At 43.2% G+C, this 576716-nt stretch overlaps 3 protein-coding genes across 7 annotated transcripts; 1 reads left to right on the top strand and 2 right to left on the bottom strand.

Moving 5' to 3' along the window:
* Positions 1 to 146217: 146217 nt before the first annotated feature.
* LHX9 (LIM homeobox 9) lies at positions 146218 to 187203 on the bottom strand. 2 transcript variants are annotated; one of them, XM_084848204.1, is made up of 6 exons: positions 186838 to 186954; positions 183108 to 183310; positions 178482 to 178867; positions 164256 to 164261; positions 156261 to 156463; positions 153581 to 153838 (listed from the first exon to the last, which is right to left on the bottom strand). In XM_084848204.1, the coding sequence occupies exons 1-6, from the start codon at positions 186952 to 186954 to the stop codon at positions 153581 to 153583; spliced, it is 1173 nt and encodes a 390-aa protein (XP_084704330.1). The 2 variants fall into 2 exon arrangements, with proteins under 2 accessions (XP_084704331.1, XP_084704330.1); XM_084848205.1 differs by lacking the exons at positions 153581 to 153838; positions 164256 to 164261 and adding an exon at positions 146218 to 147811 and having other exon boundaries at positions 186838 to 187203.
* Positions 187204 to 205592: 18389 nt separating this feature from the next.
* On the bottom strand, positions 205593 to 214767 carry C4H1orf53 (chromosome 4 C1orf53 homolog). The gene is made up of 3 exons (XM_084851506.1): positions 214420 to 214767; positions 208968 to 209069; positions 205593 to 207100 (listed from the first exon to the last, which is right to left on the bottom strand). The coding sequence occupies exons 1-3, from the start codon at positions 214714 to 214716 to the stop codon at positions 207029 to 207031; spliced, it is 471 nt and encodes a 156-aa protein (XP_084707632.1). The 5' UTR covers positions 214717 to 214767; the 3' UTR covers positions 205593 to 207028.
* Positions 214768 to 257866: 43099 nt separating this feature from the next.
* On the top strand, positions 257867 to 553327 carry DENND1B (DENN domain containing 1B). Of its 4 annotated transcripts, XM_084851502.1 has the most exons (22): positions 257867 to 258188; positions 263759 to 263823; positions 332841 to 332884; positions 364556 to 364605; positions 382129 to 382242; positions 407679 to 407748; positions 412244 to 412324; positions 418146 to 418199; positions 419139 to 419249; positions 460186 to 460286; positions 466795 to 466840; positions 469208 to 469309; positions 493525 to 493650; positions 499354 to 499455; positions 512098 to 512188; positions 515334 to 515374; positions 515896 to 515964; positions 519543 to 519599; positions 520413 to 520523; positions 541845 to 541933; positions 544923 to 545139; positions 546873 to 553327. In XM_084851502.1, exons 1-22 carry the CDS (start codon positions 258172 to 258174, stop codon positions 547413 to 547415), a joined length of 2301 nt encoding a protein of 766 aa, XP_084707628.1. In that variant the 5' UTR covers positions 257867 to 258171; the 3' UTR covers positions 547416 to 553327. The 4 variants fall into 4 exon arrangements, with proteins under 4 accessions (XP_084707628.1, XP_084707629.1, XP_084707631.1 ...); XM_084851503.1 differs by lacking the exon at positions 382129 to 382242 and having other exon boundaries at positions 257889 to 258188; XM_084851505.1 differs by lacking the exon at positions 407679 to 407748 and having other exon boundaries at positions 257924 to 258188.
* Positions 553328 to 576716: the final 23389 nt, after the last annotated feature.

Genomic DNA, 576716 nt, shown 5'->3' with positions numbered 1-576716 from the left:
TACCGTACAATTGCGCTCATTTCACATGCCAGCAAGTTATGCTCAAAATCCTACAGTCCTAGACAGCATGGTAAGAAGCAGAGACATCACCTTGCCGACAAAGGTTCGTATAATCAAAGCTATGGTTTTCCCAGTAGCAACGTATGGCTGTGAGAGCTGGACTATAAGGAAGGCTGAGTGCCCAAGAATTGATGCTTTCGAATTGTGGTGCTGGAGAAGACTCTTACGAGTCCCCTGGACTGCAAGGAGGTCAAATCAGTCCATCCTAAAGGAAATCAACCCTGACTGGTCATTGGAAGGACAGATACTGAAGCTGAAGCTCAAATATTTTGGCCACCTAATGCGAAGAGAAAACTCCCTGGAAAAGACCCTGATGCTAGGAAAGATTGAAGGCAAAAGGAGGAGGGGACGGCAGAGGATGAGATGGCTAGGTATCATCACCGATGCAATGAATATGAACTTGAGCACACTCCGGGACAGAGCGGAGGACAGGAAGGCCTGGCGTGCTATGGTCCATGGGGTCACAAAGAGTCGGAGACGACTTAACGACTGAACAACAAAGCTAGAGTAAGGTACTGGAATTGAGACTTCCTCCTTATATTTCATTTGTAGTGTGCTCTGCCTAGCTTTTTAGGGAATTGTGTTGTGTGTTTGCTTTAGCATTTATGCAGTATAGTTCTTTGCTTAGATTTTTTTAAGTAAAATTCTTCAGGAAACCTTGCACTCTTTCAAATTTTTACACCAATGATATCTATTGAACCCACAGAAGGAAAAACAGGTGTGTTCTCTTTATGGGCGATTCTCACACATCCTAGTTGGCACAGACAACTTAGTGCTTGTTTGCTACTGGGGTGTGAGAACTCATCTATAAGAGGCAAACTGCGACCCTACACTATCACATTTGAAGCAAATGCACACATGTTTCACTGAGAACATATGATAGGTAGTTAAAGTCAATTGCACCTCCCTGTTTACATAGACGTGGTGGAATATGCAACTGTAGCAGATTCATCTGTGGTCATGAACACACCCTTCCCCAACCTGGTGCCACTCAGATGTTTTGGGCTACAATTCCCATCATCTCTGACCATTGGCCAAGCTGCCTGAGGATAATAGGAGCTGTAGTCCCAAACACCTGAAGGGTACCAGTTTGGGGAAGGCTAGTGGGTACACATGAATATTATCAGCCCAAAAGTTTTGAAGTGGCAGGATTGAATATGAGGAGGATGTGAAAGCTAACCTGTGCATTACATGTTTTTCCAATTTGAATATGAAGAAGAGTTACAGAATTGTGTGTGTGTGTCCCCCTTCCCACACCATTACAAGTTACTTTAAACAAGGGTATTTATAAATGTGCACTTCACATTATGAACAATATAGCTGAACGCTTCTGTAACCTTCCATTGTAACGTGTGAATCATAGGAGCAGATGGACATGTCAATTTTCCCTCGTGGGGAGTGTCATATTCAAGTCCAGAGAAGCAGGTATAAAATAAGGTTTGGAACAATGTGGACACTTACTTTGGGAGCAGGATGTGGGAGATAAGCAACTGATTTGCACCTCTGCATATCTACAAAACTTTTAATATGTCCTTTGGAGACATGCTGGAAGCCAAACGGTTCAATAGACACACACAAGAACTTCCATAACAGCCAACATCATTTCCCCAGGGAGAGTTCTGACCACAGCTTTTCACTTTGCATGGAGGAATTTGTCAGGGCTTGCTTATGGTAAAGAGTGAGCCTCAGAAGGAAATTTGTTCGACAAATTCCTTCAAATCTTTATTCATAAGGAAGCATTCATTCAGTCGACAAATTATCAACATTTCTTCTTTGTAAATCTAATAACAAGAAAAAATGAATAAAAGGTAGTAACATCTGAACATGTGCAATCTCTCTTTCTACCACATAGTCACTGGAGCATGGTGAAATGAATATTCGTCTTGAATAAGAGAAATATGTTTCTCCATTGCAAAGCATCTTTCAGCTCTGGAAGGCATCACTGAAATGTTACTTAAGCAAGTTTGCAGAGAGATGAATGAATGGGTCTCTCTCAGTATTGAGATGAGATTTATCTCCTTCACTTATTCTCAGGAAAATATCCCCTCTGGCCCCCATGGCAACCTCTCTAGTTTTTAGATCAGCTATTTATGCAGTATAGGCAATGATAACTCTAACAAAGGCCCTGAGGAAATTAGTCAGTCAGTCAGTCTCCCTTCTCTAGAGTTACCCAAATCATCAATAATTCAGCAAACGTTCTGTTTAATATCACATTTAGGTAATTGGGTGCATTCAGCCAAAAGAAACAGCCTTGAACATGTTGGAAAGGACTGAAGGTCTGGCTACAGAACTGGAGATTCCACAGCAATGTTCGAAAGAGGTTCTGCCTGAACTAAACCCACAAATTTCCAGAACTGCACTTTAAAATCTGGATGCCATTGGAACACAAAGACAGTCTTGGCACAAAGAAAGATACTCCTATTAGGTGCAGGGCCTCACCATGTTTCACTACAGTTTGTAGAGAACTCATAGCAGACAGGTGAACAAGAACAGACCCTTGCTAACGAATAACTGGTCACTAGTTATCAACCCATTTCAGGCTGCAATCTTAAAACACACTTAAAGGAGAGTAAACCGCATTGAACATAGGGGGATTTATTCCCAAGTGAATATAGCTTTGTGGTGTTCGTTTCTTTTGTAAGAGATATGCCCCCAAAAGGCAGCTAACAAATTTGAAGAGTAATCTCTGGCTTTCCCCTTCATTTATTTATTTATTTAATTTATTAATCGCCCATCCGGCTGGTCACCCAGCCACTCTGGGCGATGTACAACACACCATAAAACAATTTAAAACAATAAAATTCTACCATAATTTTTTTTTTAAATACCCTAACCCACCCCAAATGACTGCCTGAACAACCACGTTTTTAATGCACGACGGAAGCTCATTAAAGAGGGGGCATGACGGAGTTCCCTAGGGAGGGAGTTCCACAGAGTGGGGGCCACCACAGAAAAGGCCCTCTCCCTCGTCCCCACCAGTCTAGCTGTCCTGGCTGATGGGACAGAGAGAAGGCCATCCAAGGCTGATCTTGTTAAGCGGCCTGTCTGGTGCTGCTGGGGGCGCTCCTTAAGATAGGCTGGGCCGGAACCATATAGGGTTTTAAAGGTCAAAACCAACACTTTGAATTTGGCCCAGAAAACAACTGGTAACCAGTGCAACTCCTTCAGCACTGGAGTGATGTGATCTCGCCGGTGGCTGCCTTTAATCAGGCGAGCCGCCGTGTTCTGTACCAGCTGCAGCTTCCGAACCGTCTTCAAGGGTAACCCCACATAAAGTGCATTACAGTAGTCTAAATGAGAGGAGACCAGGGCATGTACTACCGATGGGAGCAGATGGTCGGGAAGGAAGGGGCGCAGCCGCCGTATCAGATGGAGTTGATACAGCGCTGTCCAGCTCACAGCTGACACCTGAGCCTCCATGGACAGCTGGGAGTCCAAAATGACCCCCAGGCTGCGGACCTGGTCTTTCAAGGGTAGCCGTACCCCATTCAACACCAGGTCAACATCCCCCAGCCTCCTCTTGTCTCCCACCAAAAGTACCTCGGTCTTGTCAGGGTTCAGCTTCAGCTTATTCCTCCCCATCCAGCCACTCACCGTCTCCAGACATTTGGACAGGGATTCTATGGCCAACCTTGGTGAAGATTTGAATGAGAGGTAGAGCTGCATGTCATCCGCATATTGATGACACCGCACCCCAAACCTCCTGATGATAGCCCCCAGCGGCTTCACATAGATGTTAAATAGCATCGGGGAGAGTATGGAACGCTGTGGCACCCCACAAGTAAGTGGCCACGGGTCCGAAACCTCCTCTCCCAGTGCTACCCTCTGGTACCTGCCGGAGAGGAAGGACCGGAACCACCGCAATGCAGTGTCTCCAGTGCCCAACCCCTCCAGGCGGTCCAGGAGGATACCGTGGTCAACGGTATCAAAAGCCGCTGAGAGGTCGAGGAGAACAAGGAAGGAGCATTCACCCCTATCCAGAGCCCTCCTCATATCATCCACCAAGGCGACCAAGGCCGTTTCTGTCCCATGCCCAGGCCTGAAGCCCGACTGAAATGGGTCTAGATAATCAGTTTCTTCCAAGTGTGCCTTCAACTGCACCGCCACCACCCGTTCAATCACCTTGCCCAAAAATGGCAGATTTGAGACTGGGCGAAAGTTGTTCAGAACTTGAGGATCCAAGGAGGGCTTCTTTAAGAGCGGTCTTATCACTGCCTCCTTGAGAGCTGATGGCATCACTCCCTCCTCAAGGGAGGCGTTCACCACCGCCTTGATCCCCTCACCCAGTCTCTCTCTGCAGCTCATAATGAGCCAAGATGGGCAAGGATCAAGTAAGCAGGTGGTCGGCCATACAGATGAAAGCACCTTGTCCACTTCATCAGGAGGAAGAAGCTGGAACCGATCCCACAAAACCGGTTTGCCACAGGCCGCCTCTTGCTCACTAACTGTATCCACAGTGTGCAGAGTAACACACCTAATCTGATCAATTTTATCTGCAAAGTGCCTTGCCAAAGCCTCACAGGAGGCCTTAGAATGCTCCAGTGGTTCCGGAGCCACAGGACCGACCAGGCTCCGGACCACTTGGAACAGCCTCCTGGGACAGCACTGTGCAGACGCGATAGAGGCAGCATAATATTCCTTTTTTGCTGCCTTCACCGCCACGTGATAGGCTGAAGATACAGCTCTAGCCCGTGTCTGATCGTCTTTGGAGCGAGACTTCCGCCACCGGCGCTCTAGCCGTCTCACCTCCTGTTTCAGAGCTCGTAACCGCGGATTGAACCATGGTGCAGTCCGAGCCCTGTTCAGGGGGAGAGAGCGTTTTGGAGCCACCCGATCTAATGCCCCAGTGATTGCGGCATTCCAGCCACCCACCAGGGTCTCGACCGAGTGGCCGTTGGCATGCCCCAGAGAATCCCCAAGCGCGTTCAGGAATCCATTTGGATCCATAAGACGCCTGGGGCGGACCATTTTAATGGGTCCTCCACCCCTGCGGAGGGGTTGTGGAACCGAGAAGTCCAACGTCACCAGATAGTGATCTGACCATGAAAAGGGGGTGGTGGATATACCCCCGACTTCCAGATCACTCCCCGCTTCTCCAGAAACAAACACAAGGTCTAGTGCATGACCGGCTACATGGGTAGGCCCAGTTAGAATATGGTGCAGCTCCCAGGAGGCCATGGTCTCCATGAAGTCCCGAGGTGCTCCTGTGAGGATGGCCTCCGAATGTACGTTGAAGTCCCCCAACACCAGTAAGTTAGGGGACTGTACACGCACATCAGAGACCACCTCCAGCACCTCGGCCAGGGAGTCAGTCATGCAGCGGGGTGGACGGTACACGAGCAGAATCCCCAGACTGCCCTTCGGGCCGAACCTCCAGTACATGCACTCAGCAACCTTGGTCTCCCGGAGAGGGGGTCTGGTGAAGACCAAGGACTCTCGGTAGATAACAGCCACTCCCCCTCCCCGATCCCCAGCCCTCGGCTGCTGTGCATACGAAAATCCGGCTGGACACATGGCTGCAAGGGTTGGAGCAGCAGCCTCGGCCAGCCAGGTCTCCGTAATACATGCCAGGTCTGCACCCTCATCCAGGATCATGTCATGGATGAGGGAGGTTTTCTGGGTAACAGACCTGGCATTGCAGAGCAGCAAACGAAGGCCAGAAGATGGGGTCACGCCTCCCCCAGCCATCCTTTGGCTCTGGACAGGCCCGGAGCAGGGGACAGATACTACACATCTCTCCCTTGTTCCCCTTAGCTGGCATGGCCTGCCCCTAGCGCTCCGCCAGCGCCTGCCGCCCAGCCTCGGTATGTTCTGGCCCCCAACACTCCCCCCACTGCCTCCATCAGTCATACATGCTAGTTTTCATATATTTTATGATCACAGACTATTACTGTTTTTTTGACAGTCCAAATGTTCAGTTGAGCTCATACGACTTCTAGAAAGAGTCGTTACTGCCAGGGCTGGCCCAATACAATTTGCTACCTGAGGCAAAGGACAAAATGGTGCTGCCCTGTATTCCAGGGACAGAAGCCAACTGGACTGGCAGTTGAGTCTTACTTCACCACTGGCAACAGAACAGCTTCCTCCATTGCACCTGAAGGCTGGAGGCTAATCTAGAGGGTGCAAGACAGTTGTCCTCCAAGAGAGGGAAATGGCTCAGGAGGAATGGCGGAGGGCTACCAGTGCTGCCTCCCAGCATCTGCTTCCTGAGGCTGTTGTCTCACTCCGCCGAATGGTAGGGCTGGTCCTGGTTACTGCCACAATACATTTTCCATCTATTCATTTATTACAGGCACCTAGATTCTGCCCTTCAGATAAATTCCCAGGGCAGCTATGGTCATTCTAACAATTCACTTGGTAGCCGTAGGCGACAAAACATTCTACATTTTGAAGTGAGCAGGTTGATAGCGGAGAGACAGGCAGCTCCTTTTCTCCTCTGCCAGTGCACTTTGTTTCCATGCTGGCTGCAGAGGAAGGGGCTTCCCTTCATCCTCAGTCAGAATGGAAATGCAGCAGGCTGGTGGAGGAGGGACAGAGCAATCCACACTCCTCAGCCAGCACTGCTTGGTTTCCTGGCTAGTTGCAGAGAAGGGAAAACCCCTTCCTCCATGACCAACACAGAAATGCAGTGGGCTGGCAGAAGAGGGCCCAGTTGCTCTGCCCCTCTTCTGTCAGTCCACTTGGTAGAAAACAAAATTGTTACTAGCCTGTTCCTCCAAACTGGTGCCAGAGGTGTAGACTTCCCCTCTTCTGCGGCCAGCATGGGAATGCCAGCTACTAGCCTCTTAGCAGGCTAGTGACAATTTCTGGCGGCTAGTAACTTTGGGGGTCTTGTTTACATGGCTGCAGAAAACAAACATACAAAATAAAAGGACAAAATAATATCTAAGTAGGCAAAAAGAAAAAGGAGCCAGTAATGTTGTTGCTGTTTAATTTATTTGTTTAAAAGATTTATACTCCAACCCTTATCAGCCAGTGCCCCTCAGAGTGGCTCAGCTGATGCCCAGAAAACTGAAAAAATGCAGCTATGTGCACTATAGCAGTACTTGTACCTTCCTCCATGCATACATTGGAATCTTTGCCTAGCTGCCAGTGCTAGTTTTAAAACCTCCCTGACTTGAAAAAGCTGCTGAAACCCACACTTCTGTTTGTGATGGCTGGGCAGAGCAATCCTACGTGTGTGTGGGTCAGCGGGTGGGAGTCACGCGGCAGGAGATCCACCCCTTCCCAAGCCCTGCAGGCTTGCCGTGTCCAGGTGGGGAGGTGTGGGGCAGCTCCCCCCCCCAGTTTTTATTTAGCTGGCAGTTCTTTTTGAAATATTTTCTGCTCCCACTGAAATCAAAGGGAGGGAAACTATACTAGCTTCACAGGTGTAGTTAAAGGGTCTGATCTGGCAGCTGGTCAGGAGAACAAGGGGGCTGTGAATCCGCCATATCCAAAGCCACCCCATAACACACCATTTCAGTCTCTACCACCAGCAGGGGCACTGCTGGCAGTACTCTCCACCTGCAGAGCTTCCCACAGGCGTACCATAGGCTTCCAGCGTATATGTGCTGCCTCACCAGTGGAGCACTAATCCCCCTCAGCCAGCCTTCAGCGATGGTTGGGATTGCTCTGTTATGATTACCATTTTTCAGCTTCTTTCCTACCTCCTTTCTATGACCCGCCTCATTCCCTATTTCCTGTTATGTCCTGTCCAAGATAGCTGGAGCAAGGACCTCTATGAGAGCTGATAACACAGCAAAGGTATAAGAGAAGACCGAGGGCTTATATATAGGGAGCAGTAGCAGCTGAGTCTGCTTCCCCAGTGGCTACCACTGGGTCTTCCTCCTCACAAGTAGACCCTGGCTCCTGAGTAAACCCTGGGCAGAAGGACCTTCTGTCAGGTGTTCTGATGGCAACTCTGCATGTCCCACCTGATTTGTTGCCACCGATGCTCTGGTGAACCTTAGGATGAGGGAAAAGACCCATGGCAGGGCTCCGGATTGGGCCAAAGATTTTTTTTTGGGGGGGGGACACCTCAGATGAGGCATCCCTGAGATGACTGCTCAGGTTGCCCCATATCTTCAGTGGGGAGGAGTGGGGTTTGCAGCAGAATGCCAATCTTCCTCCTCCAAAGAGGTCTTCCCTGGGCTTGGATCGGCCAGGAGCCTGACAATTCCTGAACCTTGGTAATGGGGGCTAAATAAAAATTCAAACATCCACATAACAGAAAATGTGTTCTTGGTTTTGGGGTGTTGTTGTTGTTTTTAATTAAATGTTTCTTTGGCTGTAAAATAAAGAATTGGCTTCTATATAAACACTACATTTTTTTCTGCAATGATTCTTTGACTTTCAATAAGCATTACTGATATTCTCATATAAAAATAAATCTTACTGTTACATTTTTGTTAATTTAAATGTGCCAAATGCATTAGCTCGGTTTGAATTTCCACATTAGTATTTCTTCCCATGCCACACAAAATATTTCGTATTTCTTCAGAATATAGAATGAAGACACTACAGATCCATGAGGCAATTTCCATAAATTAGTCCAAGGAAATGTAATCAGCATCTTCACTGAATACTTATTTCCCCTCTACAGAGCTGCAGCCAGTCTTCTGAACTATACAAACACAAGGTACGATCCACAGGCCATTCACTTGTGGACCAACCCTGTCTGTATTGAGCGTATAACCAAACAGTAGAGATAACTGAAGCAGAAGAGAGTCAGGAAATAGTACTGTTGGTACAGTGGCCACTTATACATTACCCCCAAAGAGGAAATGCATTACCAAAAAAAGAAAGAAAGTAAAAGAGACCCCAATTTGCATAAAATTTTGCATATGCTAATTTTATAGGGATGCAAATTTAGAAATGATTTCCACAATTCAAAGAGAAATGCAATACATCTCGCCATAGCAAAGAAGACTGTGACCCAGCAACCCACGTGCCTGCTCAGTCTGCTGTGCAGGTGCTAACTGTTGATTATCAGCTTCAATACCCCTGCTGCACTCCCTTCTTATGGTCTTTATCTCTAAACTGGACTTGCATTAGACAACTCTTCAAATAGAGGACTGTCCTCTGTAAAGTAGGACACACGGTCAACCTACTTGTTGGAAAGCTACCTGAGATAAATTAGGAAGGTGTTCATAGGCCTATGTTTTTGGGTTTCCAGGGTGCCCTACCCTGCCTAAACCTCCATGGGCTGGATTAGGCCCATGAACTGGAGGTTCCGCACTGTGGTCTGTAGACAGTAATGAACTAGATGGATGAATGGTCTGACCCCACAGAAGACAGCTTCCTATGTGCCTAGATTCCTGTGTTCACTTTTGGCTGCTAAAAGCCTTTACTTGGTCAGGAGAGATTTTTCTCTCCTGGTGGCACAAAGTGTTTGTCAGCTAGGAAGAAGCAGGAATTCTCTGAGCTGGAGAAGAATTCAAGGACTTGTAATTTATGTATTTAAAATATATATCGGCTTCCTTTTAGGGCAGATGCCCTCACAAGCTGGATTCCATAAAAGTACAATTGGGAATTGTAGGTTGAAATAACCAACAAATACATTATGTAAATCACAAAACCCTAAAATATACCAACCTAATGCTAACTAACCAACCATTTAAATACTAGTTAAAAGCAACAGGACCTTGCCTCTCCTTTGAGGTGAGTTTCTATGAACCCAAAAGCTTGTCTCCAAACCCAGCTTGGAAGAACTTCACTAGCATTCCCAGTAAACGTAAAATATCTGACAAATATCCTAAAAACACATAGTATGCCACACTCCTTTCAGCCAGGGACTCTTGAGCACACTGGCTCACAGTTCTGCTGCTTCCTCATCATGCAGTCCTTAGGACCTGCCTGCGTTGTCCCTTTTCTGCTTCTATAAGTCACCTCATGTCTACCTTGAAACCCAGCTGCCCCCTGCCTTGACAGCACTGATGAAAAATACTTTTTCAACTGGTTTCGCATCCACTGTGTTCACTTTTGGCTGCTAAAAGCCTTTACTTGGTCAGGAGAGATTTTTCTCTCCTGGTGGCACCTTTCATCCACCTTTTTTCCTCAGGCTCATCCAATGCCATTCACTTGGACCTCAAATGTAGGTTTTGAGTTGCAGATTTCCATTGTGAAGCACACAACTAACATTTTCCTCCCCCCATGCCCTGCCAATCACTATTCCATGCTTTACAATTGCATCTACATTCCGTAGATGTTAGAATGTTTGCCCACCCTGATTTAAAACAAATAGTCTGAGCATGTGCCATATTGTATTTTAAGTTCTTATAATTCATAGCACCATCTTGACTACAGGAATAAAATGGTGTTTGCTTCTGCATCACCTGATGCTCTCTGGGTGGTCATTCAGGTGGGGGGCTGGGCTGCAGGGTCTTGGGTTTTGGCCCCAGGGTCCAATCCCAGCTGCACCTCTGGGCCAAGCTGATACAAATTTGATGGAAAGGCTGACATACAGCTAACTGCAAATACATACTGGCAGATTAACTCAAGCATGACAAAATTGAAAATTAGAAAAACTGTACTGAGAACAGGCTAGTCCCAAGCCTATTACCACAGAATCAGGTCTAGAAGAGTAGATGATGTTTGTCTGTCAGCTGTGAGGATAAACAACTGAAATGGGAAAGAGAATGACACTCTTCACATTGCTACATGAATTTCAGAGTGAATTCAAGTCCACATGTACAGTCAAATGATATATATGAAGCAATATAGTTTCACATACTGAACAAAGGGTCAGGTTGTCAAGGCACTGAGAAAATGGTCTAGTTTACACAATCATCACAGCCCACTGTGGCTTCTTTAAGCCATGGTGGGTTGCAGTGCATACTGGTGGCCATTTTGAATATTCAGTCCCTGGTGGGGGTTTCCATGGTTTGTCATGTTGTACGAACCCAGGTGAAAAGAACCCAGTAAAAAGAAAATCCGATGCTGTAAAGAACAATATTGTTTAGGAATCTTGAATGTCAGACCAATGAATCAAGGTAAGCTGGAGGTGGTCAAACATGAGATGGCCATTCAACATCACAGTAATTCAAGTCTATGCCCCAACCACTGATGCCAAGTGATTTCCAAGTAGCGCCAGAAAGAGTGAAGCAGCTGAGCCAAAGCCGAAAGGACACTCAGATGTGGATGTGTCTGGTGGTGAAAAGAAAATCCGATGCTGTAAAGAACAATATTGTTTAGGAACCTGGAATGTAAGATCAATGAATCAAGGTAAGCTGGAGGTGGTCAAACATGAGATGGCCAAGATTGAACATCGACACCTTGGGAATCAGCAAACTAAAATGGACAAGCATGGGCGAATTTAATTCAGGTGACCATTATATCTACTACTGTGGGCAAGAATCCCTTAGAAGAAATGGAGTAGCACTCATAGTCAATAAAAGGGTGGGGAAAGCAGTACCGGGGTACAATCTCAAAAACGACAGAATGATCTCAGTACGAATCCAAGGCAAACCATTCAACATCACAGTAATTCAAGTCTATTCCCCAACCACTGAGGCCGAAGAAGCTGAGGTTGATCGGTTCTATGAAGACTTGCAACACCTTCTAGAACTAACACCAAAAAAAGATGTCCTTTTCTTCATATGGGATTGGAATGCTAGGAAGTCATGAAATCACCAGGATAACACACAAGCATGACCTTGGTGTACAAAATGAAGCACGACAAAGGCTAATAGAGTTCTGTCAAGAGAACACGCTGATCATAGCAAACACTCTTTTCCAACAGCACAAGAGGCAACTCTACACATGGACATCACCAGATGGTCAATATTGAAATCAGATTGATTATGTCCTTTGCAGCCAAAGATGGAGAAGCTCCATACAGTCAGTCAAAACAAGACCTGGAGCTGACTGTGGCTCAGATCATGAGCTTCTTATTGCAAAATTCCGGCTTAAATTGAAGAACGTAGGGAAAAGCACTAAACCATTCAGGTATGACCTCAATCATATCCCTTATGAATATACAGTGGAGGTGAGGAATAGATTTAAGGGATTAGACCTGATAGACAGAGTGCCTGAGGAACTATGGACTGAGGTCCGTGACATTGTTCAGGAGGCAGCAACTCAATCCATCCCAAAGAAAAAGAAATGCAAGAAAGCCAAGTGGCCGTCTGATGAGGCTTTACAAGTAGCTGGGAAAGAAGGGAAGCGAAAAGCAAGGGAGAAAGGGGAAGATATACCCAACTGAATGCAGAGTTCCAGAGAATAGCAAGGAGAGACAAGAAGGCCTTCTTAAGTGAACAGTGCAAAGAAATTGAGGAAAACAGTAATCGAGGTGACAGTATTCCCGCTGAGCTATTTAAAATCCTAAAAGATGATGCTGTTAAAGTGCTGCACTCAATATGCCAACAAATTTGGAACACTCAACAGTGGCCACAAGACTGGAAAAGCTCAGTTTACATTCCAATTCCAAAGAAGGGCAATGCAAAAGAGTGTTCAAACTACCGTACAATTGCGCTCATTTCACATGCCAGCAAGGTTATGCCCAAAATCCTACAAGCTAGGCTTCAGCAGTATGTGAACCGAGAACTACCAGAAGTACAAATTGGGTTCTGAAGAGGCAGAGGAACTAGAGATCAAATCGCCAACATTCACTGGATCATGGAGAAAGCAAGAGAATTCCAGAAAAAATCTATTTCTGCTTCATTGACTACACTAAAGCCTTTGATTGTGTGGATCACAACAAACTGTGGCAAATTCTTAAAGAGATGGGAGTACCACACCACCTTACCTGACTCCTTAGAAACCTATACAAGGGTCAAGAAGCAACAGTAAGAACCGGACATGGAACAACCGAGTGGTTAAAAATTGGGAAAGGAGTACGACAAGGCTGCATATTGTCGCCCTGCTTATTTAACTTATATGCAGAGTACATCATGAGAAACGCCGGGTTGGATGAATCACAGGTCAGAATTAAGATTGCCAGGAGAATTATCAACAACCTCAGATACGCAGACGATACCACCCTAATGGCAGAAAGTGAAGAGGATTTAAAGAGCCTCTTGTTGAGGGTGAAAGAGGAGAGTTTAAAAGCTGGTTTGAAACTCAACATTAACAAAACTAAGATCATGGCATCTGTCCCCATCACTTCCTGGCATATAGAAGGGGAAGAAATGCAAGCAGTGGCAGATTTTATTTTCTTGGGCTCCCCCCCTTTTCTCCCAGCAGATCTTTTTGGTTTCTCCCCTTCCTATTGAATCCAATAGGAGTGGGGGAGCAGCATCTCCCAGGACAGCGTCAGGAGCACCCTAGCTGCCTCTTGCAGTCCCCACCAATAGCCCACTCAGGACACAGACGACGAGGAATTCTTTCCAAGACTTTATTCCTTTATTACTTTATGACTCTTTCAGAATACTAGTTGCTAGTGCCAAAGCAAGGAACTGCACTGGGGAAAGACAGCAGAGTAGCCTAAGCTCCAGGTAAGGCAGTTGGTCCCCGTTTGAAGGAGAATCATGGGAAGACCCTGAACTTATGGGCTAGGGAGAGATCCCTTGGGTCCTCGGGATGCGACCGTTGTTTGCGTGACAAACGAGCACTACACCTCCTTTCGGCGCCCTCCATCTGTCGTCGTTCCCTGCATCTGCACCGAGCATCCAGCAAGACCCCCTCCAGCGCTCTCTCACTGCCAGGGTCACTATCTATCCCAGGAATGCTGGCAGGAGGAATCTCTGCCAGCTGCTGTGCTTGCGAGCTCCTCTCCCACGGGTTGGTGTTCCTCCTCAGAATCAGAACTGCTCTGGGGCTCTATTGGCTCAGTTTCCACCCTGACAGACAGCCATTTTGGGGCCTACCACTGGGAGAAACTCTGCTGGTGGTACTCCTATGCCCATGGAGCTTTACATGTGTATACCGGAAGCCTCTGAGTAGAGGTGCTACCCCTCCAGTGAACTTTCTCTCCCATCCTATCCCCCCTCAGCCACCCATCCCAGGAGATTAGGTTGCCCTGCCATTATTGTCCTACACAAGCTGTAAATGTAATATTAGAACCCAGGGTCATCATATGAAGCTCAATGGTGGAAGATTCAGGACAGATAAAAGGGAGCACTTCTTCACACAGCACATTGTTAAACTGTGGGACTCACAACCACCTGGATGGCTTTAAAAGGGGGTTAGGCATTGAGGATTAGGCAGTGGAGGCTGGTGGGTCTGATTTCGGTGGGGCTGTGAATCCATGCTGGGTTTCAGTCAGAACCAGTCCAGGACTCTAAAGGAAGTATCCAAGGTGCTGAACCTATTTTAGGGATGGGGTTCAGCACCTTGGATAGCTCCTTTAGAGTTCTGGATGCTTGTGACTGAAACCCAGAATGGATTCACAGCCCACAGAAATTGGACCCACCAGCCTCCACTGGGATTACACTATCACAGAAGAGAAGGCTATCAGTGCCTACTAGTCATGATGGCTATATGGCACCTCTAGTATCAGAGGTGGTATGCCTATGTACACAGTTGCTGGGGAACATGAGCAGGAACGTGGTGTTGCACTTGTGTCCTGCTTGAGGGTTTCCCACAGGCAGCCGGTTGGCCACTGTGTGAAGGGAATGCTGGATTAGATGGACCCTTGGTCTGTTCCAGCATGTAAAGAGCCATGTAAACAACAAGCATGAGAGACATAAATCTAGGTAAAATAAATGACTGGAGCAGCTGGCCCCAGACATTTTGCTGCCTGAGGCAAAGGACAAGATGATGCCTCCCCATCCCCACCCATTCCATGTACAAAAGCCATCCAGACCAGCAGGTGAATCTTACCTCCACACTGGCAACAAGACAGTATCCTCCACAGTATTCTCTTAGAGGGCACAGGAAGACCATATGGACCACATAGCTGTCTTTCGACACTTTGGCCACCCTCCACCCCCCGCCCCGAGTATTTGCCAGCTGAGGCAGCCATTTGACTCTGTTTAATAATCCAGGAGCAGCTACCTATGCAACTTGAGAAAGAGGCTACTCTTGATTTAATCCCACCCAGGTCTCAGTGCAGGATCTACTTGACTATAGTACCTCTGAACTATCATATTTCAAAACAAATATAGCTGGGCAATTATCAAGAAATTCAGCCCAGCCATATTTAATTTAATTTTAAAAGGAGATGGACTAGATTCTCAACATTGAAAAGTTTAGTTAAAATGAAGTAATATTTATGAGGGTCAGATTCTCTTCAGGAATGTTAATTTAAAACCATCATAGCTCAATTCAGATGTAGAATCAGAAATGGGCTTGATTTGTGTAGACTGTCAGTCACAGCAAGATAATTGCATTTTTAAATATAATTAAATAATTAATTATAGTAAAAACAAAATCAACCAATTGAGCGGCTATCACTTTGGGATGGATATTTATGAAGGCAAAAGCAGCTAACTTTTTCTGAAAATTAACTGAAGCAAAGGGAAGCTTTCCTCATAAATGCCAGCATATTTGTTGTGGTCGCCTGATGCCTGCACTTGCTATCAGAACTTATTATGACATTACATCCAAAACCTTCGATACAAACAGTTCACTCCCTAAGGAACCAATACCAGTTTTGCTCTATCGATTAGATGGCAGGTATGCTGGAGAAGCAGCATGGTTGGCACATATTCCCTCCACATGGCTAACCGTGTAACCTCTATGATGTGACCAGCAGTGTGAAACCTTGAACCTGTTCCTAAATGCGAGTCTTTGTATTTGGAGGAAAACATACACAGGGATAATGCCAAGAAGCAACGTACTTTTCAATGTGGCATGCCATTCCCATTAGGAAATAGTCGAGAAAATAAACTAAAGCATGGGTGGGCAACATGCAGCCTTCAGGCTGCATGTGACCCACACCACCCCCAAAATTCGGGGGACCCCTAAAATCTAAAAAAGTTTTTTTTGTGGCAAACAAAATGGCATCTGGAGCTGCTACAGCGTGCCAAAAGGGTCAAACTGGCATGTTTGCAAAAGGGTAAAAATTAACATGCAAACAAGCTATGGGAGCTCCATAGGAGGTCTTTTTAAAAATGTATTTTTATTATTACCATTCTTTCCCCACCCCCTGGTGTTGGCACCTGTAGAGGGGGAGTGCAGCCCACAGGGCAGTCTGGGGGGTGCAAAAATGCTCCCCAGAACCTCCCAAAGTTGCCCACCTCTGATCTAAAGGCAGGCACATGATGCTGTTCTACTGCTATAACTTTTTTAAAAAATTATTAAATTTCTTAATCACCCATCTGGCCAGTCACCCGGCCACTCTGGGCGATGTACAGCAATACAAACAGCTTTAAAACAATAAAATTCTACATTAAAATATCATATTTCTAAAAAACACCCTAACCCACCCCAAATGCCTGCCTGAACAACCACGTTTTTAATGCACGACGGAAGCTCATTAAAGAGGGGGTATGGCGGAGTTCCCTAGGGAGGGAGTTCCACAGAGTGGGGGCCACCACAGAGAAGGGCCTCTCCCTCGTCCCCACCAGTCTAGCTGTCCTGGCTGATGGGACAGAGAGAAGGCCATACGAGGCTGATCTTGTTAAGCATCCTGTCTGGTGTTGCTGGAGGCGCTCCTTAAGATAGGCTGGGCCAGAACCATATAGGGGTTTAAAGGTCAAAACCAACACCTTGAATTTGGCCCAGAAAACAACTGGTAACCAGTGCAACTCCTTCAGCACCGGAGTGATGTGATCTTGCTGGCGGCTGCCTTCAATCAGGCAAGCCGCCGCGTTATGTACCAGCTGCAGCTTCCGAACTGTCTTCAAGGGTAACCCCACATAAAGTGCATTACAGTAGTCTAGATGAGAAGTGACCAGGGCATGTACTACCGATGGGAGCAGATGGTTGGGAAGGTAGGGGCGCAGCCACCGTATCAGATGGAGTTGATACAGCGCTGTCTGGCTCACAACTGACACCTGAGCCTCCATGGACAGCTGGGAGTCTAAAATGACCCCCAGGCTGTGGACCTGGTCTTTCAAGGATAACTGTACCCCATTCAACACCAGGTCAACATCCCCCAACCTCCTCTTGTCTCCCACCAAAAGTACCTCGGTCTTGTCAGGGTTCAGTTTCAGCTTATTCCTCCCCATCCAGTCACTCACCGTCTCCAGACATTTGGACAGGGATTCTACAGCCAACCTTGGTGAAGATTTGAACAAGAGGTAGAGCTGCATGTCATCTGCATATTGATGACACCGCACCCCAAACCCCCAGTGGCTTCACATAGATGTTAAATAGCATCGGGGAGAGGATGGAACCCTGTGGCACTCCACAAGTGAGTGGCCATGGGTCCGAAATCTCTTCTCCCAGTCCTACCCTCTGATACCTGCCAGAGAGGAAGGACCAGAAGCACTGTAATATGGTGTCTCCAATGCCCAACCCTTCCAGGCAGTCCAAGAGGATACCGTGGTCAATGGTATCAAAAGCCGCTGAGAGGTTGAGGAGAACAAGGAAGGAGCATTCACCCCCATCCAGAGCCCTCCTCATATCATCCACCAAGGCGACCAAGGCCATTTCTGTCCCATGCCCAGGCCTGAAGCCCGATTGAAATGGATCTAGATAATCGACTTCTTCCAAGTGTGCCTTCAACTGCATCGCCACCACCCGCTCAATCACCTTGCCCCCAAATGGCAGATTCGAAACTGGGTGAAAGTTGTTCAAAACTTGAGGATCCAAGGAGGGCTTCTTTAAGAGCGGTCTTATCACTGCCTCCTTGAGAGCTGATGGCATCACTCCCTCCTCAAGGGAGGTGTTCACCACCACCCTGATCCCCTCACCCAGCCTCTCTCTGCAGCTCATAATGAGCCAAGATGGGCAAGGATCAAGTAAGCAGGTGGTCAGCCTTACAGATGAAAGCACCTTGTCCACTTCATCAGAAGGAAGGAGCTGGAACTGATCCCACAAAACCGGTTTGCCACAGACCATCTCTTGCTTGCTAACTGTATCCATGGCACATGGAGTAACACTTCTAATCCAATCAGTTTTATCCTCAAGCACCTTGCCAAGGCCTCACAGGAGGCCTTAGAATGCTCCAGCAGTTCCGGAGCAACTAGACCGACCAGGCTCCGGACCACTTGGAACAGCCTCCTGGGACAGCACTCTGCAGACATGATAGAGGCAGCATAGTATTCCTTTTTTGCTGCCTTCACTGCCATGTGATAGGCTGAAGATACAGCTCTAGCCCGTGTCTGATTGTCTTCGGAGCGAGACTTCTGCCACCAGCGCTCTAGCTATCTCACCTCCTGTTTCAGAGCTCATAACCGCAGATTGAACCATGGTGCAGTCTGAGCCCTGATCAGGGGGAGAGTGCGTTTTGGAGCCACCTGATCTAAGACCCCAGTGATTGTGGCATTCCACCCACCCACCAGGGTCTCGATCAAGTGGCTGTTTGTGTGCTCCAGAGAATCCCCAAGCGCGTTCAGGAATCCATTCAGATCCATAAGACGCCTGGGGCGGACCACTTTAATGGGTTCTCCACCCCTGCGTTGGAAGTCCAACATCACCAGATAGTGACAAGGGGGGGTGGATATACCCCAGACTTCCAGATCACTCCCTGCTTCTCCAGAAACAAACACAAGGTGTAGCGCATGACCAGCTACATGGGTGGGCCCAGTTGGAATAGGATGCAGCTCCCAGGAAGCCATGGTCTCCATGAAATCCCGAGGTGTCCCCATGAGGATGGCCTCTGAATGTACATTGAAGTTCCCCAACACCAGTAAGTCAGGGGACTGTACACGCACATCAGAGACCACCTCAAGCACCTCAACCAGGGAGTCAGTCATGCAGCGGGGTGGGCGGTACATGAGCAGAATCCCCAGACTGCCCTTCGGGCCCAACCTCCAGTACATGCACTCAGAAACCTTGGTCTCCTGGAGAGGGGTTCTGGTGCAGACCAAGGACTCCCAGTAGATAACAGCCACTCCCCCTCCCCGATCCCCAGCCCTTGGCTGCTGCACATACGAAAATCCACCTGGACACATGGCCGCAAGAGTTGGAGCAACGGCCTCAACCAGCCAGGTCTCCATAATACATGCCAGGTCTGCACCCTCATCCCAGATCATGTCATGGATGACAAATGTTTTCTGGGTAACAGACCTGGCATTGCAGAGCAGCAAACAAAGGCCAGAGGATGGAGTCATGCCTCCCCCAGCCATCCTTTGGCTCTGGACAGGCCGGAGACATCTCTCCCTTGTTGCCTTTACCTGGCATGGCCTGCCCCTAGCGCTCCGCCAGCGCCTGCCACCCAGCCTCTGTATATTATGGCCCCCAACACTCCCCCAACTGCCTCCGTCAGGTGGACACATGCCCCCTTGCTCCTGCCTATCAGGCAGGCTACCCACCCCTAAAAACACAACAGAATCCCCCCCCCAAATCAAAACAATACATCCCCCTCACAAATACTGCCAGGCAGAAGTCCACAGGAAGAGCAGTGATTGTGGTGGTGGTGGTGATGGCAGCAAGCATGTCCTCTTCCCTGGGTAGTAGGCCTGGCCCTGTAAGCTACCTGGATGGGAGACCATATGTAAACCAGTCAGCTCTTTGGATGAGTGTAAAATATATGGAGCAAGTTCGGCATTACAACTGCAAGAATGTGGAATATGTTGAATTTCTGGGATGATTTAAAATGCAAGGTAGGAGTAGCATGGTGAACCAATTCTCCCCAATTGTTTTTCTCCCAGTGGGAGTCTGTGGGACTAGAGGCAATCCCCATTCAAAGAGAAAAATGACTGAAGAGAAGAAGATTCAGAAATGAAAGCATGGAGCAGGTTCAGCACCCCAGCCTACAAATCCGCACCGAATTTTATAGGGATTTTGCATAACCCACCTTGTCAGCACAAGATCCAGATTTGGGGACTCCCTCCACAAGATTCCATAGTTACCACCCTGGTAGCTCACCCCCCCCCCACATCACCATCTGCAGCAGCATACTTGCCCAGAGAGTAGGCAATGGGGGTGAAGAGCAGCAGCCAGGGTCATCTGTCCTCTTTGAGAGGCAGCAGGAATTGGGTCCAGTTTGTGCTGCATGCATAGGATTGAGCTCTGCTGCTTGAGAGGACTTTGCAAGAAAGATGGTTGTTAGAATTAAGAGCGTAGAAACATTTATCTTATTAACGTTCGGCATGCCACCGACCCCAGCTTCAGGGTTGTTCTGAACCTACAGAAGAAGAGGTTTGAACCAGAGAGATTAAGTGTGGGTGCATGGTCATTCAGTTATGAGTGAACACAGGTGAGACTGGAGAGCAGCTTTCCCCAGCGTGGTGCCCTCCGGATATTTTGGACCTCAACTCCCGTCAGCCCCACCAGCATGGTCAATGGTAAGGAATGCTGGGAGTTGTTATCCAAAACATCTGGAGAGCACCAGGGTAAGGTAGGCTACTGTAGAGTGTGTTGACTTGTCAGAACCTTACAGGGCTCAGAAGCAAACAGCCTGGTCCAGACAGACCAGTGGTCAGGTTCCAGATCACCATGCAGACTGAAGGAGGGAACCCTCCAGGTGCCTAAACAAAAAATCACAGCAAGATGGATAATTGTGAAGATGTTTAAAACCCAAAACATGTTGGGCTTCAATTAAACGTCTTCACAATTATCCAACTTGCAGTGCCTTTTTTGTTCAGGCACCTGGAGGGTTCCCTCCTTCAGTCTGCCTTCTCTCTTTGTTTGTTCAGGTTCCAGATCAGACAAGGATTCCAAAGGCCAGATGCAGATGACATGGTCTAAGACAGACTGGTGGACACCTCCCAGAGCAGGCAAAGCAATGTAACAGCTTCTGTCCCAGAAGAGTTGCTCAGACTGGAGTGGATGGAGAAGAGCCAATCTAGGAGAACACACATTGTGTGTGTGTGTGTGTGTGTGTGTGTGTGTATGTAAATATATTTATACTAGCCTTTTCTCCTAAGAGTTCAAGGCAACTTACAATAAAAATAAAAAAAATGTAATAGTTGAAAACACCTTCCAAATAAGTTTCCAAATAATTACCAAAGTCTTAAAACACAAAAACAGCAGCAGGGAACAAGAGTCAACTGATGAAAATATTCAAAGACCAGAGACAAATTAAATATAGCAAATTAAAATTAGACACCAAGGGCCTTGACAAAAATGAAGGCCTGCACCAGCTTCCGTGAGGTCATTCATGAAGAAGTCAGACGGACCTCACCTGGAAGGGAGTTCCAAAGCCCAGGGGTTCTTTTATATGGTCAGCTGATTCCTCTGTGCTGACTGGCGTGGCAGTTAGGGTGGGTGGGTGCCCTAATTTACATTTTCTATGCTTTTTGGTGAACAAGTGAACTTTGATCACCTTGTTCCTTGTCTTAAATTGAAGGGGGGTTGATCCTAGCATTTAGGGTGGCCATGGGTCCTACTTTGCAGTCCTCTATTTGAAGAGCTGTTGGAGGACACCTTCTATTTGAAGATGTCCTCTACTGGGGTGGGGTGGGGGTGGAGTGTCCAATCCAAAGCTGGTTTAAAGATCAAGAACTACTGGGCCATATCTCAGTGGTAGGAGGGGATATAACTCAGTGGTTGTGAGGGGACATAGCTCAGCAGTAGAGCATATGTACTGCATGCAGAAGGTCTCAGATTCAATCTCTGATATCTCCAGGTAGGGCTAGGAAAGCATCTGGATGGCTTTAAAAGGGGGTTGGACAAATTCCTGGAGGAAAAGGCTATCAATGGCTACTAGTCCTGATGGCTTTGTGCTACCTCCAGGACCAGAGGCAGTGAGCCTATGTACAGCAGTTGCTGGGGAACATGGGTGGGAGGGTGCTGTTGCGCTCATGCCCTCCTTGTGGGTTCCCAGTTGACAGCTGGTTGGCCACTGTGTGAACAGAATGCTGGACTAGATGGACCCTTGGTCTGATCCAGCAGGGCTCTTCTTATGTTCTTAATCTCGCCTGAAACCCTAGGAAGCTGTTGCCAGTCAATACTCACAATATTGGGCTAGATGGACCAATGGTCCCTACCCATCAGAAGGGAGAGCAGGGCCCTTGAAGTTGCCCATCAACAGTTAGAACCTGGAGATCAGTCTAAGTAGGCACATAGGTCACCTGGTCAAAGGCTTCTATTTAGATCATAGTAATTATTTCTACCCCTTCATGGATCACTGCCTTGTTGTGGTGAAGGGGCTTCCATAACTCAGTGAAGCCATAAGCTAAGTGTGCAGGGCCACCCAAGACAGACAGGTCATGGCGGAGAGTTCTGACAAAATGTGGTCCACTGGAGAAGGAAATGGCAACCCACTCCAGTATTCTTGCCAAGAAAACCCCATGGAACGTTTCACAAGGCTAAAAGATATGACTCCGGAAGATGAGCCCCTTAGGTCAGAAGGTGTCCAATATACTACTGGGGAAGAGCAGAGGGAATTTCCAAGTAGTGCCAGAAAGAGTGAAGCGGCTGAGCCAAAACCGAAAGGACACTCAGCTGTGGATGCATCTGTTGGTGAAAAGAAAGTCCGATGCTGTAAAGAACAATATTGTTTAGGAACCTGGAATGTCAGATCAATGAATCAAGGTAAGCTGGAGGTGGTCAAACATGAGATGGCGAGATTGAACATCGACATCTTGGGAATCAGCGAACTAAAATGGACAGGCATGGGCGGATTTAATTCAGGCGACCATTATATCTACTACTGGGGGCAAGAATCCCTTAGAAGAAATAGAGTAGCACTCGTAGTCAATAAAAGGGTGGGAAAAGCAGTCCTGGGGTACAATCTCAAAAACGATAGAATGATCTCAGTACGAACCCAAGGCAAACCATTCAACATCACAGAAATTCAAGCCTATGCCCCAACCACTGAGGCCGAAGAAGCTGAGGTTGATCGGTTCTATGAAGACCTACAACACCTTCCAGAACTAACACCAAAAAAAGATGTCCTCTTCATCATAGGGGATTGGAATGCTAAAGTAGGAAGTCAAGAAATCACTGGGATAACACACAAGCATGGCCTTGGTGTACAAAATGAAGCAAGACAAAGGCTAATAGAGTTTTGCCAAGAGAACATGCTGATCATAGCAAACACTCTTTTCCAACAGCACAAGAGGCGACTCTACACATGGACATCACCAGATGGTCAATATCGAAATCAGATTGATTACGTCCTTTGCAGCCAAAGATGGAGAAGCTCCATACAGTCAGTCAAAACAAGACCTGGAGCTGACTGTGGCTCAGATCATGAGCTGCTTCTTGCAAAATTCCAGCTTAAATTGAAGAACGTAGGGAAAAGCACTAAACCATTCAGGTATGACCTAAATCATATCCCTTATGAATATACAGTGGAGGTGAGGAATAGATTTCAGGGATTAGACCTGATAGACAGAGTGCCTGAGGAACTATGGATGGAGGTCCATGACATTGTTCAGGAGGCAGCAACTCAATCCATCCCAAAGAAAAAGAAATGCAAGAAAGCAAAGTGGCTGTCTGATGAGGCTTTACAAGTAGCTGAGGAAAGAAGGGAAGCGAAAAGCAAAGGAGAAAGGGGAAGATATATCCAACTGAATGCAGAGTTCCAGAGAATAGCAAGGAGAGGCAAGAAGGCCTCTTTAAATGAACAATGCAAAGAAATCGAGGAAAACAATAGAATAGGAAAGACTAGAGATCTTTTCAAGAAAATCGGAGATCTCAAGGGAACGTTTTGTGCAAAGACGGGCATGATAAAGGACAAAGAAGGCAGGGACCTAACAGAAGCAGATGAGATTAAGAAGAGGTGGAAAGAATACACAGAAGAACTATACAGGAAAGATCTTAATGTCCCTGATAGACATGATAGTGTGGTCACTGCACTTGAGCCAGACATCCTAGAGAGTGAAGTCAAGTGGGCCTTAGGAAGCATTCCTAACAACAAAGCTAGTGGAGATGACAGTATTCCAGCTGAGCTATTTAGAATCCTAAAAGATGATGCTGTTAAAGTGCTGCACTCAATATGCCAACAAATTTGGAACACTCAACAGTGGCCACAAGACTGGAAAAGCTCAGTTTACATTCCAATTCCAAAGAAGGGCAATGCCAAAGAGTGTTCAAACTACCGTACAATTGCTCTCATTTCACATGCCAGCAAGGTTATGCTCAAAATCCTACAAGCTAGGCTTCAGCAGTATGTGAACCGAGAACTACCAGAAGTACAAGCTGGGTTCCGAAGAGGCAGAGGAACTAGAGATCAAATTGCCAACATTCGCTGCATCATGGAGAAAGCAAGAGAATTCCAGAAAAACGTCTTTCTGCTTCATTGACGATGCTAAAGCCTTTGATAGTGTGGATCACAACAAACTGTGGCAAATTCTTAAAGAGATGGGAGTACCAGACCACCTTACCTGTCTCCTGAGAAACCTGTACGAGGGTCAAGAAGGAACAGTAAGAACCAGACATGGAACAACTGATTGGCTCAAAATTGGGAAAGGAGTACGACAAGGCTGCATATGTCACCCTGCTTATTTAACTTATATGCAGAGTGTATCATGAGAAACGCCGGGTTGGATGAATCACAGGTCGGAATTAAGATTGCCAGGAGAATTATCAACAACCTCAGGTACGCAGACGATACCACCCTAATGGCAGAAAGTGAAGAGGATCTAAAGAGCCTCTTGTTGAGGGTGAAAGAGGAGAGTGCAAAAGCTGGTTTGAAACTCAACATTAGCAAAACTAAGATCATGGCATCTGTCCCCATCACTTCCTGGCATATAGAAGGGGAAGAAATGGAAGCAGTGACAGATTTTATTTTCTTGGGCTCCAAGATCACCGCAGACGGGGACTGTAGCCATGAAATTAAAAGACGCTTGCTCCTTGGGAGGAAAGCTTTGGCAAACCTAGACAGCATAGTCAGAAGCAGAGACATCACCTTGCCGACAAAGGTCCGTATAATCAAAACTATGGTTTTCCCAGCAGTAACGAATGGCTGTGAGAGCTGGACTATAAGGAAGGCTGAGCACCGAACTGATGCTTTCAAACTGTGGTGCTGGAGAAGACTCTTACGAGTCCCCTGGACTGCAAGGAGGTCAAATCAGTCCATCCTAAAGGAGATCAACCCTGACTGCTCATTGGAAGGACAGATACTGAAGCTGAAGCTCAAATATTTTGGCCACCTAATGTGAAGAGAAAAGTCACTGGAAAGTCACTGATGCTGGGAAAGATTGAAGGCAAAAGGAGAAGGAGACGGCAGAGGATGAGATGGCTAGCTAGCATCACCGATGCAATGAATATGAACTTGAGCACACTCCGGGAGAGAGCGGAGGACAGGAAGGCTTGGCGTGCTATGGTCCATGGGGTCACGAAGAGTCGAACACGACTTAACGACTGAACAACAATTATTTCTAACTTTGCAATATAATTTAGCATATGCAAATGTTATGCAAAGCGATGCGCACTTTTGTCCTCTTTTGTGGTGATGCAATAGTGGCCGCCCAACTAGCCTTTCCTTGTGTGTGTGTTTTAGAATTCACTAGATGACATGAACCCTTTCCGGTAATAGTAACCAAAATTAAATTCAGCATGATGTCAAATGTTTTCAAGGTCAAGGAAACTAATGGACATACTATCCTGACTGCCAAATTAACCAGCAGGACATCGGTAATGGAGTTTTACACTTTATTTCCACCTTTCATACACAACTGCAGAATGCATCGCCGCCTCCAAATATTTTGCTTCCTGATACAGAACAGCAAATGGCACTCCCCACTCTCAAGTAAAGGTGCATAGTACTCAAGGCTGGCCAAGTTATTTTCACATTTGAGGCAGAAAATCCCACAAGTGTCTTTCCCTGGTAATAAAAATGCAATAATAAATAACTAACAATTTGCTGCCATTTCATGACACCCAAAAATTAGAGGACTGAGGCATCCACTTCACTCTGCCTAATGGTAGGGCCAGCCATAAGAATGCAATTCTAGACACAGAAGTGCATTCTGGGGATTTGGGGGATGCCTATTATTCAATGAAGAATATCCCCATTCTTTTTTAAGGTCCTCACACTAGCCCTTTTCTCTCTTGCACTCTCTCTCTCTGGGGCGGTTCACACAACACGCTAACCCACACTCGGTGGTTGAGTGTGGGTTGTTTGTTGAACTGTAGGCTAGCGTGTTGTCTGAACCCAGGACATTTTCTGCAGGGTGGTTAGTAAACCATCCAGTGTGTCTTGTTAACTATCCTGAACAACTTAACAACAAACCATGGGTTCTGAAAGTGGCTTGTTTGAGAAAAATAACCCACCCTACATGGTTAACAAGTGTCAGTCCTTGCCTCAGCTGGCCAGCAAACAGCAGCAAAAACTCACTGACTGATAAGCCAGGTCATAAATCTGTCCAAGGCTCAGAAACGAGGAGGCTAGAGCGGGGGACTTTGCCATTTTGACAAATCCAAGACGGCATGGCAGAGAGAAGTCCTTTTTTCAGTTCAAGGTCTAAACATAGGGATCCTCAAGCAAGGCTGAGGTTCAGGGTTGAGGTGAGGCTGATGAAATCTGGCGTGTGGAAGCGATGTTCTCTGGCAGCTCTGTCCCTGCCTGCTACCTGTTTTTAAGGGCAGCATCCTGGAGCAGCTGCTGGTAATCAGTCCTCTGGCCTCTGGGAGCCACTCTGTCTTAAATGGACAGAGGCTCACCTTTGTTGCTCTTTTACATGAAGCTGCCTTTGCTCTGCTGGGGTCAGTGGAACGTCACTCTCTGAATCCTCCAGAGAGGCTGCAGCCTGGCATGGCTCCTCCACAGGGGTTGAGGGGGCTCAGGCTATTTCTGTGCTGGTCCCTTCCTCTGGGTCTGGAGCCTGCCATTCCCCTTCATCTTCGGAGGAATCTGAGGGAGGCATGACAACAAGTCACCACATGTAAAATGTCCTGGGTTCAGATGACATGCTAACCCACAGTTCGACAAACAACCCACTGAGTGTGTGTTAGTGTGTTGTGCGAACCCAGTCGTTTTCTCATTCTTCCAGAGTTGTGTTACTTGCCTCCAGCCTGTTATTCCCTTGTGCCTTCCTTTTCCCTTTCCTAGGATCATGAGCTCCTGGCGGAAGTCTGTTTTGCATTCTGAGATCATCACCCTTTCTCCTGCCTTCAGACAGAGTCTAAGGGGAAGAATAGGCAGGTGGAGGGCTTTGGCCAGAAGGCGGGTGGGCAGTCAGGGGTGGGGGATGGCTTCAGAAGGCAGGCAGGGGGCTTCAGCTGGGGGCCAGGTGGTTTAGGCGAGTGAGCAGGCTTCGGCAGCAGGGGGCCAATCGGCATATGCTGACAGTAGAGTTTGCACCAGCCCTTTTTGGAAGCCTTACTGTTGGAACATGGAGAATTACTATGCAGATGTGTTTTCAGAGATACATGTCCAGTGCAAATGTGATAACCTCTGTTTTCCTTCTGGAAAAAGGGCTGTGCTGAATATAGGAAAAACTTTAGTCATGAGAATTTGCATATTTGTTCAATTGAGCCCTTCCCCCAGATTTTGACTAGATTGTTCAAATATTCCTATTATTTAAAATCACTAACACCAAACGTGAACTCTGACAGCAGAATTTGTTCACACGCATGCACACACATATATATGAGAGAAAGATTAACAACAGTGTGCGTGTGTGTGTGTGTGTTTGTGTGTGTACATGATGGATGGATGGATGGATGGATGGATAGATAGATAGATAGATAGATAGATGTTTTGTCTTCCGCCCTTGTCAGTAGGTGACAAGGGCAGAAGCTGAAATGCTTAGCTCAAAATATACATTTCCTAAAACACTCTGTTGTTAGTCTTTCTGTCTTTCTTATACATTTTCCTTAAGACTGAGAGCATCCACAGTGGATCCAGAGCCTCCTTGTTGCTTTGCTGTTGTGCTGCTTTACACCTCTCGCTCTCTCTCTTTGTGTCATATGTGTGTGTGTGTGTGTGTGTGTGTGTGTATATATATATATATATAGAGAGAGAGAGAGAGAGAGAGAGAGAAAGCATCTGTCTGAAAATAAAATGAGTTAATCATGTCATGTTCTGAAGCCATGATTGATAGCTTCAGTCCTTGGGATGCAAATAATTACCTGTTTGAAATGAATCTGAGCAAAACCAGTTTGCATTGACATTTAACTCATTTCTATGGTTACATATTTTTTTAAAAGTTGCTGTATCTGACAGTGCCCATTTAAACATATAATCCCATCTTAGAAAACCAGGAACTGTAAGATGTTTTCATATCAAAAGGAACTCTAACAAAGGTAGAACGGAGGTTTTAAATGTCACAGCTTACTGTCCAAGGCCAGGCACATGTCTCTAAGACATTTGCATGTTATGAGATGACACAGCATTGGAAAGCTTAACCAAATCCACAACAACATCTACTTGCTTGCATTAAACAAAACTATAGATTTGATTCCTTTAACAAGGAGGTGGCTGAAACAAATGCAGACTGATGTTGCTGTATTTACAGTCGAGCTGGTTATCAACATATGATGAACCGGATAACTTGGCCATATTTCTGTGCTCTATACCTGCATGAGCCCTTTGCTCCAGTGCATAAAATCCAAATGAAGTTTCCATATGAAAACATAACATTATGGAATATGGTTTAGAAACAACAACCAGAAAAGTCAAAGGTATGCCAGTATTTCACAACTTCAAAGTCACTTCCTACAATAAACTATAAATATTAAGCATAAAATGTATTTAAACTATGGGTGTAATCCCCAATTATGTAAAAAGCAGAACACCAAAGCAACATCTGTAAAATACAATACAATGTATGACAAATTCTCATAGAGCCCAGCACAGGCTACGTAGGAATGAAAAAGGTCGATATCGACTACATATAGTCAATATGTAGTCCATAAGATGAAAATGGTGGAATAGTGGTTCAAATCACTCCTTGCTGGATGCTCATGCAACTGGTAAACAGGAAAAAATACTCAGTGATCTCAAAACAAAGCCAAATGCATTTCGGACTGTGTGGCCTTCCTCAGTGGCAGATTGGATCCAGCTGCCACTTATACAATTCTTAATATTCAGGCCAAGCTATCCAATTTTTTGGTGTAGCAATATCAACAGTGCTCACTGTATGTTCTACATTCAGTGTATCCAAGTCTGTTATATATGATGAACTGGATAATTGTCTAGGGGACGTAGGATTGTTCTCTCTGCCATATTTCTATGGGACAAACTTCCAGACAGCTCACACTAAGGATCACAGAGACACAAAAGCAATATACTCTCACAGAGTGGAGAAGCTCCACTGACTATGCATTTTGTGCAATGTCATCCACCTGATTTGTTCCATTTTTTAAAATTTATTTTGCTCTGAAACATATTCAACAGATCCCCTATAAACACACTGTGTTGTTCAAAGTATTGGCCAAAGGGGAAGCCTTTTGGATACACAAACTAAAATCCATGGCTCTAGTGGGCTTAAATGGCAAGCTAGATCTGTCTATTTTTCTTTAACTCTTTTAATGTTTTCTTTAATCATTTTTCTTCTCATCATTTTTCCAGCCAGAATTCCAACCTGTGTCCCCCATATCAATTGGACCTCAATTTATATGCACAGTCAAGTTTTCAATTTTAAATAGCTACCTTGTCTCTTTAACCATTAGACTAACATTAGTGCAACTGACCTTGGTTAGACTATACCAGGTTTTTTATACCACAGCTTTATGGGGACTTCTGCTTCCAGATTCTTTGAGGGATTAAGATTGGCTCCTTCACACTCACTTCCTCACTTTTTTTCCTGGCAGTTGCCTTTATCTGCAAGTTCTATAGATGTCATTATACAGTCACCATATGGCACTGCTGTTATAGTGCAATTCCCTTATATGCAATTCCCTCTTTACATGGCCATGAATTTTTTAATTACCTCATTATCTCTGTTTCAAATAAAGCCACAGAAATGGCTGGAAAGCATGGGAGAGGCGCTGGAGGTTGATGACGTCATCTAAAGAACCCACAAACTTCTGTGAGTAACCAACCTCAATCGCAGGATAAAAGCTTTGTGTGGAGAATCCCTATATAAATGCTTCCTGTGGCATTCTTTCTTGCATAAGAAACGCTCTTTATTCTCCCACATGCTCGGATTTATCTTCTATGAGGAGCTTCTATTTATCTTCTATCAGTATTTTCCTAACAACATACTTGATCAGACCAAATCTTCTGGATGTATATATTTAGCAGTTTTCATGTGACTGTTACTAGTCATGCTTTTTAAATATTTGCTTTGTTACCTTAGGGCAACAGAGATATTATTTTCCTGGAGTTTTTGAAGCACTCCCATCAATTGCTTCAAAAAAATTTTTCCAAGTTCTCAGGTATCAACTCTGGCACAAGTAAGTTTTATCATTATTGTTGATATCTCCATTAGGCTTTCTATCTTGTTTCTTTATAACAGGACATGGTGTTTGAGAGGAACGTAGTACGGCAACATGTTAATGATTTGTTAATGATTACTCATTAACAAAAGCTCCCTCATCTGATGAAGTATAGAAACGGCATTAAATTCCGGAGTTGTCAACATAACTTACTACTGCTTACTATTATCATCATCATCTGTTTAACAGTATCACTCATGAACTTTATTCAGTTCTGTACAAGTATATTTACTTTTGTATACTTGCTATTGTTAATATTAAGAGACATTTTGAGTTGCTATTACTTGCAAGGTACAGCATATGCATATTATTCATGTTCACCATTATAATTAATTTGTTTAAATAAATTCTTTTTGTATGGTAGATGTCACACCAATTGTATTGCCTAAGTTTACCAATAGCCAATTATTTATTCTGATTCTGCAACTGCAGTATTGTCCTATATATATATATATTCTTGCTTCACAGGGTTTTTTTTGCCATTAATTGTATGGTCACCACACCTGGCTGTATTTTTCTGATACATTGGTCCTTTGGCAATTTGAGACTTTGGAATTCTACCCATTACAGCTAGTTTTGTTTGGTGTGCATGTTTCTACATTTTTATATATATCAATCATATTTTCATTCTCAGTTTTCTTTGCCATATTGAGGGTCCTGTCAGGGTGGAAACTGAGCCCATACAGCCCCAGAGCAGTTCTGATTCTGAGGAGGAACAGCAATCCATTGGAGAGGAGCTCGCTCATCTCTCACAAGCATAGCAGCTGGCAGAGATTCCTCCTGTCAGCATTCCTGGGAGAGATAGTGACCCTGGCAGTGGGAGAGCACTGGAGGGGGGCTTGCTGGATGCTTGGCGCAGACGCAGGGAGCGACGACAGATGGAGGGCGCCGAAAGGAGGCATTCTGCTCATTTGGCACTCAGACAACAGTCGCGTCCTGAGGACCCAAGGGGAAGAGGGAGGATCTCTCCATAGCCCATAGGTTCAGGGTCTTCCCGTGGTTCCCCTTCAAATGGGGACCAACTGCCTTACCTGGAGCTTAGGCTACTCTGCTCTCTTTCCCCAGTGCTGCTCCTTGCTTTGTTGCTAGTGATTAGTATCTGAAAGAGTCATAAAGGAATAAAGGAATAAAGCCTTAGAAAGAATTCTCGTCATCTGTCTCCTCAGTTGGCTATGTCAAGGGCTCCTTGGAGGCCTCTCTCAGTCTAATCCAGTAGCCAAGTCCAGACACAGACAAATGGATTCTTTTCAAAGCTTTATTCCTCTTTTACAACTTAACAACTCTACTGTTAGCAACTAGATATGAGCAGCAGAGTACCTATGCCCTACGTTGGAACAGTTGGTCCCCGTTTGAAAGGGAATTACTGGCAGACCCCTGAACTTAAGGACTAGGGAGAGTCCCTCCCCTTTTCCCTTGGATCCTCTGGGCGTAGCTGTTGTTTGCATGCCAACCGGGCACTACGCCTCCTTTCTGCGCCCTCCATTTGGTGCCACTCTCTACGTCAGCGTCGCACGTCCATCAAGTCTGCTTCCCGTGCTCTGTCACTCCCAGGACTGCTATCTAAGCTAGGAATGCTGGTGGGAGGAATCTCCGTCAGCTGTTGGCCCTGGGAAAGAGGAGCGCGCTCCTCTCTCAGGAGCGACTCCTCTTCCTCAGAATCAGAACTACTCTGCGATTCTATGGGCTCAGTGTCCACCCTGACAGGCTATTGGAAGGGACTGCAAGAGGCAGCTAGGGCAATCCTGACAGGTCCATTGATTCATTTGGTGCTCTTCCTTGAGGGTTCTCCTCTGTCTTTCCTTTGATCTGCATACTGATGATACCTCACATGAGGGGCATCATTGGGGGGGCCCACCTGGGTCTTTTGGGGCTGTGCCCCGAATCTTTTGAGCTGTCCTAATTGCCATTTTTCTTACATTTTCCCACTGACTTGCATTGTAAAACAAAAATGGCCATATCTTTTTTTTATTTTGTATGATAAATACATGAAATATGGAGGCTTGGTAGCCCCTTGGAGCTGATTGAATCTGCCAAATTTCAGGCAGTTATGTCCAGTGAATATTGTGCTAGTCACAGGTAAAATCTGCTATTTTCAAGAAAATCTGTCAAAGCAAAGAGCTATATTTTTTTTGTGCTTCCACATACATGCATGGAATTTTGAAACCTACCAGCCCCCATAGAGATAACTGAGCCTGCCAAATTTCAGACAGTTAGACCTAGTGGCTTTTGTGCTAGCCACAGGTAAAATTGCTTTTTCCAAGAAAATGTGTCAAAGCAAAGAGCTATAATCTCTTTGTTCTTCCACATAAGTATATGGAAATTAGAAAGTTGGTAGCCCCCATGGAGATGATGGAACCTGCCAAATTTCAGGCAGTTATGTCCAGTGACTTTGGTGCTAGTCACAGGTAAAGTTTGCTATTTTCAAGAAAATGTGTCAAAGCAAAGAGCTATATTTTTTGTGTGCTTCCACATATGTGCCTGGAATTTGGGGACCTGGAAGCCCATATAGAGATGACTGAGCCTGCCAAACTTCAGACAGTTAGGTCTAGTGACTTTTGTGCTAGCCACAGGTAAAATTTGCTTTTTCCAAGAAAATCTGTCAAAGTAAAGAGATATAATTTTTTTGTACTTCCACATAAATTCTTGGAATTTGGAGACCTTGCAGGCCCTGTGGAGCTGACTGAACCTACCAAATTTCAGACAGTTAGGTCCAGATGCTTTTGCGCTAGCCATGCATAAAGTGTCCTTTTCTCAAAGTCTTAAAACAAAAAGTAAAAACTGTCAAGTCACCCAGGGGATTAGAGATCCTACTCAGAAGGTGTTTAAGGTGACCATTAGGAGGTCACTATCCCTAATTTCTGGTGTAGGGTTTTTTTGAGGTGCAAAAAACTTCTCTCCCCCTACTTTTCTTTTCCGCTCTTACATGCCCACTGTTGTGAGCTTGCCTGCAATGAAATTTTGAAGAGGGAGAAGGAAGGGAAGAAAGAGCTCCATGTGAAATACTGGTATTTCACACAGCATCAGATTTTACTGCCCCGAACTGGAACCTTTGGATTCTGCAGAAGTTTAGTAGCTTCAGTACAGCAAAGGATCCAATCAGCCTCCACAAACTTCTTTCTCCCCCTCCACTTTAATTTCTCCTAAATAGCTGTAGGACTCAAATAATCCCAAAGGGAGGGTTTATGTGGCGTCATGATCGAGAAACTGCTGGGGGTTTTAAATAGGTGCTACAGTTTAAAAAAAGCTAGAAAAAGCCCTCAGCCAGCTCACCTCATAAAGTTCATTTAAGTACAGCAATCCTTACAAACCCACCACAGCCTCCTAAATTCCTCTGAACTACTACCTCTCTGAAAGGAGCCACTTGGCTTAGGGAATTCTCTCTACCCCCCACCCCCACACACATTTCCAATCACCATTCTTCTTTTCTTCTTCCCTCCCCTATCCTGTTCTTTCTTTCTCTTCTTTATTCCACCCAGAGCATATCTTGGGGAATTCTTAAAGAGAATTCTCTTCAGTGGGCAAGAGAAGTTCTGAACTGTATTTGACTGTATACAAACAGACAGGAAGGTTGGTTTTTCTCCTTACTCAAGCATTTGAGAAAAGTGGGTCCACATGGTTGCAGAGAAACAAAACTGGGGCTGTTTTGTTTGTCAGTTGCCATTATCCAGCAATAGGAAGGGCTGTAGCTCAGTGGCAGAGCACATGCTTGGCATGCAGGAGGTCCCAGATTCAGTCCCCAGCATCTCCAGGTAGGGCTAGGAAAGAATCCTGCCTGAAACCCTGGAGAGCCGCTGCTGCCAGTCAGTGTCAACAATACTGTGCTAGATGGGCCCAGGGTGTGACTCAGTACAAGGCAGCTTCCTGTGTTCCTCTGAACAGAAAGCTTTAATAAAAACAGGAGTTTTTGGTTTGTTTTTTAAGTGAAGGAGAGATAAATATTGCTAATTGATGCAATCCTATGTATGCCCACTGAGAAGTCCCATTATGTTTAATGAGACTTGCTCTCAGGAAAGTGTGCATAGGATTCCAGCACGAGTTACTTTTGCAGGGAGGTTTGCACCCTGATGTTCTGCATGTTTACTGAGAAATAAGTCCTGAGTTGTGAGCATGGTACTGCAGGCTTAATACAGTGCCTACCCAGTTCTGTCTAATGAATTGGCTACCCTTTCAGCTCAGTCCTATGCATGTTTTGTCATTTGTGGGTTTGGGGTTGTTTTTTTTCATGAACTCTAGTTTCAGTGGTGAGGGAAAGGCACTTAGTGCATGCTCCGAGTTTCTCCATAACTGAGCCCTAGTTTTGAAAACAGACTCATTGGCTGAATCCTGGTGAAGTCTTGGCACAAATGAAGTTATGGGGAGGAAGATACAATGAGAGCTTGTGCATAGAGAGGAGTTGCACAAAACAAGACATGTGTTTTTATGAAAAGTTGCTGGAGGATGGTAGGATGAGGAGGGATGGTTGCATGGGGGGGATAGAATTGGTAGGGGGAGAATGCAAGTGCTCAGTGGTGAAAGAAGAACATTCTGCACACATGCTCAGAGGCAATCTCTATTTAAGAACATAAGAAGAGCCATGCTGCATCAGACCAAGCTCCATCTAGTCCAGCATTCTGTTCACACAGTGGCCAACCAGATGCCCACTGGAAACCCACAAGCAGGACATGAGTGCAATACCACCTTCCCACCCATGTTCCCCTGCTGCTTACATTGGTGAAATGTAAATAAATTCTAGTTATTCTAAGTTAGAATGCATGTATATCCTTCAGAAACTTTGCAGGTTACTTGCCTGGGGGACACCTCAAATGACCTGTGCATTTGCATACAAATTTATCGAAAAACTGTTGGGGAAGGGGTGAATGGAAGGGAAAGCAAATCACTCTCTCCCCCAAATTGGAGAACTCCCCTTCCACATGAACTGCTGCACCTATCCTTCTGAAACTTTGCTGGTTTCTTACTTAAGGACAACTGTAGGCTGTCCGTAACTTTCAGAACAATGGTCCACAAGGAACATAGGGAGATAAGTATGTCCTCTTTTGGAGACCTCAAAATGTCAAGGCCACCCTTGCACAAAAACCCTTGTGCTATCATTCTGAAATTTGGCAGACATGACCTCCTCTGATGGGGCAATGAATCCTGAAATTTTTATCCAATTCTTCCAAGGAATTGAAATGTTATTGGCAGTTCCCTTTAAAAGAAAATCAAAATATAAACCCTGCACCTATTTTTCTGACATTGGGCAGGTGTAATCCCCTTCTAGGGGGCTACTTTGCCTGAAATTATCCAGCCCTGACCAAGAGAAAAAAGTTACAAGGTGTTTTTTTTTCTGATTTCCCATGGTAGTCAACAGGAAGCATAAAGACGCATTTTTCTAAACCTTGACTCAGGTTTGGTGCTGAGCTGAAGTGGTCTGACTACAAATTGGCCCAAGCAGAAGTGGGATGTTTTCCAAAATGCTGAATCAGGGTCTGAAGTGGGGTGGGGTGTCAGTGCACACTTCTTATGTATTTATGCATGTACTCTATACACACATGCAAGCACACTGCATGCACGCACCACACACACACACACACACACACACAAATATATATTAGATGTGCGCTTAGACTCGTGTGTGTGTGTGTGTATGTATATATATATATATATATATATATATATATATATATATGCAAATTTGTGTTATAGGCCTGTGCCCCGGATCTTTTAAGACCCTAGCAATGCCCCTGCCTCATACCCAATCCCCTAATGACCACACCCAGTGGTTTCATATACTGTAGATGTCAAAAAGCACTGCCAACAAGATTGTCCCCTGTGGCACCCCACAGCATAGTTGCCAAGGGCCCGAGACACAATCCCCCAACGCCACTCTCTGGAACCGACCCCACAGGGACAGCAAATATAACTGTTCTCTTTTTTTTTCATTGTAGGATTCGTACAGAAATTGGTGTCTGCCTTTCCTCTAGAGCAGTGAAGGGGCTCTGTAATCTATAAGTGAAGAATATTTTCTGTCAGTGGATCACATTGTTAATTTTCGATTGGCTGGTAAACCATACCAACCATACACAAATATATGCTTGCACAATCTTTCACACATAAACACACTGCAAGTCACCTTTCTTCCTGTCCATCAAGCATTAGTTTGGCTGGGAAAAATTCAAGGCCAAATCAGACATTACACGCAGATGTATATAAGATCACCCCAACATGCATCCTTTAAAAAAAAAAAAAATCAACCAAGCGACCTTGGGTGAAGCAACTAGGAGTGACAAGGTCCATATCTGCTTAACTCTTTCCCCACTAATTGGCCCCCTACTGTTGCAGTTTCCCCTGCTGGGTTCCAAATGTGTGTATCTCCAATGAAAAAGCAGCTTTTACCAGTGGAGGCTGGTGGCTCTGATGTCAGTGGGGTGATAGAGCTCCGGATTTCAGTCAGAACTTGTCAGAACTTTGCAATACAGCTTGGACAGCTCCTTTAGAGTTCTGATTGAAACCCGGAGCAGTTTCATTACCCCACTGACATCGGAACCACCAGCCTCCACTGGTTTTTATAATGTGGGGTCCAACTAGAAACCTAGTTGTCGTTTCCCACACTGTCTTACGTTCCTTGGGATCATGGAACTCCTCATCACCATTGTAACCTGCTTGTTCTCCTGCCTCTCATTCTGGCCCAGACATAAGATGAGTGGGACAAGCAGTAGATGCCACTGCCTACTTGCTAACTCACTCTCTGCCTGTCAAGCAGACAAGTGGTAGTGATGATGACAAAGACGAGGAGGAGCAAAGGCAGTTAGTGACAATGGCGATGGTTAGGTGGAGTTGCCCAGGGACCTCAAAAATCTGGATCCGGCACTGAATCCAGGTGATACATGCCACAACAGCTGGAGCGATCCCATGGGACTTGGCTACTTTGGCAATTCCCCTTCTTTTGTGATTCTGCCTCCTTTTATGGCACCCCAGAGGTTTCGTTCTTCATAAGTTCACTACTATCCCAGTGAGAAGATCACAATTTCTAGTAATCGGGTAATTCCCACCCCCCAAAACCAATATTATCACCCTAGTGTTATTTCAGTCAGGAGATTATTCACAAATGGTTCCCCCCCCCCCCCGCATGCATTGCTTTGAACATTTGAGATGTGCCACTTGTTTTGTTCATAATTCATTATTTTTTAAAAAACAATCCTGTGGCTGAGTAGCTAATGAGCTGAGATCTTGACATTGCAACTCTATGAACATACAAATTGCTATGGAAATAGCATTAGACTTTTAAAAGCGGGGGGGCAGAAGAGAGGGCAAGAGCCAGATTTCACTTATTAATTAGGTCAGCATTAAAGATAAGATTGATAACATTGCCAGGAATGTAGCAATACTGTAGAAGAAAGGAACACAAGTTCCTGAGAAGAATGTATCTAAAATCCTACTTTCTTGAGAAATACCTCAGTTATATATGAAACAAAGAGCTCATTACCAAAAGTGTGAAACACTCCTAGACTGGTTTAACCAGGCCAGTGCTAAGCTTGAGGGGCCCCTAAGCAGTGCCCTTTGATGGGGCCCCTCCTCTTTTTGTGGGCCTTGCAGGGCTTACCTGGAAGCAGTGGCAGACAGCAGCAGCCCTCCAAGCATCTCCAGATGGTTGGGAGTTGCCATTTTATTTCCCAAAATGCCTCAGAGTGAAGCTACATTGGGGGCATTGTAGGAAATAAAAAATGGCAACTAGATCCAGCCATTTGGAACAGCAGGGCAGAGGGGAAAAGGGGGGCCAAGGGCAGGCATTAGTAAGGGGTCCACACTCCCCTGCTCATCGTGGGTGCCCAACAGGGCTGCCCCTACTATGAGGCAGAGTGAGACAGTCACCTCAGGCAGCAGATACCTAAAAGGGCAGGAAATGGTTAGTTATTTACTTAGTTATTATTGTATTTCTACTGCCAGGGATGGGGAGAGGTGCTTATGGGATTTTCTGCCTCATATACCAAAATAACTTGGTTGGCTTTGGATACTATGTACCTTGATTTTGGGGGTGGGCACCATTTGCTGCTCTGCTTCAAGCAGCAAAATGTCTTGGTATGGCCATGTTGCCCAATGATGTTGTCCCTGAGTGTAACCATTAACAAATGGACATCTCTGCTATGCCTGCATTTATCTGGACATTTGTGAGAAATAAGCCCACTCTTGCCTTTCAGTAGCTTTAACCCATGAGTGACATCGCAGCTAGGAATGGCATTTGGGGGAGCAGTGCTAGCCACAGATATAAAACAAGTACAGAGTGCACTTTGTGCCTCAGGGCAAACAGTGTTTTAAAGTGCTGCAGCAGAAGTTATTGCCATCCCCCCTTTACCCCATGTGGTCTCTTTCTGCCAATGGCTGGTTTGGTCTTCCAGTCAAAAATATCCTCCACAAAACACAGCTCAGGTCATAGAAGCAAAGGTCTGTTTAGTTCACTTAGCTGCTCTCAGACTCCCTCCTAATGCTCAACTGTATGCTGAAGCCTCATACTCCGTTGATCTGAATAAAACAACCTTTATCTTTGTATCTTTGCCCTGTATCTTTGCCCTGTGGCCCCCGCAAAGCATCCCATGACCATATCAAGTCAACCCTAAAGGTGAGCTGTGTGTCACTCTTGACTTCTCCTATCTCAGTGGTGATAATCTGCTCTATTTCTGTCACAGATAGCTACAGATGCAACAGGTTAAATGGAAGAAAACTGCATATATTGTCTGAAAGTCCGCGCCTGATCTTTGTTGCACACAGACCACAGCCTGCCTTCCTAGGGGCAAAAGTGTGTGGTGGTTATTAATGACTGACCTTTGCTTAACTCCTGCCTGATATCCTAAAGCAGAACGTGCCACTGTATCAGATTCTCAGGAAAGTCCCTGTTGATATGTAGTCTTGTCTTTTGGTGATGGTCTTCACCTTCAACACCCAGCAATAATGACTATTGGACCTGCAGGCAGAGGCTTCTGGAAGCTGAAGTCCAAAACTTCTGGAGATCTACTTTCTGTCCACCCTTGCCCTATTCCTACATCATGATTTTTCATCATAGTAATGCCTTGCAGGTGGACTTCCCTAGAGAAGAATCATGTTGTGGGAAAGACTCCACCACTGCCATTTGAATTTAGGGCCTCTGAGGGAAATACTAAGCCTTTCATTTCCTAATTAAACACAAAAGTAGTGTGAAATGTAACCGGATACATTCACAGTATTTCTTGGGATTTTGATCTCATGAGGTTAATCAAGGGAAAAGGATTATACAAATTATTTTTTTAATACGTTATTTTATTTTATTTTATTTTATTGCTTTGTGTGCACAAGACCCCTCTGGATTTTCCATTGACCCCTTTTAAAATCTTCAAGGAGAATATTTCACTCTTCAGGTTTTTTCCCCCCTTCCTCCCACTAAAGCTTTTCAAAAAGATCGCTGAAGGTTTGTAATGATGAAGCAAGATTATAAAGAAACACAGGCATTACTCTTGCAGTCCTTTTTTCTTCAATTAGTATTTCTAATCACATTAGACATGTTTTCAGTATCCAGAGAGGATGCCTGATCCCTACAGCTATTGTGAACCATTAACTTTAATTAAAATTTACAAGTCTAATGTTGTTACATCTGCTAAAAGCATTAACTGCCATGTTAATTACCAAAATGTTAATGTTGCGTTAAAATATGAATGTTCCCTTTTGACAGATCATCTCTGGTTCCCCACCCCCACCTTGCTGGAATATATCTTAAAAACTGCGAAGTCTGAAGAAAAAGCATGAGCAGGAACTGAAATAATGAACAATACCAATAATATCTGTCAGCGTGAAGTTTCTTGGGTCAGGGTTGTATCCAATGTTAGTCTAAGTAAAGTTCCATTCATTTCAATTGGTCTACTCTAAGTAGGACTAACTGGATCAACCTTCAGGTTCCCCAATAAAGCAAAGTTCTAGAAAAGATCCAGATCTGGAATAAATAAGCAATACTTTTTCATGTTTGATAAAGTATTGTCATTGTAAAGTAATGTATTTAAAAATTACTCCATAAAGCTGTAATAAATTTGCGCCATAGAGAAACTGAATATATTGCCTATTCCCACAATATGAATTTTTGTTTATTTTATTTTATGACTTCATTTCTGTGCAATATAAGACTTAGTTCTGAGCTCCTGAATATCTTTCAAGGTACTCAAGTTTGGGAGGGGATACAGTCTTCCATTATTTATATTAGTTTGGAGAAGGATCTCAGAATTCATACTTGAATGGATGACCTTACATCCCTTGTCTGGGATATAAAGAATAATAATCATTTACAGAACCCATAATCAAGTACAACCTCCTCCAATGAGGGCCTATTCACATAATGTTACAATTCCACAAACAAATTTACTCTCTGCATGTTGTTAATGAAACAAACTATCCCCCTTTTCTGGAACCATTAGCAGGGGATATGTGTACACAGTCCCTGTTGGCACAGTTCCCACAATGCATTTGCACAGAAGTGAACCTGTGACATAGAGAAAAAGATCCATTGTTGTGTGACTATGAAATACAAGTTTGCAGTATGGGGGGAAATTCCCTTTCAGATGAGGTGGATGAATGCCCATGTCAGATCAAGTTATGTGGGAATCAGCCTTTACTTTTGAGCCACATCCATGTCCAAGCTCTACCATCTCATTCTTTTTCCCTTGCATTTTTGGTCTATTGAAGAGCAACGAATCAGGGAAAAGTTCAAGAACCTGAATCCCTGCTATGTATAAACCTTTTCCTCTGCTGTAACAGAGCCGAGCCATTTCATACTATGTGCTCTATTGAAAGGCATTGTGCTGAAGGGATGCATGGTGCTACAGAGATAATTTGTGGTGTTTGATCCATGGTGGCGTGTTCATATACAGAAAAATGAAAAGGACACCTCAAAGGTGCACAGGAATCTGTTAGAACACACTGGCCCTCAACAAAGTGATTCCTGTGCACCTTTGAGGCTTCCTCTATCAGTGCCTCCCCCCTCTCTCTCTGTTCTCAACTTTTTCAGACCCCTTCCTCCATCCATGATTATTATATCATCACCACTCCTGATAAATATTTTTACAACACCAAGTACAAATTCCAGAATTTCAGTGCCAGTATATTCTCTCAACCTCTTCCTTGAGATAATACCTTACAGTGAGTGTGTGGAAGGAATACATCACCTATAACCCCAGCAAACACTACTGTAGTTTTTTCCTCCCTTTTTTCTAATAGAAAACCTTTTTATAAACCCTTATTAGGACGCTGCCACCAAACTCCTCCTCATGAGGAGAGAATCTTCAATTTTTTGTGTGTGTGAGTGGGTGTAAATTCATAGGCTATGGCTTCTTTCATAGTTTCATCTAACTCTTTTTCTGGTAACAGAGGAGACCGAGAATGGCATGGTTTTAAAGAACAAATAAAAAATGAAACTTTATTTACAAGGTATAAGATGTTTCAGTGCAGTTTGAGTTTTATGTGGTAAAATTATTGTTTCAAGTTTTTATTAATTCCTTACCTACTCTACCCCTTCTAATACTAAGGCTTTAAAATAATAAATATACCTCCCTCCATCTCCCAGGGGAATCTAACCACCACCACCCAGGCTAGAGCCCAGTGCCCTAAGCCTACCCATCAGAAAGCCAACCCCCTATCTAAACCTCTAAAGAAACCAAGTGCCTGTTATCCCCTCGCTCTCCCAACAGAAAAAGGAACATCCAGTCAGGAGACACCATTTAAAATCTGAACATTCTAACTCCCCGCTCCCACCTACTTGCATAGGAGAAAGGATAGGTTAGAATACATCGATCATGCAAACAAACTTTCAAACATACAATTAAACAACGAAACAAAATACCATTTCATCACACCCTGCTAGTTTCACCTGCTGCTGAATCAGTGAGCCATGAACATGCACATGTGAACCAGTCCTTACATCATATGCTTAGATATGATTGCAGACACAGCTGTCTTTTGCAGGATGCATTTGTGTCTTTCAAAATAACACAGAAAATGATTGTGAAGATGGCTGTGTCTGGCTGAGGCCCTAAATGAGACTTTAGGAAAGTAAAACCTTAGGCAGGGTAAAGAAAATAACTTTTCAGTGAAATGCTGGGGCTGTCAAAGGTGGTGTGAGATAACAGGAGAGTACTGTCTGTGGTGTTGGGTCCATGGAGACTCATTCACACATTCAACCTATCACCTGATGCAATGGTCACCATATGATTGACATGCATGTGTGAACTGGCCCTTTAATAATTATTGCAAATAAAAATGGATAGCCTCCTTTAAAACCATCCAAGGAAGCCCAGCAATTTCAGACTCATTACGTTGTCTGTTTTCGCAGGGCTTTTACATTGTATTTTCTTTATGATGCACGATAAGCAAACTCAAATCATGAGCCAAATGTGTGATCTTTATTCCCCCACAAAGAACAATGAGCCTGTCATAATGTAGCTGCTAGAATTAAGCAGTCGAGAGAAAAGGATACTGAAGTATACACATCTGACAAGCAGCGTAGAAGATCTACAGGCAAAATTAAGGTTCGCGCCTGTAAATTTTAAATATATGATATGGCATGGAGTGTAACAGTACTTATTCGCAATCATACTGAGAAATTAGGTGGCATACTGTTAACTTCAGTCATTAAAATAATTATTCAACTTAGAAGAGATGTAATGCAATTATATGCTAATTATGGGACTTGCCACAATCTTTAGAGAAGTTCAAAGATAGGGCACCTTTCAAAACTGAAATTATATATTACATAGGATCTAGCAAGGCTCTCCACAAAGCCGATTATTGCCTTGGTTGCAAGATGTAACTATTTTGAAATAATGATTTCTGTGTTCTGTAATTTTTATATATTCAAAATACTCAACACGAAATAAACAAGGTTGAAAAAAATTCCTGTAACCTGGTTTTAAGGAAACAAAATGAAGTGACATTATGGGGAGGAAGGGATGATTGAGATTTAGGATTTTATATACAAAATAAAATATACAATCCATCTTACACACTTCATAAACATATTATTTACAGCTTTTATGTTACATTTGACCTAATTGGTATAAGATCATGTTGTTTATATTTTTCTGACAATGTTTCATTTTCGAATCCATAATTTTCATAATTAGATTTTGTTCTTTTAAATATAGGGGGGGGGGTTGGTGTTGCAGGCAAAAGCAATGGGGCGAGGAGACAGATAAAGTTGATGGTTTATTATTTTTAGATGCTCATGTTATACTGTTGTGTAGGACTTCTGTGTAAGACCAAGCGCCAATCTTCCAGACCTAACCAGTGGTTTTACCAGTTGCATAGATATGTGAATTACCTTGACAGTGAATCACTGCATTGCTAGTTGCCAGAAGACTTTAAAAGACTTGCATGAGATAACAGTTTAAATGTGACTGATCATTGTGGACTATTCTTGTGTCACACTGAATGAGGAAGGCAGAGAAAATATTATACTAACAGAGATGAGAACATCCAAAATTTTTGGAGTTGACACCAACTAAGGACCCAATCCTATGGGGATAGTCAGCCGCCTCTGAATTCAGAGGTGACCAACTATCCAATAAAGGGTGGACAGAGTGTGGAGGGGATCTTCTCCTCCATGCTCCAGCCACCCTGCATTTGTGGCTAGATGGCCGATTTCAGCTGTCTAGCCAGGGCGCCTCAGAGCAGGGCGGCGGGAGGCCGGACAGTGCATAGGAAGTGTCTTACAGGCACTTCTGCCATCCCCTCCCTGCCCCTAGGAATGCCCCCTTTTCCCCCGCTCCATGTTCCTCTTCCAAATGCGGAACCAGGGATGAACCACACTACCTATGAGGCAGCAGGGAATGGGGCAGGGAGGTGGTTTTCTGGGAACCAACCTCAGAGTGCTGTCTCTGAGGTTGGTTCCCAGAAAATGAGAAATCCTATGGTCACCTAGCTGCTGTCTAGCAGCCATAGGATTGAGCCCTAGAAGAACTTTTGGACTGTGTTACTGGAATGCTGTATTTCCTTTTTCTGAACTCCAATATTTAGCAACGGCTTCTGATGGCCTGAAAAATACTTGCAGCACAAGTTCTGTTCACTTCTGAGGTAAAATGGGCAATGAAAGAAATAAGAATTTGAATGAAAAAGATTACACCTTTGTCAGGGAAACAGAGTCTTTAATGTTGATGCAGGTGAGAGTATAGAATAGTAGGCTTGGAAGGGGCCTATTGAGTCCAACCTAATTCGGACCTGCATGCCAACCTGTGTGGCAATATACCCTCCAGCTGTTGAACAGGTGCACATGGACCCATCAAAATGTTCCAAAACCATGGTGCGAGTCCCACTACCTTGAAGAATTGCGTACCAATTGCCCAAAGATAACAACAGTTCCCACCGTTAGAGTTATATTTGTTTGGTAAGTTATAGCTGCATAGTTTCAGCATGGATTGGACTGGTGACAGAGGTAGTGATGGAGGTGTTTGGGCTTCACCTCTGCCAGTTGACTGGTTTGCCTTTCCAGGTCTTGAATTACCTCTGTTGGGCAATCTAGGCTTTCTTCCAAATTTGTTGCACACAGCTGCAACGTATTCCTTCAGCAGTTGCAAGGTCTGACTCTTCTCTTTCAGTAGGTAAATTACACAATATCTGGAATAAGCATCTGCAAATATTAACAAATAACAGTTTCCTGCCTTTGAAGATGTTTGGATGGGTCCACACAGGTCAGAGTGTATTAACTCTAGTGGCTTTCTTGATTGCCTTTCACTCTGTTTTGGAATAGACGGCCTTACACTCTTTGCTTTAATGCATCTCATACATCTATTTTTGCCATGGTTGCATACCTTCATTGCCATGCCTTTTGTTAAATTTTTTCTATATCAAGTATGGCATTCACACCACAATGTCCAAGTCACCTGCACTATAATTCAAGACAATCTGCTCAATTGGACAGCACCTTATCAACTTTGTTCCCTTAAGCAACCTAGTTTAAATACGCCTTGATTCTCAAAGGCTCTGGCATACAGAATCCCAACCAGGGTTATGGTACACAAATAGCCACTGAAGTTCACATTAAACCTCTTTGGGGTTAATGTAGAAACACTTAAAACACACCCATCTATATCTGGAATATCCATGACATCTTTCACATGTATTATTTCCAGCCTCTGTGTGGCAACTTAACACATCTTTTCCACTCCCCTTTTTGGCTACAGAGTTTCCATCTGCTAGAAATACCTTTCTGCCCTCACTTGGGTTTAACTCTTTAAAGAAATTTCCATCTGATGTTATGTGTGAGTTAGCTCCATTGTCAATCAGCCACACTGCAGCTCTTGGGTTATTTTGTATTATTGAAACATCCTTACAGCAGTAAGGAGTCCATGGCTTGGATTGGTGTGAAGAATCCTTTTTGTTTGTTTCTCCCCTTTCCTGCTCACAGCAGTTCCCATTAGCTGGAGCTAGGCAGTCCCTTTGAAAATGTCCAGTTCCCCCGCAATTATATCATTGGCCACTAGATGGTGACCTGCTGTTTTTCTTCCCTTTCTCAACATAACTTGACCCAGGAGCATTATTTTTCTCATGCAAGAGTGAGACCTTTCTTCTATCTGCCTCTTCTTTAAACTCAAAGAGCACATTTAAAAAAAAAAAAATCTGGGTTCATCTTTGCATTCACCCCAGAAATAAATGGTTAATATTCATTTGGTAAAGAAGCCAGTAGGATTGCAATCTTTTGCTCACTGTTTAAGGATCTTCCTTCAGTGCTGAGTTTGTCCATTAAATCCAACAGTTTTTCCATATGTTCTAAGGGCCAATCCCTATCTCTTAGTTGAGCAGGGAACAATTCTTTATAAAGCTTAGTTTAATCTTGCATCCCCATTTTCCGATACAGATTTTTCAGAGCTAACAACATTTATTTTGCAGTGTTTTCTTTCTTTATCAACTGCAAATCTGCTAAGCAGTGTATTATTAAAGATTTAGCCTTACAGTCCTTTTTATCGAATCTGGCACGTCGAACAGTCCTTAATCCTCCAGCTGCGTCTCCACTCTGTACAGCCATGATCAAACATGGATGTAAAACAAGGGTGTCCTTTAGAAAATTAGCTTGACAATTTAACATTAAGTACAATATTTGGCTTTGCATTCAGTAGTGGTTTGGTGTGCTTGTTTACCCCAAACATAATGCTGTGAAATTGAATAAGCTTATTTAAAATGTAAAAAAGTAGCATGTAGTGCAAAGTCAAATATGAAGCAAAAGGCTATTTAAAAAAAAAAAAAAAAGCAATATGAGCATGAAGGCTGAAAATCAGGCATTTTGGATTTTCTAATATTGAGTGGGGAAAATGTAGGCAATTTTAAAGCAATTGTCATATCAGGCATATTAAAGAGACCTAGCTAAAAAGGCTGTCTGAACCAAAGTTTGCTTTCGACCTGTTATTAGAAGGCAGCTTGACTTGGGAAAAGAGAACATTACAAGAAAATATTCTTGCTCAGTAAGGTTTAATGCCCCAGAAAGATCTTAACCATAGAGAGCAAGTTGAGAAATGTTTATAGAACTGTGGAAGTAAAGACAAGACGTCAGAAGATATGAATAAATATGAAGAGGTGGGATTAAAAGAGTACAGCACTCAGTCGGAGTACAGTAAGCAATAACATCACATATTATATTCAAGTGTAAAACTATAAAAGTAAAAAGAAGATACTGGATGGGGCTGCTCTGCTAGCAGAATGTTGTGTTGGTAATGTATGCACTGTGCTTGTCTTGTTTTCCTGTTTTAACCTTTGTCAACAAATACCATAGTATAAATTTCTTTCTATAATTGTCTTAAAGTACAATCCTATGTACTTTTAGACGGGGAAGAGTCCTACAACTCTTACAGGTCCTACAAAAAGTTCCATGATGCTGGGAGTTGTATGACTTTTTTTTCTGTCTAAATAACATGCATAGGATTGCAACCTTAAATAACATTTGCTTATTGTCAGTAAGGCAGCAATCCTATGGCCACTGCACAGCGGCTAGATGGCCATAGGATATGTTGTTTTCCAGGAACTGACCTCAGAGCCCACGCTCCAAGGTCAGTTCCCAGAGAACCAACCGTCCCCCAATTCCGCGCTGCCTCAGAGGCAGCGTGGAACAGCCCCATCCTCCGTGCTCGCAAGAGGAGCACAGACCAGCCAGAAAGGGGTGAGCTGGGGGCACTCCGGGGCAGGGAGAGCATAACTGCCTGTATGACACATCCTATCTGTCGTACAGCAGCCTCCTTCCCTGCTCCATGCTCCCACAGCTAGACAGCCGCAATCGGCTGTCTAGCCAAAAAAGCAGGGCAAGAGAAGTGCGGAGGGAACGATCCCCTCCATGCTTCTCCTGCCCTGCTTTGGATAGGCGGTCACCTCCGGGTTCGGAGGCAGCTGCCTATCTAGATAGGATTGCTCCCTAAACGTTTCAGAGTCTATGAGCATCTACTTAGAAAGTAACTGTTTTGCCTGTGAATTAGTCCTTCTCAGCATCAGAAAAAACATAACTTCCTGGAGGTAGGAGCCTGTTGAGTAAACAGGAGGGCTGCTTAATTAGCTGCATTATCCTTACATTCTTTCTCCTAAAAAGCTATATTCCCAAAGTTATTTCAGTCTCCTGGCACTGGTGTGGTTGGGTTTTAGCACTGCTGCTGAGTTAAGGAAAGGACCAGTGCAAATCCAGTCAACCCACAAGCTGGTAGCTACAACTGGGGTGGGCTGACTTTATTCTTGTGTGGTCTAGAGAATCCCTGCAAGTCACTCATGTATGTTATGCATTTAAATAGTGAGCATCCATACTCAAAATCTCTTAACCATCAAGGCACAATTAAATCTGTGATAAGCAATACTAAACAGGCACTCTTGCTTAAGTACAAATGAACTGCCTTCTGAATGGATCAGACTACAGTCCACCTATCCAGAGTTCTTTGCCAGAATCCTGGGCTAGGATCCTACTGTGTCCTTGCACTTGCGGGAGCGACTGCTTGCACAACAGAGCTTTTGTGCTTCTAAAAATAACCCAAAATGAGCACAAACACTCCTTTCCGGAATGGGGCAAGTTAGCAGAGCTTGCAAAACAGAGCTCCACTGACCTGTCCTGATCTGGAAATGAGCTTTTCTACTCATTTCTGGGGTTAATTTTAGAAGCACAAAAGCCCTGCTGTGCAAGCAGTTGCTGCCATGAGCACATGGGAACCAGCAGAAGTGGACCGGCCCCTAACAACCAGCAGACACACCAGAAATTTGCCGGTGTGGCCTATCTCCAGGCCAGTTCTGTGCTATAAGGGTAATTATAGGTCATTAGTAATTGATTCATATATTTTCACTTCCTTGGTAGAAATCAGCTGCCACTGAGCTTCGGAAGCTTGAGTTTAAATCCCTGGCATCTCAGATGGAAAGCCAGATCAGTATAGCATTGCACTGTTCATTTATAATGGTATGTATCTGAAATTACATGCATAGAAATATCAATATTCCATTAAACACAACATTCTAGAAAAACAAAACGAGGGATTATGCATAAGCTTCAAGAAAAGCAGACCAAATATCCTTATATCTACACATTCACAAGTATCGCCTATATACCACCCTTTCAAATGTTGTTAGGTCCTCAATCCATTGCATTATAGGAGGCGAACATTTATCCTTCCAATGTTGTAATATCAGTCTTTTGGCTGACAAGAGGGCTTAGAAAATCAATTTAACCATACGTTAATTGCCAAAACATTGCCAAAACATATGAATAAGAGAAGCCATTAGGTGAATTACATTTCCAACAGTTATGCGAATTAGACAAACCCTTATTTAAAAGACATTGTGGAGTCCAATAAACTCCAAAGAAGATTTTTTGCTGAATAAAGCATAGCCTAAGGTCCACAGATACTTCAGGTACAGCGACTAAAACAATGATCCATTGATCAGACAAAATGGGGCGCTCCAATTCTCTATTCCATTCCTGTCTTAGACTCTATCATATTTATTTACTGGTAACAAGTATTTATATAGATTAATCGTGGATCGATATGACTGATCAGCCACTATCAGTGTTTCTAATAACAATGGAGGCTCTGAAGCTGTAAAAGTGGCTGGCCCAAACCTAGATTCCAGCAAGTGTTGCAGTTGAAAGTATTGCTATGTAATTTCTTATCCTTTCCCCATTTTTTCTGCACAATTTTTATTTTGTTAAAATCACCATAAAAATATTAATATCAAAAATAATCATATGTATCTGAATTGCATGGTTTCCTTTTCCCTCCTTCTTCCCTTCTTCCTCTTAAACAGGTAAGGACAGAATCACTCATTAGAAGAAAAACATGGGGTGCTTAATCCTTCCCTTGCCTACTGATTCTCTTCTGAAAATATCATCCCTTCCAAGCCATTCTAAATAATTTTGCCCCATGGTTTAGAAATCTGGAAGGAAGTCTAGGAGGCAGGCTGGGAAAACCCAGCCCAGAGGCAAGGGGTGGGAGGGATTTGCTGGGAGAACTGGTATACGCATGCTTTCCTCCTGCCCATCTTTCCCTTGTAAATGCCCCTGCATTATCTTAGCAACTATGAGTTTGGGAACAAACATTTGCCAAGCTCTAGTAATCCTTAAGTGGCAATTTGCCCCACTTAACCTCTTTTAAAAACAAGCTCCAAATCCAACAGTCTCTTACACTGGGAGGGTTAAAAACAAATCAAATTAGGAGGGTATAATTGGGTGGCCGCATACACATCACCAAAAAGGGAGAGAAAAGAGGCTTGCATGAAAATTGTGTATGTTAATGTATATGCAAAAATGTAAATTTAGAAGAAATTAGTATAATTGAAACAGAAATAAAGTACATCCAACCACAGTGGGGAAGACTATGACCAGGCTGCTGCCCAGGTAGTGTCCATGAGCCACTTCAAGACCCTTGCTCCCTTCTTTAAGCCAGACTTGGACTGGACGGCCTTTCAAATAGAAGATGCCTTCAAATAAAGGATTTTCCTCTGACAGCCTTGAAACAGAGGACTGTGTAAACTAGGACACATGGCCACCCTAGGGTACATGAGAATGTTTGTAAGCAAATCTGAGTGGCATGACATTTAGTCATTTTCAGCCACATTTGTTTTACCTCCAGTCTGCAGCAAATTGACTTGGCCCTGTCGCTTTCCTTTCTCCCACAAACCATATTTCTTCATCCCATGAGGCCTTCATCATTTAACTGGCAGCAGAAACAAATCCACAAATGACTGGACAAAATGGCCCACATATGTGGCTGTTTTCCAAGTCTTGTCCACAGGCTCCTTGTCTCTCTGGGAGATAGAGAAATTGCTTTGCCAAGTTATCAATTTCAACTATGAAAATGACAAACTGAACCTGCAGTGGCTGGCAAAATGCCAGTGGCAACATGCTGGCAGAAGTTCCCCTTCCCCTGCAGAAGTGAAAGCAGCACGTCAAGTGCTTTCCTCAGTGATGTTCCAATATGAACTCACCTACCGCCTTCCATCCATTTAGACCTATGAGACAGAACTTGTGCCATACTCCATCTAGCACCATTTCTGTAGCAGCAGCGGTACTTCAGTTGTAGAATTCCTTCCCAAGCAAGGCCCACCTGGTTTTTGCTGCCAGGCATTTAGAAGGCACATCAACATTTTCTTATACTGGCATGTGGTGATGGATTTCTTTTTCATGGGTGTGGCTTGATTTCTGTTGAGCTGTTTCTACATATAACAACATGTACTGTGTTTATCTTATCTTATGTTTTCTCATTCTGTTGTTGTTGTTGTTGTTGTTAAGAGAATAGGGTGGCTATTTACACATCACTGAAAAAAGAGGACAAAAAGAGAACACAGATTTGCATAACATTTGTATATGCAAATTTAGAAAGAATCACTATAATTTTAAAAGAAGGCTGTGATCAGAGGGCCTGTGTACCTGCTCAATCTGCTATCCAGGTACTAACTGTTGATGGGCAACTTCCAAGGCCTCTGCTCTCCCCTCTTATGGTTATTAATCTTTAAACCAGGCTTGGATTGGACAGCCATTCAAATAGGACACCTTCAAATAGAGGACTGTCCTCTGTAAGGTAGGACACATGGCCACCCTACATAAGAAGCTGAGCTGGAGGCCACCAAGGTATTTTTTTTGGTGGCATCCAAATTATTGAAAACCCTCCCAAACATATTTGACTGGCACTTACTCTACTATCTTTCTGTCACCAGGGGCGATCTTCGTGACAATGGAATGAGACGAGCGTGGGATTATTATTACCCAGATTTTCATGGAATCAGCTTTGGTCTTTCAGGGACACATGAAGCAAGATAAGTCCGGTGTAGCGTACCCTTACATTTTGGTTTTCAGTGCGTGAAAGGAACATACTTCCAGGTGGGATGGGAGGAGTAGAATTGAATATCATCGAACTGGCAGGGGCTGCTCAGCCAATGACAGAGGCTTGTTTCCTACCCCTGTCCAGGCTCCCTGCTGCTACTACATTATTATGAATGGAAAACAACTATTTTTCCTAGTGTGTGCCGATTTCCCTGAAAAAACCAAAATCCCCAGTTCTCCAGTGCAGCATCTGAAGGCTCCTGAGAGCTCCCCTCCCCACCCCAATTTCACTGCATCCCAGCAATCTGCTGCAGAGTTATTGCTCCCATGCCGTTTTTCCCCATGTGCACACTTTTGCCTGTTGCTTCCAACCCCCTTTCTCCCTTTCTCCTTCTCCTTGCTCGTAATGAGAAGCTCCCGCAAACCTGAAAGATTGTTACTGTGATATAGCGGAGAAGGGACTTTACATAACAGAGAAACTACAGGCCATGAAAGAAGCACAACGTCGCAATAGCGATTTAAAAGCGTATTGGAGAAGCGAAAGAGCACTTTAGGGTGAGTTATTAAAGTTAGCCTTTAACCCTTTCACTGCAGAGGAGCGAGATTTATGCCTTACTTCTGAGTAAACATGCACAGAAGAGGAGAATATGTTAAAGATTAAAAGCAGGCTACCTAAGGTGATTGAGTGTCCCCACTACTGCGGTAATGTAAGGGGTCGCTGCTGCGCTCCTGGGGATTTTCTCGATGGGAGGGGGAAAAACTACTTCCACTGGGGAAACAAGAGGGAATGAGGCATCCCACCCCCTTGGCCACATCACTGCCAGGTCACAGAGACCCGCCCAGGATTTAATGTGGGGAAAACATAGCACACTGTGATAAAAGTGCCAGGGAGCCGCTTTCAGTAAAAAAAAATCAGAGTAAAAGGAATTTCAGAAAAAGCAGCTTTTCAAGAGGGAAGCGGCTGGTTGGCAGCGGATTGGCGAAGAGGTCATCTGTCGCAAAGGAACTCAAAGTGCTCTAACTTCGCACTAAATCACTTGTGAATACACCCCCTTGGTTAAATCTGCCCTCAAGCCTTTGGCAGAATATAATGTGGAACTCCTTGGTTATTTTTATCTAATGCTTCTTGTGCTGATGTTTTGTTCTGCCTTCATTTTTTTCTGCTTTTTTTGTTTTAAATGTTGCTCTCAACATTTTATTCTTGTTTTATTTTTAAAATTTGTATTAAAGCTGCCCTGGAGACCAATTGGTGGGAAAATACCTCTTAAATACATTAATAAATACATCAGTGAGACACTGGGCTTTTTCTTAGAAAGTAAAACATATTTTCCCAATACATAAACATACTTAGGCCTCACTCACTCATTCACTCATCCAGGTATCAAACTCAGGGGCAACTCCAGCAAAACTAGTTCGGGGAGTGAAAGGGTGGAACAGACCATTATTAGATCAAGGATTTAAGCCGTGCTATATTCAACCTTAATATACTTTGTCTGAAAGCTGGGGCAGAGGTAGATATTTGGGGGGAGCACCCACTACCCTTCGCTACCCCATAGAGCAGGCATCAGCAGACTTTAGGTTTGTGGGGTCTATTTTGTTTTTTATACTACAGCCCTGAAATTCATCAGCCAGCAGGTGGGCCAAAAACCATACACATAATTTTAATGAATTCTGAACCCAGGAATTCGATTTGAGTAGAGTACCGATACTGAACATACCGATACTTCCACACCAATATCTAGTTCTGGTTCCTCTAAGCTTCCTTCATTTTCTTCAGTTTTTGATGGATGAGGAAAGTCATTCTGTTGTTGCTATTGTTAAATAACTGGGTGTCAGAAATACTTACCAATCTACTACAAACCATGCAGAGATCTACCAGTAGATCCAAATTTACCTCCCACCCAACCTTCCCACAGAATCATCCATTTTGAAAATTATTATTGCAAAATTATTGTTGCACAACTACAGCAAATAGAAAGTTGAAATTTGGTGTAAATGTAGCTCAAGACACCCTGAAATAGGACTTTCTCTTTTAAGACCAATGGCGTGAACGGCCAGAGAATAGAGGAAGAGCACCTGCTTTGCATGCAGAAGGTCCCAGGTTCGATCCCCGGCATCTCCAGGTAGGGCTGGAAAAATTCCTGGCTGAAACCCTGAAGAGCTGCTGCCAATCAGTGATGACAATACTGAGCTAGATGGACCCAGGGTCTGACTCAGGATAAGGCAGCTTCCTATGTTCATATTCCTAATGGTACCAAAATGGTTACAGTATCCCAAAATGATTCAAAGAGAAACTTGGCATTTGATAAATGTGTTTGTTCAAGACACATTCGAACGAAGTTTGGAAATGGGACACTTCAATATCTCTCACCTGGAATGTAGGATATTAAGTTTACTCTGGAAGCTCTTCTGGCGACGAAGAGCAGGGTGGGAATTTGTAAAATATTTTGTACAATAAAAATAAAAACTTTACCAGAGACTTGCAGCTGAGAATAAAACAAGCCAAGACATAAAGACACACATAGAGGGAGAAAGAGAGAGAGAGACGCGCACGCATGTTAGCCTGAGGGAATTCCATTCTCTGTTCACACACTTCAGTCCTGGGATTTATAGAGTGGACAGGGATGTAAAGCAGCAAGCGCCAATGTTAAATCTGAAAATGCCAGAGACACGTAGGACTTCTCCCTTTGTTCACTTCAACAACCCTCAGGCTCAGGAGCAGAAGACTTGCAGGACCAAGGAAGGTTTGCTTGTACAGTGCAAGTTGTATTTCCTAATAAGTTAACAAAAATGTGAGGGCCCTCACACAGGGGGTGGGGCAATCAAGCTCATGTGTGTTTCTATGGGTCACCGCCATCCTCTCACCATTTCAGCTTCTGCTACTTCTAAGCAGACACCGGTTCCATCAGAGCACCTCTTCTCCAATTCTGCTTGGCTGGAATACTTTGATGGACAGGTCACTGCAGCAGAGTTACTTTTTGCATGTAACCAGCCCAAGGCAACCTTTGTATGGGCTTTACACAACACATTTCCAACTGAAAATGGTACCACCAATAGTAACTACTATTGTTTAAAAAATGGAATAAGTGTCTGAAAAATATTTTCTAATTGCATGCCAGAAGGCAACTCACCTCCTGGGCTTTGTTTAATTTGTGTACAGTTCAGTGCCTGCAGCAATTTGTTGTAAAATTAAGTTTTTGTGGGGAAGAAAATGATCTTTCTCAAGACTAGTACAGAGAGATGCCTCACTGCTTACTTGGGACCAGTTTGTAACTTGGGTACAAAGGTTTTTAAACATAGCACAGTAAGGTTGAAATTCTAAGCAGATTTCCTAGAGAATAAGTCCCGTTCACGCAGTGGGATGTAAGTTTATATTTTTCTTGTTTTATATGATTCGTGTTATAAAATTTTGTCATAGACCCAGAGACTTCTCTAGGCCAGAAGGTGGGCAGAAGGCAGATCTCCAAATGTTTTGGACTTTGACTCCCAGAAGCCCCTGCCAGCATGATCAATGATCAGGAATGCAGGGTGGTGAAGTCCGAAACATCTGGAGATCTCCTTTCTGCTTACTCTTGTCCTAGGGGACCGCCAGGTTTGCAATTTTTAGTCTAGTTCTAGGCTGACTTTCAGACCTTCCAAACAAGAGTAGACTAAAAAAATTTCAAACAAATTGGCAACAAACTCAGAGTGGTTGCCTCCACACAATGGCTTTAGTTAAAACTAAGGATAAGGATTTTCTGGAATTTTGCCATAATCAGGAGTAGATCTGATGTTGTTTTATACATACTTAATTCAGGAGGCTTTCCAAAATGCCACTGATCTGTGTTCTGTCTCACATCAAAATCAGGGCTGCAAAACCTTTCTGGCCGTGAAGCCCCATCAAGTATCAGGTGGGGGATGCAGATGTGCGTGCGTGCGTGCGTGCGTGCATGTGTGCACACATGCACAAAACCTGACCCCCATGCCAGCAATCCTGCACAAGACAGCTGAGGTGTTGGGAGGCTGTAATCTTGCCCTGATGCCAGCAATTCTGTGCAAGATTGCTGGGGATGGAGGGTGCTTCAAGGTTGCTGTGGCAGGGAAAGGCTAACACCTCCTCCTCTCCAGGAACTGCGATCTGGAGCACTGCTTCCCTGCTGCCATTAGCACAAGCAGTGATTTACGCTGCTTCGGGATCGCTGGGGAAGGGGAAGACAGGCTAAAGCCTCCCACCACCACCAGGGACCCTGATCAGGTTTGCCACTTCCCCACTACCATTAGCAGGCTGGAAGCAGCAACCCCAATCAGCGGATGGGGTTTGGTGGCAGCAGGGGCTCACAGGGCCCACACAACATGTGCTCTGCGGGTTACGCAACCCTGGTCAAAAAGTAATACATTTTGTATGGCTGGAGGTTTTTGCTGTGTTGGGAATGTGCTGCTGAGTACCTTTGACTGAGTACCTGTCTAAACATCCATAGGAATGCGCCATAAACCATAATGCAATGTGCAGCCTGCCATTTCTAGAGGCCCTGGAGAATAACACTTTGAGCAACTCACACTAACATGTTTTTAACAAGCCACTCCAAAAAAGGCAAAGAGTGGCAGGTACCAGGAAACAGTATTCATCCCTGATAGATAAGGGTAGATAGTTGAACCATGTGCTGTTGGGGCAATGAGCCCTTTACAGACATTGGAGTCCTGGAAAATGCCTAATTTCACCACTAGGGATGCTCAAGGAATTTGTTGGGTCGATATTCCAATGCGAATTCACCTAATCTGCAACTCCTGATCAGAATGTTCTGTCCCCCATTTGGAATCCATACACACAGTGGATTTTACAAAGTGATCCAGGAGCTGCCTTTTAAAAAAAGCAAAAATATATTCTTCACAGTAATAGTCACTCCGAGGGTTAGAAAGTGTAGTTTCAAAGTGCATGCACTGAAAATGCTCTCAAAATGCATTTTGACAGGACGTGATGGCACGCCATCCCCTATCCACCCAAAGGACGTTGTACGGGGGGGGGAGGGGAGATAGCTGGGCTTGTGGGAGCAGCCTTCTTTGTTTCCACAGAATGTCCCTTGGAGGGATGGCACTTCATTGCATGCTGTCACACTCAGGGATGTCTAATGCCCCATTTTCAATGCATGTGGCAGCAGCCAAGCTTTCTAGCCACTTGGAGCAGCAATTACCTATAAACAAGGGCTGTTGAACCACAGGGCCAGGGACCAAATCTGTCCTTCTGGAGCTATCCCCAAAATAGGTTCAGCACCTTGGATAGCTGCTTCAGAGTTCTGGCTGGCTTGAGTGAAACCCGGAATGGATTCACAGCCAGAGACTGAAGCCACCAGCCTCTGCTGCCCGAAAGACCATGCCCCGTTCCCCACATCACCAGGTGGTTCCCACATATTCCACCCAGCCATTCCTTATCAGTGGTTTCCTGGCTTTTGCACAATTACTTCCCCATTCTAAAAGGCTGAGTTGCTGGTAATAAGAGCTTTAAGCCAAAATATGCTGGGGGGGTTCCCTATTTTGGCCCTGCCCCTTTTGCCTTTGGCCTCACCTCTCTGAAATTGAATTCAGCCCCCAGGCTGAAAGAGGTTCAACATTCTCCTGTCAATAAAAAGAATACAGTCTGATCTAAGAGGCAGCCCTTGGTCCACTTCGTAAGCACTATTTTGTTCAGAATTTTGTTCTAAAAGTTTGTTTTAAAAATTTAATTTTGTTTCAAAATTTAATTTTTATTTTTTAATTTTTATTTTTTAAAAAAACGTTTTAAAATTTTAATTTTCTTTACAAGTTTTGTTTTTTGTTTTAAAAGGCAGCCCTTCATCCACTTTGTAAGCACTATTTTGTTCAGAATTGTGTGCAGATTTTTTGCATGGGGAAGCCTCACATGAATGTAGAACCAGGACAGAATGGACTTTAAAATAGACTCAGGTGAAAGTGATACAAACCAGAATCAGACTGATCTCTTCATCCCTATGAATCATGCCCTCTGGATCCATCCTTGGAGAAGGAAACAAAAGACTGATGACTTTCACTGAAATTGCTCCTTTCTCTCCCTCTATCTCTCTCTCTCTGTCTCCCTCTGTCTCTCATTCAACCCAGTCCTTCCTCAACATGCGACATCTGGGATAATGGCAGACACACACAACTGCAATGAGGGATCCCCAGCCCCTGCCAGCTGAATTGATGCTCCCTAAAATACAGGCACCCCTTCATGGATCACTGCCTTGTTGTGGCGAAGGGGCATGCGTAACTCAGTGAAGCCATAAGCTATGCCGTGCAGGGCCACCCAAGACGGACAGGTCATGGCAGAGAGTTCTGACAAAATGTGGTCCACTGGAGAAGGAAATGGCAACCCACTCCAGTATTCTTGCCAAGAAAACCCCATGGAACGTATCACAAGGCTAAAAGATATGACGCCGGAAGATGAGCCCCTCAGGTCGGAAGGTGTCCAATATGCTACTGGGGAAGAGCAGAGGGTATTTCCAAGTAGCGCCAGAAAGAGTGAAGCGGCTGGGCCAAAGCCGAAAGGACACTCAGCTGTGGATGTGTCTGGTGGTGAAAAGAAAATCCGATGCTGTAAAGAACAATATTGTTTAGGAACCTGGAATGTCAGATCAATGAATCAAGGTAAGCTGGAGGTGGTCAAACATGAGATGGCAAGATTGAACATCGACATCTTGGGAATCAGCCAACTAAAATGGACAGGCATGGGCGAATTTAATTCAGGTGACCATCATATCTACTATTGTGGGCAAGAATCCCTTAGAAGAAATGGAGTAGCACTCATAGTCAACAAAAGGGTGGGAAAAGCAGTACTGGGGTACAATCTTAAAAACGATAGAATGATCTCAGTACGAATCCAAGGCAAACCATTCAACATCACAGTAATTCAAGTCTATGCCCCAACCACTGAGGCCGAAGAAGCTGAGGTTGATCGGTTCTATGAAGACCTACAACACCTTCTAGAACTAACACCAAAAAAAGATGTCCTCTTCATCATAGGGGATTGGAATGCTAAAGTAGGAAGTCAAGAAATCACCAGGATAACAGGCAGGCATGGCCTTGGTGTACAAAATGAAGCAGGACAAAAGCTAATAGAGTTTTGCCAAGAGAACATGCTGATCATAGCAAACACTCTTTTCCAACAGCACAAGAGGCGACTCTACACATGGACATCACCAGATGGTCAATATCGAAATCAGATTGATTATGTCCTTTGCAGCCAAAGATGGAGAAGCTCCATACAGTCAGTCAAAACAAGACCTGGAGCTGACTGTGGCTCAGATCATGAGCTGCTTCTTGCAAAATTTCGGCTTAAATTGAAGAACGTCGGGAAAACCACTAAACCATTCAGGTATGACCTAAATCATATCCCTGATGAATATACAGTGGAGGTGAGGAATAGATTTCAGGGATTAGACCTGATAGACAGAGTGCCTGAGGAACTATGGACGGAGGTCCGTAACATTGTTCAGGAGGCAGCAACGAAATCCATCCCAAAGAAAAAGAAATGCAAGAAAGCAAAGTGGCTGTCTGATGAGGCTTTACAAGTAGCTCACGAAAGAAGGGAAGCGAAAAGCAAGGGAGAAAGGGGAAGATATACCCAACTGAATGCAGAGTTCCAGAGAATAGCAAGGAGAGACAAGAAGGCCTTCTTAAATGAACAATGCAAAGAAATCGAGGAAAACAACAGAATGGGAAAGACTAGAGATCTCTTCAAGAAAATTGGAGATCTCAAGGGAACGTTTTGTGCAAAGACGGGCATGATCAAGGACAAAGAAGGCAGGGACCTAACAGAAGCAGATGAGATTAAGAAGAGGTGGCAAGAATACACAGAAGAACTATACAGGAAAGATCTGAATGTCCCTGATAGCCATGATAGTGCGGTCACTGAACTTGAGCCGGACATCCTCGAGAGTGAAGTCAAGTGGGCCTTATGAAGCATTATTACAACAAAGCTAGTGGAGATGACGGTATTCCAGCCGAGCTATTTAAAATCTTAAAAGATGATGCTGTTAAAGTGCTGCATTCAATATGCCAACAAATCTGGAACACTCAACAGTGGCCACAAGACTGGAAAAGGTCAGTTTACATTCCAATTCCAAAGAAGGGCAACGCCAAAGAGTGTTCAAACTACCGCACAATTGCGCTCATTTCACATGCCAGCAAGGTGATGCTCAAAATCCTACAAGCTAGGCTTCAGCAGTATGCGAACCGAGAACTACCGGAAGTACAAGCTGGGTTCTGAAGAGGCAGAGGAACTAGAGATCAAATCGCCAACATTCGCTGCATCATGGAGAAAGCAAGAGAATTCCAGAAAAACGTCTATTTCTGCTTCATTGACTACGCTAAAGCCTTTGATTGTGTGGATCACAACAAACTGTGGCAAATTCTTAAAGTGATGGGAGTACCAGACCACCTTACCTGTCTCCTGAGAAACCTGTACGAGGGTCAAGAAGCAACAGTAAGAACCAGACATGGAACAACCGAGTGGTTCAAAATTGGGAAAGGAGTACGACAAGGCTGCATATTGTCACCCTGCTTATTTAACTTATATGCAGAGTACATCATGAGAAATGCCGGGTTGGATGAATCAGAGGTCGGAATTAAGATTGCTGGGAGAATTATCAACAACCTCAGATACGCAGACGATACCACCCTAATGGCAGAAAGTGAAGAGGATTTAAAGAGCCTCTTGTTGAGGGTGAAAGAGGAGAGTGCAAAAGCTGGTTTGAAACTCAACATTAAAAAAACTAAGATCATGGCATCTGGCATCACTTCCTGGCATAGAGAAGGGGAAGAAATGGAAGCAGTGACAGATTTTACTTTCTTGGGCTCCAAGATCACCGCAGACGGTGACTGTAGCCATGAAATTAAAAGACGCTTGCTCCTTGGGAGGAAAGCTATGGCCAACCTAGACAGCATAGTAAGAAGCAGAGACATCACCTTGCCGACAAAGGTCCGTCTAATCAAAGCTATGGTTTTCCCAGTAGTAATGTATGGCTGTGAGAGCTGGACTATAAGGAAGGCTGAGCGCCGAAGAATTGATGCTTTCGAACTGTGGTGCTGGAGAAGACTCTTACGAGTCCCCTGGACTGCAAGGAGGTCAAATCAGTCCATCCTAAAGGAAATCAACCCTGAGTGCTCATTGGAAGGACAGATACTGAAGCTGAAGCTCAAATATTTTGGCCACCTAATGCGAAGAGAAAACTCCTTGGAAAAGACCCTGATGCTGGGAAAGACTGAAGGCAAAAGGAGAAGGGGACGGCAGAGGATGAGATGGCTAGATAGCATCACGGATGCAATGAATATGAACTTGAGCACGCTCCGGGAGAGAGCGCAGGACAGGAAGGCCTGGCGTGCTATGGTCCATGGGGTCACGAAGAGTCGGACACGACTGAATGACTGAACAACAACAACAACAAAATACAGGCAACTGAGAACGTCTCTCCATGCTTTCCTCATTATAAAAGCAAATGTGTGTGAACCAACTCAGTGAAGGGCAACTGCCTTTACAGGAACAAATTAAGGCTTACAAGTCTCATAATTTCTAATTGCAAACATTCGCCTACTATATATATGTGTGTGTTTTCTGTGTGCACCCACTGCCCACCACCACCCCCGCTGCCTCCACTTCGGCACACGGCTTAAAAACAAACTACAGATGCCTTTTGTTTTCTGCCATCGGCAGGAGAGCGGCTGACTGTCAGAGCGAAACAACCACAGCCAGCAATTGGAGCAGTGCACGGTATCATCCACTGGAGAACCCTATTATTACCTTATAAAACAGTGAAGTCTTCCTATTACTGGCTAATTAAAAGGCCAAAGTAAGGACATGCTTTTATGGCCTCATTTAAGGTATGCTCCCAATACATGTGGTCAGGAAAAACATCAAAGGGCAAGCCACATACATGCGCTCAGAGTCAGTGGCAGGCTTTTGGCATCAAGCACAACTCTTTCCTGACCTTGGAAGTTCACTAAACTACTTTAGTTTTTTTTAAATGAAAAGTCATATTAATTATAAACACAACCAGGCCTTTAAAATCCTAACAAAAGTGGCAATCCTTACCTGAGAGTAAGTCCCATTCAACTCACCATGAATAGGACTGCACTGTTAGGTACAGTAATGCAGGAGAGCCTGGGCTCATAGGGTTGAAGCACTGGGACATTTTGATTAGAAGGGACAATGATATCATTTGCCACTAATACTCCCCTCCCACACAACCCCTCCCCCCGCCCAGGCTTCCCTCTTCCCTCTGAACTTTGCTGCAATCCCCTCAGTATTTAGGGATGCATGAGAATTTTGTTTCACCAAATCTTCCGATCTTGCCCCATTCACAACCCTGTGAGCCAGTGTGGTGTAGTGGTGAGAGTGTTGGACTGGGAGCCGGAAGCTCACTGGGTGACTCTGGGCCAGTCACAGACTCTCAGCCCAACCTACCTCACAGGGTTGTTGTTAGGATAAAATGGAGAGGCGGAGGATAATGTAAGCCGCTTGGGTTCCTTGCAAGAGGAAAACAAGGCGGGATATAAATGCAATAAAATAAATGAATAAACAAACATGAACAGGAGTGCATTAAAAAAAAAAAAAAGTTCACTCATTCCCAAACTTGAGATTGCATTCAACAAATGTATTTGTTTGGTGTGTGTTTTTTAATGCGTACTTTGAAACGAGCATTTTCCCCCCTCAAAAAAATGAATTTTCACATCAAAGGGGGAAAGTGTGCACTTTTGAAAAATGCATACTTTTCCCATTCAAAATGTGCACTTTCCCCTTTCAAACTGAAAAAGAGATCGCAAACAAAAATGGCAAGGAGACAAACAGAGCTACAATGTGAAGTTCAGAGGATTTCAGAGAGCTCAACAACCCTGGTTCTTCAATCTAGGGATGTACGAATTGTGTACCTTCAGTGCCACTTGACTTCCGCAGTTTGCGGCCAGTGCTCTGTTCCGCCGTTCACAAGCCCCCGGAATTCTCCTCTTTTTTTTCTGCTCCAAAAATTAGGAAGATAAATCTGTACTGACAACCGTAATTCTGGTGCCCAGCCATCTCTGTGAGTCTGCATAACTTCTGTAAGAATTGCTGTTTTTCATAAATATTTACGTTTGGGTGTTTTTTTTATTGAAATCCTCTCTGTTTACTTTCAGCCAAAACACTTCCTCTTTCTTTGTTGTTGTTCAGTCGTTCAGTCGTGTCCGACTCTTCGTGACCCCATGGACCATAGCACGCCAGGCCTTCCTGTCCTGCACTCTCTCCCGGAGCGTGCACAAGTTCATATTCATTGCATCGGTGATACTATCTAGCCATCCCATCCTCTGCCGTCCCCTTCTCCTTTTGCCTTCAGTCTTTCCCAGCATCAGGGTCTTTTCCAGAGTTTTCTCTTCGCATTAGGTGGCCAAAATATTTGAGCTTCAGCTTCAGTGTCTGTCCTTCCAATGAGCACTCAGGGTTGATTTCCTTTAGGATGGACTGATTTGACCTCCTTGCAGTCCAGGGGACTCATAAGAGTCTTCTCCAGCACCACACTTTGAAAGCATCAATTCTTCGGTGCTCAGCCTTCCTTATAGTCCAGCTCTCACAGCCATACATTACTACTGGGAAAACCATAGCTTTGATTAGACGGACCTTTGTCGGCAAGGGGATGTCTCTGCTTCTTACTATGCTGTCTAGGTTGGCCATAGCTTTCCTCCCAAGGAGCAAGCGTCTTTTAATTTCATGGCTACAGTCACCATCTGCGGTGATCTTGGAGCCCAAGAAAGTAAAATCTGTCACTGCTTCCATTTCTTCCCCTTCTATATGCCAGGAAGTGATGGGGCCAGATGCCATGATCTTCGTTTTTTTAAAGTTGAGTTTCAAACCAGCTTTTGCACTCTCCTCTTTCACCCTCAACAAGAGGCTCTTGAGATCCTCTTCGCTTTCTGCCATTAGGGTGGTATCGTCTGCATATCGGAGGTTGTTGATAATTCTCCCAGCAATCTTAATTCCGACCTGTGAGTCATCCAACCCGGCATTTCTCATGATGTACTCTGCATATAAGTTAAATAAGCAGGGTGACAATATGCAGCCTTGTCGTACTTCCTAGGGGCTTCCCAAAAGAAGGCTGTCTTGGGTGTGCCTGAGAGATAAACTATTTGTTTAAAGCAACGCTGTTTTAAAGAAAGAAAAAACCTTTTAAAATGACCATGCCACTCCAGGACTGATCCCATTTCAGTCCGTGGCAGAATTCTCTGACATCCCTACTTCAATCACTAACTATGGAAGGGAAATGGATTTTCTCAGCGACAAAATATTGTTGTGAACTATCCCTGGTATAATGTATTTTGGCGTGGCTGGGTCTTGATGTGTAATTAAGACACATTAGTTTTACAAAAGACGTATATAATACAGAGAGAGAGAGGGATCAACATAGATGCCTGCATTTTTTGGACTCTCCCTGGGAGTGGGGCCATGATGACCTAAACATCAGAATTTACCGTTACACCATTGTTGGAAGGTTGGGAGTACTCAAACCAAACCGCTGTTGGGGAGGGGCCCTAGCTTAGAGGTTGAACATATCCTTAGCATGCATATTGTCTCAGAAATCTCCAGTTTTAAATAGATTTCAGGTAGCTGGGCTAGGAAAGACCTAAGATTAAAGGCCAAAACAGCTAAGTGAAACCACACAACTCATTTAACATGCCTGTTTTTTTTTCCTTTAAAAATAGCAACCACAGATCAGACCTTTGTCACACAGTAGGGCAGGACTTTTAATCTTTTCCTCCCATGCCACAGTTTGATGAAAATCCCCTGTCTGCTCCCACTGTCAAAGCTGCTATCTATGGTGGCCACATGCCCTACTTTACGGAAGAAAGTCCTCTCTTTGAAGGGCTGTCCACTCCAATCCCAGTTTGAAGATAAAGAAGAAGAACCATAAGGAGGAAGTCCAGGGGCCTTGAAATTGCCCATCAACAACTAGCATTTTAAACAGAGGTCTGAGCAGGCAGGCATACAGATCATCTAGTGGTCACAGTCTGCTCCACTGTGGTGAGATGTAGTGTATTTGTTTCTATTCCAATTTTAGTAAATATTTCTAAATGTGCATCTATTAGCATTCTAACAGAACACATTATATTAATAGATTACATTATCATATGAAAATAGTATGCAGATTGGTGTCCTCTTTTAGGTGATACATTTTCCACCTTTTGGGAGATGCATAAGTGGCTACCCTATATTTGACCCACTAGGGGAACTTCCATACTTGCTTAATATTTTCAAGCACAGGATTGTTTTATGATTTGTGTCACAATGTGAATTTGGTTGGTTTGGATTCCTTGGAAGTGTTAATGGTTTTTCTGCACACACACACACACACACACAAAAATACTGCCCAGAATAGGCACTGGAAAGCGGATTTATTTTATTTGGGGGGTGGGGTAACTTTGTTCCTGTATATCATGGGTGGGCAACATGTGGGCTGCATACAGCCCCACTGCCCTTCGGTGTGGCTCCACTACCATCTATTGCCCCCTGCGAGACCTATTTTTTTCCCTTTTTAAAAAAGGGAGAAAAAGTCAGGGTTTTCCACTGAAATTTGGCAGCAAACCATGACAGAGGCTTAGAACAGATACATTTACCTTGTTTTTCCCCTTCCCCACTTTTTTTTTGACAGTGTGGAGGCAGGGGGAGTGCGGCCCGTGGCGGGTCAGGGGGGACATTGGCCCCCAGACTGCCTGAAGTCACCCACTCCTGCTGTACATATTTACCACATTTGTTTACCTCACTATGTTCAAAGAAGCTTCCTCCCTAGGGAGGGAGATGGGAGTTGCAGCTGAACAGTGCAATCGTATGCATATTCATTCAGAAGTCAGTTCCACTGTATTGCTGTTCAGTGGGGCTTAACCCCAGAAAAGTGTGCATAGGACTGCAGCCTTAGTGTCACAATCTGACTGGCAGAACATTACTATACGAGATGGAGACAGTCTTTCTCTTTGTTCCTTTTGTCTTCTTTTAACAAACCTGAGCATCTGTAAAGCAGCAGACATAACTTTTCCAGAACAACCGGAGTTTCACATATGGAAAGTCTTGTAGCATTAACTGAGCTGACAGAGGTCTGGCTCTAACATTCCAAATAAGGTTGTTCACTCCTGATGACATCATGTCTATTCATGGAGAGCAGGTTAACTCTTTCTGCTACAAACCCAGGGTCCACGCATGACTCACATGACCACGGTCCCCAATCCTGCATCTGTTCCATAAGACTACACTCAAAAAACAAGAACAGGAGAAAGGTCAATACAAATCAAACATGTGGGCATCCACAGAAATTAGCATTCCCTCAAAGCTTTTTCTTCTTCTGACAGTTGATAATGATTGTTAATGAGTCTGACATTTGCATTTCACAGTGAAGTTCTGTTCTGCAAAACCTACTAGGTAATTAAGACAACTTTGAAGCTGCTACACATTTTATGGATTTCCTGCATGGGAGGAGCATGAAAACCACATGCAATTATCACATGTGCATGTACATTATTTTTAACCTGGATCTGAGCTGGGGGGATTTGATTGCTATGGCTACTGTCTATTTACTCTTTCATAAAGAACCCATAACAGTGCTTAATCATAGTACTGTATAATCAGGATTGGCTTTACCATTCAGAACATGGATGAAGCTGCACAGTGGAAGGGTGAAACTACTTTTGTAAATATATGCAAGCTACAGCCATTTCAACCAAATATACTACCTTCAAACATGATGTTTGAGTAGAAACCACACACACAGAGCTCAGCATGTGCAACCCAGATGTCCACTGCACCTCCCTGATTTGAGGGCAGAACCCACCGGGAGATAAATGTGTCAGAGATGCTGCTCAAGCAGCAAATTGGAAAGTGTGTAGCAAAGGAGTGAAACTGGGCATGCATGTGAGAAGCACCTGCTAGGGCCAGGTGGAATATTCACTGTTGCAGGGCCAGCTCCAGGAAATGTAAAGGATAAGCATTTCCCAGAATCCCAAGAGTGGCAGAGGGTCCATCATCCCAGCACTGTTGTTATTCTCACTTTGCATGGAGTACCCAAAAGGGACAGGGGTGGCGTGGAAGAAATCGCTGTTTGCACAGCTCATCTTTTCCAAGGTAAGGGGCCTTCATAAACGTTATCTAAAGAACTGCCACAGTCCTGGAGCCAAGTACCAGAATTGGAGCACGGGGAGGGAGCATAGCTGAGTGGCAGAGCATGCGCCTTGCTGCGTCATCATCACCACCACCACCACCAACATCAAATTTTAAAGATCAGGCAATAACAGGTGATGGGAAAGACGTTCACCTGGAACCATGGAGAAACATTGCCAGTCAGAAAGAATAGACCACACTTGGCTAGTTAGGCAAATAGTGGGACTGGCATAAGCCAGCTTCCTAAGAACGCCACATTGTTGTCCATGATGCAAAAAGAATTGTTAGAGCTAGGCCGACTAACAACGTTGCTACAGGGTAGCCATGTGTTCTACTTTACAGAGGACAATCCTCTATATGAAGGGCTGTTAGAGGACCTTCCTCTGTTTGAAGGGCTCTCCAGTCTAAGGGTAGATAAAGACACTTAAGAAGGGAGAGCAGCAGGGGCCTTGAATTTGCCCATCAGCAGTTAGCATCCAGGCAGCAGACAGAGCAGGCACAGGGGTCACCTAGGGCTGTTCCAGATGGGGGTTTTAAGATGCTATCAGCTTGCCTTGTTCGGGGGGGGGGTTGGATTGCCCACATGTTGTTATTAGTCTCCTGCAATCGTCTTGTGTCATCCCCACCCCACCCTGCTTTGCCTGTATTTTTTCACACCAGGAAAAATCCATTAATTATTTTTTGGTTTGCCGTGATCCACAAAAAAAATGGGTGTGGCTGCCTGATTGCAGGAGGTTGTGAAGTTTTGTGCGGTGTGGCTGTGTGATGTGTACAGTGATGTTGCTGAGGGCGTGTTTTCATTTCTTCAGGCTGGCCAGACCTCACCAGCTTCTCCCTCACCCAGGAAGCCAATTGCACATCTCCCTGCTGCTCTTTGCTTCATAACCCTCACCCCAACACACACAATGAGCTCCTGTTTTAACAACAAAATGAAGTGTGGTGTGAATGTGAGGTAACTAGCAGTATTTGTATCAGGTTTTGGTTTTGGTTTCTTCTTCTCTGGAACTGAGCAATTCTGGAAGACCAAAGGTTCACTGCTGTGGTTTTACCCCCGTGTAACCACATGCAGCCCCAATTTGATTGGAGCCATGGAGTTCAGGGAGAAGAGCATTAAACCTTCCCACCCACCATCACCACCAGTTTTTCCCCTGAAATTCCACTCAAATAATAAAAAAAAATTGAATCGATATTTTTAACAAACTCCCCCCCCAAAGGGGGGAGTGGAAAGTCAAGAAAAAAACTGGTTTAACCCTCCCCTCCCAGAATACCTCGGTCTTAATCCAAATCAGGGCCACATGCATTTACATGGGAGTAAAAGTGCAGCAGTGAACCTTTTGGCTTCCAGAGTTGCATAATTCTGGAGAAGAAATCAAATAACCCCCCAAAACTTCGACAGTATGGGCAGTACGCAGAAATTCCACTTCTGTTTTCTACCAATAACTGGTGGTGCTAGGGACCCTCCATCTGGATGAACTCCTAACAGTCACAGTCTTGTCCACTCTGGTGAGATGTACTGTTGTTGTTGTTGTTGTTGTTCAGTCGCTCAGTCGTGTCCGACTCTTCGTGACCCCATGGACCATAGCACGCCAGGCCTTCCTGTCCTGCACTCTCTCCCTGAGCGTGCTCAAGTTCATATTCATTGCATCCGTGATGCTATCTAGCCATCTCATCCTCTGCCGTCCCCTTCTCCTTTTGCCTTCAGTCTTTCCCAGCATCAGGGTCTTTTCCAGAGAGTTTTCTCTTCGCATTAGGTGGCCAAAATATTTGAGCTTCATCTTCAGTATCTGTCCTTCCAATGAGTACTCAGGGTTGAGTTCCTTTAGGATGGACTGATTTGACCTCCTTGCAGTCCAGGGGACTCGTAAGAGTCTTCTCCACCACCACAGTTCGAAGGCATCAATTCTTCGGCGCTCAGCCTTCCTTATAGTCCAGCTCTCACAGCCATACATTACTACTGGGAAAACCATAGCTTTGATTAGACGGACCTTTGTCGGCAAGGTGATGTCTCTGCTTCTTACTATGCTGTCTAGGTTTGCCATAGCTTTCCTCCCAAGGAGCAAGCGTCTTTGAATTTCATGGCTACAGTCACCGTCTGCGGTGATCTTGGAGCCCAAGAAAGTAAAATCTGTCACTGCTTCCATTTCTTCCCCTTCTATATGCCAGGAAGTGATAGGGTCAGATGCCATGATCTTAGTTTTTTTAATGTTGAGTTTCAAACCAGCTTTTGCACTCTCCTCTTTCACCCTCAACAAGAGGCTCTTTAGATCCTCTTCGCTTTCTGCCGTTAGGGTGGTATCGTCTGCATATCGGAGGTTGTTGATAATTCTCCCAGCAATCTTAATTCCGACCTCTGATTCATCCAACCCGGCATTTCTCATGATGTACTCTGCATATAAGTTAAATAAGCAGGGTGACAATATGCAAAAATTGAGGAGTTTTCCCAATTTTGAACCACTCGGTTGTTCCATGTCTGGTTCTTACTGTTGCTTCTTGACCCTCGTACAGGTTTCTCAGGAGACAGGTAAGGTGGTCTGGTACTCCCATCACTTTAAGAATTTGCCACAGTTTGTCAAAGGCTTTAGTGTAGTCAATGAAGCAGAAATAGACATTTTTCTGGAATTCTCTTGCTTTCTCCATGATGCAGCGAATGTTGGCGATTTGATCTCTAGTTCCTCTGCCTCTTCGAAACCTAGCTTGTACTTCCAGTAGTTCTCGCTTTGCATACTGCTGAAGCCTAGCTTGTAGGATTTTGAGCATAACCTTGCTGCCATGTGAAATGAGCGCAATTGTGCGGTAGTTTGAACACTCTTTGGCGTTGCCCTTCTTTGGAATTGGAATGTAAACTGACCTTTTCCAGTCTTGCAGCCATTGTTGAGTGTGCCAAATTTGTTGGCATATTGAATGCAGCACTTTAACAGCATCATCTTTTAGGATTTTAAATAGCTCAGCTGGAAGACTGTCATCTCCGCTAGCTTTGTTGTTAGTAATGCTTCCTAAGGCCCACTTGACTTCACTCTCTAGGATGTCTGGCTCAAGTGCAGTGACCACACTATCATGGCTATCAGGGACATTAAGATCTTTCCTGTATAGTTTTTCTGTGTATTCTTTCCACCTCTTCTTAATCTCATCTGCATCTGTTAGGTCCCTGCCTTCTTTGTCCTTTATCATGCCCGTCTTTGCACAAAACGTTCCCTTGAGATCTCCGATTTTACTGTATTCCTATTTAAATTAGAATAATTATTTCTAAATTTGCACCTCTACACAAATTAGAATATGCAAATTGTATACAAACGGACATCTTATTTTGGGTGATGCATGTCCTCTTTTTTGGAGATGCATAAGTGGTCACCCTACCTCACTATGATTGCCGACCTTCTTGTTGATTGTGAATTAGATGCAAAAAAGGAAAGAAAGGAAAGAAAGGAAAAAGCATGTGCTGTCAGGACTTTTACAGCACAAAATTTGGGTTTTCTTTAATGATTTTTTAATGCTCTGTTGACAGGCACACGAAAATGAATGCAAAATGCAGAGACAATAACACATCACGGCAGGGTTTTGCATTAAGTTGGGGATGGGGGAGAGATCATTTTCTACAGCACAAAAAACAACATAAATTCAGAGCAAATTTCAGTAGAATTATTTTTGCAAAATACAGGCATGTTTCTCATGCCTGTTTTCTAATATGTTGTTGTAAATCAAAGCTCAGGAGAAGCTTTTCTTTTTAATTCAGGAGGAAATGTGAAGCAATGTGAATTCTCCATGATTACATGGGCTCCAAATCGTTGTTTGCCTACCCAAGAAATCCCACAGATTGTCTGCATGCTGGTCCAGCACTCCTTTGGGCTTGAACACATGATGCACCATTGCTGGAAAGGTGCACAGAACACCTTCAGACACATGGATTCCCATTGTGTGTGTGTGTGTGTGTGTGTCTGTAAATGCAAGTTAACTACTTCAACAGTAGTAGATGACCATACCTTGAAAAACAACCTGCAAGTTGTGATGATGAACCCTTGACCAGTGTTTTCTACCACACAGCCAGAATATTGAATTGTGGCCTACTGCATGTACAGCTCCTCACTCAAAATGTCCTGTGAATGTCTTTATTTATTTTGGGGTGGGTAGCCAATTGTCATGACTCATCTGCTACAAAGGTACATTGGCTTTTGAAGACATGCAGTATGCATGCCATAAATGTATATGGCAGATATATTTAGGGAAGGGATGTCGCTCAGTGGTAGAGCATGTGCTTTGCATGCAAAAGGTCCCATGTTCCATCCCTGGCATCTCCATGAAAGGCTGGGAAAGACTCTTGTCTGAAGCCCTGTCACACAGAAGAGGGCAAAGATTTGTTCTCTGCTAACCCAGAGAGCATGACTGGATCCAGTAGGCTTAAGTTACAGGAAGGAAGCTTTCAGTTGAATATTAGGAGACACTTCTCAATGGTAAGAGCAGCTCAATTACCTAAAAGGGGGTGGGCAGACTCTTCCTTCCTGGAGGACTTCCAGCAGAAGCTAGACAGCCATTTGTCTAGCTCCGGATTTCCTGCATCGAGCAGCGGGTTACAATGGAGGCTGGTGGCTCCGATTTCAGTGTGGCTGTAAATCCATTCTGGGTTTCAGTTAGAACCAGCCAGAACTCTAAAAGTGCTGAATCCTATCCCCAGAATGGGTTCAGAACCTTGGATAGCTCTTTTAGAGTTCTGGATGGTTCTGACTAAAACCTAGAATGGATTCCCAGCCCGTCAAAATTGGAGACACCGGCCTCCGCTGGAGGGCTAGAATAGAGGGTCTACAAGGCCAACTCTGTGATTCCAAGACAGCTTCCTGTGTTCCTGTATTAGGGAAGGAATGTTACTTTCCCTTTCAGTAATGGTGGCAGCTCTGCCTGGCACTTGCTGCCAATGAGAGAAGACGGGGAAGAGAGGTTCACATCCGGCTCACCTTGCCTTCAGCAATGGCGGTTTTTGCTGTCATCACTGAACCGGGAGAGGCATGTGCATGCTGGGTCGCATAGCTACTGGCAGTGCTATACATTTAAAAACAAAGAGAGCATCATTCTCAGGTACTGTTGGTCTTGCACCCATCACCATCTGCTCATAACTAGGGTGGCCCAGTTGCGCAATGCCAAATCGAGGAAATGCATCGCCGAAGAAGAGGACACGTCAATTTGCATAACATTTGCATGCGCTAATTTATAGCTCTAGAAGCAGATTTACAAATACTTCCTATAATTTACATAGAAATACAGTACATCTCACCATAGTGAGGAAGTCCATAGTCACCATACTCACCATAGTCCCTCACCTGTGTGCTTCCTCAGTCTGCTGCCCGGGTGTTAACTGTTAATCAGCACCTTCAGGGCCCCCGCTCTGCTCTCCCATCTTATGGTTCCGGTTCTTTAAAACAGACCTGGATTGGACAACCCTTCAAACAGAGGATGCCTCAAATAGAGGACTGTCCTCTGTAAAGTAGGGCAGATGGCCACCATAGACCATGCTTCCTTAAAAACAAGTATCAAAGCAATAATAAATTAAAATGCCCCTGAGCCTTTACCTCCTCAGCGAAGGCTGAACTAAACATTACATGCAAATGTGGGTAACAAACCTCCAATGGCCCCTTTTTCCCATCAAGAAAAAAAAGAAGAAGAAGCTTCAGGAACTAAAGAAGTAAGAGGCAGGCTTGTCTCTAGGACTAGGCGGGCTAGGCGGTCACCGCAGGTGCCATTCTACAGGGAGCGCCGAGCAGCAGCCACAGCAGGTCGCTGTCTGGCTTTGTCTTTGAAGGGCGCCAACAACTACACACCATCATCACTTCCCCTTCCTCTTTGTGGCTGTTGCTGCCAGAGGACACTGCTGCTGCTGCTGCTGCTTCAACTCCCGCCTTTCCCTGCACTCAAACACACTGCCTGTGTCTCTCCACAACCCCCTACAGCTCCGCACTCTGGAATCCTGGGACTGAAGGAGCTGCTCCCAAGGTCTGTTTGCTTTTTTGCATCCCTGCAGCTGCTTACACTTGATGGTTAGAGTAATAGTTACTTGATGTGTAGGACCAATGTAATGTAGAAAAACAGTGAGTTGGCCAGAAACATAGGTGGCCCTATGAATAATCATATATGGGGTGACCGCCTCTAAAATGAAGCTCCTAAATACAGACTATCAGTCCAATCTACCACCCAGTTAACCTGAAGTGCTGGTGTTGATTACTTCCTTCTGGCTTATCTAAAAAGGGAATGATTTCCTTCAGGATGACAGCAACTAAGTTGCCGGTGCGTTTCTGAGCACTTCCAATTCAAAGTGCTGGTTTTGACCTTTAAAGCCTTAAACCATTTGGAACCAAGTTACTTGAAAGGCTGCCTTCACCCATATCAGCCTGCCCGCACTTTAAGATCAGAAAGAGAAGCCCTTCTCATTCGCCCACCCGTGAGAGCAGTCAGGTGGTGACCACGCGTGAGAGGGCCTTCTCTGCAGTGGCCCCACACCTCTGGAACAAACTGCCATTGGAGGTCCGCCATGCTCCATCATTGCCGACTTTTAAGAAGCCCTTTAAAACATATTACTTTACCTTGGCCTTCTCTTGACATGACTGCTATTGTTGCTGGTACTGCTGTTAACATTGTTGCTGGTTTTATTGTTGGCTTTTATTGTTGTATTTATTGTTTTTATGTTTTTATTACTTTAAATATTTTAACTGTTTTTATGTATTTTATTGCTGTAAGCTGCCTTGAGAGGGCTTTTCTCCTGAAAGGCAGCCAAGAAATATTTTAAATACAATAAATAAATAAAATTGAAGCAGTCAAGAGGAAAAACACATGTGCAAATGAGCATATTTGGAATGTCTACATCACAGTGTTCCCCACTATGCTGAGATGTATTTAAAGTATAGCTTTATTTCTAAATTCACATATTTTCATATAAATTAGCAGATGCAAAGGTTATGCACATTTGTCCCTTGTGGCTGGCCTATGGGCCACCCTCCCAGACCTTTTACGTACCCAGCAGTGTCCCCAGTCCTAATGTGAAATAAATTAAAAATAGAAGAAATCAATATACCTCAGCTAGGACACCAAAATACCTTGAGATAGCCCTGGTGGGAAGGGTGGCTTACTCCTTTTCCCTGCCCCAAATGGCTGCCCAGCTGTTTCACACACATGGAGTTCCAAATGTGTGTTGGGCCCTGAGCATCAGCAACTTCATCCCACACAGTTAAATGAAGGAGCAGTTCTTCCAGAGCCAGCCTGTACCTGGCACCTTTAAAAAAAATGAAGCATTTCCACTGTCCCTGAGAATAAAGGCCTAAAAGATTTTATTGTGTTTCAGAGCTCACACATATGTACACCTACCAGTTGCATACTTTTACCCCACATACACACTTCTCTCTCTCTCTCTCTCTCTCTCTCTCTCTCTCTCTCTTCCCAGAGGGAGAATATGCCTGTCATAATGCCAGGCTTGGGCGGGGTGGGGGGAGCAGTTCTAACTTAATAGCCACTTTTACACATACATTCAACAAAACAATTGACTCTACTAGGAATTTCCACTTCTGATATGCCTCGGCATGAGCTATTCTAAAGCTCATTATAACCAGATGGAATTATTCACTACTCCCCATTGCACCATTTCGGGTTGAAATTTCAAAATGGTCCTAGTTCTGTACATCTCAGTTTTCTTCTGCTGCTGTCTTATTCCTTACCTGTTTACCTCATTGCTTCTACCTCCTTTTCATTCAACCTGCCGCCTTTTCTCCCTGAAGGATTGTTGCTAATTATGCAATAACATTCAATTAGAAGTATTATTGCCATGTTCAATTAGGCATGCTAGTTTACCAACTATCATCTGCATTTAAAAAACAAAAACCACACAGACACACAAGGGAGCATGGTATTCGTTTGACAACTGTCACTGGGTGTACTAATTAAACAGTGGCCACTTAAAATGTCACCCCGATTGTAGTTTAGACTACACTGTGCTGGCCTATTTATTTTTGACCATTCATTGGGAGGGAGGGTGAGAAGAAACTGCACCTGAAAATTGTCAGAAGGGGTGATAATTTCGGATATATTGAGTGCAGGGCTTCCATGGTTACCTTACCGAAAGGAGGTGACAGGGGGGCGCTCTTTCTTTTACTGTTGTACCTCGCCTTTCTGTCCTCACAGCCTCTCCGGCTGCTTGAGATTCTTGGAAAGCCCCTTCGGGCACAACCCTATGGCCGCTAGACAGTGGCTAGACTGCCATAGGATTGGTTGGTTCCCGGGAACCGACCTCAGAGCCCACACTCCGAGGTCAGTTCCCGGAGAACCAACCCCCTCCCCTGCTGCCTTGTAGGTGACGCAGATCATTCCTGTGCTCCGCACTTGTAAGAGCAGCGCGGAGTGGGGCAAAAGGGGACGTTCCTGGAGGCGGGGCAGGGAGTTCGTAAGTGCTGGTACAAGACTTCCTATGTGTCATCCTGCCCTGTGCTCTGATGCCGCTCAGCTAGACAGCTAAAATTGACTGTCTAGCCACGAATGGAGGGAGGCTAGAGCACAGAGGAGATGATCCCCTCTGTGCTCTTCCCACGATGCATTGGATAGGCGGTCACCTCCAAGGTCGGAGGTGGCCACCTATCTGCATAGGATTGCTCCCTTAGAGGACTTAGCCAGGACTCCCTCCCTTGGGGCTTTCCAGTGCTACTGCCTGCTGAGTGCCTGAACGCTGAGAGAGGCATTTTGGTTTTGCTTTGTTGTTATTAAAAGTCCTTTGAATAACAACAACTCCTCTCTCAGCTTTCAGGCACTGTGCAGGCAGCAGCACAGGGAAGTCCTAAGGAAGGGAATTCTAGTTAAGCCCTCCGGGGGCTTTCCAAGAAGCTCAAGCAGCCAGGGAAGCCGTGAGGACAGAATGGGGTGGGGGGAATGGTAAAAGAAAGAGCACATATGAACCCCTCAGCCACCTCTTTACAGTAAGGTAAGCAATGAAACCCTGCACCCAGAGAAACTTCTCCAAAGTTGTCAACATCCCAGTGAAAGAGGCCAAAAAACAACTTTCTATCTCTCTTCAGCCATATTCAATCTAGACAAAGTTTAAAATACACACATCTCCACAGCTATGTAACATAAAGAAAAACCATCACATCACCTGGTTGAGCCCAGTGTGAATGCCTGTAAGCCCTCCTTAGAATCATAGAATCATAGAATAGTAGGGTTGGAAGGGGTCTACAAGGCCATCGAGTCCAACCCCCTGCTCAATGCAGGAATCCAAGTCAGAGCATCCCTGACAGATGGCTGTCCAGCCTCGTCTTGACAGCCATCTGTCAAGACGTAGGCTGAGCATACACCCCCCGCCCCCCAGGAGTATCATCACCTCAAGAGGCAGGGCAGTAGGGCTCCTTTGGGAAGGAGTGCTCAATTACAAAGGAGGACTCCTCAACAGGAAAGGAGTCCTCATGAGCCGTGCCCTTCTCATGACTAGGATGTTTGCCAGAGGGCTATAATGACCTGCAGCTGAGCCCTGCCTGCAGCTCAAGAAGCTCTGGTTATATAAGCCTTGCATTTCAGCCTACCTCTGGGTTGAATGCTATTGTTCTCCTAATTTCAATGTTTTAAATTTCTAACTGTGTCTTTATTTATTTATTTATTTATTATTAAATTTATTAATCGCCCATCTGGCTGGTCACCCAGCCACTCTGGGTGATGTACAACATACAATAAAACAGTTTAAAACAATAAAATTGTACAATAAAAACATTTTCTAAAATACCCTAACACACCCCCAAATGCCTGCCTGAACAACCACGTTTTTAATGCACGACGGAAGCTCATTAAAGACGGAGTTCCCTAGGGAGGGAGTTCCACAGAGTCTTGTGATTGTGATTGAATTTCCATGTTACTGACCTGACTGCTGCTTGGCTCTGTGTATTGTAGCTGACGGCTTATCTGTGTTTTGACCTTGGCTGTGCCTTAGACCTCTCTTCTGGAAACCACCTACTTGCTTGATGACACTGTACCTGATCATGCTTAACTGACTAGCCTATTGAATTTGTCCCTGTACTTGGCTAGCTTAGAGACTTACCCAGCCAAAGCGGGGCGCAAGCACCTTCATAGTTTAGTGCAAGCATCTCAAAAGTGCTTGACTTCAGAAGCATAATTCTAGAGGAAATCAATCCTTCAGCATTATCTATTCTGAAAATAAACAAGTAATAGTAGTAACTTTAGGAATTCTGCACTTTCCCAAGTCCAATTTCATAGCTACAGAGATTAATTCGCTTTGGATGAAAGAAGACCCTGGAAGATGATGGTGCCTTTGTAATGTCTGCTACATTGGATGGCCTAAAGAGAGCAGCAGCACTCCAAGAATGCATCATTTTAAGCGATTCTAGTTAAAAATGCTCCACTCTTTGCATCTGTCTGTATCCAAATTAAGACTGCAAAACTGCTTTTAGCTGTCTTTCTGCCCTTCCCTAAACCCTTGCATATATACCTATAAGTCAAGATAACATTTTATGCATCTGATGAACTGGCTTGTAGTTCATGGAAGCTTATGCCATCATAAATGTGTTAGTCTTTAAAGTGCCACAAGACTCTGATGTTTTTGCTGCAACAGGCCTACATGGCCATCCTTCTGAAAATCGTTACATTCCCGAAGGCTGGAATGTAGGAAGGGAACATACAAAGCTGTCTTATACAGTGTCTGACCATCAGACCAATGAGCTCCATATTGGCTACTGACAGCAGCTGCCCAGAATTTCAGACAGGGGGACTTTCCGAGTCCTACCTGGAGATACCAGGGATTGAACCTGGGACATTCTGCATGCAAAGTATGTGCTGTACCACTGAGCTACTCACTAAGGTCCTGCACAAAAATCCAGAAAATTAAGGACCATTATGCTCCTTTTCCTAGGCAGCTGATGGTACATTCCTTGCTAGGTAGGCAAAATTATAGCAATAGGCCCATTCACAATAATCCAGGCAGCCAAATCCTTGCCCCAAGGTATTTGCAATTTACACTTTTGATAGTGAGGAGGAAGACAACAGAAGGGTGGATAGCAACTGGGGGAGGGGGAGGAAAAGGTTAAAACTCCCTCCCCATATGCCATAGTCCCAATCCTGATTTCCCATCCCGCTCCATCCATAGTTGCTATTCTTAAAGCGGGGGAAACCCAGGCATGTTATTCAACCATGCATTTAACGTATTGCCTAGTTTGGCCCCAAGATGTTAAGCCAAAGACTGTGGCAAAAGCAGAGTTTGAGGATTCCAACACCCCAGGTCTGAAATAATTTATGTGGAAGCCAGTTTGATTGATTTCAAATCTCCCTGTATATGTGCTTAGAAATGCAGCCAGGATGGAAACATTCTTCCAAATGGCTGTCACATCACAGCCTCCCTTTACCTCCTGCTCTTTCCCCGCTGTAAAGTTGTTAAGAAATTGCCTTGAAAAGATGGATCATTAAAAGCAAATCCAACAAACTGCATGGTATATAAAATTGCAGCAAGCAGCTTCTCTTTTTTTATTATCTTTTGAATGGCAGACACAAACGTTGGATCTCACTATGGGGCATAGATGTGATGCGTCCCTCAAGTGTTAAATCCTCTTGTTGAAAGAGGGTCACATCTAAAGTTTGCAAAATTTATTTGCTGCATTCCCATATGCTTCTGTAAAGTAAACTTTCAACTCTTCAGAAATTCAGGTTGTGAGGAATTCCTAAAAATAACTGGAATACTGTGTGGAGATAAGTACAGTGTCCTTTTATTTTGCCCTCCCCAAGCACCTTAATCATGTTTATATGCCCAGAGGAAAAACTGACTTCTATACCTTCAAAGTTCTCAGTAGATCACTTTTAATAAAATTAACTATTAGAATTCTACCTGGAAAATGGTAATCCAAGTTGCTCCACTAGCAGCTGGGATGGTGTTCATATTTACTGTGAATGGATATATATAAGGTGGTGGTGATGGTGATGATAATTCATTTCTATTCCACCTTTCTTCCAAGGAACTTGATGTATCAGACATTATTCCCTTTACATGCAGCCATTTTCTCTTCACAACAACCCTCTGAGGTAGGTTAGGTTGAGAAGTAGTGACTGGCCCAAGGATACTGTATTGGCCCCAGGAGCGTAGCCAAGTTATTTGTAGTATTAGAGGAGCCTAGAGATCCATAGTGCTTGCTTAAGTTCATTATTGGTGCAATGCCCTTGTTAGTAAGCCTCTGAGCATGTGCAGATGAGTCAAAAGGCCAATAGCAGCCTTCTCAGAACATTCCTCGCTAATGAGGAGAGTCTTTATCTCTGATGTGCCTGGGAAGCAAGGCCTGTTTACAGGTGGCTGTGCCTGAGAACCAAACACTCCTGGCCTATTCTGGGAATGAACACTAGGGGTGCTTGCTGGTGTCGTGCTGCCTCATTGCTGACATGTAGAGTATTAGACCCATTGTACCCAATGGCTCGGGGTTCAGAGAAGCTGTCTGATCCAACCATTGGATATGCCTAGGGGTGTACGAAACCCCGCTTACCTGGCTCCGCCGGGTTCCGCAGATGGGGGGAAGCGATCCGTTCCTCCCCCTGGAATCCTTGATGGGGGGGGAGGCGATCCGTTCCTCCCCCCCGGAGTCCTGCCTGGTCAGCTCCACTCCGAGCCGCCAGCCAGGCCAACCCACAGCGGGGCTGGTGCGGACACAAATGGCATCCTGCGTAGGGGACACCGTTTGCGTCCCTACGCAAGCCCGTAATACGCTACGTAAATATTTACGTAGCCTATCACGGCTAAAGCAGGGATGCAAATGGCATCCCCTATGCCATTTATGTTCCCGCTTTAGCCGTGATAGGCTACGTAAATCGTTCCCACTTTAGCCGTGATAGGCTACGTAAATATTTACGTAGCCTATCACGGCTAAGGTGGGAACACAAATGGCATAGGGGACGCCATTTGCGTCCCTGCTTTAGCCGTGATAGGCTATGTAAATATATACGTAGCCTATCACAGGCCGGCGTAGGGATGCAAATGGTGGCCGCTACGACGGCCACCATTTGCGGCTGCAGCAGCCCGGCAGCGGCTGGAGCTGCTGCTGCCACCACCGGAGCTGCAGCCAGGTAGGCTCCGTTTCGCGGGGCTTTCGCAGGGTGGTCGGGCGGGGTGCTCCATTCCGCTGCAGATTATGGGGGCCTGAATTCACGGTTTGGCCCCCCTGGGATCCGTGGCAGAATTCTCTAACATCCCTAGCAGTATGCCTGTGTGCTGTAAGTTACTCAATAAAGTATCCTTGTAAGCAAACCTTTGAGTCTGATTTATCACTATCTTGGCACTTCTAACTAATAGTTCAATGCCCACTGCAGGGACAACACAGATACCTAGAGAGCTACATAACTGTGGGGGGATTAGATCCCAGCTTTCCTGGGTCTTATGCACTGTCAAGCCCTTGTCGACCCATTGTTATCCCTGCCCTGCCCTGCCCTGCCCTGCCCATTTGTCTCCCTTCTTTCTGTTTTTACCTTTGCCTCGCCTCCCCCTTTGGCATGTCCCCACGCACATTGTCACTATGCAATACTATGAACTAGAGGTGTGCGAGCTTTGGATTCAGATTTCCGAAGCATGGCGGGCATTTTGTGGCATCTGCCATTTTGCGCCACCCCTAACATCACAGCACCCTCTACTGGTCAGTAGAGGGAAGATAGGGGAGAGGAGGGGGAGGAGGCCCGCTAGGGCTGAAGCCCAACTGTATCTCCCCTAAGCCCCCCTACCCCTACCCCCCCCTTGAGGAGTGGGAAAGAGAGGGGGAAGGAGTTGTCTTTTGCCATTTGCCATTGTCATGACAACAAGGACTAAGCTATGTACGTATTCATTGGTGCTATTATTAAATGAAAAGTGGGATGAGCCTGGGGGTCATTTGTATAAAGTGGGATGTGTCTGGGGGTGAGGACTCGAAGTAGTGTCCGAACGGCTAGCACTTCCTTCCTGTCAAAAGAACGAGTCATCGTAAGACTGCAATACCAACTCTGACCTGTAAAGGGTGTTGTGATGTTGGGGGTGGCAAAAAATGGCAAATGACACAAAATGCCCACCATGCTTCAGAAATCTGAATCCGAAGCTTGCACACCCCTACTATGAACCAAAGGGCTGTTTTGAGTGCATCGAGGGGCTTGGCCATAAACCTGATGATTTTTAACTTGATGACAAAGCATGGGGAATATAGTGTTGTACACTAGGAGTGCAGAACCTCAGACTAAATCCAACACACCTGAAGTCCCAATCTGACCCGCTGGGGTTCTTGCCCCATTTCCCCCCAACCACCGATCATTGGCACTCTCCCAGCTTTTCCATGGGTTTTTTCCACATTCTAAAAGGTCAAAATGTCTCTCCAAAGGCTTAGTTACTGGGCAATAAGAGCTTTAAGAGAAAATATGCTTGTATTTGTTGCCCTGCCCCCTTTGCTTTTGGCCACACCCCCTTTTGCCTTCAGCCTCACCCACCACTGGAATGCAGCCCCTGAGAGCTTCTCCAAAATTGAATTCAACCCTTGGGCTGAAAGAGGTTCAACACCCCTGTTGTAAGCAAACAACCCACTTTGGAAAGCCTCCTGAATTTCAAAAGTGGTTTCTTCATGTGGCACAGCGGGCTGCTGTTTTAGAAACCCAAGATCAAAGCCCCCTTTGGCAGGGAGAACTAGATGCACTTCTGTGGATCTTAGCTTTAGACTGTAAGCTCCTTAGGGGCAGGGACCTGCTTTTTTTGTTTCTCAATTCTTATGGCACTGCATTGTTGCCATGATGACGATGATGTGCTGATCCTATAAATCACTTCTCTGGCAGTGGTTCAACCCTTTGGGTTAGTTCTATGAAGTGACTCCCAGACAATGGCTATATACCCTATCTTCCCCTCCCACTGAACTTCCCCTCTCACTGGACTTGCACAACAGATACCATTGTCACAGCGTGCAGCAGTACATCCAAGGCCGAGGGTGTAAACACTAGGGCTGTGCGCAAATGGCCTCTTGAAATTCTCCACCTTATTTATTTATTTATTTAGTAATTGTCCATCTGGCTGTCACCCAGTCACTCTGGGAGATGTACAACAAAAGAACAGTTTAAAACAATAAAATGCTACATTAAAAACATATTTCTAAAAATACCCTAACCCACCCCAAATGCCTGCCTGTTTTTAATGCGTGGCGGAAGCTCATTAAAGAGGGGGCATGGCAAAGTTCCCTAGGGAGGGAGTTCCACAGAGTGGGGGCCACCACGGAGAAGGCCCTCTCCCTCGTCCTCACCAGCCTAGCTGTCCTGGCTGATGGGACAGAGAGAAGGCCATCTGAGGCTCTTGTTGAGCGGCCTATCTGGTGTTGCTTATTTGTGGGCAGAGAAATTTGGAAGCCAATTTCATATAATTTATCCAGGGGAAGGAGAAATTCTCCACAGTTTCTTCCAGATAAGGCTCCCCATTGGCAGGGCTTGTAGCACAGCTTCTTTCTTTTTTGGTAAGGGTGGGCAGGGGTTGTGTCTGGCTCAACAGCATCAACTGTCATGGCAGGCTGCCCACACTTTGCATCCACTGCAGTGCAGGTGGGGGCAGTATTGTGTCTGGCTCCAGGGATGAGGTGGAGTTAGAACTCTGCCAAAATCTGTCCTCCAATTTCCTGAAAGTTTTCTCCCCCCATGAAAGAGGCTTCCATTGTTCTGCATCACTCAGGGTGCTTTATAATTTATGTTTGTGGTGTTTTTGAGCTTACCTAATCACAGCTACCCTCCCAGGCTGCCTGCACATCGTGATATGAAAAAGCCCCATAGGAGGAATTACCTTGTGGTGCTTTAAACTGGGCTTTAATTGAAGTATAGGAAGCTGAGGTGGCTCCAGGCGGCCAGAGAGATTAATGTACAGTGCAAAACAGGACACTTGTGCTCACTTCTTGGCCAGCTCCTAAGTAAGGTACACCCAAGAACCCCAAACCCAACCCATGAGAATTTCTCCGAAATTTCTTCACCATTGAATTTCTTTTTGAAAGCAATTTCTCGTCTATCAAATTGAATGAGAATGGGTGAAAAACTCCTGGGATAAATTTTCAGCACAGCACTAGTAAAAGCCTCTTCTGCTAGTTTCACCTACCCATCTTCATCTCAGCTCTGCACACTTGATGATCTTACAGCTTCCATCACTTCCCATTGTGCACACAGGGCTAAGAAGCTGCCCCCAAAGATTAACAAACAAAAGTGATTTTCATTTATGGCATCAATTCCTCTATTCTTTTCCCCTGCTGCCCTCAGCAGTCCATTCCTTCTCTGTGCACACACAGAGGGTGGTTATACATTTTCACAGCCATTATTTTATTTTATTTTATTTATTAAATTTATTAATCGCCCATCTGGCTGGTCACCCAGCCACTCTGGGCGATGTACAGCATATAATAAAACAGTTTAAAACAATAAAATTCTACAATAAAAATGTTTTCTAAAATACCCTAACCCACTCCAAATGCCTGCCTGAACAACCACATTTTTAATGCATGGTGGAAGCTCATTAAAGAGGGGGCATGGTGGAGTTCCCTAGGGAGGGAGTTCCACAGAGTGGGGGCCATCACAGAAAAGGCCCTCTCCCCAGTCCCCACAAGTCTAGCTGTCCTGGCTGATAGGACAGAGAGAAGGCCATCCGAGCCTGATCTTGTTAAGCGGCCTGACTGGTGTTGCTGGAGGCGCTCCTTAAGATAGGCTAGGCTGGAACCATGTAGGGTTTTAAAGGTCAAAAACAACACCTTGAATTTGGCCCAGAAAACAACTGGTAACCAGTGCGACTCCATCAGCACTGGAGTGATGTGATCTCGCCGGTGGCTGCCTTTAATCAGGTGAGCTGCTGCATTCTGTACCAGCTGCAGCTTCCGAACCATCTTCAGGGATAACCCCACATAGAGCGCATTACGGTAGTCTAAACGAGAGGAGACCAGGGCATGTACAGTACTAGCGATGGGAGAAGATGGTCGGGAAGGAAGGGGAGCATCTGCCTTATCAGATGGAGTTGATGCAGCGCTGTCTGGCTCACAGCTAACACTTGAGCCTCCATGGACAGCTGGGAGTCTAAAATGACCCCTAAGCTGCAGACCTGGTCTTTCAAGGGTAGCCATACCCCATTCAACACCAGGTCAACATCCCCCAGCCTCCTCTTGTCTCCCACCAAAAGTGTGGTCTTGTCAGGGTTCAGCTTATTCCTCCCCATCCAGCCACTCACCGTCTCCAGACATTTGGACAGGGATTCTATGGCCAACCTTGGTGAAGATTTGAATGAGAGGTAGAACTGCGTGTCATCTGCATATTCATAACACTGCACCCCAAACCTCCTGATGATAGCCCCCAGCAGCTACACATAGATGTTAAATAGCATTAGGGAGAGGATGGAACCCTGTGTGACCCCACAAGTGAGTGGCCATGGGTCCGAAACCTCCTCTCCCAGTGCTACCCTCTGGTACCTGCCGGAGAGGAAGGACCGGAACCACCGCAATACGGTGTCTCCAGTGCCCAACCCCTCCAGGCGGGCCAGGAGGATACCATGGTCAATGGTATCAAAAGCTGCTGAGAGGTCGAGGAGAACAAGGAAGGAGCATTCACCCCTATCCAGAGCCCTCCTCATATCATCCACCAACGCAACCAAGGCCGTTTCTGTCCCATGCCCAAGCCTGAAGCCCGACTGAAACGGGTCTAGATAATCGGTTTCTTCCAAGTGTGCCTTCAACTGCATCATCACCACCCGCTCAATCACCTTGCCCAAAAATGGCAGATTTGAGACTGGGCGAAAGTTGTTCAGAACTTGAGGATCCAAGGAGGGCTTCTTTAAGAGCGGTCTTATCACTGCCTCCTCGAGGGCTGGTGGCATCACTCCCTCCTCAAGGGAGGCATTCACCACTGCCCTGATCCCCTCACCCAGTCTCTCTCTGAAGCCCATAATGAGCCAAGATGGGCAAGGATCAAGTAAGCAGGTGGTCGGCCTTACAGATGAAAGCACCTTGTCCACTTCATCAGAAGGAAGACGCTGGAACCGATCCCACAAAACCGGTTTGCCACAGGCCGCCTCTTGCTCACTAACTGTATCCACAGCGTGCAGAGTAACACTCCTAATCTGATCAATTTTATCTGTAAAGTGCCTTGCCAAGGCCTCATAGGAGGCCTTAGAATGCTCCAGTGGTTCTGGAGCCACAGGACCGACCACTGGGAACAGCCTCCTGGGACAGCACTGTGCAGACACGATAGAGGCAGCATAATATTCCTTTTTTGCTGCCTTCACCGCCACGTGATAGGCTGAAGATACAGCTCTAGCCCGTGTTTGATCGTCTTTGGAGCGAGACGTCTGCCACCGGCGCTCTAGCCGTCGGACCTCCTGTTTCAGAGCTCGTAACTGCGGATTGAACCATGGTGCAGTCCGAGCCCTGTTCAGGGGGAGAGGGTGTTTCGGAGCCACCTGATCTAATGCCCCAGTGATTGCGGCATTCCAGCCACCCACCAGGGTCTCAACTGAGTGGCCGTTGGTGTGCCCCAGAGGATCCCCAGGCACATTCAGGAATCCATTCGGATCCATAAGACGCCTGGGGTGGACCATTTTAATGGGTCCTCCACCCCTGAGGAGGGGTTGTGGAACCGAGAAGTCTAACGTCACCAGATAGTGATCTGACCATGACAAGGGGATGGTGGATATACCCCCGACTTCCAGATCATTCCCCGCTTCTCCAGAAACAAACACAAGGTCTAGTGCATGACCAGCTACATGGGTGGGCCCAGTTAGAATATGGTGCAGCTCTCAGGAGGCCATGGTCTCCATGAAGTCCCGAGGTGCTCCTGTGAGAATGGCCTCTGAATGTACATTGAAGTCCCCCAACACCAATAAGTGAGGCGACTGTACATGCACATCAGAGACCACCTCAAGCACCTCTGCTAGGGAGTCAGTCGTGCAGCGGGGTGGATGGTACACGAGCAGAATCCCCAGACTGCCCTTCGGGCCCAACCTCCAGTACATGCACTCAGCAATCTTGGTCTCCTGGACAGGGGGTCTGGTGAAGACCAAGGACTCTCGGTAGATAACAGCCACTCCCCCTCCCCGATCCCCGGCCCTTGGCTGCTGTGCATATGAAAATCCGGCTGGACACATGGCTGCAAGATTTGGAGCAGCAGCCTTGGCCAGCCAGGTCTCCGTAATACATGCCAGGTCTGCACCCTCATCCAGGATCATGTCATGGATGAGGTAGGTTTTCTGGGTAACAGACCTGGCATTGCAGAGCAGCAAACAAAGGCCAGAGGATGGAGTCATGCCTCCCCCAGCCATCCTTTGGCTCTGGACAGGCCCGGAGCAGGGGACAGATACTACACATCTCTCCCCTGTTCCCCTTACCTGGCATGGCCTGCCCCTAGCGCTCTGCCAGCGCCTGCTGCCCAGCCTCGATATGTTCTGGCCCCCAACACTCCCCCCACTGCCTCCATCAGGTGGACACATGCCACCTCGTTCCCGCCTATCAGGTAGGCTACCCACCCCTAAAAACACAACAGAATCCCCCAGAAATTAAAAAAAAAACAACAACAACTAAAAAATCCCCTTAAAAATAATGCCAGGCAGGAGTCCACAGTAGTGATGGTGGTGGTGGTGGCGGCGGCGGCGGCAAAGCAGCCCCAGGCCCAGCAGCAGCAGGCACACCTCTTCCCAATGGTGGCAGCTTCTCCTGCAGGCCCTGGCTCTCCCAGGCCACCTCAGCCAGCCAGCTTATGTAGCCCCTCCAGGAAGGGGCAGGTGGAAGCAGCACAGCAATTTTCTCTTGTATATGGCATAATAACAGAGTTATGGTTCAGCTCAGTTTATTATCTTGGCTGTAACAACCAAACACCATCATTTACATATATAAAATGGAACAACCATCCAAAAAGTCAAATTCTTACAATTAAAGAATATGTAAGAAATCCAATTTCCACCACAGCAATCTGGCATAATATTTACTTCCATTGGGAGAAATACAAATAACTACAATTTTTTATACCAAATGAGGCCAATAACAAACGTACCTAGACTGCAACAATATTATTTGATTCCAGCAAAGAAATCTAGGTCTTTTGATTACTTGAGGCCAAAAGCACCGCAAGTAATCAAATACGCAAATTGTATGGAAACGTGTATCTTCTTTTGTCCTCTCTTTTAGTGATGCACTTCCTCTTTGCGGTGATACATAAGTGGCCACCTTAAACCTGGAGATGCTGAAGAGGTGCCACCTTAACAAAGAAGGAGCCATGTAGCAGATGGGTGTGGCCACTGGAAACATGATATAAAAGGAATGCAAGAAGGAGAAAGGCCTGGGGAGAAAGAGAAACCAGAAGGAGGAGGAAGCAGCTGAGAGAATGGGCTCCGTCTGCATGGACATGGGCCCGTCTGCATGGAGATTTTCTCCAGTGCTGCTGTGACTTAAAGTCGTTAGGGGCACATGACGTTGTGGCCAATCCACAGCCAACCAGCAGCTTCCTTCTTGAAAAGCAGCATTTTCTGAAAGCCCTTTTACTCTGTATTTTTTTACTTAAAGCAGCTCCCAGGCAGTTCCCCTGCCCCTCTGCATTAAATCCTGGGCCTTCTGCTGTGACCCAGCAGTGAGGTGATCAACGGTTGTGGCAGCTCCCCTGCCCCCATTCCCTCTTTTTCCCCATTTGCGGTAGGGCTGCTTTCACAATAAGTAGCCTCCTTTTCCCATTCATAATAGCAGTAGCCCTGTTTCATTCCCAATAGTGGAGTAGCCAGTTTATATGCAGTGCACAATAAAGAATACACAGAGCAGAAGAAGCAAGGGCAGCCAACCATTTTTTCACAGTGGCGATGATACACCTACAGCTAAGGAATACACAGACAGGAAGGAGAAAAGGCAGCCAGCACAGCAAGGGGGGATGGACAGGGCTGGGAACAAGCCTCCCCAATCGCGGAATCGCGCCGGGTTGCCGCTACAGAGTAATGCAGCAGTTTGGTTTTTCTATTCACAAATAGCCTCTGATTCATTCATGTCTCGCCTTCAGAATAATCCCTCGTGTGTGTGATTTTCCTGCATGTTTGTGGGGAGGAGCGGGAGGCTTTGTTCCAGCTGGGGAAGTGGAAAGGCGGTGGTGGCGGCAGCCACTGCTGCAGACTCTAGAGCACTAGCAGGAGGCGGCAATTCCAGCTCTTTCCCTCCATGCAGAACCTAGGCTCCTCCTGTCTGTCCGTCTGTCCCTGGGCTTCAATATTGCTGGTTCACAGTCGGTAGATGCAAGGGGGAGGAGGTGTAAAGTAAACTATCCGACATTACTCCTGTCTTCTACTAAACTTCCCTAAGCAGTGGAGCATGGAGAGGGGCGAGGAGCAAGCCTCTCTCAGTGGCTGAGCAGCATCTGTGGGGTTGCTGATGTTGACCTCTACTAGCCCGACTCCGCCCATCCAACCGCAAGGTACGGTGGATTCAAGTGCAGCTTGACCTGTGAACAGCGGGTTTCAAGGTTGTGTTTACTCCACATTTTTTGCTTCATGTGCTCCTGACAGACCAAAGCTGATTTCGTGGAAATCTGCATTAAACATGAAAGCGCTTCACATTCATTGCCATGTAGATCCAGCCCAGGACTGGGACATGTGGAGGTGAAGTGCAGAAGGCAAAGCTGGCTGGGCTAGCGGCAGAAGTAGGCACTTGAGAGAGGAGGAGGGGAAAGGCGAAGGAGAGAGAGACTGGGAAAACAGACAGGAAAGGTAGTCTGGCTGTGGAACAAGATGCAATTGCTTGAATTGGAGCTTGACGGAATGGAGGAACTTGAACCGCAACTCCGAAGGGTCCCATGCAAGGCAGAGATGGGATGCCACCAACCACCGTCAGCATGTCGGTAGCTATAATCGATAAATACAAGGAAGCATTTTTAATGCAACACCCTTGCTTGTGACACCGTTCTCTGCAAAGACTGATGTGGAAGAGATGGAGTCCTTTGATGTTGATCTGCCCCAGTGAGACTACAGAAAACCACCGTGGGGCAGGGGGTGGGAGGGGGGACAAGTCCCATTTGGGAATACACAAAAAGTGTCATGGGAGCGATTCTCTCCTATTCCCCTTTCTCTTCCATGTACAGTGCATCATGCATGTTTACACAGAAGCAACCCCACTGTGTTCAGTGATGTTCCCTCCCAGGTGAATGTGCACAGGAATGCAGCCTTAGAAGGTAAACATTCAAGGAAGATCCTGGCGTGTTTGTTTCCCTCATATGAAGCTGCCCTATACTGAGTCAGAGCTTCATCTACCTCAGTATTGTCTCCAGGGTTTCCGGTGGGTAGGGTTGTCTTTGCCAACCCTGCCCAGATGTGCTGGGGATAGAACCTAGGACCTTGTACATGCAGAACATTTTCTCCCTGCTGAGCTCTGGCCCTTCCCCTCTCTAATCTGTGAAACACCCAGTGGTGGTGCTACATAAAAATATCAATCAGCACTAATATAAAGGAAGCTCAATACGAGGTTCTCAGTGGGTGGTATGTTACTCCTGCAAAGCTTCACCTAATACATCCACATTATAGTCAATATTGTTGGAAGGGGTGTGGTCAGGTACTTTCATCTTTGGTGGGAATGGTCAACATTGCAATAGTTTTGGAACATAACTGCTGATTATCAGGTATTTCTTCACATTAGATCACTGGTAACACCTAAAGCTATGTTTCTTCATCTTTTTGAACCAAACAATCCTGGATTCCTGCATAACGATCTTCTTAAGCAATTGTATACTTAATACAATTAAGTATTTGTACTTAAGCAAAGTCATGTATAGTCTCCGAAGCACCAACGAAAGAGCAGTGGGTTGATAAAAGCTGACTATGACTATGTATAAACTTACTCAGCAAGTGCAGCAAGCAAGGAATCCTAACTTTAAGATATTATAGCACCATGGTTTCCATGTATTTCCTATGTTGAAGTTCTTCTTCAGACTTTTGATCAAATTCCAACCAAGTACAGTTGCCTATATTTTTTCTGACTAATACAGACATACAGACCAAAGAACACACATGCACACACACTCCTTTTATATGCTGTATAAATTGTATTTTTACTCTTTCATTAGGTATTGTGCTCCTACTTAGGCCATTTTACTATAGATGTTTCATAAGCATATCAATTATAGACTAAGAATTATATTAGTTAATGCCTATGTTTCTTTAGTGATCTTGATTTATTCTTATGTATGTTGTTCTTTTTGTTGCCTTTATTTTGTTAACTTTATTTCAAACTAAAAATAATTTCATGGATTAATAATAATAATAATAATAATAATTATGGCATGGTGTGTGTGAAAGAGCAGAAGAGAACACACTCTTTGCAGCTGAAAAATGCCTTGTTACCTCATACACAGCAAAGATATTATACTTCCTCCATAGATGTAGCCAAAATCTGAGAGGGAAAAGGACTGTGGTCATGATGCTAATTTTTTTAAACAGCTCCTTAGGAATAGTGTCTTCGGTGCTCTTCTCTTAGCTTTTGTTTCTTGGAACATGTCAGGAAACATTAATCTTAGTTATACAAAAAAAATCCTTAACTTAGAAATAAATGTATAATCTCTTTTCAAACTCCATTGTGGCCACTTCCAAAGGAAAAAAAATCATTAAACTACTATCCTTTCATCCCTGTTGCCTCAATTAACTGCTAGCTGTTGGTAGGCGAAGCACTTTTCCTGTGGCTAAAAGAGGATTCAAATATCATGTTTGAAAATCTCTTCTAATGAAGCTAGCCGAACAGTAAGAGGATTATCTCCTTCAGATCTCATGCAGAAAGGCTGAAGGGCACTTGATTTATTTTTCCGAAGGCCTTCAACCTTCAATGCCTGGGTACATTATTTTGACTTATTATTTACAGAAGCAACATCAGCCGAAGACCAGATTCTGTACACGGTTAATGAACTGGGGGCTGAAAGAAAGAAAAAACACCTTCCTCATAGCCTCAGTCATCTACTCCCTCAAGAGCAAATCCTCTGGAATATTCTGATTCTACTTTGTACATTCCCAAGAAGAGCCAAAAGAGGAGGCACTGCTGGCTTTGTACTTCCACCACCTCTTTCTACAGTTTCAAAGGTGAGAGATTATCTCCCTGCAAGGAGATGCCTAGTTCGTCTCTGCACTGTAAGAACACTCCTTTGGATGAGAGCTGGAGGTATGGTGCCAGAACACGCAAGGCAATGACATTTCCCACTTGCATCTTGCTGTTCTTCAGTGAAGACAACTCAAGCAGATTGCCATGGGCAGGGAATGAGAGAAAACACTCTTCCTTTATCAAAAGTCAACTCCACTGAAACATATGAAGCTGCTTTATACTGAGTCAGACCATGAGCCCACCTAGCCCAGCACTGTTGACACTGTCTGGCAGCAGCTTTCTGGGGGGAGGTGGGTGTCTCCATGAGCACTTTACTGCGAGGTTGCTGTGTTTGGAGGTCATTCGGGGCACATGATGCCATGGCCATCCCACAGCCACCCTGGTGTTTTGCACCAAACGTTTTTTCTGAGACTACTTTTAGTCCGATTGTTTTCCTTATTCAGCTTGTCTGCACCAACCCTCCACATTTACTCCAGCATGATAGCCCTGCCCAGGGGTGTGTCTTTCACCTGGCCATGACCTCATTTACCCCAGTCAAGGGGTGTTTCCTAATGTTTTCCCCGCCTGTGTTTCTCCGATGTTTCCACCATTTTGTGGCTGGCCATCAGAGTTCTGAGCTACTTCATAGTATTTACTTCACCTTGCCTACCACTAAACTCTGGTGGCCATCCCCAGAAAGTATAAGGGAGCTCCAGGCAGCCTCTAACTTTTTTTTAAAAAAGTAAAGCATAAAAGTGCAATTCCAAAATAGCGCATTAGCACTGCATTGTGAACCTGAAGTAAATGTTCCAGGTTCACCAACCATAGCTGCCTGTGGACTGTAAATTGTATTGATCTTGGACATTCAAAGTCGTTATTGCAGGGAGATCTGGTCAGTGCCACATTGCTCTGGCAAGCATTCTGCAGAGGCTCTGCAGGTCGCCCCCTCAAACAGCTTTTAAAAGGTTGAAAAGCCTTTTCATCTTTCCCTGGAATTAAAAGGGAAAGCTTGAGTACCAGCTGGATAAGATCTTGGAATAACAACTCCTTTTGCAAAGCGGCAGAAGGGCTGCATTCTAAGGTCAGTTTTACCGGAGCGTCATCTACTCAAGGTTGTTTTGGAAACTCCTACGTAGTGAGGAGACTTCAGGGCTGACGAGCGCCAATTTTAGTTAGTAATTTTGAATTGAAAATAACATCTGAAGACTTGCAAAATCTGTCTACGTGACTGTTTATGTCATAGAATCATAGAATAGAATCATAGAATAGTAGGGTTGGAAGGGGCCTACAAGGCCATCGAGTCCAACGCCCTGCTCAATGCAGGAATCCAAGTCAGAGCATCCCTGACAGATGGCTGTCCAGCCTCGTCTTGAACGCCTCCAGTGTGGGAGAGCCAACCACCTCCCTAGGTAATTGGTTCCATTGTCGTATTGCTCTAACAGTCAGGACATTTTTCCTGATGTTCAGCCAGAATCTGGCTTCCTGTAACTTCAGCCCATTATTCCGTGTCCTGCACTCTGGGATGATCGACAAGAGATCCTGGCCTTCCTCTCTGTGACAACCTTTCAAGTCCTTGAAGAGTGCTATCATATCTCCCCTCAGTCTTCTCTTCTCAAGGCTAAACATGCCCAGTTCTTTCAGTCTCTCTTCATAGGGCTTTGTTTCCAGTCCCCTGAACATCTTTGTTGCTCTCCTCTGAACCCTCTCCAGTTCGTCTGCATCCTTCTTAAAGTGTGGTGCCCAGAACTGGACACAGTACTCCAGATGAGGCCTAACCAGTGCTGAGTAGAGGGGAACTAGTACTTCCTGGGATTTGGAAGCGATGCTTCTATTAATGCAGCCCAAAACAGCATTTGCCTTTTTTGCAGCCACATCACATTGTTGGCTCATATTCAGCTTGTGATCTACAACAATTCCAAGATCCTTCTCGCTTGTAATGTTGTTGAGCCACGTATCCCCCATCTTGTAACTGTGCATTTGGTTTCTTTTTCCTAGGTGCAGAACTTGGCATTTATCCCAGCGCTCCAGTCTATCCAGATCACTTTGAATTTTGTTTCTGTCTTCCAAAGTATTAGCTATCCCGCCCCATTTTGTGTCATCTGCAAATTTGATCAGCATTCCCTGCACCTCCTCCTCCAAGTCATTAATAAAAATGTTGAAGAACACTGGGCCCAGGACTGAGCCCTGCGGTACCCCACTTGTTACCTCTCCCTAGTTTGAGAAGGTCCCATTGATAAGCACTCTTTGAGTCCAATTCTGTAGCCAACTGTGGATCCACCGGATCGTTGTTTCATCTAGCCCACTTTGAGCTAGTTTGCTCATCAGGATATCATGGGGCACTTTGTCAAAAGCTTTGCTGAAGTCGAGATATATGATGTCTACAGCATTCCCATGGTCTACAGGGGAGGTTACTTGATCAAAAAATGAGATCAGATCCGTCTGGCAGGACTTGTTCTTGACAAATCCATGTTGGCTTCAAGTAATCACTGCATTGTTTTCAAGGTGCTTCCAGATGGATTGCTGTATAACCTGCTCCAGAATTTTCCCAGGGATTGATGTCAGACTGACTGGTCTGTACTTCCTAGGTTCCTCCTTTTTATCGGGGAAATATCAGGGAAATTGAAGTCCCCCATTACTACTACATCATGCTTCCTTAAAACATTGGCTATTTGCTTTTCAAAAGTTTCATCCTCATCTTCTCCTTGGTTGGGTGGCTGGAATAGACTCTGGCCACCAGGTTCCTTTTATTCTTTGCTCCATTTATTTTGATCCAGTTGCTCTCGATGGGGAGAGCAACTTCTTCATGCTGTGGCCAAACACATTCTTCCCATCCTTTGTGAGGTGCAACCCGTCCCTTGCCAACAGCCCATCTTCCAGGAAGTATAGCCCGTGGTCCCAGAATCCAAATCTCTCTCGTCAGCACCACCTTCATAGCCAGTCATTCACGCAGAGTGACTGTTTGTTTCTAACTATTTCTACCTGCCTTATCTTTGGAAGAGGGGGATGGAGGCATCAAAGGGAAGGAAGAAAACTGTTGGACCACCATCGACTCCCCTAACCCCTCCTTTGTTAAAGGCTTCTAAAGACCCTGCAGATTTAGGGGAGGTACTGGCCTTGATAAAAACTTTGACTTTTCAACTAGCAGAACAGGCTAAGAGGCTGGATACAATTCAAGATTCCATTACTATCCTTCAAAGGGCTGTGGATTTAATTAATAGCTCTTGGCAAAAAATGGAACTGAAGGTCAATGCCCTCCAAGAACAGATTTCTGTGCAAGAAACTACAATGCAAGCCGGTCATAATGTCATGTCTGCTAGAATTTCTCAATTGGAGGCATACTCACACAGGGCAAACCTGCGCATCCTGGGTATTAAAAATGTGCCTGATGGGATAAGCCTGTCTAAATTCCTGGATAAATTTCTGCATGAGCTACTTGCTCCGCCAGCTGATCATTTACTGGATATTGAGAGTGCATTCCGTGTTCCAGGTGCGGCTCATGGTACCAATGGGACTGCAACTGTCATAGTCCAATTTGCAAGAGTTTCTACAAAAAATCATATCCTGCATTTGGCTAGAGAAATGAAAGGACTTTTGTCAGGGCCAAATCAAGATAAAGTTATGCTGTTTCCAGATTACACTAAAGAAATTGCTGACAAAAGAAGGCAATTTACCAAGGCGAGAAATCATGCAAGACAAATGAATTTACAATATCATATCAAATATCCTGCTATATTTTGTATTCTTTTTGAAGGCTAGATGAAAAAAAAATAAAATCATGAATTAGCAGAGGCTTGGTTAGCTGGCATACAAAGTAAAATTCAGGAGACATCTTTTCTAGCTTCATGAGCTGAGAATTCTTCGATCAAGATTGCTCTTTGGATTTGTTTAGGCTACAAGGGCCGGGCAGTATGCCAATGAGGAGGACTGTTTATATATATACCTGTTTTCTTCTTACTTCTTCTTTTTTATATTAGATATGATATACTTTATATAAAAATTTTATTTGGGTGTGTATAGATATGTACACACTCATATATATATATATATATATATATCCAGAAATGATATTATTTAAAATATAGATAGTAGGAAATATATTAGTAATTTGTTATTATTTTTTACCCTTTTTTCTTTTCTTTTTTTACTATTATTATTCCTTTCATTACTATGAGACCTTGATTAGTAATATTTTTAGCTGGCTAAATTTTTAAGCTCTATTATTATATATGAACTGAAGGGCAATATATGCTTAGTGGAAACGGATTGATACGATATTGAAATTTAAGGTTGATTATCTATGCTGTATTAAAGTGTAATAATGGCAATGATATAGGTATAATTTTTTAAATAGAATGATACTTAAGGTCCGTGTGTAATGAAGTTTAAATTTAACCCCTTGAAGTAACTTCTTCACATTTTTTCATTTCCCCTTTTGCTTTCTTCCCCCTTGTCTATTATTATTATTATTATTATTATTATTATTATTACTACTACTACTACCTCTCTCTCTCTTTTTTTCTTTTTTCTTTCTCCCCCCTCCCTTTCTTTCTCTTGTTATTGCTGTGTCCTCTTAAGAATACTGTATTGTTGGAAACTGTAGATATTGATTGGGTTGTTGCTATTGTTTATTTCATTTATAAAGATTAAAAATAGAATAAAAAGTATCCCCCCCCAAAAAAAACCCCACGAAGTCGTTACCGCATCAGGGGCTAAGGCTTACACTGCTAAAAACACCATGGGGTGAGGAGTACATATACTTGGAGAGATCATGGTTCCCAAGGTAGTTACTGGGGAACCTGCAATTGCACATTTAAAAGATATCCCTATCACACTATAGTGAAATAGTGCATTTGTGTAGCAATACCTATACCCCCTATAGCACTATACAAGCATAGCACTATCGCAAAATAGCACATTTGAAGGAGAGTAGCTATACCACTATAGAACTATCACAAAATAGCACATTTGAACAGAAGTAGCTATACCCCCTATAGCACTATAGCACTATTGCGAAAAGCGCATTTGTACAGGAGTGCCTATACTCACTATTCTACTACTGTGGTTTTAGAGGAACAGTAATTAAAAAAAATTGGAGGGAATTGGTATTGGTTGGGGAGGAAGGCACTAACACAGACCGGCCAGAGAAAGCAGAAATGGCGGAACAAGGCAAGAGTTGTAGGCAGTGGGAGGGAGGAAACAGGCTCTCTAAGTGCTGATGTGGATAAGACTCCACCGAATAGCCATCCAGACAATTTGCAGTAAACTGCCATGTGACCTTCAGAGAGCCCGAGGCTAGCTTTGGGATAAACCAGGCTTTCAAGCCCCATGCATCCCCAGAGGGAGCAGATTCAACTCCAGTAAAAACTACAGCAAAGTGGAGAGCAAACTAAACCTGTCGCCGTGGAGATCCCCCCAGGATTTCAGGCTCAGTGCACCTAAATTCCAATGCAGCATGCACACCAGGAGAAGTGATCAAGACTTGCCTTGGAATGCAGGAGTTAACGGTAGACTTGTACACAAGTCCTTCTTCGAACTGTCAGCCTGGAGGGAAGCAAGTGGTCAAGCAAACGAGCAGGGATGGGCAGTTTAAGATGAGCTCAGTCTGTGCCAGATTATCAAATTGCCTATACAGAGGAATAAGACAGAGCCAGCACTGTTATAGGACCAGTGGAACCCTGTTATTCCCTTATGTCAACTGAACCTAAATAAACTGGTCACTGCAATACCGCTCACTGGTCATCTGCACTTGTGGCACTGCAGAACACTGGAAAAAATAAGTAACTCTTTCCACTGGCAAGGTGGTAGGCGTGTATCCTACTTTATAGGACAGTCCTCTATTTGAAGGCATCCTCTATTTGAAGGACTGTCCAATCCAAGTCTGGTTTAAACAGAAAGAACCATAAGTACTGTTGGCCATTAACTGTTGACACCTGGACAGAAGACTGAACAGGTACACAGGTTACCTGGTCACAGTCTTCCCCACTAAGGTGAGATGCATTGTATTTCTATTTCTATTATAGTAATTATTTCTAAATGTGCACCTATCAATTACCACAGGCAGTTTCTATGCAAATCTGTGTCCTTTTTTGTCCTCTTTTTTGGTGATGTGTAAGTGGCCATCCTAACTGGCAATCTGCAACAGTGACACAAAGAGTAAGTCACCGTGGGTCTCCCATTTGGAAACCCTGGTACTTTACAACCCTCAAGCAAGCCCTGACCCAGTCACATCCATGCTATCTACATGGATACAGAGGTGGCATTGGAAGCCTAGCCTTGCCCAGGGTGGGAGGGAGGCGCTCTCTGGCTCTCGCTCTCTCTCTCTCTCTCTCACACACACACACACACATACACACACACACCTCCTAGTCTCACCTGTACTGTGATGCAACAATTAGTGAAGATGATTGGGGGACAGAGGAAAAGAGATAGGCCATCTCCTATAACCTACTTCATGGCACCCCTGTCCCAACAGGACTACCAGTTTAAGTACAAATGATTTTGTGAGATTGGAATTTTCCATTGCCAACACCTTTAACCATTTGAGAACAGAATCAAAGAATATAAGAAGATGTATGCTGGATCAGACCAAAGGTCTATGGAGTTCAGTACTGCATTCACACAGGGGCCAAGCAGATACCCATGGGAAGCCCACAAGCAGGACCTGAATGCAATAGCGCCCTCTCACTCATGTTCCCCAGTGACTGGCACTGCCCCTGAAAAAGTCAACCCAGTGTGTGGCTGCAGTGAAAAGGGCAAATTCCGTGTTAGACATAATTAGGAAAGGAACTGAAAATAAAACTGCCAATATCCTACTGGCCTTATATAAATCTATGGTGCGACCACACTTAGAATACTGTGTACAGTTGTGGTCACTGCACCTAAAAGAGGATACTGTAGAGTTTGAAAGGTGCAGAAAAGCACAGTTAAAATAATCAAGGGGCTGGAGCAACTCCCCTGTGTTACATCCAGGACTGTGTTTAGCTTACAGAAAGGCAAGTGTTGGGAGGCATGAGAGAGGTATACAAAATTATACATGGTGGATATGGAAACATTTTTCTCCCTCTGTCATAATACCAGAATACAGGGTCAGCCAATGAAGCTGATTGGTGGGAGATTCAGGACAGATAAAAGAAGGGACTTCTTCACACAGCTCACAGTTAAACTATGGAATTCACTTCCACAAGATGTAGTGAAGGCCAATTTGGATGGGCTTTAAAGGGGGATTAGACAAATTCTTGGAGGATAAGGCTATCAATGGCTAATAGTTCTGAATGCTATATGTTACCTCCAGTATCAGAGGCAGAATGCCTATGTATTCCTGTTGCTGGGAAACTTGAGTGGGAGGGTGCTATTGTATTCATGCCCTACTTGTAGGTTTCCCACAGGCAGCTGGTTGGCCACTGTGTGAACAGAACGCTGGACTAGATGAACCTTTGGTTTGATCCAGCATGGTTCTTCTTATGTTCTTATGATACTAGCGGTAATATATAGACATCATGACTAGTAGCCACGATAGCCTTATCCTCCATGAATTTGTCTAATCTCCTATTATCTTTATATAACTGGCATGTACACAACAATGCAAGGAAGAAATATACAGGTTTTTTTTTTCTTTGACAAATGAAGCTAGGAAACATATCTTACCAGATGAACAACAAAAATGCATCTTGGTTGTCAACAAAGGCTTTCAATCAGATGTTGACAACTGACACTAATGACCTTCTGCCATGACTTGCACAGTGTCATTTTATTGTTGACATGGAGTATCTAGGGTGGGTCATAGTTCCAAGTGGACAGTCTGCCCTTCTTGTTCGGTTGCTGAACAAGATGAAAAATTATAATCCTGGAAAACTCAAACTAAGATTTCACAGGAAACTGCTATTTTGTTAATGGCCTGGATAATTAGTATTCAACTTTCTCTCTCAAGGTATCTGGAGAGATCAGAGCTGCTGATGCCTGAGGCAGCTAAGGATAACACAACTCAACATTGGCCCTTCTGCAAGGATATTTCTATGGAAATAATCCACCTTCGCTTCAGTGGGATTGTTTTGTCATTAAATATACATGCAAGACCTAGCCGCCTCCTTGATTAGACAAGGCAATTTAACATTACGTTCTCCATTGTGGAGACAAGAGCATCAGCATCTTATCTGGCCTCGCAGTGCGATCAAACAACAGATGTAAAAAATTAAGGGCCTTGACCAGGTAGTTGAGCCTTTCCTCTCTTCTATAGTGCTTTAATTTGCTCTTTGAAAAACTACCTCAGCATCTCTTGTTTTGAAAAGCAGCATGAAATATTCCCTCTCTTCCCCCCCCCCGCCTCCCCCACACCATTACCACCATTTTGCTCACCTTGGATCAGCAAGCATTGCAAACGTATACTGCCACAGCAGCATTTGCAGCGATTTGCTGTAGGCTTCTGTTCCATTTTCCATGACTTAAGCATCTTTCACTTAAGCTACAGTGAGCCCATCATTTTTAATGACAAATTGTAGGGAACAAGCGCAACATGCCAATCCTTATGATCATCAGCTCTGGCTCTGTGCCTCACTGCGATACCTTCTCTGAGCAAGGGAATATCCTTCAGATGTTCCAGAATGTGGTGCTGTGAGATTCCTGATTGATTTCTTGGCTGTTGGTTTGTGGCAGGGGCAGGGAACCTGTGGTCCTCCAGATGTTGTTGGACTCCAACTCATATTAGTCCCAGCCAGCATGACCAGTGGACAAGGATTATAGGAGTTGGAGTCCAGCATGTTCTGGAGGGCCATATGTTCTCCACCCATGGCTTAAGGCATCCCACAGGGTTTCTTTGCCCCATTGCTCTTAAACATCTACATGAAACTGTTGGGAGAGGTTGTCCAGACTTGGAATGCAGTGTCACCGATATGTGGACAGCTTTAATCTGATTCCAGGGAGGTTCTTGAGGTTCTGAACTTGTGCTTGAAGTCGGTAATGGAGTGGATGTTGGCAAATGTATTTAAATTTAGTCCAGACAAGACAGAGGTGCACCTGGTTAATAGGACTGCTGATCTAGCGATCGTTTAATTTGACATGGATGGGAGGGTTGCACTCATCTTGAAGATGCAGAGGGCGTCTCCTGGATATCTATTTGATAGATCTGGCCAGGAATGCCTTTGCACAAGTTAGATTTAGGGTGGCCATATGTCCTGCTTTACAGAAGACAGTCCTCTCTTTGAAGGGCTACCACAGTCATCTATTTTGAAATTGCCCATCAACCATTGTTAGCACCTGATTAGCAGACTGAGCAGACACAGTCTTCTCCACTACAGAAAGATGTATTGTTTTTGTATTTAAATATTGATTTCCAAAGGTGTATTTCTAGATAAAAATGGGCATATGCAAATCCATGTCCTCTTTTCTGGTGATGTATTTCCTCTTCCAGGGTGATACACAAGTGGCCACCAGTGATGTGTGGTGGAAAGGTTTCTGCAGAAAATTTTCTAGTGCTTTATTTTTCCGCAGAAAATTTTCCATTTCATAAATTCATTAGTAAAAACGAATGTATGCCAATTGCAAATGCAATATTAGGCAAGCCTGGCAGGTTCAAAGTTGTAACTAATGTCTTTCAGGTGATTAGCCCTAGCACGTATGTGAGAGAATATGTATGTCATTGAAATGTATATCTCAGATGGAATGGAACTAATAAGTAGTGACAACAAAACTGAAGATGACCCAACAACACTTAGTGGAAGAGCGCTGAAATATTTCAACTCTGTTGAAACAAATGACACATGCAATTCTTTGAGTTGCTAAAATTAACTAGTGTGTCAACAGTTTTCAGTACCTTTGTTTTTTTCTTCTTAAAATGTAAACAAAGTAAGGGAAGTGCATGCTATTGTCTTTAATTTTTTTTGCAAGTATTCCAATAAAAATATCTGTATCACATTTAAATCACATTAAGTGTGCTTTAATTTCCCTCCCTCAATTTCCCTTCAGATCAAATACTTGTGGTGTATTGGGACAAAACATTAAGATGGGGTACTTTTTTAGCTTTGTTGTTTAGTAAATACTAGTGAAATAAACATGCTAAACTAGATTTATCTAGGCATCAGAAAATTGTCTGATGCAAACAGAAAATGTTCCTATACAGATTGGAAAATTTTCCAGTTCAGCATTTCCCAGAAAACCCACATCAATGGTGGCCACTCTAGTTAGGTTGGTACACTCATCTGGCAATAGTGACATGTGCTTTGCTTTCATCATGACTGGATTATTACAGGAATGCACTCTACATGGGGATGACTTTGAAAAGTGTCCAGAAACTCCAACAGGTCCAGAATGCTGCCACCTGGCTGTTGCCTGGATCTGTTTATCAAGAGCATGAGACTCCCTTATTACAACAGCTACATTGGCTTCCAGTTTGTTTCTTGGCTTAATTCAAAGTGGTTGTTTTTGATCTAAAGCTCTGAACAGCTAGGGACTAGGATACCTAAAGGATCATATCTTTTCAGGAGGACCTGTTGAGTTGTTGACAGCTTTGGTCTCTGGCATATCAGCTTCTGAATTTTATCTGCTCTCGTTTGTGTCTTATTGGCGGGGGAGGGGGATTTTCCTTGTTATTGTTTCTATGTTTTAATCATGGTGTAAGCCACCTTGAGCATTTTAATTGAGATGTGGCATGTAAATAATTTTTCATACACAAATACATAATGCCTATGTCTGATAATAGGATCTTGTACATTTCGTATGAGGAAAGGTAAAATAATTCTGTGAATCAGTTCTCTTGGAACTGGAAGGCAATTTTTAAAAAATTTATCCCAATTTTTTGCATGGCCTCCAGCCAGCGGTTGCAAAATTTGAATGTAAAAACATAGTTTGAGTGATATATACATATAACATGATTGATCTGTGCCAGCCAATGTGAAGATGGCCCGTTTGTATGCAGTGATCAAGTTCCATCCTGGTTGTGAAAATTATCAGAATTGAACTTGTTCCCTTAAAAGCATTAATGCTCCTTAAATTTCAGCAGATGCCCTCTGCTGTTTTAGATGGGTGTTATCAGCATATCCCTCTTTATTCAGCATTATTGTGTATGTAGCAAGGGGGTTGTAGAGGCTACCCTGAATTTCCAAAGGTGCTTGGCACAGACTTCCATCTCATTTACACAAGGGGCATGGATACATGGAGAGTCATGCTGCTGTTTGGATTCTTCTTTTTTCTGCCAGTGGTACTGGATGGGCACTTTAGTGCTGGCAAGGCACAGTAAAGGAGTGCACATTTATCACATAATGTTAAAAAGAAGTAAAGATTGCTGAGATGGTGGAGCTGCACACATGTAGAGGCTCCATTGCTGCTTTGGGGCCTTTCACTGCAATATCCAATATGCATAGTCTGATATAAACTGCTGTCCAATCCCTATTTCCTGCATATACTCAAGTAAATTAGAAAGAAAAATATATTCCTGAGTACCTCTTATTTGGAATAGAGTGAAAGGTTCTCAGTACGAATCCAAGGCAAACCATTCAACATCACAGTAATTCAAGTCTATGCCCCAACCACTGAGGCCGAAGAAGCTGAGGTTGATCGGTTCTATGAAGACCTACAACACCTTCCAGAACTAACACCAAAAAAATATGTCCTCTTCATCATAGGGGATTGGAATGCGAAAGTAGGAAGTCAAGAAATCACCAGGATAACAGGCAAGCATGGCCTTGGTGTACAAAATGAAGCAGGACAAAGGCTAATGGAGTTTTGCCAAGAGAACACGCTGATCATAGCAAACACTCTTTTCCAACAGCACAAGAGGCGACTCTACACATGGACATCACCAGATGGTCAATATCGAAATCAGATTGATTATGTCCTTTGCAGCCAAAGATGGAGAAGCTCTATACAGTCAGTCAAAACAAGACCTGGAACTGACTGTGGCTCAGATCATGAGCTTCTTGCTGCAAAATTTCAGCTTAAATTGAAGCACGTAGGGAAAACCACTAAACCATTCAAGTATGACCTCACTCATATCCCTTATGAATATACAGTGGAGGTGAGGAATAGATTTCAGGGATTAGACCTGATAGACAGAGTGCCTGAGGAACTATGGACGGAGGTCCGTAACATTGTTCAGGAGGAAGCAACTCAATCCATCCCAAAGAAAAAGAAATGCAAGAAAGCCAAGTGGCTGTCTGATGAGGCTTTACAAGTAGCTGACGAAAGAAGGGAAGCAAAAAGCAAGGGAGAAAGGGGAAGAGATATCCAACTGAATGCAGAGGTCCAGAGAATAGCAAGGAGAGACAAGAAGGCCTTCTTAAATGAACTATGCAAAGAAATCGAGGAAAACAATAGAATGGGAAAGACTAGAGATCTCTTCAAGAAAATCGGAGATCTCAAGGGAACGTTTTGTGCAAAGACGGGCATGATAAAGGACAAAGAAGGCAGGGACCTAACAGAAGCACATGAGATTAAGAAGAGGTGGAAAGAATACACAGAAGAACTATACAGGAAAGATCTGAATGTCCCTGTTAGCCATGATAGTGCAGTCACTGAACTTGAGCTGAACATCCTCGAGAGTGAAGTCAAGTGGGCCTTAGGAAGCATTATTACAACAAAGCTAGCGGAGATGACAGTATTCCAGCTGAGCTATTTAAAATCCTAAAAGATGATGCTGTTAAAGTGCTGCACTCAATATGCCAGCAAATTTGGAAAACTCAGCAGTGGCCACAAGACTGGAAAAGGTCAGTTTACATTCTAATTCCAAAGAAGGGCAATGCCAAAGAGTGTTCAAACTACCATACAATTGCGCTCATTTCACATGGCAGCAAGGTTATGCTCAAAATCCTACAAGCTAGGCTTCAGCAGTATGTGAACCAAGAACTACCGGAAGTACAAGCTGAGTTTCGAAGAGGCAAAGGAACTAGAGATCAAAACGCCAACATTCGCTAGATCATGAAGAAAGCAAGAGAATTCCAGAAAAACGTCTATTTCTGCTTCATTGACTATGCTAAAGCCTTTGATTGTGTGGATCACAACAAACTGTGGCAAATTCTTAAAGAGATGGGAGTACCAGACCACCTTACCTGTCTCCTGAGAAACCTGTACGAGGGTCAAGAAGCAACAGTAAGAACTGGACATGGAACAACCGATTAGTTCAAAATTGGGAAAGGAGTACGACCCAAGTATGTCACGAAGACCCGTGGACTTGCCAGGTATGTTGTCTCCCGGGAGGACGAATTAGAGACGTGACTGAAAGGTTGCCTGCACTCATAAAGCCCACTGACAGGTATCCCTTTCTTCTCATCCATGTGGGACAAATGATACTGCCAAGCGGAGCTACGAAGAAATCACATCAGACTTTGAAGCTTTGGGAAGGAAACTCAAGAACTTTGGGGCCCAGATAGTTTTCTCATCCATCCTTCCAGTAGTTAGAAGAGGGATAGGAAGGGAACGAAAAATACTCCGGGTGAATGACGGGCTACGAAGGTGGTGCCGATGAGAGAGATTTGGATTCTGGGACTACAGGCTATACTTCCTGGAAGATGGGCTGTTGGCAAGGGACAGGTTGCACCTCACAAAGGATGGGAAGAATGTGTTTGGCCACAGCATGAAGAACTTCATCAGGAAGGATTTAAACTGAATCCTACGGGGAAGGGAGATGTAATGTTGGGACTAACAATGGACATAGGCGCATGCACTGCAGTGGAGAGAACAGCTCTGATAGAGCCCAATAATAGTCTTCAGATACATGTAGGAAGAAAGCCAGACTATGAAGCACATGGTCTTCGATGTCTATATACTAATGCCCAGAGTATGGGAAACAAACAGAACGAACTTGAACTCTTAATACAGGAGGGAAATTATGACTCGATAGATATAACTGAGACTTGGTGGGATGACTCTCATGACTGGAATACAGCAATTGAAGGATATAACTTGTTCAAAAAGGAGGAACAGAAAGGGAGCTGGGGTTGCACTGTATGTGAAAAATACATATCTCTGCACAGAAATACAGGAGGAGGAGCTTGGTAGCCCCATCGAGAGCATCTGGATCAAAATAAATGGAGCAAAGAATAAGAGGAACCTGGTGGTCGGGGTCTACTACCGGCCACCCAACCAAGGACAAGACGAGGATGAAACTTTTGAAAAGCAAATAGCCAATGTTTTAAGGAAGCATGATGTAGTAGTAATGGGGAACTTCAATTTCCCCGATATTTGTTGGGAGACAAATTAGGCAAAACATGGCCCCTCCAGGAAATTCCTGACTTATGTGGCGGATAACTTCCTCCTACAGAAAGTAGAGGAAGGAACTAGAGGATTGGCTATCCTTGACTTGATCCTAACCAACAGAGATGACTTAGTGGATAAAGTAGCAGTTATAGGAACTCTGGGGGAAAGCGACCATGTTGCACTTGAGTTCTTGGTTCTAAGGGAAGCAAAAGCCGAGTGTAGTCAAACACGTACCCTGGATTTTAGGGAAGCTGATTTTAATAAACTCAGAACAATGATCAGTAAGGTCCCATGGCAAGCGACGCTAACGAGAAAAGGAGTCGAAAATGGGTGGGAGCTTTTAAAAAAGGAAATTCTCAAGGCACAATCACAAACAATTCCAACAAGAAGAAAAGGTGGAAGACAACAGAAGAAGCCAATGTGGCTTCACATAAAGCTTAGGGATGACCTGAAAACAAAAAAGGACACATATAGGAAGTGGAAAGAAGGCCAAGTAACAAAGCAAGAGAACAGGCAGGTAGCACAGAATTGCAGGGATGGCGTCAGGAAGGCTAAAGCTGAGAATGAGCTGAGGTTAGCGAGGGATGCTAAAAACAACAAAAAGGCTTTCTTCAGCTACGTGCATAGTAAAAGACAGAGGAAAGAAATGGTGGTTCAGCTATTAAATAAGGATGGCAAAATGATAACAGATGACAAAGAAAAGGCAGAGGTGCTCAATTCCTACTTTGGCTCAGTCTTCTTCCAAAAGAGGGTCTATGACCCCCCTGGCAAAGGCGAAGCACAGGCTGAAGGGGCAGGATTGCAGCTTGAGATCAATAGGCATATGGTCAAAGAACACCTAATTACTTTGAATGAGTTCAGATCTCCAGGGCCAGATGAACTGCACCCTAGAGTAATAAAGGAACTGGCAGAAGAACTCTCAGAACCACTGTCTATTCTCTTTGAGAAATCATGGAGGATGGGTGAAGTGCCAGATGTCTGGAGGAGGGCTAATGTCCCTATCTTCAAAAAGGGTAAAAAGGAGGAACCTGGGAACTACAGACCAGTCAGTCTGACATCAATCCCTGGGAAAATTCTGGAGCAGGTGATAAAATCCATCTGGAAGCACCTTGAAAACAATGCCGTGATTACTCGAAACCAATATGGATTTGTCAAAAACAAGTCCTGCCAGACAAATCTGATCTCATTTTTTGATCAAGTAACCTCCCTTGTAGACCGTGGGAATGCTGTAGACATCATATACCTCGACTTCAGCAAAGCTTTCGACAAAGTGCCCCATGATATCCTGATGAGCAAACTAGCTCAAAGTGGGCTAGATGAAACAATGATCCAGTGGATCCACAGTTGGCTACAGAATTGGACTCAAAGAGTGCTTATCAATGGGACCTTCTCAAACAAGGGAGAGGTAACGAGTGGGGTACCGCAGGGCTCAGTCCTGGGCCCAGTGTTCTTCAACATTTTTATTAATGACTTGGAGGAGGAGGTGCAGGGAATGCTGATCAAATTTGCAGATGACACAAAATGGGGCGGGATAGCTAATACTTTGGAAGACAGAAACAAAATTCAAAGTGATCTGGATAGACTGGAGCGCTGGGCAGAAAACAACAGAATGACATTTAATAGGGATAAATGCCAAGTTCTGCACCTAGGAAAAAGAAACCAAATGCACAGTTAGAAGATGGGGGATACGTGGCTCAACCACACTACAAGCGAGAAGGATCTTGGAATTGTTGTAGATCACAAGCTGAATATGAGCCAGCAATGTGATGTGGCTGCAAAAAAGGCAAATGCTCTTTTGGGCTGCATTAATAGAAGCATAGCTTCCGAATCCCGGGAAGTATGAGTTCCCGTCTACTCAGCAGTGGTTAGGCCTCATCTGGAGTATTGTGTCCAGTTCTGGGCACCACACTTTAAGAAGGATGCAGACGAACTGGAGAGGGTTCAGAGGAGGGCAACAGAGATGATCAGAGGACTGGAAACAAAGCCTTATGAAGAGAGACTGAAAGAACTGGGCATGTTTAGCCTTGAGAAGAGAAGACTGAGGGGAGATATGATAGCACTCTTCAAGGACTTGAAAGGTTGTCACAGAGAAGAAGGCCAGGATCTCTTCTTGATCATCCCAGAGTGCAGGACACGGAATAATGGGCTGAAGTTACAGGAAGCCAGATTCCGGCTGAACATCAGGAAAAACGTCCTGACTGTTAGAGCAATACGACAATGGAACCAATGACCTAGGGAGGTGGTTGGCTCTCCCACACTGGAGGCGTTCAAGACGAGGCTGGACAGCCATCTGTCAGGGATGCTCTGACTTGGATTCCTGCATTGAGCAGGGGGTTGGACTCGATGGCCTTGTAGGCCCCTTCCAACCCTACTATTCTATGATTCTATGAAGGCTGTATATTGTTGCCCTGCTTATTTAATTTATATGCAGAGTACATCATGAGAAACGCCTGGTTGGATGAATCACAGGTCGGAATTAAGATTGCCGGGAGAATTATCAACAACCTCAGATACGCAGACGATACCACCCTAATGGCAGAAAGCGAAGAGGATCTCAAGAGCCTCTTGTTGAGGGTGAAAGTGGAGAGTGCAAAAGCTGGTTTGAAACTCAACATTAACAAAACTAAGATTATGACATCTGGCCCCATCACTTCCTGGCATATAGAGGGGGAAGAAATGCAAGCAGTGACAGATTTAATTTTCTTGGGCTCCAAGATCACCGCAGATGGTGACTGTAGCCATGAAACTGAAAGACGCTTGCTCCTTAGGAGGAAAGTTATGGCAAACCTAGACAGCATAGTAAGAAGCAGAGACATCACCTTGCCGACAAAGGTTCGTCTAATCAAAGCTATGGTTTTCCCAGTAGCAATATATGGCTGTGAGAGCTGGACTATAAGGAAGGCTGAGCGCCAAAGAATTGATGCCTTCGAACTGTGGTGCTGGAGAAGACTCTTATGAGTCCCCTGGACTGCAAGGAGGTCAAATCAGTCCATCCTAAAGGAAATCAACCCTGAGTGCTCGTTGGAAGGACAGATGCTGAAGCTGAAGCTCAAATATTTTGGCCACCTAATGCGAAGAGACGAGTCACTGGAAAAGACCCTGATGCTGGGAAAGACTGAAGGCAAAAGGAGAAGGGGACGGCAGAGGATGAGATGGCTAGATAACATCACCGATGCAATGGATATGAACTTGAGCACACTCTGGGAGAGAGCGGAGGACAGGAAGGCCTGGCATGCTATGGTCCATGGGGTCACGAAGAGTCGGACACGACTTAACGACTGAACAACAACAACGAAAGGTATCATTCCTAGTACTGGAATGTCTGCAAATGTGTATGTATGTATGTATGTATTTATATCATTTCTATACCACCCAATAGCTGAAGCTCTCTGGGCAGTCCACAAAAGTTAAAACTAAAAAGCGCAGGATAAAACAATATAAAATATAAAAGCATTAAAACCCCTTATAACAATACAACCAGAATAAAACCTAGCAGCAGTGCAGAGATTTAAAATACAGATTTAAAACACCAAAGCTAAAAGACTAGAAAGCTAAAATGCCTGGGAAAATAAAAAGGTCTTCACCTGGCACCAGAAGAAAAACAACGTAGGTGCCAGGCGACCCTCACTAGGGAGCTCATTCCACAGCCACAGCAGAAAAGGCCCTCTTCCTAGTAGCCACCTGCCTCACTTCCTTTGGCAGGGGCTCACGGCAAAGGAACACTGAGGATGATCTTAAGGTCTGGGCAGTCTAGTAGCTGCACAAACCAAAACTTTCCTGATCCTTTTTTCTTTTCCTTGTTTTACAAAAATTCTGTGATCTTATACCACCGTGGTTCCCCAGTGTGATTCCTGTGGGCCGCAATATACCTTCAGACACCTCCCATAGCACCCTCCAGGCTCCCTGTCCCTCATTTTTTTAAATGTTTTAATAATGTTTCATACTTTAATAATTTAATACTTTGACCATTTTTAATATTTAATGTTTTGATATTAATATTGTAATATTTTCATTTATTACATTTTAATACCACCCAATAGTCAAAGCTCTCTGGGTGGTTTACAGAGATTTAAAACCTTAAAATTATAATTGTACATAATATAAAAACTATATTATTTTTTTACATACAAACATACATTTTTTACATACATTAGTTTACATACAAACATATTTTAAGGGTGTTTAAAAAAAATTAACTGGCTGGAGCAACACAATGTCGTCAAGCACCGCCTTTATTTCCAAGAATGCCTACGGGAGTTCCACAGGCATTCTTAGTAAAGTAAAATGATGGGTGGGTGGAGCCCAGCACTTCATCTGGGAGTGTGCTGAGCTGCCCAGAAAAAAAGGTGAGAAGTATGTTGAAGGTACTGGGGAACATTCTGATGTTGGGAGAAGCATCTTGGAGGGCTAGAGGGGATGACAGGGAATGGGGGCGGTTATTTTGCCTATGCTGTGTATCCCTGCTTTGTCAAGGGGGCTGGAGTGGTGTGTGTTAGCTGGCTTGTTTGCTTTGGTGTGGTGTGTGTTTTGCCTGGTTGTGTATGTTTGCTTCAGCATCGCATTTGCCTTCCGTGAAATGGGTATTTTTTGTGCTTTGTGGGGGGCAAATATGTGATTTGGCATTTGGGGCTCAGACTCCACCTCTGCCTTGTACTCGGTTTCTTGGCCAAGTCACTTGTCTCTGAGACCCATCAGTTTTGGTATTGGAACAGAAAACTGTGGGTTCAAGAGAGTGGTTTTGTGTTTGAAAGTTCTCTTGATTGAGTAAATATCCCACCTTGTATTTCAGTTTCAATTGCTTATTAGTTCTTGAAGTAAATTTGAAGAAGTGTTATATTTTAACAGTTGAATGTTAGAATCATCACTGAGGTCCTTGAGGGCTTTTAAAAATAGTAACGGATAATCACTGTGATACCGCATCAGGGGACTGTTGCTCAGCAGCAGAGAACATGCGTCGATGCAAGAGGCCCCAGATCGAATCCCTGGCAACTCCAGTTAAAAAAGAACAGGTAGCAGGTGATAGAAACAACTTCTGTCTGAGACTGAGGAGAGTTGCTATCCATTGGAATAGGCAATACTGGGTCAATGGGCAACCATGGGTTATTCAAGGGTTAAACAACTGGCACACAACCCTACTACCAACTGAGGGTTATTTATCCTTCAAATAACCCATGGTGGCTGGGTTCTCATGACAAGGCGCAACCCCTGATCAGGGATTTCACACTCAAAATGGTGGCTGTATGCACCACAGGTCATCATGCATTAATTAAGCCATGAAACCCATCTTGTTGTGCGAACCAGGTCACTGGGGCTTACTCCAAGGTAAGTGTGAATAAGACTGCAGGCTAACAGTGCACTCCTACTCAGGACTCCTACTCAAAAGGAAAGCCCTATTGAGTTCAGTGAGACTAACTCCCTGGTAAGTACACATCGGATTCTAGTCTGAGACTGTCTTCATAAGGAAACATGATTATGAGGGTGTTAAGAAAATCAGACATCTTACATCCTAATCTGGCTCAAAATCATATGAGAAGGCAGTGATATGTATAGGCAGCTTGGAGAGAATATTGGAATGAAAAGGTGATAATCCTATTTAATAGCTGGAATTTAAAAAAAAATCATTAAAAATTGCAATTAATGGGGGAAACAGAATTATCTAAATGGGTGTGGGAATGGTAATTAAATAACAACAACATGTAGAATGAGTTTGTCATTTCCTCCAGGGAATGATTGGGAACCAGACCAAAATAAGTTAAGTTTGATCTGTTTTGCTGTACTGTTTCATCTGAAAAACACAGACTGAAATCTTGCTGACAGATTCAGGGCACACCTTCCAGCAGTTAAAAGTTGTGACTACTCCACTGCGATTCTTCCCATTTTCTTCCATGCAGTTAACGACTTTCATGACCTCTCTGTCTACACCTCCCAAAAAGGATTCCAGGACACCTCACGATCCCAACCAAACGTGTGGTTTCCTAGTGCCCTCTCTGTTGAACAGCACATCTACTCAAACTTTCCTCCATTTCTTTTTATTGCCTCTTAATTTGTTTCCCAGCCTCTAATCCTGCTTTACTTATTTCTTCTCTGTTGAAAATTTTAATTCCCGCACCCCTCCATAACACCACACTGTTTGCTTCGCCATTCTCTCTTGCCTGCTTTCAAACCTGTGATTAAGAGAGATGGATCTTTTCATTAAAATGTATGTGTACACCTGATAATGACTCCAATCACCAGCCAGTTTAACTCGGTAACCCAAGGATAACAAATTGAAGCAATCTGGACAACTCCCCCCCCTCAAAAAAAAGTGGTTTGTGGGTAATATCTCACTGTCCTCTCTCCAGAGCAGTAATTCCCTGCTAGTGTGCAATGAGTAAACTGCTCACATACTGTGCAGTTTTTTAAAAAAAATAGTTAAATCATTAAGCGAGTGAGCCCGCGTGGCACAGCGATTAGAGTATCAAACTAGGATTGGGGAGATGCAGTTTCAAATCACTTCTCAGCCACGAAACTCCCTGGGTGACCTTGGTTCAGGCACTGTCTCCAGCTGAACTACCTCACAGGGAGTTGCTGTAAGTAAAAAATGGGAGGGGAGGGGGGATCACACATTTTTCTTGAGCTCCTTGGAAGAAAGGAAACAAGAACAGAAAAGGGGGCATGCGACTACCACCTCAGAGACTGCTCCTCCAAGGCTTTCCCACTCTTCCATCTACCACATCTGCCCTGTGGGAAGCGTCCCAGAAGAGAGAGGCAGGCAGGCAGGCAGGCAAATATCACCTCAGAGACTGCACTCCCTCATCACCCCACACATTTATTACTGAATATAAACATGTTTATATATGTTTATATATGTTTAACAGTTAAACATGTTTTAATATTTAAATATTGTTTATTGTGACTTTTAATTATTGTTGATGTTACTTGTAAGCCATCTTAGAACGATTAAGAGCCATAGCCAGGGGTGGAATAGAGGGCGCCTGCCCAATTTTCTCTCCCCTCCCATTTTTTTTTTACAAACAAATAAATAACAGTTTACAATTTCATCTTTACAAGACCAGCAAACCAGATGAACTGCCCCCCAACATTTTTGGTGGCCCCCCGAACTTTTAGGCTGGCTAAGGGACTGTTAGGATTTGCGGGCAGCCATTTTGAATATTCCATCCCCAGTGAGGGTTGGCCATAGTTTGTTGTGCCATTTGAATCCAGGAAGCTGTTTGGAGGTTAAACAACCCTCAAATAACCCTACAACAGACCATGCGTTATTTGTGGGTTGTTTAACCCTCAAACAACCCCTGCCACCCGTTTGGACAACACGACTAGCTGCAGCTTGAATAGGCAAGTCAGCACCCATGAGCACCATGCTCCATCATCACTTAAATAAGCCATGGTGGGCTGCAGTGATCATGCAAACTGGGTCTGTGTCTCCATATAATTCACTGCTCTGGCCTCATCTCCTTCTCCTCAGCCCATGCTGAGAGCCAGATGAGTCATTCTGCTGCATTTCTGAGTTATATCAAGCAGTTACTCCCAATGCAGACTTACAACAGAAGTACCTGCCCTAAGAGGAAACACACCCAGACCTCATGCAGGGGGTAGGCTCCTCTGAGGGCAGATAATTCTTGTGATAACATTTGTAGAGGCATCCCTGTGGTAGCTACAATGTGTTCTCTTGCTCTGTCACATGGATGTCATTAGAACCTACTTTATGCACACATTTAACTGTGTGGATGTCACTGCTTCCTCTGTTTCTTCCATGCTGGTCTGGGTATATATGAAGGTTGCCACCCATGAGTTTTGGACCTGTTCAAGGGCCAGACATCACTTACACGTAAGGATGTCCGAACAAACTACAAGAATCAAAGTCTATCTGCATACCTGGACCACTGGAGGAGCAACCATGGAAGCAGCAACAGATGCTGATAAAGATTTTGCATAGGGAGCTTAAGAGGATTTAGCATTGTCGTGCCAAGTGCCTTGAAGACTTATTGGCTGGAAAGACAGGGTAGACAATTTGAAAATAAAATAAAGAAGAGAAGAGAAACAAAAAAAACCCTAGTGACAACTGTCATCTTGACACTGCTGTTTTTGCTTTCTTTATTTCCACGAATGAGATGAGAAGTGTACTAGGATTCTTGTCTGACACAGGGGTGTTGTGGCTGTGGTGCAAGTGGATTGTATCCCATGAATTAGATATCTATTTGGCGAATATTTGGATATCCATATGAGTGCTAGACACATCAGAATTTGAAGATGAGAATTTTGAGGAACAAATTGGTTTTTAGTTCCTAAGAAAAAGTATAGAGTCTTTTTTCAGAGCTAAGAATGCTCATTCTTGTTTTTCAGAAATGGTATTTCATCTGTTTTGGATCAACTCTATGCAGAACAATTTTTTTAAAAAATGCCAACAAAGCTGATGGTCAAAAAGACTGCAGGAAATCTTGCTATCTGCCAGCCAGATCTATGGAATACCCAACCATTTTTCTTCTCGTTCCCTTTACAAAGGCGTGAATTGGGGGAGAAACTAGGAGGCTTAAAATCAGACAAAGCAGATGAGGAGACTAGTCATATGAGGAAAGCTGAAAACACTGGGTCTGTCTGGCCTACAGAACAGAAGATTAGGGGAGAATATGTTGACCGTTTTCAGATATTTAATAGGATTACAGCAGAGGAGGGAAAATAATTGTTCTCTCTCCCCAGCAAGGATTTTTAAGGGTTTTAAATAGCTGAAATGTTAGCACAGTCATGCATCTCTGTACTGTGGGAGTCTGGAAATATCCGGCACCAAAGTTTTATGCTTAAGGAGGCCCACCCAGACTGGAAAGTTTAATGTCTCAGACACATTGCATACATTTAGCCAAACTACTCCGTAATTCTTCATGGAATGGATCCATCGTAAGGTTGGCTTACATGTGTATCCAGCCCAACAATCCCCTCTCCGCTGTGGATGGGTGCAAGGCCAGCATCAGCACCTGGCATCCTTGGGCAGAGGCCAGGGTTCCGCAATCCTGGCAGGGCCTACTGCTGATGCCTGCCCCGGGGGGCCCTTTATTAGAATAATGCATCGCCTGGTACTCTGAGCAGTCCTAGCAGCTGGGTCTGGCCGCCATTTTAATTTCCACAATGTCCCAACATAGCATTGCTCTGGGGCATTGTGGGAAATTAATAATAAATTTAAGCTCAATCCAGACAAGACGCTGAGATGCTGGTAGTGGGTGGTTCTGCTGACCGGATGGAGGGTGCTCAACCTGTTCTGGATGGGGTTGCACTCTCCCTGAAGGAGCAGGTCTGTAGCCTGGGGGCTTTTCCAGAACCATCTTTGTCACTTGAGGCAAAGTGGCCTCGGTGGCAAGGAGTGCCTTCTACCAGCTTCAGCTGGTGGAGTTATGCCCCTATCTGGACAGAAATAACCTGGCTTCAGCTGTCTATGCTCGGATAACTTCCAAGTTAGATTACTCCAATGCGCTCTATGTGGGGCTGCCTTTGAAGACAGTTCATGCAAGATGTGGCAGCCAGATTGATAACAGGGACCAGAAGGCCTGAACATATAAAACGGGCTCTGGCACACTTGCACTGGCTGCCTGTATGTTTCCAAGCCCAATTCAAAGTGCTAGTTTTAACCTATAAAGCCTTACACGGCTTGGGACCACAGTATCTGATAGAACACCTCTCCCGGCATAAACTAACCCATACATCACACTCTGCATCCAGGGTCCTCCTCCAGGAGCCTCCTCTGAGGGAGGCTGAGAGGGCAGCAACGAGGGAGATAGCCTTCTCAGTGGTGGCCCCCCATTTATGGAATGATTTCCCTGACAATTGCACCTGGCACCAACATTGTCATCTTTCCGGCACCAGGTTAAAACTGCCCTCTTCTCTCAAGCATTTCACAGCATATAAGGAGCCTTTTGATCAGGTCCTGGAATTGTCTTATGGGTATGGTTGAGCTGATTACTCAAAATTGTTTTTAAGATGTATGTTGTTTCTGTGTATACTGTCTATTTGTGTGTTTTTATGTAAATGGTTTTTACACTTAGTATACTGTATTTTTATAGTTTTTAATCTTTGTAAACCACCCAGAGAGTTTCGGCCATGGGGTGGTATAAAAATCTAGTAGTAGTAGTAATAATAATATGGTGGCTAGACCCAGTTGCCTGGTGCTACATGGAGCACTCTCACCACTGCCCACTGCTGCCAGGTAAACCCACCAGGCCCCACTGACAAAGGCAGGGGCCCACCAGAGAGTGCATTACCCAGGGCTCTCTCAGTCCTGGTGCCAGCCTTGGATGAGTAAGTTTATGCATAACAGAATGTTCAATGTAGGAAGTCCCTACAAAGTTCTAATTTGCACAATTAAAGGGGGATCCATCAATCAGAGGCCCACTTTATGCAGCCTCCCCATGGAGGCAGGGTGCTCCTTCACTACAGAATAGGCCAGTTCTCATGGTCAAAATAAGCCACCGTGGTTTAAGTCATAGTGCATGCTGGGTGTGATTTCCATAATGGCATGGCTTGTGTCATCCAGACCCGGACGGCATAGCTTGTTGGAGGGAGAAACAACCCTCCAATATCCTATGGCTTGTTGTATGGTTATTGGAGGGTTGTTTCCTTCTCCAACAAGCCATACCACCCAGGCTCAGACAATATAAACTGCACCCAGGCAGTGATTATGGCATGCGCTGCAAGTTAAATAAGCAACTGTGGTTTATTTTAATCACGTGAACCAAGTCAATAAGAATCATTGGGCTGGGCAAGCATGTGAACTGACTTAGGGATAATATATAGTTTAAAGCAGGGGTGCTGAACCTCTTCCCACCTGAGTGTCCTGCATTGACTGCAGGAGGCTCTTGAGTGCAGGGCTAACCAAGAAGCAAGGCAATGCAGCCAGCAAATGTTCACGCACACAGGTTCCAGTCCAATGGGGTTCAGGCTAGGCACGAATAGTCAAGTTAGCAGGCAAAGGTCAAAGCACAAGCAAGCAGTCAGATACACAGACCAGAAGCAGAGTCAAGAAGAAGTGCAAGGACCAGTAGCACAGAGCATCAATTACAGGACAAGGTTGAAGGCACAGGAGCCATAAAGAACGGTGTTGTTTCCAACACTGGCTAGACAGACAGTGACGCCTTTTAACACCAAAGCCTGCTGCCCCACCCAGGGCTCAGCTGCAGTACATTAGAGCTCTCTGGTCAGAGCCCTACTCATGAGGAGTTGCTTTCTCCTGAGGAGTCCTTCCTCACAAGCAAGCACTCCTTCTCACGGGAGCCCTACTGGCCTGTCGCTTCAGGGGATGATGCTCCTGAGGGCCAGGGGGTCGCTTAGCCTCCGCCTCAGAGGCCGAATCTCCTCCACCTGACATCCATCTCCCCAGAGGGCCCAGGCTTTTCCTGGTCTGGTGACAGTGACTGCTCTGGGGTGCCCGTGGTTTCTGGGAGCTGTAGCTCTTCCTCTGAGGAGGATTCCTCCAGTATGGGCATGACACTGAGAGTTGAATTCAATTGCAGAGAATCTCTCAGGACAGGAGCCACCTTCTAGTGGTGGGCAGGGGCAAAGGGCATGGGACCAAAGGTTCCTGAAATACCAGCATATTGCAGCTTAAAGTCCTTGCTGCCCGTAACTGCCCCTTAGGAGAAACGTTTCAACCTTTAGCATGGGGGGTGGGGCATGCAAAAGCCAGGAAACCACCAAATGACTGGCAGTCTGGGGATCCCTAGAGGTCAGAATGGGATCCCCAGAGGGCTAAATTGGTATCTTTTATATCAGAGTTGGGCCAGATATAGGTTGAGATCTACCTGTAGATCTAAGAGTGATTTCCAGTAGATCAGCAAGGGTTGGGGTTTCTTTACTCCCACTTGTATAATAATACAATAGCAGCAACAACAAACACTCCCCACCCTTAAATTAGGCTGTTAAGATCTCTGATTTGTAGTAACTCAGATATAGATTTGAACTTGTATATACAGGTCATCCTAGAGTAGGCCTCATGGAGTCCAGCAGTAATAGGCTCCACCCCTGAGCCACCATTTTATATCTGGCTCTGCCCCTTCTTCCCAGCCACTCTTTTGCACCCAGTTCCAGCTAATGGGCCTTTGGTTTCTAGAACAAGAAGAAAAGGGAGATCCTGCTAGCCTGAAGTCTGTCCACACCTGTTACATCATGAATGGGTATGGAGTTACTCTCTTCAGAAGTTCTCAAGGAAGGACTGAGCAGGCATCATTCAGGAATATATTCTACATAGCAATTTATACGTATTGTTGCTCTTTTCTAGTACCCACAGGGTGCTAGACAGGGTGCTAGAAGGTTATGTACAGCCCTATTCAGGCGTTATGCCTCTGTCACATGAGGAGAAATACGAGGCCACACTCACTTTCTTGGCCCTGTGGTCACATCCTAATTGCCTGGTCTCTTCCATGCATTGGCAGGGGAAGGGCTGAAATAGGGAGCCTGCTCTACAGATGTAGTGTCACACATGCACCCCCCCCCCAATTTAGAACTCTAAATAAACATGCATAGGATTGGGCTGTTAGCCTGCAATCCAGTGCCGGGTTCCCAGTCACTCAGAGGTTTCCTGGTCAAGCAAATACGAGCCCGCTTCAGACCTCCCCACTCAACATGGGGAGGATAGGGACTTAAAAGGGTGGAGCATGCAGAGGGGCCCTGGGTGCAGGGGGCATCCCTGTGTCTCTTACAAGTGATCCTGTAGCCTATTCAGGTGAATTGGGCTTGAGTCATTAAGACAGGACAGTAATTACGAGTGAGACTTACTCAGAGCATTTCTACATGAGGCTTTTATTGCATGCTCATGATTGGTCACTCACGGCAGTTTGCTGGTCCTTTACACAATGTGATCAACCTCCAGGGCATATCCTGTGCTTTCTGCCCTTTATCCTGCTTTTTAAAAGATCAGAGATAACCCAATAAGGAACTTTAACCTGATATATCGGCTGTGTATAATTACAGAGCTGCACTGTAACCACAGCGCCATTTAGTGGCTGTAAAACGAAACACATAGAACTCGCCAAGAAAGGAATTACACAATTCCAAGCGCATGTTTGCCCATGTAAAGGAGCCAATCTTAATCCCAGAAAAAAATCCAGAAGCAGAAGCCCTGGTAAGGATGCTGGATTTTAGCCTTGTGTGGTGAAGTTCTCAGTGTCTTTAGAAGATAACAAATGGAACCTGGAACAAAATATTGCAGTATGGAGTGTTCTGGCCAATCAGCCATACCTTCTTTCAGGATACTCCATTACAATCCCCCTTCCCCCCTAGTTTTCCATCCTCCCTCCCAGTCAGCCAGCATTCCATGGCCACAGAGTATGCTCAGTCCGCACTGGGCTTTGAGGGGGAGTCCCCCCTCAAGCTTTTTTTACTTCTGCAAATCTTGGGGTTTCCCCGTGCCTGCTGATACCTTCCTCTTCTGTGTGGATGGTGCCACTTTGGCTCTACAAGGATCCACACACAGAGAGTGGATGTGATAATAGGATGTGAGAAGGCGCCTTGGGCCATTTAAAATTGGATATGGGCCAGTTCACACATGCAAGATGGATTGTGACCGCTTCATTCTTTTGCACTTTATGGCTCACAGGTAAATGTGTATGAACTGATGCTATTGAAAAGCACTGCTTCTTAGGTGATATGAATGTTCTGAGATTTGTAGTGGACAGAAGCCAGCACTTGATGTTGCAGTCATTGACTGATGAAGATGCATGTGAACCCATCCTGTCCTTCAGCTTCTCCTAGCTTTAAGAACATCTTTTTTAATTTCCTACCCTTACTGTGTAGGTTCTTCATTGTTTCTTCTGAAACCATTGTAGGATGTCCTTCCACTCATTTCCCACCCCATTAGGGTTAGAACAGCCTTCCCCAACTTGACACCACCCAGATATGTTGGACTACAACTTCCATCATCCATAGGCAGTCTGAGTTGTAGTTCAAGCCAGATTCTTTCAAAATCTGCTTCTATTCTTTCATGACTTTACTAAATATGCCTTCCCTGAAAATGTGTTTACTTAGCATTTTTCTATCTCACCATACTATTTTCTTTTTCCCCACCATGATACAGTCAATATATTTTATTTCATACTTATGTAACTGACGTTTACAGTGAGGAATGACAATATGATTGTTATAATCCAAAAGATACACCATCATAATAAAACCAAATGCCCGGAGTTGTTTGGAAACCTTAGTGTTGCTATAATTTTCATATTATTGTTAGAATACTTGTTGCTTATGCAAAACGACCCTCTGTACCTAGGTTTTTATATAGCCTGTCACTCAATGGGGAGTAGAGTCTGAAATGAATTAATGGCTTTTGATTGCCAGACACTAAGCCACTGGGATTTGTGTGACACCACATCTGTTTAGGTGAATGCAGAAGAAATAGTTTTTGCAGTACAAAAGTTGCAGAAAAGATGAAAATAGTATTGAGTGGGGAGCTTGCTGGAAAGCTAATGAGGTTTCTGGCTCCAAGAATCAGCCTTTGAGGGGTTGCAAGGGTGTGTTGTTGCTTTTGGGAGACTGATACCAGCTTGTACTAGTCCTATGTGTGGTTGTGTGTTTGCGCTCACCTCTTATCTACTCATGATGTATGTTTGTAAACAAATATTTTAAAAGGACCCCAAGTCACAGTACTCCCCTCACAAGGGAAACTGACCCTTAGAAGGCTACCCTTGACATAAAATACACAAACTTTTGACAAAACTCCTATGTGAGATAACAGTACCCTTTGCTTCAGCAATAATGACAACTGGCTTTGGTTAACTAACTCAGTGCATAAAATCCTTAGGGCAGGGACTCTGTCTTCTATAATGAGTGTTCTGTGCCAAATACAAATAGAATGTATCATTTGTTGGTGATGCTCTAACAGTGCCTACTAATTGAAAATAATGAGACCAGAGCTTGCAAATCTGACTTACACCAAGTGTCATGTTAACCACTAATCGCTCACAGGATGAAAGATGGAATGAGGACTGTGGAGGCCATCATTTGTCACACTGCAGGGCTCCTCAGGTGTCATGGTGGGGGGTTTGTGTTTTTTTACAAGCATAATTTTTACACTGGGCTTACACCAGTCTTGCAATTCAGCAAGCTGAATGTAGCCTACCAGCCATATATTGTGGCCCTCCCCCTCCTTTTGCAGTCCAAGGGAGGCTGCCAAGAAAAACCCACCAGGATGTTCATTGGGCCCCTGGTGGGCCACAGTACTTGAACGGTGAGCTGCTTTTTGTTTGGTGGATCGCAAGTTGTTTCGAGACGGTCTACACATTGGCTGTACAGTGTTTAATATTCAGCTACCTAGTGATGGGATTATATGGTATTGCTGCCTCTTGTTAGAAAGGCAGTTAGCAGAGAAAAAACAAAAGGCAAAACAGAATGAGCATTTACCAGTCCTGTATGCGCACAAAAGGCTATAAAAAAGCAACCACACCTTTCTTTAGTGAAGAAAGAAAAGCCGTTTACTCACAAGTATTCTTGCACATAAGATTCAGGTACGGTGTAGGGTTTTAAAAGGAGTTTGTTCAGACTCTGTGGGGTTCCTGGAATGAGAGAGGGGGTTGGAACAAGAAAGAGAGAGCTCCCACCAATGGAAGAAGGCAGAAAGAGAGAGAGACAGACAGACAGACAGAGACAGACAGAGAGGAAGAAAGGGAGGAACAGGAAACCACTGTAGGCTATAGAGATCCTAAGGCTAGGTATGTCCATGCATTAACTAACTGCAACACTGCCCCCCTCCTGTAACTTACAGATGAGGTTGCAATATTCCTGACACCTAGTTCTACAGGAACCATGTGCCACGGATGGTTACGCTGACCTTCTGCTGATGTGACACCATTCCCCATTATGCCAGACAAAATGAACTGACGCCGATATATCAATCATAAGAACCTTGCAACTCTGTACAATGTTGATTGTAAACTGTCCAGATAGCATCCATTCTATGTTCTATAGAGCAGGAATGGGCAAGCTTCAGGCTTGGGGGATCTACTTTGTTTCTTGAAAGAACCCTGAAGACCACCAGTCAGAGCCAGGTGCAAAATAGTTGCTCAAGCAGGCAGACATACTAAGAATTAAGGAACAGGTTGCCTCTGAGCACATGCTCAGGCCCATACCAGAACCAAGCTCACAAATCCCTCCACACAAAAATCTATTCCTGGAGTTGAATCCAGTTCTGTCATTCTGCTGATGGAAGCAGTTCCATCAGCAGAACTGGGAGTTAGGGGGAATACCATCCCTATCCCCCTTGCGCATGCCCTCAAAATCTGCACCAGAGGGCTGGGAAACCCTGTGGAGCAGCTTTTCAGATGGCACAGATTGTTGCAGTGGGGAGGAGAGGGAGAAAATCTTGTTGTGCTAGGGGTCATGGAAGCAAGATTTCCAGCTTTCTGCTCTTCAAATCATTACTTGAGATCAACCCATTTTTTCAGAATGGCAGGTACTTTCATAATCAAACTATGCACACACCTTTTTCTCACTGTCCCTTGTGTGTGTGTGTGTGTGTGTGTCCAGGGGGAACAACTTGTGCACCAGCAGTGGCATGGGGGGGGGGGTCTTTCTTAACCTTTCTATGGGCTCCTGCCTCCCCCTGCACTGCTCAGTAGCCAGCTTTACCCAGTCTTCTCTTTCCACAGAAACGTGAGTGGGAATGGCAGCTCGCAGGAGACCAGTTAGATCTCTTGCTTACCTCTGATGTGGCTGTCAGAAGAAAGCTGGAAGTGCCATTCATGGCCCCAAACACCACCCCAGATAATGAGCAAGCAAACTATCAGCAGCAGCAAAAAAATTTCATCCAGCAAAAAGTTTTCGTTTTGGCAAAAATCATGGACACAAATAAGTTTTTTCCTGTTCTAAAAGGCATTTATGGTGGCATCTCCCAGACCGATGTAGACGTCACTGAAATGAACAATTCAAATGCAACATTCGCACAACACACGGTAGAATGGCCAGCCTTCAGAATAAATTATTTCTTTGTAAGGTTGATCATGTCACATGGCATGAACATCTAACCAGCAGCTAAGAAGTGTCTAAGGAATCAGAGGGGCCAGCAAAGAAAACAGAAGCTCAAAGACAGGCAAAGAGGGAGAGAAAGACAGGCAAGGCATGTCAACAGCAAAGTTTCGATCCTATCAAATTTATTATATGATAGAATAGAAACTGTCTACATGAGACTAGTCATGAAGATCATGCCTTTCTCCTGTAAGTTATCATTATTTTAATAGCATTCTTTAAAGTACAAAGCCTCCCCCCCACACACACACACACACAGAGAGAGAGAGAGAGAGGCACACATAAGAATGTAAGAAGAGCCATGCTGGATCAGACCAAGGGTCCATCTAGTCCAGCATTCTGTTCACACAGTGGCCAACCAGCTGTTGACCAGGAACCCACAAGCAGGGCATGGGCGCAACAGCACCCTCCCACCCATGTTCCCCAGCAACTGGCGTATATAGGCTAACTGCCTCTGGTACTGGACAATGGCTACTAGTCTTGAGGGCACATAGCCCTCAAGACTAGTAGCCAATGATAGCCTTTTCCTCCAGGAATTTGTCCAACCCCCTTTTAAAGCCATCCAAATTGGTGGCCATCACTACATCTTGAGGTAGTGAATTCCATACTTTAACTATGCGCTGTATGAAGAAGGACTTCCTTTATCTGTCTTGAATCTCCCACCAATCAGCTTCATAGGATGATGACCCCGGGTTCTAGTATTTTGAGAGAGGGAGAAAAATGTCTCCCTATCCACATTCTCCACACCGTGCATAACTTTGTACACCTCTATCATGTCTCCCCTTAGACTCCTTTTTTCCAAGCTAAACAATCCCATCTGCTGTAATCTTCCCTCATAGGGGAGATGCTCCAGCCCCTTGATCATTTTAGTTGCCCTTTTCTGCACTTTTTCCTGCTCTACAATATCATTTTTTAGGTCTGGTAACCAGAACTGTACACAGTATTCCAAGTGTGGTTGCACCATAGATTTGTATAAGGGCAGTATGATATTGGCAGTTTTATTCTGAATTCCTTTTCTAATTATGCCTAACATGGAGTTTGCCTTTTTTACAGCAGCCACACACTGGGATGACATCTTCATTGAGCTGTCCACCACAACCCCAAGATCTGTTTCCTGGTTGGTCACTGCAATCACCACACGATTCTTATATTAATGCACACAACACCCCTCTGAAGTGTTGTGTAGCAGTTGGAGCAAGGGTGTTGAACCTCAGTCCCATGGGCCAAATCCAGCCCAGCTGGGGGTTCTAATCTGGCCCTGCCAAGGTTCCCCATGCCCCCTTCCCCTGGTTCCACCACCTTCTCCCAACCACTGATCGTTTGGGGTTTTTTCCTGGCTTTTGCATATTTTTCCCCCATTCTAAAATGTTGAAATTCCTCAATTAGTAGCAATAAAAGCTTGAAGCTAAAATATGCAGGTATGTTTGGTGTTTTGGCTCCACGTCTTTCACCTTCTGCCCCACCCACCATTGGAATGCAGCCTCTGAGAGCTTCTCCAAAATGGAGTTTGGGCCTCAGGCTGCACGCAAGAGGTTCAGCACCCCTGGGTTAGAGTGTAAAACTAGGACTGAGGAGGCCCAGGTTCAAATCCCCACTCAGTCATAAAACTCACTGGGTGACCTTGGGCTAGTCACTGTCTAACAGCCTAACATATCTCACAGGGTTGTTGTGAGGATAAAACGAGGGCGGGGGAAGAACTATGTACCTATCAGGAATGAAACTGAGTGTGTGGAGATATCTGGCAGGTCAGATTCGGAATCAGAATGGGAACAGCCAGAACAGAGGGAGGCACCCTCCCTAGTGAGCCCAGATATGGTGAGACTTTCTTCCCAAGACCTTGACACACAGATGGCCCAGCCTGAACGGGTCCGCCATTTCTCCACCATGAGAACTCAAGTTTTGGAGGAGGAGGAGGAGGAGGGCGAGGGGCGTGACTCGAGGGATGCTAAGGTCCATTGCAGAGTGAAGTGGGAAAAGTTAGGGGCAGGGCTCAGATGTTCCGCCAGGTTGGCCACTCGTGGAAGCCAATGTAGGAGGGAGCCACCCTAAGGGAGGGGCATCCGTGGGGCAGAGAAGTTTATGCCCAGATTGCTGGCAACTTCTCTAACTTCCACTTGTCTCCTCTATTGATATTCATAGATGTGTGGATTAGCTGTTTCTATGCAGTCTGAGAGTTTCCTAGAATCTACATTTGTAAAGACGCTAGTCTTACCTAATGTGTTAGCCTGAAGCCATAGTTTCCTTAAGTCTGTTGATTGCAAAGGGAGAGGACGAAGGGAGAGGACATGACAAGAGAGGACTGCCTTGAGCTCCTTGGAGGAAAAGTGGGATATAAATGTAGTAAATAAATAACTCATGAATCCCTCATTTGACTGCTAAAATGTTGGTGTAAAAATGAAGCACAACCATTATCCATTTCAGAGGACTCCTTGGAAACAAGCAGGGTTTTTTTTTAAGCTATATCTTTGGAGAGCCGAGTCTTGCTTTATAATAATGAATATATACTTCCTGCAGTCAGATTATTAGCAATATTTTATTTTTTAAAACTTCAGAGGTGGTCATTAATTATCTCTCTCCTCAGTTATTTTTGCTCACTGCAGATAATCACTTGTCATTTCAATAAGACACACTGTGGAAACTGAAAGATGTATAGCCTCGCAGAAGGAATTAAAAAAAATACCCTTTATGCAACGACATTTCTGTAACAATATGAAATAGTTTTATTTGTCTTCACAAACATGACATATCGTTTATGTCTCAGCGTGAGACAGGTTTCAATGGGCTTGTGCAAGAGAACTTTCTGAGGAACAGTACCCCAGTCCATGAACTGATCTGATGCTGTGAACAGAGCCTATTCTACATATAAGTTGCACGTGTGTAAGCTCTGTTGGCAGCTTTGGATGAATGTGTCTTGTGGTCTCGGGACAAAGGCATTTTGGGACATAAGAAACCTCCTGGACTCAGACCAATGGTCCATCCAGCCCAGTATTGTTGACAATGACTGGCAGCGGCTCTCCAGAGTTTCGGGCAGGAGTTTTTCCAGCTTTTCCAGATGGAACTTGGGACCTCCTGCATGCAGAGCATGTGCTGTACCACTGAGCCACGGCCCATCCCCTCCGTTTGGACTATCAGGCCAACACATATGTCAGGTACTCAGATCTGAGTGCTGACAAGTCCATCCCACGCAGCTGGAGAGGCAGCATGTCCCTATTCTATTCATTCATTCATTTGCTGTGCTTTTAAACTGGACAATAACGGAAGTTCACTGGGCAGCGTATGATACATTAGAAACATACCGCACAAACATGAAAACAAAAAAAATGAAAGCAGCACAGCATAAAACCAATGTAAAACCAGCAGCAAAGAATAAAATCATTACAATGTCTTTAAACCAGCAAAAGAATAGATGCTAAAGGCACCAAAAACAATTCTTAAAATGCCTGGAGCAATTAAAAGAAGGCCTTCACCTAGCACCGGAAGAAACGTAACATAGGTGCCAGACAAGCCTATCTGGGAAGAGTGTTCCACAGATGGGGTGCCACCACTGAAAAGGCCCTCTCCCTTGTAGCCACCCACCTTGCCTCATTTGGTGGGGGCACCTGGAGGAGGGCCTCAGACAATGATCTTAATGTCCAGGTAGAAAAATATAGGAAATGTTCCTTCAAGTAACCTGGCCCCAAGTCATTTAGGGCTTTGAAAGATAAAATCAGCACTTTGAATTGGGCTGTAAATGGACTGGCAGCCAGGGCAGATCATGAATCACTGGTGTAATGTTCATCTTGACCAGTCCCTGAAAGTGGATGCTGATGGCTCTGATTTCAGTGGGGCTGTAGATCCATTCTGGGTTTTAGTCAGAACCAGCCAGAACTCCAAAGGAGCTATCCAAGGTGCTGAACCCTATCACCAAAATAGGTTCAGCACCTTGGGTAGCTCTCTTAGAGTTCTGTCTGGGTCTGACTGAAATCCAGAATGGATTTACAGCCCCTCCAAAATATGAGCCACCAACTTCCACTTGTCCCTGTTCACAATCTCATTTCCCTATTTGCACCATCTGAAGTTTCTGATGGTTTTCAAAGGCAGCCCCACATATAACACATTGCAATAATCCAAACAGGAGGTTACCAGAACGTGAATAACTTGCAAGGCTACCTCTGTCCAGGTAGTGTCGTAGTTGGTGGTATATGAGCCAACTGACATAGCAAAGGAAGGGTGACAGGGCCTGATAATGTCCCTTCTCAGCAAGTTCACAAGTCTGAAGGAGTGTAACAGATCCTGACAATATATAGCAGGCAGAGAAACAGGATTCTGCCATGACCTGATTGCCAAGACCAAGAGAATTGTGGTCTGTGATGCTAGCATTCCAGCAAGAACATCCTATATATCCCTCTTCCAATGGCTTATAACTTCCATCAGCCCTAGCCAGAATAGCCAGTGATGAGGGGAGTTGTGGCCCTCCAGATGTTTTGGTCTACAAGTGGCCCACCTCTGGTCTACTCTGATGGACAGCTGGGTTTCTGGCACCATCTTTTTCCCCATCAGTTGCTACTATATCTGTTTAGGTGGAGATCCCAGGGACTGAACCTTGGACCTTCTGCAGGCAAGACCTGCAGGTCTTCGCTCCACTCTGTCACTGAACTATGATTCCAAATGAGATCAAGGCAAGTGACAGGCTGTGCTACCATTTTTGATCCTGCAAGAACTTAGTCCTGAAATAGTCCCATGTGAGATGCAGGTCATCACATTAACCAACATGACCTGAGGTTATAGCAAGGAGTTGTTGTTGTTGTTGTTGTTCAGTTAGCTCTAAATCATTTGAAGAGGGGATATAAACTTTTAAAAGTCACAAAATTATATCACTATCGTGTCGTGTGGAAGGGAAGGAGTTGTAACATCACCACTCACATCAAAGGCAATATCCAATAAACAAAGCTGTGTGTAGTCATTGACACACACACACAAACACACACACCAGCTTCTGAGATTTCAGCTGATATTCTCTCCAAGTTTCAAGCCTATTTTCTCAGCCACATGGACTGGAAACTTGTTGTTCTTAAAAAGGAGGCTTTCAGGGAGCTAAATTCTGCACCCAAGAAATTCTGCACTCCCATGAAATCTCACCACACATACAACCTTTCAAAGTACTTGATACTTTGATACTTCGATCGTATGAGTACTTTGATCATATGAGTACTTTGATACTCATGCAGCCACATTTCATGTGCAGTTGCAAGGTTGATCGATGCTCGGTTGAGGCGGTGGGGGTAGGGTAGTTGGGTAGTTTCCATGCTACAAAATAATGCACTTTGCTCCAAAAATGTGACCCTTCTAGAAATAATACCCTGCAGGAAGCTACTTGTATCCCATCATGCAATGCACGAATCACAGCTGCCCATGTGTGTGGCATGGAAAAACAATCCCATAGAAAGGCCCTTGCAGTAGACAAGGAAAGCAGGGAGATGTAGACATAAGCACTTGGTCAGTGGGGTCAGGAGGTGGGCTTATGTTGTGATCATGTGGGGAAATGTGACAAAATGTTAATGGGATCTGAACAGATGAGATCTCTATGAACAAGGCTATTACAGGGTTTGGTTTGGGTTGGTTTTTTAACTGCTCCCCCAGGACCCACTCCCCTATTAGGCAGAGACAGAACAGTAGCCGTTTCTCTGACATGTGTCAGCACTGAGGTTGAACAGGAAAGCAGCGATGCGACTTACCAGCATGTGTACCAACCGAGGCGTTATTCTAACCACATTTTCTGTCTGCAATCAATTGACAGTCACCACACAATAGGTAATTTACACCCTGGGCTGGTGCTAACCTGCTGAGGTGGCATGTAAAAATATGGAATTGTTTGTTCTAAAAAATGTTACTGTCATTCATTTGAGTAGACTGTGCCATATTGCTTCTCAAGATAGACACTGCTGGTCTCCTCTAGTCTGTAGAAATGGCAGGAGATTTGTACGTCCCCACCCACCCAGCCACCCACATGGGCAGATGGATCTAGACTTACACATTTTACTTCACCAGTTTTTCCCCCCCCTTTATTCATGCCTCAGTGGCAATGATGAGCTACCAACAAAGATGCTTGCCAAGTAGCCATTACTGTAACCCAGGGGTGGGAAACTTGGGCCCTCCAGAAGTTTTGGCCTACAACTCTCATCATCTTTCACCATTGCTATTGTTGCCTAGGGCTGATGGATGTTGTAGACCAAAACAAACGGAGGGCTACAAGTTGCCCACCCATGCTGTAACCAGTCTGACTAGTAAAATGGCGTTCTGACCTGTAAGTGTGGGAGTAAATAAACTTCAGGAGCCACTTGACAAAGATGTTATTTTTGCTATTAACCCCAGCCCTAGATCCAGCAGGCTCTATCCATGACCCAACAGATTCAGCTGGGCTTTGCCCATGACTTCCATTCTGGTTCTACTTGACCCATTAGGCATCATTCACACTCCATCCCTGACCTGTCAGGTTTCAATCAGGCTTTGTCCCTCATCAACCATACCTTGGGCAGGGACCAGGGATCAGTGGTAGAGTACATGTTTTTCATGTAGAACAGGCCTGGGCAATGTGCATCCCCCTGTCCCCCAATTTAAAATAATAATGATAACAAAGACATCCACAGCGTCCATTTTGACCCTTTTTTTTACCCTTTTAGTGCTCCATAGCTGCTCCAGACACCTTAAAGAAAAAGTTTTGTGTGGTTTGGGTTTCCCTATCCCTGTGCCTTCCAGGGAGGTGGGGTCCACAGGGGTGGGTCTGGGTGGGGTGGAGAACGGTCCTCAGACCTCCCAAAGTTGCCCACCCCTGATGTAGAAGTTTCCAGATGCAACTTCTGGCATCTAGTGTTCAAAGGATCAAAAACAGCAGGTGATGGAAAAGGCCCTTGTCCACCTGAGACCCTGAAGAGATGCTGCCAGTCAGAGTAGGTAATACCAGCCTAGATGGAAAAATAGTCAGAACTGATATAAGGCAGCTTCTTATGCTCAGCCTTGCCTCTTCCTAGGGAACTAGTCATTTTGAAATCAAGTTAGTAGGCCTGTTGGCAGACCATGTTGATTGGAATGAGGTCTCAGACCATGTTTTTCAGACCCCCAAATCAGCTACAATGTAAACTATGTTTATGTGCACTGGAAAGTAAGCAGGTTTGGGACACCACCACCATTTTGTTTATCGAATTTCAGATCCTGGTGGGATTAAATTGCTTCCTTATGAATTATTATAACAGATGATGCATTACTTTGGAGGGGAATCTGGAATATAATTTAATATCTCCCTACCAGTGTAGTCCTATACATGTCTACTAAGAAGTCCCATTGAGTTCAATGGGGATAATTCCCAGGAAAGTAGGTACAGGATTGCAATATTGTATCCTAAATGAAGGTTTTTAAATTACTACAGGAAATATGTAGCAAAAGCCCATCTGGAGCTTCTCTGTGTTTTGGGTGAAGCTGTATTTCCTGTGAAAAAAAATTCCCTTTTAAAGTTGTTTCCTGTATGGTTTTCCCCAATATATGGACAATCCAGAAGTTCTGTTTATTATACATACAATTTACCAGGGGTTATTAAGACCAAACTACACTGCAAAATAAAGACAAAAATATCCATGTAATGAACACAAAACAAGAATAAGAATATTATTGTTTCAGTTATCTGAGAGATACTTCTCCAGGTTTCACTAAAGACATACTGAAAACTTGTAAATCTTAATACCTTAATGCATGTCTTGTTTCAGTGACTTAAAACAATTATAAGCCTTAATGTAAGAGATTATTGTGAAAGAACCCAGATTAATGATTTATGAGGTACAGATCCGGGGGGTGTCTTCATGAGTGATTTACTCCAAGCTGGCTGCGTATGGAGGTTGTTAAGGATACATGATGTCGTGGCCATCCAGCAGCCATCCCGGAGCTTATCATGCAAAAACCAGATTTCCTGAGACTGCTTAAAGTCTGATTCTTTTCCTTAAGTCAGGTTCTCCGCTAGGGATGTACGAAAGTCACTTAACTTTCGCGGATTATGTTGATGGGGGGGAGGCGTTCCGTCCCTCCCCCCGGAATCCTCGCCGGGGTGGGGAGGCGATCCGTTCCTCCCCCCCGGAATCCTCCGTGGCTGGCTGTGCTCCGCAGCAGCTCTGCAGAGCAGCCAGCCAGGCCCAGCCAGGCCAGAGCCGTCCGCAGCCGGATTTCCGGCCGCGGAGGGCTCTGGGGAAAAGAAAAAAAAAACCGCGTACGCAAATGGCGGCGGCTACAGCCGCCACCATTTGCGTTCCTTAGTTTGAGCCGTCTTAGTCTATGTAAATATTTACGTAAACTAAGACGGCAAAAATAAGGGGAATGCAAATAGCGTAGCGGACGCTAGCCGCCGCCATTTGCGTACGCCTTTTTTTTTTTTTTTACCCAGTCGTTTTAGGCTACGTAAAAACTTACGTAGCCTATCACATCTCTGTAAAAAAAACAACCCCCCCCCCTGCAAATGGCAGCAGCAGCGGCCGGTCGGAAGTCCAGCTGCCGCCGGAGCCCGGAAGATCTGCCCCAGGTAAGTCTTGTCCCGGGGGGGATCCACGGGAGGTGGGGGGTAGCAGGCCGTTCCGCCACAGATTTCGGGGGGCTGAATGCACTGGCATTCGGCCTCACCGTGATCCGTGGCGGAATTCTCTGCCATCCCCATTCTCCGCGGTGTAGTTGTTGTGTGCCCTAACCCCACATTTACCTCGGGTGTGCTAGCCCTGCCCAGGGGTGTGCCTTTCACCATGACCCCGGTCAAGGGGTGTTTCCTGTCCCTGTGTTTCCCAGCATAAGCCAATTACTGTCTACTCAGAAGTAACTCCCATTATGGTCAATGAGGCTTGTCCCCTGAATACGCACATCAAAATTTACAGAGATCCGCCCCAATTGAAATAGCACATTTTAAAGCACTAGTTCCCTAAAGGCTGTAAAGTGCTTTCTCGAAGCCGCAATTCTCCATTGTTTGGTTTATTGCCATTCAGAAGTAACTACTTCCAGCTTCGCTCATCCGTGCAGCATTGGGTTAGAAAGGTGGCTAGTTTCCCACCCCTTGGTTTCTCATCCCTGCCTTTCCCAGCACAAACGTAAGTACATCTACTCAGAAGTAACCCTCATTGTTGTTAATGAGGCTTGTTTCTGAAATGTGCGCTCCCGAAGTTATTGAAGTTCCCATGAATCAAAACAATGCATTTAGGAGCCTTAATGTCAAAGCTTTGAAGCTTTCACTGATTGCAACATGGCAGGGAGAATGCTGTGTTCTTTGTTGCTTTAAGGAAGTAAGTAATGGTGGGGGGGAGGAGGAGGAAATTGTTTGAGCTTTGGCAGGTTCAAAGCAGAGAGAGCGCTCTGTTCTTGTAATGATTTTTGCTTTATGGGAATAAGTAATGCAGGGGGAGAGAGAAAGAGATTGATTTTATCAAAGGAGAAAGGGGGGAGAGCCTGGATGGGTGGGGAGCCTCTCTTATTGGTTGAGCAGCCCCTGCCAGTCAGATGATGTACACTCCAACTCCACCCCACCTGGAAGTATGTTCTGTGACACAACTTATATTGGTGCGGTGCACTCACTCATGGAGCCCTGCACGGACCAAAGCGCACCAAAGCCGATCACTTGAAAAAATCCAGGTAATCCTCCATTCACTTCTCCTTCCATTGTCGTGGAGAAACTCCTCCCCCACACCCAGATGTTTCTTCCAAGTGGACATCCTTGCATGGTAGTCTACAATAGAAATGAAATAGAAAGACGTTGCCCTGATGCTGTGTCAAACAGCCTTCCCCAAACCAGTGTCCTCCAGATGTGTTGGACTATAAGTCCCATCATCCCCAGACAGCATGGCCATTGTAGTCCAACACATCTTCAGGAACTTTCCCTCTGATCACTTAGCAACAGCTGCAGCACTACTGTCATCCAGCCTGTGGTAATGGATGTTAGGTAATGCTTAACAAGATCAAAGTAATCTTTGTACTTTCCATCTTTGGCCTATGGAAAATGACTGACGCTCAGTCCCAAGGATAACACAAAATGTCACAAAAAATGGCTGGCCTTTATGTCTCAAAAGCAAGTATGCTAATGTAATTTCTGATTCATATCACACAACTATATAGCTGACTCATGATTACCCACAGATATAGCTCCTGGCTACTCATAATAGGATTCCTCTAATTTCTGTAAATTCTGAGGATGGTCCCTTAAACAAAAATCCATAAAGGGGGAAAGTTGGCCCTCCACTGCATTCTTTTCATCCATTACGATGAGAGCCTGAACAGTACCATTTCTTTTTAAATGTTTCTAACACATTCTGAGTCTCAGCTATCTTATGGCTGGCTTGACATTTAGAAAACAACATGTCATTCGTCTTTGAGGGAAAACACGCTTTGAGCAGCCAACAAAGAAAATGTTAGCATAGCAAAGAATGCTATAAGCAACAAAACACATCAAAGTCTTTTCTGAAGAGGGGGGTAGAAATAAATTATTCTGGGAAGAGTGGAGTACCTAGGTAACTTTTAAGACAGAATTAAAGCTAGCTAAATATGGAACACACCTTTACATGATGTATTCCTGCAGCATGATAGAAGGTTTAATTATAAGCCATGGTGCTCCAGGAGAAGACCTTACATTGGTATGTTTCATATGATGACTATAAGCATTAAGGACAAACCTCATGTGCCAAAGATGGGCTTTCAGCGGGTTAATGTTTTTCTTAATGTCCACAGCACTACGGCACATTATTTATTTAATTTACTTCTGTATTATTTACATTTATATAGTGCTTTATATGCTAAAAAGCCATCGAGCAGTGTACAGCATTTTAATACAATAAAAGCTTATAACAGTAAAAACAAGAACATTGAAGACAGTAAAAACATTAAAACTACACATTTTGAAAGGCCAAGTTGAAATGATGAGCCTTTACACCTTTGTTAAAGGCCAACAGAGTGGGGGCCAGTTCTTGTAGGAGCAAATTCTGCAGTTTGGGAGCAACTCTGGAGAAAAACCTTTCATTTGTGCCTGACAAATGGGCCTCTGTGGGTAATGGCACCCTCATAAGGGCCTCTTCTGCAGATCTTAATACTTTGGAAGGTTCATAGTGAGACAGGCGGTCCCTTAGATAAGCTCCAACACACACACCCCAATCCCATTTCTACTTACCTATTCAAGGACCGCGGTGGCTTAGTGGTTAAGACACTGAACTGCAGACTGGAAGGTCGGCAGGTCAGCAGTTCGAGACCCGAGTGCTGCGTGACAGAGTGAGCTCCCGTCTTCAGTCCCAGCTTCTGCCAACCTAGCAGTTAGAAAGCAAGAAATTGCAAGTAGATAAATAGGTACCGCCTCGGCGGGAAAGGTAACAGCGTTCCGTGCACCTTGGTGTTCAGTCATGCCAGCCACATGACCACGGAAGCGTCTTCGGACAGCGCTGGCTCTTCGGCTTAGAAACGGGGATGAGCACCGCACCCTAGAGTCGGACACGACTGGTTGGGGACACCTTTACCTTTACTTTATTCAAGGTACAGGTACCCCAAATTTCTGTACTTAGATGGGGGGGGCAGAGGGAGGCCAGTTTGTAATGGCTTCCTTGCACACAGGTTTAAGAAAACTACAAAAGGACCACACTTTGGCCAAAATTTGGGGGGAGTCATGAAGTGGGCTTATGGATTTCATTAAAGCCCCACCACAACCACCATTCTGCCATAATTCAAGCACTGCTGTAGTCTATTCCCACTAGTCAAAATACCACCTGGACTACCTGGCAGCTTCACCAAAGTCACTTTGGAAGGGTTGAATCATCCCCAAGTTTGACACTCAAGATGGGGTACTCCCTACCTCTTTAGCCACTGGGCTTGAAGGAGGAGGGGAGACCACTCATACCATCCTTCCTCATTACCCGTGTTTATCTGCGATACATCGTAGGTCTGTAAAGAAGTAGTACACCATGATGTGTTCAAGATTACTATAACACCTGGTTATAAAAAACAGTTCTTGGGTTTTCCCACATTATGCAGCAACAAACCTGCGTCTAGCCACTGGCTACGCAAAACAGAAGTGACAGCCAATTCCTGTTCTTTGACATGCATATTATACATAGAATCATAGGGTTGGAAGGGGCCTACAAGACCATGGAGTCCAACCCCCTGCTCATTGCAGGAAGCCTGATTCCCAGGCGGTCTCCCATCCAAGTACTAACCAGGGCTGACCCTGCTTAGCTTCCGCGATCAGACGAGATCAGGCACATCCAGCCCTTTGCTCATTTTTAAACACCTTCTTGTCACACTTTACCTTTGTAGCTGTATACTTTAAAAACCTTAGGTGTACCCCTAAAGAATATAATGTGTGAAAAGGCCATTCATGTGGGCACTGACACTCTGCTCTGTCTTTTAGTGTGAACACCACTGAACATTTATGACAGATATTGCTGTGAAAGTACCGTATAATGGTTGGATCCAGACTTAGTCATACTTAGAACAGACCCATCAAAACCGATAGGAGATACTGTAAGTAGTCATGAATAAGCTAAGTCCCATTGATTTTAATGGGTCTATTGAAAGTATAGCTAAGTTTGAATCCAACCCAAAATGTTGAATGAATGAGAAGTGCCATTCCTAAGCAATTCTCAGTAAACCTTCAAATCCAACTTCAGAGACCATAGGTTAGTTGACATGAATTAAACATGGATACTTTATATTTCACAGGGACCCAGGTACATCAGTGATCCCATGCCTGAATAATGTAACATGTGATGCCACTCCTGGTAAGAAAAGTGTGTGAGCACAGCACCACCATCCTGATCCAAAGGAATGTGTATGGAGCAGCTGTGACGGTGGAGCCCTTTCAAAAAGGTTGAAGTCCATTATTTGGCAGGAAAGAGGGAGAGGGGGACTAACTCCACCACCCCCCATTCTTCTTTCAAACTCAAGCTCAGTGGAATTTTAATCTTTTTGAAAGTGCTCCCTGTACACAGCATTAACTCAAATCCCCATCCTCCAATATGCTTGCCATTGTGTAGAAAGTCATCAGAATGGCAGACAAAGAATGGCAGATAAGCAATGTGGGAATGCGAAAACATGGGGAAGGAATGGATAAATATGATTCAGAAATGACCATCTTCTGACTATGCATTAGCTCTACTTTCCAGTGGTGCAGCTAAGTAAACTGAGGGCTAAATGACACACTACGTTAAATGCATAGCGTGTAGGTGATGATAACTTTTTCTTTTACTTTTGTGTGAACCACTGAGATTGGAGTCCCAATCCTGACCACCACCCATGGGTAGAGGAGCTAAACCTTTTCACTCACCCATTTTTTTCTTCCCCTGACAGGGGCTTATGAAAAAAAGCCACTCCATTGGTGCTAGACGTTGTGGACTACATCCAACATTACATGAGTGGACCTCCAGTCATGCAACAGAGCTTTCCTTTCCCCTCCTTCCCCTTTTAGTCCCTCCTGTACCCCCAAAATCTGCTCCAGAGGGATGCCCAACCCTCCAGAACAGCTTTGGGTAGCACACAGGGGGCTGCAGGGGGGAGGAGGAATGTGTTCTGCCAGAGGTATCCATCCCACTGGCAGACAGACACTGTTGATACAACCCAGTGGTCCTATCCCCACCCTGCTCTTTAGATGGTCATGAGTATTACTTCATTTATTTCAAAATGTGGCAAGCAAGCCCACTTTATTTGGGGACCTCCTGCTCATTCTGCTATGGGGCCCTGGATTTCTGCCCCCAAATCCTGCCCTCCTGGCACCACTGCTATCTTTCAAGGAGTTGAGTGGTAACGTTAACTAGTGTGAACAAATCCTTCCTTGCTACAATCAGCTTGAGCTCAAATGACTGCAATAGGTGTGGTGTGCGAGACATGAAAAAAGAGCAACAGACAAATATTCGCAGTCTGAACACTTTCTGTTTTGTTGTCAAGGAAAATGTTAGAAGAAATCCTATACCAATGCAAGTGTTTTGTTGCAAACATCTAAGCTTTTTACCAGTGCTGCATTGTAAAGCAAAAAGGAAATGTCTAGCATTAAAATTACAGCTTCTATTACACTGTGTATGGAGGTTTTATTTTGGTTTGAATGACTTCAATTAGTATGAGTGTGTTCTGAGCACCTGAAGGTAAGCCTGGGAAATATGTATATAAGGTTATGCATTTGGAGAAGGCTGTGTCAAGTAAAAAGCCTATAATTGCTCATCAGTGCTCTATTCTCTGGCACTGAAGCTGTACCAGGAAATAGCAATCACATAGCTTCAGCTGTGTACTTGGGGAAGGAAGATTTCTTGAAATAAATTTTAGTGCTCATGAAATACGCTAGTTTGGTGGTTCTCTGAGGGAGACCGTCTTACTCACAGTTCGCTATTTGCCATTTAGGATGTGCCAGCGTGCCCTCCTGTCAGAATCCTGCTGTGGTCGTAGGTAGCTAGTTGTATTCAAATCCAACGTTGGAGTAGGATCTCTTGAATTCAGCTGCTAGGGTGTGGGAGAGGAGAAGAGTTCAGGGATGGATGGTGAAGTGCACCATGCAGAAGTTAAAACTATTGACCAAGCAAGGACAGAAGTCATGTTTGTGTGTGCGAGAGAGAGAGAGAGAGAGAGAGAGAAAGTGTGTGTGTTCTGGCCAATCTTGAGGCTTCATACTACCAACCAATCACAAGAGTTGATTTTGTACAACCCTGTTCCCTTTTGTACCTGAAGAAGGCTCTGAGGCCTAAGCTTACACCATCCTAAGTTGCTTATTAGGCCAGGGGCTCATCTACACCAGCCTTTTACTCCAGTTCTGCTCCAGCTCCAAGTCGATCATGTCAGATGACACACATCCCTTCTCATAGCTAATGCAGTGTTTCTTGCCCTAAATCCAGGTTTTTTTTAAACTCTATTTATGGCCAGCCTTCATCAACCTGGTCCCCCTCTGCATGTTTTCTTTTATTTCAGCTCCCATCAGCCCTAGCCAGCATGGCCAATGGTCAGGATTTCTGGGAGTCTAAAACATCTGGAGGGCACCGGATTGGGGAAAGCTGGCTAGAGAACTTAATTAGTTTAAGCAGTCATTCCTTGGGGGTTGGACTCGATGGTCTTATAGGCCCCTTCCAACTGTACTATTCTATGATTCTATGATTGTCCACAGGGAACCCCCTTGGACCTCTTGTTCAGAAACAGTGGTTAGGGGTGTCTAGCAAAGAATTCTCACCACCACCACCTCTTGCCAAGCTACAAATTCTTTGAGGAAAACCATGACAGTTAAGCTGCTATAAAACCAGTATAATGTTGTAATGTACCTATTTCCTTCACTAAGAGGGAAATACGCTGGTCATTATTCACTGGGTGTGGTCCAGAAATAACCTGTTAATTGTCTGAGACTTTTGGTAGGGTGGTTCTCTTTTTCTTTTCTTTTTTCTGAGTGTGCTCCAACTATGTGTATAGAAAATCAGTGTTTTAAAAAGCTATCCAGAATAACTTGCAATATATTATATACACACCCCCAAAATAATCAAACCAATCTAAATAAAATCACAAAGAACCTTAAAATCCCTCCCCTCTATATATTGTGGGACATATCATTTGAAAACACATAGAATGCTCATGATAGAACTGACATGGCAACCTAAAATGCTAAAATTTACACACTAAAATTTCAGTTTGCCAGATGCATCAAAGATCCTTCTCAATGTCTCAAAGTTTGTAAATAGTTTCCTGCGATTAATGTAAACCCTTTGGCAATTTAGGAAACAAAATATAGGTCCTCAGGCAACAAACTGTCTGCTTAGCTGAGTCTCTATAACTTGAATAAATGTGGCTTGAATAATACAATGCAAGCCTCCCATATTAACAACTAGTGTTTACCAACAACACAGTCCTATATGTCTAGACAGTCCACTGAGTTCAGTATGGTTTACCTCCGGGTAAGCAGAGGTAGGATTGCAGAATTCTTGTTCTCCGATTGTCACCATGGCCTAAAAACTATACATATTGTAATATGTATGATGGGGGGTGGGGGAGGCAGAATCTTTTTTATTATTATTTTTTAGGCCGTACTGTTCTGCTCCAGCTATGCCTGAATCACAGAAATAGAACAAGTCTCCCCCATTATTTATCATCCTGCCAGGAAATGCTTCACCTGCTACATTTCTGTATGTCAGGCTACTGGTAAAGGCAGAGGGCCACCATGGCCAGTAAAAATAAAAATGGCCTTCCTAATTGCCACAGAATTATGGTACTGGTCAACTAGTCCAGCCCTTTGGTACAGATTGACACCTCCACATCTAGTGCAATCCTAGACATGTCTATTTAGCTATAGAGGTCAACGGGGATTACTTCCAAGTCACTGGGTATACGTTTGCAGCTCCAGTATTTAAGGCCTAATTGTTCACACATATATATGTTCTTCAGTGGATGAACGTAGCACCCAGTGATGACTTGTATATGTGAATGAGTCTTCACAGACCAATCACCACAGATTGTATGAAAAGATCAAGACTAATAGAACATGAATATCACCTAAATGGAATACATTTCAATGGGCTGAAGTTCACACATGCAGCTGCGAGTCCTCAAGGGCTGAGTCGTTGGGTGGTGAGGTATTCTGTGGTGCACGTGCATGCATGAACCAGTCCTCAGAGAAACGTCAGAACAGAGAAACAGGAAGTAAGAGTGACACGCATGCTCCCCTCACATCATTGCCATTGCATGAAGGCAAGAACTGGGCCCTGATCGCTGGCCCCATCTCTCCAATGCATCCATCAGCCCCACCACTGCACCATTCATGCATAGGCTCCTCATGTGACAGGGCCAAAACAGACGTCACTTTAAATCTATGTCTAGCAGCTGCTTCTTTTTTCATTTTTTTATTCTAGAATAGACACAGGGCCCCCCAGTTGGATCTTAAAAGTCCCTGTACCATCCATACCAAGGTCCTGATCTGGATCAGGCATCCTGCACCTACTCCAGAGTAAAAGTGAAAACAGACATAGCTGCTAGACACAGATTTAAAGTAATGTCTATTTTGGCCCTCATGAACCCTGGGGCCAATCTAAATGGAAACTCTTTGTGGAGTCTGCATTTTCACAGAAACAAATTAGCTCTTTCCACGGTACACTCAGTGCTGTATTCCTCCGCTTTCGCAGAGCAAACAGGAACTGAAGCCGCAGTAGCTGGGGTGGGGTGGGTGAGTAGAAATTAGTGTCATCAGGTGCATATGTGCGTAGGTGCGGGGCAGCCAATGAGTGCAGGTTTGCTCCCCCTCCCTTCCTCATGTGTTCAACGAAGTGCAATGGAAGACTTGCTTATGAGTAGACGTTCATGACAAACCCCACATACCCACATACACCCACATTTATGAGGCGGGCAGGCAGGCAGACAGCTGCCGTGGTCCAGAGAGTGAGCAGAATGAACAGGAGCGCAAGAGGTGTTAATAGCAGAGAGCGTGGAGCCAGCGAGGGGGGAGAGCGACTGGCAACTTGTCTTTGAGGTATATTAACTGCCCTATCAACAGGCTTCCCCCCTCCCCTTCCCACATGGGCTCAATGAAGTGCTTCTGAGTACATGTTCATGAAAATTATCTGCCCTGGCATCCACCCTTTCTAAGTTACACAGCTACGAATCAACAGGCGTCCACCGTTCCTTAGGCTGTGCTCCTTCGTAGCTGTGCATTTTCAAAACAGCAAGGCTGGCTCCCTTCCCCACTCCCGCACTCAATCAATATTTAAAGTCAGAGGGAGCGACTGAGCCTACATTTGCAACAGTGCAGTTTCCAAGCAGCAGTGGAATTGAAGGCAATGAGTTACTTCTGGGTAGATATGTTTACCCCTCTGCTCTCCTCAAGCCCCCTCACCATGCAACTTTCCCTTCAGCCAACCAGCGCCGCTTCCACCAGCCTGTGCCGGAACCAGATGACTTCACACAGGCTCCCAAATGGCACTGAAGCCTCTGTGATGGTAAAATCCGACACAAAATGAGTTTGGGGAAAAAAACAGACTTAGGGCAAGAAACGCTGGGCTAGCTATGGGGAGCAGCGTGTGTCATGGGCCCCTGAACGCACAGGTTTCTAAATAAATAACAGGGGATCCTTCATGTATACAGCAGGCTCCACTCTTCAGACCTCCCCTCTTCCGCAACATATGGATGGTGGTGGGTGGGGCCCATGGGAAGGGGTGGCCCTACTATTAGGCAAAATGACGCAGCTCCATCAGGCAGCAGATGCTTTTGTGGGGGCAGCAGTGAGGTGTTGGGAGAACAGAGCTATGGGTACTCCGCAGCCTGCCTTGTACCTCCTAAGCTATCTTGCTGTCTTCAGGTTTGGTGGAGGATGCTGTCCCGTTACCAGTGTTGAAGTACGAGCCAGCTCTCATGCTGGTTGGCTTTTGTATGTGGGGTGCATTCATCCTTCGCCTCAGGCAGCAACAAGTTTTGGGCCAGCCCTGCCAATGGGGATGTACCAGAGGGGACGGGCCTGCGAGCAGCGCCCCACTATCTCCCTCACACACTTGTAATCATGCGAGGGGGAAAGCTACAAAAAGGTCTCTTATGTGTTTCCTGTTTTTGTGCTTCAGTGCAAATTTGGGGAAGGCTATACCTGTCTATCCACTTTGGCTGTTACTTCAACCCTGCTCCATTTTGTACCGTATAGAAAAGCCTGATAACAGGAAGCATGCACTTATACTTCCTGTTTCCTCTGCTTATTGAATATCCCAAGCTGCTGCTAGAAACCTCTGAGAAGGAACATGGCTGGCCCTACCGCTAGGCAGGGAGAGGTGGCCACCTCAGGTCACTGATTTAGGGTGCAATTCTATGCATGTTTAAACCCAAAAGAAGTCCTATAATTCCCAGTATACCCCAGCCAGCCATGCTGGCTGGGGCATGCTGGGAGTCATAGGACTTTTTCTGTCCAAACATGCATAGGATTGCACCCTTAATGTATTATTATTGTATTTTTACTGCCAGGGAAGGAGAGAGGCGATTGTAGGATTTCCTGCTTCAAGGTGCTAAAATAACTTGGCTAGCTTTGGATACTAGTGTATCTTGACAAGGGGTGGGAAAGGGATTTGTTGCTCCAACTCAGGAACCAAAATGTCTTGGTCCTGCTCTGCTGACAAACGCGTGCCCACAACTTACCTGAACACCATATTCCACTGTCCAAATATTCTTCTTAACAGTTGGGACACATTCCCTGATCACCATAATCTGCGATAGTGTTATTTTAATGCATTACTTCAAACTTCAGGGGCCTGGTAAATTGTCAATCTCTTCTTTGTTTCTGTTTGGAAATTGCTATTATGTCACTTCAGCCTTTCATCATGTGTCATGTTCCACAAACCTTTTATCATCTTTCAGATCTTACCTTTTCTATAAATCACAGATGATAAAAGAGTACTGCAGTGTACTTGACTAGTATTCTCATTCCAAGGATCGCTGCTTGAGCACTCCTTTCCCACTCTATACATTGAAGCATCTTCTTTTCTGCCTGCTGGACATGGTATTCATTTATTGTGCAAAAGCCTGCCATGCAGTGATTTCCAAAGCATGTGTGTGCCTTTTTTGAGACACTGAAGGAAACATGAGATAGATTACAATTAAAAATAATTGAAAAGATACTGCTCACTGCTGGAAAGAAAGACCATTTGTAATTATTTCCATTACACTAGTTCACCAGATCTAATACACCTACCACCCACCCACCAAAATCTGCAACCTTAATTCACAGCCCCATTGGTTAAAATTGGTGCCACTTATTTAAATTAGCTGCCCCGGTAGTCAACTGCAGCTTGTTTTTTATTAGCGTCATCAGCGCTAATATTAGCGTCATCAGCGGCCCTTCTCCGTGAGCCCCTGCCAAAGGAAGTGAGGCGGGTGGCTACTAGGAGGAGGGCTTTTTCTCTTGTGGCACCCCGGCTCTGGAATGAGCTCCCTAGTGAGGTTCGCCTGGCGCCTACATTGTACTCCTTTCAGCGCCAGGTGAAGACCTTTTTATTTTCTCAGGCATTTTAGCTTTCTAAATTTTTATCTTTGCTGTTTTAAATCTGTATTTTAAACTCCTGTACTGCTGCTAGGTTTTATTGTGGTTGTATCGTTATATTGTGGTTTTAATGTTCTATATATTTTAAATTGTTTTATTGTGTGTTGTTTGGTTTTAATTTTTGTGAACCGTCCAGAGAGCTTCAGCTATTGGGCAGTATAGAAATGAAATGAAATAAAATGAATAAATAAATAAATAAATAAATATTAGTCTATTAACAGCAACCATTAAAGCTTGCAGTACAAATATGGACAGAAAACAACAGAATGAAATTTAATAGGGAAAAATGCCAAGTTCTGCACCTAGGAAAAGAAACCAAATGAACAGTTACAAGATGGGGGATACATGGCTCAACAACACTACAAGCAAGAAGGATCTTGGAATTGTTGTCGATCACAAGCTGAATATGAGCCAGCAATGTCATGTGGCTGGCTGCAAAAAAGGCTAATGTTCTTTTGGGCTGCATTAATAGAAGCATAGCTCCCAAATCCCAAGAAGTACTAGTTCCCCTCTCCTCAGCACAGGTTAGGCCTCATTTGGAGTATTGTGTCCAGTTCTGGGCACCATATTTTAAGAAGGATGCAGACAAACTGGAGAGGGTTCAGAGGAGGGCAACAAAGCCCTATGAGGAGAGACTGAAAGAACTGGGCATGTTTAGCCTTGAGAAGAGACGACTGAGGGGAGATATGATAGCGCTCTTCAAGTACTTGAAAGGTTGTCACAGAGAGGAAGGCCAGGATCTCTTCTTGATCATCCCAGAGTGCAGGACACAGAATAATGGGCTCAAGTTACAGCAAGCCAGATTCCGGCTGAACATCAGGAGAAACTTCTTGACCATTAGAGCAATATGACAATGGAACCCATTACCTAGGGAGGTGGTGGGTTGTCCCACACTGGAGGCGTTCAAGACGAGACTGGACAGCCATCTGTCAGGGATGCTCTGACTTGGATTCCTGCATTGAGCAGGGGGTTGGACTGGATGGCCTTGTAAGCCCCTTCCAACCCTACTATTCTATGATTCTATAATAAACCCCATTATCACTTTACAAGTTAACCTCTCATTGCCAACAATCTAGTAAAACTGACCAATAGATGATGAAACCATTTTCACATCATAAAGAGCCTTTTTTGATGTTACTTTTGCAGAATAGGAGGTGCTGAGGTGCATGGTGTTCCTGTGCCACGCTGGTAACATCAGAAGTTTAAAATCACATCACAGAAGATCTAGCCAAACTTGATGAAAGATGGGTCTGTCCACAGCTGTCGTCCATGATAGCGAACTGGGAGAGGTGATGCTGGTGTTTCATCTCATCAAAGACGGCTAGAGGAGTGTAGGAAGAACACGAACTTTAGCTGCTGCCATGGGTGGAAACTGCTGCTGCTGCTGCTGTCAGGGTGGAAACTGAGCCCCTAGAGCCCCAGAGCAGTTCTGATTCTGAGGAGGAACAGCAATCCGTGGGAGAGGAGCTCGCTCATCTCTCACAAGCACAGCAACTGGCAGAGATGCCTTCTGCCAGCATTCCTGGGAGAGATAGTGACCCTGGCAGTGGGAGAGCGCTGGAGGGGGGCTTGCTGGATGCTCGGCGCAGACACAGGGAGTGACGACAGATGGAGGGCGCAGAGAGGAGGCGCTCCGCTCGTTTGGCGCTCAGACAACGGTTGCGTCCCGAGGACCCAAGGGAAAGAGGGAGGATCTCTCCATAGCCCATAAGTTCAGGGTCTTCCCGTGGTTCCCCTTCAAATGGGGACCAACTGCCTTACCTGGAGCTTAGGCTACTCTGCTATCTTTCCCCAGTGCTGTTCCTTGCTTAGTCGCTAGTGATTAGTATCGGAAAGAGTCATAAAGTAATAAAGGAATAAAGTCTCGGAAAGAATCCTCATCGTCTGTGTCCGGAGTTGGCTATTGGTGGGGACTGCAAGAGGCAGCTAGGGTGCTCCTGACAGCATGAAGAAGGGGCCCTATGTGTGTTGACCAATATTCCCATGTGGTCATGTCACAAAAGGTCTTACCAGCACATCTTGGGAGATAAATTAGAGGCTCAAATGAATAATTCTTGATGAGTATAATATGCACCAAAGTGAGTATGGTCTCTAAATTTTGAAAATCTTCTCAGTGCTACTGCTTTCCAACCTCCATTTCCATTGATGAAGCAGTTTTTTTATAAATCGCTTCAGGACTTCTTTTGGTTGTGTGAAGCAGTATGTAAATGTAATAAACTAAACTGACACTTTCCTGCTAATTTCTCTTTAATGAAGACTACTACTCATGGAGCATGTTTTCATATATTTTCATGTAGAAATATACCTGTGATCGTTAAATGTGACTACAAAATGTTCAACAGTTATGATTTACTGTGCTTGTTTGATATGGAAAAGTGCTGCCCTGAAATCGCTGGCACTTCCTCCAGGGCTTGCCATCTCCAATGTTGTGCCCGGGGAATGGCCAACAGCGCTTGTTGTATGGGCAGACCAAAAACTTCAGGACCCAGGGCATCTGAACCATGCAATATTGGACCACCTTCCTTTCTCCACCACCTGCCAGTGGGACCCATTGGTAACAAACCCCCACTTTCCTTTGGTCCCCATTCACTAGTAGTCATTAAGAGGTGCACTCAACCACATACACCTTACACATGCCCTTGCTATTCCAGGTTATCAGTTTATAACCATGAGTGCGCGGTTGACACTTCTAGAATATGAGGCCTCTTTCCTCAAGGTAGACTTCCTGTTGCAGATATCACATTTTCTGAGCCGTCAAACTGCAGCAATTTGTCTCCGAATGTATTTCCGTCCCCCACTACTGCCACCAGCATGGGGAGTATTGTGCCGCACGGGAGAAGGAAGGGGGGGCACAGAATGGGGAGGGGGTTTGTGTTGTGTCCAATTTCTGTAACATGTTTTGAATTTTCCTCAGTTCTTCAGAGCAGTGGTTTTTCAGACTTTCCATTTTAAAAGAACACTTACCATGTCAATGCCTTTGCGTTGCAGGGCATGCTGGGGTGTATCCTAAGGTGCGCACTTAAGCTTACAAGGGCAACTGGCCAGCCAAGGGATAGCGTCAGCACTTGCTGCCAGGCCCCCAGCAAGGATCCACTGCTAACACCTGGTCCCCCACACACATTTTAAATCTAGTCCAGTGCTCTGAGCAATACAAGGTGGCCAGGTCTAGCTGCCATACTAATTTCCCACAATCCCCCTGACATAGCATCACTCTGGGGCACTATAGGAAATGAAAATGGCATCTATATTCAGCCATCTGGTAGTGTTCACAGTGCTGCTCAGATTGCTGCTGCCAATAGGTAAACCCAAAGGGCCCCACCAATGGAGGGGGGGTGGCGCTACCAAAGTACATTTTGCCCTGCCCCCCACCACGAAACAAATTGGGACTGGTCCTGGGCCAGACTATTAAGCTGTAAGCTTCACCACCACCTGCTGCGAGCAGAGAGTGCACCCTTTAACACAGCCAAGATTTATCTCTAGTTGCATATTGCAGGGGAGGATTGGTAATGGATGTTTGTCAGGGAAGCTTCTGAGACAAAAATCATCACTTTAGAGAAAAGCATGGGAGCATTTGTGTAGCTTTAAAAAAAAGGGTGAACCGAAAGCAAGACTTTCCATTTCCTTTGTAACCACTATTCCCCCTTTTTCCATTACTCTCCTCCTTTTAAAGTGCAAAGGATTACACACACACACACCCAGCTTGAAATTATACATCTTACTAGATTCAAGTTAAAACTTGAGTGGGGCAAGTCCTCTCCTCTCCAACATGTGGAGGTGGTATATTGCACTATTGGTGCTGGAGTCATTATTATCTGTATAGGAGTAGAAATATAACATCCAGGGAATACACAGTATAGTACCAGAAATATACACAGTGTTTTACAAAGTAACATAAACAAGAAGCAAAGGTCCCTGCCCCAAAGAGCTTACAGTCTAAGACTAGGTATTCACTCAAGGTAATATCCAGAGTTTTTAATTACCCCCAAAGTACCTAAGCATTGTGCAACCTATGTTTTTCAGCCTACTGATCTGAATTAAGCCCACTGTAGACACTATTTTCCAACAGGACTTTTAAAACACATTGTAAAACATTCTTTAAACAGTTTGCCCTTCATGACCACCAGTTACTGAGACATTTTATTGCAAACAGCTACAATGTCATTTCTCGTGTCCAAAACATTACTGAAGCAATCTATGCGTTAATTTGGTGCTATGTTGTTAAGAACGATATAGGGTTTTGTTTGTTTTAATTCCCACTGTTAAGAAAACGGAAGGAGTTTAAGAAAACATTCAAAATGCTCAGCATACACACATAAGAGAAATATTTTAATGTCAGTTTGTATTCATAAAAGTTACATTGTTTACATAGGGTTCATTTGTATATAATAAAATTTCATTTTAAATGAAAAGGGATTTTTTTCCTTTCTTCTTTTTTGGCAAGCCTGTTAAACAACTTAACATATGCTTTGGATGTACAGCTCAAGAGGAATATCGTTCTTCAAGATCTTCTGCAGGAAAGATTGCCTTTTAACAATTACAAGGCCTTCATTTCTAAAGAAATAATACCACTGTAACCTTGGTAGCTGAAATTCAGCTGTGGATTGGATGGTGCACAGATCAGGTCTTCTAAGAGATTGTTTAAAAAAACTGTTAAGTGATTTTCCTCATTGCATAGTGAACATGTAAACTTATTAGGGATCATTAAGCTAACACCATTAATGATATTACAAACTGTACTGCTTAAGCCTTCCTAAAATGATGGATAAAATATTTTAGCAGGAGTGCAAAAAACCAGTAGCCACTGGCACCTAAAACCATGGAGAAGGGTTTTTTTTTTTCTCTTCTCTGGCTCCTAAAAATAATGTCACGGACTCCTAAATTTGGGCAGGGGGTGGGTGGGATTGAACCCCTGTATTTTGTTTTGTAAGCCGTCAGGATACAATCCAGCCAAATTAATGATTCTGAAGTTCCATCAATTCTAATGAAAGAAATGTAAGCTGAAAATTGGCTGGATCATGCCCTTAATTCTTGATGGAGACTCATTATCTATATCAATTGTGCAGGGCAGGGGGAAATGGGAAGAGAAGGAAATGAGAAGCAGAAACAATACCAAGAAGGAAATAATTTTACACTGTGCAACAGCCTCTTTCTTTTCATTTGCTCTATAAAACATTGGGGGGAGGGGGGGAGAATGCATTTGTTGCATAATTTTCATTAAAAAATTAAATTAATTTCAACAGTTATGCCTGTGTTAACTAGATTTGCATCAAGTAAAATGTTTATTAATGAAACTACTATACAAGAAACATCAAAGCGAAATGCATCATACAGAAAAAGTACACTCTAAGTGACAGATGAAAAAGTGCATGCAGATTGCTTTAAATTTTATTTTTTAACGTCAGAAACAAATAATACTAATCTTGATCCCTATCTCGAATGAGTGAGAATTGTCTTCTTCTCTGAATTTACAAAAATGCCATTGAACATATATGACTAATACACAATTGGCAAGCAGGATGAAGGAATTCAATTTTTGGATCTTATTTTACAGGTATTTTTGCTTGACAAATGTGAGTTTAAATAAAATAATAAAAAAGGAAGAATCTTCTCAAATTGGACTGGGTAGTACTGCCAGGTTGCTCTGATGTCATACACAGCCTTCAGGTTTTTAGTTAGACACTGTCAAATAACATATGTTGTGTTAACATTCAGGAAATGACATTGAGTCTATTTTTAAAAAATTATTTTTGGCTCAATAAATTTTAAATGTATGGTTTATCATAACCTAATATTGTCTTTGTCTTCACTGCAGTGGATTTCCGATCAAACTTTCCCCTTCTTTTAATACTTTAGGGAATTTTCAAACGTCGGGATGTTTGGCTGTAATGCCCCAAGATTTGTTCTCCCTGAAAGAAATCATAGTGACAATTTATTAAACTACAGAGCAACCTGGCTTTTAGGGGTCTGTACTTTTAGATTGTGTTCAGTATACCTAGCAACTAAATTGTGATGCATTTCACCATAATTATTTGTTATATTTTTCATGCAATTACTGCCGTTCCTAAATTGTCTGGGGTTTGGGGTTGGTCATTGCTTTTAAAGAAACTTGTCCCTATGACCCTAAACACAAAAGGGCACAATCCAGTAAGAGTTAACTATGACTATGTTCTACTCCATGCAATGGAATGGAACTGGATCATTACTATCTTAAGTCCCATTGATTTCCAGTGGTACTTAGCTTTGACTGACATTTTGGATTGTGCCCCATATGACTTGGAAGTAGGTCCCACTGATTTTCAATGAAACATAATCTTCCAGGTAATTGGCTCCAATCCACCTAAAGTTAGTTGCACTTGCTTTAAATGGGATTTGACTTAAGTTAGTCTCAGCTAACATGTCCAATTCCTGCCAAAGGGACTTAAGCGCAACTAAGGTTCATTGGATTAGAGCACTGCAACCTAAGACCGGGTTGTAATATCAAATCAGTGGGGCAATACTTTTCAATTTTTCATCTTTTAAAAATAGAAACCTTAAATTGCATCATGTATATGTACTAGGAAGCAAAACTAGAAATAAATCCTATTTTATAATTGTGACAAGACTCCCATTAACGTGTCCTCCATCACACACACACGCATACAGTAAAAGCAACGCAACACACTGCCACGGATAAGACTCCAATTTTTAAAAAAGAAAAGTGGATGGTAAATAAAACTCCTTCAATTCAAAATGGTTTATTCACACAAATTTAATAGGATATATCACAATTGTTTGGTCCATAAATATTTAGGGGAAATAGTTTCTATACAATGCATTTCTCAATAAAACAAAGAAACATGGACAAGTTTGCTAGACCACTTAACTGTACTATAAACACGAAGCTCAATATATAAGATTATTGAATTTATCAACTATATCTGAAAGAGTGCACAACTGCTTTCTATGACATGTTTGTCCCCTCTACCAGGATACACCATAAAAAGAGTTTCAGAAATAAGAGGTAAAACAGTACAAAACTAGTGAGGTGTCAAAAGGGCTTAAAACAGTTAATTTAACAAACAACACATATATATCCTGATTTTTTTCCACAAGCTTACTCCCAAGTTATAGCATAAGGCACATTGTAGAACTGAGTTATAATTAGTCTACTTAATAAAGTAGATCTATAGTACCATATAGTTGTTCTGTCAAAGAACAAAATTTTTTATAAGTATCAATATTTTTGTACCTGTAGAAGTGTATTAATAAAGATTTCAGTCTTTCCAAGGTTGTTTGGTCTGGTTAGTGGTAAATGCCCATAAGGTAATAGAAACAGGAAAAGTCCAAGGTTGGCACCTCAATCCTAAATGTATCAACTTGGAAATAAATTCCACTCATGTCAATCGAACTTCCATCTAACTGTGCTTCAGGTCAGCAGCCTTAAGCATTCTAGAAGATGATGACCACACTTGCTAAATATATAACGACAAAGACACGTATTCCTCTGTTACAGTGTTAACATCTCTTCCATTGTTTTTTTTTAAAAAATAAGCTACTTTTCTGTGCTAATTTTCTAAAAACCCTGAGCAAAAGTTACAATAATGCACTTTAATGTGGGCAGTGAACTGTCAGTATGTATCCACACATTAGTAGAGACACCCTCCCAAAAAATCCTTTTGAATAGTCACTTTTGAATACCAAAAATAAAATTTAAAATAAAAGAGAGAAATGTGTTTGAAGGGAAATGAGGGGGAGGGCCTAATATGCAAAATATTTTGTGCAAAAGTTATTTTTAACAATCCACCCAAGCCAAGATCTTGACAGATTTTTGTTTGTTTTTAGAGAATCTCCCATGTTTGATTAGAGTTTTACCAGAATAAAGGATACAAATGAACATTCACCACTGCCCAGACCATTCAGACTTTTAGCTTAAATAAAATTTTTAAAAAATATCAAACACCTGCAAATGTAAACTAGGAAAGGTATTTCCAATCAGCAATGCATCCACAAGGCATCTGAGTTTGGCAACTTCAAAGATTTCCAGGTTTGAACCCCCAGTTTCATAAGTGTTTTTTCTAATACATTTTCTCTTTTTATAAAAGGTTTATTTTTAAAAGGAAAAAAGCTAGTAGGGGGCACAATCAAACACAGAGATAAGCGCACTTAGACTGCAATCCATGTCCACTCAGAAGGAAGCCACAGTAAGTTCAACGGGGCTTACTCTCAGGTAAGAGAGCATAAGATTGCAGCCTTAAGCCCTTTGATCTGAATGGGCTTCAGCATGCTTTGCTATGTGTCAATTGGGCCAGCACATCTGTCCGTGTACATGTTAGTGTGTTTATTATAAACACACACAGGCACACACACACATATATATATATATATGAAGTAAAGATAGTAAACAGCACCATTCAGCAAATGTTTTTCATAATTCTCATTCCACTGAAAACAATGGAATAGAACTTAGTCACAGCTAGCTGAACCTCTGTTGATTTTAATGGAACTTCAAACCTAGTCTGATGCATGTTTACTTGGAAGTTAAAATGGGCTGACTTACAGATAAGCATTACACTGCAGCCTTAGCCACAACTTACATTTGCTGGATTGTGCTTTCTGATGTTAATACATTAAAATGGCTGACACCATATCAAGGGCGGGGTGGGAGAGGGGATGAGTCAGAAGTATGCTAAAAACAGCAATGAATAAAAGAACTGGAATCAGCTTTTAAACACCTTAAGAAATTATATTTTGCTTATTTCCATCTCCCTCTGAAAATTATTTAAAATTCCCCAAGTTACCGTAATAGTGGAAATTCATCTTTTAAAGCCAGAATTGTGTTTGTGATTTTGTGAAATATTCCTTTTTTTCCTGGACATGCTCCAGCCAGTCCCACTTAAAAGCATCTCACACATGCTGGATTGTGCTGTTAATTATGGGAGGGGGGGAGTCCCCAAAACAAAAGGTTTCATTTACCTGTAATTCCCAGGCCTCTGGACTCATTCATTTCAGTGGAATTAATCTAGAGCAGGCATATAGTGGACCATATCTATTTTAATACTACTGGGGCCTGGTGCAAAGCAAGATTGTCGTCAAACTCTTCAGACTATGCAAGCCCTATTCACTGGCACCTGGATTCTAAACCCGTTAGGTGTGAGCCAGCCACAATTAAGCACTTTGATGACCCTTTTATTTCCATGAAAGAGAGCTGGGTACATATTTAAGTCTCCCACTGAAATCGGTTGGACTCAAGTGCTTGATTTTATCTGGATCATACCGATTATTTGTTATGAATTCACTGAAAATCAGTGAAGGCTGAATCCTATTCCTATTTTCTCAGAAGTAAGACCCATTCAGTTGAATGGGGATTTGTCTCAAGTAAATGTGCCTAGGATCAGTGTGTTTGGATCTAAAATGGATGTGCTAGAGCAGGGATAGCCAACATTCATATTCTTTGGAGGCTTCTCTATTTCCCAGACAGTAGTCTACAGGCCAGATGTGACACAGACTGTCACCTTCAAAAGTAGCCAGGTTCTGAGGTAAAGTTGATAACATCTAACAATAGGTACTTCACAGTTATGGAGTGTGAGCGCTTGGGCATAGCCGGGATAAAAGAAATCCCAAGTAGAGATATAATTGAAGCATAGAGTCTCTCTCCCTCTCCCCTTTCTCTCACCCACACACACGCAAAACCAATTGCCTTCTCCTTCAGAGGGAAACCGTGAGCAAACTTTCTACTGGATATTTATTAGCATTTGGTATGGCTATCAAGACTGAATTTACCTCCTTGGAAAATGGAATTTTCAGGCTGCCAACTAGCCATTCATGTGCTGGAGCAACCATCTATCTGCTGAAGTCTATAGGGCTTCACACAGAAGACTGCAAATGTGCAAATAACTGATGTGCTGACTCCTTGGATATTCTCTGGCCCTCCTACATTAAGCCTCATAATAAGTGTGCAAATCTCCACTCCAACAACTGAACAACTACAATTTTACATGAAAAAATACCTTACCTTTTTTTTTTTTTTGCATGCATGAATGCATGCATGAAAATAAAAGTAAGAATGAAATCAAAATGTCCTGAGAATGAAGTGAGGATTAGAAGTCTGAAGCTCAAGTCATTCTTAATCTTTCAGCATTGAAATACTGGTGTTAATTAAAAATGGCTTGTTATCCTAAAAAAAAAAAAAAAACTGACTTAAGGTCTAGCTACAAAAGACAGCTGTCCTAGGCTGGAGTGACGGCATATCTGACATCACGACGTTAATATACAGATTACCCACAAGTAATCTATATCAGCCTTCTCAAACATGGTGCCTGCCAGATGTTTGGACTTCAACTCCCATCAGCCCCAGCCAGCTTGGCCACTGGTCAGGAATGCTGGGAGCAGTAGTCCAAAACACTTGGTGGGCAAAAGCTTAGGAAAGGCTAATCTATATGCAAGTGAGAGTCCCACCTCCAGGACTCTTGGTATTCCATGCCTGAGGGTGGATAAAGCCAACTCTTTTACTACACATATACCTGATGTTTGATGAAATCATTCTTCTAAGTAGTAAGGGATGACTCTGGGGTGAGAACACTCTCCCCTGGGATAGTTTTGTTCTTTAGACAACTCGAAGACTATGGTCATCTGTATACACGCCAATTCACATAATATCTGGATTTATGGTGGCTACTTTCCAGACTTTGGTGGCTCCCTGTGAATGGCACATCAGTCATGTAGCTTGTTGCCAAAAGAGGCAGTTGCCAGTTTGGCATGCCAGTCCAAACCACCATACCAGCATGGGTGGTGGAATGCAAATCTGATAGATTCTGTGAGTGGCAAATGAATCACAAAAGCTACTTTCCAAAAGCAGGGAGCCACTATGGACTCAAGAAGAAGAAGAAAAATTGACACAAGCTCAGCAATCACACACATCATCCTGACTTGCATGCAGATAGAGTTATATACTCCTGACATCGCCATTTTCATCACAGGAGTTACCCAAGTACACTTCTGTAAATGAAAACAGTAGAATTTAGATGCAGCTTTCAAGGCAGCAACTGTAATCTAATTTACATCAAACCATATTCCACTGAACTCAATGACAAGGTGAACCCTGTTATGTGGCAGAGGGATACAAGAAGCAGATTTTGGGGTGCTAAATATTTATATATTATTGCCAGTGTGGCAACATTTGGATTTTCTGTCTCAGGCACTAAAACGCCTTGGCCAGTCCTGCTTAATGGGACTTGCATACAAGGATGTGTGCTTTAATATTAAGGTACCAATTGTTTGAGGATAACAATTGGTAGCTTTATCTGTAAACACAATTCTCCGACTTCTGTGGTAACAATTTCGCCCCTCCCCATGCAAATTCTGGAAATAAGGAACATACAATTTTAAGAGGCACTTAATAGAATGATTCAAACCCTTCCCTTTAATTAGGCAACGATTTAAAAAGAATCTGAAGACAATTTATAGATAAGAATACGTAGCTTTATAACAGAATTCTGTTACTGCAAACTCATTTGCCGAGTGGTTGTGGATGCTACACACCAAGCTGGTTTTTCCAAAATATTTTGTGGGTTTGTTTAAAAAAAAAAAAAGTCTTGCAAATAATATTATTAATAATTATAATAATTATAATATAATGGAGAAAGAGGAAGAGGAAGAGGAAGAAGAAAAGAGTATGAATATTTTGTTTAAGTCAAATGTTAGAAAAGGTTTGTTAAGGTAGTTTGTGAGGGGCTCCCGGAATCGTGGCTGTCCAAGTTAGAGGTCACTGATGATACTACAGTGATAGTGGGATTGGTCAGGTCTGTTAAAGTGGTCGCAGTGCCGGGTGGAGTGAGAGCGCCGCTGTCTGCTGAGGGCGGTGCCGGAAGCGACGTGCCATCAGCTTTATCAACACCCCCATTCTCCTGCCGCAAAAGGTTCCTTCTGAATTTGGCTCTTGCGTTTTGGAACCAAACCTGCAAACCAATCCCAATTGATTTCTTTACCAATGTTTGTCTTTGTTTTTGACTGATTATTTTCTCTGTCTTACTTTGGCTGTTTCTGTTTTAAAGCATTTGTAAGGGCTGGTGGTTTATTTGTGATATTTTGTGGTGGGGGAGGGAGATATAATCCAAACTAGGGGTTTTCAGACTACCATTAGGGGATTCTTTTGACACTGACAAGGAACACTCTCAGGCCTCCTGTGCAACCCCTGCAAGTTGTAGAAGATCCTAGGACACACTCAATTCACAAAGAGCACTAGCTAGGCCTTCTGGGCCGCTTTGTTGCCTTGACTGAACTAAAAGCGCAGTGCTGGAATTAAGCAGGGGAATGTAAGGGAGCCCATAATTAAATCCACAAGCCCCACACACTCACTCCCAAATTTTAGCCAATCATGCCCTCTTGGATCCTTCTGTAAAACTACAGATAAGAGGGCTGGGCCCCTTCTGTCCCCCTGTAATTAAAACACTGTGATAATGCACTCTCAATCAAACCCACCCAACACATTCCTATAGCTGCACATTGTACAGGTATATTGATAGTAGGAGAGAAGCAGCATTTCAGAAAGGCTCATCTGCTACTACTGATCTCCTCGAGGAGCCCCTGATAAACTTCTAAGGAACCCCAGGGTACCCCGTAACACAGCTTGAAAACTACTGATCTGCACCATCATCTGAATCATTTTCTTTTGGTTTTGCTTTGTCCTGTTCACATGCTAAGCCAAAATCTATGGGTGCTGATGAAGGCATTACTCCAGCATATGGTGAAATACTGCTAGAAAAAGACTTGGGAAATTCTATTTCCATTCTAGCAAATAATTGTTTTGATGGACAAGCAACTTGCTTTTGATTTTCTTTCATCTTTAGCACAACATCTTAGTAAAGTGTGGGTAGACTGAGATTTGTGTTTGGGATAATAAACTCAGGGCCAAACTAAACATTTTTGTAATCACACATAGCTCAGCTATGCATGATTGGTTTATTTACTCCAGAGTAAACAGCACTTTTTCCTTTCTTTTTTAAACCCACCCACAGGGATGTGTACAATTTTGGGATAAAAACAGGTAGGTGGGGAAGCTTGACCCCCACCCCAGACCCCCACAGTCCCAATTCAAATTGGGGTCACACATGTTTACCCTGGAGTAAAAAAGAAAGAAAAGAAAATCATGCATGGCTCAGCTGTGAATGATTACAGGAACAGTTTGGCCCTTACATGACCATTTTAAAACATGGAGAGTAAATGTAGGAGGAAGGACATCATCTCCCAATAAATGCACTACTTTTCTTACATGGTTTGTATGTGTTCTGTTTCAACACTGTGCTAGTTATTGCTTTGATGGGATCACTGCTCTCCCTTTACACATAGCTCTTGTAATTCACTTAAAACTCTTCTATTAATTTTTGTTGGCTTCTACAGAGCTGGTGTACGAGAAACTGTGGGTAATTCACTGTGTGAGTCACTGTGGTATCTGAGGCCAGAGTCTTCTATTCATTAAACAAAAAAAGAGGGAGAAGTCACCTCATATCTGGTTGTTGTTTTTTAACATGGTGTGTTACTCAATGGTCAGATCTGAGATTTATCACATCCCAGAGAATGATCCAAAGCTGATTAGCATAACTTCAGAATTCAGGTGAGGAGAATCAAATGCTTGAATGCTCCCTGTGTATAAAAAAATAAAAATAACAAGAACAAAAATCCTCACTGCATCATGAAAACTAGCATGTCTGGGAGAAGACCAGCCTAGAATCTTCTCCCTCACATGATAGCTTTGTATGTGCATACAAGGATCTGGGATGTGGGAACACTTAGACAGTCTATCCCCACCTGTATTCTAAAGTAGCACAGTCCAGCAACAGATGTGTCACATGCAGTTGCTGATCACATATAGCTGTCCTCAGTTCAGTTTAATACAGAGGCCCTTTGAAGTTACTTTTGGCTGAGAAATGGGACACTCAGGAACAGAAAATTGCAATAATCAAAACCTATATTTCATATAACAGGGGAAAACAAAAGGTTGCACCTGACAACTTGACTGGGTGCCCAAGGAGTATAGATCATTTTCCTTAAATTAAGCCTAGTAGCTGCTATTTTAATTTAGAAGGATGCTACATGGAGGTTACAGATTTCCCACCCTGATCAGAACAGAAGACTGCTCTTATGAGGGTTGGATGCTCCAGTCCTCTGGAGGGTGGCATCCTGCCCCACTGGAACATTCCCTTGGTGCATTTGGATCATACATTCTGAGTATATAAATTACCCCTTAACCTTCTAAGTATCTATGGAGGAAGAAAACTATATTAAACTATCACAAGGGAGACGGAGGACCTTGAAGGAAGGGATATGCTAGTTTTAAGTGGGAAGAGGGGTTGGGGAGGATTTGTAAAGGTAGCCTCTTACCTGCAGAACTCTCTTAGTTAGGCCTGTCTTCTGGGCAAGCTGCTTGAGGTCCTTGGCATCTGGGTTGTGGTTAATGGCAAAGTAGGACTTCATGGTACGGAGCTGGTGGTGTTTGAAAGAAGTGCGCATGCGCTTGGTCTTCTGAGATGGGGGATAAGGCTGCTGGTCTCTGTCCAGATGGTCTGCCTCATTCTCATTACAACCTGTTCAGAAAGCAATAAAGAATCACCAAAGAGTTAGCTGGAGATGCTATCTGAAAATATCAGATAAGCCAGTGTGGTGTAGTAGTTAAGAGTGTTAGACTGGGACTCTGGAGATCCGGGTTCTAGTCCTCACTTGGCCACGAAGCTCACTGGGTCACTTTGGGCCAGTCACTGATTCAGCCTAATCTTCCTTACGGGGTTGTTGGGAAGATAAAATGGAGAGGAGGAGGAGGATTATGTACATCACCTTGGGCTACTTGGAGGAAAGGTGGGATATAAATGTAATAAAATCTCTTTCAGATAGGAAGAGAGTACAAGACTAACATTTTCCTTTCCAATGTGGGATAATGTGTGTAATACTGTGGTGAGTAATGTTGCCTGGGTGCAACAGTATTTCTACCCCCCCACCCCATATATCTTCCCGGTAAAGATATATCTATCAGCATCACTTAAAAGCCTCTCTACAGATTACACAGAATGAGGTGGTAGAATCATGGACTGAACCACTTTAGACAGCAGGTTGAGGGTCTGCATTTTTGAATGCTCCTTCATGAAGACTCCCCTCCCCGAATGTGATATATTCATACATCAGACAGAAAAAAATTAATAAAGCCCTTTTCCTGGTGTATTCCTTTCCTAAATGCTGGGAGCTTTTTACATGGGGAAGCATTCAAGAATGTGAGATGCACACACGCTCCACCTGAATCTGAAGTAGTATAGCCCAGAATGTTTCTACTCATCTACCACTTCATTCAGCAGCTGACTGGTAAGCTAAATAATGGGGCGGGGCGGGGGGGTGATGTTTAAGCTGAAGTGCAAAAGAGGTCACAATGGCTGTTTCCTGTTTAAAGAATGTATTATGTTCCCTGGTTCCACATCTGCTAAAGGAGCCGGTATTTGGAGAGCAAGCCTGCCAGGTTTCACTCCTTTTGCGTTATTTTTTAACACAGACCTCTTCCCTGGGGGTGGTACAGGAGAGCTTTGCTGAGTGTTCCCAAGGAATTTGTTAAAAATCTTGATGATCATATTTTTGAAACTTCACTCCCTGAAATCAGCCAGTGACGGCCAGCGCTACACATTATGCAGTCAACTCTTAGGAGCAACCTTCTATACACAGTGCCCTTAGGAGGGAGTGGCTTGCAGCAGAGAAGAAATAAGCAGGGGTAGAGGGGATTACCCTTCCCCACTCGTCACCTGCCACCTTTCTCCTGCAACTGCCACCCACGTGGTGTGCCCCCACCCTATCCCAGGGAATTCCAGACCCATGTACATCCTTGGCCATCTACGGTACAGCCTTGGCTTAGAAATAAAGATTAGTCATGGTACTGCCCTCTTAAAATCCTCCAGCCTACCCCCACCCCCCATGGGTGTATCTCCCTGAGACAAAATCCTTAACACTGTAGTGCCCTAGGGCTACTCCAGCTGCAGCTTAGACATGGCTGCAATGGGTTACTTGAGGGTTAAACAACCTTTGCATAACCCTACTACAAACTGAGGGTTATTTAATTCTCAAATGACCCATGGTGGCTGGGTTCACACAACACAGGTTCCCCCAATCAGGAGTTGCATATTCAAAATGGTGCCCGGCATGCACCGTAGCTCATGGGGGTTAAACAACCCACTGTGATCCTAGTGTGTCGTGCAAACCAGGTCACTGCCTCTGTCCTGGTCCCCCTTTAGGCCTCAGAAATGGAGGGGAGGGGGTTAAAGAGCACCCAGCTCTTGTTCAGCATTGTGTCTTAGCAATGCAGCAAAGGCCCAAGTGGTCTCTTCCTCAGCCTCCCACTATATATAGCATATATATAGCTGTGGGTGGGTGTTGCAACCATCACGATATCATGAGCATTCCCTAGCTTCTTCTGAGACTTCCTGTAGGTGAAGTTGCAACTCCATTGCCATGGCAACAGGGTTACAGTTCATCCTTGCCCTCACTTGTGAATTTTCATCTGGAGGATTGCAGAGCTCCACAGAGGGGCTACTGGTCCACCAGAGATGGGCACATTAATGCATAACATGTGACTCAGACAGAATCCAGAGGCCTGTATGTGTGCAGGCCTCACAAACATAGTCAATCCCTGCTGGGAAAAGGGTGGGCAGAGGGAATGAGGCCAATGGGTATATATATGTGGACCTCATGTCACATGTTATGTTCTACATGTGGCACGGAGCAGGCATCAGCAAGAGGGTTACATCTGTACTTCACCAAGTGCAGGCCTTATGTGCCATAGCTGTGTGTGTGAACCAGCCTTTAGAGCAGGGGTGGGCAACTTGTGGCCCTCCAGATGTTTTGGCCTACAATTCCCATCAGCCCTAGCAGCATAGCCTAGCAGCATAGTGAAGGATTCTGGGAGTTGTAAGGCAAAACACTGGAGGGCCACAAGTTGCCCACTCCCGATTTACAGGCTCCAGATTGGAACCCACAGTAGATTTACATTCTATACAAAGCTAGCCACTGCATCACAGAATTTTAAAGAATATTCTCAATAGGATAAGATCTTCGGGAAAAGTAATATGCTGCAGACAGTTGCCTCATGGGTTTAGCTAACACTGACACTGCAGCTGTACTTGCACAACTAAAAATGAGCCAGTTACCTAGAGAAATAACAAGTCTTCTAACACCCTGATCCTATTATGTGGAAATGTTCCCTGCAGAGATCAACAGGACTCAGTGCCATCAGTACATTGAGGACTGCGGGTAAATGTAGGTTTGCTTTCACTATTAAGCATAAAAAATTAGATCTCTTTTCAGGATCCGTTTAACAAAGTCTGCTCAATCATGATGGAACAGGGAGAGAAACTCCTATGATCTTCCTTATATCACAAAGCAAACAATGCAAATTAAATTTAATTGAAATGATCAGTTCTAAAGGAATTTAATTAGTCAATATTTAAAGCATGTGTGAGTGTGTGCATATCATCTGATTTCCACACACAAAGACACCTTGGAATACTTCCCAACAGTTGGCTGGATTTATTTGCAAAACTTAGCCATTCCCCACCCCTGAGAAAATGATGGAAAAGCATACATTATACTCTGCACATTACATCAGTCCATGGAGACAGAGATTTTACAGTTTATATATTAAAAAAAGAGGTAAAGCTTCTCACATCTGCATTTGCCCTCTCCTTCCAAAAAGAAAAAGTCGACAGCCTTTAAATGCTGTTTTCTCAACTGCGCTGTGAAAAGCAACTCAACAAATGCTAGTTCAGTGCTTCTCTAAATCTGGCCCCTCATGTATTTCAAGTGGTCCCTGAGACTACCATAAAGATAATTAAAGAGAATGCAGAAGAGCCAGACGTTTCTATGAAGTTTTCAATACAGGATGAAGCAAGCCATTTTCCAGTGTCAGAACTTAAACTTGGAACTGTTTGCCTCTTCAGCAGTGCAATGGGAAAGTTTAAAAAAAAAAATAGAATGATGATGAATGAAAGGAGCCAAGCGGGTAGAATCAGGTTCATGAATTGGGAAATGGGAACTTTAATGCATCTTCCCACAGAGGGTGGCCCACAAAGAGAAAGCAAACCAGAATAGCGGTCCTCAGTACAAAGTTTAAGAACCATTATACTAGTTGATGGATGCTTGGCTGGAGCCACATGATGTCATTGGATCAGGTGAACATTCAACTGTGCAAGTAAAGTTGGGTCAAAGATGGTCCTTCTGTCAAGAACTATCTGTAGTCAGGATCCAGTCCTCTTATATTATTAAGTACTCTTGTACATATGGCATTATTTGCTGTGAAGTCAGGATTAGAGATGTACAATTTCCAGAAATTTTGAGCACACAGAAAAAAAACGGGGAGTTTTTCAGAAATGTTGGAAAAATTGAAAAATAAGGAATACTTTTTTTTAGCGCTCCATCTAAGGTCATTTTGTTGCTCTAAGACAGACTTCCCCAACCTGGTGCCCTCCAGATATTTTGGACTTCACCTCCCATCAGCCTCAGGCAGCATGGCCAATGGTCAGGAATGCTGGACACTATAGTCGAAAACATCTGGAGGCCACCAGGCTGCAGAGGGCTGTTTTAGGAACATAAAACAGCCTTTCTCTTCCTAAAGTTATTTTATGTATGAGAGTTTGCTCATAAAATCATCATTATATTTTTAAACTTTAAAAGTAAACTCAGTAAATTTGTAATTATTGTATGAATAGATTAGAATTACATTAAATGACTGCTTCAGCATCAGAAACACAGGACTCTATAGAACAAAACCCAGGCTTTCAAGAATGCACATTTACTGTCAAGAATGCACAATGGTGATTCTACTCACATTTTGGGAAACTGAGCATAAATGTCTATCAGTAAAATATACTTTAGATCAATAATTTTAATAAGAAATAAAAGAACTAAGTATGCTGGGAATCTTACAGAAAGCATTAAAAAATATTTTTTCCCATGGCTTCATTATTTCCAGACATTTTACATCTCTAGTCTTTCTATAAAAGTGTTCTTATTACATAGTTTTTAGAAATATTTTTTTTTGCGGGGGGGAGTAAAGGCTAGGTAACAATATAGAAATACTTAAATTCTAAAAGAAAATATTTCATAATCCAAAGCTGTTCAATTTTTCCCGTTTTTCAGAAAAAAACAAAAACGGCTCTCAGGAAAAAAAAAAAAAACAGGGGAAAAGGGTTTTTTTCCAAAATGTTTCTGGGTTTTTTCCAGGCCTTCACATCTCAAGTCAGGACTGATTGGGAGGGATCAAAAACTGTTCAGGATCAATCATTGTTTTAGACCATGGCTGACTGGAAAATGAGTTTCTTGAGTGACTTGTTGATTCGGTGATTCAGATTTGATAATGCTGTCTCTTTGCATTCAATACGCTACTGTTCTATCCTTAATTTGTATGGACATTTTAGTACATTATGTCCTTTCCAATACTTCTTGCAGTCACTCTGGCTGGTAGGTTATTCTCCCTATTTTACATATAGGGAAAACTGAGGCTATGCTTGGGTGCTTCCACACTGGCCCTTTTCCCAGTATTGACACCATTCACTCATGGAGATATTTCTGAGAATCCAAGTTTTGTTTCTACAAATTGTTACATTCCTGGGGTTCCCCCCCCCACCGTTTTTTTGGGGGGAAGGAGGAAATTCCATTGCAAATATAGCCCAATCAGTTGTTCTGAAGTAATGTGTTCTGAACTATTGCCCCACCTAGTTTGATCGTATGGTTTCCAATGTTCTTGAAGATGCCATGTGACCCCACCCTTCTCCATTACCTCTGTCCCTTCCTCTGCTTTGTTGTCCCTGGATATAAAACGTTAGTGTGTCCCTTTACAGTTTGTTTGCAGGGCAAGGGGAATTAGACAAGTTTATTAAAATATATATTGTTTTAAATGCAGCTATTTTAAGTGTTGATTGCTTTAAAGACAATATTGTTTTAATCTGAGGTGCTGTAAGTCAATATTGTTGAATAGCAGTTTAAGTATGTTGTCAATTCTATATACGAGGGGTGGGCCGCATGCAGCCCCCATTGTGCCCCCCCACTGCACCCCAAAATTGTAAATAAATAAATGGCATCTGGAGTGGCCATTTTGACCCCTTTTTTACACCTAACCAAAAGGGTCAATATTAGCTTGCAAACTCTGGATGCCCTTTAAAAATTATCATTAGTACTTTCAGTGCTGGAGGGGGGAGGGGCAAAAATGGTCCCAAGACCTCCCAATGTTGCCCACCCCTGCTATATACTAATACCAACTCATTCTCTGAATTGTGTATCCCTATGTAGCCAACAGAGCACTATCAACACCCAAGTGGAAGGTATCAGCAGGCTTGGAGAAATCCAAGGTTTGCTGAAATATATATTTAAAATTACAAATAAAACCCCTAGAGGAGGAGAAAGCCCCCAAAACAGCCCAACAAGGGCTGAGCATGCCCAGTGGCCATGGAATGCTGACTGACTGTTCAGGGGGAAACAAGAAAACTGTGCGGGAGGGAGAATGGAATGGAGGATTGTGGGGGAGGGGATGGCTGGCTGGCCCCCTGAACAGGAGCATTCCACACTGCAACATTTTGTTGCAGGTCCCATTTGTGAGTACATTCATTTCCATTCTGCCTCATTTTGCCTTGAAATTGTAGCAGGCCCTGCTGCAAAGGCAAAGGGTCAGGAAACCCTTGGCAATTTCACTTCTTTAAAAATATGACTGCTGTGCAGAAAATTTCTTCCACATTTTTTCAACCGTTCTCATTCAATCAGATAGAAAAGAAATTGCTTTCAAAAATAAATTCAAAGGAGATGAACATTTCAGAGAAATTCTCATGGGTTGGGTTTGGTGATCTTATGCTTACCTTACTTATGAGGTGGCTCAGGATTGCGTGCAAGTATCCTGTCTTTCATTGTACAACCATCTCTCTGGCAGCCTGGTGCCTCCTTGGCTCCCTGTGCTTCAATTAAAAGCCCAGGGGAAGCCATCATGAGGTAATTCCTTCCATAGAGCTTTTTCAGATAAGGAAACACAGCCTGAGAGGCTGTAGAGCAAGGAGAGATGTGTAACAGAAAGAAAAAAGAACACACAGCACCCTCAGCCACCTCGCAATGGTTAGGTAAACTCAAAAACATCACTAAAGGAAATTCAAAATAAAGTTTAAAATGTGCCAAGAATGAGGCAGAAAGACAGAAGCCTCTTCCATGGGGAAAGAAAACTTTCAGGAAATTGGAGGACAGATTTTGGCACAATTTTATAGCTCCACCTCTTCCCTGGGTGTGGACATAACACTGCCCCCTTCACGCTTGCTACAGGACTTTCAGGGAGGTATGGATACTATCAGAATCTGCACTAGAGTCACTCCTCTCTTCCTTCTGCTCTATCTGACTTTTCTTCAGGCCCTTTCCCAACATTCTGGGCCTGTCCTTTCATTTGCCCAGCACTCTAAGAGCTCACAGGAGTAAGCATTATTATTACATATGCATACATATAGTGTCACATGTTACATTACATGCATTGTGGGGCATATGCATTAACTTTGCCTCATCCTTCTCCCTTCCTGAGCTGACTGAAGCTCAAGCTTTCAACTTTTTTGAAATTTCAAATTTTTTTGCATGTCTACACTGCTCAAGCATCAGTTTAAAAAAAAATGAGTAAAATTGTGTTGGTAGATCTCTAGTAATAAGCCTTACAGTACTGCATTCTTATATAAGATTAGACATATACCCACATGTGCTTAATGGTGGTAGTGGTCTGGAAACGGCTACATTGGCCACCAAGGCCACCTAGAGATATTTTGGCTGAAAAGGGATTATGCCTAGATTTCCAGCACCCAAGGACTATGATTTAGCCACCAGACTATGGCAGACAGCCTCCAAAATTATTTTCGGCATTAAACATTGTCCTCCAGCGGTGCCCACTTATGCCCTCCTAATCATTTCAGTCCACTGGACAAGAGTGTTTGGTACATGGGCTCAGATTCAAAGCTGGAAATCTGTCTGTGGAAGTCACACACCTTTCAGTCTCCCAATGCAACAGGTGAGACTGAGGAGGCAGCCACAGCTTCTCCTGTCCATCCCCTTGCCAGCCCTGTTGTCTACCTTGTCCTCCTGTTTGCTGGGTGGTATACACAATTACTGCAGGCTAGAGAATGGGGCAGACAGCAAGGATGAAGAGGGACCAGGCAAGAGAAGCTGCAGTTGCCTTATCCCCTACTACACTGGGAGACTGAAAGTCATATGAAAGCTGTCTGTTTTTTCTTCTGGCATCCCTAGCTCAAATCCAGTCCATCAAATTCAAGTGCAGGTCAACACACTGTGTGGCCCACAAAGAGGAATACATCCCACCAGCCACGTGTGGCAGTCCACTAAGGGCTCAGTCCACTGCCCATTTGTCCTGTTGACTGGGGCTGTAAGAACAGGGGAGATGTCTGGCACCCCTCTAGAGTAAGCAAGTAAGTAATCATCATCCCTCAGCCTCATCTATATCCCCATCTATAAAACATTAAACCAGAACAGCTTAACTCGCAGAATGATTGCATCAATGACACAGGAATGGACCAAGGTGCGCTTCGCTTACTTGAAGGCCTCGATCATTAATAGCCAACAGCCCATTGATCATACATAAAAATTTCATGGGACTCTGCAGGGCTTAAAGAACGGAAAATGACCTCATTGTTCTCTGAAGACAACAAAAGGAAATATTTCTGTGGGCTCTTCCAAGGAAAATTGGAGGCTATTGGTCGAATGCTGACGTGTTGCCATACTTTGCTTCCCTGCATCAGGATTAGGAACCTTGGATGGACCACGGACTCATCTAGCTCAGTATTGTCTACTTTGGCAGTGGCTCTTTAGAGCAGGGCTGGGCAGAAAGTAGGTCTCCAGATGTCTGAAACTTCAACTTGAAGGTCAGCACTCTTGACCATTGGCCATACTGTCAGGGGCTTCTGGGAACTGAAGTTCAAAACATCTGAAACGTCTTTCCCATCACCTCCTGCCCAGTCCTTCTAATAGAGATGCCTGGGATTCAGCCTCGGACCATTGGCAACCAAGCTTCAGCATGCGCTCTACCAGCTAGTCCTTCTCCCCCCCCCCCCTGCATGCGATTATTTTTGGAGTGTTTTAGCACACACACCCCGCACCCTCTTGACACTTTCATGATCTTCTCAGTTCCCGGCTACAAAATTACTGCAGTTACAATTAAAGATAGACTTCTGAAACAAAGCCTGCATAACACATCATCAGGAAAAGAAATTACATGGGCTTTGAAGCAATTCTTATAGGTATTTGCTTCTGTGATGTTTCTCAGCCCTGGGCAAATATCTTGTCATAATTAGTCTCAAAGTATATATAATACACAGAATATAACAATATGCCAGAGGCCTTACATTTAAGCTTAATGTGCCCCCCACCACCACCACCACACAGGTCCTTGCTATATCACATATATCACACTAACCTCACAAGTGTCCAGTAAAACATGACTGAAGGGGAAGGCTACAATCCAATACAGGGTTAGACATACTTGAACACATGGATTTTGGGTTCAGAACCTGACTGAGAAGATTGAGTGCCATTCTCTGTGCCCCTATAAATCTCTACCCTGTTAGTACAGTTGTGAACTGACCTGAAAAAAATTGCCTAGCCTGCTCTTGTTCCTTTAGCAGCAGTTTGGCCGGCAAAAATCAGCAGCTGTGTGGCACTGAGATAAACATTATCATTTGCAATATGAAGCAACTGTTAATGTGAGAGCTAGAGGGGATGGGTGAACAGTTGGCAGCGTTCTCTGCACTAGACTTGTTGTTGTTCAGTCGTGTCCGACTCTCCATGACCCCATGGACCATAGCACGCCAGGCCTTCCTGTCCTGCGCTTTTTCCTGGAGTGTGCTGAAGTTCATATTCATTGCATCGGTGATGCTATCTAGCCATCTCATCCTCTGCCGTCCCCTTCTCCTTTTGCCTTCAATCTTTCCCAGCATCAGGGTCTTTTCCAGGGAGTTTTCTCTTCGCATTAGGTGGCCAAAATATTTGAGCTTCGGCTTCAGTATCTGTCCTTCCAATGAGCAGTCAGGGTTGATTTCCTTTAGGATGGACTGATTTGACCTCCTTGCAGTCCAGGGGACTCGTAAGAGTCTTCTCCAGCACCACAGTTCGAAAGCATCGATTCTTCAGCGCTCAGTCTTCCTTATAGTCCAGCTCTCACAGCCATACATTACTACTGGGAAAACCATAGCTTTGATTATACGGACCTTTGTCGGCAAGGGGATGTCTCTGCTTCTTACTATGCTGTCTAGGTTTGCCATAGCTTTCCTCCCAAGGAGCAAGCGTCTTTTAATTTCATGGCTACAGTCACTGTCTGTGGTGATCTTGGAGCCCAAGAAAATAAAATCTGTCACTGCTTCCATTTCTTCCCCTTCTATATGCCAGGAAGTGATGGGGCCAGAGGCCATGATCTTAGTTTTGTTAATGTTGAGTTTCAAACCAGCTTTTGCACTCTCCACTTTCACCCTCAACAAGAGGCTCTTTAGATCCTCTTCGCTTTCTGCCGTTAGGGTGGTATCATCTGCGTATCTGAGGTTGTTGATAATTCTCCCGGCAATCTTAATTCCGACCTGTGATTCATCCAGCCCGGCATTTCTCATGATGTACTCTGCATATAAGTTAAATAAGCAGGGCGACAATATGCAGCCTTGTCGCACTAGACTTACCACTCTACAGAGTTTAAACCTTCCCCTGCACAACAGAGATTGGCAGAGGGGGCAATTGAAATCAGCTCCATGCAATGGATTTTTCATTCTTTCCCACCCTTACTCTTGAGCTCTTGAACTCAATAAACTGAGGCTGTAATCCTAAACATATTCACTAGGAAAATCAGTAGAATTTTCTTCCGAGTAAACATATTTAGGATCAGACTGTACAAAGATGATATAGTCCTGCCATCTCATTTGTGCACGCACACACTTTCTTCCCTCTCTGGATATATTTTGCCTTCTGAATCAATACTTTGCATTCCTTTAAAAAAAAAAGTCTGGATAATTTCTGTAATTCCATAGATAACAGTAGACCGACCTTATTAAATGAGTACAAGCTTCTAAAACACAAATCTCACAATGACTAGAATCTACTATTACCAGAGTTTTGTTGATTTCCTTTCCACATTCCCTATCAGATCTTCATCAGTTTAAACTACTTTGAGCATAATCCTATGCATGTTTAGACAGAAAGAAGTCCTACAAGTCCCAGCATTCCCCAGCCAACCATGTTGGGAATTGTAGGATTTTTTTCTGTCTAAACATGCATAAGATTGTTCTGTTTATGTACTTTTTAGCACAAACGACTTGGCCATCTTCCACCAGTTGCCCTGAGGGATGGATCCTGATCTTTTATTTATTTGCTTTTAATTTGTTAGTACCGTTTATTGTGATTTTATTATTTTGATGTTGCTTATAAGCCACCTTGGTAGGATTTGCATCCCGAAAGGAGGCATACACATAATTGTAATAATAAATGAATAAAATTTACTCAAGAGTCTAAGACTCCAATCCACACATGTACCTGGGACTAAGCCTGATTGACCTCCTGTGTCCTTAATCACATGAATCTTCCTTTCATTAGAAGCAATATTGTTCTTTTTATAAGGGTCCTATTTTTAAAAACTAAAACAGAAAATGGAGACACGCCTAATCTAAGTCCTCCCACCTGCAACATTTGCTGCACAAATCCATGCATGTTTATTTGGGATTGAGTCACACAAGTGGGACCTGCAACACAATGTTGCAGCGTGGAGTACCCCTCTTCAAGGTTCCAGCCAGCCATACCTTCTTGCAGGACACAACATTCCATCCCCACTCCCCATTTCCCATTCCCCCTCCCCAACAGTCAACCAGCATTCTACATCCACTGAGCATATTCAGTCCTCACTGAAATGTTCAGAGGAGTGTTTCCGCTACTTAGGGTTTTTTCTTACTATATATATTTCTGCAAACCTTGCGGGTTTGCAGCCTTCTTATGCATGGATGATACTGTTTTGGCTAAATAAGGATCCACACTCAGAGAAAGAATTTGCTATCAGTACTAAAGACTGAGTTCGGGGAAGGTGATTTCCAACAGATCAGAGAAAGAAATGAGAACCTGGAGCGGGCTGGGGCTTGCTCTGTAGTCCCTCGTTTTCAAGTGAAAGGTTAGTTGCAGGGACCAGCCCAAGACATTTTGCTGCCTGAGGCAAAGCAGCAACTGCTGCCCCCCACCACCCAAGTCAAAGTGCATATTACCCAAAGCCAGCCAAGTTACTTTAGCAAACACGACAGACAACCCCCCAAGCACTTTTCCCCATCCCTGGCAGTAAAAATACTACTACTACTACCACTACTACTACTACAACAACAACAAAAATAACTAACCAAATACCTTCTGGGGGTGTCATGCCCTTTCATGACACCCAAAATCTGCTTCCTGAGGCAGCAGCCTCTGTCTGCCTGATGGTAGGGCCTGCCCCACAGAACAGCATAAGGCCTTTTCCATGCTGGCACCACACCCACCCTCTACAGTCCCTGCCTAGGAAAAGTAGTCAAGCTACTTCCTTGCTTGATTTCTGCTACCAGCTGTAAACATTCATACAGAAACAAGATTCTCCCAGCTATTAAATTATCAGCATTGCTACTATCAATTTTAGTCATTGACATGTAATTGTGTATATGCTTTGTTTTATGTTGTATCTTATAATGCCAGTCTCTTTTCCCCGTTTGTGTTGAAAGTTGCTTTGATTTTTGATTTTTTAGTGAGGCTGTGCTCCTGTTCCGCTTACCTGGGGAGTAAGCCCCAGTAAACTCGACAGGACTTCCTTCTGAGTAAACATGTATAGGATTGTTCTGTAATATATTTATTAAGATAAATACATAACCTATCACATGTATTGGTTTGGATATGAACTTCATTGAGCTCAATGGGATTTATTCCCAAATAGGCATACATGCCCCTTCATGGATCACTGCCTTGTTGTGGTGAAGGGGCTTGCGTAACTCAGTGAAGCCATAAGCTATGCCGTGCAGGGCCACCCAAGACGGACAGGTCATGGTGGAGAGTTCTGACAAAATGTGGTCCACTGGAGAAGGAAATGGCAACCCACTCCAGTATTCTTGCCAAGAAAACCCCATGGAACGTATGACAAGGCTAAAAGAGATGACGCCAGAAGATGAGCCCCTCAGGTCGGAAGGTGTCCAATATGCTACTGGGGAAGAGCAGAGAGAATTTCCAAGTAGCGCCAGAAAGAGTATAGTGGCTGGGCCAAAGGACACTCAGCTGTGGATGTGTCTGGTGGTGAAAAGAAAATCCGATGCTGTAAAGAACAATATTGTTTAGGAACCTGGAATGTAAGGTCAATGAATCAAGGTAAGCTGGAGGTGGTCAAACATGAGATGGCAAGATTGAACATCGACATCTTGGGAATCAGCGAACTAAAATGAACAAGCATGGGCAAATTTAATTCAGGTGACCATTATATCTACTACTGTGGGCAAGAATCCCTTAGAAGAAATGGAGTAGCACTCATAGTCAACAAAAGGGTGGGAAAAGCAGTCCTGGGGTACAATCTCAAAAACGATAGAATTATCTCAGTACGAATCCAAGGCAAACCATTCAACATCACAGTAATTCAAGTCTATGCCCCAACCACTGAGGCCGAAGAAGCTGCGGTTGATCGGTTCTATGAAGACCTACAACACCTTCTAGAACTAACACCAAAAAAAGATGTCCTCTTCATCTTAGAGGATTGGAATGCGAAAGTAGGAAGTCAAGAAATCACCGGGATAACAGGCAGGCATGGCCTTGGTGTACAAAATGAAGCAGGACAAAGGCTAATAGAGTTTTGCCAAGAGAACACACTGATCATAGCAAACACTCTTTTCCAACAGCACAAGAGGTGACTCTACACATGGACATCACCAGATGGTCAATATTGAAATCAGATTGATTATGTCCTTTGCAGCCAAAGATGGAGAAGCTCTATACAGTCAGTAAAAACAAGACCTGGAGCTGACTGTGGTTCAGATCATGGGCTTCTTATTGCAAAATTTCAGCTTAAATTGAAGAACGTAGGGAAAACCACTAAACCATTCAGGTATGACCTAAATCATATCCCTTATGAATATACAGTGGAGGTGAGGAATAGATTTAAGGGATTAGACCTGATAGACAGAATGCCTGAGGAACTATGGATGGAGGTCTGTAACATTGTTCAGGAGGCAGCAACTCAATCTGAATTAAGATTGCTGGGAGAATTATCAACAACCTCCGATACGCAGACAATACCACCATAATGGCAGAAAGCGAAGAGGATCTAAAGAGCCCCTTGTTGAGGGTGAAAGTGGAGAGTGCAAAAGCTGGTTTGAAACTCAACTTTAAAAAAACTAAAATCATGGCATCTGGCCCCATCACTTCCTGGCATATAGAAGGGGAAGAAATGGAAGCAGTGACAGATTTTATTTTCTTGGGCTCCAAGATCACCACAGACGGTGACTGTAGCCATGAAATTAAAAGACGCTTGCTCCTTGGGAGGAAAGCTATGGCAAACCTAGACAGCATAGTAAGAAGCAGAGACATGCCCTTGCCGACAAAGGTTCGTATAATCAAAGCTATGGTTTTCCCAGTAGCAACGTATGGCTGTGAGAGCTGGACTATAAGGAAGGCTGAGCGCCAAAGAATCAATGCTTTCGAACTGTGGTGCTGGAGAAGACTCTTACGAGTCCCCTGGACTGCAAGGAGGTCAAATCAGTCCATCCTAAAGGAAATCAACCCTGAGTGCTCATTGGAAGGACAGATACTGAAGCTGAAGCTCAAATATTTTGGCCACCTAATGTGAAGAGAAAACTCCCTGGAAAAGACCCTGATGCTGGGAAAGACTGAAGGCAAAAGGAGAAGGGGACGGCAGAGGATGAGATGGCTAGATAGCATCACGGATGCAATGAATATGAACTTGAGCACGCTCCGGGAGAGAGCGCAGGACAGGAAGGCCTGGCGTGCTATGGTCCATGGGGTCACGAAGAGTCGGACATGACTGAACGACTGAACAACAACAGGCATACATGGCATTTGCAGCTTTAGGCTGCAATCCAATTCTCACTAACTCACGTGAATGAGGCTTTCATACATGAAAGCACCTTTCTGCATCTGCCTCTCTTGAGCTTTTTGTTTATAATATATATATATGAATGTTGTTAATGGAACTAAAAGTAGAAGAGAAGGTTCTGAAAATCCAAATGCACATCCTAGCCACTGTAGGGTACGTTTTACATAGTTGTTATTAATATGGGCAACATAAAAATCACTTTGAGCGTCATATAGATTTGCCAGCTTTTGATTCAAATCACCCACCCAGACACCCCTTTATAACAAAAGTTGGATTTGCACCAATTAGCAGATGATCATATTTATCTCCATGCCTCGAAAAGCATCAGCTGCTGATTCGGACAGACCAAGGTGCTGTTAAAGGCACAGGAGCAGGGCAGTTGGCGACCCGGAGGGCATGTGTAAAACTGCCTTTAGAACCTGAACCATTTATCTGGGCGACGTGTAAAAGCTGCATTCTTTGGCCCGATAGATCCCTTAGGGCTCAATCCTATGCAGGTTTAGACAGAAAAAAGTCCTAGAACTTGCTGGCTGGGGAATGCTGGGAGTCGTAGGACTTTTTTTCTGTCTCAACCTGCATAGGATTGTGCCCTTATTCACTCTGCCTCCAATCCTTATGTCACACTTCTTCTTTTAATCTGCACTTCCTAGAACCAGAGCAAGGACAGGTGCCACACTGGTGGGCCAAAGCTCCTGATTTGGGCAGGATCTTTATATACATCTTTAAACTGAATCTTGAGCAAGCCAATTTCCCTGGAAAAAGAAGACTGGACTAGAGCCCAATTAAGGGTGCCTCCTCCATTATTATTGTTCTTTTATATGGACCTGGGGAAGTTGATTTGTGGCAGCATTATGAATGGGCAAAGCACACCTGGCAAAAAGCCTTCCTTCTAGGCAACCCTTGAAAAAGCACAGGGGCCCTTCCAAGTCTTAACACAGCAGCCCCAGATCTTGCAAAGAAACTCCGATCCAGCGTATTTCTGTTTTGATCTGAATACAAGGAAGCTTGGCAAATGGGAGAAAGTTGTCCTGTTCAAATATGTCATCTTTACTCCATTGTCTCTCACATTTCAGGCCAACACAGCAGCGGTAGCAGCAGCAGACAACTCCAAATAAAAACAGACGCATCTCTTCTCCTCCCCACCCCCTCCCGGAGAAGGGCTTCTCCCATCAGAAGCCGCGAGAGGGCACTGCTCCATTTGTTTGACAATTCTAACAAGCTTGTGGGAGCTAGAATTTTGGAGGAGGCAGCTATTTTTTTTACTGTGGAAAATGTTATGGCTCCTGTTTTAGCTTCAACACCCAAAAGAAGGATGGGTGGGGACAATGAAGTGCAACGCCACATAAATTCTTTTCAGTGAGGCCTTAAAAACACCCACACACACCACCCCCCTCCACCCAATCCATTTCGCCACTTGGTGGCTTTCCTTTCTACTTTCTACTTTTGCATTGGATACCCTCATTTAACTCCTCTAATTCATCACACATAGCACCTTGCACATAACATTTTTCATGGAATAAGAGGCAGCATTTTGTGCCCTAGATCTAAATAGATGACTTTACATTTCTGAACCTGTGTGGCCCAATCCTGCACATGTTTTACTCAGAAGGAAACCCAAATTCAATGTGGGGGATGTTTATCCACGTAGGATTGTAGGCCTTAAAGGCACTGAATCAGTGAAGCAATATCTTAATAACAATCAGGGTGCAATTTTCACATCTGCATATATCACCCCAAAGTGCAGGGGGGGGGGGCTAAGAAAAGGGGGAATTTGAAAACAAGCATGATTAGATCCCAACTGGGCTACCAGAATGAACAACATCCTCTGGCCAAACAGCACATTTACCAGTGCTGCAAAACATGAACACTGAGCTGGGCAAAAGTGCAACTGAACTGAGTTGAACTTCCTACCCACACATAGGATCAAGTTATAGGGCAAATCATACACTCATTTGCTTAGGAATAAGTCCTATTGAGCCCAGTGGAGTTTATTTCTGAGTCAATATGTAAAAGGGAGTAGGCTGCAAGGATGCCTTTTGGCTTACAATGTGCCACTTGTCAACATTAATGATGCAGGGGAGAGTGGAATGGAACAGAAAACCATTTCATTATCCAGTGCACATGCTATCCAATGTAGTGATTTCACTTGAAAACTGCGGATGCAACAAATGCAAAAATATGCATTAGCTATTGAAAATAATCCAAAGTAACGAAATACAATTGCTTCGGAGTTCTCTTCTGCCTGACATATTAGCTCATGCAAGGGAGACCTTCACGTTCGGAGGGAGCACTTTCATCAAGCATCACCCTACCCCCACTCCAGGGCATTGCAAAATGATACTGCCACGTGGAGAACTGGACTACACGTCCTCCAAATGTTGCGATCATCTTCTCTGTCCAAGCAACAAGGCAACCCAATGCACATTTACACAGAAGTCACTCCCACTTTATTCAATGGGACTTACAGCGGAATAAGCCTGCATAGGATTCCAGCCTAAGGCTGCAGTCTAACCAGGAAGATCGCATGGCTAGGAAGTAAGAATCTGACTGCACATGTTTGGAGTGGGTGAAAATCTAAGGTCACACACAGGATGTTTCCAGAGGGACAAGAGACAATGGATTGCACGCGCGCACACAAGCCACTAACAGGACTTTGGAACCCCATTGCCCTGTTTGTGTGGCATGAGAATCTTGTTAATGGGGAACAGGAAGCAGAAGACAGCTGTTTCCAAATACAGTGCCCACTTTGGCCAGTGTAGGTTTTTACCTTTCCACTACGAATGTGGGAAATGTGTAAGTTGCTCTCAGGGCCAGTCTGTGAGGTCGACCGAACACAGCTTCCCCCTACCTGGTGCCTTCCAGGTGTGTTGGGGGTATAAATCCCAGCATCCCTAGCCAGTACAGCCATTGGATGTGATGGGGATCAGAGGGGTTGTAGTCCAGCACATTTGCAAGGTACTCTGCTGGGAGCGGGGGAGGAAACTGACTTCAGATGCAATCCTATGCATGTTTAGGCAAACATGCTGGCTGGGGAATGCTGAGAACTGTAGGGCTTTTTTCTGTCTAAACATGCATAGGGCTGCACTTTTAACCAGCTCTTTTGGCCTGCGATTCCCTGTGCTGCTGCAACTGCACTCTTACAGAACGCATTGTAGAGTTGTGCATAGTTGCACAACTATGGGAGCAGGATGACAGCCCTGAGTCTGTCGGTGCCACTCTTGTTTTGGCCTTCCTACCTCTTGGCCATTCAGGTCAGGAACAGAGCAGAATCATCAGAGTGGGTATATAATCTGATTTGCCTGTTCATTTCTGCATGACTGCAAGGTTGGCCTCTTTCTACACCCTCCAATAACAGGTAGCCCAGATTTATTTTGGGTACAATCCAGCCAGCATTAAGCATCTTTAAGTCCTATTAATATCGTTAGGGAGAAATACACACAGGTGCTTAATTCTCCTATTGAATCCTATGGGATTTTCAGGCTGCAATGCTGTGTGTACTAACAGGAAGTCCCACTGAACTGCAGTGGTGGGTCCATCTGGGCAACCATGCCTATGACTGAGGTTGAAGTCTCTGAAAGGAACATTTAGGCAAATGTTCTTTTTTCTTATTAATTAACGGTTTTCCTCATTAACCCTCACACTGCAATCCATTGATCTGCTCTACAATGCATTGGCCAGGCTGCAGTCCTCTCCTCACTTACCCGGGAGTAAACCCCATTCAACTCAGTGGGATTTACTTCTGAGTAAACATGCATAGGATTGCGCTGTCTGTTACAAAGATCGAGGTTGCCTAATTGGGAAAACTACACCGGTTGATGAGTTTGTGTGTTGTGTATAATTCCGTTACTTTTTCAACAGAATTGGAAATGATGGATGATACCAATTGCATTCCTCTCTCTCTCTCACACACACACACACACAATTTCTTATCTTTAAGAAATTCCGGGCAGGATGTCATTTGGGGAAAAGGTTAGAAATCCTTGAGTTAGCCCCAAGCCATCTTGTTTTCACCTTTTCCGCCTCTCTGCGCTCCCCCCACCCACTAGTATGACTTTCCAAAAACCCACGGAGTGGTTTTTTTTGTTTCTGTCTCCTAAAGTGGGGGGCTTTCTGTGGCGGTCTTCTCACAAGAGGAGTGCTTTGTTCCCCAAACCCAAGCCATTCTGGAACGAAAAGAAACGCTTGTAACGAAATTGACGCCACCAAGCCGAGAATTAAGCGGCTGAGGAGATAAAAGGGCGCATTAAATTAAAAAAGAAGGGGGGAGGGGAAGCGGTAGAAGCAAGTTGTGTTAATGCGGGGAGGAGGAAGAGAAGCGTGGAATCTGGGATACCCTGAGCCTAAGCCTATACTACATGCCACTAAGTCCCTACTGAAAGCCAGTTTTCAAACAATGGGGTTAGGATTAGGATGGTGATTTTGTATTTCCTTGCACGCTTCTTTGGAAACAAAGGATACAACCCAACCCAGGGGGGGCGCTTCGAGGGCCGCAGCCCTCTGCACTTCTACTTGGGAGTAAGCCCCCATGGAACTCAATGGGGCTTACTTCGGAGTAAACAGGATTGCATCCTTAAGCCTCAGGTTTACGCAGAAGGAAATTTCACTGTGGTTCACGGGGCTTCCCCAAAAGAAACGCGCGGAGAACCTCCACCGGACACTGCACGGGGACTTAAAAAGGGCCTGCAACTTGGGCTTGATCGGGCTCAAATCCTTTTAAAGGACTCGCCGCTGCCTGGCGAATACGATCGGCGTGTGGGAACCCAAAGTAAGGCAGGTTTCCTCTGAAGCAAGCCCTTCCGAGGGCCGCGTGCCTAGGATGGCAGCCCGGGGCCAGGATCTATCGTGCAGATAAATGCAGTTCATGTATCTTTAGCAGTATACCACATATAGTGCATTTCTCTATTTAGTTCTTCCGCGTATAGTGCATCTGTCACGCACAAAATTAGGGAAGCCCCCTCCCCACCCCCATGTCCTGCCCTTTCCGCCGATCCTGCCCAGCCGGCGAGGCGCTCCACCGCTTCCCGGCTGCACCTCGCCTGGCCTCGAAGCGGCTCCCCTGCCGGAGATGCCGATGTCCTCTCTAAGTAACAGCGAACAATTGAAGCTCGGCTTCCTGCTTTCCCCCGCCTCAGAGGGCCGGGAACGGTCCGGCTGCGAGTCGCTCGGGGGCCGGCCCGGCCCGGCCCGGCCCGGCCCAGGGGGCGGCTTTGTGCCCTCAACCGGAGCGGCGGCCTCGGGTACGCACACAGCACTTTGGAAGCGGATTGGAAAGGCGAGCACAGCCTCCGCAGACGATGGCGAGTACAGCGAAGGGGGGAGTTGTTCCAGAGGAATGATTCCGGATTATAACCCGGGACTCTTCTTTCGATTCCGTGCCGGAGGGAATCCACCGGGAGACCAGCGCCCCGCCTCGCGTTTCCCTTCCTCAGATTCCCATCCTCCCCGTCGTGGCGCGCGTGAAAAACGCCTCCATCTAGTTGAGAAAATCGAACAAAAAGCGCCCAGCGCAGGCGAAGGGCGACGCCTTTGGAAGGGCGATTGCACGACTCGTGCGGAGTTTGTTGGGCGTCACTCTCCTTCGCACATCGAACTGATTTTGTTCCCCGCTCGGGGCCCGCTTCGAATTCGAGGGGAGGTTCCTCCATACCAAAGGGGTCCTCTTTTCTCTTGGCCCTTCTGCCTCTGCAAAAGAGCAGAGTGGCAAGCAGAGAGTGCTCTCCTATGCGCTCCCTACATTTGGGCGTTAAGTCCCATTAAATTCAATAGGGGTTGACTTCTTAGGAGGCACGACTAGGATTGCACTGCGCCATCTCCCAAATAGTGCGATTTAACTGGGGCTGGTTCGTGATTATGATCGAATGTTACCATTTCTGTATCTCATTTGTAGTCATCAAGGCGCTTGGGATCTAGTACAACGATCCCCCCCCCCCGCGCGCGTTAATGTTATATTACAGATTATTTAATCACAAACCGGCCATCTACTTCCAAGTCATTAATTTGCTCTGTCTGGTTACCGAGAAGGGAAGTAGGAGAGAAGAGAACGTCTCCGAGTTGGTGTGGTGGCGTAGTGGCTAACAGCGAAATCTGCTCAGAAGTAGATCCCATTGAGTTCAGTGGGCTCTCCTATGCACTGGGAGTAGTCCTACTATATAATCCTATACACCTGGGAGTAATCCCTTCTAACCCAGTGGGACTTACTTCTGAGTCGACCTGCCTAGGTTTGCCGCTGTAAGAGACTGATCAGACAGTCCCCAAGTCCAATCCTACCTCCACCACAAACTATGAGGCTTTAAAAAAAAAAAATCCACTCTTTCAGTTTATCATCTGAACGGGAATAATACTGCCCTACCTTACAGCGTTGTTTTGAGGATTACAAGAATATAGTTTGTACGGAATGTTTTGAAGATTCAAAAGCTCCATAGGAATCTGAAAGTTATTCCATTTAGCGGGAAAGAACCAATTTTGGATTTAAATTAAACTTTTCCCTCCCAGATCAAGTCGATTTAAAGTAAAGGATAGGAAAAGGGGCGGGGGGATAGGCACCTAACTGGCGGGAAAAAAATACCTTTTGCAAATACGTTTCCTATAGCAATAAGAAATCTGATATCCGCCCCTGGTTACATCCAAGGTGAGTCCTTCTAGATGTTGCCCTTTGCCCCGTGTAAACGAGATCCTAAAACTATAAGGGAAAACAAACACCAGGAAAACCAAAGGAAGGTGGAATATTTGCTCCGAAATAGATCCCATCGAGTTCCATTTGCTCCGAAATAGATCCCATCGAGTTCCATTAGGTCGCAGTCCTAAACCCACTCCCTGGGGAGCAAAGCCCATTCAGCTCAATGGGACTTAATTCTGAGAAAAGATGTCTAGGGTTGTGTTGCGACTCCTCGGAGAAGCGCGCCAGGGTTGTCGTCTTGCGGGCTGGGTTCTCACGTGATAATTGGACCTACACTGAATCCAATCTAGCTTCTGCTAGCGGGTTTCTTAGCCTCCCCCAACCTGGTGCCCTTCAGATATTTTGAACGTCAAAGCCCATGAGCCAGCATGGGCAATGGTCAAGAATGCTGGGAGTTGTAGTCCAAACCATTTGGAGAGTACCAGGTTGGAGAAGGCTGTTTTAAGGAACCACGAAGGGGAGGGGGTTTGGGGGGAAGGACCAACAGAAAAGGACCAACAGGAGCATTCCTCTGCGATTCACCCAGGTCGCTGCAGGGAGCCGGAGAAAACCCGGCTCTGGTATCATTCAAGAAAATGGCGCACGCTGTTCGTCCTACCCGTGTATATCAAAGATAACGTGTGAAGGGGCCTTTGGCGCGCGTAGGGCGACTTTTGAGGCTCGGGCAGACGCATCCCCATCCCCGTCCCCGCCCGAGAGGGGAGACGGGCTCGTCCCTGAAGGAGGCCTGGGGCTGGCGCTCCCGCTGCAGCCCGGCTCCTCGGCAGCCGCCGAGAGCAGCCCGGGCGGCACCCACCTGAACCGTAGCTGACGAGATCGACGCCCAGGGCCGGGCTCTTCCTCTTCCTGGGCCGGCCCTTCTGGACGGTGCCGGTGCCGTTGAAGTAGGGCAGCGCCAGGCCGCCGCCGCCGCCGCCGCCGCCCTTGGCCGCCAGCTCGGTGTAGCTCAGCTGCGGGGGCGGGTAGGCGGCGGCCTCGGCGCCCTGCAGGAGGCTCTCGAAGTGCGCCCGGCAGTAGACGGCGTGGTCCTTCATGCCGAAGTGGTCGCCCGTCGTCAGCGTCTTGTTGCACGTGGTGCAGGTGAAGCAGCTCAGGTGGTAGACCGACTCCCGGGCCCGCATCACCATCTCCGAGGCCGAGATGCCCAGGTGGCAGCGGGCACAGCGCTGCACGGAGAACCTTCTGGAGGGAAGAGCGCGCCCAGTTAGCGGCGTCCGGCCACGAGGCGGCGAGCCCGTCCCCGCGGCCCGCCAAGGCCCCGGGCGCGGCGGCCGGTCGGGCTGCGGCGCGCAGGAGCGGACGGCCCGGGGGGCCAAACGCGGGAGCGCCTGGGCGGGCTCAGAGGCAGCGCCGGGGCTGCCAAGCGGGGGCAAAGGCCCCGGGCGACAACGCGGCAGCTGGCGGTGGCTGCTCAGGACACAACAAAATGACCTTTAACAGCGCGATCCCATGCCGCCTCCACCCAGAAGTGAGCCCCAGTCTGCTGAGTGGGGCTTACTCCCATGTGCCTGTGCCTAGGATTGCGGCCTAAAAGGGTGACGCTCTGGATGGAGAGTCCCCAGAATCCGGAGCAGGGGAGCTTTCCGAGTTCACACCATCTGGCGAGAAAAGGAGACTTCGGGGGCCCGCTTCCAGAGAGGAGCGCAGAGATTCCTCCACGTTATTTGAAGCGGGGGGGGGGAGCGGGGGCGGGGGAGTCTGGCCTTGGGCGTTAAAGTGAGAAAGAGCAGCAGACAAGACCTGACCTCAAGAAAAAAAGGGGCAAAAGCTGAAATCCTATAGACCCTTACTTACCTGGTTGGGAGTAAGTGCCATGGCACTCAGTGGGGTTACTTCTGAGTAAACATGTATCTGGGATTTCACTGCTGCGCACCCTTCCCTGCGAAGACGACCCAGTGAGCGCAGCGGGACTTATAAAACATGCATCAGATTTCCCGTTATGCCCCATTAATTTCCACTGGGAAAAAGTTAATGCTCCTTTTGGAATCATTAGATTTTTAATCAGTGCTGACCTTTGGGTGGGTCGTGCCCAAAAGCATCCCAACAGTCTCTTAGGGTTGCAATCCTAGTACACAGAATTACCTGGGAGTAAAGCTCCGTTGAAAACAATGAGACTTACTTCTGAGCAGGCGTGCATGGGATTGGACTGTTAATGCATTCCGCATTGACAGTCCAATCCATTTTTACCTCTTTTCCATACTTCCTGTACGTGGACTTTTGCTATACAGGTGCCCTTTCCTCATTACTACAGCAATACTATCAAAATGGCAGCACCAGCACTCCCCCAAACACTTTTTTTTTTTTAAGAAGCAAAGGGATTTTACGCCCCTTGGCATTGGCTGTCTCCTAGTTAAAGAAATCTTGCTCGGTTAATTTCACGACTTTTAATAAATTACATCTGCATACATTTGCAACGAAGAAGCCATTCTTTTCCAAAGCTGGGGAAAGCATCCTTGGCTTTTAGATGGTGCCTGGTGATGGTGTGATTCCAGGCCCCCATCTTAGAAGAGACGTGTGAGGGAAGGTGGGAGATGGCTTTTTTAAAGATGTGTGGGGAAAAGGATATATAATATCTTTAAAACGTTCTGACTAGCTTGTTAATCGATTAAATCTTGCATAGTTACTTGGTAGAGCAGAAGTCCATTTTCTTGTTTGTAAAGCCAGGCAGGGTTCAGAACCAGAAAGAGAGAGGACCCCAAAGAAAAGGAAGCGTATATGCCTTGGCCCTGCATGGCTGAGAGGAGGAGGAGACAGGAGAGGTTCCCAAGAACCTCTCCTGTCTTGCAAAGAAGGCACAGCCTCAAATTCCCTCTCTCCCTCCCTCTCTCTCTCTCTCTGGGCCCTGAGAATTAGGGCGCAATCCTATGCACGTTTAGACAGACAAAAGTCCTACAACTCCCAGCATTCCCCAGCCAGGGGAATGCTGGGAGTTGTAGGACTTTGTCTAAACGTGCATAGGATTGCGCCCTTAGTTGCTATTTTAAAACGACAGCAAATGCACTCTGCACGCGCTCAGAAATGCTCTCGGGCTGACTCTGTTAAGTTCTTGCTTCTTCTAAGGGGCTCCTCGAAACATTCCCGAGGCTAGCCCCTAATCTAGGCAATGGCAGCTGTGGGGCGAATCTCTACCCGCACTGCGAGCAAAGCAAATCCTGCACATTTCCCCCAGAGGCCTGAGCCGTGGGCCGGGTCCGCCTCTGCCGTTCTCCGCTCGGTGAAGAAGGAGGCGAGCAGGGGCAGGGGAGGAGCCGCGACTCGGCAGGCAGGCTCTCAGCTGACCAGCGCGGGCCTTTGCTCACACCAAGGCGTTTAGGCCGGGGGTGGAAGGAAAGGGCCGGAAGACCGGGCCCTGCTCACGGTTATCTGCCCCTACGTTTAGGCGCCAATCCTCTCTACCCACAACTTGGGAATGAGTCCCATTGAATTCTATGGGGCGAGTAGACAAGGATGGGTTTGTGCGGTTACTTGAACATTACATTCCTGCTACTGATCCTTCTCCCCGAGGAAGAATCTTGTGGAACTGGAAGGTTGGTGTAATTCTAAGCCTACTAAATTTGGTCCAGGCAAACACACCGTAGTGGTTAATCTTCTGTGCCTTTAACAACTGTTGGTTTCTTTTAGGAGAGGCGAGTAGGCGAAGCGTTAGAAATAATGCTTAATATTGCTTCGTTTTAGGTTCACTTGGGGATCTTTCTCTCAATCGCAGTTCAAATATTTATATATTGGAAGGGGACGAAAGAACCATAAGGGAAGGAAAACAACATTTCTGGATTGTTTTGTTCTCTCTTTTTATGGTTTAAGAACAAGTCTCATTGAACTCACTGGGAGTTTTACTTTCTACTTTTGAGTAAACAGGCATGATTCTAGGCCCATTTCACTTGGAAGTAAAATTACATTAAATTATGGAAATCAATAGGAAATTGTTCCAAGGAAGCTTAGAGTTCAGGTGTAAAAAAAAAAGGAGTATTAATTGACTCGAAAAGGTTTCGAGGGAGGTGGCAAAATCCAGATATGTCTCTTTCACAGGAAAACAAAACCAGGGCTTGTCTGATGGCAGTTTAGCGCTAACCAGAGAGAGAGGCCAAGCGCTAACCAGAGAGAGAGGCCAGGCTGCCCCACGGGCGGGCCTGATCTGCTTGCACAGAAAGGATCTGGGGAAGGGGGTGGGTGGATTGTGTATTCACTGGTCCTACTGCTGGCCTAAGTGAGATTCTCCAGTCCAGAAGTGACACCAGCCCTTTCCAGAGGGACTTGGCGAATCAGCAACACATGCCTGTCTGCCCTTGCTTGCTGCAAGCAGGGGTCACCGGTGCCATCAGAATCACATGTCATCATTTTGTAGGGACATATAAGGATTCTGTGGTTCACGTAGGCACACACCTTTTTGGGGACAATGTTTCAAGCCTCCCCCCGCCCCCCTCCTGTGGTTTGAGTTGTGCCCCGATGCCTGCTCTAAGCAGACAGGTCATCCAGGAGGAGGAAGACATGTTGAAGGTCAGTAGAGAAGACAGAACCTCCCAGCCAGTGTCCCATGCTGGGCAACAAAAGCTAAAGCCCCCTCTCTACTTGCCCACACGAAGGAAAAGATCTGGATTTGCATTCTGCAGCCCACCTCCGGGGCTTTGTTCACACGTGCACCCTTCAAAGAGTAATCTGCACGTGTGAATGATCCCTCACAGGTCAAGCACTGCAATCTGGCCATGTCCGCATACTTTTATGTGGAGCCAGTTCACACATTCTGCTGCAAATCATCAGACCTGATTCACGCAGGCACGCTTAGCCACGAAGTGAAATTATATGAAGGAGTCATCATCGCAGTTCTAAAATCTCGGGCAGGACTTTTATATCACTCGATTATTATTATTTTTCCAACAGAGGCAGTTCACACGTTCAGTCCAGAGGCATCAAGACTGGGTTACACATACATGTGCACCAGTTCATTGCTCCACACTGGATAAATGGCACCCAACTTTGTGAACCCAAACTCCACTGAAAAGCACAGCACTGGAGACGCTGCGGAAGTTCTTGCTGGGGGTCCCATAACTGTGAAGAGGGTCGCATTCACACGTGAAAAGCTGCCTTCCATTTTCAGTGGTGAAGTGAGACCCTCTATATGTAAGAGCCAGCACCGAGTGGCCAATAATCCAGTGTAAAATGACGAACTCGAAACACATGCCTGTGTGAACTGGCTCCAAGTCATCAGACGAGGAGAACTCAGATGAAATGCATGTTCGTGTGAATCCTCGCGGGCTCCTTAACGGGGTTCGTTAACGGGGTTCGTTCCTCCAAGGGTTCGGCTATTGTGGAGCTTTGAAGCTACCTTTGCAGTTGGGTTGAAAGGGGGGGTGTTCTACCCTGGTGCCATGTAGTCTTCCCGAAACGGGGCCTTTTCCCCCTCCTCCCCTCCCCCGGGGTGTTGTACCTGTAGTAATCCTCCTTGCAGTAAATGCTGCCGTCCTTGGCAAAGCAGGTGAGTTCTGACTCCAACGCCAGTTTACATTCACAGCATTTAAGACACCGGAGATGCCACTGCTTGTCTACAGCCAGAAGGTAATATCTGTCGGAGATCTTGCCACCACACCCTGCGCAGAGGGCCGGCTTCTCGGGGCTCAGAGGGGGCACGTTCTGCAAAATAAATGAAACATTACACAGCTGTAAACGCTCATAGGGATATCAAAACAAAAAGGGAGGGAGGAAAAGCAGACCAACTACACTGAGTCGCTTCGAGACGGTCCCCTTGTCAAAAATACAGGCAAGGGCCTGACGCCAGACTTTAAATTGATCCTAGACAGGTCTGCTCAGGAGTAAGTAAGTCTTAATTGTTTTGAATGCTGCTCACGCCCAAGTAAATGGGTTTAGGATCACAGCCCTAGTTGCACTTGGTTCCCAACCGGAGTTAAGTGAACTCATGACTAACTTTGCCCCATTGTTTTGAGTGGGACCTAACTTCAGTTAACTTGGTCTGCCTGTAAACCATTCTGTAATCTGTACCAATTTACCCGGGAATAAGTCTCGTTGAACTCAGTTGGACTTACTTCTGAGTAGACATGTGCAGGATTGGACTGTTAGGTGCAATCCGATCCATTGTGTCTCGAACTGAGGAACTTCTGCTGGGAAAATCTGGATGGCTCTCTCTCCTGGCTCCGTTTACCGCCCCTCCCCGCCCCCCAATATCCAATTTAATATTTCATTGCAATGGCCTCAATCCCGATCAACTCGGTCATCGTCGAAAACAAACCGGTTTGGGGAGTAATTTTATTTGGGTAAAATCCAACGTAAGGCCTACTTGGAGTAGAACTATTGAAGTGAATGGGTCTGCTCCAAGTAGGTCTTATGTTGGATTTTACCCTTTGTTTTTGAACTCGGATAGAGCAGGCAGTGATCTCCAAGGATCTAAACGTTGGACTTTCTGCGGGTCTACTGGAAAGGCAGAGAAGTCGATCTTTGGACGCAGCTTTCGGGAGAGGCGGGCGCCCTCGGAATCAGATCGGTTGCCAGAGCTGGGCTTTGACGGCGGATGGTCGCATAGCCCCAAAAGAGAGGATTTCACTCTCTTCCTGCCCGCTGTCTCTGGAACTCCCTTTCCTGAGTCGTGTGGCGAAGGGGGTGGGGGGAAGCTTCTTTCCGAACAAGAGGGACGAGGGTGGAAAAACCGAGAGGCAACCCGACCCTTCGTCTCCTGCCGATTAGGAGGCCGACCCCCCAGCCATCTGTCGATTAACTGGAAAGCGAGCCTCGCTCGAGTGGACAATTACTTCCGAGGAAACCTGCCCAGGATCGGGCTGCAAGCCTAAATCTTCCCTGGGATATACAGCCTGGAAAGCTGATCACAGCCCGGGCGCCACGATTTGGGCCGAGCTGCAGAAGTTTGGAAAAGGGGATGTCGGGGACTGTTAAGAGGGCGGAATGCAAAACGGAGATCAAAGTTGTTGTTGTTGTTGTTGTTGTTGTTGTTCCCTGGGTCTTTGCTTATTTAAAACGTCGTTCCTCTCGCCCTCTCCCTTGGAAAGATCCCTTTCGCCAGTTTGTTTTCCCATCCAAAATTCCATGAAAAAAGAAGGCAAGTGTGGGTGTATTAGGTCTACAACGGCCTATTAAAATTTGAATGGATGGGGGCGGGGGTGTTTTGGTGCCGATTTTTTCGTTTTACTCCCTTCGATTTTATCTTTTGAAATCTCGACAGGGGTGGTGGGAAGACTTAAATCTTGGAGGAAAGCCATGCAAACCTTCACCAGAGTAATCAAATCAAATAAAACGAAACGAAATGAAATACAAAACAAGAACCGTGGAACAACAAAAAAGGGAGGAATGTTTTTCTTCTCTACTTGGGACAACCCCCCTCCCCCCCAAAAAAAAACAATCGGAGGGAGGCAAAGCGCTTGAAACGCCAATAAAGCCCTTCCTTAATGAACTTGATGGGGGGGGGGGAGACCAATTCAAAGAGGTGAAGCACAGCCTCCGGCAGGCTCTTACTTCGGTTCATTGTGAGTGCCCAACGGAAGTCCTGAGATTTAGGAGCGAAGGAAAACTTCCTTATTCACACTCCCCTCCCTCCCCTCTTTCTCTCAGCTCAGTTCCCGGAGAATTAAATAATCTGAAAGGAAGCGACTCAGTCTCTACTTCTCTATCTAGTTAATGCTAAATAATATGATTCTGGGGAAATTATTAACTGGAATATATATATAATCATTTCCGGAAGCGGAGGAAAATATTCCTTCCCTATACATTCCTCCGTTCTGTGGATTTCGCTCAGTCTCCATCAGTACTTTTTTTACAAGCTCAAATCTTTTAAGAGCGGCCTCGCCAAGCGAGGATAAGGCCTCCCCCCCTTTTTTTAAGTAAAAGGAGCCGAAATGAATTTCCAGTATCCAAATAATTAAAAAGAAATTTATCTTTTAAAACAATCTGGGATCTTCGACCTCGGAATAGTTGTTTTTTTAATGTATTAATAGTAAAGCAGACTTCTAAAGCCGCATGAGTCTTTACAAATGATTTTGAACTTCCTTGAAAGTAAATCCCGAGGAATTCAATACCCCCTAACCAAGTACCTTGTTGAGAATCCTGCTGCTCGGGCCATTCTTGTCCTCATTGGAGTTGGGATGCGGTTGGATGGGGGGAGTAAATTACACCAGCGTGTAAAATTAAGCCAATATACAAATTACTCCTCCTAAGCTTCCCACAACGAGAGCAGTTCCTAATGCCCTTCGTGTTAGTCAAGGATGGTAAATCCCGATTCTAATCAGATTTATTCGGAAATCGGTCTCACTGGGTTGAATGGGACTTACTTCCTGGTAAGTTTGTTTTAAGATTGCGACCCTGCAGGAGAGAGATTCCCATCGAATCCACAAGACCTACTTTCCGATGGATGTGTCAGTCCATAACATAAAAGGGAGTAAACAAGTTTGTTTACCGATCTGCAAGGGTATAACGGGCCGACTAATTAAAAATTAATAAATGGAGATATGATCCAACCAACCTTGAGCTCGTTGAAGCCTGTGCGGACAAGCAATGGGCACCGGACAGCCAAAGACTAAGCAGGTTTACTCGGAAGTAAATCTCACTGAATCCAAGGTATGCGTTCGCTAGTAACTTCTTACAACCGAGATACGGGACGTCGGTGTTATCCTGACCCTTACTTTTCTCTTAATGTTTAAAACAATTTTTTTAAATGCGCACGAATAAGGCTGGACACTAACTTGGGAGTAAGATCTACTCAATTCAGTGGGGCTTACTCCTTAGTCATCATTCTCAGGATCGTACTGTAACCATCTCTGTTCGCGGTTTAAAAAAACCAAACCACCAAACAGCAGAATAGGAATATTTCGGAACTGAGAGTGGGAAAATATTATTTTAACCTGTTGTATTTTGTTTTGTTTTTAATCCAATTTCCCGAGAGTTACATGAAAGAAACGATCTTGTAGAGCAAGATCGTTTCAACCTTGACACTAGGACGGTTTTGTCCGATATTTGGAGACGATGCTGCGGTGAGATTTTGGTCAATTACTGTTTTCCTCGCAGGGAGGGGGCTGCCTGTGTGATTTCCCCCTTTTCTCCCTAACCCCTGCCCCCCTTCTCTCCCCGGTTCGTGGGGGGGGGTGTCCCTCTTTTATCCCTCCCCGGAAAAAGTTCCAGATTTTCCCGCCGCTGCTTACCGCTTCCCGGCCGTTCATCTGGCTCGCTTTGGCCAAGCGGGACTCGCTCTTGGACCTTCTCTCCATCTCCTCCATGATGCCCTGAATGTGGCCTCCGGAGATGCCGTGGAAAAGCATGGCTGGGGGACGGAAGGGACACGCGTTTCCTTCAGCTCGGCACCCCACTATTTCCATATACAGGCCCCAGAGTCTTGGCACGGCTTAGAGCATCCGAATCGCCGGGCGACGGGGAGGGCCCGCGAGGAAGAGGCTTCCCGGCTCCGGTACACGCTGGCGCTTCTGGACCGGGGCTTGGCTGGCGACGGTGGTCTTGGGGGGCTCCCCCCGCCTGGCGGCGCAAGGACCCGTCGCCTTCCTGAAGAGGATGGGCAGAAAAAGGAGACGGAACCCAAAAGGGGGTGGGGAAGGGGGGAAGGAGGGGAATGGGTGGGGGAAGCGATGCGTACTACCAAGGCGGGGGCTGCCCTGAAGCTTCCTGGGCTGGAGAGAGACAAGAAGAAGAAGTTGAGCGGGCTGCGGAAAAGAGCCGCCAAGCGGGTCGGCAGAAACGATTAGGGCCAAAGACAGGGAAGTTCAATGCCGTTTCGTTTTTAAAACACAAAGAAAAGCCGAAGAAGGTGGGTTTGGGTTTTTTGAGGCTGGGGGAGGAGGGGTGTTTTGTTTTGTTTTTAAAAGCAGCGATCCCCGGTTGCTTGAAAACTTCCCAGTTGCCTCTAGGTTGGATTTGGGACTGCTGTTTGCCGAAGCTCTGTCCAATTTGTTAGAGACGAAAGCCAGCCCATTTTGGATAATTCAGTAGGAGGAGTCCTCGCCCATGAGCTGCCACCAGCCCCCCCTCCACCTCTTCTTAGACAGACAACAAAGAGCTGTCAAACTCCTCCAGCCCCCACAGTGATGGGCAAGCAGTGACAAATATTCCGGAGGAGGGGGGAATGTAGACCCCTTAACCCACCAGTGGTGAGGAAAGTGCGGGATGGGGGGGAAGCACCCTGGATCTTTTACGGGACTGGTTGGTGTGGACCCAGATTGTATTCCTGCTCCCCAACCCGCCCATTCGCCAACCCATCTCTCCCTCCACCCCTCCCCAAATCTCTGCCCAGCGTTCAGTCTTCAAGTTCAAACCGCATTTTAACAATGGGGAAGGGGGGGCAGAAATGAGGTGGGTTTTCTTTGAATGAAACTTGGCTCGGAGGGACGCTTGTGATGGAACCGGGAAAGGTGGAAAGAAGGAAGGAAGGAAGGGGGGGGGGGGAGGCAGGCAGGCAGGCAGGCAGGATTCACTCAGAGTTAAGCACGTTAAATTCCCACTGAGTTCAGTCCGTGGCTAAGGCTGAAACCCTATGAAAGTTGTGGGGAATGGGGGACGACTCAGTGGAGCTTACTTTCGAGTAAAAGATGCATAGGATTAGGGTGCGCATCTTTCTCATCCATAGCCTTACTAAAAGTGCTCGAGTTTAGCCGGATCGTCTCCTCAAAGTTGCAAAGCAGCTCCAGTGCCTCGGAATAAGGCCATCCAGTTTCATGGCATTGACTGCATTCCGCAGAAAAGGCAGAGGACTGCAAGGCAGGTTAACAAATCGCGAAGGGACGTGGCGATGTCGAGCGATGACTGATTTGGGGGGAAGACTGCGGGGCGCGGGCGAGGGCGGGGAGTTTTCTTGAGGCGGGCGCGAGGAGGACTTTCCACCCTTTTTGGGCAGACTGGCGCTGTCCTTTTCTTCTCTCTTGCGAAGGACTAGGACGCCCCGAAGGAAGACTTCTTCCCTCTGTTTCATACCATTTCAGTATTTAAAACATGGGGTTTCGATCCAACTCCAGAGCTGTTAAGATTTAACAGGGCAGGGAAACATTCTTTGATGCTAGTTGGAATGAAGGGGGAAACTAAACGAAGACAGAAAGGGAAATGTGCTTCTGAGAGAGAGAGAGAGAAATGGATGGATGGACGTTAACTTCAGTAGTAGAATCTCTTTTGGGGGATTGAAGAATTATACCAAGTTTTGGGAAGTCCTGGAACAAGTGGAGGGGGCCTCCCGCGGGGAGGATTTACTGCGGATTTCACCATTTCTCGCTTTCACGTGTTCTCCTGTGATTGAGGCGATCTCTTCATTGCATCAGCTGGATTGGTGGGATTCAAATAGCAAGCCTCAGAGTGGCACAGCGCTCCTTCTCCGCGCAAGCAGGCAGTGTTCCGTGCAGCTGGGAAGCGCCCTACCCTACCCTACCCTTCCCTTTGTTCCAAACGGGATCCTCTAGGGTTGGGCCCAACCCGGCAATTATCAACTGGATGGCCTCCCTCCCCCCCCCCCCGCGTTTCCCTGTTGACTTTTCACACTGGCAGCGGCTGTTTCTTGACCCTGAAGAGAAGGGTCTTGGCAGCCTCTCTGTCTCTCTTCAGAAATCCCCAACCCAGCGTTCAGTGTGACTCGGGAAATCGCCCCATTGGCCACCTGCATGTTAGTAACCGCTCACTCTTTCCCTTCCAAAGCACGGAGGCCAGCCGCCTGGTTGTGCAAGCAGGCTTTAATCCTCGTTCTTACTCCTCGCTCTCGAATTAAAAAGCGATTGGGGGGCGGGGGGGCCGGAAGGATGCCTTTTGCGTCAGGATGGGTCTACATTGATCCACCGAGAGCCAGAACGCAACGCCGAAAACGCAATTTCCATAGAGAAGCTCAAGCCAATGAAGTGAAATAAGCTTGGATTGTATTTTTTTTATTTGTTGTGTTACTTTTTAAAGGAGGAGAATTCCTTTCTTTCTGTTGGCACACTAGAGCCCCAAACAGCAGGGCTGTCTATTCACTGTAAGTAATGCAATTAGGAGAGAAACCTTGGGTTGAAAAGGGAATCTAAAACAGACGCAGAAACTGCAGGGGAAAAGACACGGACAGGATCCGAGCCCTTTCAATGAATGAGCACCGGAGGACTGGGAAAGATGGAGGGGGTTAAGAAAGAAATAGAGGGGGGGTCTTTGGGGAGGGAACTAACTGCGCAGTCCTGCTTTTCTTGGATCCCACAGAAGAGCTTTTGTGGATTGGAATGGGGCAGAAACTGCCGACGAGCAGCGCAGGAGTGTGCAGTTAGGTCACTAGACCAACCGCGCAACCCTATGCACGTCTACTCAGAACTAAGGCCCACTGTGGGCCTTTCCCCTACCTGCAGGTAACTGTGCGTAGGACTGCAGCCTTAGTCCGCAATCCTATGCACGCTTACCTGGGGGTAAGTCCCATTGAACTCAGGCGCACTCATTTCTGAGTAGACACGCACAGGACCGTGCTGTTCGTGAGGAACCCCGCCTCTTCTCGCGTCCCCCGGCCCGCGCGCTTTAGATGGCGACGTGCACTGTTAGCCTTCCCGCAAATTGTGGCTTGCCAGTTCTGCTAGGTCTGTGGGGGGCCTCCTGCCCCTCTGCCCCGAAGTCCTGTCCTAATGGCGCTGACCAACGCATGTAGAGCTCAACCCTATACATGCCTCCTCAGAAATAAGTCTGAGAGTTCAGTGGGGGTTCCTCCCAGGTAAGGGTGTGTACTCACCCTTTGTTGAGCTCAGTGGGACTTACTTCTGAGTAGATCTGTGTTAGGTTTGCACGGTCAGTCTCTCGAATCAAGAAGCCCACAAAAGTAGCGGTGGGGGAGAGAGAAAAGGAAGGCAGATGTAGGATCTGCTCCAGTGGCTTGGATTGGATCCAGTGGAGAGGTCACTTCCTTGTTCGGATTTTGCGTTTAACGTCAGGCCAAAGAAGTTTAGGAGACGGAAAAGTCACACCTTTTGTTCTTCTCTCTGTTGTTTTAGGTTCCCTTTCAAGTAAACAATAATCAAAAGAATGGATATTTCAATAGATCAGGTGCCAGTGTTGTAGGAAAATCCGTTCGGGAGGAAAGATAACTTTTACAGTTCAGTAAGTTTCACAATCCTTTATCCGTAACCTGCCTTGGACTCTGCTTTCTGTTTTTTGTTTTTTTAAGGGAAAGTCGATAGATACTTAAAAAAAAAACAACCCAGTAGCAGCAAATACATTACTGTGACGCTCATTTGCATGGACTATAATGGGGGCGGGGAGAAGCCAGTGATCGGAAATCAATAGGACCCTTTCACGAAGGCTGATTCAGATCAATAAACTTTTAGAAATAAAATAATAATTGCAAGTATAATAAAATAAAATAATAATTGCAAGTATAATTGTACCGTGATGATGACGACAAAGAACAGTCAGAGGGACCTGGCTAACTACCACTGGAAACAGGCTAGGGTGGGACTTGACCTGCCCCATCGTGGCCTTTCTTAGATTCTTAACTGGGGTCAGTGCCCCGCCCCGATGCAACTCCAGGCAGTCCAATCCTTCTTCCTGTGGCCATCTGCTATGTAGTGGAAGGTAGACCGAGAGAAGTAAATCCATCCTTCTTCCCTTCCCTGCCCATGCTAGAGAGAGAGAGAGGCAGAGAGAAAGACTCCTGGATATGCACAGATGCTGAGGGTGAGGTTGGACGACTAGAAGTTCTCATGAAATCAACCAGCCCGTGTGAGCAGCCAGCCCTGGCCGGAGTCGCCCTGCTACGAGTGTCGGTGTGACGTGAGGGAAGGGGAGGGGATGAGAGAGGGGACCCCCCCCCCCCGAGCTGACTGGGGTACCTGCAGTCTGAATAATCAACCTGCAGCTCATCTTCTACGGAAAGGAAGAAGTGCGATATGCCAACTGGTCGCCCTGTTTATCTAGGCTCGTTTTCTTCTCAGCAGTTAGAGGGTCTAGTCCAAAAATGAGCTCTCTCCAGAGGATGCCCCCACCCCCATTTCACAATTCTCCCCCTCAGGGGGCTGGAAAAGATTTGGGGTTAAGAAAGTAAGAACATCTAAGAACCGAAGAGAAGAGCCCTGCCGGATCGGGCCCACCTAGTCCAGCATTCTGCTCGCACCGTGGCCAACCAATGACCTGCCCACGAGCAGGACCTGAGCACCCTGCCTCCGCGGCTGGAGGCAATCTAAATAGCCATCTTGACTACCAGCCACCGATGGCCTTATCCCGAGGTTCCTCCTTTCCCAACCTTAGCTGGCAGGGGGCTCCTACCTCTCTCCTGGGAGCCACAGAAGCCATTTCCTTGCCCCTCCAGACTGCAAATGTCTCGTTTTCTTCCTGGGTATGGGAATCAAGCCTCAATGGAAACCAAGGAGGCAACATAGTTCTGGAAAGTTGGAAGATTTTTCCTCCTCCTCCTCCGCTCTCCACTTCTTTTCGGTTAGTTCGGGAAGAGGAGAATAGGGGAAGATTATAGGTGCAAAACGTTAGGCCATTCGTGACGCTGCAGTCTTTGGTTTTGATTCAAGGGATGGTCCCTGGCCGCAAGGAGTTCCCAATCTAGGGCCAAAGCTGAACGCTTAAAAACCATATTGGAAATGATTTCAAGGTGGGGAGAGTCAGATTAAGACTCCCCGGTTGAAAGAGATGGAACTTGAAGGCGCTTCACTTTGTCTGGATCGTGTCCTAAACTTCGACACCCCCACCCCCACCACCCGTAATGGAAGAAGAGTGAAAGGGAGGGAAATGATAATGTAACCAACCAACCCCCCCCCCTTACACACATACACACTTCATTCATAAAAAAATAAAACGAGTCCTAAAGTCGAAGGACTGTATTGTTATCAAGCCTCCTCCAACCTGTTGCCTTCCAAATATGTTGGATGGTTACTCCTATCATTCCCTGGATGGGGGTGGGTGAGGATGATGGCAGTTGCAGAGGGCGACAGGTTGCGGAAGGCTAGATAAAGCTTTTTCTAGGGATGAGGCTATTTCCTCAGGGGCCCGATCCTTCAGACAGCCTACCCCGCAGGGTCGCTGTGAGGATCAAATGAGGACATCCCCACCGCACTGCTCAGTGGGGAAAGGACAGAACTACAAATCGCCGCCGCCGCCGCCGCCACCACCACAGTAACTCCTCGCTCTCTCTGCTTCATCGCCTGGGGCTCCCCTCACCAGGGAGACCTTACCTCAACCGCGCTCCCACTCTGAATCGGTTGAGCCGGAAGCCATTCCCTTGGATGTCGGCGCTCCCGTGAGTCTTGCGCGCAGCCCGATCCCACGCGCCTTTGCGCCTCCTACGCGCCTACTCCTATGCGGCTGCCTGGAAGTGGGCCCCGCAGATGAGCACAGTTACTCGCAGCGCCCGGCCTCCAGGCGTGTTCTGTTCGCCACGCCGGGCCCTTCTAGGCCTTCCCTAGAGTCGCCGGCGCTTCAGACGTTTCCGCAAACAGCCAGCGAGTTTCCAAGGGCTTCGCTTCAGCCCGTCCGGGAAAATCTTCTCCCTCCTTCTTGCCAGATCGCCCCTTCTTCTCCTTGGGAAGCGCGGAGGGTGCTGCTTGCAGGGGAGCTCGAGGGGGCGCTGGGCAAAGGACCCGCCGCCTCAAGGGAAGATCTGGCAGAATACCTCCCTGGTGGGGAGGGGGGTGCGGGGGGGGGGCGAAATGCTGGGGGCGGGGGAGGGAATCGCCCTGTGAGGATTCCCTAGAAATGGGCAGCGAAACCCCGCGCTTTATCTCGGATTCCTTGCTTGTTGACATGTAGGGTCGCGACTTGGGCCGATTCTGGATACGGGGGAGAAGCCCCGCTCACTAGGCTGACTTGCAGAGGAAGTGGGTTTGTGGGTGCCGACAAATATTGAGCCACTCTACGTGAAGCCCCTTCCCCTGAAGCGCTGGATACATGCTGCCTATATGATGAAGATGATTCTGCCCAGTCCTGCAGATTATTACTACTGGTACCAATAGTAGTAGCAGCAGTAGTACTGATGCTAGTATTACTACTACTTTACAATAGAGTGTGGCATATGCTATATACGATACTTCACCTGTGCTGCTGCTACTACTACTACTACTACTACCAGTAGTAGCAGTACTACATATGAGAAACAAGACTATTCTTATAAGGGAATCAGACCAGCTGCGCCAAGCATTAGTTGTTGGACCTATGCTAAACGGTAGATCACGAAACAGAGACAATTGTCGCTTTCACACGACTGTGCTGGACGATTGTAGTAGGAGGTGTGTGTATGTGTGTGAGAAGTACAAGGTCCAAATTTTGCACTCTGCGTTTGAAGGCGAGGTTCTGGAGGATGGCTTGTTAGACAGCTAATCCCAGGTAAACGACTTCCCGGCGGGTCTGGCGACCGAGCTTGGGAATAAAACCCTTGGCCGAGAGCCTTCTAGGAAGCAGAGCTTTGGAAGAAGCCAGGAGCTTGCTCCGGAGAGAGGTTTATCCCAGCGATTATGAGGAGCGGAGAGGAGAGGAGAGGGGGCTACAGAGACCCTTCAGGCCCCGTTCAGCCACAGGCGACCGTCTAAAGCCTATTACACCGTGAAGGGGGCTTGTCTTTGGCTCCAGGACAAAGTATCCACGTGCGGATTAATAGCTGACAAAAAATAATTAGACAGAGAAAGGATGAGGGGAGGGAGGGGGTCCGTGGGAGGAAATCGGGAAGCAGAGAAAGCTAATCGGTTTGCTAGCCTCTCTCGGCCTGTCTGCCTCTTAATTGAAAGTGGGTCTGCTCTGGTTTAATAGCCCGGTAGGGACAGAAAGGGTGTGTGTCTGAGTCCGTGAGCCCCCGGAGGGTGAGTGGCCTTTATACACCTCCCTGCACGGGAACAGGGCCATACATTCGCATTTTTCTTTCCGGGAAATTCTTATTAATAATAGTTAATAATAATTAATAATAATATCTTCATCCTTATTTTGTCCCCATGCTCTTCCCTTCCAAAGATGCCAGCTTCCAGTTCTTCTTTTCTGCCCGAGGGAGCGTGTTTGAACATTATAATTGCTGTTTGGGGCTCCCACAGCTAGAGATGAAAGGCAGCCCCCTCGATGTGGCAGCTCCATCAGAACCATCTTGACTCAGAAGTGTGGTGGTGGTGATGATGATACCGATAACTGCCCAGTTCTATACTTGTTTAGAGGAAGAAAGTCCCCGAGTCTTCAGTGGAGCTTACTCTCAAGTTCTTAATGTATATATAATCTTACTTGAGTGTAAACAGCATTGGAAGGTATTAATAGAGTTAGAGACAGAATTCGAGAGATACGCACAGAGACACCTGGTCCACTAAGGGTAGCTCTCCCATTGATCCATTCAGCACATGTTCAGATCTTGTCCTTTGAAATCAATGGGACTTCAGAAGGCAGAAGTTTGGCTAGACCAAGCCCGTTCTGTTTAAGAATAGAACCCTACACATATATTTTAAGGCACAAAGAAAGTGCCAAGGAGCATGACTGTTTTGGTAATAGTCTTTTGCGTCTCACCCCCACCTCGCGCGCGCGCGCACACACACACACACACGCTCGCTCGCTTTGAGCACGGGAAACGAATCCAAATGTCACGGACCGGACTTAATAAGCCACCCCCCAAACCCGCCTGTTCGCTTCAGTCGGAATCCCACCCGCACCTCGGGGGGGACGTGCGCCTGATTTTGAATAAAGGATCCTGGTCAATTTCAGCTCCCGACGCCCCATCCGTTGGCTCGCCCGACTGTTAGTCCCTCGGCTGCCTGCGGCCTCCGGTGTCTTAAGGATCAAGATTTGGGGGGAGGGGGGAGGGGGCACCTTCCCAAAGAGACCGCTTTTCTCCTAGAAGAAGCACTACCAGCAAGAAGAAACTCAAACAACAAACAAGCCAAAGATGGCAACTTGGGGACACAAAGCCTGAGAATCGAAGTATTTCTCTGGCTCCCCGTCAACTCGAGGGTTTGGAAAAAAGCGACGATCAGGTGAAAAAGCGGCGGTTTCAACCGTGCACCAAAGCGGTGGTTTGTTCGGGCCGCGCGATCCCAGGCGCACGTTCCCAGTTCGCGTCTCCATCACACGATCACAAAAGAGAGAAACATAAGAAAGGGGGGGCGGGATCGGGGCGGGGGGGGCACACACATGGCCTAGAGCTACAGGGTATTCAAGAGGGGCAACCACTCAGCCCGCGAGCTGGCTAATGAGCTAAGCGAGAACTCTGCATTGTATTCACACTACCCGGCTGCAATCCAAGCTAGAGGACCCGGCGAGCTTGCCGGCAAGGACAAGTGACTGACCCGATGTGGGGTGGAGAAGGGCAGGGGAGAAAAAATAATCGAGCCCGATAATGAAACTCCACTTTGCAAAAGGAGGTTGGTGTGTGTGTGTGTGTGTGTGTGTGTGTTAATTTTTGTTGTTGTTGTTTGCAAGCCCAGATCCAAAATCCGAAAAGAGCCTTTCCCTTGGAGAAGAACCAACCCACCAGCCAGGTTCCTTCTGAACTGCACAGCAATTCAGCCTAGTCCAGATAAGGAAAAAAGAAAAAGAAGGGGGAGGGAACCACCCACATATTCACGCATCAAATGGGAATGTACCTGTGGAAACGATTGCATCATCATTATTATTATATCGTTTTCCTCCTCGTCCTGAGATTTAAACAGCTGTAGGAAAGAGTCAGGCAGCATCTTACCTTAAGAGAGTAGAAAGGGGTGTTTGATTTGCGCCCCCCACCCTCCTTCCTCCTTAATGAGCAATGATGAGGTTGGGGCTGGGGTGGTGTGGTGATGGTAAGGAGGCGGTGATGTAACCAGGAGGTGGGGGTTGGTCCTTGTTGTTTCTAGCAAAGGATTCCTGTGTTAATTAAAATAAACAAACTGATGGCTGAGGGAGAGGGGGAGGGAGAGATTCTCCCCCCCCTTCTCCCTCTCTCAATTTCTGCCACACCTCCATATGCATACAACTGACGCGAATTTCTAACCTCTGACCTCTTACCAATTTCTTGTTTTGTTTTTGTTGTTTCTCTGTTTTACAGTCCCATTTTTAGAAGATGAGAATGACGACACCAGCAAGTTAAAAACGAAAACAAAAAATAGAAATTAGAAATTAGAAAGTCGAGTGCCTACCTGCCACTATTAGCAAAGCTGCGGGATCTTCCTGGTTAGCAACTCATCCATGATCGGGTGAGGTATTACGGGGGACCTTGTGGCAAAGGAAAGTGATGGAGCCAAGAGCATGGTCGGGAAAGAAGGATGAATGAAACTGACAAGCGCGCTCCCCACGCCCCGCCGCCCGCCGTCCCTCCCACCCAATGATCGACGGATCGAGAGAAGTCGTTGCCTTCCGCGGAGCCGCCTTCGGTTTGCCAGGACTGAGATCCGGATGGGTTTGTTTACGGGAGTCTCAGCCCTAATTCCGGCGTGTTCTCATATGAGAGACAATGTGTGTGTTTTTAAAAGGCAAAAGCAAAAGCCCACTCTAGTTATGGGATGTCTGAAGTTTTCCCACTAAAACACGCCCCCCCCCCCCCCGGCCCGGTCAACTTGATCTAATGTGATCTGATCCACGGATGCGTAAAGACCGCGCCTGGCCAACTAGAAGGCGACTTTCAACTGTCACAGGATTAGTCCTCTCGGAAATAAAATCCAGATCAGACCTGGGATAGTATCCAAAAGCGAATCCCATCCTAACTCCGTTAACAGAGAATCAGGTGCCTGTGTAAACTGGATTCACTCTTTCTTTAAAGCGACAGCAACGCCCCTAGAAGATCAATCCACTGAGGCGAAAAATAACAAGGAAGAAATATATATCAGGTTAGAAGTCACTTTTGAAAGACTTGGGGAGTCGTTCCCCTTGACAGAGGCGTGCACACAGAAGCAGACCTACCCAGTATTAAGTTACACAGGTAGAAATCCAAAGCTTTCTGTCCAGCGTTTAAAAGGACACCATACACTGGAGAAGATCTCCTGCGCAAGCCCCCGCTGAAATGAATGGGAGACTGGCTTTGCGTGGCTGCCATTCCACAGCTGAACTTCCATTATCCGTTAGAAGATTATTTACCTGCATCCCGACCCTAAAGCAGTAATCCTATACACACTTACCTGGGAGTAAGTCCAATTCAGCTCCCTGGAACTTACTTCTGAGTAGACATGCCTAGGATTGCAGTGTGCGAACGCTTATTTGGAAGTTCGATTCTATTCAGATACCACGGGCTGACATGGAAATAAATAAGATTTCCAAAGTAACGTGCTTAGGATCACCTGATCGTGTTCATTCAGGAAAAACGTGTTTTTCCTGTACAGGCGGGAAAGTTGGTGGGCGCCTAATCATTGGTTAATATTGAGGGGCGCTGTGTTTATGTGGGGGTCTTCTCTCCTGTGCCTTTATCTCTTGTTCAATATGTCTCCTTTTACCCCACCTCAAGATAAATTCTGTGTGATTGGCTCTATTTCTTACAGATGATATAATGGTGAATTGGTTTAGATTTGGGTGAAAAGTTTAAACAAACCAGGAGAATTAACATATTTAATAAGTGGGGGCATATTTCTTGAGGAACTTCTTAATCAGGGAAAGTGACATTTTTATGTTATCCTTTTCTAAAGCGTCTAGTATGTTTAGGCATTAAGTAAATGCCACTACTGATCATAGCCATTACAATATTTCAGTGTTAAAAAAATAAATACTGGGCAAGATCCAGCCGTGACCCAGCACTTTTAAGACTCATTTATTTCCATGGGGGAAATGAAAGGAGTCTTGACTTTGGTTCGATTGCCTACTGGCCGCGTTCGATGGAAGGGATGGTTGGCAGTCAGAGGCTCAGAAAAGGTTGGAATATGCGGAATGGTCATCTTTCTAAACATACAGAAGTCAGAGTATACATTCAAAGAAATGCATTTTTAAATTTATTTATTTATTTAGGCATCATTTGGACCGGGTGGTGAGAGAGAGAGAGAGAGAGCAAGAGAACCTTCCGCGCCTGAAAACAAGAAAAAGATGTTGAGGAGTCGGGTTCTGTTTTTTATGTGTAGTCCTGGGGTTAGATTTCCCCCCCCCCCCAAACATCTCAGAAAGACCCTCCTCCCCTCCGCCGTGTTTTACCTACCCCTGGGTTTCGAGAGCAAATCCGTGGTGATTGTCCACACAGAGCAAGAACTGGAACAGCCAGTGAGGAAGCTTCGTTTGTGTTCCCAAAAGAACGCCCAGACCTCCGCGTCAAAGAAGGACACTTTAACTCTTGAATGCGCCCTACTGGGTACACGCTGTAGTCAGAGTCCCTAAAGAGTAGGGTGTCGTCCGTCCCCCCTTCACTTCACGCATGATACATTCGACACATTAGGCAGGATGAGGAGGTCGAATTCTGGACTGTACCACTTCAGGTGTGCGTGTGCGTGGGGGGGGGGGGAGGTTAGGGGTAGTTCTTTTCTAAATAGTCCCCGACATTTCAACACCCACACAAATCAAACCACCCCAACCTCCTCTCCCTGGTGTACTGATTTACGAAATGCAGAATGCTCTCTACCCAGGGGAGTATTCTCATCATACGATCACCGCCACCCCTCACCTGCGATCTGAAGTGGTACGATCCCAGATTGCACCACCTCAGTTCCATCACTTCATTCCGCCGAATGTGCAAGAACAGTTCCGATGGTTTGGTCACGCGGTCTTGTTAAAATCCACTCGCTCCGGGGCCAGGCGCAGGAGGTGGCGCTTGGAGGGTCACTGTTCCCTACCGCTTTTCTCCTCTCGTCAGGATTTCCTTAGAGCATTTTATTTTGTTTTTTTAAAATAATAATCGTGGAGAAAGAGAGGTGGTGCTCTGGTCTGGATTCTCCCCCCCCCCCTATTTTCTTTCTTTTTTTAGAGAGAAGGTTTTTCAGGAAGCAGGAGAACAACAGCATTCATTCATTCACATATGCACACACCCTTTTCCTGTTAGGAAAGCGGCTTACATTAGAAAAACAACAACAACCCATTGCATTACATCATATTACAGCGGGGAGCAAGGGAGTGTGTGATTTCCTGCTACGTCCTTTTTTTGGTGCTCCCCACGCCAAGGAGGTACTATGGGTGTGTATGTGTTGTGATTTGGCTAAAGTTTGGGGTTTGTGGGTTCCATCTCCCTTCCCCACCCACCCCCATAATTCGACCATTGCGTAAAACAAAAGAATGATTAAAAACAAAACAAGCACAGCACAAGATATCAGATAAGAATTCAAAGGACAGTAGTCTCTAAAACCAGCAGAACATTCCTCATTAAACGTTTGTTGATTTTTTAAAAAGATTCTTCAATGGCTGCCTAAAAACACACAAAAGGAGGAACCCGGGGTCTCTCCATAATTTTTAGCCCCACCTCAGAAAAGGCCCTGTTTCTTGTACTTTCTGGTCCGATCTCATCAGACAAAGAGACAGAGAGGTGGTGCCGCACTCTCCCCTTCCAAGGCCTTGTCATTTCCCTTGACAATTTCACTCGGACCAGGAGCAAAGCCATCGGTCAGTCAGTAAATGTAAAGAGAGCTAGGCTCCTGTTGCAGATCCTGCAGCAGCTCACTTGGAAGGCGAGTTGGTGAGCAGGTGCAAAGAGCAGCAGACGCATAGTCGTTAAGTCGTGTCCAACTCTTCGTGACCCCATGGACCATAGCACGCCAGGCCTTCCTGTCCTGTGCTCTCTCCCGGAGCGTGCTCAAGTTCATATTCATTGCATCCGTGATGCTATCTAGCCATCTCATCCTCTGCCGTCCCCTTCTCCTTTTGCCTTCAGTCTTTCCCAGCATCAGGGTCTTTTCCAGTGACTTTTCTCTTCGCATTAGGTAGCCAAAATATTGGAGCTTCAGCATCGGTATCTGTCCTTCCAGTGAGCAGTCAGGGTTAATTTCCTTTAGGATGGACTGATTTGACCTCCTTGCAGTCCAGGGGACTCGTAAGAGTCTTCTCCAGCACCACAGTTCGAAAGCATCAATTCTTCGGCGCTCAGCCTTCCTTATAGTCCAGCTCTCACAGCCATACGTTACTACTGGGAAAACCATAGCTTTGATTAGACGGACCTTTGTCGGCAAGGTGATGAGCCAGCGCCTATCTAGTTTTCCACTTTTGGTGGGAAGGTAGTTGGTGGTGGTGGGACCATAAGGGGGAAATAAGAAAGAGCTGCATGTCTTCTCTTGGTTCAGATCAGAAATAGAGCCCGCAGTTCTCAAGATGCAGATCCCATCGGGAGTTGGCTGTGGTTGTAGGTCCCAAACTGCAATCCTATGCAGCCTATGCTACAATATGTTAGCCTTTGAGATGCCACAAGGCTCTTTGGGTTGTATCCAATGTACTTTCAAGCAGTGGAGGCTGGTGGCTCCTATTTCAGTGGGGCTGTGGATCCATTCTTGGCTTCAGCCAGAACTCTACAGGAGCTATCCAAGGTGCTTAACCTATTTTGGGGGACAGGGTTCAGTACGGATAACCCCTTTAGAGTTCTGGTTCGTTCTGACTAAAACCCAAAATGGATTCAAAGGTCCACCGAAATCGGAACCACCAGCCTCCATGGAGTTTATGTAGGGGAGAGTCATCAAGCGAAGACTTGTGTGAATCAGCCCCCTTTAACATCCTGCCTGCCACACGATAGGAAGCGTTTTGCTACCCATCAGATGCAGAAATGTGGTAACTCGAATGGCTAAAGCTTCATCTAAGTCGCAGTTTTTTTAATGGAACTTCCTCTTCCTCTCCTCCTCCTCCTCCTCATAATGGTGCTTAGAGGACTGCGGTGTAAACATGCTTGACTTACAGTTCAATTTTAAACATGTTTATCAGAAGTGGGTCCCACCGAGGTCAATGGTATTATTGCAGCCTTAAGCATTCAGGGGCAGGCAACTCATTTCAACCCTTACGAGTTGCTTCCACAAAAATGTGTTCTTGTCGGGGTAGTAACTGGCGCTGGAGTCCCCGACCCCTTCTCCGCAGCATTACATTCTAAAATTTGGCAACGATTTTCAAGGCAGCCTTGGGCAAGTCACTTGGTCCTCAGCCTCGGTTTCCTATGTATAAAATGGGTATAATAGTACCCTGGGGCTGTGGAGAGGATGACCAAAACTGACGCTACATAGATCGACCATTCTGCGTGGGAAAAAATTATGCAATAAATAAGGCTCCAACCCAGACAGAGTTTATCGTTTTTAAGTCCCATTGATTTCAACGGCAGAGATTTGAGCACATGCTTAAGTTTCACATTCCAATCAAGGGGACTTTATGGCTGCAATCCTATACCCATGTCCCTGGGAGTATGTCCCATTCAACTGAACGGGATTTACTTCCTAGTAGACATAGGATTGCACTGTAAACATGCTTGATTTTGTCTGGATCGGGCCCTGAGCTTGTAATAGACTCACGCTACCCCGTCCCGTTCCCAATCCAACCCCGAGTTTCTAGATTAAAGAGAGCGCCCTCTAATTAATTGCCAAGAGGGAAAGAAAGAGAAAACCTTGCTTGCTGCCTCATCAGCTTCCTGCTGCGGCAGGTCTTAATCACCGCAGCCTTGCTATCACTGTCTCTGGAAACTGCGGAGGCGACAGAAGGACTCCCTGAGATAGGATCCTCCAACAATTGAGGGAACCAAAGATGGAAGATCTCCCGGAGTCGGAATCAGAGGAGTGGAGTGGGCAGCTGTGGCTGTAGAGATATTAAGGCTACAATCCTATCCCCACTTACCTGGGAGTAAGCGCCATTAAACTCAATGGGGCTTACTTCTGAGTAGACATGTGTAGGATTCTGCTATCAGTTGTATAATTTATACGAAGTAATAATTTAAGTATATTCACACACACACACACACACACACACACGAAACACGTTAGCAACCCCATTTCAGTCTGTGTGCGCAGAAGGGAGTCCCGCTGAGTTCAGTGGCTCTTAGCAGGCGTTGCTCAAGGGTAAAATCCAACATAAGTCCTACTTAGAGTAGATCCATTGTAATGAATAGGATTTAACTTGGTCATGAACAACATAAGTCCCATTCATTTCAATGTGTCTACTCTAAGTAGGACTTAGGTGTCGATGTGTCTACCCTAAGTAGGAGTTATGCTGGATTTTGCCCCAAGACTGTAACCCACAGAGAAAGGCCACCCGCACCTGCTCACTAAGCGTGCTTAGGAGGATGCCTTATCAGGAGGTAACTCCCATTGGGCTGGATCCAGACTTGGTCATTCTTAGAGCCGACCCACTGAAATCAATGGGGCAGGTGTCAGTCTACCGTAAGCCCCATTGGTCTCAATAGGCCTTCCCTACCTATGACCAAGTCTGGGATCCAACCCATTGATTTCAACGGCACATACCGCCATCCTAAATATACTTCTCTCTTACTCGGAAGCCTCCAAGAAGAGTTCGCTTCAGCCAATGTCCATGTGAGTGCACAGAGGGGATCAGGGGAACAGCAGGCAGGCTGTTCTGAAGAGCGGCAGCCTAAACGGGCAGCTTAAACTCCAAATTAGCTTTCTGGAGTCCAGTGGAGGCTGGTGGGTCCAATTTTGGTGGGGTATGATTCTATTCTGGGTTTCAGCCAGAACTCTAAAGGAGCTATCCAAGGTGCTGACCCCTATCTCCAAAATGGGTCCAACACCTTGGATAGCTCCTTTAGAGTTCTGGCTGGTTCTGACTGAAATCCAGGATGGGTCCACAGCCCCACCGAAATCGGAGCCACCAGCCTCCACTGCTGGAGTCCCTATAAGAACGCGCCCCAAAGACAGGTCCCCTCCTCTCCTCTTTGCCGGTGGTGGCGACGCCGGGATGTAAATCTTTGCATCCAGCAGACGCATCACGTCGCGTTCTCCGCCCCTGTCCTTTTAGTCCAGCCTGGTGCCCTCCGGATGTGCTGGATTGCAACTTCCACAATCCCCAGCCAGCCAAGGCCAATGGCTGGGGATGACGGGAGTTGCAGCCCAGCACAGCCGGCGGGCATTCGGTTGAGGCGGGGCTGTCCGAGGAGTCGAGTCTTTGGAGCGCGGCGCGCCGCCGACTGCTGCCGCCGTGCTCGTGCGCCTTTTTGTCCGGGTCCCTCTCCCGCCTCGCCTGCTCGAGAGCCGAGCGGAGGGCGCCGCCCGCGGCTCTGAACAGCGCGGCTCGGCGGTGAGGAAGCGCCGCCCGGCTAACCAGGAGGCAGCGCTGACGCTCAAGTGACCCGAGCAGCAAAGTCCGTCTTCGCCTAAATACGCGAGTGATCCCCGCGAGCTAGTTTCTCAGTAGCGAAAGGGAGAAAGGGCCGAGCCTCGGCCAAGGAGGCAGAGCTGCCCGGGCCTAGAACACCACTTTACGCGGGAGCAAGTCCCAGTCAACTCAGTGGGACTTACTTCTGAGTAAGTACGTACAAAGTCGGGCCGCAAAATCATCCCGATCGCCTTCTTCGTGGGTGGCGTTAGGAGCGGATGATTATCTGGCCGCTTGCTCTCAAGTCGTCCCATTGTCTCCAATGGCAACTGATTCTGGAGGATGTTCCCAAAGTGGATCGGCCATGGAGGAGGCAGTTCTTGGCGATCAAAGCGCCACCGAGGAAGGAAATCCACACTCTTTACTAATAAAGACTGCAACCTACAACCAAGTGACTCCAGAGTAGCTCTATTCATGGAAACGGTAAAGCACATTATCAGGAGTATAAATACCACCCGCGGGGGGGGGGGGGATTTATTTCTGAGCGAATGAGTTTTGCCTCATTAATTGCGAGCAGTGAATTGAAGTCAGCGGACGGGGGTGGGCGAGATTTTAGCCAGAGTCACACGCAGTTTACTCAGTACTTCGATCTACTTTTTAATCCTGCTGGCGCTGCGGCTGCAATCCTCATCGCGCGATCCGAACCGTGTTTATTCAGAGTAAGCCCCAAAGCCTTCGATGGCATGCAGTTCCTAGCTAGTTTTAGAACTGCCGCCTAGGGCTGCAATCTTAGGCACAGGGAGTAATCTTAGGCGCACCGTTGAAGTAAATGGGATTTAACGCCGAGTAAACATACATTTTAACAGCCTCGCCTCTTTCCCTGCTGTGCCTTATTGAGCAAGTGCATCAACGGTGAAGAATAATTGCTCTTGCCTAAACAAACAACTCAATGACACCCAGTCCTGTTGGATGTAGTCAGAGTAAAGGGTAGCACAGAAAAAGCTGGACTTGTTAATAAAAAAAAGATGCAGAGACAAGGTCTTTCTGTCACCCACCCAAGTTCTTTAACCACCTCCTGTGCAGTTCTGAATATTTTTGCTGCTGTGTTATGTATCTGAACACAGCATGCTCTCCTTATTTCCCCTCCCCCCTTTTAAAGGCATTTAGCGATCCTATGCATGTTTAGACAAAAAAAGTCCTACAATTCCTAGCATTCCCCAACCAGCATGGGGGGGGGGGGCTGGCTGGGGAATGCTGGGAGTTGTAATACTTTTTTCTGTCTAAACACACATAGGATTGCACCCTTTGACACCCAAACCACAGTGAAGCCACCTGCTACATATGCAGCAGAATACATATGCAGACTGGGTGGTAGAGTTCAGAGATTGGAAAACAGACTGTACCTCTTCTGATTGGGTGACTCACATTTTTGAGTGCTCCCCTGAGTTAAATACTGTCTGCCTGCAAGACAGTATTTCTTGCAAGCGTATTAGCGGATCAGGGAACTTGAGAGAGCAGGGAGTAACCGAGTGTTTTTGTGTGTGGAAGGACGGTGAGCAGCATTAAGTTCTGGGACTCAGAACAAATTCCTGGGCTCAGAATTCTTTAATTCCAAGTGTATATATTTTGCACCTGACTGAAGCTGGCAGAACTCATGGTTCAAGTAAAAAACAAAGTACACCCCACAAGCCTCAAGTCTACCCACTTCCGTTGTAAAGCTTGTGGGGAGATTGTTGTTCAGGTGGAGGAATATGCAAAAATGACATCCTGACCCGTAATCTGGATTTCCACTCCCTGACCCCCACCCCCAATTTGGGGGCACACATGGGGAACTGCAGGCGGGAAGATAGGACGGGGAAATCCCACGGCACCAGGGGAAGTCCACTCCCATCATGTCAGATCCAACCTTTAATAATAATTGCACATTTTTTCCCATGAAGCTCAAGCAGGAGGCATAATCATCCCTTCCATTCTGAACGCAACAGTAGCTCAAGAACGATTTGTGTTGCTTTTCCTGGATAGGGAAGGGAAGTGTGCAAAATTATAGAGTTTATTCCTATTCTTGTCTGCATTACAATTATACATCTTTATTGGCTGCTACTCCATTTTTAAAAATACTGACTTGTTTGATTTCTATGTTTTCTATTCTTCCACGGTCTCTTTCAAGGCCTCCAAGCACACTGGCAGTTGGATCCACAAACCGATTTATACTCTAATCATGGGAACAGTTATTTTGGAAGTCAATTGCGTTGACTTAAGTGCAACACCCACCCCATGCAACGTGTGCTGAACATTTCTGGCCAAGCAGGCTGCTCCACAAGACAGCTGAACTGATCTCCTTGAAGATTAAGTCAGCTCTCAGTTATGGAATGACTTTCGCTTTAAGCCTCAAATCAAGGAAGGTCAAGTTCATTAAGAGGGCTGGTTTGTACATACATGGTCAACACTGCAGCATCAAGTAGTGGCTGGCATGTGTGAATGAATGAGCTAGCATGGATTCAACCCAACAGTCAGAACTTTCATATCACCTCACTTTGCTTCAAACAAAATGCTTTTCAATTGAGTTCACACATTCCGTGGCTAGTCATCAAGGGATGGCCCCTCTCTGGATGCCTGCAACATCCAGCAATGACTTGCATGTATGAATGGACATCACCTCTTTCTCACTTCAGTTGCAATACTTCCCAGTGGCGTCACATTTAGATGCTATTCATCGAATGTGGAATAATCCAGTGTAAAGTCAAGTGATCCCAAAACATATGAACTATCTGAAGTTGTGCATCCTAACATGCAGTCCTATGCACACTTGCCTGTGAGTGTACCATTGAACTCAGTGGAACTTACTCCAAAGTAAAGATGCATAGGATTGCGTTGCAAATATATTTAGGATCTGGGAGTCAGCATTTAGGAGAAAGGTGTTAAATCCAACGGCCCATTCTAGATCCTTCTTTCAGCATTGTTTAAGTGGAATAGAATTTGTCTTTTTAATGTTGCCTTCATTTAGCAGAACGTAGCAAGCCTTTGAAGTGTTTCCCAAACAATACCACAGCACCGCTAAGCAAAACAAAGCGAGCCCCGTTTTCCCTCTACTTTGGAAGGCAAAGCAACAATCTCTTTGTAGCCACAGAAAGCCTTGTCAATGGCTCAGCATCACTGGCGCACATATGGATTTTTTCTTATTAGAATTGGAAAATATTCAGGATATGGAGCAGCAGAGGTCAAAGGAACACCAATATGCAAAATGTGGAAGCTGTAGGGGGAAGAAAAGAAGGAAGAGGTGGGAATGATGGCTGATTATTTTCCCCCTGTCTTCATGGTATGATGCAGTCAAACATAGAAAAAGGAATTGAACCGCTTCTTTTTGGACGGATCTTTGACGTTTGTTTGACCATATGGACACTGGAGAAGGAGAGAAATGAAATAAGTCATTCTTGATGAGGTCTCAACATTGCCCATGGTTAAAGAAAGAATTGTTAATGATGTCCTGTAAATCATTTGAGGCCACGGGACTTTTTTTGAAGGAGGAGTTAAGCCCCCCTCCCCAAACAAATGGTCCTAATTATTTGTCCAGGAGACCTACTTGCTAAGTATGGCCTATTCGCTCTATACAATATCTGAACAAAATTCTCCTCCATCCACTCTATATACTGTCCATAGTGTACTGAAGTAGAAGGAAGGAGATCTCACAGGAGCTGAAAGACCACAGTCCTTTGCAAATCTGTATAAGACGGGAAGGCATCAATTTCTCTAGTCACAAAAGGCCAAGTGACAGTCAAATTCTTGGGCAGCAAGATCATGTGGATGTTTACTCAGTGTTGGGCATAAGTCCCAGTGCGTTTGGTGCAGTGTGATCCAGGCAAGAGTGCGTAGGATTACAGCCTCAGGTTCACGGCTCAGAGCAGTTTGGAGAGAAATGGGACTACATGAAGAGGGTGACACAAGTCCCTGTCCTCAGTGAATGCAGTGAGGTGTTTAATCCTGTTCAGATGACTAAATAGGACAGGTATAGAGGCTGCCTGCTGAATCACGGGGGGCCAGAGAAGTTATACACTTCCCTTCCTGCGAACAGTGAGTTGTGGATGTACTGGACTGTTGTTAGTAAAGCAATGTTGCTGAGGAGGACTGGGATTGAAACATGTCAGCTGTGTTTTAATACGCCATTGACTGCAGCTTCGAAAAAATGAATTTCATCTATGTTTGAAAAATTATTGCGTGATACTTTGCAAAACTTTCAGCAATAAGTTATTCTCCATAATTACACGGTGATCTGACCATTGTCTGGTTTACACTACTGATCAATGGTTAGACAAGAGTTCAGGCATTTTTTGTTAATTTATCTGGGGTTCCAAAGTTTGGTAGGTTAATAAATGTATTGCACATCTTGTCATTGACTGAAGCAGTGCCTCTGATTGAACCACGCAGCAGAGTCTGTCTGTCCTTCCATCCCCCGCCCTCTGTTTAAGTTGATTATTTTATATGAAAGTACTTAAACGCAGCTCAGGTGTCTGGCAGAAGCCTTCCTCCTTCTCTTCCACACAGGACAGAATGCCTCTTCCAATATGGTTCTAGATCTATTGTTTTATTTTTATGCAGTTGTAATTGATCAGTCAGTTGATTGACACTCAGTTGATCAACTGAGATTTCTTCACTGAAATGACAGCCCAATGCTGTGGGTTGGATCCAGAACAGCACTTAGCAGAGTTCTACTTGTACTGGAAGAAGGCGATGGGGAGTGATCTTTGCCATTCCTCCTCCCCCATGTAGCTCCTATGCCCCCTGAAAAGCTGCTCTGGGGGGCTGGAGGACCCCAATGGAAGACAATGACAATGACATTTGCACTCCCTCACCCTTAAAATCCCATTAATAAGGCAGGGCAATGTCCCTCACCCATGATCCATTACGGATAAAAGCACCCTAATGTGGAAACTATATCAAAACCAACGGTATCTCCTTTTTAGTTAATGTGTTATGGAATCTCTCTGTATGTTTTAACGGTGAAAAAGTGAACTGAAGCTATTCAGTAAAGGGGTTCAGGGCAGTTGTGGTCACTTAAGCCAATTAAATCTTAAACAGCTTTAGAGCAGCAGAAAAGGATAAGACCCCAAGGCTGCAATCTTATGCACACTTTCACCCTGCGAACCCTGGCTCCACTACACAACTGCTTGGAAATAATGTCTTATACCATCCCAGGATATTGATACTTCCAAAATGGCAATGAGCTGCTCACTCGTGGGAAGCTGCTAGGTGAGAGAGGTTTCATACTCACGTGTCTGCAGGAACAGCCACAGCAGCGTCCCCTCTGCAAATGGGCAACTTTAGTGAACACTAGGTAGTGGGAGACTGGATCCACATAATTATGCTGTCCGGACTTTGAAAAGAAAGAGAGAGGTTAACCACGCCAGGTTCAACTTGGTACATCTCTCAGCTTTGTGATCTCAACAATAAAGACTTGGCTTGTATCTTACTTACTTGTATCTTACTTCCTGCCTGCTCAGCTCCACTTCCTGATTAAGAAATGCTATTCAGGGTGCAATTCTATGCATGCTTAGACAGCAAAAAGCCCTACAACTCCCAGCATGCCCCAGCCAGCCTCCCATACTGGCTGGCTGATGCTGGGAGTTGTAGGATGTTTTTCTGTGTAAACGTGCACAGCATTGCACCCTTAGTCAGTGTCGTGGGGGAGCCAGGACTCACAGGGCAAAGGAAGTGCTGGGAATTTTTGATTAGCAGGAATGGTGACATCATCTCCCCCCACCCACACTTTCAGGCTTCCCTGCTTCCTCTGAGCTTAGCTCCAGTCTTCACAGTAGCTAGGGAAGGGGGAAATGCATTTTCCCAGCAGAACTATATTATTATCAGTTATTCCTGTTGTTATGCAAAATATTTTGGGGGGTGGTCTGGTCTTGAATGGGCAATGAACTGTCGAGGCTGGTGGCTCTGATTTCGGTGGGGCTGTGGATCCATTCTGGGTTTCAGTCAGAACCAGCCAGACCTCCAAAGGAGCTATCCAAGGTGCTGAACCCTGCCTCCAAAATAAGTTCAGCACCTTGGATAGCTCCTTTAGAGGTCTGGCTGGTTCTGACTGAAACCCAGAATGGATCTACAGCCCCACCAAAATCAGAGCTATCTGCCTCTTTCGGCAATGAAGGCCCATTAGCTTTGAAAAAAGACTTGCTCCTGGTGGAAATGAACACTGCTGGAACTGGTTTGTTGATATGGAACAATACAGCTGCCTGACCTTTTGGACCTTTCTTGGGGAAGTAGCAGTGGGGCTGTCATGCTGAGGACCCGTACTTTAGAACTCACCACTACACCACTGCCATTAGTTTTGGGATTGGGGGAGCCAAGCAAGCCAGGAGAATAACAGGGTATTTATTCTGCTGTGGCACCCCGGCTGTGGAATGAGCTCCCTAGTGAGCTCCACCTGGCACCTACACTGTATTCTTTCCGGCGCCAGGTGAAGACCTTTTTATTTTCCCAGACATTATGGCATTTTAGCTTTCTAGACTTTTAGCTTTGCTGTTTTAAATCTGTATTTTAAATCCCCGCATTGCTGCTACGTTTTATTCTGGTTGTATTGTTATACCGTGGTTTTAATGTTTTATATATTTTATATTGTTTTATTGTGTGCTGTTTGGTTTTAATTTTTGTGAAATGCACAGAGAGCTTCGGCTATTGGGTGGTGTAGAAATGAAATAAATACAGAAATAAATAAAATTGGCCTGCAGCCATTTCTATGAATATCATAGCTGGTTGTGGACTAGAAATTCATTCACAGATATGGAAATTTATAAGTTTGGAATCTTGAAGGATGTGTCATGATAGTTCAGTTTTAGTAACTAACTGTTTAAAAAGCCTGCTCCAATGGGGTGCCCTCCAGATGTGTTGGATTACAAGTCCCATCATCACCAGCCAGCATGGTCAAGGACTACAATAGGCACAGAAGATGACAATCAGAATCACAACAGTGTAACCAGTGTTAGCAGTGCGGCTTCTTTTGTCATGCGAACCTGGCCAGGATGGCTTGTTGCCGTGGGTAACAAGCCACCCAGAACCCATGGGCTGTTGTAGGATTATGGGTGGCTTGTTATCCACAGCAACAGTGCAGCAACAGTTGCCTCAGTGCAGCACCTTTTCTGCAGTGTGGATAATTGTGCTGTCTGAACGCAGTCAGGGTGGCTTGTTAACCATGCAGTGTGGCTTGTTATCCACCCTGAACAACCAAACAACAAATCATGAGTTCTCAAGGTAGCTTGTTCAAGAAAATAAGCCACACTGCATGGTTAACAAACCACTCTGACTGCGCTCAGACAACACGATAACCCATGGTTCAAAAATCAACTCATGGTTCAAAACAACCCACACTCAACCATTGAGTGTGGGTTAGCGTATCATCTGAACAGCCCCATTTACTCTGATGTGCAGTGCTGGTCTCTAGTCTTCTTTCCTCTCCTCCTGACCTTCATTAGTGCTGGGTGGCTGGGGCTTGTGAGCATGCCTGCCATCTGTCTCCTCCTTCCTTCCATCCTTCCATCCTTCCTTCTATGGCTAAGGGGCTCTCTCTAAACTCTCATGAATTTCTAAAGCAGCAGACAGACTGTCCAGGAGGACCACTCTGCCAGGTTTTCAAATAGGGCCCTGATCAGTTTTCCCAAAGCCAATTGGAAACCAGCTACTTGTTTCTGAAAAGAGTGGCCCTTTAGGACACCCACAGCCGATCATTGTACTGTACTGCTGTCCGATAATATGGTTTGTGCTGTTCACACCACCAGGAGTTTACACACAGGAAGTGTGTGGCTACACCTACATTGTATAATCAAGACTGGCTGCAATGACTTGCCCCTCCTTGCTCTGTTCCCATCAGTGTGGCCAGAAGATGTGCCCACTTCTTGGCAATGGTGGTTTTGCCCTCTCCACGGCTGCCACTTGGTGGCTGCAGTAGGGAATTATATCATATACCACCACACAGGACACTGATAAACAAAAGTATGTTGTTAACCAGTGTAGGCAGTTAAGAAGATATGGATTGTCCTGCTGGATCAGACCAAGGTCTACCTAGCATACCATTCTGTTTCAAACATTGATCAACAGCCAGATGCCTCTGGGTACTCACAGACAGAGCATTAAAGAAATAGTCTTCCCTCATTCTTTGTTCCCACCTATGGTTTTCAAAGGTATACTGCCTTCTTGTTGTTGTTCAGTCGTTAAGTCGTGTCTGACTCTTCATGACCCCATGGACTGTAGCACGCCAGGCCTTCCTGTCCTCTATTGCCTTCTTACATGGAGGTTATTTATTATGGCTAAAAACCAGCATCTTGTTGGTCTAGACCAGTTTTGCTCAACCTGATGCCCTCCAGATGTGCTGGACTGCAACTTCCATCATCCCCAGCCACCATGCTGGGGTGATGGGGGTTGTATTTCAGCACATCTTGAGGGCATCAAGTTGTGGAAGACTGGTTTAGACTCTCAGTATCCTTACTAAAGTAAGAATAAAAGATACCACCTGTTGTTGTTGTTGATGCCTACAAACGATAAAGTGACATCCATTGGGTTCACATGATCACAGGGGTAAAAGAAGTAGGGATGCTGGATAAATTTGGGAGGGACAAAAATGAGCTCAGATTTCCAAGAATCTGACCTGCGGAATCTGCTGTAGAACGGCCTCCTCAGGCCTTGTGGAGTCCATGTACTTTCGGATTTTTATTTTTTACTTTCCCAAAATTTATGCAGATTTATTCGTAGAAAAATACATACATTTCTGCTGAGACTGGTAAATATATGCAGGGAAAAGTTGAGTGGAATGGGGGACAATACATTAAATGTTTATGTACTGAGGTATATTATGTAAATTGTCACGAACCCTCTCATGGAATTGTGTGTTTTTCGCACCACAAAAAAAATTGAATCCGTTTCTGAATGGACAATGGAACAAAAGGTGCCTGACAATCCACGAAACACAGATGGAGAGGATTTGTCCATCCCTAAAAAGAAGCCATCGTGGCTTCTCCCCCCACCCCTATGCATGCTGAATGCGCCCGCTGTTTACATAATTATTTGTGATGCAGTGTGGGTTGGCGTGTTGTCTGAACCTGGCACATGGCAGGTGGCTTTGTACCCACCTTACAACCCACAATGTGCAGTAGGGATTGTAGGGTGGATATGGAGTGACCCACCCTACAACCCTGCCATGCCACGTGCTGGGTTCGGATGACACGCCAACCAGCATTGCAGGGAGGGTCATTATGTAAACAATGGGCGCATGCACAGCATGCGCAGAGGCACGCGCGGGGGGAGACGCCACAATGGCTTCTTTTATTCCCGTGATTGTGCGAATCCAGCCTTGGACTAACTTCTGTGAGATAGGAGAATATACAATTTGCAAGACATCCTGTGTAACTTGGAAACATGGATGCCACCTTGCCTGCTTAACTGGAACACTTGCGTTCAACTTCTAAACTACTCAAAGGTGCCATAACATGAGACCGAACTGTAAGATACACCAAATTACAACATCTTATTGGTATGTAGGGGTGCCTTTTGCTGTATATTGTCACCCTGCTTATTTAACTTATATGCAGAGTACATCATGAGAAACGCCGGATTGGATGAATCACAGGTCGGAATTAAGATTGCCGGGAGAATTATCAACAACCTCAGATACGCAGATTATACCATCCTAATGGCAGAAAGCAAAGAGGATCTAAAGAGCCTCTTGTTGAGGGTGAAAGAAGAGTGCAAAAGCTGGTTTGAAACTCAACATTAAAAAAATGAAGATCATGGCATCTGGCCCCATCACTTCCTGGCATATAGAAGGGGAATAAATGCAAGCAGTGGTAGATTTTATTTTCGTGGGCTCCAAGATCACCGCAGATGGTGACTGTAGCCATGAAATTAAAAGACGCTTGTTCCTTGGGAGGAAAGCTATGGCAAACCTAGACAGCATAGTAAGAAGCAGAGACATCACCATGCTGACAAAGGTCCGTCTAATCAAAGCTATGGTTTTCCCAGTAGTAATGTATGGCTGTGAGAGCTGGACTATAAGGAAGGCTGAGCGCCGAAGCATTGATGCTTTCGAACTGTGGTGCTGGAGAAGACTCTTACACGAGTCCCCTGGACTGCAAGGAGGTCAAATCAGTCCATACTAAAGGAAATCAACCCTGAGTGCTCATTGGAAGGACAGATGCTGAAGCTGAAGCTCAAATATTTTGGCCACCTAATGCGAAGAGAAAACTCTCTGGAAAAGACCCTGATGCTGGGAAAGACTGAAGGCAAAAGGAGAAGGGGACGGCAGAGGATGAGATGGCTAGATAGCATCACCGATGCAATGAATATGAACTTGAGCACGCTCCGGGAGAGAGCGCAGGACAGGAAGGCCTGGCGTGCTATGGTCCATGGGGTCACGGAGAGTCGGACACGACTGAACGACTGAAGAACAAGGGGTGCCTTTAATAGCCTCTGGACAAGTGGAAATCCAGCGGATGGCGCTTTCCCAGTCACTCCGTCTCCATGCGGGAAGAAAAGCGTTCCCTGTTCCACCCCTCAGGCATCTGCGTTAAAAGGCCAGGCTCGTTATCCCTTTCAAAACGCGAAGTTAACCGAGAAAGAACCCCGAAGCCTGGCTCATGGGCTGATTTGCAGCACAGCAACAGCCGGAAACCAAAAGGCCGCTGCGCCCGCACCGGCCCCCAGGCGAGGCGAGAGGGAAGCAAGCCACTCACTGCGCATGCCTCCTCGTGGAGCTGCACGACCCTTTGCTCCGCTTCGCTTAACCCTTCGCTTCCTAGGCAGGCGCGCTTCTGCTCCTCCTCCTCCGCGGAGCGTCGCCAGCTGGGCTGACTAGCAGCCGGGCGCTGAGTCGCCGCTGCTGCCTCGGCCGCGGAGACGCGGCTGCCGCTTCCTCCTTCCTGCTCGGAGTCGTGGCTTAGAAGCCTCCGCAGATGCAGGGGCTCGCAGAGGCGAGCCGTCGGGGTGGGCGGCCCTCTGCAGCAGCAGCGCGGAAAGGACGCGGCTGCCATGAGCGAGCGAGGTCTGGGCTGGTGCGGAGCGGAGCGGGCCCCTTTCCTCTCGGCAGGAGGCGCGCACCGGCTTCTCTTTCCCAGAGCCAAGCTCCACCCTTCTCTCTGGGTCAGTCGAAGAAAGGCTCCCGGCTCTCATACGCGTGTTCGGGGCTTTTCCTGATGGTCGTTGAATAGGTCCAGCGACTTTTACTCGCGCGTTGCAGCAGGCCACCCAGCAGGGTTTAGTTTGCACCAGCGCTCGGTCCTGACCGCTCCTTTCAATACTAAGGGAACCTATAAAGAAAAGTTCTCCCCTGGAACCTACACAGTAAGAAGAGGGCCGGCCCCAGACATTTTGCTGCCTGAAGTAGAGCAGCAGAATGGCGCCCTCTACCCTTAAGTCTAGGTTCAGAATGTTATTTGGGCACCTGAGGCAGGAAATCCCACAACATGCCTCTTCACCCTTGTTGTTGTTGTTGTTCAGTCGTTCAGTCGTGTCCGACTCTTCGTGACCCCATGGACCATAGCACGCCAGGCCTTCCTGTCCTGCGCTCTCTCCCGGAGCGTGCTCAAGTTCATATTCATTGCATCCGTGATGCTATCTAGCCATCTCATCCTCTGCCGTCCCCTTCTCCTTTTGCCTTCAGTCTTTCCCAGCATCAGGGTCTTTTCCAGGGAGTTTTCTCTTCGCATTAGGTGGCCAAAATATTGGAACTTCAGCTTCAGTATCTGTCCTTCCAATGAGCACTCAGGGTTGATTTCCTTTAGGATGGACTGATTTGACCTCCTTGCAGTCCAGGGGACTCGTAAGAGTCTTCTCCAGCACCACAGTTCGAAAGCATCGATTCTTCGGCGCTCAGCCTTCCTTATAGTCCAGCTCTCACAGCCATACATTACTACTGGGAAAACCATAGCTTTGATTAGACGGACCTTTGTCGGCAAGGTGATGTCTCTGCTTCTTACTATGCTGTCTAGGTTGGCCATAGCTTTCCTCCCAAGGAGCAAGCGTCTTTTAATTTCATGGCTACAGTCACCGTCTGCGGTGATCTTGGAGCCCAAGAAAGTAAAATCTGTCACTGCTTCCATTTCTTCCCCTTCTATATGCCAGGAAGTGATGGGGCCAGATGCCATGATCTTCGTTTTTTTAATGTTGAGTTTCAAACCAGCTTTTGCACTCTCCTCTTTCACCCTCAACAAGAGGCTCTTGAGATCCTCTTCGCTTTCTGCCATTAGGGTGGTATCGTCTGCATATCGGAGGTTGTTGATAATTCTCCCAGCAATCTTAATTCCGACCTCTGATTCATCCAACCCGGCATTTCTCATGATGTACTCTGCATATAAGTTAAATAAGCAGGGTGACAATATGCAGCCTTGTCGTACTCCTTTCCCAATTTTGAACCAATCGGTTGTTCCATGTCTGGTTCTTACTGTTGCTTCTTGACCCTCGTACAGGTTTCTCAGGAGACAGGTAAGGTGGTCTGGTACTCCCATCACTTTCAGAATTTGCCACAGTTTGTTGTGATCCACACAATCAAAGGCTTTAGCGTAGTCAATGAAGCAGAAATAGACATTTTTCTGGAATTCTCTTGCTTTCTCCATGATGCAGCGAATGTTGGCGATTTGATCTCTAGTTCCTCTGCCTCTTCGAAACCCAGCTTGTACTTCCGGTAGTTCTCGGTTCGCATACTGCTGAAGCCTAGCTTGTAGGATTTTGAGCATCACCTTGCTGGCATGTGAAATGAGCGCAATTGTGCGGTAGTTTGAACACTCTTTGGCGTTGCCCTTCTTTGGAATTGGAATGTAAACTGACCTTTTCCAGTCTTGTGGCCACTGTTGAGTGTTCCAGATTTGTTGGCATATTGAATGCAGCACTTTAACAGCATCATCTTTTAGGATTTTAAATAGTTCGGCTGGAATACTGTCATCTCCGCTAGCTTTGTTGTTACTAATGCTTCCTAAGGCCCACTTGACTTCACTCTCGAGGATGTCCGGCTCAAGTTCAGTGACCGCACTATCATGGCTATCAGGGACATTCAGATCTTTCCTGTATAGTTCTTCTGTGTATTCTTGCCACCTCTTCTTAATCTCATCTGCTTCTGTGAGGTCCCTGCCTTCTTTGTCCTTTATCATGCCCGTCTTTGCACAAAACGTTCCCTTGAGATCTCCAATTTTCTTGAAGAGATCTCTAGTCTTTCCCATTCTGTTGTTTTCCTCGATTTCTTTGCATTGTTCATTTAAGAAGGCCTTCTTGTCTCTCCTTGCTATTCTCTGGAACTCTGCGTTCAGTTGGGTATATCTTCCCCTTTCTCCCTTGCTTTTCGCTTCCCTTCTTTCGTGAGCTACTTGTAAAGCCTCATCAGACAGCCACTTGGCTTTCTTGCATTTCTTTTTCTTTGGGATGGATTTCGTTGCTGCCTCCTGAACAATGTTACGGACCTCCGTCCATAGTTCCTCAGGCACTCTGTCTATCAGGTCTAATCCCTGAAATCTATTCCTCACCTCCACTGTATATTCATCAGGGATATGATTTAGGTCATACCTGAACGGTTTAGTGGTTTTCCCGACGTTCTTCAATTTAAGACGAAATTTTGCAAGAAGCAGCTCATGATCTGAGCCACAGTCAGCTCCAGGTCTTGTTTTTACTGACTGTATGGAGCTTCTCCATCTTTGGCTGCAAAGAACATAATCAATCTGATTTCGATATTGACCATCTGGTGATGTCCATGTGTAGAGTCGCCTCTTGTGCTGTTGGAAAAGAGTGTTTGCTATGATCAGCATGTTCTCTTGGCAAAACTCTATTAGCTTTTGTCCTGCTTCATTTTGTACACCAAGGCCATGCCTGCCTGTTATCCCGGTGATTTCTTGATTTCCTACTTTAGCATTCCAATCCCCTATAATGAAGAGGACATCTTTTTTTGGTGTTAGTTCTAGAAGGTGTTGTAGGTCTTCATAGAACCGATCAACCTCAGCTTCTTCGGCCTCAGTGGTTGGGGCATAGACTTGAATTACTGTGATGTTGAATGGTTTGCCTTGGATTCGTACTGAGATCATTCTATCATTTTTAAGATTGTACCCCAGTACTGCTTTTCCCACCCTTTTGTTGACTATGAGTGCTACTCCATTTCTTCTAAGGGATTCTTGCCCACAATAGTAGATATGATGGTCACCTGAATTAAATTCGCCCATGCCTGTCCATTTGAGTTCGCTGATTCCCAAGATGTCGATGTTCAATCTTGCCATCTCATGTCTGACCACCTCCAGCTTACCTTGATTCATTGATCTGACATTCCAGGTTCCTAAACAATATTGTTCTTTACAGCATCGGATTTTCTTTTCACCACCAGACACATCCACAGCTGAGTGTCCTTTCGGGTTTGGCCCAGCCGCTTCACTCTTTCTGGCGCTACTTGGAAATACCCTCTGCTCTTCCCCAGTAGCATATTGGACACCTTCCGACCTGAGGGGCTCATCTTCCGGCGTCATATCTTTTAGCCTTGTGATACGTTCCATGGGGTTTTCTTGGCAAGAATACTGGAGTGGGTTGCCATTTCCTTCTCCAGTGGACCACATTTTGTCAGAACTCTCTGCCATGACCTGTCCGTCTTGGGTGGCCCTGCACGGCATAGCTTATGGCTTCACTGAGTTACGCAAGCCCCTTCGCCACAACAAGGCAGTGATCCATGAAGGGGTCTTCACCCTCCCTGCCAGCAAAAGTACAATAACAATACATTAAGGGCACAATCCTATACATGTTTAGATGAAAAAAGTTCTACAACTCTGAGCATGGCTGGTTGGGGCATGCTTGGATTTTTAGAACTTTTTCCCATCTAAATATGCACAGGATTGCACCTTATATAACTAACAATTTGTTGCTCTTTCATGACACACTAAATCAGCTGCCTGAGGCAGTTGTTTCACTTTCCCTAATGTTAGGGCTGGCCCTGAATAAGAATAACTGAAAGGCTCCCTGAACAGGTCCAGAGTGCACTTCCAGCACACCACTGAGTAACTAAACAGTCCCCACATACAAAAGATGAGGGAGAAAAGGATTCCAGATCTGAGGGAAAGGTTTCCAGGCAGAGCTGAGCTCTTGCCCCCCACTTGAAATTAAGCACTGAAATACAACTGTCTTTTTCTCCCCGTTACTATGCGTGTGTTTTTTTAAAGGGCGGATGCATTTCCCCAGAAATCATTGGAAATATATGTGCTGCTAGGACGATGTGAATAGCCATCCCAAAGCATGTTGCAGGGAATTTTCTTCTCAGCACTCAAGCCATAATTTTTATATAGTTTTTGTCACTGGGAGAATGACTTTTTAAAATGCCCACTTCTCAACTAGCAGTTCTCCTCTGCTGTTTGGAATGTAGCTGTGTGATATTGCTTACCTGTTGGTTGATGCTACGCCGGGTACTAACATTGACGTTTCTTGTATCTATGTTATCGGTGGACAACATGCAGAAGTGGGAGCTTGTGGCATTTCTCACCCAGAGCATATACCCCATGTGTCAATAACCTTTCGTAAATTCAGCTGTACCCACACAAAGACTCAGGCCCATGTTTGTATGTACAACTGATGGATACCAGGATAGATAGATTGGTGTATATTAGAGTTTTCTTGACAATAGCGGGTATCTTGTTAATTCCAGAAAATGGCACTCTTGTCAGTCCTCATCACCGGTACATCTCTAGCAGTGGACGTGCAACCCCTACAGACCTAATACAGATGTTTTCATAAGTAAACCAGTAGAAAAATGCTAGTAAGAAATGTCCTAAGGTAACTTGGGAGCATATTATATGGAATATTCTTAACTTGGGTCTCTCAGTTCTTAAACGTTTGCTTTACGTTCACATCAAGTCCTAAATATATCTGTGTCCCCTTCTCTCCTTTGTAGCACATAGTTTTCATTTTCTCCAGTGTTTTACTGTTCACCTAACTGTGTTGCTTTGTCCCATTCCCACAACAGGTCTTGAACTGGTGAGGTATGGAAGAGATAGTGCCTGTGTATTATCAAGAAGCTCTTGGCGAAGAAGGGAACTGAAGAGAGACCAGCTGAGGAAACGTCCTTGTACCCATAGGCCAAAGCCAATCAGGTGATGCTCCTTGACCCCTATAAAGGCATCCAGGTGAGTCTAGCTTGTTGGTCTGAGCCAGTGTGCTTTTATTCTTAACTGCTGGTAGGTTTTTTTGTATTCTATCCTCATTTCTTATGAGGAAGCAATCAATATCCTTCAAATTGTGTTTTGCAACAGAGATCCATCATTGCTGAGAGAGAGGCTGTGCAGCCTACCGAGTCCATCCCTTAGCGGACAAGGCTGTTTAACCTTTCTGCGAATGGGAGAAAAGACATTTTTCTGAAAGGCTCTTCAATGTGCTCTTCTCACAATTCCTGCTCTGCTGTCTAAGCTGCAAAGCAACTCCAAACGAGAGCTTCGTAACATCAAACAATTTGTAAGTTTGTTTATTTATTACATTTCTGTACTACCCAATAGCTGAAGCTCTCTGGGCGGTTCACAACAATTAAAACCACAAAATACAGCATGAAATACAATATAAGAGTTAAAAGTGTAAAAGTAGAGTATAAAAGTAAAACCAAAATAAAACCTAGCAGCAATGTAGAGATTTAAAATGCAATAACACATTTAAAACAACAGACTTAAGGGTGCTATCTTATGGGGATAGTCGTCCGCCTCCAAACTTGGAGGTGACCGACTATCCAATGCAGGGTGGTCAAAGTGTGGAGGGGATCTTCTCTTCTGCGCTCCGACTGCCCTGCATTTGCGTCTAGATGTCTGATTTCGGCTGTCTAGCTGGGGTGCCTCGGAGCAGGGGGTGGGCAGAGGCCAGAAGGTGCATAAGAAGTGTCATAATGGCTCTTCCACTGTCCCCACCCACAGGAACGCCCCCTTTTCCCCCGCTGTGCGCTGCTCTTACAAGTGTGGAGCCAGGGATGAACCGTGCTGCCTACGAGGCTGCGGGGGAGGGGAGGTGTTTTTCTGGGAGCGGACCTCAGAGTGCTGGCTCTGAGCTCAGTTCCCAGAAAATGAAAAATCCTATGGCTATCTAGCTGTTGTCTAGCAGCCATAGGATTGTACCCTAAAAGACTAAAAGGCCTTGGAGAATAAAAAGGTCTTCACCTGGTGCCAGAAAGAGCACAATATAGGCACCAGATGAAACTCTCTGGGAAGCTCATTCCATAACTGGGGTGCCGCAGCAGAAAAGGCCCTCTTCTTGGTAGCCACCTGCCTCACTTCCTTTGGCAGGGCCTCCTGGAGAAGGACCACTGAAGCTGACCTTCTGGTCTGGGCAGGTATATATGGGAGGAGACGATCCTTCAGGTAAGACAATCCTTCAATAACCTGGCCCCAAGCTATTTAGAAATAGAAATGGTTTCTCTTACTGGTGAAGAGCACAGGTGGTTTGAGATATAAAATGATGCCACAAACTTAATTGGCTTTCTAAAAGACAGACCGACTAATTTTATTTATTTATTTATTTATTTATTTAATTAATTTCTATACCGCCCAATAGCCGAAGCTCTCTGGGCGGTTCACAAAAATTGAAACCAAACAGCACACAATAAAACAATATGAAACACATAGAACATTAAAACCACAGTATAACAATACAACCACAATAAAACCTAGCAGCAGTACAAGGATTTAAAATAGAGATTTAAAACAGCAAAGCTAAAAGTCTAGAAAGCTAAAATGATAAAATATCTGGGAAAATAAAAAGGTTTTCACCTGGCGCCAGAAAGAATACAGTGTAGGTGCCAGGCGGAGCTCACTAGGGAGCTCATTCCACAGCCGGGGTGCCACAGCAGAAAAAGCCCTCCTCCTAGTAGCCACCGCCTCACTTCCTTTGGCAGGGGCTCATGGAGAAGGGCCACTGAGGATGATCTTAAGGTCCAGGCAGGCACATATGAGAGGAGACTCATGAGGTTTAGCAAGTGTGCCTTTCCCTTATAACAGGGGTGGGGAGCTCATGACTCTTCAGGTATTGTTGGACTCCAAAACTTGTCAGTCACAGCTAGCATGGTCAAGGATTATGGGATTTGTAGTTGAACATCTGGAGGACCACAGATTCTACAGCCCTGTCTTACAGTGTTCTGCTCCCACTTGAAATACCAACAACAACCTTTATGTATGGCAGCATTTACAGTTGCAACCCCAACAGTGTTCCCTTTGTAGCACTTTATTTATTTTATTTTATGTATTTATGTATTTGTTTCATTTCTATACCGCCCAATAGCTGAAGCTCTCTGGGTGGTTCACAAAAATGAAAATCACAAAGCGCGGCAGAAAACAATATAAAATATGAAAGCTTAAAGCCACAATATTTATTCCCTTATATAAGGGCATAAGTACATTACAGACTGAAAGTGCTTAATAGTCTTGCCTTCTTCCTAGGAATTCTATTTGGTGGGGAGGTAGCAACACAGTTTCTCCAACCTGTTAGCACTCGCCAGACTAACTATTCTAAGGATTTTGGGAGGGGAAGCCATGACGAATACTGGTTTGTAGTATAGATTAACAGTTCTGTGGAAGACAGTTCAGTGGTCGAATGCATGATTTGCTTATAGGATGTTAAAGGTTTAATCCTAGGTGTTCCCAGTTAAAGGGATTGGACTGTATAGTTGGAAAGAACTACTATTATGACCATTGAATGCACTGCCAGGCAAAATAGACAAGGATAGACTGAGTTAGATGGTCTATGGATAGACAATTACAATTGCTTGTTGTAGTCACTAGGTGGCACTGGATTTAGTTGTATATGGGTGAAGTCAGGCATTTCCTGTTGCTGTTCTGTCTTGTTTAAAAATAGAGACAGTACCCTTCTTGTTTAGCTTCCTGACTGGTGTGTCCTCTAAGCCAGGGGTGGGCAGCTTGTGGCTCTCCAGGTGTTTTGGCCTACACCTCCCATCAGCCCCAGCCAGCTTAGCCAGTGGTGAGGGATGATGGGAGTGGTAGGCCAAAAAACCTAGGGGGGCACAAGTTGACCCCTACTGCTCTAAGCTTTCCATGACAAATGGATAGTAGTCCGATTCCTAATAAGGCATTCAGTTATTGCTGTTTCATTTTTATTTAGTAACAGGTGAAAATTCAGGGACGGCAAATTAGATTCTAAGTTGAGGGGGGGAGGGCAGGCTCCACTATATATACTACAAGTCAGGAAAGCGCCAGTATACTGTTCAAACATGGCTAACAATATCGACATCACAGTGGTGTTCAAGTGATTCCACCTCCCCTTATAATTTCATATGCAGTGCTGCAGTATTATTTTGATGGTTGGTAACCAAGGTGCCTGTGGAGTTTACAGGTGGGGAATTTCTATAGTTTTGGTCATGGGTAAGGAATGCACACACAGATATATAAATTACTGTTAGACTATCAGTGTTTCATACACACACACACACACACACACACACACATTTATACACACACACCAGTATATATATACATTTATTTAAAGCTTCCACTAGTTTGCTGTGTTGGAAAGGCTGATGCCAGTGCCAATTTCAGGTTTTGGGGGGCCTTCAGGCAAGACACTTTCAGTGGGCATACAGCCATAGATAAACATATGGAAGCCTTCAGTGCCTTATACTGAATCAGACTATCTAGCCTGTTATTGACTGTTTTGATTGGCAATGGCTCTCCAAGGATCTTTACCATCACCTGCTACTACCTGATCCTATTAACTGGAGGTACTCAGGATAACCTGTGTACAAAGTACTGTACTGCTATTGAGCTATAGCCCTTCCCCTTAGCCTGGAAGAGGAAGGGCATTCAAAGCGAATTTGCTCACATTGCTTTTGCCTTCTTGGGTGAGAATGGCAATGCTCTTAAGGCCCTGGGCCCTTTGCCAGTCCGGGGCCCACCAGATTTGCTGCCCTCTGGAACTAGCTCTGCCTGATGCTTATTTATATTCCTTTCTGCTAGAGCAACACAAAGTAGTTTTAAGAATAAAAAACCAGGTTGCCATACTAAGGATTCTCAGCAGTGAAGGATGTAAAATTAAAACATCTCTCTCCCCACTCCAGTAACAGATGGGAACATACAACTTCTTTCACCGCAAACACAAAAAAGCTGGAAACATTGGTGTCCATTTGAGTCCCCCCACCCCCATGCACGCGCGCGCGCGCGCGCGCGCACACACACACACACACACACACACAGTCAGAAAGGAGGTTAAGAAACGGGAGCAGTTTGAAAACCTAATCAGATTGCAGATGATCCCTGGGGAGATCCTATGCATTTGTTGTTGTACCGTAAGAACCTCATTAAAAGGCATTTCCATTGTGCTAATCACAGAGGGGGAACTATGAGCAGGGTGTGCTAGCTAGTGTCAAATATATGTCATTAAGAGAGATGGCCTACGTTTTAGGGCTCTGAAACCAAAGTTCAAAGATACATTTTTAAGCAACATACAAAGGGGTATTTTCTCTTGCTATAACCCAGGGCTTCACAGGATGATTTATATTTAAACTGCTACAGCTGGGTACCTCTTTTCCTTCTTTCGTTTAACATTTTTAATTTTCCACAGATTTGTGATAGGTGTATTCCCGCTATACCTCCTGTAAGGAAAATCTATTTTGTTGTAAAAGCTTTATTCATAGGATAATGAATAGATTTGGGTTGGAAGGAAGAGGAATATCTTAAGAACAGGCACCCCCTTCTAAATAATTGGGGTTTATTGTAATTGTTGTGATACTCTACGTTGGGGTAGGGCAACATGCAGCCCACCGTTGTGACCCCTGCCATCCCTCAGAAATATATATATAGATATGTATGTATGTGTTAAAGGCATCAATACCAGCTACAGAGTGCCTAAATGTCCAGATTTTGCTTGTTTGCAAGTTAGATTTGCCCCTTTGGGCACTCTGCTTGCACTCTGTAGCTTTAAAACAAGCGAAATTTAACAGTGGTAGCACTCTGTAGTGCTGTGGAGCGGAACCAGCAATTCCAGTAGGTTGGTTTTTTTCTTGGTGCCCCTTGAACTGCGGGCCGTGCCAGGGGTCAGAATGGCTCACAGACTTCCAGAAGTTGCCCATGCCAAGCTACACAAATAAAAATACTTTCTGAGCCATCACAGCCAATTTCACAGAAGTAAATTGTCACTTCCAAATATTACTGTGCTTTCTCATAATTGTACAAATGAGAAGTTATTGTTTTGCAGAAATATGTAACTTATTCTAGTGGTTGTAATTGGAGAATGCAGTATATTTTTGCAAAAGTTGAAATGTAAAGTAGAGGGAAAGAAGCGAGTTTTGGATTTATGGATTATAGATTTAGGCTGCAATTGTGAAAATACTTACTATGGAATAAGCTCCATTGAACATAGTGGGACTTGCATCTGGGTAAATATGCATAGCATTGCTCTCAGTGATCTAGTAGTATATGGCTTCAACAGCACTCATAATCAGCTGAGACAGTAACTATCAGAAGCAAAGTTAGTTTCGTTATAACCATATCTTATATATATATTAGTACCACGTTTGTTTAATGCAATCAATCACTTTTTTTGTATACAATAAATACTGCTTTTCCATATATAGCATACTCAAAGTGATTCATAACAAAATATGATGAAAAAACAATACATTCCTATCCATATTAAAGAAATGTCAGAAGAATTTCAGAAGAAGTACGTAATAACACATCAATATCAAAGCAATAATTCCACTGAGGGGAGATATGATAGCGCTCTTCCAGTAATTAAAAGGTTGTCACAGAGAGGAAGGCCAGGATCTCTTCTCGATCATCCCAGAGTGCAGGACACGGAATAATGGGCTCAAGTTACAGGAAGCCAGATTCCGGCTGAACATCAGGAAAAACTTCCTGACTGTTAGAGCAATACGACAATGGAACCAATGACCGAGGGAGGTGGTGGGCTCTCCCACACTGGAGGCATTCAAGACGAGGCTGGACAGCCATCTGTCAGGGATGCTTTGACTCTTGCATTGAGCAGGGGGTTGGACTCAATGGCCTTGTGGGCCCCTTCCAACCCTACTATTCTATGATTCTATGATTACCAAAAAAAGCAAAGTGACCCTCTGACCTTTCTAGTTAGCAGCAGCAGAATGAGTCCTTTTGGAGCACTGCAGAGGGAGATGGGGCCAGTCCCAGGTGTTAGTAGCAACAGGGTAAAGCATCCTCTGGCCTATGTAGCAAGCAGTAGGTAGCAGAACTAACTCTTTCTGGTGATGGTGGAAAGAACATTGGTCGCTGATCATTGATCTCCAATAGAAATTTTAAATAAGTAAAATGTCAGAAAATAGTTGCAGTCTTAGGATGAGTCCACACGTAGGCATGTTCAGCCACTCAGTGGTGCGACAGAAAGAGATAACTCTGATATCTTTTCATCACAATATTGTTCAATGGTTGCGTTCACACATTTAGTTGTGAGTCATTAAATGCAGGGTTATGTCTGTGCATGTATGAACCAGTTCTTTGAAAGGTGACCTGTGATTTGGCCCGCATTTGGCTTAAGATCCTTTTTTTTTTTTTTTTTTTACCTTACCACATTTATGGTTCAGGCTGAAACCCTTAGGACTTAATTTTAATATTGGTTATTCAAGATTGTGTGTTTGATTCTACATACAGAAAAGTGCAGAATATGATGCTAGATGTACAATTTAACATCCTGAGAATCTCAGCTTTCGTTTTCTTTTTAAAAGAAAGTTTCTAACCCTTATGACCATAAACATATCCTTGAAAATGGGTGTGCAATGCCTGCTGGAAAATTTATTAGCTAAAAATAGGAAGAAGAAAAGCTGAAATATCAAAGAGGAACAAATGGATTAGTCACTCCTAAAAACGCCCCCTTTAAAAGACTCTTTTTCTGCATTTATTATGGAGGAGAAGATGTGAAGCAAGATTAAATGCTATCACAGTATAACATGATTTGCACACCAGATAAATGTAGCTGTGGGCAGAACAGAGTGTAAGAAAAGGAAATGTACATCCAGGACTGGTGTTACTATCCACAGGGCACAATGATCACATTAGAACAGATGGATTCCTGCTGTTGTTGTAACGTGATCAACTGTAGTCAAGAAAAGAGAGATGATATGATACAAGAGAAGAGACACTCTAGTGCTCCAGCATCCCGATATGAGCACATCTGTTTAGTTGTAAATGCTTGGTGAGAGATGCTGCAGGGCTGGAACATCTGATAATTTAAGGTTTGACTTTTTTCCTAAACATGTTTAAAACAATGCTTGATTTCTTTGCAAAAGGCTTCATAGAGTCTTCAGTAATTCCTAAGAACTAGGGGCCATGGTGAAGCATTGCAGTTGTTTCACTGTAAATCTGGTTGGAAGAAAAAGACCTCTGATAATGGTGTTTATATTTCTAGACATAGGATTAATTCACTGTGGATTTGTAGGTCTTCATTATGGTGAATGCACTTGAGTTCACCACATATGGTAGTTATTTGAGTACATGGTGCTTCTCAGCTTGGGCTAAGCTGTTGGTTGGGTCTGCATAGCTTATTTCTGCCAAGCCTCAGGAACATGCCCACAGGCTCCTTGAGCCTTAAAAAAAATCCCCTTGGGGTTTAGGTGCTCCCTTTGTATGACCAGCAATTATGCCCAGGACTTCGCCTAAAATGGCATTTTATAGGTTAGCAAGTGTGTCTTTTTAAAATGCAACTCCTTTACTTTATCTGTCAGAAATCTGGCAGATTGGATCCCGTGGAGGAGTAGTAAAAGATCTGGACATTTCATTACAATTGAATAGAAAACATAGAAGTTACAGGTAGTGGACAATCAGCTGGGTCTGCTGTTGAAAGCAAAGGGAAACAAAAACAAATGCAATAACAACAAATGAATAACTAAAGAAAGAGTGAAATGAATTAGGTTTTTAGCAATGGAAACAAATGGAATAATGGACCAGCATTTTTTGTCTTGCACAACACCCTGGTTAGTTAGAAGGGGCTGTTTAGTGAGATGCAACCCAGCAACCTGAGTTTATAGCGCTGTACCAACAGGTCATCTCTGCATGTGGCAGCCACATCACATGAATGGCTCACTACAAGCTGGGAAGTGCTGCATGGTCAAGTTTCAAGTGTTGACCATGTGCCAAGGCTATGTGGGCACTGGGCACAAGACCTACATAGCAGGAAACATTCACTAATGGATGTGAATAGGGCTGACAACTGACAAGGCAAACAGCCTGGGTGGTTTTCTTGCTTTCAGTAGACAAGGCCATCTTTAAGGCCATCTTTAAAGACAAATGCCAACGGTCAATAGACAGCTTTTGTGCTGGGCTTGAGTCCCAGAACTTCCACCAAAACCTCTGGGATTTGCCCACAGATACAGAATGTATGCATTCAAGAGTTAATGAAAATAGACATAAAGGACTTGCTTTGTGTGATGCAACCAAGTGTGTAGCTGACCAATAGAAGTATTGTGTGACTCAGCCAGGTGCTCAGCTGACCTATGGGAGCCTAATATGACCCAGCCAGCTGACCTATAGGAACATCATCTAAATAGGCTTTGAGTATGGTCAGGGATGGGGGGGGGGGCTGGATAAGAGATATAAAAAGGCAAATGCCGGTGCGCACACTTGGGCTAGGGAGGTCTTTCAAATATGGCTGCTGGGATTATTAAGCCTTCCCTACGAGGGGTATGGCAGTGCAGAAACTAGGTGGGCTCCCATTCTGCTCCACAGTTGCCTGGGAGGGGGGCTGTTTTGGCAAAGGGACCTCTGAGGCAAACATCAAGCATGAAATTACTTTGCTGTGTTTGTGGCTGAATCTACACATAGCAGTTATACCTTTATCATACTGTTACATAACTATTGGTGCCATGTATAACAATAGTTATGAAAATGTTATGATAACAGTATAGCTGCTATGTGTAGATTCAGCCAGCATTAGTACTTGCCAAAGTAGGCAGTGAATGGACTTTTGAAACAGTGACTGAAGTTTTTTTTAGGCGGTGTTTATTTTAATCGGCATAGAAAAGAGAGGTTCAAATCCCTACTCGGCCTCAAAGCTTACTGGGTGACCATGCCCCAGTCTCTATCTCGCAGCCAAATCTACCTCACAGGATTGTTGTGAGAATAAAAAGGGAGGGGATCATGCCTTAAGCTCCTTGCAGAAAGGGCAGGATAAAAAGAAAACATTTTTAAAGAGAGTGTGTTTAAAGGATATGATTTGAACATGTTACTGAAGCCTAAGTAGATTAAGACTGGTAATTCAATGAAGGTGTGTTTAAAAAGCAGTGTAAACATACATGCCATTACTGGTACTTAAGTAGTGAAAGAACATATGGGAAGACCAGTAGCTGTTCTCCGAGATACACACCAGTGGTGAAAAAATCTAGGTTATTTTAATCTTTTTGCATACTTTATTTATATTTTTAATATATTAAATGCCACATAAAATAAATTTCTCTAGACATTTTGCAATATAAAACCAATAAGTGTGCCAACATAGCATAAAATGCAATATCACATTGCAGTGACTAGGATAATAAATAACATTGCTGGAACTAAGATAATACAATACAAAAACCCTAAAATATTGTAAAATACTTTAAGGGAGCAATCCTATGGCTGCTAGTCAGTAGCTAGATGGCCGTAGGATATGTGGTTTTCTGGGAACCGTCCTCAGAGCTCATGCTCTGAGGTTGGTTCCTGGAGAACCGACTTCCCTCCCTTCCGTGCTGCCTCGCAGGCAGCATGGAATGGCCTGGTGCTCCATGCTCAGAAGAGGAGCACAGAGCAGCCAAAACAGGGCATTCCGGGGGGTCTTCTGGAGTTGGGGAAGATGGAAATTCCAGTAAGACACATCCTATGTGTTGTCCGGAAGCCTCCTCTCCTACTCCACCTTCCCATGGCTAGACAGCCGAAATTGGCTGTCTAGCCGCAAATGCAGGGCAGGACAAACAGAGGGAACGATCCCCTCCGTGCTTCTCCTGGCCTGCATTGGATTGGCAGTCACCTCTGAGTTCAGAGGCAGCTGCCTGTCCTCATAGGATTGCGCCCTAGAAGACTTTGAAACATTTTAAAAGCCTGGGAGAACGGGAAAGTATTAGCCTCGCCCTGGAAAGATAGGAGTGTGGTTTCCATGCAAGTCTCCTTGGGAGCATATTCCAGAACTGGAGGGCCACTACCGAAAAGGACCTCTTTATGGTTGCCATCCCTCCGTGCCTCAGAATGAGGAGGCACTTGAAGAAGGGCTTCCTTCGATGACCTTAAAGTATGGGAAGGTACATATGGAGGAAGCATTCCATCAGGTCCAAAGGTCCCATCAGGTCCCAAGGCAGAGCTTTATAATTGGGCCTGGAAATGAATTGAGAGCCAGTGCATGCAAGAGAGGACTGGTGTAATATGATTAGGGAAGTCACAGAAATCCGTTTGGGGGATTTCCCAATGACAGACATCCCTAAATATGATCATAGCAGTTGGTCTCAGTTAGGATTCTTGCAGCCATATTTTGTGCTAGTTGACATTGTTGGACCGTCTTCAAAGGCAGCCTTCCATACAAGGCCTTACAATATTCCAAACAGGAGATTATCAGGGCATGAATCAGGGCACCTCGCATATCCACTTCTAGATAAGGTCATATCTGGGATACCAGCTGAAGCTGGTAAAAGGCGCTCTGAGCTACAAAGGCCAGTTGAACATGTAATGACAGCGATAGATCCAGAAGCAACCCCAAACTATGCACCCAATCTCTTGGGGGGTGCAACCCCTTCTAGAACTGGTTGAATCCTACTTATGCGCTCTGAGAAATCACCTACTAGTAGTGCTTCTGCCTTCTCTGGAATGTGCTTCAGTTTGTTAGCCCTCATCTATTACTGCAGCCAAGCACTGGTCCATCACCCTCACAGCCTCACCTGGCTCCATAGAGGAGAAATAGAGCTGTGTGTCATCTGCATAGTGATAACAATGCACTCCAAACCCCAAATGACCTCACTCATTGATTTAATGTAGATGTTAAATAGCATGGGAGACGAGATGGAGCCTTGTGGGACCTCGAAGCAAAGAAGCCACGGTGTCTAGCAGAAATCCCCCAGTACCACCTTCTGACAATATCCATCCAAGTAAGACTGGAACTCACAGAAAGTGGTCCTGCTCACACCTAACTCTGACAGATGCTCCAGAAGAATACCCTGGTTGATAGTGTCAAAATCCACTGAGAAGCCAAGAAGCATCAGCAGGGTTACATTCCTCCTTTCTCTCTCCTCACAGAGGTCAATCCTACAGGACGACCAAAGATCCACATTCCTGTAACCATCCTGATTTCTCCTATTTGCACTGTGAATTTATCCTTCTTGAACATGGATGAGTAAAAGAGGATGCAGAATGTATTTTATTTATTGTAAACATTTATATATTAGCTTATTTGCGAAAAAGCCATCAAGGCAAGCTGTGATCTCATCAGTGTCTTATCCAAAGGTACCAATAATTTCTTAATCTTCTTTACCACATGTATACATCCTGTCCAAGAACTTGATTTGCCCTCTTGCAGCTTCATCAAAGCCAGTTCAGTATATACAATGTACTAACCAAATATATAATAAGAATTCTGCCCCCAGATAACTCCCAGACTGAAGAGAAATTATGCAAGTTTATTTTGCCATTTTTGCCATTTTGCATAATTTATTTGCATCTGCTAGTCATGGGGAGGGGCAAGGTACTATATTACTGGGCACTGAAACCCCCACCCTCAAGCTACTGGAAATCATATTCAACTACTCAGTTGGCTTTCAGGATTTAACAGGTATTGCCCATATATGTTCAAACTTATCTGTACATCATAAGGGCTAGAAAATTACTTTTTGTAAAAAAAAAGAAAGCTAAGGTCAGTTCTTGCAGTCATCCCGTACTTCGCCTCAGCATTTCCAATGCCTCCTAGCTTGATGTCATGAACAGATCTCATCAATATACTCTTATTTCCTTCCCCTTGGTAATGAAATGTTGAATGAAATAGGCCCATGACTGAACCCTGGGGAACTCCACTGGTTCCTTCTCTCCAATTTGAAAGTTTGCCTTTTAGCAAAATGCTTTGGTTGTAATCCTGTGCACAGTTAGGCTGATGAAATCCCACTGAAGTCAGTGGTATTTAAGCAGCCTTAACTGTGCATAGGATCACAGCCCTTGTCTTCTTCTCTTTAACTATTTCCTTACCCCTCTTATAATACATAATGCTGATTCTCAAACAGACCAGTTTAAATAATAACTAGATATGTGTATGTTCTGTATTGACTGTGTTACTGACTACAAGCAGACTAGATGTCCTGAATAGCTGCACCGAGATTTTTCTTTAAAATAAATGAAAGTAGGGTATCAATTTCTTAAGCACATAAAGTATTCAAACAGTTATTTTCACAAGAAAAGATATTGGATTAGTCTAACATGATATATATTTTTTTTTATCAGAGAGCCAATGACTGGGTTCACACAACACAACAATCCATTGTGGGTGACAAGCTTGTCATGTTGTGCGAACCTGGACCGATTCCTGCAGGGTGGGTTGTGCGTGGGCAACAAGCTACCCTAACAACCCATGGCTTCTTCTTGGGGTTATTTAACTCATGATGGGTTGGCGTGTCACCCGAACCCATGAGCAAGTGGCAGCCCCACCAATGGTGCCCAAGCAGCACTCTGGAAGGGCTGTCACTTGTTGACTAACCACCTTTTAAAATTTTGTTCAGGCCGACATTTGTGCAAAATGGGGCCTAAACTTTTTAAACATCTTTTCAGCCCTGGTAATGTGCATAAATGTTCCTGTATTTTTTAAAGATCTTTTCCATTGAATTTTTGGAGCTGTGCAAGTCCAAAATATATAGGCTTGCCTTGTCGGGCACCTTGCATGTTTCAGGTGTCAAACGTACATGATAACTGCCAAGGCACGACTGTATATAGTCTGATTTGACAGTCTTTGACAGTTGACAGATGGTGATCCCCAGGGGTGCAGCATGGTGATCCCCAGGGATCTTTGGGGGTGCTGTGCTTTGAATCCCCATTCGCCCAGGTCCCCAGCACATGTGTTCCAAATATTATGTCGAGGACTGGGCTATAAGAACCAGGGCTGGCCTAGCTTTTCTCCCTGCTCTAGGCAGATTTAAATGTTGCCCCCTCCCCTTGGGTTTTATCATTGCTGGCAGCATAAAATTACACATTCAGTGGCAAGTGCCAGCTGATTTTCATTTCTGATGTTTGTAGCTTCTTTACTTTCCTCTCCTGTATCATAATGTCCCCTGGCCTCTGGAATGCAGCGGGTGAACTGCTAAGCTGTGTTTGCATGCTTCTTTGAAAAGTGGAAGCAGTGGCTCTCTCTCTGTCTCAAGACATTTACATAGCTGAGGTAGACACCCCTAGAATTTGTGCACCCAAGGCAAGAATTTTCAACCCACCTTTATAGTTAGGACAGGGTTTTTTTTTTTGGCAATGCTACAGTTCTCATTCATATTAGGAGAAGTGGAAGTATATCAGTGTTTTAAAGTGTTTCATGGTGCGCCTCAAACAGCAGACTCTCCTGTTCAAAATCCCTCCAAACTGATACCCTTGAGTTCCTTTTGCACAACACTTGGCAGAAAGGCCCGTTTTCTTGAATCAGAAACCTCCATGACCACTCAGCTTCATCAAGCAGATCACAAAGCTAGACCTTGGGTAGGGCCTAGAATCCTAGGTCTTAACTACATCTTCTTATTGTGGCTGCTTACACGTTGCCAAAGCAGAGGAAATGCACCAAAAAAGAAGACACTGATTTGCATAAAATGTGCATGTGATAATGTGTGTTTAGATGCAAATTTAGAAATAATAATAATTTAAATAGAAATACAGTACATCTTGCCTTAGTGAGGAAGACTGTCTCCAGGTGACCTGTGTGCCTGCTCAGTCTGCTGTCCAGTTGTGAACTGTTGATGGCCAATGTCAAGGACTCTGCTTTCTTTTCTTATGGGTCTTTGTTTAAACTGGACTTGGACTGGACAGTTGTTCAAACAGAAGAAATCCCTTCAAATAGAGGACACCCCTCTGTAAATAGGTTACATGGCCACCCTACGTGTTGTTGGATCTCCTGACATTATTTTTCTTCTTCTAAAAGTAGCCCCAGATGTATGTCCCAATGCCATGGCACATGGGGAGGAGGGTCTAAACCGGGGTGGAGAATGTGTGGTCCTCCAGATGTTGGCAGACTGCAACTCACATCAGCCCTAGCCAGCATAACTAATGGCGAGGATGATGAGAGTTGTAGTCCACTAAAATCTGGAGGGTCACATGTTACCCTTCCCTGATCTAAATCCACCCCCTTTGGGATCTGCTATTAGCCAAGAATGGGAAAGCATACAGGCACCGATATTGTGACCCTGTGTTTTTCCCTCTGTGGATAATAGCAGCTACGGGTGGCTGGGGGGGGGGGTAAATCAGAGCAGTGGCACAGGGGGAAGGGTTACCCCCCTCTCTCTCCCCCTGCCAAGGCCCCAATCCAAAGTGGAAGCCCCCAGAGCTGCTTTTAGTATAAGACAATTATGTTGTGTTGTTTGGCCCTTAGAATTGCCATTGTGCCTTGAGGTTCTAAAGCACTTAAACATAAACAAAAGAATATACAAAATGTATATTACAATGTATATGACTCAAGCCAAATGTCAAGAGAAATTCAAGACTTTTTTTTTTTTTAAACACATAGGTGTCATTTGGTTGAGGCAACAATTAGTTAAACAGTGACAGCAATCCTATGCAAAGGGAGTATTAATTAGTTAATGGGTATTATTTTCAAAACAATAGCAGCATGGATCTTGAACTTACATTGTCAACGTTTTGGTTGGGTATCTTTCCTATTTGACCAGCTAGGACTTTGGCTGCTATTGAGGTTTGCAAAACAGAAGGAGACATGTCATAAGAAGTTTGTTTACTCAGCTGCTGCAGGCTACATATGCAGTATTCAACATGCTGCAATTCTGGGGTCCTTCATAAGTTAACCATGCCAGTTATAATCGAAGCAGCCTGCATCCTCACAATCTGATGGCTAGCAGTTTGGTACCATCTAGTTTTGCCTACATCTCACATCTGGTTTGTGCTCTTGCCTCATATGCTCAGGCCTCATATGCTCTCCTTGTTACAGCTCAGATTTCTTGGCTCTTCCCTTGGCCCTTGTTCCTGGCTCCTAATCTGGTACCAGTCACCTTGGCATCAGATTCATGGCTCCAGTGTCAGATTCTAGTTAATATGGCTGGGACATCACTGTGTATGTGATTGAAAACCTTAGAAATATGCTTTGCAGAGTGGCATTATGCATCAACAAAGGAATTAAATCAATCTCTCTCTCTCTCTCTCGTGATAGAGCTATGGGAATTTCTGTGATTAGGGAAGTAACACTTGCCAAGTCTGCTACTCCCTGCCAGCCTAGACCCAACCTGCTATCCCCATTTTCCCCTCCTTAAAAGAATATGAGCATAGATGTGCAGTTAGGTGAGTGGGTGGGATAGATCCTAAGTTTGCCCATACAAGAGGTCCAATTTCAGTATCTTTATTAAGTTGCCAAGACAGAGTCAGGTGGAGAAGTGGAAAGCTGCATTAAAATTTAAAGATAACAGAACTTTCTAACTGATCCTGGGCTGGTGTGATTAAAAAAAAAAAAGGTCCAGTAACTTACTTATGAACATGAGCAAACTCTTTCATGTGCACTGGCATGGGTCCCATCTGGGGTGGGAGTGGTAGTTCAGTAGGGTTTTCCCAGGCAATGAAGATGGAGACAAGACATAATGAAAATGTAGTCATTTTTATGTGGGGTTCTAGTGGGAGGGGATCTGCAATGCAGGATGCACCTACTGTATCTCTGACAGATGGCCATTCAGCCTCTGCTTAAATACCTCCAGCAAAGGAGAAACTACCACCTCCCAAGGCAGTCTATTCAGATAGAACTTTATCTGTCAGGTGCTGCATGCATGCCCGGATGGGTAATGCTTAATGCCTTGTGAAATTAATGGAAATGACTTTAGGACAGGTAAAGTTGAGGACATGTTTTTCTTCTCTCCCAGACACCCTATGTGAGGGCTTCTAGGGGGATTAGGGAAGATGTCTTTAGGTGGAGAAAAGGGATGCAGAAGAGAAATAGGGAGTCTTGGTCTTGGGTTTGTTAAACTCAGTGGACCTTAACTTCACAGCAGGCAGGTATAGAATTGTGTTAGTGTGGATAAAACTTGGTGCCCTCAAGATGTTTTGGACTACAACCCCCATCAGCCCTAGCCAGCATAGCTAAAGGTCATGTTGATGGGAGTTGTAGTCCAACAACATCTGGCGACTGCCAGATTAAGGAAGGTTGGGGTAGAGGAAGCCAGCACAAGGAGCAATATAAATGAGTACACTGAAGTGCTAAAATTAAAAATGAAAATGAGCTGCATACTGATGAAAATGGTTTGAGGGATGAGATGGGGTTATGAAGAAATGTAATTAATGGAAACTCCATTGAAATTTCTTTATTTAGGTTTCTTTTTCATTCTACTCTAAGGACGGGCAGTGGCCTGTGCACAGAACCAACAGTGTCCCACAGCACCAGCAGTAGTGGCATGGTTAGTCTGGCTTCTGTGGTTCCATCACCTGTTGTGAGACAGTGCAAGGTGAGAGCATAATTCTATCCATGTCTGCTCAGATGTCAGCCCCGTTGGGCCAGTTTGCAGAACTGAACAGCCCATCGAGGCTTATTTAAGCCATGGTGGGCTGTGGTGCATGCTGGTGGTCATTTTGAATATTCAGGCCATGACCATGGCGTGTTGTGTCTGGGGGACCGTGGGTTATAACCCATGCTCCCTGGGTTCAGGCTACAAAAAAACCTGAGGCTGCAGTTTGAATATTCAAAAACTCCCAACATCCTCCAGCCAGCATGGCTGGGAGTTGTAGGACTTTTTTCTGTCTAAGCATGCATAGGACTGCATCCTATGCACCGTTTATGTCAACGGGTGTATTCTAAGGTTTTTATTTTATTATATTTCAAGTTATACTGCATAATGCCTGGATAAATTTATTTTATAAGATATTTATTCATTGAATAATAATAATAATAAAAAAAAAACAAGGCCCCATCTTGGACTGGGATTTTTTTCCCCCCTGCAAGAATTTTTTCATACAGAAACAGAGACTGTGGGTGGAAAATGAGTCTGCTGGAATCTCTTCTGAAAGTGACTGCTTCATTTTATTTTATGGTAAGGCCAGACTTGCCCATCCATTCTAAATGAATATTTTAATGATTACTTTATTGTTTTCCTGAAACAAAAAGAACCATGTTGTCCTAGATGAGACAGTGTCAAGATGACTTTCAATTAAAAATCAAATTTGGGATGTGCAACTTCTTTGTGTAACAGACAGTCCATCTATCAAAGAAGATGAAGTTGAAATCACAACGTATTGACATTTTATATGAAAACCCCCACATTTTTATAACTGGGTCATCTGTCCATTAATTCTTGTTTTTGGTTGCTGAGTGAAATTAATCTAGATAGTTTTATATATGTTTAATCCTTGGTAATGCTTTGAATTCAACGTAAGGGGAATAAGATCCATTAAATGCTTACTGTTTTGTACTGTAATACCATAAAACCTGGTAATGTGATTAAATTATATTTAATCTGATAATGGCGCACATTGAATGCTTTTGCTTTGTACTGCTATTTTGATATATGGGAAAATGGTACTACTATTTTCCTCTAGTATTCGCTTTCACAGAACTCCCAAATTCTTGGCAGCATTTTTGGCAACAGATTAACTAAATCTGTGAGATAGTTTGCATATGCAAATTACACTTGCAATTATTTTTCTGTAGCAGTCACAGCAGACTTAGGTGACAATACAACTGCCTTCAAGTTTTTGCCAAAATGTAAATCTATCCCATTGCATTTGGTGAGGGAGTGCATATGTCTTTAAGAACTCATGCCCAGAAGGAGCTAGTAAAATTAGAATGGCAAAGCTACATAGGATACTGATTGCTGTCTCTTAAGTTCTGATGTATATAGGATACATAGAACACTCCCAACTTTTAAAAGCAGGATGGTTATTCAGTTATACATCTCCAGCTGTTTATTTCCAATATATGGTGCCACTTAGGTGATATTTCTGGACCAGTAGTATGCATTAGAGGCACTATATAATATCTGATGAGTCTGTGAGCTTTGCCAGGATGGAAAGAGTCCCGAGTAACAGCTGGATTTTATATTTTCAAAAATTGTCCTAATCACACACATATATGCACTCGCGTATTCAAAAGGGAATTTGTTTTTTATTGAGCAGGAATCAAAGTGAACAAATGATCAATCATAGGGAATTAGCTTGTGGTAATAATAATAAGGCACTTATACAAATTCCAATATGGATTCAATCAGTTCATATAGATGAATTTGATGGGGAAGGGTCAAGCTTACACGTGGAGAACTGATCCAAGAATCCTGTGTACATCCTCGGTTTGCACAAGCTGAAAATAATCCCAAGTCACAGGACAGGCAGCTGCAGAAGGGACATCATTGGACTCTTAAGTCAGAATGGATGCTATAGATTCTATCTGCAGAGTGTCTCGCAAATTGGTCTCAACGGTTTACCAAAGTATCCTCCAACTTCTGGGGACCTTGACCACTGACCACCCAGACTCTGTGGATGCAGTAGTATGGTGGAGAAGTAAGCTTTTTTTTGTTACCATTACCACCACAGAGTAATCCTGAACATGGTCCCAATCAAATTCATTGTGGAGACTTCCCTCATTGTGAGTCTTCCTTCATTGTTGCTCTAGTTGCCTCCACAGTCGTTTCATTGCCAACAAGTCCCCAGAGCACCAGGGAGCTGCTTAGCTCTTTGAGTGGAGAGAGGACACTTAAGAGTGATGGTGTTAATGGCCTGTGTCATTTCCCCATTCCAGAGGTTGATCAAGGCCTCAATAGGACCACCATCCATGCAGACAAGAACACACATCCCTGGGCCATCAGGAATCCATCTGGATCCATAAACCTTTGTGGGTGGAACATTTGAATAGGTCTCCCACCGTTTCAGAGTTCAGGGCCCCTGGCAAGTCTAAACTCTACCAGGCGGTGATCTGTCCATGACAGTGATCTCAGTATCCTTCACCACCAGAACACTATCCATCTGCCCAGCAGTAAAACCCAAGTCCAAAATATGTCCATCTTGATAAGTGGGGGGAGATATCAGTTGAGACAGGCCCACACTTGGCATAGCAGCCCTGAAATCCTGAGCTGCACCTACCCTGGGGGACCTTGGCATGGACATTAAAGTCTCCCAGTAGCCTGGGGGTCTCCAAAACTATACCAGAGATTATCCTGGCCAGTTCAGGCAGGAAGACTGTCGGGGAGCAGGGTGGACTGTGTTGTTGTTGTTGTTCAGTCGTTCAGTCGTGTCCGACTCTTCGTGACCCCATGGACCATAGCATGCCAGGCCTTCCTGTCCTGTGCTCTCTCCCGGAGCGTGCTCAAGTTCATATTCATTGCATCCGTGATGCTATCTAGCCATCTCATCCTCTGCCGTCCCCTTCTCCTTTTGCCTTCAGTCTTTCCCAGCATCAGGGTCTTTTCCAGGGAGTTTTCTCTTCGCATTAGGTGGCCAAAATATTGGAGCTTCAGCTTCAGGATCTGTCCTTCCAATGAGCACTCAGGGTTGATTTCCTTTAGGATGGACTGATTTGACCTCCTTGCAGTCCAGGGGACTCGTAAGAGTCTTCTCCAGCACCACAGTTCGAAAGCATCAATTCTTCGGCGCTCAGCCTTCCTTATAGTCCAGCTCTCACAGCCATACATTACTACTGGGAAAACCATAGCTTTGATTAGACGGACCTTTGTCGGCAAGGGGATGTCTCTGCTTCTTACTATGCTGTCTAGGTTGGCCATAGCTTTCCTCCCAAGGAGCAAGCGTCTTTTAATTTCATGGCTACAGTCACCGTCTGTGGTGATCTTGGAGCCCAAGAAAGTAAAATCTGTCACTGCTTCCATTTCTTCCCCTTCTATATGCCAGGAAGTGATGGGGCCAGATGCCATGATCTTAGTTTTTTTAATGTTGAGTTTCAGACCAGCTTTTGCACTCTCCTCTTTCACCCTCAACAAGAGGCTCTGGTTAGGTACCTGGTTAGGGGGATGGACCACCATGCCTTATGAAGCTGTCTTATGAGGGCCTGGCTCTGGAAGGTGACCTTAAAATATTTTAAATAAATACATAAATTATCCCCATATTGCAGATGGTGACTGAGGCTGAGAGACTACTGATGAATAGCAAAGTGAGTTTGTGGCTATAGTAAGAGTTCAGCCAGGAGAGTAATAATTACTTTAAGCACCTTTGAGATGCTGCCTTCTATGTGTGTGTTATTAAAGACCAGTCTTAATTTTTTTGGTAGTAGGAATAAGTAACTGCTTCCTTGAAACTGAATGTATTTTCTGTATACCAGTGTTGTTGCAATTCCTATTCAGAACAAAGCTATCAGACACTGAACATTGTATAATGAGGACTTGTATGTGCTACATTTGATACCTATACACAGGGTTTTTCCAGATTAAACGAGAGACAAATGTAATCTTGCTCTCTATTACTTGCTCATATACCCTAATTTTCTTTGCTGTCCAGGTGTAGTCGAGTTCTAATGACATGCTTTTAAAAATTGCTGGGTTCTTAATATCAACAGGGTTAGAAGCAATAGGAGAGCTGGGTTTTGCTTGCAGTCATAAAATCTTGTTTTTCAAAAGTTGATGGAAATTCAAGGAAAAAATGTTTGTGAGTCTCTCCAGGTCGTGGTTTATGATTGCATTATCATTCTCATGCCCCTGGCATGCTTTAAGGGACAGTTGCTTGAATCCCATAAGAACACAAACATTTTAAATGGCCAAAAGACATGTCAAGAAATATATATTCTCTGTTTTATAATGGAATAATTTTTCCAGGTTCTGGACATAGATAGAAAAGAAGGTTTTGTTTTGGGCATATATATAAATTATATGATATTATTCGCACACAAAGATTTAATTTAATGATTGTTCTTAAAAACACTGATACACTATTTGTAACGTTTTAGAAAATGGACGTAAGAATATATTATTCTAACTAGTGATTTGATAAATTATCAATGTATTCCTAGTTTTGGCAATAAGTGTTTTTGGGCTTGCCTTTGTCTCTCTTGAAACTCCTTGGTAATAATCTGGGAGAGAGGTAATAAACTGGGGAGAGGTAACGAGTGGGGTACCGCAGGGCTCAGTCCTGGGCCCAGTGCTCTTCAACATTTGTATTAATGACTTGGAGGAGGAGGTGCAGGGAATGCTGATCAAATTTGCAGATGACACAAAATTGGGAGGGATAGCTAATACTTTGGAAGACAGAAACAAAATTCAAAGTGATCTGGATAGACTGGAGCGCTGGGCAGAAAACAACAGAATGACATTTAATAGGGACAAATGCCAAGTTCTGCACCTAGGAAAAAGAAACCAAATGCACAGTTACAAGATGGGGGATACGTGGCTCAACCACACTACAAGCGAGAAAGATCTTGGAATTGTTGTCGATCACAAGCTGAATATGAGCCAACAATGTGATGTGGCTGCAAAAAAGGCAAATGCTCTTTTGGGCTGCATTCATAGAAGCATCGCTTCCAAATCCCGGGAAGTACTAGTTCCCCTCTACTCAGCACTGGTTAGGCCTCATCTGGAGTACTGTGTCCAGTTCTGGGCACCACACTTTAAGAAGGATGCAGACAAACTGGAGAGGGTTCAGAGGAGGGCAACAAAGATGATCAGGGGACTGGAAACAAAGCCCTTTGAGGAGAGACTGAAAGAACTGGGCATGTTTAGCCTTGAGAAGAGAAGACTGAGGGGAGATATGATAGCACTTTTCAAGAACTTGAAAGGTTGTCACAGAGAAGAAGGCCAGGATCTCTTCTTGATCATCCCAGAGTGCAGGACACGGAATAATGGGCTCAAGTTACAGGAAGCCAGATTCCGGCTGAACATCAGGAAAAACTTCCTGACTGTAAGAGCAATATGACAATGGAACCGATTACCTGGGGAGGTGGTAGGCTCTCCCACACTGGAGGCGTTCAAGACGAGGCTGGACAGCCATTTGTCAGGGATGCTCTGACTTGGATTCCTGCATTGAGCAGGGGATGGACTCGATGGTCTTGTAGGCCCCTTCCAACCCTACTATTCTATGATTCTATGAATCAGGGCTGCAAACTTAGGAAAGGGCTTGCAATGGGTTCCAGGTTCAATTCTTGGCACCGCCAGGTACGGCTGGGTAAGACCCCTTTCTGAAACCATGGAGAGCCACTGGGACTCAGCGTAGACTAGGGGTGCAGAAACTCAGGCCTGGGGGCCAAATCTGGCCCTCCTGAAGTCCCAATTCAGCCCTCTGCAATTCCCCAGATGGCCACACCCCTTTCCCTCCAACCATTGATCGTTTGGTCATTTCCCAGCTTTTGCGCCGGTTTCCCATCTATTCTAAAGGTTGAAATCCCTTCTCTCTGAAGGCTTAGTTACTGGAAGTAAGAGATCTAAGCTAAAATATGCTGTGCTGTTTTGTTGTTTTGTATTAGTGGCCCCAACCACCCCTGGAATGTGGCCTCTGAAAGCTTCTCCAGAATAGAGTTCAGCCGTGGGCTGAAAGGGGTTCTGCACCTGTGGTGTAGACAATATTGAGTTAGACAGGCCAATGATCTGCCTCTGTTTAAGGAAGCTTCCTATGTGCCTATGAATCAGTTTCATTAGTAGATTAATCAACGAAAAGCACAATCGTTTGCATGTTTATTCTGAAGTTAGTCCATAAACTGTAGCCTAAAGGGCTGTTTTTTTGTGTTTTTTTTTTAAATTAAGCCAAACTGCCCTCTTTAGTCAGTTACGGGTATCCCTGTCCTATTCTCCCCTAACCCTTCCAGAAGATCTGCCAACTGTCATTACCCCAGTCTTGTCTGGATTCTGCTTCAATTAGCTCACCTGCATCTAACTTGAAGCACTTTAAGCTTCAAGACCTGGCTTGGATGACAATGAGATGTAAAGTGGTAATGTCAGAGCTGTGACCTGAATTAACCCAAATCTGGATATTTATTGATTCAATTTATGGCTCATCCTATAGCCTAAGCTGTCAGCATGACATATGTAATAAAAGCAAATACAGTAAAACCAATAAAAAAATACATTGAAAGAATTATCTTAAAAGCAGCAGCAGTAATTCAGAAAAATTTAAAGAGAGTTACACTAACAGCAGCTAAAACATGGAGAAAGACAGTTTTAAAATACAGAATTAAACATATTTAAAAATAAAGCAAGCAGCAGTCAAAAATTATTTTGAAAGGCACTGAAGAATAGGTGCCTTGGTGCCAGACAAAGAATAGGGTCTTTGTCTGGCACCAAAAAGTCAACAAAGTAGGCACCAGGCAGACCTCTCTAAGGCATTAACAAAGTAGGTGCCAGACAGATCTTTGTAGGGAGGGCATTCCAGAATTTGGGGGCATCCACAGAAAAGGCCTGCTCACGAGTAGCCACCCACTGAATCTCAGTGTATGGGGCACTTGGAGCAGGGCTCAGATGATGATCTCAGGGCATGGGCAGGAACATATGGGAAGAGGCTTTGTGTGTTAGTTGCTTTATGCATTAGTTCCCAAAGAATCCCATAATCACAACTCAAGTTTGGGGTGTTTTGTTGTGATCTGTCAATTCAAAATGAGTGCTTAGCAGGTAGCAATTCTGGGTGGCAGCATTTGTTGTTTAGCTTGGGTTTTGCTTTGAATTAGAAAGTTGAGCAAGCTGCTTCAAACTGGAGGTACTTCATAGAATCATAGAATAGTAAGGTTGGAAGGGGCCTATAAGACCATTGAGTCCAACCCCCTGCTCAGTGCAGGAATCCAAGTGAAAGCATCCCTGATGGCTGTCCAGTTTCATCTTGATGAATGTCTCCAGTGTGGGAGAGCCTGCTACCTCCCTAGGTAATTGGTTCCATTGTTGTAGTGCTCTAACAATCAGGACGTTTTTCCTGATGTTCAGGCGGAATCTGGCCTCCTGCCACTTGAGCCCATTATTCCGTGTCCTGCACTCTGGGATGATCGAGAAGAGGTCCTGGCCTTCCTCTCTGTGACAACCTTTCAAGTACTTGAAGAGCGCTATCCTATCTCCCCTCAGTCTTCTCTTCTCAAGGCTAAACATGCCCAGTTCTTTCAGTCTGTCCTAATAGGGCTTTGTTTCCAGTCCCCTCTTCCTTCGTTGCCCTTTTCCAGTTTGTCTGAATCCTTCTTAAAGTGTATGCCCAGAACTGGACACAGTACTCAAGATGAGGCCTAACCATTGCTGAGTAGAGAGGAACTAGTACTTCCTGGGATTTGGAAGCTATACTTCTATTAATGCAGCCCCAAATACTATTTGCCTTTTTTACAGCCACATCACGTTGCTAGGTCATATTCAGCTTGTGATCTACAACAATTCCAAGATCCTTCTTGCTGTTGTATAGTCGAGCCAAGTACCCCCACCTTGTAACTATGCGTTTGGTTCCTTTTTCCTAGGTTCAGAACGTGGCATTTATCCCTATTCAGTGTCATTCAGTTTTTTTCAGCCCAGTGCTCCAGCCTATCAAGATCACTTTGAATTTTGTTTCTGTCTTCCAGGACTTCTAGAAGGAGGACTCCCTAGCACTACCAATCAAAACACATTGTGCAGCTATTCTGCTTTTTCCTCCTGAACAGATTTTTTTGTGGCCAGAAATAAGATTGGAGAAGCAGTGGGAAAACACAGGAAGATTACAAATGGAAGTTGTAATTGTCTGGGCTCCCCCCCCCCCACTCTAAAATTCTGTGAATCAGGCAGGGCGATGGAACAATGAAAGTCTTGTCTGGAAGCACTCTGGGCCCCTTGCTAAAATACGATGGTGACTGAGTGCCTAACTAGACATTATTAGAGACACAAATGTGCTCCTTTTGCTGCTGCTCCATATTTCTTTTCCTGTTCCGGTAGTATCTAATTTTATACAACGTGTGACATGATGTCCTCATTTAGTGCACTGGGGACAGATGCCTCCCATTTCAAAAAGAAGGCAGAAAAACACCAACCCGAGGACATCCTCCATGTCTGCCAATCTCTGTGTTGCAAAGCATTCTAGAGCATGGGCGGGAAGACATCGGGCTTGAGGATCTACTTGGTTTTTTCTAGAACCCTGAGATCCCCCAGTATAAGCTAGTATGCAAAACAGTGGATCAGGTAGTGGATGAGAAGAATTAAGGAACATGATGCTTCTGAGTATGTGCTCTCCCTAGGAATTTATGATCAGTACCAGAACCAATCTCAGAAGTCCTTTCACATGAAATCAGTTCCTGTTTTCCCCCATCAAGCATTCTTTTTCAATGACCCAATTGTGTTTGTGTGTGAGGTGTAGGTGGAGCTTTTTAGTTGTTGCTATTTTTAGACAAAATAAGTTGTGACAAGTGGTTGGACTGCTTGTGCGGCCAGGGCAGTTATGGGGTGTTTCCCTGAGATGGCTCTTGGAGAGCTCTACACTCATGGTGACAATTAATTACTGCAATATGGAGCTGTAGTAAACTTCCATGTGTCTCTGAGACCTTGTGTCACATGGAAAGCCAGGTCAGGACTGGCATTTAATCAGGACTGGCATTTAAAAGCACCACAGAGGAGGCTGGTCATTATCAAAGAGGCAGGCCAGGAGAGGTAAAACAAGGCAAACGCTAAGAAGGCAGACAGACAGAAGGGTTGGCAAATGAGGGGTGTGTGTGCTGCAACTGTTAGTTGCTCTAACCTCAATGGCAGTCAATTCTGTGGTGGTGCCCTCTGCATTCCCTCAAAATCCCAAATGCATAAAGCAGGAATAGTGGTGGGGGAGAGAAATGATAGTTATGTACTTCACAAATGAAGCAATACACATGGATGTCTATCCCACCTCCCACCCCTGCCCAAGACCTTAAATCCAGGGTCTAAAATCACCTAGCTGCACTACTAGGCCAGAGTCACAGGCTTTACAGAGCCAGCTGGAACCTGATTTGCCCCGCGTATCACCTGACAACCACTGAGTCAATGAGCTGCTGTAGCCCCTCCTACGGCACCGGCTCCAGGGGTGACATTTGCGGGGGTGAGGGCAAGAGGGAGAGATTGGTTGTCTCATCTCCTGTGTTTCAGCTCATATGCGAGTATTTGTTTTTGAATGGTTTTTACTCCACCTTTAAGGGTGGAACCCTTTCAAGGCTGTGTACAAGATAAAAACAATACAGAACTATACAAAATACAATAGACAAGCAATAGATAAATGCTTAATAAAAATGCTATAAAATAACCAGATTATTCTTCAGGATCATCTATTTCCCTGGTTATTATGAGGTATATTGGCAACCCACTCCGGTATTCTTGCCAAGAAAACCCCATGGAACGTATCACAAGGCTAAAAGAGATGATGCTGGAAGATGAGCCCCTCAGGTCTGAAGGTGTCCAATATACTACTGGGGAAGACCAGAGGGAATTTCCAAGTAGTGCCAGAAAGAGTGAAGCGGCTGGGCCAAAGCTGAAAGGACACTCAGCTGTGGATGTGTCTGGTGGTGAAAAGAAAGTCCGATGCTGTAAAGAACAATATTGTTTAGGAACCTGGAATGTAAGATCAATGAATCAAGGTAAGAGGTGGTCAAACATGAGATGGCCAAGATTGAACATCGACATCTTGGGAATCAGCGAACTAAAATGGACAAGCATGGTCGAATTTAATTCAGGTGACCATCATATCTACTACTGTGGGCAAGAATCCCTTAGAAGAAATGGAGTAGCACTCATAGTCAACAAAAGGGTGGGAAAAGCAGTACTGGGGTACAATCTCAAAAACGATAGAATGATCCCAGTATGAATCCAAGGCAAACCATTCAACATCATAGTAATTCTCAAGTCTATGCCTCAACCACTGAGGCTGAAGAAGCTGAGGTTGATCGGTTCTATGAAGACCTACAGCACCTTCTAGAACGAACACCAAAAAAAGATGTCCTCTTCATCATAGGGGATTGGAATGCTAAAGTAGGAAGTCAAGAAATCACTGGGATAACAGGCAAGCATGGCCTTGGTGTACAAAATGAAGCAGGACAAAGGCTAATAGAGTTTTGCCAAGAGAACACGCTGATCATAGCAAACACTCTTTTCCAACAGCACAAGAGGTGACTCTACACATGGACATCACCAGATGGTCAATATCGAAATCAGATTGATTATGTCCTTTGCAGCCAAAGATGCAGAAGCTCTATACAGTCAGTAAAAACACGACCTGGAGCTGACTGTGGCTCAGATCATGAGCTTCTTATTGCAAAATTTTGGCTTAAATTGAAGAATGTAGGGAAAACCACTAAACCATTCAGGTATGACCTAAATCATCCCTTATGAATATACAGTGGATGTGAGGAATAGATTTACAGGATTAGACCTGATAGACAGAGTGCCTCAGGAACTATGGACGGAGGTCCGTAACATTGTTCAGGAGGCAGCAACTCAATCCATCCCAAAGAAACAGAAATGCAAGAAAGCAAAGGGGCTGTCTGATGAGGCTTTACAAGTAGCTGAGGAAAGAAGGGAAGCGAAAAGCAAGGGAGAAAGGGGAATATATACCCAACTGAATGCAGATTTCCAGAGAATAGCAAGGAGAGACAAGAAGGCCTTCTTAAATGAACAATGCAAAGAAATCGAAGAAAACAACAGAATGGGAAAGACTAGAGATCTCTTCAAGAAAATCAGAGATCTCAAGGGAACATTTTGTGCAACGCGGGCATGATAAAGGACAAAGAAGGCAGGGACCTAACAGAAGCAGATGAGATTAAGAAGAGGTGGAAAGAATACACAGAAGAACTATACAGGAAAGATCTTAATGTCCCTGATAGCCATTATAGTGTGCTCACTGAACTTGAGCCAGACATCCTAGAGAGTGAAGTCAAGTGGGCCTTAGGAAGCATTATTAACAACAAAGCTAGCGGAGATGACAGTATTCCAGCTCAGCTATTTAAGATCCTAAAAGATGATGCTGTTAAAGTGCTGCACTCAATTTGCCAACAAATTTGGAACACTCAGCAATGGCCACAAGACTGGGAAAGGTCAGTTTACATTCCAGTTCCAAAGAAGGGCAATGCCAAAGAGTGTTCAAACTACCATACAATTGCATTCATTTCACATGCCAGCAAGGTTATGCTTAAAATCCTAAAGCTAGGCTTCAGCAGTTTGTGAACCGAGAACTACCGGAAGTACAAGCTGGGTTTCAGAGAGGCAGAGGAACTAGAGATCAAATCGCCAACATTCGCTGGATCATGGAGAAAGCAAGAGAATTCCAGAAAAACGTCTCTTTCTGCTTCATTGACGATGCTAAAGCCTTTGATTGTGTGGATCACAACAAACTGTGGCAAATTCTTAAAGAGAAGGGAGTACCAGACCACCTTACCTGTCTCCTGAGAGACCTGTACGAGGGTCAAGAAGCAACAGTAAGAACTGGACATGGAACAACTGATTGGTTCAAAATTGGGAAAGGCGTACGACAAGGCTGTATATTGTCGCCCTGCTTATTTAATTTATATGCAGAGTACATCATGAGAAACGCCGGGTTGGATGAATCACAGGTTGGAATTAAGATTGCTGGGAGAATTATCAACAACCTCAGATACGCAGACGATACCACCCTAATGGCAGAAAGCGAAGAGGATCTAAAGAGCCTCTTGTTGAGGATGAAAGTGGAGAGTGCAAAAGCTGGTTTGAAACTCAACAAAACTAAATCATTAAAAAACATTAAAATCATGACATCTGGCCCCATCACTTCCTGGCATATAGAAGGGGAAGAAATGGAAGCAGTGACAGATTTTATTTTCTTGGGCTCCAAGATCACTGCAGACGGTGACTGTAGCCATGAAATTAAAAGATGCTTGCTGCTTGGGAGGAAAGCTATGGCAAACCTAGACAGCATAGTAAGAAGCAGAGACATCACCTTGCCGACAAAGATCCGTCTAATCAAAGCTATGGTTTTCCCAGTAGCAACGTATGGCTGTGAGAGCTGGACTATAAGGAAGGCTGAGCGCCGAAGAATCGATGCTTTCGAACTGTGGTGCTGGAGAAGACTCTTACGAGTCCCCTGGACTGGAAGCAGGTCAAATCAGTCCATCCTAAAGGAAATTAACCCTGACTGCTCACTGGAAGGACAGATACCGATGCTGAAGCTCCAATATTTTGGCTACCTAATGCGAAGAGAAAAGTCACTGGAAAAGACCCTGATGCTGGGAAAGACTGAAGGCAAAAGGAGAAGGGGACGGCAGAGGATGAGATGGCTAGCTAGCATCACTGATGCAATGAATATGGACTTGAGCACACTCCAGGAGAGAGTGCAGGACAGGAAGGCCTGGCGTGCTATGGTCCATGGGGTCACAAAGAGTCGGAGACGACTGAATGACTGAACAACAACAAATTATAAAGTGTCACCACAACAAATGCTCTTAAAACACACTGGTTTTCTGCATTTTAATCTTGAATATATCTAAAGGCAGACATACGGAGTGGACCATCTGGGCTCCACATACTGAAATATCTTTTCTCTCCCCATGCCCTCTCTGCATCCCCTGCAAACCCAAAGCATTAAAGGATACCCCTGAATAGCTCCCTCTTCTGGCAAAGGTGGCAAAGAGTAAAGTGCTGGGAGCTGCAGTCCTATGCATACTGACCTGGAAGTGCATCTCATTGGATGAACTCAGTGGCATCTACTTCTGTATAGGACTGCCCTATAAGGCTGCAATCTTATGCACAGTTCCCTGTGAGTAAGTTCCATGCTTAAGCAAACGTTCACTCACAATTAGCATCCATAGCGTTGCATAGTACACCTGGCCAGAGTTTCCAGTTCTTACACCCCGGTGCCCTACAAAACATAGGATGAGGTACACGCACCCCACCTGAAACTATAAATGAACATTGCTCCTTTTTATAACAGCTGTTCTATAAGTAACCAACTGACTATCACACCAAACATTTGGCTTTCTATAAATGTGGATCTTGCTAATAAATGCGAGGCGTTTTGATAAAGCCTCAAAACAGTCATAATGGTCAGGCTTTAATTTACAACATGCCATTGAATCAGATGGCAGTTTGAAACAGGAATTTTTTAACATTCCTGGAGACATTGATTTAAAGCCTGGATTGTGGCCATGGATGTGGGCTGAAGCAGAAACTTTTTATTACAGAAAGCAGCTTGCCTCTTTCTTTCCTTCCTGAGAAGAAAAAACCACCACCCTGCAAAAAAGACATTTGGAAGCTAATTTATCAGCCTGGGAAAAAAAATTACAGTTCTACATGTGGCTGCAAAAAGTAAAGATGTCTCTCAGTAACACCTCCTGAAACCAGCACTGGGTGGAATTGTCAATGAGCTGGAACACCACCTTGGAACAGGGAAACATGAATTCAATGGGCTAACTGGGATACCAAGTCCAAGAAATATATACATTGCTTGGAAAATGACTCAGCCTTTTGGCAAGAGTTCCTGTACAGTGGAGTAGTCATTGGAATCTAAACATGGATGACTGTGGGTTCTCTCTCTCTCTTTCCCCCTCCCCCTCCCTCTCTTGCACAGAATTCTCCAGCAATATAGGTGATGGATTCCTACATAGACACTGGCCTCACCATTAGTAGTAAAAGTTGTTTGCTTTTTAGATTTAGTATATTTGTGAGGTTTTTTGTTAAGAATAGCAGGACTTTATAGCAGAAGCACAAATGCAATGCCATCACACACTTTTTCATGGTTCTAAGGAGATGAAGTTCAGTAGTGCCCACAGTCTCCATAGTAGGTAGCTTGTGCCTGAGGCGATCACCATATCCCAGGTCTCCTCACAGTACGGCCGGAACTCTAGCCACTACTGTACCATCCCAGCTCTCTTACCTGTGTTGCAAGGGTCACACTGTATCCACATGCATACAGATCACACCCTTGTGCTCTGTTAATTTCTCCAGGATCACTACCTCTGGGAAGGGGCCATATTTGCATCAGAAAGAATCACATCATTGGCTCTGTCCATGTTCCTGCATGAAGAGCCAAGTAATACTTCACTGTGAAAGTAGTAGGAGTACCCTCTTTCATTTGTAGGTGCATGAAGAGCCAAGTAATACTTCACTGTGAAAGGGGCTTCCCATGACTTCTTCCCACATCCTTCTAGTAACATGTGGGTACTGTTCCTGTACCCAAGTGTTACTAGAAAGATGTGGGAAGAAGTCATGGGAAGCCCCTTTCACAGTGAAGTATTACTTGGCTCTTCATGCACCTACAAATGAAAGAGGGTACTCCTACTACTGTTAGGGGATAGTGCCTCTACTCATGGATACGCATACTGAAGATTGCAGTTGTAAACCACTGTTGCATTAGAGTCAAAAACCAAAATACTATAGTACCATTGATTTTGCTGAAGAGTCCCCCATCTGTCCTCCATTATCTGGCTCCTATGTGTGGGAGAAAAGCGGACCAGCATCTTGAATGTCTGAAAGGAGCAAGAAACTGAATAACATCAAACAAAGTGATTCAAGAATGGATGCATTGATTTAGCCCGGTCATGCCAATATTAGCGGAAAAGCACACACATTTAAGAAGATCTCTGTATTTCTTAAATGTGAGATAGCAAACCGAATAAATGCTCAAGTTGAGAAAGATACATTATATGATGTCAGTCTGAAATCCTGTGAGTCTTTAAAAAATTTTTATTTTCTACTTTCCCACTTGTCGCTGCGTATTTAGAATTTTTTTTTGCCATACATAATATTGAACAAAAAATTTCAATACCATCTGTGCTATAAGCACTAACTTCTCTATATTTCAGGGCTTTCTTCCTATCTGTTTCCTAGGCTTTTGGTTTTTCAACTTTGCATTGTCTTTTGCAGAGGTTGAATAGTCAAGAGAAGGAAGTAGATACGTATGAAGTTGTCAGCAGACGTTCCCAGGGCTCTTCTGAATTTACTATTTTTTATATTTATATATCAGTTTTCCATACAAGTATCTTAAAAGCAGGGTAAGCATAACGAAAGAGAAAATAATTAACATCCAACAGTACTGTGTATTTTTGTCCAGGACTATGGACATCAAGTAATCAATAAGCAACAGATGTTTTAGAAATCAGAAAGCAAAATTCTATGAACAAGGGCATATCAACACACTACAAATTCATAATGTATATTCGTTACACCTGTTTCACTGTTATGGCTTTGCCCAAAGGATTCTGGGAATTGTGCCTCAGTGAAAATGATGATAATCTTAGCCTTGATAATTCTATAACAGTAGTCCCTAGGATTCATAGGAACATAAGTGTAATGGGTCAGAACAAAGGCTGGGAGTTGCAGGACTTTTTTTTGTCTAAACATGCATAGGACTGCACCATTATTTACTTGCTATGTTTCTTTACGTCCACCCAGTGACATATTTCTTTGGATGCCTCACAACATAAAATGATAAAAATATAGCATAATTAAAAACACACACATTTGTAGCATATTTTTTTCAGCAGAAACACAACCAGATAACTAAAATACATTTCACATAAACAATGGTTCAGGATAATAATAATAATGAAATCATATGGCTTTTTAAACAAAGACCTAGGAGATTTTTTTTAAGACTTCAGTTGATGCTGACATGACCATAAAGAAGGTACCAGGTAAACCTCTCTGAGTAGAAATTAATCTGCTTTTTTGGCAAGATCCTGGACTAGTAGGATGGATGGGTCATATTGCAGACTGAGAGAGAAAAAGCAAAAGGGAATAGTGAAACAGCCATTGCAAGCCAAGCCAGATGCCAGAGTGGTAGAAGCTTAGCAAAACATCTCCCTGATTCAGCTAGGATCATACACACACAGAAGCAGCTTCTATATGCATATTGCTAGCCGGATGAAGAACTATGTAAATGGGTGCTCTGGGTGCAATTCTTGCCCCAATATAGCTGTCAGAGCTGCACACATGTAGCCATGTTGGAACATTGGTGCTGGCTCTAATTGGCTACTTGGGAGAAGGAGTGAAAGGGCTGTATTTAGTTCTTCGTGATTCTCACCCCCCACTGTGCAGTGTACTGTCAGTACCGTTTGTCTGTCTCGTTTTTTGGCTGCAGTCATGAGGCCTAGGAACTCTGTCTTAGTATGAAATCTGTAATTCTCTGATGGATATATCAGATTCTGTGCTGGGAGCTAGCTTCGGTGATTCATGGCATGATGGTCAGTTGTGTTCTTATAGTCACATTCTGGATTAAGTTTAGGCCATGAACAGAAAGTACTCTAAAGAAAGATACAATAACTGGAAAGATAATCCTGAAACCATCAAACTGATACTTTCATTATTAAGAGTTAGAGTCAATTCCCACTTGATTTCAAAGTTAACTGCAAATTTAAATCACCAATCTGGTTTAAATTTGTGGATGGTGAACTAGTCTTATGAGAAGTTCTCCATAAACCTCTACGCTCTGTGAACATGGTGTAAGCTGTATGACCATCTCTGGCATATTGGTTACAAATACCGAGGTTCCTCCTTCTCACAAAAGTTCAAAAGAGAGCTGGATATATTTGATGTGGGATAGCCCAAAGCTTATTTTGGGGTGCAATCTATAATCTTCAGTTCCGTATTGAGGAGAGGCTGTTCTTTCAGTTCTGTTTCAAACTTTTGTGTTCCAGTAAGAAAGTGGAAACTAGTAACCAACTTTAGCCCTCTGACATGCAAACAGTTTTGAGATCTTGGTTGGCTGCTTAGATGACCAATTCATCAGGTACAAAATTCAAGCCATGAGGAGGGGGAAAATGTTACTTGATTTTTAAATTGAGCCCCAAAATGGGATTGTGTGAACTGGCCCTTAATCATTACTTTAAAATTCATAATAATGGCAAATATATCTTAAATAATACATCAAGTAACATGGCAATTTTATTTTAAAAATGTATCCTTCATGAAAATACTAAATTCTTTGCCTTTTGCTCAGTGGTGGAGCACGTTTCTCAGCATTCAAAAGCTCCCAGGTTCAGTCAGTGGCATCTCCAGGTGGTGCTATGAAAGAATCCTGCCAGAAACACTGGAGAGACGCTGCCAATCACTGTGGACAGTACTGGTCTAGATGGAACAATGGTTTGACTCAGTCTAAGGCAGCTTCCTAGGTTCCTATGAAACTTGTTATATAATCTTGAAGAACTGCATCAGTGGGTTGTTCATTCTTTGATGCTCCAAAAAGCATTAGCTTCCACCTTGGGCAGTAGTCTCCCTCCCTCCCTCCCTCCCTCCCTCTCTCTCTCACACACACACACACGTGTGTGTGTATTATATATATATGCGCGCACACATACGTATACATACACTATGATAGGAAAACATATTTTATATCTTTAGATGTTAGAACAGTACTGACTGTGGGGTCATTGAGCCCTATGTTGCTTTTTTGGAAAGCCAAAGAAATTCCTCAGATGTTAATTGTGAACCAAACCTTAAACTTCATTATTGTCTTATTATTGTGTGAGTATTCTCTTATTGTGTGAGATTAAGGAAGGCAACAAGATTTTGCTGGCATTGGTTTATGCAATAAAAAATGGACTAAGAAACAGCCATGAAAAGAATAGGCTTGCTTTAAGTTAATCAAACAAACCATGAAGGTTTGCCATTGCTACTTTCCATTACAAGCTTCTGCCTTTTTGTTGAAAACCAAAGCTATATTTTTAAATGGGCATTTACAAATTCCTGGAAATTCATCTAGCAGTTTGAATACCATACACTGGAGATTGTATAGTTGACGCTACACGGCTAGGTTTGCCTATTATTGGTGTGTGGCTGTGACAATAACAGGCAGGAACAGGTTAATAGAGAATGTTGATAGGTTTGTGGAAATACCAGGCAACAAATCATGACATGATCTCAAGAAGCATGAATAGGTGATAAGTCAGATACAAGGGCTGTAATAAGCCAAAGGGGTGGTCCAAGCATGATGCATCTATTATCCATTGCATCTATCGGAATGAGAGGTACAATAGGCGCCAACTGCAATAAGGGGAAATAGACTGTTAGCAAAAACATGGAGAACAGGACAGGTTGGTTATAAAATCTGCTGTAGAACAGAACTGCATAAGGAACTTGTAGGTTCACTTTTACAAGTACTGAGTTTTCACAGAGAACTTAATAAAGGCCAACTAGAAAATGTATATTTATTAACCCAGTTGAAGAGGTTAAACTTTAGTAGCAATTTTCAGTTGTATTATACAGAAGCAGCTTTGCAGTGGGGTGTGAATCCTGTTTGTATGTCACTTCAGGTATTTTACAGAGAAAGGACTCTTTCCTTTATTTAGCCTCATAAGTAAATGAATGCCTAAACATTTGGATCAGGTTACAAATGGCTATGATTAGACTGTTTTAGATCCCTCTCCATAGTCATGGTATAAAAATAACTCAGACTGGAGAGGTTGCTATCAGAACATTACATGGAGCATGCTATGGCAATATGCAATCAAGCAGCCTGATCCCGTGGAGCATTTATAACCAGTGCTGCACAGGGTGTGGCCAAGGCCTCATGATTATTAGGAAGCATACATGAATTATCTGTTGCATTCTTGCCAGGGCTCATACACTCCTGATCCCACAAACTACTGCTTAGAACAGCTTGGATGTTATCAAATACAGGGTGAGAAGCAACAGGAAGCATGATCAGCATGCACTTCCTGTTCTATGCACTTGTGTCATGTCAGAAGTGGAACATATGCATCTCCCCGATCCCCACAGGAGTTGGATATAGGGTGACCACTTACATGTTACTCCCAAGAGGAAACACATAATCAAAAAAGAGGACACAAGGCTCCTCAGAGACTGCACCAGTTCTAATAATTGGTTCACTTCAGACTAGTGCATTCTGAAGGTCTCTTTTTGTGAGGGAGGATCTATAGCATTTTCTTTCCTCACCATCTGATTTTGGTTTTTACCCCCTTCCTCTTCTTTTTCATGGGAGGAGATTTCATAGCAAAGACTGTGAACAGTTGACCTGTGTGCCTGCTCAGTCTGTCTGCATGCTAACTGGGCAACCCCAAGACCCCTCCTCTCCTTGATTCTTATGGTGCTTTATCTTTAAACCAGATTTGGACTGGACAGCCCTTCAAATAGAGGACACCTTCAGAGGATTGCCCTTTGATGGCCTTTGAAATAGAGGACTGTCCAATATAAAGTAGGGCACATGACCACATTAGTCAGTTACTAATTATGAGAGTTTGAGAATTTCTGACCTGAGGAACAGAAATCATGAAGTATAAACATTCAAGGCAGTTTGATTAATGACTATAGACTTCTAGGCCAGTCTATCTAGCAAGTCCTTTTTTTACACACACAAGAGACTGTATGCCTGAAGGAGCTTGCCTAATGGTAACCATCCCAATGCTGCAACACAAGCAGCTTTTGAAATCCATTTTTAAACAGTGAATGCATAGATTAGAAACAAACACACAATACATATAGTTACTTGGAAGAGAAGATAACAGTATTTCTCTGAAAGGCTCTATAATGTTCATATAATTCAGCTTGCTGAATGAAGCTTTATTCCATACTTGCCTCTTCTTTTTCCCCCATTTGCTGAGTAGATAGGTGGGAGACTGAGTGTAAGTTTAATGTTTACTACATCAGCCATAGCATTATTTCAGAACCTTGTGTAAATGTATAACTGAGAAGAAATAGCAACAAAACCATCCTAAAATGCCTTATCTTCTTTTCTCTATCTTCGTAACCTTATTTTTGAAGGAAAAATATTTTGCTAAAAACAGGGAAGCACTATTTATAATGAAAGGAGAAGTGCGTAGAGGAAATAAGACTGACTGGTACTTTAAAAAAAGCATAAACAAATATGGAGAGATCCAAAACACCAGTGTCTATGGTGCAATCAGTTACAGGGCAATAACACTCCTAGATAGCTTAAGCACATTAGTTGTGTCTTATACTAAGCAGAAGGTATAAAGTTACCTTCACACTGTAAAGGTATTGAGTCCATGCCCCAGAAATTAATTCTAGCAGAATGAGACACACAAACACCCTTGTGCTTTGTGTTGTTTAACTACCACCTACTGGTTCTTTACTCAAAATCACTAACATGGAGCAGAATCCCACACTTCACCTGTAGGCATATACTAAAAGACTGGGGAAGAGCTACCCTTCAACCTGATTAGAAGTCTGGCAAAGTGGTTGAAACAGTAAGTACGCCCCGATTGCGTGTATAAAAGGGTATGGCTCATTCAGTATGTATGAAATATACAGGAAATATGTATTCAGTGATTCTGAGAATGCAACCACAGAAATACAGGTGGCAGAGGATCTGATAGAACCCCTCCGTATATACGCCCACACTGCTGTACATTAATGGCATATAGTGGTTAAGTTAATGAGCTATAAAACCCCTGCTACAAATCTTAACTCAACCATGAAGGCATTAGGTTGGCTTAAGGAGATCATTATTACTCGACCTCATGGGGATAGCGCTATATCTTACAGGTTTAAGGTAAAGATTACTGAGATAATCTATGTGAAGTGCTTTGAGGACTTATGGAAAAATGCTACATATAGGTGCTTTCAGATAAAAGCAACATCAAAAAAGACATCCCACACTATACTAACCCGAGCCCTTATTTACTTTAACTGCCCATTTTCTAGTTCTCCACAGAAAGGAAAACATTGGAAAGGTTGGAAGTGCTTCACACACTTTTCCCTGAACTATACCCCCCTCCTTCCTCTATCCAGCAACCAGCTGATCCTACAGCTGGGGCGGTGCAAGCAGGTGGGTCACCCAGGGAGCAGGGCTTTGAACCCAGGTCTTCAGCCATGCCATTTGAAGAGCTTGAAGAGTTGGTAACTTCTGCCTAGTTGTGCCTTTTGCAGCAGCTTTGACTTGCAGCCACTGGCGGGTGACAACATTCGTCATTACTACTGGCAAAAGTTGAAGTCGTGGAGTTTTGCAGTTCAAAGGCGCCGTTCGAGGCGCAACGGTGGGCCTCCCGAGGCCGTTTTCCAGGCCACTTGGCAGCCGTCCCTGCTTGCTGTAGGAGGCCTGAGGTAAACAGGCGACCCCTCCAGCCTTGTCCCGCTCGCTCCCTTTCCTCCCTGACCCCCGGGCCGTGCCGGGCTAGGTGTCCCCCGGAGCAGCCGCCGCCGCGGCCCAGAGAGGAGGCTCCGCCAAGCCCCGGCAGAGCTTCCTGCTTTCCACAAGGTGCCGAAGAAGCTGCGACAGGAACTGAGAGAGACTGAGGAGCGGCGGGCGGGCGGGGAGGCGGTGCTGCTGCTCTTGCGGCCGCCGTGACGACGGGCCGAGGAGGCGAGCAGCCAGCCATGGGCCACCCTCGGCGGAGGCGCTCGTAGCAGCCCCACACCGGTCGGCCCCCCTCGGGACCTGTGGGAGGAAGAGCGAGAGGAGCCCAGGCGTTCCTCCCCTCTGGTCCTCCCTCCCCGCCCAGGCCGGGCTGGCGCCTGGCTCTCCTTCGTGCCTTTCGGGGGGTGCCGCCGCCTCCTGAGCTCCCCACCACCACCGGCCCGAGATGCGACCATGGACTGCAGGATCAAGTGAGTGCGGGGGAGACGGAGGCGGGGGGGACGGGGCTGCTGCTGGCGCCTCGGCAGGGCGAGCCTCTGGAAGTGGCGCTCGGGGGGAGCTGAAGGGGAGGCGTGAGGCTAGGCCTCAGAAGCCTCCCCCAGCCCCACTTTGAACTGCCGCTTGTGAGGCGGCGGCGGGGCCGGGTGTGGGCTGATGTCAGCGAGAAGGGAAGGGAGCATGGCCATTGGGAATCGGTGGCGTAACTCCCCCCACCTCCCGCTCTTTGGTACGCGTCTGCCTCGGCGGCTGAAATCCCATGCGCTCTTGCATGGCGTAGTATGTCCCATTTGAAATCGAGGGGGGCTGGCTTCCCAGCAGGCTTGCATAGGATGACTGTTGTCATTCACTCCCGCTTGCTTTCCCCTGGTGAACACCTGGCTTACAGCACGCCCGCCCCCGTGCTCTTTTCTTCCCCATTCTGCCACAGAGTGAGCACCTGACAATCCTTTTGGAATGACCGAAAATAATACCGACATTTCTCCATCCCATCCTACCCCACGAGATCCCTCATCTCCTCCTACTCTCTCTGATACGGAGTCTCTTCATGTGTGCTTGACACATATCTTATGGAATAGAAAAGTGTCTTTCTTTTGCAGCTGTTACCTTTAACTTTTTATTTTTATTTTTTATGACTGGCTCCTGTGCCATTTGGCAGCAGCTTGATCTTTGCACACGTTAGCAGGTGATAATGCTGATCGCCGTGCATTGCTGTGAGAAGCTTCTCCTGCAGATTTCTTCACACTAAGGTGCTATTAAAGGCACATGAGTAGACCAGTGGTTTTCTGGGCACTTGGCAACCCACACCTGAGTAACTGAAGAAGGGATCTCTCTCCCCCCCCCCCCCAGCTACACCTTTTAATTTCTTAGAGGATCATTTTAGCTCCTAGAAGCCTTGCTTGGGTGTAAGTGTGGCATATCACCAGAACTCTGAAGCCTGGCAAATCACTCTAACAGGAACTATGAGATGTTGGTTTGGCATTAGGGGGGCTGCAGCTAGGGGAGAGCTCCTCCCCCCAACTCCTGACAATAGTGGGCATTTTGGGGCTGTGGGCTATAAAATGTTAAATGGCAAGGAAATTCAGGTGACTGGCACAGATGTGAACAGGATGATACCATAGAATTCATGGATATGCATTTGTTTACTATAATAATTTCAAGATTGGATTGCAAACTAATAAAGATTTTGAATGTATTGGCCAGTTCCAAAGGAGATACTTTTTTTGTAAAGTGAATGATGAATGAGTATTGGTTTTTCCTTGCACTTGGAATTAAGGCCTTGACTGTGCAAGACTGTCTGAACTTTATATTCTGAGTAATTTTAAAGCGTTAAAAACCTAAACCCCTACTTGTGCAAAATGACAGTAATCTATTTGTGATGAGCCAGTTAGAATACACACAAAACCCTTTCTGACATTTATTGCTCTGGTTTGACACATTAAAATATGGTGGGAGGTGTGGACTAAACTTGAAAGGCTGTCTTGTGGAAGCAAACTTGTAGATATGCACAGCAGGAAACACAAAGGATTACTATTATTAATTCAGAGATATTGACCTGTGAGATGCTTATCCACTTTTTAAGATAAGAGGTTGTGGCTACAGTTGGAGGAACTGTTATCATAGAAGTTTCTTTTTCAGTCATTATGGGTACCTCTGCAGTTAGAAGCAGATTGAACTGTCCAAGTTTTATTTCAGCCAGTACATGAGGGGATTTGAACTGAAAGTCCGATTAAGGCTGTAATCCTATGCAGAATCATCTGGAAATAAGTTCTGTTGAAACAGTGGAGACTTACTTCTGAGTAAACATGCATAGGATTGCACTGTTATCTTATTTTGTGTGTGGAGAGGTATGATGGCATCTGTTTCCCCCAGAAATTGAAATTAGGTATGCATGTATGTTGTGTGGTTGAATTTTCAGAAAGGTGAAGGCTGAAAGTGTGATCCTCCTCGTGCTGGTGAATTTAGTCTCAGGGTATATGGCACTATAGTAAAAAACGATAAATGGTTCACAGTCATTACCATTTTATTAGATTTAACTTGCGTTTTGTAACACAAACACACACTTAAAATTAGGTCTTTCTACATCCCTCTTGGTTTCTTGTACACCTCTTTTGTTTAACTTATTGAATGTAGTGTGATCATCTTCAGTTGCTTCTCATGGGTCTGCTAGTTCTGGCCCTTGAATTTATGTATGTACTGTTTATTCATGTAATCAAGCAGAAGGCAACTCCTGACTTAGCCTCTTATGGTGGTTGTTTGGAACAAAAAGTGCTCACTTGCATTCATTCATCAGGAGTCTACAGTTGCAGGATATTGGAGGATCTAGTATTTACAGGTCTAGTATATTCTTAAAGATGAGCTTATAGGCTGTGTTTGCACCATGGTTTAGTGTTATGTGCCCGAGCAGACAGAAACCCATGCAAAATCTCAGGCTTGCATGCTCTCCCTCCTGCGTGACTGGGAGGAGGAATAAACAAGAATTCAGTTTTACTTTCTGAGATTTCTGATCTGTTCTTGCATGCAAACTAGGAATCGTGGTTTAAAATACGCTGTAGTCAATTGCTAAAGAAGCCAACAACAAACTCTGGGTTGTCTTGCTGACTTGTTAGCAAACTACAGTTTACTTTAACCCATGATTCCTGGTTTAGCATCTAATGTCAAGCCAGGAATCTGTTAAAGCAAAACTGAATTCTGGCTCATTCCTCGTCCCAGTCACGTGGGAGGTGAAGGGCATGCAGGCTTCTTTCTGCTCTTGCACATAGAGCTAAATTATGGTTTAGCATTATGTGTGAATGTGGCTGTTATTTGCTCATAGCTTATTAGATGTAATTCCATGACATCATCACTATTATCTCTTAGAAACTAGAAAAAATGTAGTTGTGAATTAATATTTCAATTTCAGTTCAAATTTCCAGCCAATAACTATAAATGGAAAGTGTTTAAACTAGAAAATGACAACGCAGCATGGACTAGTGATTATGGGGTGTATGTGTGTGTGTTCAGAGAATTCAGGGTGTGTATATAGGGAATTTCTGGAGTCTTCATCCACTCTTGCAGCTGGCTCTTGACACTTCCAATATCTTTCGGGCCTCCCCCCTGCTTTTATGGGCCTTAGCTGCTTGAGACAGTTCTTGTTTGAAAATGTCTTTTGGGGAAATGGGAACTGGTCTGCTGCTTAGCAGGAGGAATCATGATGCCATGCAGTTTCTTCTCTTAAGAGTAGTTCCCTGCTAACTATTTAGTGACTAGTAACACCATTTGCTTTCCCTTTTATTTCTGGTAATCCAGACACTATTCATCCCAAGCTATTGCATTCCTGTGTTTTCTCTCCATTGTTATAGTTCCCCCTGCCCAAGTATTGATTATCACAAATTTTAAAAAGTCCATCTTAACTGCAGACAACAGTCCTTTCAAACATGGATGTAGCACTATTTTATTTATTATTTAAATGTATAACCTACCCTTCACCTTACTGGCCCAAGGTAGGGTATGTACATATCGATAAAACAATTTATTTTCTTGTCTAGGGCAGGAGAAATTGTCAGTTACAGTTGTTGGTAGCCTTTGTAATGCTCCAGGTCTGTTTGCTTGTTTTTTTGTCACAGCTGTTGTTGTTGTTACTATAATTAAAAAAAAAACAGTGGTGAAACTGACAAAATTTTTCTCTGATTTAGCAGTGACTCTAGAGATAATTCCAGTCTCCTTATTCTGTCTCAATCCTTGGGACCTAGATTTTGCTCTCCTTATTTAAGTGAGCACATCTGTTGGTAGTTTTATTCTATGACTTTAATAGCAAAGCTACGTAGGTTGATTTTTTGGGTGGTGCTTTTCCCCTCCTAATCCCTCCTCTTTTTCAAACTTTACTCCTCTAGTAACTTCAGAGGCCACTACTAGGTCTCTTCTTATATACATGTTGTTACTATTCTTGTAATAATTACTGCTTATTTGTATTGGTTTCTCTCTTGCAATCATGCTGAGTACAGCATGTCATTTTCAGAGATTATGTGTATATGAAGTAAATTGCATTTGATGAGGACTTTCTAGCCAATGATATCTGAAATAATTACTCAAAGTCCTGGAACTATCCCTGTTTTATAAATAGTCATATACCTAGTTGTGAGGGTAAGAATTACCTTCAAGTGACCAGATATGGAGAAGTTTCTAAAGTGAAAGAGAGTTTTCTTCTCCTTTTATGTAGTCAGTGTGCTACAAATGATTGACATAGGTGTTCGTGGACAACTGGACTAATAAACTTTTTAATATGCACACTTCCCCTTTAATTCTGGTTGCCTATATATGGAACATAGTTATGGATCTTCCTGTGTTAATTTAGTTGGATTTCAGCCCATGTTACCACAGGAAATGTATATTCTGCATTGGTAAAGGCACTTTCAGTGCCAACTGCAGAAATACATTGCTAGCTATATCTTAAATCTGGCTAGCTGAGATAAACCATAGGTTCAGATTCTGGGTTGTTTGTTCTTCATCAATCTAGAGTTCTTGGTGCACACATTGCACCAATTAACAGGCTGTTCCTGGGTTGTTGATGAAAGTGGATGCAAAGTAGAAGTGGTGAGTGAGTGGGGAGGCAGTATGCTTGTTTGCTCCTATGCAAGCCTGACAAACCATGGACTGTCATTACATGTGAACCAGGCCAGTTATAACATTTGTCATAACATTAACATGACATAAATAGGAAATACTGGTACTGCTACAAGAACTGGGATGGAAGTTGCGTGGGCCAAGGCTCACACCAGGTTATTTTTCAAAGCCGTAATCACAATATGAGACCAACCTTGAAGCAGTCAAATCCTGAATGCTGAAGATAAGATAGTTTTAAATAGATAGTGACATTTAGTCATTGAACTTTATCAATTAATTTTCAAAACCAAGCTGCTCTTAACCTACACAGTTTGATTTTTATTTTAGCATTTTAATATGGTGCAATGAATGAAGAGCTGTCTGATGTACAGGACTATAGGAAACACATCCGAACCAGTTACATACATATGTATCTTTGTGTATGTTTGTTTCCTGAAATAAGTCATTTCTCATTTGTACTTGTTTTTTTAAATCAGGATGGGGGTGGGAGGATTAGTCACTGTCCTCAGGATATGAAGGCAAATGTTACTGCAGAGTATTTGAGTCACTGTATTTGTCACTCTCAACATGGATTCTCATGACCATTTTTCTTCCACTTCAGCATGATTTCCCCCTGCCTTCATCCAGTGTTGAGATCCATATGGAACAGAGTTGTGTATTACTTGTTCAGCCAATTGACCACCACGTATCTAGTAAGCTTCAGAAATCAGGACTGAAAAATGTTTATTGGGCTCAAAACTTGATGCAATTCTATGTGTATCTCATCATGAGTTGATAGAGAAGAATCACATGGTGATCTGAAAAGAAAACCATTTATGGGTCAACATTCCCATGCAGTTGAACATTATAAGCTGTAACTCCTATTGGTACAGTGGAGATAACATCCTTGCAGTTACATGATGCAAGTTAGACTAATCAACTGTGTTGTTTTTACTTCCAGGGAAAATCCAAAGAGTACCTTTGATTTGGTGCTACAGGTAAAATGCCAGGCTTCTGAAAATGAAGGTAATATTCTTCAGCCATTTGTATTCATCTGTATAAATTACATATGTGCAAGATGTGTCAAGAGCATTTATTTTACTCATATTTTTTCTGTAGGTAATAGATTGAAAGAAGTATGGTTAATTGATGGTTTTAATGACACTAGATTTTTATTAATAGGAAAATTAATTACAGCTTACTATGTTACATATGCTTTATTTACTACTATTACTGTTGGCCAGGGCAAGAATAATCTTTAATTGGAGACTTAGAGTTTGCTTTAAGTTCATGCTTTAGCCTTCCCAACCTTTTTCAATTTTTCATGTTTGGAATGGATTTAGGGTGCAATCCTATGGCCACTAGACAGTGGGTAGATGGCCATAGGATTTTTCATTTTTTTGGAAAATGTAGCGTGGGCTCTGAGGTCGGTTCCCAGAAAACCACCTCCCCACCACTTCTAGGCGGTACGGATCGTCCTGGGCTCTGCACCTGGAAGAGCAGTGCGGAGCGGGAGGAAAGGGGATGTTCCCAGGGGCGGGGACGGTAGAAGCGTCATTACGACGCATCCTATGTGTCGTCTGGCCAGTCACGTCCTGCTCCGCTCCGGCTAGACAGCTGAAATCGGCTATCTAGCCGGTAATGCAGGGTGGTCAGAGCACAGAGAAGATCTGCTCCGCCTGCCCTGCATTGGATAGGCAGTTGCCTCTGAGTTTGGAGGCGGCTGCCTATCCTGATAGGATTGTGCCCTTAATAAGTTGTGTTTTAACAGTACATATAATTATAATGTTTAAGCAGGAGTCCTTTTCTTGGGCTGTGCACACGTAAAGCAGTTATGCTCCTGGCTGAAGATAGTAGTTGTTGTCACTGTGCTGTTCTTCCAATAAGTGGAGGTTGTCACATATTGGGAGGAGCAGATTTGATGCATGTAAAGTAACTACATTCCTCTTATTTAACTTGGACCTAGTCATGATGTTGTGAACATAAGAGAAAGAATGACAAAGGCTTGTGTCAAGGTGTGTCCCCACCACCCCGCCTCCAAAACCAGGCTTTTGATTCTATTCTGCACATTTTTTTCTTTAAAAACAAAACAAGACTATGGGAGAGAGGAGGCTGGGATCCACTTCAGGGAATGAGGATCAGCTAAGGAAAGCCCTAGCCATATTACATTCATTGGGGCCTTTTAAGTCCCTCTTCTTCAAAGTATTATGACTAAATAATGTAGTGGTTAGGCAAAGACATTTGGTTCAGAAACTTCTCATTCCTCATTCACAAAAAAAACAGTACTACTTGACTAAAAGTGATTTACTGCAGAAATAGAAAATGTAGATGCCTACAAAGAGGCAAATAACTGCAACATATTACTGCTAACAGAAGATTACGTTAAATATGCTATAAGCTTGAAAGGCATAGTGTTCAGTATTTGTTTCCTCCATTAGTTAACTCCAAAAAGTACATGTTTATTATTCCATTTGTATAACCTCCATCTCAGTCCAAGATCAAGTAAATCCTTTTTCACATTGGGCAGGGCGAAGCATTGGTTTTAACGTATTATGGAACTGAGTTAGCCGATATTTCAGCAAGTGATAACAGATCTGTCTAAAACACTTTTTTTCTTTAAAAGAAAGTAAATGTATGTGCAAAGCTATATAGTTAATCCCAGACAAGTTTCCATGACATCAGAAGTATAATTAACTCTGTAGATTTTAGTCATGTAGAACACAACCATCATTTTCTTGATAATTATGAGGCGATATCGAAGGGGTAGACAGGGAAGAGGAAGAGATGGGAAACATAGGGACTTCATGCTAAAAAAATCACATGGTTTAGCTCTTCCAGGGTTATAGTATTTCAAGCTTCGGGTAGGAGATCATGTGTTTGCTGTCTCATGTCAGAAACTATCAGTTTATGGGACACTTGCATGTCAGGAAGAAGGCTATTGGCAAACATTTTTTTCCTGATGTGCTTTTTTTCTATTTAGTGGGGATTTTTGCTGAAGAGAAGCATTCAGATGTTCTGTCTCTTATCTGCATCCTGAAATAGTACAGTTCTGAGAGTGCTGTACCATGTGATTTTTTCTCTCTCCTGAACTTGTAGAGCAACGCTTTCTGTTTTCCCCACTAGGGTTCTGATAGTCTCATAAATTGCTTGACTTTTTCATTAGGGTTTGGGCACCTGATAGTGCTTTACTTCTTAATTAATGACGCCAATACAAATGGAACTTGGATTGTGAAAAACATCTGTCACGATCACATTAGTTAGAAGAAATGAATTTTGAGACAGCAAATAGGGAGGTCTTTTAGACTGCATAAATATTAAAGTGATCTACAAAAATCTGTTTTCTAATACAGCATGTCTAGATAACAGATAAAATGAAGTACAAGCGATGATACATATTCTTTCAAAAATGACAAAGCATCTGTGTCACTTTTTGATTATTGGTGACTTCCTGTGCTGCAGTATGTGTGGAAGGTACAGGAATAAGATGCTTACCCTTAAACAACTTTTACAGAAATATGTAATGGGCTTTGCCTTTGTTCATATTACACAGCCTTTGAAACGTTCCCTAGCAATGTAGAGAGGAAAAAAAATCTGCCAAAGCAGCAAAAATGTTTTTGTGCCTTTTCTTAGAATTTTTGAGGTGGTATAAACAGCACTGAGGAGGTGTCTGCTATTGCTCAATTGCTAATGAGCAGTTTGGTGAAAATACTGCCATGCAGGACATTACCATGATTTGTTATTTCTAGAGCTGGCTTATAAGCTACTTCTGTGCTGAATCTGAGCTAGTTTGTCTATACCGGGGATCTCTTTTACCCAAACCAACCTCTTCAAGATTGCTATTACTCTGTGGGTAGTTGAGCTGCTTCATTGTTCAAATTACCATTGATCTACCTTGTTCATGTTATCATCTTGTCCCACTCCTTGATCTGTTGTGGTCCATACTGTTTCATTGCTCCTTCTGAATTGTATTTTTTTCTGACTGTTCTTTTATTTATTTTTTACTTCGTGTGTTTCCTATCCCCTTCTTATCTTTTCCATAATTTTTTTCTGTGGTCCTCTCTTCATTTCATCATATATTTGATTTCATATTTCATTCTCACTCATGGTTAAAATGTATAACTTCCTGGTCATGAGATTCATTGTGTCCAGTACAGTCCTTTTAACCTATCTTTCTGGATCTCTTATTGAATAATCAGGCATGGCCAAGTGCTTATTTGTTTTTTTAAATTATTATTGTTATTGTTATTATTTATTGCATTTCTATACCACCCCATTGCTGAAGCTCTCTAGGCAGTTTACAAAGATTAAAAACATTAAAATACAGTACACAAAGTTAAACACCATTTACATAAAACACACAGACAATATACACAAAGACAACATACATTTAAAAACAATTTTGGATAGTCAATCATAACCATAGGACAGATCCAGGACCTCTTAAAAACTCATCATATGCTGCCAAATGCCTGAGAGAAGAGATAGGTCTTAACCTGGCGCTGAGAAGATAACAATGTTGGCAGTAGGCGGGCCTTGTTGGGTAGATAATTCCACAGTTGGGGGGCCACCACTGAGAAGGCCCTCTCCCTCGTTTCCACCTTCCGAGTCTCCCTCAGAGGAGGCACCTGGAGGAGGACCTTAGAAGCTGAGCATAGAGCATGGGTAGGTTCATGTCGCATTAGGCGCTCCATCAGATACTGCGGTCCCAAACCATGTTGGGTTTTATAGGTTAAAACCCAGCACCTTTAATCATATAGGCACATAGCATATAGGCAGCCAGTGCAACTGAGCCAAAGTCAGTCTTATGTGTTTGGACCCTCTAGTCTCTGTTATCAGTCTGGCTGCTGCATTTTGCATGGGCTGCAGCTTCTGAACCATCTTCAAAGGCAGCCCCACGTACAGCGCATTGCAGAAATCTGACTTGGAGGTTATCAGAGCATAGACAACTGAAGCCAGGTTATCCCTGTCCAGATAGGGGTGTAGCTGGGCCACCAACTGAAGCTGGTAGAAGGCACTCCATGCCATTGAGGCCACTTTGCCTCAAGTGACAAAGGTGGTTCTGGAAGAACCCCCAAGCTATGAACCTGCTCCTTCAGGGGGAATGCAACCCCATCCAGAACAGGTTGAACACCCTCCATCCGGTCAGAAGAACCACCCATTAACAGCATCTCAGTCTTGTCTGGATTGAACTTCAGTTTATTAGCCCTCATCCAGCCCATTGTTGCAGCCAGGCAATTTAGCACATCCACAGTCTCACTTGATGAAGATGAAAAGGAGAAATAGAGCTGTGTGTCATCAGCATACTGATGACCACGCAATCCAGAACTCCAGATGACTGCACTCAGTGGTTTCATGTAGATGCTGAACAGCACAGAGGACAGAACTAACCGCTGTGGAACCCCATACTGGAGAATCCACATGGCCGAGCAGTGTTCCCCAAGCACCACCTTCTGGAGCCAGTCCTTCAAGTAGGAGTGAAACCACTGCAGTGCAGTGCCTCCAACTCAAGACAATTGTCCCAGAAGGATGCCATGGTCGATGGTATAGAAACAGAAAGCCACTGAGAGATCAAGGTGAAACAGCAGGGTCACATTCCTCCTGTCTTTCTCCTGACATAGGTCATCATACAGGGTGACCAAGGCTGTTTCCATGCCAAAACCAGGCCTGAACCCTGACTGAAATGGATCCAGATGCAGCCCATTTTCCTGATAATTTTTTTCTAGAATAATCCTTATTACTGTATTTCCTCCATTTTTGGCCATCATGCTTCTTGCGTTGCATTGTACCAATTAATTGGACTGCCCTTAAACAGTTTGGAAACTTCAATAGGGCCCAAATGCAGCCGCATGATTACTAAGTGGCGCTAGTGTCTTGGACCTTATTATGCTAGAGTTGCCATTTTTTGAGGGGTGGCTGGCCAGTCTGTGTCCTCCCTCCTTTTTTGGGTGTATGTGATTTTTAGCTGCATACTTTAGATAAATAGATGGGTTGTGTGGTGGGCTCCATCACTAGATCTGCTCCAAACTGTTGGACTTTGTTCTTGGACCCAGATTTTTTTTAACAGTTAGTAAACCCTGTTTAACCCGAAAGGACACTCAGCTGTGGATGTGTCTGGCGGTGAAAAGAAAATCCGATGCTGTAAAGGACAATATTGTTTAGGAACCTGGAATGTCAGATCAATGAATCAAGGTAAGCTGGAGGTGGTCAAACATGAGATGGCAAGATTGAACATCGACATCTTGGGAATCAGCGAACTAAAATGGACAGGCATGGTCGAATTTAATTCAGGTGACCATCATATCTACTATTGTGGGCAAGAATCCCTTAGAAGAAATGGAGTAGCACTCATAGTCAACAAAAGGGTGGGAAAAGCAGTACTGGGGTACAATCTTAAAAATGATAGAATGATCTCAGTACGAATCCAAGGCAAACCATTCAACATCACAGTAATTCAAGTCTATGCCCCAACCACTGAGGCCGAAGAAGCTGAGGTTGATCGGTTCTATGAAGACCTACAACACCTTCTAGAACTAACACCAAAAAAATATGTCCTCTTTATCATAGGGGATTGGAATGCTAAAGTAGGAAGTCAAGAAATCACCGGGATAACAGGCAGGCATGGCCTTAGTGTACAAAATGAAGCAGGACAAAGGCTAATAGAGTTTTGCCAAGAGAACATGCTGATCATAGCAAACACTCTTTTCCAACAGCACAAGAGGCGACTCTACACATGGACATCACCAGATGGTCAATATCGAAATCAGATTGATTATGTCCTTTGCAGCCAAAGATGGAGAAGCTCCATACAGTCAGTCAAAACAAGACCTGGAGCTGACTGTGGTTCAGATCATGAGCTGCTTCTTGCAAAATTTCGGCTTAAATTGAAGAATGTCGGGAAAACCACTAAACCGTTCAGGTATGACCTAAATCATATCTCTTATGAATATACAGTGGAGGTGAGGAATAGATTTCAGGGATTAGACCTGATAGACAGAGTGCCTGAGGAACTATGGACGGAGGTCCGTAACATTGTTCAGGAGGCAGCAACGAAATCCGTCCCAAAGAAAAAGAAATGCAAGAAAGCCAAGTGGCTGTCTGATGAGGCTTTACAAGTAGCTCACGAAAGAAGGGAAGCGAAAAGCAAGGGAGAAAGGGGAAGATATACCCAACTGAATGCAGAGTTCCAGAGAATAGCAAGGAGAGACAAGAAGGCCTTCTTAAATGAACAATGCAAAGAAATCGAGGAAAACAACAGAATGGGAAAGACTAGAGATCTCTTCAAGAAAACTGGAGATCTCAAGGGAACGTTTTGTGCAAAGACGGGCATGATAAAGGACAAAGAAGGCAGGGACCTAACAGAAGCAGATGAGATTAAGAAGAGGTGGCAAGAATACACAGAAGAACTATACAGGAAAGATCTGAATGTCCCTGATAGCCATGATAGTGCGGCCACTGAACTTGAGCCGGACATCCTCGAGAGTGAAGTCAAGTGGGCCTTAGGAAGCATTAGTAACAACAAAGCTAGCGGAGATGACAGTATTCCAGCCGAGCTATTTAAAATCCTAAAAGATGATGCTGTTAAAGTGCTGCATTCAATATGCCAACAAATCTGGAACACTCAACAGTGGCCACAAGACTGGAAAAGGTCAGTTTACATTCCAATTCCAAAGAAGGGCAACGCCAAAGAGTGTTCAAACTACCGCACAATTGCGCTCATTTCACATGCCAGCAAGGTGATGCTCAAAATCCTACAAGCTAGGCTTCAGCAGTATGCGAACCGAGAACTACCGGAAGTACAAGCTGGGTTTCGAAGAGGCAGAGGAACTAGAGATCAAATCGCCAACATTCGCTGCATCATGGAGAAAGCAAGAGAATTCCAGAAAAATGTCTATTTCTGCTTCATTGACTACGCTAAAGCCTTTGATTGTGTGGATCACAACAAACTGTGGCAAATTCTGAAAGTGATGGGAGTACCAGACCACCTTACCTGTCTCCTGAGAAACCTGTACGAGGGCCAAGAAGCAACAGTAAGAACCAGAGATGGAACAACCGATTGGTTCAAAATTGGGAAAGGAGTACGACAAGGATGCATATTGTCACCCTGCTTATTTAACTTATATGCAGAGTACATCATGAGAAATGCCGGGTTGGATGAATCAGAGGTCGGAATTAAGATTGCCGGGAGAATTATCAACAACCTCCGATATGCAGACGATACCACCCTAATGGCAGAAAGCGAAGAGGATCACCGCAGACGGTGACTGTAGCCATGAAATTAAAAGACGCTTGCTCCTTGGGAGGAAAGCTATGGCCAACCTAGACAGCATAGTAAGAAGCAGAGACATCCCCTTGCCGACAAAGGTCCATCTAATCAAAGCTATGGTTTTCCCAGTAGTAATGTATGGCTGTGAGAGCTGGACTATAAGGAAGGCTGAGCGCCGAAGAATTGATGCTTTCGAACTGTGGTGCTGGAGAAGACTCTTACGAGTCCCCTGGACTGCAAGGAGGTCAAATCAGTCCATCCTAAAGGAAATCAACCCTGACTGCTCATTGGAAGGACAGATACTGAAGCTGAAGCTCCAATATTTTGGCCACCTAATGCGAAGAGAAAACTCCCTGGAAAAGACCCTGATGCTGGGAAAGACTGAAGGCAAAAGGAGAAGGGGACGGCAGAGGATGAGATGGCTAGATAGCATCACTGATGCAATGAATATGAACTTGAGCACGCTTCGGGAGAGAACGCAGGACAGGAAGGCCTGGCGTGCTATGGTCCATGGGGTTACGAAGAGTCGGACACGACTGAACAACTGAACAACAACAACTGAACAAAACCCTGTTTTACATCGCTGGTTGCCAGTTAGTTTTCAGGCTAAACTCAAATTGACACTTTAGGGTCCTGAATGGTATGGGCTTTGGATGCCTGAGAAAAGGCCTGCTCACACAACTTATGTATGTATGTATGTATTTCTATACCTCCCCATACCTGAAGCTCTCTGGGCGGTTCACAAAAATTAAAACCAAACAGCACACAGTAAAACAATATAAAATATAAAACCACAATATAACAATACAACCAGAATAAAACCTAGCAGCAATGCAGAGATTTAAAATACAGATTTAAAACAGCAAATCTAAAAGACTAGAAAGCTAAAATGCTAAAATGCCTGGGAAAATAAAAAGGTCTTCACCTGGCACCAGAAGGAATACAATGTAGGTGCCAGGTGAACCTCACTAGACAGCTCATTCCACAGCCGGGATGCCACAATGTAACTTCCCATCACATTGGGCTGGATCAGATATAACGTTAAACCGTTGTTTAGCAGTGTTAGGTGAATGAGCCTGCATGAGCTTAGGCCTCCACTCCTCTCCCCTCCTCTCCTTTGGTGCAGTCATGAAGAATTGGTGGCATCTTCATTCACTTTTAAACTAACCAGAGTTTCCTGTTACACCTGAACTTGGGGTATTCTGGTTAATGTAAATGATAGTTATTGAACAAGCCACAATCATAAACCACAGTTTGATCCTGGCTTGTTTGAACTAAGCATTGTTTAAACTAACCATAATTTCCCACCAGGTTTCGATAAAATTGGGGAATTTTGATCACATTAAATGTAGAAGTGAAAGTGAGAGTTGTAGTCCAAAATAGAGATGTGAAGGCTTGGAAAAAAACTGGACAAATTAAAAAAAAAAACATTCCCCCCCCCGTTTTTTTTCTGAGAACCATTTTTGGTTTTTTTTCTGAAAAATTAAACAGCTCTGGATTATAAACGGTTTCCTCTTAGAATTTAAGAGAAAGTGTTTATCTATTTCAGAGCTCTGAAACAGGAGGTGAGACGGCTAGAGCGCCGGTGGCGGAAGTCTCGCTCCAAAGATGATCAGACACGGGCTAGAGCTGTATCTTCAGCCTATCACGTGGTGGTGAAGGCAGCAAAAAAGGAATATTATGCTGCCTCCATCGTGTCTGCAGAGTGCTGTCCCAGGAGGCTGTTCCAAGTGGTCCGGAGCCTGGTCGGTCCTGTGGCTCCGGAACCACTGGAGCATTCTAAGGCCTCCTGTGAGGCCTTGGCAAGGCACTTTGCAGATAAAATTGACCAGATTAGGTGTGTTACTCTGCACGCTGTGGATACAGTTAGTGAGCAAGAGGCGGCCTGTGGCAAACCGGTTTTGTGGGATCGGTTCCAGCTTCTTCCTCCTGATGAAGTGGACAAGGTGCTTTCATCTGTACGGCCGACCACCTGCTTACTTGATCCTTGCCCATCTTGGCACATTATGGGCTGCAGAGAGAGACTGGGTGAGGGGATCAGGGCGGTGGTGAACGCCTCCCTTGAGGAGGGAGTGATGCCATCAGCCCTCAAGGAGGCAGTGATAAAACCACTCTTAAAGAAGCCCTCCTTGGATCCTCAAGTTCTGAACAACTTTTGCCCAGTCTCAAATCTGCCATTTTTGGGCAAGGTGATTGAGCAGGTGGTGGCGGTGCAGTTGAAGGCACACTTGGAAGAAACTGATTATCTAGACCCATTTCAGTCGGGCTTCAGACTTGGGCATGGGACAGAAATGGCCTTGGTCGCCTTGGTAGATGATATGAGGAGAGCTCTGGATAGGGGTGAATGCTCCTTCCTTGTTCTCCTCGACCTCTCAGCGGCTTTTGATACCGTTGACCACGGTATCCTCCTGGACCACCTAGAGGGGTTGGGCATTGGAGACACCGTATTGCGGTGGTTCCGGTCCTTCCTCTCTGGCAGGTACCAGAGGGTAGCACTGGGAGAGGAGGTTTCGGACCCGTGGCCACTCACTTGTGGGGTGCCACAGGGTTCCATCCTCTCCCCGATGCTATTTAACATCTATGTGAAGCCGCTGGGGGCTATCATCAGGAGGTTTGGGGTGCAGTGTCATCAATATGCGGATGACACGCAGCTCTACCTCTCATTCAAATCTTCACCAAGGTTGTCCGTAGAATCCCTGTCCAAATGTCTGGAGACGGTGAGTGGCTGGATGGGGAGGAATAAGCTGAAGCTGAACCCTGACAAGACCGAGGTACTTTTGGTGGGAGACAAGAGGAGGCTAGGGGATGTTGACCTGGTGTTGAATGGGGTACGGCTACCCTTGAAAGACCAGGTCCGCAGTCTGGGGGTCATTTTGGACTCCCAGCTGTCCATGGAGGCTCAGGTGTCAGCTGTGAGCCGGACAGCGCTGTATCAACTCCATCTGATACAGCGGCTGCGCCCCTTCCTTCCCGACCATCTGCTCCCATTGGTAGTACATGCCCTGGTCTCCTCTCGTTTAGACTACTGTAATGCGCTCTACGTGGGGTTACCCTTGAAGACGGTTCGGAAGCTGCAGCTGGTACAGAACGCGGCGGCTCGCCTGATTAAAGGCAGCCGCCGGCGAGATCACATCACTCCAGTGCTGAAGGAGTTGCACTGGTTACCAGTTGTTTTCCGGGCCAAATTCAAGGTGTTGGTTTTGACCTTTAAAATCCTATATGGTTCCGGGCCAGCCTATCTTAAGGAGCGCCTCCAGCAGCACCAGACAGGCCGCTTAACAAGATCAGCCTCGGATGGCCTTCTCTCTGTCCCATCAGCCAGGACAGCTAGACTGGTGGGGATGAGGGAGAGGGCCTTTTCTGTAGTGGCCCCCACTCTGTGGAACTCCCTCCCTAGGGAACTCCGTCATGCCCCCTCTTTAATGAGCTTCCGTCGTGCATTAAAAACGCGGTTGTTCAGATAGGCATTTGGGGTGGGTTAGGGTATTTTAGAAAATGTTTTTATTGTAGGATTTTATTGTTGTAAACTGTTTTATTGTATGTTGTACATCGCCCAGAGTGGCTGGGTGACCAGCCAGATGGGCGATTAATAAATTTAATAATAAATAAATAAATAAATAAATAAATATATTGTTACCCAGCCTTACTCCCCAAAATGATTTCTAAAAAGGATGTAATAAATATACTTTTATAGAGAGACTAGAGATGTAAAATGTCTGGAAATAATGAAGCCATGGGGGAAAATGTTTTTCTTAATCCTCTCTGTAAGATTCCTGGCATAGTTATTTCTTTCACTCCTTATTAAAATCATTGATCTAAAGTATATTTTACTGATAGACATTTATTTATGTTCAGAATTCCCTGAGCTCCACCCCACAGACAGGTTTAGGAATTTCTCTAAACTTCCTTACAAATAGGAACAGATGCTGTACACCAGTCTTCCTCTGCCTCCAGTTCTTCCTGTTTTTAGGTAGAGATGTCAGAGGATATCTAGTTGGGGCTTGAGCTCTTTGGTTTCTCACCAGCTTGGCCCTGCAAACACCAGTCCGCAGATCCCTGCACTTGCCTGACTCGGAGTGCACCGAGTTGGGCAAGTGCGGGATCCCCACTTACCCACAAGCACCATTTTGTGTAGAAATTTCGGGTAAGCTACTAAAGTAAATTGCGATTTCTGTGAAATGGTGGCCATAAATGGTGACATTTATGCAAAATTACAGCCATACATGGTTTAAATAGACCATCATCCTTCTAGGAAGATTTAGATGTTTCAGGGACTACTTCTTGATATTCACTGTGGTCAGACATAGGAACCTAAAATATGTTATATCTATCTTGGTTTGCTCATAAAATTATCATGTTCAGTACATTCAATGTAAAAGTATAGTTTATTCAGATAATAATTAGAAATTCACTGAGTTTAAAAATGATAATTTTATGAGCAAACCAACTTATACATAAACTAACTTTGGGAACAGAAAGGCTGCTTTATGTTCCTAAAGCAGCCTTCCCCAACCTGGTCCCCTCCAGATGTTTTGGACTACAATGCCCAGCATTCCTGACCATTGGCCATGCTGCTTGAGACCTGTAACTTCACTTCAGACCTGTAAAGAGCACTAAAAAAAATAAGTATTGCTTATTTTTCCATTTCCCTCCAATTTTCCATTTTTTCCTGAAAAACTCCAGGAAAAATGGTTTTTTCCAATGGCTTCAAAATTTCCAGAAATTTTACATTTCTAGTCCAGAATATCTGGAGGACACCGGGTTGGAGAAGACTTTGTTACAAGATCTTAAAATGGGTCCTTCCAGATGCCTTCTTTATCTGAGAATAGATTGTATCCTCCAGGAGCAAGACCTTCTTTTTAAGGAACAGTTGCACCTAGAATGCTCTTCCTCGTGTAGTCCATAAGGTGAGCTCTGAGATGGTGATTAGGAAGGAAATTAAGGGCCCGTTTGGCAGGCTTTTGGTATGGGTGAAATTATTGTTTGGTTATTAGATTCTGATGTTTACCATTTCAGTGGCTTTAATTGGTGTGGATCCAAAGTTTACCTTCCTCAAACAGAAAAAAAAATCCTTCCTGTGAGATGGAGGAAGGAAACCTTTGGATTTAACGTATTCTGATCTTGTATGTAATTGTCCAGGTTTTATGGTAGCATACAAAGCAATCCTACTTGTGGGGTGGGAAGATCTGAAGGTGGAGGAACTGCCTTATACAAAATCCTGTCAGGCACATATTGGCATAGTGAAAGGGAGGGAGGAGCAGGGTTTGTTTTTCTCCTCCCCCCCTTATCCCTTCTTTGATGATTTCCCTTTCATTGGAACCAGTGGGAGAAAAACTATGTACACCAACTCCAGGGTTGGCGTATATTTTCCCCCTGTGTTAGGGGTTGTGGTGTCTGGGGACCAGAAGAGCTTTGAATCCTGCAAGTCCAGTGTTTCCTCTGATCAGCCCGCAGCACACCTTGTGATCCTCCCCTGCCCCCGCCTCTACCTACATCAGAGCTATGATGTCAGCAAGGCAAGGGCCTTGGTGGGTTCTGTGGGGCTGAGAGGGGAAATCTGAGGTAAGATCTCCCTCTCCGAGGGCCTACCTTCCTCTCCGTTCTCATAGGGGGAGGTCAAATCTATCCTATGGGTGGATTTTCAGTGACACTCTGGCAGGAAGATGGGCTATAGATGTTAAAAAAAGTTAAATAGTTTTTGGGGCAAGCTGCCACAAAAACATTATCTTTACCTGTTTTGCTTTGAATTGCATAGCTGACTATCTTCTTACCTTGTGACTGTTCCTTTAAAACATTGTTAAGGTTTATTTTTCTTCATGTGCTTCTCCAGCTCTCACCCTATTTATAATTTGGGTCAGAGTGACTGATGCTTTTATATGACCCTATTTTATGTGTTCCTCTGCCTTCCCCTTTTCATTCTGTCCTTTGTGTTGAGTTCGTTCTTTCGTATGGTGAGAGTTATGTAGCCACACTCTGCACTTTGGGAATAATCAGCTTGCGTGTTAGCTTTTCAGACCAGCCTTCCAGGCCACATCCTGGTACTACCTTAATGTATTCTTAAATGGCAGCATCTGGTGCTAATAACAAGTAAACAGTTTTTGAAAACTCCTAATTATTCTCTTTCAGGTGTAGGGTTCCACCCTGTATTCCTCATTATCTCTCCTGAGCTATGTCTAATTCAGATCATACTTGGGGCAGAGTCCTACCGTAATGTGTCATTTGTTGGTGGCATAGTATGATACTGTATCCTTACAAATATATTTGACTATTAAGGCATAATGTGTGTAGAGGATAGTGTGCCATGTCTCCAGCATGAATTTCAAAATGCAGCACAGGCATATCTCGCTAAATAGGACAAGGTCACTGAATTACTGGAGTGGAGTAATGAGATACAGGTAGAAAATTCATTCCAGACCTCTGTTCAATCAGGGCTGGGGAACCAGTGGCCTTCCAGACATTGTTTCCATCAGCCCCAGCCAGACTGACCAATGGTGAGGGAAGATGGGAATAGTTCATCAACATCTGGAGGGCCACAGTTTCCCCAGCCCTGCATTAAACCATATATACATATACGGCAAAGCTCACCTTTTGTGATGAGCTTCCCTGAATAGGAAACATTCTTGGCCATCTCCATTTCTTCTAATTTGTTCCTACTACAATCAGTCAATTAATTAATTAATTTCATTTCATTTCATTTCTATACCGCCCAATAGCCGAAGCTCTCTGGGCGGTTCACAAAAATTAAAACCAAACAACACACAATAAAACAATTTAAAATATATAGAACATTAAAACCACAATATAACAATACAACCACAATAAAACCTAGCAGCAGTGCAGGAGTTTAAAATACAAATTTTTAAAACAGCAAAGCTAAAAGTTTAGAAAGCTAAAATGCTAAAATGCCTGGGAAAATAAAAAGGTCTGGTGCTGAAAGGAATCCAATGTAGGTGCCAGGCAAACCTCACTAGGGAGCTCATTCCAGAGCCGGGGTGCCACAGCAGAAAAAGCCCTTCTCCTAGTAGCCACCCGCCTCACTTCCTTTGGCAGGGGCTCACGGAGAAGGGCCAGTGACGATGATCTTAAGGTCCGGGCAGGCACATATGGGAGGAGGCGATCCTTCAGATAACCTGGCCCCAAGCCGTTAAGGGCTTTAAATGTTAATACCAGCACTTTGAATCGGGCCCGGAAATGGACTGGCAGCCAGTGCAGCTGAAAAAGTACTGGCGTAATATGAGTTTGCAGGCCAGTCCCTGTTAACAATCTTGCTGGCCTATTTTGGACCAGCTGAGGTTTCTGGACTGTTTTCAAAGGCAGCCCCACGTATAACGCATTGCAGTAATCCAGACGAGAAGTTACCAGAGCATGGATAACTGTAGCTAGGCTATCTCTATCCAGATAAGGGTGTAGTTGGTATACCAGCCTAAGCTGATAAAAAGTGCTCCGTGCCACTGAGTTCACCTGTGCCTCAAGTGACAGTTCTGGATCCAAGAGCACCCCCAAACTACGAACGTGATACATGTTGGGACAGCCCCATGGTTGTCATGGCGGCCATGAAGTCCTGAGCTGCCCCGGATACAGCGGCCTTGGCATGGAAGTTGAGATCCCCCAGGACCATCATCCTAGGGGTCCTCAACACCAAGTCTGAGACCACCTCCATCAGCTCAGGCAGGGAGTCTGATGGGCTGCGGGGTGGGCGGTACACCAACAGAATCCCTAATCTGTCCCGGGTACCCAACACAAGGTACAAACGCTCAAGATCTGCACTTGAATGAGCAGGAAGCCTGGAGAGGGAGATTGAATTCCTATAGACCACGGCAACCCCCCCTCCCCGACTCTCAAGTCAGTGTTGGTGCTGCACCGAGTACCCAGGAGGGCACAGCTGGGAGACAGGGACCCCTCCCAGTTCCCCCACCCAGGTCTCAGTAATACATACCAGGCCAGCCCCCTCTTCCACAATCAAATCATGGATGAGGGAGATTTTATTTTGGGCCAACCTGGCATTCAGCAGCAGCACCACCAGACCCGAGGGCAGACTGGTAAGGCTGCCAGGAACCATCAGGTTGAGGGAAGAACCAGAAGAGGGGACAGCTGTAAGTGTCTAGCCCCTCTTCTCCTCAGCTGGCCTGTTAATCCCCCAATGCCATACCTCCCCCTGCCCATGACCACAGTTATAGTGGCACCTCCCCGACCCCCTGAGTTGCCCAATAGTCCTCCCAGGCACATATTAAAATGTTAGGGTATAAAATGTTCAACAGTATAAAAGAATATAAAAGATAAAAGAGATAAAAGAGAACAGCAGCTAAGAAGGAGCAGATAAAATCCACGTTTGCCCCTTTCTCCCTCGTCTTTAAAGCTGCTGCCCTCTGCTGCTGCTATTTGCTGCTGGTATCTGTGGCTGCTGGTGTCTCTGGAGAGGCAGGTGGGTGGGTCTTCAGGTGCTGTTCCGTGCGACTCGAAGTGCGACGCTAAGTGCTCCTTCCCGAGCAGCCTCTGGCAGCCCCGCCTTAAGTACCTGTTGGCGGGGGCAGAAGCAGGCTCAGGATCCACCTGGTGCAGCTGGCTGGTCCTCCTTCCCACAGGCTCCTACTACAATAACAGATAACATCTCCAGTTGTGTCAGTTTCTAATGGGGTCCTTTAAAATATGCTTTAACTTCTGGGGAGCTGTTTTTCTGTGGGTTGCTGATTGTGCAGTTGGGACCCACACAGTTGAGTCATTTATTAAACGTTATTGCAGCCATGTGAGAAGCAGCTCATGAAAAAGTAGCTCCAATGCAGCTGGAGTAACATTCAAAGGGCCTTTAATGTGCTTAGGAAAATACTGTATGTGCATTTGGTGATGGTGGGAGAATCCTGAACAAGCACATGATTGAGGCTTTATTAAAACTCATAACACTTTATTTACAGATTTATCCTACGCTGTCTTGAAACTGATAATGATATTTGCTCCTGTGACTGTTTTAAGTTATTATAGCATTTTACACCTCTAATTGATACCATTTTTTGATCTTCAACTTAGATGTATTAATTTAACATAAAATGTAACAAATTTGACAGTTACCTGGTATTGCAGGGCTAGCCTTAAATAGATTTTTATGCTAGGATGATCTTTTGAATATGTCATACTTAAAAATGAGGCCCATTCACTTTCTGTCCCTGAACTCTTTTCTTCTTTATGAAAGAGATTTGTATTTTAAATGGGCTTTCTTCTTTGCATCCCATCTGTTCACAGTGATTGATCTTGCTGTGAAGTTGGGGTTGAGTTTATGACATCACAGTCATAAATGTTGCTGTGGAAATATCAGAAGCAAAGAATGATCATCTCCCTGTAAAGACTGAGCAGCAGGAAAGACTGGGTTAGGAGGCAAAAAGTCCTTAATATGACCTACATAGCAGTATGATTTTTCTTGAAAAGTTTGCATTGAATCTTCCCAAATTTCTTAACAATCCTTTTGCTTCAGTGTGTGTGTGTGTGTGTGTGTGTACATATATAATAGTGTAATGGTGCTGAGTTACCGTCTAATCCGCTTATATTCTCTGATTGGAGCTACCTTTGCATCAATTTATTCGCAACAGCACTGCTCAAGTTTGCAGTCAGTTGAGGGGTTGTGGTCTGTATCAAGTATAATTGGTTCCCATTATTCCTCACTTTACTTGCGTAATTCTAAAACACACCGTGGTTTATGCGAGTTTTTTTTTAAACCCTCAAATAACACTCACCACCCAGTTTCAGATGACATGACAAGCCATGGCAACCCCTGCCAGGGCTTGCATATTCATAATGGCAAACAGCATGCAGTGTAGCGCCCCAAAAGTTAGTTAACCCATGGTGGGCTGTTGTATTGTCTGAACCAGGTCAGAGTATCCTCACTACTGTTAGTATTAAGCATGCCAGTTGCCTAATGACTGCGTCTTTCACTTTTCTTATTTGGTTGAGGAAGAAAGATGGCTTCCTAAGAAACAACATTATAATAGTCTCAACTGTACTATAATAGAACCTGATGTTTATTGCCTAGAGCCAGAGTGGGTAAAAACATTTTGGAGGAGAGCTACTTAACCTGAAAGTGGTTTTGGACAAATGGTTTTCTCTCACTTCGATGAAAAAACCTTAAGGGGTTTTTTTGTTGTAAAAGTAAGAATGAATGAAAGAGAGATTCTAAAACACTTTGTTATAATTTGTATATGTTGTATAATATAAAATGTATAATACTCATTTCCATTTAGCCAGAGAGTTTGCACTATTGGAACACCTTGCCTAGCTGTCTTGAGCAGGATTAATGTTGGACTAAATACACTCTCCTTTATTGTTAGTGTGTTTAATTTTGATTGATAAGGTAGAAAACCAGTGTTCTGGATGTTATTTGTAGTGAAGTAGTTTCTTTTGGGGGCTTGGGATTACTGTGCCTCTCTCTTTGCTGTACCCCCCCCCACTCATATATTCCATCTAAACTTAAAATAGCAGAGCATTCCAGGAAGAAGCAAGATTTCATTATGAAATATTCATTGTAAATTTTATTTGGGAAAGGGAGAGTGGGTTTCATTTATGTAATCTATTGATTTGTTGTTGTTCAGTCGTTCAGTCGTGTCCGACTCATCGTGACCCCATGGACCATAGCACGCCAGGCCTTCCTGTCCTGCGCTCTCTCCCGGAGCGTGCTCAAGTTCATATTCATTGCATCCGTGATGCTATCTAGCCATCTCATCCTCTGCCGTCCCCTTCTCCTTTTGCCTTCAGTCTTTCCCAGCATCAGGGTCTTTTCCAGGGAGTTTTCTCTTCGCATTAGGTGGCCAAAATATTGGAGCTTCAGCTTCAGTATCTGTCCTTCCAATGAGCACTCAGGGTTGATTTCCTTTAGGATGGACTGATTTGACCTCCTTGCAGTCCAGGGGACTCGGAAGAGTCTTCTCCAGCACCACAGTTCGAAAGCATCAATTCTTCCACGCTCAGCCTTCCTTATAGTCCAGCTCTCACAGCCATACATTACTACTGGGAAAACCATAGCTTTGATTAGACGGACCTTTGTCGGCAAGGTGATGTCTCTGCTTCTTACTATGCTGTCTAGGTTGGCCATAGCTTTCCTCCCAAGGAGCAAGCGTCTTTTAATTTCATGGCTACAGTCACCGTCTGCGGTGATCTTGGAGCCCAAGAAAGTAAAATCTGTCACTGCTTCCATTTCTTCCCCTTCTATATGCCAGGAAGTGATGGGGCCAGATGCCATGATCTTAGTTTTTTTAATGTTGAGTTTCAAACCAGCTTTTGCACTCTCCTCTTTCACCCTCAACAAGAGGCTCTTGAGATCCTCTTCGCTTTCTGCCATTAGGGTGGTATCGTCTGCATATCGGAGGTTGTTGATAATTCTCCCAGCAATCTTAATTCCGACCTCTGATTCATCCAACCCGGCATTTCTCATGATGTACTCTGCATATAAGTTAAATAAGCAGGGTGACAATATGCAGCCTTGTCGTACTCCTTTCCCAATTTTGAACCAATCGGTTGTTCCATGTCTGGTTCTTACTGTTGCTTCTTGACCCTCGTACAGGTTTCTCAGGAGACAGGTAAGGTGGTCTGGTACTCCCATCACTTTAAGAATTTGCCACAGTTTGTTGTGATCCACACAATCAAAGGCTTTAGGGTAGTCAATGAAGCAGAAATAGACGTTTTTCTGGAATTCTCTTGCTTTCTCCATGATGCAGCGAATGTTGGCGATTTGATCTCTAGTTCCTCTGCCTCTTCGAAACCCAGCTTGTACTTCCGGTAGTTCTCGGTTCGCATACTGCTGAAGCCTAGCTTGTAGGATTTTGAGCATCACCTTGCTGGCATGTGAAATGAGCGCAATTGTGCGGTAGTTTGAACACTCTTTGGCGTTGCCCTTCTTTGGAATTGGAATGTAAACTGACCTTTTCCAGTCTTGTGGCCACTGTTGAGTGTTCCAGATTTGTTGGCATATTGAATGCAGCACTTTAACAGCATCATCTTTTAGGATTTTAAATAGTTCGGCTGGAATACTGTCATCTCCGCTAGCTTTGTTGTTACTAATGCTTCCTAAGGCCCACTTGACTTCACTCTCTAGGATGTCCGGCTCAAGTTCAATGACCGCACTATCATGGCTATCAGGGACATTCAGCTCTTTCCTGTATAGTTCTTCTGTGTATTCTTGCCACCTCTTCTTAATCTCATCTGCTTCTGTTAGGTCCCTGCCTTCTTTGTCCTTTATCATGCCCGTCTTTGCACAAAACGTTCCCTTGAGATCTCCAATTTTCTTGAAGAGATCTCTAGTCTTTCCCATTCTGTTGTTTTCCTCGATTTCTTTGCATTTTTCATTTAAGAAGGCCTTCTTGTCTCTCCTTGCTATTCTCTGGAACTCTGCGTTCAGTTGGGTATATCTTCCCCTTTCTCCCTTGCTTTTCGCTTCCCTTCTTTCCTCAGCTACTTGTAAAGCCTCATCAGACAGCCCCTTTGCTTTCTTGCATTTCTTTTTCTTTGGGATGGATTGAGTTGCTGCCTCCTGAACAATGTTACGGACCTCCGTCCATAGTTCCTCAGGCACTCTGTCTATCAGGTCTAATCCCTGAAATCTATTCCTCACCTCCACTGTATATTCATCAGGGATATGATTTAGGTCATACCTGAACGGTTTAGTGGTTTTCCCGACGTTCTTCAATTTAAGACGAAATTTTGCAAGAAGGAGCTCATGATCTGAGCCACAGTCAGCTCCAGGTCTTGTTTTTACTGACTGTATGGAGCTTCTCCATCTTTGGCTGCAAAGGACATAATCAATCTGATTTCGATATTGACCATCTGGTGACGTCCATGTGTAGAGTCGCCTCTTGTGCTGTTGGAAAAGAGTGTTTGCTATGATCAGCATGTTCTCTTGGCAAAACTCTATTAGCTTTTGTCCTGCTTCATTTTGTACACCAAGGCCATGCCTGCCTGTTATCCCGGTGATTTCTTGATTTCCTACTTTAGCATTCCAATCCCCTATGATGAAGAGGACATCTTTTTTTGGTGTTAGTTCTAGAAGGTGTTGTAGGTCTTCATAGAACCAATCAACCTCAGCTTCTTCGGCCTCAGTGGTTGGGGCATAGACTTGAATTACTGTGATGTTGAATGGTTTGCCTTGGATTCGTACTGAGATCATTAATGGTTTGCCTTGGATTTACTTCAGCAGTAATAATTAACAGAACTAATGTTGCTTAAAAAAATGGCTTACGGTTAACTTTGGAAATGGTGCAGATACATTTCTTCAGAAAGAGTCCTACAATTATGTAAACAAATGCCATTGCTTTATTTAATTGGTTTGTATCACACTCTTTATCCAAGAAGCTTAGGATGACATATGTGAGGATATTTTGTGTTAGCCTCACAAAATCTCTATGCATTAGATTAGGTGTAGTGACTTGCCCAAGGCGATACAAGTGAGCTTTATGGCTGAATATTGGTTCCAACGTGGTTTTATCCCATCCAAGTGCAAAGAGAATTAGGCTGTTCACACAACACACTAACCCACAGTCATTGTTTGAATATGGATTGTTGTTGAACCATGGGTTGTTGGGTTATTTGTTGAACCATGGGTTAGGATGTTGTCTGAAGCCAGGACATTTTCTGCAGGGTGGCTTGTTAATCATGCAGAGTGGCTTGTTAACCAGCCTGAACAACCCAACAACAAACGATGGGTTCTCACGGTGGCTTGTTCAAGAAAAATAAGCCACAATGCATGGTTAACAAGCATCCTGCAGAATGTCCGGGGCTCAAACAACACGCTGACTCATGGTTCAACGAACAACCCATTGTTCAACAACAACCCATGCTCAACCACTGAGTGTGGGTTAGCATGTTGCGTGAACAGGCCCAATGATTCAGTGAATGACATTTTATTAAACACAGGACTACCCCCCCATGTGTTTCAAGCCCTTAGCTCTTTGTCAAGGAAACAAATATTTTAATATTTCTTTTTAAGCTTTGGTTAACCAATACAAGCCCAGAACCCTAGCTGCTATTTCACACAGTACTTTTGAATACAGTAGTAAATAAATAGATAAATAAATATGGTATGCTTAAAAGTAAATAGTTAATGGAATCCAAAGGTTCCGTTTCTACTTAAAGAAGCAACTCTTGTGTTTACAGAACGATGTATTGCTACATATTATTGTGAAATAGTATATATTGTATTTGATGGAATGAACATGATTCAGAGTGCTTAACCATATTACCTTAAAGATTTATTGCTAATTTAAAAACAGTAATTGCAGTAAGTCCTCTGTTTGTGCCTCTGCGAATGACTTGTTGTGCCATATATGCTTATTTTTCGTAATGAATTATTTTTTAAAACCAGTTTCTTTGCACTAGTGGCTGAAACTTTTGTAGTAATAAGATAACTCTCTTCCTTTGTTGGTTCCCTTTCAAGGTTTCACTTGAGCATGATGATAAAAGGAAGTAATTAACTATGTAATTTGGAAAGAGCTCTGCAAAGCTTAAAAAACAAACAAACTCCACTCTCTTTAATGGCAGCATATTAAACATGTGTCTGCAAAACAGATATGGATCTACTATACTATAAAACATTACTTCTTAAAATATATTAGTGTTGGGCCAATGTATTTGGTCCAGCGGTTTTCATGAATTTTAGGGGATAGGGGCAAAAATGTCTCCTGAAGACTGGATTAATCTTTGTGGGTGGGCAAATCCTACACATTTTCAGGGGTGGGAATGATAGCTTTACCTTTATGAAGTGGCCAAGATTTTGTTTTTCTTCCTTTTAACATCAATAGCAGCCTTGCTGCTGCTTCAAGGACCAGCCATCTTTTCCTCCCAGAGTGCCCCCAAGAACGATGCTACGTCATGATGTATCATTGTTCCCAGGGGTATTTTGTCCCATAAATGAGCTTGGACTGCTGAGAGCAGTAAGGTTTCATTAGCAGTAATGCTTTTTTATTGTCATTAAAAGAAAGAAAAAACAAACCATCAGCCACCTCCATAAAGATAAGACCCTCCCTGAATATTCATAGAATTTGCCTCCTCCATGAAGTTGCCAAATATCTCTCCTGCCTTTGCAAGGGATAAAGGGTCCCATAAAAAGAGGCAGATATTTGGCCTAGCTTTAATATACCACTTGTGTGGATAGTGTGATTATATAGTTTAGTCATTAGGTGGCACTGGACTTAGCTGAATCTCAGGAGTTTCCTTTTGCTGTTCTGTCTTGTTACAGTTCTTGTCTAGTTTCCTCACTGGTATGCCCTTTAAGTCTTCCATGTTGGTACCCATGTATTGTGTATTAGTGTCATTTACACAGGCGACTGAATGTTTTCTCCAAAGATTATTCTTTGATTTGGTAGATTTGTTACAAGTTGTTACCAAATGCTGCTTCTTACTGTCACTTAAAGAGTACATATCTCAAAAATTAAGTGAGTAGTTAGGACTGTCTCAAGTGACTGGCAAGACTGGGCATTTGCTAGGCTTCCCCAAACAGGCAAAGAGCTCGCCACTTCAACAAGGCCACTATTTTAACTTCGCATGGAGCACCTGAGAAGGTTGGGGGCAGTGTGACAGAATTCTTGGCTTTCGTGCTTTGCTATTTGCAAGTTATGCAGCCTCACTGAGAGTGGCTTGCTTGAGGCCTTCAAAACCCTTTAGCTAATATTGTGATGTTGTTTGTAAGCAGAGGGTAAAATGGGGTGTCTATGTGGTACGTTTATGTATGTATGTATTTCCAGGATTCAGGAAAGGAAATAAAATTTGGGCTTGAGCTGCTGAGGTAACTCAAGTAGGTGGTGAACAGTCTATGGGATCACACATTGCAATCTGTAGGCCTGTTAAAATGCTGGGAATTGTGGACCTATTTGGATAGTATTTTATTAGCAGGAATAGCAACTGTATTAAGAAGTTATCCTTCTACCGTCCCCATGAGATATAGGTCTCCTTGCAGTCAGATCCATATCCTAAAATGGATTATTCAGGCGCACAGGCCTGAAGGTGTGGAATATCTATTTGTAAAGTGTTCTGCATGTTAAGTTAAATGTTGACCTGCTGGGGTAGGAGTGATTACTGTTTTCCGTAGTGACCTTGCATTATGTAAGCCTGTCACTTTAATGGACTGACTAGTTTTTGAAAATGCGAAACACTTGGGACAGTACTCAACATTGTGGAGTCTGTTTTGTGTTTTCATATGGTGTTTGAAATACAACATTAATTTTGATGCTATATACATGAATATACCGTGGTTGTCTCTTAATCGGTTCATTAGATAAGCTTTTAATGTCTATAATTTGGGTCTTTTTAGTATAGAAAATGTAATGTTAAATTAGGGATTTTGTTTATGGATTGGATTCTAAGCATAGAAATGGCAGGGGGAAGGGTGGTCATAATGAAGGAAATGTTTGTTTTTACATGTTCCTTTGTGTGTTTAAATTTAGGTGTGCATCTTTGTGCTTCCACTGAACAAACAGGAAGTTGTATGTGGTCATTTTGACCAAGTTTGCCATAAATAGGCAAACAATGCTACAGTGTTGTCCTAATTGTAATTGTATGTTAAAGGCTCACTTAAAGCTCATTTCAGTTACAGAAGCTGGATTTTTAAGATTGTACATCTGACTCTGGGCACTTATACCTGCTGTTGGCATATTTAATGAAAAAGAAGATGACTTTGAATCATGTCAAGCTATAAGATCTTGACAATCTGTAATTTATTGTCTAAAAGCCTGGTTCTCCCTTGTTTGCTGTTGGATACTAAGTGAGGAAAAACTACATCATGTCCTCCAGTAATGGTTCCCCACCTTCCCAGTGCACAATCATCCTGGTAGAACAGGAGTCCCCGCCCTTGTTAGGCCTGGACAAGTTGGAAAATTTGACTGCTGTGGACACCACCGCAAAAACCCTGTTATGAGGGCCTGGCTAGTCACAAATGACAAATAACTTGCCTGGTACTACGTTTCTTGGGCAGAGGTTGGGTCTGAACCCCAAATGTCAAATGACATATTTGATTTGACATAGCACAAGAAAATACCCATTTCATAGAAGGTGAACTGGATCACCATCCACATGCACACCCTTTCTCTTTCAGGATCACCCTACTGATTTCTCCCTTCCGCATTCATCAATTGTCATACATGCACATGCATGCACATACACACACCTCATTTGTTCATCATACACATCTCTCTCTCCCTTCTCCTCCCACCCCAAGTTCACTCCCCAGCCGTCTCTGCTGCCCTCTCCATCCCTCCATGTCCCCCAGGATTGTTCCACTTCACTCTCTGCCCCCCTTATCAGGGAGTAGTATCCCTTCCCCCCTTTTTTATGGGGTGGCTGGACATGCAGTAAAGTGAAGCTCCAGCCTGCAGCTGTCAGGCCCAGGAGACATTCTGAGGAAATGAAGATGGTGGACAGCTGGAGGCTGCCATTTCACTTTGCTGTGCACCCAGCCATTTCATGTAAAAACAGCAAAAACAACAAAACGTGGTTGGAGCAGGGGGCCTTGCAATCTCTGAGGGAGGTGTCTGTGGCAACTGCATTAAGGAAAGCAGTGGTGGAAGATTTGCTGCTTTACTGACTGCTTTCACTGCTCTTGTCTCTGTTACATGCAGTGCTTTCTCTGTGCATGTACTTGTACAGCAGCATCAGAGATGATGATCTCTAGGCCTGCTGCCACTTCCCCTTTAGGTAGCATGGCCTTTCTCCTAGTTGGAAGATCAGACTGCTAATAATTACTAACTGTATGTGTAGCGAGCACAACTGTATCTTAGCATTTGCTATGATTTATTTTTATTACATTTCTTAAATCCTTCCCAGGTTCTCCCTGTCTGAGTCCTACACTCTGTCCATTCCATCCTTTTGTTTCTCATCTTAATTTTATACCAGATATATTCCTAGAAAGAATTATGAGGTAGTATTAAACGCACTAGTGGTTCTTGACAAGTTTTTGCTCATTACTAGAAATGTAAAGAGATAGCTTCAATAGAAAAATGACTGGGAAAATTGTGGGATATTCTTTTATTAATTAAATTGGCAACATTTTGCAAATTCTCAAATGCATTTGAATGTGTTAATAAAATATGGAGCCCAGTAGTTATTTTTATAAAGAACTCTTTGTCACTAGGTTAAGATTAACTGGAATGGTTAAACCCTATATTGAGGGTAATATTCTGCCTTTTGTAAATGAATTTTATTTTAGAGAAATATTTTTAATATGGGGTGTATGTTTTAAATTCTGTACAGATTTATTTTATTAAAAATAATAATGACTAGTCATATGTAGTGAGTACAACTGTACCTTAGCATTTGTTATATTTTTAATTGCACTTAAAAAATCCTCCTTAGATTTCCTCTGTTCAAATCTTACCCTCTATCCTTTATACCACTCTTTCTCTCAGTTCAGGCATTCCCAAGGTTTTCCACTTAAATAAAAAGCCTGCTTGAACTTCTTTAGGTACAGCTATTATAACAGCTAGTGGTCTGATCCTAAATGCTTGATAATTTTAATTATATTTATATGTTTATCCCAGCCAAAGGAGCTCAGGGTTCTCCCTTTCCCCGTTTTATTCTCACATTCCTGTGAGGTATATTAGAATGAGAAATTGTTACTTGGTTCCCAAGATAATCATGGTTTAAACAAGCCACGGCATGTTTTGGCATGTGCCTCATTACCTGTCTGGACGTGGCTTGTCATGTCGTCTGAGCCCAGGCAGCATGGCTTATTGGAGGGGGAAACAACCATCAAATAACCCATGGGCTGTTGTTAGGTTACCCAATGAGCTTCATTGCTGAGTGGAATATTTTTTAAATGTGAAAGTAAGACCCACTGATATCAGCAGGGACTCCTTGCACATGAGGGCTGGAATCCAAAGTGCAATTTTACATGCCCCCAGGGCTTAGGGACACCCAATGGAATTTTTAAACTTTTTGAACAGCAAGCCCCCGTGCCACATCACAAACTGTCTTTGAAGCTTAGCTTCAAAAATGGTTTGTGATGTGGCACTGTGAGAAACTGAATCCAAAGCTCTCTTGGGCATGCTGAACTAGTTGCATGGTTCTTTGGATCTAGGCCTCAGCGTTCAGGATCAGGGGGCTAGATTAACAGTTCCATGGCATTAGCTGAAGATCTGTAGCTCTTTCTCTGCATGAAAGTGGAAAACTCCTGTAATTCTACTTTCACAAACTTCTTTGCATGTGGTTTGGTGTGGTTTTAAATATGTATCTTGAGACAGTTGTGGCTCAAATGTTTGTCTCAGACCATAAGTGTTTTCTGAACAGCTTTAAATTTTTTTTGTTTGCTTTTGTCTAATTTCTTGGCATTATTTTCTGTTATTCTTTCCTCTTCCTGTCTCCATTCTCCACCTGTGCCTGCTCCTCACCACTTAACTATTCATGTCTTATAGAGAAGTCCACTTCATACTTTAAGAACCTTGAACTCAGCCAGGGACTTTTCTTTGTAAAAATTGCATGTGTTAAATGAACCTTCTTTTTAAGTTGTTTTATCACATTAAACATACTATATGTCAGATAATTGTTTTGTTAAAATATAATATAATTTTCCATTAGTGCAAAATAGTGTTGATATATAATTAAAATATACTTTAGGAGGAGGATTTAATTGTATCACAGTGAATTTTTACACAATGACTTTAGCCCAAAGGTTTTGGAGGGAAATGCAATTTTTAAGATATATTTGGGCTGCAGTCACTGCGTATTGGGTCCTATGCACACAGAAATACAAACAATTAGATGTTTTGATCCTGTGGGAGTTTGAAGAGGTGGAATAGTTTTAGGGACTATCTGTTCTTTACCATATAACTTTAAAATGCGGTGTTTAAAGACCATGGTTACTACTGGGGGGCGCAGAATGAAGGAGTGAGCTTGCTGCTGTCTTGTTCCCTTATCTCCTGTCCACAAAGAATTTCTGCAGCACTCTTCATCACAGCTAGCAAGTTATTTGGTATGTGTGTCATGAGGGAGATAGGAGAAACAGGTCAAGGAAACTTTGTTATTGTGACCCTCCCCCATTTCCATCCTTACAGAAGAGGGTCTTAAGGGAGGCTTGACCCAGTTCTGAAAGACCTGGGATCTGTAAGGTGGAGGGAAGTGTGGGATATAGTATCACCTTGCTGGCTCCGACCAAAAAAATGTAGGGCAGGCTGTCTGATAGGATTTTGATGAAGATGACTTTGGTGTCATCTGGTTGTGTCTGTTTCTGTAGACTACCTTTATACTAGTGGGTAGTGGTGGGGGGGAATAAAAGAGGCCAGTTATAAACCATTGCATTAGAACACTCTCTATAATTGAATTCTAAATGTTACAAGTTTAGGATATTCATTCTATGTATCTTTATTAATGTAAGGACCACTTCTGATGTAACATTTGACACGTTTCATTCCTGGGGAAAGTGGTAAGGTGATTGGTGTGATATTACTGATTTTATTACAGCCCCCATCCCACAACCAGCCCTCCCTTGAACCGGCACTGCTCCAGCATGACACTTTCCTCCCTTTTCCAGAATATGTTTGGGTGGATGCCATTAGCTAGCCAGCCACCCACTACCTTCCTGCTGGTTTGCAGGGAGGTTTCAAGAACTCCAGGCATGCCTCCTTTGGTTTCAGAACTGGCCTTCCTCTTCTCAGCTTCCCACATCTCCTTCACCTAAGCTCCTGGATGCTATCATACGGAGGCATTCCAAGATAACAGTACTCTCATGAGTGACTGATTAAACCTAGATGTGAAGGCAAATCTAAAAACAAATCCCTGTGTGCTCTGCTTGGAAATATCTACTGTATTAAATATTCAAATTTACACACCTAGAGAGGACCCCCCCCCCCAGTTTGTAATATAACTTATAATCAGTGCTCAATGTACAGGAGATGAAGAATAAAAATTTGTTCCGCAAGAAAGTTTTAAGTAAATTGAAATGAGAGTAAGCAGTTCCTGCTTCTACTGTCTCTCTCATTCCCCTTCCCAAATTGAATGATGCATTTGAACTGTAATCATGTTTATTCAGAAGTAAGTCTCATTTATTTTACTCAAGCTCCCAAATGTAGGATGGTAGCCTTAAATTTCACTGCTCTGGTAACTACTGGCCAAACACGCAGGACACCAGCAAGTAAATGTGTTCTTTCTTTCTTTCTTTCTTTCTTTCTTTCTTTCTTCAGGGCAGAAGCCCTCCTAAGGTGGCTTACAACATTAACATTGAAATCATCATCACCTGATACAATAATAAGGAAGCAAACATTTATAAAACAACAAAACACCAGCAATAAAAACCTACAGCATAATTGCATCTTCAGAGCAGAACAGTCCAATAAAACATAGTCGGGGAAGGCCAGAATAAATAAGTAGGTCTTCAGGCATTTCCTAAAAGCCTGCGAAGATAGGGCCTGATGGACCCTTGGTGACAACCTCTTCCAGAGGTGTCACTGTGGAAAAGTTCCTCTCTTGTGTACTTGCCCACCTAATGCCTTCAAAGGTAGGAAAGGGAGAAGTGTCTTCCTTGTTTATGTATAAAGCAGGAGGTGGGGTGGGCCTAATAGTGACAATAAAGAGGGGTGTGATGAGGAAAACTGAACCCTTCTGTCCCTGTAAGGTGCTGAGGATCTCAAACTGGGAACTCTGTCAGCAGGGTCTAGTTATCTTACTCCTTCTGCTACCAGAGAAGCTTTCAGGCAGAGAGCCACTAGTCTTTGTTGCAGTGCCACTCATATAGTGGCAAGAGACGATGCCACTACATTTCAGCCCAGCTAGCCCAGATGACTTGAAGAACCAATGGAGGCTTGGGTGCTCAGTGTGAGCAACTTGTCCCTGAAAGAAGTTGCTGATCAGACTCACCTTGCCCAGCTGGACCTGGATCCTGAGGCCGAATTTGGCCAAGGCCTAACATTCCCTGCATTCTTTCTTGAATCCTTTCTTGGCTCCAATACCAGAATTATGCCACACTGGGGAGGAAGTATGGAGGCGAGAGACTGACAGGAAGCAAGAGGGTGGGAGAGAAGGAGGCCTTTTTTAATATTATGATTTAAACTCCCTCCCCATACTTTGTATTTGAACAGAGCAGACACATGAACAAATGTGGCTTCTGACATCACATCTAGTTTATCCCTGACTGCCTGTGAGGATTCTTCTTGACTTGCTGCTTTTTTAAAGTTTTCAGAATTAGCGGCAGCCCTCCTACACACAGACTGAAAAGAAATAAACACACCTTTGGGTTAAGCTAGGCTAAATCATCATTAGCAGAGTTAAGCTGAAGCAAGCGCACTGTATTTGTTAAAATCAAATACATTGGGCAGGATCACATGCATGCCAGCAGAGCTTTATGTGCCATCCCTCCCCCAACAGGTCTTTCTGCATCTCATGCCACATCAGAGGAGGTTTGTGAAGCTCCTCTGAGTTTCAGAGGTGGCTCATTGGGTCGTGAAGATAGGGAGAAGGGGACTGGAGGGAGGAGGTGCTCTGCTTGCGCAAGCTTGGGTACATAATTCTTTCGCTCCCAGCCATCCGCTTCAGTGAACATTCAGCAATTCATTGTCTTTATACAGAGATATTCCCCTCAGTGGCTTTCAAATATGTGTGCTCTGTTTTGCTAAAGGCTGAGATATTTTTTGCTCTGCTTGTCTGTACTCCCACCCACTGAAGAAGATGGAATGCTGTGTTTCCTCTCCGATTCACTGCAGTGTTACTTTAATATGCTATAACAAGTTGTGATTGGGGCAGGTGTTTTTGTTATGTAAATCCAGTAAACCCAACCGTAAAATTTACTGCATAAAATAAATGATTTGGATAGATTATTTTCTCCCATTATTCGAGTGCTATCATTTAACATGTATTGAGTAACCACAGTGTGCACTTAATCATGTAGAGCACATCTCCCCCCTCCCCCCTTCACCGACCGAGGAATTCACATGTAAGTCTTGTAGCATGGACAAATAATAGCTTACGACTGGGTGTACCAACCTCAGAATCAGTGCTTTATCACAAACTGTGACCTAACTCTGCTGTTTCTGGAATGTCAAAACTGGCTTTGCAAGCAGAGCAAGGCTGGTGCAAATGTCTAAGATCGGACTGTAGGCCACTGAAGACAATAAAGTTAATGTTTAAATTAGAATATAGGTTGAAATGCTGTGGACGTGAGCCTAAAAATAGCTCCGAGAAAACCAGGCACCAAATGCAGGAGATACAACAAAATTCTCTCCCCTCCTCATGTTGATGTTTTAAGTTCTACATTAAATGCTCCACTCTCCCTAAAAAAATGAAACATTTGTTCCTAGATGCTGGACTTACTCTACTTTCAAAGTAACAGATCTGTGATCCTTAATTTTTTGAAAATGTGAGTAAGAATTTCCATCAGCCTGCCTAACTAGCTTCCAGTGAACATGTTTGGATGAAAAAGAGCAACAAAAAAGAAAGTGATCAGAAAAGTCCAGGAGAAGCTTTATAGAAATGTCTAGTACTCTGTAGCACAACAGCCAAACAATTTCCCTATGTGGCAATGGGAGAATAAATTCAACAACATTTGTTTGTTTAGAAGGTGGGCTGTGGGGGAGGGAGCAGTCTAGTGCTTATATTTTTGAATGGAACACAAGTAACTATTTCCGACTGTGATTAAACTCTTTGAGAAACAAGGAAATATTTAGAGCTATCTTTATTTAGGCTCCTGATGAGGGTAGTTTTCCTTTCCATTTAGCATTTGTGTCAGGCTGGTCAACTCTTTTTTCAAGCTGGGAAATCCCTTTGCTTCCTGCAGTGTTTATCATTTGGCTATGTTGTCCTTAAAGGAAATTCAGTGTTATGTTTTACATTTGACTATAAAAGGTTGCATAGGAAGACTTAAACTCGTAGCCCTTTCCAGACAGTGCGGCATGTAGAATCAACATGCCTGGGGCAGGGGATTGTTGGGATTGCACCCAAGTTGGTCCCACCCTCTCCTCCCAAAGTAGGGTCCCTGTCAGGGCTGAACTATAAACAGTTGTCCAAGATGAATCATAGAATCATAGAATAGTAGGGTTGGAAGGGGCCTATAAGACCATCGTGTCCAACCCCCCTGCTCAATGCAGGAATCCAAGTCAGAGTATCCCTGACAAATGGCTGTCCAGCCTCATCTTGAATGCTTCCAGTGTGGGAGAGCCCACTACTTCACTAGGTCATTGGTTCCATGGTCATATTGCTCTAACAGTCAGGAAGTTCTGATGTTCAGCCGGAATCTGGCTTCCTGTAACTTGAGCCTATTATTCCATGTCCTGCACTCTGGGATGATGGAGGAGAGATCCTGGCCTTCCTTTCTGTGACAACCTTTCAAGTACTTGAAGAGCGCTATCATATCTCCCCTCAGTCTTCTCTTCCCAAGGCTAAGCATGCCCAGTTCTTTCAGTCTCTCCTCATAGGGCTTTGTTTCCAGTCCCCTGATCATCTTTGTTGCCCCCCTCTGAACCCTCTCCAGCTTGTCTGCATCCTTCTTAAAGTGTGGTGCCCAGAACTGGACACAGTATTCCAGATGAGGCCTAACCAGTGCTGAGTAGAGGGGAACTAGTACTTCCCAGGATTTGGAAGCTATACATCTATTATGAAGCCCAAAAAAGCATTTGCCTTTTTTGCAGCCACATCACATTGTTGGCTCATATTCAGCTTGTGATTGACAGCAGTTCCCAGATCCTTCTCGCTTGTAGTGTTGTTGAGCCATGTATCCCCCATCTTGTAACTGTGCATTTGGTTTCTTTTTCCTTGGTGCAGAACTTGGCATTTATCCCTATTAAATGTCATTCTGTTGTTTTCAGCCCAGCGCTCCAGTCTATCCAGATCACTTTGAATTTTGTTTCTGTCTTCCAAGGTATTAGCTATCTCACCCCATTTTGTGTCATCTGCAAATTTGATCAGCATTCCCTGCACCTCCTCCTCCAAGTCATTAATACAAATGTTGAAGAGCACTGGGCCCAGGACTGAGCCCTGCGGTACCCCGCTTGTTGCCTACCTCTCCCCAGTTTGAGAAGGTCCCATTGATAAGCACTCTTTGAATCCTATTCTGTAGCCAACTGTGGATCCACAGTTGAGCCAGGAGCTGAGCCAGGAAGTCAAAGCCAGGCAACAAGCCTAGGTAGATGCCTCAACTTTCACTTTTGTGGCTTGCCAGTTGGGCTGGCAGGCTCCCAATTTGAGTCCTGGAGGCTCCTGACAGTCCTTGATCACACCTACAAGCATATGTGTGTGGGGCTTTCTTCAGTCAGTAGTATGATCACATGCATCTCAGGGGCAAAGCCAGTTGGTGAGATCCCAGTCCTCTCATATGGGTTGAGTCTACGTGACATGCAATCTGAAAAGGGCTAGTGTTAGACTCACTCCACTCATCTGAGCACTGAGAGGTTCAGGGGCAGAACTACAGGGCTTACTTTCCTTTGGATGTGGGGGAGCACTGGAAGTTTATGGCGTATTTGTAATATGTGTTTGCAGATAAACAACAGTAGAAGAAAACATAGTCCTATAGTAGGTAGCAAAAGTGCTGATCCTACATCAGATTCCTAAAGCAACATTGTGGATCCCTGCAGGGCCCCCTGCCCTTAAGTCAAGCTACATTCATATCTTTATACTGTTGGTACTCTGCCTGTGTCTGTATCCAAACTACCATCTGCTTCCTTTTCCCTCACATGCTGCTCCAGAGTGTAGTTCTGGATCCTGCCCCTGCAAGCAAATTGCCTATTTAGGAGAAACATCTGACCATTCTCTCCCATTGAGATAATCAGCTGATCATCTCTGTGTTAAATGCAACAGACTTAAACCCTGTGCAAATGGAATATGTATTTGTAAAGTCTTACTTAATACATGGTTAAAGTTACAAATAAAATAATGCACTGTTGTTGGAATATAAATCAGCTATTCCTAGACTTATTTATATTTAGTGTTTACTGTAAGATATATTAAAAAACATTTGTAATTTCATTATATAATATTGCATATCAATAAAACATGCTCCAGAAATAAAACATACGCCAACTCTGAAGCAGTTCAGGTATATCTTGAAGACTTTTTTTTAATTTGCTTCAGCATTTGATGATCTGTGGTGCCTGTCATTTTGATTTCTGTCCTTTTGTTTGTTTTCTGATGACCACTGGTTATGTTTTATTTGCATTGTATATTTATATTGGTATGTTTATAGTATGGTGTTATTGCTGTACACTGCCTGGATGTTTTACATGACAGGTGGTACAGAAATATTTAAAATAAAATAAGCATCTCTATCTAAACAAAAGCCCAGTGGGTTAGATCCAAGGCCTCATAGATTCATAGAAGGGCCTTTTGGTCCAATGGAATTCCCACTAACTAAGGGTGGGGGGCATGATTTTTGGTAGACCTCCTCTGCCCCCCTGTAGCCCCCCCCTGTACCACTTTCCCCTGCTATTCTGGAGGGCCCCCAAATCTCTGGAGCAGATTTGCAGGAGGGAGAAGGGATGGGCAAAAATCACCTCCCACCCTTTCATTATCAGGTGCTGGGAGAGCTCTTTCTATGAGTGGAACTCTGCTCATGAGATCTTAAGGTCCAATCCACCATGCTTTCAAGTGTTTACACTTGAACTATAGCACACAAACTACACAGTAAACTAGGGCTTGGTTTATTGGACTATGCTAGTTAGCAACAACTATATGATAGACTCTGCACTGAAATAAGTAATTAACAGTACAATCCTAAGCATGTTTGCTCAGAGGTAAGTCCCATGGAGTTCAGTGGGACTTGCTCCCTAAGTAAGTCTTAAATGGTTCCAGTTATATGTGATCTTTTGTCCCTGGCACCATCATCAGTTTGGAAAAAATCATGTTAGTTTTCTCTGTAATACCCCAAAAATGCAGATTTTGAGAAGGGAAGACACCTGCAAGATTCCCAGATAATCTCCACACATTTCTGCCTGAAAAATAGATTGAGGCATTCACATTCATGAAACATATTACTATTCAACAAAAGTCTCAAGACCCATCACATTCTTGAATATGTCATCCTTTGTGGCTAAATACTTTGCAAATACTGACTTGGATTATTGATTGATTGAAAGTATTTTTAGCCTGCTCCTCGGCCAAAAAGGCTCCTGGAGTAGCTTACGTGCAATCAGTAGGCTTGCAATCTAAAACAAAACATGGCACACAAGGAAAAAGGGATGGGAAGGGCAGAGGAAAACAGTAAGCAGCTTTTCAGCAGAGCTGGTAGAATGGCCCTGCTTTTACTCTGCTCTCCCTCTGTACAGCCTGCTGGAATGGCTATATAAACTATATGGCTATATAAACACACGTGTGTGCACACTCATAAAAATATATATAGAGAGAATTTGTTGGATTCAGATATGCACACTGGAGTTCTGCTGGCACTTGAGGAAGGTTAAGAGGTGGTGATTTTCTCCAGTGCCCTTTTCTTCCTGCAGTTCCAGCACCACCTCCCACACTTTTCTAGAACCCTCAAGAACAGTGAGGGAGGTGGTGCTGGGGCCTAAAGGAAGAATTGGAAAAGATTAACACCTTGCCCTCTTCCTCCAGCAGGAAGCCTCAGTTGGATCCCAGTTCCCTCCATGAATGGAAGGAATCCTTCTGTTCTCAGAAGGGCAAGTCTGGATCCAACCCAATATCTGTAGAGGGGTGGGGAAATAAGAGTGTGTTGAGGCCGTTTTAAAAAATGATGGAAAACAAAGACACTTGCTGCTAGTGAAAACAACAAAGCATGAGGAAAAGGAAATTGGGCTGGCCAATTTGTACAGTTACAGTCTGGGGTACAGCCTCTTGCGGGGGCCATATATTATCTTCATCTCTAGTGTCCACCCTTCCTACCTTGTGTAGATGTCCATAAGCTGGGAGAAAGTCTTCACTGCTGTTTCTCTTGCTGACTCTGAGCTCCTCAAATTGTTGCAGGGTAGTGGCTGCTCCTCTTTGCTGCCAAGAGTTCCCTCATCTGTTTTGTTTGTTTGGTCACTGGGCCAACAGAAGCTGCTTGGCCAGGAAGATAGTGAGCCTCAAGTCAGTCTATATATGAATGGACCCCCTGTGGTCTCTTGCAGAAGGGCCACAAAAAGCTAGACCTTGCTCTCTAGGAGACTATGCTTCGTGGAAGCAGTGTACACAGAATTTTTCTCATGGAACTGAAGGTGACCATCTCCAGATTTCTAGTTCTATGCTGACTGAAATTAAACTGTTTAACAAGCAGGTCATGCCAAGAAAACACACCAGTGCCTATTTTATAAAACTGATGATAGGATACATTTGCATCCTGTAAATGTAACATTTAAATAGTTATTGACATTCAGATATCTTTTCCTACAAGTGATCTTCTGTAGTGCTTGTCTACATAAGTAATTAAAGGTATCTGTTTTTGTCCCAAATCATTGCACTAGTACAAATACTAGTCTAGAGAATTTTTTTTACCAGCTCTCCCTTCTGCCTCTAGAATTTGCCTCCAAATCTGATGAAGTTTCTTAGGCATGCTGCAGTTCCTCATTTACTTGCCTTGTAAAGGGCTTGATGAGGGTTTTTAATTGGATAACTAAATCATTTAAGCAAAGCAAAAGTTGCAGAGGATACAGGTGAATAAGCTTTTAAAAATAGAAGCTTAAGGTCATAGAATCATAGAATCATAGAATAGTAGGGTTGGAAGGGGCCTACAAGGCCATCGAGTCCAACCCCCTGCTCAATGCAGGAATCCAAGTCAGAGCATCCCTGACAAATGGCTGTCCAGCCTCGTCTTGAAGGCCTCCAGTGTGGGAGAGCCCACCACCTCCCCAGGTAATTGGTTCCATTGTCGTATTGCTCTTACAGTCAGGAAGTTTTTCCTGATGTTCAGCCGGAACATCGGTCCTTCCGATTTAACAACATCCTGTGTAATTATAAGTAGAATGTTAGTATTAATGTTATTTAGGGTACCCAAAAACTATAGAGATCCTGAGTAACTGTACTGAAGTGTTAATCTTATGTACTTTCCTGAATCACCTATTTCCAAGATTCAGCTGTTCAGCTTAGGACTGGGGAAATAATGAAAATATACCTTGCAGGAAATAACTGGTACTCTTTTCAGCCACACAATTTGTGGATTTGCGCTTTACATATGGGATTGTGTGTCAGTGATATAGTGCATAGGGTGCACTCATGGATTCAGTCAAAGAGGAATTTAGGGCCAAAGCACATACTACTTTAAAGACATAGCTGGCAGCTATGTTTTTTTCTTCTTTTTTTCTTTTAGAGAAAGTGCAACGATCCTCATCCATTTATTTCGCAATATATATTCCAGCCGTGGTGCTCCTGATCCAGACCACAGCAATGGGGAAAGGGTTAAATGACCCCTACCTCCCCCCCCCCCGTGCCTAGGATCCTGGTCTGGATTGGGACCCCTGTGCTTATTCTAGAGTAAAAAAGAAAAAGTAACATATGCTTTGGGTCTCAGGCTGCAATCCTCTCCATGCTTACATGGGAGTAAACTGCACTGAACATAGTAGAACTGACTTGGTAGACGATTGGCTGCTTGTCACACTCCTAATTGTCTCTGCTCCTAGAATGGAATACCGAATATTTAGGGTTTCTCTTTTTCTTTTTCACTCTGTAAAAAACCAAGATGCTTCCATCTTATTAAGCTGTTCTCTCCTTACTCTCAATTGCTGTGTTCTATGTTAAACTTCATATAAGTGGAATTCAGAGAAAATCCAAGAGCAACCTGACCAATTCATGCCAGAAACAATGTGTTGCCAAGCATAAAAATGACAAAAATCTGAAGCAGCCAAGATAATAGCAAATCAACTTCAGAGTAGTTATCATTGATAGAAATTGAGCATGTTCCTTTGGAATGGGTTTCTGTATTGTAATTACCCATCTATCCCATTTTAATGTTAGGATGTAAACCTTTGAAACCCTAACATCAGTGCATGTAGTTGTCCAAAAACATATCTGTCAGTATCCAAGTTGTATCTATCCCTCATAAAGGCAATAAAAGGTGCCAGACACTGGAAAAACAGGTAGTCTTTTGTCTCCATCTCTTCAATGGACATACTGAGTTAGCTTAGTCATCTCTGCCACCTTCCAAACTTTACACCACCATTCTTTCAACGTGGGGATAACATTATTTACCCACTTTTTGGCAACCAAAATCCTGGCAGCAAGATTCTGAACCATCTCTTTATGTATGGGATCTATCTGTTCATCCACATAATCAAGCAAAACTGTTAGAGGGTTACAGGATATAGAAACATGTGTAATTATTGATATTGCACATGCAACTTTTCCCCCAAAATAATTAAAGGACATTCCAATGAAATACGCATAAAATTAGCTTTGTCATTTCCTTATCGCCAGCATCAGTCTTCACAGTTCCTGTAAATATGATTCAATAGATTAGGGGTATCAGATAGTATTGATATAGTATTTTATAATGAAATTTATTTTATATTAATGCAGGGGGAACATGCTGGGTGTTGTAAAAATATTTTCTTCCACATCTGTAATGTAATTGGATGGCCAGTGGTTCTTTCCCATCTAGTTTTGAAGCTATTACCCTTATTTTCATCTCTCTCTCTAATTAACAGATAAATCTGTGATAACAAACCTTTCACTTCTGTCATTCATAAATTAATTCTTCAAAAGTAGTTAAATCTGAGTTCAACACAGTGATATGAATGTTAGAAACTATGTGGGAACTTAATTTGTTATATTGCAGCCAAAGATGAGCCTGTCCTATTTTGTGAGTAAGATCATGTAAAGAAATACATGTCTCATTTTTCACCACTTGTGTGAATCTATAGACTTTATGGGGGTATCTTCACCAGCGATTTACTCCAAGCTGGCTGTGTGTTGAGGTCATTAGGGATACATGACATCGTGGCCATCCATCAGCCACCCTGGAGTGTATCAGGGAAAAACCAGATTTCCTGAGACTGTTTAAAGTCCAATTCTTTTCCTCAAGTCGGGTTCTCAGTTGTTGTGTGCCCCAACCCCCGCTTTTACCTCGGGTAAGCTAGCCCTGCCCAGGGGTATGCCTTTCACCGTGACCCCAGTCAAAGGGTGTTTCCTGTCCCTGTGTTTCCCAGCATAAACTAGTTAGTGTCTACTCAGAAGTGACTCCCGTTGCGCTCAATGAGGCTTGTCCCCTGAATGCCCACATCAGAATTTACAGAGATCCCCCTCAACTGAAATGACACAGTTTAAAGCCCTATTTCCTAAGTGTGGTAAAGTGCAATCTCAAGGCTCTGATTCTCTGTTGTTTGGTTTATTCCCTTAGGAAATAACTACTTCACAGCTTTCTTATAGAGATCCTGCATAGTATCAGTTGGGTTAGAAAGGGGGCAGTTTCCCATGCCTGTCCCCCCTCCCACTTTTCCCAGCACAAGCATATGTGTGTCTACTCAGAGGTAATTCCCATTGTGTTCCGTGAGGTTTACCCTCTCAGTGCCCACATCAGAAATTACAGAGATCCCAGTGAATTGAAGTTTAAAGCCTGTAAAGCACTTCACTGAACCTGCAATTCTCTGTGGCTTTGTTTATTGCATTAGGAAGTAACTACGTTACCCCTTCCTTATAGAGATCCTATATTAGAAAGGGGGCTGGTTTCCCATCCCTGTGCCCCCCCCATCTTTCCCAGAACAAGCATATATGTATCTACTCGGAAGTAACACTCATTGTGGTCAATGAGGCTTGGTCCTGAAATGCAGGTACATCTGGACCTTCAGGGGAAAGCAGGTGAAGCCTCTCTTATTGGTTGAGCAGCCCCTGCCAGTCAGATGACGTTCACTCCACCCCCCACCCCACCAGGAAGTATGTTCTGTGAAGCGATTTTTACTGGTGCAGAGCACTCGTTTGTGGAGCCCTGCATGGACTAAAGTGGAGCAAAGCTGATTCCTTTTAAAAAAATCCGGTACTCCTCTATTTGCTTCTTGTCGGGGAGACATGGTCCAAGTCTAATCCAGTTTGAAACTCCACTAATTAATGTGAAATTATTATAAACAAATGAAGAAAGCAAAAACTTTTTCGGAGAAAATATATTCTTAAAACTGTCTCAAACTAGCATAGTAGCAGTAATGCATGGATTGTAATTGACTAATACCTGTAAAAGGCTGATTTTCTTTTTACTGTATCATGGCAATATTGCAAGGGAACGTTGGCACATTTTTGTTCATTCACATGCCATGGTGTAGTAGGATATATGTTGGGCCATTGTGCAAGCACCTTTAAACGGGTTGCGTGATACTATACTATCAAATTAGGGACTAAAAGTCCTCCTTTCTCGTAAGATTTTCCTAAGGTCTTTGCCGCAACACTTGGTCTCTTGTCTTCCTATATAAAATCTAATAATATAGCCTGCCATTTGTTTAGTATTCTTAATGACACTTGTGTCACTGTGCTTTCAAAAACAAACGATATCCATGTTATAACATTCATTTAAATGATAGCAATTCAGCCCATCCAAGAAATTCCCATAGAGGACCATTTTTAAAGTCTGCCACAACAGAGTCGAATAAAGGCTGATAATTACACTTGTTTCAGAACTGGCACAATGTATTTTCCAGTTTGTGCAGTCAGGCGGGAACTTTTCATTTTCAGGATGCTGATCATGCTGAGAGACCCTATGCATGTACGCTGTATTCTAGCCTTCAGCTTAACACATGGAGGCTGGGAGCAGGGACAATGTGTGTTCCTGTTCCCTCAGTGCACGTTCAGTGAACTTGTGAAAAGGGCTATTGCCATTTGGCTGGTCACAGTAAACTTACATTGACTGGGTTCACACAAACCCACACTCAAAGGTTGAGTGTGGGTAGGGATGTCAGAGAAATCTGCAATGGAATCAAATGAGTTCGGATTTCTATGAATCCTACCCACGGATTCTGCAGTGGGCCAGCTTTTCCTGAGTTGCATGGATTTCATGGACTTGCAGACTGTTTTTTTTTACTTTTTGGAATTTTACATATATTTAGTCATAGTAAAATGGGTACAATAAAAAAAAAACTGGCCAAAATGTGCATTTCCCTCATAGGCTAAAGCATGAAAATGAGCATTCTGCTAAAATTTGGGAAATTGGAAAAAAAATCTGATTCCACCAATGAATGGGTGATGGAATGAAAGACACCTGACAATCTGCAAAATGCAGACAGAACATATTTTAGAAAATTCATAAATCTCTAAGTGTGAGTTGTTGAACTATGGGTTGTTGTTGAAATGTGGATTATTGTGTTGTCTAACAAAGCCACTCCAACAAACATATTTGTTAGCTGTGAACAACTCATGAAGAGAACCCATGATTTGTTGTTGGACTGTTAACTCTGGGTTGTTTGTGGTTAACAAACCATGGCTTGTTATCACAGCTGGGTTCAGACAACATGATAACCCACATTTCAACAACGATCCATGGTTCAACAACAACCTACACTGAAGCCATACTCAACCCTTTAGTATGTGTGATTGTGTTCTGTGCGCCCAGTAACTGTGCTGTATTGTAGAATTGCAAACCAGTTACATATTTTCACATTTCCTAAATAATTGTGTAGTAGGTGTTGGAAGTAGGAAGGTAGAATCAACTAAAAGTAGGAAGGTAGATTCATGAAGTCAAGAAGAGTCGGAAGCGACTGACCGAATAAACAACAACAAGATTCAACTTGCTATCCTGTGCTGTGCTTCCTCCGAAGTGTGGGTGGGATATTTAAGGATTTCTCATATCAGATGTGTTGAAAATTAGGCATCCACAAAGAATAAGTTCAAGTTTTGACACTCATTTTATAGTGAAACTGATAACTAGACTCAACAAAATTCTCTTGCAATAGAAACATAGTAAATGTGAGAACATAAATTCCAAGTTGATTTAAGATGGAACTCTGCTAGAAGAGCTAATTATAGAACATTTAAACACTTCATGTCTAGAAAGACTTGAATCAAACCACCATTTAAGTAATGCTTGCCTTTCTTTCCTCCACCCAGTTTTGCTTGCTTCCTCCTGTCTGTTGTTGGGGTGTTGTTGTTGTTGTTGGCAACTTACCGTTTCCTGCAAACAGGTTCATATACTAACTGCTTGACTAAGGCATGAGCATCTCTTTAGCTAAATATAGACAAAGGAGCAGCAAGGTTTCCTGACTTAAATCCACTGAGCTCCCTTTATTTCTTGAGGCTGGATATGGACTGAGTTTCTTTACTTACCCTGAGTAATAGTCACTGGTAGACTGTGCAGAAATATAAGCATCTTTGCACACAGTGTTGTTGGTGTGTCTGGGCAACTTGATCCAACATCAATGTGTGCCTGTCAGTTGATGCAATGCTTACATTTTCTTTCTGATGTATCAGTGATATTAAACCCCCAAGCCTAAAAAGGTGCATCAGCATCTGTAAAACCAGGGTAACATCACTGGCAATGTTGTACCAGTGGTGTATGCCCCCAGTGTAGGCACCCTTTTTGTTAACACAAAAAAGCCTTAAGATTATTTTTTTTAATTTGGCTTGCTTTAGGGTCAATAAAGTTGGGGTAAATATATTTTTCAGTGACAAGAAGTTTGAATGCCATCTTGTACTCTGTGCACTTTAAAGGAGCACATGGGTTGGTAGCTGCATCCCAGTAAAATACGCGTAGTGACCCATGAGGGAATTAGTGCCAATGATTGTTTAAAGCTTGGGCCTCTAAAAGTTTTCTCCTATCTCTATGTTAAACAATGGAAAGTTTTACCTTATGTTCAAATAACATCTTCATCAGGTTCACAACAGGATACCTTAGTTAATTTTCACTTGAGTGCTTGATAGGATTTTCTTTTTCTGGCTGGTTGGGTGAAAGTCTAGACACTGAGAGAGGAGGCTTTAGTGGGGCCTCACAATATAGTTATTGTGAATGTTAAGTAGGAGCAGCTTCCTCTGATGTACAGACTTGGTGCCCAAACCAGCCGTACAAAGCCATGGCTTTTGTTCCAAAGGAAAGGGGCTAATCTAAATGCTGCACAGTGTGAAAACCTTTTTTTTGCAAGAGGGGAGAAAAACTTGCCTTAAAGGTGAGAGGTCAGGAGTTTAACCTCTGACCATAAAATAAGAGACAAGCAAGAGTGGGATGAACAAGGGTGGGGGAAAAAACACCCTTTAAGGACTCTGTGTATTGTTTACTCAAAATGGGTCAAGGAGATGATTGTCAGGGGTAGTTATGTGAATTCTCATAAGATGCTTGATTTCTACTGACTTGACTTTCTTGTAACTTGTGAAAATCTCTCCCCCTCCCCTTTGTGGTTTGAAGTATGAGGAAAGCCAAAGTTGACTGTTTTTTGCATCCTTTGGTCACTAGGACAAACATACAGACATCCCCTTGCATTTCATATAAGGATATTTTTTTACTCTGCAGCGTCAGTACATTCTACACTAATTACATTAATTTCCTGGATCCAACTTTTTTGTTGCTCAATAAGAAATTTTGTTGCTCAATTATCCTTCCTTAGGCAAGTTATAAAGAATAAACTACATAGTGGGCTTCCCCGTTTATTTGGCAGGCAGCAGGAAGAGTGTCCTAGTTAATGCAGAGGTCTTTGGGTGGTCACTGCTATTGTGCAGATCAGGGGAGAGCTGTTCCCCTGTCACAGTGCAAAATAAATTGGTACATTTTCATCTCTGATCTTGTTTTGGCATCATAAGTGCTGTGAAACTTAGTCACAATCCAATTATAAATGATGGAAGTTGATGGTGTTTGTTAATAGATGGATGTTCTACCTGCTCAGATTTACTGGACTAAGCTAATCAGTTACCCTCCTCTTCTTCTTTAAGCCAAGCATCAGCTATCAAGTGGAGTTAATATATTTGGGTGATTTTGAGCTTGTCTGGAGATGATGTATAGTAGTATTGCTTACAACAGGAAACTGACAGTCAACTTTTTTGTGTTCATGTATCCTATTTGAAAAGATCCCATAATCCTAATAATATTTACTTGGGAATCAATATTTATTTCAATAGAATAACATATGATTAGAAGTATATAATTTAAGGAAGCATGGAATCTTAACTTTAGGTTGGACATGGATGATAGTTTTTTAGTTTAAGTAGCTTGATAGCTGTTGCTTCTAATGGTGTGCATACACATTTCTGTCACCTCTGGTTGAACAGGTTTTGCAAGGTTTTGAAACATCACAAAAACCAGCAAACCTATTTATTAGTGAAAGATGTATGTGCACACCATAAGTATATGACCCCAGTTCATCTACCCCAGTTGTCTCTATTCTTACTGTCAGCAGTCCTCCCAGGATTTCAGGCACAGAGATTTTGCCTAGTCCTGTTATCAGAGACCTTTATTTTTTAAGATGCCTTGAATTGAACTACAGTTTGTTTGTGTGCAAAATATGTGGTATGACCCTCCCACACTTTCTAGAGGTACTGAACCCAGGTTGGCATAGCAGAAGGTAGGATCAGAACCCGCTGCCCCAGTGACCTACTCTGGACCAAAGTGCCATGCTTAACACACAGAACTACATCTTCCTAGGGCCTTTCCCATCCCAAGCAGCAGCCCCTTTTTTAAAATCAGTTTTCTTCAGAGAGTTGTAAGCGTGGTCCAGCCTTAGCCTGATGGTGTATTTTATGCTTTTGATCTCATTTGTTATCTCAATTGAAATTTTGTTACCCTTCCTGTCCTCTGCAGAAATCATTGCTAAAGTGCTTCTGAAAATATTATCCATCACTGCAGAAACATTTTTATTGGACAATATCTACCTTTCAAATTTATGGAAGAAGCGTTTATAATCTATTTAAGATATGGCACAAATTAACATTGCTGTTCACATCACATTAGCTAGTGATTACTCTTTTCCTTAATGAGTTAGTACTTGGCTTATATAGTACTTATTCCATTTCTTGTTTGGTAAATTTTATTTTAGTTTGAGCTTATACTTTGCACAACCCCTGACTTCCTGCTTCTTCTCTCCCTGAGCCAAGCTTAATCTTTTTCACTTGCAGTTTTTCTATGATTCTTTCTTCTTTTCATTTACAATAGAAGTAAGTTTCTCGCAAAGGCACTAATACTGTAAGGTTGCTGATCTGACACTTCGCAGATATAGAAGAGTCCCCTTACTCTTCTTGGAGCTATAAACATTACAGACGCCTTCTAAAACGCTCTATTAAAAAGGAGTACTACCTCAATTAAGGATAAAAACTTGGACACTAGCTTTTACAGCTGTCAAAAATGTTATGAAGAATTTGATATGGGATTAGGGGTTACAACTTGTTGTGGTTGTTGTTATTGTTCAGTCGTTCAGTTGTATCCGACTCTTCGTGACCCCATGGACCATAGCACGCCAGGCCTTCCTGTCCTGCGCTCTCTCCTGGAGTGTGCTCAAGTCCATATTCATTGCATCAGTGATGCTATCTAGCCATCTCATCCTCTGCCGTCCCCTTCTCCTTTTGCCTTCAATCTTTCCCAGCATCAGGGTCTTTTCCAGTGACTTTTCTGTTCACGTTAGGTGGCCAAAATATTTGAGCTCCAGCTTCAGTATCTGTCCTTCCAATGAGCAGTCAGGGTTGATTTCCTTTAGGATGGACTGATTTGACCTCCTTGCAGTCCAGGGGACGCGTAAGAGTCTTCTCCAGCACCACAGTTCGAAAGCATCGATTCTTCGGCGCTCAGCCTTCCTTATAGTCCAGCTCTCACAGCCATAGGTTGCTACTGGGAAAACCATAGCTTTGATTATACGAACCTTTGTCGGCAAGGTGATGTCTCTGCTTCTTACTATGCTATCTAGGTTTGCCATAGCTTTCCTCCCAAGGAGCAAGCGTCTTTTAATTTCATGGCTACAGTCACCATCTGCGGTGATTTTGGAGCCCAAGAAAATAAAATCTGTCACTGCTTCCATTTCTTCCCCTTCTATATGCCAGGAAGTGATGGGACCAGATGCCATGATTTTAGTTTTTTTTAATGTTGAGTTTCAAACCAGCTTTTGCGCTCTCCACTTTCACCCTCAACAAGGGGCTCTTTAGATCCTCTTCGCTTTCTGCCATTAGGGTGGTATCGTCTGCGTATCTGAGGTTGTTGATAATTCTCCCGACAATCTTAATTCCAACCTGTGATTCATCCAACCCGGCATTTCTCATGATGTACTCTGCATATAAGTTAAATAAGCAGGGCGACAATATACAGCCTTGTCATACTCCTTTCCCAATTTTGAACCAATCGGTTGTTCCATGTCCGGTTCTTACTGTTGCTTCTTGACCCTCGTACAGGTTTCTCAGGAGACAGGTGAGGTGGTCTGGTACTCCCATCTCTTTAAGAATTTGCCAGAGTTTGTTGTGATCCACACAATCAAAGGCTTTAGCGTAGTCAATGAAGCAGAAATAGACGTTTTTCTGGAATTCTCTTGCTTTCTCCGTGATCCAGCGAATGTTGGCGATTTGATCTCTAGTTCCTCTGCCTCTTCGAAACCCAGCTTGTACTTCCGGTAGTTCCCGGTTCACAAACTGCTGAAGCCTAGCTTGTAGGATTTTGAGCATAACCTTGCTGGCATGTGAGCACTCTTTGGCATTGCCCTTCTTTGGAACTGGAATGTAAACTGACCTTTTCCAGTCTTGTGGCCATTGTTGAGTGTTCCAAATTTGTTGGCATATTGAGTGCAGCACTTTAACAGCATCATCTTTTAGGATCTTAAATAGCTCAGCTGGAATACTGTCATCTCTGCTAGCTTTGTTGTTAGTAATGCTTCCTAAGCCCACTTGGCTTCATTCTCTAGGATGTCCGGCTCAAGTTCAGTGACCACACTACCATGGCTATCAGGGACATTCAGATCTTTCCTGTATAGTTCTTCTGTGTATTCTTTCCACCTCTTCTTAATCTCATCTGCTTCTGTTAGGTCCCTGCCTTCTTTGTCCTTTATCATGCCCGTTTTTGCACAAAACGTTCCCTTGAGATCTCCGATTTTCTTGAAAAGACCTCTAGTCTTTCCCATTCTGTTGTTTTCTTCAATTTCTTTGCATTGTTCATTTAAGAAGGCCTTCTTGTCTCTCCTTGCTATTCTCTGGAACTCTGCATTCAGTTGGATATATCTTCCCCTTTCTCCCTTGCTTTTCACTTCCCTTCTTTCCTCAGCTACTTGTAAAGCCTCATCAGACAGCCACTTTGCTTTCTTGCACTTCTTTTTCTTTGGGTTGGATTGAGTTGCTGCCTCCTGAACAATGTCACGGACCTCCATCCATAGTTCCTGAGGCACTCTGTCTATCAGGTCTAATCCCTTAAATCTATTCCTCACCTCCACTGTATATTCATCAGGGATATGATTTAGGTCATACCTGAATGGTTTCGTGGTTTTCCCTACATTCTTAAATTTAAGCCAGAATTTTGCAATAAGAAGCTCATGATCTGAGCCACAGTCAGCTCCAGGTCTTGTTTTTACTGACTGTATAGCACTTCTGCATCTTTGGCTGCAAAGTACATAATCAATCTGATTTCGATATTGACCATCTGGTGATGTCCATGTGTAGAGTTGCCTGTTGTGCTGTTGGAAAAAAGTGTTTGCTATGATCAGCGTGTTCTCTTGGCAAAACTCTATTAGCCTTTGTCCTGCTTCATTTTGTACACCAAGGCCATGCTTGCCTGTTATCCCGGTGATTTCTTGACTTCCTACTTTAGCATTCCAATCCCCTATGATGAAGAGGACATCTTTTTTTGGTGTTAGTTCTAGAAGGTGTTGTAGGTCTTCATAGAACCGGTCAACCTCAGCTTCTTCAGCCTCAGTGGCTGGGGCATAGACTTGAATTACTGTGATGTTGAATGGTTTGCCTTGGATTCGTACTGAGATCATTCTATCGTTTTTGAGATTGTACCCCAGTTCTGCTTTTCCCACCCTTTTATTGACTATGAGTGCTACTCCATTTCTTCTAAGGGATTCTTGCCCACAGTAGTAGATATAATGGTCACCTGAATTAAATTCGACCATGCTTGTCCATTTTAGTTCGCTGATTCCCAAGATGTCGATGTTCAATCTTGCCATCTCATGTTTGACTACCTTCAGCTTACCTTGTTTCATTGATCTGACATTCCAGGTTCCTAAACAATATTGTTCTTTACAGCATCGGACTTTCTTTTCACCACCAGACACATCCACAGCTGAGTGTCCTTTCAGCTTTGGCCCAGCCGCTTCACTGTTTCTGGCGCTACCTGGAAATTCCCTCTTCTCTTCCCCAGTAGTATATTGGACACCTTCCGACCTGAGGGGCTCATCTTCTGGCGTCATCTCTTTTAGCCTTGTGATACGTTCCATGGGGTTTTCTTGGCAAGAATACTGGAGTGGGTTGCCATTTCCTTCTCCAGTGGACCACATTTTGTCAGAACTCTCCACCATGACCTGTCCGTCTTGGGTGGCCTTGCACGGCATAGCTTATGGCTTCACTGAGTTATGCAAGCCCCTTCACCACAACAAGGCAGTGATCCATGAAGAGGAGGGGTTACAACTAGCTGACTGCAAATGGAAGGCTAAAGATTTACTTATTGAATGTAGAAACCTGGAATAAAATATCGCTTTTGGGGTGTGTGTATCTGTCTATAGCTGTTTACACACACACACACACACACACACACACTTCTGTTCACAGCTTCATGGCCATGTATTGATTATTATTTTGCAAATTGAAAGGAGGCCTAAAATGGAAATATTTCTAATAGTATTCTTAGAAAGATTGTAGTTGTTATTATTTGGTGCTTTCCAGAGTAGTATACACAAAGAAAACCAGTCCTTTAGGAGCTTACAACCTAAATATCAACAGTGGAGAGATGATGGAGGGAAAGAAGGGGTAGATGGAAGGAAAGAAGGGGAAAATGTAATGGGGTTGATATATGCAAATGCACAACTTTTTTTTTCAGACATGAGAAAGATGAATTTTGTGGATTCTACTGAAATCATTGGAAGTAATAGCTATGGGCTGGGTCGAGATTAAGGCACATATAAGGGCCTGACAGACACGGATTTCTCCACCCCCTCCTCTCCTAGCAGCCACTCTGCCTCCTGCTAAGGTTCCATTAAGGGTTGGAGGAACCTGCTGAATAACATGGGCTGTGATGCTGGGGCTGAGGGGAAAGTAGAGAATCTCTGCGAGTAGAGTTATGCTTGTAGAGATTGCCTCAGCCTGTATTTCAAAGATTCTCCTTTTCCATGTCAGGTCACAGTGCATGCCATTCAGCAAGTTCCTCTAATCCTCAGAGGAGGCGGGGGGGGGGGGTGGAGTTTCAGAGGGACTAGGGAGCAGGAAGCGAGCTCCTGCCAGCCCGTTTATGTGTGTTTTAATCTAGATTCAACCTTATATTTGTATATATTTTTTCTAGAAAGTTTTGGGGATCCTAAGAGTTATTATTGGAGAGTCACTCCATTCATACAAATATAGTTTTGTGTAAAGGAATAATTACAACAAGATTTTGTTGTAAAGAAGCATTGACTGGGTTTGCATCTAATGCTGAATCATGGCTTAACATTACTACGATGAGCCTCAGTGAGTCTTGGGCTCACACACTCTCCCTCTTCTCTCTTCTTTTGGCACAGCCATGAGGAGGAAAAAGATGCTTCTGCTTCTGTTTTAGATTAACCACAGTTTAGTGTGTCATCTAAATCCTAAACTGTAGTTAATTTTAATCATGGTTAGTGAAAGCAAGCCAGTGTCATAAGCCATGGTTTGAAATTGGCTTGTTTCTGCTGACGATAGTTTAGATTAACCACAGCTTGTCTGGTTTGAATGATAGGGCAAGCCATGGTTAATCAAAAAGAGAAGTGAAAGCTTTTGAATTCCTCATGGCCATACCGAGGAAGTTGGGGAGCATGCAAGTGTGAGGCTTGCCTAGGTTCATCTATGTCAGTGGTTCTCAACCTTCCTAATGCCGCAACCCTTTAATACAGTTCCTCATGTTGTGGTGACCCCCAACTGCGCTTGTAGTGGCGGGCTCCGCTCCTAACACAGGAGGTGCCCGCTCTATCTGAAGGTTATTAGCCACTGCAGCAGCAGCAGCGTCCCTCTAAAGCAGCAAACTGCTTTCCAAAAAAGTCAGGGCCAGGCGCCCGCGCTCACCCAGCCCTCGCCTGCAAGAGAGGGCTACCCGCGCGCTGCAGCCCTTCCACCCGGCCCCCTTCTCTTCTGCCGCTGCCCCGCCTGCCTCGGGGCTCCGGCGGGAGGGTGCTCACGCATGCGCCGCCCCGACCCCCTCCCCTGCGCGACTGGAAGTGGCGTACATGCAAAGCGGAGCCGGAGAGTGGCGGCGCAAACTCCTCCCCTTCGGCTCAGGCAACAGCCAGAGGGGAGGGAGACAAGTGAGGGCGAGATGAGCAGGGGCGGACGGCGACAGGCTTTGCCCCTCTTCGCACTCGGGCTGAGGGGGAGAAAGAAAGCCTCGGCGGTGGCGGGAGGGGGCACTGCCGAGCCCCGCGGCGGCAGCCACCTCCAGGGCCGCGGCCTCCAGCAGCATGCCTTAGGTCCTAAGGACCATTTTCCAATGGTCTTAAGCGACCCCTGTGAAAGGGTCGTTCGACCCCCAAAGGGGTCGCAACCCACAGGTTGAGAACCGCTGATCTATGTAATGTGGTGTCCAGCCCAGCCCATTATGTTCCTATGTTTTAAGTCAAAATTAATGACCCTTAGTGAATTATACAGATTTTTATTTTTAACGAGTGACCACTGGCTTTGGAAGCCTACCATTATTTGTGATTCCACCCTACCCTGCTCCTTTCCAGAGTCAGAGCTCCACCAATTTTGGACTTGGCTCAGCAGTCAGCCATTATTTGCGCTTGCCATTCTTGCTTCGCCTCCATCAAGTCCTCCATGCCTGTCAAAGAACTTGGGGGAGATGAATGGTCAAATTGCACTTTGAAGCAGGCAAAAGCAGTTGGGAATCTCACACCATTTCAAGTGCTCAGTGTAACAGCGAATACTGCCCCTACCTTATGCATGGAAGGGGAGATTTTGTGTGTCATGCTGAGCTTTGGAGCAGGTAGATGTCAAGGGTTGAGTTCTGATTGAGCAAACAATGGCTAGGAAGGGACATAGAATCATAGAATAGTAGGGTTGGAAGGGGCCTACAAGGCCATCGAGTCCAACGCCCTGCTCAATGCAGGAATCCAAGTCAGAGCATCCCTGACAAATGGCTGTCCAGCCTCGTCTTGAAGGCCTCCAGTGTGGGAGAGCCCACCACCTCCCCAGGTAATTGGTTCCATTGTCGTATTGCTCTTACAGTCAGGAGGTTTTTCCTGATGTTCAGCCGGAATCTGGCTTCCTGTAACTTCAGCCCATTATTCCGTGTCCTGCACTCTGGGATGATCAAGAAGAGATCCTGGCCTTCTTCTCTGTGACAACCTTTCAAATACTTGAAGAGTGCTATCATATCTCCCCTCAGTCTTCTCTTCTCAAGGCTAAACATGCCCAGTTCTTTGAGTCTCTCTTCATAGGGCTTTGTTTCCAGTCCCCTGATCATCTTTGTTGCCCTCCTCTGAACCCTCTCCAGTTTGTCTGCATCCTTCTTAAAGTGTGGTGCCCAGAACTGGACACAGTACTCCAGATGAGGCCTAACCAGTGCTGAGTAGAGGGGAACTAGTACTTCCCGGGATTTGGAAGCGATGCTTCTATGAATGCAGCCCAAAAGAGCATTTGCCTTTTTTGCAGCCACATCACATTGTTGGCTCATATTCAGCTTGTGATCGACAACAATTCCAAGATCCTTCTCGCTTGTAGTGTGGTTGAGCCACGTATCCCCCATCTTGTAACTGTGCATTTGGTTTCTTTTTCCTAGGTGCAGAACTTGGCATTTATCCCTTTTAAATGTCATTCTGTTGTTTTCTGCCCAGCGCTCCAGTCTATCCAGATCACTTTGAATTTTGTTTCTGTCTTCCAAAGTATTAGCTATCCCTCCCAATTTTGTGTCATCTGCAAATTTGATCAGCATTCCCTGCACCTCCTCCTCCAAGTCATTAATACAAATGTTGAAGAGCACTGGGCCATTACTTAAGGTAATCTGTGGTGACTACATTTGTGGAATCCTGTACATCATTATGGCAGGTGTGAGGTGGAAATGATCTCTCAAACAAACATGGGTGATATTTTTGTACCTCTCAATACTAAATTGACAAAGAGGTGTTCAGTAATTACTAATCTTCTTTTGTAAGCTTTAGATTAAAGGTACTTTGAAGCCAACCATTTTAGTTGAGTCTGCTTTGAAGCCATGGAGATTTATCTCGGACTTTTTTCCCTGACAGAGTAAATCTTTTCTATACTTCATTTGAGATGCCTAGAAACATCATGACACCAGCTAGAGTAATCACTTTCCAAAGCAAAGTTTCCATTTGACAGGAATAACTGGCCCAGAGGGCCATCCACCTTAATTACTTTACATAAATGTGCCTATTTGCCTACGACTTGAGAGGATGTGGGTTGAACTGTACAATTATTACTGAATTATTCCAAGTGTCCATGAGATTCCAAGGGAGAATTAATTTACTTCCTTTTTGTAGGTGTCCACTGGGATGGTAATTCTGTATCCATGTGGATCCTTGCATTTTGTGCTTCTTGTAAATCACAGCTTTTTACTGCTTTGGGGCCTTGGATGGTGTTGTGTAAGTTTTCTGCCCATGTGTTTTTTTGTTTTGCTTTTAACCTACTGAACAACATTATGCTTCAATCCTGGATTTATAAATAATATTGCATAAATATAGCAACAAATGGAACAATAGATGAAAGTGATAAGTGAGCTGAATCTTGGTAGTTGGGAGAAGACCTATAACTTAGCCTAGTGGCATGATTCCATTAAAAGGTTTCTTAGCTGTTTGAGTAACACTGATTTTTCTGGGAGCAACCCTATTAACCTGTGTTCTTTGCTTTGTTCTTATCAAAAGTTTGGTGTTGACTTTAAAGTCTGGCATCTGAAGTACGTCCAAACATAGATTGTCATCTGCATGTTGCCTGTCATAGATCAATGCTTGAATGTATGTGGAGCAGCATTTAAATTTTTTTCCCCTTGCGCTCACGTGGAAGGCCCTTGGGACAGATGGCCCCTCACTGTTGATGGTTCGATTTCAGTGATCACCCACAGCTTCAGAGGAGTGTGAAGAAAAGAAATTGCTTTCTTTGTCAAGGTGTTTTCAATTCAATTCTCACCCATTAGCCCTGTTTCGTTAAGTTTGGAATTACTCCATCAGGTGACTGATGAGTGTATTTCCCCCTCTTAGGCCATTGAAATAGGCCTGGTGTAAAATGGAAAAGGAAAATTAAAAAAGTAGATTTATGGTTATTGATTAATAAAGTGTCTTTAATCTGTAGCACGGCTTGATATATTTGAACAGTCAAACGATATTGAACATCAATAGCAGGACAAAAGATAAAGTTTAAAGGTAGACTAGTAAATTTAGACTGTGAAGCATATTCTCTCTTTATATTTACAAATAGAAATGAATGATCATGGTTTAAATTCGATTGTGATTTTCTGTTTAAACCTGGAAGAGCTTTTAAAGACCTCTTTGTGCAAGTAAGAAAGGCTAGGTTCTCAAGTTAAATTCCTAGTGGAATCACAGGGCTGCAAAATATAATCTGATACAGTTGGCAATGTTACAATCAGAGTGGTTTGAATTATGTTATCCTGGATACTCCCTGGAATGGGAATTGATCTATCAGATCAGGTTTGGCTTCTTAGTGTCAGCTAAGTTCCCCCGTGTGTCTCTGCATTACCTGTGTTAATAATGGAGGGTTTATATTTCTTTAATGCAAAAAGGAAATAAACTTTGGGAAAGATCTTTAAAAAGTATTTTCAGTTTTTAAAAAACAAAATATATATCTCATTATTCCTATTCTAGATATTTATTATAGTAATAGTACTGCTAAAATAACAATGTGATGTAGTTCTCTGATATTTGAATTCTATTGCAATTTCAAAGCATTTGTGTAATTGGTAAAATGTTTTAATAAACATAATAGATATAATTGCATGTCTAAATATACATGAAATTGCCTAGATACTACCCAGTGGATAGTAATGCAAGCATAAGGGTGTAATCCTGAGCGGCTGTAGGAGCTGATGTAGCCCATATTTGTCCCTTACCCCTGGTCGGGCTTGAATTCCCATTTCCTGCTTCCCAACCCAGTGGCCTATTCAGTAAGCCACTGTGAGTGTTGTTATCAGGGTGTCTGTGGCTGCCACTGCTGCCTGTCCTGACTCCTCCTCTTGGCTGCTTTTCAAACAAATATTTTCCTCTCTGGGTGGATCTCAAACCCTTATCTCAGGAGGGCTGGGTGTACTCTCTGCAGCCATTCTGCCTGGGGAACTATGTGGGTGCTGTATTGTATAGTAGTGTTTCCCAGCCTGGCACCAGATGTTTTTGGCTGCAACCCCCATCATCTCTGACCATTGGCTATGCTGGCCGGGGCTGATTAGAGATGTAGTACAAAACATCTGGAGGGCACCAGGTTTGGGAAGGCTGTTGTATGGGCTCTCCTTCCTGCCCTTTTTGTATGTTGTGCTCGTAAAATAGTGGTTGTGAGGAGCAAGAGGGGATTCAAACCCACAAAGGTGGATTAAGGTGGTCAGAGGCTCTGAAGCAGTTCCAGCAAAAAGGGTTCTCCTTCCCCCAAAATATACATGTAAAACAACAATAATACCTTTGACATTAAAATGTGTTTGTTTTCTCTGTGAAACGTTTATTCCATGTAAATGAAATGAGAAGTCATGGGAAAAAATGTAAGTATGTATTGGCATGATGCCTTAAGTCAGGAGTGGGGAATCCAGATGTTGTTGGACTACAACTTGTATCATCCATGACCATTGGCCATGCTGTCTGGGGCTGATTATAGTTGGAGTCAAACAACATCTGAAGGGCCACAGGTTCCCACCCCTGAAAGTGATCACACCAAAGAAGCATAAACATGGGTATGACTTTGTATTCCAAAAGGTGGCTTGTTGATTTAGGGATATGATTTCTGCTTTGGATATGAGAGATTTTGAGTTCAGATCTCAGACAATACTATGCAACTAGGCAACATTGTTTGGACAAGGATAGCTAAATAAAATCTCTATATTCACTGTCACTATTCCTGTGAATACCAGATGTAGGTGCCAAACAGTTTTATTCTGCAAAAACTGAAGTTGTGATGTACACTTTGCAAACATTGTCCTACACTTAGAGGCAGGAAACACAGGACTGTGTTGGCAATTTCCTCTCTGAATCAAGTCAGAAGATGCCACTTAAAGGGTCACCGACTTTCCCCCATCACCCCAATGCCATTTCACTGCCCCAGCCCCAAAGAACCTTTAAAGCTTTTTTAAAACATGGCACAGGAGAAAAGTATTAAGTAGGGTGTTAGTCTGATGCTCCTATGCCATTTGGGTCCTTGCACAACTATGAAATGACTTACCTCTTAGTCTTGTGCACCCAGTCCTATAAACCAATATTGAATAAGTTTGCTTAAGACCCCTCCTCTAATCTCAAGCATATATTAACTTTGAAGTCAGTGCCATGAATATTGATGGAATGTACTTCCAACACCACCACATTGATGGAATGTACTTCCAACAGTAACACCACCACCACATTACTTTTGAATTTAGATTTAGGGTCTTTGCGTCAGTGTTTTCTGGAGAAAATTGGATGATTCTGTCCTTATCCATATCTGCAGTGCAGTTTGAACTGATATCAAGCCTAAGTACCTTTAACGGCATCTGACCATCACAAAGGGGTGGTGATGGTAGAAACCTTTAGGTTCGCCCGGTAGAATTTTTCCTTTAAACTACCAACTCCACCACCCACCGCCATATCACAAATTCCTTATGCCACCGCAGGAGAGCAGATGTTGGGGCTCTCCGGAGCACTTGCTGGAAGCAGCAGCAGCAGGCCATCCTGGCAGGGGCGCGGGAAGGGGGAACAGCGTAATTCGCTGCTCTTCCGTACCGCTTCCTGATGTAGAGGCTTCACCCTGCCTCATGAATGGGCTGGCTCTGCTGTTGGGATTGCTGGTTCAGTTGGGGGGAGAGTTAACCTCCCACCCTACACAGAGTGATCCCAACAAAAATCACCCCCCCCCCCCAAGGCATAGTGAGCCTGAGGGACTGGGTGCATAGTGCAGGCAGTGATGGAGCAGCAAGGCTGAGGACCCCTGCTCAGCCATGGACTGTGGAGCAGTTGATCCAACTGCACCATTATAATATGGTGTGCAAAGGTTTCCCTGTCTGGAGGGATGCCTGGGGACTTGCAGAAGCAGGTTGTTTCTGGTTGTGCCACTGGGGCTGCCTCTGTGCCTGTGGCATGTAGGCATTGTTGCTGGCACAGTCTCTCATCATGCGTTGTGCCAGTGTTTCCAAGGATGCTGGGAGTGTGTCTGTCATTTTATGTCTTTTAAATTTTCTGGTTGTGTGTTTTTCCCTTTCCCTCCTGGACTAGGCACACGTTAGATATGGGACTTGTTCCACCAGTGCGGCAGTGGTATACCTCCGGTCCTGGTGTAATGTAAGCGTAGGATTACTCTGCCCACCCATTAACTTCAGTGGACTTCAGTGTGCCCAACTTTGTGCTGGATTTTGGCCATTGTCTCTCACAGTATCTGGCCTGCACAGCATCTTTGATGGGTCAGAAGAGTTCTGAGATGAAAATTATGTGCTCTTTCCTGAAGAGATGAGCTCAGTAGCATTCTGGGCTAGTGTTTTACCTTCTTTGAATTGTGGAAATGGAAGTTATGCTCAGCTGTTCAGTGTAAATTATTTTATGGCTGCAAAAGACATGCAACATCTTGTTTCTGTTAACACAAATGATTAGCTCCCCCACAAACCTATGTACAGTGATACATAATGGGGTTTCTGAGGACATGTGTACATTGTCTGCCTGCCTTATGTATTTGGGGCTTAAAATTTCATTTCACCCCATTACAAGTGTATTCACTCTTGAACTTTCTTCTTCTCTTAATTTTGCAGATGCTGTTAAATGTATAAAAGATTGTATGTCTGACTTGTTAACTAAGTAGATAAGCTGGCAATTCTTTTCTTGAAATCCTTTATTCTGTAGAGAGTCAGGCTAAAAGTTTGGCATGTTCAGTTTTATCTTTGCGCTTTCTGTGCAGTGAACCTTCACCTGATTAAGGTTTTCATTTTGTAGCATAACTAATGGCATTGCAGCAAAACAGACTTTTCTTTATGTTCCCAGTGAGCTGCAAATGTCTCCCCACTCTGTTTTTAAATGGTATAACACAATATTGGGCAAAGGGGATTGACTTTCCATGATGGTAAATGACAGCTCAGAGTTGGATCCTCCTGTTAGTAAAAAGAAAAGGCACAAACTCACAGTTCTTACAAGAAGATTTCAAAATCCATGTTTGGGCAATACCTTTAGTATGCCAACCCAGAGGTCACAAAATAGTGTGCAGGCTAGTAAATTTAGAGCAGGGGTCCCCAAAGCAAGAGTGCCATGAAGCCATCCTCACCCTGCTCCTTCAAAAATATTTTAAAATATAATCCTTGGAAAACATTAGGGCAGTTTTCTTTCTCTCCTTTTCTAGCCTCACTGTTTCTACCCCTCCACCTATTTCGCTCGCTGTTCCCCCCTCTTAGCCTCTAGGCTTGTTGTTTCTCTAACCTGTTGCCTTCCTGTTTCTCCCCTCCCTCCCAGCCTCTAGCTTCACTATTTCTCTGCCCACCTCTTTACCTTGCTGTTTCTCTCCGCTCCCAGCCTCTAGCCTTTCTCTTTCTCTCCCTCTCCCCATTTGCCTTGCTATTTGTTTTCCGGGCCAAATTCAAGGTGTTGGTTTTGACCTTTTGACTATATGGTTCCAGCCCAGCGTATCTTAAGGAGCGCCTCCAGCAGCACCAGACAGGCCGCTTAACAAGATCAGCTTTGGATGGCCTTCTCTCTGTCCCATCAGCCAGGACAGCTAGACTGGTGGGGACGAGGGAGAGGGCCTTTTCTGTGGTGGCCCCCACTCTGTGGAACTCCCTCCCTAGGGAACTCCATCATGACCCTCTTTAATGAGCTTCCGTCGTGCATTAAAAACGTGGTTGTTCAGGCAGGCATTTGGGGTGGGTTAGGGTATTTTAGAAAATGTTTTTATTGTAGAATTTTATTGTTTTAAACTGTTTTATTGTATGTTGTACATTGCCCAGAGTGGCTGGGTGACCACTCTGGGTGATGGGCGATTAATAAATTTAATAGTAATAATAAAAATGAAATATATTTCCTCTTCCCTCCCAGCCTCAAGCCTCACTATTTCTCTCCCCACTCTTTAGCTGACTTTTGACTAGCTATTTCCCCACAGAAGCCATTATGTGATTAGCCACATCCTCCATGAGAGCCATTTTGTGGTGATGCCCACAGCAGTTTCTCAAATTCCCAGATATGCCCATGGGCCTGAAAAGGTTGGGGACCCCTGATCTAGAGATATTCATAGGAAATAATTCTTTTAACAGGTTGCCTGATTTTACAAAGTAACTTTTCCATGCAACTGCTTTAGTAAAGAGCAGATTTCTGATACGAGCAAAACTCTTTTCATGAGCACCGAATCCATGATTTGCATAAAAGTGTGCTTTCAAGTATTTCCTAAAGTGCCACTATCATTTGCATAGTTTCTTTAATCTGACACATTTTAAATGCCAGAAAAGGTAGCAAGTGTTCTTTAAGGTTTTCTCCCCCACCCAACCTATTTATTAAGTTTCTCTACTCTGTTTTGCCCTTGTTCTTTCTTTTGATTACTGATGCTTGGCAAATACTGCCTGCCTTTTACTTCTTACTTGCCTGCACTTCCTTCGATTCAGCTACTAAAACATCTTATACTTTAATCCTACTGAAATAGGATTCTAAGACCCCCCTCCCACACTCCTAAACATGGAGGTATCAGACAGCAGTGTATCTGGTGTCAAATGTGCATCCCTCATATAAAATATGTGAAACTGATGAGAAGAAAAAATTAATCGGATATAGTGTCATTTTTATAGCCACTATAAACCAGTTCTTTTTAATATGTATGTTTAATATCCAAATAATTTGTGTTTAAAAAGTTCAGTGCTGCATACCAAAATTGTTCCCTTCTCTTTCATTTGGTGCATGAGACTACAAATAGTAAATTCTCCCAGTTCTGGAGCAGGTAAAAAATAAATAGCCATCCTGTTATGCTGAAGTCCGGCCTAATGCTTATATAGTTCCTCAATTAGGAATTACTGTAACTAAAATAAGTTATGATGAAAGTGTAAATAGAAAATCAGTGGTTTCTAACTATTCAGATTTGCTTCCAGAAGTGAAAAACTGCTGTATTTCTAAATAATAAACCTGTATTCCATATAGATACATATCAGCTTCGACAAAGGAAAATGTGCTGAAGGTGACACTTAGATGGCATTTATGCCCTTTCCAACTCTCACGCTTCTGTAAAAATATATCCATGACTTGCTGGAGGGGGTGCGATGAAATATCACTTAAACGTATGTGGTTAGAGTGCCCAATAGTGGAATCTTTTTGGAAACAAGTGATCTCTTTCCTGTCACGAATGACGAATCAGACATTACATTTCTAGGGCAAGCTATTATTATTGACTATATTTTCTGGACAAAATGACCAATTAAGACATAAATATTTGATTGGATTCCTCCTTGCTGTGGTTAGATCTGAAATTGCTCAATGATGAAAAAATTTAAATGGTCTTACAGAGTGTAATTGGTAAAATAGAGTCTGGACAACAGCTTTATTAGAAAAACTGACAAGTAAATTAAAATATGTAAAAGGAGAAAGATATATGGACAATTTTGAATAAACTTGGTTCCCATTTACCTTAGTTATAAATACAGAAAACTCCTTATCTAATCCTCCAGAGCATCAGTTAAAGTATTGGAAAAACATATTGATAGATTTGTAATCAAGGAAGTAGTAAATACAGAAGTAATAGATTTTAAGTTTTGGTATTTTATTATATAGCCTAAATGGCAATGATTCCTGATGTAACCCATTATTTTAAAGTTGTAACAGATAGTATAGGTTTTCTGTGTTTTTGTTTTCCCTTTTCTTTTCTTTTTTCCCTTTTGTTTCTGTTTTTTTTTGTTATTGTGGGTGTTTGTTGTATGTAATGTGTATCACTGAAATAAAAATAAAATTAAAAATTGTAAATAATAAATTGCAAAAGGCACCAAAATATTAAACTAAAGATAAACTCTACACAACATGGGTTGTATCCAGTGTTATTCCTACTTAGAGTATACACTTTGAAATGAATGGGGCTTAAGTTGGAGCAATATTGGATATAACCCCTGTCGCTAAAGTCATCAAGTACAGATTATGCTTTCCCATAATCAGTGAACAGGGCAGGTCAGTGAGCTAATTTCTGTTTTTTTCAGTAACTGCTAGTTCCTGTTGCAGTTGTGGTCTGTTCCACTGGAGTGGGGGCAATATAGGACATTGACCACTGTCCTTTAGCCAGTGACTTCAAGTGAGAGTTTGGAGGCTATTGATAAGTACCTAACTGACTTTATGTGTAATGTTTTCCTCTTCTGTCTTTGGTTGTTAAAGCAACACTTCTCTTTTGCCATGTTCTCTTATGTCCTTCAAATTTCTACTCAAAACTCAGCTTTTCCATGAAGTCTTTAGCCATCCCTCTACTTCTCATGCTCCATTGCAACGAAGCTTATAACAAAACCTAAGCACATGTACCTGACAGAATTGCATATCATTTCCTTTTTTAACTCCTGTCTCCACTTCCCTCCCCTTCCTCTGTTCCCTGTAGGTCAAATTTTAGCTTGTAACCTCATTGGGGCATAACCTGTACTCTTGTAGTCTGTAATGAACCATGTGCAGTGATGGAGCATTCTCTCTCTGTCTCTCTCTCTGATTATAATCTCTCCATCTACAAGTGAGTGTGGAGAGATATATATATATATATATATATATATATATATATATATATATATGTATATATATATATGTGTGTGTGTGTGTGTGTGTTGTTGTGTACATCCCCCACCCCCCAGAGGAGACACCCAACTTTGGGCCCAGTTCTAAAGATAATGCCCTTTTAAAGCAGTGTGTGAGACTTTTAGTAAAACCGGAATCTACTTCCAGTGCAGGTTTCAGATAATCTACTGCCTGGATTTTTACCAACCTCTCTAAAGCTGATGGTCAGTTAAAAGGCAGTTCTTTACCAGTCTCCCAGTGGAGCATCTGCCTCAGGGAGACTTGTCTGCTTTGGAAAAGCTGGTGGATAGAAAATGAGCTCTGTGCCATGCCAGCTGTTTTTAAGCCAGTGCTCAGCTTGGTAGAGTTGTATTGTTTCCCAGCTTGGTAGGGAGCCTAGTTGCACTGCATTCCAACTGAGTATCCGCTGTGGGAATGTGGGGAGGGGGTGAAATTGTATTAGAAATACATAAATAGAAAAGTAGCAGAGATGCTCTTGCAGATAAGTGCAGATGTTAGCTCTGCACATTTGGTTATTATGAACCTTAATACAAGGGTATGCATACCCATGTTTTCTAAAAAGTGATGGGAAGTAACCCAGCCAGCACATCCTCTTGTCTGTGTTTTGTCTTTGCTTGTTTTTCCACTTGCACAGCACCTCACTAGGGCAAAGTCGGAGAAACCATATTTGTTTTCCTCTAAGCTGTTTCTAGTTTTAAAAGCAATGTAATTTATCCAGCTGGTAAATTACTACAGTCATAAACTAATCCAAAGTCCGGATATTGCTGATAGTGCAAACACCATTGCACAAGCTTAATTTTAGTTAAAAGTAGTAACGTTACCAGGAAAAATAATACTTTGTTGTTAAAACAGTTGTCTATTGACCTCACACCGTTTGTATTATTTTCTCTTATTATAGATAACCTTTCCCACTAAAACAGTACAAAATAAGGTATTCTGAATGTTAAATGCAGAAATCTGATAACAAAATAGGAGCAAATCTTAGTTAATCCTTAACTTTAATGTTTGTAGGATATGTTTTCTAATACAGATAAAACTGCTTCCTTTAAAGCATATTTTGAGGTGATTCACAATAATAATTGTGTATGATATTTAAACTCCTTTATCTAGTTCATTGCTAGAGCTGGTCTTTTAAACAAATCAGTGGCAGATTTTTCTTCATATGATCTTTGTCTCCAGCTTAATACTGTTATCCTGTAGAGGTTATTGGGGGACATATATCATGTTACAATAATTTTACTTCTAGGTTTAAATATGGAAGGGGAAGTTGGATCTAATTTTTAAGTATCATTTTTCTATCTTAGCTTTTATGGCTTCAGTTAACATGAAGTCTTCATAGGGGAAGTAGGATGGATAGTATAATGATTTTCTCAGAGTCTTGAATCCAACTATCTCCTTATATGAGTGGGAAAGCACTTCCAGGCACGTGGGGTGGATTTTTCCATCTGGTGACGGTCCCTTGTGCCTCATGGATTGTCTCTCCGGAGGGTCTCTGATATTGGAAGGCCTGGTGTGTGTGTATGCGTTGCTGCTGCCGCCAGAAGGAGGGATCTGAAAAGCCATCTTGCAAGGTGGAAGCAACCTCATACAAATCTGGATCCAGTCCAAGATTCATAATATCTATATTATGAGCCATAACTGTAAATAGTTGGTGGTCAGTTATTGATGGAGACATGATAATGAAAATGAAAATTTAGTATGTTCTTTTAGATTAAAAAGTAGGTGTGATCAGAAATAGTTTTGCACTGAAGAGAGTGTATGTATAGATATATACTTAATGTAATTAAGATACGTTAATAAATTTGAGTTGTAGGAAGGCATATGTGATCTATCAACTTCATTAAAAAAAGGAAACTAAGAGAAATATGTAGTGAATTGCCAGTCATCTATGGAGATGGTGTTTTCTGCTATCTAGTCTTGTTCTCTCACCCATAAAATCAGCATAAAATTGACCTAGCATTGCCAGATCAGATGAGTATCTAGATAGCAGTCTTCCTAGGAAAGGTAAATATGGTCATAGATCATAGAATCATAGGGTTGGAAGGGGCCTACAAGACCATCGAGTCCAGCCCCCTGCTCCATGCAGGAAGCCTGATTCCCAGGCAGTTTCCCATCCAAGTTCTAACCAGGGCTGACCCTGCTTAGCTTCCGAGATCAGACGAGATCAGGTCTTTGTAGTTCTCAACATAATGTACATAGTTGCAGAATAGGATTATACTTTCTTCTTCTTGGCTCTTTTGTTTCTTCCTCTAGAGCTCTTGTGAACAGTTGCCACAAAGCTGTTTAACATATAGTATAAATGTAATCTCTAAGTGGAAACAAACACAAAATATTTAATAGAGCAATTTGCTCAATAATTATGATAAACTCCCACTCTGTTCCTTGAAATCTAGGACTAATATAATATGGCTGGGTTGCAATCACTGCTAATAAGGCCTGGTGTATAACTTCCAGTATTTTGCAGATGAAAATATAGACACATTTGTATATTTGTAATATATATATTCTCTGCCTGCTGTATGTTGTATCCATCTACTCTTGATAGTCTGGTTTCCACAGCCTTCTAAAGCACACCATGACAGAAAATTAACCATAACAGTGAAAATATATATAGAATCCTTAGTCTCACATTGGATGTAGTTGTATTTATAAAATAGCTCCAACTCAGACCATATCATGTATAGGGAGGTATTGGGGTGGGCAGGAGGAATGGAAGGGAAACAGTACACTGGCATTCATGTGCATTCATTTATATACATATAGTTTCTAGAGATCTGTAGGGGAAGCTGAAACATGAAGAACTCTAGTGCATGTGTATCCATATTAACAACATATTAAAAATGTACTCCCAGCATCTTATCCAAAGGTAAAATAGGGATCATATGCTGGCACAGATGTAACATTGCCATCTCTTAACCATGAGGAGCAAGTTGGAGGCTCCTATGTTTCCTCTTCCGCTCTGGTGTTAATTGCTACCTGCCCTTCCTGGCACCATACAGTTTCTCCCATAACCATGGTTTGCAAGTCCACAGCTCTTGTTAAGAGGGAGGGATGGAGGGAGCTTTGGGACCTGTGGCTCACTTAGTCATTTAGCTACTGTTAAGTAATTGGCATTGTTAGATTTGCATTGGGCTTCAGTAAAGGTGCTCCTACGCAATACTGTAGCAGCAAATATTTTCAGCAGGAATGGAAAGTCTGTCAAGATGTAGCCTCTTGGGACTGGCCAACACCCTCCATGCCTTCACTTACTTATTTGCTCAGTACAAATGGAGCTCTGCACCAAAGTTTTCAGACTTGTCAGCTCAGGGCTTAGGGTTACAAAGATCAGCGACATGTATTCAGAATAGAGGTCCTAGATACTTTGAAATTGCCATCCCTTGTATGCAGTGAAAAACTGACCCCACACTTCCTGACATGACTGGCTTTAAATGAAATTATTGAGAGCGCTTCAGAAAGGCAGGTGTGAAAAATGATTAATTCCTTGTATATTTGTTAGTGGTAAAAAAAAAAAGATCCATAAGGATAACACTGATGTCATAATAACATTTACCATGTCTCTGGCCTGGTCTTCGCTTTGCCGAATGGATGACTTGGACCAGGAGTGGGCAGACCTATGGGATCTACTACATATTTCTACTAGAACTCTGAGGTCCACCAACTGGAGTCAGGTGCAAAATAGTGGCTTGTAGGTGTGTAAGTGTGTAGCATCTGGCACCCACTTGCAGGGTACATTTGGGGAAGAAAGCCTGAGTCAAAGAGACACAGATGAGGGAGAATGAGACTGAGCATCCACAGTAATGTTCTACAGGATATGAATGGGCCACTGCAGCCTGTCCTGTACTTGCACATTGAACATTAATGAGCAGGACCTAGTGGGTGATGCTTCTCTTCCTACCAGAAGTCCCAACAATTCTTCCTTTAGTAATTAATCACTGACCCTACTTCTTAAGAACATTTTAAAATAAAACAAACTACAACCAGAGAACGTAGTTCTGTTCTGCTCTTTCTTCCTGGTTTCCTCCCTCACTATTTTGCCGGGAAATCTTCACGAAATTCCTAGCATGTTTTTCACAGCTCTTTCCCCACTTCCCTTTCCTAATTTCTTGTCATAGGTGAGACATTAGAATTAAGGAATTCTTAATAAGAAATTAAGGAACGTGGTGCCTTTGAGCACATGCTTAGCCCAGGAATTTGTTTTCATTACCAGTCTGTGCTCACTACCTGTCCACACACACAAAATGCTCCCCCCCACAATCTATCTTTGTTTCAGCAGGTCCTAGGGAGTGAGGAGAAGTGTTTTTATTGTTTCTATTGTTAAACAGTTCAAAGTCAGAAAACCTTGCTGATCTATTGCAAATCTTCCTTCTACCCACCCTGACTCCCCAACTAGATCATGTAAGTGGGAGTGAGTTACGTTTAGCTTGTCCCTAGGCTGATTTACATGAGTGATTTACTCCAAACTGGCTGCTTGTGGAGGATACATTACGTTGTGGCCATCCATGAGCTTATCGTGGAAAAACCGGATTTCCCGAAACTGCATATAGTCCGATTCTTTTCCTTAAGTCGGGTCCTTGTATAGTTGCTGTGTGCCCTCCCCCCCATTTACCTTGGGTATGCTAGCCCTGCCCAGGCGTGTGCCTTTCACCGTCACCCTGGTCAAGGGATGTTTCCTGTGTGTTTCCTGTCCCTGCACAAACCAATTAGTGTCTCCTCAGAAGTAACTCCCATTGTGCTGCATGAGGCTTTGCAAAATGCCCACATCCGAACTTACAGATGTCCCCCTCAATTTGGCACATGGCACAGTTTAAAGCCCAATTCCCTAAGTGCAGTAAAGCATGATTTCGAGGCTCCAGTTCTCCTGTGTTTGGTTTATTTCCTTAGGAGGAAACTACTTCGACCCTTCGTTATAGAGATCCTGAGGGTTAAAATGTGGGCTGGTTTCCTGTCTTTGTGTTCTCCCCCTCCCTTTCCAAGCACAAGCGTATGTGTGTCTACTCAGAAGTAATTCCCATTGTGCTCAGTGAGGCTTGCTTCTGAAATGCAAGTGCATCTGGACTTTCAGGGGAAAGGAGAAATGGGGCGGGGGAGAGGGGGGGAAGCCTCTGTTATTGGTTGAGCAGCCCCTACCAGTCAGATGTTGTTCACTCAAACCCCCACCTCCACCAGGAAGTATGTTCTGTGAAGTGATTTTTCCTGGTGTGGAGAACCTGCTCATGGAGCCCTGCATGGACCAAAGCGCAGCAAAGCTGATTCCTTTTAAAGAGATCTAGTACTCCTCCATTCGCTTCTCCTTTAGTTGTCATGGAAACATGGCCCCCATATGTGGCCATCTCAGTCACAGATAGTAAATCAGTGTTAAAAATAGCTGCACTTAAGTTGAGCTCTCCCCAATTTTCCACCTTAAACCAGGATCTAAATGCTCAATTGATGGAAAAATTTACTGTATCCATTTAGTTTGCTGGTCGAATGTACCCCACAAAAGCTATAAAAATGAAATACCTGAGGGAAGGTATTAAACATGACGCCATTTGCAAGTTTTTAAAATATCATGCTTTCATTGAGAACTTCCCTTTCACAATAAAACAATATCTTTAGTGTTGCAAAGAAGTAATTGGATTCAAAAATACCCCATAGTATGAAGTATGTAAAACATACAAGAATGATCTGTGAGGTCTAATTGACTCCACAGCTTTTAAAACAAAACAACATATTTTTCCATTAACATACATAAAACACAATTATAAGTTACATAAGCATAACAGTGCAATAATTATGAGCAGTGAATTACTTCTAACAAATCTTACAGAACTTGTAACTGTAGCACATGCTACTTGAGCAGTCTATGCATTATCACTACGTTTCAAAACTGCATGAGCAGGACAGACAAAACGATTACATGAAGAACATTGATGCTGTGGTTTTCTGCCCTTCGGTTGATCACAGAGATGACATCTGCTCCTTTTCTTGGTGGCAGCAGTAGCAGGCCCTGTCGGTTCTGAGGCTGCCTGTCTTGACATTCCAGGCAAGTTGGCTATGTCCCTAGATTCAGCCCAAGGTTTGATCAAGTCCATACTAAGATTTACTAGGAAGAGACATCTTTTTGGGTGTGCACTCCATTGTGGGTTGTTCATTTTCAAGACAATGTAGGCATTTAAGCAGGCCTTTGGAAGTCTGGTTGCAGGTATCTCTGCCATTGTTACTTTTATTACAATAAAGAATTTGCTCAGGGTTGGATTTGTAGCCAGCAACTGCTGCATCGGTATGCATTGAAGAAAAAGGAATCACTGTCCTTCCTTCCTTAACAAATGTGAAATGTTCTTGAGCACCAAAAATGCTGCTGTTGACACTGTCTGAGGACAAGGAACTCTGGGGGAATTTCTGGTTTGCTTGTTTTTCTAATGCATCTGCCAGAATCAAGTTTTTCTTAGACACCTGGGTAGTGAAAAGGTTATTAGTTATATTGTGTCCAGAATCCTGTAAATGTGTTGTTAGTTTCTCAACCACTACCTGGCCTCGGATTTGAGATGGTGGAGCTGGCTGCTTACAAAGGTGCATTTGGGCAACTCTTAACACATTTTGCAAAGTTTTTATGGTAAAGTGAGGACAATGGTCATCTAAAGTTCCTTGATTTGCTACCTGTTGAAGGTGAAGTGCAGGTTCCATGCAAACATTTGCAGATGTGATTGGGGTCAAAATGACCCCCAAAGCTGGGTAAGTATTTTTCAGCATGAACTCTGCAAGTAGTTATGATGAAGAAAAATACACAGTTTAGCCGAGTCACAAGGAAGGTTCTAACAGGGGAAAAAGGTTTTAAGAAATTCAGGTTTGTAACTTAACCTGTAGGTACCATTAACTCATAATACCATTTCGTATTGATGCTAATGAAAGTGAGTATATAGAAACATAGGAAAGTGCCTTACACTGATTCAGACCATTAGTCCATCTAGCCTACTATTGTTGACACTGACTGGCAGTAGCTTTCCAGGGTTTCAGGCAGGAGTTTTTTGTACCCGACTTGGAGTAAATAGAGTAACTTATATATTATGAAAATAGACAAAATATTGATTTTTTTAACCCTCTATGTTCCTTTCTAACAAGAAATGGAAAGAGCAGGTTCAGAGTAGTCATCTATGCACACGAAGAGTAATCAATACATGTAATTAGTATTTACATGTAGTATTTACATGTATTACCACAATAGCCAAGCAAGTAGCATTTTAAAGGATATACTCTCTCTACCTCTTCACTCCTTTCCCTTAGGGAGCTACTATACGTTCATCATAATGTTCATCGGGTACCCTAAATACATTTCAGGTGTGTTCACTTGAAAAACAAACACTGTGTCAGACTGACACTTGAAAGCTTTCAAAGTCCTCCTAAACTAAAGTGGAGACTGTCCTTCCTATATTGTTGTTGTTTACTTGCTGCCATATGGCACTCTAGCATAGGGAGGTGATGTGCAAAATGGAAAGTAGGATCCCAGTATAGAAGTAAATAGAAGGACAAGAAGTAATACATGTTCTAATGGAAACTGTCACTTGAGTGTGTGTGTGTGTGAGTGTGTATGTGTGTTTATGTAATTTCAAGGATAACTGTAAGATAGGAATGTCCAAATTCTGTGTTCTTGGAAGCCAGTACTTTCCTAAAAGCAGTCGGGGAGCTGGAGGTGAATCTTGTTTAATAAATTAATAAATTTAATAAATAAATAAAATCAATAAATTGTTTCACAAATTGAATTCCAGAATGAAGTTGGTACAGTCTAGCAATGATGACTTTCAGTTATGGTGCGCATGTGCATCACCATGGTACTACACAGAAATATGTACATGTAGTTAATATGTGTGTAGCCCTGTTGGTCTTTAACTACATACAAATGATGCAATGTTGAAGTATGGAATCTCTGCATTGCAATTTGAAAATATTTTTTCTCCTTAAGAATGAAACAAGGAAAACTTCTTACAAAAGATTAATTAAATTTGATAGGGCCATACGTGGGTAGATAAAATTGCCTGTGTGGACTGCTCTGAATTGCAGGACTGTTCTTGGCAATCTCTGATAAAAGATAAATTTATATTTTCAAGATTCATGCGCAAATTAATTACTATGCATGGGTCTAATCACAACCTATCAATACACCATAATAGTATATAACAAAGACTAAACCAGTAACATCCTGAAACACAGCAGAATTGTTCAGTGAGTTGTGAAAATGTAAACTTCATTTACTGGAATATTTTTGTAATGATTTTGAAGATCCCTCAGTACAATGAGAACAACATGTTTTGGGGTTCTGCAAAATGGAGGCCCAGTTGCATACCCTGGAAAGTCCAAGCCTCCAAGAAGTTATCAAATTGTTTTCTTAATTTTTAATTTTAATTTTTGTGAACTGCTCAGAGAGCTTTGGTTATTGGGTGGTATAGAAATAAATAAATAAATAAATAAATTAAAAAAAAAAAAACCAGTGCTAGGTTACATCAAATCAAATAATGTTATTAATATAGCAGGTGCCAAGCTGCAGCTGGTGAACATATTGTATTCTTTAATATTCTTAATCTGTAATGATAAATCCCAAATGTGAAAAAACACCTCAGTCAAGAATACCTTGCAAAACAATGAGAGAGGCTTACATTATGACATTTGAAAACCATATTTTTCATTTTTCTACTTCTAATTCCCTTTTACGAATTGAATATTGGAATAACTTCTTTAAAAGACATTGAAAGAACAACAGTTAAAAAGGAATAAAGAATAATTCAGTACAAAATAACCTTCTACTTTTGTGTTAACAAATAGGCAGGGAGTTTCGTAAACATGAAATTAAAAAAAAATCTTTGAATTATCCAGTATCTTAGTTTTGAGACAATTTTTCTGTACCTGTCTGTGAGCCTGAAGCTACGTTGATCCTCTTTAATATTAATGTACCCTGCTTTAAGACTGTGTTCCTTTGCCTCTGATTAATGCTGTCTGTCAATTATTTACAGATCCTGTGGTTTTGTGGAAGTTCCCGGAGGATTTTGGAGACCAGGTTAGAAACATGAGATTGATCCTTTTAGAATGATAGATTAATAAAAATAATAACAATAATAATATCAGCATCATCTGCTTTTCTGCAGCTTTTTAAACCTTTCCTATTCTGCTGTAGAAAGGCAGATGGCTGATGATAGTATAAGAGAGTCTTCACCAGATGATTTGATCATTAGAATGCATTTGTGGCAGGAAGCATTGCACACTGTTAGTTGCTTTCATGGATTTATCACATTATTTTTAATCTGGGCAGAAAATGTGACTAAACACCACTGGTGGGGTTTTTTTTGCTTTTGTAGTCATGAATACAATTCCAGTGGAATAAATTAGGAAAATTAAGATCAACACACAGTATTTAAATTGCCACCAGGTACATACCACCAATGATAAACTGAAGTACTGGTTTTGGATATGCTTCCTCAAAAGGTCTAGTATCAGCAGTGGTATAACACATTGGTTGTCTATATTGTACACCACCATGGCATTGCAGCATTCTTGAAAATATTCTCCCATGCAACAGAGCTGCTGTGACACCTTGGCATGTAAACAATCTCAACAGGAGCTAACACTGACAACAAACTGGTGGTTGTCGTATAACTACTGTGTTTTAACTGGGGGCAGGTAAGATGGGGAGAGGGTATTTTTATTTAATGCATTTGGCTCTTTTTCATTTTGATTTTATTGAGGTTCAGACATATTTCTCAGTTTTGCTTTAAAAAGAATTCCAGGTACATGGAGAAAAAAAGGATATATAAACAGTAGTTTGAATTCTACTTTCAATAGGAACCAATATAAGAATTATGTTGCCAAACCAGTGCGCTGAGAGTTAGCATTTGTTGTCAGAAAAAGAGTTGTTCTGAAATTCTGAACACTGGTATTAGTAGTACATGTGTGAGATCCACTGAAATTAATGTAATCAATGCAGGCATTAGGCATAGATGACAACACAGAGGATTGCAATCTAGGTGTATTATTTCTTGCAACAAGCTATTCACACATTATGAAAAGCAGTTGAGCTCTGTTCCAGTGGACATGAGCTTTATTACTGACATTATTAAGAGGCTGAATGCAAGTTGAATGAATGCGCTTTTGCGTGCAAGCAGTGTTCATTAGGTTTTACTCTGGGTCTCTTTATTCTCAAATATACACTTTGAGGTCCTGAATATTCAAAGCTTGTGCCTATACAAAAGGAAACTTATGAAGTAGTTCCCTCAAAATTTGTCTATCGATTGTGAATATTAGTATTTTTACCTGCTTTTATTCTGTTAAACCCATTTTTAAAAAAATGAGTAGAGTTAAATGGAATAGGAAAGTTCAGTGGGGAAATCAGTCCTTGCAATTGGGCCAAATAGGATACCTAGCAGGCTGCCTTCTTTTATGCATACCCAGGCAACCTTTAAGATCATCAAAGGAGGTCTTGCTGGTCATTCCAAAACTAATGGAATGTCACCATGTAATACGTTCACAATGGGCCTTCTTGGTAGCGGCACCCACCCTTTGCACAACTCCCTCGTGCAGTTTGGGAGGCAGAAAATGTGGCATCTCTTAAACACCTCTTGAAAACACACTTGTTCACCCAAGCTTTCCCTTTGCTGTAATTAAATTATTCATGCCACTCCATCTTACTGCTCCATGTATTCCTTTTACTGTAATTAGAATTGTTTTTAAGGTTGTGTTTTAATATTGTATTTTAAATGTGATTTTAATATTTATACATGAACCACTGAGGGATTTTATTATATTTATTATATTTAGCGGTATATAAATATCACAAATAAATAAATGCCATAGTAGTAGTTTTGTATTTTGGAGGTGGGAGATCAAAGTTCCTATCTTTTTTCAGCTATAAATCTCACTGAGTAAGTTAAGTCATTAGTACTCAGCCTAATGCATCTTACAAGGCTGTTGGATAAAATAATGAAAAGGGACATACAGTAACTTGCTTTGATTGCTTGGGGTGGGACAGGAGAGAAATCTAAACAAATGGGAAAAAAACATTACCTTAATAACCTAGAGCAACCTTTCCTGGTGCCCTCCAGATATTTTGGACTACAACTTCCAGCATTCCTGACTGTTGGCCATGCTGGCTGGGGCTGTTGGAAACTGAAGTCTAAAATATCTGGAGGGCACCTAGTTGGGGAAGGCTGAGGTAGAGAAGTGGGCCAAAGTTAATAGCGTGCCACTAGTAAAGAAAGATGTAAAGAAGTTCCTGAGAGAAAGATGTAGAATATGATGAAGTGGGTAAGCAGTAGCTTTAACCAAGAAGACTATCAGTATATAAGTGAATATTATAATGAATGGTATGTAGTTTCTCTTAATAATACTTCAGAAACAGAGTTTCAGAAACCTTGAAAGCAATAGCCTATTTAACTGTGTTCTAAAATATGTGTCCACTGATTCTCAGGATGTCAGTTTTTTGTACTAGATGCCTATAACTATGCTGCTGCAGTGATTTGGGGATGTCCAAACACACACTGATCTAGATATTTGTTATCTTTGTTTCATCCTTAGTGGACGTCTCATTGAGAAAATGCGAATAGTCAATCTTGTGTACACAAAACAAATCTCTTAAGTCAATATAATTACACACATACTCTTTAAACATTTGATATAATATTCTGGAATCATAAAGATCTGTGGCTGGTCTCCACAGACATATACTTGGCCACAATATCAGCTTTCAGTTTAAAGCTGGGTATACTGCCTTCTGAAATTTCTCTATAAGAGTAGCTTGCTTTTTTTTTTTTTTTAAGCCTTTGTCTTATGGCCCTGGAGAAGAAGTTACTTTTGCTGAATAGCTACTTTAAAGCTTACCAGCAGACACAACACAGTGACTATCTCCCTTTCTTCCTTCTTCTCCCCCATGGACAGGAAGAGAACTATAGGCACATTGCATCATTGTGGAGCAAGATCCTCTATGTTCTTCTATTGCTTTCAAGTACCTGGAAGTAATAAGAGAACATGCAAGGCCATTCCCAGCCAACAATCCTGCATCATCTTGCCTCCACCCCGGTCTACTTGTTTTTCTCACTGCTATCTGAACTGGTTTCTTCTGCAAAGTAAAGGAAGAACTTAGTTTGGGCAGCACCCTCAGTGGGTTGAAGTTTGGCTGAGAGCTATCAGCTCCTGTTTTATAGTTGTTTTAAGGTAAGGATGATAAAGTCTGTTGCACACTGCCCTGCAATCAGAGATGAAGGGTGGTACAGAATATTATAGTAATAAACAAATTGATTAAAAGAAATAGGATTCATTAATCCTACATAAGATCACCATTCAGGGTGAGATGGGGGTTACAGGATTTTTATTTCAGGCATATGGTTGAGCATAGTAACAACACCAAATCGTCTGCCTGCTCCCCTTTGGGCGCCATACTTCATTCCTAGGCATTCCCTGCTGTAATTTCTGTTGATGTAATTCTTTTGTTTTCAGTGGATATTTACCAGAGTTTGCTGGATGAAAACGGGTCAGAGTGGCATTATACATTACAACAATGTGAGGCGGGGGGCGGGGGGGGGGAGAAAGTGCAAGCGAAATGTGTGCTTAAATAGCACTTTCATTATAATGTATGAAAAAGATCTTGCATGGGGGAGAGACAGAAACTCTAGGCTCAAAATCAGTTTGTGAGTCTTCCCCTCCAGGTTCCTTTTCACATGTTACCCTGGAACAGCAATTAAGGGCGCAATCCTATGGGGATAGTCGGCCGCCTCTGAAGGCGGAGGCGACCGACTATCCAATGCAGGGTGAGCAGAGTGTGGAGGAGATCTTCTCCTCCGTGCTTGGGCCACCCTGCATTTGCAGCTAGCCGGCTGATTTTGGCTATCTATCTAGGGTGGCTCAGAGCTGGGTGGGGGGAGGCTGGATGGCACATAAGTGCCGTACCAGCGCTTCTGCCATCCCCTCCTTGCCCCCAGGAGTACCCCCTTTCCCCCCACTCCAAGCTGCTCTTCCGAGCATGGAGCTGGGGACAAACCGTGCCGCCTACAAGGCGGCAGGAGCAGGGAGGCAATTTTCTGGGAACCAGCCTCGGAGCACTGGCTCCGAGGTCGGTTCCCAAAAACTGAAAAATCCTATGGCTGTCTAGCCACTGTCTGTCGGCCATAGGATTGCACCCTAATTGTGCAATCCTAAATGTGTCTTTTCAGAGGTAAACTCCATTGAATTTAATGGGATTGACTCCCAGGTAAGTGAGGGTAGGATACCTGCTTAAAGGAAACTTAACTCTCTTGTGCTTCCTGACCTTCTGCTTGATTGTAATGTGTAAACTTGCCTTTAGATTGGCATGCAGGAACAGAACACACATTCCTATGATTGTTTACTGCCTAGTGAGTTTGTTTAGGATTGCAGCCTTGGATACCTTTCAGATCTTCCAACTTTCCTAGTTCCCTTCTCCAAATATGTATATTTTTATGTGACATAATATTATATATTTATAAAACTTTTAAGGCTTGGTATACAAGAGTGGAATTGTAAGTTCTGGTGTCAAATCAGGGAAGCTTGTATGATATCAATTAAAGAAGTACAACTGAATACTGTGATGTAGTTGTATTGCATCTGGATAAGGTTCACATTTCTTCCTTAACAACAATTGGTACAGAGTTGTCTGGTGTGGACCTTATGCTGACTCCCTGGAAACCATATTTTCAAATTGAGAGCCAGCCTTGGGAACGTGTGCAGAATTGTAAGTACACCAAAGCTAACCATGGAGTACGCTAACCAAATACTCTTCTAACATACTTCATCCCATGGTTTCAAATGTTGTTTTAAGAGGAACTTAGTTAATGCAAAATAGCACTGAAAGGAAATGCAGGGATTTGCATGTTTCATACAGAATTTAATCTTGAGTTATTTATTAAAAAGGTGAACATTCTAGAGGAGCTCACTGAATTGCTAATGAGGAATATGCCTTGCAATCATTTCTTAGTCTGAGATCCAAAGAACAACATAATCAGCCGGTGTGCATAATTAAATCTATATTTTAAATCTCTGCATTGCTGCTAGGTTTTATTCTGTTTGTTCTGTTACATTGTGGTTTTAAGCTTTCATATTTTATATTGTGTTATGCTGCACTCTGTGGTTTTAATTTTTCTGAACCATCTAGAGAGCTTTGGATATAGGGTGGTATAGAAATGAAATAAATAAATGAATAAACCACAGTTTGTTAACTGTGGGTTGTTTGGGAGTGTGTGGGAGCGAGCAGGTTTGCTGGCTCCCAGCCTCTCTCCCGCTTCTGTTGTGCTAAATAACCCATGGATGCCCTGTCCCAGAGTTGTTATTCATAATGTTCGAACAAAGAACTTTGAGTTGATGAGGGAGAAACAACCCAGAGTTATAACCCAAGAACAAACCATGGGTTTCAACTGTGGATTGTTTCTCCCTCAACAACCTAGAGTTCTGGGTTCACACATCACAGAGAACAACTCAGGGACAGGGCTTCCTTGGGTTGTTTAGCGTACTGGAAGCAGGCTTGTGGTTGGGAGCCAACATGCTCGCTTATTCTCACATACACCCAAACAACCCATGGTTAACTGTGGGTGGTTTAATTGTGCAAACTGAGTGATTGTGTTCTCCTTTACACAACAACCCACTCATCATTTCCCCTCTTCTAGCAGGTCTTCACAAAAACAGGTCCTTTCATGTTATAAGCAATTCTTTTTCCTCCTCACCCTGACTTAATTTGTGCCAAGAAGTCACCAGGGCTCAGCCCAAGGGTCTGTCTCCAAAAACAGAGCTGACCCCTGGAATGTGGAAGGAATTGTATCTCTAGGCATGTGCAGAGTAGTTTTTCTTTGTCACGGACAACTGCATTCTCTTTCCTCCTCACACACTTAGAATTTAGGAGCAGGTTGCAACACAGAGTTTAGGTAGCATTTTCAGTTTAAGAGTAGAGCCCATAATCCTTTCACTTCACATTAAATTCACCCATTTCCTCCCTTCCCCTAGGAAACAGCCTGGTTAATAAAATAAAGATGTCTTCTTCCAACTCATCACCATAGAGGACGAGGGCATTTTCTTTTTCTTTTTTTAAATACTTTTTATTCTATTTTTTAACTTTATAAATGAAATAAACAATACCAACAACCTAACCAATAACTACAATTTCCCAACAGTACAGTATTCTTAAGAGGACACAGCAATAATGGAAAAGAAAGAGAAAACAAAAGAAGGAGAGGGAAGAAAAAAAAAAGAAGAAAAAAAAAAAGGATTATTTAAAGAAATTAAATTTAAACTCCATTACATAGAAACTTCAAATCCCATTCTGCTTAAAAATTATACCTATAACATTGGCAAGATTACAATTCAGTACAGCATAAACAATCAACCCAATTTTTCAATATCATATCAGTCTTATAGCAAGGAAGCAGGCCTACAGTTCATTTCCAGTAACCATATATTGCCCTTCAGCTAACATATAGTAATAAAGCTTAACAATTTAACCAGCCAAAGATCTTACTAACCAATAATAATGGTAGTAATAATTAAAAATTAAAAAAGGAGATTTAAAAGGATACATAATAATAATAATAATAATAACAAATCACTAATAAATTTTATAATGTTATATAATAATAAAACTTAAAATCAACCTCACATCACTAATATATTTTGTACTAGATATATAAATGAGTGTATACATTGTACAGTATGTCATGAAGGATTTAAAGAAAAGAGAAAAAGAGAAAAAATAAGAGCGGGTAACCCCCCCCCCCCCATCTCTGGCCTAGCCTGTATCTTCTAGACTAAACATAGTCATTTAGCAAAACATGGTTGTAATTCCAGTTCATGGTGCTGGAACAGAAATCTCATGCAATTTTCCATTAGCCATGCCTCCGCCGTTTCATGATTTAGAAACTTCTTTATCTGATCTTAAGAAAAAATGCAAAATGTAGCAGGATATTTTAAGTGATATTGTAAGTTCATTTGTTTTGCCATATTTTTCGCCTTGGTAAATTGCCTTCTTTTATCAGAAATTTCTTTGATGTAATCTGGAAATAGCATAACTGTATCTTGTTTCCAAAAAATATTTCCAGCCTCTCTTGCCAAATGCAGGATATAATTTTTTGTGGAGATTCTTGCAAATTGGACTATAATCGTATAACCAGTCCCTTTGGCGTTTGACACACGGAATACCTGCTCAATAGCAAAGAATTATCAGATGGCACAGGGAGTATCTCATGCAGGAACTAGGGATGTCAGAGAATTCCGCCACGGATCTCGGTGAGGCCGAATGCCAGTGCATTCGGCTCCCTGAACTCTGTGGCAGAACGGCCTGCCACCCCCCCCCCGGCACCCCCGCGGATCCCCTCTGGGACGAGACTTACTTGGGGCGGATCTTCCGGGCGGCGGCAGCTCCGGCGGCGGCGGCTATGGTGGCTGGTCTTCTGACCAGGTTTCCAGGTTAAAAAAAAAAAAAAGACGTGATAGGCTACGTAAAGATTTACGTAGCCTATCATGGCTAGGTTTAAAAAAAAAAGAAAAACCCTGACGTGATAGGCTATGTAAATCTTTACGTAGCCTATCACGTTTGACTTTAAAAAAAAACAAAACGCGCGTACGCAAATGGCAGCGGCTACGGCCGCCGCCATTTGCGTTCCTTATTTTCGCCATCTTAGTCTACATAAATATTTATGTAGACTAAGACGGCCCAAAATAAGGAACGCAAATGGTGGCCGTAGCCGCTGCCATTTGCGTACGCATGTTTGTTTGTTTTTTAAGTAAGACGTGATAGGCTACGTAAAGATTTACGTAGCCTATCACGGCTGAGTACAGGGATGCAAACGGCGGCGGCTACGGCCGCCGCCATTTGCGTCCCTGCTAGCCAGCGGCCGGATGTCTGGCTGCTGGCGGAGCCGGCTGGCGGCTCCGCGGAATCCCCGCAGAGCGGATCCGGCCAGCGAGGATTCTGGGGGGAGGGACGGAACGCCTCCCCCCCCAGCGGAACCCGGTGGAGCCAGGTAAGGGCAATTTCGTACATCCCTAGCAGGAACTTATCTACAAAAGTAGACAGATTTACATCAGTAGGTAAATAGTTAAGACCCATAATACGTACATTTGCCCTGCACGCTAATGCCTCCAGTTGAGAAATTCTGACAGAAAAATTGTTGAAAAAAGCTTGTGACTTACTCTCATTCCCTGCCAGCCGATCTTGCAACTCGTTAACCTTCACCTCCATTTTTTGCCAATAACTGTTAATTAGATCCACAGTCCCTTGCAGGGCAGTGATGGAATTTCGAATGGTATCCAGTCTCTTAGCCTGTTCTGCAAACTGCAAGGACAAAGTTTTTATCAAAGCAAGTAACTCCTCTGTATCTCCACTTCTCGAAGCCTTTGCCAAGGGAGGTGTGGGTGGGTGGGCAGAGATCCTTTTTTTTGCTTTAGTGTAAGAATGTCAGAGAATTCCGTCACAGACTCCAGTGAGGCTGGATTCTTTAGAATCTGCCCCCCTCGAATCTGTGGCAGAACGGCCTCCCCCACCCCACCACCCTGCGGAATGTCCCTGGGGCAGATTGTACCTGACGGTGGATACTGTGGCTCCGGTGGCGGCGGATACGGTGGTGGCAGCTCCGGCTGGTCTCCCGGCCGCTGCCGGGCTACTGCGGCTGCAAATGGCGGCCGTTGTAGCGGCCGCCATTTGCGTCCTTTCAGTAAGCCGTGATAGGCTACGTAAATACTTACGTAGCCTATCACGGCAAAGAGCAGGGGCGCAAATGGCGGCCGCTACGCCATTTGTGTCCTTGCAGTAAGCCGTGATAGGCTACATAAGTATTTACTTGGCCTATCATGGCAAAAGGCAGCTATGCAAATGGCGTAGCGGCTGCCATTTGCTTGGCCGCCTTTTGCCGTGATAGGCTACGTAAATACTTATGTAGCCTATCACAGCTTACTGAAAGGACGCAAATAGCGGCTGCTACGACGGCTGCCATTTGTGGCTGCAGCAACCCGGCAGTGGCCGGAGCTTTGGCTGCGGCTGGCCCTAGCCAGCGGCTCCGCGGAGCTGCTGCGGAGTGGAGCCGGCCGGGGAGGATTCCGGCAGGAGGGACGGAGCACCTCCCCCCCACCACGGATTGACCGGCACAGAGCCAGGTAGGGATTTCATACATCCCTACCTTAGTGTAGTTATCCTTCTCTTCTTGCAGGTCCTCAAATATTATTGATATTTCTTAATCCATTCCTCAGATGTTGTTGGTGTTTCTTAATCCAAAAACTACAATGGAGCACATCAGCCCTAGTTTCTCCTAATTAATTAGGAGGTTCAAACAGCTTTGAGCGATGATTAAGCTCTGGCAGACTAGCTCCGGAGTACAGCCCCCCTGTTACCATGCCGAGAGAGCTGTTCTTCCAAAACTTCATCCAGAGCTGCTCCCGCCTCCCCTTTTAATTCCAGGGAAGAGATGAAAAGGTCTTTTAACCTTTTAAAAAGATGTTTGAGATAGCATCCCACGGAGACCCTGCGGGAAGCTGCAAGGGCGACATTGGCTCCGACCGGAAGTCCCCTGGAAGAGGGCATTTTCCAGTTTCTTTTCATATTGTAATTTTGATGTAATTTATTAATAAATTAAGTGACAAGGCATAGGCGTAAATTGAGCACTTTCCTTGCCCAAACTCACAACCCTGCAAACTTTTTTTTTTAACTTTTAAACCAGCTAATTTAGTCAAGCTGGTTCAATTTCTTTTTTATAATTTTTTAATTTTTTTTAAATTTATAATGACAAACAAATACATTGAATTTAAATCTAGTTGTTGATAGAGGGTAGTACATTTAATGTTTTTGCTCCTTTACTTTAGAGACAAAAATACAGGTGGAATCCATTGGCTGCTTAGAGGTTTTCTTTTATGATTCGTCATAATAACAAACTATATTTAGGATGCAATCCTATGCATGCTTGGACAGAAAAAAAAGGCCTACAATGCTGAGCATTCCCCAGCATGGGTGACTGGGAAATGGTGAGAGTTGTAGAACTTTTTTCTGTCTAAACGTGCATAGCATTGCATCCTTAGTCTCTTTTCCACAATCTGAGGAAAGGATTTGACACATCTTACTGCATATGTCCCTGATTAGTATAAATAATATAGTCATGGCATATTTTATAAAAATCAGACATTTTGCCTTTGCCTTTAGCTAATTTCAGGTGGTAAATTCATTTTACCACAGCTCCATGTACCAAGACATCCATGTTAGAAGTTCTGCAGTTTTCCGAATTTTAACTATTACCCTGTGAGCTGTCATCAGCATGAACACATTTAATTCCTTAGATGTCATTTTTGCATTTTGTTCTTCCAGTATTGTTAACAAAGCCAATGCTGATGTAAGATACTGACCTGGTTCGTATGATCACCGCAGCCCACCATGGCTTGTTTAAGCCACGGTATGTTGCGGTATGCGCTAATGGCCATTTTGAATATTTAAGTCCCAGAAAGAGGTTGCCATTGGTTTGTCTGAACCCAGGAAGCGGGGGATGTTTGAGTGTTAAACAACCTTCAAATAACCCATAGTCTGTTGTAGCATTATTTGTTTAACCCTCAAACAACCCCTGCTGCCTGAGTTTGGACAACATGACAAACCATGGCAAACCCTCCCCGGGGGTTAGCTATTCAAAACTGCCGCTGGCACGTGCTGCAACCCAAAGTGGCTTAAATAAGCTTGGTGGGCTTTGGTGATCATGTGAACTTGCCCATATAATTTGGTAAGATTTGCCATTTCTGAAGCTGTCACATTCCAAAACTGTAACACAATAAGGGCATGACCATCACATAATATCTATGAATTATATATATGAATATATAAATGTTGCTGATGACAATTTCTCCAACATTTTGTATTGTTGTGTTTGCTATTCTTGTTAGACACCAGTTCTGCACTTCTCTACTAGAGGACTTGTAATAAGATAATGTATTTGCTGAAGGAGAATCCAATTCATGTACCCTCCCTGAAGCTTTGATTTTAATTTTGCTATAGTGAGAGGGGTTTTGTTTTCATAGAAATTTCTCCTTCTGTAAAATCCTTTGTGTTTCCAGTTTGCATATTGTTCTTGTTTATCTACATGAGCAAAATGTGGATGCAACAAAATGGAAGCAATGGGGATATTTCCGGGATTAATTTATTTTCTAATTTCTTCCATATTTTAATGTTTATAAGAAGGGTCAACCCTGCAAACCTCTGTTGAATCTTTAGCCGGCTTGCACCAAATTAGTAATAGTATCTAATTTGCATTTAAACCTGTATGGCAGGAAGTATCCCTCACTTCCTGACCCAGATTTGGTTTCAGAGGTGGATGCTTTCAGGGGAGGAACACTCTTTGCTCTGCAGCTGAGACCAAGAGACCTAGAAGCGCCACTCACATTGTTGAGGGAGGAAGGTAATTCCATTAAGCTCCTACCTGAGAGGATACTAGCTGTCATCAAACCAGCTGTCTGTGGGAAGTACTGTGGGGCAGGATGAGCCCTGTCCTCTGCTATACTCATGGATCTGGTCTGGAATAATGTGTGTGTCTGGTGGCCATGCTCTTTGCACCACTGCCAAGGCCAAGATGGCCAGAACCAGATTAGACATCAGGACTTGAAGCTTGTTCCATTGTTCTGTGGTAGAAGATCTACATGTGGAAGCTCAGCCCTGCTGTCAATAACTTTAGTCAAACATGCTTATAAGCCTCCTTGAAGATCTAAGTGGTGGAAAGGCAGGGTATAAGTACGATAAATAATACAATGCAGTGCAGTGCAATGCAGTATATTATAATATAATGAATACACTGAGATATGGGGAGGAAAGTTCACATTGGGAAAAATCAGCAAATGCATACATGACATTTTTATGCTTACTTTATTACTTCAGTAATTATCATGTTGGCATCACCATAAATGAAAGGTGTCAAAAACACAAGGGAATATGTACAGCAGTTTGGTTCAGCAGTTTGTTTACAATGCCTATCCTGGGCTTAAGCTTTAGCTGCCATCACTATGTATAGTTGGGTGGGGGAGGGGGGGGCAAGAAAGGTGGGTGAGACAGAGAAATGTCCCTGGGATAGGACTCTGAAAAATATGGCTTTCCTGGCTGAAACTGGATAGTTGGAGGCTATGATACGCATATAAGTGGTTGTGAACTGCTCAGAGCTTTGGCTATTGGGTGGTATAGACATGTAATCATTAATTAATTAATTAATTAATTAATTAATATAAAGCTACGTATTAGGTGTGTTTTGATGGAAATGAGCTTAGCTGCACTTCAGGCTCATGCTATCCCTCCTCCTCCAGCACAACTGCAGGGTGATTGGAAGCCTTCGCTTCCGTTTTTTAATTAATTGGATCTTATTTTGTCTAGACCCTAAACTGCAGTAAGTTTTAACTATGGTTTGTTTAAACATCAACTTCCTAACCCATGGTTTGAAGTTGGCTTGTTTCAAACAAAAAAACCATAGTTAAGAGGGTATTGAAAAGGCAGAAGGGGGAAAGGGTTAAGAAGCCCCTTTCCTTCTGTATTAGCCTTTTGCTTCAGTTGCTGCCATATCAGATGAATTGTGTTTTTTTAAAAAAAAAAACTCCCCAAAAAAAGAAAAGAAAAAAGAATTTATGTGTAAGGTCTATGCCTGTGCGAAGGTATTCCTTTTTTTTTGCTTTAAGTTTATAGATGAGCGTGGTAAAAAAAACTGATTTAAACAACAAAAATGTTTGTTTTAAAAAACAAATCATGTAACTACATAGCTAGAAATGTTACATTAATGCTTAAATCAAGTGCACTCTACATTTGGTAAAATATACCAAGTATTTGTGAAACTGTTGGATTATACCTATTTAGCTTTGAAGGTATCTCTGAACACACAATTCTAGTTATGAACCATTTCATCTGTGTTTCGCCATGACATTTTAGCTAATGGATTAGTACACTGGTCAATTCAATCCATTTTATGAACATAGTGGAGCTTGGTTCTTTCTTTGGCAAATAAATGAACATTTTGAAATACCTGAGGGAGATCCCCTGACATTTGGGGTCTAAAGAGTTGGAAGTACCTTAAATGCTTCTCTTTCACTCCTGAGCACACATTAGTATTACTTCTACATGAACATTCTGTGTACTTGCAAATAGATGTTTAACAATTTAAAACATTTACTTTTCTTGCAGTTGGAGGCACAGGTGGCAAGTCCAAGTCCATGTATTGTTAGAATAGTTATAGTTTTGTTTTATAGCATTTTTCTATGAGTTTAAAGTGTTGCACTTGATCAGCATATGGTATAGGCAAGCCTCATCTTGACCAACTCTTTTGTTATCTTGTTATTGTTATAGGTCTTAATGACAGTTGTAAGCCACAGTTCTGGATGTAGGGGTTAGTCTACCCTGGGGAGAAGAGGGGGAAACAGCAGTGTGGATTATGGAAATATGAATTGATCTAAGAAGCAGCTCTCTTGTAATAGAATGGGGCTCAAAGAAAGACAGAGGAGAAGCTGGTGAAAAGACGATGGAATATGATGTGAAAATGATCATTTGAATGCTTTCCTTTTCATTGCCAGCTGCTGTGTTCTGGTGAAAAGGCATGCATTTGTATATCTTAAGGCTGGGTGAAAAAAAGGCCAGATGAATGGAATTACTTGTTAGATATGTTTTCATTTTGAGCTGGATAAATTATGTGCATTTTAATAGACTGTATGCATATGTTACCCATTTTATTGTACAGCTGTAATATTAGAAACTACTTTGTAAAAAAAAGTTCTCATATTTATCAAGTATAACACTTAATTTAATGTGGGACAGCGTTTCAGATATTGCATGTTAACCACCAACAACTGAATGCTGGATCTGGCCAATATCTACTGCCTTAAGCACTGCCATAATAAAACAGGCAAACATTTCATTGATGGCTATGTGTTCAAATGTCAGTGAGTTGGACAAAATAATTACTGTTCAGTGTTAGAGCCGTATTTTTAGCAGAAGCTGTTGCAATATCAATATCTTTCTGAGTAGTGTGCTCACTAATATTTGTTTCAATATACATATGGAACCTGTTTGACTGGTTTCCCCATTTATGTCTAATGGAAAGGGCAGGTCTATACTCATTGCATTTTTGGACTCCAGTGGTCATTGTCAAATTCTTCTGTCTCCCTTTCTTCCTTCTGCTTTCACTGTTTATGTTGCTTGCAGGCTACCTTTACAACACAGAATTTCTTGAGGAGGTTTTCATGAACTTGTTCCTTCTGCATTGCTTACCATACCTTATGTATAAGATATACATAAGGCTGAGGCAGCCTTATATATATATCTTATAAGATATACAGGCTGAGGCAGGAGTGGCCAAGATAGCAGGCAGAGGTCAAAACACAGTTAGGCAGGCAGATACGACACACAGTTCAGAAGCCATCAGGAAGGAGTCTAAGGGACAGGATTACAGACCCTTAATTGCTCCATGAATTGGGTCACTGCAGAGTTTTCATCTATTTATTCATGTTATTTTTAGTCCCAAAAGTTTTCTATTGGGTTTTCCTTTAAATTCTTTTGCAATTCATTTTATTGATTGACTTTTGTTTAAAACATACTTAGGTCGCCTTTTAGGGCATAACTCTCTGAAGGTAGCTTATAAGATAGAAGTAATACAACAATAAACATCAAAATTAATAAAAGGCAGTGGCAATAATAAAACAAAAATCCTACCCTCCAAATAGGAAATCATAAAAAAATCTAGTTAAAACTATCAGCAAGCATGTAAAAACACAACTCAAAGGAAAGCCATGGAACATAAATGAATGTTGATGGCTTTCCTGAAGGCCTTTCGTGATGGAGCTTGATAGACTTCAGTTGAAATACATTCCAGAGATGGGGGGACACTGCAGAAAAAGATTGATACCTCATATCCACCAGCATGACTGTTGTAAGAGGCAAGCCAGTGAGGAGGGCCTCTGTTGCTGATAGTTCTGCATACATATAGAGTTCTCTGAATATGTAGAAAACACTCCCTCATTTTGGGGTGACCTCACTTTGTTTCCAAATTGATAAGCTATCTTGCCTCATCTGGAGGAATATTCTTCGGATGACGAAGAATCTTCATGATCTGGAGCCTTCTGAACCAAATGTCCCTGGGGAACAAGATGCTTCAGGGGATCTGGGGCTAACCAAGAAAGTCCTGGGCCCTCAAAAGATCTGGGCCTTCAGATCTTCCCCCTGGAAAAGTGGACAGTTCTGCTTCTGAGTCAGAGGCTGAGCCACCACCCAGCCCCCGAGTATGCCGGTTCCTTAAGGTACAGGCTCAGACCATGGCCCAGTGAAGGAGTGCTCACTTGCAAAAAGGGACTCCTCAGGAGAAAGTCCTCATGAGGGCTCTGGCCAGAGAGCTCTAATGTACTGCAGCTGAGCCCTGGTGGGGTTCAGCAGGCTCTGGTGGTAAAAGCCTTCAGTATCTGCATAGCCAGTGTAGAAACAATGCCATTTTTGCAGCTCTAGTGTTTTCTGTCTGACCTCCTGGACCTTGCCTTGTGATTGATGCTCTGTATTCCTGACTCTTAGACTCCTTCTTGACTTGGCTTCTGGACTGTGTGTCGTATCTCCCTACCTAACTGCGTTTTGACTTCTGCCTGCTATCTTGAGCACTCCTGCCTCAACCTGACCCCCACATACCTGACTGCTTGCCTGTGCTTCGATCATTGCCTGTTATCTTGACTGCTCCTGCCTTAGGCTGAACCTATTGGACTGTGTGCTTGAACATTTGCCTGTTTCATTACCTTGCTTTTTGGTTAGCCCCTTCAATCAGAGTCTGCTGCAGCCAATGCAGAACATAAGCACTTGACCATCTGAGTTCACTATTAGAGGGAATGGTGGAATCATACAGATCGTGAAATCTTTTCAGACATTTATTGAACATATATGTATTTTTGTGTGAAGAAATGGGATTGCCCCTTGCTGTCCTGGTTCCTGATCTCTGCAAGTTCCTGGGAGCAGGGACAGTAGGCATGATTCTGTTCCTCCCTACTGCTACCCCGTGTGTTCAGTGAACATCTGAACATGGCTTTTGCCTTGGGAGGATCTAGGATTCTGACTTCAAATTGCCATTTTGGGGGGGCATTCCTCCGAGTTCTCTTTGTACAACCAGTAGCAATTGCAGTTTGGCATTGTCCATGTTTGCGGAATTAATATGCAAATTCTCTTAATAGTATGCAGTGAGAATTATCTGGAGGCCTCCTTCTCGGCTCCTGTTTCTGGTGTGACCTCAGAGCTGAACAAGATGCCAAACCCTGTCTTGGTCCATAGATTGTCCAGTAATGGGATGTACACAGCTCTACAATGCCACTTTTTGGGAACTGAATATATACAAACATATTTTGTTTGACCTGCATATTATCTTTCTTGCCATTTCTATTTCATACATTGATTAGGTTGTTTTTAACACAATAGTCCTAATATCTGTTGTTCTGCTTTGTAATGATCATATAATTTGGGAGCAGACTCTGAATGAAAATTCAGAAGGCCCGGGATTCCATTCCATTGCTGAATCCACTAAAACACTAATTTGTATTATTCACAACTTCCATATGGTGTTTCTAAAGCCCTGTGAAATGCATGCATTTGTATATCTTAAGGCTGGGTGGGAAAGGTGTTAGATACCCTTCTGTCTCCCCTTTTCCATTTTCATTGTAAAGATATGATGGTGTTATTGGATAAATTATTCATTTTTCTTGCTGTAGCACCCAGAGGCCCACTAATTAGATATGGCACAAATATGACTCACACAAGAATGGTATTTATTCTTGCTGTGTTTGTCAACCACATGGTATAGTGAAATCTCTGCACATAATAGCTCTAGAATCAGGCTCTAGAATCACTGTCTAGATACTGTTTTTGCTGTAGTTCTGGATGTCTGTGGTGTAGTTCTGGAAGTCTGTGGTGTAGTCCAGGTACCATTTCTTTGAGGGCAGTTTTCAATTAGTGGGTCTAGAGTTCTGCCCTATTTTTTCTTAATTATTTGATCAGAAAACTTAAATCTGGCTTTGGAGTCAAAATATTGCAAAACATTGACTTGATTTACATGCAGTAGAACTGCAGTGTTATATAGTTGCTTTCTGATGCTGCTAGAATAAGAGACCGTGGGCTTAAACTGAAGGTTTAGGTTGTAAAGCTATCATGAATACTTACCCAGTAACTATTTGCTTTCATCTTACATGCAGTTATTGGCTTCAGAGGAACTTTGTAACTGTGTGCAGCATCATAGCCAATATGACAACTTTGTATGAGGGTCTAGAAAGTGGCTTTCATTCCCATATTTTAATAATAGGTTAGGTTAGTATTAATCACATATCATTATGGCATAATTCACTCTTAACTCAATTTAGAGTTATGATGAGTTCATTTTAACATTCTTTCTAGTTCTAAATCCCAGTCATTCAAGCTTATCTAGGTACCCAAGGAAACATACTTGGGTAAACAGTTTCAGTATAATCATGACTATATCACTTAGGGTCAAGCTACATGTTACATAAAGGGTGCAATCCTATGGCTGCTAGACAGCAGCTAGATGGCCACAGGATTGGTTGGTTTCCAGGAACCAACCTCGGAGCCCACACTCGGAGGTCGGTTCCCGGAGAACCACATCCCTGCCCCCTCCCCTGCTGCCTTGTAGGTGGCATGGAACGTCCCTGGGCTCCGGGGTTGTAAGAGCAGTGCAGAGTGGGGCAAAAGGGGGCATTCCCAGGGGTGGGGAGTGTGGAAGTGCCAGTATGACGCTTCCTGTGCATCGTCTGTCCTCCCCCCCACCCCCACTCTGAGGTCCTGTGGCTAGACAGCCAAAATTAGCCATCTAGCCACAAATGCAGGGTGGCTGGAGCGTGGAGGAGAAGATCTGTCTTGCATTGGATAGGCAGTCACCTCCGAGTTCGGAGGCGGCCACCTTGCCACATAGGATTGCTCCCTAATTATGTTTTTTTTTTTAAAGCATGCTGACCATTGGTCACAGAAAGCAGCTGTGTGGGAACTGGATTGGGACTGACTGTGGCAGGCAGGAATGAAGGGGTTAACCCCCTTTCCCCTGCTTTGTTTTCCCACTGGAAATCATCCCCATTGACAGCTTGTTGGCCACTGTGTGAACAGAATGCTGGACTAGATGGACCCTTGGTCTGATCCAGCATGACTCTTCCTATGTTCTTATATATGCCCCCGAAGCTGTTATTTCCAGTAAACAGCACATCTGGGGGCAAACAGCAGTGTGTGAGGATTTTCCTGTGAGAACTCCCCTCCCCTGCACATGATCCTATTTTGGATAGGGCCCTATGTTGGAGTCCAGCAACATCTTCAGATCCGTAGGTTCCTCACCTTTGCCTTAAGGCTTAGGGCCTAAGCAAAAATTAGTACAGTGGGTCTCTGGCTTGCTCATGCTCTACTTTGTGTTCTTGGTGATCTGCTGCAGTTTTTAGTTATGCCTCACACTTGACACATTGGCCTTTTCTCTTCCTTATTAACAGTGCATTCCTATGCATGTCTGCTCACAAGTAAGTCCTATTAGATTCACTGGGACATCATCTATTTCCTAGTCAACAATGTTCTAAAATGGAGAAGGGATATGTTTTTATATCACTATGAATATTTGTGATGCTATATCTAAAGTGCAGGTATTCACATATGATAAGAGGCCAATATTTGTTTCCTGTGTCCTGCATCAAGACAGTGACTGAGTTGCTGTGATGCCACAGAATGTTCAAAAACATTCTAACTTTTGAGGGGAAAATGTTTAGTAATAAAATGTTGACAAACTTTCTATTTCTGTCAGGGATGCTTTGGAGCATCAGGTCTTGTTATCTTGACAAAAAGGAGGGAAGAGAAGCATTGATTGTGGGCAGGCAGAAAAGCTCACTGGTAAAGTCCAGGAAGTAGGGAAACTAGTAAAGGAAGAAAAGAGACTGAAAGAAGGGAACAGAATGGACAGCATGCTAAGAAGCATAGGCCTGAGGCAGGGACCTACAAATGCTGGCTTGACTTAGTAGCCAGCAATTCTTTGCGGTCACCACCAACTCTGGCACCTCCGCTGAATATCTGGCATACACAGATAACTTGGGACTTCTGTCATTTGCACTAGAGTATGAAGAGGCTATATGATATTCAGAAGAGACTCCTAAAGTTTCTTACCTTCTCGAAATGAGAGCTCTGGAGAAGGGATATGTATACTGTTGTGTGTACATTTTTTCTTGAGGGCCAGGGGGACTTCCCTCAGGCAAGCTGGTGAGTGAATCTGTGAATGACTGAACTGAGGGAAGGATGGGGGTGGGGAGCTAGCAGTTGCAGGAATTGAAAAAGGGTGGATCTAGCTAAGGGAATATACTATTCTCTTGTGATGTTGGGAGGGAGCAAACAGCCAAGAGAGCTTTGACAGGATGGGGGTTGTAGTTGGGGGTGTGTGGACAAGGAGGAGGTGGGGACCTGAATTTCACATACTAATTTCAACTAACCAAATATTTGACTTCCAGTCTTTAGTCACTTAGGAACAGGCGGCCCATGTTTTCAATTTATGGCTTCTGACACTTACTATATGTTTTCCTCAGTATTTTATATGGCATTTCAGTTTGGTATTAATCTCTGGGTGTTCCCCACATGTAACTGTTCCCTTCTTTCAAGATTACAGATTTTCTTAAATGATGCTGGATTTTCACAATTCCAATCATGAACTCCGATAAATCTAACAACGTGTCATGAAAAAATGGGGGGAGTTTTGGGAGGATGGATATATGTCATTTTGCACAGTTAGAAAAACATGGCTAGCTACACTATTAGTACTTCTTTGTGTTCTATTTTCATAAGAGACACATTTAACCTGTTACCTTTACTCTTCCTTAACAATGTCTTGTGTAACGGAATGTAAATATGTTGCACTTCCTATATATGCTCTGAAAACAGCTATTAGATTGCTCCCTTTGAAAAAGCTGACCAGATGAATGAGAACTAAGTCAGAATTTAGTTTACTGAAACTGGTGTAGAGAGGCTCATAATAATAATAATAATAATAATAATAATAATAATAATAATAGAATGTTTATTATCTAAGAGAAAAAGGAATGACAAGGCAACTATAGAATTTTCAGTCCTAAAAGATAGTGCAAACCACATAATAATCTATTTATATGGCCTTTGATGGAATGGAAGTGATACTCCCCCAACTGTCTTTCAAATCCCCTTTCTCCCCTGGACTGTGCATTACCCAGGGAAGTCATGCACAAAGGAAGGGGGTGGATGGGTGGGACTGTCAAGACAAAAGTGGATACACAGTTAAAAATCTGTATCATCATCATCATCATCATCATCATCATCATTTTGTGGATTATAGACAACTATTTTAAAGAAGTAAACATTGTAATAATTACAAATTAAATTTACTACAACAGTGACACAGCATATACAAATTGAAATTTGGTAAAATTGCGGTCACTGCTAATTCAGTGTTCAGATAACATATTGAATTGTTTCCTTAATTCTTGATGCTAAATATCAGTGTCATACTCAATTATACTGCGGGTAACACTGTGCCATTGCTTTCCTCCTTGTATTATTCTATTTATTATCTTTAGAATTAATTGAGTTACCAGCTTGTTATCATTTAAGTTGGATATAAAGCACAGACCTGCAAATCTTCCATAGTAAACTTGACGTATCTGAAGGAACTTTGGTTACAAATGGTGTAAGCTACCCACCAGTGTATGGCATGTGTGAATTCTCATTCTCTCTCGCACACTCACTCCCTCGCCCAACAATACCTCCTGTCTTGTGTGATATTCAGACACCATCTTGATTTGAAGAACAGAGTTTTGTGGGACTTTAGTAAATAACATTTATTGTGGCATAGACTAGGTTATGGACTCTACTCCACTAAAGCTTAAGATGAAGTAACTGATGAAGTGGGGTCTAACCCACAATGGTGTGCGTCACAAAAATGCCTTGTCTTTAAACTGCCATAAGATTTTTTGTTGCAACAGACCACCCAGGTACCCCTCTAGAATCTACCAATTTGATATTTCCTTGTCACTTGATAATGGCTGTGTTTGGATGTCACAGTAACCCATGATGGGTTAATAAGCTATGCACAATAGCTTATTTTTGAAATAATCCATGATGCCCCGCCACACGGACGAGCTAATAACCTACTATAGGTATCTTATTAAGCTACTGCATGTAATTTGACCCCCCCCTCCCGGTCCTGCTACAGTCCTCCTGCCCAAGCTGTTTCACCTCTAAAGCTCTGGAAGTTTGCAGTTGGGAGGTACCTGATGCAACATCAAAACCCTGCGTGACTATTCACCAAAGAGGGAAAATCTGAAGTGCACCAAAAAGGGGGTGGTTGCTATAAAACCTTTGCAGGATTTGTGCACCAAAAAGGGTGTTTGCAGGATTGGGACAACACTTCATTCACAGTCTCCCCCAGTCAGGAGTCACCCAATTCACCATCAAAACCCTGCACAATTACCCCAGAGGAGGGCAAATTCCAGGTGCAACAAAAAAGGAGTAGCACAAATAAACCCTTGAGGGTTTGCAGGATCAGGTCAAAACCCTCAATTGCACATTTCCTGCCATAGCCACTGCTGGCATAGATGCCTTTATTATCATCAAAATCAACAACAATAAAGTGGAGTTGTGCATTACATCCCCCCTCCCAGACATTGCTGGCAGAGCCACTTCTGTTCGCTGTAGCACTTTAGCCCTAAAGCAAAATTGCGCAAAAGTCCCCCCTTAGCCATTGTTGGCATAAAGCTTTTATTCTCTCAAAATCGCTAAAGAGTTATAATAGTTGTGCATTTCACCCCCTCCCAGATATTTCTGGCAAAACCACTCCTGTTCGCTATAGCGCTTTAGCGAAATTTCACAAAAGCGAAATTTTGCCCCCCCTGCCATTTGACTTCTTCATGGAAAAGTTACCAGAGAAGGAAAAAGGGGATGGGAGCTATAACTCCCTGACAGTTTGTAGAATGGGGTGAAATTGCATAGGTGGGGTGCCCTCAGATGCTGTAGTGGATAATTGCTCAATTTTTCTTCTTCATGGAAAAGTGCACATAAGAGGAAAAAGGGGCTGGGAACTATAACTTCCTGACAGCTGGAATGTGGTGAAATTGCACAGGTGGGGTGCCTCATGGAGAGCCTTCAAATGTTGCAGTGCATAATTGCAGAACTGCGCTTCTTCATGGAAAAGGGAGCAGTTCTTCCCCATTCCTCTATTTCCCCCTATTTCCCAAGTTGCACAGTTTTAAAGTAGTGATCAGGGAAGTCTGTCATTGTGTAACCTTGCTGTGCAAGCCTGTCACTGTAGTAGGGGAAAGCTGTCATTTTGTAACTATAGTGTGGTATTAGGGAAGGCTGTGCTTGTTTGGCTGTGGCTGTCCCTGGGCTGCTTGTTAGGCCTCAGAAAGAGGGCTCTGGAGGCTGGAGCAGAGCAGCTGCAGTGGTTTTGGCTGCTCTTGCCAGTGGACTCTGTAGGTGACCAGAAAAAGCCACAATGAGCACCAGACGACACAATAACTCATGGTGGGTTAAATAACCCTTACTGCAGACCATGGGTTATCCGAGTGGGTTATTTCTGCCAAATAAGCCATCGTGGATTAAAAAATTCTTGACAGATGACACGATAACCAATGATGGGTTAAATAAGCCAGTGTGGCTTATTTAACCCATCATGAGTTATCGTGTCATCGAAACCCAGTCAAACTGTGTGCAGCTGGACAGCAATACCTTTAGTGCTAGTAACTAGCTGTCTTGGTCTCTGTCAGAGATATGCTCCTGTGTAGTCATACCTAACAGTGTAAAATAGAAAGAGGGCAAATCATGTTCATACTGAAGATAGTTCCTTGCTTAGCATAACCCAGTAAATGAGTATGTTTCCTCTTCTTCATGCCAGTCAGGCCTGATCTACATATGCAGCAAATGCCATGGGAATAAGGTAGTAGAATGGAATGTGCCACTTCAGACTGCAGGGGAACGATCCTCCTTTTTAATGCTTTTCTATAGAAATCTCTCTGTAAGTGGAAACCTTACACAGTAGGAAGCAGGCTTGGTAGAAACTCTCTCCATTCTGTGCTAATATTTTAGTTGCATGCATTTAAACACACACACACACACACACACACACACACACACTGGAGTATTTAAAAAATGGCACCGCAGTCCAGCTCAGTGAACCCAGCACCCAAGGTTGGAGTTGACTATTTTTGTACAGGATGTCTTTCCTTCTTATATTCCTGATTGATTGATTGATTGATTGATTGATTGCATTTCTATACTGCCCCATAGCTGAAGCACTCTGGGCAGTTCACAACAATCAAAACAATAAAATGCAGCATGGTAGAATACAATATAGGGCCGCCGTGGCTTAGTGGTTAAGACGCTGAACTGCAGACCGGAAGGTCGGCAGGACAGCAGTTCGAGACCCGAGTGCTGCGTGACGGAGTGACCTCCCGTCTTTAGTCCCAGCTCCTGCCAACCTAGCAGTTTGAAAGCAAGAAATTGCAAGTAGATAAATAGGTACCGCCTCGGCGGGAAAGGTAACAGCGTTCCGTGCACCTCGGTGTTCAGTCATGCCGGCCACATGACCACAGAAGCGTCTTCGGACAGCACTGGCTCTTCGGCTTAGAAATGGGGATGAGCACCGCACCCTAGAGTCGGACACGACTGGTTGGTGACACCTTTACCTTTTTAGAATACAATATAAAAGTGTAAAAGTTATCCAGACACCCCAAACCTATGCACATCATTCTTCTTTAAGGCAATTGTCTCAGTCATGTGAGGTTCCTGAGGGTCAGCTGAGAAACGTCTTTTCCTTCCTCTCAGCTGTTTCACAGCACCTCTTCTGCCTGTGTTGGTGAAACAGTTGAGGAGGTGAATAGATGTGTGCATACATCTGGAAAATTATCATACAAAGAGAATTACTTTCACTTTTAATTTCCTAATTCATTAGCATGTTAGGTTGAAGTCAGTTCAAATTGGGAACAGGAGGAAAGCTGGAAGAAAACTTTCTAAATAAGTTTTGTTCTTGAAATTAATTGTACCTCATAAATCAGTGCAGTCTTTGGGATACTTCTGTATTCTAGACGACTGTATTCTGGATTAATAAGATAATTATTTTCCCTCAGCAAAGGAATGTTGTTTCAGCTTTGTGCTTCAGAGGTTAATGCCATGCATCTTAGGACAAACAGAAATTCAAGAAAATACATCTTTCTTTGTAGCAGGGCAGCGTTCAGTTTTGTTTAACAGTAGTTAATTAAATTACAAACCCTTTAAACCATTTCTAACAAGCAAAGTGGTGACCAGCTGGTTCTTTAGGCGTAATTGTAAGAGTTCCTAGTTGCTTGCACTATATACTCTGAGAACATCCTGATCTGTCCATGATGTAGCCTAAAGACTATATCCACTAGGCATCTTTCTTGTATACAGATGTCAATATAGTATTTTTTTCATTACCACAGAATGAACACTTCAGTCCATCTCTATAGCAAGAGAGACAGCAATTCTTTACCAATATGTCAACTTGGTTTGTCTATCCGTCGAAGCATGTCTTAAGTGCAAATTTAATGGCTTTTTATTCTTCGTAGAACAATGATCTGTCACAGAAACTGTGTCAGTGCTGTGTAAATCAACTTTAAAATGCATAATAATGCTTTCTAAATATTATTATTTCTACGTCATGTAATGAATATTTTTAACCAATTGCACGCTAAGTGTTTAGAAGCCTCCTGGATAGCATCTTACTTTCGTTCATTTTAAAATCTGAATAACACCTGTAATTAAGGCAGAAAACTGAGCCCTGCAAGCTAGGTAGGCTTCCATCTATTGATCTGTGTAAACCTGGCTTACACTGTCAGGGGAGAAACAGTCAACTGCTGAGCTGCTTTGTCACTGACATAAGCTGAGAGGATTCCCCCCCCCCCCCATACTGTTTATACACCAGTCTATAGACCTGCTGGCTGGTTGAATTTTAAAGAGTGCCGAGGTTTAAAGACTTGTCCCCTGAGGGATGATCCTGCCAGTTGGGAAGCGAGCTGAGGCTGTGTTGTGCAGAAGTGTATGTGTGTGTGTGTGTGTGTGTGTGTGTACACACATGTGCTGATTGGGGATAGGGGGAGGGATGGATGGAAGGCAGCAGTGGGAAAATCTTGTAGTTTATCTGCCTCTTACAATGTTGCAGAAGGGACTGATACATTTATCTGTTACAGTGAAACAGCAATATCTGTATTTTCTCCTTCCATACATGCTCATTTTGGGTTGAGGTGCAGAAATATAGTTGAAATGTTATGAATTCCTGCAAATACGGTTCCCCAGTGATGCAATCTTTTGTGCTTTCTAATAGATATTGCTAAGAAATAACTAAGTATAGTTTTGAGGTGCTCTGTTAATGGGAAACTATATTTAGCACTGTGGAAGCCTATAAAACAGAACCATATTCTACTAGCCATAGTAGAATATGGCTAGTACAGAATTCTACAGAATTCTGTAGGTATACTGTACATATTCTACAGAACCATATTGTACTACTAAATTTTATATTCTATATAAAACAGAACCATATTCTACTAGCAGACACAATTGCAGAGTTCTCCAGTGTGATGGTCTAAACAATTTGTTTAGCTATTTAACACCAAACAATTTGTTTAGCTATTTGTTTGTTTTTTGAGGGGCTAGACATTAATTTTGTGTATCTGTATTTAGTTGCAGGTCTCTATATTTAACATTCCAAGGTGGTCTTAATTATCATCAATAAAAGGAGATAAGTAGCAGATGCTTCTGAAAACATAATATGCTATGCTACAAGACCCTGATTCAGTTGTAACACATGCTTCCTGATGGCAGTGGCTGGCAAATCAGGAGCCAGCCTCAGGAATGTGCACTCTGTCCTGTCTCCTTCATTCCCTGCAGTCATTTTACCTTCTTCCTCCCTGGCTTTAACTATGGTTTTCTGTTGTATGTGTATTAGCCAGTGTGATGTAGTGGCTAGAGTGTTGGACTGGGAGTTGGGAGATCTGGGTTCTAGTCCCCACTCAGCCATGGAGGCTCACTGGGTGACTTTGGGCCAGTCACAGACTCTCAGCCCAACCTACCTCACAGGGTTGTTGTTGTGAGGATAAAACGGAGGAGGAGGAGGAGGAGGACTATGTACGCCACCTTGGGTTCCTTAAGGAGGAAAAAAAGTAGGATATAAATGTAATAAATAAATAAATAAATAATATTAATACAAGCCATGATACCCTTGTAAACCAGAGACTGAAATCATAGGTACAAGTGGATTAGCAAAGCATGCTTGGCCTGGTTCACACGTAACAACAACACAGAGTATGGGTTGTCATTGAATTGTGGTTGCTGTTGAATTGTGTATAGTTGTTACCTGAGAACCCTGGACTATGGTTTAACTATGGGTTGGTAACCATGAACAACCCAGGAAGAGAAACCATGGTTTGTTATTAGATTGTGAACTCTGGGTTGCTCGTGGTTAATAACCCATAGTCCAGGGTTTGCACATAATGACAACCCACAATTCAATAACAACCCATATACAGCCTGTACTGTGGGTTGTTGTTAGTTGCGAACCAGGTCTATATGAGAACATGGTTTGCATTAACCATTATTTGTCTCAGTGCAGATGTAACATGAAATCATGCTTAAAGCCTAGAAAGGAAGAGAAGAATGGCTCCATGGGGGGCAAAGAAGCAGACCTTTTAGATGCTGACTCCTGGTTTGTAAACTATGGTTGGCAGGGAGCTAGCATTATGTCTGCTGCACTAAGCTAAGGACAGAGGCCTTTTCATAACCTTCCCAAACCAGGGGGCAGGGGAGGAAAATACACATTCCCAATCACAGTGGATTATGGTGTGTGACTAGCCAATTGAATCAGATGCAAATGACTGCAAGTTGCTCTTCAAACCAAGTCAAATGGGCTTTTGTGTTCCTAAGACGTCTATTAAGAAGTTATTCTGTTGGGATACAGAGTATGTATTTGAAATGATGACAACATCATGCTTACTAAAGTCTCTCTGTCTCTCTCTGTCTGTCTGTCTCTGTGTGTGTGTGTGTGTGTTTGTCTATATGTATATAATCTGGTCTATATGTATATAATCTATAAGAATTCCCTTGCGAAGGCAGGGTAAAAAGCTCAGTTCAGAGCTCAACAGCTGGACACACGGAGCTTCTGTGTGAGAGTAGTTTTCCTATATTGTTTATTAACAATATTTATATACTTCTTCTCATCTGAAACAAATCATGAAGTGGTTTTATTCAATATTTTATTTTATTCTTTTTATTCAATATGGGTGAACATTTATTCTATGTGTGCAGTTGGGATCCATATATGATGCTGTACCTGACACTGAAATGAATAGTAAAAGCCCTTGTCATGTGCATAAGCAGCTCCTAAATTGTGACTAATAGAATCATAGAATAGTAGGGTTGGAAGGGGCCTACAAGGCCATCGAGTCCAACCCCCTGCTCAATGCAGGAATCCAAGTCAGAGCATCCCTGACAGATGGCTGTCCAGCCTCGTCTTGAACGCCTCCAGTGTGGGAGAGCCCACTACCTCCCTAGGTCATTGGTTCCATTGTCCTATTGCTGTAACAGGACGTTTTTCCTGCTGTTTAGCCGGAATCTGGCTTCCTGTAACTTGAGTCCATTATTCCGTGTCCTGCACTCTGGGATGATTGAGAAGAGAGGACTTCCTTTCTGTGACAACCTTTCAAGTACTTGAAGAGTGCTATCATATCTCCCCTCAGTGTTCTCTTCTCAAGGCCAAACATGCCCAGTTCTTTCAGTCTCTCCTCATAGGGCTTTGTTTCCAGTCCCCTGATCATCTTTGTTGCCCTCCTCTGAACCCTCCAGTTTGTCTGCATCCTTCTTAAAGTGCGGTGCCCAGAACTGGACACAGTACTCCAGATGAGACCTAACCAGTGCTGAGTAGAGGGGAACTCGTACTTCCCAGGATTTGGAAGCTATGCTTCTATGAATGCAGCTCAAAAGAGCATTTGCCTTTTTTGCAGCCACATCACATTGTTGGGTCATATTCAGCTTGTGATTGACAACAATTCCAAGATCTTTCTCGCTTGTAGTGTTGTTGAGCCACGTATCCCCCATCTTGTAACTGTGCATTTGGTTTTTTTCCCTAGGTGCAGAACTTGGCATTTATCCCTATTAAATGTCATTCTGTTGTTTTCAGCCCAGCTCTCCAGTCTATCAAGATCACTTTGAATTTTGTTTCTGTCTTCCAAGGTATTAGCTATCCCGCCCCATTTTGTGTCATCTGCAAATTTGATCAGCATTCCCTGCACCTCCTCCTCCAAGTCATTAATAAAAATGTTGAAGAGCACTGGGCCCAGGACTGAGCCCTGCGGTACCCCACTCGTTACCTCTCTCCAGTTTGAGAAGGTCCCATTGATAAGCACTCTTTGAGTCCGATTCTGTAGCCAACTGTGGATCCACTTGATAGTTGTTTCATCTAGCCCACTCTGAGCTAGTTTGCTCATCAGGATATCATGGGTCACTTTGTCGAAAGCTTTGCTGAAGTCGAGGTATATGATGTCTACAGCATTCCCATGGTCCACAAGGGAGGTGACTTGATCAAAAAACGAGATCAGATTATTCTGGCAGGATTTGTTCTTGACAAATCCATGTTGGCTTCGAGTAATCACTGTATTGTTTTCAAGATGCTTCCAGATGGATTGCTTTATCATCTGCTCCAGAATTTTCCCAGGGATTGATGTCAGACTGACTGGTCTGTAGTTCCCAGGTTCCTCCTTTTTATCCTTTTTGAAGGTAGGGACAACATTAGCCCTCCTCCAGGCATCTGGCACGTCCCCTGTCCTCCATGATTTCTCAAAGAGAATAGACAGCGGTTCTGAGAGTTCTTCTTCCAGTTCCTTTATTACTCTAGGTTGCATTTCATCTGGCCCTGGAGATTTGAACTCATTCAAAGTAATTAGGTGTTCCTTGACCATATGCCTATCTATCTCAAGCTGCCATCCTGCCCCTTCAGCCTGTGCTTCGCCTTTGAGAACATAGACCCTGTTTTGGGAGAAGACTGAACCGAAGTAGGAATTGAGCACCTTTGCCTTTTCTTTGTCATCTGTTATCATTTTGCCATCCTTATTTAATAGCTGAACAACGATTTCTTTCCTCTGCCTTTTACTATGCACGTAGCTGAAGAAAGCCTTTTTGTTGTTTTTAGCATCCCTCGCTAACCTCAGCTTGTTCTCAGCTTTAGCCTTCCTGATGCCATCCCTGCAATTCTGTGCTACCTGCCTGTATGCTTCCTTTGTTACTTGGCCTTCTTTCCACTTCCTATATGTGTCCTTTTTTGTTTTCAGGTCATCTCTAAGCCACATTGGCCTCTTTTGTTGTCTTCCACCTTTTCTTCTTGTTGGAATTGTTTGTAATTGTGCCTTGAGAATTTCCTTTTTTAAAAGCTCCCATCCATCTTGGATTCCTTTTCTCATTAGCGTCGCTTGCCATGGGACCTTACTGATCATTGTTCTGAGTTTATTAAAATCAGGTTTCCTAAAATCCAGGGTACGCGTTTGACTACACTCGGCTTTGCTTCCCTTAGAACCAAGAACTCAAGTACAACATGGTCGCTTTCCCCCAGAGTTCCTGTAACTGCTACTTTATCCACTAAGTCATCTCTGTTGGTTAGGATCAAGTCAAGGATAGCTGATCCTCTAGTTCCTTCCTCCACTTTCTGTAATACATTTAGGGTGCAATCCTATGGCCACTAGTCAGCGGTTAGATGGTCATAGGATAGGTTGGTTTCGGGGAACTGACCTTAGAGTCCGTGCTTTGAGGTTGGTTCCTGGAGAACCGACCCCCACCCCCTCCCACGTCACCTTGTAGGCAGCAGAGTTCAGCTCCACACTCTGTGCTCTAAAGAGCAGTGTGGAGCGATGGAAATGGGGTGTTCTCAGGGGCGGGGAGGGGAGGTCGGAAATGCTGGAGTGACACATCCTATGTGTCATCCAGCTGCCACTTCCTGCACTCCAAGGTCCCGCAGCTAGACAGCCAAAAGTAGATGTCCAGCTGCGAAAGCCGGGCAGGGGGAGCAGGGAAGAGATCTGCTCCTCATCACTCCTCCTGCCCTGCACTGGATAGGCAGTCACCCCTGGGCTCGGAGGCGACCTGTTGATCCATATAGGATTGCTCCCTTATACTGCAATTCTATACCCACTTACTTGGAAGTAAATGGAAGTAGATGTGCACAGGATTGCACAGTTAAGGCAGTTAGTGCAGTCTAAAAATTCAGTAATGGACGGTGTATACAATCCGAAATTCAATAATGGATGGTGTGGTGTGTACTTGGTTTGATGATATTGGTAAGTGGCACTTGAGAATTGAGGACATAGGGATTGAAGTGAGAACACAACATGTCTATGGTGGTGAAAACTTCCATCCATGCTGGATCACATGGGAGTGCATATTGCCAAGCTTTACCGTAATACTGTTTTCCTTCAAGTCATGCAGGCAGCATGAAAACCATTCCTTTGGTGTAAGTGTAAAGTTGATACCTGAAATAAGCTGCATATCTGATGCCCTGTGGATCTGTGATTCCCTAACATAGCCACCTCCATTCTCAAAACCTACCTCTTCCGTGAAATGTAATTCACGGATCTCTGTCCTCAACTGCAGCCAAGTCTAGGGACAAGTTACAGCACTTGCTTCTATTCATCCCTTCCTACATGTTCTTCTCCATTCCCTTCTCTCTTTCTCTCTTTGTTTCTCCTCTCCGTCAAAATTTAGATTGTAAGTAACTCAGGGAAGGATACTGTCTTCTTTGTTATCTTACTCTGTACTGTGCAATGCATGTGGATGGTGCTATGGAAATAAACTAACCTTCTGTGTGAATCTCATATTCTGGAATAAAGGACAACCCTAAATAAAGGACAGCTGGGAACCATATTTCTCCTTCATTGTATTGGTGTTGACCACTTGGGGCAATAGTTGCTATTATTACTCTACTCATTTTTCAAGTCATCATGTATTTTTCAAAACCAACGCCAGCCATTTCTATATTAACACTTTTTATGTGCTGCTAAACACCATCTCAAATAGAAAACGGGAAAATAAGATTACAGTTTCTGAAAAATTATGGTAACATTATATTTATTTTCTTTTTAAATGACAGTGAATTGTGTTTGGGACTTTGTGCTACTGTCCTGAAGGGTTAACTGTACAATATCTGCTTTGTACCCAATGAAGAATTCCAGCTTTTTAAAACATTAGCTTATGAAACGTGTATAGAGTTGTTTAGCTCTCAGTAAATTCAGTTTGCTGCCAACTTGGTTCCCCTTTCTCTGCTTGCATTTTAATTGAAACAACATTTGTATTTTTGAGCCAGGATCTGTCAGAAGTCCCTGTGGCTAGTCTGTAGTACAAGTAGCAGCAGACGTGGCCTACCCATATGGTACTGTGCTTCTTGTAAAATCCATATGGCCTTGTTGAAGGGAATCCCAGCGGGGATGTGAAGGGTGTTAATACCCTTCAGGCCAGGCCTTTCCCTCCTGAGGTTTCTATGGCATTGTCTTTGCAATCTGCCAAAGCACAAACTTAATTCCTTTTTAATAATCAATTATTTCAGTCCGGGAACGTGCACTTTCTGCTTTTTTTCCAGCCAAATATTGTTTGATTTTGAATTTTAAAAGCAAACAGTATTATAGAAGTGCTAAAGTAATTTTAAACATATATCTAACATTCTTTCTTCTGCATTTACAGGAAGTACTCCAGAGCATACCTAAATTCTGCTTTCCTTTTGACATTGCAAGGTATGTCTTACAATAGCTTTTTAATATGCTAAGTTAAAACTAAACAGGCACGCACAAACACACACTATTTGTGCTGGAAAGTAAGCCCTGTTGATTTTTTATAGGGCTTTAGTGATGTGTAGGATCACTGTCTCAGAAACATTAAGAAACAAAGTGTTTTCTACACTGTAGACTTCAGTTTATAATCTTGTCAGTATACAAGATTATTCAAATATGTGTTTAGGCTTTTAATAGAAAACATAAATGCTTAGTATATATTTGCTATTAATATATTGACTATAAGAAGAGATTTCTTATAACTGCATTCTGTCTTTAACTTCCTTACATCTGAACTGGAGAGGCGTTGGCATAAAATAGATACAGCGTGTTTTGGTTTTATAGGCTTGTTCAGTACTTGACATAATATTTTGTCTTTAAAATCCTGTTGTAAATTTTCTTTTGAGATAGAATTACAGAATTATTTAAGAATTGTATACCCCGTTCTCCTCCAAAAACAGAGTCGCTCAAAGCAGCTAACAAAACATAAAAAGCATAAGAATATTATCATTAAAACACATGTACAGCAAGCTAAGAGCAACAAAAACACAAAGAACCCAGACTGCCGGACAATAAATAAAATTAAGAAAGTTTCAGTTTTATTTCTGCACATTCTACCAAGATTCTCTCCTACTTAAATATGGTTGAATTACAGTTGTAAAAAAACTCTGAACACACAATTAATCTGAGCAGGGGGCATTTGTTTCAGTGGTAATTCTGCAGAAGAACTTCCTAGTGGAATGCCTCTTGAGAATGTACAAGCCGGATATGTTCTGAGGGGTAGTTTTAAGAATATTGTATGGTTATAATGTTAAAATATCTCTACAGTGTTTAATCTCTACAGTAGGGTGGCAACTTTTAGTTACTCCACTAAACTGATCAATCAAAAAAGTATAATCCGATAAATTGGTAGCAGGTTTTTAGAGAAAATTGTTAATTACTTTTAATACAAGTACTTACAAAAACTGTGGGTCCCAGTGCCAGTGGAAGGAATGCCTCTTCTAAGATTGTGACTGCTGTGACGTGTACTCACTTATCTAAAAACAGAGTATTTTCCCCCCCGGCAGTTGTTTTATTCATAGGGAAATCTCTGCAGCTTTAGTTGATTAATCAATTAGGGCACAATCCTATTGAGATAGTTGGTATTCTCCAAAATCGGAGGCTACTAACTATCCAGTGTGGGGAGGATGGAGGAGATCCTCTCCTCCATGCCTTTCTGCCCTGTATTCGTGGCTAAACATGTGTTTTTGGGGAGGGGGCAGGGAAGGGGCCTGGAGACCAGATAGGAAACTGTCTAAAACAGCTTCTGTGATCTCCTCCTCTCCCCTCCCCTAGGAATGTTTCTGCCCTCTCCATGCTCTCTTTATGAGCACAGAGACAGTGGTGATGTGGAAAGCAGCGGTGGGGGGCGGGGAGAGAGGCAGGGAGCACAGTTTCTGGGCACTGAGGTTGGATGACCTCAATGAGGGAGGGAACCAAAAAATCCTATGGCTGTCTAGACAGTGTCTAGTGGCCATAGGATTACTGTCTTAATCACTTATATCTCATGTGATAATTCATCTAAGATTTCTTTAATCAGGTAACAGCCTTATTGTATAGTACAGCCCAGTGAATAAAATGTGTTACAATTTTTAAACCAAAAGCAGGGCATATAAGGAGGAGGAATAACTGCAATTATAGTGGTTTCTAATGGTGGCTGCACCACCCATTGAATTTCACTGCTAAGCACAAACCTGAACCTGAATTTCTCATTTTTAAACTCCGCATTTTGACTTCGTCTTCGTAGTCTTTATGCATCACACATACGGGCTCTGTGCCTGTGTGGAGCCTATTTCGGGAAACTTCTATAGATGAGGAAAACATTTTTGGTGAGAACCCTCTCCCACCATCCACTGCGCGTGTCTCATTGGGTTCCCTCCCGTCTTCTCAGTTCTCTTTTAACCGCTTTTCTGAAAGGACACCTCATTTGGAACTTTGTTTTATTAAAAAGCTCTCTGCTAGTGCTGAGGCAGTTTAGGTAGGTAGCATCTTTCCTTTCTTCTTTCTCTTCTCTGCAAAAAAAAAAAAAAAGGGAAAAGAAAAAGTACTTAGTGTTGTTTGTGGACTTCTTTATTTTTCGCAATCTTGGATCGCTGAGAGATGCGTATGGCTGTTAAGGCCCCCTTTCGTAAATGCATTCATTGCGGCAGCAAACTACCCCCCACTGATGGACATTCCTTGTGTTTGCTTTGCCTGGGGGAAGCTAATGTGGTGGAAACCTGCCGTCATTGTATGAATTTCACAAAGCAAACTAAGCGCCATCGTTCAGACCGCTTAAAGGGTTTGTTGTAGAAAAAGGCAGTGGAAGCTGTGGACTCTGCTTGAAAGACTGACAAATTGCAGCCTGCAGCTATGTCAGGGAAGTCACAGGCATCCTTATCTCCACTCCCTAAGTCCCCGGCTCTAACCACGGGCTGGATGGACCCCTCTACACGTGGCTGTTCTCTTGCTGTTTCTACAGCAAAGAAAATCGCAAAGAAGGCTAGGACACCTAAGGCTTCGACTGAAGTTAAGAAAAAGAAGAAGCCTAAAGCACGCAAAGTTGAGGCGGAGACTATTGTTCAACCGACTGAAATCCTGCCGCCCCCACCATTACTGGACTCTCCCATTGCGGAAGCTCCATCCATATTGACGGTGGTACCAAGATCCCCATCGGTATCATTGCATGAGTGATTTGTGACAGCATCGACCTCCGAAGGGGAAGTAAGGGACTTATCACCCCTGACTTCACCTTGGGGCTCTCCTCTATGTATGCAGCCACCTTCGTTATCAGTGCTGAGGAAACGTCTTACGCAGGATTTCTCCCCATATTCTTTTAGATCTGAAAGGTCTGACTTCCCCCATATTGACTGTTACGATAGGGACAGACATGACAGGTCACATTCACCTATATGGGAATATAGTAGACCATATGACTGGCACCATCCACCTTGAGTGCATTATACTTAAGATGACTGGTGTGATCCTAGAGGTTCTTTTCCAGAACGGACTCGTTATTTTTGGGCCATCTCTCTGCATTATTGCTGAGTGCCTGAGGCATCCTTATCAAGGCCACCACAGGAGGAGTCATTTCTTCCTCCTCCTCCGGTCCCTCCTTGATCTTCTTCCATGAGAATTCATTCTCCAGTGGGAAATAGAGAATCTTCAGTTCCTGTGAGACGTATGTCCCCAATTCCTCTCCAAATGGAGACCAGTACAGAAACGCATGAGGATGCAAAGTCTCTGCAGTCTGTAGAGGACTATCAGTATGATTCTTCAGTTCTAACAGCTCCTCCCTCAATATCTTTGCCAGACGATATGGTGAGTGCACAGGAAGGTGCATCTCCTTTAGAGGACCTTTTTCATTTTTCTGATCAAATTCTCCAGATGGTGCAATTATTGGAGATTGAGACCCAACAATCTACTGAGAGATTATAAGACCCAGTTTTTGATGTTGTTTATACTGAGTCATTGGTGCCAGTTTCTATTCCGTTTTTGCCTACTCCATTGCAGATGGTCAAAGATTCCTGGAAGGCTCCTTTTTCAGTGGCTCCCACTTGGAAGAAATTAGAATCTCTATATAAGGTGCAGGAGAAGGATGCAGGTTTTTTGTTTACGCATCCTCGTCCTAATTCAGTTATTGTGGAAACTTTGCAAAGTAAATCTCAGAAAATTCATGTCTCTCCGGCCCATAAAGAGGGAAGGTGTTTGGACCTGTTGGGCAGGTGAGTCTCCTGTTCTGTGGCTTTAGGGCTTAAGGTAGCCAAATACCAAGCCATGATGTTGCAATATCAACTTATTTTCTGGGAAAAAACTGGGTCCCTCTGTGACTACCTTCAGGAAGAACAGAGAGAGTTGGCAAGAATTTTTCAAGCAGAGGCGCTAAAGCTGTTGTGTAAACAAATCAACACTATACACCATCAAGCTGATTGCATTGCTAAGGCTATGGTTGGGGCCATAGTCTTTAGAAGACATGCCTGGCTTTGGTCAGCAGGATTAACTCCAGAAGTATGATCCTGGATAGAGGATCTTCCATTTGATGGGGAATGCCTCTTTAACGCTAAAACTGATGAGGCTATGGATGCCATACAGAAAGAAAAGCATACAGTAAAGAAGATGGGGATATCACAACCAATTCAATACACTCTGTATCAACACAGGAGATGGTATTGACAGCAGCCTTTTTACCAACAGCAGCAATATCAGGATTGACCTCCTCGATTTCAGCCCCAGACACAGAGACGTCAGCAGCAAACAACTTGTTTTCTCCCCTCTCGCCCTAAGGGGGACACCTCTTCTAAACAGAAGCTTTGACTTGGACTTATGTAACTCATCTCATCCTCATGCATCCAATGTTTGGTTCAATCCTCTCCCACTACCTACCTGCCTGGTTGACGATAGCCTCCGATGCATTGTCCTGTTCAGGTACCGTATAGAGTTCGAAATCCTCCCTCCTCTCGGTATTGTGAAGGTTACCACACCTTTGAAGGTCCTACAGAAGGAGACAGAAATCCTTCTTGGAAAGGGTGCTATTCAGAGGGTTCCATTCAGGACAACAGATGGGTTTTTCCCCCCCACTACTTCACAATACCAAAGAGAGATGGAGGACTTCGATCTATTTTGGATCTTCAAAATCTCAAATCTATTAATCGGCACCACAACATTTCGAATGACCATGTTAGCCACAATAATGCCTCTTCTGACTCAAGCCATCTGGTTTGCAGCAGTGGATCTCCAAGACGCATATTTCCATATTGCCATATGGAAAGATTACCAAAAATACGTCCATTTTGTTATCGGGAAGGAGATGTTCCAAGTCACAGTGCTACATTTCGGTTTGGCAATGGCTCCAAGGGTGTTTACCAAATGTGTTGCTGTAGTTTGTGCCTATCTCCACACCCTTGGGATAGAATTATATCCTTACCTGGACAATTGGTTAGTAGTGGTATTATCCAAGAACCTTCTTATTTGGGGTGTTTCCATGATCAGAAGTCTTCTGGTTTCCCTGGGTCTTTTACTGAATGAAGACAAGTCGCAACTCGAACCTACTCAGAGAATCCTGAGATTCTCTCCTGAGATTCCTGAGAATCCTGTTTATCGGGGCAGTTTTGGACTTTGTGACAGCAAGGGCTTATCTTCTGTCCGACAGGCTGCATACCCTTGTAAGCCTCCCCAAGAGACTTTTGTGAGATCATGTCACAACGGCATTCCATATTCAGAGGGTCCTCGGTCTGATGGCATCAACAGTGTATGTAGTCGCCTATGCGAGGCTTTGGATGAGATGCCTACAGGGCTGGTTTCTACGGGTGTTTGACCCAACCGACAGTGCCCATCAGGTCAGATTTACAATCCCAAGAATGGTGGTAGACAGTTTGGTGTGGTGGATGGGCCCGTTCAATCTGATGCAAGGAGTGCCTTTTTCGCTGCCGATACCAACACATGTGTTGATGACAGATGCCTCTCACTTGGGATGGGGCGCGCATTGCAGCCCTTTTCAGACTTGGGTTTGGTTTGATACTGAATGAGGTTTACACATCAATGCCTTAGAGTTACTGACTGTAAAGAAGGCACTTCAGTCGTTCGAGACACAACTCACGCACAGGCATGTTCAAGTCCTAACAGATAATATGCCAGTCCTCTGGCACCAGAAGAAGCAAGGTGGCACCCAATCGAGCACATTGGTGAAAATGACAGTAGACTTATTAGACTGGGCTCTTCCGAGCAACATCACCCTCACAGCCCTCTATATACCAGGCAGGGACAAGCTTTTAGCAGACTCTCTAAGCTGAATTCCTCAAGTATCCCACAAGTGGCAGTAGGTGAGATTGTTACTCAGGACCATCTTTTGCAAATGGGGCACATCAAGAGGAGGACTGGGAAAGGATTCACTGGTGGATGCCTTTCAACTTTAGTGGTCGGGGAGCCTGCTTTACTTGTCTCCACCATTCCCTCTGATACCGAGAGCTCTACAAAAGATCAGGAGGGACTGGGCGAACTGCATTCTGATAGCGCTGTGGTGGCCCTGGCAACTGTGGTTCACCATGCTGATCAAACAATCAAGAGGCCATTATTTCAGACTACTGTCGATACCATCATTACTGATAATGGACACCAGCTGCGACCATAATCCTGACTTGCACACACTCAAACTTCCGTCTTGGAGACTTCATCCACCGTAGCATCCCTTTCTGGGAAGGTGCACGAAAACTGAGCACAAGACTCTCTTATAAAAACAAATGGGAGGCATTTTCTAAATTTGTGGCTTTGAAGGGCATTGAAGAACATACTCTGCTCCCTTAGACATTATGCTTACCTTCCTGCATATGTTGTTCGAGAGAGGACTTAAGCTACTGTCACACAGTGCACCGATTCCGTTACTGCTGTCGATGCTGGAGTGAACAGTTCTCCTCAGTATGAGGTCAGTTAGTTGGTCCCAAGGAACTGAGGAAACAGGTGGGAACCCGATGAGACATGCATGGTGGCAGAGGGTTCCCACCAAAAGTGTTTTCCTCACTATAGAAGTTTCCCAAACAAGGTTCCGCGTAGGTGCAGAGCCCATATATGTGAATGCACAGATGACCACTTGAAGAACTACAGTTACAGGCAAGCAACTTGCATTTATCTTCCTGGCCCCTGCGTGTGCCATATGCACGCTGGTTGTTTACATGATTGCCCACGCTACAGTGCAGGTTGGTGTGTTGTGCAAACCTGGCACATGATGGGGCTGACTTATGCCATGTGCCGGGTTTGCATGACATGCCAACCTGTGCTGCAGCATGGGTAATTATGTAAACAACCAGCATGCACATGGCAGGAGCGGGAGGAGAAGCCTGCTATCGTGCGAACCCGACCTCTGTGAGCTGCAGTACACTGGTCCACCCCATGGGCAATATCTATACTGCTGCAGCACACCTGCTGTTTCTGTTGCAGCAGCAAGTCTCACCGCTAGTGCTACAGGAAGCTAATGCTTCCCACAGCGACCCCAGAGAGCAGCAGAAACAATCATTACCAGAATGGAACTTGTCGGTTCTGCGAGCTCTGCTGACCTGCCCAGTTCCGGAAATGTGTTTTGGCTCATTTCCATTTACTTAAGGATCTGCTAGCTTCCCATTGCACTAGCAGAGGGTCCTGCTAGAATGTGGGCAGCCCCCACATGTTGTAGCCCCAGTTGAATTTTGGGTGGATTCATATGACTGATTTATTGCAGCATAACTAAACATTTTCTGTTCATTCATGTTATACAGTTTTGGATATTCTGCGAATGATTCCAGATGTGTACAGGTGGTAGACCAGTTTGTGTTATGAAGTCTTTGTGTTTCAAAGGCTTCCAAATACTGGTTGTTCTCTGACTTGAACACATTGGACTGATTTAATTTCCATTAAAATCCAGATAGCTTAGCTATGGTTAAAAGTAACCAAGGTTTAATGCAATGTCAAGGGAGGAAGGGTTGAGAAAATTCAAGTGTGAGAAGAGAGGAGCAGGGGGAGGGAGTGCCTAATTCTGTGGTCTGTTCATTATCTATTATCCATGGTTAAGTGTCATGAGGTTCCTTCGCTACTGGAGAATTCATATACAGCTTCTGAGAAAAGATGGTTGAATATATCAAACTATGCTGGAAAGTCAGGTGATGTGAATTGAAGAATGGAGAAATTTAAATGGGCAAAAAAGTAAGTATGAGTGAGAATGAGACAAAAACAGATAATGACAATTTCTTACCTTTAATACTTCACAGATTTATTGTGGCATCATAATATTCCTGGACTAGAGCCCACTCTTAGAATGACACTTCATGCATCTGATGAAGTGGGCTCTAGGCCATTAAAGTTTATGGCACAATACATTTGTGGTGCCACAAGACTTTGGTCCAGCTGAGATGTAATAGGAAACCATGGTTTTCTTCTATGTGAATGAGCTGCAGAGAGCCACGGGCTGATGTGCTCTCCATCTCCTGCCCTCATTTACACCTGCAAAGAAAAGATCTGAAGCTTTCACTTCTGATTTTTACCAACCACAGATCTCCATTATGTTCAACCTTGAGGAACTGAATAGCTAAGGTTATTGAGGAAGAGCCAGAAACAAACTTTGAGTTCTGATTCTGTCTTGTTCTAAAAAGATACGTTAACACACCACAGTTCTGTGAATTCCTTTGTCACAGAGAACTGTGGTAGGTTTAATACCAAAAGCAGATGCTTTTGTTCTCATCCTCTGGTGCACAAAAGAGGGAAGTGGTACTGTGTGAGCTTCAGGTTTTCCACAACTTAGGGCTCAATCCTATGGGGATAGGTGGCCGCCTCCGAACTCAGAGGCAACCGCCGATCCAATGCAGGACAGGAGAAGCATGGAGGGGTTCATTCCCTCCATGCTTCTCCTGCCCTGCATTTGCAGCTAGACATCCGATTTTGCCGGTCTAGCTGCGGGAGGGTGGAGTGGAGGAGGAGGCTGACACATAGGATGTGTCGTACTGGCATTTCCACCTTCCCCACCCCAGAATGCCCCTGGAACACCCCATTTTGGCTGCTCTGTGCTCCTCTTTGGAGCGTGGAGCTGTTCTGTGCTGCCTGCAAAGTGCGGGCTCTGAGATCGTTTCCTGGAAAACCAGATATCCTATGGCCGTCTAGCTGCTGACTAGTGGCCATAGGATTGCTCTCTTATTGACGCAGTGGGAAACCCTGGTTTCTTGTTATGTTTAAATCAGGGCTGTTTGTTGTTTTTGCTGAAAATCACTGACACGGCTACCCACTGGAATTTATCTCAAAATGGATTAGAACTGATTTGAGATGCTGACAAATCTACAAATCTGCTTGATGTATATGTTATACATCCTAGCCTACAGCCTAGCCCTAAGCATGGTTACTGAATTCAGTGGGGCTTACTTAAAAGTTAAGTGGGCATAGAATGTAACTTTAGTATTTAGTCAGAAAATAATGTTGTTAAAGCATTAAAAACAGTGCAGTGTTTTTCTTCATGCCACCAAATTTAAAACTGGTAATGGCGGTAGACCAAAAGAAAATTAGAAACCGTGAAAGCACATGAGGCTCTCTTACTGCCATCCAGTGGTTAGGAATTAATTAAATACCAATATGATTATTTGAACTGATAAATTAAGAAAACGAAAAACAATCTTGTTGCAGGCATTTATATGAGAATTAACTCATAGTAACGTTTTTAGAGAAATGCAGCTACATATTAGCATAGGTATAAGCAAGTACAGGCAGTATCTATGTTGGTATATAACGTCATAATTATTTCCATTGAAACATTGCACACTGAAAATTCATTTTTATGCTACAAAACAGTTGCTGCATCATTTTCTATTACAAGCCAAGAAGTACTGGATATTCTAAATTGCACATCATGCATATATGGTGCACTGTGTTGTTAAAACTATAAAATTTGCCGTATCTAAACAGGCAATTTATTCCAAAGCCTGTTTAAACTGAGTGGAAATGTCTACTGAATAGTGGAAGCTGCATTAACTGCAATATCGGATAGCATTTCAACTTGTAGGTACAGAGCATTAGGTTTGTTAAAGTGGCATTATGAAGATGGTCAAAATTATAAAGAAATTCTGATTTTTAAAGAAATTAATAGATTTGATGAGGTAAGAAAGAAAAGGCTGTAGAAAGGCTGTTGTTTTTTCCTTTTTTGCTTTCATTACAGTGACTACTACGAATGTGATGTTACTGTTTCATCTACAATGAATTACTAATTCACTGGACATGCAGCATATTAAAGACAATTTACATGAATGAGTTATACTGCGAGCTTTGGTGGCTTTGAGGAACAATGTCAACTTCTCTGAGAATTTGGGATCATATCTCCATGCTTTTTATAGTCTCCCTGAGACCTAGGAACTTGAGATTGTGAGGGGATCCTCTAAATAATGAAAGTTCAAATGAGTCTGATCTAAAAGTCCGCAGTGTCTTTTGCCTATTTCTAATCTACAACATATTTTTATTTGCATGCTACATAGCTCAGGAAATTGGTGTATGAATAATATGTATGAATAATAAATATGTTACAGGGAATATTAACATTAATGCTTAAAATCCCAGATTAGTTTTGTGAATATACGGAAATAGATGGTCTATATTAATTAGATGTCACATTTAAGTGACTGTCTACATTCACCAAATTTTAGACATTCATTCTGACATACATTGTTTTCATTCACGTGGCCATGAAGGCAGCAAAAAAGGAATATTATGCTGCCTCCATCACGTCTGCAGAGTGCTGTCCCAGTAGACTGTTCCAAGTGGTCCGGAGCCTGGTCGGTCCTGTGGCTCCGGAATCACTGGAGCATTCTAAGGCCTCCTGTGAGGCCTTGGCAAGGCACTTTGCAGATAAAATTGATCAGATTAGGTGTGTTACTCTGCACACTGTGGATACAGTTAGTGAGCAAGAGGCGGCCTGTGGCAAACCGGTTTTGTGGGATCGGTTCCAGCTTCTTCCTCCTGATGAAGTGGACAAGGTGCTTTCATCTGTACGGCTGACCACCTGCTTACTTGATCCTTGCCCATCTTGGCTCATTATGGGCTGCAGAGAGAGACTGGGTGAGGGGATCAGGGCGGTGGTGAACGCCTCCCTTGAGGAGGGAGTGATGCCATCAGCCCTCAAGGAGGCAGTGATAAGACCGCTCTTAAAGAAGCCCTCCTTGGATCCTCAAGTTCTGAACAACTTTCGCCCAGTCTAAAATCTGCCATTTTGGGGCAAGGTGATTGAGCGGGTGGTGGCGGTGCAGTTGAAGGCACACTTGGAAGAAACTGATTATCTAGACCCATTTCAGTCGGGCTTCAGACTTGGGCATGGGACAGAAATGGCCTTGGTTGCCTTGGTAGATGATATGAGGAGGGCTCTGGACAGGGGTGAATGCTCTTTCCTTGTTCTCCTTGACCTCTCAGCAGCTTTTGATACCGTTGACCACGGTATCCTCCTGGACTGCCTGGAGGGGTTGGGCATTGGAGACACCGTATTGCGGTGGTTCCGGTCCTTCCTCTCCGGCAGGTACCAGAGGGTAGCACTGGGAGAGGAGGTTTCGGACCCGTGGCCACTTACTTGTGGGGTGCCACAGGGTTCCATCCTCTCCCTGATGCTATTTAACATCTATGTGAAGCCGCTGGGGGCTATCATCAGGAGGTTTGGGGTGCAGTGTCATCAATATGCGGATGACACGCAGCTCTACCTCTCATTCAAATCTTCACCAAGGTTGTCCGTAGAATCCCTGTCCAAATGTCTGGAGACAGTGAGTGGCTGGATGGGGAGGAATAAGCTGAAGCTGAACCCTGACAAGACCGAGGTACTTTTGGTGGGAGACAAGAGGAGGCTAGGGGATGTTGACCTGGTGTTGAATGGGGTACGGCTACCCTTGAAAGACCAGGACCGCAGCCTGGGGGTCATTTTGGACTCCCAGCTGTCCATGGAGGCTCAGGTGTCAGCTGTGAGCTGGACAGCGCTGTATCAACTCCATCTGATACGGCGGCTGCGCCCCTTCCTTCCCGACCATCTGCTCCCATCGGTGGTACATGCCCTGGTCTCCTCTCGTTTAGACCACTGTAATGCGCTCTACGTGGGGTTACCCTTGAAGACGGTTCGGAAGCTGCAGCTGGTACAGAACATGGCGGCTCGCCTGATTAAAGGCAGCCGCCGGCGAGATCACATCACTCCAGTGCTGAAGAAGTTGCACTGGTTACCAGTTGTTTTCCGGGCCAAATTCAAGGTGTTGGTTTTGACCTTTAAAATCCTATATGGTTCCAGCCCAGCCTATCTTAAGGAGCGCCTCCAGCATTACATAGCCATAAGAAGGGAAAAGGTGGTATATAAATGTAATAATAAATAAATGATAAAAATGGGTTTAAAAATTTGGATGGAACTCATTTTATTGTGTTTGCTCTTAGTAATGTTGCATATGTCGGCATTGATTTGTGGAGAAAAATAGTTTCCACCCAAAAATGAGCAGTGAGAAGATAAACTAGCATCTTATCCATATCGTATACAGACATTTAAGGCAGCTTTCCCCAGCCTGGTGCCCTCCAGATGTTTTGGGTATCTATCAGAATCCTGTTCATTTGCCATGCTGACTGGGGCTGATGGGAGTTGAAGTTCAAAACTTCTGGAGGGCACCAGATTGAGAAAAACTGATTTAATGTATGCAACAAATATTTGTTCCTTTCAGTAGAAAAATAAAAATGAACTCTGCAAATAAAAGCTCAGTGGCGTTACCACATGCTATGGTGCCACTGTACTTTTCTATCAAAGTATAATGGCATTAAAATATAATCATAATAACAGAACTGGATCATGTGATACATCTAGTTGAGCATTATGCCTCCATCAGTAGCAGATGTTTCTTGGGAATCTTATAAGTAAGGAAGGAGGTGGCTAACCCTGTTGTTCGTCAACAGAATCCTGCATTCAGAGATATACTGTGTTTTGAACATAAAGGTTTCATGTAGCAGTCACTTTGAAAAGTCTTTCATAACCTATTGTATTTTTTAAGGTTCAAAATTTATCTAAGCTATTGGTTAGTGAATTTCGTAATTTAATTCATTATATGAAAAAATACTTTTTTGTATATTCCAAATCAATTGCCAGTTTCCTTGTTTTACATATAGCACTATTTTTTGTGTGAGAAAAGTGTGTTTCTATTTACTTTCTCCACTCCATTGCTAACTTTATAAACTTCTATCTTGCTCATCCCTTAAACTATACAAACATTAACTAAACTACTGATTTTCTATGCACTGCATGATAAAGTTATATTGTATGGCAACATGCTAAACACAACATAATAAAGCATCAGTATGTGGGGTGGATAAGCAACTCATAACTTTTGTTAAAGAACTTTCTGTCATATGAATGACTCTACATTCCTTAACGATTACGTGGACTCATATAAATCTACAGGAAAATTCATTCTTCCTCCAAGGGCAAACCACTTATATTCGATGCTGATAATGTGAGTTTTCATACCTAAAGAGAAGTAATTCTTAATCTGCCCTCAAAGAAAGCTTTACATTATGCCTTGATAATGAATGCAGCAATATAAATACTCCCTATCTATTTCAGTGGAAGAAGAACATTCCCTGTTGTTTAAATTTAAAACTTTATCCATATAATATATTACAGTGACCCTGAAAGAGACCTTTGCAATCTGTAAGATTGATTGATGTTTATATATGTTCTTCAACATTCAGTGATTTATTATTTCTACCAAGATCATATAAAAACACACATTGCATATAAAGAAAGAAAAAAGGGAAGGAGTATGAGCTGGAATATGAGGAGGAGGAGGAAGAGAAGGAGGAAAAGGAGAATTATCCTCTGGTTCATTCAGTCAAGATACGGAGACAATTTTTGATGAACAATTTTGAGTTTGCAATATTATAATATCACAAATAACATCATTTAATTAGTATTTCATTAAATTTGCACTCCAGTTTGAAGACCAGTGGCATGGCAAACAGTTTTTATTCTACAAAGCTAAGAAGATTTTAAAACCCATTTTCCTTATTTATTTTTTTCTCTTTGGAGTGAACTGCCTGTTTTTCACTATCGGTTGTGTTTACATCTTTGGTAGGTGGAGTCTGGATTTATTAGTCATCCTACAAGGAGTGTAATCACCACTGTAAGGCCTGTTTCTAAATATAAATAGAAGCATTTCTACATTCTTCATCACCCATCGTTAAGGGGAGACAGGATAAAGGTGTACAAAATTATGCATGGTGTGGAGAAAGTTGATAGGGAGACATTTTTCTCCCTCTCTCATGTTAGAACCCAAAGGGGTCATCCCATGAAGCTGATTCAGGAGAGATAAAAGGAAGTACGCCTTCACACAGTGCATAGTTAAACTATGGAATTCACTACCACAAGATGTAGTGATGGCCATTTGGATGGCTTTAAAAGGGGATGAGACAAATTCATGAAGGATAGGGCTATTAATAGCTACTAGTCCTGATGGCTATCTGTTACCTCCATTATCAGAGGAAATATTCTGGGGAACATGAGTGGGAGTGTATTATTGCACTCATGTCCTACTTGTGGGTTTCCCACAGGCAGCTGGTTGGCCACTATATGAACAGAATGCTGGACTAGATGGACCTTTGGTTCTTAAGCAATGTTATTATATCAATACTATTAGTGGCATAATTTGTTCTAAATAAAGCCATGTTGTCTAGAAATAATCTCATATTATTTCAAATGAAAGTATCTCTGAGTCCTCCCCCCACCTTTTAAAGAAAACAGAAGATATACTACATTTGGTTTTCTCAGGTATTATGCAGTCCAGTTCACATGTTTCACCCTTAATGAGTAACAACATATAAGCCCCACCCCTTTTAACAGAGTGCATTTCTGAGGGTTTCCTCTCACTTGATGACCCTAAAGTCATAAGGCTGGAGAGGCTTGACATTTCCTTGAACCTCTTTGGCAAGGAAGGGGGAATAATTGGACCCAGCTCTTTCTTTCTCTTTATTATTTCTGGTGTGGTTAATCTTCCTAAAGGTAGCAGGGAACACTGTTATATCAGATATGACAAAGGGAGGACAGAGCCCAGTCAGAAGCACTTCCTTTATCCTGGTAAGAAGCTGTTCCTGCTGAGGGAGAGGATGTAATGGGTGGGCGTCTCTCCTCCCCAGGACTGCAAGGAAATGTGAGTGGAGACAGCTGGTTGGAGGAAGCTGTCAAAATACCAAACAGTCAGAAGAGTGATGGCTTACTTCTAGTCACTCATTAATAGTAAAGTATAGTAAATTAACCAGTCCTGAGACATGGCCAGTTCTCCATGAGTTCTCAAAAGTAATGGCAAGGTATATCTCAATGCAATAACTACCTCGATTAGATCTTGGGGTGCATTTCCTCAGGGTTTGCTGACTGGAATTCACTCAGACTGTTCATTTGTTCTTAGAAGAATATCATTGTGTGGTTCCAGATTTAGTAATACTTAAGAGTATACCCATTGAAATCAATGGGACTTAAGGCAGTCGTGACTGACTTAAGGCCATTGATTTCAGTGGGCTTACTGTTAAGTATAATTAAATCTGGAACCCACCCATTGTTATCCTCACTTAATGTCACTTCCTCCCTCCCACTACAATTTTTCCAGTGTTGTTAATAGTCCAATCAGTTTATTACAGACCCAGTATATCCTTTGCCTTCCTCTCGCTTATAACATATAAAATCCCTTCTTGTTCTTTTGAACATAGCTGCAGGTAATCTTGTTACTTTGCTTTATTTTTTCTCAGACATCTGACTCCATTGGTAATTTGATGTCCATGGGGGTAAAGACAGTGCCATATTATCTCTTTAAGTGTTCATGACTGCTTGTCTAGAACATTTGGGAGCTGGAAATAACAACAGTGGCTCAGTAGTTGTCCCTAACAATACTGCTAACACGGCTATGAATTGTACTCATTATATTACAACTCAAACCCAGCAGGTAACATGTTACTTTTTAAGAGTGTCACTCTTTCAGATCTTTTCAAATAGTTCCATCTGTTCTTTAAATCGTACACTTACAAAGCATTGAGAGCCAGGGTGTGTTGTTCTTAGAATGTCAGACTAGGACTGGGGAGACTTGGATTCAAATCCCAACTGAAGCTCAACTAGTGGCCTTTGGCCAGTCACTACCTCCTGGCCTAACCTACCGTACATGGTTGTTGTGAGGATAAAATCCAGGGGAGAGCAACCATATGTGCTGCCTGGAGCTAATTGGAAGAAAGGTGGAGTATAAATGTAACAAATGAACACTGTGTAGCAGCTGTAGTCTGACCTGGTGTAAAGCAGCTTCTTACATTCCTAGTTGTAAGGATAAATAAGGTAAGGGCAGTAAAGTACCTTGTATTTTAAAATATTGTTTAATAGTAATAAATAATGATAAAATCAGAATTGTGATGCTAATGTGTTGGAGTTCCATGGTGAACATTTCTGGTTCCTTATAACATATAAATGTTAGCTGGAAAGGGCAGGGGGGTGTTAGAAGTGAGGCATAGCCAGCCAAAAATCCAGGGTTCCAGAGACTGAATCTCAGTGGGATGAGACCAGAATTTGGAAGGAACTGTGCTGGCACAAATTGCAAGGAGCATAGATAGAATGGGAGAATCAGACAAACTGAAGGTGGAGAGTGTGTGGACTTCAAAAGTACTAGGACACCAAAATGGATGAGGCCAGACAGAAAGAGCATTTATAGCCAAGCCAAGGGGAACTGATAGGCTACCTGGGTGGGTAGAGCTATGCTATAACCTGGAAAATAATGGAAATATTTCAGCCTTCTCTCTGCAGCCTTGAGTGGCTCACCTCGAGGGACACCAGAAATAGATGAGGAGGCTCCTGGTTCTGTCCTGGGTGCTCCTGATGGGAGCAATACAATTTGGAAAACGACTAGTGTAATAATATCCGAGTATTTCTTAATTTTAAAATGTGGTCAATTGTCTGTTCTTACTGTAAACAATAAAGACTCAAGAATTATTTCTGTCACTGAATCTCTAACTTGGCAGGCCTGTGTTTCTGTGCTGTAGCTCAGTGTTAGACCGCATGCTTTGCATGCAAAAGGTCCCACGTTCAATCTATGGTATCTTGAGGTAAGACCAGGAAAGATCCCTCTCTGAAATTCTGGAGAGCTGCTGTCAGTCATTGTAGACAGTACTGAGCTAGATGGACTAGTGGTCTGTTCCAATATAAGGCAGTTTCCTATGAAGAAAAACGGCATTACACATAATTGCTAATTGGGCTATGGAGACATAAGGCACTTGTTTGGTAATTAGCCCTTAGTACTTAGATTGTGGTTCCAGGATCAATCAAGTTGATAAGGTTCTCCCTCCCCCTGACTATTTATAAATCTTCATCTTTCTTGATTTTATTAGTCTGTGACAGATATATTTTTTTCCTGCATTTTATGAAACAATGCCACAAACCTTTACCCGTTTCCCCAGTTAATGTAAATGTACCTAAAATAATTTAAGGGCGCAATCCTATGGCCGCTAGACAGTGGCTAGACAGCCACAGGATTTTTTGGTTTTCAGGAACTGACCTTGGAGCCAGCGCTCCGAGGTCGGTTCCCAGAAAACCGCCTCCCTGCCACCTCCCCTGTTGTCTCGTAGGCGGCACAGTTTGTCCTCAGGTCCGTGCTTGGAAGAGCAGTGCAGAGCGGAGGAAAAGGGGGCATTCCTGGGGGTGGGAAGGGGAGGGGACGGCGGAAGTGCTAGTACAACGCTTCCTATGCACTGTCTGGTCTCCCCCACCCCCGCTCCTAGCTGCTCTGGTTAGACAGCCAAAATTGGGTGTCTGGCCTCAAATGCAGTACAGGTGGAGCACGGAGGAGAAGATCCTCTCTGCACTCTGCCTGCCCTGCATTGGATAGTCGATCACCTCCGAGTTCAGAGGCGGCCGACTGTCCCCATAGGATTGTGCCCTAAAGCATGTTTCCACCTTAGTTTCTGAACCCCCCCCCCCTAAAATACTTCATTTGTTTCTAGGGTGACCCAGGTTGGACAGCACTTTACGTTTGTGCTTACTGACATTGAAAGCAAACAAAGATTTGGATTTTGCCGGTTAACTTCAGGAGGCAAAGTATGCCTATGTATTTTAAGGTAAGTAGCTATATTTAATAAATTAATATTTTCCTTACCCTGTCCAACCTCTCTTTCTTCAATAATTCTTGGTAATTATTGACTTTGAAGACTCCCTTTGTAACTGAAAAACTTTGATGATATATAGTAGTCTACTGCCGTCATAACAGCAATTTTTGACAGTTATAAACTGTTTTTTTTCCCCATAAGGGAAGATGCTTTAATGAGGTGTTTTGCAAATGCTCTATAGTTTCCCTGGCTTGGCAGATTATGCAAGTACTTGTATAAGTTTTTTTAAAGAAGAAAAATTGACAGAAGAGCTGCAAATGAAATTGTCCTGTGATAATGAAGTGAAGTTATAGTGCTAATTAGTAGAAATTCTTCTTCTTACTGACCCTGAGGAAAAGTAAGGAAAAGTTGCATCATAACAAAGTGTATCTTAATGTATGTGTGAAATTTTCATCCTAACCTTAGTCACAAGGTCTCTTCGCATTATACCCTTACTATGTACCTGTCTTGAGTCAACATGAATTTAACATGTATTTATGTTATAGCACCTTTGTGACATAGCTGGAACCAATGCTGTGGATTCATATAATACTGTTTTCATAAAACGTCTTCAGAAAGAGTGCATCACTGGGCTGGTTCAGACAATTCTTGAAAGATCTGATCAGGTCCTACATGTGGAGGTAGCACAGTGGCCTTGCCTTTATTATCCCCAGCTCGCCATGCAGGGGCAGCCCATCTGAATGCAGCAACTGACCCACTGTGGATGTCACTGTGGATGTCACTGCATTGTTCTAATATTGTGCTAATGCACAACAGTAGGCCCACAACAGACCTTGTACTGTGGGCTCATGCAGATACAGCACTGGTTCCTGTTCATTTCAGTGAAGGGACTGGGAGCCAGCACTAAGTGTCAGGTTTCCCTTTCTGCCCCTGCTGTAAACTTCAGAACCCAAATCAAAACACAGACAAGAGGCTTCTGTCCACAGCTCTGTAATCCTTTTACTTCAATGGGTCATACAGATGCAAATTGTCGGTAACTCAGTCTACAAAGGAAGTGCCTTCAGGGAGTTCAAAGGGAAGCTACAAAGGTTGAAAGTTGCCCACCATTTGAGAAAAGGCAGGCACGCTTTCCTAACTTAAGGGGTCGGGGGGATCTCCTTCTATCTCGTGCGGTCTCCATGCATAGCTGTTCCCACCGGGCCAATCGGGCAGATCGCCTGAGCTCCGCCCCTGCCATCTCTCTCTTGGCTCTGCGTCTACAGCTGGTGTCTAAGAATTGAGGCTCTCCAAGCCCCACCTCTCCCTGTTAGCTATCTCTCACAGGGGTGTGTGAAGAGAGGCCGTCTCCGTCCAGCTGGACTATTGAAACCTGAAGAGTCTGTCTCTCCCTGTCTGGAAGAGTCTGGGAAAGTTCCTTGCCCATGTTTTGTGGTTCCTCTTCAGAATCTGACCTACTCTGCCACTGCCTATGCTCAGAGGCACCCCTGACACTAAGAACATGCACTCCCTTGGCCTACTTCCCCTCTCTTGGGAACAGATGCACCTCTCATAATAAGGTTCCATTTTAACCAAGGTTCAGTTAAGGAAGGTTCAGTTTTCACCAGGATTAAATCACAGTTTCAAATCCTTATTAAAAAAGAATCCTTGTTAACGTTAACTGTGGCTAATGTGGTGCTGATATTTTTCTTAGCTGTGTAAAGGCAGGAGGATGGAGTTTACTCCTAAGAGATGAGCAGGAGCAGGAACTCAGGTTATTCCTGAGGCTGGCTCCCTGTGGGGAAAAGGCCCTCTAGGGCTTAGAGTTTAAAATGTTTTTCTGACAAGGTCTCCTTTCATGTCCATAATATGTATGCAATTATGTGATCCATATAGAAAGCATTGGAAATATCCTCTCTGACATAGTTAACTGAATTCCCCCACCCTGAGTTTCACCCATTACACCTGTTCTCTCCTTTTGTTCTGTGAAATGACTTTTGACAGCTAATGACTTTTGACCTAATGTGTCTTCCTGCTTACGTGTATGTGACATTGTGAAGGATTTCCCCTAACTTACTCAGGGACCACCACAAAGGCAATTACTGGTAATATCACCTGATTATGGGAAATCTACTTTTTTTTCTAACTTGGGTGGGAAAACCTATCTACCACCTAGAACCATCTTGGCTGTGTGAAAGTGTTTGCCTCTGTTTTTGATTAACCACAGCTTGCTGTGTTTGAACTTGGACAAACTGCAATCAGTCTTAACTATGGCTAGTGGAAACAAGCCAACTTTAAACCATAATTTATGAAGCTGGCTTGTTTTCTGTAACTGTAGTTAAGATTAAGATTAACTACAGTTTAGGGTTCAGACAACACACTTAAGTGCAATTTATCTAAACCATTAGTGGAAGCTTCCAACCTACCCTTCACAGCTGCACTGTGGAGAGAGGGCATGGGTCTGGGATGAGGAGGAAGCTAGGCTTGTTCTGATGTTGCTAAACCATGGTTTAACATCGCATCCAAATGTTACTAGGCTCCCTCATCATACAATGCACACAACTGTAAATTCAGCAATATGACTGTGGCTTCTTGTTTAAAATAAACAACACTTCTGATGCACCCAAACATGTAAACTTAAAAAGTCCTTCAGATAACAGCAAATATTTAAAGCTTTCAAAATACAGAAGCAACACTTGGAATAGAAATCTTAAATTTAACATCTGAAAATCATGAAGAAAAAGAAGGGAACATAAGCTGTTCTTTGTGGTCTCTGTGCATCACACATATGGGATTCTGCGCTGAGCCTCTTTCAGGAAACTTCTAAAGCTGAGGAACGTTTTGGCAGGAACCCTCCCCCACCATCCAGTGTGCATGTAACAGCGGGGCCCACCCATTCTCTCAGTTCTCTTTTGACTGCCTAGCGGTAGCCTCTTCAGGAGCTTCCTCCGTTCATGGAGAACTTTTTGTTAGTGTTTTTACACTGGTGCCGAGGTCTTTTCCTCTCTTTTTTCTTCTTTTTGTCGTCGTTTTTTCTTGTTTTGGTCATTGCCTAAAAAAATAAAATAATCTGTCATCTGTTTTTTCATCTTTTTGTCTTCTACCACAGCTGTGGTCTTCATATGGCCACAAAGGTCCCAATCTGTAAATATGTCAAATGTGGCAGTAAGTTGCCTCCCCACTGACCCTCACTCTCTTTGCCTTTTTTGCTTGGGCGAGGGCCGATGCTTGTTCTTTGTGCCAGTCATTCACTACACAGGCATGGGAGAATTGATCTGACGTACTCTAGGTAGAGCTGTGGAGGACGGCTTTTTTGGCCATAGATTAAAAAAACTCGGCCGAGTCTCATGTTAAGGAAGAGACAGCAGCTGCTAATGTCTTTGTCAAAGCTGTCGCTTCCTTGTCCCTCAGGTTCCGCTGAGCGGGTCGATCCCCCGACTCTGGGGTGCTCTTTAGCACTCTTGGTAGCGAGGAAGATTTCAAAAAAGGCTATGGTTCCAAAATCAGGATCTGATAGCCTCAAGAAACAAAAGAAAAAGAGGATTGGTGATAGACCTTTGAAACCTAAGGTTCCAACACCACCTCCTTTACTGGATTCACCTATCCATGTACATTCGTCAGTATCACCCCCTCCTATGATCAAGCCAATTTCTACTTTGTCAGAAGGTGAAATCTTAGAGTTGTCTCTCCGCGGCTGGTTTCTTGGGGCCAAGAAACTTCCCATCACCAGTTGTCATCTTCAGTGAGAGATGAGGTTTCTCAACATCGATTGCTGTCCCTCCCTGGGACCGAGAACATCATTTCCATCCTTCTGAAGCGTTCAGGTCTCCTTATGGTGATTGTCGTTATGAATATCAGTATACGGAGAGGTCTAGGTCTCCTCATGGCAATTGGGAAAGAAATTCCGAATGGTCTTATCCACCACCAAGACGTTATGCCTTTGAGGACTGGCATTATTCTCAGGATTGAGATTATTATTATGATCGAACAAGATACTTTGGAGCGACCTCACCTCAGTACCACCCTCAGCCATCAGCGACTTTGCCTTGTTTCCCCGCAGGAGATGACTTTGTTCTTCTTCGTGGTCTCTGTGCATCACATATATGGGGTCTGTGCCTGTGAGGAGACTCATTCGGGAAACTTCTAAAGCTGAGTGGTGTTTTGGCGGGAACTCCTACCGAACATCTATAGTATATACTGTGCTGGTTCCCTCCTTTCCCCTCAGTTCCTTTTTGACCACCTTCTCAGTTACCTCGTTGGGAGCTTCTTTGACTGTTTTGTCAACACTGAGCTGTTTTAGCGACTCTTCGCTGTTTTTTCTTTCTATTTATTTGGTTGTGATTCTCTCTCTCTCTCTCTCTCTCACGCATATATACATAAAATTATTGTAAAGACAGAGGAGGACGGGGATAAGCGTCACTCCATTGGCAACAGTGGCATCTCGGCAGTCTATGGCCCCAAAGCCCCCTTTTAGAAAATATACAGTTTGTGGCACTAAAATGCCTTCCTCAGATGGTCACTCGCTCTGCCTAATTTGTTTGGGTGAATCCCACAAGGTAGAATCCTGCCATCATTGTCAATTGCTCTCTAAACAGGCACGCAAGAATCAAGCAGACCAACTAAAGGCCATTCTTTGGCAACAAGCTCTCCAGGCGATAGACATGCTCAAGCGCTTCATGAGCAGGCTGTCACAGTTCCTTCCACAAGCACAAAAGGAGAGGCTTCTCCCCCTCCATTGATAGCAGAGGAAGGTAGAACGGATCCACCAACACCAGGTGGATCCTTAGCCATTTTGGTGGCGAGAAAAGTTTCTGCAAAGGCTAAATGCCCCAAACCTTCTGCCAATGCACCAGCCAAGAAAAAGACAAAGAAGATGGCTAGAAAGTCTGAGAAGGAAAGGGGCATCCTGCCTCCGCCTCCTCTACTTAATTCTCCAATACGAGCATTAACTACTACTTCGCCTCATATAGTGGTCTTGGACCTAATCTCCACAGCCTCGGAAGGTAAACTTAGAGACACGCCGCCTATTCCACCCCATCTGGTCCCGTCAGATCAGGACTGAAGATCCAGGTCTCCTACTCCAAGTCACCCGGAGGCGATGTTGCGGTCCCCTCTGTATCGACCTCAATTTTAGCCTAGACAAAGAGAATTACCTCCTCGGTACCAATCTCCAAGTTCTTGCTGCTTGGGAGCAACATTCCCATGGTATACTCCTTTTCAGTCCATGATGCCTACTTTTTTGGAGTTCATGATGCTTTTCTGCCTCCTCCACCAGTGCCATTGCATACTACTTCTATACCAAAAGGGACCTGTATGGAACTCCCTGCTCCCCCTCTTGTCCCACCTCATGGCACCATGGAAGCAGCACAGGTAGTGGCATCTAACTCACCTGACTCGGCAGAGGACTCCTCAGTCCCTCCCTCTGTCTGAGCCCCGGATGAGGTAATGGGAACAAAAGATAGAGCCTCACCCTTGGAAGACATGGGACATTCTCCAAACAGGTGCTCTGAATGGCACAGTCCCTCAGAATGGAAGTGCAACAACCCAATGAACAATTTCATGACCCAGTTTTTGATGCCGTTGCCATGGATCTCTCAAATCCAGTGGCTATAGCATTTCTACAAACTCTTCTCCACACTGTGCAGCAGACTTGGAAGACGCCTTTTTCAATGGCCTCAACATCTAAGAGGTTGGAGTCAATGTATAGGGTGCAAGAGAAAGTTGTCCCTTTCCTTTTTGCACACCCAAAATCAAATTCCATAATCATGGAATGGACACAAAGGCGCTTTCGGAAATCCCACACCTCCCCTCTCGATAAGGAAGGCTGTAAATTAGATCTTGTATTCTATTCTCTGTTCTTCTGCTGTTCTAGGACTTCATGTTTTGAACTACCAGGCCATGATGGCCAGGTATCAACTCTTCCTATGGGAAAAGATGGATTCCCTCAGTGCATATGTTCTGGAAGAACAGAGGGAACTGGTTAGGATGTTCCCATTGGAGGCATCTACATTATCCTGACAGCAGATAAACACGGCTTGACATCAAGCCGACTGCAATGCAAATGTTATGGTCAGTGCTGTGGCTTTGAGATGACATGCTTGGCTTCAGTCTGCAGGTTTGACACAGGAGGCCAGATCAAGAATAGAGGACCTACCTTTCGATGATGAAGGGTTATTTAATTCAAAAACTGATGAGCAAATGGATTCAGTGCAAAAGGCAAGAACAACTGCCTGCAAAATGGGCATAGGTCAACTGCAGCAACACCACGCTCCGTACTGACCTTGTCTCTGAGACCAACCCTCTGGTAGCAACAACCTTATCTCCCTAAGCACTCTGCGGACTGGGGACCAAGATACCAGCCTCAACAGCAGCAATGGAAGAACTACTCCACCACCAAGTATAAGCAGAAAGTTAAGGGGTATGGTGCTTCCAAACGTTGTCTTTGACTCGGACCTTTTTCCTCGACACACTGATTCTTACTATCTCCCCTTTGGGGATCTCCTGAATAATTTTAACCTGACTCAGTTATTCATAATATCAGACAGGTGGACTTTGGCTGTTGTCTGCAGGGGCTACAAGATAGAATTCACCACTGTTCCACTGTTGGGTCCTATACGGATTACACCACCTTCGGAGGTCCTCCAAGAGGAGACACAAACTCTTTTACAAAAAGGAGCCATTCAGTTACTTTCCCTCGGATGCGTCATGAGGGGCTTCTTCTCAAGATACTTCACCACGCCCAAGCGGGACGAGGGCATTTGACGCATCTTAGATCTCTGAGTACTGAACAAGTTCATTGCCCCCAAAAGATTCAGGATGACTACACTAGCTACGATTCTACCGCTTCTTCGAAAAGGGGCATGGTTCTCGATGATAGATCTCAAGGATGTGTATTTCCATATAGCCATCAAAGAGTCCTTCAGGAAATTCCTTCATTTTGTTATTGGCACAGGAGTCTTTCAGTTCAAAGTCCTGCCTTTTGGTTTATCGACAGCACCACATGTGTTCATGAAATGCATTGTGGTAGTCTCCGCATACCTGCACCTCAGGGGCATAGAGATCTGTCTGTACCGAGACGACTGGCTTTTGGTCAATGCGTCAAGAGAAGCTCTGTCTTGTGCTATCGTAGTTGTCCTCAATCTTCTTCAAGCCTTGGGACTCAGAATCAGTGAGAAGTCCCGACTCATCCCTACCCAAAAGGTGCAGTTCATAGGAGCAATACTTGATTCCACTGGAGGCTGAACATACCTGCCCCAAATTGAGTGAAAGTTCTGGTCAGTTGGGCCAGCTTGTGGTATGCTGGATGTCACACCGCAGCACACAACATTCAGTGTTTTTTGGACCATATGGCAGCAACAGTATCGGTCATAGAATGGGACTGTCTCCGGATGAGACCTTTACAAAATTGGTTCGTTTGAGTCTTCCACAACATGGACAATTATTCCAGACCAGTCATATGATACCGGATCACATTGCTCACACACCTTAACCTGGGTGGACAAACCTGTCAGATCTCACTCTGGGAATGCTGTTTGCCCCATCACCTCCATCCACAGTACTGATGACTGACACATAACTAAAGGAATGGGCTCATTGCATCCCTCTTCAAGTGCAAGGTCTCTGGTCGAAGTCAGAAACACCCTGTCACATAAACTGCCTAGAGCTATTAGCTGTTTTGAAAGCACTCTGTGCTTTCGAACCATATCTTCTACAGAAACACATCCAGATCCTCATGGAGAACACAACAGTATTATGGTACCTAAATAAGCAAGCTAGGACTCACTCCTCCAGCCTAGTTCATTTTACCATAGACATTTACAACTGGTCCGTCCTGTGAGACATTCGTCTAATAGCTTTACACATCACCAGAAAGGAGAACATTTTGGTGGATTCCCTCAGTCGTCTTCAGTGTCCGTCTCACAAAAGACAATTGTCCAAGACAATCCTGCAGAAAATCTTGAAGAAATGGGGATGGCTCTCTGTAGATCTTTTTGTAATTCCTGAAAATACGGTCTGCAGAAAGTTTTGTTCCAGAGCAGGAACCGGTTAGGGATCACTCGGTGATGCTTTTCTCCTGGAATGGAACGGAACTCTGTTTTATCTTTTCCCTCCATTTCCTCTTCTGACAGGATGTTGAAGATCAGGATGGATGTAAGAAATCCCATTCTAATAACCTCATGATGGCTGAGGCAACCCTGGTTCAAGATCCTGAGGGAATTGCCGAACGGAGATGGTCTTTGCTTCCCGCAGAAAAACGATCTCATCTCTCGGGACCAAGGTTGAATCCGTCACCCTGATCTTCACACTCTAAAACTGATGGCATGGAGGATTCGGTACTGATAGAACTTCTTTCTTCGATACTAGAGGACGTTCAGGCAGCATTAGAGGCAGCGAGGAAGCCTTCTGCACATCGCTCCTACGCTGCCAAGTGGGCAGCTTTTTGGAAGTTTGCAGCTGCAAATAACTATATCCCTGAGACCTGTTCAGTTGCGTTTTCTTTAGCACTTATATATCAAAGGTCTTAAATATTCCTCTGTTAGGGTATATGCTTCAGCAATATCTGCGATGAGAGGTCCTTTACATGGTGCTTTGGTTTTCACCCATCTGCTACATAGGAATTTTTTACAGGGACTTAAGAACATGGCTTTTCCTATAAGAGATTTCATTCCTCAATGGGATGTGTTGTTCTTCAGAAGTTAACTTCAGCCCCGTTCAAGCCTTTTGCTACCATAGATTTTATTTAAGGCTACTTTCATGGGAGGTTGCTTTTTTGATAGCGATTACGACATCCTGGAGGGCTAGTGAACTTTCTGCTCTATACATAGACTCTCCTTATGCCATTTTTCACAAGGAGAAAGTGATTCTCAGATAGGACATAGCTTTTCTTCCAAAGGTTGTTAAGGATTTCTACGTAAATCAGCCTATTGTTCTCTGTGCCTTTTTTCTTTCCCCGACAACAGATCTGGAAAAGAAGCGTCACACTTTGGATGTGAGGAGGGCACTAGCTTTCTATAAGTCAAGAACTGAGCCCTTATATAAGTTGCAATGTTTATTTCTGTGCTATGGAGGATGCACCAAAGGGTTGCCAGTATCTTCCCAGAGACTAGCATCTCAGATTCTACAGCCTATTAGGTTAGCATACCAGATCTCGGGGAGGAAACGACCACCTCGAATCCAAGCACATTCAATGCGGGGAGTGGCAACATCTATCGCTTCTGCAAAAGGAATGCCTTTGAGGGGCCTATGCAAAGCAGCCACTTGGTCCAAGCCTTTGACTTTTATTAGGCATTATAGATTGGACGTACGCGATTGGACTGTGCTTTTGGCAGAGCTATACTCTCATTGATACTGAAATGAAACACTGACCAGCCTCCGGTAAGTTAGCTTGCTTTTCGCCCATATGTGACATGCACAGAGACCACAAAGAAGAAAGAAATGTTGCTTACCTGTAACTGTAGTTCTTTGAGTGGTTATCTGTGCATGCACACAACCCATCCACCGTCCCCACTTTGGTGTCAATGTTTTTGAGTGTGTTGGTACCGAGGTGTATTCTCCTCATACTTGAGACTGTCACTTGTGGTCTAAGGCACTGAGGGGAAAGGTGGGAACCTGTGCAATATATATTGTAGATGGTGGGAGAGGGGTTCCTGCCAAAATGCTGTTCAGCTTTAGAAGTTTCCTGAATGAGTTTCTGTGCAGGCTCAGAGCCCATATGTGTGAATGCACAGATGACCACTCGAAGAACCACAGTTACAGATAAGCAACCTGTCTTTCCACCTCTGCCTGTGCCTCCTCATTCGTCATCTTTGGTACAGAGCCAGACGGCATTGGTCAAGCTGACGCAGTTACCACCTTCACCTGTGGTACAGACAAACCCTCCACCTGTTTCAGTTCCTGGGCCATCTTCACCTCATAATTCGGCAGATGATTACCAATCTGATTCTTCTTCATGTTCCTCCATTCCACTTTCTGTTCCAATCATGGACGTGAGGAACTTGAACATGTTTATTACTCCCAGAAAATTCAGAATGATCACGATGGCTTCGCTTCTCCCTCTCCTTTGGAAGGGTGTTTGGTTTGCAGCCATAGACCTGAAGCATATTTCCATATGGCGATTACAGAGGTACTTGCATTTCATCATCGGTACTGCCATGTTCCAATTTTGAGTCCTGCCCTTTGGTCTAGCAACCACCCCGAGAGTCTTTACAAAGTGCATGGTGGTTGTGTGTTGACTTCAAGACATCAAAGTCTACCCTCACCGGGATGATTGGCTCCTTGTTTCAGACTCTGAAGATTCCCTTTCTCATGCCATTGAGATTGTTTTGAACCTTCTGGGAGCATTGGGCCTGTACGTGAACAGGGAAAACTCAACTTTGACGCCAATACAATGTCTCCAATTTATAGGGGCATTGCTGGGTTTGACAGTCACATGCACTTACTGTCCTCAAAAGTAGCAAGAGCAGTTGATTGCCCTCATAGGGACCCTTTACTTTCAGCGATTAGTCACCACTCACACAGTTCAGATACTCCTGGGACATGTGGTGGGAATAGTCACAGTTGTTCATTGGGCAAGACTTCATATGCGACCACTACAGAACTGGCCGCTCTGAAACTTCGATTCCACCACTGATGCTCGGCGCTGTCACCTGAGGATTCCAGACAAAATAGCAGATTATCTCCTGTGGTGGATGCAACCACGCAACCTATGTTGGGGTTCTCCCTTTGTCCAAGCATCCCCTACGCAGATATTGGCAACATACACTTCCCTTTCAGGATGGGCAGCTCACAGTGGTCCACTTCAGATTCAGGGAACCTGGTTTGCAGTGGAAAAGAAACATCACGTAAATTACCTAGAATTTATTGCCATTTGGAAGGCAGTGCATGCATTCCAGACTTACCTTCAAGGAAGGCATGTGCAAATGGCTCAGAAGCACTGTCTATTATCTTTAAGAAATCATGGAGGACAGGTGAAGTGCCAAATGACTGGAGGAGGACTAATGTTGTCCCTATCTTCAAAAATGGCAAAAAGGAGGAACCTGGGAACTACAGACCAGTCAGTCTGACATCAATCCCTGGGAAAATTCTGGAGCAGATTATAAAGCAATCAGTATGTAAGCACCTTGAAAACAATGCAGCAATTACTCAAAGCCAGCATGGATTTGTCAAGAACAAATCCTGCCAGATGAATCTGATCTCATTCTTTGATCAGGTAACCTCCCTTGTGGACTGTGGGAATGCTGTGGACATAATATATCTCGACTTCAGCAAAGCTTTCGACAAAGTGCCCTATGATACCCTGATGAGGAAACTAGCTCAAAGTGGGCTAGATGGAACAACTATCAGGTGGATCCACAGTTGGCTACAGAATCGGACTCAAACAGTGCTTATGGAATCTTCTCAAACTGGGGAGAGGTAATGAGCAGGGTACCACAGGGCTCAGTCCTGGGCCCAGTGCTCTTCAACATTTTTATTACTGACTTGGATGAGGAGATGCAGGGAATGCTGATCTTGCAGATGACACAAAACTGGGCGGGATAGCTAATACCTTGGAAGACAGACACAAAATTCAAAGTGATCTTGATAGACTGGAGCGCTGGGCAGAAAACAACAGAATTAAATTTAATAGAGATAAATGCCAAGGAAAAACTTCCTGACTGTTAGAGCAATATGACAATGGAACCAATTACCTAGGGAGGTGGTGGGCTCTCCCACACTGGAGGCATTCAAGATGAAGCTGGCAGCCATCTGTCAGGGATGCTTTGACTTAGATTCCTGCATTGAGCAGGGGGTTGGACTCAATGGTCTTATAGGCCCCTTCCAACCCTACTATTCTATGATTCTATGAAATCCTGACCAACAATACGGTGGTGTTGTGGCACATCAAGAAGCAAGGGGGCATGCATTCATCCAAGCTTGTGAGTCTCACGATGGACATATTCCAGTAGGCAATCCAGAGGGACATTCTTTTGCGCATTCTTCACATTGCTGGCAAAAACAATGTTTTGGTGGACACTCTGGGCCAGTTGTGCAAATCGTCCCACGAATGGCAGATGTCTCCATCCTGCATAGTCTATTCCTGAAATGGGGTTGGCCCACGACGGATTGTTTGCGACCTCGTCGAATGCGATATGCAAGAGATTCTACATGAGAGCTGGGATCAGTCAATCGTTGTTGGGCAACACCTTTCAACTTCAATGGCCTGGGGAACTGTTTTACCTAGTCCCTCTGTTCCCCTTCTCTTGAGAGTGCTCCAAAAACTAATGTGTGATGGGATGGACTGCATTTTGGTTGGTCCTTGGTGGCTGAGGGAGCCATGGTTTGCAGCCCTGCTGAGTCTGTTCAAAAGGCAGTTCCTAATTCTTCTTCAAACCTCAGATTTGAACTCTTGGGATCAAGGCAGGATCCGGCACCCAGATCTTGACACTCTGAAACTAACAGGCTGGAAGATTTGGAAGTGATTATCAGTACCTGGCTCCCCTTGGAAGTCCAGTTTTGGACTTGGCTCGGAAGCCAGCTACGTGTCAGTCCTTTGAGGATAAGCGGTCATAGTTTTTGAAGTATTCGAGTCCGCATGGTTTTAATCTCTTTAAGGGATCGATTGAAAATGTTCTTTTGTGTTTGCATTATTTGTTTCAGAAAGGTTTAAAGCTTTCATCCATAAAGGTGTATTTGGCAGCTCTTTCTTTTTATAGAGGGCAAGTTCAAGGTTTTTCCCTGTTCACTCATCCTACTACTCGTCAGCTCCTGCGGGGCATAAAGAATTTGGCACCTCCAGTGAGAATTCTAGTACCTCAGTGGAGTCTCTCTGTTGTTTTGCACACCCTCCTTTCAAAGCCCTTTGAACCTCTGGCTATGATGGATTTTCAGTTGCTATCATTGAAAGTGGCCTTTTTGGTTGCCATTACATCCTCCAGACATGTTAGTGATATTTGTGCTTTATGGGCTAATCATCCTTATATGATATTTCATAAGGATAAGGTTGACCTGAGACCAGACATTGACTTTTTAGCAAAGGTGGTCTCTGATTTTCATGTCAACCAATACAGTTTACTACTGACTTTTTCCCTGGACCCATCTTCTGAACTGGAAAGGAAGTTGCATGCTCTGGATGTAAAGAGGGCATTGGCTTTTTATAAATCAAGAACAGCATCTTTCTGTAAACACGCAGTGACTTTTTGTTTGTTACAGTGATCCCAAGAAGGGTCTCCCTATCTCTTCTCAAAGGCTGGCTCATGGATTGTGCAAACTCTTGGTTTAGCCTATGACTTACCAGGCTTGGAGTGTCCATCTCATGTTCAGGGGCATTTGATGTGAGGGATTGCCACAGCTTCAGCCTTTGGCAAAGGTGTGCCATTGTTGGACTTATGTAAAGCAGTGACATGGATGTCAAGGCATGTTCAGACTGTGCTTTTGGGTGAGCCGTGTTGTCATCAGTCTTGTCGTGAGACACCTACCCGGACACCTGCCCAGCACTGGTAAGTGACCTTGTTAATCTCCCAGATGTGTGATGCACAGGGACCACAAAGAAGAAATGCAGGTTGCTTACCTGTAACTGTAGTTCTTTGAGTGGTTTTTTTGTGCATTCACACAACCCACCCACCATCCCCACTTTGGTGTCAATGTCGAATTTGATTTTGGTACCGAGGTGTGATTTTTCCCTCAGATTTGAGGCCACACTAGGTGGTCTCAAGGAACTGAGGGAACGGATGGGAACCCTCTGGTACATGCACAGTAGATGGTGGGGGAGGTTTCCCACCAAAATGTTCTTCAGCATTAGAAGTTTTCCGAAAGAGGTTCAGCATAGGCGCAGAGCCCCATATGTGTGAATGCACAGATGACCACTCAAAAGAACTACAGTTACAGGTAAGCAACATACATTTCCTGAAAAGACAGCTTGAACCACAAGACACTTTAGTTCACAGGAGTACCTTCCTCGGTTATTTTCACCTGCCACAGATTGCTAATATAGCTGACCAGCTCACCAAATGGTTAATGTGGGGAAGTCTTACCACTTAGTAGGACCCCCAGCCATTAGACTCCGTGGCAAGAAAAGATCTCAATACACTTTCGTTAGTACAGGTGACTGAGCAAGTCTGTGGGGGAAAACCTTACCATTTGGTGAGTTGGTCGTCTGTATTGGGCTAGTGTTGCATCTGCACCAGGCCATTGAGGGATCATGTCTAGATCCACATTAGTGGGCTGAATGTTGCCATTCAACAAGAATAGTATACTAACTGAAGCAGTAGGGGATTTTTATGAGCATGAAACTGTAGGAAGTGACTCATTTGCTAGTACGGTTCAACTGTACTAGAATTAAGCGAACACTTAATGGTAAACAGAAGTGCTATAAACAACAAAACACCACAGGCCAAGGTGATTAAAAATGTTATTACAACTGTGCATTTTCACAGTGAATGTTACCTTGTCATCAGTTTGCTCTAAAATAGATATTAAAACATAAACAGCATGACCACAATAAACTGCTTAATTAAAAGCCAAATGAAAGAAACATTTTGCCACTTTAAAGGAGAGCCTGGTTGCCTATAAAAGCAGCTGAAAACAAATGTTTGAGCAACCTGCCTCGCATATGAGCAGCAAAGGCAATGGAGACTTGAACTAGCAGTGGTCGTGCACTTGCAAACATTGGCAAAGGAAGCCAATAGCATGCCAGTCAGTGTACTGAGAAGAGAGGAATAGGTGTGGGAAGAAAGGGGCAGACTTAGAAAGATGAATTATGAAGTAGGGGACAAAGCATCCTGAGGAAGCATATGCTGGGCAAATAGCCAGAGGTGTGTGCAAACAGATGTCCTAGGGAGCAGCACAGCATATATAGGGATTGCTATTGTATGGGGAAATGCCTTGTAATTGTGTGCTGGGGTATTGTCCGTTCTCTCTCTAGATTATAATAACCTTCTGTAGTTTTATCAGGGTAGCTTTAAGAAGGCAAATAGTATTTTTTTTAATCCAAATCAAATCAATATTCTCATCAGCAACAAATTACTCCAATTTGATCCTACAGCTAGATTCGCTTCATTATTACTACTAGCATAGCTACTATTTTTTAGAGGTGGTGATTTTAAGGATGTCAAGGCTGCATGCACAGTGGGGTCTGCAGAAGCCCTAGGTCCCGCTATATGGTCTGCCTAGGTCTCACTCCATTGGGTGCCCAGTCTTGTATTGCATAGTAAGTGGCAGGAGGCCACTGACATAATCCTAGTTTCGATGTATTAATTGCAGATTCCTCTATCTCCAGCAACTATGCCTTAAAGCAGCCTTCCACAACCTGGTGCCCTCCAGATGTTTTGGGTTCCCATCAGTGCTAGCGAGCATGGCCAGTGGTTAGGAATGCTGGGGGTTGTAGCCCAAAACAACTGGGGGACACTGGGTTGGGGAAGGCTGTCTTAAAGCAGGGGTGCAGAACCTCTTTCAGCCTGAGGGCCAAATTCTATTTCACAGAAGCTCTTGAGGGGCACCTTCCAGTGGTTGGCAGGGCCGAAGGCAAAAGGGGCGAGGTAAAAAACAAAAACAAAATATGCCAGCATATTTTAGTTTAGAATTCCTACTGGCATTAAGCCTTAGGAGAGACATTTCAGCCTTCGAAAGTGGGGAAAAACCTGCACAAAAGCTGGTAAACGACCAAATGGCCAATGGTCAGGGGAAAGTAGCCATCTGAAGAACCCCTGGAGGGCCAGATTTGCCTGACTTTCTGCACCCCTGTCTTAGTCTTCATATGCTTATCTCATATATACTTATTTCTTGTGTCAGGACTGCTTCAGTTTCCTTCAGCTTGTGTAGAACCTCACCAGATCCTTTCTCTGCTAAACTGCTTTCAGCAGACACGTGCATAGACAGCAGACCTCAGGTGGCCTATGGAGCCCTATTGGAAGTTTTCTCATCTCCATCTTGTACTGAATCCACAAACCCTAAGCCTTGCCCTGCTGATTCTGTGGCAACTACAATGGCTATTAAACATTTATTTGTTGGGGGAAAAGTTCATGCTAAACCCATCTCCTTTAAATTTTGGTAGATCGCACAAAATGAAGGACCTCATTTTGTATTCCCTTTTTTGGTGCGTCTTGTTCATTGAAAGTTTAGGGTTTTGCCTACGTTGCCCTTCTCTGCTGTCACAGCTTTTTCAAATTAGATTACAAAACAGTGTTTTGAATTTTGATTTTGGCATGGGTAGCTTCCAGATAGTGTGTTCAGATGTCCAGACCATGCTGAGACAGTGGACCTGTGAAGCATTGTGTCAGCCTCCACATTGCTGAATGCAGTTAGTCTGAATAGTGAGCTGAGGAACTTGCAGGACCAGCATGGGTAGCACAGTCCAAACAAGGGATTATCACATAACCTTCCATAAATGTCAGTTGTCTTCCTGCCCCACTCTCTACCAAATATTCCCACATGTCTAGTTCGGTGCTCAGTTGTGCAACCACAGTGCTTGATATTTGCCATCTGGACATTAGTCTAACTTCCTTTGACTGGGTTATAATGAAAGCTGAATCAGTTATGGTCATCTAGGGCCACAGGTAAAATACCATAAAGGCACAATCCTATGCATGTTTAGATGGAAAAAAAAGTCCTACAGTTCCCAGTGTTCTCCAGCCAGTCATGCTGGCTGGGGAATGCTGGGAGTTGTAGGATGTTTTCCATCTAAACATGCATAGGATTGTACCCTAAGTGATCTATCAGATTCGATGTCTGCGAGCTGTTAAGTAGAATCTCCTTGTAGTGTATATCTAAATGCAAGGTGCTGGTAACAAACAATATGGCTGTTGTTTCATTTTCTGCTTGTCACCTTCCTGAAAGCATCTGGCTGCTCATTGTTGAAAACAGAATACTAGACTTGATGAACCTCTAGGCTGATTCAACAGGGTTGATTCTTTTTATATTCTAATGGCACAATAGTTGCCTGCTTTAATTGAACATTTTAGTTTGGGTCTGTTACTTTGCAGAAGTAACTGCTCAAATAAAAAGTGGCAAGCTATAATTTTTCAGCAAGCTTTAATAAGAACCCTGCCATTATTATTTTTTTCCATTATGACAATTTCAAATTTACAATGCAATACTAAATGCTTCCCAGGCCAGCTATTCCACCCCCTCACCCCAACACTGTATGCCTAGGTTGGAAACACATTCATCTTTTACTCTTGAGGATAGTGGGGGGAAACATAGTATGAGTGTAAGAAATATATTTCAGGGCTACAGGTCTGCCTTCTCATTTTAAAAAATCAAATATTATGACCTTAACTATGTTATGGATAGTTCCAAACGAGTGAAGATTGTACTGAGAGATAGGTATCAAAAAGTATATAGCCTGTAAGAAGTGCATAATGGCAGATGACAGCAAACTGAGTCTTGAATGAATACATTCAGATAGCCATACTGTGCACCTTTATTTATATTTTAAACTATAATACTACTTTTCTGCCATAGAAGGCACTGAAACAGCTTTCAAAGAATAATACATCAATTCTTAACAACAATAAAATTAACCACTATACAATCCTTTCAAATAGTGTGATGATTCCTTAGCATCCAGAAGAACACAAAGCTGGAAAATCAGCTAAAGCTGGAGGAACACGCCACTGTCCATGACCATCATTTTAGTGCTTAAGAGCAAAATCAGGTTCAAGAGTCCTCTCAAGTCTTCTGCTTAAAGGGGGGTTTGACATACACACACACGCCAGGTTGAAAAAGGCACTGATCTATAGTGGGATATAAATCAGTACGCACCATCCATCACAAGGTTCAATCCATAGTGGGAAAAATTCTGGCAGTGTTGCACTGCACTGCACAGCAGAAGACTAGTGCTTCTGTGATGATATGCAAAAGGCTGTATAACAGCTTGTTCTAGCATGCATGTAGACATTGTGCAAGTGCTTGTGAAACACTTTACACAAACAGAAACTCACCTTTGGAGTTTAGTTCTCTTTTCTCAGGCAAAGTCCTTCCACTAATTAAGAAAAAGCCCTTCTACACATGGAAGAGGCCTTCTGCTCATGGAAGAGCATCTCTTCAGTCGAACCCAGAGACTAACTGGGTTAGTCCTATGTAGTTTCCTTTTTAACTTCTTTTTATTTATCATGATCAAGATTTCTGACAAACCAATCAATAAACAAACAATACAATAAACAGACAGTGCAATCCTATGTATGTCTACTCAGAAGTAAGCCTTATTGAGTTCAATTGAATTTACTCCCAGGTAAGTGTGTATAGGATTGTAGCATAAGGCCCTAATACAACCAACGCTATCATTTATAAATAAGGATCTAAAGTCGCACTAAACATTTCTTTTAACATAGTTGATCACATATAATCACTGCGCATATCACATTCCTACATGAAGGTATATACTCCTCGATAGAGAAGTGGATGTGACGAAATATAAAAAGATAACAATCTGTCTCAAAATGATCTTTAATACATGTATTGAAATCTATACTTAGGTGGAAGCTGAGAGGCTGTGATCACTGCAAATTGTAGGAAGAGATACCAGCTCTCGGTAGAATCTGCTGGACTTGCTCTGTTCTGTGAGAACCTGATTTGATGGGTAATTTTTCCATAGGAAGAATATCCCAGATACTAGCGAACCACTGGTATTTAGTAGGAGGCTTTGCTGTATTCCATCACCTTGCTATTTCCGTCTTTGTAGCTATTTGTTCTTTTCAGGCTCTTAGCGCCATTGCTTGGTTAGCCAAAACAGCACTACCTACACACAAGACAGAGATATCAGTAGGCTTGGGGGCACTCCAAGATTTGCAGAAGTACAATAAATCTTTTGAAGGGAAAAAAGGGAGGAAAATGAGCATGATCATTTGCCATGAAATGCCAGTTGACTGTTGGGGGAGGGAGGAAAACTAGTTGGGAGGAGCAAGTCCAACTTGTCTACATGTAATGTTAAAATTAGATTCCCTCTTGTTAAAATGTATAGAGATGTGTGGACCTGTATTCCATATACGCCCCCAGACCAAGGATTGCAGTTTCTACCCAGGGGTTTCCCCCACTCCCCTCCCCAAGTCTTATGGTACTTCAGCAAGGGTGGACATGATACCTCTAACATTATTTTATAAATGGCAGGGTTTTCCAAGCATACATTACTGTATTCTTTAACAGAAGTATACATTTTGTGAGTGGTCTTTTTAATTTCCCACTTTCAACATACTTCTATCCGCTTCCAACACAGCTATCAAACATTGGTCTCCTTTACTGTATGAACCCTGTGTAAACATTGAACTAAAGCTTTGGGTAAACATGATGGTGGCGAGAGTCTGAAATCTCCCAGAGTTCCCAGTTTTCCTTCAGTACTTTATCTTCATCCCCAGGGAGATTACTGTACAGATGGTCCCTGGAAAAAAATTTCTTGGGAAAGAGAAAAGATGGTCCAGCTGGACTCTATTTAGATGATTATAAGAACATAAGAACAACCCTGCTGGATCAGACCAAAGTCTAGCTAGTCCAGCATCCTGTTTCTTACAATGCCCATTGGAAGTCCACAAGCAGGACATGAGGGATATACCACCCTCCCACTGTTATTCTCCAGCAGCTAGTATTCAGAGGCATGCTGCCTCTGATCCTGGAGGTAGCATAAAGCCATCATGCCCAGTAGCCATTGAAAGTGATTTATTGTTGTTGTTGTTCAGTCGTTCAGTCGTGTCCGACTCTTCGTGACCCCATGGACCATAGCACGCCAGGCCTTCCTGTCTTGCGCTCTCTCCTGGAGCGTGCTCAAGTTCATATTCATTGCATCGGTGATGCTATCTAGCCATCTCATCCTCTGCCGTCCCCTTCTCCTTTTGCCTTCAGTCTTTCCCAGCATCAGGGTCTTTTCCAGAGAGTTTTCTCTTCGCATTAGGTGGCCAAAATATTTGAGCTTCAGTATCTGTCCTTCCAATGAGCACTCAGGGTTGATTTCCTTTAGGACTGACTGATTTGACCTCTTTGCAGTCCAGGGGACTCATAAGAGTCTTCTCCAGCACCACAGTTCGAAAGTGATTTATTAACCCCATCTAAATTGGATTATCATCTTTGGATTTTGTTGTAAAGTATCAATTGTGTTTCAATTGTCATATGTATTGTCATTGAAAGGAAACAAACTAACTCCATGAATAGCGCACTGGTGGGGAATCATCAAATCCATATGGCTCCAATAAATGGTTGAATACAAGACCCTTATGATATGGAGACCATTGTTAGTCCTTCTGCAAGCCACTGTCCAATGAATCTGCACGTCCAGTGAATCTGCAAGTCCAGTGAGTCAGTCACTTACATTTTGGACAGGTAGTGTCAAAGGGGTGAACAGCCCATAAAAAGAGAAAGAGGCTCAGTTGCTATTTAGAGAGGATCCAGATATAATTTTCCTGTGTAAAATGCATCAAAGATCTACACTAGAAAAATTACTTGAAGGATGGATTGTGTGATCAGTATGTGACATTGGGAACCTCAAACCAAGTGGTACAGCAATTATAATAGCTAAAACATGTTCCTGTACTAGCATGGGTCTCTCAGACAAACAAGGTGGAAATATATTAAAGGGGAAAATTATGCGGAAAATTATCACATAATCACTTATCTGTGCTCCTGATACTTACAAGGAATGCTTTTTATTAATATATAATTAATATTCTGCCCTGTGAACTTGTTGAAGTGCATACACAAATTTTAAACAATAAATAAACACACACACACACACACACACACTCCAGGAGTATTGAGGTTTTGTTTGGGATGGGGAAGAAAAATCACAATACGATGTCAACATGTTTCAAATTTAGCACTCCTACTCCACTTCATTGGCTGCTAGTTGTGAAGACAACCTGACGATGATACAAAACTAGTTTTGCCTTAGTACACATTACTGGAGGGTGCTGAGGCAGGGGGGAAATGTGGGGTTGCTGCAGTGTCAAACCAGCCATGTGTCAGCTGTAACTGTAGCTCCAGCTCTGGACTCAGATGGCATGAAGATAAGTCTCTATCAATATGTATGTTTAATACTTTTTTTAGTGTGAAGAGGTAAGATTAGTAATTTTGGTGTCCTTTACTCTAGTTACTAAAGCTAGAAAATATTGCAAATGGACAGGAAACTGGCAACATAAAGCAGGACATTGCACTAGAGATTGCTAGAATTTACAGTAGACTAAGATTACCCAACCTGGTGCTTTCCAGATATTTTGTACTACAATTCCAGCATCCTTGACCATTGGCCATACTGGTTGTGACTGATGATAGTCGTAGTCCAAAACATCTGGAGCACACCAGGTTGGGGAAGGCAGCTGTAGGCTTTTTGCATGTTGCTTTACAGCATGGCACTTCACAAGTGCCTTTCTCTTCCATGGAGCTCACAGTCTGGGTTCCTGCTGTTGCCAAGGTTTCCACAGAACCTTTTATTTTATATGTCTTTCAGGATTTGAACTGAGAAAAACAGATATATATATATATATATATACACACACACACACACACACACATACACTTATTGTGTACTAGTATCTTATGCTATGCTTCTAAAGTTATTTTTTCACGCTAATGATGATGCAAGTGTGAACATTCCAATGTAAATGTTTGTGTTAGTTTTCATGTTTCATTGTTAAATAATAATATACTTTATGGGATATTTTTGGAGTATATTACTCCATATTCCTTTATGTAAGATGTCCAGGTATAAATATCCCTAAATAATTCTAATAGAATGTGTGAAAATAATTTCACTGGGGTTGATTTTGTTAAACTGCTGTCTGTGTCTCTAGCTGACCTTATGCATCCTGAGAAATGCAGACGGCATCATTAAAATTTTAAGCCTTGGATTTGATTAATGAAATTTTATGACTGTAAAATTGTCACCTAGATTTCTAAATGAAATGTTCTAATAAGGTAGACAGGTTTATTTGGGAAGCCTTTGTAGTTCTTCATCTCAGACTGTGCTTGAAGCTCCCCCCTTCCTTTAGGCAAATCCCTCAGAAGCAGAATGTTTCAATTTTACACATTTTGTGTCAATTTTCCAGACAGAAAGTAGCCCCTAGACATTAGACATTTAGCTACGGAAAGGCGGTTTCCTTAGTTTTATTTGATTACTAGAAGTTAGATTCCTGCTGATAGTTCAGGACTGTTAGTGGTTACCTGACTGTTTGACAGAAAACATTTCCTTTCCTTTATTTAACCTTTGACTTCTGAATATAAAAGCTTTATCAGAACTGTAGTGGAAGCACAAGCGAGGTGGAAGTCTACTTAGTGCAACAAAGCTGAAGAATGACTTTGAATGAAAGCCTGAGCGCTTGCCTTGTGGCTCCTTGGATTAAAAGAATATGCTAAATACGTTTTTAATTAGCAATGAAATATCTGGTGCCATTGTTTATATGACAGGTAAGGACCATGTTTTAGGTAGGATCTAATGCATTTTAAAAGCATAACACTTCCACATCCGTAATTGATTTTGCAGATGTTATTTTACAAATTTTGTGCTTTACATGGCAGGCAGGAAATTTGTTGAAGCACTCTGTGAACCACTGAAATTAGGACATACTGATTTAAGCCAGTTTTGTGATTCAGCTTTTATGTGATTATTGCTAGCATAAGAGTTTCTCTGACTTCATACAGTTCCAAGCATAAAAGTGTTAAAATCCTAATTGGCTTTCCCCCCATTGTTACTGGGTAGCTTAATCATATAACTGCCTCAGTTGTGGCAAATGTCAATTTTAGTAAGAAAGTTCTTCAGTTTGGGTTCAGAGGCAAAACATCACCATCTCCCACAATAGTTTTCAAGTTTAAAAGAATAATAATTTTGGGACCAAAGGGATTAGGAAATTGCTAGGATTTGATGCTGACAATCTCACTTTAGCTTTGGATCTATATATACAGTTAACACACTAAAGTTCCACACACACTCATAGAAATGCTGTATTTCTCTACAGCAGTCTGCAGTGCAGTAGAAAAAAATGGCTGGGATCCAACATAGCTCTAGTGTGAGCAGAAGGCACTTCTAGACATGCAAGGGGAAGGGGGAAATCCCTGATTTTCCCCAATTCCCACTTCTAGCTTTAGTTCCCCCATTCCCCATGCCACATCATTTTGAAAGGTTACCCAGTTTTGAGGACCAGCTTTTCAGGGGATGTAGGAGGGCTGCAGCAGGAAGGGTGAGACAGAAAAACCCCATTGTGTAAGCAGAATTCCATTCATGTAGTTTGGATACAAGCCAATTATGTTATGGGGTAAGAAAGGGCACAGACAAGGCAAAGTTGTTTCTGAGGGGACAACCATTGTTATGTATAATGGTGGTTTATACTGGGAATAAGTAATGGGAGGCATGCAGTTGCCCCTTCTGCATTATGAAAAATAATGCTTTGTGTGTATCTGAATCCCAACAGTTATGAAAGCACATTGTCATAAATAGTGACATCATACATTGTTCTTACACATGGATATGTTGGTGCAAATGTTTGAATTAGGGTGTTGAAGGATTCATTAGAATGGTGGCTATAGGCATATTCCTTTGTGAATACTAACTTCTGGTTCAATTTGATCTTTTTATTTTAAGTAGCAAGCTCTAATTTTTTTACATCTAGCATTTTTGTGGATTTAACAGTTCTAGGTTAAGGGTAACTGTTGTTGAAGCCTTCCAGCTGTGAAAGGAAAAAACATTCTAATATTTGGGATTTCAGCATTCAATTAGCCAGACTCTTTTATTATTCATACTTTGTGGTTCATTTGTGCTTCATATTCTATGAAGTTTGTCCTTTTGCATCTAAATTTTGTGGACTTCTGGTGCCATTGAAGTGGTATGTTTTTAATGAATGGTAAATACCGAATATTCTCTTGAGGATTTAAAAAAGAACCCAAATAAACCAGGAGCAGAAATGTGCTGCAACAAGTTCCTTTAAAAACAAACACCATGTATTGTCTTTTAAGGATGTTGTTGCAAATGAGAAGGGGAAAAAATTGCAAATCAGATCAAACTTTCTTTGAAGGGGGACAGGTGGATCACCTTCCCCAGAACACCCACATTTTAAATAATGTAAGCCAGTTATAATCTAATCTTATTTGTGTTTGTTGTATGTTACCATGTAACAGTATTCTAAATCAGCCCACAGCACTTCGCAGCAAACATTCGTACACTATAGAGCAGTGATGCCGTGGACCACACTAAAATGTTGTGAGTAGTGTTAAATGTGGTTTGAATAATCAAGCCACAATGGAGGATGAATCCACCACTCTTGTCCCTCAGAGAGGAGAGGCCCAACACAGCATTGCTTCTCCCTTCCTCCACCTCTAATTGAACAGCAACATTATCCTGGAGTAGGGTGTAAGAATGCATCAGGTTGATAGGGAATAGAACATCTCAGCAGACTCTGCATTGCTCAGAAAGAAAGGTCCTGTTCCTGAATCTTGACTGATTGGACAAAGGGGAGGGTGGGAGGCAATATTAAATGAGCAATGCAATAGCAAGGAGGGTGCTTGCCCATTGTTTTTGATCTCATTTTTTTTCATTGAGCACTATCATCCATCCATCCATCCCTCTTATCATCATATAGTGTGCCTCCAATTTTAATCCAGAGAAAACACACCCTTCCCCCAAATTTCAAAAGAGAAAGCTTGTTTAGACTAAGTTTTCAAATTGATCTTAAGGGTAATTGATATTTAGAGTGAATTTTCAAATTTAAGTCTTAAATTTACATCTGTTGGCTTCTGAATTTTTTTTTTTTTTCACTTTCAGGAACCTATTATAAAAAACTACTAACGCCATGTCAATTTCATATAATGGTTTTATCAGTCTTTATCAGTCTATTAGCTTAATCAGATATACATTAAACCTCTGGAGGGATGGTGGGGGATGTAAACATTTTGTTAATAAGAATTGTTGATCCAAATAACAGATTCAGTTGTTTCTCTTTCCTTACAAGTATTTTAAATGTATATGGAAATGCAACAAACATTTCTTTTAAAAATGAAAAAAAAGCTACTCTGTGAAATAATCAAAACATCATTTCAGCATCTTTGTGGCTAGATGGGGCAAGAAGAAGTGCTGTTCTTTTCAGGGAAGGCAGAACCTTGCCAGTCCCAAGCAGGTGGAGCCACTCAGTCTAATTCCACTCCAGTTGTTGTCTATATCAGAATAAACTATACTGTGACTAAACTCTCTTCTGTCCTGCTTCAATGGAATTTTTATTTTCCATGTCCACAGGCATAAGGGGGGGTGATACACTAGTCAGATCAGTGATCTTTGTAGTTGAGCGTTGTCTATACCTATAGTCTCATGCAGAGGGTTTTCTGGCTCTGTAACCACGATCCTTTTCCTGGTGTTTGAAATGTTTGCAGGACCAAGTCAATACCATATTTTCTTGCGAGGTACTCAGAGCTAAGCATTTACTATCAAACTAGCTTTAACTCTTTCAAAAAGGGCAGCGTAACGAAGTCATTTCATTTAGTGTTATGCTTTTTATGGTTATGGTTTTTTTAAGCTGCTTTGTTTCTCTTTTCAGCTACTTACCATGGTTTGAGGTGTACTACAAACTTTTAAATACGCTGGCAGATTATTTGGCTAAAGAGCAGGTAATTTCTGTTGTATTTCTGTTACTCTTCATTAAATATACTTTTGTTTAGAAGAAATGCTAATCATCATCAAACTAAAAGTAACACTGAAGCACTGCAGTACAATTCCTGCATACATAACATCTTAACTGAACTTAAGAATAGTCTGTTACCTTTGTTTGTTAGGCTTGTGTGTTGTCATACTCAATTTTCAGCTGGGAAAAAGGGTGTAGCCTTCTCCATCCCTTCCAGCCCTCTTATCCTCCAGTGACACACCCATTTCAGGGTGAGAAAGAGCAGCCTTAGGGACAGAGTGGACAGAGATCCAAATCACACAGCTGCAGGCTCCTCCCCATCCCACACATGAGCACCTTCTATAACTGGGCATATTGATGGCCTGCTCTCTTCTCAGTCTTCTGGAATATGCACTGATGGCCTCCCCTCCTGTCTTTATTCTTTTTTCTTCTTGCCTACCGCAGGTAAGTGATCCCAATATTAATTCTGGCCTGCAAATACTTCATTTGTCATATGATTAAATCTAGGGTTTCTTTAATCAGCCATCGTTCTATGGACAGTATCACTAATGCATTAAGCATGTCTTTGGACATGGTGTTTCTCAGGAAAGCTTTTATTCTCCTGAGCTGATAGAATAAAGAGCCAAGAAAGCTTCTACAGTAGTCCTCAGAGTGGTCACTGTAATTCTTGGCAGCTTCACTGTTTCTGCAAAATATCTTCAAATTCTTGTCCAGAAGTGTGCGCAGTAATTTTGAAGCATCCCTCATATCGTGGATGAGTGGCACCAGCAACCTAGTAAGATTGTAGAATCTGTCTCCTTGAAGTATTTAACACAGAGCCCAATCATAATCGTTTACATTGGAAAGAATGCATTAGGTATGAAATTTCTTTGGCGTGGGGAATGGTCTAGATGACCCACTGAATCTGTTGAACTCTCCTGCAAGGGTCACCCTCAATTATTCATATTAATTTGACTCAAAAATTTAAAAGAGTATTTTTGTTTGTTGTGTCTCTTTCTCCCCCTGAGCCTTAGGGTTACACTACAATTGTGATGTCTTAGTCATCAGAAAAATCAGAATTATTTATCTTTCATTTCAGACACTGAAAATTAGTTTCAGTGGAACAACTTTCCTACCTGGGAGTGCTTTGGTTTCATTCCTGTGTAGGGATATATGTGCAGATGTTACATCAGAATAGAAAATTCATGTGGGTTTCTATATTTCCTGGACAATCAATGTGGATTTTCAGTTCTGATGCAGTGTTTGCCAAATTTCTTTTCCATGGACAACATTCCAAAGCATTCCCATGATGGAAGAATGTCACAGATGAATTGGTTCTTGTAACAAACGTGTGTTGAGCGCACTCATGGGAGGGCTTCTATGTGGTTAGCACTTTGCAAGACAATATGGATGTGCACTTGAACTTATAAGGCTTCACACGGGAAAAATTAACATGTTTTCATGAAGTTGGAAATTGGCTCTGAGATTCCCATGTTTTTGCTATATGTTTCTGGCATATAAGAAAATACGTTCTATGATGCACTGCTCTTTTTATTGATTTGCAAGAGTGTACATCCACACAATTCTTCAAGGCACCCCAACCCTGCACAGCACACACTCCTTCACCAAAACACCTACCAAATATACATCGTTGTCACAATTCTAGAGATTGCTCTGGATGAACCTCAGCATTAATGAGTGGGAGTAGGCTAGCTGGATTTCACAATGGTACAGAACTAAAGGGCAATTGTTAATGAATAATCTGGAAACAGTACAGTAAGGAGTGGACCTTGCCTCAGTTACTCATATCCAGCCTGGATACATCCAGACAAGACTATTCTATTGCACTCTACATGGGGTGCCTTTAAAGACGTTCAGAAATGTCAGATAGTACATAACCCAGCTGTCGAAATGCTTGTTGTGGTTAGGTGTTTAGCTTATGTTATGCCTGTGTTACACCAGTCGCATTGGCTTCCTCCTGCATTCTGACTCATTTAAAATTTCAGTTTAAAGTTCTGGTGTTGCCCTTAAAAGTCCTAGATGGTTTGGGACGTGATTATTTGAAGGATTGCCTGAACCAATTTGAACCTGCCCAGGCCTTAAGATCTGCATCAGAGTCTCTGCTCAAAGGCCCATAGTCAAGTTCTATTAAGCTGACAGGCAGCAGAGACAGGCCTTTTCAGTGGTGATCCCATATTTGTGGAACTCCCCGGGGATGTATATCTGGCCCCATCTTTATTAGCTTTTAAAGGGCATTAAAACCCTTTCAAACTGTTGCTGTTTGTTTCTGTTTTATCTGAATTGCTGTGCTGTATAGTGAATTTAGACTGCTGTTTTTAGTTTTATAATGGTAAAGAAACTGTTTTGTTGCATTTTATGGTTTTAAATGCTTGACTGGGTTTGCACAATTACATTGGGTAAAAGTAGCCATCATGGCTTCTCCCCCCCACCCCCGTAAGCTGCACATGTGGGAGTTGTTTATATAATTACCCATGCTGCAGCACAGGTTGACATGTCATCTGAAACTGGCATGTAGCATGGTGGGGGTGGCTTCATACCCACCCTACAACCCCTACTGCATGCCATGCGTTGTAGGGTCGATACAAAGCCACCCCTGCCACACCAGGTTTGGACAACACACCAACCTGTGCTGCAGCATGAGTTATTATGTAACCCCCCCTCCACGCGCAGCACACACAGGAGTGGAGGAAGAAGCAACGATGGCTTGTTTTATCCCTACGATCATGCAAACCTGGCCTTTATATGAGCTGCCTTGAGAGGGGTTTGCCCTGAAAAGCAGCATATGAATACTGGGGAAAAATAACATAACACTGACATGATGGTTTTTTATTTGACTTGGGTTGCTTCTCAACTGTATAATTTTAGTCGAGTATTACATTTGTATTTTGTATGTATTATATGAAGAACATTTTCCAAGAGGGAGAAGAATTGTATGGGTCAGGATACCCTGGAGGCAAAACAAAGAAAACATTAAATTAAGATTTATTTAGCAAAACAGAATATAAGCCCATATTTATCACACATAAAATCTGATATCAGAGTTGCGTGCCTTGCTCACACCTGGGGAAGAAATGTGACTGATGAATTGCCTCTTCCTCTTTGATAGCCCATGTTGACCATGACACTGCCACATGAGGCAAGTATATATGCATGTGGGCGAGGGGTGGTGGTAGAATATATTCCTGATTTTGCTCCACAGTGATCATGGTGGTAGTGTTGACAGCTCACATGAATCCTGATGAAGGGGAGGCATTTCCCTTATTCTCTAGAATTTTTGTCACCTTGGATGATGTTGATGCTGCTGATAGTGCAAAGCCAACAGAAGAGATGGGTACATGGCTCATCCTTATTCATCCTGCAGGAAGTAAAGTTACCTCTCCCACTTGTATGGTACCATCAATATTCCTTCTGTGGGTTATTTTTCTTTATCTCTCTTATACTATACACCCAACTCTGTCCCGTCAATAAACACATACACATCTTCCAAATATTGCCATACAATCTCACATACTTAACTTCAGGCATCATCCTACACAACACATATCTCTCAGTTATTTTCAAATATTGTATTCAAAACACAATATTGTATTGTGCATTTAAGTTTTTAAAATATACATATTCATATTATGAATAAGTAACTAAAATAAAAAAGCAACTGTGTCTCTCTGTCTACAACATAAAAACATTCCCCAAGGTATCTTTAGCAAGCCTCCAAGACATAAAATGTAATATCTCTTTTGTGTTCATGATTACACTGGCATGAGATAGGGTTACTTTCCCAATTCCCATAGAGCTGTTGCAGCTTGATTTGAATGAATGATCTATCTTCACCAAGAATCAGCCTCTGTGGAGCTACTGGTTACATTTGGATTTTTATTTGTGTTATCAAGTGCTAGTATTATTTCATACTGATTGGATTTTTTTTTTGTACAAACAAATTTACAATTCTCAATATTAGAATTAAACTGTGATGCCATGGCACAAGTCATGTATATGGGCATAGCTTGTTAAATTTTATATTTATGAAATCTGTTTTAAACTTCACTGTTTTGGCATACAAACTAGGAAAGCCATAACATACTGGTGGTTTTAAGTGTTCAGTTAGGGAAAAAATGATGGCATGTAATAAAACTCTAAGAGAAGGTGACAACTTGCAGGACACCATGCTGTAAGTAGCTGAATTTAGAAGTGGATTTGCTATTGTTTCATATATTTATTGTCGCTTTATAAAATACACTTATTTGCATATTAGTCTGTGAAAATGCTTTGCTAAAACCCAGTAGAGCTCTTATTCAAACATAAAGGACTGTACATTGTATGGCTGTCCCATTTTTTCCACTGCACACATGGGATTCTCCATGTGTGCAGTAGAGAATAGGAGAGGAAAGTAACTGTGTACCTATTTGAGCAGCTGGATTGTATTGAATGTGATTGATGTTATGTGGCTATTGAACACGGTTTTAAAATCTTATTTTGTACAGGAGGAGGACTTGAATGACTTGTTAGAAAACTGGTATAGCCATCCTGTACCTGAGGCGAACGCTCCCATCAGCTTAAATTTGGTAGGTATTGTCCTTATTACAGAAGTACCTAGTCATAATCAAATAGAGCAACAAAAATATAGTTCTTTGTACTAACTCTGCAACATTCAGTGAGCTTGGTGCTATGGTTAAGTAATCATATTATATTTTCATGGCTCTTGAAATGAGAGGCAGATCTCCTTAAGAAGGTGCAGGAACTTACTAAGGGAATTGCAAGCTCTTCTTTGAACCCTCTTAAATCAATATTTGTTCCCTCCCCTTCTTAAAGAGTGCATACATAAGCTATTATTGGAGCCCATTTTCTTATGCTTATGTGTGTAGGGTCAGTGTGACAATCTGCCTGTGTTTCAGCCCTTTGTGTGTGGTTGCTAGTCTAGGCTCATTGGCACATGTTTCTCAGGTTCCAGTCTGAATCTGACTTGAAGATCATATGCAGGTAGCTCCTAAAGCCTGTGTTATGGTCACCAACGGAGGAGCAACAGAAGCCTTCAGCCATTGTACTACAGAAAGGAGCACTGATTTTTTCCAGCTAAGGCACAACTTAAATACAGTTTTGCACAAAGGAGCCTTGATATGATGACTACAGGGGACAGTCTTATTTACAATTACATTTTTTTTCTGAACAATTATCATTGTGTGCTGATTAATTCAGGTGACTGTGAGTACCCATTGTTTGAGAAAGCCTTGCATTTCAAGAGGAATAGATAAGCAGCTAAGAGTCTTGCCTAATTCAGGTTCATGAGTCAATAGGGCTTCAAGTCTTTCCTCCTTGAAGAGGTCATGCTCAGAGTAAAACATGCTTCTGAGTAATTAAAGCCAGTTTGGTAGAGTGAGTCATGGCTACGTTGCTAGGAGCTACCTGAAAATGTCTTCGAATTCTGGCTTCAAAACAGAAGTCTAACTTTTGACATCAAGCCAGGTGAGATGATACTGATCTAATATTTCTTTGGAGCTTTCTGCTTCATCACCTTTTTTTAATTCTTGGAAACCTCTAGCCTATTTCTGCGGAATGTACTCTGACATCAGGTTTGTGATGGCCTGTGATCAAGGGTTAGACCCCGTTTTAAAGTATGTTTTTTGTCTCCCTGGCACATCTCCCTCGGAACCCATAACACAAAAGAGTGTTCCCTGGCCTCTGTTTTTTTTTTTTTGGGGGGGGGTGTCTGTCATACACACAGAAACATGTGGCGCATAAAATTAGTGAGCACTACCTGCAAGCCACCAATCTTTACTTTGCCCAGGCTTATAGGTTAGGACACTAGCTTTATTGATTTTTATTTATTTATTTATTTATTTATTGCATTTATATCCCGCCTTTTTTCCTCTTGCAAGGAACCCAAGGTGGCTTACATTATCCTCCTCCTCTCCATTTTATCCTCACAACAACAACCCTGTGAGGTAGGTTGGGCTGAGAGTGTGTGACTGGCCCAAAGTCACCCAGTGAGCTTCCATGGCTGAGTGGGGACTAGAACCCGGATCTCCCGGCTCCCAGTCCAACACTCTCGCCACTACACCACACTGGCACAGTGTGATGACACAGAATTGATGGCACAGAAATGCAGAAATTCTTCAGATAAAATTATTATCTGCACAGTTTTAATAGATGTTACATAATTGGGTTCTGAAAAGTGCTTGAAAAGCTGGCAGTCTCGAATACCATGTTTAACAGCACTCAGTCAGTCCAGAATACATTAGTTTGGTGCTGTAGTAAAAACATTTTCCCTTCTAATTGTCTGTGCCACATACTTCTCTGGGGATCCGGATACCAAACTGTGTTCTCTTTCAGGCTTACACATCAACACTAGTTTTCCATAAAGCATTCTAACAATGGAAGTTATTGTTTTCAACCAGTTGACCAGATGAACCAGAACTAGCATGGAACAAACTTTGGATATTCATTTAGAATATTTGCACCTAGCAGGAATAGAGAAAGACAGTACTCATGATGTGTACTCAGTACTCAGAGAAAGACAGTACTCAACAATTCAGCTGTTGTGGATGGAACTCAGAACTCATGTTAATAAATATGAACATTTATTAATTCAAAGGTTCAAACAACAGTGCATGGGATATCACACCATAACTAGCTGCCAGTGTTAAAGATAGCTTTGGAAAATAATTTTCTGGTCCTGGAGTATCATCAGTGGTTGTTTAACCCACCACCACACTGGTCCCCCCTTCTAGGTGCAACTTTTTTTTCTATATACAATCCTGCATAGAATGAAAGGATACTAGACATTTCCCTTAATGTATGCCCAACTACTTTAATATAAACCCCAGCCTTTGCAATTCGATATGATGCTCTGAATTTTTTCCCCTTCTTCTTTGGTATTCCCATTGTTGTTTCTACTGAAAAAATAAAAATTCTATATTGTTTGTCTGAAAACAAAAAAAATAAATTGATGGAGCTGTTGATCTTTGCTTTTGAAAAAAAAATCCTGTATCAAAGAGAATAGAGACTTAATTATTCCAGAAAAGAGCTATTTCACAAGTTTCCAAACATGAATTTGTTCAATTTTCTTTCTCATATTGGAAAAAGAACAACAAGGTGTTTTTTGCAAGTGAGCAAGTTTTGAAAAATCAACCTTGTTTAATAGCGGTGAGTTTACAATGCTCTGGCCACTCACAGCCTCTCTTGAAAGAAATAATTGCCTGCCAAATGACGTCTCTGTTGATTGCAAGTGATTCGTAAATGTCCCTTGAGAAATTATTATGTTGTGACTCTGGTCTGAAGGAGGCAATCTTCTTGAATATATTTTCTGTTTAGACTAAACCAGATTTGGAACTGTATGTGCAAATTGTGTACTAAAGATCCTCTTAACATTTAATGGACTGTCAATAGTTTATTCTTCCGGCCTTTTTGTTAAAAACCCACACAGAAAGACAAGAGTACATTTTTATCTATTTCAGTTGTTTACATATTTCTGAGAAGACCTCTTTGTTGAATGGGAATAAAATATTTTCACTGAATATATTTACACATGGCCCTATTGGCAGCATGCGAGCAATACCTTACCATCACATCTTCACTGATAGTGCTGTTTTCATCATAATTGCTCAGCAGAGGTTGAATATTTTGCTCTTAAACAACTGAATCTAGTTCTCTGAAAATATTTTCCAGAACAGTTAGTCACCAAACTGAAAAATAAGGGCTGTACCCCCAAAAGTGAGAAAGGTGGTGGTGATAGGAAATAATCCAGAGGCACAAAACAGTCTGTATGGCGGAAACTAAGTGGTGTCATAAAATCTAAAAGTACTGTGATATCTGCTTGTGATAACTATTTGATGATAATCGGATAGACATTTTTATTGTTAGCCATACAGGTATAAGTTTTGGTTTGTATTTGTAAATATTCCTGAAGAAGAATGAAACCTTGAAATAGTAACATGCTGGGTTTTTAAAATAAATGTGAGGGTTGTGTTTTTTTTCTCCCTCCCCCTTTTGTCAAATAACTAAGCACGCAATTTTAAACTAAGAACAACATAAACAGAAAATATTTTCCAGAGTTTGGGATGTGTTCTTGGTTTCTTGGTTACATTATATCTTGGGTTTTATGCCTTTCTTGGTTCTATTAATTTTGTCATTCCCTACGTACATAGGAGCAAAACTACAGTGCTAATCTAACTGTATCTTTTGGTTAATTCTTGTTCAACTACTGCTTGTGTTTTAGTTAGCTATAAACTAATTCTGAATATGCAAAATGTTTTACTTATCAAATTTGTATAATAAGGCTTCTTAGTGTAGAATTCTATATCCCATGAATATGGTTGTAGCCCTAATGTTATTTCATTCACAAGTAGGAGGCTAGCCAGTAGCTTTCCCTTCTCTAATGTGTGACTTCCTCTAGGATCTGAGTTTAATTTGTAGACTGAGGGTAGTATCCTATTGTGCCAGGGTGAAAGACCACTAGCACAAACGGGAGTAGCGATTCTAAAAGTAATCGTGGAATTACTCATTTCCAAAACAGGGTTGGTGAGTGGAACTCACAGAAGGGAGCTCCACTGACCTGTCCTGACCCAGAAATGACCGTTTCCGTTTGCTTTGGGGTTTACTTTTAGAACTGCTAACTCCTGGTTGTGCAAGTGGTCAGTCCCACTGGCACAACACAATCAGTGGGAGGGCAGCGACCCCACTGGATACTGCCCTGAGGCTGCAGTCCTGTACTTTACCTGGTATAAACCCCATTAACTCAGGGGGACCTCTGAGCAGACATTATAAGATTGTGCTGTTAATGTACCTCAAATAGTGGTTCAACTGAAAATACAGCTGCAGGATAAGATTATTTTTATTTTGGAGTGAAGTTTTGACCGTTCTTCTTCCATATCCCCCATCACCAGAAGCAGGGCAGGTCATCTGTAGATGGTAATTGGCAGCTGATGATTGAGAGGAAAGGAAGAGACCATCCCTGCCTACCACCTAAGTTTCCTGTAGTTTCCAGATTCTTAAATGGAAACTACAGTTTTCCCACTTCCTAATCTCTCACATTTCTTGATAAAAGCAGAATAATTTTTTTATCTCTGATGATTTCAGCCCATACCAATAATCCTAAAAACTTAAGTATGGATTGCTTCCGAGCATTCACTGGCTTCTCCTTGACACTCACAATGTCCATTTCTAGTGTTAGAAAGCCAGTGTGTCAGCAAGAGGCCTCATACCCTGTGTAGTGTACATATTGCTTATGCTTATTGTTAAGTGAAGCATCCCTTAATTTTTCATAACCCCGGTTCTTGGATCCTTAAACATGCTGTGAGTTCTTTGGATTCTTTTCTCCTTTACCTTTTTTTTGGTTTGCTCTCTGGTTAAGAGCAAATGTAGGCGTGACTGGCTAGGTTTGTGTGTCTTTTAAATAGGCTCAAGAAGTTATTTTCTTGCCCTGGAGAGCTCACAGTGATGATGTTTGAGAATATCTGCATACGAGGAAGGGTGATATAAGTGGCTGCAATAAGCAAATGTTTCATAGCAACTAAACCTGAGCAGAATGACAAAGAAAAGCACCCCTGTCCAGGCCACTAATTATATTTTGTTTAACACTGTTGAAACGAGCATAAATTTATGTCTAGTTACAGAGCATACCCTTTTTTTACACCTTCTGTAGATCAGATTAAAATATGCATATATAACTTTATTAAAAGTTAATAAAGTTATATATGCATATTTGCTGTAAACTATTGCAGGGGAACAGTGTCTCTTTGGAAAAATGCTCATAACAGTTTTTACAGTATAAACCCTATACTTACTGTAAGCGTCAGCAGCTGGTAGCCCCAAGTCCTAACCCATCCCCATGAACTGTACTAGCGGGCCTCAAAGCTGCCAGCATAGGGACACGAGAGATATAAGAAGGGCATGGTGGCTGTCAGTACTGGATTTGTTGACATCCCTCTTTATGAATATGAGAGTCAGCTCTCTCCATCCCCTCAGAGTGGATCTCATATAAAACTAGTTCCTGACTAGGACAGTGGTGCTGTAAAAGAAGCTGAAGGTATTGTCCTTTTCTTCTGATCTCCTTTAAGCTGTTCTTATTATGACTTTTCCTCTTTAACTTTGCTGTTAAGAGTGTTGCCATGTATTCTTTCACACTGCTGATGCTCTTAAACGTATGTTGTTTTTTAATCTTGGAATCGGCAAAATGGCATGATTTTAGTAAAAATATATTTTTAAATGGGTACTCCAGCTTGTGGTCTGTTGAATCAAATGATCTGGTGCTCCTGATTACTTTACTAATAATATGTCCTACTGCAGCAAAACCAAAGGTTAGTTGGCTTACATAAATAGCCATTTTTAATACTGGTTTCCCTTTCTGAGGCAATAATCTTGTATTTTTGTTTTTTGTTCCTTGATCAGCATTCATATTTCATTACTCCTGATATAACTGGATTACCAACAGTACCTGAAAGTGTAAGTTTTGGGGGTATTTGTGATATCTATATTGGGTTAAGAATAAACTATTTAGCTAATGTCTACGGAACTTATAAGGATAGGCGTGACTTGAAAATTAAATAGTCCAGCTCCCTTTCCTATGGCTTTATTCTACATTCATTCATCTACACATACGATAACACTCTACAGCAGGGGTGTTGAACCTCTTTCAGCCTGAGGGCCAAATTCTATTTCAGATAAGCCCTCGGGGGCCACATTCCAGTGATGGATCGGGCCAAAGGCAGAGGGGTAGTGTCAAGGGCAAAAGGAACAGGGCACAAAATACCAGCATATTTTGGCTTAAAGCTCTAACTGCCAGGAACTAAGCTTTAGGAGAGGCATTTTAACCTTTAGAATGGGGAGAAAAACTGCACAAAAGCTGGGAAGCCACCAGATGCTTGAGGGAAAGGGGGCATCTGGGGAGCCTCAGAGGGCCACATTTGGCTCTAGGGCTTGAGGTTCTGCACCCATGCTCTTAAGTTTAAATTCCATGGTGTGTGTGTGTGGGGGGGGGCTGCAAATATGAGCATTTATGCAATTAAAAATAATCCATTGCCTACAATGGATGCAATAATTCAGTGAGACAAGGATTTGTGTGTGTGTGTGTGTGTGTGTGTACACATGCAAGTGGATGTTTTTAATAAGCGGTTATGTTTAATAAGCTAAACTCAAAGAAAAACTGGTGAGGGAGGGCAACCTTACCCAAAATATCCTGAAACACAATTAATTTTTCATCTTGCAAATGATAACGAGGTGATGAATTTCAGTTAAAGATTCTTATTGTGCAGACATATTTCTTTAACGAGATCATTCTCTCCCCCCTTCCTTTCTGCTGGGAAGAAATAGATAGTTATAAGTTTATGTACCACTCAATTACCACTATTAATGTGTTAACAGACCTTATTCTTTATTAAACAGAGAAATCTTACTGAATATTTTGTTGCTGTGGATGGGAACAACATGCTGCAACTTTATGCCAGCATGTTGCATGAGAGACGCATCATTATTACCTCCAGCAAACTAAGCACTGTGAGTACTTCACACTTCTCTTTTCAAGTAGAATATATTGAGCATCTCACAAAAAAGGCCTGCAGACCTCTGCAGATTTAAATATGTTCCATATGTACTTATGAGACAATATCTGCATACTTTTTTTTAAAGATATGGTTTTAATCTGACTCTTGAAGCACAAAAGTCTGATTCATATAAGGCCTACTCAGATACATTAAGTCAGGTTAATTATTTTTTGTTATCCAGGGATGAGAGTTCTCTAACTCTCTAGAGTTCATTTCTGTGCTTTCCACCCTATAAAGAATTCTTAAGGGCTATTATAAGATCTTTATTATTCACTTGTGTCTTATTCCATTGGAGCTACTTGAAAGAAATCAAGGGGCCATGATAATAGCTGCTATCCTAAACCTGGTAATAGGTAAATTCATCTTGGTTGCAGAGTAGTGTTTTGGGAGCATATACTGTAATAGCTCTGATTTTGGAGCAGCTCTTCAGGTTGATAATAACTTACTATTCCAAATAGCCCTTTTTATTACAGGTTTTATGCTTCTCCTATGCTGAAATGGCTTTCTTATGTCATTGCAGATGGTGCTGAGATAAAGACTGCTGTGTTTAGCCACTATAACCATGCCTGAATCTTTTGACAATCCTTTTTGTTTTAGCCTTTCCCATGTGGTGTAATTTATAAGTCTAAATCCATCTCAGTTAACTTGCAACTAGCGTTGCTTTCAAACCAATGGGCATCATTGGATATGCATAGTGTTGTCTATTACACTTAAGTACAGAAATATATAACTCAGAACTCTCTCAAATCTTTTGATCAACATACTTTCCAGGCTAATAACAGGCAGTTTAATACCTGACTTTAATTATGTAGAGCCACCTACTCTATGATCACATTAATGGTCAGAAAGTAATATAGGTAGGTGAAAATAATTTAAAATGTAACTAAGCTTACTTTAAATAAGCATCCATTTGCAGAAAGAATTATAGTTCTTATGGATTTTTAAAAACCTTTTGAAATCTTTCATTTCATAATGCCACAAAACAGCCTCTGTGCCTTCATTTGTGGAATGTAAATCTTCAGACTTTGTCAGTGAATTAAGTTACCCCTCTTCTTAGAAAATGCCTAGGAGAACTAAGCATAATTTAAAAAAAGAAAAAAAAAGAACTTATTTAGCAGGGGAAGTTAAATGCAAAGAAACAGTTATGATGACGTTGAAAGACCCTTTTTTCCCCATTCAGCTAGCTTGGCAAACCTTTGCCTGTTGCGAATCAAGTGCAACTGGGCATCAGGCTTTAAGCCAGGGTATTGCTTCTGCTGGAATTGTTCTTTAGAAACCAACGCTTTGGAAATCTAAGTTATGCTTAATAGTTTATGAACTTCTAAATGGCCTCTGGAATACCCTCCCCACTCCCCCTTCAGAGCCATCTTACACAGCACAGTATTTTATATTGCACCAATATTGCTCAAAGAGTTCAGAGAACCAAATCTTCGCTTTTCATAACCCACTTCTCTAGGTTGTATAAGCAAATGTGTATTAAGGAAAGCACCTAATAACAAGAGATGCAGAAAATAGTTTTGCATTGTTTTCTGACCTGGATGTACACTAGGGCTTCAAACCTGCACACAGGCTACTTTAAATGGCATTTAATTAGTAAACTCCTTGCAGCAGCTTAATTCTGTGCAGAATTACTGTTTAGGTCTTCTGTAATATCTGGAACAAGGCTTTAAACATTTGAACAAATAAAACCCTGCATGGAATTATCGATCTGTTGTCAACAGTGCAGTCTGTCAACGGAACATGAGGCCTTCCCCAATTCTTAGGTCTCATTAAAATGAGCTAAAAGCTTTGAAATTTGAGTTATCCTAAGGTTTTGTTGTGCAGGTATGAGAGAATGTTGATTAAATGACATTCTTAGTTTCAAGAAAATATACTGGCAGAGGTAAAAAGAAGCCCTATATTCATTTGTTGAGAGTACTTGCAGTTCAACTTGTGGAGTTCATTCTTTACATGGAAAGACAACAAAGAGACTTGTGATCCTTTAAAGGCTAACTGGTTTATTGTGGAATAATTTTTCATGGACTAGAGCCCACTTCTTCCGATGCCACAATAAACCTGTTAGTCTTTAAAGTGTCACAAGATATTCTGCTGTTTTGCTGCAATAGGTTAACACAGCTACTCTGCAACGTCTAACTCTGCTTTTCATGGAGAGGCATGTCTGCACCATTTAGTCTTTGGCTTGACACTCTTCAAGTATAATATGACCAATAGTTCCTTTTTAGCCAGGGATGACAGTGTGGAGCAATTGTAATGTATCTGCAGCTCACAATACTGTAGGGATGTATGAAAGTCACTTACCGTTTCGTGGATTATGTTGATGCTGGGGGGGAGGCGTTCTGTCCCTCCCTCCGGAATCCTGGCTGGGGGGGGAGGCGCTCCGTTCCTCCCCCCCGAAATTCTGGCCGGCCAGCTGTGCTCCGCAGCGATTCTGCGGAGCCACCGGCTGGCTCCGCTAGCAGCCGAACATCCAGCAGCTGGCTAGCAGGGATGCAAATGGTGGCGGCTGTAGCCGCCGCCGTTTGTGACCCTGCAGTCAGCCGTGATAGGCTACGTAAATGTTTACGTAGCCTATCATGGCTGATTAAAAAAACAAAAACAAAAACGTGTGTACGCAAATGGCGGCGGCCATGGCCGCCGCCATTTGCGTTCCTTATTTTGGCACGTCTTAGTCTAAGACGCTACGCTATTTGCATCCCCCTTATTTTCGCCGTCTTAGTCTACGTAAATGTTTACGTAGACTAAGACGTGCCAAAATAAGGAACACAAATGGCGGCGGCCATGGCGGCGGCCATTTGCATACGTGTGTTGTTGTGTTTTTTTTAAGTCAGCCGTGATATGCTACGTAAAGATTTACGTAGCCTTTCATGGTGTTTTTTTAAAATCTAGCTGTGACAGGCTACGTAAATCTTTACGTAGCCTATCACTTTTTTTGTTTTTTTTAACTGGAAATGGCGGCAGCGGCAGCCGGTCAGAAGACCGGCTGCCGCAGCCGCCGCCAGAGCTGCCGCCGCCGCCGCCGCCGCCAGGAAGATCTGCCCAAGGTAAGTCCCGTCCCGGGGGGGGGATGGGGGGCGGGCCGTTCCGCCACTGATTTCGGGGGGCTGAATGCGCTGGCATTCGGCCTCCCCAAGATTCGTGGCAGAACTTTCGTACATCCCTACAATACTGGAACCTTGATTGCATCTGTCTGCAGTGGGTTAAGCATAGAGCCAGTGCAGAGCATGGCAATCCCATTTTCAGTAGAATAGCTCCACCTTCTGATTTTGCATCAAGGTAGGCATCCTCAGTGTCTTGAAGTTTGTTTTGTGGCATGTTCATTAAAGGGATCCGAGGTAGCAGGCCACGAAAGGCCATTGTGTCAGTTTCTGAACATGGTCTGAACAGTTTTGGATTTAAATCACACACCTAGCTGGGCTTGCCGTTACTGGCCTTTTTAGAGGTAATATAGTGTATTTTTACTTTGGGAGATTTTGGCATCCAGTCAGTGTTGCAGTTTTCTAAAGGAGAGGCTCATAGCACAGTGGTAGAGCACTGCATTTATGAGGTCCCAGGTTCAACCCCAGGTGTCTTCACTTTAAAAAAGAAAAGAAAAGAAAAAAATCTTAGTCTTCTGTCTGAGATTATGAAGTCAAAGTAGGAAATATTGAGCTAGATGGATCAATACTGGGTAGCACATATGTTTTTGTCCAAAGAGGTAGCCCTTTAGAGTTGCCACTTACATGACAAAACTGTTAATTGGATTATATCCTAATTTTATACTCTCCTACACAAACTCTAAATATTGTGTGAAGCATGCAGATTAACTGTTTTGTATATCCAGACTTCCAGCAGGTCTTTATTGCATGTCACAGTAGCCCACATTTTTTAAAAAATTGTGGGTTGTCGTGAATGAGGCAGTGTGCTGGTGGACACTGCTTTGTCATTCCCACTGCAAGTGGGAGCAGCTAAACAATGATTTCCATCCCTGGCTTGTTTAGCATTGCATTCGAACCTGGACCTCTGGCTTATTTCTCTCCAGACAAGCCAGAGAAAGAACCCATGGTATGAACCGGGTAAATTTATTTACTCTGTTAAGTACAGCCTCGAAGTGATCAGATATCAATTTAATAAGCCAACATATGAATGAGCCTTTTGCCTGTGTATGCATCATCTTTGCTCCTCTCTTTGTGGCATGAGCAATCAAACCGGGAAGTCTCTTATTAACCATAGTTTCCCATTTCATATGCACCAGGGAAGTATGGTTCTCACATTTAGAACAAGCTAGGATCCTCAACCATGGTCTGATGTTGGTCTAGGATCCTGGCTTGTTCTGAAGCTAGTAAATACAGTGTCTGGTTCAGGCAAAACAGGAAATTATGCTTAACAAGAGACTTCCTGGTGTGTTTGCACCATGAAAGGAGGAAAGGGGCTGGTTTGCAAGCAAAAGACTTGTTCATGTCTTTAGTTATTAAGGTGAGATATGATTGTCCAAATTGGACCATTGTCAGCTGCCATTCTCATGCAAAAACCCTTAGTGGCTCTATGGTTAGGCTAAGCAGGAATTGCAGCTAAATTGTTCTCATCATTTTGAAAGATGCTACGTTTCTAGTTATGTTTTATATTTCTTATTAAACATTATTTAATAATTTTGTATTAATAGCTAAAGTGGCTGGGTGACCGGCCAGATGGGCGATTAAGAAATTTAATAAACTAATAAATAAAATAACTAAAGCTTTTGGTGTTAGATATTCATTTGAATAAGAGAGCATTAGATATTACTTTTATGGTTAGCAGCTGCATAAAATAAAGCAAATTTTGACTATATTTTCCCAGTGAACAAATAAGTCTTACCTTAGAGTTTTCCTTTTTTAGGAGCCTTTTTCCTTTGAAAATAGCATTATCAAATACATTCTATTGTTAAGGGAGTTGTCCTTTATCTTTTGAGGTTAACTTAATACCAACTGTTCATGCAGACTGAGTTGTGATGTCACCTACAAGTTATCAGCTCTGTTTCGGTTCACTATCTAAGGGCAGTAGCACCGATATCAAAACACATAATTCAAGGTCCCTCTCAAGCTCTCTTTCTTTTTCTTTTGTGGGGGATGCAAAATTGCTTGAAGATCTAAGCCATCATTCTTTAGATCTAGTATCGCTATGCCACTAAATTTCATCCTGTGGTGTAATCAAAATAAAGGATTAATCCTGATACTTATGTAAATGACAAAGAGAAGTGTTTGCGGGGGGCGGGGGTGCCTGCGGTAAGCGACATGTTTTCATGGGGGAAAAATAGGTATAAAGAATTCCACTATCAATCAGCTTCTCAATTATTAACATGTCTTCATTTTTTAAACATAAGTTAATACATGGTTGCATTTCATTCAGTTTAAGCAAAAATTGTATTTCATATGTTTTTTCTTGACTTCCAGTTCTTTTTATTGTACATCTTCCTATGTGTACATGTATAAATATATACTACATGCACAGAATACTTTTTAAAGCGATGGGGATGTAATATCCTTAATGCAGCTTTTTAAAATTCAGTCACTGTAGTTGTTATTAAGCTAGTGTGGAAAGCTTTTTCAGGAAGGCAGTGCTAGAACATTGATTTTATGCCTGCTGTAGGCAGGCCCTAGATATTTGGGCCCCAAGTGAACCTGCTGTGGTAGTCTACCAGAACATCATGCTGTAGTCTTGTGTATTCAAAGCAAAGGAATAAATCATGATTTTACAACAGTGCATCAGTTGACTTATTGCTGTTCTGTGACCGTTGGGTAGGAAGAATTGCTGTTTAATGCCATGTCATTGGTTCTCAAGTTAGTCAAGCATGAAGGCTTGTCATATGCCTCTATAATTGTACCTCTCCAGACTTTCTCTAACTAGTCAGCTGGGGCTGTGCATTTTGTCTCCGACACCCGGCTGGCCCATGCCTGACAGGAGCTTTCTCATCATTCTGTCAGTAATATGTTAAATAGTGTGTGTCTGTTTTGTGGCCTCTCCTATAGAGGCAGGTGGAAAGGATACCATGCTTTAATGCAGATGTCAAAGTGTTATCTCTCCTCCCCTCCTTTTTAAAAAGTTTTTTTAAGTTAGTGCTGGACTGATAAGATACTAAGTGTAGTAGTTACAAATTCCAACTGCATAATCTAGAATCTCTCTTACATAGGAGAGGGGGTTCCCCCCCGCCCCCAGTTCTACAAAAAAGAGAACTGGGATGGGTGGGGAAGAATAAAACAATTTCAAAAATGTATTCAAGGAACCCCGGTAATTAAGCCACTGCTTTTGCCTCCCATGAAGAAAGAACATCACTCAGCCCCAGTGAATCAGTTATGATGCTTCATAACTCTTAACTAGACTATGTCTGCAATAATATGTATTTCTTCCTATCAATTCCCTTTCCTGTGGCAGACTTAGTATTTTATTTATAGTTGTCAAGGGACTTCAAAACACATGAAGGCAGCAGAGCAACTGACCAGATGCTAGGGAATGCAAAGCATACTCCATTTGCCATAATTGCATTATCCTTTGTCATGCCCGTCTTCCAGCTGACTCTAAGAAGAGATTCATAAGTGTCTCCCCAAATCCAGTCCCCTAATGTAGTATCGTGTCCCAGTGACTCATAAAGTATCATCTTGCTGATTATTACCTCCCATGCTTTTAGTGATGTTTTGTTAGTAGTATGTTAAAGTCTCACTTGCATCTATAACCCTTTCTGCAAAATGCTGACTCATGCCTTAAAAACTCAACTGAATATGGAGAAGCTGGGCTGACCGACTTTCCTTTCACACACTGGACCATCTTGCATTTCTGTGGTGGCCTGGAAATGCTTGGTGTCCCCCCACCCCAGACACATACATTGTGTTTCAGAACCCATTCCAGTTTGTGTGATGCCAGTAAAGTAGAGCCCTGTGCAGATGATGAAATGTGGTGCTAATCAACAAGTGGGGAGGGAGGCTGGGATTGAATCTACCGGTTCCATTTCTGATCACACATTGAATGGTTCTTGTGCACAGGGCTGATCAATGTGTAGAGCATGGGTGGGCAATCTGTAGCCTAGAGTTGCAGGTGGCTCTCTGCCTAATTTAAGAAGCCCTCTGCAAGAGCTCAGTTCAAACCTCTGGCAAGAACAACCTCTCCCTTCCCCAGCACCCTGCTAGGCAGATTGAGAAAGGGTTGATGTTAAAGAGAGAGAAAAGTGGTGCCTTTGCCCACTGCTAACTTTGCTGCCACCCACTGCTATCATGTGGCCCCTGAGAAAACATCGTCCTCGGCCCAGTCTACACTGCTGATTTCATGTGGAGGGAGAGCACATTAGGGTTGTTTGTGACAGATAACGCTGTCACCAATCCGCACAAACCCCACAGCTTCCATCTGGAAAAGGTGCATTTTCAGAAAGTCCATTTAGTGCATTGTTTTTCTTAAATGCAGCTCCAGAGCAGTTCCACTGCAGTGTGCCCTGTCCCCCCGCATTAAATCCTGGGCGTGCTTATTTCTGTGACCTGGCTGTGACTTGACAAAGGGGTGGGGTTGCCCCCCATTCCCTCTTTCCCCCCATTTGCAGTAGGGTTGTTTTCCCCTTCACAGGATGCAGCCTGTTTTTACCTCCAGTCATTCAGAATTCTGCAGTAGTGGCTTTATCCATTCACAGACTGCAGCCTGTTCTTCCCATTCATATAAGTGCTTCTCCATTCCGTCAAAGCCAATGTACTCGGTTGGGCTCAATTTGCAAGTGTGAGATTTCCTTTTAAAAAATCCTCCAGCCTCCTCTTCCTCCTGTGCCCCACAAGTGATCCTGCTGCAAGTTATTGACAGCTCTCCATCAAAAATTGAATCATGAGTGGTCAGGAACACCACCCTCCCCCGGCTTGGGGGTTTTCACTGCTCCTTCTTCTTCCCTCATCAGCCATTGGGAAGGTGTAAGGAAGAGCGAGAGAAAGAGTGGAAGAGCGGCAGCAGTGGCTGGCCCCAGGGATCCGAAGAAGAGTGAGCTGAAGCAGAAAGCCTGAGCTTAACACGTGGAGCCAAGATGGCAGGAGGGGGGGAGGAGGAAAAGAAGAACCGGAGTTGCTGCTCAGCGCCTTGGGCAGGAGCATGTGCCATTGTAGTAGTGGAAGGAAGCAATGCACCTCCTCCATTCACACAGGTGCTACTCCTTCAGGACTTCAAGAGCAGCCTGTTTTTTCCATTTGTAAAAGCGCAGTTTTGCTGTTCCAGTTAGACAGAATACCGCAGTAGCGGCTTTACCCCTGCAGAGTATTTTTCCTAGTCATAACAGTGCAGTTAAGCTGTTTCAATCAGTCAGAATACTGCAGTAGTGACTTTACCCATTCACAGAATGCAGGCTGTTGTATGTCCATTCATATAAGCATAATTTTAATATTTCACAACATCCCAATGGTATGTTGGGGATGTGTGGGGTAAACTACAGGGTCTTAATTCAGGGCTTCCAGTAAACTTCCCTGAGAAGGGGAGCATTGAAAGTGGCAGGGAGCAAGTCTCTCTTATTCACTGAACAGCATCTCGCCGGGCTCCACCCACCCAACCCTGAAGTATGGCCATTTTCAAGTGCTGTGTGAGCTGTGAAAGCAGGTTTTTCGGTAGTGTATACTCCGCTTTTCTTGCTTCGTGTGCTGCTGACGGACCAAAGCCAGTTTCATGAAAATCCAGATAAAATGTGAAAGCGCTTCTCATTCCATTTCCATGTAGATCTGGCCCTCAGCCGAAAAAAGGTTCCCCACCTCTGGTGTAGAGGTTGAGGATGGGTCCAGAGGCTGTGATTCCCCTCTCCATACATTGATTAACCCCACATTTAGGTATCCATCTTTTTAGGTGGGGAAGATCTTTGCTAGAGTGGTGTGAGTAGGTAGAAATAAATACTACTGGGTTGTACATAATGAAAAGAGGCAAATATGTGCAGGGACCACAATATATGGGCCTGCGGAGGCTGCATGAAACTCGTCATCCATAAATTGCCTATTTCACTGATGCAAAGGACCAGATTTGCATTTATACTTCCTCAGTATTTCAAAAAAATCCCAATTTTAAATTTAAACTCATTTAAAATGTTCCATACTCCAGCAGTAAGACATTGTTATAAACCAATATAATATTCTTCATACACGATAGACCGCATATAGATGGTGCACTGCATGATAGGGCATAACCCTGGTGTTGTTCTTGCCATGGGAGTCTGTCTAGTTGCATGGAATGTCTTCACCCAGCCAGTGACATGTGGCAATGGTGTGTGGAAGTGGTATGTCCCACCACATGTAGCACAGTCCCTCATTTGCCATAATTGCTTTATCCTTTGTCTGGCTCATCTCCCAGCTCATTCTCAGAAGAGGCTTTTGGCAGCCTTTGTATTGGGGCCCATGATGTATGAGGCATTGTGAAGTAACTCTGCATGATGAAACAAAAAGATTTTGTTTCATCTCCATTAATAGTTCTTAAGGGGCTTAAAATGTTCTAGGTGCTGTACAATATATAAAAAATCAACCAGTTCCCCTGCTTGCAGGCTTAGACTCTAGAAAGACACAGGACTGAAGGAAAGTGGAAAGGAAGTTTGATCACATGCCAGGATTCCGCTCACAAAGATGTTTACAGTTCTGTGCGATTGGTGAGCAGTATGTTGAGAATATCAGAAGTCAGAATTTGTCCCTTTCATATTTCTCTCCTTAAAAGTTTCCCAAAGATTCAGCTGATATTAAATAAAACTTCTGAAGTCTTAAAGGACTGCTTGGCAGTGTTGGTAGGTTATCAGTACAAAATAAGCCAATTTTAAATAAACAAATAAATAAACGTTAAGGTTTATTAAGATTAAGGTGGTGGCCAGTGACGTTCAAACACAGGACTGGAACATTCACAGTGCAATCTTACCCATGTCCATTTAGAAGTAAGCCCCATTGAGTTCTATGGGGTTTTCTCCTGGGGAAAGATATATAGCATGGGTGGGGAACTATAATTGGGTGGAGGGCTGGATGACCCCCATCTGGCCCTTTGCCAGGTGGTATACTACAATTTAAAACAAAGCCCTAAAACAATAAAAAGAATCACATTAAAACAGTAAAAGCATTAAAACCTTAATAACTACATATTTTAAAGGCTAAATTGAAAAGATGCATCTTCACACCTTTGTAAAGGTCAAGAGAGTGGGGCTAATCGTAGATCTTGAGGGAGCACATTCCGTAGTTTGGGGACAACACAGGAGAAAGACCTTTCCCATGTGCCGATAAACAGGCCTTGTCCCAACTGGAAATAGCATCTTTGCAGATCGTGGGTATTGGTAGAGTTTCTCTACTCCAATAGCCATGAATCTTCTTGCTTGCAAAAGAGGGTCATAAAAACATACCTTGTAATAAAACAGCATTTATTTTCAATAGCTATGAAGAGCTGCAAAGCTGATTTTCAGACTACTAGTAGCATTCAAATTCAAAAAGGCTCACTGTGTAACAACTGAAGGTGCAATCCTATGCACAAGGCTATGGGCAAAATTTTCCTACTGTTATCTCTGATCATTAATGTGCCTCTCCCCCTCCCATTTAGGAGAGGGATGGAAGGCAGAGGAATTCCCACTGTTATCTCTGATCTGTGGGTATGATCCAACATTGACTGACCACTGACAGCCAGCACCACTGGTTCCCAGTGCATGCACAGCTTGTACTGCCGGCGGTGATGTAGCACTTCTGGGTACAAGCCCCCAAATGACCAGAAACACAAGTTCCGTGAGCTGGTGGTTCCCTGTCCATGGTGTATTTCAGGAATTTATGTGCTGCCTTGCAGGTCCATATTCTCCCAAGGTGGCTGCTTACAAACAAACAATAATACATGATGAATAACCCACCCACCCCGCTATAAAGCTATGATCTACTCAGTGTAACCAATCATCAGAGAATTTGCTTCCTAGATTTTAAATTTTATTCTAAACATTTATATATCACTTTTCAGGTCTACAACCTTGAAAAATTGAAACAATGTCTTAATAAAGGTTTATACATGTTCAGATGCACTCGTCCTCCAAGTAACTAGTGCTGGGTAAGACCAAAAGCATCCGACTGGCTAGTGCTTCTCCTCAATATTTACCCACCCTTCTTAGTTTCTCTGATGTCTGGACAGGGTACAAACTGAAAAACATCTACTTTGGAGATTCCTCTAAGAGAGTAACCTGAGCAGAGACCTGGTCAAGTACAGAGAGATACTTACATTAGAGGCCATGCCAAACCACGCAGACCAATCCTGGTTTGAGTCAAAGGGCTATTCTGGCAGAGTGACAACTATCTCTACCCTAATAAAAATATTATCGCTGTATTGGTCCCAGAAAGGGAATGAGTGCATTCAAGTGCCCTTAACTTAACAATGTCTGAATAAAACATAAATCAGTTGCTTAACAAAATAATGAAGTTTGTATTTCATACAGTGGAGATGATGGCCCAAAGGGGGTTTGAGGTCCCTGAAAAGCAAACACTTGTATTCCCTCTGGGTCAGGCAACAGCTTCAACTTTTTTTTTTTTTTTTAAGTACTAGAACGAGATGATTTGCTTAGAATACAGTCAGGGCCAGAACTATTGGAAGAAGGATAACTGTTTTGGCAGCTGGCCTCTGTACACCACCACATTGAAATTGAAAGGAAACACACCCAGATGGGAGTGAAATCAGGACTTTCAGCTGTAATTCAAGGGGTTTGACAAAAGTGGGGCACTAACCATTCAGGAAGTACAGCCAGTGGCATACACACACACACCCATCGTTGGTGGCTCATAAGTAATGGAACAAACATCATTTCAAACTTAAGGATCGCCTTTAATACCTGGATGAAAAAAATCCTTCTCAGTCAATCACTGCCTGAAGTCTGGAACCCATGGACATGACCAAATGCTGGGTATCATCCCTCAAGATGCTTTGCCAGGCCTTTACTGCAGCTGCCTTCAGCTGCTGCTTGTTTGTGGGTCTTTCTGCCTTCAGTCTTGTCTTCAGTAAGTGAAAAGCATGCTCTATTGGGCTGAGATCAGGTGACTGACTTGGCCATTGAAGAACATCCCACTTCTTTTCCTGGAGAAACTCTTGGGTAGCTTTTGCTGTATGTTTTGGGTCATTATCCATCTGCAATATGAAGCGGCATCCTATCAGTTTGGCAGCATTCGGCTGAATCTGAGCAGAAAGTATTGCCCTATACACTTCAGAATTCATCCTGCTGCTTTTCTCAGCAGTCAGGTCATCAATAAACACCAGTGACCTGGTTCCATTGCCAGCCATACATGCCCATGCCATAACACTGTCTCCACCATGTTTGACAGATGATGTGGTATGCTTTGGATCATGAGCTGTTCCTTTCCTTCTCCGTACTTTTCTCTTCCCATCATTCTGGTACAAGTTAATCTTGGTTTCATCAGTCCAAAGAATCTTATTCCAGAACTGGGCAGGCTTTTTTAGGTGTTTGCTGGCAAAGGCTAATCTGGCCTGTCTGTTCTTGAACATTACCAGTGGTTTGCACCTTGTTGTGAAGCCTCTGTATTTACCTTCATAAAGCTGTCTCTTGACTGTAGGTATTGACAATGACATGCCTACCTCCTGAAGAGCATTCTTAACCTGGCTAGATGTTGTGAAAGGGTTCCTCTTCACCATGAGCAGAATTCTGCGGTCATCCACTTTAGTTGTCTTCCATGGTCTTCCAGGCCTTTGGCTGTTGCTGAGCTTGCCAGTTAATTCCTTCTTTTTCAGGATGTTCCAAACTGTTGTGTTGGCCATTCCCACCGTTTTTGCGATCTCTCTGATGGTTTATGTTGTTTCCTCAGCCTAATGATGGCCTCCTTCACTCGCATGGACACCTCTTTGGACCTCATGTTGGGAGTTCCAGTGAACAGCTAGCAAATGCAAATGTAACACTCAGAACCACCTCCAGGCCTTTTCTCTGCTTGATTGGTCATGGTGTACCCAGGAAACAGGCCACGCCTGACCATGCAGCTGCTTGTCAGCCATTCGTTCCATTACTTATGAGCCACCAACGATGGGGGTATGTGTATGCCACTGGCTGTGCTTCCTGAATGGTTAGTGCCCCACTTTTGTCAAACCCCTTGAATTACAGCTGAAAGTCCTGACTTCGCTCCCATCTGGGTGTGTTTCCTTTCACCTTCAATGTGGTGGTGTACAGAGGCCAACTGCCAAAACAGTTATCCTTGTTCCAATATTTCTGGCTCTGACAGTATTTGGGACTTCAGACATTTTGTTTCCATGAAAACAAACACAAAGGGGATTACAAGATTATTTAGTTACATTGTTTTGAATTATTGGATATGATCCAGACTAAGTTAGCTGTATTCAGTTCCCACTGAAATCTGTGCACTTTAAGTCATGATTAACTTTTCACATTAATTCCAATGGGACCTAGGGAAGTTAAACATACCTCACTGTCATAGAATTGTGTTGTCATGAATTTCATGAGTGCCTTCCACAAGTTCACTTGTGTCATTCAGAAGTAATTTATCAACAGATCATCAGAGAGATATTTCACTTTCTCAGATAAACTTGTACACAGTTTGGTTTAACTACAATCTCATCATTTTAATAAAGATCCATTCTGAAGGCCCTAAAGGATATTTTGACTCTTACATGCTGTGTTAATTTAAAATATGTACGCATTTTTACTTCACTTTTCTTGATAACCTTTTAAAGATGGTATTTGTTTTGTCGATGAGTGCTACCTTAGATTTTGCTGCACTTTTAGTTTTTAAAAATGAGCATAAACTAAATATTTAGACTTTAAACAGATGGTTTCCTTCTGTTGCTTTTAAAAAACACAAACTTTTCCCTTTTGGAATTTGTTGCATTGCTCTCTGCAGCAGTTTATTCTTTATAGTTGCCAATGTACCTATTTATTTTGACATACTTGTAGTTTCTCACCTGAAAAGTAGCTGAAATAAATTGCTAATAACTGAGTGAAAGCAGACAAAAGGAACCTTTCCCCATATCACATGTGTTATTGCCATAGACACAGGACAAGGCTCACAGAGGCACTTTGCTTACAACCAAGGCCAGTGAGGCTACCAATCTAGTAATCCCTATCTTTGGTTTCCCTGGGAATGCATCCTTCTGGAGAATATAACATTTGAACCAGCCTGTTCACAAACAGAGTGATCCACATTCCTGTAAATGTGGTGGCTTGAAAAATTGCAAGTCCAATTGCAGAAATCACTGCAAAGTTATTGTGGCTGTATGTGCAGATGGACTAGGTTGTACATTACACCTTCCATGTAATGGCCAGAAAGTACACAAATGAGGATGGCTTGGGATGCACTGTGAGGAGGAGATTATCAGTGAAGTAACTAGCTTGCATGCTTTTGCATGTTCCTGCACCAATACAGAGTGGGCTCACTACTTTTTTGTTCTTTTTCGTGGTCTCTGTGCATTACACATATGGGCCCTGAGCCTTCACAGAGCCTCATTCAAGAACATTCTGTACCTGAGGAAAAACATTTTTGGCGGGAATCCTCCCACACCACTCACTGTACATATACCAGCAGGTTCCTACTCATTCCCTCAGTTCTCTTTCAACTGCCTTGTTCTAAGGATGCCTCATTAGGATTTCTCTTTGGCTATTTGCTGAGGTAGTTAGGATCTCTTTCTACTGACTCTTTTTCTTACTGTTTCTTCTTTCTACAAAAAAAAAGAATAAAAAAAGAATTAGAGTTTACTTAGGTAGTTATCTTTTGTTTTTTCTCAATCTTTGATCGCCGTTTGGCGGCGCATGGCTGTGAAGGCCCCCTTTCGTAAATGCATCCAATGTGGCAGTAAGCTACCCCCCCACCCCCGATGGGCATTCGCTTAGTTTATTTTTCTTGGGGGAATCTCATGTGGCGGAAACCTGCAGGCACTGTATGAACTTTACTAAACTGACTAAGCACCACCGATTGGACCGCTTAAAGGCCATCTTGTGGAAGAAAGCCTTGGAAGCGATCAGTTCAACACATTCAAAGCCTTCTACTTCTCAGATGACAGATAAGGCTTACCATCTGGGGAAGAAGCCAAGACTCCGACCCTAACCACGGGTCGTGCAGATCCGCCCACCCCAGGTAGGTCCTTGTTGATCTCTACAGCTAAATGGCTATCAAAGAAGGCAAAGAACATTTTAGCATTTTAGCTTTCTAAACTTTTAGCTTTGCTGTTTTAAATCTGTATTTTAAACTCCTGCACTGCTGCTAGGTTTTATTGTGGTTGTATTGTTATATTGTGGTTTTAATGTTCTATATATTTTAAATTTATTGTGTGCTGTTTGGTTTTAATTTTTGTGAACTGCCCAGAGAGCTTTGGCTATTGGGCGGTATAGAAATGAAATAAATAAATAAGATGCCAAGAGCATCTAAAGCAATGTCTGAGGCTCTTAAGAAGAAGAAAAAGAAGGGCAACAGTTCAGTCCCTTTTCCTTCTCAGTCTCCTGATCACCGTCAAATGCCAATCCTGCTGCCTCTACCACTTTTGGACTCTTCCATCCAGACAGCTCTGTCGTCTTCTCTGTCAGTACTGAAAGCCCCTTTGGTACTGTTGCCTGAGCCGTTGTACATGGCACCGATGTTGGAAGGAGAAATAAGGGAGGTGTTGCCACCAATAGCTGCTCACGGATCACCACCTCACGCACAGGTGTCTCCTCCTCCAGTACCAAGGGAGCGCCTGTATAGGGATACTTCACCTGATTCATTTCACTCTGGAATATCAGGTCTACTCTGTCATGATCACTTTGAAAGGCATTTTGGCTACAGATCCCATTCACCTCTCTGTATTTGGGACAGATATGGTGATTGGTCCTTTCCGCCAACGATGCACTACCAATACAAGGATTGGCATTACCGTCATGATATTATTCATGATTGGACAAGGTATCTAGGAGTGACATCCCCTTGATATCGTTCAGCCCCTTCAGCCATGGTTGTGAGACCACCAAGAAAGGATCATTTTTTGCCTCCTCCAGTTACAGCATGTTCAACCTCTTTGAGAGGACATGCACAGCCATCAATGGGATCATCAGTCCCATTTGTGTCAGAGATTGTAGAATCGGTTCAGTCATGGCCTCTTCCACCTCTGCCTACCTCAAAAACTAAGGAGGAGGAGCAGGACCACAGCGGCCTTGTCCCCTCAATCCTTTGAAGACTGTCAGTCAGATTTGACGTCAGTCTCTTTGGTACTGCCATCAGTCTCATCCCCTGATGACGCAGTGCAAGTGCGGGAGGGAGCTTCACCTTCTGAGGATCTTTACAATTTCCATGAGCAGATTCTAAGGATGGCACAATCGTTCGGTACTGAGACCCAACAACAGGCTGAAAGATTACAGGACCTAGTCTTCGATGTGGTATACACAGAGGTGTTGGCTCCAGTTTCCATTCTTTTTCTCCCTACGTTGCTTCAAACAGTTAAGGAAGTCTGGAAGGCCCCCCTCTTCAATGGCCCGCATGTCAAAATGATTGGAATCCCTGTACAAGGTGGCATAAAAGGACATGGAATTTTTGTTCACTCATCTGAGTTCTGATTCTATTATAGTAGAATCATTGCAGGGTAAATTCCAGAGGATACATGCCTCACCGGCTGATAAAGAGAGCTGCAGGTTACATTTATTGGGCAGGAGGATTTATTCCTCATCTGCACTTAGTCTCTGCGTGGCGAATTACCAGGCCACGATGTCAACATATCAGCTTTTTTTGTGGGAAAAGATTGGTTCTTTATGTGACTACCTTCCAGAAGACCAGAGAGGACTTGCATGGCTTTTCCAAGCAGAAGCAGTAAAGTTATCTCAGCAGCAAATCAGTACTACTTGTCACCAAGCTGACTGCGATGTGAAAGTGATGGTGGGGGCGATAGCCCTTCTCAGACACGCTTGGATCAGGTCAGCAGGCTTGATAGCTGAGGCTCAATCACACATAGAGGATCTCGCCTTTGATGGGCAGGGCCCTTTAATTCCAAAACCGATGAGGTGATGGATGCCATTCAGAAGGCGAAGACCACCGCCAAGAAGATGGGAATTTCACAACCATCTCACCAACCATCATTTAGGCAGAGGAAATGGTATAGACAACAGCAATTCCAGCAGCTGTGCCAATATCAGGATAAGCCTTCTAGATTCTATCAGCAGCAGCCTCAGAGAAAGCAACTCCCTACTAATCACTTTTGTCAATCGCGTTCCAAGGGGGACAGTTCCTCCAAGCGGCGACTTTGACTCAATCAGATGCCAGGCCTCCTGCGATCCATGTCTCCCAGTTTTCAGCTCCATCCTATGCGGTTTTCTAGTGAATGGGAGAACCATAACTTCAGACCAATGGGTACTCAACATTGTCCAGTCTGGATATCATTTGGAGTTCAAAGTCTTCCCTCCACTCAGTACCGTCCGCATTACACCACCTTCGGAAGCTGTGATGTTAGAGGCAACTACGTTGTTAGTAAAGGGAGCTATCAAAAGAGTTATACCTTACCGTACAGGGATTGGATTTTTCCCCTATTACTTTACAGTACCAAAGAGGACTTTGCCCCATTCTGGATCTCAGGGATCTCAACGTTTTCATCAAGGCAAGAAAATTTTGAATGACTACTTTAGCCACTGTTATCCCTCTTCTTTGTCACGGTGTATGGTTTCCTTTGATATAACTCAAAGGTGCCTACTTCCACATTGCCATCAGGGAGGACTATCAGAAATATCTTCGTTTTGTGATCGGAGATCAAATGTTCCAGTTCACTGTTCTCCCCTTTGGCTTGGCATCCACACGACATGTCTTCTCCATGGCAGTGGTGTGTGCATACTTTTGCACTCAAGGTATCAAGATATACCTGTACTTAGACGATTGGTTAATAGTGGCACTGTCAAAACATCTTATTCAAGCAGTAATATTAGTCAGGAACCTATTGAATTTGCTGGGTCTTATAATAAATGAAGAGAAATCCAGATTGGAACCCATTCAAGTGATCCCCTTCATCAGTGCAGTACTAGATGCTACAACCACAACAGCTTACTTGCCCCAAGACAGATGTTGGACTTCAAAGGAGTTGGCTCACAAGATAGTTTGTTGCTGCAGGATGACAGTGTTTCAAATCCAGAGGCTCCTCGGTCTGATGGCATCTACAGTATATGTTGTAGCCTGGGCAAGACTCCACATGAGGTGCCTGCAGGGCTGGTTTCTGAAGGCTTTCGATCCCGAGGACACCACCTGCAGAGTACACTTAGTGCTACCAGACGAGTTAGCAAACAGCTTGATCTGGTGGATGCAACCCAGCAATCTTACAGCAGGTATACTGTTTACACTGATGCCGCCATCTTAAAGTCATGGTGACCGATGCATCTTGCCTAGGATGGGGAGCCCACTGCGGGTCTCTTCAAATTCAGGGTCTTTGGTGAAGACAAGACAGGGTGTTGCATATCAACACACTGGAACTCTTAGCAGTGATGAAGGTGCTCCAGGCTTTCGAAATGTACCTTTCCCACAGGCATGTCCAGGTACTGATGGACAACACTACAGTGTTGTGGTATTTGAACAAGCAAGGAGGTACTCATTCTCCAACTCTAGTGGACATGACTGTCAGACGTCTAAAGTGGGCAAAGGGAATAACGTTCACAGCCCTTCACATACCAGGAGCAGACAATGATCTGGTGGACTCTCTAAGCAGGTCATATCAGATGTCACACGAATGGCAGCTGTCTCATCCCCTCCTCAGTTCGCTTTCCTGGAAGTGCGGGATACCTCAGACGGATCTCTTCGCTACAGTGCAGAACAAGTATGCTACAAGTTCTGTTCCAGGGGAGGTCTGGGCAAGGGATCACTAAGAGATGCCTTTCAAATTTTTTGGTTGAAAGACCTGTTCTACATTTTCCTTCCATTTCCTCTTATCTCCAAGGTGCAAGGGATCTGCAAAGGATTTGGATGGACAATGCAGACTGCATCTTAATAATGCCATGGTGGCCGAGACAACCATGATTTGCTCCTCTGCTCAATCTGGCAAACAGGGAATATCTAAGACTGCCGTCAATACCGACGCCGCTGACCAGGGACTGCGGTCCTGTCGGTCATCCAGACCTTGACACCATCCGTCTCATAGCATGGAGAATTCGGTTCATTTGTCTGTGGAGGTTCAGACGGTGCTAGAGGCGGCCCTCAAACTGTCTACAAGACGGGCATATGATGCTAAATGGAAGATCTTTTCCATGTTTGTTTCTTCCAAAGGCTTTGATCTTTATTCGGTACCGTTCTCGATTTCTGCACAGTCTCTTCCAAAGGGGATTGAAGCTCTCTTCGATTAGGGTTTACTTAGCTGCTATTTCAGCTTTTCATACACCGATGGATGGATTCACTATATGTTCACATCCAACAATGTGACCATTTTTGTGAGGGCTGAAGAATTTAGCTCTTTCGTCTTCATTTTCATTCCAGAATGGAGTTTATCTGTTGTATTGAAGATCCTGACTTGTAAACCGCTTGAGCCAATGGCTATGATTTATCTCCGGCTACTATCTTGGAAGGTGGTGTTTATAGTCGCCATAACTACTACACGAAGGGCGAGCGAGCTATATGGCCTGCGCATAGACAAACCATACCTTATTTTTCACAGGGACAAGGTGGTACTAAGACCTGATCCTTCTTTCCTACTGAAGGTTGTGTCTGATTTTCATGTAAATCAGGATATTGTTCTTCCAACTTCTTTTCCGGTGCCATCTTTTCATTTTGAAAAAACGCTCCATACTCTGGACGTCTGTCATGTGTTGTTCAGTCGTTAAGTCGTATCTGACTTTTCGTGACTCCATGGACCATAGCACGCCAGGCCTTCCTGTCCTGCGCTCTCTCCCGAAGTGTGCTCAAGTTCATATTCATTGCATCGGTGATGCTATCTAGCCATCTCATCCTCTGCCATCCCCTTCTCCTTTTGCCTTCAGTCTTTCCCAGCATCAGGGTCTTTTCCAGGGAGTTTTGTCTTCGCGTTAAGTGGCCAAAATATTTGAGCTCCAGCTTCAGTATCTGTCCTTCCAATGAGCAGTCAGGGTTGATTTCCTTTAGGATGGACTGATTTGACCTCCTTGCAGTCCAGGGGACTCGTAAGAGTCTTCACCAGCACCACAGTTCGAAAGCATCAATTCTTCAGCACTCAGCCTTCCTTATAGTCCAGCTCTCACAGCCATAAGTTGCTACTGGGAAAACCATAGCTTTGATTAGACAGACCTTTGTCGGCAAGGGGATGTCTCTGCTTCTTACTATGCTGTCTAGGTTTGCCATAGCTTTCCTCCCAAGGAGCAAGCGTCTTTTAATTTCATGGCTACAGTCACTGTCTGCGGTGATCTTGGAGCCCAAGAAAATAAAATATGTCACTGCTTCCATTTCTTCCCCTTCTATATGCCAGGAAATGATGGGGCCAGATGTCATGGTCTTAGTTTTTTTAATGTTGAGTTTCAAACCAGCTTTTGCACTCTCTACTTTCACCCTCAACAAGAGGCTCTTTAGAACCTCTTCGCTTTCTGCCATTAGGGTGGTGTCGTCTGCGTATCTGAGGTTGTTGATAATTCTCCCGGCAATCTTAATTCCGACCTGTGATTCATCCAACCCGGCGTTTCTCATGATGTACTCTGCATATAAGTTAAATAAGCAGGGTGACAATATACAGCCTTGTCATATTCATTTCCCAAGTTTGAACGAATCGGTTGTTCCATGTCCAGTTCTTACTGTTGCTTCTTGACCCTCGTACAGGTTTCTCAGGAGACAGGTAAGGTGGTCTGGTGCTCCCATCTCTTTAAGAATTTGCCACAGTTTGTTGTGATCCACACAATCAAAGGCTTTAGCGTAGTCAATGAAGCAGAAAGAGACGTTTTTCTGGAATTCTCTTGCTTTCTCCATGATCCAGCAAATGTTGGTGATTTGCTCTCTAGTTCCTCTGCCTCTTCGAAACCCAGCTTGTACTTCCGGTAGTTCTCGGTTCACATACTGCTGAAGCCTAGCTTGTAGGATTTTGACCATCACCTTGCTGGCATGTGAAATGAGCACAATTGTACGGTAGTTTGAACACTCTTTGGCATTGCCCTTCTTTGGAATTGGAATGTAAACTGACCTTTTCCAGTCTTGTGGCCACTGTTGAGTGTTCCAAATTTGTTGGCATATTGAGTACAGCACTTGAACAGTAGCATCTTTTAAGATTTTAAATAGCTCAACTGGAATACTGTCATCTCCGCTAACTTTGTTGTTAGTAATACTTCCTAAGGCCCACTTGACTTCACTCTCTAGGATGTCCAGCTCAAGTTCAGTGACCGCACTATCATGGCTATCAGGGACATTAAGATCTTCCCTGTATAGTTCTTCTGTGTATTCTTTCCACCTCTCCTTAATCTCATCTGCTTCTGTTAAGTCCCTGCCTTCTTTGTCCTTTATCATGCCCGTCTTTGCACAGGACGTTCCCTTGATATCTCCGATTTTCTTGAAGAGATCTCTAGTCTTTCCCATTCTATTGTTTTCCTCGATTTCTTTGCATTGTTCATTTAAGAAGGCCTTCTTGTCTCTCCTTGCTATTCTCTGGAACTCTGAATTCAGTTGGATATATCTTCCCCTTTCTCCCTTGCTTTTCGCTTCCCTTCTTTCCTCAGCTACTTGTAAAGCCTCATCAGACAGCCACTTTGCTTTCTTGCATTTCTGTTTCTTTGGGATGGATTGAGTTGCTGGCTCCTGAATAATGTTACAGACCTCCATCCATAGTTCCTCAGGCACTCTGTCTATCAGGTCTAATCCCTTAAATCTATTCCTCACCTCCACTGTATATTCATAAGGGATATGATTTAGGTCATACCTGAATGGTTTCGTGGTTTTCCCTACATTCTTCAATTTAAGCCGAAATTTTGCAACAAGAAGCTCATGATCTGAGCCACAGTCAGCTCCAGGTCTTGTTTTTACTGACTGTATGGAGCTTCTCCATCTTTGGCTGCAAAGGACATAATCAATCTGATTTCGATATTGACCATCTGGTGATGTCCATGTGTAGAGTGGCCTCTTGTGCTGTTGGAAAAGAGTGTTTGCTGTGATCAGCGTGTTCTCTTGGCAAAACTCTATTAGCCTTTACCCTGCTTCGTTTTGTACACCAAGGCCATGCTTGTCTGTTATCCTCGTTATTTCTTGACTTCCTACTTTAGCATTCCAATCCCCTATGATGAAGAGGACATCTTTTTTTGGTGTTAGTTCTAGAAGATGTTGTTGTCAGGAGCGCCCTAGCTGACTCTTACAGTTCCCTCCAATAGCCAGCTCAAGACACAGACGAAAAGGATTCTTTCCAAGGCTTTATTCCTTTTACAACTTAATGACTCTTTTAGATGCTAATCACCAACGACTAAGTAAGGAACTGCACTGGGGTAGTTAGCAGAGTAGCCTAAGCTCCAGGAAAGGCAGTTGTTCCTCGTTTGAAGGAGGGGGGCGGGAAGACTGTGAACTTATGGGCTATGGAGAGGGCCTCCCTCTTACCCTTGGGTCCTTGGGACGTGACTGTTTTAGCGCCAAGCAAGCAGAGCACCTCCTCTCGGCGCCCTCCATCTGACGCCGCTCCCTGCATCTGCGCAGAGCGTCCAGCAAAGCCCCATCCCCTGCTCTCTCACTGCCAGGATCATTCTCTCTCTCAGGAATGCAGGCAGGAGTTATCTCTCCCTGCCGCTGTGCCTGTGAGAGATGAGCGAGCTCCTCTCCCACGGGTTGTTGCTCTTCCTGAGAATCAGAACTGCTCTGGGACTCTATGGGCTCAGTTTCCACCTTGACAGTTGTAGGTCTTCATAGAACCGATCACCCTAAGCTTCTTCAGCCTCAGTGGTTGGGGCATAGACTTGAATTACTGTAATGCTGAATGGTTTGCCTTGGATTCGTACTGAGATCATTCTGTCGTTTTTGAGATTGTCCCCTAGTACTGCTTTTCCCACCCTTTTATTGACTATGAGTGCTACTCCATTTCTTCTAAGGGATTCTTGCCCACAGTAGTAGATATAATGGTCACCTGAATTAAATTAAGTTCGCTGATTCCCAAGATTTCAATGTTCAATCTTGCCATCTCATGTTTGACCACCACCAGCTTACCTTGATTCATTGACCTTACATTCCAGGTTCCTAAACAATATTGTTCTTTACAGCATCGGACTTTCTTTTCACCATCAGACACATCCACAGCTGAGTGTCCTTTCGGCTTTGGCCCAGCTGCTTCACTCTTTCTGGCGCTACTTGGAAATTCCCTCTGCTCTTCCCCAGTAGTATATTGGACACCTTCCGACCTGAGGGGCTCATCTTCTGGCATCATATCTTTTAGCCTTGTGATACGTTCCATGGGGTTTTCTTGGCAAGAATACTGGAGTGGGTTGCCATTTCCTTCTCCAGTGGACCACATTTTGTCAGAACTCTCCGCCATGACTTGTCCGTCTTGGGTGGCCCTGCACGGCATAGCTTATGGCTTCACTGAGTTACGCAAGCCCCTTCACCACAACAAGGCAGCGATCCATGAAGGGGCTGTCATGTGTTGGCATTCTACAAATCCAGAACAGAACCCTTCTGACAATCTCAAAGGCTTTATGTTTGTTATGGAGGCCCTAAAAAAGGATTGCAAGTTTCCTCCCAGAGTTTTGCGTCTTGGATAGTACATACTATAAAGTTGGCTTATGAAGTTGCAGGATTGAACCTCGACGGTCACATAAAGACTCATTCCACTAGAAGCATGTCCACTTATACCATGTATAGTCGGGGAGTGTTGATACTGGACTTGTGTAGAGCTGCGACATGGTCAAGACCATCAACTTTCATTTCACACTAGAGTAGGGATGTATGAAAGTCACTTACCTTTTACGAAACTTGATTTGCGGTGGGGGGGAGGCGCTGTGTCCCTCCCCCCGAAATTCTGGCCGGGGGGGAGGCGCCCAGTCCCTCCCCCCGAAATTCTGGCTGGGGGGGAGGTGCCCCATCCCTCCCACTGCGAATCCTGGCCAGCCGGGTCTGCAAATGGCAGCGGCCATAGCCGCTGCCATTTGTGTCCCTGCAGTCAGCCGTGATAGGCTACGTAAATGTTTACGTAGCCTATCACGGCTGAGTTTAAAAAAAAAAACACCGCGCGTACGCAAATGGCGGTGCCCATTGGCGCCGCCATTTGCGTTGCTTATTTTGGCTCATCTAGTCTACGTAAACATTTACGTAGACTACGGCGAAAATAAGGGGAATGCAAATATTTGCGTACGTGCGGTTTTTGCGTACGCGCGGGTTTTTTTTTTTTTAACTCAGCCGTGATAGGCTACGTAAACATTTACGTAGCCTATCACGGTATTTTTTAAAAAAATCTAGCCATGATAGGCTACGTAAATCTTTACGTAGGCTATCACGTTTTTTGTTTTTTTTTAAACTTGGAAATGGTGGTGGCAGGAGCCGGTCGGAAGACCGGCCGCTACAGCTGCTGCCGCCAAACCGCCGCCGAACCAGAGCCGCCGCCGCCAGGGAGATTCGCCCAAGGTAAGTCCCGTCCGGGGGGGGGGCAGACTGTTTCGCCACCGATTTTGGGGGGCTGAACGCGCTGGCATTCGGCCTCCCCAAGATTCATGGCGAAATTCTCTGACATCCCTACACTAGAGGCTTGATGTTCTAGCGAGAACAGATTGCTGTTTCAGCCATGCAGTCCTATCATCAGTCCTCCAATAGGACTTGTCAGCACTCCTGCCCTCCTCCAGTAAGTGAGCTTGTTAATCGCTCATATGTGTGATGCACAAGACCATGAAGAAGAAACTGTAGTTCTTCCAATAGTCACCTGTGCATTCACACAATGCACCCACCGTCCCCGCTTCGGAGTCGATATTACTATTGTTGTCAATGTTGAAATGAGAAAGTTTCCTCGGTAACAAGGCCATTAGTCGGTCTCAAGGAACTGAGGGAATGAGTGGGAACCCACTGGTATATGTGCAGTGAGCGGTGGGGGAGGGTTCCCACCAAAAATGTTTTTCCTCAGCTAGAGAATGTTCCTGAATGAAGCTCCGTGCAGGCGCAGAGCCCACATGTGTGAATGCACAGATGACCACTCAAAGAACTACAGTTACAGGTAAGCAACCTGCATTTATTGTTAATAACTATTTGCTGATGTCAGTATTAATTCTTTGTTAATTGGAGTGAATGTCTCCAAAAAAAGTTCTAAGCTAGGTTTATTGCCTGGCTCTGAATCAGGCTGCAAGTGGTATTATGCATGTTCCATTTCATTTCAAATCACAAATTCTTGGAAAAGTTGCTTTTACTTTAATGACTCTACCTGAATTGAGCAGCATTTGAACTGAAACCCGCATACAACATTTTATGGTCAACAAGCCATTTCAGCTGTTTTACTCTATTTTATTATATTCTAAATTTATTTTTATTTGTTTTGGCTTCTTCCTGCTGTATATTTTCCCTTTCCTGGAGTTACTGTTCCAATAAGATGAATTACATCATAATTACCTTTAAGTCTAACTGATGGTAAACAAGGTGTGGGTATGGGTGTGCCAAGAGTTCACCTTGTGTTTAAAAAGTAATGCAATAAGCAGTCTTCAGAGGACTGTATGTATTGTGGAATATTTCAGAATTGTGTGCTATATAAACAAAAGCTGTTAGCTGCTACTCTAGCTGTTGGACAGTTGACAAACATGCAGAAGATATCCCCCCCCGCCCTCCGCACCACCACCTTAGAAGCAGTGTGTGCACACATTTATTCATTCATTCGTTCATTTGATTTGTACCCTGCTTCCCTGCCAAGAAAAATGGCACTCAAGGTGGCTGACAATCATAAATAAAACTTTATTAAAACAATAATATAAAATGCATTCAAAAACAACTAAAAGCACAACAATTAACAGAATAAAAATAATATCCAACCCAATAGACCTGCTTACATACCAAAGGGCTGCTTGAATAAAAAGATATTTGCCTGCCAGCAGGATGGCAAAAAGGAGGCAAACCTATCCTCCCTAGGCACTGAGTTCCACAGACTGGGAGCGGCCACCAAGAAGGCCCTCTGTTGCATCACCTTCAAACGTGCCTCTGAAGGCGGTGGTCTCGAAAGAAGGGCCTCTCCTGAAGATATTAAGATCCATCCAGGCTCGTATGGGAGAAGGCAGTCTTTCAGGTAGCCTGGTCCAAAGCCACATAGGGCTTTCTAGGTCATAATCAGCACTTTGAATTCTGCCCAGAAGCAGGTTGGCAGCCAGTGAGGCTGTTGTAACAAGGGAGTCACGTGCACCCTGTTACCAGCCCTGGTCATCAGTCTGGCTGCAGCATTCTGGACCAGCTGAAGTTTCTGAACAGTTTTCAAAGGCAGCACCACAAAGAGCATATTACAATAGTCTAAATGGGATGTAACTAAAGTATGCAAGACTTTAGCATAATAGTGGCATAGTGTGTGTGTGTGTGTGTGTTTAATGTGCAAACACAGATTTGTTCCTTTATGGAACAGGGGCAGTGGGCAGAATGGTTAAAGATGCAGAAGAGAGAAAATGGGTTAAAAGTGTTGTAGCAGAGGAGGTGAAGGATCAGAAGAACACTTTAAAAAATGAGGGCTGATTCTGAAGTGTCAGTTTTAGTATTCTTGCCTTACAACATGCAAGAATACAATTCAAAACTGCCATATGCATGAGTCATCTCCATATCATAAAGTTACATGAGAGACTGACATATAAGCTTTAAAAGAAGTTGATAGCTTTATAGTGTCATGAGCCCCCAAAGTAGTTCCACTAAATAGTAGTGCCAGATTCTGTACTCTCTTACCTTCATCACAGATGCCAGTGACATTTCTGTCATATGAAAGTTAGGGATGCATAGAAATGCTAAATTGACCTTTTTTCCTTCTTCTTCATTGAACTATTCACTCCCAACTGTTTTAGTTTGGCATGAATCTTGGAGTTGTATGCAGGGTTTTTACAAAATATTTTTGTATTTTTTACAAAAATATGCAGGGTTTTTACATTTAGTGTCAGAGAGACCAGAAAGCAGCAGTGCTGGAAGATCTGGGCAAGTGTCGAGCTCATTCCCTCAGCATAAGTTCAGAAAGTACAAACTGAACAAGGGAGCAGTGTTTTGGTTCATGACACAGGTGATTCTTGCTTCAGGGTACTGTTCATTCTGTAAATCCTAGTTTCGCTCTGTGAACTTCTGCACTCTGTCTCTTCGATATGTGTGTATTTTTAGAGATGGAGTGAATTACAGTTTTTAAAATGCTTAGCTAATCTTTCTGGTCCTCTCTCCCTCAGTGTGTGTGTGGGTGCGTGTGTGCGCGCACGCATACGCATGCACACGCACGCACACACACGGTGAGGGAGTGGTAAGTGGAGAGCTTGTGTCTTGGGGTTGTGTGTTCTCTCACACACACACACACACACACACTCACAGAACCCCAAGACACAGGTTCTCCACCTATCTGATTGCCATGGAACTGTGCTTTCCAGTATTTTGCTCTCCAACTATTGGGTATGTGTAAAAGTCTGTTTCTCTCCTTTTCTCAAGGCAGTAAGACTTGTTCTGTTAAATATTTATTCACAGGGACTTTTCTTAAGTTGTTATTCATTGTATTCAGTCTTGTAGGCATTGTGTGAAGGAGTTATTCAATTTTGTATTTTGATGTAACTGTGGCATCTGGATCTTTATCTTCAGTTTTAGTTAGTAAAGATTTTAAACTTTTATCCTTATCCGTGTCCCTTCACTGGGGTGTTAACACCCTACAGTGACTTGTCACTAGAGAGAAAATCTTAACATCTGGCAGGGTTAAATCATAACATTTAACTCTGGAATGACTACTAGTATTTGGTTTACTGTCATTTATTTTCAGTTACTGGAAACAACTCATATCTCAAGACACACAAGTATAGAAATTCAATGTTCCAGCAAGTCCTTGAGAGAGAGAAACAATTTTGAATAGATTCTCTAGAACTAGATATTCTTCCATATGTGGAGTTTATTTAGACTATAGTAGTTACCAATATAGAAACATGTTGTGGGAAGAGTTCAAAGTAAGTTGGTATCATATTCTTATAATGGAGAATCTAAAAAATACAGTGTGAATGAACCCTGAAAAATTAGGAATTGAATGCACAGAAGAGAGGTGTAAGAGTGAGTTTGAATGTGTGTGTGAATTTTAAAGACGATGATGGTGATGTACATATTGCTTTCCAAACAAGGCAGCACTTAATGTACAGTATAATAAAAGTGTTAAACACTGGTAAATCCATAAACAGACTAAAAACATCAAAAACTGATGCATATAAGAGTATACTTAATATGAAACTATTTGCACAATAGTATTTGTTATATATGCCTTTAGCATACAATGCAGACAGGGAAAAGGTGACCGCGTGGAAGCAAAAGAACGGGGATATTGAAAGAACATGAAAGATGACAAGGATTAGGAAGAGGGTATGTCACAATATCATCAGTTAAAAGATCAGTGATTCATATCTAACTGAAAATGTAAAAAGCGAAAATAGACATGTTGGCTGTAAGCAAAACTCTAAAATCCAAATGTAATACCAAAAGCTTGCACATTTCTTGTGATCTTTTGGTTGACCTAATAAAGGTATCACACTGATATGAATTTTGAAAATGTTATTATTACATTTTCAAACATTATTGTTGGTTTAATTTAAAATTTCATATTAGCAAAGCTAATCAAGGTGGCTAACAGCAGTAGTAAAATACAATAAGATATATACAATAAAAAAGATCAAGACTGAATACAGCAGAATAAAAAGTAGTGACATAAATTACATTAATTTTGAATTAATAGTTCAGTTCAGTAGTTCAATTAATAATTCAATTTTATGTAATAAAAATACTAAAAACAGGAAATCGTTTATCAAATTTGGACTGCAATCCTGTGCATACATTTTAGTAAGTCAGACCCATTGAATTCTGTGAGACTTATTTTTCAGTAGACATGCACAACATCATTCTGCCATTTGCCTAAAAGATACATGGTTTAGATAAAGAAAAATAACTTTTAAAACAATTCCCCCTCCCCCCGCAGTTCTGTGTGTGATCAACCCTGCATTGGAAATCTATGGGATCTAAAGTGATTATTGTGCCTGGTATGTGTGCCAGCTTCCATGGTAATGGTTAGGTGTTATCCTCTTTTCTGTTCTCTTTGTTCAGTTATCTGGCTTTTATGCCTTCAGTTTGCTTTTAGCTGAGCTGCTGTTGAAAGCATCGTCTTCCCAGGGCCTGGGGAACAGTTTGCTTGAGATGTTTCTTATTCCACCTGTAAAAGAGTTAACATTATGTCATGGCAGTACTTCATGTTGCAGGCAGTCCCTTTGTCCAAAAATAAAGTGCTGTTAAAGAAGTGGGAGAAGAATGAGATATAAATTAAGAGGGGGATGTAGTTGGACAACAGACAGATTAAGCAAGGAACAGATGTCTTAAAATGGTAGGGATTTTATTAAATAGCATGCAAGACTGAATAATCGTCTTGCTAGATCAACCAGAAAGACAGTCTGGAGTAAAGAAAATAAATTGAACAATTGTTGGGATAGGAATATAAAGACATAAAATTGTTTAGGTATTTGGGAGCAAAATGGAAAAAAGCATATCAGTACTAATTTCTTCAGACACTAGATATTCAAAACCAATGAATAGTATTAATATCAATACAGATGATTTGGGGATTTAATTATAACTATTGTAGTTCCTGCAGTATAAATATTATGTATTTATATATTTGTGAAGTCACTTATCAGATGCAGTAAGGATAACCTTGTTCAGTCATGAAACTAACAACATTATTGCCTAGCTAGTGAGTTAAGCCACTCCTCTGATCATTTCATTAATAAACCATAAATTAGAAAGGGTTATTTTAACCTTTTAAGTAAGTTTCATGAATTAGCCAAAGGTATATTGACAGTTTCAGGACTTAGGCAGAGACAATTGCTTTAATTTAAGCAACTTTGGGCAAGTTTCATGAATTAAGAAAAAGTGTGAACATTACATTGAACTGGGCAGAACTGTTGCTTTGCAAAATTGCAAAAGGTTGCTTGTACAGACATAATATCGTTATTACTGTTGAAGTTGCAGGCAAGTGTAGCTGGCAGTCACACTAAGGATTAAAACTTTATTCATAATGCTGCCTTTTCAACTGACAAATTTGCTAGAGCTCTCTGTTGATGTAAGATAAATGCCCAAAGATTGTACAATTAATGGATTTGTAATCCTACAGTAGATATTAAGTGGTATTAGATTAAATCAGTGCTTCTTAATGATTATGAAGTCAGGACCTTTCTGCCCTCAAGCTTTCTTCATGCACCCCTAACCTAAAGTTTCATTATGTTATTGGTGTTAGATTAAATCAGTTTTTCTCAGACATTGCTCCTTCTAAACTTCTGCACCCTCAGTCTGAAATCTTATTGGAGGATTAGATACCTGTGCAGGTCCTTTGTGCTGCTGCTTCTGTACTGGCCTAGCTTTTGTGATACCAGGGGTGGGCAACATGCAGCCAATGCACTGCATGCACCCAGAGGTTGCCCATGTGGTCCGGTGCATGTGCTCTGCCATCCCATTCTCCCCCTGCACCTGCGCCCTGTAAAGCAGCAAAATCGGGTTTCTTCCTATCTGCCAATCAGGTGTTTTGTGGGCTAGTAGGAGCCCAATTCTGCTGTCAAAAGTATCACAGAATCATCTTGGTGCCTTTCCATGCATTGCTTCATCTCTGCCAGCAGCTTGGAATTCCACTCCTCCTCAGGTGTCCCTTTAGGTTTTCAGCTTACATGTGGTGAAAGTATCTTAGTGGCAAGCCGCTGTGTATATACCATCAAACCACTCAATCTCTAGAATTAGGTGCAGTATAATGTCTTGTCAGCTTAGGGAGGAATCAGACAAAAACATTCCCAGTCTAAACCTGACGGCATCATACTGAACGATGACATCAAATGCTTTTGACAACAATAATAATATCAACAATGGCAGCCCTTGTGCTTTGTGCTAAGATTGGTTCCCAAAGGTCTGTTTTTTCTCCGTACCATTTTTCTATCTGATATCTCGTTTCTCGTCACGCTTGTGTTTAGCTTTTTTTTTTATTACCACATAGCAGATCTCAACCCAATCCCAGCATGTTAACAAATGGGATTTATTCAACAAGTTGTTTTTGCCGTGGAAGTATTCACCTATTTTAGCTAAGCTCATTGGTCATGTCAATTCCTGGTTTTTAAAAGGATTGATTTTATATTTCTTTGCGTCTACAGACAGAAATAGAACTTAAACATTTTAGATGAAGGATGGATATGGGGCGCAGGGTGTATTGAACTGAGCAATTTACTTCTTGAAACTGCATAGACATCTCAGAAACATAATAACTTTGAGACTAAATGTATTTGCATGATAGGTCTCAAAGTCTCATGGTTATAAATCAGTCGTGCAAATATACCATATTATTCAGAGCAAGCTGAGGTTTTTATCTAGACAAATAAAAATGCTTGAATCCTAAGCATTTGTCTACCCCTAAAAGTAGTGGTTAGAGTCAAGATTCTAAAACATACATCTGACAAAATGAGCTCTAATGTACAGAAGCTTTAAAGGCAATCATTTATTGCCTTTAGTGCAGGGGTAGGCAACTTTAGTACAGAGGTAGGTAGCCCTTGCCACCATAGTAAATGATGAGGGATGATGGGAGTTGTAGGCCATAAAATCTGGAGGGAAACACCCCTGCCTGTTGTGGTACCAGACACCTGTTTCCATGAGTGATTTGCTCCGAACTGGCTGCATGTGGAGGTTGTTAGGGATACATGACATCATGGCCATCCAGCAGTCACCCCGGAGCTTATTGTGGAAAAACTGGATTTCCTGAGACTGCTTATAGTCCTATTCTTTTTCTTAAGTTGGATTCTCCTCGGTATAGTTTCTGTGTGCCCCAACCCCCACATTGACCTCGGGTATACTATGCCCAGGGGTGTGGCTTTCACTGTGACCCTGGTTTCCTGTGTGTTTCCCAACCCTGCACAAACCCATTAGTGTCTCCTCAGAAGTAACTCCCATTGTGCTGAATGAGGCTTGCCCTCTGAATGCCCACATCAGAACTTACAGAGATCCCCCTCAATTGACATGGCACAGTTTAAAATCCAAATTCCTAAGTGCGGTAAAGCGGGATCTCGAGGCTCCAATTCTCCTTTGTTTGGTTTATTGCCTTGGGGAACAACTACTTCAACCCTTAGTTATAGAGATCCTGTGAGTTAAAATGGGGGCTGGTTTCCGTCTTTGTGTTCCCCCCATCTGTATTTCCCAGCACAAGCATATGTATGTCTACTCGGAAGTAACTTCCATTGTGCTCAATGAGGCTTTCTTCTGAAATGCAGGTGCATCTGGACTTTCAGGAGAAAGGAGAAAGGTGGGGAGAGGGGGGAAGCCTCTCTTATTGGTTGAGCAGCCCCTGCCAGTCAGATGATGTTTACTCCAACCCCCACCCCCACATATTTGTTGCCCTTCAATGTGTTTTTGTCTACTTAAGTTATCTCCAGGCACGACCTCTGGGTCTGATCCACCTACATATTCACTGTGGATGCTCTTTCTGTGGCAGAAGATGCAGAAATGTGTGACACAAGTGTTCCATCTGGAGACCCATATATGAACTCAATTAATGGAGGTTCAGTTGAAGTAATTCCCCACTCCCAAAGGCATCAGCTTTATGCATTATGTTATGTGCATGATGGAAGAGGAGTGTGCACCTGCCCTTCCACTATGAGAAGAGGTTCTGTCACCACATGAGCTGGCCTATGAAACATTCCTTAGTAGCATCTGATCACCATAGATGTGCCTGGTACCCAATTCCAGACTGTAGTGCAGGAGAAACTAGCATTAACCAGTAATGATGTTGGATGTGGATTTCTCAAGCTTTCAGAAAGTATGAGACAAGTAAAGACAGGAATGGGAGAAACAGAGACTCAGAATGGTCACACTGCTTACAAGGGCAGTGGCATCTGAGCAGTTGGGTATATGGAAATCAGAAATAAACATTAATTATAAGGTTGAGAGAAAGGGTAGATGGTTCAATGACTAGGAACTGACCATTGGTAAGTAGGATAGATAGCAATTTCTGGGGGTGTCTGAAAGCATCGACTATTTTTTTAATGTTCTTTTTTTTTAACAAATCTTATGGATTGCCTAGACGTTGTGAATTTAGATTCACCATAGAGCTGTAGCATCACATACTCTCCTAAGCCTTGAAGAAACTTCAGAATTATCTACTGAAGAAAGGATGTTATTTATGTATGTTTGCAAATTATTGCAATGAGCGGAGTTGCTTGATGATTTTTCTACAGACTGTGTTCTGCTCTTTGGCACATTTAGAAAAAGCCATCATTTGGTACAGATGATCTTCGCTAGCCATCCTGATAAATGAAGCCAGGCGTTTTGGAATCCGAATTCTCTCCAATACCACCAAGTTCCTACACAATGAAGTATCTTCCTGTATGCCATGGTAGTTAGAGAAGATCAGTTCCAATGCATTCCCTTTTTTCTATTGTCTTTATAAATAGCTTGTTAGAACCATATTACATGGTTCCTTTTCCTTTCTTCCTGTCAGAAGGAACTACTAAAAAGAAAGCATTGCAGTTACATAAATGGGCCACTGATTTGGAAACGGTATTAATATTGCAAATACTGAACCATAGAATAATAGGGAAAACTAAACAACAGTGTTTAGTGTTCAGTAGTGCAAACTACAAAACCTATAGCAATAATTTTAGTGGTTTTTAAAAAATATTTTAAAAACATTATTTTAAAAGAAAAAGTTAAATTATATGTAGATGAAAAAAGAAATTATAATAGATAAAGTTTAAATAAATCAAAATATTAAAGGTTAGGTTACAACCTAATACTGCTTTAACACTTTCAGCAATAACACTCTTTGTTGCAGTGTAATTTACCTCAATTTACAGTTCAGTACCCAGAAATCTAATATCATCATTGGGATATTATGCTTTAAACTGTGCATTCTAAAAATGGATACATTCCAGTTTTCATAGACATTTTTAATTTTATTTATACCTTTTCAATATCTTATAAATGTGTAAATGTTACCATTAATAAAATACTACAAATATTCTTCAACCAGTCTGCTATATTTGGTCTTTCAGCAGTTTCCCATTTATTGGCCCCTTAAATGCTTGCTGCCATTACTAGGTTGACCATTTTTCATAATACTCCGTTAAAACTATGTAGCTCAGAGAAATCTAATTAGTTTTAGTGTTACTGTGAACAATATGTTCCTTATAATAGCCTCTACTGCATTCCAGTGATCCTTAATGCTATTGCACCCCATATCCATGTCATTCACATTAGAATACAGAACACCATCAACAAATTCTCGAAATATTCTTATTATATTTGATCTATCTAGGGTAAGATACCATTTGTATAAAACTTTGTAATGATTTTCACTTAAATTGGTTGAGTTAGAGTACTGTACTTAATTCTGTAATATGTTCTTCCACTTTCCAGTGGTATCTCCTCATTACAATTACAATTCTATCTAACCTTAAGCCTACGAAATCTTTTCCCCTTTCAATTCATTTGATATCAATAAATTATATACCTTTGACATTAGACCCTTAGTTAATTTGAGATATATTAACAGTTTTTCAAAATAATTTGAGCCATCCTACTAATACTAAATATTTTAGTATTACATTGCCATGTAAAATATTGTACAGAATGTCTAATTAGAAAGTACTGCAAAACAAGGGTTATTTTAAATCTAGCATTTTGTGCAGTGATATGTCAATTACTTTCTTTTGCTATACTTATAAAATATTACAATGCTATTCTACTTCACTAAGTCTCAATTTTTTTCAGACCATAGCAGCTTTTGTGTTTTCCTCTCTGGGTGATTTGCTGCTCTGTTCCTCATTCCTGAGGCATAGTTCTTTCCGAGGTGGTACACCTGAATTTGGACCCTACCAGTTCAGACTGCAGATGGGGGCTCATGTGATTGCATGCTCCACTGTCCCCTGAAATAAAAGTTTTAAAAAATCACTCCTCACAGAAAATCAGCATGTCAGGGAGCAGGGTTCTAGCTTAGGCATCCCCTTGACATAATAGTTTCTGAATAGAGTGAATTATTTTATACAAAGGAGCATTTGATTATGTAAACCCCCAGCTGCAGTATGAAATGGTACAGGCCAGGTTTGCCAACGCAGGAAGAACCAACCCGGAGTTTCATGGATGTCCTCTGAAGAAAGACCTGCCTTTGGTCCATTAGCCTGTGAAAAAGCACACTTGGGGGAGAAGTGAAATTGAAACAATAATTATATATACCTGTTGTGTAAATAACTCTTAATAGCCTATTGCATGCTATACTTAACTTGTCTCCACTCCTGCCCATGGTTTCTCCTGTTTCCCTTCCAGTTGTCTGAGGCTAGAAGAGGGAAAACAAGCCCCATCCATGTACACAACCCTTTAGTGCACTCCTGTGTAAAACAGGCCTGCACTATTGAGGCTTAAGACTGAGCTCTTCTTCTGTCTTGCTTCTCAGTTTAAAGAATCAGTTGCCTGGAGCCAATTCTTAAGACTAGTTACACTTCATATTTATTCTGTTTATAAGGTAAATGTAATATTTGTTAATTTAAAATATAATTCTGCTAACATTGGGTTGGATCTTGATTTGGTCATACTTAGAGTAGGCCGATTGAAATCAGTGTGACCTGCGTTAGTCATGACTAACTTGTCCCACTGAATTCAATTAGTTTACTCTAAGCATGCCTACAAACAATTAATATAACAATGTGAAGTCTGTTCATTTGTCTCAGACCAGCATTACCCTGTTCTGTGAGTGGAAGGGAAACAGGCAAAATAGTGTGTCCATACCCCTTTTCACCCTTCCCTTCCTGTGGCCTCCGATGCCACCAGGTAGAATTCTTTTTATCTCTCTGTCTTTTTCTGCTTCTCTACCCCTCTGCCTTTCTGCCCTAGGCTTTTATCTCTTAAAATTATTTTTTTCTCTCCTGAACTCTAACCAGCCCGAAGGGTAGTTCCGTGTTCATTTCTGCCAGCTAAGTTTCTATTTCCTGAGATGAAATTTCTCTCTCTCTCTCTCTCTCTCTCTCTCTTTTCCTTGGATCATCTGTTGAACTTTATAATCTCCTGACTTCTTCAGCAAACTTCCTGAGTTCTACATTCTGACTAAACATATGATCTCTAAGCTATTAACCTTCTGCTGAAAATCATCCGCGCACGCACGCACGCACGCGCGCGCGCACACACACACACACACACACAAGTTAACCCCATAATATCCTAAAATTAATCTAAATACAAAAATGGAGGACATAAATTTCCATCTATACATTTGTTCAATGAAAGAATAAGTCTTTATTTGGCTTTTTTCCCAAAGGAAGGTTGCTAATCTTCAGCTGTTTCAGTTTGTCTGTTTGTTGAAAGTCCTAGAGAGGTAGCAACTTTCAGGCAGCTTGATCTGCAGTCTAAAATGCAGTTATCTGATCCATTGATAGAAATATGTGCATGGAAATGGACTTGTGTGTTTAAATAGTGTTGATGCAACAGGCCAATCCCAGGGTGGGAAAGCTAGCATCCAATAATGGGTTAATGCATGTGGATCCACATCCCCTTAACCCAGATATGGGGAACCTCTTTCAGCCCGAGGGCCAAATTCCATTTTGGAAAAGCTTCAGGCCATATTCCAGTGGTGGGTGGGATCAAAGGCAGCAGGGATGGGGCCTCAATTCCAAAAAATACCTGCTTGTTGTAGCTTAAAGGTCGTATTGCTAGTAACTAAGCCTTAGAAGAGGAATTTCTTTGGGGAATGGGGAAAAACTGCACAAAAGCCAGGAAATCACCAAATGATTGGTGATTGGGGAAAAGGGGGTGGGACTAGGAGGAGGGAGCATTATACTCTGGGGAACCCTGGGACACCAGTAAGGCTCAATTTCATCCCCTGGCCTGAGGTTATCCCCCCTCCAGCTTAAGTGGTAAAAGTTTTAATATTTAAATTCCTGATTTGTTTGTAGTAAAAATTAACTGAAAATGCAGTACTTAATTATGATAACGCATCACGAGTATTAGAGAAATTATACAGGAAAGTAATTGGAAATGCATCCAGCAGAATAAACATTACAGAGGAAGACAAGCTATTCATTTACTTAAACATTAAATTATCACTCTAGCAAGAAAACAGTAATTAAATGGCAGTTATCTTAAGTAACAAAGGGGGAAGAAATGCAGCTCTGTAAAATTGCAGCTGTTTGGCATAGAGGTAGGGGAAAAATTAATCAGAAATGGGCAGCTTAACTGTGGAATTATGACATCTTTGGCTGCCTGTAGTATAGCTGTCAGGCTTGGCCAGTTTGGTGGTCAATAGTGACATTCTATGTGTCAGTGAACAGAGTCTCTTGATACTGTAACCTGTAGTTCACACATTACTGAAGCTCCAACTGTCGAACATTTAAGTCCCTTGGTATTACTGCATCTTGCAGCCTCTCCTGACTGGCTCATGTTTCATTCTTTGGCAATTTGCCCTAATGATATCCCTTAGGAGCTTTCAGACCCTCTTCTTTTCCATATTTAATCCTGTTAGATTAATCTGAGTGAAGAGCATACAGTGCTGCACAAAACTGTACTCTCTTGTTTTTCTGCTGCTTATGTTTTTTTTAAGAAGTACGTTCTTTTCCCTGCTACTTATTTATGATGGAAATTTATAACGCAGATGGTAGAATAATTCTGAAATGCAAACATAGCCCTCTGAGATATCCTAGGTTTGCTGAATCTATTCAGATCTTTCTGTAAGCGAAATCCTCTTAAAGTATGGGGTATGAGAAGCTGTCAGAGGCATTTGAGCTTCCCTGACCACACCCAAACAGGGCATTCCAGGTGGCTGGTGCCACGCACCTTTCTTGGGGATGACAAGAAATCATAGGAGAGTCAAGCATTGGTTTTCACTGCCCATTTTCTTTTCTTATGATCTGTTCTTGTGGAACTAGCAGGTTGTCCTTTCACTGTTATTTGACTGGGCTGCCATGCTCTGTCCACACCCCTCAGTCATCCTCAAACACTTGTGTTCTTTACTTTTGAAAGGCCAGCAGTATAGGAGGTGCCAAAGCATGGCTCCTTCCTGTGCCACTGGTGGAATGTCGGAAGCCCAGGACCACATGGAAGGAATCCACAAAATGGTTCCTTCCTCCACCAACATGGGAGGAAGCCATCTTCAGATTTCTTCTGTGTGGTCCATTACTCCAGTGGCAAGAGGACTTGCACTGCAGTGCGCTCATGCTCTCTGATGCCTGTAAGAAGTCTCGCATAGGCAGAATACTTGATCCCAACGTAAGCTGAAAATATATTACATGCTTGATGACAGCCACACATTGGAGTTTCTAAGCTCTCAGCATCAGATGTATATTCCAAGTATAGTAGCTTTCCAGGATTATAGCATCAGGATATGTATTGTAGATAGGTTAAAAATAAGAAAGAAGTGCCTTGTTTTATATTCAGACTGTTGTGTCCATGCTACATCTGCTGGGGAGCATGACCTAGTTCACACGAAATACTTCTGATAGTTTTAGCTGGCTCCCTTTACAATGGGAAGGACTTGTCCAGAGAAGCAAAATTCATGTTAATCTCTCTCATAGTTCAAATGCCCCTTAACAATATGAGTGTGCAAGAGGCATTGCTTGTACACTTTGTGCATTGTAAAGCAGACTGGGCTTCGGAGACAATTGTTAGTAGAGATTAACACCTCATTACAGGAAAGCAAGACCCCAGCTTCTCAAATGAGATGCAGTTCAGCATTTATTCAGGAAGCTGCCTTGTAAGTGGTGCCAGCTTTGTCCTGTCTTCTTGCCTTTTTAATGGAATTTTCTTTCTCTCTCTCAAAATTGCTGTAGCATATTTAGGTTTACTTCACCACTGGCACTCTAAACCTATATACTCTTCACCTGTGCTACACCTGCCATGCCCCACTCTGTGACTGGGTTTTCACAATCACGAAGGGGGAAATAAGCCTCCGTAGCTTATTTCTCCCTCTGTGATCGTGCGAACAAGCCCTACTACTGCGGTCACCAGTGTCAGCTGTCTTCCACCAATACTGCGGTCATAGGTGCTGTCCTAGCTCAAGGCCACCATCAGGGTTAGAGCTGTAGCTGCCGGCTCTTTCTACCTTTTAACCTTAAAGGCCATGGTTCCTTCAATGGCTTTGAGAGCTGCATTTGCAACTTCCATACCACAATCTTGTGTTCATGATGGCGGCGCCTTTAATGCACAACTACACTATGCTGGCTCCATATGGAGCTGTTCTCTCTGCTAGCCTTTGAAATATACTTTCCAGTTGCTTGTTCACATGAAAATCTGGCTAGGTGAGAGACTGAGTCACCAGCACAGCGGCCATACTGCTGCTCCATTTTAAATGCCCAGTCGTTTGGCAAGTATAACATCACAAAGCCAAACTAATTTGGTTTACTGGACCATCTGTAAAGGTTTTTGTGGAGGAGGAAGAATGATGCAGGACCTATTTCTATGCAGAGAGGGGTTCTAAGGTAATTTATTTCCATGGCTCTTTAAAGTGTGAAGTGGATGTCTATAGGAGGCACAGTTTCTTGGGGAAACATAAGCTCCCAAATCCATATTTGTGTGTCACTTGATGACAGCAGAAGTGACCTAAGGAACGTCAGATAGTCCTATGTGTTTATGTTAGTCAAGATAGAAAGATGCAAGCCAAGGCATTTTCTTTACTTTCTCTTTATTTGTGCCTTCCCATCGTAACCTGATTCTTTAGCAAGGCTTAGTGTGGCAAAAATTGAAAAATGTTCTTTGGTAAAAAATGGAAGCTGCTTTATGATATGCCAATGTCTGCAGCTACATATGGTTACCTGCATAATTTGGGCTGCAACATTTTGCCAGTGAAAGAGCAGATATTTCCCTTACCATGGAGCCTTTCTGTGCATGCCAGAATCCTTTCTGCCAAATCCAAGTAACCTCCAGGTCAAAAAAGCATTCCAAAACCAAATTCTATGATATGAGAGATTCCACATGCAAAACTTTACGTCCCTTTCTGCCCTAACTATATACATGGAATGCACAACCAAGCTGGAGCATTTCTGGTGGTTGCAGTAGAAAGGCCCTTCTTGTAGGGCTGCCTGTGAATTTACACAGGATTTATGCCTGTGAATGCTGTCCTAGGAGAAAGCACAGAGTAAACATGTACAGGATTGTTCTTCACATAGCTGTTTTCAGCTCACTGTGAAATGAAGTAGAAAGAATTCAATATACCTACCTTTTGTTTTATTCTTTACTTCTTCACATTTGCAATACTTCTGCACATAGGTGGGTTTTGAATCGGCTTTTTTCTGGTTAGCCTAGTACAGATATTGCATTTAATTTTCAAGAAATGGTCTCTAAATTCTATTCCACAATGGCAAGCTGTATTTCTGTAAGATGAATGGGAATATTTGATCATTTTCTTTTTTAATTTTGCTGATCCTGCACTGATCCCCCTAATATTTTTTTAACCTGAAGAAGTTTATAAATTTGGGTGCCAAACAAGATGATTTTTAAAAACACAAAAAATCACCCTCTACTATGATTACAGCCCGAATTGTACCTTCATATGGGAGATATTTAAGTACAGCATGCTGCTCTTGTGCATTGGTTCAAACTACAATGAGGACAGCATAAGCAGTTGCCTTTGTCATTTTCAGTGGCAGTCTTGTGCATATGGAGCCATGTTTAAAGAAAACTAAATGTTTGGGGGAGGGCTCACAAATCTGAATTGAGGATACAACTATTTGCACATACCTTTATGAGAAGGTGGCAAATTATTGTGGTGTTGCTGTTCTATTGAGTTATATACAGGTACCATTTTATCCAAATATTCTATATACATTTCTGCTCTTGTTATTGATTAAAATGGTTTCCATTCTTTGTTATAATAGTTAATTTGATGTCAATTCTGTCTGTTTTGACTTATAGTTAACTGCTTGTATTCATGGGTCAGCCGCGCTGCTATATCCAATGTACTGGCAACACATATACATCCCGGTGCTCCCTCCACATCTGCTGGACTACTGCTGGTAAGACAACACATATATATTCTTATTTTCCTCTATTTTAATTGAGTAAGCTAACATATAGTTGTTTAATTTCAGGAGCTTCTTAGGGTGATGTAGGCTAAACCGAGATTGTACGTTAAACCCAGTGCTTGTGATGTAGGCCCAAATTGAAATGATTCTTTATTTGGCATAGGTATATAATGCAAGTCAAAGGTGCATGCTTAAAATTTAGCATATTCTTAAGTGCACCAATGCAGGACTAAGACATCAAACATTTGATTCACTGGACCTTATACCAGTGAAGTTGCTGGTAGACACAATCCAACATTTCAGTTGTGTAGGGACTTCCTTTTCTGTAGTGTATTAACAAAAGTGCTCCACTTGGAAACTCTCCATTGCTGGTTCTGAATCCCGCATTGTGGGTTCTTTACTCAGAAGATAATCAGGAGGCCCCTGTATATATATGATGAGCCATTGGATTCCAGCCTTTTCATGATTACCATTGTAGTATATAAAGGTTTAGAGATTGTTTGGGTTTTTACATGCAAATATTTTCTATGTGTTATGTATCATATTTTAGCGCTTAGCAGGCATCTCTTGTATTTAATTATGATGCAACTCCCATGTCAGCATTTAAATGATAGGAGCACATTTAGGGATCTGCTTCATTGTCATGTAGACAATTTTGTCATCTGGACTTGGATGTTGTATAACCACACCGGAAAGACCTGTTAAAGAAGGAAATTATGTTTTTTATGGGTTTTTTTAAAAATCATTTAGGTTGAAGGGCAGAGAATAAAGACTCTTATTCAAATTAACATGGTGGCTAAGCTAAAACAAGAAGACACGCCCCAAGGATGAAAACACTTCCCAAAGGATGAAATACATAATTTCATTAATTTATGTTGTCTAAAATATACAGAGAAAGTTCAGGATTTTACAAAGATGTCTGGCTTCTTTTCTAGTGCTGCCCAACTGTCTGAGTGGTCTGATTGCCTTTTATATATACAGTTAAATTTAGACATTGATGTAGCTTAATTTTATACAACAAAGAAGTAGTTGCTCTGACCACTCAGTATAATTTCTTGCCCAACTATCTTTTTGGGGATAGCACTGTATGAGAGCGTGGTACATGGTGTGAAGTAGCATATGTTTTTTAGAAGCTCTATTAGCACTCTAACAGGATTAGACAATTCCACTTAAGAGTTGCAAAATGACTTCTTATGAGATTTCCCCCTTTCTGCAGAAAGACATAGACAAGCTTCTTTTCATGAGAAAACTTTAATTATTTTCTAGTTAGCTACCATGCTCTGTATAAAATAGTAATTATTTTAGGAAATGATGCTCTAGATTAAAAACATCTTTCAGTAATAACATGCATAAGTGATTAGCAAAAGAGAAGGTATATATACACATGCCTTAATTGTAGTGATTATTTTCATGCTTCTATTACAGTGTCTTGCTTCCAGTTCATTTTCTCTGTTGTCATAATCTACTTATTGGAAACAGATCATGCTAAACTTTCCCCCAGTATCCATTTTCACTTGAAGTATGAAGAGGGATAAACTTTTTGAATCATGTTTGGCGTTTTTTAAAAATGAAAATCTGTGTTTCTGTTTTTTAATATAAATTGAGCATAATACTTCACTCTATTTTGGACATTTTAAAAGTAATATCTTGGGTTAGATCCAGAGTGTCCTTCCACAGAAGAGGTCCTGCAAAGGCTTCCTCTGGAAGAAGAGGAGAAGAAATTTTAGCCAATTCCCACTACACAACTTCCCACACTGTTCTGGAGAGCCCCCAGACCCCAGGGAGCTACAGGGGGAAGGAGGAATTGGCAAAAATCACATTCTCCCTTCCTCCAGTGGGAGTGTCCCATGAGCAGACTTCTGCTCAGGGGAACTCAGAATCCTGCCCCTTGAGTCTTATCTGTCATGAATAATTTCCAGGAAGTTAGCAGACTCATTCTGGCCTATACAGCTCTGTATTAGTGGTGCACATTATTACTAAGAGCAATAGCAGTATTAGCAACAGCAGTTGAAGTAATTTATGAAATATTATAAAATACAAAATTCTTTGCACATCTTTTATCTCTGTTTATATCTATACAATGCCTATTACAACTCCCAGTTTACAGATGGGAACTGAGACTGACGTGCCTAATGGCATCTTGCAAGAAAGCAACTGAGCTGGGATTCAAACACTGTAATCACTGGCCCAGTGACTATAGCATTTTATGACCATGACCATAGCTCCAATTCAACAGTGAAATCTCTTTTAAACAACCAACCTGACAATCATGTGAATTGTAGCAGGTCCTCCACACATACGAAGTGGGATCCCCCAACCAAATTCCTCTATTAAAATTCTCAAGTTATATCAAGGAATATACCACTACAAAAAGAAGAACTACAGTTGGTACATGCCTCCCATACATTTTTAGTACTATGTGAGGGATAATACATATGTAGCAATATGTCACTCATGAAGTCATAGGTGACTTTTTAGATATTCTGTGCAGGTTCCAATGGTGACTTCCTGTGAGTGGCCAGCCTTACCAATTCTGTTGTGCGAGTGGTGCCTACCGCTTGCACAACAGAAATTTAGTGCTTCTGGGGGCAACCTGAAATGAGTGGCGGTGCCTGTTTCTGGAACAGGGCATGTCAGCAGAACTCATAGAACAGAAGCAGCTGTGGGCCCCGCTTGCAGACGGGCAGTGTTGGTTACTGTCTATGACCTCTCTGTCATATTTACTGAAAAAGGAGGGAGTACTAAGGTGGTATGAAAGAAAGTTTTGCTTCCAGAATTGCCTAGATTGTGGAAAAGCCTTTCTGCAGTTTAGTTCTGTCTGCTTTAACCAACAGCCCCATGCTGGCTCGTGATACTATATCAGCGTGTCTCAGGTGAACCTGGTGTTAGGTCATCTGTGCCTATGATGCATGTCATGAATGAGGGACATAAATTGGTCCCAGCACACATTCCCTATGTTGCAAGGCATTCCCTTGTTAAATCCCTCCTGTGACCCTTGTATTTTGCTGGCCACGTGCATCTGAGCACAAAAGACTATGCTATGACAGATAATCAATACCATCAAAATGGGCACCTGTTAGGGAAAATGCAGGGCAGGCTGCATGAGATGTGAAGTAAAAAAGATTAAGAATATAAACAGTATATTGGGGAGAGCTACCAACTTTGGTTTCAAACCACTTTGATCATTCTGTGGCTGTTGAAAATTGATAAATGCAGAAGAGGGTGAGTTGTGTTCTTCCATAAGTGATAAAGCCTTAAAAGGGATGCTGAAGAACTTGTGTTAGATAACCAATCGAGGAACAGAAAGCTTCAAGTGTGTAGGGTCTGCGAATCATTTTTGGGTAGCTGGTACCAGCTGCATTTGCATCACACAAGGGGCTGGTGAAGAAATTATTAGTGTTATCAAGTCTCAGATGGAGGCTGGATGCTATATACTGGATCTGACATACTCTGGCCAGAATGCTTTTGCCATATGCTGAGAGGTTTTTGGAACTGAAAATTCTGAAATTCTGTAGCTTAGAATGTATCATGTTTTGCTAGGCTTGGAGTATAAGTAAAACAAGCTGTTAGTACATTGCTAAGACTACACCAAATATACATGTGTGAAAATGTGTTGTTTGTAAATTACAACCATATTCTAACCCAACCTTCTTCATCTTATTTAATTTATGTCAGCTCACAACCTTTTCTTTCTTTCCATTGATCAGATCTGGGCACCATTTACAGCACATTTTATTTTTTTTTTTTTACAAAATTTATCAGAGTGAAACCTTTTTCTTTGCATAAAGATGTACAGAGATGCAAGGCACCCAGCAGTATACATGTAACCATTTTATGTTTTCTTCAATCTCTGCTTTATGGTTTTCATGGTCCCCATGCCCTTCAGTGCAATCTACCACTAGTCAAGAGGGAGGAGGTGGTCAAATTCTTCATACAACAGAGCAGTCCTAGAAACAATAAGAGAAACCAACATTTTGAGCCCTCAGTTATATGAAATTACACTTCTTCTACTGAATTAAATAACCAGATGTAACCATAATTATTTGTAGTAATTTAACAAGGCATGGCCTTGTCTTGGGCTATGATCTATTTTGAAAAGCATTCATTTTGAACACACGCTGTAATAATGATAAAGGAGAATTTTCTTAAAGGAGTGTGTGTTCAATTAATATCTTGTAGCTTTATTATATTAGTAGGAAAATTGATTATGAATTGACAGGATTACTCTAAATGGCACCTATGTCTACCAAAGTGGCCCTAATAGATGGCTGTGTCATCATGGGTGTCATTATGTTAGTCTATTTGGCCACAATCTTGTCCTCCACGTGGGGAAGTTCACAGTGAAATCCCCATTTGAATGTAGGGTGTCCTGACCTTTTGAGCACCTACCAAGGGGTGAAAGGGGCCTATGATGGGCCAGTCTGTATGCCAACTTTAATTACTTCCCTCTCTTACCATATGTGGACTGTTGTGGTCGAGTCCTTCCATTCCTCTCCGTGAAGTATCCATTAGTCAGGATATTCTTTGTGTGAATGGCCAGTGTGTGGAGTCTTTGGACGGTGCCATGCACTCTTTGGTCATACCCACTTTGTCTTTGGCCCCACCCACAGATGGAATGCAGTCCCTAAGACCTTTCCAAGATTGGAATTTGTCTCTTGGACCAAAAACGGTTCCCCACCCCTGATTTAGTGGAATGCTGTGTCATAACCTAGTACAGTATGTTTCAACCTATCCTCTGTGTATGGAGAGAAGGATTTATGGGCTTTGTTTCCTGAGCTACATACGCCACTCCATACCAGGATGACACATAATGAAGCAGCGGCTATAAACTATTTGGAGGAATATTAACGGTATATTAGAGTTTAGCTTTTATAGACATGCATTTGGTCCTGTAATATACAGAATGTTGGTGGTTGGGACTTTTGCTCACAGATGTCTTTGGAAATGCTAATTTTATGTTTCAAGGGCTGTTGACTTTGGAATGACTCAAACCACTGGTGTAGGCACACAAGCGACCTTAGTGTCCTGAACTGTGCTACTTAGAACATTCTAACATTACAGTTCATTCTCCTTACAATGTGTTAATTGTAAGCAGCTTTGGAAGCCAATCTACTGAATAGTAGGGTATAAATAAAAATAAATTAAAACAAACATAAATCTGTACTTTGGCATATTCTTAAGACTGGGTCACACATGCAAGCTCATCACATGATGACAGCAACGTAAAGTGATGGGCCATCGTAGATCAAACACTCATGCCTTTCAATTGAGTCAATTCACACATTCAGCCTGATGTGCATGAAGTATAGAGAAATCAACTGATGGGCCTGCTTGTGTGAACCAGCTGATAGATATTTCACTGGAAAAAAATTAAAAAAGAGATGCCTCCAGCTGTCTTGTGGGTGAATGCCACTTACTGCAGATGAATTCCCATAATCTTTAGTGAACAATGACCTATCTAGTTTACAATTCCTTGTTCCTCAGTTTTTACATGCTGCCTCCTGGTTCTGTCCTCTCCCCATCAGCAGTTGGGGAGACCAATAGACCAATTCTATGTTCTTATCTTGTTGAACTACTTTGCAAAATACTTATAATCTACCTCAACTTTCCTTAGATTTCTTTTTGTTAGATTTGGAGAGTTATTACACTGATTTTATAACAGACCATCTTGTCAGAATGTTAAAAAGGAGTAAGCTAATTTCCTCTGTAATGGTAAACAAAATGTATTTCAGGCCCAATCATTACATTGGTTTCCCCAGCAGATAGTAATAATAGTGATTAGTAATTGCTGTAATAATTAAGGAGTCAACCTAAACATGCTGAGACGAGATGTGCTATAATTTCTGTTAAACAACAGCTTTTGTATAGTATGCTCTAGCCCTGCCTCCCCCAATCTGTGGGAGGCTGCTCTAGGCTTACAACAGTCATTAAACACTTAGTGACACTTTAGAGAAAAAGAGATGGGTTACTAGACCCAGTGCCAGAATTACAAAGATGAAGGAGACACAAACAAATAATAAATACATAGGGATGATACAGGGAGTCCCCTGAATGTGCCAATCCATGCAACTAGGGTGAATGGGAAAGCTGCGTCAGTGAGCACTGAATTCTGCATACAATGGAAGGCTGTGGGGGGACTTGACCATCCACTTACTATAGCTAGCACTTTAGAGCATTCAAAGAATGTAATATATGTCATCTCAGTCTTTGCAACAACGCTGTAAGGTAGGCCAATATTATGCCCATATTACAGCTTGGATCTTAACAACTGGATTTTAAAGTGGGGATTTCCATCTTGCGGGACATACTCTTAACTGCTGCAATATTACCTCAGCTAAGAACATTCATGAGCTCCATTAGAAGTTGCAAACTTCCATGTAACAGTGGCATTGCAGCAGGTACATATGGCAAAGAAGGTGGAGATGCTAGTAATTTACCTTTTCTAAGTATTTATTGTCCTTCCTTCCTTCCTTCCTTCCTTCCTTCCTTCCCATTACAGTGCACCAATGCCATACTTGATTGGAGTTCACTTCAGTTTAATGGAGGTGAGTCAGGTTTCCCTTTGCATTTGACTATGGATTTGTTACATACATATGGGAAAAAATGGCTTGTTCTGCTACTGCTTGCTCTTCTTCCTTCTTCCCAAAACGTATTCAATGTAGGGATGTACGAACGTCACTTACCTGTTCGCGGATTATGCTGATGCTGGGGGGGAGACGCTCCGTCCCTCCCCCCGAAATTCTGGCCGGGGGGAGAGGTGCTCCGTCTCTCCCCCCCCCCCCAAATCCTGGCCGGCCAGCTCCGCTCCGCAGGGATTCTGCGGAGCCACTGGCTGGCTAGCAGGGACACAAATGGCAGCGGCCATAGCCACCGCCGTTTGCGTCCCTGCAGTCAGCCGTGATAGGCTACGTAAATGTTTACGTAGCCTATCACGGCTGATTAAAAAAAAAAACACGCGCGTATGCAAATGGCAGCGCCCATGGGCGCCGCCATTTGCGTTCCTTATTTTGGCACGTCTTAGTCTATGTAAACATTTACATAGACTACGGCGAAAATAAGGGGAACGCAAATAGCGTAGACGCTACGCTATTTGCGTTTCCCTTATTTTCGCCGTCTTAGTCTACGTAAATGTTTACGTAGACTAAGACATGCCAAAATAAGGAACGCAAATGGCGGCACCCATGGGCGCCGCCATTTGCGTACGTGCTTCTTTTTTTCTTTTAATCAGCCGTGATAAGCTACGTAAAGATTTACGTAGCCTATCACGGTGTTTTTTAAAAATCTAGCCGTGATAGGCTACGTAAATCTTTATGTAGCCTATCACGTTTTGTTTTTTTTTTAACCTGGAAATGGCGGCGGCGGCAGCCGGTCGGAAGACTGGCCGCCGCCGCCACAGCCGCCGCCGCCAGGATGATCCACCTAAGGTAAGTCCCGTCCCGGGGGGGGCGGGGGGCCGTTCCGCCACCGATTTCGGGGGGCTGAATGCGCTGGCATTCGGCCTCCCCGAGATCTGTGGCGGAACTTTCGTACATCCCTAATTCAAAGTGAAACAGCGAATATGCCTTCAGGGGAAAATGTCACCCTGGCATTGCAGTAGTTTGGGTAAGAAGGAAAGGAGCAGGGTTTGTGCTGATGGGAATGCAGGCAGTGCCAGGCCCCTTGAACAGCCTGCAGTTTCATCTGGTATTCTGTGTTGCTGGTATATGGAACAGGAGGGCTTCATATCTTCTTCAGTAGCTGCAATAGAGGAGTACAAGTCAGAGTTTATTTCAAATGCACTCCAGGACCTGTCCCAAGTATACCTCGGTTCATTCTTCCCTTCATTCTTTGGCTCTCTTCACCATGGGCAGAAGTCAGCATGGCAATGTGGGGAACTGATTACTCTGCTGAGCTCTTTTGGCTGCAGGCCATTAGCAGCATCTAGGCCTCCAATATGGAGGGGGAGAGAACTGGAAAGAAAAAGGAACTTGTTAAAAGCACCTGCTTCCATCAAATGCGCTTGTGGTTGGTTTGAGAAGCTCAGACTCTTCACAGACTAAAAGGAGCTAGTGAGTGTACCTAACTGATTGGCCACCTCCTCTATCAGTGCAAGAGAGAGTGAGGAAAGTGCTCCTAGATGGCACTAGACAGACTTCCTAGCTTATTCTTCTGAAGTGGTGGCATCTAGGATATAGTTCAGCTAGGAAGAATGAACTATCTAGAAAGCTTTCCTAGCAACATCGTGGAGATTCTTCCTGTTGCCATTATGGACAAGTTAGAGACAATGACTGTACTCTGCGATATGGGCACTGTTTTGTGCCAATGAAGCAAAGACACCATCCCATAATCAGGTAAAGAGAATCATACCACCCATTCTCCTCTGCTCTACTTGCTGCCAAACAGGTCTGAAAGCCCCTTGCTGTTGTGTTTTGTTAGCTGAGTATCATATTGATGCTAGGGAGGAACTGTCTTAAGAAGAGACCTCCTGGCTCAGACCAAATGTCCATTGATTCTAGCATCCTGTTTCCTACAGTGGTCAGGCAGATGCTTCCATGAAGACCACAAGCAGGGCATAAAGCAATAGCCTGCCTGTACTGTTGCTCCCCGGCAACTATTCAGTGCCTCTGAAATGGATATTCCACTTAGCCATCATTTTGTGTAGCTGTTGAGAGCCCCATCCTCCCTCAATTTGTCTGATCCCCGTTTAAAGTCATCTAAGCTAGTAGCCATCATCTCATCGTATCATGGTGAATTCCATAAGTTAATGACCCTCTGATGGTCCCTACTTAGGACAAGATGCTGACCATGAGAATATTGCCTTATTTTTCATGTCCTACTTCACTGAATTCACAGTTCACCATAGTATTTTACCATATTAAAATAAGCAAACAGTGCACTACAACGGTTGCGTCTGGTTTTGTCTCTTTGTACAGAGAGTGAAAAGTAAATCACTGGAGGATGTGGTGATGCTAAATGTTGACACGAACACTTTGGAAACTCCTTTTAATGACCTGAGCAACCTACCAAGTGAAGTGGTAAGCCCAAGAGGTTTCATTCGTTGGTTTTATCCTCTTAGCTGCTTGAATTACTGCATTTTGCCTGCTTTTACTAGCTTGAAATGAAAAGAATACTCCATCCCCCACCAAACACCATGCCACCAGCTGTAGACTTCCTATTTAAGGGTGTTTTGTTTTTTTTACTTGTTTTTGACAGTTGAGGACATGTTGAGTGGAATATCATACTTCTTATTGTAAAAAAAAAAGGATCATAATTATAAAGCTAGCTGCATTCATTAGGCATAGCTGCTTTAAACGCAAGAGTCTCTTCATCTCATCTTAATCATTATATTACAAAGTAGGCATTTCTGTCTGCCTAGTGGCATATCTTGCAAAGAAAAAAAAGATGAGTTTTTGAAGGCAAAAGGAAGAAGGGGGCCAATTATCGGCTCCTGGTTCCCTGCCACCTGCCAGCACATCTCCTTTTAATTAATGATCTGATGACACTGGTCAATATAATAAGAAATGCTTGTACAGTTGGGGTCAGAAAATGCACACTTTGATCTCCTTCAACTTTCTGAAACATTTATTTGTTTTCTCTAAATTATTTCAGTTTTATTTTAATCTCTTCTCTCCTGCTGAGGACTGCATGAATTGAAAACCCTACTCTGTTTGTCATTTGCTTTGGCAAAGCAAAGACTACTTACTTATAATTCTATTTGTAAATTAAACTGCAAACCCAGTTTGTCATAAAAGACATTGGATCCTTTTGAAAATGACGAAAACTGTCTTTTGTCTGTAAAGGAAGATAAATTAAGTGCCAGTTCCTCCTGGACTTTGATCTTATAGAGATTCCCCGCACCCACCCAGCCTTGCTTGTTATAATGGAACATATTCCACATTTCATGTTAAATAGACACCCAAAACATAGCATTTCACTTGCTATTCTACAACATGGTTTTGAAAAAAGCCTTCTTACCTTAATCATATTCTGTGCATTTCTGAGTCAGAATTCAGTCGAACCTGTTGTTGAGTTTACAGATGTTAGTAAATGTTCCAGAATGAGAATAAATGCTATTTCAGTTTTTCTAAAGTGAATGCTATATTTTATGGTCTTTTTAAAAATATATATCACATTAAGGCTATATGACAACCTTATTGCTTTCATGATTTGAATGCACAAGACATTTAGCTCATTGTATTAAGAAATTTATTATAATATTACACACTTTGAGAAGTAATTAAGCTTGGCCAGAAGCAAATTAAATATCCAGATTAATACATTTATTTCTTTGCTTTGCTAGAAAAAAAGAAGCACAAATGGTATTCTTTCACAGCTGATTCTGCTGTTTAATTTGTTTGTTTATTCTTAGACATATAACCCATCTTATCCAAATGTCTACTTATTGGAACAAATTTAAATCTATTATAGTGTGCCCCAAAAGTTAGTCATTCATTCATTGATCAGAATGTGTATGTTGACCTTGCATTAAAGGGAAATGGTCATTTATACATGTAAATCACCAACAATTAAATGAGCTAATTACACTCTGGAGCTGCAATCCAGTCATTTCAAAGTGCATGTAGAGTTCTGAACATACAGGGATTTCTCTATTCTCTTTTGTGAATAGCACAATGCTCTCTGCGCACAGTGGAGATTTCCTATTGTGTGGGGTTTTATATTGTGCCCATAGGCTACACTATGCACATGAGACATAACTTACCAGAGGGATTGTCTAAGTTTATACCAAATGTTAGACTAATCAGAACCTAGTCATGTGAATTTTACAGTTTCCTAGGTTGCTGCCTGTTAGGGGGCTATATCTTAGTTGGGGCAATTGTGCAAAAGCACTTCCCATGTGAGGAAACAACCTTAATAGGGGGCATTTTATACACATGATGTGTGAAGCGGCCTACATTTGTAGCTAACAGTAGTAGTAACTAAGTACAATTCCTGCATTCCTATATCCCATTTTTCTAACTGCATAGGTTTCCTAAAATAAATTCAGTGGAAAATTTCTATGACGTTTTAATAATCTTACTAAGATGGGCTGGATTGAATACAGTGGTCTACTCCAGAGGTCCTGGGTTCATTTCAGTGATACATCAGACTCTTGTGCATGGAAAGGAAACGTCAGGGAATTGGGACAAATATTTAGTGAAAACACACTTCAATCTTTTCGGATTAGCAGCTGCAACTACATGCATACCTGCAAGCCACTAATATTAATTTGGGGTTCTTGTCACTGAGTAGACGATGGGCCTTTTACAAAAATACAACATTCCCTATAAAATATGTAGCAAAAGTAGAAATACCTCATGCATACGCTATATAATTTGAACTTTTCTCTCCTCTGCTAAAACAAGGTTTGTTCTGTTACTTGATGCTTGACTGTCCTGATCCCTTTCATTCTAACTTTAGCATGAAAGGTTTTCTTGTGGAGCTAATTTGTTAATTAAAAACACATACAAGCATAGGCTGCAAGTACAGCCTCTAAATAGTTTTTAGTTTATAAACCAACAAAGGGCAGCATTATATCATAAGACAGTAAGTGTAAGTATTCATATATTCGTATTGATGCTGACAGTATATTCCAACAATATTGTTGACACTACGTTGTATTATATTGAATAAGAATTAGTAAGACTGAAAAACTGATATGAAATAATGTAGGTATTTACATAATACTTTAATATATAGTAGATGTAAATACATGAATGTGTGTGCATATAACTTAAGGTTACATTTTATATCCAAGTAATGTCTCAAAGTGAACTTTTATGTTAAAACAGATAAAACAGAGTAGCAGTGAAGTCAGTTGAATAATAAATACATAAATAAAGCTTTAGATGTACTGCCATAATCCTAAAATTAATTCAGAAGGATCCCTAAAACATTGATGTTTTTAAAAATTAGAACTGCTTTTTGGTCTCTTGGATGACAAAACTTTGTATAACCAGAAAAGCTTCAGTTTTTATATTGTTATATAAAGTTTAAATCTGCTGTTATCTTTACAGTTGTTTAAAAGCCTATGTTCATAGTTGTTTAATATTGTAATGTCTCACTTGTTGTGAGTGACTTTTCATTTTAAAGAAAAGTTATCAGTTGAAATCTGAAAAACATTACTGTTTGGCATTGTGTCTAATCTACTGTTTAATAAATTACCTGAGACTTAACGGGCCTTTTTAAATCATTCACCAAAGCATTTAAATTATACTTACAGGCTAGATGACTTTCTGTGCATGTGAACTCTATTAGTTCGTCAGATTGACCAGTGGTCTTGACTGTTCAAAGGTCAGCGGTCACAGTTGTCCTGAATTACCTGTCCTTTTTTCATGTGGACCCTCTGCTGCGTTGTGTGCTGTAATCTTCTTAATGGCTTCATTCCAATATTCACACATAATATTTTAGATTTATTGACTGTTAGTAATACTACCATGCCAGTAGCAGTTCCGCTACTCCTAAGGTATTCAAAATTGGAAAAATAAATCAATGTAAGGCTTTTCAGGAATCCTTTGTTTCTCTTTCGGTAGGAAAAAGCGCTATTCCTGTCTTCTGCCAAGAATACTTGGTTTTTGCAGTTCATCATTTCACTGTGGATTTGTATCACTCTTTAGAGATATAACTCCCTCCCTTAAATAAACAGCGACTTCGTTAGGAACAGAGGTTTATTTTTGATACAATAATTTAATCTGCTTTGTTTGTTCTTGTATGTCAGTTAGGTTGGAATCTTAAACTATAGGAGAAATCAATAAGGGAAACTCCCATTGGGTTCAGTGGGATGAGAATGGCAATCTTAAGCTTGATCCTAAGGTTTTTATGCCAAAGTATCGGGGGGGGGGGGAGAGAGAGAGAGAGTGAGTATAATGTAATGCCATGCAGCACCAGCATATTTGATGACCTTGGATTCAAAGGTGCCTTCTGCTAGCAGAAAGCATTTCCATCCACAGAAGGGCTGTTTCCAACCTAGTTGAAGAGGGCTACATGACAAAAGTGACCTCAAATCCAGAGAAGTTCTTCTGTTTTCACAAGCACTTACAGAAGACTATGCTCAAGCTCTTTCTGAAGACCTTTTAATGGCCCATTAGAGTGTATACATGCTACACCCCTTGTCTTCTTTATTTACCATGTTTCTCATTTTGTAACACATCTGATACATTACGGAACTGTACTGTGAGAAGTCTCCTGCTAGTTTGTGGAAGAGTTCATGGAACAGCACTAGGACAATTTCTCCTTCTTTAGATCGAAACCATGGCTCATTACACTGAGCTTAGTACAGTCATCAGTACATACCATTCTAAGGGAGCAATCTTATGGACACTAGACACTGTCTAGAGGGCCATAGGACTGTTCGACTCCCAGAAACTGCTCTCCCTTCCCCCTCGTAGCTGGTGTAGTTCTCTCCATGCTAGCTATGTCCTGTGTTCGTAAATGGTGCAAGGAGATGGGAAAGGAGGGCAGTCCTGCGGGTGGGGGGTGGGGGGGTGGGCAGGGGGAGATTGTGGAAGCTGCTTTACGCAGCTTTGTATCGGGTCTCCAGGCCTCTTCCCTCCCCAAAGCCATGTTTAGACAGGCAAAATCCCCTCTATGCTCCAGCCACCCTGCATAGGATAGTCAGCGGCCTCTGATTTCAGACACTGGTGACTATCTGGATAGGATTGCTCCCTAAGTGACTTTTTTTTTTTTAGCATACCTTTACAAGGTAAAGTTCACATCAATGTTTTGAGGTGGTAAGTCAGTTGAACATGGAACTGGATCCAGATAATCTATATGTGAAAGAAACTACTGATGCAAAACCATATTAGTCTGTGTATGTTTGGGACCATGTTGTTCTCTTCATTGACCTGTTTCTTCATTTACCTCCAATTTGGCCCATAGTGAGATCTCCTTACATTTATTTATGAATGGCAGCATGCGAGAGCTGCATTTCCAGTTTAAAAAAATTGGACATGGCATATAAAATATTAGAAATTTACAGTACAAAATAGTGGTGGTAATAATAATAATAACAACAACAGCAACATGTCATCATCATCATAGCAACAACATGTCATCATAATAATACAGCCTAAGAAGACAATAAAAACAACAACATTGAATAAAAATCTTAAATCTTTAATGAACAGAAAAGTCTAACTTAACAGTGGAACGCAGCCAACAAAGTTGGTGCTCTTTCTTGGGGAGACACATGGGGCCTGTAGCAAAAAAAAATCTAGTATGTGTGCTTTACCTAGGTTTCACATTGGCATTGTTCGATGAAGAAGGGAAGGCATCATAATGGGAGCATTGCCTCCCACTGGCCTCTCCCTGGATTCTAGGATGTCTGGCTAGTAATGGTGAAGTTGAGCTATGCCTTCGTTGGGAGACAATTATCTCCTCCCTCACTGGTAGTGTGACTTGCTGGGCTTTCCTAACTGAGGTTAAAAAAAAAAGAGGTGTGTATGTGTACTACCAACCCATTGACATTGAGATTAAAATAAAACTGAAATAATTTAGAGAAAACAAATAAATGTTTCAGAAAGTTGAAGGAGATTCAACTTAAGGATGGGGAGGTTCATATGAGATTAGGTGTTCCCTAAGGTACTCTAGGCCTGGGTCATCTAGGGGCTTAAAGGTAGTAACCAGTACTTTGAATTGGGCATAGAAGCTAATAGATGACCAGTGTAGTTGCACAAGAATAGATGTGATGTGTTTTCCATGCCCAGCTCGTGGCAGTAACTGGGCTGAACAATTCTGCACCAGCTGAAGCCTCTGAATGACCATCAAAGGCAGCCCCATGTAGAGCACATTGCAATAAACCCATTCTAGAGGTTACCATAGGTTACTTGGGCTAGATCTCAGTTATTTAGGAGCGGTTGGATCCAGCTTATCAGATAAAGATGATAAAAGGCACTTCTGATTAGTGCTGCCACCTGGGACTCCAGGAGCAGGACAGGGTCCAAGAAGGACCCCTGCTGTTTTTGCAAGAATGTGATCCCATCAGGAACGTGCAGTCCTAACATCCACAGGTCACAAGGAGCACATTGTTTTCCTAAAAATGCTTTTCTTAGATTATAATAATTTTTGCCTGTCCGGACTTTCAGGTTGGATATCCTTTCATTAAGCATGGACTATGGTGTTTGAAGACAGTTGCTCCTTGATAAATAAGGAATGCAGACTGAAATGTCCTATGGTTAACAGGCTTGGCTCATGATCCCTGTATGTTAAGAAACAGGGGAAAATTAACTTGGATGTTTCCTGTCATTCTCATTTGACAACGGCAACATAAAAGTATTCTTGCTGTCTCATTATCGTTATGTGACAAGAAACCAGCACTGTATCCTATACTCCTTTTTGTCTGACCAAAACATCATTTTATAAAATTAGCCTGAAGTTACAATTTCTCTTGAAATAGTTATTCACATAAGCTATATATTGTTAATGTGAGAATAAATTACTAGCCCAGGTAAGTGTATTGGTATGCTAAAATAAATTGTATGGACATAAAGACAGAAGATTTTTAACAGGCTGAAAATATACCCATATTTAACATGCTACCTTGCCATATTTTATTTGCCTGATATGATTTTATTTCTTGAGATCAAATTAATCTAGATTTATGCTATAACTTCTGGTAAACATTTTATTGAGCCCTTAATTCTATGTTAGTTATGTCCCTCCATTCCATTTTCTTTCTTTTCCACCTCATTTCCATGCCTGCTAATTTATTAGTCTCCTCTTTCATATGAAAATGCTGCCTCATATATTTAATGTTATGCAAATGTAGTTTTTGAGTCTTCTATTGCTAGTCTGTCTCCCTTCAAGGAGAGGAATTGGGGGGGAAATACAATTAGAAATGTTCAGTAAAAAAATCTGCAGAGGAAAAATTAAATGGACAGCCATAGAAGTCCCATGCTAGAAGAACTAATGACTCCATTATGTAATATATATTTATAATATATTATTTATATATGAAATATTTGGAATCCATACTCACTCTCTTTTTCTTCCCTTCTTACACAGTTCATGAAATTGTATGGCTGGAAGCGGTCATTTCAAATAAATGACATTGAATTTATGTGATTGATTGATTGATTGATTGTATTTATATGTCACCTTTCATGTAAAGCCATCCCAAGGCAGCTTACAAAGCATGACTTTAAAAACCATAATACACTTTTAAAATATGAGTAAAACAATTAAATTACAAAATTAAAACAGCAATTTAAAACAGTTTAAAGCCTAGCTGATAACACACTTAACAAAATACAAACTGAAACAGATTTTTTAAGGTCCACTTTAAACTAAGAAAGCTGGGGTCATATGCATCAGTTTGGGGACAGAATTTCAGAAGTGTGGAGCCACCGCCAAAAGGCCCTGCCTCTAATGCCTACCAGTCTGATGAACCTTGATGACAGGTCTGCAAGCAGGGCCTTTAATGCTGATCTTAAGGCCCAGGTAGGTTTGTATGGGAAACTGCTTTCATCAGCTAAATGGGGAGGGAAGCGATTTCTCCTCCCCCCCTGCAGCCATCCATCAAAACCTTCTCTAGAGCAGATTTGGGGAGGGTATGGGGGAGCTGCAGAGAGGACGAGAAAGTCCCATCATGTGAACAGAGTGCTGCTTGGGCGATATTGCATACTGCTCTGTGTCATACCAGTTAGGGCTTGAAAGATCATCACCAGCACTTCAACTTGAGTCTGGAAATAAATAGGCAGCCAGTGGTACTAGCTGTATGCTCTGAACGCCTGCCCCCAACAAACATTCTAGCAGCTGCATTCTGTACCAATTGAAGTTTCCATACAGGCTTTAAAGGCAGCTCCATATAAAGCACATTACAGTAGTCTAGCTGGCTGAAGCAGGTTGCGCCTTTAAAAAATACAAAACTCCAGCCTGATTCAGGTGTTCTGCTTTAGGGCAGTATTCCGTTCCCTCCCCCTCCATTGCCATTCATGTTGCCCTCCACATGTTGAGGTAAATTTGCAGTGTGGAGCCTTTTGTATCCTTATAGACCTGAAAAGGCTTATGTTAACCCTCTTTGTCTAAAAGCTTGAAGTGAACTGGTATGACAAACTTCCCTCCAGACAGAGTTCCATAGGGAAAGTGTGACAGTTAAAAGGCTTTCGATCTGGTAACTACTTGCTGAGCTTCAGATGGCATGGGGCCCTACAACAGGGTCTTTCCATATGACCTCAAAGCGCTTGGAAGGCGGCACATATAGAAAGAGATAATCCGTCAGGTATCCAGGTCCCAAGAATATTCAGGACTTTTAAAATAAAACAGAATTGAATTAAGTGGTAACCAGTGTCATTCCTTAAGAACTGGGGCCATATGATCTCAGGCCATTACCTCTCAGCCCAGTTCCTGCATTCTGGATCATTTGCAATTTCTGAACATTCTTCAAAGACAGCCTTAGACAGAGTGAACTGCAGTGATAGCGCATGTAGCACAGCAATCAAGTCTGTCAGATTCTAATGTGTGTGATGCTGTAGGACATTTTATGGTATTTTTATTTTTATTTATGGTATTTATGAACTGCATCCTAGAGTAATAAAGGAACTGGCAGAAGAACTCTCAGAACTGCTCTCTATTCTCTTTGAGAAATCATGGAGGACGGGTGAAGTGCCAGATGTCTGGAGGAGGGCTAATGTTGTCCCTATCTTCAAAAAGGGTAAAACCTGGGAACTACAGACCAATCAGTCTGACCTCAATCCCAGGGAAAATTCTGGAGTAGATGATAAAGCAATCCATTTGTAAGCACCTTGAAAACAATGCCGTGATTACTCGAAGCCAACATGGATTTGTCAAAAACAAGTCCTGCCAGACAAATCTGATCTCATATTTGGATCAAGTAACCTCCCTTGTAGACCGTGGGAATGCTGTAGACATCATATACCTCGACTTCAGCAAAGCTTTTGACAAAGTGCCCCATGATATCCTGATGAGCAAACTAGCTCAAAGGGGGCTAGATGAAACAACGATCCGGTGGATCCACAGTTGGCTACAGAATCGGACTCAAAGAGTGCTTATCAATGGGACCTTCTCAAACTGGGGAGAGGTAATGAGTGGGGTATCGCAGGGCTCAGTCCTGGGCCCAGTACTCTTCAACATTTTTATTAATGACTTGGAGGAGAAGGTGCAGGGAATGCTGATCAAATTTGCAGATGACACAAAATTGGGCAGGATAGCTAATACTTTGGAAGACAGAAACAAAATTCAAAGTGATCTGGATAGATGGGAGCGCTGGGCAGAAAACAACAGAATGACATTTAATAGGGATAAATGCCAAGTTCTGCACCTAGGAAAAAGAAACCAAATGCACAGTTACAAGATGGGGGATACGTGGCTCAACAATACTACAAGCGAGAAAGATCTTGGAATTGTTGTCAATCACAAGCTGAATATGAGCCAACGATGTGATGTGGCTGCAAAAAAGGCAAATGCTCTTTTGGGCTGCATTCATAGAAGCATAGCTTCCAAATCCCGGGAAGTACTAGTTCCCCTCTACTCCGTACTGGTTAGGCCTCATCTGGAGTACTGTGTCCAGTTCTGGGCACCACACTTTAAGAAGGATGCAGACAAACTGGAGAGGGTTCAGAGGAGGGCAACAAAGATGATCAGAGGACTGGAAACAAAGCCCTATAAAGAGAGACTGAAAGAACTGGGCATGTTTAGCCTTGAGAAGAGAAGACTGAGGGGAAATATGATAGCACTCTTCAAGTACTTGAAAGGTTGTCACAGAGAAGAAGGCCAGGATCTCTTCTTGATCATCCCAGAGTGCAGGACACAGAATAATGGGCTGAAGTTACAGGAAGCCAGATTCCGGCTGAACATCAGGAAACACTTCCTGACTGTTAGAGCAATACGACAATGGAACCAATGACCTAGGGAGGTGGTTGGCTCTCCCACACTGGAGGCGTTCAAGACGAGGCTGGACAGCCATCTGTCAGGGATGCTCTGACTTGGATTCCTGCATTGAGCAGGGGGTTGGACTCGATGGCCTTGTAGGCCTCTTCCAACCCTACTATTCTATGATTCTACTATTCTATGATTCTATGATTTCAAACAACACTTAGAAAATTGGCCTTCAGCTGAAAGTGGCATATGCCAGTCATTGGCCACAAAAGGGATAGTGGCAGTCTGGGGCTTCCAAGAGATTAAGCCAAGAGATTAAGCCACAGAGCTGTATCTTCAGCCTATCACGTGGCGATGAAGGCAGCAAAAAAGGAATATTATGCTGCCTCCATCGCGTCTGCAGAGTGCTGTCCCAGGAGGCTGTTCCAAGTGGTCCGGAGCCTGGTCGGTCCTGTGGCTCCAGAACCACTGGAGCATTCTAAGGCCTCCTGTGAGGCCTTGGCAAGGCACTTTGCAGATAAAATTGACCAGATTAGGTGTGGATACAGTTAGTGAGCAAGAGGCGGCCTGTGGCAAACCGGTTTTGTGGGATCGGTTCCAGCTTCTTCCTCCTGATGAAGTGGACAAGGTGCTTTCATCTGTATGGCCGACCACCTGCTTACTTGATCCTTGCCCATCTTGGCTCATTATGGGCTGCAGAGAGAGACTGGGTGAGGGGATCAGGGCGGTGGTGAACACCTCCCTTGAGGAGGGAGTGATGCCATCAGCCCTCAAGGAGGCAGTGATAAGACCGCTCTTAAAGAAGCCCTCCTTGGATCCTCAAGTTCTGAACAACTTTCGCCCAGTCTCACATCTGCCATTTTGGGGCAAGGTGATTGAGCGGGTGGTGGCGGTGCAGTTGAAGGCAGACTTGGAAGAAACTGATTATCTAGACCCATTTCAGTCGGGCTTCAGGCTTGGGCATTGGACAGAAACGGCCTTGGTCGCCTTGGTAGAGGATATGAGAAGGACTCTGGTTAGGGGTGAATGCTCCTTCCTTGTTCTCCTCGACCTCTCAGCGGCTTTTGATACAGTTGACCACGGTATCCTCCTGGACCGCCTGGAGGGGTTGGGCATTGGAGACACCGTATTGCGATGGTTCCGGTCCTTCCTCTCTGGCAGGTATCAGAGGGTAGCACTGGGAGAGGTTTCGGACCCATGGCCACTTACTTGTGGGGTGCCACAGGGTTCCATCCTCTCCCCGATGCTATTTAACATCTATGTGAAGCCGCTGGGGGCTATCATCAGGAGGTTTGGGGTGCGGTGTCATCAATATGCGGATGACACGCAGCTCTACCTCTCATTCAAATCTTCACCAAGCTTGGCCGTAGAATCCCTGTCCAAATGTCTGGAGACGGTGAGTGGCTGGATGGGGAGGAATAAGCTGAAGCTGAACCCTGACAAGACCGAGGTACTTTTGGTGGGAGACAAGAGGAGACTAGGGGATGTTGACCTGGTGCTGAATGGGGTACGGCTACCCTTGAAAGACCAGGTCCGCAGCCTGGGGGTCATTTTGGACTCCCAGCTGTCCATGGAGGCTCAGGTGTCAGCTGTGAGCTGGACAGCGCTGTATCAACTCCATCTGATACGGCGGCTGCGCCCCTTCCTTCCTGACCATCTGCTCCCATCGGTAGTACATGCCCTGGTCTCCTCTCATTTAGACTACTGTAATGCGCTCTATGTGGGGTTACCCCTGAAGATGGTTTGGAAGCTGCAGCTGGTACAGAACGCGGGGGCTCGCCTGATTAAAGGCAGCCGCCGGCGAGATCACATCACTCCAGTGCTGAAGGAGTTGCACTGGTTACCAGTTGTTTTCCGGGCCAAATTCAAGGTGTTGGTTTTGACCTTTAAAACCCTGTATGGTTCCGGCCCAGCCTATCTTAAGGAGCGCCTCCAGCAGCACCAGACAGGCCGCTTAACAAGATCAGCCTCGGATGGCCTTCTCTCTGTCCCATCAGCCAGGACAGCTAGACTGGTGGGGACGAGGGAGAGGGCCTTTTCTGTGGTGGCCCCCACTCTGTGGAACTCCCTCCCTAGGGAACTCCGTCATGCCCCCTCTTTAATGAGCTTCCGTCGTGCATTAAAAACGTGGTTGTTCAGGCAGGCATTTGGGGTGGGTTAGGGTATTTTAGAAAATGTTTTTATTGTAGAATTTTATTGTTTTAAACTGTTTTACTGTATGTTGTACATCGCCCAGAGTGGCTGGGTGACCAGCCAGATGGGCGATTAATAAATTTAATAATAAATAAATAAAATAAACAGTTAAATCCTTAACTTAGTTGTTCCCCCTGTGTCCGGTTGTGAGTCTATTACTGCTCAAGTCCGTCTGTCCATCCATCCGTTATTTATAGCACTTGAAAAACCGGTTTTCAAGGTGTTTTCTGAATGTTCCTTGAATTAATTGCTCCAAAAATAAATACTTTTAAGAATGTCCTATATTTAAACCTCCTCTATTTAAACACCATATTAGAATGGGCTTTATAAAGTGCTCCCATCATTTAATGTTTAGAATGGTGCTAACTAAATAAATCCACAAAATGATTCATTTTCATTTAGAATTCATTTTAGATTCATTTTAAGAACAGTGGCATGTCCATTATGTTGTCCATATGAATGCCTACCTCTTTATTGTATGGAGAGAGACCTGTGTTGTTGTTGTTTTTTATTTTTCACAAAATGAGAAACCTTTCTGACCACTATTTTTGCATATAAATAGCACTGTATGTGTGTGTTCCCTTTGGGTGATCCAGTACATTGCAATATGCTCATTCTGTAAATTTGAATTGAAATCAGTACCAAAACTGCTAATCATTTATCAAATCCAGCCACTGAATTTCCATTTTCCAGGCATTCAGTCTAGGGATAATTAATATGCGTAAGGGAAGCAGCATTGTGGGGGGATGCTCTGTTCGTACCCCTTGTATTCATTAGAATGTTTATAGGCAGTCTCCATGTATCTTGCTATGGATGTAGAGGGCTATCTACAGATGTCTAATGAATGTATATAGGCTGGTGGAGCCTGCCCCCATTATGCCACTCCCTTCTTGGTGCATGTTAATTATGCACCCTGAGAAGGCTAGTCCATGGATGTAATTACAAAACTGAACAGGGGCATATTGCTCTTTCAGTTTGGATGGGGAGATTACTTTCAGCTGTTCTGTACATTACCCCGTCTTCTCGTTTCCAGCCTTGTGTTCCATGCTCCCAACCTCTCACTACAGCTTCAGATATGGCAAACTCCTAGCACTGTATGTGTGTGTTCTCTTTGGGTGATCCAGTACATTGCAATATGCTCATTCTGTAAATTTGAATTGAAATGTTGGCCATTGTTTATTCACAGTTTGCTAAGATCAGCTTTGAGTAGCGGAGTCCCAGCAATCAGCTTCTGCCTGGCTCCTGATGTGAGGAAGATGAGTGAGAAACTATGACAAGTAGAGTTGACGCCATCTTAGAGTTAGTGTGAGTCAGGCATGTATCCTGTCAGTCTGAGCGAATGGTCTCTTAGATTTAAATAATTTTTTAAAACCCCGGATAGAACACTTCTGTGCACTTCTGGGTTGTGTGCGTATCAACCCCCCCATAAAGTTGATTGCAGAGATGGTGATGTGGAGGAAGAAAGCAGAGAAACTGATAGTGCTGTTTTATAGCCTGCTCCTATCCGTGTTTACTTGAAAATAAGTTCTGTTGAGTTCAGTGGGATTTACTTTCAAGAAAATGCATAAGATGGTTGTCTAAATTACATTTTTTTTTTACATATAAGTCATAACTGCCTGGATTAGAAACACAGGCATGTTTCACAGCATTTCACAGATTTCCACTTACTTATGTATAACTGCTGCTGTTACCGTACCTAGCTTTTTCAAACATTGTGTATGGTAATGTGCACTTCCCTTTTTTTTTTTTTAACTTTCAGTGTAACAGTTATTTTGCAGCCTTGAACTCTGTCGGTTTTTAAAACTGCAGATTGTAGTAGTAGTAGTAGTAGTAGTAGTTGTGTGTGTTTTAAAAAAAGTGTAAGTGAACATTGGTGTAGGCTCTCCATGGACCAAATGAATCAGACTCTAACCTTTATCTGGATCTATGGAGTGTGGATATAAACTGAAAATATCACAGCTTTAAGGTGAAGACCTATACAGTAAAGCCCTTTCTGCATAGATTAAGAACATAATAATTCAGTAATTCTTTTTCCAAAACTATAGTTATAATTGGACCCAATGGGGGTCTATCTCTTTGATCAGATCACAGTGACTTTACACTGGAAAATGTCACTACTGTGAAGGTTTATCACCTGTAGAGCTGGTCTTTTCTCTGATGCCATGTTCAGCTCTCATTAGCATTATTCAGAGTTTAGTCGTTAATTAGATTGACGCTTCAGTTACAGTCATCATTCACAAGGATAACCATGGCTGCTTGTATGAAGAAACAAAGGGATATTCATTCTTGCATTGTGTGTGTATGTGTTTAAGATTGACATCTGTTTTAGTACAGCACTGCCATCTTCTTAGATGGGTAAATACAGTGGCTATAATCGAACATTTTGCATGTGGTGTGCACTGTAATTTTCACAACCTATGCACTTGAGTTTAGAAAACTAAGAATTGCTAATGTGGTTTTAATGCTAATGTAGTTCTTCTATGAAAACATGAATGTTGTGGATTATGCATATCCTGAACATTGCCAGGATAATTTCTGCAGTTTATCTACAGTGTCTGTGGTTTTCATCCAGGTGCTCTTGATCCAGAACCACGTGTGAGCTCCAATGTGTAAATGGAGCACATGTGTGGGTTGGTCCTTTCACTTTAAAGGAAGGGGCTGATAAATATATGCAAATACACTCATACAGATCTTTCATTCATTCATTCATTCATTTTTTTAAAATCTTATTTCAGTTTTTCATGACAATTAAGACTTAGAACCGAAAATTCAATTTAATTTAATAGGACAGCCCTTGTGAACTGCACATGGGCATCTGAGTCCCCCTCCCACATAAAAACAACAGCAGTGCATTGGGGCAATGGTGGAATTATAGCACCTAGTTAAACATGCTTGATTTGAATAGGAGTTGTGAAGTGAACCTACCTGGGCACTGAATTGCACAGAATTCTATAATCCATCAGGGCGCCATGCTCAGGTATCTTGTAGAGCATGTCCATGCAGGGGGATTTGGAGGTAGAGATGTAAAATTTCTGGAAATTTTGAGGCCATGGAAATAAATATAGACCAGTAACATATACTTCAGATCAATAATTTTAATAACGAATGAAAGAACAAACTATGCTGGGAATCTTACAGAGAGGATTAAAAATATTTTTCCCCATGGCTTCATTATTTCCCGACATTTTACATCTCTAGTCTTTCTATAAAAGTGTTCTTATTACATGGTTTTTAGAAATTGTTTTCGGGGGAGTAAAGGCTGGGTAAGAATATATAAAACTTTGTCCTAAATTCTAAAAGAAAATATTTCATAATCCAAAGCTGTTCAGAAAAAAACCAAAAATTGTCCTCGGAAAAAAACATTAAAAATGTTTTTTTCAGAATATTTCCAGGTTCTTGGGGGACCCTCACATCTCTGTTTGGGGGGTCTCTGATGTGTGTATAGCATTAATCCAGTCCTTGCAAGCTAAATGACAGTAGTGCATGGGCTTTGTTGACAACCCCCCTCCCCCACACACATACACTAGTCTGCTTTATTGACTAGAAGAATAATGGGGTGAGCATGAGGAGTAGACAAACAACTTTGTACAATATTGGGGGTGCTATTAAATCCAAGCTTATCTTTCGAGGCCCCTGTAGCTCTAAACACCTTTCACCAGCAGAGGCTGGGTTGCCAGCTGTGAACCCTCCTGATAGCCTGACCACAATTATCCATGCACTGATAACATCTTATTCTGGCTATTGCAATGCACTATATGTAGGGCTGCCTTTGAATACCGCTTGGAATTAATGCAAAATGGAGCAGCATGATTGTTAACTGGGATTAGTCGTATGGAGTCTCTTATATCAGTTTTAGAACAGCTATATTTGCTATCAGTCTGTTTCTGAGCACAATTTAATGTTATGGGTTTAACCTCTAAAGCCTTCGGGTACCCAAAACTGCCTGCTTCTGAATGACTCTGATAAGAACAGCCTCAGAGGTCCTGCTTCATATCCTCCCTGGCCTCCTTGGCCATCTGAAGCACGTTAGGTTGTGACCACAAACAGGGCCTTCTCAGATACACCACTGTGCTTTGGAACTCCCTACCTGGAGAGGTTTGCCTAAGCATCATCTTTATGTTCTGTATGACTCCAAGTTAAAAGTTTTCTATTTGCCCAGTTTAGTTTTTATTTTATGCTGGCTTTTTACTGCCCAGGGTAATTTGTTGTTATATTTTATTGTATGTTATACTACTTAGGTTGCTCTGATAGCTCTGTCTGAAGCCTGACTAATAAATGTCTTCCATAAATACATGATACCCTTCAGGATGTTATTTCCTGCATTTCTTCTTTTGCATTAAAAAATGAACAGTGAGTGTGAGAAGCTGCTGTGTGGACTTGCCCATTCTTGTCTCTGGGGAATCATTTCCTCTCCCTAGAATATTATGGGTAACCTGAGTGTGTGCATGGACCTTAGCACTGCACTGTGTTTCAAAGTACACTTCAAGAACCAAAGCTAAGTTCAGTCTGGAAATCTGCTTTCTTAAATTCAGAATGGCCATTTTAAAGTCAGTGTGCTTCCAACATTAATATAGACAATATTCAAAATTTGCTACATCCAGTAATTCCAGAATTTAGCTTTAAAGCATTTTTCAGAATAAAGACCTTCGAATATAATATTTTTCCTTCTAGCTGTTTTGTATAGTGAAGAGGTTTGGAAGAAGGGCTGTGGGAGCAGGAGTGGTGGTTAGCATATGAAGCAAGTTAGCGCCAGTTAACAAAATTAGACAGTGGTACAGACATTGATTCTATGATCCAGCTGGTGCCTTATCCCTAAAAATGGGTGTAAATGAAATATTTTCTTTAAGATGATAATCCCAAATATGTTCCAGTCTTGAGTTAATAAACAAATATTTCAGAGGCTCATAAAAAACTTGAAAAATTAAGAATTGCCCAGCTGGATCAGATCAAAGTTTTATCTTTTCCAGCATTCTGTTGCAAACAGCACTCACTCAGTTTTTTCTAGCAGAACAGTCTTCCATTTGTCCCCAACATATGATAGTATATAATTCCTTTGAACATGGGGGCTACATTTCACTATAATAACCAATCATTTTGGCTCCACCTGCCCTTTATAAATTTGTCTTAAGTCTTTTTTTTTTTTAACCATCTAAGAACGCAATCCTAGGGGGATAGGCAGCTGCCTCTGAACTTGGAGGTGACTGCCTATCCAATGCAGGGCAGGAGAAGCACAGAGGGGATCATTCCCTCCACGCTTCTCCTGCCCTGCATTTGTGGCTAGACAGCCAATTTTGGCTATCTAGCCTCAGGAAGGCGGAGCGGGGGAGGAGGCTGCCGGATGACACATAGGATGTGTTGTACTGGCATTTCCGCCTTCCCCGCCCCAGAACACCCCCGGAACGCCCCCCATTTTGACCACTCCACACTCCTCTTCTGAGCACGGGGCCATTCCACGCTGCCTGCGAGGCAGCTTGGAAGGGGGAGAAGTCGGTTCTCCAGGAACCAACCTCGGAGTGTGGGCTTCAAGGTCAGTTCCTGGAAAACCACATATCCTATGGCCGTCTAGCTGCTGACTAGCAGCCATAGGATTGCTCCCTAAGATAGTTGCCATTATTGTTTTATTCATTGAAGAGATGTTTATACCACTTTTCAGAACTGAAAGGTTCTCTCAAAGCAGCTAACAATCAGAAAAATATATAAACAAGTAATACAATTAGTAACATGCAATTACTAAAACCACAAACAATTTAAAATTATCTGTAAAACCTAATAAGTGAAAGTGCTGCATAATATACATTAAAATATCAGCCTAACAGCCAGTCAAAATATTCTCTAAAATTAAACAAGAACACTAATTAAACCAACCCCAAACCAAAAGCAAGCTGAAACAGAAATGTCTTTATGACCCATCTAAAAGAAGGGGGACCAAACATATCTCTCTAGGGAGGGAATTCCATAAATGGGATACCACGACTGAGAAGACCCTGTCTTGTGTCCATGCCAGCCTGATTGTACCTATTGGTGAGCCTGCAAGCAGGGCCTTCTCAGGCAAGCTCATATGTGTAGAAATGGTCCATCAAGTAACTTGGTATCAAGCTTTAGGGGTCAAAACCAGCAATTTGAATTGGGTCCAGAAGCTAATAGGCAGCCAACATATTGGAATGGCACACTCTTAATGCCTAGCTCCATCAAGAATCCAGGCAGCCATAATTTCACCAGCTGAATCTTCTGAAGCATCTTCAAAGGCAGCCCTATGTAGAGCTCATTACAGTAATCTGCCCTGGATGTGACCAGGCTATACGTATCTGAAGCAAGGTTCACTGTCCCTAGGTAGGGTCACAGCTGGCATATGCTGGGCTTCCACAGTTAGCATTGGACACCCCCAAGTTGTGAACTTGGTCCTTCAGAGGGAGTGCAGTCCCATCCAGGACTTATTGAATATTACCTTCCAGGTTAGCCAGTTTCTCTACCCACGGTACCTCTGTCTCATCTAAATTAAGTTTCAGTTTGTTCACCCTCACCCATCCCCAAAGTACCCTGCACCTGTTCAGAAGTTCCACAGCATGCCTGGGTCGAGTGGGTAGAAACCAGAGGTAGAACTGTATGCCCTCTGCATACTGATGACACTGGTAATTCCAAAATGAACAGAATGTCACCATGAAGAACCTTGATGGTGGGCCTTCTCTGTAGCAGCACCCACCCTCTGGAAAACCCTCCTTTGTGTAGTTAGGGAGGCAGAAAATGTGAAATCTTTTAAACACCTCCTAAAAACACACTTTTAAACACCCTGGGCTATAAGTAAACTAATTATGCTGCCCCATTTTGCTGCTCCTTAAATAGGGTCTACTGTAGTTGTTATAATGTTGTGCTTTCAATGTTGTGTTTTTAATGTTGTGTTTTTAATATTATATCTAAATGTATTTTAATATTGTGAACCACTGAGGGATTTTACTATGTTCAGCAGTATACAAATGTCACAAATAATAAGCAAATAAATAAATATCCAGAATAGCCTGCCAAGGTAGTGTCTTGGTTGATTCCATCTCTGACTCTGACAAAATTATGGCATCTAAGTCAGTACAAATGCGAGCAACCCTATTTGCAAACTACAATACAAACTGGTCACAATAGGCAAAAGACAATAAGCCTTCAGGGGTTCTTTCATCAGACCTCTAGAGCCTACATGCAAAAGGCTCCACACCACTTGAAAAAGATCCATTGTCCAGCACTCTGCAGACACAGAGGTGGCAGAGAAGTAAGGTTTCTTCGCTACCATCATTGGTACAGAATAAACCGTTTAATGGTTTCTCACATGTGTTTGGTTATACTTGTCATGAGTCTTTCACCACTTGTGATCTAGTCATTGACCCAACCATTTCATTATCTGCACTTCTCCAGAATACCAGCGAGCTGACATGGGTCTGCTTTTGGGTTGAGGACACTGAGGAGTGATCATATTGATAGCCTGGTCCATCTCCTCATCCCAGATCATATTGATAGCCTGGTCCATCTCCTCATCCCAGATCATATCATCTCCTCATCCCAGAGAGAGACCAGGGCCTCGACCAGCTACACCTGCAGGAAACTCCCCCAGAGACTTCAGAAAACCATCTGAATCATAGAATAGTAGGGTTGGAAGGGGCCTACAAGGCCATCGTGTCCAACCCCCTGCTCAATGGAGGAATCCAAGTCAGAGCATCTCTGACAGATGGTTGTCCAGCCTCATCTTGAGTGCCTCCAGTGTGGGAGAGCCCATTACCTCCCTAGGTCATTGGTTCCATTGTCATATTGCTCTAACAGTCAGGAAGTATTTCCTGATGTTCAGCCGGAATCTGGCTTCCTGTAACTTGAGCCCATTATTCTGTGTCCCACATCTTGGGATGATCGAGAAGAGATGCTGGCCTTCCTCTCTGTGACACCTTTCAAGTACTTGAAGAGCGCTATCATATCTCTCCTCAGTCTTCTCTTCTCAAGGCTAAACATGCCCAGTTCTTTCAGTCTCTCTTCATAGGGCTTTGTTTCCAGTTCCCTGTTCATCTTTGTTGCCTTCCTCTGAACCCTCTCCAGTTTGTCTGCATCCTTCTTAAAGTGTGGTGCCCAGAACTGGACACAGTACTCCAGATGAGGCCTGACCAGTGCTGAATGGGGGGTAACTAGTATTTCCCAGGATTTAGAAGCTGTGCTTCTATTAACGCAGCCCAAAATAGCATTTCCCTTTTTTGCAGCCACATCACATTGTTGGTTCATATTCAGCTTGTGATTGACAACAATTCCAAGATGCTTCTCATTTGTAGTGTTGAGCTACGTATACCCCATCTTGTAACTGTGCTTTTGGTTTCTTTTTCCTAGATGCAGAACTTGGGATTTATCCCTATTAAATGTCATTCTGTTGTTTTCTGCCCGGCGCTCCGGTCTATCAGGATCACTTTGAATTTTGTTTCTGTCTTCCAAAGTATTAGCTATCCCTCCCAGTTTTGAGTGATCTGCAAATTTGATCAGCATTCCCTGCACCTCCTCCTCCAAGTCATTAATAAAAATGTTGAAGAGCACTGGGCCCAGGACTGAGCCCTGCGGTACCTCGCTCATTACCTCTCCCCAGTTTGAGAAGATCCCATTGATAAGTACTCTTTGAGTCCGATTCTGTAGCCAACTGTGGATCTACCTGATCGGTGTTTCATCTAGCCCACTCTGAGCTAGTTTGCTCATCAGGATATCATGGGGCACTTTGTCGAAAGCTTTGCTGAAGTTGAGGTATATTATGTCCACAGCATTCCCACAGTACACAAGGCAGATTACTTGATCAAAAAATGAGATCAGATTCGTCTGGCAGGATTTGTTCTTGACAAATCCATGTTGGCTTCGAGTAATCACGGCATTGTTTTCAAGGTGCTTACAGATGGATTGCTTTATCATCTGCTCCAGAATTTTCCCTGGGATTGATGTCAGACTGACTGGTCTGTAGTTCCCAGGTTCCTCCTTTTTACCCTTTTTGAAGATAGGGACAACATTAGCCCTCCTCCAGTCATCTGGCACTTCCCCTGTCCTCCATGATTTCTCAAAGAGAATAGACAATGGTTCTGAGAGTTCTTCTGCCAGTTCCTTTATTACTCTAGGTTGCAGTTCATCTGGCCCTGGAGATTTGAACTCATTCAAAGTAATTAGGTGTTCCTTGACCATATGCCTATTGATCTCAAGCTGCCATCCTGCCCCTTCAGCCTGTGCTTCGCCTTTGCCAGGGGGATCATAGACCCAGTTTTGGGAGAAGACTGAGCCAAAGTAGGAATTGAGCACTTCTGTCTTTGTCATCTGTTATCATTTTGCCATCCTTATTTAATAGCTGAACCACCATTTCTTTCCTCTGTCTTTTACTATGCACGTAGCTGAAGAAAGCCTTTTTGTTGCTTTTAGCATCCCTCACTAACCTCAGCTCGTTCTCAGCGTTAGCCTGGATTCATTAGTCCATCGCAATTGGTCTTCCACCCTGCAGGGATTACAAGTAGTCATAAAATCAAGCTGAATCGGTAATGATCTGTCCATGACAATGGAGTCATCACTGGATTCCCTATCGACAGATAATTTCCCCCTATGTCTGAATAGAAGACAACATCCAAGGTGTGCCCTGCCATATGTGTTCGGCCGGATATAATTTGCGACAGGTACATGGTTGTCATGCAGACCATGAACTCCAGACAAGGCAACCTCAGAGTGTATGTTAAAATTCCCCAAGACTAAAAGCCTTGGAGTCTTCAACACCACCTCCAAGCCTACCTCTGTCAACTCAGGAAGGGAGACTGTTAGGCAGCAGAGTGGACGATAACACCAACAGAATTCCAGTCAGCTGCTGAATAGGGTACCTGAATAGGGAGATAGAATCCTTATAGAACATGGACACTCCACCACCTTCACCCCTCTAATCATGCCCGGTGCTGCACCTGATGGCACTACAGGCAGAGAATTCAGTAAGTTGGATTGTTTAGTAGATTTGTATTCCACTCTTGATGTGAATCCTCAAAGTGGCTTGCAGCATTCATAAAATGGCATGAATGCATTAAAAAATAATACACTGAAAACAAAACTAACCCAGCTGGAGCAGTAGCAGTCATCTGAAGTTTCTTCACCTATCTTCCTCTCTCCTGAATTCCTTCCCACAGGACAGTTGGTATTAGTTGACCCTATGGTGGTGGTGGTGGTGGTGGTGATAGTGATGTTAAGGGGCAGTCTAACAGGAGCTTAATTGGCACACAATTTCATTTTGTCTGCCCTGAACCTCTTGTCAGTAAATTTCATTGGGCAACCCAAATTTCTAATGAGACAAAAGTGAGATGAGAGAGAGAATGAGAATATGAATTCTTTCTTCACATCCTTCATAATTTTATAAATCTCTATCAAGTTCTCCCTTTTTTGTCTTTTTCATTTTTTCTAAACCTGAAAATTTCAAATTGCAAATCCTTCAGCCTCTCTCATAGGAAATGTCCTTCAAGCCTTTGGTCATTTTGTTTGACCCTTTCCAGCTGTGTTAAGTTATCCCTTTTGAATATGTTAATTAGTTGACATTTTTAAGAATAACAACTAAAGGCCTGCATAGAAATTATATCTTCACAACATATGGCCTTGGGTACATGAGTTTAGCCCAGGACAATTCCCATATGTCCCAACGTTGTGTTAAAAAATAGATGGTGATTATATAGAAGCAAAGAAGAGAAACAGGTTCTCAGGATACAAAAAAAAAAAGTATTGTAGGCTTCCTACTATATATATACATATATACATAACAGCATCCTGAGAACCTGTTTCTCTTCTTTGCAATTTACTTTGGATGCTCACCTCCTTCTGTTTACTTGACTATACAGAAGCAAACATGATGATGTTAAAAGCATAATGGACATCTACTAGAGTCAGTCCAGGCTCATGGTGAGCTATTCCTGAAGTCTTTTTCAGAAACAGGAAGACCCCATATGCTTGTGAATTTGGCCAGCAGTAGGCTCTGTGAATACATAGAAAGAGATCTTGGGGTTGTGGTGGAAAGCTCAATGAAAATGTCAACCCAGTGTGCGGCCGCTGTCAAAAAGGCACATGTTAGGCATAAAGGAATTGAGAATAAAACTGCCAATATCATACTGCCCTTATACAAATCTATGGTGTGACCACACTTGGAATACTGTGTCCAGTTCTGGTCTCCACACCTAAAAAAGGATATTGTAGAGCTGGAAAAAGTGCACAAAAGGGCAACTAAAATGATCAAGGGGCTGGAACATCTCCGCTATGAGAGAAGGTTATAACAGCTGTGATTGTTTCACTTGGAAAAAAGGAGGGTAAGGAGAGACATGATAGAGGTTTACAAAATTATGCATGGTGTGGAGAATGTGGATAGAGAGACACTTCTCTCCCTCTCTCACAATACTAGAACCCAGGGTCATCCCATGAAGCTGATTGGTGGGAGATTCAGGATGGATAAAAGGAAGTACTTCTTCACACAGCACATAGTTATATTGTGGAATTTTCTACCACAGGATGTAGTGATGGACACAAATTTGGATGACTTTCAAAAGGGGGTTAGACAAATTCCTGGAGGAAAAGGCTATCAATAGCTACTAGTCTTGATGGCTATGTGCTACCTCTAGTACCAGAGGTGATATGCCTATGTACACCAGTTGCTGAGGAACATGGGTGGGAGGGTGCTGTTGCAGTTGTGTCCTGCTTGTGGGGTCCTGGTCAACAGCTGGTTGGCCACTGTGTGAACAGAATGCTGGACTAGATGGACCCTTGGCCTGATCCAGCATGGCTCTTCTTATGTTCTTAACTGCCCTGAGTTGTAAGTTGGACTCCAAGTGTGCCTCCAAACTAAGCTTTTATAACAGAAATGTAAGATACCCAGTTGGCTTCATCTTAGACAAGTAGGTACTTGTTTTGATGGTGGCAAGAAATCTGCAGGAAAAGTGGCTCACAAGCCGTTTACTGTAAAATAATTAAAGCTTATTTATGTCAAGAGGCCTTGGGAAAAAAGAGAGCATAAACCAATTTGCATTAGCACTTTACTATCATCCCCTGCTTTCATTTCAATTAACAGACCAGCAGGTGTTCTTTGCAGTTAAAAAGATAAGCTATCAAGGAAGAGGATGATTTTTTGGCTGACCTGCAGACACCATGGTTTGCCTGCTGATTGGGTTCATACCTCCCTGTACCAATTTCTGAGGTGTTAATTTAACTGTTCTTCTCTGTCATGCAGGTCTCGGCCTTGAAAAATAAACTGAAGAAGCAGTCCACAGCTACTGGTGATGGAGTAGCCAAAGCCTTCCTTAGGGCACAGGCAGCATTATTTGGATCCTACAGAGATGCACTAAGATACAAACCTGTAAGCTATCTCTTATGCAATTCAAGTATTAATTTTCTCTTGACTCTTAAGCCTGAAATGTCTGCAAGTCAGAACACTAACCATCTCACTACTGTTAGAAAACTCTCTGTATGTTCTCCAGAGAAACATATAGGCAGCCGAGTCTCATTGCTTGCTGATTATGGAAGGCAAAGTACAGTGAGCACAGTTTATGCCAACAGCAGGAAAAGCCCTTGGTGTGCCAAAGGACTGCAACATCCAACAAAGACCCCAGAGCTTTCATGTCACTTTAGAGGCCTGATGCAGACATAATACTGGTTGATCTAATGGGAAGTTGAAGTTAATGTATGGAAAAGGCAGGGGGATCACTTTAAAGAGGGGAAGGAAATGCAGCATGTGTTGCAGCAGCTGGTTCCCAATTTGTGAACTATGGTTTGTAAGGAGCCAAAATTATGTCTGTACTGGGCCAGCCTCAGTTTTTCCTAATGGAGTTAGTTCACACATCCAGCTGCAATTTGCTGAGTGCTGGGTTGTTAAAAAAATGATGTGCATGGCATATATGAATCAGCCCTTACATGCAAGTAAATGAAATTATCTTGCTGAAAAGTTGGCATGCTTGTAGGTTGGGTATATTTCTGTTCTTCTAAAGCCCATGTCTTCACAGCTTTGCCTAAAGTGTTACCCTCCAGCAAACTGCTTACCTGTATTTTTATATGATGGTATGATAAGTTACAATTATTTCACAATTGTATATCTTTTTTTCTAGCACCACATCACTCATGACCTGGGCCAGAATTGCTATTTCTATTTTATGTGGAAGCAATCAACGTGCAGAGAAAAGAAATTATAGTAGAAGCCTGAGGCTAAAAAATTGACTGGTTTAAACCTGTATGTAAGACCCTAGGACCTAGACTTGCCACCTTTTAACAGCAGCCTGACACAGGGTTGCCACATTATCAGCCACCTGGCATAGAGTTATATGCTGGGGAAAACGTCACCTGCTTTTGTGGTCTCCTCCACCAACCCTTCCCTCAGTTCACTGTCTTTCAACTCAATTACTATTCTAGCTCCTTTTTTAAGTGCTCTTCTCACCATCCCCACACTGCCTATAATCTCCATGCACCTCACCTTCTGTAAAATGTAACATTTTAAGCCCTAGCAAACTGCCAACTTTCCTTTATCTCACCAAAGCTAAGTTGCGTACATTCTGGGAGAAAAATCCCTCCCTATTCACTTTCTCCACACCATGCATAACTATGTACACCTCTATCATATTTCCCCTTACTCGCTTTTTTTCTAAGCTAAACAGTCCCAGACATTATAAGCTTTTCTCATAAGGGAGTTGCTCCAGCCTGTTTTAGTTGTTTTAGGATTGAACATGGTCATTCCCATCACACAAAAACATGGATTTTCGTGACATCCAAATGCAATCAAAGTGTGTTCCAGAGGGATAGCCCTGTTAGTCTGTTGCATCCAAACCAACAAAGGATCTTCTGGCACCTTAAAAATTAACACATTTATTATGACATAAGTTTTTAGAAATCCTAGCCATTGGATGATAGTTGTCAGACAAAATACAACAAGAATTATATTTGCGACTTGACTGAGATAGGAAATGTCTTTCCAGTTCTTTGAAAAACGTGAACAGACACCTGAACAAGAAAAGCTTCTTTTTATTACATAATTAAACTTTTGGTCTGTGTAGCCTGATAATATTTATTTCAACTTGCTGTGACTCTCCAGGCTCTCAAGCAAAGGTCTATTCCAGCCATACTACCTGAGATCTGTTAAACAGGAAATTAAACTTGGCACCTGAAATATGCAGAGGTTTTGCTCTACCACTAAGCTGTGCCCCCTTCTCCCTGAGCTAAGGCTTGCTAAAATGAACAAATTTAGAAGAGCCCAGCTAAGTTGTAACTAGTTCCGATATATTTAGGGATGGGGCAGGATAAATGTCCAAAAGTCTGTAAGCAATTTAAAGGGTTATAATAATCTTTGCACTGAGATCAACAATGGGTGTGTGCAGTAAAATGAGGTATTAACTGAGCAATGGAAAAAAAAGGCTTTGTATACAGTAACATCTGATCTTTTGTTCTCAAATATTTTTTCATTAGTAAATATTAATTCAGCTACCTGAAAATCTTTGGATTTTGTTCTGTAGTAGTATTGCCTACTGTTGCGATTTTGCAGTGAAAGTATACATTCATTTTCCATGTATAAATATTATAGAAGCCTATTTAGCATCACACTTCCAATTTCTAACATACTCCTCCATTTGAGGAAGAGTAAGTATTCTTGAGGTTCTCTACCCGGGCCCCACATCTAGTTGTTTTTAAGATAAATTAATTGTGTGCATATGCAAATATAAAACTACATTTCTGACTCAAATGGCAGCAGATTAGCCTCACCCCATGAAATGCTAATTTCTCTTTGAGTTTTGAGCTTGACTCTTGAAGGCCTCTAAAGGCTTCAGAGATCTGCTTAAGACAAATCTCAGTTCTGCTGCCCTGAAGATTTAGGCTACAGTTTCTTGCACTCTTCTCTGCAAGCATTACCAACATGGAGATGAATACTGAAGGATTTTGAATGGTTAAGAATAAGTGACAATCAGATTTTTAACTTCTAATTTCTGTAATTTTTCAAACTGCAATTGCTGAGTCTTAGTATCATTTAAACAAAGCTCTGCGTGTGTTTCTTAAGTGAAGTGGTGGGTGGTTTTCTCCCTTCTTGCAGAAGCTTCAGTATCTTTTGCATGGCGTTATCTTTTTCTTGGCTAGCTTTCTGAAATGGTGCCAGTCTTTTTAAAGTGCAATATAAATCAAGGTAGCTGTTTATAGTCTTTATAATCTTTTAATGTACATGTTTTTAAGAAAGGTGATTTGTTTAGTGTATTACAGTGATTTTTTTCTTCATGCTTTCTCGTGAAGAATTACACATTTATCATGCTTAATATTTTTTTTCCTCCCAAGACATTTCACAAATTAGCAAGCAGTTTTTTTCTGTATTCATTTACTTGAAAAGTTTTGTTCATATGGCCATGTTTCTGTCATTGTTTATTGTCCACTTCTTTTGACTTAGACAGCATGACTTTCATTGACTTGATATGTTTTGGAATAGCCCATTAGATCAGAGCGAGGCAAACTAAGAATGGAAAGAATTATGTACCATTTTGCCCTACCAGGAGATTCTGGGAGTGTACCTCTTTACCTTCAATGTCTACTCTGAAAGGCAGAAACTACTCAGGGTCTTGGACAGAGGTCTTCCCCAGTCCTGGAGCTTGGAGATGCTGGGATTTGAACCTGGAAGCATATGCTTTTCCACTGTTTTGTGGCTTTTAAGTAGCTACCACATTCCAATTAATTTTCTAGATCCACCCTGTGTGAACCCTCCTGAAAGAACAACAGTTGCAAGTAAGACAACGTGAAATCCTATGCATGTTTAGACAGAAAAAGTCTGACAGTTCCCAGCATGCCCCGTCTGGCTGGGGCATATCAGACTTTTTCTGTCTAAACATGCATAGGATTGTGCTCTTTACCACTAAAACTCCTAAATCAGGTTTCAGTTTGTGCCAAAAAAGAGTGGGGGGGGGGGGAGAGAGAAAGGAAGGAAGGAAGGAAGGAATTAAAAACTAAGCAAATGCCTTGCTTTCAGTAGAAAGAACTCTGGTTCATATCACTTTAGAAACAAGGCTATCTCCTCTGCTAGATCAGATTTGCTGTTGCTTTTAATATAATTGTACAGGTTTAGCTTACCATCTCATGCTCAAAATGCTTATTCCATCTGAGTTGGTGCATCAGAGTTATTTACAATTATATTAAGCAGCTTGATTAAAATGTGAATGCAGCTTAAATGGAATGAGTCCTGCTGTGCCCAGCAGCCCGTGAAAAAGAGTTGGGGATGGATGGAATTCTATAGCAACTGTTGTTAAAGAGGACAGATACCTTGTTTGGCACTTGGGGGTGGGGGGTGTCCAAGTATTAGCAGTGTACTCTTCAGCAGAGAATCCCTACTAGGCCTTGATCGAACATACTTTGAAAGTATGTTGTAAATCAATACTAAAAGGATCATTAGAGCATGCACCTACTAAATATCAGCACAGCATTCCTCTAAAGGCTTCACTCTAGCCTAAGCATTACAACAAACAAAATAGGATTCTGTGGCAGAAATGTATTATGTAAGACAAATGTTATGGAATTGCTCTAGCCGTATTTTCTCATTTTTACATTGGAAGAGATGATACTTCTCAGTCTTTCTCAGACACTCCTAGAACTGGGCTGTACGGTATATGTGTATAGAGTATCTGTATATACTCCCACTTCAGCTTTTAGCACTAGAATCAAGAGTAAGGAAATTGTCTTTTGGAATGACACAATCTAGAAGAGCCCACCAGTGGCATTGCTTCTTTTCCATGTAGTGCAGATATATAGTGGACTACCATGGGCAGAAAAGCTGGTGGAATATGTATGTCTATAAAATACCTCCTCTGTTTGGCCAGAGAGCATCAGGGGTTCCTTTGCACTTTGTTCTAAAGCCAGGCCAGTTTTAAGCCAGCATAACCAGATAGATTTTACCACAAACTGCAGCTTATATCACTTGCTGAAATCAATGGGACTTAAATACAACATGATTGTGGTGTGAATATTTAATACAGTGTTGTTTGTATGAAAGTCTTGGAGAATGTTCAAAGCTATCCAGAGATAACTGAGAGTGTACCCAACAGAGAATTAAACATAATAATGTAAGTAGCATCCTGTTGGAAGGTCTATCTAGTTCAGCATTCTGCTCTAATACTGGCCAACCATTTGCCCCAGAAGGAAGTCCAAAAGTAGGACATGAGTGCAATAAAATCCTCAAACTCATGTTCCAAAGCAACTGGTATTGATACTGGAAGTAATATACAACCATCATGACCAATAGTTATTGATAGCCTTGCCCTCCATTAATTAAGCAGACATGGGGACATTATGGGATATCCACAATGAATTTGCACGATCACAAGATTTGAATAATTCAGATTTGGATGATAAGGAGAGGGGAGCTCACTGTACTTTATTATAGAATCATTGGAATGCAAAGGTCTTACAAGAGAACCCATGAGTCATAGTAGGCAAATCTTATGACCATTCAATCTGCTCTTTTATATTTCGGAGCTTTCCCCCATAGGCCAAATAAGTTAGTCCCTTTAACAACCTGCTTGGCTTTCAAAAGAGAGAGATTTTTAATTAAAATCGACACAAGAACTTATTTAAAACCACAAGGAATGTTGTAGTTTTAATGTTTTCCAGTGTATCTTATATGTTTGGTTAAGTACATAATGTTGTTAGATCTCCTTTTTGACCACAGAACACTGTACACATGAGCAGCATATGATTAAAAAAAGAAAAACATTGCAGTAGCTTAGGGACTATGCTACAGTGCCTTTGGGACTTTTGGTTTTTTCTTTAAGTTAAAACTTAGCAGTCTTGTATAGATAAGAATCATAGGAAATTTCTTCTCGGCACAAATGTCAGTTAAGATTCCCAATGCATGCACTTCATGTTGCTTTTACTTCCTATATTTCTTTGGAGTCAGCAAATGCCCACAGGGCTTGAAGGATATTAACTGTCTGTACATGAACATGATATTTTTGGTATGCAGAAAATTATTGGCAAAAAGAGATATTACATAGAATCTTATTGACTGTTCACAAAGAACTACCTTTCTAATCTCTCTGTTTTAATTTAGGGAGAACCCATCAGTTTCTGTGAAGAAAGTTTTATCAAACATCGTTCCACTTCTACTAAACAGTTTCTGGAAACTGCAGTGAATCTTCAACTTTTTAAACAGGTACTACAGAGTGAGTGGATTCTTGATCTAGTTCCTTTCTAATGTACATTGTGTATGCATATTCAAGAATAGAGAAATGGAAACAATTTATTAAATATGTTCTCAATACTCATATCTGAGGTTTTGACTTGAGTAATCCAAGGCAAGCAATAATTTATTTTTATCTTCATCCTGTAGTCATGAAAGTATTTTTTTTCCAATTGCACCTCTTTGGAGTAATAGAGATAATTCTGCTTCCATCTTGTCCATTGAGTAGTTCTGCAAAAAAGTTGTAGTTAAACTGAACATATGGGTTTGGATTCAGATTACTACCCATGGAAGGGGACAGGCAGAAGCTGACTTTCCTGCCCCCACCTCTCCCCTCCCTTGAGCCCTCTGAATACGGAGGACCCTGCTCAGTGAGGGGCTTTGGGGCAGGACATTGTGGGAGAAGGGAGAGATGGTGCCTCTGCCTGATTTTCTTCAATCTTCCATCCCCCCCCCCCTCCATGCCACAGTCCACTCAGTAGGCACTCTTGAGGGACCGTTTTCGGGGTCAGGCAGGGAGAGGTGGGTGATTGAAGTCTAGCTGTATTGGTTCTCTTGGACAATAGATCTAAGTGTTTAACATTTTGCTAACATGATGTATTCATAGATTTGTTGTTGTTGTTGTTCAGTTGTTCAGTCGTGTCTGACTCTTCGTGACCCCATGGACCATAGCACGCCAGGCCTTCCTGTCCTCTGCTCTCTCCCGGAGTGTGCTCAAGTTCATATTCATTGCATCCGTCATGCTATCTAGCCATCTCATCCCTTCTCCTTTTGCCTTCAGTCTTTCCCAGCATCAGGATCTTTTCCAGTGAGTTTTCTCTTCGCATTAGGTGGCCAAAATATTTGAGCTTCATCTTCAGTATCTGTCCTTCCAATGAGCACTCAGGGTTGATTTCCTTTAGGATGGACTGATTTGACCTCCTTGCAGTCCAGGGGACTCGTAAGAGTCTTTTCCAGCACCACAGTTCGAAGGCATCAATTCTTCGGCGCTCAGCCTTCCTTATAGTCCAGCTCTCACAGCCATACATTACTACTGGGAAAACCATAGTTTTGATTAGACAGACCTTTGTCGGCAAGGTGATGTCTCTGCTTCTTACTATGCTATCTAGGTTTGCCATAGCTTTCCTCCCAAGGAGCAAGCATCTTTTAATTTCATGGCTCCAGTCACCGTCTGCCGTGATCTTGGAGCCCAAGAAAATAAAGTCTGTCACTGCTTCCATTTCTTCCCCTTCTATATGCCAGGAAGTGATGGGGCCAGATGCCATGATCTTAGTTTTTTTAATGTTGAATTTCAAACCAGCTTTTGCACTCTCCTCTTTCACCCTCAACAAGAGGCTCTTTAGATCCTCTTTGCTTTCTGCCATTAGGGTGGTATCCTCTACGTATCTGAGGTTGTTGCTAATTCTCCCAGCAATCTTAATTCCGACCTGTGATTCATCCAACCCAGCGTTTCTCATGATGTACTCTGCATATAAGTTAAATAAGCAGGGCGACAATATACAGCCTTGTCGTACTCCTTTCCCAATTTTGAACCAATCGGTTGTTCCATGTCTGGTTCTTACTGTTGCTTCTTGACCCTCGTACAGGTTTCTCAGGAGACAGGTAAGGTGGTCTGGTACTCCCATCTCTTTAAGAATTTGCCACATTTGCCACAGTTTGTTGTGATCCACACAATCAAAGGCTTTAGCATAGTCAATGAAGCAGAAATAGACGTTTTTCTGGAATTCTCTTGCTTTCTCCATGATCCAGCGAATGTTGGCAATTTGGTCTGTAGTTCCTCTGCCTCTTCGAAACCCAGCTTGTACTTCCGGTAGTTCTCGGTTCACATACTGCTGAAGCCTAGCTTGTAGGATTTTGAGCATCACCTTGCTGGCATGTGAAATGAGCGCAATTGTACAGTAGTTTGAACACTCTTTGGCGTTGCCCTTCTTTGGAATTGGAATGTAAACTAACCTTTTCCAGTCTTGTGGCCACTGTTGAGTGTTCCAAATTTGTTGGCATATTGAGTGCAGCACTTTAACAGCATCATCTTTTAGGATTTTAAATAGCTCAGCTGGAATACTGTCATCTCCGCTAGCTTTGTTATTAGTAATGCTTCCTAAGTCCGACTTGACTTCACTCTCGAGGATGTCCGGCTCAAGTTCAGTGACCGCACTATCATGGCTATCAGGGACATTCAGATCTTTCCTGTATAGTTCTTCTGTGTATTCTTTCCAACTCTTCTTAATCTCATCTGCTTCTGTTAAGTCCCTGCCTTCTTTGCCCTTTATCATGCCCGTCTTTGCACAAAACGTTCCCTTGAGATCTCCGATTTTCTTGAAAAGTTCTCTAGTCTTTCCCATTTTATTGTTTTCCTCGATTTCTTTGCATTGTTCATTTAAGAAGGCTTTCTTGTCTCTCCTTGCTATTCTCTGGAACTCTGCATTCAGTTGAATATGTCTTCCCCTTTCTCCCTTGCTTTTCGCTTCCCTTCTTTCCTCAGCTACTTGTAAAGCCTCATCAGGCAGCCCCTTTGCTTTCTTGTATTTCTTTTTCTTTGGGATGGATTGAGTTGCTGCCTCCTGAACAATGTTACGGACCTCCGTCCATAGTTCCTCAGGCACTCTGTCTATCAGGTCTAATCCCTTAAATCCATTCGTCACTTCCACTGTATATTCATAAGGGATATGATTTAGGTCGTACCTGAATGGTTTCGTGGTTTTCCCTAAATTCTTCAATTTAAGCCAAAATTTTGCAACAAGAAGCTCATGATCTGAGCCACAGTCAGCTCCAGGTCTTGTTTTTACTGACTGTATGGAGCTTCTCCATCTTTGGCTGCAAAGGTCATAATCTCATTTCGATATTGACCATCTGGTGATGTCCATGTGTAGAGTCGCCTCTTGTGCTGTTGGAAAAGAGTGTTTGCTATGATCAGCGTGTTCTCTTGGCAAAACTCTATTAGCCTTTGTCCTTCTTCATTTTGTATACCAAGGCCATGCTTGCCTGTTATCCTGGTGATTTCTTGACTTTCTGCTTTGGCATTCCAATCCCCTATGATGAAGAGGACATCTTTTTTTGGTGTTAGTTCTAGAAGGTGTTGTAGGTCTTCATAGAACCGATCAACCGCAGCTTCTTCGGCCTCAGTGGTTGGGGCATAGACTTGAATTACTGTGATGTTGAATGGTTTGTTTTGGATTCGTACTGAGATCATTCTATCGTTTTTGAGATTGTACCCCAGTACTGCTTTTCCACCCTTTTATTGACTATGAGTGCTACTCCATTTCTTCTAAGGGATTCTTGCCCACAGTAGTAGATATAATGGTCACCTGAATTAAATTCACCCATGCTTGTTCATTTTAGTTCGCTCATTCGCAACATGTCAATGTTCAATCTTGCCATCTCATGTTTGACCACCTCCAGCTTACCTTGATTCATTGATCTGACATTCCAGGTTCCTAAACAATATTGTTCTTTACAGCATCGGATTTTCTTTTCACCACCAGACACATCCACAGCTGAGTGTCCTTTCGGCTTTGGCCCAGCCGTTTCACTCTTTCTGGCACTACTTGGAAATACCCTCTGCTCTTCCCCAGTAGTATATTGGACACCTTCTGACCTGAGGGGCTCATCTTCCGGCTTCATATCTTTTAGCCTTGTGATACGTTCCATGGGGTTTTCTTGGCAAGAATACTGAGTGGGTTGCCATTTCCTTCTCCAGTGGACCACATTTTGTCAGAACTCTCTGCCGACTGCCATGACCTGTCCGTCTTGGGTGGCCCTGCACGGCATAGCTTATGGCTTCACTGAGTTACGCAAGCCCCTTCACCACAACAAGGCAGTGATCCATGAAGGGGATTCATAGATTATGCTTTCATTTTAACATAATTTAAGAGATATTGCACTGAATAGCAGATCACTAAGATAGTAGTGCAATGCATGTCTTCTCACAGGATTGACTTTGGGTTAATCTCAGTTAAAAGTCTATCCAGAAGAGTAACACTGGTCAGTAATGTTTTCAGTTGCCCTTTCAAATGTAATGCTCAGCCATAGTTAAGCATTACATGCACATGGAGACACAAGCCTCAAGGGCATGCCCTTCTCGCCTCTTCTCTCCCCTAGTGCAGCTGCAAGGAGGAGACCACAAGCTTTTGCTTTTAAACCAGACTACTTTGTTACATCCAGACTCATGGGAACTCTGGTTAGTTTAAACTATGGTCTGTTCAAACAAGCTGGGATCAAACTTTGGCTTATGATCCTGGCTTGTTCTCAAATTATAGTTAACCAGAGTTCCCCAAGTTCAGACATAATGAGGAACTCTTGTTAGTTTAAAAGTGGATGCTTTTTATCTTTTCCTTGTAGCCACAACAGAAGAGGAGAGGGAAGAGGGAGTGCACAATGTATCAGAATTGTGTGTTTTGTTCAGTTGTTTCCCCACTGAATTTCAAATGCTAGATTTGAAGCTGTTGTCTGGGGCTAGGGCAGAAGTTTCTAATTTTGAACTAGCTGCCTGTCTTGGGTGCTTAAAGCAGAAGCTTCATATAAACATTAGGGAAATACTCTTAGCTGGTTGGAGGGGAGGTGGGGAGGCTGCTGCTGCAATTCTGCCCTGGACATAGCATTGCCACATGCCATCCCATTCATTTTGATTCTGCTAATGTATACATAAATATTTTAAAAGATGCCATAAGAACTTGTTCCTCTCTTGTCTGAAGGAAAGTGATCCTTAAATGGCTGACCTGAAGGAACCCACTGCTTAGATGTGGAGAGAAAATAATATAAATATAGCCAAGAGATCAATCCTAAAAGCTGCTTATAATATTGGATAAACATTGCAACCCAAGCTACAGGACACAGTGGAAAACATCATCTTTGATTAAAGCAGCATCTTAGGCAGGGAGGCTGTGCCTTACTAATCTGGAGCTCTCTTTGAAGATATGCTACCATGATAGATAAGTTAAATTCACAGGATGGTAGGCAACTTTCATTATAAAAAAAAATGGCAAGTTTCTGTCTCTGAAATTTAATGGCTGAGCTAGAGATTTATGGCAATATAAGTGAAATATGTGCAGTTTCTAATTGGATAGAACAAAAATAATATCTTCCAAGGGGGAAAAGAAAGATGTTTTAAAACTAAAAAAAAGACAGATTTTTTAAAAATATGAAAGATGTTTCATTTTTATAGACAGTGTATTGCCCCTTCTTCAGTTTATTTTTAATATAATTCCTCCTCCTTATCCTCCACCCAGCTGCCTTTTATCCAAGAACTCTTGTTTGTAATTGGGCTTCTTTCAAGGTTATTTGAGTCACAAGAGGGCTGCATTTAAACTTTGCCATAAGTTCAATGGTAAGCATTCTTTTAAAAACAGAAAATAAATCTGTTAATAGGCTCAAAGGCCTGTAGTGAAACAGTAGAAACCGGCTTTCGTTACTGTAGTTTTGGAACAAACGTCCACCCATCTGTTAACTCTGGCTTTTTGGGAGAGTAAACCCATTGATTAGAATAGATTATGAAGGCTGTGCATGCCAGATTATATAACTGCAATGTAGTAATAGGACACAGCAAGCTTTGGACAAGACTAAAGGCTCCACAACGGGGTGTGCACTTGTGCACTCCCCTTCACTGCCTTCTAATCCTCTTCAAGGCCCACCTACTTAGAAATGGGAATCATAGGAGAAGATAGGTGATTGGGAGAGGGGGAGAAGGGCACTGTATATCTCAGCTGGCTATAGAGCAAAGACTTATGCTTGTAACCACAACAGGGTTAACTACTACACTGATAGTATACCATCATTATGCTTATGGGATTTTCTGCCTCATGTACGAAAATAGTTTGGCTGGCTTTGGATACTATGCACTTTGATTGGTGGGGGGGTGGACGATTTGCTGATCTGCTTCAGGAAATAAAATGTCTTGGGCCGGCCCTGGGTGGGAATATTATATTTGGTGATAATTGCAACTGAATTGTGTGAATGTATGAGACTGCTAACATCAGCCACTTTGAAATAATCAACGCTGTTAAGCCTCATGTATCTATCATCTTTGGTAACTCCTGCATTGATGTTTATAGCTGCTTTGGGAAACAGTGGCAACTGCAGCTGAGGGGAGGCTTCTTTGAATATGATACCTCATTAAGAGGAAAATGTGAAATGGGGCTAGGGATCATAACTAAGAATCAAAGGTCAAGATCTTCTTTAAGCTACGGCGAACATTTGTCAGTCAAGCTTCCGCCACGCATTAAAAACGTGGTTGTTCAGGCAAACATTTGTGGTGGGTTAGGGTATTTTTAGAAATATGATGTTTTAATGTAGAATTTTAAAACTGTTGTATTGCTGTACATCGCCCAGAGTGGCAGGGTGACCAGCCAGATGGGCAATTAAGAAATTCAATCAATCAATAAATCAATAAGGTTGCTGAAATCGTAATGCTTGTGGGTATGGCTGCATAATGTTAAATCTAAAGCATAGAAGAAGACACTTAAGAAGAAAGACTGTCTTCTTTACCAGATTTAGAATTAGGTAGTGGGACATGCCCATGACATGGCTGATGTGATAACTGCGGAAACTCTTTATGAAGTTTATACAACTAGGAACAGAACACTAACCAGCCCTGTATCTTTCTGGGCCTCTTTGCAGCATTCAGAAGTGCAGATGGCACTTCCAGCCCTTTCAAAACCTTTGAACAATTGTGCCCTATGTTGAAACTTTAAAACTACTGTCCAATCAAAGGGTAGTGTCCAGTGTTAGTCCTACATAGAGCAGACCCATTGAAATGAATGGGATTTAAGTTAATCATGGCCAGTTTAAGTTCCATTCATTTCAGTGGGTCTACTCTATGTAGGACTAAGATTGGATAACACCCAAACAAGAGGAATGATCAATTCCTTTAGTCTTTGGAGGTGGAGGGGACTGTGTTCTTCAGACAGTGGTCTGAAGGCCAGGGGTGGTGAACTCTGTAATAAAGTTGGCACTACCTGCCAGAATACATTTTGATGTTACACATAAAAAGTAGTTATAACACTGAAGCATGAAAGTGCGGAACTTGTGTTCTTACAACTAGGGCCATTAGCGGCCAGATAAAATTTCTTAGGGGGCCACTTCCATCCCACAGGTCACCAGTTAGCCATCCCTGTTTTCCTGTTCATTTTTTTAGGTGAAATCCCACATAGTCTACCAAACACTACTGCTGTGCAACCCTTATTCATTTCCATGCAATCCCCATTTGTATTACAGCTCTCTTCTGTGCAAGATTAGGAAAAAAAAAAAAAAAGGCCCACCAACTAAAGCTTAACAGCTCAGTTTTTGCTCTGTGTAATTTTACCTAATGATGAGACTGTTCATAAATCATGTGTTTGGTTTTGTAACAAGGGATGAATTCTTAGCTTTCCCCAGAAAGATAATGTCTTATGGTTCAAAGAATGTTTTCTGCTCAGTAGTAGCAAAAGGTGCTTTATCTCATTCTTGTTGTGAAATAATCCAGTGATCCCATACCGTGGTCTGACCATGAACCAAACCCATTTGGAAAAAAGCCAGCTTAAGTGGGGTTGGTAGGAGGGGAATGTTAGCTGAGAAGAAAAGGAAATAATCGTCAGTGATAGTGTGTGCTTTGCTGCTACTGCTGTGTCTGCGTTTATCTGTTTTTTGGGGGGGAAATTGTATTCATGGAACAGTTTGTTTCATGTCATCAGTCTATCCATTGACAAGCATCAGATTGTCACTGACAGGTCTGTTTGGATAATCTGTGATAGTGTATGACAGTCAGCCAAATAATTAATTTCTATTGGCTCCTGTGTACTGTTTCAGTTAACAGCAATTTAGTAGTAATTCATGTTGGAAAATGTGCAATCAGTCAAATGCTTTCTCTGTTTATCTCATACTTGGGCTACCTAACCCTGACAAAAAATAGATTACTGCTTGAAAGCATTCTAAAAATGTCAGGGCTTTTGGAGGGTGGGGGAAGACTTTGTGGTTTTATTAATCCGTTAAGGCGAATTGAGGCTTTTAACAGAACACTAGTTTCTTTTGGGAGTTGTATTAAGTTGTTGTCCATTATGAACATTCTAAATCTGATGTACTTGCCAAGCTAAGTTCTGCTTTCAAGCCATGCATACTGTATATATGCAGGCTCAATTCAGAGTTCATCATAGTTTGGAGAGTTAGGAACATGCCACAGGCTCACATATTAATTTCTTGCTCCGTTTCCTAGTTTGCACTAAGCATAGTTTGCCATCAGATTCAAATTGGAGAAGCGCTAATTAGTGCTAACTACAATGGTCTCCAAACTAAAATATAAAAACTTGATTTGAAATGGGTTTTCAAACCATGGCTAGCATTAACCATAGTTTGCCTGATTTTCTCATGGCAACAAATTATAGTTGGGTAAACCAGGAAAGAGAATCTGTGTGTGAGGGAGAAAAGGGAGCACATTCCTGATCCTCCAATGAGAAGTCTGAAGTGAGCCTATTGATGTGCCTAAAGAAGGTCAGTCACAAACAATGTGTTTGTGGTTAAAATTTAATTCTGGCCAGGTGGCCGTCTGTATATACACAACTGAATATGGAGGAAGAATGTTATGAAAAGTAAAGTGATATGAAAGACCCAATTCTGTGGCTCTAGGTGTGAGTTATCCTTCTTTCTTCTTTGAGTTATGCTGTAAAATGTCAGTGAGCAGAGTTCTCTTCCCAAGTCTGAGTGGTGGACTTTCCCTCACCAAACAGAATATGATTCTTTAGTGTAAATGCTCAAGCATTGAGCTGTACAGTACATATGGACTGAATTCATGGCAATGTTAAGGGACTACGGAGACTTTTGAAAAAGAATCAGAATGTGCAAATTAACTCCTATGGAATATGTGCAAATGATTCTTACTACCCTCTTTGCATTTCTTGTGTTACACATGCAAAGAGGGAATTTGCACATTTCCCCCATGTGTGCATTCCAGATGTGTGTGGAAGTCTCACATTTCTCCACAGAGAGATGTGACAGTTTTTGCTATCTAGAAATGCATCCTTCACAGGAAGGGTGAAAAGTGAAGGTCCAAGTCACTCACACTGCCATGTTCTCTGTTGCTGCTGCTTTGTTAACACTTGAAGGTGCACTTAATTTCCTAGGTTCAAATTTGTTGTTGTTATTGTATTTATGATCATTGCTTGTGACTATGGAGCAAAATTTGAGTCAATAGCTGAGTAATGTAAACTGATGCAAAAACAACAGTGTGGCGACTTGTGGTCTCCCTTTCTAGATGGCCCAGAATTCCTATTAGGTACTGTTTCCTGTTTTCCTATCCAGTATTAAATAGAACAATACTATTAAATGTAGAATGTTATGGTATGGTTCTTTCCGACATCACAGGTATGAAAACAGATATAACCCAAAATAATCCTGATTTTAGGAATTTCTTTCAGGCTAAGAAATACGAGTGACACAAAGTACTCTCACAATGAAATTACATGTAAAATCATACTGTAGATTTGTAATAGCATTTGTCATTTTAAGTTCACTATCCTGTAATTAGGTTGTGCTCATTTTGATCTATGGATTATATGTGGGCAGGCAGAATCTATTTTCCTTATTTTCCTTATTATTTTACATTTTATATCCCACCTTTCTTTATAAATAAACTTATGGTAACTATCAAACAAATCAGACAAATATCAGTTACAAAATATATTAAAAATAAAAGTAGAAGCAGAGGAAAACAATATAATATGGAAAAGAGGCAAAAAATAACAAGCTATAGCCAGCAACACAAAGAATATTAATATAACAGCAAATAAAGCCTTACATGGCTCAGGACTGCAGTACTTGATGGAGAACCTGTCCTGGTATGAACCTACTCATACACTACCATCAGCATCCGAGGCCCTCTTCTGAAGGCAGTTTGGAGGATGGCAACAAGAGAGAAGGCCATCTTGGTGGTGGCCCTCCTATTGCGGAACACCCTCACTAGTGCTGGCGCCAATGTTGTCATCTTTTCGGTGTGAGGTTAACGATTACTTCTACTCCAGGCATTTGTCAGTATATGATAAGGCTTTTTAACAGGTCCTGCAATTTTTATTGTTGATTGTTTAAAAATATGTTTGTATGTTAATGGTTTTATATTATGTTATTAAAGGGGCACAGGAATGCCCCTTTATTTAAGGTGAGGTGCAAAAAAAGGTTCTGCCATTATAAGCTTGCAATTTCTACTGATTATAAAAACGACACCTGTTTAACTAATAATGTGAAACCTGGCATCCATGATCTACCTGATGTGGTATAGAGTTGTGCAAAATTTCAAAGGAATCTGATAAAAATTGCCACAGGTACAGCAAGTTAAAAAAAAGGCTAAGAATTGACACATTTGTACCTTTTACTCTAAGCTGCAGCTCATCGTATCATGTATTACTTTCAAATTTTGGTGAAAACTACTGGTGTACATTACTTAGGTTCATCGAGGAGATGTGCCTTTCATTAGTTTGGTGAAGTTCTGAGCTGTGGTTCAGAAGTTATTAAGGTTTTTCTGCCCCATGAAAGCCTATCACAGCAGTTGCTGGCAAAGTTATGTTGGGCATGCTCAGTTTCACTCTGAAGCTGAAATGCTGCCAGTACTCCAAGGTTTTCAGAAGTATTCCAGTGTTCTAGTCAGCATTCTGACAGTGGGGGAGGGGTAGCAGAAATCTCAATTGAGATAAGAGTAAGGAAATATTGAAGGCTGAGGGAATCACTCTCTTTTTAGTGAGGGTGTGTTTCAGAACACTATAATAATAAATTTCCTTTTTAAAAACCAGAGAAATTCAGTTATTGAATCATCTTATGTTTTTAATGTTTTAATCTTGTAAACCACCCACAGAGTTTTGGCTGTTGGACTGTACAGAGTTCTAATAAATGAAATAAAATATATCACCACAATTGAAGCTAGTTCCAAATGTTTTCCAGAAGAGCTGAAAGGTTTTTGATTTGAAAGTGTTGGAGCTGTGTGGTCTCCTTGGTTTAGGGCATTCCACAGAGTTAGTGCCATCACCAAGAAGGTCCTGCTTCTGGTAGACTCCCAGCCAACTTCAGTTGGTGAGGCCCCTTGAAGCCAGTCCTAAGATGTTGAGCAGAGTACATGAGGGCTATATATGGGTAGAAGGTCCTTCAGGTACTCATATCCTAAGCCATTTATATTGCAATTTTATGCATGTCTACTCAGAAGTAAGTCTCATTGAATTCAATGTGGCTTACTCCCAGGTAAGCGGGATTTATGAATTCATTTATTTAAAATATTTTTTCAGGGTATAGGATCATAGCCTTAGTCTTTATAGATAACAGCCTGAACAGCAACTTGAATTGAACCTGGAACTGAGTAGGCAACCAGTGTAGACTAAAAAACAATGGCGTGATATGCATCAAGTGTCCGTTCCCAGCCAACAACCTTACATCACCATTTGCACCAGTCAAAGTTTTTCAGACACTGTCCCAAATAAAGTGCATCACAATAGTCAAACCTGGAGTACTAAGCCAAGGAAAGCTGTGGCCAGGTCTGACTTCTCCATGAAGGGGATGCAGCTGATGCAGCAGCTGAAACAGAACTTAAAAGTCACTTCTAGTTACCACCTCCTCTAAAAGCAACACTGGATCATGGAGTACCCTCAGCCTGCTAAACTGCTCTTTCCTTTCCTTTCCTTTCCTTTCGTCTTTTTAAGTATTATTAGCATACAAAATACAGTACAATGTCAATTAAGTTCATGTTCACCATTAGAAGCATCATAACTTTAAATATTTTATAAACAATAAATGTTTGCATATATTATGTAAGATAATGTGATTAGCATAGAATTACGATATTAAGGAAGAGAAAGAAGAAAGGGAGAGGATTTTAGCCAATTTTTAATTTATAAGAAAAGAACAAAAACAAACAAATATAGTAATACAGGCACCCACAAAAACAAAATAACACAAAACAAGATACAAAAACAAATAAAACATATCATAAAAGGAAGGGATTACTCATTACAATGTGTTGAGAATTCCGAAAAAAAATTCTGAAAAACTCCAATTGTTCTTCAAACTTATTAACATTTAATTGTCCTTATCTCTGATACATATAGCAAGTGATTTTACTCAGTTTTTCAGGTCCGAAAGTGTAATATGCTATTCTTTTTAATGGGGTATCGCCTTTCTTTTCCAGTATTTGCATCAATTTATCTTGCTGCCAATATTATATGCGAAAAGTATGCCCTTTATCCTTTTGGTACCATACCTTTAAAATCGGAAGATGATAAATAAATTATAGGATCTAATGTGAGATTTTTTTAAAAAAAAATTACTATCCCCAAATGCTTTGCTACAGAACAATTCCGCAGTTTTTTCAAGGAGTGTGTGACCCTGTCCAAAACAGGTTTACCCCCTCCCTGATTCCTGGAAGAGAAACTCCCTCAACCTACAGTAACTGCATCTTATTTGGAAGCTTCAGTTTGTTTCTGCCTTCCAGCCCTTCACAATCATCAAGCAATAGAAGAAAGAGGGAAGGTGGTGGACAGACAGACAATTAATGTGACTGAAGAGGGAGCATTTCTGCAACTGTGGCACTTTCTGTAGCACAGTTAATAAATTAGAATTTTAAAAATGTGAATCCTTGGCAAATACGTCATAGCTTTGATTGATTTTTAATTGCAGTTTATTGAAGGTCGGCTCACAAAGCTAAATGCAGGAAAAGGGTTCTCCGATGTGTTTGAAGAAGAAATCTCTGCCGGTGGCTTCAGTGGAGGTAAAGGTTTACTTCCATATTACTTTGGGTCCTTTAATTCCTCCTGCATTGACGGAAACAGTGGAGGATGACAGTATTTTTTAAAAGTTGGTTTTCATCTTGGTGTTGTAGAGCAAGAATGGGGAATGTGTGGTCCTCTGGGTGTAGTTGGACTGCTGCCATCAGCCCTACCCAGCATACCAATAGTTAGGGCTAATGGGAGTTAGGGTCCAACTTTATTTGGAGGGCCACACTTTCCCCATGACTGCTGTAGAGTTCTCATTATTTCACTTAAAACAACTGTTATATATACAAAACTGTTATTTTGCTGAAATACAAAATTGGTAAAGTCATTTCTTCCATTGGACTTGGATTTTAGCACACTTCTATGTAGAGGACAATGTAATCTCAAAATTCTTAGTCTATCAATGAAGCTTGTCTAAACTGCAGTGGCTGAAGATGCTATTGTGCTTTGTATTTGACCTTCAGAGAGTATGTTGTTATACCTGGTGTGTGTACTAGGGGTCTGGCATTTTTGCAGACCATGTATCAAGGAATGGTGATAGTCTAAGGGTGAAATTGCTCATCCTCAACACCAAGACTCTTAATGGTGAAGGCATCATTTGATGCTGATTTAAAACCTCCATTTTTATTTTAAGAATAAATTTGTCTGTTTTCTGCACCCTTGGATTATCCATGTGTGTCTGAACAGCAAAAGTCCCCTTGATAACAGCCCCATCACACAAATTCCTCCTGAAAGAGAGAAGGGGAGACCTTTTATAAAAATAGCATCTTAGTTTTTGCCCTCTGTTGTTAATTGAAACAGTGGCTATAAAGATTTGTGACATTGGCTTCAGAGGACAACATCATAAACATTGGTATGGCGGGTTGAGTGTATTCACCTCTGTATTTTGATATTTAAGATTATGCACATTATTCTAAATATCAATATACTTTTAAATTTCAGTAACAAAAAAAGGGAGAGGTGGTGCACACATGCATTTGCTTCCATGTTTTGCATGTCTTACTGTTTGTTTTAAGTCGCAGTCCTATGTACGCTTTCTTGGAAGTAAGTTTAGCAGAACAAAATAGGACTTACATCTAAATAAAGATGCACAGGACCAGGTGGCACATCATTTTAGGGGTTTATTTTAATGAATAATCAATACTGATGGACGGTATTTGGGACATCTTCACGGATTAGGTGGCCCACATCAGTGGGCTCTCCCACACTGGAGGCATTCAAGATGAAGCTGGACAGCCACTTGTCAGGGATGCTTTGACTTGGATTCCTGCATTGAGCAGGAAGTTGGACTCAATGGTCTTGTAGGCCCCTTCCGACCCTAGTATTCTGTGATTCTATGATCAACGCCATTGTATTGTCAGTCCCAAATTGGCATTTTCTCCTGGAACCATTTCTCAAAATAAAATTCTCCGTTTGTAGTGCAAGAATGGGCAATTTTAAATGGAAACACTATACTGCCACACATAAAGATTAGCCCTGGAATTTCTGAAGCATTTTAATGAATATCCAGTGGGTAGAATGATATATGACAAAGGCACACCATTGTCTTCACGCATGTGTTGTCAAGAAACACTTCTAAAGCAGAAGGCGGGGGAAGTTTTTGTTTGTTTTTTCGCCATATACCAGGTCAGACTTTGTCCATCAAGCCCAGTATTCCCAGTATTGTCTTTTCCAACTGGTAGCAGCTTTCCAAGTTGTCAAGATAGGGCTCTTTCTCACCACCTGATACCTGATCCTTTTAACTGGAGACACCAGGGATTGAACCTGGGACCTTCCACATGCAAAACATGTAGTCTGTCACTGAGCTACAGTCCCTCCCCATTTTTGCGCTAAAATTATACATGGATCTACTGCCATTGTGTGTAGTTCCACTCATAGAAGTGATTAACATAAGGTAAGTTTTTAGTGTTTTGGCTTTACCCCAACAAGTGCAAAGTAAACAGAATTTCACTCTAGAGGTTAGCTTTATTATTGAGCTTAAGAGTCCTTTGAAGCTGTTGTAAAGCCCATGTGTTCCTTGGGAAACTTTTGTGTTCTTATTTTTGCAAGATTTAGTTATTAGCTTAGAGATTTACATTGTAGCAACTACCATTGCCTCTCACACTGTCCTAAAATGAACAATAAGTTCACTCTGAATCTTATCTAAAATCTAAATCCACAGGTCTTACTTGTTCTGCTAAATACCTTCAGACGCAAAGGTACCTCTTTCACGCAGTCAAATTTTAACTTGACCATTGTGAACAATTTAATAGAGTAATAGTACCCAGTGAACATATATACATTTGTAGTTCTCCCATTTGCCTCATTTGCCTCACCTACAACGGTAGTCATTGTAGATGGCAGAAAAGAAATCTGTCATTTAATACTCTTACACCCACTTGAAATCTTATGAACAAAACATAATTTCAATATATTTATCTCAGAGTTCTCTTAAAAAATTCTCAAAACAAGAATGTACAACAAATACTTGTAACTTTTTAAAATTCTCCTCATATCAAAGGTAAGTTTCCTCAAGGAAAGGAATATGTTCTAAAGTGCTATTGGAAATAAAGCAGAAGAACACTTATAAATGAGGAAACATCATGGAGACGTTCAGTGCATGAAATGTGAGTCTTTTAGGGAGCAATCCTATGTCCCCTAGACAGCAACTTGGGGACATAGGATTTTCTGAGTCCTGGCTCAGCACTTGAAGACAGAGCTCCGAGCCAGGAAGCCATGCTCCCTGCCCCCTCCCCTTCATAGCTGGTGTTGAGAGAACCATGCCAGCTGCCTCTCCATACTTGGTAAACAGAGCACGGAGACAGGGGAAAGGAGGCGTTCCTGGGGGCAGGGAAGGGAAGAGATTGGGGTGGCTGGCTTACTCCTTTTCCTATCACCACCCCAGCTCTTTCCCTCCTTCCCAAAGCCTCTGCTAGACAGGTGAAATGGCCCATCTAATTCAAATGCAGCACGAGAGGCATGAGGCCCTCCACCTCTGCATAGAATACTCATAAGCCTCTGAGTTCACACTCTTAGAAAGTTAAGGATTGCGCCCTTAGAAAGTTAAGAGTATGTGTAAATTTCTCAGGAACATTGTGCTTGGTTTCATAAACATTTTAAAGTGTTGCTAATTTTCTGGTTTCCCTTTAATTTACATTTTAGGAAATTCAAGATCATATCACCAATGGGTGTATACAGTAAAGGTATGAGCTAGTGTTATGTACTCTGGTGTCTGTCCTGTAGTACAGAATGTACTATTTCATCCAGTGTTTCATCCATTACCACAGTGTGATAATATTGTTGGGTAGCAACTTATAGGAAAACTTCTCGGCATTTGTACAATAGATATGAAAATATATGCACAATGAACCTCTGTGCAAGTCTGTCTTGCACAAGACCCATTTATGTAATCAGAGCTTATGAAGAAGAACTTCCTGGTGGATTGTGCTCTGTATGATTACGTTAAAGTGCATTGATAAATGTGTCAGCCATAGAAATGACATATTATGACCTTTGGGTGGTAGCAGACAAAAGTAGACAAAATGCAGCTGTAGAAATCTTCAGAGTGCCATATAAGGGGGCGGCACTTGGGGTTGCATTTTATTATTTTTAAGTTATCCAAAGTTTTTTTTCTTGCAGAACCATAACATTTTACTCATGCGATGAGAACATGATTAATGTATGCTTTGTATGTTTCAGAATATTTATATATTGTATATTTCAGAAAGGAGGAGCGTTGATCAACACAGCAATGAACAAAGCCAGCCCAGCTATGAAAACAGCATACCGATATGTAAGATCTGTCCCTCGACAGTTTCACTTTTGCAGTTGCACAAGCAACTGCATGTACTGTTTTGATACAAGATACTACAGAGCATTATTTCACATTCTTGTTTCCAGAACAGCCATTAGAGTTTCTAGGAACTGAGGCTGGCAGACAAGGGCAGACTCCTACATTTTCTCCTGTTCTTCTTGCCAAGATCCACTCCACCCCAGGATGTAGATCGTCTTTTCTCATTAATACCACACTGGGGGATCCAACCCAGTTCCTTTCTCAGGAAGGGAATAATAGAGCAGGCCACAAGCAAAAGGAAGGGTAATTTGGGGTTCCACCTATTCGCATACTTCATAGTATGATGCCGTTTGCATGTGCACTTTCCACTCAAAATCCAAGCTGAAGGCCATTTTGCTAGGTACAGAGTGGAGACTCGTTACATACAAACACTGCAGAAACAGTCTGTTTCAATAGTGGCACACCAGGGAATCGCAGCAACTTCTACTCATCTTTCTGATCTAAAATTCCAGCCTGTTCCTCTCCCACTCCCCCCATTACTACTCTTTCCTCATATAGTAGTAATTTCTTGTTTCAAATCTCTTTTACCACCCTTCTTCCTTCTTAAAGTAACTTCCCCAACACGGGCCTTCCTCTTTGCCCAAGCACTGTACACCATTATTAACTTTCAGATGAACACTTCCTTGGGGCAGAATCGTATGCATGATTAGACAGAAAAAAGTCCTACAACTCCCAGCATTCCCCACACAGCCAGCTGGGGAATGCTGGGTGTTGTAGGACTTTTTTCTGTCTAAATATGCAAAGGATTCTGCCTGTAGTCACTTAGTAATATCTTACCTTTTTCTCAGCACTACAGTGAATTCCTACTTTATCATTGTGGCTATTCCATATAAGGGCTGCCTGGTTGCTTGACTCTCTCCCTCCTAGGACAGAGCTATAAACCACTAGCTCAAAGAAGAGTTCACAGGCATAATTCTTGGATATATTGAAGATTAAATGGTAAAAAAGAAGAAGTGTATTTTCAAAACATTTGTTGTGACTACTTATTTGTACCTCATAATAATTATAGTAATTTTATAAACTATCACCCTTTTTCTAAGCAAAGTTATTTGTAACTTTGGCACTCACACCTGGAAGCCCAATTTAATTCAGCATAAGAATATAAGAACCATGCTGGATCAGGCCAAGGGTGTAAAACAACCAAGTCAGTTGGCTGCAAACATGGGTGCTGCTAAAGATAATCACATATGGTCTTAATGGCACCTTGGCATTTTACTTCAGTGAGACTCAGTTGTAGCCTTCCCCAGCCTGGCGCCCTCCAGACATTTTGGATTACAACTCCTAGGCTTTCTGACCACTAGCCATGCTGGCTAGGGCTAATGAGAACTGAAGTCCAGAACATCTGTTGGGCACCAGCTTGGGGAAGGCTGCTCAGTTGGAATTAGTGACTTGAGAATTCCAGCCGCACAGTGCTTGTCTAGATTATTCATTGAAGTCAAGATGGCCCTCTCCCCGAAATGGCTTTCTGCAAGGAGCCATGTTGCAAGTCAACATGGCACAGCAATTGGCTTGATGCCAGAAGTGCAGATGTTGTGAAACTGAACATTACTGTACAAATTCTGTGCCCCTTCCCTCTACATGGAGATTATCTTAGTGTTGGGGAAATGTCATGTGTGAAGTAGCCCTAAGTGCCAAACACAGAGGCAGGGAGAGAGAGAGAGAGGGAGAGACTTGACTGAAAATTGTTCTTCCAAGTCACAGCCTTCCTTTGAGGCGCCAGTCATCGATAAATAAATAAAGCAGTTCCTTAATCTCATTTTAAAAGAGAATTTTTAATTGTACATTAGTTTAAAACCACTGAACCTATGAAGAAAAATAATCCAGGTAAATACAGTAAAGGCACTCACATATTCATGTGCTCATTCATAATTTACATACAGTTCATTAACAGGTTGGTGGAAAATTATTCTTCTCTTTTTCCCCACTAAATCTTCCTCCCACAGTCTGTGCAGTTATAGTCTTATATGTACCAGCTCTGGATATGCCTATTCCTCTGTCCACTGCTGGGTTCAGATTTGAGGGGCCCTTGGCAAAGTTCTCTCTGGGCCCCCTCTAACATTGGTGGGTGCTTAACTGGTGCCAGTGGCAGCAGTGGCCATCTTAATCTCCCACAATGCCCTAACATAGCATTACTCTGCAGCATTGTAGGAAGTTAAAATGGCAGCTCCCCAGACACTTCCACCAGATGTGAAAGGGACACAAGAATAAGTGATGGGCCCAGCCAAGGTGCTGTAAACCTGGCAGCTATACAGGGCTCACCTCTACCCAACCTAAACCTCTCTGACTGATCTAAATCACTGGAGATGATCAAAATCTGTGTATTAGACAATATTTTGCATGTGTAGTCTTGTGGAAATGTTCATACTTTGTACAGGGATGCATACTGAAATGCACATTCCAGTTCAGAAGGACTGCCTGCATTGTTTAAAATGGAATGTGCACTTGGACATGCACCCAAGTTTATACTCTGTTGGAGGCAATGCAGAGATAGGCAACTTCCAACCTTTGGATGTGCGTCGGAGCACGGATGTTGCTTGTCTTCACTGCGTTACTTTCACGGGGCACCTGGACACACCTGAGTGTGTAGTTCTTTGAAAGCAATACACTACAGATAGATCATCCAAAGTCAAATGGATGCACATCCCTTTCACCCCGGGTCCAATTCTGTGGTGAGGAGGAGGACTTGGAGAATGCATGCCTAATGGGGGCCAGGGCGCATCCTGTGAAGCCCATTTCTTCCCCTGGGTCCTTGAAACTGGGAAGACCAGTCCCTGTTACAGTTCCAAGGGTCATCTATCTTGCCCAACAGCTAATCTGTGCTAATGATTGTAGCTGCTCGAAGAATTCCAACAGCTAAACTAAATCCAAATGGGTGTCTGATGGAAATCCTCTTGCTTCTCTTTAAACTTAATGTCTTCTTTGAGAAAACTTACATTACCTGGAAAACATGTATGCAATTACTTGGCCTCTAGAATGGTTACTTCATCTCTAAATTCTGGGAAACTGTAAGTCTTACTTTTGTGCATGCTGATGTCATAAAGTGGAACGAAGCTTGACTGATTGTTTTAGTGCAACAAAAAGTACACCTAATAATAATACCAATGCAAGTATGGAACAAGGAGAAATATCTCTGTGTATATAAAAGGACTAGATTAGAACTCCATTACCCCAAGCCAGCCTTCCCCAACCCAGGGCCCTCCAGATGTGTTGGATGACAACTCCCATCATTCTCCAGCCAACAGTTCTAGAAGACACCAGGTTGGGGAAGGCTGTCCTGACCTTTTTAATTAGTGTATTTTTTGTAACACAGATATGCATATGCCAAGATCCAACTCTTAATGCACTCAAACCTTATTAGCAATCATGTGTGAAATTAACAAAGGAAGTAATTTCCATTATACCACATAATGTGAGAGGTTTGATTTTTAATTAAATTTCACCTCATATTGTGCACTCTTCAAACTATTGTTTTGCTTTGCTTTGCAAATCCAGTTAGTGGTTTTTTCTTTTTTTCCTAGGCAAAAAATCATGCAAAACAGGGGATAAAAGAGGTGAAGAGTAAGTTGAAACACAAGGTATGTAACAGAATTCATACTTCCTTACCTTGTTTCTTGCTTTGGTTTGAAGTACATACCTTACAAATCCCACAAGATTTGTGTTTTTAATGACTTTTGAAATATGCTTAGCCCTTTGTTCAACAATACATTTTTTATAACGAGCCCTCTGGCAACTATCTGTCATTCCATGCATGCACTTGAATAATCTCTTTATTGTTTCATATTTATCATAGAAAAACAGAGGTCTTCAAAGATACGTTAACAGGATGTATGTTTTCATAAAGCTGATTGCTTTGATATCACAATTGAAGCCTTTGCTTCAAGCTGAGAATTTAAGGCAAGCAAGTTTTACCAGAGAAATGTAATTCAGAAGGTGTAATTGTCTGTTTAGGTTTCATGAGATCTGTAAATGGTGGCAGTATTTTAGCATGCTAAAACCTCTTTAACTTTCAAGAACAGCAGTATAAAAATATTGGAGGCATCTCATCAAGGCACTGTTTTTTTAAAAATTCAGTTTAGTTTTTTATTTGTTCCCCTGAAATATTCATTTGTAGTTTTAATATTATTGCTCCCCCCCCATCAAATGTCAAGGCTAAATACATGAATTGGGTTGTAATTGTTCTTTTTGATAGCTTCATCTTATTTAAAAGTTAATTGGCAGCTATTACACCTTACTACGAAGTTTAAGTTCTTTTTTGGTGACAGAGTTTTTTTTATTACATACTTTTTTCCATCTGTTTCAGCAAAAAGTGTGTGTGTGTGTGTGTGTGTGTAGATATGAATAAATACATATATGCACAAACGTTTTTCAATCTTAAATTTGTTCTCTAGGAAACAGAAGATGAGTATGGAACTTGTAGCTTGGGTAGTGTGCAATACACTCCAGTCTGCACATTGCACAGTGCACAAAGACTGAACACAGAAAAAAGACGACTTGCACAGGTACTATAATTTCATGATTGTTGCAAAACATTAAACTATTCTTAAACATTTAAGAAAAGATACTTGCTATTGGCAGATATTGAAGAATTACAATGTACTGCCGAAAGGCAACTTTTTTAAGGCAAGGTTTTTCATCAAAAAAGTTGCCTTATACAGAGTTAAGCCATTGGCCCATCTAGCTCACGAATGTACCACCTTTTTGGACCTGAGTGCCACACGTGATACATGCTTGGGCTTTGCACATACACATGTACCCACACATCTACACACACATGCATGCGCTCATACACACATGCACAGTTCCCCACAATCCTAATACAGATCGCTCTTTCCCTGCTATTTGCAGAGGCAGGGTGTGAAGAAACTGAGGTAAAACTCAGGTAAAGGTTTAAGTGTTATGTTTTGTTTCAATGACCGAAGGACTGAATGGGTTAACGGTAGAAGGAAAAACTGCAAGTCTTTTATTTGAGGTTTGTGTCTTAGGAGAGATACGTTGTAAATATGGTATGCTGGTAGAGTTGCCGTTACCACTGAGAGGGGAGTGTGGCCAGGTTTCTGTCTTATATATTGGAAGGTTGGATCGAAATTGGTATGATCTGACTGAAGAAGAGCTAAATATTCTAAATATGACTATTGGTTCTGAGTTTGAACAGAGGTGGTGTGATGGAATGTTAGCCACACCAAAACTAATTGGCTGCAGGGTTCAGACTGGAGCAAATATAAGGAGTTTATCTGGGGTGAATCTGTCAGAAAGAGCTGGTTCTCACATAACAAGAAGCTACCATGGGTGAATTTCCCTGCAGGGCTTCTCATTACAGCAGTGGCCGCCATTTTGAAAATTCAAGCCGCTGCGGGGGTGCACCACAGCTAGTTGTTACGTGCGAACCCAGTGAAGGTGGGTTGCTGGGGTGGTTAGCAAGCCACCCACAACCCTAAAACAGGCCATGGGTTCTGGGTAGCATCCCAACTACCCATCCTTGTCGGATTTGCTCGTAATGGCAAGCTGTGGTGTGCCCCTGACGGGGCTTGGATTTTTAAAACAGCAAGCCCTGCAGGGAAATTCTCCCACAGCGGCTTGCTGTTATGTGTAATTGGTTGAATAGTCTGTCAGAAAGAGTCATCAGGAGGTGTCTTCATGAGAGGCTGGGGAGCCTGATGAAGACATCAGCCAGGAAGAAGAGCAGCCGCAAGACCAGGAAGCCAAAATGAGACCTGAGAATATATGAGGCAAAAACTGAAGGAAGTCTGCAAGTGAGGCAAGGAAGACTCCCAGAGCAGCCTTCAGAAAGAGCTGAGGCCCAAGTATTAGCTGGTGGCAGTGATCTGAAGACAGAGCAGCTGCTGGACCAAACTGAAGACTTCAATGGAAGCCTGGTGAACAGCCTTAAAGGTTCCTGTCTGTAGTCAAACCCTACCACAGAGAAGACTGCTTAACAAGTCCTCATTGCTAGGCCTGTGAGTTACCTGGGGTGGAGCTGGATAGGGGAATTGGCTTAAGTTTGTTTAGGGTTAAGAACCAGGGCTTCTAGCACCTGGTTGGTGGTAACAGTAACTGTAACAATACAGAAGCCCTGTTTTTAAAGCAATAACATAGAAACCTTGTTCTTAAAGTAACAGCAATCATAAATAATGAGCTTCCTTGTTTTACTTTTTTTAATAAAAGATTATTTATCTTTGGTTATTGTACCTGTGCCTCTGATCTGCTTGTTTCGTGCCTAATGACCAGCTACTTTAGAGAAAAAGGCTATATTAAATAAGGGGGTGTAGATTTACGGTGGTAGCAGAAGTGAAGGGAAGGATTGCCCAGTGCTGATCCTCCACAGGAGCTGTAAAGATAGGAATGCTCCATTGAGAAGGGATGTTCCTCCACACAGGGAAAGAGCAATATGTATCAAGATCTCTGGGGGAGGGGGGAGAGTCTGCTTTCCACCCCTCCCCCAGCGATCTTGATACAGATGGCCCTTTCCTCACTGCTAGCACAGGTGGGGAAAGAGCTGTCTGTATGAGGAACTCTGCGGCAGGGGGCCAGGGGAAGAGTACAAATGACCGGGAAATTTGCAGGGAAGAATTTGTCAGCAGAGGGTCAGGGCATCTGTGGGGGCCACAATAAAGTCCTTGGGGGGGGGGCGTGTGGATTGTGGACCCCTTATCTAGCCCAGTATTGTCTGCTTTGACTGGCAGAAATGCTGTCTAGCATATCAGGCAGAGGTGTTCCATAGCTCTGCTGTCTGCAGTCCTTTTTAATGAGTGATTCCGGGAACTGGAAGTGGGACCTTCTGCATCTAAAAACTGAAGCCTACCACTGAGCTGCAGTCCCTCCCTGTGTAAAGTATGTGTCCATGCTTTGATTGGGAAAGAAGAATTGGCTTCTGGTGTGTGAAAATTTACTTTAAGAGGGCACAAAATCTGGATTGGTGTGGGTTTTAGTGAACATCTTATCGACTCACATTTCTAGTCCATTTCATCCCCATGTGCCTCATTGATTTTATAGTTTTAAAAATATATCAAAGCAATCCATTGAAAAAGCTACATGCGAATATTATTTATATTCAGGCCAATGTTTAGTGTTAACTAACTAAAGTTAAAGTTATTATTAATAAAACAATTATAATTTTCAGAATTAATGTTCTGTAATGTTTTAGACTCGTACTGTTCTATGCTAATTAGCTAGCTAAGCATAAAAAGTCCACATTTCAGGAAAAATGCAATCATTGTGGCGAAAGGATAAACAAAAACATATTAATAATTTATATATTTGTTGATATCCAAACTATTTTTCTTGCTGGACTGTAATTTTTACTACCTTAAATAGAGCCATATCGGGAAGTTTCATTTTGTGTAGACTTTAGATAACTTAGTTATTTGTTTATTACATTTATATCCCACCTTTCTTCCATCATGGAACTCAAGTGGCTACATGTGGTCCCCAGGTGGTCTCCTCTCCAAGCAGTGACCAGACCCAAACCTGCTTAGCTTCAGCAATGTGGCTGCCTCATGTGCCTTCAGACTATGTTCTGGGACTTTAGAGGGGCCTTAATTAACTTGATGTGGGTAGTTGTGCTGCCAAGTTTTGGAACTGGGAAAGTGGTTTGGAAACAACCACTCCTTAATCATCTGCAAAAAATTCCTTTAAAATTTGGCACAGTTCATAAATAAGTGTAGTCATTTTGAGCTTCCTCCCTTAATAAGGACCCAGGAGTCCTGGAAAACTAGAGTTCCCCAAGATCTTTGCACTGAAAACTTCCGATTAGTAAGGGTTTGGCCCAAATTAAGGCCCAGAGGACTAGCCCCCTTTTGCCCCCCACCCCAAATCATGGCTGTTGGAAAGTAGGCTTAGGGAAAAGGGAAGGATGAGACTAGCAGGGTGTCCCTTATGAAGGGAAACTGGCTACAGGGAAGGTTGTTGATAGTAGAGGACTGGCAGGTAAGCTTTTGGAATGAGACAGGCCTTTCTGATATTTCAGAATTGTCCAAGCACAATTTTTTGTAAAAGCTTAGAAATAATAATTCTATTCCAAATCAGGATGAGGAGAGTTTACACCTCTCTAGTTGCAATTAGTAGTAATCAGTTACCTAGTTTGTCTTGTTGTTTTTTTGTAACGTTGCTGGTCCTCTGTAACAAGTGGAATATTACTAGCCCAGAATGTTAACATCTTGATCTGTGAGATCCACTTAGATAACAGTGTATATTCATTTCTATAAATGACTTCCATTGTTTCGTTAATGTGCCTGTTGGAGATATTTTATGTAACATTACAGTGCATTTCCAATATTGGCAACTTCCAACATTCACATATGAATGCTGGCAATAACCATTTAATTTTGTCGATGCTGAATTTTGTCGATATTCTGTACTTTTTGGACATACACATCATGAATGCTGACAAATACATTTAGATGGCTGTTGACGTTCACTAGTATATCCCCTGTGTTTTAGGACATTCACACAATTCCTGCTGGATTGCCAACATTCATATGTGTGTGAAGCTGCAGCAGAGCATAGGATGAGATTCAATTGTGTGAGTCGCAATTCTAGGCTTACTTCTTAAATCCCTTAGTCCAGGGGTGGCGGACTTCAGGCCTGCAGGATCTACTTTGTTTTTTTTAATAGAATGTTGAGAACTTCCAATGGGAGCCTGATGCAAAAGATATTCACTTAAAATTAAAGAATTTTTAGCCCAGGAATGTGTTTTGAGTACCAGATTTGAAAGGACGTCACAGTCCATTCACAAAAAAATCCAGGTTACCCTCTCAAGCTTTCTTAATTTCAAGTGGTATAATTTAGGGAGAGGGGGAGTCATTTTGTTGCTGCTATTGTTAAACAATTGGGAATCAGAAATCCTTGCCAATATACTGCTAATCACCCTGACATCTACCAGTATATTCAGATCTACCTTCTGCCACCCCTGCCTAAGTCCAAAGACCATCAGCATATGACTAATGTAGGCATATCTGTATTTTAATTAGGCAAGTAGGCCACATTCAGTTTTAAATATATTTTTTTCAGTCCATGGTGGTAAACTTCTACATCTGTAGCTCCCAGTGTATGTTATATAGAGACACACAGTGCATCACGTTTTCAGGAACCTAATTCTGTAATATTTAATATATTGAAAATTGAGAAAGCAAATAGCGGATGTGAAAAAAACATGAACTGCAAATGTATAGTTAACACTTTTAAGCATTATGAGAACTCGCATGTCATCTTCTACCACAAGTTCACTATGTTCACTTGATACTGCAAGATCTATATTAAGCTTGTTTTAAATATATAGCTGTCTTTGAAATGCAAAAGACATAGACAATTTGTAGCTTTAATTTGGATTCTCACACAGATCTGTCTTTATACATTTACTGCACCTATGGAAATTAGAAATCTACTGATTTATTTTCCAGTTAGTTCTACCTGCTTTTCCACATTAATCGTTCAGTAATGGAGCCAATCTTAATAAATTATAAATGTATGTTGCATCATTATTGAGAGCTGTGTGCTGGCAGAACACTTAATTTATTATATATTCTACATCTTTTTTGGACAAGTTTTGAGAGCAATATATCCTATATCCTTATGCATAGATCAGGTAATTAAACAACTCAGATTTTAATGACTGGCTAAGGACATTGAAATGTCCTTGTTAAAAGAATGAATTTTGCTACTAGATCCCAAACATCATTGCCTAGCCTGAATTCCTTGGTACTGTTTTTTGCTGATAGATGAAGCTTAGAAATCTTTAGCTAGTTAAGTAATCATGTGTGGTCTGGATGACATTTTATCCAATTTCTAATTAATGTTGTCTATGTCACACTTGTCCTAATTTTGATTTCTGTTCAGTAACCTTATAAGAATTTTAGTTCAAAACATACATCTACAAATTACATTTTCCAAGGAAACACAAGCTAAGCAATGTGGGAATTTAAATAAAAATCCCTGAGATGTTTAATATATTTTCTGTTCAATTCTAGCTCTGGGATGAGGTTTACAGTATTTTTCTCCAAAGAAACAAATATCAGACTAATCATTTACAAATTTGTGAATTTAATTCAAGGATATCAATAATTTGGGACCGGGCTTTTTGAAGAGTTGGCATTATAAAATAGTATATAAAACCAAAGTCATCTTCATTCTTGAAGATCACACACATTAATGCTGTTGTTTTTGACATTGTCATTAGTATTATTGTCATTTTCTAGAGCAGAATATGAATATGCTTTCTACCCCAACAAATAGTAGTTCGTATGCCAGTCCGCTAATTAGTTCGGTTATTTCCTGTTTTTTTGATGAGGTTTAAATAAATGTCAAGGGTACAGCCATGAAGATCTCCCAATTAGGCTTTGCGTTTGTAAAAACCAGCCCCTTTGCTTTTGTATGAAGATGACAGTTCCAACTGCAGCATCAGTCTAACAGGGCTCAAGGGAAAGGGTACTTCTCTGCTTTTATTGAAAACAAGGCCAGTTTGGCCCAGGGAGAATATTGGCATTGGTCACAGTGCAGATCAGTTGTTAACAATGAATATTTACTAATCTCTATCACAGCCAGCATAGACTGCTTTTTTATTGTCAAATGAACAATAGACTTTTAAAAATTAATTATAACATTACATACATACATACATACATACATACTGTGTGTGTGTGTGTGTGTGAGAATATATATCCCCACCCAAGATAGAAGGTAAATAATTTTATCACAAACTATTATATCATATTAGCTTCTCTGTTGTTTATGTCTTAAAGGTGCTCCTGCAAGTGGTGGGGAGGGGACCCCAAAGCAAAACACAAATAAGAAATGCACGATTGATCTTTGCCTAAGATGTTCTAAAAAGAATGGTTCTATTTCTGTAAGACATGTGTCAGCCTCCTCATAGCTATTCTGGGCAGTTTGGTTATGGGTGTGCAGAGGAGGGAGGGGGGAGAAGGAAAGAGAGCTCAACTGCATTGCAAGTCAGAATTAACAGATGGATTGCCCTAAGCAAGGGAAAAACCACCACAACAAAATCTAGTGAAAGTAGAGGGCTGAAGCTTTTTATTGTTAAGCCTTATTAAAACCTTGGCATGTATTTTTCTGTTAACTCTTTCAAGCTTTCACGGCTAACTAATGATTCCTCTCCCCTCTGTGTAAGTTAGATTGAATGTAACACTATGATAAATTTCAGGTTAGATACTTTAAAAAAGAAAGTGAATGCAGATTATGATATTTTTCATTATTTAAAATTTTGTCCCACTTGCATGTCTTCTTTCTTTCTTTCTTTCTTAAAAAACCAACAACTATAAACCTGTCTCAGACTGTTAAAGTCATACTACAGATTATGTTTTGGGGGTCTTTTTGTTTAGTGTCCATATATGTTTTCAGCAAAATGGATAAAAAAACTCCATTCTGTTTCCACAGCACTGCTTAAGAATAGGGATTTCAGGCAGAACAAAGGCAAATATCTTGGCAGATCTGCTTGCTATCATGAATATGATTTCCCTGGTATTCCTCTGCAGAAGCATTATCTCAGTTGACGGGGTGGGCCATGGCCCATTTAATATAAAACATTACACATCTTAAATAGTCTGTGGCTCATAAAGCATTCTCGCACATTTGGCAGAATCTTGTGTAACACAACTATGAACACACATTATAATTAATAAGTTAGCAGTGCATCCTTGCCTCCAATGAAATATATATAAGGTTTGTACCTTGAGGCATGCAGTAACTTGTAGCTGTAATAAAAAATATATAGGACATTTGGGTACAAAGTGTGGATTTTTCAGGAATCCCAACATGTCAGCACTACTTGAAGTATGCATATATCAAAAGAGCAAATGAATTGTTTTTCATGAGGTTGTTGCATTTTAAATACAATGTACTTTGTTACTGAAACTTAATTTTTAACATAGCTCTTGTAACAACAGCAAAACTGCTTGAATTTTGTTAGCTGGGCTTTCTGCTGCATCCTATCCTGAAGAGCTCAAGGCAGATTTCAACATATGAAATGCCATCAGCAAAATCATCTCTAAAATATAATTAATGAAACCCTCTGAAACATGCATCAGTGTTTCCTTGTAATGAGCTCTATGAAGGAAAATGTTTAATGTGGCCAAATTGATGTTTTCATGTTTTGTCCTGGAATAAGAAATTATCTTATTGAATACTATAATTTGTTTAAAAGGAATACATGCAATTCAAGTTGCAGTGTGTGTGTGTGTGTGTGTGTGTGTGTCTGTGTTCATTGTGGTTGCTGTTTCACACATGGCATGTCTCCTGCAGGCTGACATGTTGATTGCTTTCAGAAAGCAGGGGGTCCCCATACATCAGGAACCTCCCTTCTACTCTCTGCTCCCCCCCCCCGCCCCTGCCCCGGCCGCCCCACACACAACCACCAGAGAAATGGCATACTCTGTAGCTCACTGTCCTCCTGTCAGTAAGGAAGGGGATAGGGGAGAATAAACTGACCAAATAAAACTCAATCCTGGTGTGATAAGCATCCATGCAGTGAACTGAAGATCTCATGCGACCAATTCAAAGCAAACTTGAACATAATTATTTAAGAAACAGAAAGAGGAATACCTGTATATTTTCAGTTAGAATCAAATTCAGCTGAAAGCTTTGGAATCGTGTTGTGTTTCATGCACATACTCATATCCCACAGTCTTACTCTCCTGCTAGAAATTCTGCACAATGCTGGGGCAGCATTAAGCCCTATCTAGCAATTTAAATAATGTGAATAAAATATTTTATGTGACAGATGTCATCTAGAGTAACAATGAGCAGTGTTAAATCTACGGTTTGGTAGTGGGCTTCATCTTTAAGAAAATATTTCTCATTGAAAATGGTAAATTCAGTCAATTAGCAAAATATTTTGGATAAAAGAGAGCGTAATCTACATATTTGGTACCCTTGGTAATGGTCGTTTTTGTTTTAAGAGAGGATCTTTGTCTTTGCATGTCAGTTATGATCCATCTATATTGCAAACACTCAAAATATCTTCTAATTAAAAAGGAAAAAAAAAACACCCAAACTGCAAGAAATTACGAGACTGCCCTCTGGTGGTGTTAATGCCTTTCCTCTTACTATATAGATAGTGAATGTTCCATGTCAAACCTTAATTCTTTACAGCCCATTTAGAAATAAAATATTTGTACATTACCTCAACAATTACCTAAATTGCTCATTGGATATCATCTTTAGATGCTTATCCCATCCTAGACTTTCCATCACTGACTTACACATAAAGTCATCTTCTCCCCGCTCCAACCTCCACCCCAGTTGTTCATAGCTACATCATATGACATGAGGGAGGAGGGGCCGTTATGAGAAACACAAGCCCAGCAGTACCCTCATTGGCCCTGGGCCACTGGATCCTCCCAGTGGAAACCTGCTTGGGTTTTCCACTGTGAAAACACAAGTGCAAGAATAAATTGAGGCAATGCATTTCCTGAACACTGTTGCCTTTTTACTTCTCTTTTTCTTTTATTTTCTAACAGGTTTAGTATGAGATGTCTCCTTTCCACATAACTAAAATGTGTTGTTATTTATTTCAAGGATTTTTAATCTGTCTTTCAGGGTGCCCTTCCCCCACAAGATAGCTTACAAGGCTAAGGCAGAGCAGTTGCACTCACTGGGGTGGGTTGCTCCAATGTCAGAGCCTCTGAAGAACCCACAGCCCTGCTTGTGCTCACACTGGCAGGGAAGAAGAGAGGTGTCAGGAGGCACCCTAGTGGCCTCTTTCAGTACACTCCAATAGCCAACTCAAGGCATAGACAGGATTCTTTTCAAGGCTTTAACCCTTTTACAGCTTAATGACTCTTTCAGATGCTAATCACCAGTGACTAAGCAAGGAACAGCAGAGTGGCCTATGCTCCGAGTAGGCAGTTGGTCCCCGTTTGAAGGAGAGTCACTTGTAGACCCTGAACTTACGGGCTAGGGAGAGATCCTCCCTCTTTCCCTTGGGTCCACAGGAGGCGGCCGTTGCTTGCGCGCCAAACGGGCGCTACACCTCCTTTCCACGCCTTCCATCGCTCGTCGCTCTTTGCGTCTGCGTCGAGCGTCCAGCAAGCCCCCCTCCCGCACTTGCTCACTGCCAGGGTCACTATCTATCTCAGGAATGCCGGCAGGAGGAATCTCTGCCAGCTGCTGTGCCTGTGAAGGATGAGCGGGCTCCTCTCCCATGGATTGCTGCTCCTCTCCAGAATCAGAACTGCTCTGGGGTTCTGTCGGCTCAGTTTCCACCCTGGCAACAGGGTGGGAAGGAGGAGGAACAGCTTCTTTTCCTCTTTTCTTTTCCAGGTGTTTTTTTTTCCTTGCTTAGTCTCAGTGAGAGGGAAAGTTATTTATTTGTTTGTTTGTTTGTTACTTTTATATCCCGCCTGTCCTCCAAGTAACCTAAGGCAGCATACATGATCATCCTCTTCTCCATTTTAACCTCATAACAACCCTGTGGGGTAAATTAGGCTGAGAGTCAGTGACTGCCCCAAAGTTGCCCAGTGAGCTTCATGGTCGAATAGGGACTTGAACCCTATTCAAGTCTCTATTCGACCATGTCCCAGTCTAGCGCTCTAACCACTGTACCACGCTGGCTGTTAAGCTATGGCCAGCTCCAGAACTATGGGAAGCTTTCCCGGCATGTCCACGGAAGGTGCCTCAATATGCACCCTTCCCCCTCTACCGATGTTAGAGAGGTAAGGACTGCAGAGGTTTCTGCACCGTCTGGGCATTTATTTTATTTATGTATTTAAAACATTCCTTGGCTTCCTTTCAGGACAGAAGCCCTCCCAAGGTGGCTCACAGCAGTACATAAAAACAGTTAAAATATTAAATGCACTAAAAACATAAACACAATAAAATAGTAATAAAAAGAATAATAAAAGCCATCAATAAAACTAGCAACAACAATGGCAATAACAGCAATAATAGCAGTCATATCGAGAGAAGGCCATGGTAAAATAATCTGTTTTCAGGGCCTTCTTAAAAGCCTCCAGTGACGAAGCATGGCAGACCTCTGATGGCAACTTGTTCCAAAGGTGTGGGACCACACCCTCTTATGTGTGGTGACCCACCTAATTGCTTTCACAGGTGGGCAAATAAGAAGGGCCTCTCTTTCTGATCTTAAAGCTCAGGCAGGCTGATAAGGGTGAAGGCAATCCTTCAAGTAACTTGGTCCCAAATTGTTTAAAGCTTTAAAGGTCAAAACCAGCACTTTAAATTGGGCTCGGAAACACACTGGTAACCAGTGCATTCAAGGTTGGAGCTCCCCCTCTGAAAGCAGACCTCTCTTTCCACCCTCAGAGGGAGAGATCCAAAGTATCCTATGGCTCTTAGGACATCCTCCCAGGGAGTTGCCGAGCATTCCTGGCAACTGATACTATGTGGACCTCCATAGACAGCGTCAAGTCCAAGAGCACTTCAGTCTCCATACCTGATTCCAAACTCAGAGCTAAATCTCCATCCGGATTAGCAGATACCCCAACCCACAGTATTTTTGTCTTACCTGGATTAAGCTTCAGCTTGTTAGCCTTCATCCATCCCAATACTGCCCCAATCACCTGTCCAGGATTTCAGCTGCTTCCCTGGGATTAGATGGTGGAAAAGGATACCATGGTCAATGGTACTGAAAGCCACTAAGAGGTCCAGGAGAACCAATAGGGTACACTCCCTCATCCATTCCCTGGCCTGAGTCATTCATACCAGGGCAGCCGAGGCAGTTTCTGTCCCAAATCCAGGCCAGAAGCCAGCCATGAATGGATCTAAATAATCAGTGTCATCCAAGACCATGCTCAGAAATGGTAGATTTAAAAAAACACAAAACCCTAAACAGTACTAACACCTCTTACTCAGTTCTTACCAACCCTTTTATCTTCAGAGTGGCTTAAGTAGATCTATAAAGCTGGGTTTAAGGGTTTACCAGACTTGTGATGTGTTAACTTTTATTCTGAACACCAGTGCCTGAACATTAGAAGATCAAGAAGATCAGTCAAAAATCCAGCATTCTGTTTTCAACTATGGCCAGCCAGATGCTCTGAAAAAATCACAAGCTGAGGGCAACAGGCTTTCCCCTGTAGTTTGACCTCTAGTATCTGATATACAGTGACTTTGAACATACATTTCCATCTAGCTTAACATAAGGCTGCAATATTATACCCATGTACTTGGGAGTAAGGCCCATTGAACTCAGTGGGCTTACTTCTGAGTAGACATGTATAGGATTGCACTGTAATTCCCTTTTAAAGCTATCTCAGCAAGTGGCTTTCACTGAATGGGAGAAAATTCCCACAAAAATGTTACGTGTTGGTGAAGAAGTATTTCTTTTGTTAATCCTAGAGAAACTACCAATCCATTTCAGTGCTTGAAAGACTCTTGTAAAGATCAACTTTAATTATTTGAAGCAAAGCAGTGTGGACCAACTGGCTGTGCCAAGTTTGATTTGATCTACCACAAACGGTCTTGGGTATTGCTATATTCAGGCTCATTTTCTCATATAGACAAAGGGGGAAATAGTGGCCTATGATTATCCAAACAAATATGCTAACAGTGTTTTAATACACTGAATAACATAGATTTCATTATTGAAATAATATTTAGTATGTCTAATAAAAGACTGCATTTCATCTGTTATGAGCCTCTTGGTTATTATTTTTAAATGGACAGTGTTCAGAGATACTTTCTATCTACTAATTTTCTGACTGGGGAATTCTGGGAATTGTAGGACTTTTTTCTATCTAAACATGCATAGGATTGCACCCTAAGGCAGCTAATGACAATTTTTTGTGACTTCAGTTTTTTGTTCAAATTCATTTTATTTCTCTTCATTTTGCCCGATTCATTTTTACAAGTTTATTTCCCTACAGCTCAAAAGGAACATTACTACCTTTTCCCTTTGAGTATACCAGTAAGGTACTAGTAAACACACTCTTTTATTATACAGATATCACCAGCAACACCTAGTGGTTTCTACAGCCCTGTGCTTACCTTTTAGACAGTATAGTAACAGGCATATGCCTGAATACCAAATGCAAACATCAGTGTTCCCTTGTAAAATGTGACGGTCATGGTCGTCCTCTTCTTTGGCACTGGACACATTATTTAGGCACACCACAGAAACTGCAATTGGACCTAGGTCTCTCTGGTATGTGCACACAGTCACAGAAATGACACCTTTGGGCCTTGCACATCTTTTTATTTATTTTTCTAATTAGTTCAGTTTCTGTCTCATCCCTTTTTCAAGGGCTCAGGATGGGTAACATTGGAAATAAACAAAAACCCACAATGATCGCCCCCAATTAAATTGAAGTTAACACTAGCTGTTGAATGGCAGAAAGTTTTACACCTCTTCCAGAAATTATGCAGCCAGAACGTGGACCTATTTCATATTTTTGGGTCTTGCCCTAACATTTAGATGTTTTGACAAGAAATAATGAACTTGTTTTAATCACGGATTATAGATTACCACAACAGCCACTGATATTACTGTTTGGATATGTTAAAGATCTGGTCTTAGTTGATGATATGGAAGTGGTTCCATATTTACTATCCTCAGCTCGGTTAACTATATCCTGTAATTGGGAAAAAAAACACGTGCCCTGACCTTGGATGAATAGCTGATCAAAACATGGGATAGAGTGTCTATGGTAAAAATTACAAATTTGATCAGACTGAGGGAGGGCAGACAGTCATATGATTCTTTCATTGGAAAATTGACCTTTTAATTAAGTATTGGTCTAATAAAGCGCAAGAAAGTGTCAATTGACATTCTTTATTAGGGATATTATGAGGCTGTATAGACTGCACTTTATATCTGACAAGCACCTAATTTTTTTATTTGTAAAATGAAATATGAATGATTTATCATTTGCTAATTCTGTGTATGATTCAGCACTTGTAATGTCTGTAAAAAGTTTGGAAATTTTTTATTTTTTAAATAAATTATACAGGCTCTGGCTTTGACAGGTTTCTGGCAGAAGGCAACTCCACAATTGTGGGGCAGCCACAGAGAACTCCCCCCCCCTTCTGCTTTTCCTTGCTGTTCCAACATAACATAAAATAGTCTGAGGGTGCAATCCTGTTGGAGTAGTCAGCCGCCTCTGAACTCAGAGGTGGCCAACTATCCAGTGCAGGATAATGCCCCCTTTTCAACCACTCCGCGCTGCTCTTCCAACCGTGGAGCCAGGGACGAACTGCGCCTCTTATGAGGGGATGGGGAGCCAGATTTCTGGGCACCAAGCTAAGAGCACTGGCTCCGAGCTCGGTTCCCAGAAACCAAAAAATCCTATGGCTGTCTAGACCCTGTCTAGCGGCCACAGGATTGCACCCTAAATGTTTTTATAACATTTTTGTGAAGGGGGTTTTATAAAAATGGGAAAACCCCACTGGTTAAGCTGAACAAGCAAAAAATCGGCTTTTTTTCCAACACAAATTTAAACATTATACTGCCATATATTTTTTTTTATAATTAATTTTATAAATAGACAGCACATACACTGGAAATTTAGGTTTGTATCTTACTTTGTGCAAATGTCCTCCATAGTAAGGGCTTTATACTGTTTCCTAGAACTTGAAAGAAATACTGCGTTTTCCCTCTTCTTTAAGCAAATGGAAGAGGTCTGGTTATTATTAGAATACTGATCAGGGAGGAAACAGAAGTCTGCTGCTTTTTTTTCCTTTTCCAAAAATGGCAGAGAAAAATGTGCACATTTAAAAATGCAGAAAAGACAGAAATTAAAAGCTTAAATAAGAGCAAACAGCAGGGGACATCAGTAAAGGAAAGTTACCCTAAATGACTTTGACAGTTTTTGCAGGTGTGCATTCTATGTCACTTCATCTAGTAGAGCTTTGAAAAAGATTTACTGCTCTCCTTTTTGAATGTATTAAGGGTTTCTTTTTCTTTTTTACAGTGCTGTTTCTTACCATTTTATAAAGAAGTAATCTCTTTTGAAAAGTTGTGCTGCAAATTATCTGCCAGAACCTTTTGCATACTGTGCAAAATGATGAACGACAGAAATTGTCTCCCCCGCGCACATCTCACTCATGGTCTCAGCTGAGCCAAACAGTTGTCTTACATTTTTGCTTTCATTATTGAAAAACACCTCAGTTATTCCATGTGATTTCAATTGTCCCCTTGAAAATGTTTCTGTTTTTTACCTAACTCCTGAACACTAGGAGCAAGTGTGCAAGCGCCCCTAAAAGCTTTCTTGACTGTTGAGGGAACTGTAGTTGCTGAGCTACCTCACAGGGCATACAACTCAGGGAAGCTTGTTGTTGTCATTCAGTCGTGTCTGACTCTTCGTGACCCCATGGACCATAGCATGCCAGGCCTTCCTGTCCTGCGCTCTCTCCCGGAGCGTGCTCAAGTTCATATTCATTGCATCGGTGACGCTATCTAGCCATCTCATCCTCTGCCGTCCCCTTCTCCTTTTGCCTTCAGTCTTTCCCAGCATCAGGGTCTTTTCCAGAGAGTTTTCTCTTCGCATTAGGTGGCCAAAATATTGGAGCTTCATCTTCAGTATCTGTCCTTCCAATGAGCACTCAGGGTTGATTTCCTTTAGGATGGACTGATTTGACCTCCTTGCAGTCCAGGGGACTCGTAAGAGTCTTCTCCAGCACCACAGTTCGAAGGCATCAATTCTTCAGTGTTCAGCCTTCCTTATAGTCCAGCTCTCACAGCCATACATTACTACTGGGAAAACCATAGCTTTGATTAGACAGACCTTTGTCGGCAAGGTGATGTCTCTGCTTCTTACTATGCTGTCTAGGTTTGCCATAGCTTTCCTCCCAAGGAGCAAGCGTCTTTTAATTTCATGGCTACAGTCACCGTCTGCGGTGATCTTGGAGCCCAAGAAAATAAAATCTGTCACTGCTTCCATTTCTTCCCCTTCTATATGCCAGGAAGTGATGGGGCCAGATACCATGATCTTCGTTTTTTTAATGTTGAGTTTCAAACCAGCTTTTGCACTCTCCTCTTTCACCCTCAACAAGAGGCTCTTGAGATCCTCTTTGCTTTCTGTCATTAGGGTGGTATCGTCTGCATATCGGAACTTGTTGATAATTCTCCCAGCAATCTTAATTCCGACCTGTGATTCATCCAACCCGGCGTTTCTCATGATGTACTCTGCATATAAGTTAACTAAGCAGGGTGACAATATGCAGCCTTGTCGTACTCCTTTCCCAATTTTGAACCAATCGGTTGTTCCATGTCTGGTTCTTACTATTGCTTCTTGACCCTCGTACAGGTTTCTCAGGAGACAGGTAAGGTGGTCTGGTACTCCCATCACTTTAAGAATTTGCCAGAGTTTGTTGTGATCCACACAATCAAAGGCTTTAGCGTAGTCAATGAAGCAGAAAGAGACGTTTTTCTGGAATTCTCTTGCTTTCTCCATGATCCAGCGAATGTTGGTGATTTGATCTCTAGTTCCTCTGCCTCTTCGAAACCCAGCTTGTACTTCCGGTAGTTCTCGGTTCACATACTGCTGAAGCCTAGCTTGTAGGATTTTGAGCATCACCTTGCTGGCATGTGAAATGAGCGCAATTGTGTGGTAGTTTGAACACTCTTTGGCGTTGCCCTTCTTTGGAATTGGAATGTAAACTGACCTTTTCCAGTCTTGCGGCCACTGTTGAGTGTGCCAAATTTGTTGGCATATTGAGTGCAGCACTTTAACAGCATCATCTTTTAGGATCTTAAATAGCTCAGCTGGAATATTGTCATCTCCGCTAGCTTTGTTATTAGTAATGCTTCCTAAAGCCCACTTGACTTCACTCTCTAGGATGTCCAGCTCAAGTTCAGTGACTGCACTATCATGGCTATCAGGGACATTCAGATCTTTCCTGTATAGTTCTTCTGTGTATTCTTTCCACCTCTTCTTAATCTCATCTGCTTCTGTTAAGTCCCTGCCTTCTTTGTCCTTTATCATGCCCGTCTTTGCACAAATCGTTCCCTTGAGATCTCCAATTTTCTTGAAGAGATCTCTAGTCTTTCCCATACTGTTGTTTTCCTCGATTTCCTTGCATTGGTCATTTAAGAAGGCCTTCTTGTCTCTCCTTGCTATCCTCTGGAACTCTGCATTCAGTTGGATATATCTTCCCCTTTCTCCCTTGCTTTTCGCTTCCCTTCTTTCCTCAGCTACTTGTAAAGCCTCATCAGACAGCCACTTTGCATTCTTGCATTTCTTTTTCTTTGGGATGGATTGAGTTGCTGCCTCCTGAACAATGTTACAGACCTCCGTCCATAGTTCCTCAGGCACTCTGTCTATCAGGTCTAATCCCTGAAATCTATTCCTCACCGCCACTGTATATTCATAAGGGATATGATTTAGGTCATACCTGAACGATTTAGTGGTTTTCCCTACATTCTTCAATTTAAGCCGAAATTTTGCAGCAAGAAGCTCATGATCTGAGCCACAGTCAGCTCCAGGTCTTGTTTTTACTGACTGTATAGAGCTTCTTCATCTTTGGCTGCAAAGGACATAATCAATCTGATTTCGATATTGACCATCTGGTGATGTCCATGTGTAGAGTCGTCTCTTGTGCTGTTGGAAAAGCGTGTTTGCTATGATCAGCGTGTTCTCTTGGCAAAACTCTTATCCCGGTGATTTCGTGACTTCCTACTTTAGCATTCCAATCCCCTATGATGAAGAGGACATCTTTTTTTGGTGTTAGTTCTAGAAGGTGTTGTAGGTCTTCAGAGAACCGATCAACCTCAGCTTCTTCGGCCTCAGTGGTTGGGGCATAGACTTGAATTACTGTGATGTGGAATGGTTTGCCTTGGATTCATACTGAAATCATTCTGTCGTTTTTGAGATTGTACCCCAGTACTGCTTTTCCCACCCTTTTGTTGACTATGAGTGCTACTCCATTTCTTCTAAGGGATTCTTGCCCACAGTAGTAGATATGATGGTCACCTGAATTAAATTCACCCATGCCTGTCCATTTTAGTTCGCTGATTCCCAAGATGTCGATGTTCAATCTTGCCATCTCATGTTTGACCACCTCCAGCTTACCTTGATTCATTGATCTGACATTCCAGGTTCCTAAACAATATTGTTCTTTACAGCATTGGATTTTCTTTTCACCACCAGACACATCCACAGCTAAGTGTCCTTTCAGCTTTGGCCCAGCCGCTTCACTCTTTCTGGCGCTACTTGGAAATACCCTCTGCTCTTCCCCAGTAGTATATTGGACACCTTCCGACCTGAGGGGCTCATCTTCCGGCTTCATCTCTTTTAGCCTTGTGATACGTTCCATGGGGTTTTCTTGGCAAGAATACTGGAATGGGTTGCCATTTCCTTCTCCAGTGGACCACATTTTGTCAGAACTCTCTGCCATGACCTGTCCATCTTGGGTGGCCCTGCATGGCATAGCTTATGGCTTCACTGAGTTACGCAAGCCCCTTTGCCACAACAAGGCAGTGATCCATGAAGAGGTCAGGGAAGCTTACTTGGGATCAAATTGCTGTAATATCTGTGACCTTGTTGGACTGACCTCAGGGACACTCCCTGACCACCAAACCGGAATGTCTCATTGTGCTTTTATATACTCTTTGTTAGCCCCTTTCCATCCTGTGTGGCTGGTAACAGTGCTTCCCTACCTCCATCCATGCCCTGCCTACAGTCCTATAGGTGCACTCTAAGAACATAAGAAAAGCCATGCTGGATCAGACCAAGGGCCCATCTAGTCCAGCATTCTGTTCTCACAGACAACTAACTGCCTGTGAGAAACCCACAAGGAGGACACAAGTGCATTAGCACCTTCCCTTCCATGTTCCCCAGCACCTGGTATACAAAGGTATCCTGCCTCTGATACTGGAAGTAGAATATAGCCATCACGACTAGTAGCTATTGATAGCCTTATCCTTCACTCTGAATGTCAAAGTGCATTGCAGTCTTTATGTTATTCACCAGCCCAAAGCACATCTTGTGAGACACCATGATCACATTTCAACTTTTAACATATGACCTCCTTGCTCAGCCCAAAAATCAGTTTGGCTGCTTGAATGTTCAAATCAAACAAAGAGCAGTCCTATGGCCCCTAGACAGAGTCTGGGGTGGGGTGAGGGGCATAGGATAGTTTAGATTCTTGGATCCAAGACTGGAAACAGCACTTGGGCTCAGGAGTCTGAACTCCCCGCCCCCGCCCCTAAACAGCTGGTGCAGAGAGAACAGTGCTGGCTGCCTCTCCAAGACTGCAACAGCAACTTTGGAGGGAAGGGAAAGGGGGCATGCCGGTGGGCGGGGAGGGGATGGCTTATGCCATATCCCTGTCACATTTTCCTTGGGCCCCCTCTTTCCTTATGAACTCACACTCACAAATAGAAAGGCTTCAGTCTCCGGCCTTTAATTCATTATTAACAGGTTCATTACAGATGCAAATCCTCGAAGACTCTCAGGCTACAAAGGAATGCCTCCAAGGGATTCAAATGGGAACATGGATGTTGCCTGCAGTTTGAAGTGAGGCATGCTGGCTAGACTAACTTAGGGAGGGATGTCCCCCATTTCTAGTGATGCTTCCCTACATCACCTCTCACGCATTGCTAACTGGGTCGACCGTCTGAGCTCCGCTCCTGATGTTTTCCTCTTAGCTCTGTGCCGTAGTCTAGCATCTCTTAGGTCACGGCCCTCACTCTCCTCCTCCTCGTCCTCCTCCCGCCTTCTCACAGAGGGGGGCAAGGGGGGGGCTTCAGGCCCGGCCATCTGGTAGTTGGTAACCTGAGAAGCACACCTACCCATATCCGAACTGGCTTGGGAAAATGCATGCCTGGTTCTGGCTGTTCCTCTTGTGAATCTGAGCTGCTATCTGTGCTCAGAATCAATCCTGACATCATCCCTGCTTCCACGAGGCCTCCCCGCCTCTTTCCCCGTGGGGCCCTGGGCTTGTGGGGGTAGTGCTGGTGAAAACGGCAAACCAGCAAGGGGGCATGCAAATGCTCTGCCGGTTCCCAGGAGCGTTCGTCTGGCCCACAGCCCTCCAAGACAACCAAATATTGCAGCTGCCCCTGGAAAAGGCGCAAGTCCAGGATGTCAGTGACTTCAAACCCCCCCCCCCCAACGGCAGGCGGGGGCATGCAGTTGGAGCGATGGGGTTCGTCAGAGACCAGTGGGGAAAGTAACGAGCGATGAAAAACAGGATGCACCTTCAGGGAGGGATGTCCCACCCTTCCAGTGATGCTTTCCTACGTCGCCTCTCACGCATCGCTAACTGGGCTCTTAATCAGATCGCTAATCTGAGCTCCGCCCCTGATGTTTTCCTATTAGCTCTGTGCCGTAGTCTAGCATCTCTTAGGTCATGGCCCCCACTGTCCTCCTCCTCGTCCTCCTCCCAGCTTCTCACAGAGGGGGGCAAGGGGAGTGGAGCTTCAGGCCCGGCCATCTGGGAGTTAGTAACCTGAGAAGCACACCTACCCATATCCGAACTGGCTTGGGAAAATGCATGCCTGGTTCTGGCTGTTCCTCTTCTGAAACTGAGCTGCTAACTATGTCCCTGTGCTCAGAATCAATCCTGACAATCCCCAGTCCTCCCCCCTCTCCTTCCCTTCCTGACACCTCAGCCAGATTGGCAAAAAAGCCTGTCTAGCAAAAATACAGAGTGGGAGGAGCATGGAGGTGAAGCTTGCCTCTGTCACACCTCCTGCTCTGTTTCGGATGGCCAAAAGCCTCTGAGTTATGGCCATACCCATAGAATTGTGCTCTTTAAAAACCTTGGATTTCTCGAGTAGCCCAATTCCTCCCTTTCACCATGCCTCCCCACCTCCTCTACCTCCCTGCTCTCCATACCAGTTCCTCCCTCTACCAAGGAAAAATTCTTCCTTCCCAAGATTAACAGAGGGCAGGGGGCAAGCCTGGTCTCCTGCCATGCTGCTGTTGGCACCGTTTCTCCCTTACCCAGAATAAGGGACTAGCTGTGAGGGTGGGGGTTGCCTGAGCTGTGAGTGCATTTCAAGTTTGGCTCAGCTTGAAGGGGGCCAGACTTGAAATGGGCTGATCAGTTCAAGCAGAGGAGCTCACTTTATTGACCCTGCTCCCTGCTTTGAATACTTGCTCCATCCCTTCTGGTGATTAGCTATGTGCTTGAGAGCATCTTAGTTTAGGAATATGTGGTTCCCTATACCCTTCCATTCTCTGCTGCTTCCTAGTTCAGTGTTTCCATTTCTTTTATTCCATCTGCTGAAGGTCAGAGTTGGGCTTTACTGTGGTGAGGCGCACTTTGCAAGGCTTCTTTCTTTAAAAGGTCTACGTAGTGTCCCCATGATCACCACCACCGCCATGTTTTGCCATGTGAAGTCCTTCTTATTTTGGATGGCATTTCCTGGAGCTTAATTTATTGTTAGCTAAATTTTTCTGAAGGTTGTTTCTTAAATGACTTTGTATTAGTTTTTATCGCTGATATCTGTCTTCCATGCTATTTGAGAGATTTCTATTGTGCTGTAGTGTATCGTTACTATATTTGTGTTTTTAATTAAGGTTTTATTTCTGTATTGATTTTAATATAAATCATTTTGAATAATATTTTTTAGAAAAGTGACTTATATACAACTAACTAAACATATTCAAAATATGTCCAAGCTTGAACAGTGATTTCAACCCAGGTTAGAGACCAACTGTGCTTTGTCTGTTGCCTCTCATGGTAGGAGAAAAGTTGTCATGTGAATTAGTCTATCCTTAGTCTCCATCTGCTCTTAAAAGCTTTGGATAAAGGATGAATCCATTTGCATACTTCACATATGACTGCAACAGATTCTGTGGACACTTTGATTGGAACCACTAGACAGTCTTTCTTATGAATGCTGCTGTCAGGATCCCTTGCCAGGCTACAAGACGTTTGGCAACAAACCGTAAAGAGTAACTTTCCCTTTGCAGACACGGTTTGGGAATCTTCATACCAGTATACGGAATCATGATTCCGCCTTGGATGAGGATGCCGATGACGAAATGGACAGAGGAAGCAAGTAAGTTAATTTACTAAGAAGCCCAGTGTGATCCAAGCTGTGTTCAGCTCTTCTTTAGAGGAGTTATAAATCCAAGACAAATTACTGAAACTGTTTGGTTTTCTGGTTGGAGAGAACTCTGAAGTACCATTAAACTCTGAACATCACCCAGGTGTGAGGGAAACATCGGTTGGGGAAATTGATGCCATGTCGAGCGTTATTAGGCATTATTCAGAAGGATATATAGGGCAGAAGAATCCTGAGCAGTATCTTGATTTATGGAAGAAGCAGAATAATATGCTAATGGAAAGTGGGAAATCCAGATTTAGCAGTAAAATTAGTAAATCTGCAAAAGCAGGGAAACAAAAACTTAGAAGTCCTGATTAACTTCCAGCCTATTGGAGATAGAGAGAAGGTGATTGAGAGACTGTAAGGTGAATTGGTGTGTGTGGATGAAACAACATATTATGTGAGGAGCGGGTGGGGGAAGCATTTTATCTTGACTAGCTTAAATCATAGAAAGGGCAATTGCAGACCAGAAATGTCAAATTACGCCCTTACCCCCCAAATAGAGAGATCATACACAGTAGGTTGGGTGAACTAGGGCCACAACCTTATTAATAAACGTGAACATAATCTGCAGTGGTGAAAATCAGTGCAGGATTACTGATCTCTTCAGGGTGAACATACCCAGCCCTAGGGCAGAGGCAGCTGAGCCGTATACCTCAAAGTGTTGAGGGGTGCCCTCCTGAGATACTGCCCCCTGAGACTGCAGTGTTGTACTCGACTCGAGCCCCCAAAGGGGATCCTTTCCTGCCCCAAGACCCTACATGGCTGGTACCAGGAGCCCCCTTTTTGCCTTAAAGTCACCTCTGGGTCCCTGCTCCCTCACACTTTCTCCACCCATCCTGCCTGCCTGTGATGACCAGTTGACCTATTCATTGCACCTACACCCCTGTCAGCCAATTCTTTCCTGCTTCCCCCCACTGGATAGTACAAAGTAGGCCAAAAAACCCAAAGCCATCAGGCTTTCAGGTAAAACATTCCTACTAGGCCCCTTCAGGCAAGCAGCAGAGCTTGCACTACTTCCTACACTAGGGTGGGCAGGTGGATGGCAGCAAAATCGAAAGTGCATGAATTAGGGTTCAGGACAGGCTTATAGAGCCTAACCCTGCCCCCTTTTGCATCAGTATGCAGATGCCATGTGCAACTGCATGCAGGCTAGGTGCTGCCTCTGTGTCCGCAAAGGCTGCCCTACTCGCAACCTCTGCTCAGGGCAAGCAGAGATGGTCAAGGATTCTGCCCATCCCTGTGTTACAGCAGGGATGGGCAGAGAGTAGATTGCCAGATGTTTTGGACTCCATCTTACAGCATTTCTGACCATTGGCCATGCTAGCAGGGGCCTCTGTAAGTTGAAGCCTAAAACATCTAGAGATCTACCTCCTGCCCACCACTGTGTTATGGCACCCTAGTGCATCATGACAGAGCTGCTTGATTAAAAAGTAGTCACCCAGAAGGAAGGCTTCCATTACATCTCTGCAGGATTTCCTGATCTGTGTTGTTCCCCTTTTAATCCATGTCTGCTGATAGGGTAATTAGATCATTCAGCATGCAAGTAACTGCTACTGAATTCAGTATGTCTTACTTCTAGGTAGACATGTACACAATTACACTGCCAATTGCTCTCAGTGCAGAGAGTTATCCACTCTTACAGGAAGAGTGTCTTGTGTCTCTACATGAGTCACTCCTTGAGGATTTCCTCTTACCAATTACAAGGTCAGTTCAGAGACTCGGGAAGAAAAGAAGGTGGGCTCTCCTGAGAGTGGATAATTCTTCCTTGTACTTACTAAAATCAGCTTTCATCTGTAACAGTGAAATGTGCTTCCAGTTTTTAAATTAAAAAAGAAGTTGCTTCAGCTATCAGACATTTAGGGAACATTGCTCTAAAATCCTTTTGTAAAGGGAACCATGATGCCTTGTTCTATAAGATACATTAGAGATGTTGGTCTGGAGAAATGTCCATCATAAGGAAAGTATGATGAAAGCTAGATCATATTAAAACTGTTCCTGCTCCCAGGGCTTTGGCAGTGCCACCAAACAGTATTTGCAAATGCCCGAGTTTTAAAAGAGCTGATTCTGGGTCTACCCTTTTCTAAAGTGAGACTTTCACACAAAGAAAGTATATGCATCAAGGCATTGTCACAATGCATTAGATGTGTATTTTTGTTGTTGTTTCTGCTTACAGCAGCAAACCAAAGACAAGAAGAGCCATTCTTTTCTTTTTCAGGAGCTTAGGGCTCCTTCACACTGAGCTTTTATCCTGCGATTGAGATTGCTCCTTCACGGAAGTTTGTGGGCTCTTTACATGACAGATCATTCAAGGCATCTTCTGCACTAAGTGCCCTATGCTCCATTTTTAAGTAGATTGCAGATAATGAGCTATCAAATTACCCCGCTGTGTTCCTCTCCGTGAAAAGAGTAAAAGCGGCAAGAAGAGGAGCAAGATCAAGGAAAGATAATGGAAGACTCAGATATGGGGAGAAGGAGGGGGAAGAGGGTTGAGGGAAAGGAAGCAGGTGAAAAAGGGAGTCGTTGTGATCCTGCGTTTAGAACGGAAGGAGAAAGCCCCATTTTAAATGTAGGATTTTAGGCTGATGTAGAGATGCCCTTAGAAAAGAGAATTTCACAACTTGCCGTATCTCACTAGTGTGCTCAAAAGCACAACATGAGCTTCACTCCAGTGTGTAGCTGAACACAAATAATCTGATGTATTGGGATAGGACAGTGGACCTTTAAATAAATGTCAAAAAGGTATGTGGCAAGGTCAAATATTTGATGCTTGCAGAAACCTTTTGGTTTTTGATAATGAATACAAAGAGTTAAGATGTGATTTATTTTGTCAGAATTGATCTTTATAATAATTATCTTGTAAAAGCCTTGTTTACTTTTAGATTCATTGTTGTGGTCCTAAAGTCTGACGACGATAAAGTGGCTTTCTGTTTTACTTTAGATTGTCATCTGAAGACAGTGAGGAAACATCTTGTTATTTGTACGACAGTGATGACTCTGGGGAAATGGCCAAAACATCTGTCCCCCCTGGAGAAATGGACTTGCTGGGAGAGATTTTGGATACTTTGAGTATACACAGTTCCGATCAAGGGAAGCTCTCAGGAGCCAAGAGCCTGGACTTCTTTCGATCAATGGATGATATTGATTACAAGATGAAGGTTAGTTATCCGACCCCCTCCCTGCCCTTCTGATAGGAGCTGGGTGGATGACAGGGGGTTGGATCCGATTTAGTTACATTTAGAGTCCACTCATTGAAATCAGTGGGGCTTAGGTTAGTCGTGAGTAATGTACGTTCCATTGATTTCATTGGGTCTACTGTAAATATGACTACATCTGGATCCATTCCAGGGTGTTTTATGGTCCCAGGTACATCCTAATGCTTCTGTGACCACCAGGTGTTTCTGCCTAATATAGAGCCAGATGTAGAACAGGTCACAGAATCCTGAAAAGAGCAATAAAAATGCTGAGGCATATAGAACACCTTTTATGTGACAAGCAGATTAAAGGATCTTAAAATAATATACCTTTGAAAGAGCTAATTGGGGTTGATTTCTCTTCTCATAGTTACTCAGACTTCAATGTAATTTATCCATGGAACTCTGTGGTCCTGTTGATAGTCAACAGAATATGAGTTCAAACTGGGGTGGAGGCAGGCAGGCAGGGACAGAGAGAAATTAAATTAAAGATGGGATATCGTTAGATATTACTCAAAACTTAACATATCCTGGATATGCATGAAAACTTAGCATATCCCACCAGTTAGAGTTAGACATCTTGCAAATGAGTTGCCACAGCAATATTATGGTAGTGGTGAGGCCAAAACTAAAGCAAAATGCTGCTGTTGTTTCTGGTTCTGTGTAATTTACCCAAGAAAACCACTCCAGACATGGAGACCACTGTTTTTATTAACTCAAGGATAGCAGCATTGTTTGTTGAGATTCATTATAAGGAGTTTATTTACAATGTTTATATACTGCCCAATTACCAAGGTTCTCTGGGTAGTTTACAGTAAAAAAAAAAAAAAAAGTACAAATTTTAAAACAGAAACATGTAGTCTTTAAATCCAGCAGCAAAGCCAACCACAAGTGATAACATTAGTGCAAAGAATGTAAAATTACTAAAAGATGAAAATTGAAAAGGCTGGGAAAATAAAAGATCTTCACCTGGCTGTGAAAAGGCAACAGTGAAGTCACCAGGCACCACTCTCTGGGAGGGTGTTCCACAACCAGGGCTCCACTACAGAAAAGTAGTGGTTGGCTATCTCTAGTAGCCAACCACTGTACCTCATTTGGCAAGGATGCCTGGTATAAGACCAAAGTGTGCCTCTAAATTTAAGTACATTAAAAATTGAGATACTGACCTTGCCTTGTATACATGATCCAAGGTGAGAGACAAATCAAAGTAAAAAAAGCCCTCATTGGCTTGGATCCGACTTTCCCATGAGTGGAGTTCCACTCGGGGAAGGGCACTTCCAGCATCTGCTAATGAAAGGGGAGGATTTCCCCTCCCACTGCAACCCCCTGCACCCTCTGAAATTCTGCTAAATTTTAATGCAGAGGAAGACTGTGTTTTAGCTGTAAAACTTGTTGAGAAACAATCTGGATCTCCTCTCTTTACCTTGAAATTTGAATTTAAAGCCTTAATTGAGGGAAAGAGAAGAGAGAATCAAACTTTGGATCCTATGAAGAGGTGGTTACCCAAGGATAAATTATCATGCAGTTTAGCCTGTGGTCAGTACAATGAAGAACAGGTAGTCCACTCCACAAATGGTTAGTATTTAATTCAATATTTATATCCCACTTTTCTGTAAAAACAATCCAAGTGGTTTTTTCAGAGAAGTCAATGCAAAACAGCCTCTTGTTTAAAAAACATTCTTTTTTAAAAATTTCAGAATAAATCCAACACGCCAAGTGAGAGCAACCTTGCTCTGCTTTGTAGCGGTCAAACTTCTGACCCAGCCAACTGGAATCTTGGGCAAGATGACAGCATTCTCAATGGGAAGCAGCTTCCTCCATCACCAAGGAAACATGTTTCTTCGAGCAGCCACAGAGAATCTCTGTTTGTGCTAAATAAAGAAAGCCCCACCCATACCTCGAGTGCCGATGATGTGGGCTTCCTTAAAACTCACACACAGTCTCCAAATTCATCTCAACAAACTATGCAGTTGTGTTCTCCAGGAGCTTTTGAAGTAAAGAAGACTAAATGGAATGAAACACTAAGCAGTACCTCACAAGATGAGACATCCCGACACCTGAGCCAAAATCTATCCACTCTAGTCCCTTGGGAGAGAGAAACTGGAAAAGGGAATGAAATTATAGAAGAGGGCGGGCTTCTTCATGAAGTGGTGTCATTGTGTAAAATGACCTCTGCTTTCAACCATGGTTTAAACATTTCAGGGGATAGGTTTTCCAGTAGCAGTGGGAATAAGGCATAAGAATTTTTGGAGGGGAGAAGTTGCACTCCTGACAAGGACTAAAGGAAGACAACTCAGGATTCCATATCACGAAGCAAACCAAAAGATCACAAAGGAAATGACAAATCTTCAGTTTAATTGTGGTTTGCCTCGTTTGTGCATTTTCTCCCTTTTATTTCGAGCATATCTCTTCTTGAATTACGTTGCTGCATTTAAGTTCACGACATGGGCCTCAACTGGGGATGGGGCTGTAGCTCAGTGTTTAGAGCACATGGTTTGCATGCAGAAGGTCCCAGGTTCAGTCCCTGGTGCCTCCAGGTAGATCTGGGAAAGATCCCTGTCTGAAACGTGGAGACATTACTGAGCTAGATACCATGGCTTGGTATAAGACAGCTTGCTCTGTTCAACTGTTGCATTGCAGAATCAAGGTACTAGTTTAACTCCATGTTAAAGCTACAGCTGGTATGTGGCACTTGCTAGTTTTTACTGTTCCCCTCCCCTTGTGCATAAAGAACCATATCTTCACAGGTAGGCATTGTCTTTTATTTTGCTGAGCACGAAGTGACCAAGTACAGTATGTTTTTTTTCTGAAACTTATAAATCCTGTTAATCCATGATCTACTTGCCTTAAAGTTATAGGAACAGATTTAAACATCCTGAAGGATGAATTGCTAATATTTGGAAAAGAGATGCCATTATTAAATAGGAGTGAAGTGCTTGAGCAAAGGGAAACGTGGACCGTTTCCAAACTACAGGAACTTTTATGACTACTGGTGGTTACTCACAAAATCATGTTTTATATAGTGAATACAGTTATCCCATGAGTGCCTGGTAAGATGGGACCCTCCATCATATATTGCCATCCATGGGGATAACTGTTTTCACATAGCCAAGCAATATCCATCAGTGAGAGGAAAGCTCTCATGATGAATTTATTATCACATGACTGAATTGTTAAGAGTTTGTCTGAACTTACCCTAAAATAAGTTTTCTTTTTAACGAAGCAGCCAACTGGCCCTGTCTTCCAGACCCTGAAAACTGGTACTGTGGTTTTTTAAAAATCTTTTTGAAGTGCTAAAATACAGTGTGAAGTTTACAACTTTTTAAAAGTCTCATTCACTGTCAACATTTTCCTTCTTCAATTTTCTTGAAAGAAAAGGTTTGGAGCAGAGCAGTTAGATTTTAAATTGGCATGAAATCTCCATGATTTAATATTTCTGTATTAAAACTGATCTGCTCTACCGAGTTCATGCCTTTTTAACCTTTTAAGATAACTTTTCGAAGTAGCGTTAGGTAACTGGATTGTTAGGTGTGCTGCTTGACCAAATTCTAAATGTTCCTTCTTTAGACAAAAATGAAAACTGCAGCTGAAAAACAGAAATACACTAGTCTCACAATGGAAATCTGAAAGTCTCTTTCCAGTTATCAGCAAAGCAGTCAAAAGAGCCACACACAACTTGCAATGCTTAAGCATAGCCTTTAAAAATGATCTATCCAATACAGTCTTCCAACGATCTATTAACTCAGGACTATCCTGTTACAGGATGCACGACAAGACTTTTGACAGTCATTTATTGACTTTTGACAATAAGTGATAACTTCTGAAAGTTTCTTCTGAGAAGTCTATCTTAAGAGCAAACCTTTGGTGCATATATCATCAGTGTTCCAAGGACTCTTCAAACTTGTCTGTAAATCAAACATTTTGAAAACTATTGGAAGTAGTTCCTACATATTTATAAAGTGGCTAGTAGACTTCTAGGTGCTATATAAATAACAATTTAGTGTGGAAACCTACAGCAGTGTCCCTTTTTCAGGACCTATCAGCCCATATGTAAGGTCCTTCTTCCCTTGTGCTGTGCTATTGCCTCATTCCCTACCCTGTCTAGGTTGTTTTGTACTTGCATATTATAATATCACTGATGTATAAATGATCTGGATAACTTGGGTAAACAGAGTAGTGTCTAGGTGAACATTATACATTCATGTCTCTATGTACAAGTGCAGATGAGATGCATGTTCCAGCCCCATGTGTACAGGGGCTTCCCATTCTAACCTATGAGAAGGAAAACTCCAGGCAGCTGGAAACTTCCCATTGTTACCACAAAGGGAAGTGGCAATAAATGAGAGTGGCAAGATCCTGCATGAATGGTTTGTGAGTCACACCTAAGAAGGGGATAAGAGTTGGGAGGTGACAAAGCCAAGAGATGTCTGGTAAAACATTCAGGTTTTCCATGGCTAACGGTGTCAGTGAATGTGCTTAGGGTTGCCACGCTAATGTCAAGTCTCATTTTTATGTACTTCTTACAGTAAGTTGGGTAATCTTGGGTCTTATTGATGAACCTTTGAAATGCAGCCTCATTTGGTGTCTGCACAAAACTTGTAAGTTTGCCAGGACTGTAAAACTCATACAGTCTTTATCATTGTTGTCAGACAAAGATGACTTTTAGAAGGCCAATAGTTGTGCCTTATATGTTTGCCCTGTTTAGTTGCCACTCATCTTTCTTACTTACAACAGGGAGATTCAGTTTGCCAAAAGTATCAGAGTAGCAGTTTCTCAGACTTTTAGCCAGGAAAGACTCTGATCTCCACCTATAATAGTGAAAAACTCTTCATAGGATGCATCTGTAACATGTTGATGATTACTGTAGTGACATAGGAAAACAAATTGTTCAAGCCTAGGTTCATTATTACTTACTTCGTTGTCAGGGTACTTAGGGCCTTTTAAAATCACCATGTTTAATATGATGAACAGGCTTCAGGTTTAAAAAAAAAAATTTCTCAGGAATCCCACTAACTATAAATGCTTGGACCAGCAGATTCCTTTCTTTTTGTACAAAATACTAGATCACTTCACTGAAATTAGCCAACTTGTTTAAGAGCATGAAAATCATTTGATTTAGTACTACTAATGTTCTGCCTAATCATATAGGAGCTTGAATTAAGGTATTTACCTTTACTTTTAGTAGATTAAATTATCCTTATTTCTATATGTGATTGAACACCCATAATGGTTTTCCTCAGATGTGCGGTAGAGGAAATCCTTTAGCCCCTTAATCCCCAAACCTGAAAAGTTCAAATGGCATCTAGGATCTTGTGCTGTATGGCCCGAAAGGAGACCCATCCACCAAGGGCTTTCCTTGACTACCTCTAAATATATGCTCCAAGAATGGAGGAAGCTGTTCTGCAGAAGTAAACCACTTCTGCAGAAGTAAACTACTACTTGCTTATGCTAGTAGCTAGTAGATCTGCTGTCTCCTTTCCAATCCCTGGAAGATGGCCCAGTGACATGAAAAAGCCCTTACAAGATTTCAAAAGTGAAAGCTGCTTAAACTAGCAGAAGATTTTATGTGTCCATCTGCATATCTATGCATGAAGAATGAGCTAGAATAATACATTGGCCACCTATTTTAAATGTTATGCCAAGAAACTGAACTCCTGAAGTGAGACCTGCTTTCATGAATAGTGGAAGAAGAATCTTTCTTTTTTTAAATGAAACTTTGTTCCCTAGCATTTCAAAGAGTGATAGTGCTACTATTTGATTCCTAAGAGTTGGGTTATCAAAAGCTGTCAGTACTGGCTAACTCTGCTCCCAAAGATGTCAACAGTAGTTTTCCAATTGATTGAATGCGCAGCCTGCACTGATGACCACCTTTGAAAACGTCAGTTTTCATAGTTAGAACAGATAAAGGGTACAATCAACCAGGAGATTCTCCTGCACATGCCGCATTAAAATGAATTTGTTTTGGTGAGGCTTTCACAGGAGAACTTCCTTGTAGATTGTGCCTAAATTATATTAGACATACTGGATAAAGCAGAACACTTCTTTTCTTTTTTACTTGTGTCCCTACGTTAGTTGTATGCTTACATCTAAAAGTAGGCCTTTAAATAGCTTGTATTGTACAGGGAATGAAAAATTGTAATTAGCTAGTTGGCAAGTTGAAGCCGTTTGGGGGAAGTGTGTATCCATTTCTGTAATCAGCTATTAACATTAGTGTCCATTTCACCAGGGATAATCCAGGATCCTGTTTAACTACAAAATTAGAAACAATAGTTTTTGTTAGAATGAGGCTTTTCTTCAGATAACTTCAGATATGGCAAGGCCATATTAGGAATTAACAATGTCCTCAGCGTTCTCTGATAGAGTGTAGTGCAAGGGGAAGAGGGGTGCAGGAGAGACAGCTCCTGCCCCTAATATGTGGCTATGGGGAAAGAGACCAAGGACTAGACATGAATTCCCAAATGGGCCACCAGCTCCCTTTAACTCCTACACCTTCCAGTGTGTCGGGGGTGGGGGGTGGGGGGGAGCCTCATTCATAGACCACAACAAGCATGTCTAAGCTCAGAAGACCATTTCCATAATTAATAAGCCAGACTCCTTAATTGGGGGTGGGGGGATCAGGGATCACCTCAGATTTTTTAAAGAAACTAGATCTAAGTGGCCTGAGGGTGAGACTTCCTCTTCTTCCTTTTAGCTTTGGACTTTAACTGGCCTTGGGGTTGCTTTGAGTGCTTCAAGGCTATTAGGATCTGCTCCTTTTTCACTTCAAGGAGACACAGTTTTCATATAACATCCATTCCTCAGTTGTTTAACCCAGGAATTGCCATAGCTGAGCAGAAGTGAGCAATTGCACTGCTTTTTGCGCGCTTTTCACTTCTTCTTTCAATCAACAACCCAGGAATGGTGCTGTTTTGTGATGTCCAAATCCAGGAACCTTGGGTTGTTTAGGGGTTAAACAAGCCAGAGTTAACCCAACAATCATCCATGGTTTGTTCTTGGATTAACTCGGTTGTTGACTGAAAGCGGAAGCGACAAGTGTGCATAAAGCAGCCTGTTTTCTCACTCCCACTTGACTACAGGAAATCCTGGGTTAAACGTACAAACTGGGTGTATGTATCTATGCCATTTTTGGCTTTATGGCGTCTTTAAGATGTTTTCTATAAACATGTTAATTGAGCCGAAGATGTTTGCTGCCTATAGTGGAACCCCCCGCCCCACGCACGCACCCACACACCCACAGTGATGTGGGTTTTCCAGAAAATTTTGAATTGGAACACTTTCTGGACATTTTTCCAATGTAAATTTGCACAGGAATTTTTTGTATGCCCTAGAACATGTTTGTTTTGCTTGTATTTAGTAAACAATAAAGTTTTAATAAGTACCCATGTTAATTTTTTGTCCTAGTACATCACATAAACTATATTAGGCAGATTAGATCAAGCAGAATACACATGAAATATTTGAGGGGAAAATGTAAAGTACACTTGATCTAATTCAAATGCTATCTTATGTAGAATTTTTCATGGGAATACTTGTAAAAATCTAAAGACAATAGCCTGCACTTCCCTTATATTGTTTAAATTTAAGAAAAAACAAAAACTGTTGACCCTGTCATAAATTTTAGCAACCCAAAGAACTGTGCATGGTATGCTGGCAACCACTCATCTACAAGTTTGAAACTGCCAGGCTTGCTTGATATCATATTTGGAATTGGCATCTATTCGTTGTTCATTATGAAATGGAATTTTTCCTGTGGAAAAATAAAGCACTGGAAAAGTTTCTGGAGAAGTATCCACCCCACATCACTGCGCGCACACACTCACATGGGGGCACAGGCCACTAATATGTGAAGCTCCCATTTATAGCAATGGGGCTTGTGCAGAAGGTCCTGGTGGCTTGTGCCTTCATGGGTCAGACCTGTCTTTCCTTTCCCTTTATGGGACCTGACATCGGCTGCTGAGGTGATTCTCTTATCTTGCCTTATGGTAGGGTCGCCTCTGTCTGAGGAATCCATCTTCAAATAAGGAAAGGGGTTGACCTACATAGCCTCCTTCAAGGGTTTCAAACACTGGGCAGTAGGTTTTAGAAGAAAAAAAAATTTCTAGGACAGCTACACAGTAGACCATCTTCCCACCCCACCCCACCCCACCCCACCAAGAATCAGAAAGGCCTTTGTACTATTCTGCCAGATGGGAGCATGTTCTAATAAAGAGTTACAGGGAGGGACTTGGTGCAGACCTGAGTTTCTACCCTGTTGTCATCCATAAATAACTATGTGAATATAAGAGCATTCACTCTGCTCATTTTGATTCTAGAATCAGTATTAATGTGGGTGGCTGGGCTGAGGCGGAGGAAGCAAGTGTAAATTTCCAAGTTGAAACTTTGATTCTTTGTAAACTCCCTCCCCCTATGACCTTCCAGCTACATCTCAGATATAATAAGGGAGCTACTAGGATATGAGGGAAAGTGCTGGATTTCAACAAAAGGCATTGGATTTTGTGCAATAATTAGTTTCTATTTTTGCTTGCTTGCATGTTTGTGTGTGTGTTTAAGTGTTTTGACAATTATAAAAATCTGCTTTCCCAGTAGATCTTTGAGATTCATTTTCTGGGGTGTTTTCTGTTTTGTTTTGTTTCAAGATTGTGTAGAGTTGCATGTAGCATTTAATTGCACTTGTCTAGTAGGTAAAAGTACTGTGCATTGTCAGTAGACAAATGGTATTTCTATTGACTGAAAATGACTAAGGATGCCACATTATTGTACTATAATGATAAACATAAGCTTTGTCAATTACTTAATAGACAACAGAAACTCACAGCTCATAATATCTGTACTCCACATAGTACTTTATAAGTACACAGCAGGATGGAATTTCTGTTTAATTCAACTGGAATTTCTGATGCACATTTTCTCTTTGTTCTTTGAGCAAACAAAGAGCAAATCTCTGTTCCGTACAGTTGATGATAGGTGGCAACTTGCGTATAGTTTCATAATCCAACATGTGGCATACCTAATTGTTATAAATGATTGCTCAGATCAATAGATGTAGCCAGCATCTTTCAAACTGTATGTAAATTATGTTAATTTTTATATACATGTATTTGATGTACATTACCTTCTTACGGCCAAGCATCTATCAAGAGCTATTTTAAATTAACATACTTGAATGATTTAACTGAAGCACTGTGTAATTAATCCAGTTCTGGATGCAACTTGCAAACAAGCATTGTGGCAAATTTACTGTTCTGTACACACGTTACCTGTGAAGCTATTTCACTGATGCAGTGGAAATCTCATATATTTGAACTTTTGTCTTGGAGAAGAGAGGAACAAAAATCTTTCTGCATTGAACAGAGCAAACCACCCTATATCTGGCCTTATCTCTAAACCTTTTGATAGCTGCCTTTTATTAAGTTTTAGAGAAATCCTTTATAGAAGTGTGATATGGACATTGTAGGATAGACAATGAAATCCAGGATGGTTTGCATTGAAATGTGTTTCTTGATCTCTTCTAACAATGCAGAACTATTTAAATGACTTGAAACTGTTATAAATAAAGCCAGCTATGGATTTTTTTTTCTCCCAATCAAAACTGCCACCAAATTTAGGGTGTTGAACTATACTGCTGTACACCTTAGCTTAAATGATACAAGGTTGTCCACTGGAGCACAGACAGGTCTTGAGCTGGGGCCTAGGAACCACAGCGGAGCTACACCCTGACCTAGAGTCAGTTGTGCCAGTCATGCCAGCACCGTTTTAATAATGTTGTAACAAAAAGATACAGAAAAGAGGGGGAAAGAGACCAAAACAATAAAGGGTGAAGCTCCATACTGTTAAAGGAGCTGTGAAGAAGGTGGACATTCAGCAGGTTCTACCTCTCCGCTCTCACCCTTGCCCTGGCAAGCTGTACCTGCCAAAATCCCCTCCATTGTACAGCTATTACAGTACTGGACATGTCCACCTTGCTCTCAAAAACAAGGAGAAGGGGAAGAAGAAAGGGAAAGGTCCCAGTTTTAATACCTGGCATCTCCAGCTGGGCCTGTAAAAGAAACTCTGGAGAGCCGCTGCCAGTCAGTGTTGACCATCCTGGGCTAGATAAATCAAGGGTCTGACTTGGCATAAGGCATCTTCCCATGTTTCTAATAGGCATCTATCTACAGTGTTTGTTTGTTTTTAAAAATATATATATATCAGTCCCACTTTGCAGGATGGTGTTAAGGATGTGTCCCAGGTCTGAAAGAGTTGAAGACTGCTGCCCTAGAGTTTTAAGACTGGCACTTGAACTCCTGTCAGTAGCACCACTGTATGCACTTTAAATCAACTTTTCTTTTTTTGGCTAATGACAGTACAAAGTATTTGGTGAACTCCACACTGCCGTAAAGTGCCCCACTGTGTAATATAAAATAAAAAATGGCCAAACTCAGAAATGTTGCAGTAATGGTGGGTTTTACTCTGGATTTATTGTTTGTTTGGACCTGTGTTTTGCCCCAAAGCTATGTAATAATCAACACTTGAGAGAATGTCTGTGAAATTCATATGTAGCAGTAGATGCAGGATTCAAAGACCCCAATTACCAGGGGAAAGCATCGCCCATGCTGTCTTTTGAATTCATATTCTCATCCTCCCAGGCATCTTGCTGCAAGAGCAGTGTTGCACGGAAGCCTTGCTAGTGTTGTAGTATACATGCAGTGTTCACTATATCCTGCTCAGCAATTAGCTTGGCAGAGGACAGAATGGTGGGCCAAGGTCCTAACTGAGGACATACCATCAAGTGCTATTGGCACCATTGCTGCTTCCTCTTAGTTCTGGTTCAGCAGTTGAAGCAAGATTTGTCAGCCTCTCTGCCGCACCAGTTTGGCAAATGGGGAATATTAAGGAAAAGTTATCCAGGGAAACATTGGCCTCGCTGAGAATGGAAGTGTTTCGCTGCGCTATTTTTCACTGTCTGCCCCTGGTGCACCACATCTGGGCAATCATGTTCTGTATGTTCTTGAACCCCTAAAGAAATACATCCCAGTGGGTGTTATAAAACATGAGATTCTGAGGAGTTGGAAGTTAAATCCATCACTTACAGGCATGTCAGCATGGGCACAGCATCTTAGTGGATGTAGCCTGGTTTAAGGAGGTTGGCTGCCCAGCCTGAAAAATACCATATGCAAATGGAGTTTGACATGAGGCGGGCATAGCACATGATCTGACTGGCACAAAATCCCAGCAGCTCTTCACTGGAAACAACTGACAGGTGCAGCTAGCTGCCCACCATAACAGCACCATGGCTGCCAGATTGACATTGGTAGTTTTGATCATCAGTCAGTCTTTTGGTGGAGGGAGAAGGAGAGAAAATCACATCTACTTCGTCATCGCACAAGCCTGACAGCAACAACAGCAAGCAACCTTGTCACACATCCAACTAACACACAAAAACCAGGATGCTACAAAGATGGAAATCCCTTTAAGTTATTCCTGCCATAATCACAGCAATATTATCAGCCTTATGCAGGCCTTTCCTCCTCATTCTTCTCATTGTACGCAACATATCCACACATTTCATTTGTTCAGATGTATAATCTGGCATATCCCTTTAAACGTGGGGCTGCAAAGGAATATTCACAAAGGGATCAAAAGATCAAATATGATAAAATGTCCAAATTCATTTAGAAATCCCCCTCGCTCCTGCAACTAATTAAGTCTTGATCTCTGAATGCTGGCATGCTGTCAATTTCAGTCTTTTGAAACAAGATTCAGGTAGTGTAACATTTCTCTGTCTAAGCATGCACAGGATTGCGCCCTAAGAGACTGAGCTGCGAGCCAGGAAGTCGTTTGTTCAAATCTCACCTCTGTCAACAGCTCACTTAGGTGGTTCCAGAGACCTCTGCTTTGTACCCACAATATTGGGAGATAATAGTAATAGCCTATTTTATAAGGCTGTTTTAAGTGGAACTGAGAAAATGTATGTAAAGTGTTTTGAAAATACTGAAATACTATCTCAATATGAAGGATTAATCTGTCCTTTGGGAACTGGTAAACCTTTGGAAGAAGGGAGTTCTAGAGCAGAGACAGGGAACCTCTGGCCAGATGCATCCAACTTGGGTTCCCCAACTGGCCTGTAGACTTCTTTTGTGGTATCTCCTGTTGCACAGAGCTGTGGTGTGGGTTTTGCAGGCAGGAGACCTGCTTATTTGTGAGTAGACATTCGGGGGATTGGTATTTGGGGTGCTATTTGAGAGTGCTGCTGAGTGATTCAGTCCTGCTTCTGAGTAGATCTACAGAAGCCCCGTCCCACTTCTGAGTAGACTTAAAATGGTAATGATCACATTTGGCCCCATCCACAGATGGACTGTGGCCCCGAGCCCTTTCCCATTTTGCAATTTGACCCTCAGCCTGAACAGGGTTCCCCACCCCTCTTCTAGAGCAGGGGTGGGCAGAAGATAGATCTCCAGATGTTTGGGACGTCTATTCCCAGAAGCCCCTGCCAACTTGGTCACTGGTCAGGAATGTTGGTAATTGAAATCCAAAACATCTGGAGATTTACTTTCTTCCCACCCTGTTCTAGAGCAACTACTGTGAGCATAATTTGTTACAAATCCATTGCTCACAGTGCAAATACAATAAAGACAGCCAGTATCTAGTGGAGCCAGGGTCAGAGCACCGGAACATTTTGATAAGCAGGGACCATCAGTCAACACCACCAGCCTTTCAGTTTCCCTGTTTCCTCTGAGCTTAGCTGCAACCCTCACAGTAGCTGGGAAGGGGGAGGATGGATTTCCCCAACAACAATAAATTGTTGTAAGCTCTGGATAGGGGCAAATGCTCCTTCCTTGTTCTCCTCGACCTCTCAGCAGCTTTTGATACCGTTGACCATGGTATCCTCCTGGACCGCCTGGAGAGGATGGGCATTGGAGACACCCTATTACGGTGGTTCCGGTTCTTCCTCTCTGGCAGGTACTAGAGGGTAGCACTGGGAGAGGAAGTTTCGGACCTGTGGCCACTCACTTGTGGGGTGCCACAGGGTTCCATCCTCTCCCCGATGCTGTTTAACATCTATGTGAAGCTGCTGGGGGCTATCACCAGGAGGTTAGGGGTGCGGTGTCATCAATATGCAGATGACACGCAGCTCTACCTCTCATTCAAATCTTCACCAAGGTTGGCCGTAGAATCCCTGTCCAAAAGTCTGGAGACGGTGAGTGGCTGGATGGGGAGGAATAAGCTGAAGCTGAACCCTGACAAGACTGAGGTACTTTTGGTGGGATGGGGTACAGCTACCCTTGAAAGACCAGATCCGCAGCCTGGGAGTCATTTTAGTCTCCCAGCTGTCCATGGAGGCTCAGGTGTCAGCTGTGAGCCAGACAGTGCTGTACCAACTCCATCTGATACAGCGGCTGTGCACCTACATTCCCAACAATCTGCACCCATCGGTAGTACATGCCCTGGTCTCCTCTCGTTTAGACTACTGTAATGCACTCTACATGGTTACCCTTGAAGATGGTTCAGAAGCTGCAGCTGGTACAGAATGCGGCAGCTTGCCTGATTAAAGGCAGCCACCGGCGAGATCACATCAGTGCTGAAGAATTGCACTGGTTACCAGTTGTTTTCTCGGCCAAATTCAAGGTGTTGGTTTTGCCCTTTAAAACCCTATATGGTTCCAGCCCAGCCTATCTTAAGGAGCGCCTCCAGCAACACCAGACAGGCTGCTTAACAAGATCAACCTCAGATGGCCTTCTCTCTGTCCCATCAGCCAGGACAGCTAGGCTGCTTAGGACAAGAGAGAGGGCCTTCTCCGTGGTGGCCCCCACTCTGTGGAACTCCCTCCCTAGGGAACTCCGCCATGCCCCCTCTTTAATGAGCTTCTGCCATGCATTAAAAATGTGGTTGTTCAGGCAGGCATTTGGGGTGGGTTAGGGTATTTTTAGAAATATGTTTTAATGTAGAATTTTATTGTTTTAAACTGTTTCTATTATTGTACATTGCCCAGAGTGACTGGGTGACCAGCCAGATGGGTGATTAATAAATAAATTAAATAAATAAATATTAGTTTCATGATGCCAAGTATTTTGGGGTGTCTTGGCCCTGAATGGGCAATTAAGTTCCATTAGCTTTACAAAAGACCTGCTCCTAGCTGATGAAAACTCCTAGAACTGGGTAGATGATCTGGATCACCACAGCTGCTTGTATTTTGGGGATCTCCTTGGGGGTGTAGCTATGGGGACTGTCATGATGAATGCCAACACTTCAGACTACTACACTACTGAATTAGCAGCTATTGCACAGGGAAGACAAATTGTCCCCATACTGTGGGAGGAAGAGTGCAGCTGCCTCTGCCTCCTGGTTCACTCAAGGAATGCACAATAGTTAGAAAAGATAAGGGGAGCATGCAGCGCTCGTAGACATTTCTTGGGGGAGCCCTGCTGTACACTTTGAAAGTTGACTCATTAACATGGTTCACACAACGCGACAACCCACGGTGGTTTGTCAGCCTTATTGGTCTCAGAGTGGCTTGTCGTGTTGTCCGATCTTGGCACAGTGGCTTAAGTGTGAGTTGTTAACCACACACAAGCCACCCTGAGAACCCATGGCTTGTTCCCAGACAGCTTCCAGGAAACCAAAGTTTTTGGGTTCCAGGGAGGAGTATGGTTGCAAAGCTGAAACTTAAAGGAATTGATGGAAGGGGACCACCAGGAGTTTAGCCTACAGCTTAATTTGACTCAGCACAGGAAACCTCACCTGGCCTGGACACAGAACAGATTGAGAGCTCCTTCTCGATTCTGTGGGTGGTGGTGCATGGCTGTTCTTAGCTGGTGGAGCGATTTATCTCACGACCCACCGGGCAGCTTCCGGGAAACCGAAGTCTTTGGGTTGGGGAGCGGGGAGTATTGTTGCAAAGCTGAAACTTAAAGGAATTGATGCAAGGGCACCACCAGGAGTTGGGTTGTTCAGGGTGACTTGTTTTCAGGGCGGCTTGTGATGTGCAAACCTGGCAGTGTAGGTTCTGCATGGCTTGTTTGAAAGAGCTACAGAGATGCCTGGCAAGAGTGGCAAAAAACTCAACCGCTGCTCTCAGTGTGCTTCCGTCCTCCTTCTCCAGCTTGGCGCTTCATCTGACAGTGACTGGCTTTATCCCCACATGAGCCGAGTTAGCATAGCTATGCATGACTGACTGACCTCTAAGTGTATACACAGCCCCAATTCAGGACCATGGCGATTCGGGAGGGGGGAATTAAGCTTTCACCCCTCTTGTTTTCATGCTGAAATCCCCCCCGCCCAGGTGGTTAAAAAAAGAAATAATGTGTCAGTTTTTTCCTTTTTTTAACACCCTTCCTTGCGTGTGGGGGTGGGTGGGAATTAAACTAACCCTACAACAGACCATAGGTTATTTGAGGATTGCTTAACCCTCAAACAACACTTGCTGCTCAAGTTTCAGATGACACAACAAACTCTGGCAAACCCCGCCACGGGTCAAATATTTAAAATGGCCACCATTTAAAAAAGCCACAGTGGCTGTGGCGATCATGCAAACCCGATCTATAGGGATCCTGTTTGTTACAGAGAAATGTTGGAGTGTATCAGTGCTACAGAACTATAAATAATTGGGAAATGTTTGATAAATGTTTGGTGTTTAGTCTTCAGATTGATCGCAGTGTCAAAAAAAAAAGGAAGATAACAAATGTATTAGTTGTAGAATTGCAGTGCCAAATGGAAATCTGAGAACTCTTTTCCTACTAATGCATTTGCCAGAGCAGAATGGAGCAAAAGGTGTGCTTGAAGGAGTGAATGAAGCCCTGAAAATATGTGGTTGTAATGTGAAGAAACTGACAGGAATTACCCCAGATAGATAGGGATGTATGAAACACTTACCTGGTTTCATCCAGGGACATCTGCGGTGGGGAGGAGGTGCTCCGTCCCTCCCCCCGAAATCCTCCCCGGCTGGCTCCACTCTGCAGCAACTCCACAGAGCTGCCGGCCAGGGCTGCCCGCAGCCGGACTTCCAGCCACTACTGGGCTGCGCAGGGACACAAATGGTGGCCACCGTAGCCACCGCCATTTGCATCCCTGTCTTTTGCCATGATAGGCTACGTATATATTTACGTAGCCTATCACGGCAAAGGGCAGGAACGCAAATGGCGGCCGCTATGGCAGCCACCATTTGTGTCCCCGCACAGCCCAGCAGCAGCTGGATGTCCGGCGTTCCTGCCTATTGCCGTGATAGGCTACATATATATTTACGTAGCCTATCACGGCCTTCGCGGGGACGCAAATGGCGTCCCTGCGTTAGCTGTGATAGGCTACGTAAATACTTACATAGCCTATCACGGCCATTCGTGGGAAGGCGAATGGCGGCCGCAGACGCGGCAGCCATTTGTTGAGCACCGGACGGCCGCAAACAGGTAGGCTCCATTCCGGGCCCATTTCAGGGGGTGGCGGGGGGGTTGCTTTGTTCCACCACGGATTCCGGGGGGCCAAATGCACTGGAATTTGGCCTCCCTGGAATCCATGACGGAATTCTCCAACATCCCTACAGATGGAGAATCAGCAAACACAGGGAAGAACTCTGGTCTCTTGTAACTTCTAAATGACCAGCACACAAAAGAATTTTTGACTTTTGGGAGTTGTGCTGTCCAGTCAGACCTTGTTGCAGAGTCCATTGTCATTACTTGTCAGGGTGGACACTGAGCCCATAGAATCCCAGAGTAGTTCTGATTCTGAGGAAGAGCAGTCGCTCCTGGGAGAGGAGCGCGCTCCTCTTTCCCAGGACCAACAGCTGACGGAGATTCCTCCCACCAGCATTCCTAGTTTAGTTAGCAGTCCAGGGAGTGACCAAGCACAGATAGCAGACTTGGTGGATGCGCGACGCAGACGCAGAGAGCGGCGCCAGATGGAGGGCGTGGATAGGAGGCGAAGTGCCAGGTTGGCGCGCAAACAACGGCTGCGCCCAGAGGCTCCAAGGGAAAAGGGGAGGGACTCTCCCTAGTCCTTAAGTTCAGGGGTCTGCCAGTAATTCCCTTTCAAACGGGGACCAACTGTTCCAACTTAGGGCATAGGTACTGTGCTGCTCAGATCTAGTTGCAATCGGTATAGTTGTTAAGTTGTAAAAGAAGAATAAAGCTTTGAAAGGAATCCCTTTGTCTGTGTCTGGACTTGGCTACTGGTTTAGACTGAGAGAGACCTCCAAGGAGCCCTTGACAGCTTGGTCCCCGTTCCTCTTTTTTTTTCTCTCCTCTCTCTCTCTCTTCTCCTATTGCCTTATGGAGGGTGCCGGGAACCCAGCGGTGCAAGCTCTGGCGCAAGAGAACCAGATGCTCCGTGATCAGATGGCTCAACTGATGGCTGCCGTGCAGAATCTACAGGCAGCGTTTCAACCCCCCCCCTCCGATTCCCCCACGCCGCAAGTGCCTGGTGCCGTTGCCAGACAGGTTTTCTGGTGAGAAAGGACTTTTTTCAGATTTTCAGGGCCCAATCAGAGCTGTACATGCGTCTTAGACCTGAGGATTTCCAAACGGAACAGGTTCGTGTGGGTTTCATCATTAACCTACTGTCAGGCATGGCAGCTAAATGGGCTTCGGGACTCTTGCTCGCTAATGACCCCCTGCTCGGGGACTATCAAGGTTTCATGACAGCCATGGCACGTTTTTTCGGTGACCCCCTGCGCACGCAGATGGCTTCTCGGGAGATTCGCCGCCTCCGGCAGGGCAAGGACTCAGTTTCCAGCTACGCGACAACCTTTCGCTTGCTGATGCAGGATTTACAGTGGAATGATGCCGCGCTAGTGGCTCAGTTTTTGGATGGTTTGAACAACGAGATCTTGGATGAGTTGGCGCGCACGCCCAGCCCGCCTAGTTTGGAGGAGCTCATCCAGACCTGCCTTCAGATCGATAGTCGGCTGGAGGGGCGCCGGCAGACCCGGTGGGGCGCCGGGGGCCGGGATTTCCCTCCTCCCATTCCCCCATGTTTCCTGCCTCCTCTCCCACCCCCCGCTCCGGTGCTGGGGTGGAGGAGACCCCGATGCAGCTGGGGGCTACCCGAGCCTCACTGCCGCCAGGGGAACTTGAGTGCCGGCGAGCTGAGCGCCGATGTTTTCGATGTGGAAACCTGGGGTGTTTTGCCAAGACCTGCTGAGTTAAATCCACAGCTCCGCTGCCTCCTCCTCCTCTCCTTCCCCCTCCTCCTCCTCCTTGTCCCCAGGCTTGACTAGACTGCCCCCCAAGCTTGTTGGGGGCCTCCAGAGTGGGGGTCAGCTCCCCACCAGGTGGGTGCCTTCCCCAACCCCCCCACCCTCCCATCTGCTGTTGCATGTTCACCTCCGCTCCTTACAGCGGGGTGGGGTGGAGGCCCTGGCTTTAGTGGACTCGGGGGCTACGACTAGTTTCATGGATGAGACCTTCGCCCTCTTCCACAGGATTCCTACCCTGCCCCTTCCTGCCCCCTTCACAGTGCAGACCATTGATGGGCGTCCTCTCTCTTCGGGCGAGGTGACCCGTATTACAGTTCTGCTCACTCTGCGCACCCAGTCCCACGTTGAGGGTTTTCCTGGCTCTCTAAGCACAACCCTCAGATTTCTTGGGGGCTTCGGCAAGTGGAGTTTGCATCTCCCTACTGCCGGGAGCACTGCCTCACGGAGGAGGTGCCAGTCCCGGCCCAGGCATTAACCCTTTCCCGCCCCTCCTTCTCTGCTTCTGGTGGTCCCTCAGCTATCATCATCCCCCCAGAGATGTATGCAGCTTTTCAGGATGTGTTTGACAAGAAGAAGACTGACCGGCTTCCCCCTCAAGGCCTGGCGGCAGCTGCAGTGCCTCATTCTTGGGAGGAGCTCCTTCTCTCTGCACAGGCTCAGGATGCTTTTGTTCGCACAAAGGTGGAGGAATTGGGGCTAGCCTCTGCCCCCCTCCACTCTACCCCCTTCTCTTTGCGAGGTGGCCTGCTTTACCATTCTGGCCGGGTCTATGTGCCTTCTAGACCCCTCCGCGAGAAGGTCCTCCATCAGTGCCACGACTCCCCCACAGCTGGGCATTCTGGCGTCGCCAAAACCTTGCATGGAGTGACGAGGGATTTTTGGTGGCCTCGTGTGTGTCAGGACGTCAAGTCCTATGTCGCCTCCTGCCCAACCTGCCAGCGGGCGAAAGCCCCCTCAGGCAAGCCCACAGGCTTGCTTCACCCCCTGCCTACCCCCTCAGGACCTTGGAAACTGCTCTCCCTTGACTTCATCACTGACTTGCCTCCCTCACACGGTAAGACCACTATTCTGGTGGTGGTGGATTTGTTTTCTAAGATGGCCCATTTCATCCCCTGCTCTGGGTTGCCCACAGCCAGGGAGACGGCAGAGCTGTTCGTGGCGCATGTTTTCCGGCTCCACGGTTGGCCCGAGGGTCTCGTTTCCGATAGGGGGGCCCAATTCACTGCCCATTTCCGGAGGGAGCTACTGGCGTTGCTCCATGTGATGCTCCGTCTTTCCTCCGCCCACCATCCACAGACGGACGGTCAGACCGAGCGCACCAATGCGACTCTGGAGCAATATCTGCGCTGCTATGTAAATTACCAGCAGGATAACTGGTTTTCCTTACTGCCTCTCGCAGAATTTGCTTATAACAATGCCTGCCATGCTTCCACCCGCCAAACTCCATTTTTTACCAATTTTGGTTACCGCCCCAAGGCCTTCCCGTCCACCCTAGCTCCCTCTTCGGTGCCAGCGGCCCAGGACTTTTTAGAGGAGTTGCGAGCGGTACACCACCTCTTACGGGACTCCCTCGAGCAAACCAAGAAGCCTACAAGGCCTCTGCAGACCGGCGGCGCCAGCCGGGTCCGTCTCTGCAACCAGGGGACTGGGTTTGGTTGTCCACCCAATACCTCCCCTCTCACTCACCCGCAAGGAAGCTCGCGCCTTGCCGCACGGGGCCTTTCCAGATTACGGCCCAGATTAACCCTGTTGCTTTTCGCCTGGCTCTCCCACCCTCCATGAAGATCCATCCCGTTTTTCATCGGTCCTTGCTGTCCCCCCTGGTTTCTGGCGACCCTCATCGCTCAGTCGGCTCCCCCCCCCCCGCCGCCAGTGCTGGTGGAGGGGGAGGAGGAGTTTGAGGTCGCGGAGATTCTGGACTCCCGCCTTTCTCGTGGCCGCTTGCAATATCTGGTGGACTGGAAGGGGTACGGGCCTGATGAGCGATCCTGGGAACCCGCGGAAAATGTGCATGCTCCGTTGCTGCTGAGGCGCTTCCACCAGCTGTACCCCACAAACCTGGGGCCCCAGGGGAGGAGCACGAGGGGGGGCCTCATGGGAGTGGGGATGATGTCAGGGTGGACACTGAGCCCATAGAATCCCAGAGTAGTTCTGATTCTGAGGAAGAGCAGTCGCTCCTGGGAGAGGAGCGCGCTCCTCTTTCCCAGGGCCGACAGCTGACGGAGATTCCTCCCACCAGCATTCCTAGTTTAGTTAGCAGTCCAGGGAGTGACCAAGCACAGATAGCAGACTTGGTGGATGCGCGACGCAGACGCAGAGAGTGGTGCCAGATGGAGAGCGCGGAAAGGAGGCGAAGTGCCAGGTTGGTGCGCAAACAACGGCTGCGCCCAGAGGCTCCAGAGGGAAAAGGGGAGGGACTCTCCCTAGTCCTTAAGTTCAGGGGTCTGCCAGTAATTCCCTTTCAAACGGGGACCAACTGTTCCAACTTAGGGCATAGGTACTGTGCTGCTCAGATCTAGTTGCAATCGGTATAGTTGTTAAGTTGTAAAAGAAGAATAAAGCTTTGAAAGGAATTCCTTTGTCTGTGTCTGGACTTAGCTACTGGTTTAGACTGAGAGAGACCTCCAAGGAGCCCTTGACATTACTGTTCCAGAGCAGAAGATTTGGAATGCAACAACCAACAGTTGAAATACATGTGCAATTTGTGTGGAAACTGTGCATGCAGCATAATTTTTTTTTTAGCAGAATGCCTTCATACTGAACAGGTCACCATACTGTCTGCCATCAAAGATCTGCTCTCAACACAGTCACTCACCGGTTTGTGAAGATTGGTGTTGTGTGCCAGAATCTTCCTAAGGAAAGATGGTGTATTTGCAGATGAAGCATGTGAACAGTGGCCAGTAGTTTCTGAAGTGCCTCATCTCCCACATAGCAGAGCTTTACGATGTTCAGTGTCTGTGTGTCTTCCCCAGCTGTTGCGCATAACTTCTGGCATGGCGCAAACCCTCTGGCAGCAATCGCAACTCTCTCACCACACTCAATGCAAACTGAATTGTGTCCCTGCATAATCTTATAGTGAATGATACATGAACAGGTATGACAACACAGGAGTTAATAATGCACAGCTAAACATAGCTGTGAATGGGACTGGTATGGTTGATTATGATCCCTGGCCTGTGGCTGTCCATTTTCTTTCACCCAGAAACAAGACAACATCAGCCTATTCCAAAGTTTTATGCTGAGTGGGATCTTGTAAATAAAATTCAGAGTTCTGGACATTTTTAGTTAAATTTGAAATGCCCAGTTTCTTTAAACTGCAATCATTTACTATTAAAATACATGTTTCATGCCATTTCTATATTTAAATACATGTGTTTAATGATTTAAATTGAAGGTTAAAAATGCCCTTTTGCATGATTTTACAGTGCCCCTTTGAGTTCATCCCTCCCCCACCCCCAGTGAAAATTGTGGATGGCACCTTCAGACCTTGGATTATGTAGGTCAAACCCCACCCCACCCCTGCCTTTAACACAAAACTCCACATATGCCAGGAAACCACCAAATGGATGGGGAAAGGAGGTGGAGCCAGGGGAAGGGGACACATGCCCATCTGGGCAGAAGTTCTGCACCCCTGAGTTAAACACTCCCATGGTGCAGTGATTTAAATTGGAGAGGTTTAATTGCACACTTAATTCTCCCATTGCAATCCGTTTGGACTTCACTTTGAAGTGCTTTACTTTCGCTGGTAGTTTTAGCTAAAAATAACTGAGTACATAAGTAGTAGTAGTTGTTTAAGAAATCTAATAGAAAATGCTTCCATAGTTTTGGAAAGGAAATGATAAATGTCATGCCTGTTTGTGGCTACTTCTCACATGGTATGTGCCACATAAGCAATCCTGAACTCTGCTGCCGCCAAGCATTCTTGCACAACTCCCAAAAGGATGAAGAGAGAGTTCCATTTTCCATCCGGGACTCCCCATGCTTTTATCGGCATGATGATCATAACAGGAAAAGTAACAATATCAGATCCAGGGATCTAGATTTTGATTGAATATTACAGGTAACAACAACAACAACAACAAAAACCTTAGCAATGCCTCCAGTTATGATGTGGATTTGCTGGTATGCAGCTAAGGGAGAAGAGAGTCTTTGTGGCTTTTCATCAGTCGAGGGGTGAAACTGGCTAGCAGCAGCTTTTGAAAAGCTTTAAATCCCTGGAGGTTGTCTTGTCTCGTTACACATTCTACATGAAATCCATCAGCAAGAACAGGTTTTGTGCCTTTAAAATGTAGGCATGGCGCTTTGAGTCTGCACTAATTTCCACAGCTCTGTTTATTATCCAAGCTACCTTCTGGGCTTCAGAGCCTACAAATGGTTTGGGGGCTGATTTGCACATGCATGAATAATGTTCAGTTGTTCAGCATTCAATGGCTTTCAGCTGAACATGTGAACGGAAATATATTGTATTTTATGAGGTTGACATGCAGTGATAGGAAAGCTCTGCCTGTGGTGCTGGATCTGCGATGGCTCATTCAGAAGTGCAAGTCGATGCTGCAGACAGCATGCATTAAACATGTATGTGTGAACCAGCCATTTAATGTGATGTTGTTCATTCACAAGCAACTGAATGAGCCAGTGTGGTGTAGTAGTGATTAGAGTGTTGGCCTAGGACTTGGGAGATCCAGGTTCAAATCCACCCTCCGCCATGAAGCTCACTGGGTGGACTTTGGCCAGTCACTACCTCTGAGCCTAACCTACATCATAGGATTGTTGTGGGGATAAAATGTGCTGCCTTGTGTTCCTTGGACAAAAGGTGGTATAGAACTGTAATAATAAATATATATTTATTTATAAATATATTTTTAAGAACTAACAAGTGCGATCAGAGGAAATGTGCATGTTTAACCAGGGCAGTGTCAACACTGCCATTTAGGCCTCAGTGTGCCCTGTCTTTTTTAAACATACTGTTTTGAGATTGGGAATTAGACAAGAGAGGGCTAAAGCTGCTGGATGGTTCTGGTCTGGCACAATCCTTTGTTAGGTAAGCAACAGGTGATACGTTGCTGTGGGAATGAAATAGCCAATTGCTTTGTGATGAGGGATTGTGGGGTGGGGTGGGGGGAGAGTTCTGAACAGGAAAAACCAATCAGGGAAGGCCATGTCATTTTTTCCCACCACTCACAGCTAAGGAGGTAATCTAGGTCTCTGTGTGAAATAAAACAAAACACAGCCATTCACGTTTGAGTCCGATAAACATGAAGAGCAAGGTAGAGAGAACTGTGTTTCTGGACTCTGTAAGGTTATAGCATTTTGGCGTGCTGTCTGTCTCTCTGGAGCACTCGTGTGGGAGCAGTGAACTTTGGGGGGCGGGTTATGCGGTGCCTCCACCAATGCTTAACTTGTATATTCATAAAGAAACCAAATATTACAACATGCCGATAAGTCTCCAGTGACCTCCTTCCAAAGGGAATCAAAATTGAGCAAGTACAGCATCCGTGGAACTTCTTGCTGCTCAGAGAAGTGGGATGTGTGGAACAGTACTAAGTGTGTGTGTGTGTGTGTGTTTGTGTTTGTGTGGAGGGTCTTTATTGGGTACATGGTTTTATAGCAGGGATGGGCAATTTCAAGGGGTTGGGGCTGGATGGCCACATTGCCCTCCCAGGCCCTCTGGAGGACCACACCCCTGCCCCCCAAATTTGGTGGCATAACAGCAGCAGTGAGGAAAAACAGCCTCCTTTGAAAAGCCAAAAGCAGCAGCTTGCCACCAAAATTCAGCAGGTGGGGTGGGGTGGCGGTAGGTGGGATGGGGGCCATTTTGTTTTAAAATAGCCCCTTTTTGCAGGTGCTGCCACACTGCTGGATTTCAGGGACAAACTGCCACTTTTGACTTTTGAAAAGAGGCTATATTTCCTCACTGCTGAATTACAGCAGCAAATTTATTGGCGCAGCAGTGGCAGGGCACAAGGACAGGGGGCCGCACGTTGCCCACTCCTGTCTTACAGGATACCATTTCATGCATCTGCTGAAGCAAATAGGTTAAATACTATTACATACATACACACATACAAAGTAGGCTCTAGTCCACAAAACATTAAGCCACGCTAAACCTGTTAGTCTCCAAGGTGACACAAGACACGCTGTGTATGTTGCTGTGTGACAAAAGGCCAACATAGGCGGCTAACCCTCTGGAGGCCAGGCACATGGGTAGCCATGAAAAAACATCAGCCTTCTCCTGCCTCCCAGCCAGTGATATACATCTGCTTTTGAGTCTTCGTGGCAGCACTCTGAGAGCCAGATCCTTCACACGATGCCAGTTGGCTACAGGATCGTCATGGGTTTTTCTCAGCAGGCCAGCGTGGTGTGTCTGAATCAGTGCACATCTAACTGCAGTTTTGCACATGCATTTACAATGCTCTTCAGGGGCAAAGGTTCCCTTTCTATGCTGAAAGGGGCACATGCTTGTAACGGGTGGAAGTGTGAGAGGATATAACTTCCTGGGCGGTAGCATATATCTGTTTTAATCTAAGAGTGGAGAACCTTTGCCTCTCCAAATGTTGGGCTACAGCTCCTATAATCTCTGACCACAGGCCCGACTGGAACTGATGGGAGTTATTTGTTCGTTTGTTTACAACATTTAGACACCAGTCCACATCTAAACATTCCAGATGGTGAACAATAAAAGATAAAAGGAATAAAAGCACAATATTCATGGTTATTTTAAAAACAAAGTACCAATTTTTTAAAAAGTGGCTGGTCAATCAAGGAAGGATTGTTTGACTACATATGTCTGCAGTAGGTACCAGAAACAAAACAATGTTGGTGCCTGCCTGACGTTCAGAGGCAGGGCGTTCTACAGAGAAGGAGCCACCGCACTGAAGGCCCTGCTCTGGGTGTATTCCAACCAGGCTGTAGGTCCATGGAGTCCCATAACATCTGGAGGGTCACCCCAGCTTTAATCAGTCTCTGAAAAGCCAATGAATTTCCAGCAACTGATGTCCTGTTCACTTCCAATGGACTCCACTCATGTTTTCAGCCAGAGAATCACCTCTGTAGAGCGTTACTTTCCTTCCTGCTCTTCACATCTGGCGGGCATTGATGGAGGGTGGAAGAGGAAAGGAACCCTTCCTAGTTTTTGTTTTGTTTTTTAAATTGCATTATCAGATTAGTGTTCCTTTGGCAAAGTAGAACAGCATACAGACTGCAAATAATTAAATAAAAACCACAGACACGATAAACTAAAAGATTACAGAATCATGTTGGTTCCTTGTTGAAGGAAGATCAGCATTTCCCCAGTGATCAATCACTGCACTCTTGAATGCTGAGAACAATATGACTGCCCTACAACAGAAGTAATGACAGAGAATTTGTCTGGATCTGGAACAATAGATGAGTAAAAAGTATGCATTACTTGTGTTTGGGTTTTTAAAAAATGATTGTGTATAAAGGTCCTCAGCACAGATCCCTGGAGAGCCCAAAAATGACTTCTGTACATATGAAATTGCCTTATATTGAATCATATCGCTGATCCATCTAGACCAGGACTATATACCTTGGTAGATATTTTCCAAGGGCTAGGCAACACTATCTGTTTCTGCTGGCCCTGCTATCCCTTCTCCCCCACCCACTGCCAGATCCCATAAGGGTCCAGCATGGGGCCAAACCGTATGAGAGATCCCACATCTGATTTCCACATTTTTTTTTCTTGAAAAACAGCTCAGGTGGATGCTGGGAGAAGGGGTGCTTAACTCTTTCCCACAAAGTTTCCCTGAATCTAAATCACCCCCATTGCTATTAGTCCTGCAGGGGGTAATATTGTAGGTCCTGCATCTGTAGCAATATGTGCGCCCCAGGGCTAATGACAGGCTGCAGCCTGCAACGGATTGGGAAAGGACTTCTCCAATAAAAACCAGAGCTGGCTTTAAAGTAAAACATTGGGTGATGGTTATTGTAATGATGGATTGTTCCGATTGATGTACTGATATACATTCTTGTCTTTGGTTTGCTGCTGTTGTGTTGCAAACTGCTTTGGGCCCATTGTGTGGAACAGCAGCACACAAATTAAAGTGGTGGTGGTGATCATGATGATGACAACGTTTGTATTAGTATTTTTTTTACTTGTTGTATTTGTGGTTTCTAATTTTTGTGAATTATTGTGAACCTCCCAGAGAGCTTCGGCTATTGGGTGGTAAGGAAATAACAACAATAACAATGAATCATAGGTATCTTGCATCATATACAATTTGGTCCACAGTTTTATCTTCCAGGATGCTATAGACTGAGAGCAGCCATTAAAAAAAAGCTTGCCTCTACATATTTAAGATACCAAAAGCTGATATACAGCCACATAAGGGTGCTTGTCTTCATTGGGTCAACAAAACTATGTGGCATTATTGTTGTTGTTGTTGTTGTTGTTATTCCATGCTAACCTTTTTCTCCATGCTTATTAATAACCCAGGACTTCATCAGAACCTGTTGAGTAACAATCAGGCAGGTAAAAGTATTTTACATGTTTCATTAAACAATGCAGATAAAACACCTGACATTTTGATCTCTTCCAAGGCGCAATGATATGCTTCCCTTTATCTGAGAGGGGAAAATGCTAAGACAGCTTGCTGTAAATTAAAATGTCATTTCAAAATGTTTATATGTGACTTCTCGAGTCAGTGCTTGCTCCACATCCCCTGGCATATTCAAATCACAAGGTCAGGATTAGCACTGACAGTATGGATACTTTGAACAATGTTGGCATTTCAGCCTAATTAGTTAGAACCCCATTTTAGTTCTTTGACTTTTGGACCTTTTAGTTCTTGGCCATAGGTTTTTCCCTGCTCCCTTTTTAATGTGCTTGTCTCTTATTCTTTTTCTTTTCTTTTAATGTCAGCCAACCTGCCCTTGTCTAATCCATCCTGTTTAGTTCCCTTCTGAAAACATGACTTTGCATTTCCTACTGCAATTCATCTAGTGGTGTGCTGAATATTCCCTGATTTCAGTATTCGCTTTGAAGGTAGTGCATTGACCAAACCCCAGACCCATGCTGCTGAACCCAATGTGCTGAAACTGCCCAGTGTGCTAGAACTCAATGTGTTGAAAAAACACATCGCTCCAGCGCTGCTCTGTGCACTCGCTGCTGGTTACTGCTGCTCCATCTCAGCACCATTTCCCTCCTCCATTGTCCTCAGAACCTTCAGTCAGTCTGACTAGGCTGGACCCTGGGGCACAAAGCCAGGACCCTGCAGCCTACCCCCCAGCCCAGTGACCACCCAGAGAGCATTTGTGGTTTATTCGCTCAGTCGCTTCCGACTCCTCGTGACTTCATGGACCAGCCCACGCCAGAGCTTCCTGTCGGCCGTCGCCACCGCCAGCTCCCCCAAGGTCGAGTCTGTCACCCCCAGAATATCATCCATCCATCTTGCCCTTGGTCGGCCCCTCTTCCTTTTGCCTTCCATTTTCCCTAGCATCAGCATCTTCTCCAGGGTATCCTGTCTTCTCATGATGTGGCCAAAGGACTTCAGTTTTGCCTTTAATATCATTCCCTCAAGTAAGCAGTCTGATTTTATTTCCTGGAGCATGGACTGATTTGATCTAGGGATGTACGAAACCCACTTACCTTTTTGAGGAATCTTCCATGGTGGGAGGTGATGGGGGGGAGGCGATCCGGTCCTCCCCCCCGGAATCCTCGACGGCCGGCTCCGCTCTGCGGCCAGGCTGCGGAGCAGGTGGCCAGGGCCATCAGCAGCCAGATTTCCGGCCACGGACAGGCTGCTGCGGATGCAAATGGCAGCCTCTGTAGCGGCCACCATTTGCGTCCAGCCAGGCAGCTGTGATAGGCTACGTAAGAATTTGCGTAGCCTATCATGGCACCCCCCAAAAAAAACCCCCAGTGTATGCAAATGGCAATGGCTACAGTGGCCGCCATTTGTGTTCCCTATTTTTTGCCGATTATCTTACGTAAATATTTACGTAAGATAAAACGGCGAAAAAAAGGGGAACGCAAATAATGTAGTGGGCGCTATTTGCGTTCCTTCATTTTTCGCCATTCTGGCCTACGTAAATATTTACGTAGGCTAAAATGGTGAATAAAAAAGGAACGCAAATAGCACCCACTACGCTATTTGCGTTCCCCTTTTTTCACCATAATAGTCTACGTAAATATTTACATGGACTAAAACGGTGAAAAATAAGGAACGCAAATGGCAGCCGCCGTAGCCGCTGCCATTTGCGTACGCCGTTTTTTTTTTACCCAGACGTGATAGGCTACGTAAGTCTTTACGTAGCCTATCACGTCTGGGTAAAAAAAAAAGACCAGACTGCAAATGGTGGCCGCGGCAGCTGGTCGAAAGACCAGCTGCCACCGCCGAAGCCGCTGCTGGAGCTGCCGCCATCCGGAACATCCGCCCCAGGTAAGTCTCATCCCGGGGGGAACCATGGGGGGGCGCAGGCTGTTCCACCATGGATTTCAGGGGGCCGAATGCCAGTGCATTCGGCCTCACTGAAATCCATGGCGGAATTCTCTGCCATCCCTAGTTTGATCTTCTTGCAGTCCAAGGCACTCTCAGAATTTTCCTCCAGCACCACAGTTCGAAAGCATCTATCTTCCTTCGCTCAGCCTTCCTTATGGTCTAGCTCTTGCAGCCATAGGTTACTACAGGGAATACCATTGCTTTAACTATGCGGACCTTTGTTGTCAGTGTGATGTCTCTGCTCTTAACTATTTTATCAAGATTTGTCATTGCTCTCCTCCCAAGAAGTAAACGTCTTCTGATTTCCTGGCTGCAGTCAGCGTCTGCAGTAATCTTTGCGCCTAGAAAGATGAAGTCTGTCACTGCCTCCACGTTTTCTCCCTCTATTTGCTCGTTATCAATCAAGCTGGTTGCCATAGTCTCGGGGTTTTTTTTAGGTTTAACTGCAACCCAGCTTTTGCACTTTCTTCTTTCACTTTTGTCAGAAGGTTCCTCAGCTCCTCCTAGCTTTCAGCCATCAAAGTGGTATCATCTGCATATCGGAGATTGTTAATGTTTCTTCCAGCGATTTTAACTCCAGCCTTGGCTTCTTCAAGCCCAGCACGTCGCATGATGTGTTCTACATTCAGGTTGAATAGGTAGGGTGAGAGTTCCGTGGTCTGTTCTTACCGTTGCTACTTGGTCGTTATACAGATTCCTCAGGAGGCAGACAAGATGACTTGGTATCCCCATCCCACCAAGAAGTTGCCACAATTTGTGATGATCCACACAGTCAAAGGCTTTAGACTAGTCAATAAAACAGAAATAGATGTTTTTCTGAAACTCCCTGGCTTTCTCCATTATCCAGCGGATATTGGCAATTTGGTCTCAAGTTCCTCTGCCTTTTCGAAACCCAGCTTGTACATCTGGCAATTCTCGTTCCATGAATTGCTGGAGTCTACCTTGCAAGATCTTGAGCATTACCTTACTGGCATGTGAAAGAAGTGCCACTGTTGGATAATTTGAACATTCTTTGGTGCTTCCCTTTTTTGGTATGGGGATATAAATTGATTTTTTCCAATCTGTTGGCCATTCTTGTGTTTTCCAAATTTGCTGGCATATGGCATGCATCACCTTAACAGCATCCTCTTGCAAGATTTTAAACAGTTCAGCTGGGATACTGTTGTCTCCTGCTGCCTTGTTATTAGCAATGCTTCTTAAGGCCCATTCAACCTCACTCTTCAGGATGTCTGGCTCTAGCTCACTGACCACACCGTCAGATCTATCCCCGATATTATTATCCTTCTTATACAGATCTTCCACATATTCTTGCCACCTTTTCTTGATCTCTTCTGCTTCTGTTAGGTCCTTGCCATCTTTGTTTTTGATCATACCCATTTTTGCCTGGAGTTTACCTCCGATGTTTCTAATTTTCTGGAAGAGGTCTCTTGTCCTTCCTATTCTATTATCTTCTTCCGCTTCCGCGCATTACTTGTTTAAAAATAATTCCTTACCTCTTCTGGCTAACCTCTGGAATGTTGCATTTAATTGGGCATCTCTCCCCCGATCACTGTTGCCTTTTGCTTCTTTCTTGGGCGACTTCCAGTGTCTCGGTGATATTAATCACCGGTAGCGGAAGCAAACTCCATTTTATTCCTGTCAGGATGGTGCTATGATTTACGTGAGCTTAAAATGCAGAATTGCACATGCTCAGAGGTGCTGAACCCATTTTGGGGATAGGAGTCAGCACTTTGGATAGCTCCTTTAGAGTTCTGACTGAATCCTGGATTCACTGCCACCAGCCTCCACTGCTCTCTACCACAGAGCTACTTCCCATTTGTGAAAAATTCTGGACACAGATGGCCACTGTGTTGGATTCAGGTCTGTGGACCCCCAAAATCCACAGCAGGTTCCACTCAAGTGGAACACAGCATTTGTACCAAATTCAGTTTTGGACAGAACTCTGAGTGGGATGCGGGAGGGGCAGGGAAGAGATAATTTCCAAATGACTCATTTGCAAATTTTGTGCAGTTCCTACTTGGCTTGGCAATGTTTTTGCCTTTGTTCAGCATTGTTGCGCATTGTTCTCCTTCCGGTGCCAGGTGAAGACCTTTTTATTCTCTCAGTATCGTAGCACTTTAGCTTCCTAATCTTTTAGCTCTTGTGTTTTAAACCTGTATTTTAAATCTCTTCACTGCTGCTAGGTTTTATTCTGGTCATACTGTTATTTTGTGGTTTTAAGCTTTCATATTTTATATTGTTTTTTGCTGCACTCTGTGGTTTTAATGTTTGTGAACTGCCAGACAGCGTTGGCTGTTGGGCGGTATAGAAATGAATAAAATAAAATAAATAAAAGAAGAAAGAATCGGCACAGGTGTGGCATGGACTGAAGAGGGTTTAGACTGGAACCCCACACTGTAATCTCTGTTTTATAGTAATACATGCCAGTGGAAATTGCACTTTTAGTGAAACTACAGGCGACATTTGAAAGGTCACATACACTATTGAAGAGAAGAAAATGCTGGACTTTGAATCCTACCACCATGAGCATAAAAAACAGATGAAGGCTCAGGTAGGTTTATTATGATCAAAAGGATGATTTAGAATCACAATTTTGGACCCGTCAGCCTTGCTGCCATTTGACAATATTGGATGAATTACAGGTGTATGGAATTGTTTTGCCAAACAAGTTGGAGACGGGGCTGAAAATTACAGTCTAATAAAACCATTAATGAAAAACCACAGTGGTGGAGCAAAGTCAAACTGTAACCCCAAGCATTCAAATGCAGTCTGCTTTTAGCCACAATTGGTTGCAATCCTAAGCATATTTGTTTCAAAGATAATCTCATAGAAATAAACAGGGCTTACAAGAAAACATCCTTGGGGAAGTGTAGGCATCATCAGCTGACCCCACTGAAAAGCATAGAGAAGATATGGAC

The sequence above is a fragment of the Heloderma suspectum genome, chromosome 4 (genome assembly GCF_057233095.1).
Source record: "Heloderma suspectum isolate Gila_16-S chromosome 4, 16-S_ref, whole genome shotgun sequence".
NCBI lineage: Eukaryota > Metazoa > Chordata > Lepidosauria > Squamata > Helodermatidae > Heloderma > Heloderma suspectum.
This window is presented reverse-complemented; position numbering and strand designations above follow the sequence as displayed.

Bases quoted from the DNA above. Each gene is read 5' to 3' on its own strand.
- LHX9 (XM_084848204.1), bottom strand. From the start codon at position 186,954: ATGCTTTTCCACGGCATCTCCGGAGGCCACATTCAGGGCATCATGGAG. The intron at 183,311-186,837 runs GTAAGCAGCGGC...TTTATTTTGCAG, and splicing joins AGATGAACGGCCGGGAAGCG to AACGTGCCCCCTCTGAGCCC. The intron at 178,868-183,107 runs GTACAACACCCC...TCTTCCCTCCAG, and splicing joins TGCAAGGAGGATTACTACAG to AAGGTTCTCCGTGCAGCGCT.
- DENND1B (XM_084851502.1), top strand. The intron at 332,885-364,555 runs GTTAGAAACATG...CTGCATTTACAG, and splicing joins CGGAGGATTTTGGAGACCAG to GAAGTACTCCAGAGCATACC. The intron at 407,749-412,243 runs GTAATTTCTGTT...TATTTTGTACAG, and splicing joins ATTATTTGGCTAAAGAGCAG to GAGGAGGACTTGAATGACTT.
- C4H1orf53 (XM_084851506.1), bottom strand. From the start codon at position 214,716: ATGGCAGCCGCGTCCTTTCCGCGCTGCTGCTGCAGAGGGCCGCCCACC. The intron at 209,070-214,419 runs GTGAGTGGCTTG...TTCTTTTCAAAG, and splicing joins TCCACGAGGAGGCATGCGCA to TCCGGACAGCATAATTATGT. The intron at 207,101-208,967 runs GTGAGTATGAAA...CTCCTTCTCCAG, and splicing joins GTGGCTGTTCCTGCAGACAC to TGTCCATATGGTCAAACAAA.